The sequence below is a fragment of the Aythya marila genome (genome assembly GCF_965140915.1).
Source record: "Aythya marila genome assembly, chromosome: 2".
Lineage (NCBI taxonomy): Eukaryota > Metazoa > Chordata > Aves > Anseriformes > Anatidae > Aythya > Aythya marila.
This window is the reverse complement of record NC_139043.1, coordinates 24431574-25008289: the sequence shown is the minus strand read 5'-3', so window position 1 is coordinate 25008289 and position 576716 is coordinate 24431574. Positions and strand designations below refer to the sequence as shown.

Sequence of the window (576716 nt, the reverse complement as noted above, 5' to 3'; positions counted from 1 at the left end):
TGAGATCAGTATGAAAATCTGGCAGTATTAAAATACTGATAAAACAGACGTATTAAAACTGACATTTTTGAAGTCCTGTAAAATAAAAATCCAGGCCTCCATTTTAAGGGAAGCCTCAAATGGCAAAATACAAAACACTAAAATGTATACGTGTATGCATGTAGACAGACATATACTTTTTATGAGTGGGCATGTCTGCAGGGTTCTTCATCATAAAAAATTTTGTAATCCAGAAGTACTCATTTGAACTATGCTTTCTTTCTTATAGAAATAATCTAAAATAGACTAGAAAGAGGTATTATCAGAATATATTTTTTAATGTCTGTTAATCACCTCTGTTTTAAAGTATCTTTGATATGGTTAAGATAATGTTACAATTGAAAAATGATTATGCAAATATTTACTTCATATTTTAAAATAAATTTAACTGTGATTTAATTTTCAACAAATTGTTTACTTTTAGGGTAGCAGTGTACTAAATGCATTATTAGATCAATTCATTTCATGAGCTTAGCAGGTATTTTTGCTATTTCTTTCGCTATTCATACACTAAATGAATTTGCTGTTTTTTTCTTTCTGCACAGCATTTTATTCTATGAACAGAAAATGAACATTTTATCTTGTAAAGTAGATGAATAAGACTAAGTGAACAGGTCATTTGGATTTATTTTTCTCTATCTGACAATGAACATACTAAAATTGAATATGCTTTGAAGTTCATAGTCTCTTAGTGCTATCTAGTTAATTAGCAGGAATATCACAGTAGTCTTGTCTTCTGAGGGGCGACCTTTCCTATGTGATTACTTCCATGGAAAGCAACAGAACTTCTCTGAGATAAATTGTAACCTAGTCTAGGGAAAAGTAGGAGATCTGTACCCTTGGTTATAAATATTAAGATGGTTCATGGATGACTCTTGAGAGTCTGTAATGTGGTTGGGTTAAGGCAAAGAGCCTAGCCTCCTCCTCCCCTTTCTGAATGCCGGGCAGGGAGACTGATCAGACTAGTTTTCTCCTGAGAGGAGAGAGAAGGGAAAGGGCACAAAGGCAGGGATCCGTGTCCCAGCCACTGCACCAGCTGCATGGAGAAGAGCATCCTGCAGCCCCACAGGCCATGACAAATTGCTTCACTGCCCCCACCATTGCAGTCACAGTGTTCTAGGTAGGCTGGTGTGATGGGTTGCCACACCAGAGTAAGGACAAGATTTAAAAAAGAAAATCACTGCATTTAACAGGGAGTCACTAAATTATTACTAATGCCTTTGGGATTCAGTGTAACAACATTAATCATGTCTTTTGCTATTCATGTATCTGTACTGTGTAATTCCTCAGGAATGCCATTGTTTTTTTGGCATTAATTAATGTTGACTGTTTGTTACAAAGTATAACCATAGAAGTGCTGTAATTATTCAGCTTCAAAAATAGGCCCCAGAGAATGTGAGAACTCTTTAAACTTTCATTCCAGCATGTTTAAAAAACATCCTTTAAAATGAAAGCAATTTGATGGTTGGGGGTTCTGTATAATCCTGTACTATACAAAGGAGGCCTCATCCTGCTACTCTTCTGCTCAGAGAAGGTTTTGCTGTTCAGTGAGAGGTATTGAGCCTTTTCATCAAACTAGCCTGGCTGATTCATTACACTTTGCTGTCTAAAACTCATCCCCTTTGTTTACACTTGCAGTTGTCTCTTACGCAAACACTCCTACAGGAAATGTTCAGGATGAGTATCCCAACACCTGCCATCCAAAATGGGGACATTCCATTCTGCTCTGCAAAAATACAAAAATGAGATACAAATAAATAGAATCTCTGGGTGAAAGATGCAGGTTGTTGTGCAGGTGCATGAGACACTCCGCAGAGGAGCAGGAGAACTGTTAGGAGATCCCAAAGGATTGTGGTGTTTTACCAAATGTTAGCACAGAAATTGCACAGGAACATGAAAAAAAAATAAAACTGTGCTTTAGGGTCTGTCTGTAGTTGACAAGATCTGTACCATGTTGCTCTTTTTTGGTAGTATGAGCAAATATAGTAATGGGCTTCCACAGACTTACTTTCTCTGGTCGTGGGAGCTCATGTTGCTATGAATAAGGTTAGTCCGGATAAATGATTTTTCTTTCTATACATACTAGTCAACAAGGAGGAAATGTGATCTTCACATAATGAGTAGCCATTCACATCTGTATGTTACCTATGCATGTGTTCTCTGAAGATATGTTATTCGTGATGTTTTCCTGCAGTTGCATAGCCCTGTGCTCCCCTTTACAAAGACAAAATTGAGCATCTTTATCTTCACCACTGTGGCGGGTTAGCCTTGGCCAGCAACCCACCTCCCACCCAGGTGCTCCCTACTCACCCCCAGCCTCAGTGGGATGGGAGCATAAAAGAAAAAAGAAGAGCAGGAATGCGAAACCTTGTGGGCTGAAATGAGACAGGGAGATTGCTTACCAGTTGCCATCATGGCCAAAACAGACTTGCTTTGGTCTTAGTTTAGTGCTGATTAAAATAAGTATTTAACCACTAATTTAAGTAGTAGGAAACAGAAAGGCAAACATTAAAACAACACTGTAAAACAACACCTTCCCCCACCTGTTTCCAGGTCCCACACCACTCCTGACCCCTCTCCTGTCCCGAGTGCTGCAGCAGGATGAGGTGTAGGGGCTTACAGTCAGTCCCTAACAGCTCCTTCTTCTGCTCCTTCCTCCTTTTCACCTCTCACCTTACTCCTCACACTTTTCACCTGCTGTAGCATGGGCCCTCTCCATGGGCCACATTTCCCTGAGGAATAGCCATCTGCTCCAGCACGGGTCCTCCAAGGGCTGCTGCTGTGCCGTGGAGCACCTTCTCCTCTTCTCTCACCTTGGTGTTCCCTCTGTTGTTCTTCACTCTTTTGTTCCCTCCTCCTCTCTCCCCCCAGCCCTGTCTGCCCTGTTTTAAATACATTTTCCCAGAGACACCCCCAGCGTGGCTGAGGGTCTCAGCAAAGCCCTGGGGGGAGGCCACTGGAGCTGGCTGTGTGCAGCATGAGGCAGCCCCTGGCCTCTCCTCACAGAGGCAACCCCCTGCTACTTTGTCACTTGCACCCAAAACAATTACACACTTTTCGTTTCCTTTGAGTAGGTACTTGAATTATTTGGTCAACAGCCATGCCATCATCTTCTTTTGGTTTAGACAGACAGAACAAGGGCATCTCATGCAATTTAAAACAAAAGGTACTTAAGCTGAGAGCTGTCAGCTGTAAATTCTTACGCGTTAGAGCCTTTTTTCAGCAAGGAACCCACAAAGAGAGTTAATATGTAGCAAGTTAAACCTTCCCAGCTTAAAAAAGCTGCAAATCCAAAAAGTGATGAAGATCCAACCCAGCAAAAAGGCTAACAGCTTCTAAAAGCCAGTTTTCCGAAGGACACAGTCTGCTCCAGACTTAGGGGTTTATTTTCTTTTTTACCCCACACCAGTGCTCCAGATCCATAGTTGCCTCTGTACCTTTCACTGTGTGCTGTAGGCCAAACAGCATTTTGGGTGCTGCTGGTTGTGTGTTATAGTTTGTCTGTGAGAGTTACCTTACTACTCTCTGTTGTATATTTGGCCTAATAATGAACAGAGATAAAAATTATTTTGTTGTGTGAGTTACCTAGAGACTCAGTCTGGCCTTGGACAACACGTTAACATTGGCAAGTGACACATGTCATTACCTGGACGTCAAGGTGCTGTGATTCTTTTCAGAGTGGTGTTTTGGAAATCAGTGGGTTGGAAGGGACTTATGGATCAGAAGACGCAGACAGCATAAGATCAAGAGAAAACAAGGAGGGGACAAAATCTGTAGGAAATCAAGCCTTCCTGCTCCTCCAGCCCATGAGTCAGGAGAGGAAAGCTGTGAAGCCCACCTCTGGCAGAAACAGCAGCAGCAACTAACTGCTCAGCCTAACCCATGCCTGTCCCCATCCTCACTAGCACCAGGAGCTGACTGTGACTGTATATACACATATTTCTCTGTGTTATTGGGACATGATATAATATGGCACTACTTGCAAGATTCATCATAATTTAGTCCTAATATTCAATACATATCAGACCAAGGAATGGCATCACCAATGTCATGTGTGGTGGAACATGCAAAAGACACTGTATTTCCATTATAAATTTTGCTTCTGTTTGCATTATGAAGTTTTTACAAAATTGAAGCTACATTTTTCCTTTAAGTAAAGTGTATTTGTTCATTGCATCCCAAAATATCTCAGTTTTCAACTGAGTTACAGATAAATGTTTTAGGTTTGTTCATAGACTGCGTTGAAAATGCAGCCTGAAATGGCAAAAAACATTTTAAGGCCATGATTATCTGAAAGCAATCACAGTGGAATAATATATGTATCTTCAACTCGGGCAACAGACATTGGAGGGTTTGTGATATTCTAATTATGGTAGAAATCTCTAATCTGAAATAACAGAAACTGTTCTGTGTCTATTTGCAAATGCACATTATCCAAAGAATATCTGACAGAAGTTAGAGCATGACTCAATAGAGCTGCGTCCTCAAATCTGCTAAAGAATGAATATTCTTGTTTGTCAAGTAGAATTATAATTTTTCAATTAGCATTTGACATATGATTTGAACTGCAATTCCAAAGTATGGTATCCCTAGGTACCAGAGAAAGTTTTTCAGACATTCAGCAGAAGACATTCGACACACTAGTCCTTGATTCATGTGAAGACTTTCTTGTTGTTTCTAGATTTGGTAATTGGGATAATGCTGGATATCACCAATAAAAAATGGATGTGTTTCCAAAGTGGAATTATCCTGATTTATTTAGGTAGTGATATGTCCTGTGCATGTTTACAGCCATTATCCAATAGGCTAGCAAAGGTCAGCCTATTGTGAATGTGTGTGTAGTTACAGTATCAAAAAAAAACACATAGCCAAGACTGAGTTAGATATTTCTTGCAGGTAGTTTACTAAGAGTATGAAGTAATTTCCAAACCTGAGGCCTAAACAGATTCTAGACGAAGCTCAAGGACAGCACAAAGTTAACAATTCATTATGGATAAAAAAGTTTTTCCCTTTTGTTCATACTTTGTTAATACTCTTTTTAATAAATAATTTATGCAAACAAATATCAAATTCTGAACTGCAAAATTTGATATTACGCTTTTAAAGCACATAATAATTAGACCTTCTTGTGTGGTTTGTTTTTCTGCTCTTAGACAGATGAGAATTTAATAACAGGAGAATAATGAATCGCAAATAGCAAATGGTCTTTTTACACCAAAATGCCTTTCTTTGCACATGTGAATCTTTGGGCTGTTCCTCTATGATAGTTGTGAATTGAAATTTGTTCCTATGTATAATATTGAGTAACAAGGGATATCAAAAGAGCATAATCAACTATCCAGAATGAATAATAGAGGATAGCTTATATGAACTAAATCTGAATTTCGCAGAAGAGGAAATACAGCATTTTTTTCCCCAGTTTTCATTCTTCATTTTTATGCCTTCTTAATTTCAACTTTTCTGATCCACTTTTCTGCTGCACATCCCCTTTGGTGTGTGTAAACAGAGCTTCAATAAATGATATTCATCTTTCAAGTCCTGTGGGAGAACAGAAAGAGATATGAGTTTCCATTTTCAAATATTTTATTTTTTTTCCACATGCCTGGATGAAGACTCTGAATTTAGAAACTGAAGACATTGCTTGCAACTTGCAACTAGCAGAGCAGAACTGCATCCAGTGTGTTTGAGGAGGAAATATGAAACAGCATGAGTCGCAGGAAAAAAAAATCTTGATATGTTTGTTAACTGCAGGAATGAGTTTACATTCTTGACAAATGAATAATATGAAGAAATGTCACAAAAAAAGGGACTTGCCAGGGTCTAATGACTAATCCTTAAGATCTTTTTTTTTTTTTTTTTTTTTTTGGTAATACGTCTACCTAGAATAAAATAATTAGACACGAATTCATTATGTACATACTTAAGATAACCACATGCTTAAATATCCTTAGCATGTTCGGTACCTCTTCAAGACTGATCCAAAGACTGTGGGACTTAATTAAAATTAAAATTAAAATAGAACAGTATGACCCAATATAACATGTATTAATTCTACTGATGCCTAAAACTTGTGTCCTAGCTCTAGCTAGTCCTAGCTCTTCCACATATTTCTGAATTGTAAAGGGAAATCATGAACATGAGAGGATTCAATATCTTTTGTGTATTTGTTTTAGAGAAGCAAACACTATTATGCTAGTTATCAAAATGATCAGATCTCTGTTTTATCTGGGGAAGCCAAGGGAGCTAAAGGCATCAGACAGCAGGAAATGTAGAGCTCAGTTTACCACCATCCTTCAGAGGTGATTATAATTAATTAAATGTTTTTACAGCTTCCATAGTTTCATGGTGGTATCTCCATCATCTGGATCTTCAAATCAAAACTCATCTCTTTATCAACAGGCCACTGTTATAATGTTTGTCTGAAAGAGTTGTAGGCTGTATATAGAAATGGTTATGTTTTATCAGAGGTCAGATAAGAGCTTTTAGCTTTAATATTTATCCATTTTATAACACTTTCTGTAGAGATGATCAGGAGACATTACATTAAAGTAATAATTTTGTATTAAATTATATAGCAATGTCATAGTGTATCTTAAAAATAAATCCAGCTAAAGAAATATTAGGAAGTTGAGCATTCTGAGTTCTTTTTAAATCCATTTGCAGATAGCATTCCTTTTAATAGTGTGCTTTGAGTATTTTTTTGAAAAAATGTCAAGGTTTTTTCTGTTCCTATGATATGGTCATTAGAGGAGTCCATAGAAAGAATAAAAGTGCTGACTTCAGTTCACCTTTCTTCCCTTTTCTCATGTTTCATGCCATCCACCTCTTCAAGATCATTTTGACTGCTAGTAACAGGATTGGCGGACAGCCTACTGCACGGCTTATGGAAAGCACATATGTCACCATAAACACAGGACTGAGTTTTACAAACTCAAGTCAAGTGCACAAGGAAAATAAACATTTTCTATATCCCTTTTGATTTTTTAGTTCTTGCAACATCCCCTTGTAACTGTCTGGTTTGCAAATACAATTTTCAAGTTGACAGTATCCTTCTAATTTGGAATTCTGGGGATTTCTAGCTTTGAGTCTGTTGGTTCATTCCTTTCCCATTACTAAGATTAATTTGAAATCATGAGTACAGATTAAATGGTTCCTTCAGCTGTGGAAATGTAATAAAAAATTGCATCACTGTAACACAATAGAAAGCCAAATGAGAATGGTTACTTATGATTATTACACTGATTTACTGCTAAACTTTGATCCAAAGGTAATTTCTGTCCTTTTCAGTATATTCTATAGAACAGGTTTTATCAAGTGAACTTTTTCCCCTTTGTAACATTAAATTCTGACAAAACTGTCATTTAATTAGCTTTTCGGTTTGAAACAGATCCTGTGCCTATTGAAGTGAATGATAAGATTTCACTTCACTGGGGCAGGACAAAGCAGACATTTGTCAGATGCAAAAACCGTAAGCTGCAATGTATTTTTCTTACTAGGACAGCATTCTTTCAAAGTTGTCCTGGGTTTTACAGACATGCTTTTGCTATTTAAGTGTGTTGACCAGCCTTTATACTTTTATCAATGAACCTCAACTAATTCAACTAGAAACAATACATTAACTCGATAAGTACACCTGTTCAAGTCAACTGGTTCTAGCAACATCCTGTGTGTTTTATATTAATAGGTGGTTTTATCTTCTGTGTACATATTCAGGTCAATACTTACTTAAATTAGTTTTGCAGATTATGGCAGGGAGTTTACTTGTTTGCCTTGTCTTGATAATTGCATATTGATTTCTTACTTATATTTAGGATATGATGCTTCAGCTGTTTCGGGGACTGGATTTTCTGCATTCACATCGTGTGGTGCATCGGGACCTGAAACCCCAAAATATCCTTGTAACCAGCAGCGGGCAGATAAAGTTAGCTGACTTTGGCCTTGCACGAATCTACAGTTTTCAGATGGCTCTTACCTCAGTGGTAAGTTTCTGGAGGCTTTTGGTTTTCTTTTAATGCAGCAGTATGCCTTAGTCCCTGTGGTCCTGTATTATAACTCTGCTTCTAAAACCATCTCTTCTAAGTTGCTTGAGTCTGTAAAAACTATTGCTTTCCGACCTGGACTGACGTTGTTGTGGTTACTTTGTAAAAGTAATCGATTACTGATTACTAGTTCTAAATTAAATCATGACTGATTACTGAAGGATAGGTATGCACTAGTTTTCTGAAACCCCTAGTTCTCTGGGTCTTGCTTCTGTTGTGATGTTGTCTGGTTTTGCACATTAAAAACAGAGGGTGAAAAGTTATCAATTTTGTTTGCTGATGCTCAGGTAGTCTTGCCTGAAAAAATATACAGATACTTTTGAAAATGCCACACTGTCATGCCTCTGATTTTCCATCTCTGTGATTATGGATTCAGTGCTTGGTCCCATATGTCAGCAATTGGTTCCAAATAGAACTGTGCCTGGAGACCGCTCAACTGGACCTGGCAGCCAAAATCACAGCTATTCCCCAAGCCAGCTGTTAAAGAGCACCTCCAGTATCTCTAGGCCACCTGACACCGTTGCCTCTCTCCCAGGAGCTCTCCAGGTTGTCCTTGGCTCAGACCAGAGCTCGGTCCCAGAAGGTCTGGCCCTCTCCTGCATTAGCTGGTAGGAAAGCTCTGCCAGCTCCTTACTTTTTGACACCATTTCCACACTTACTGGCCCTGCCTCTGGAACCAGCTGCTGTTAGCTTGGCACAGTACATCTGAGGTGTATTGAAGAGTAACGATGCCACACACATGTTGGATGTCATTTGGTTTTGTTACTTGGTCATTATTATTTTTCTTTCAATTTTCTGTTCTGAGTATCAAAACTGCCATGGCAGTATCACTTATGCTAAAGACAGGAAAGGAAATACTGCTGAGAAAGGAAACTGAAAGGAGTGCACTTTGCATTTTACATTGTACCATAGCAATTAGCCTGGCTCACATTAGTAAAAAGCAATCCGTTGTTATTATTAGTTACTGTAAGAGTCTCATCACTGGTCTGTGAACTAACAATGACATCCTGGGTTCTGGCTTCAGCAGGACCAAAGGAAGGAAGCAACAGAAAACAGTATCAACATCTTGCTAAACATAGGAAAGTATTCTCTTCACACAAAGCATATGTAAACGTGTGTTTTAGGGTTGGGTTTTTTCATTGCCTGTAGGATGTAGCCTAATCCAAAGCTGAAAGAATCTCTCAGCTGAGGTCAGTGAAGATTGATTATGTTGTAACTCAAAACAGACCTTTGAGGAAAAGGAGAGAAGAGTTCTTCCTGAATTGCTGTAATTTTTCATTTCCTGGTAGTCAGTCAGAAGCAGTAACAGCTTCAATGATTATTTCTATTGATCCATAAAATTCTTTAATCTAAAACTTTGGAGTTCTCTAAGGCTGCCAGCAGGGTGTTTTGGAATAGGTCTGCAAAAGATGATGAAAAAGCATCTACAAAACTGTGGAGACATTTGTATATGACCATGTAGCCTGCATAGGGTCAAAGGTGTGTCAAAAGACCCAGAAATACAGTGCTGATACATACTGATATATTTACTAAGGCGAAACCAGACTAAGGCCAGCTTGGATGAGAACATTGCTAGAATTTCTCTGTGAAAGATGCACATATATTCAAGTACCTAACACTTGGGAGCTAGAAATGGTGTTTCAAAACCCATTCACTAGCACCCTTAGCGTTGCTGCGACCAAGAGTTCTTCAGGCTGAGGTCGTCCACATGCAAGTTAGCACTGTGTTACCACAATCATGCAGTTGTAATTGCAGCTGTGCTAGAGAGTATTAAAATTGTTCAGCCACCAAGGCCAAATAAAGTGTATGGATGTAGGCCTGGATAATGGCTTTCACACTTAGAACTTACTCTACTATTATTTTCTTATTTAAAAATAAAAGCTATGAGCAAAATCAGAGTGCCAATACAATTTTCATGTTGACAGCAGGCCTAAGAAAAATAATGTCTTTTTAAGTTTAAAATGTATTATTTTTGAATGCCTAGTGTTTAACACCTTCAAAACCAACTGTTGTATATGTGCATAGTAACCAAAGGGGACCCCTACTTGCAATGTGATAATGTAGTGTGGTTTGAAATGTCAGTCTTCATTGCTCTTACAGAACAAGTAGTGGTTAGAAACTTACTAAATGTGTAGTAGCTGACCCAGTTAGGCCATGAGTTTTCCTTTTCTGAATGCAACTTTTATCTTTGGCTAGCTGCTTTGGTGTGCTGATTCTTTTTTTTTTTTTTGCTTGCTTGCTTTCTTTCCTTTTTCCTCCATTAAAATGCAATACAGTTTTTTTTTTTTAATAATAATAATAAAAAAGTCTTCTGTTTTTGAAACATAAATATATTCTTGACTTTATTGTTTCCCAAATGAAATCCAAATTGGAGCTCCTTGCCAGACAGTGGGTATACTTCAGCAGGATCAGATTTGTTTTGAAGTGTTTACAGGAAAAATGTTGCCTTATAAAAGAGAGCACATATCTAAACATATGTCAATTAATAAAAACTCCTAGCTTGCACGGATTTTCTTTGGAGTTTTATTGAAATACGATACTGCAGACAGCCCAATGAGAAGAGGCACATTGCATGTGCTATCACTGTGATCAATAGAAGGGTTCTGCAGCATTTCCTTCACAAGAGAAGCTTACTGCAAGATAAACTACAAGAAACATCTTTTGAAGTATCAGATCATTCCCAAGATGCATCCTCATTCTTTGCTCACAAAGAAACTCTTCAGATGAGACAAAAAGAGCTTGCCATGAAAGTAATCCAGTAAAAACTGATCCAACCCTGGTACTCTGGGTGCTGCAAGTGGTAACTTCAAAGCAGTCTCCCTCTGACAGCCAGTTATTTCTACAATACTGCAGAATCCTTCTGGCCGACCAGTCATCTGGTCGTGCTGCTCTCATTTAAAGAGACCTCTTGATACTTCAGTGAATGAATAAAAGATTCAAACTAATGTTACACATGCTTGGGGGGGCAGGGTGGAGATCACTGCTCCCAGCTGTGGTCAGACTGAGAACTGATACAGGTCTGAAATAACAGCTTCTAGAGAAAGAATGAGGTCGGGGTGGGGGGAGGCTCAGAGGGTGGATAATAGAGCACGCTTTCGGTTTCATCCAAAGTTAGGCTCCTTTTCAAGTACTGGTCTTGGCCCTTGGGGAAATTTTGAATAGGCTTTGTGATAACAGAGAAGCTTCACAGGAAAGAAGTGGATTGATGTGACTGAAATGTTAGAGTTTGATAGCAAAAGTTAATGAACTATCACTTTTTTTACTGGTCCCGAAAAATGGATGCTTGATTTTAACTTTCTCTCAACAAAGTAACAAGTGGCCGTCTTGAAAATTTGAAGTTACATCATGAAAGAGAAATAAACCATTTCTCTATTCTGTGTTGACTTCTAACTGCCTTAAAGAAAGGAAATGAAGCTGACTTGAGGCGCAGCAGAATGCGGAGATAAGTGCACGCAGTCATGATCACAGCATCTAGGTGGAGCTGAAGATGTCCAGCCTTGAAATCGTGATGTGCCTTAAAGGACCTGAGTGAAACTGGCAAAATGTTAGTAACACGTTCATAATACTTTCTTTGAAAACATGTGTGCTTTACCTTAGATGGCAGCAATACTGATGTTTTTTTCCCATGAAATGCAAACAAAATTTCTTTATGTCTTCCTTTTAAAAAAACAACAACTTGTTTTCAGATTTACTGAACATCAGAAGGGAATCACATCGCTTTTTCTGCTGATGTCCTAAACTGTTGAATACTAAGCTCAGCTAAATTGATAATTAAAAAGAGAAAACACAAAAAATCCCGCAGTTACTGTCAGTGAATAATTTTAGATTACGCTAGCATTTTATTTGAGTGTTTCTTCAGGATAAAAACTTTCCATCCATTTCCTGGCAGTCACTTCTGCACAAATGGTTTACATGTCACATCATGCAGGAACTTGGATTTCATTTTGTTGGTATAGTAGCAAGGGAGCATAAAATAATTTTCACTAACTGGGCTTACTTTGTAAAAATAAATGTATAAATTAGTTACAGCAACAAAAACAACAACAAAAAGATAGAAAAAAAGCTCTTCCAAAGAGGAGTGAGTGCTTTCCTGGTTTCTGCCCACTGTGGCGTTGTAAGATACTAATAAATGCCACCTGTTAGTAAATAATGTGAATGTAAACTCTCATCTGAGCTAATACAATAGTTAAGAGCTTGAAAACAGCACAGAGAAGTTTCTTTTGCTTTGGATCTTTTTTTTTCTTTTTTTTTTTTTTTTTTTCAGCTACCTTTTTATGGTGCTATGCTTCCCAAAACCCAAATATTTATGTGTATGTAATAATGTAATACAGCCTGCATAGTCCATTCATCTGCTGGCTACATTCCAGCAAACCTGAAGTCTGTTTCAATACAACTTTAACCTAAGTTGCATTAGGTTAATGCCTTCATTGGGCCTGATTCAGCAATCTCCTTAAAGCTCACAGGTAGCATCAAACATAGGAGTAGACCTATGGGAATTAATTAAGCACCTGCTTCTGGTAAATCAGAGGCAAAATCTGGGATGTATTAAAGAGTGCCCTAATGGAATCAGTACAGTGACACTAGGCTTCATCTCATACAGAATTTGATAAGAATATAAGTCTGCCTCCCTCAGACAGGTGGAATTGACTCTGTTTTGGTATGCACTGGGCCTTCACTGGTATGAGGAAGCACATCACCTTAGATCTGAGCCCCAGTCTTAAGTTCTTTCCTCATGGCGCATTTCTCCAGTCCACCCAAATGTCCCTGAAAAGGAAAATGAGTCACAGCCAGCCAGCCAGAGGATCAAAATATGTGTTGTTGAGCTTGTGAGTGCTGCTGAAAGGTTGTGGTTATTTAGGAATGCAATACGATTAAATTGGTTGGTTTATTTAAGGAAAATCTGTCTTCCCTACTAATACAGAGCACTGCATAGAATGTCCATGTATCTGGCTTTGTGAAGAAATGAGTGGATTTCCCTGATATTTTAACATCTGGATAACTGAAGGAAGCTTTATTGCATCTTCCCAAACACCCTATAGGAAAGTTATTTCCATCACATAAAATGAGTCATTTATCTCTGGAGCCATCTTAAGAATGAAAATCATTATCGGCACATTGACAATGAAGTCTGCAGCTGACTGAAAAAAATTCAGTATATACTTACATTGACTTCAGATCAGATGTTCACTAAGAGAGTTCGGATTTATATGAAAATAACAATGAACAAACAGATTGCTTAATGTAACGATATTATCAAAGGCAAATATAGAAATATAGGTGGACAAAGGTAGGAAATTAGAATAGAACTTGCTTTTGTTCAATGGAATAATGATAATATAGGATCATTTTGAAAACTTACTAGTCTCGCTTGCCTAGAAGAGCGCTCATAGTGAGACAGGATTTATGGTAAGGCTGTTATTTTTAGAAACACATCCTAGAGATACTATTCTAAGGATGCCATTTCACAGTCAGCATAAAGAGATGTAACATTTCTACAGCTGCAGAAAGGATAGTCCTGCTTTTGGCCATACGCTTCCATCCCTTCCCTTGCATCTGCCTTTGTGGTCATGCACTTGCAGTGTGACTGAAAATGAGCCCCATAAACAGGGGTTACTCATTTTCAGTTGGATTAGTGGATGCAAATCACTGCACGGCCACGTGAGTGAAAGCACTGACACAGGGCAGTGTGAGCAGAAGGATGGGGTCATCCACTCCATAGATACCACAGTCTTAGATTTGTTGGAGTCAGTTATGAAACCACATCTGAAGTCTTCAGCTGAGGACTCGAATAACTAAACTAACTCAAAGGCGGAAATGTTTTTCAAAACCTCACAATTCACGCTGACTTACTCTGTTTTGAAGATGTTAGATGAACCAGTTACTGGTTCATTTAAGGCTCTTATGGTAACTGACTCTAAGAAAACTTCTAAGGGTATCTCTGAAGCATTTTTTACCCTCAGGTGCCAAGGCCTGAGTTCAGGGCTCTGTGCTCTTCCTCCACAGCTGATGCCACAGCTCACCCTTGAGACCTGCTAGGAATGCAGAGAATGCAACCCTCTGCTCTGATTCAGGCCCAGGTTTATCATGAACCATAAAAAGCCTATCTTTTAATCTTTCAAAGAAAGTAAATTATTTTACAGTAAACAAGTAAATTGGCTCCACATGAGAATGTCTCCTGTGCCAAAAAGCTTTTCAGAGCTGCAACATTAGAATACATCTCATGTGATTACAGAGTTTGTCCACACTGAGCTGAGCACGTTTTGCAGCCCAGCAGCTGCACCACTGCAACCTTGCAGAATAAATCTTTCTTGTGATGGTGGGAAAAAAAATAAAATAAATAAAAGAAGAAATGGTAGAATTCCTAGCACAATTCATATTAGAACAAAGGAGGTTTCTGCTGGGCTGCTGGAGTAAAGGTTTATTGTGCTCATTATCAAAGGATAGTGTCCAACAGAGGATGCTTAGGAAGGAGAGTAAGAGTAAGTAACCAGCTTCCAGCAATCAGGAATGTAGCAATTTCCCATTCTGGAGATTCACTCTCAATTGTGGTCTTTAATAATTGCTAAAGTACCCATCTTCTGTGATTTCATCTAGTTCATTTTTGAACGACTTATATTATTGGCTGTAGTTAACATATACAGAAAGAAAAGCTCTTTGTTTTTCATCTGATGCCTGATAATTTTGGGGTTCCTCTTAATTCTGCTTTTGTGAGGCATTCCCTTGCTACCTTTGAGTAAAATTTGGCATTGTTTTATATCAGTGCAGTTCCCTTAGTGCAAGAAGAAAAAAAAAAAAGTACTCAGTGTGAATAGGCCTTCAGATGTTGATGCGAAGATAAAATGAAATGCTTTTTTCTTGTCTTGTCTCTTTATTTTCTTTTCTCTTTTTCTTTTTTTTTTTTTTTTTTTTCACTTAACAAGATTCCATAGATATAGTTAGTAACACAGTGCCGACTTAAAGTATGTAATTTCTGCGGAGAAGGACCTGGGAATCCTGGAGGACAGCAGGCTGACCACAAGTCAGCAATGTGCCCTTGTGGCCAAGAAGGCCACCGGGATCCTGGGCTGCATTCAGAAGAGTGTTGCCAGCAGGTCAAGGGAGGTGATCTTCCCCTCTGCTCAGCCCTGGTGAGGCCACACCTGGAGTCTTGTGTCCAGTTCTGGGCTCCCCAGTACAAGAGGGATATGGAGCTACTGGAACAAATACAGAGGGGGGCTACGAAGATGATTAGAGGACTGGAGCACCTGTCGTACGAGGACAGGCTGAGAACTGGGCCTGTTTAGCCTGGAAAAGAGATCTTACCAATGTGTATAAATATCTTCAGGAAGGGTGTCAAGAGGACGGGGTCAGACTCTTTTCAGTGGAGTCTAGCAACAGGACAGGAGGCAACGGGCAGAAACCGAAACACAGGAATTTCTCGCTGAATATGAGGGAGCACTTCTTTACTGTGAGGGTGACAGAGCACAGGAGCAGGTTGCCAAGAGAGGCTGTGGAGTCTCCTTCTCTGGAGATACTCAAAACCAGCCTGGATGCCATCCCATGGAACATGCACTAGGTGATCCTGCTTGGCAGTGGTTGGACCAGATGACCTCCAGAGGTCCCTTCCAACCTCAGCCATTCTGTGATTCTCTACATTATAAAAGAGCATTCTGCTATTGTCGGACTTCACTTCTATCTTCTGTTTTCAGATACAAAAATATGTGGTGCATTTCCCCCACCCAGTGATTTACATCTTCTTTGTACTATTTTTCTGTTGATTTAAGCGGGTCTGTTTTTACATCTACTCCCAGAGATAATTGAGTGGGTTGGATTGTAAAAACAATTTGATTGTTTGACAAGGTCTCTCCCTGTGTATTTACAAAACTGTTCCCACATAATTTCAAACCATCCTGAAACACTAAAACACAGCCTCAGGTTATGCTCTTATCAGAGCACACAGGGTTAGCAGGCATGGGCCTGTCGGATACTTGAATGTGAGATGGCTGAAGGAAGAGGAGCAGAGAAAATAGCATACTCCCCTTCGAACGTGTGCTATTCCAGAGTGAAGGCAGGCATCTGTGCACTGCTGATGGAAATGCTCCTAGGGCTTTACATACAATAAAAATGAGTTGCTGACATGTTTTTCAGGGAACTATTCATAAATTTTCTCTGCACACTGCCCAAAGTCCTGCTGTAGGAGTTGTTTCTAATTGAAAATTCCCTTGCACAGGTACACCAGAGGAAATTTCCCTTAGCCTATCAGTACTTAGTACTTGTCCAGTGTCACTGGTGTGGAATTCTAGAGCTCAAAATCAGAAGAAACATGAAATCATCCAGTCTTTTTCTGAGTCAGGCAAGATTGTTCTCTGTTATGTCATTTCTAATGTTTTGCCCATGTTAACTTTAAATGTGCCAAGAAATAGGGATTCCATCACTTCCCATGGGAGCCTGTTCCAAAACCTCTATATAATCACTCTCAGAAAGTTTCCTTGATGTCCAGCCTTCCATTTCCCATTCTTAATTTAACTCCATTATATTCTTTGTTATTGTATGCTGAATGGTAGCAGATGTCCAAGGCCTTGTATTTGGCTTCCTGCATTAGAGAAATCAATTACATATTGCTGCATACATTATTCCCCACAAAAAGTGAAAAGATAACTCACTTGCTAAACTGTATAATAGCCCTAGCTTATCCAGATTTCAGTACAGTATAGGGCATCAGTTAATTAATCTGAATTTCTCTAGACTTACTGTCTTTTAGAATCAAGTGGATAAATGAAGAGGAAAATATGTTACACTAAAAGAATTGCAAGCTAGAAAGTGAGCTAACCTGCTAACTGAAGGTGGTCAGCTTTGGGGATTTAACAATAGCTTAGTAAGGAGCAACAAGGATCACAGGCAGCCTGTGAGTCACTGGTCTGGTGCATAAAAAGAGCAAATGGAAATTTAGACTGTTAGATGTAGTGTGCTTTATTACAGATGAGAAAATACTGATGCTACAACACAAATTACTTGAACAGACCTCATCAAGAATACTGTGTGCTGTTTGTTTTCTCTGTGCCTCAGAGAAATGATATGGGACAAGTACAGGCACAGGGAAGGATGGATTGCTGTCTACTGACCAAGAAAGGGGAAACCGTTTTCTGTGAGACAAGAAGAAAACACTGATTTAATTTAATAAATTATTTATGACAGTAAATACAATTGGTATCTAAAATGTCAGTAAGGAGACAGAGAGGGAGAACATGAGTAAAAGAACAAAGTTGGTATATGAACTAGTTAGTGTGAAGTAGCATTAAATTAATATAGTCAGGAAGTTAGGAAACAAGTAGTGAGATTCTGAAGTACCCTACAGTAGGACCAGCACAGGCAAGTAATTTAACTTATTCTGAGACAGAGTTTATTGAATTTCTGTTGTTCTTGATGACTGATTCTCTGTATTTGCCCCTTCAAGACATTATGTGCATTATATAGTCAAATTTAACAGAGATACCCTTTGTGAGCTCCACCCTGAATGGAAACAGCTTTAAGCAGGTCAGATGGATTGGCTTAAATGTTAGGGTGAAATCATTTTGCAAAGATAAAAATGGTGAGCAACTTAGCTGTATTGTGATGAGCTAGAATAAATCATGTTCTATTTCATAGAACATAACAAAAGGGGGCTACCATCAAAATAAAGCCTAGCATGAGAGTGCGAAGAATTAAAATGAGATATAAATCAGAGAGACACTTCACCAAAGTGAAAAAGCGACCTGGAAGTTTCCCAAGTTGGGGTGAAAGATGATCTGAAGGCAAAAATGGAATCTTTGTCAGGACAGCAAGTTGAGAAAGTCCAGATGGATTGGGAAGTCTGGTTGCAACATTCCCCATCTGGAAAAGGAATAGATCTGGCAAGACATATCTATGAATGACAACCAACCTGACTGCTAAAAACCTGATCAGAAAAGCCTGGATAAAAGCAGGATGCCAGAAAAGCTTGGATGAACTTGGAACTGGCTGACAGAAATAACCTGCAACAAGGACTTGAACTGAAAAATCATCATGTGAAAGTAAGCAGAAACAGGCTACTGTGGAAGTAAAGTGAACACCTGGATGTGAAAATGAACCAGACAGGAGACACTGTATGTCGTTTTTTTTACTTAGTGTGCATCCTGCAAACTTACATTTTCCCAGCTCAAGTAATACAAATGCCTACTGAATGAAAAGCAGTGGGAGCTGACCTTAGCATTGTGCCCTGTATGGTGCAATGGTGAGAAAAAGGCACAGAAAGGAACATTTCTGGTAGCCTTTCTAGGTAGCCCAGCTCTGATGGTGCTTCAGAATTCATATTTGGCCTCAGCTATCTGCTATCAAGCCATGATATACAAGTAAAGGACAGGTGTTGACCTGAGTGGGTTTGAATACTACCAAGAGCTAGAGAGAGGAAGAAGAGAGGGAGACCTGAAGACATTTGCATTCTTCTGACACAGAGACATGGAGACTGACAGGATACATTAGCCGTGATGGAAAATTGCAATCAAAGAAGCCAAAATACATGGTGGGGATCTGTGAGATTTACCATGAACCTTGAATATTTCCCTTCTGAAAGGAATCAGGTGATGCAGCTGCCACAGAAACTGCTTGTCTGAAACTCTAGAAGAAGAGTTCTATGTTTAATAGGCAGAATGAAATAGGAAATAGTGATCCAATAAATTGCATTTGGATGCAATATATATGCAATTTCAGTTCCTCCGGACTGAAAGTGAGACCTTGCAGGTGCACACAGCAGCTTCAGTTTTGTCTAAGTCAGACAGATGAACAGCAGTAGTAGAAACTGGGCTATTAATATGTATAACTTGCTCTACAAAAAGTGTAGAAAGGCCATAAATTAGTTACTAGATGAGACATGCTAAAAAGTAGGAGATTTGAAAATAAAAAATCTAGTTGTTCTCAAGTGCACACAGAAGTTATCCATTGCAAAACGGGAAAAAATAATTTTGAAAACAGAGCGGGTAGAATTCCAGTGCAAGACAGAACAGCTAAAGCAGTGGGTGAGCTCATTATTGCTTTGGATTTTGCCGTCTCTATTTCCTGTAGTGAATTCAAGACAAAGTTGTTCTACATAGACAGTCTATGGAAATAGCCTTCAAACTCATGATTAACATGGAAGAAGTGATTTGTGGACAATTGGTTTGCAGTCAGCAAGTTGTTCAGCTCTCCAGGGCAACTATGGAATGACACAGATGTCTTAAAGTAGCTTTCCAGTTAGGAAAATCAAAAAGAATGACTGCATACTGTTTGAAGACACAGTACATATGTGATGTTAAAATTCAGATTGATCTGAAATAGGGTCATTTGCTGAGCCTGAGTGACAAATAGCGGAATATAAAAAGACAAACAAGCAAACAAACAAAATCTAACTAGCCTTACAAAACATGAGCAGTGAATCTAGGGCTCATAGGTATAGGAGAAAAAATCACATGCAATAAAAGCAAACATGCAAATTTGTGTTGATTTTGTTCTGAGGTCATGCTGTAGATTTAAAAGAGGAATAACAAGAGTAGGAACTTTTTGCTTAGGAAGCAGAAGAGTTTTGTTTTGTTTTGTTTTGTTTGTTTGTTTTGATTTAGCACAGATATAAGTTGCACCATGAGGGCTCCATGTGAGAATGTAACCATGGAAAACTGCCATCTGAATAGCTACCTTATTGTTGATCAAGAAGAAGAAATAATTTTTGGAGCAATGTATAGACAGAGATGTGCCTTCAGCTAGCTCTTGGTCTTTACCCTTAGCTCTGGTTCAGAAAAAAAGTGATAGTACATATTTAATATGGCTATTAACATCTAAAATTACTATCCTTACTTAAAAGTATTATTGTTACACCTTATTACACCTCTAATGTTGTTTTCCACCTTGGTTGTTAGCAGTAGATCACGTTGAGCAGATCCAAAGGGCAGGCGTTTGAGCCAGTTCAGAGCAAGAGGTCTTTGGCTGAGACAAATCGAGTGTCTAGTGGAAAAATCAGTCCATGGTATTTCTTTCTTCTATGCTGCACTAGTTCATCTGCTGTGCTTAAGGTAAATGACCTCTTTTTGGAAGCAACTCAACATTTTTAACAGCCTTATTTTTAGCACAAATGATCTGAAAATACTTATATTCTATTCTCCAGAACAGGAGGAAAAATGCCTAGTGGATAGTGAGTTGCTTCCAGAGGAGCTCTTTTACCTTGCACACACAATCTGTGAATGTGGAGTTTTCCAGTAATTACAAGAAACTTGATGCTGTACAGATGTGTCAGCTCCACAGCCACTGTCACATGTATGCAGCACTCTGTTCCTGTTACGGAAAGTTTATTCATTGATCAACATTGGAAGATGGTTTTAGGTGAAAAGCGCTGTCAGTGGACAAAAGACCATGACTTCTTCATTTTCTTTGAAGGAAATGGCTCTTCCAAGTTCTTCTTCTTTTGTCTGTCCATGTTTCAAACCCTGTTTGGCTCATATTGAGCACAAATTCCAAAGCTTAAAGTGCTGTGGCAATATTGACACAGAAACACCATAGACTTAGAAGACAATGGTCTAGTAGTATAGAAAGAACTTAGCATACCACTCAAAAAAAAAAAAACACAACACCCACCATTTAGAAGTGCTTAAAGGTCTGCAGTATTTTCACTGTCATTTGTATGAGAGAAATTTAGAAGATAGGACAGGCTGTGTGCTTTTGGTGAAGTTGTGAGCACAGTATTGGCTGGACCCATGAGGAATTCATTTTCAAAGAAACATGCATCCTCAGAAGATTTTCATTTTCTTCTTTTGTACAGTTTACAGAAAGACAAATGTGTATGGGTTATCTACTGAGACAGCTGCAATGATCCCCTGTTTTTTTACAAGCTTCCCAGAGGAGAGGATAGTGATATGCAAATTGAAAAGGCATTTGGCAGGTGGGATTTTCTGTCACCTTTGAGTAACAAACACAATGATGGTAGCAGATGGTAGTACTCTGGAAGTTAAAGCTTAGGTAAAGAATCAAAAATCTGTGGGGAGATGCACTGGGTGTTATCTATAAGTATCAGTGAAAGGAAGGGGCAACTGTGCTTCCAAAACCGTTGTGCATGTTGAAATGGGTAAATCCCTGCTCAAACTACACAAAAAAAATCTGCTCTGTGGAAGGCATAGAGAAAATGGAAAGCAAGTGCAAGATGTGCCATGGTTGTATAGGAAAGAAGTTTCTTCCCTTAAAAAAGATAGATCCAACTTGCTACAATATTACTGGGAATAACAGTGAAGCACATGGCTTCATCAGCACGGACTCAGGCCATCATACTGCATAGATCTGCAGGGATCATGATACTCCTAACAGGAATCAGAGAGACTTGGAGTACATGGTTGATGCAGAAACTGTCCTAATTGGGAAGAGATCACAAGAGATCACATCTTTCTGAGGAAAAATTGATGATCATCTGTCATAAGTTACAAATTCTCAATGGCTTAAAGCGTTTGCAAAAGTTTTCAAAAAAGGGGGCTTGATACTGCCCCAGAGGGCTAGAAGAAATTAGAGGGAAAAAATCAATACTGAATAAATTCAGAGTTTAATACTGTCAAGTGCTGACCAGAAAAAAATGGAGTGGTGATTAGGAAATGTCCACCAATGTCCAGGCAATCCCCTCTAAGCACCTAGCAGGTATGTATACATGCTGCCAAAAGAAAGCTGAAAGAAGCAGTAGTGATGCATTCCTCAGGATAAAACTATCAAAGTGTGTCCCTGCGTCCCTCAGACAATTTTTTGCTTTTAAATCAAGAACCATTTCTTGGGTGTCTCAGAGGAATAGCTGAAAGAAAGAAAAACTATAAGGGGATTTGGATGGCTGCGTGAATATCTCCTGATGTAGAAATTCTGTAAGTGAGATTTATCTGATCAAATGTAGTTGTCTACCTCTAAGCTAGTCCATGGGACCTCATGGTAAACAAAGGAGATCTAATCAGTAAAATCAGTAAAATGAAGTGTGAGTTTTCTCAGCTTAAAGAAGACATTAAGCATAGGTCAGATGAATCAGTCTCTAAAAGTACCTACTTCTTTCCATTGACTGTCAAGAGTGACCAGCTGAGATGTGAACATCTACATTGTAGTCAGATCTGAAGTCAGATGAGATGAATCCAGCACAAGTTGGGCCTGATACTGTTGCTGTCTGGGCTTTTAGCTTTCTGTTTGGGATGAGTCATAAAGAACATCACTTATCAAGAATTCCATCAAGATATGGGCAGAGCTGAGACAGTTCCCAGTGAAATGAAGTCTAACTGAAGCATAAAAGCAGAGGTATGTTTTGGATAAATCTGTAAAAGCAATTAAACACTTTTCTTGAATATATAGCTGAAATAATAAGAACCACCACCCAAAATACAAAACATATGCAAGGCCAGTTAGGAATCTAAGTTATGTGGGTGAGCAGGTTTGACAGAACTCTAAGTGGAAGTGCAGAAGAGCCAGTGGTGAGATGTCTGTGAGAGAGAGAAGCAATGGGAAGAACTGCAGAAGTACATACACATGTCACACACCGATATCAGTACAAATATATACAGCAAAATGGTGAGAAAGCTGAGACCTTCTCACTGGAGTATTTGGAATAAGACCTAGAGGAAAACTATATCCTGCTGTTTTATTTGTTCAGGGACACAGGATTTTTACACCTTTTATAAAGCAAAACAAAGAAATACATGACTTCCATCATCACTTCTTGTCAGTTTGCTCCTCCTCCCCTAGCCTCTAAGAAATGTAATATGGGAGTCCCCTGTACTAATTCAATTTTCAGGCAGAAGAGGCTATAAACTAGCGCAGTCTAAGGATGTTCCATCTTCAAAAAACATAGAAAGTTTTTTCTTCCGTGTTGTATATTGTTATACATTGTTATATACATAGAAGAAAGATTTTGAGTGTGAGAAAATACAAGACCTAAGCCTGTGGGAGTCTTACTAACCCCAAAAGTAAGCCTGAAAATGAAAGCTATCAGGAGCTGCCAACATATATCTTCGGGGCTACCATAAAGCAGTTAGGACTTTACAGAGTGGTATGAACTTCTTGTAATACCACTTAGGGTGATAGTTTTCAGAGTAGTAAAGTAATGTTTTTGAACCTGCTTGGAACACCAGTAACACTGAGATACAAACTAAGTGCTAGTTTGTATTAACACTAATTCTACTGACTGGCTGTATGGAAAAGGCAAAGTAGCTGTTTAGTTCACTCTGGCATAAAGCCTGGCACTTTTTAGGGGACGGTGATAAAAATTTTTAGCATTCTTACAGGGTTCACTGCAAAGTATACAAAACAAGTAGTTTGTTCACAAAATGCTAAGACCATTCTTCATTAAAAAGAAAAATGGTTGTTCCACCATTTATTTTCAAATGCTTTCTATTGGACGGTGTGACCGAGTTCTTCAAGGGCAAAAAAAGGAGCAGGTCATAGATTTCATGCTAGAATTTAAAGAGTCATGTTAAAGGTTTTGAAATTTCAGTGAAAAAGTAGATAGGAGAACCTGTGAATATTTTTTAATTTGGGGGGCTACTTTTTAATGTGTTTCATTTGAATCAAAGTATAATCAAACACACTTTTCCTTATTATTCTGTATTTTTAACCTGCTTCAGTGTGAGTACTTGAATAAATTTGTTCTAATATTCACTAAGGGCAATAAATATTTTGTCTCATGTTCATTAAAGGCAGTTCAGTTTTGGCTACCTTACTGATATTACTGATCACTGCAAAGAAGATGCTTCCATCACTGGTACTGTAATTACAATGACAGCATGACTCAGAAAAAGATTTAGCTGATGCTCTTCAACCCTGCTTTATTTGGAAATAGATTTGTCACATTTTTCTTATATGTTCTATCTCATGTTGCATTTGAAAGGACAGAACCAATCAAGTCATTCTTAGAATGAGGAAAATTGCTAGCAAATTTGAAAATCATTGTGTGCAGTTTAATATGCTGGGTTGATCTGGACACCATATTACATTAAGAAAAAATATATCTCAAAACATGCTCTGTGTAACATCTAAACTGAGAGGATCAGAAGCAGATATGTATCTTCTTAATGCAATAGTATTTTCCTTAATTTCGTTTACATATTTATATTCTGGCTCCATAAAATGAAAAACAGCCTGGAAACATAGCTTAAAAATTAGGAATGCGCTCCTAGGCTGTGTTTTCTTACGGCTATTGCAGTGCATCATATTGGCCATGTACTACAGCTTTTATGAATCAGCATGGCCTCAGTGGCCTAAGCCAAATTATAAGGTGAATAAAAGGGAATGTCTTTAAATCAATGATGATTATTTTGCATTTGCTCTATTTTTATTTTCTATTTGAATGTTTTACTTGCCCTTTTGTTTCTCTTTCACTGTCTGATGCTGGTCACTTTTTAAAGAGACACTAATGCTTTGAAATGAATGGAACTATTTAAGTTCATAAAGACACAGCTGGCACTGTGTAGATTCAGTGCTACTAAGTTATGGATAGATTTAAGTGATTTGTGACAGTAAAGACATCCTGCACCTTATGTAATTTAAACACCAGAAGAATTAAATAAGGAGGGGCCTGTGCATGGTATCAGTTCGTGTGGGAAAATATGCTTCAGTGACCTACTGGCACTGGTTTTGGAATGTGGCATTTAAAAGTACCTTTTACAGTGGGAAAGAATTTGGTCAAGAATAAACAGTCTGACCTTGTTAAATGGACCAAAGTCTGTGCATAACCTAGTTCCAGAAAACTAGTTTTAACCAGTTTGTGGGGAAAAAAATAAATCTGTCTATAAAAAATGTAACTAAATTTTCTAGAGACAAAATGATGTAGATGGAACAGAGACTAAAAGATTGTCGTTAAACTATGGACTTTTCTGGTTTGTGCAAAGTTGGCTATGAACTTAAAATACGGTTTGAAATGTAATTTCAGAGGGCGTTAAAAGCAGACAGTGTCATACACTGCACCCAGATGAATTCAAGTTGTGTATAGAACTAGTCAATGATATTTGACATATATCAAATCCACTTACAGATTATGATCAATATCTGAAAATGTAAAAACCATGAATTTGCAGTAAAACTGAATTTATAGTACAAGCTAAGCTTTATACATGAAGCCTGTTATCTGCAGGCAGTCACTTGACTAGCAAAGATCCCTTTGATACAAAATAAAGACAACAAAAATGCAGAGCAAGAAAATTACTTCATTTCGATATTAGCTTCAAATTTTGCTGAAGGTGAACTGACACACTGCTGTTGAACCTCCAGGGTATGAAATCCTCGCTTCAATGTAGTCAATGGAAAACATCCCTTTAATTTCACTGTAGCCAGGTTCTCATTCCAGGTTTTCATATTCTATTTGAAAAATATAGGTACTTTCTCTGAACAAGTACTCAAGCTGCTTTGGACAAGTAGAGTATACAGAGAGCAGTAATGACCTACGGAAATTGTATTTGATGTAAGAGACTGTCCAGCTCAGGGGATTTTATGACAGAGTTCCCACAGGTACTTTGCAGAATGCAGACCCCTTTTCTTTTTGTAGTGTTGGTGCAACGGTGTCAAAATAACAAATTAAACTTTTCAAGGCCTTGCAGGTGATTCATTTTCAATGCATGAGTGAATGAAAAATCCTACAATAGTGTAAGAATATGAAGAAGCATTGAAAGGCATTGTGAAATAATACTTCAAGTACATCATTTAAAAATTATAGTAGCCAGGTGAGGTCCATTAACCCAACAATCAATGCTACATAAAAACAAAAAACGTATCCATAACTGCAGTTATCAGCAAAACTACTGAAATAGTAATATTAAATTAATTTATTATCAAATTAAATTTAAGCTAGACGGTGAAAAGTACAACAGATTAAAAAGTAACATTAGATAAAACACTTGAAATATAGAAAAAAGAATGTTTGTGTCAGGTAAATACAGGTTAAAAATTAGAAAGTGCGCACATTATGTTTTGACAAGTTTGGATAAAGACTATGTATTAAGCCAGAAAAGAAGAAAGCCTCTCTCAATGTAAACACTTTTCAGATTTTTATAGTCAATGTAAACATCTTCTGAACTTAGCCTGAGTTTCCTGAATTCTGTCTCGCTCTACTTTGTGTTTGCAACATCAGCTATATATTTACCCTGCGGAGAGCTCTGGAGGCCCTAAAAGGGGTGGAGTTCCCACCCCGCTGTGAGGAGGCTCTGTGCGGATTCTGTGTACAGTTGCCTTCGACACATCGACTGTTGCACTGCTCCCCTGTCAAACCGTCTGGTCCCCTAGCTAAAAATGCGACTCAGACCCTGCTAACTCTGAAGCTCACATTTATCCCCTTCTGCAGACTTTGGACATTACCACGAACTCACAGAAAATCAACAACAAAACCTTCAGCTGTTCTCAGAACGTGCAAGCGATGATACTTTTTTTTCCAAAACTTTGTTGTTTTTTTTTCCTTACTCCATCTGTATATGTTCTCATTTCCATTATTTTCAGAGTAGAATGTGCCATCCAGATCTGTCCAATAGCTTCAGCCCTCACCTTTTTAAAGGGATTTTTTTATCAAGAGTGGATTCACCAGGAAGGGAAAGTGTGCATATACCAGGTTGTCTGATTTACATTAGGTTCTTTATGTGAATAACGCAATAGACAATAGCTGTAATTAAGCCCAGAAGTCTGAAAAGACAACATGATATGGGACAGACAATCATTTATCTGTTGGATCTAATATTTTATTCTGAAGATTCCCTACGCGTCCTTTCACGTGTGTGACCCATTTGGAGCTGTGAGCACAAACCTCTCGATAATTCCTGGTGAGACACATGCTAAAATGGAGAAGGGAAGCCCTTTCATCCTGATGGAGCATTCATTTCAGGACTAAAATATCCTGCTCCAAACATTGCTTTGAGGATTTCACAGAACTAATCTGTCTGTGTAAGCACATTGTCCAACTGAGGAGCTCAATAGAACTGTTATATCCTGCACGCTTTCACTGCAGTCTTCAGGAAATTCTCCTTTGCATGGCTTATATGTGTGTATATATATGGAGTTGGGACAGTATTGACACTGCAAAGGATTCCCACATTTGGCCAGGCGAACTGAAGATAGTGGGCTGTAAAGATGATGGATGTTATAGGACTATCCTATCAGGTGAAGCTCATTTAGTGAAAAGATGGATTTATGTTTTGACATCAGGAACGAACTTGCCTACAGCTAAGCTTTTGCTGTCATAATACCTTCAGCAGAGATGATTCACTTTTAAGACCCCCTTGTCATGGACTAGAACATCACTGTGTTAAGGGCAAATTTCAATAAAGATCTAGGTTTTTTTCATAGCCTTTTTTGAAGACATTTATAGTATTATATATTTATGGCCAAACATTAAATATTTCTACTGCCATGATAAATTCCTAGTTAATACATTAATTCTTCTTATTAGTTCACAAAATACTTCTAATCAAGGGTTTTGATTCTATCTCTTTTTCCTCAGAGGAAAGGAGATTTCTGGAACATCTTATGTGCGTGTTACTCTCCTGAGACATTTGTAAGAATCCATGTGCAGTTATGCATATGGCTCTTCATTCTCAGGGTGTTATCCTTTCAGGAATTCAATTTAAATACATGTAAATTAAATTACAGAGTTTTTACATTAGCATTCAAGCTTATTTGGTCAGGGAGAGAAAAAGGGAAAAGAGTTTAGAATTGTAGGAGGAGCTTGACCTCTGTTGCATTGTAAGTGACTTGTCATAAGCATGCTGTAATAATTTTTAAAATTACACTATTCTGTCTACCATGAAGCCCATCCTACCTCAGCATTTTGCTTAGCGCACCTCCTAACATCCTTATTTCCTGCAAATACTGTATGTTGGCACATTCATAGCATTATGTGTAGTGTAAATAGAGGGATCTAGGAGGAAAGGAAGCAAAAAGAAAGTGAGGAGGCATAAGACAGGGCCAGTCAGTGCTTCAACAGGGAAAATGAGGCCAAACAAATACAATGACAAGGACGTTTTTGTTGTTGTTTTGTTTTGTTTTGTGGTTGTTGTGTTGTGTTGTTTTTTTTTTGTTGTTTTGTTTTTGTTTTTGTTTTTTTTCCTATTATTATTATTTCGTGTTGCTTTGGGCCAAGGAGTGTTTGAGTTCACTTTTATTTCCAATTGCTGCTTTGCCTTCTGGACAGAAGATGCTACTTTTTATAAGCAAACAGTTTAATTTGTCACATAGCTGAAATTCTTTCCTAGTGAATATGTGAAATATTATACCCCAAATTTGCAATTAATGTGACAAATGACATCGGTTTTGTTCTATTCTTTGCTAAAGGTGCTTCACAGACAGAATCATTCCAACTCAATTATGTACTATTTTAAAACTAATTAAAAGACATTCCAAAAACTTTTTAAGTCCTGCCTTCATCTCAACTTGCTTCATTATCTTTGTGCCCATGTGGCCACAAAAAGAAAATCTTGTTGGTATTTTTCATTCCTATGATGGGTTGATGCACGAACTAAGCAAAACCACTAATATCTATGTTGATCACTTGCAGACTTGACATGGCAGTTATACCTATTTAATAATAGAAAAATGAGTGAACTTCAGTAACATTTGTTCAGTTGCCATGGAAATCATAGGATACTAGACTGCCTTTGGACCCCCATCCTTTGATATGCCAAGTGGTTTCTGTGAGTTTTTAATGTCCTCATCAGCTCTTGAACCTGCAATCAAAATCAGGCAACAAGAACTTAAATCCTGTGACTTGAAGACACGCAACTTCTCTCTTAGTTTCATCTACTTGAATTACCACCTATTCCAATGGGATTCCTTTGAATGGGCTGTGGCAATGAAGATATAAACATGGAAATGTAGGCCCCAGCTCAGTGTGCTGAAATTAACTCTTACGGTGGGACCTTACCGTCGGCATCAACAGATGCTTTCCTTAGCAATCAAATGTACTTTTTGGGTTGTGGGAGGCAAACTTTTCTATCATGTTAACAAGTTCAGCATTAGTCTAACCTCAGCTGAAAAAACGGCACTGTTTTTTAAGAAAAGAGCAGATTTGGCAAACCTAAGCCCGCACAGCCAAAATCCCATATGACACAGTATTTTGAGTCATAAGGTGACCTTAGTATGAAAGGCAGCTTCAATTAGATGTCTATTGTGTTTTCAAATATAGAAGAATGGCTTTGTGTTCAATGGATTACCCCACTGATTAAGACAAGGAAGCAGATGCTGCAAGGGCATATAGCTGGAAAGAATTTCATTACTCCGTTTTTTTATAATTAAGAATATATTCAATGTATCAGAGCAATTGATATGTAAAACCCACACAAGTATTATGATCACGAGAATTTCCCAAAATTCATAGGTACCAGTACCTATGCATAATGAAACTCCCAGCACCTTCCATGTCCCAAAAAACAAGCAGAAAGGATGGGGGAGGGAGGAGAATCATGAAGGAAAGTCTTTTTATTTTCTTCTTTTCACGTGAAGGTTTATAATTAAAGGGGAAAGTAAATTAATTACATGAATATTAAAAGGTTACTCTTCTATTCTAACATTTGGTCACAAGTTGTCTAATGAAAAGGAATGCAGGCTGGAGGGCTGCCATGCCTTTGCTTCTTTCTGCAGAGGGCCACAGGCTGAAGCAGTGATTGTGCGTGACAGATTCTGGGAACAATGAGCCTGCGCACAGATCATCCAGATGGAGCATGCTTTTCTAAATTACACCAACAACAGGGTGGCCCACAGGCAAACAAAATAGTTAAACAATACATAATAAAGTTTTTATTTGGTATTTCCTGTGAGCCTCTGCCAGTTGCCAGGGAGTGTACTGTATTTTTCTTTTGCTGTATTAATTGTTGACCACAACTGGCAAAGACCCAGACTAGCAGGGACAGATAAGGGGGGGAAAATGGCATCTGGACACTAAAGCCTCAAGTGTACTGGGAAAAAAAGCACAAAAAATTACAGCATATATCTGGAATTTTCCAACTAACGATGTGCGGATGTGGTAGCGCTAGGGAAAAAGAGCCAAACTGAGCCTGCTTTGTTCACTAAGAGAGGCCCCCCTGTAACATTCCTTTTAGCTGTGCATATTTTGGCTTCAGTTGTGCAGTTTTAACTATATACTGTGTATGGAGCAGTTCAGTTGTTGCTGCATGAATCTAATGATTTTGTTACAAGAAATAAAATGCTCTCAATGCGTATGCATTTTTGTTGTTGTGATATGTTTAAATAGAGGCTGTGTTTTAAATGTTAAATTATAGGTGTTGAGTTTTCAGAGGGAAGAGGGAGAAAAATTCATTAAGTATAAGCCATCACTGCAACAGCTGCAAGGAGGAGACCCTCAGTAGCAGTGAATGCTGCCTTTTAAAACTCTTCAATGAAATCAGTACTTACAGTTATCTGGTTTAGGGAAAAGCCCACAATATAGCATTAACACTTGGATAAAAACAGGAGGTTGCATAAACATGCTAGTTTGATACTGTTTTTCTATTTTCTTTGTCATTATAAACAGTTAAGGTATTGGCATCCTTCTAAGGAAGTTTTATACTTCTGATTCACTATACACAGTATAGTAAGTGATTTTGCCACTACTAGTACACAACAAATAACAAAATAAATAAGAACAGGTTGCTGTTATTCTCTTCTACAGTTAAAATGGCCTTGCAGATATTATTAGGTAGCCTCTCCAAAGAAGGTGAAAGTTGGTGTGAAGACTATCAATATGTATACAGGTGAAAACCAACTGCATTAGGCAGTGACAGGGTTTGCAGCTACAGCAGGCCTGCAGTTCAAGTGACAGGGAGCAAGTTCTTGATACGAGCTTAAATCGTCATATATTTATACTGCATTTTTGGATTTACTTGGACCATCTTCTAGTCACCAGCAGCCCTTATTGCCACAGGCGTGTTTTCACTTCCCAACTCACATGCTCTTTCTGGCATTAAGTACTTTGTTTTTTCTTTGTTTGTTTTTTTGGTTTTAGGGCAGAGATTTTTGTGATTGATTTTAGCTGCAAAATATGGAAGTCATCTATGCTATTATTTCTTTGTATGTGTGCAGTTGTCTTCTGTTAAAAAAAAAAAAAAGGCATATAAAAAAATGAATTTATTCACTTGATACTATATTCATATGCACACTGCTTATTATCAGGACTGAACCTATGGATCACTAATGTAGGTTTCTTCAACTTGAGCTCACAGAGTTCTGGCTGTAGTGGATGACTGTCATAAGTAGCTGATTAAACTAGGAGGCAGGACACATTGCCAGTGGATTTCCCAGATGTTTGTTCCCATTCATCTTCCAACACACAATTACTGGTATGTTTTCCCCTTAAACCTGTTTTTCTACCTCTCCTCCAGCCCTCTTGCCTTTCTCCACTAGATCCAACTCCCACCCCAAATCCTCTGTGGAGTCTGCTTTCCCTGGGCACCAGGCATGCCCCTCAGTAACCCCAGCTTTCAGCTTCAGGCCTTCCTCAGCAGTCCCTGTCTCCTTGTAGAGGTTTTTTTCCTGATCCCAGTCTCATATGCCTTGCTGGTCATTTTTCCTTCTTCTTCCCTCCGTAGCTCATAGTCTTCTTTCTCAGTCAGTTTCATTCACCCTGTCTCTCCACAGACACCCAGCCCTGATTGTTCTTAAACCCAACGAGGGGATGTCTTAGTCATCTCTTAGTCTTAGTCTGGCTTTCATACCCTATTCCCCTAGTCTGTCCAGATATTTTCATCTCTGTGGCTGAGTGCGATAGGTTCCCCTTCAAACATGGGATAGGCCATTTATAACGTAACAGGCTGTCTTCAAAGTCAGAAACTTGAGATGCCATGATGTCCTGCTGAGCTCCCCAGAGCTGGCCTGAAGTGTGCTCATTCAAACCAAAACCTTCTGAAAGTGCAATAATTATGCACTAGTGCAAGTCCTTACTGAGCATGTGCTGTTTTTCAGATTTATGACATGGCCAAATTTGGAGGAAAGTTTTACAGGAGTGGCCAAGTTCCACAGCCTTTGTTCCAAAACATGAGGGCACCAAAGCTTCTCAAAAAGAAGGTCACCAGAATTTAAGATGTGCAAACCATGTAGCCTCACTTATGGAAACCCCTGAACTACTTCAGCTGAAATATTCCAATAAAGCTGAGTATAAGCCAGAGAGATACAGTATGGAAAATATTAGTGTAATCAGTGAAATTTTGGTAAAGTTGTAAGATGCTGAATAAAGTAATCTTCAGTAATATGCCATGCTAGCAGCTTGAAGGTGTATATACATGCTGCTCATGATTGTTTTCCCTTACCATAAGGAATCTGGAGAATTTTGAGAAAGTCTCGAAGAGACTCTTTGTTTCCTTCAGTAGAAGCCAAGGTGCAAAATCACTTTGTTTTATTTATATATGTGCTATTCCCCATGGAATCCCATGGACCCCTTCCACATACCCTTATAGCCAACTATTGTGTATTCTACCACATGTGTAAAATGATTCTTACTTACTTTAAAGACACTACACACTTCCAGTCCCTAATGACATCTATAAATATAATGAATGCACAGTTAGGGACGTCAGTTGGTCACAAGCATTCACAGTAGTGTAAAAACACTGGGTTATGAAAAAGATCAGATCTGTGATAGAAATAAGTGTTGTTAAGTACTGATCACTGGCAGGCATGAGACTCCATTGAAGTCCCATTGAAGTCAGTGAAGTTCAAGGGCAGATCTATGCTTAGTACATAGCCATACCAATATCAAAATTGCTTTAGATATTGTCTTTTTCTCTCATTAAAATGAAAGTCCTAATTTTCATAAAATCATAGAATGGTTTGGGTTGGAAGGGACCTTAAAGATCACCCAGTTCCAACCCCTGCCTTGGGCAGGGACACCTCCCACCAAAGCCCCATCCAGCCTGGCCTTGAACACCTCCATGGATGAGGCATCCAAAGCTTCTCTGGAAAGCCTGTGCCAGGGCCTCACCACTCTCATAGTGAAGAATTTCCTCTTTATACCTAATTTAAACCTACCCTCTTTTATTTTATAACCATTACCCATTGTCCTATCATACATGCCCTCATAAAAAGTCCCTCCCCAGCTTTCCTGTAGGCCCCCTTTAGGTACTGGAAGACTGCTATAAGGTCTCCCCGGAGCCTTCTCTTCTCCAGGCTGAACAACCTCTACTCTCTCAGCCTGATATTTATTTTTTCTTTTCCATTCTCCACCCAGCCTGCATTTCTGCTTGAGATTGCCCCAGCTCAGAGGCAGGACCTTGCACTTGGCCTTGTTGAACTTCATGAGGTCACAGGCCCGCCTCTCAGCCTGCCCAGGTCTGTCTGGATGGCATCCTTTCCCTCCTTTGTGTCAATTGCACCACACAGCCTGATGTCAGCCAGCAAACTTTCCGAGGGTGCACTCAATCTCACTGTCCATCTCACTGTCACTGACAAAGATGTCAAACAGCGCCAGTCCCAATACTGGCCCCTGAGGATCACCACTCATCACTGATCTCCACCTGGGCATTGAGCCGCTGACCACGACTCTTTGAGTGTGACCATCCAGCCAATTCCTTACCCACCAAGTGGTTCATCCATCAAATCCACATTTCTTCAATTTAGAGACAAGGATGTCATGTGGGACAGTGTCAAACACTTTGCACAAGTCTGGGTAGCTGATTTTTTTGCAACCTAATGAGCTATTATTCGGCATAAAATATGTAATACTTCACTGGAAGTCAGATTAATTAGAATAGGCTTCATTTTCCCATAAATGTACCGTTTCCTTGTCCAGTCTAAAACAAGGCAAGTCTTTTAAACTTTGAAAAAAAAGTATATTTATAGATCATTTATTATGGGAGTGGTAAGTAGTCTACTTCCTTGAGATGTAATTGATTAAAACTACTTTTGTACCTCACATGTGAGCTACAACACGTACATGACATTCCTGTGTACAGCATTTCCTGGTGAACTGTCATTCATCCCAAGTCCTAGAGACAGAAATGGTAAGATAGTTAAGAGAGGTCATCTGCAGTACCCTGCATTATTTTTCAGGCTGAAGATTATACCCAGAATTGTTTTAAGAAGTACTGAGTCTCCACATAATTGCTTTCAAGGCATATTGCCAGACTAACACTTCAATTATTCAGAAGAAGAAATAAAGGCCTCTTTTATTGTTGCTGATAACACCTTTCCTGCATCTGAAAAGATGTAAAATCCATTCTGTTTTTTTCAATAGTTGTGCTGTTCACTTCTGTTTTCCTTTTGCTGGGTTATGATGATAGATTATTTTATCCTTCTTCCTACTTAATTTCAAACAGGTTTCATTTTCAGATTTTCTTGCAGTAGCCCAAAACAAAACTATGTTTATCCGGTGTTTAAAGATGCTTTGTAAATAAAAAAAAAAAAGCTTAAGGAGGGGTCATTTAGACCCATGTTTTCTAAAAGCTTCATATTACAAAAACTAACTTGGATCTAAATTCAGCCTGAGAGTATCCTTCTAATAACAATCAGACTGTCTACTCTTGTAAACATTTAGTTTCTGATCCCACAATCATTAATGATTTTAAACAGCAGTAACATAACCTCATGATATTAGCAACAACCAAAAAAAGCTAAAATAAATGTTCTTTTTTTCCCATTATAAAAAAAATCTTTTTCCCTGCAGACTGCCATTTTCCAAGAAAAATAGATAGTATTTGCTAAATGGAATGTTATACTCTCTAGAAAATATAGGGTATTTCTACTTTCTTGTCTCTAAATTACTTTTTAAAATAATAAAAATTAAAAACAAAGGCAGAAATGGATGTACATGATTCCACTGTCTGATGTTGTCTTCCTCTAACCACCCAAAGCTTTCTCTGAAATAAGTAGGAATTAAGTGTGTGTTCAGTGTTAGGGTAGTGCTTTTATGGCCTCTCCAGTTGTGTGTTTTTGTTGTTGTTGTTGTTGTTGTTTGTTTTTTTGTTGTTGTTGTTTCTTTAACACAGACTAATAACATTAGCTTTTTCGCGCATGACATTTTTGCCTCAGAGAAATAGGTGAGGTCCTATCGGCTTTTTGTGAACCTTCTGTGTACCTTTAAGTTTAACCCCTTGGAGCTTGCAGGATCATTAGGGACTTCTGATCTGCCCCTGTCCGAGAGCTGCATGCTCATAGTCCTGGTCTCTCTAGAGGAACTCTAGCTTCTAGTTCTGCTTTTCTCTCCTCTCCTCCTCACCATCCATGGAGTCATACGTTGAAGGATTTCCTGGTGACTAGAGCATGTTATTTACATTAATTGCTCTGAAAGTTCATTGAAGGGGGAATATATTGCCACCTGTATATGGCTGTTAATGCTGTGGAAGTTTTTTGGAGGTGATGGGCACTCTTATTTCCTTGCAATGAATATGCAGGTAGATTTATGCATGGAATGACTTCTTCTCAATACAGATCTTTTTGAGGAAAAGGCACACGCAAGCTTCATCATGATGATGGGGAAACACAGACTATGAAACTGATTTTTCCAAGGCAATCTAGTCAACTGGTGGCAAGGCTGACGTTGTCACAAGGGCTCTTGGCTCCCTCTCTCAGACCATTAGGATGCTTACACTAGCTCTTAAGTATTAGTTTCTATTTGATTTATTCTTCCTATTCAAGGATGGATTACATACTGAGATAAACAGTTTAGAAGACCTTTTTTTGTGTGTGTCTATTTTTATCATTTTTATAAGGACTCTTCCTGGACAGTTAGGATCCATGAGTGATTCACAGAGCAGCAAAAGGGACATGACTCAGGAGGAGACCTCCTGCATGTATTTTTCATCCTCAGGCAAAACCTTTTAAAGCAGCAGATTTCCATTCCATACTGGGTGCTCCCTCATGGTGTGTCTCCACCACACCAGTGACAGTTCAGCCTGCCTTTGAGCATCATTCCTCCCCAGGAGTCTCCAGGATGAGGGATTGCCACTAGCAGCAAACAACATTGCTACTGATTGGTTAGGGAAAGCTAAAGCATTTCTGTGTAAATCGGATGTTTCCTTCTCTCCTGGAGGCTGAGCATGCCTGTGTTTCATGATCCCTGTGCCTATAAACTGATGTCCAATGCCTGAAGCTGGAAATGTTCACTTTGTAACATCCAGAGCACAGCTAAATCCAATTCTGGAGTATTAAAAATATGTCTCAGTGCAGCAGCTCAGATAGCAAAAGCAGAGTGTGCATATTAGTGCACACTTCCTTAACCAGCCCTGAAATCAGAGTCTGTCAAACAGATGCCTGGAAGTGGATTTGGACTCTTACAGAAAGTGTTTCCTGTCTTAGACCTTTCTGCACACAGTGTACAAGGGGTTAACAAGGGAGCTACTTTGCAAACAGAGGCAGAAGGTCATTGGCGGCAACAGCAAAGACTCCTACAGCCTGCCATGGAGAGCCTTTCACCCGGCATTTCCCACCCAGGGGACTGTAAACATTGGCTCGCGGCCATGGAGTCCTACAGAACTTCTCTTTACTTTCCGCATATACATTTATGCGTCTTAATGGACACTGAAGCACGGCAAGTTAGTCCTGCATGTGCAGAAGGAGAGAGGGAGCTTCTGTTCAAATTTGAGAGAGGAGGGAAAGAGCCATTACTCACGCTGGAATTTGAAAACATAGAGATATGCTTGTTCGGTGGTACTTCATGTAACATAGCTGCTGTTCTCAGGCAAACTTTCTCAACTCACTGGAATGTGTAGAATGCTGTCACTTCATCAGAACCCAGAAGAGCTCTTTTATCTGCCATTTGTTAGTAACTAGCAATATTGTTCTTATCTCGTTGTCCTTTAGCCTGATGCAGTGCCCTCAGACATGAGAACTTGTAACATGAAAGCACTCATTACCTTGAGCATTCCTTTTTGTATTGTCTGAAGCTTTTATCTCTCTAGCTTAAATAAGATGCTTTGTATCAATTTTGAGAGAGATGAGTCATCTGTAAAAGGCTGTTCTGCAATATCATTTTCACAATAGAACATTTTACATTTTTATAAGACTATTACCACTCTGGAAGAGTCCTCAGCCATTTAGACTAAGTCAGATCTTTTTCACCCAACTACTCTATCCATAATTAATTTCCTAAAGAATCTGACTTCTTGAAAATAACCAAAAATAATAATACAAGCTTTAAAGATAAAGCTGGGAAATAAAGCTTTGCAAGTTCTAGTACTGGACCAACAGTAACTTTCTGTTTTTCTGCTGAATCATCTGATTCATAAGATCAGTATAAGAAGTCCTCTAGCACTTAACAGTGGACAAAAATTTCTTTGGGGTTCTTTAAAAATTTGTGCTTTGCTTTGTACTGCAAATCATAAGTTTTGGCCAATGAGTGGTGTATCAAGTAGCAAGGGAGGAGATGTTGCTTCTCTCTCCACAGAACAAAACAGAGTGCCATCCTCTAGAGCTTTTCTGAGTACCATCTATTAGTCAGAGAGAGAAAATACATTCTGCCTAGATCCAAGGTAGACTCCAGCCTGGTTAATGTAATTAATGCCTGACTTTATTTTTATCCAGTGTTGGTCTAATGTAAAATGCATACACATTCCAGAGAGCAGTATCCAGAAACTCGGCTCCTCGCCCCTTCCAGCTGATTGTCCTTAAGCACTCAGCTACTTTCAGACACAGTCTTGCCCCATGACTCATATACTCCTGGCAGAATAGTGACTTGGCTTCAGCAAAGGCAAGGAAAGAGCTGTCACCCAAAAAGCCCCTAGCCTAGTGGTCAAATTCTTTTCTTGGACGTAGGAAGTGCCTGTTAAGTCCCCTTCAGGCTGTGTTTCCACTTTGAGATTAACATAATAACATCTGTAAAAGATGTTAATGTGGATGCAGACACGTATTGCTTTCACTGCCACTCCTACTTATGGGCTTCACTTAGGTGGGACTCCGTATGGACTTCTGAGGAGAACATTCAGGTATCTAGAGTATCTGTCTGCCTAAACATACATCACACAGTAGAGCTTCAGCTGAAACACAGATGCTTGTTTCTGCGATGCAGGTCTTTATATATATGTGTGCCCATCTACACTGAATACTCACAGACATTTTCAGATTAAGAAATGAATTTAATGAGCAACGATGTCTACAAAACTCATAACCATGGAAAGTCAGTGGCTAGCGTCCAACATTTTGATGGGTCTGAAGCCTACAAATGTATTTAAATATGATATTCTGACACCCTGAAGACTCTACTTAGCCTTTCTGTCCTTTCTATGTCGTCCTTGGCTTTGCCATGGAATTAAAGGCTTACAGCCAGTCCTTGTCCTGCTGATATTTACTTCAAACCACAACTCATTTCTAATGATCTGTGATGCACTCGTGTATAAACACATATACCTATCTGTCCATCGCAAACAGTAAGTTCATCTTGTTTGTTTGTTTTGTTTTGTTGTTTTTGAAACCTTTATAGTTCCAAGCCTCTGTTTTCATTTATCCTTCTGCATTCATGTCAGCTGTCATAATAGGACTGAAGTTTACACCCTTGTGAAGTAGTGAGGGCAGATGCATCCCCAAGAGGAGCTTCTACTGCAGAGAAGCTGCCTTGTTTGCAACCCTGGGTTCCCTTTGGGTTTTGCTGTAATATAGGAGGTTTAACTGTAAACTATTGCTTCACATGAGTATCATTGACAGATGTTGCTCCACCAAACCTTTAATATCCTATCAGTGACACTGGTACTTTGCCTCCAGGCCTCTCCTTAAGCCATGCTAGAACCTGTATCACTAGCAGCACAAGCCTCTACTTCCAGCAGGGACATCACTTCACCAGTCTTCTTTGGAGGAGAGCTGTGTGGCTGCATAACACTGCATCAGGTGCTGTATGAGCTTCCCCTGTACCACACCATGATGCTTGGGAAAGGTTACAGTGCTTGGTGCTATGGGTAAATGAGTATTTCTCTTAGGAGTTGATGGGACATATCAACAAAGAGAGCCCAAAGTGACAACAATATTTTTTAACAAGGATTGCTAAAATGTAGCCTCATTATGGAAAAGTAAGTTGAGATTTCTCCTGTGTACCAGCTTTGAAAGTTACCCAGACCAATATCTTAATTGTAGATGTGCCAAAGACACTCTTGTCCAAATCAGACTTTCAGTACAAAAGACACATGGAGAAATATTTTGAGATTAATTGTGACTGAGCTTATAACATGTTTTATTTTATTGCACATTCTGGATGAAGGCTAGGTAAGCTCTTACTCAGCAGCTAACCTGCTGATGCACACATCCTCTGCACACACTGGCAGATGCAAAGATAAAACTCTCTTACTTGCATGCACTGACTGCTATTTGTGTCTTTACTTTCCTATACAAGTCTTGCCATTAACTCAAAGCACAGCAGTAGCTCATAAGTTTCATTCTCAACTGAATGAAAACTGTATCCTGTAGAAGTTGCTTGCACCAAGTTTCCCCTTCTATAAAGTCCCAAGCTGGAAAACTTTTTTTCATAAAAATCTATAACAATTCCAGCTCCTAGCAGAATTCTGTGTTAAGCTGTCATCCAGGAGTTACACATGCCTGTAAATGGTTTGGATTCTTTCCGTCTTTTTGAAAGTGACTCATTTGTTCAGGCCACTTTTGGTGTTCATATTTCATTACAAATTTTAATGAGAAAAATTATTATTTTTTTAGTTCTACCTTCTTTCCCACCTGGAAGTAGTCATAGAGTCCGCAGTAAAGCCTATCACCTAGATAACTGGCAGTATTTATTCTATTCTTTGAGACTGAATTTTGTTTGTGCATCATCTCCTTTTGTTAAAGATGGTTTGAAATAGAAGAGTACCCAAGCTCCATGGGAGAGAGGTCTGTGGTGGCCTTCATGGTTTTGCTTTATTTAGGTTTCTCTGTTGAGAACCAAAGCCTAACACAGTGCCTCAGGAAGTGGGGAGACTTTTTTCTATTAACCAGACTGGTTTTCTAGTAGCATTGAAAAGCTGGTCTTCGTTATAAAGCCAAACCCTAAGTGGCAAGGCTCGGATTCTCTAGTCTAGCCATGATGAACTCAGAAAGAGACAAGGCAGTCACAAGGGCAGCTTCGGGAAATCTCAGCATCCCCTTATCTTGGAGCCAGCCATGGTTTGCTCCTTGATACAAGCTAGAGCTACATGGTCTTGTTCTCCCAGGGACTGGGCATAAGTGAGGTGAGAGACAAAGAAAAGATGGATGCTACCCAGCTCAGTGGGAATATGGATGGTACTGAGTTGGTTTTGTAGCTACCTAAACACATAGAGCAGAGCAAAGCAACCAGAACAAGTTCAAGATCAGATACTAGAAATTGCAACCATTTCCTCAGCTAGCTAATGCCAACAGGTGAATGACATGAGTGGCAATGGGCCAGATTGCTGTGGTCAGATCCAGAACAAGATGTGCATTCCAAGGCACCCACACAGGCTGCCATCTTTTTAAGGCTTTTTTTTTTTCTTTTGGTATTGTGCAAGGAATTCTTTCTTCTAGTAGGTGTTTGACTTAACTACATAAGAAACCAATGGTGTTTATTTCCTCCTGCCTTTGTGTTTTTTTTTCAGCTCTGAGGTGGATTATTAGAACTTGCTCTTTCAGCCTACAAATTTCATTTGATTATTGAATCTTGAAGCAGGACTGAAGAGTGGTAAAGCCCATCATTCTCAATGCCTTTAAGTATCTCTGTATAAACTGCAATATCAAGAAAGGCCTTATTGCATGCAAAGCTGACCACTTCTGTAAAAACCTGAGCCATCCCATATTCCATGGAAGGCTGCTCTGTACCTCAGAGATTAAGGCATCGTGGTTTTGATTTTAGTACATAGCAAGCATTGGCAAGTCTTTCTTACATTTCCATGTGCTCTGAACCAGGTATTGTGATGATACTGATGTTATTTTTGCTTCTTTATTTTTATATAGAGATAAAACACTTTTCAAGTGAAGTGTTAGGTATTCTCTAAGAAATGTTCTCTGTATGGTATCAGTACAGAATTCTATGAAATATTGTGCTTAATGGAAATATATTTCCTTGTATTATCTTTGAGATAAGTTCTGTGTTCTTACTAATGGGTGAAAATATTACATCATCTTAAGAGCCTTTTCCTTTCTAGTAGCTGTTTCACGCAGCTGCTTAGTGCACAGAGACTTTTGAGGTAAAAGCCACTGAATGTAGGTAAAGTGTCTTCCGCAAGTATTTATATATGCATGTATGATGTGCAAACACACACACACATACACACACACAGACATACACATATACTAACATGCAGTCATGCTCACAACGGATGTACCTAGAAATATTCTCCAGCACTGCCATCACACTTGGTTATGTGGTTCTTCCTAGAAATAAAAAAGCAAAATTCTGATCAGTTTTGTGTGTATAAACCATCAAAGAAATGAATGGTTTCTTTATATGTTAAGTTATCTCACAGTTGATGCTAAATCTTGCTTTCATCAAAGGACAAATGTTTTAACATAAAAAAGAAGAGCTCACATTCTAAAATAACAACTTGGTAGTGGGTGGTATGTGTGATCAGGATTTTTCTCTTCTATAAATAGATGTTTTTTTCGTTCATCATTTAACTAATGAAATAGTAAGAACCATCTTTCTACTTTTCACAAAGCAGGTAATTAAGCTTGCCTCTAAAACTGATACAAATATGAATAAAGAGATAAAACTGTTATTACCGTGTGCATTTCATAAGACCCATACGACTCAAAAAGATGTCATTTGTGTACATATTTATATATATATATATACATCTTTTAGTCAAGGAATGAATTACTTTCTAAAAGCCACTAGGGTAGTTTGATTCATTTTTACTGTAAAAGGGAAACTATTTCAATGTGTCTATAAAAAGAAAAAATACCATCTTTCTCTAAGAAAGAAACATTGCAACCAGCCATACCTATATCTATATCTGCAATGAAACTGGAAGTGGTTATATAGTAGTGGAAGAACCACTATTCGATGATGATGATGATGATGATGATGATGATGATGAATATTAATATCAATATCAACATTAATATTAATATTAATATTAATATTAATATTAATATTAATATTAATATTAATATTAATATTAATATTAATATTAATATTAATATTAATATTAATATTAATATTAATATTATGTTCAGACTGATACTATCCCTGGGAACTAAAGCACATTGTATAATGTAGAGGTTATTACCTGTCTCCATTGCAGTTAGCAATAACATTAGGTCTTCAGAGATAGATTAAAGAGTCCCAGGCTCTTTACAAACACAGAACATTCAGTGAATCTTACAGGCACAGTTATAGGAAAAGACATTAAGACAGTCCCCATCAAATAAAGCAGGCACGCTCCTCTTCCACACCAGGGATGAAAAGTATGTTGAAGTCATTTTTCCAAGGCTAAAAAGCTCATGTTACCACCACTTATCTTGGCCTTATCACACTTTTTAGACAGGTGTGTTTTGGTGGGTTGCTGTGCGAGGTGCTGCAGGATGCAATGAGGCATCAACCTCTCTCTTCCTCTTCCATCTCTCCCTGCTTGCCCCTTCCACACAGCCCAGGCTACCCCTTCCCTTGGCTCCTGGGACCCCCCCACATACAAATGCACAGTTTACCTATAAGAGGTCTGTGTACTCTGCTGATGCAGGGTTTTGAGGTGCCTCTGGTGGGCATGGAGGAAGGGGAGTTGGGGAGCAGCCCCACTCCTGGAGCAGAGCAGCCAGGGACAGGGACATGTGGGTGCAGGAGGACAGGAGGCAGGCGTGCCCAGGCTGAAGGCCTGCCTGTGGGACGCGGAGCAGGGCCTGCCTGGGCTGCCCGGGCAGGCACCGAGCAGCACACAAGGTAGATGTCAGAGCCTGAAGTCCTGCAAAAGTGCCATCTCCTCCTTATATAGGGTCACCTACCTTCTGGATTGCCTCCTCTGCCCTGCCCCATGCTGGTTGTGAATCACTATTCCAGACCGCAGGTACTGAAATGTGGTATTTTTTAATACTACATTGAATCCATATTAAATAATGCTACACTGTCAGTCCAGCAAGGCATTTGTAAGCATTCTCATTTAAGACATTACATTTCATCTTCTGAGACTCTGTGGAGATTCAGCACAACATTTCCAGCAAGCAAGAGCGAAGTACATTAGAGAGAGAGTCTGCAGTGGAGATTGAAGCCAGGCTTCAATCAATATGCAAGCCCCGATTTTAGCCATCTGTAATTCAGTCTTCTCCACCAGTCTGTGGTGAATGTGTCAGGCTTATTTACACAGCTGAGGAAAAATTTTCTACAAAGTTTGAAGAAAATTAGGCAAGTCGTTTTAGTCTCTCAGCCCTCAATAAGAAGCCATGCTGTAGCAGCTCCATCATGAAATTTTAAAGATTGCACTTTAAACCCTCCTGAGCAGTTTGAAGCAATAGAGAGGTTTTTTGTGATGTTGAGGAACCATAAAGCAACACTACAGAACTATATTCTGCATGCTGCACCATATATGTTACAGTTACATCCACTTATTTCTACTCAAAAAAAATAAAGGACAAAAATAAGTGAAAAAGTAAAAGATTCCCCAAAGGTAGTGTGAAAGCTTTATTAATGAGAATTGAACAAAATAACTGAGTTTAAAAGCTTTTTAAAAAGTTACAAATAATCTTTCATGAGGCTGAATTGCTTTAAACAACAAAACGAGCCAGTGTCTAATGGCAAATATCTTGAACAAAATCAGCACCAAAAAACAGTACAGTAGAAACCACAATCACAAAAGCAAAAGATTTGGAAGAACTTTATTTGGATTAAAGGATACTTTGTAAGAATTTAAGCATCCTGTTAATTGCTTTTGTGGAGTGATGTCTATGAAAGTTAATATCTTAAGAGGTTTTACAGGCCTCCTCAAAGTCCCTTCAGAAATAATCGGAGTAGAATTAATCACATCCAGCTTTAGATGTCTGCAATGAAGATGTCTACATGCGGGCCAGTCAGCTAGATTCCCCTCACAGACAGCAAGCAGTTACAGCATGTGTTCATTTGACCAGTACAACACACTCACTGTAAAATAAGTTGAATGGCACCCTGGGAATACCAGCTTCTTGCCTCTGAGTGTAAGGGAGTCTGTTTGACTGGCTCAGATGTAGATACCTAATGTTATGTGAGATGGATCCTTGTTCAGGTGCTATCTCGCTCTAATTTCTCTTTATGAGGACTCTGTAGAAGAACTAGACTGCATTATGTATTGGGAGATGAAGCAGAAAATATCTGAATAAAATTTTTCATCTATGAAGCAATAGTTATGGATATGGGATACAAAAGCAAAAGAAACACTACTCTCTCTTTTCATGACATCCAATGTCTTTCATTGGTTTCTACATGCAAACTTTTGTGACCTTTTAAACCCCATGTTTAATCTTAGATCTGGCTGCATCCAGTTTTAACAGCCCAGTTTTCTTCTGCCCTGTAAATGGGAAGAGAGGGGAAATAGCTTCCCTGCGAGGCTTGCCATTACCCCTTGAGCAAATCTGGGTGGGATGAGGAGCGGGCCATGATCCCCCAGCCCATCACCCTCCTGGAGCCCCTCTGGTTCAGCGGAGATGAGGGAAGCATAGCAAAATGCCTTCTCTCTGGAGTGAAAGGAAGACCCGGAGCCACAGCGTGACTCACTGGCTGGTGGAATAAAGAGTGCCAGGAAACATTCGTGGGTACTGGAGCTCAATTGTCTATACTGTTAAATTATTAGAATGGTTCCTGGCACAGTTTTGAGTTATGCCAACTAGCCTTCCCCCAGACAGTTCCTAGGCAGTTAAGCATGGACCAGAGACCATTCCCAATAAGCAGTTTGCATGCGGTCACCTTTTTTTGGAGGCTTGAGAATTTAGTAACATGGACATAGGCCACTCTGTGCCTGTTGGTCTCCGTGCCAAAGGAACATTTCCTGTCCCATTTAATTTCCCAGCACAGACATAGCCACTGTGTTACAGTCTGATCCCTGCTTTGTTCCTGTAGCTGTGCAACTGGGCATTGGTCTGTACTTAAAGTCTGTGGCAAACCGAAATGTAGTCTTTTGTGTCTATGTTACTCAACCCCATCCCTAAACCTCTGTTTATCTTTGTCTTTTTTGAACTGTATGCTATTCAGACAGCAACTATATTTGGAATGGGCTGTGTGTAATGTGCAGATCCATTTAAATTAAGCAGTTATCCAGAAGTGAAAATCTGCTCTGTAAAGTAAATGGAAATTAAATGAGACAGACACGATGCCTAGATCCTGTGTTTGCACTACTAGTGAGCAGATATGTACTACTAATCTGATTTTATATCAGAAATAGGGATCATGAAGTGCAGGACTGAAACTCCTGGGCCTTAGGTGGTCCCAAATAGCAACGTCTGTGAGGTATAATAAGGCAGACTGCTTTATTTGAAAATAAAGCTATCTTTCTTCTTCAGACTCTAAATGCAGCTTTCCCCTGACATCTCACTGAGCACGTTTCCTTCTTCAGGGAGTCTGACACAGTGTTGGCACAATTTGGCAGATGTTCTTTCCTTTCTAATGTCTCTCAGATATATGCTTCATTTAATTTCATCCTGATGTGGTGCCTAAACCTACTGACATTGAAATGCTAAGAAGCAGTGATCTGCAGCTACTGATACTGTTTTTTTATCTGCTATCATCCCATCTTATCTGGGTAGTAAAATATAAAATGTGCACTGGAAAAGGAGTGTATCTGCTCCCTTAGGTCCCAGTGTGCAAATTATTCTCAGTTTTCTTGTACATAACATAATCCGTAGGAAATATAAACATCATGGTACCCCCAGAACTGACAGAGCAGGCTGCAAAGCTTAAGGCAGTTTAAAGGGGGAACAAGAGATAATTTGGCTCAAAAATATTTGGAGGCATTCAGAAGAAGAGGGGACAGTGTGAAATTCTGGAGAGCTTGGGGGTGCACAGGAGCAGGCAGGGAGCGTGATGGAAGGTGGAGCACATGGTAAGTGGTAGGCATCAGGCCATGTCCACCTGGGCATTTGCATGTGAGCAGCACTGGGTTAGGCACATTCAGTGACATCAAGGGGCCACTGGCATGTGGCAGAAAGGCTGAGATGGGAGAGGAGCCGGGAGGTAGGGGGAGAGCTGAGAGGAACGTGGTTGTTGCATGAGAGGAGCTAAAGAGGCCAGGCAGGGTGACGGGAAAGAAGGAGGAGACACTGGAGGGAAGTTTATTAGATGAGAGGGCTAAAATGCAACATGGTCACTGAAGCCTACAACCTCAGAGGTAGCTAGGAGCCTTGTGCCACATTTAGGATCTCCATCAGCACGTAAGCACGAACCCCTTTTCCTACAGCTTGAACACCAACAGTCACAGTGCGTGTGTGGCAGATTTTCAGGGCAGGCAGAATTTAAGTGAAGTACAACAAAGCAGAAGCATGGTGTTTTGATCCTAAAAGGGGGGCTTTATCATGAGCAAGTCTTGCAGGGAGAGCCTGTCTCACTGGTGGTGTGGCTTACCTAAGCAAAGCATTTTTTCATTCTAAGTCAGAACCGTGCTAAAGAGGAAGCGATGATCTAGTTGTTCAGCCACCATATCCTGTGTTCAGAATAATTTTCATTTCTACTTATCTGCAAATGTTAATGGAATGTCCACAAATATTTTTTCTGGTTTCTATGGTAAGAGAAAGAGAGTGTGAAACTGTGTGTCAAAACCACTGCATCATTTGCCTCATCCTGTGCTTTTCAGGAGAAGACCCTGAGCACCAGGCGAGTCATCTGTGGCATTACGTGTGTGCAAAGTGACATTTAGTAAATTTTGATCCCTTTCAAGTTCATGTTTCAGAACACAGGCTTGCACATTACAAACCATATGGGTTACTTGATCACTTTTATAATTACCGTAACGACAGAGTATATCAAAACAGCTCCACACAGATTACTTCCTCTCTGACTATAAAGCGACCAAAAGGCACTTGCTGGAATTCAGCTGCGAGACTTTGGAAATAACTCTTTTTAAGGTTTAAGGTTTCCAAATTACTCAGAGGCAGAATCTCCCATTGCCCTGCTCACACATGCGTGGAGCTCAGCAGCAGGGTGCAGGCGCTGGGGGAGCTGTGCCAGCACGCCGTCACGTGGGGGAAGCAGCAGACGTGCTGCGTGCTTCCGTGGCCTTCTGGAAACAGCCCCACTCCCCCAAGCCTGCGGCCAGGGGCCTGCCACGAGCTGTGATGCTCCTCTCAGGAAGGGGAAGGAAAAGAGCAGCCCCCTACCTTGATGTATTTCCCTGAGAAAGGGGCTTCAGCACAGGGCGCACCTCATCAGAAGTGCTCACCAAAGTGTCTCGTAACCGTGCATCCCCCAGTGCTCTGCCTACGAGAAGTGCAGGGGGTTAACCTTTGGTGGAACTGGGGAAAATAAAGCATCTTTTCACTTTATGAGAAAAGCTGTGAGGGTCTCAAATGAAGAATCACTGGGTTTGGTGGTATTTCCACAGATCCAGTGATCGCACAGCTCTTGCTCCTGACACAGCACCCAGCCACTGTCAAATAATAATGAGCCGAAATTGTTATACTTGACCCCTGAAAGCAGTGTTTCTTCAATAATCTTTTCAGCAGATTTCCTGAGAAAGTGAAAATCAGAGTTTGAGAGAGATATCTGCACCATGAAAAATATGTGTATTTTTAGGAGGGATTCTCGCTGATTCAGATAGGCCAGTGCCAGTAAAAATCCCCTGACCTCAAGTTACATTTGTCTTCTTTCCCCAGAGTAAATCTTTGAAGAAACTTTAATTTTATATAGAGAGAAGTATTTTGGGAAAAGATAATTGATATGTTAACAAATTGGAAACAAGTCCAACGGAGTTAAATAATGCCCAGCTTGTTTATGTGAACAGGTAGCTGTACGTGGAGATTGCCAGTGCAGTACTTTGCACTGTGTTATTGAACTGTTTCAAAGACAAATTTTATGAATAGAGATCAAAGCGTTTAAAAGGAGTGTTAGCAAATATGACCACTTGTGCAAATATCCATGAACCTCCCTTCAAAAGCCTTTCAGTAGTTCCAAAGGCTGTCAGGGCATGTAATGATTGTAATAAATACTGTATTTGCTTTTGTTTCAGCTGGCTTTGACCAGCAAATTCGGCTGATTACTTCCATTGTTATTTTTGCTTAGAAGACAATTATATTGTTATCATTTAAAAATAAAACACTCTCCTTACACATTTCTGGGTACTGGTTTTCAAATTCAGAACTAACTATCTTAGTTATCATACTTTTTATTTTCATGTCATCTTTGAACTTGTTTCTTTTCAATAATGCTTTTTTTTGTTTGTTTCATGCTTCGCATGAATTTTCATGAATTTCTTGTTTCTTAATGCTTTGTGCTAGCTGGAGAAAGAAACCACTAATTTTTGAGAACCTCCCTGCCTGTAGATTAATACTGATGGAAATTTAAATTATAGTATACGCTAAGAATATATTGCCATTTAGCTGACAATCTGTTATGGCTGGATTATAACTGCAGTCAGGAGCAGAATACTCCTGTAGCTCTGAGATTAAATTTGAGCAACATAATAGGTCACACGGGGCTGTAAGGAAGCTCCTTGTGTTCTTCTGTAAATAGACTGAAGATACAGTCTGCCTCATCTGTATTTGGTCTACTTGTGGGAAACAAAAGGATAAATATAAGCTGTCCCATCTCCATTGTGGGTCCAATGTGCAGGACTCATCAAAGTACATTGGTGGAGTGGTGCCGGTAAAATTCCAACTGTGTCTCTACAATACATTGCAACATGACCAGCTGCCTTAAAGCAGGCGCTTTATGTGTCAGATGTCCCTGGGAAAAAACTGTAATCATTTGGAAATCAATTGTGAGAGAAGTTGGTGCTGGTGTAACCAGCAGCACGTGGGCAGAGACGGTCACAAACTGTGAAGGTCAGGAACCCGCCAAGGGTCCCAGCACTGTGTTCCTTGGTTAAAACAACAACAATTTAAGGTATCTCCCTGTGCAAGGACACCATGCTGGGCAGCACTGGGCCTTTTGTAATGGGCAGCTTTGGGGAGGTTTTAACTTAATCTGCATCCAAATGATAAAATAATGAGTGCCTTCAGTTCAACATGAACAAAACTTCTGAGACGGGTAGGACGTTTTTACCCATGTTGGCCAGTAAACTTCAGTTAACCCCATTTCTTTAGGAAAACAAACAAACTATGAAGAATTTAGGATAAAGATTAGCTACACATTCTGTTTTGTCCTATAGGTAAACCCACATTTTTCCTAATTTACTGGTTTCCAATTTTGGTGTCAACACCTAGGGGGTCCAAAAAAAAGTGTTTAAGAAGAGCAGGCCTTGTTCAACAGACTAACTAATGTTTGTTCCATGGGAAGTGTGAAGCTCTACTGGAAAATGTTTGGGGTCTGTAAGTTTCAAAAGCTTTAAAGAATTGTTCTGATAGTGTGCTGTGATATCACACCAATGCTGTACAATGATACTGTATTTTTGCTATGCTGTGAAATGCACTGTTCTGGAGAAGTGATCTCACTTCCTGACTCATCATCACTGCAGCTATACATAAGGAGATTTTTCCATACAGGACCTTTCTCTATGCACTTGTCAAATCAGTTTGCCATAATCTGTGAGGTTTTGCAATTTGGATGAAACTAAATTGGATCTGTGTACAGCAACACTTATAAGGTTGCGATTCTGTAACTAAGCAGGCTCTATCTTACCTTCCTTTTTGTTTTACAGGTTGTTACTTTGTGGTATAGAGCGCCTGAAGTTTTGCTTCAGTCCAGCTATGCAACACCAGTGGATCTTTGGAGTGTTGGCTGTATATTTGCAGAAATGTTCCGTCGAAAGTAAGAAATGCTGTCATATTTTCTTCACTGTTTAATTTGAAATTTAAAAAATGTGCAATGATTTCTGTTACAATACCTTAGACCATGATTATATTGGAAAGGACTGATAGGATGTTTCATTTACAGCACAGAACATAAGCACCCATTGCAAATTCATACTTTCCTCTGCCTTGGAGCCTTTCTTTCTGAATGGGAGTCTCCATTAGCTCCTGATAAAGCCCAGATGAGCATCGTTGTATTCCTGTTACACCTGAATCCAAATGTAGATAAATAAGGCCTAGAGGAGCTAGTGATTGTTTTCAGTAAAGCTACATTCTGGAAAGAATTTAGCCTGAAGAAGGCAAGTCCTAGTGTTCAGCAGAGTCTTCTTGCTCTGGAGTTGGTGCATTAGCCCATCAGTTGTTTGCTTGCAGTCCTCCTCCTCTCTTGGCATATCCATGATCTTCAAAGTCACCATAAAGAGTTGATTCCCAGAAACACAGAAACAGAGGTAGGAGTTTTTGAAGAATAAGTTATTTTTCCAGGGTGCAGCATAACAGAGACAGTTAAATGTAATAAAATAATAATAATAATGGCTTTTTTTCTGATTCAATTAACTGTCAGAACTGTTTTTGCTGTAAAATATTAAAGCTAGATAGAGTTGATTTGTGAATGTGAGAGGAATACGCATGTGCTGTTCTTTCCTTGTGGAAGGGCAGTAAAATGGAAGTTGTACTATGTAGGATGCGGAAAGGAGCAACCCCACAAAAACCTTAGCAAGATAGACCTGTTTCAATATTAACCTGATAATATACACGTTGGTTGAGCTTACTGGAAAAAAGTGTGATTGTCTAGGTGATCTCTGTAGAGAAACTGTATATAGTATTTTGTAACACCTACACAGTGAGATCAAAGAATATATGTAAAGAAAATGATACACTATGTGGTCTAAAAAACAAAATCAATATAATTTACAAGAAGAAACCATACTGCAAGGATCTTGAGAGAAAACTATTTAAAAACAGCAGATTGAAATAAATTTCTGCAATGTGAAGCTCAAAATACTAATTGGAGTCTCCCAAAATAATTTTGGGACTCCTCTATTTATTAATGTGGAAAATAATAATAATAATATGGAAAAATCATTTTTCTTGGGCTTCTTGCCTGGTCAAATGGCCTGGGTAGAATTAGTACACTCCACCCTCTGTGTGTGACTCAGAAATGAGGTCAGAAAATGAGAGGAAAGAAGAATGTGGATTTTAGGAGGATCAGTTAAGCCCTCCATTGCAATCTTTACGAGATTTAGTCTTATACCACACACTGCCAGGTTCACAGTGGCATTAGGCCATTGATATTTTTTTCTGATTTAAGCAGCAGAGACAACAACTTCATTTTAGGATTTATGAGAAGAATGATACAGGACAAACAGCTGAACATAGAACTTTATTATTTGTTCAAAACACCAATTTTTTTCTCATTTAATTTGTGGTATTCTGACAGATAAGAAATATTACCATATGCAAGCATTACTAAATTATTTTTATTTTTGTGATGTATGAGCCTCAATGACTCTCCAAATCACAAAACCCAACATAGTAAATTAAATAAGGGACAGTTATATTTTCTATTTGTTTATAAATACAAATATTACATTAATGTTACAAAATCAGAGATTTTTTTTAATGGAAATAAGATCTGACTTGAAGCGGAGTTTGATAAAACCAGGACTTCTACTATTCCTGCCAAATGCAGGGTCAGTCTGACATTCTCAGCCCTAAATCTGGGAGACAGTCAAAAACTGTAGAAGTCAGAAATCTGCCAAGTCTGTATGTACTATGTTGTTTCATTGGAGGCAATATGACTTTCACATACTGCAGTATACAAGCGTGATTTGGAAGACTAATCTAAAGCTTCATTTCCATAAAGCTACAATGAACAGCACTGAGCGCTATCTCCATGGACTGTTATACTGGGTTAATGTTGCAATACTCTGTATGATGTATATTGTCTTTCTGATTTTCTTCATGGATTGCAAAAGAAAGCACATGTTACTGTGACCTTGGTAGCAATAAACTGTAAAATTTTGCAAACTCCATGGATTATTTCCAAAAGATTGAATAAATGGAACAGCTATTTCTGCTGGAAAATGGTAGTGCCCTTGAGTAATCACCCATTTGCATTTCCACCAGTGTTGATAGGATAAGCATATGACAGTGTAGCTAAAGCTTAGAAGAGTATGTTGGTTTCACACTTAGACAACCTTCTTACTGTATTACTTGTTTCCTTATTTCCCTACTCTATTTTTCTTCCTTTTTGAAAGTTTTTAAAGCTTTGTTATTTTAAGAAATGTCCTGGGACTGCTCTCAGCCTCTTCATATCACAGATATTTTGCTGGAACTGATTTGGAAATAAAACACTATACAGCATCACAAAATGTATCAGAATGCCACTTATGCCAAGCAAACATTCAAAAGTGCAAACACTTTTTTAACTAGAATTTTTTACTAGAATTTACTAGAATACATTTTTTGTAGGTAGTTGCAAATGCAGTCTGGGTTCTCTACTCTTGCACATGTATGGGAGAGCAGTGAGCTCTGCTTGAATCGTCTGCTGTCCCTATGTTTCTGATTACTATGTCTCTAAGTGGAAGACACCTCATCTAATTTCAACCACACTTAATCCAAACCAGTTTATGGCAAATGTTAGAAAGGTAACATTTTATATAAAAAAAAAAAAAAAAAAAAAAACACATGCAAAAGCATATATACATATATGAATGCATAGACATATATAAATAAATAAATCTCTGTCTAGCTATACCCAGAGTAAGTGTGAACATTTTTCTCATCTTGGCTTGTTCATCTTGCCAAATGACGCTTCTCAGTTGAGAAGCAGGGTCCTGAAATCTGACGTTTGTATAAAGTCACAGCTATATTTGAAACTTGCACATTGTCATTATGGTGCAGATCTGTGGGCTTTTGCACTTTCATGTGTACATACTAGTGTCTTAGTCCATCAGGGTTTGTGGGCATGAAGAATGGGCACGTGAATGCACAAAGACTACATCCTGAAACCCAGCTGCTGATGAGAGCAGCCCCAAATAAAACCTTACATACAAGTGTCTTTAATGGTAGTTTCAGGTTTTTTTCACCTCATGTATTGTCAAGTAGATTGCAGTCACTTATAGCCATATTTGGGTGGACTGTCATTAGTTAACAAAAGTGTAAATGTATTAGTCACAGTGGCTCCTCTTTGATGATTTAAAAGCTAAGGTGTATTGATAATAATAACCAGTAAGGAAACCAGTGTGGTATGCCCTTGTGTGCTACAGTATCCCTCACCAATACAGCTGGCAGGACTGATGGCATCCTTTGGAAGATTGGCACATTTCATGTCTTGTGTCAGTCCAAACAGTCCTGAGCCATTTGCAATAATCTCACACGTTTATGTAAAGTAATATGTTTAGATAAAAATAAGGATTAATTATAAAAAGATTTCACTATGAAACTGAGCATTTTCCTGGCCAGTAGGAAGGGACCTTGTACTTCCTACTCAGCGGACAACTCATTAATGAGTAATGCAAACATGGGAGTAGGCATTCACTTCTGTCTGGACACACGAAACTCTTCCAGCTGGCTCAGGGACCATGGGCAGCTCCAAAGCAGGAAGCCATGACCAGTGTTTTAGAGGAGGGCAGGACTGTCTCTCTCCTTGCTTGGATTAGGTAGTACTTAATCAAGGTGTGAAAGGAACACCTGTGAGAGGAAGAAGACAGGAATCTGAATCTGAGTGAAACAACCTAGTTTTTTAGTGCACCTATACGTGCCCAGTTCAAAATGACTATCCTATGCAGGATTGAAATCACATAGACTAGGGTGTTAGTAGGTGTGTATTTGGAGTAATGAGTCAAATATCTATATAGTAATTCCAGCTAGTCAAATGTAACTATAACATGGCATGAACAACCAAATTTGCCTTTATTTGTAGTAAATATAGAGCTAAAAACAAAACAAAAAAATGGTTTCTGTAGTCCATGTAGTATGTTCATAGCCAGCCAAGCTGAAAAAGCCTTACCTTTGAGAGTGAACAGTGAATGCATGTGCAATCTTCAGTAATATCACAGGTATCAATTTAAACCCAAAACTTGAAAGACCATCCTGTCCCCAAAAAATTTTCCTCCTCCCCAAACCAAAATTAAAACAGTATTATCTCAGTTCCCCCTGCTTCATCCAGCTGAGAAGGAAATTGATTCCATGCACATGGACTTCTTACTGAAACCATTCACACACCAGCTCCATGGTGTTTTAATGAGCCTGCTGTTGGAAAGTTCATCAGTCCCAGAATTTCATAAGCCACAAGATTGGCACAAATAGTATGAGGTTATTATTTATTCATTTTTAAATATTAAATCATGCTTTTAGCAGTTGTCTCATTTTTTCAGCTTACTCCACCAGCTCCTAATATATGTGAGACAGGCATTGCATTGCCAACTATGTCTGAAAAGTGTGGCAGTGGTAAAAGATGTGTGAGTCTGCTAAAATACCTACAGTGGTACAAGTTCCCTGGTGGGACCAAGCAGACATAGGACAAGAAGCTATAAGCATAGAAATAATCTTTGAATGGTGTAAATGTGCCCAATTAGAGGAGCTGCATCATTGTATGCAGAAAAGCCATGAGTCCAAGACTTTGTTAGTCGTGATAATGTATAGCGATGTGATACAGTCAAAGTTTACAGCCTCATCTTGTAATCATGCTGTGATATGAGCACTGGATTTGGGATCTACAGGCTCCCTTTAATCAAACAAAACAGTTAACTGGTTTTAAAAAGCAAGCAATGCATTCATATTCGTTCTTAGATACAATTTTTTACTGTATGGAATAGTTATACAGAATCTTTCAAACTAAACATAGTAGGTCTTCATTCCACTTTCCGAAGAAGCCATAGGTTATTAGTAGAATTTGAAATGCAGCCATCAGATCCATCGTGTGTACTTCTTCTGTGTTGAATCCAGAACCAAATGCTATGATAGGTCTGTGGAAGAAGGTGGGTCCCCACCTGACCCTAGCCTCCATATCTACTTGTGAGCAAGGAAAGAGCAGTCAGCTCTGCAACTGTTTCAGAGCATTGTGGAATAAATATGGTTAAGTGGTTTCAGGGGGGGGAAAAAAAAAAAAACAGCTGAGCAGCCGAGTGCAACAGGAACACCTGTTTTTGAGCTGTCTCCAAAAACTGAAGCTGGAAAGGAAAGTTTGAGCTTCTATTACTGAGTTAAAAGAAAAACTTTTAGATGGATCGTGTGGTAAAGTCTTGGCTTCAGTGAAATCATTGTTGAAATGAACCCTGACTTCAAAGAGGATTGTAACCTCTCTAAAAACAATTCAGTAGGACAGAGTGGCACAAAGAGAGGCAGAGCTAATCTCTGTTAATGTGTACAGTACAGCACTTAAGTACTTAGCCAGAGTGATCACTCTGCAAGATGGCGTTACAAACTGGCAAGGAGAGGGTATTGCATGGGTTTTCCTGGCTTCTGTGCTTTGTACTTCTTGCAGTGTACAAGTGTTTCCTTGTATTACCTGTGAAATAAACCTTGACAGGTGACTTCCAGGGACTGAGACTTTCATTCTAAATAAGAGGTGCAACACGGGAGATGTGATGAACTGTCAGTTGAACAGTTGAGGTTGGAATTCAGTGTCTCCACTATGGTCCTCGTGAGACTGCATAGCAGAAGCAAAAGAGTGTATTCAAGTTATATTTGCAAGAATTTAAGCTATTTTGTTAGTATGATAATCAATATTTGTCTGCCAAAAGATGGCCAAGAAAAAATGTACTGTGACCTACTAGAAATCAGGCCATTGATATGTGAGCTACTGTATGCATGTCCTTACCCAGAAGAGGAAGTATATGTTCCCATTTGTTTCCAGTGGATAGCTAAGTGATAACACATAACAGCGCCTACAAGTTTTCTGGTGCTTTGAATGGAACAGGTAGCTTTTAATTCAGAAGAAATCTGTAGTCCAGTTCATCCTGTAGGCCGTTCTTCTAACTAGCATCAGTTTCATCATGCACTCATTTGGTCTGAATTAGCTGTTCCTACAGGTGCTAATCTTTCACAGACATAGCCCTTTAAGGTTGCATTTTGAAAAAATTAGGTATACATCTGGCAACAGATGTTCAACAGCAGAACCACAGTTTTTGAACTGCTTAAGCATGTTCTTCATCTGGAGAAAGAAGAAGTAGAGAGGACAGTGGGCTTGGGGAAAGTGGTTCATAGAAATTCTGCTATTGCAGAGAACTGCTTTGAAATTTGCAGTGCAGGGTTCTCTACTCTAAAAATATTCCAGTTTAGTCATTCCTTGTGATTAGCTGTTTTGTTGTTGGACAGTCTTGAGGAACAGACAATGAATCTGTATCTTCATAAATGCATGCCTGCTGGAGGATTTATATATATTATGACACCCTCACTTCAAATTAAGTAACAGCATGTCATCACTTAAAAATGTTTTTCATTGATACTGTTCAATTACTCAAAGCATTCAGGGACTAGAAAGACTTGTTTAAAGTCTGTGATCAACAGTAAACTATCATATATTGGAACAGTAGAAACAAAATGCGGTACCACTTATTATGGAGCTTGTACATGGTCCAGATTCTTGCTATAGCCCAAGTGTATTAGTGTAGGCGAAGATGTAACTAAAGGTAGGGTGGTTTGGAAAGGACCCGGAGGGAAAGACAGCATATTGATATAACACACCATAGAGAAAACTCTCTTTCAAACTGGAATCAATGGATACTCTTAGAGTTATATGTGTAGGGTAGAAAATCACAGGGAAAAAGTTATCAGTTTATCTGACTGATAGTAGTGAAGATTTCAGTGTTGTTTTACCTCTCTGCCCATGCAACAATAACACTGTGAACAAAGCCTGGAAATAGATATCTTTATGTATCAATACTACTATGTCAGAATTTGTGAAGGTCTATAACATGGTTTTGTCTCATTTCAGATGCCTTTTAATTTTTGTCAGTCATTTTCCTGTGCTTCAATATATCTGATCACTTAGTCCTCACTGTTTTTAAGTAGACACTGTAGCTATGCAACAATAGGAATATTTCATTTTGCCTACTGGGTCCTGTATTCCTCTATGTCATAAAGCTCCTATTTTTTTCAGGTCTTAGCTTAGCCTGTATTTTTTGTGCTCTGTTTTTGTTTTCAACACATTTCAGAAATGCCTTTCAAAACCAGAGCAAAAATGATCTGTAAGATATTTTCAAATCTTCTTTATGTGGGAGAAGGAAGAGAGAAGTGGAGGGATCAGAAAATAAATCCATGAAAGAAAAGGAAAAGAAAAAAAAAGGGGGGGGGGGGGGGGGAAATCAGAATGAAAACACCTGGATATTTGGGAGGGAAGGAAAAACAAAACCAATACAGTAGGCAAAAAGCACCTGAGTAAATACAACTATGAATGCTGTTTACAATTCAGGGTTTGCCTAAAACCTGACAAACTTCTTAAATGTGGCTTGAGAGAGAACTGTTCACTTTATCATGCAGCAATTTTAAACACAGACTTTGCAATCATATTATCAGGTGTTTTCCAGTAGACCTTAAACCAACGTATCTAGTGGACCAAGAGCTCAAAAGTGTAATCATCTACTTGTCTGCTTGCTCACAGTTAGATTTTGGTAGAAGCAAAATTCAAACAACTCTTTTTTTCATTTTTTTTTTCATTTTTGTTTTTATTTTAACAAGTAAAGGTGGATTTTGCAGCTTAGAACTGTAAAAGCTACAGAGCTTGATTTGCAGCCTTTGAACCAAGGTACTGTACAGTTTTGGCCTGAGTTTGTTTTTGCCATTTTTGGAAATTATCTTGTTTTGTTACAAGAATGATTTAAGTTGCAAGTGCCATTAAAGTTCACCACACTCCAGACCAACTGTACTGGGAGAAGGTTCATTCCTTGGAAAGATCTTGTCAGCATTCAAAATTCTGTGCTTTGCATTTTTCCTCCTTTATTCTTCTGCCATTCATGTGCATATGGGTGTGTGGGAGGCTGATGGTTTCTCCAAACCAGGCTTAATAAAATTGGATTTTTTCTTCCTCCCTAGATAGGTGGCCAGCCTATTACAGACATATTTTTCAAGTATTTCTTAAATTGAATGGACCCAAGCCACAATTTAGCTTAGTGACCTTAGTGATCTGGCGGAACAACAATGACATTTTGCTTCAGACTTTACTAACAAAGGAGGGCAGAAGACCGTACTTGTTCATGCTATTCCAGTTTCCTGATAAGCAGGATTGTTTTCTCTTTAATCCTAACTCCGCGGCAGAATTCCCCTTGGCTTTGGGCAGAGGACAAATGCACATTAATGGAGTGAAGGGCAGATAGAATAATACCTCTAATTATCAAGTACAAAATAGATATGAGTTTCCAAGGCAGCATCACCCCATTAAAAATAAAATACCTCCTTGTTTTTCAGCTCACATTTTCCATCAAGCCTTTTCTAACTGATATCTAAGTGCCTACGGTTGGGCTGATTGATAGCCGTTAGTCAAATCCAGTAACTGTATGGGTCTGTGGTTGGAGATGAGTGGTGAGTGAGTGCGAGCCCATTCACTTGTGGTTTTCCTTCTAGTTTCCAGCCATGCCAGACTTTCAGTCAGAGGAATAGATCTGTTGGTAAGGGAAACCGTTGGTAAACCATAAAAACCAAAAACTGTCACTGCCCAAAAAAAAAAAAAAAAAAAAAAAAAAAAAAAAAAAAAAAGGAGCTCTGAGGCAGGGGTAAGAAGACCTGGGGGAGCTGTGTTAGCTGACAGAGTTTAATCTCTCTCTTAAGCACAGGTGTGGGCCAGGCCCAGGCCAGGGCTGGGTGCTGCAAGGTGGCAGCCGGTGGCCACGCGCAGCCCAGGCCCAGCCTGAGCTCATGAGAGAGCTCCCCACCTGCATAGCTTCCATGTGCAGGTGGCACGGCACTCATCTGAAAGCCTTCGGAATATATCATCATTAAAAAAATGCATGTTCCTTAGAGGGCTGTCAGGCTGGTATGTGACAATCTGAACTGTCCTGACCAGAGGTCAAGGGAAAAGAGCTTGTGGCTAGGAAAAAGACCGCAACATATCAGTCATGATGTAGATATTTGGAAGCCCTTGGTATTAACATTGTGGCATTTGTAATGGTATTTGTAATGTAGTTTGTATTTGGAAAAATGTAATTTGCATTTGGAAATAAGGCTGGCAGCAAAACCACCTGCCTCCCTCCTGGCATTGTGCTGGGAGGTCAACGAGTAGGTGCGCCACCTCGGTGGACTCTGGAGCGTCACAAAGATGCTTTCCTGGAATAAGCCAGGACATCCCCAGCTGCAGGTGGCTTTCAGCAGTTCCTCCACCAGCCAGAGAAGAGGGTAGGCACAAGGCAATATTACCCATGCCCCGTCCTCTCGGCCCCAGAGAGGGACAGCCAGCTGTACGCAGCCCAAAGACTTTGCTTTTGAAAGGGTCTCCTGGCTCTTTCACACAGCTTCCCTCTTCAGGAACTTGGCTGCAAGAGGCTTTGCTTTTTGCCTAGAGTTTGGCTGGGGGAAGCTCTGTGTACTTCTGTTTGACTCGTAATAGAACTAAACATTGTTTTTATTTACTTTTCTCTTTCATAAGAAAATGGCTACAAAAAGGTATTTAAACTCCAAGTGGGTGTACAGGATCCTTTCCTGGACCCTGGTGCATGTGAGAGAGGGGGAGAGAAAGACTAGATGTTAACTTTGGGTCTTGTTGCTGAGCTCCCAAGCATGGATTTTTTCCAAATTGAGTGTCTAGTCAGAAATCCTGATCTGGCCAGCTTTACTGAATTTTCTATATTCGACTGTCCACAAAGGAAGTCTAATAATTAGCTACTATCAGTCAGTTGTAAAAACAGCATGTAATGATTGAGAGATTTGTAGGAGAAATCTGTCCTGAATTTGTGTCCTTTCATTTGAAAAGCTTTGCACTAGCACTTCTCTGTATGGAGGTGCTCACCAAAGCTGTTAGACATCTTAAAAAGAAAAAGATGGAGAAGTGGAAAGTACACATAAAGGAACAGACAACAGCAGGATTTTAAAAACACCTACCTACAATAGAGCAAAACATAACAGCTTTCTGAAACTTTGTACTATTCCGTACCAAGTAAATAATAGGCTGTGAGAGGAGAGCTCTAAACATCAGAAGAAAGCAAGAGGAAATGTGATATTTAGATTTCTGAAAAATCATTTCTCCAAGGTAATGGCAGTGCCCAGAGGCAGCTCCCTGCCGCTGCCTTTGTGGAGACACTTACCTACACCACGAGGGTTAAACCACTGCAGAGGACTTGCCAGCTGCTCTGTGAGTCTGCACTTTGGCTGGCATTGCAGATGTCAAAGACCTAGAAAGAGGCCTAATCTGGGGTTGAAGGGAGGTGGACATGGCCTCTTCTGCACGTGCATGCTGAACATCCCAGGGCAGCACACATGGCACCACAGGTAGCTGGAGCTGCGTCTACCATCAGTCCTCAGGGCCCTGCTTGTTGGCTGCATACTAGAAAAAAAGAGAAGGAGCATGGTAGGATACAGTTCACACTTGTTCCTGTCCTGTCTTCCTCTGAAGCCACAGTGTGCCTTGTGATATGAATACATGTGTTGCCTTCCTTCTCAATTTTGTTTGCACAATGTCTGTGGCACTGCCATCGCATTTGCTTGCATACTCTGCTTGACCTGCCAACATGCTGTCTATATACAAGTCCACGCAAGACTCAACCACCATGGTGCACTGACTCTGCTAGAGACTGCCAGGATTCAACAAGCCAAGAGCTCTTGATGTCAACATGTGACATGCCTGGCTGCCCTTCTGTGCTGGCTGCATGCTTTATTTTGCAGTCTTTGAGGAAACAAACAGCAGTCTGGCCATGCATGGTCAAACCATGAGACTTCTTCCAGAAACTGATGCATAATGTGCTCTGCTTTCCTTTTATAGATGTCCAGAATGCATTCTGTCCAGAAGCAATTCTAAGACAATCTCTGATGCAGTATTTCTTCTTTTACTCAAATATTCTCCATAGCTTCTCTCATAACATATCCAGGTTTGTCAGTAACAAGTGCTTTTGGAATACAGTAATTTGTCAAATGGGAGTTTCATCCAAGGGATTACTTCATTTCCACTGATTTATTCTACTGGGCTAGAATAAATTGGCACAAAGATTCAGTTAGTATTGATTGTGACTGAGTCTGAATCAGTTACCTGAAGATAAATGACCTATTCAGCTATATCATCCAGAATTTGACCAACTATTGTGAATTATCAGATCATTTTTATTAGATTATGTCCATGAAGCAGGTTTTCTTATTATGTCAGTACAGCATACACACCAGTCTATACAACTGAATGATTTTTAAAGTGCTCTTCATGTCCAAATAATTGGAGTGTAAGCTTTCAGCATATAAAGAAGTACACATAATGTGAGAGATTTTTCAGTAATATTGCTATCTGTAACTGTTAAATTAAGCCTAATTGGCAGTGATGAATCATACTCAGCTGCTGTAAGAATGTAGATACTTGGTTACGACTAGATCACATCAAACCATTAGAAATTGTAGAGTATATTTACAAAGTCTGGTCTCTATCCAAGCTGCGTATCCTTCACACTGAGGCAAAGAGGAAGGCATGCTTGTTTCTTTTCTGCCTTAGCATCAGTTTTCCTTTTCTGGAAAGTAATTGCAAAAAGAGGTTCATGTTGCTGATTTCCTAGATCTTTTAAGTGTTTGATGATGAGGGCACTTTGCTGGAAAGTGAGAGTGGAGTTTAAAGAGGACCCAGACAATTTAGTAAACTCTATTTTTGGTAAACTCTCCAGCCACAGCTGTATAAAAAGCAATGTGTAAAATGGTTTACCATGGAAGGAGGCTTTTCCTCAGTTATTTACATTCATCAGAAGAGGATTCTGGTTTTTGAATTCTGAGCAAATCCACGCCTCTTCTTAAAGGGTTAAAACTCATGTCTGAGCTTCCATTGCCTTTCTCCAGTGCTCTCAGCAGCTCCTAATATTTTTATAAATTACTTTTCAGAAATGATAGCCAACTCCATCTGAATCTTGGGGAACTCCTAGCAGAGGACATGAAAGTGGTGAATAACTTGCTGATACGTGTACAAATTACAGCAGGGGTCTCAACAGATGGCCTCAGATTACCATGCACTGTCATGATCCAGTAAATGTAAAGCTCACAGCTTCTCCAGCCTGATTAGGAGAATATATTTTATGGAACAAAGTATTACTTAGAGCAAAACTATACCTAGTTTAACTGGCCCTTGAAAATTGTACAAATTCTCCCTGCATGGTTGCTATACATTCTTTCTACCTTTAATGCTTATCTCAAGTTTTTCAGCAGGTGTTTATTAATTCACTGTAAGTCAGCACAGCTGCTAAAAATTAAAGTATTTTTCCACATCATCCTTCTAATCCACTTGCATGTCTTTTGATGCTCAGTCTTTGCAGCTGGAGGAAAAAAATCTGAAGTTGAAATTTCACCTCTGCTCACACAGTAGTTTACTGCTCAGTGCTAAAAGTGTTTTCCCTGCCTTTCTTGTCTGAAGGATTGTAATCCCCTTTCAGAGATTCTTCTGGCCAAGAGTGTTTTATTACACTTGAAGGTGATGAGAGATATGGGGTAGGAGGCAGTTCTTCTGATGTTTCAGGATTATCTGAAAAATTAGAGAGGCTTAGTGCAACAGGTGCCATTAACACCTAATACGGGGGCAACAAAAGTGATCATAGATCAAAACATGTACTCGCTGCCACACAGCATCGGCTCCAGCCCAGCTGGAGAGAAAGCCCAAGGGTTTGCCTCTTAACTTGTAATGCTTTCCCATAGACAAATTCCCTATTTCTTGGATTTTATTCTGTATTGAGAATTTCATGTTCTTAATTGCATAAAACATTAATGTTTCACTTCAAATATGGAAATCTGATATCTAATGGATCTCTTTCCTGAAGTACCAAAGAGTGCCAATGCACAGCCTCCGTTACCTCATTGTATCAGCTTTGCCACTGTGCTGCTACCAATGACAGCGAAGACTTGGCCTTCTAGACTTTTTTCCTAGTGCTTTTCTAGTTTACTCTTTCCAGCTCTACAATAAATAAATAAAAATTAGGCTAGTAACTTAGTCAAATAGATGTACCATTTTATGTGTAACTCTTAACGGTGAAATTAAAGCATCACTTATACTGGTGTCCTTTTTCATGATTTTACATTACATATTTAGAGTATAAGCTCTTCTATCTACAGGGTGTCCTTTAGTCTATCAAGCTCTTTGCTTAGCATCATTGAGAAAGAAATAAGAGCCTAGAAAACCTGAGAAGACATACTTGGATGTTAATTTTTTTAAGTATCTTTGGGTAGACTGAATGTGTAATATACCTGTTCTTTTTGCATGAACTTTCTTCTTTGATATAGAAAAATCAGGGGTAGGTATGAGTTGACTTCCCTGTAGGAGCTGACTTTCCTCATGCAACAATTGTGAAATGCTTTTCAGCTGATACAAGAATAACACTGTTAGACACTTGGGTACAAAGAGTTTATTGCATGAGAAATCGACCTAATGGCACAAAATCTTTTAGTTTAAAGGTTTACTGGGAAAGCAATCTGATTGAAAATATTTTCAGATTGGGAAAGAGGAATTGTATTTTAATTAGGGCCTCAGACTTGAAAATCTATTACATAACCCCTTGATTAAAACTAATTCCAGTGTTAGAGGCACTCTCAGAGCAAAGTCAATTTTAAAAGTTTTTTTTAGACCAGTGTATACAGTAAATGCTAACTGCCAAGCTTTCCAGAATCATCTGAACATTCACAGAAAACTTGTGAAACTATTAAAAAAAATAATTCTGCATCTCTGAAAATACTGATTTGAGTGGATTTTCACAATGAAATTTCATGCATGCATAAAGCAATAGATATTTCGTGTAGGAGACCGCTTTTATTTCATTTGCATAATTGATGAAAACGAGGAACAGAATTAAACCCTATTGCTTACCTTGGGGTAGGTCCTTGGCTGTGATATAGATATTTAAAAAATACTTCTTTAAAATACAGTATTAAGAAGCACCTTCACACTCTGACTGAATTGTGTCACTTTGGAATGCCGTCTGCTAGATTTTTAAGTGAGAAATAAATTATGAGTTTAATGAAAGCAGTGGTGGAAAATAGCTCTGGCCTGCTTTGGAGGGAGGATTGAGATCTTCTCAAGGAAAATATGGGTAAATTTGTTCACAGGCGTAAGCCTCTGGAAGTGAGGGTTGTCTAGAGCTCCGCAAACACATGCTGCCTGTTCACAGCATTCTGCACAGAGATTTGCACTGTTGCTTATGTGAGTGAAGTGGAGAGGAAGGAGCTCTCAGCTCCTATCCATCCACACAGGATAGTTCTTATCTAACCCATGGTTCAACTACTGCCCTCCAACTCTAAAACTCAGTTGCACAAGAGCAAAGAGGCACAGCAGTTTTGGAGTGTGCAAGTTTTAAAAGGGGATATGAAATAGGTCCAACAGAGAGAATACAAAAAACCAATGTGTTCATGGGAAGAGCATGACTGGCTTGCATTTTTCATACCTGTAGTTCTTTCTGAAGGCTATAAAAATGCAGAATGGTTGTACAATTAAACTTGAAACAGCTGAGTGACTAGATAGATGTAATTTAACTGTGAATAGATGTAATTAATAGATGTATAGATAGATATTTGTATTGATAGATGTAATTTAACAGTGGTGGGATGAGTGTTTAACACACAAGTGGTTAATTCATATTGCTGGTAGAAGTGTCAGTACAAACAAGACGAATGCTTCTTTTTGCACTCTGAGCAAAGACCACACATTTTTTGCCTTTCCCTTTCTCCAAGGCCAGTTGTGTGTGTATTTCTAGAGCTTGCTTCAAATGCTGGGGCAGTTTTCAAAATGCCACTGTTATATCATGTTCACTGAGCTGAGATAACTGCTCAGTTATAAACCCTGATGAAATAACCTACAAATCTTCTGGAAAAGCAAAATGTCCACAGATAAGAGAGTTGTGGCGTATGTGCTTAGGGAATAAGTGAAGGACATTCAACCTATCAAGGCTCTTCCATTTAAAAAAAAAAAAAAAAAAAAAAAGGCTGGGGGAGAAAAGGAAGTGTTACATGAGGAATGCTGAAGCAGTACTGAAGCAGTTCTGCCCAGGAACAAATGGGATCTGCCCATGTTAGATGATACAACAATTTAATAATACCTGCACTCGCCTTTCTTATTTATTTATTGGCATGCTATCTCCTTCTGTTGAAACTCCTTCTTTTTCTAACAAGATGCTGTGAAACCAGAGCATACTTGCCCTGATCCTGGGGTCATTGATGTCTGTGGTAAAGCTCCCTTTTAAGCCAGTGGTGGGGGACAAGGCCCTCCTTTCTGCTCCAAGGCCAGCTGGGACTTTGTAAGGCAATGCTTACATGGAAAACATCAAGTAAATGTTAAGCCCCCCAGAGTAGGATCTTCCTCTGTCCAGTTCCTAAAGGAGCTTTGAAGATGCTCATATTTTCTCTTATTTAAGCTCTGTATCTTTCTCTTTGCTGTACTTTTAATCAACAACTGAATCTATGCAGCAGGCTGCTTTGGTCATAAAGCTGTACACTGTGGCTCTGTTTGGTTTCCCTCTTACTAATGTTTTCCTTTCAGTTATGCATTCAAAGGGAACGGGTATGTCTGCCTGCAAATTTCTTGTGAATCGAACCCCTTTACAATCCTGGCTCTTACCAGGCTGCCAACCTGTATGTTAGAAATGCTCAGAAAATCCAACATTGTGTAATGCAAACATTTGTAGCAAAGCCATGCAAACTTCTCGTAATGAAAACTCACACCAGGGAATGGTGATCTGGTTAGCAATCTTAACACAAAAATGCATTGCCAAAATGATACCAGATCTTTTTTTAGTGTGTTTTCTCTCACTAGCCACATTATTTTCTATTTTTCCTTTTTACCTCCTTTTGGACACCAATGGCTTTTAGCTTTGGACCTCTACACGGGTGGTGTCCTGGAGGCTCACTGAACTGAGTCTTTTCTTTACTGGCTTGTATGTGCAAGTTCAGAAAGCAACTTGCTTTCTCAGCTTCTTAGGAAATAGACTGTATGTGCATTTGAGCGTCAGAATATTGTCTTTATTTTTAGAATTCATTGCTTCATTTTAAATAGGAAAGGGGAGCACATTCAACACACTACAGCACTGGAAGTTTGCAGCACCTTTTCAGAAACTGCCTGTTTTCCTTTTTCTGCCATTGCCTATTGAGTAATACTCAAAAAGTTCATGAGAAACTTCAGAAAAAATAGTCATTATTGCAGTTCTGTTGATGCCTTAGATGTGATTCTAACAATAGTTTAATACTGATACAATCCAAATGATCTTAAAGGTGTTATTCATCATTATGGTACTATCCTACTTGAAGAATGACAAATTTCAAGTCAAAAATGTTGGCGATTTTATTGCAAAACTAAACATGTCTGATCCATTTTTTGTCAGATTCTACCTGAACAGTATTTTCTCAGTCCTAATGTGTATCCATGTCATCTCTCTTTTTATATGTAGGAGAAGTTTCTTAAGTTTCAAGTTTTAAGCAATTTGTGATCAAGTTCCACACAAAGTAACTTCTTCCTATGCAGTGTCTGGCACCCACCCACGCAGATATATTATTAAAGGGAAAGGAGAGGGAGAAGTACAAAAAATGTTACATTTAAAATGAGAACTCTGAATTGCACAACAGCTGAGGCAAGTCACTTGTGACTGGAAGTGGGTAACTGTTCAGAGCATGCAATGTTGTCAGCTATGCCCTGTCTTCAGAATAAAGTTTTGTACCATACCATATTCATGAAAACTATTGGAAATGTCATCTTTAAATAGGGATATATGTATTTTCCTTATGTTTTTCCTTTTCATACCTGCAGTACACACTTGTCCAGGGGATCTATCAAAGAGAACCAGTGGTGGGAACAAGAGTGACGAATCAGCTCAGCAATAATCCCTCTGAATAAAGGTTTCCAAAGGCAGTCCAGATCATGTTATTTCTAGTCATCTCATCATTCTAGTTTTAGGTCTTACTTGTTTTTAATTCTAAAAATGAAAAATATTATCTTCATAACAGGTAACTAAGAATCTGACAAAATTGTTTGTCAGCTATTCACATTTTGTAATAAAAAGGAAAATGAAAAAGAAGAATAGAAGAAAATGAAAAAGAAAAAAAAAGAAAGGAAAAAATGAAGAAGCAAAAGAAAGAAGAATAGAAGAAAGAGAAAAAGAAAACAAAACAAAAAAAAAAAAAAAAGAAGCAAAAGAAAAAAAAAAAGAAAAAAGAAAAGGAAAGGAAAAAAAAAAAAAAAAAAAACATTTAAATATATCTCTGAGTCACAGACTATGTAGCTTGGCAGGTTTCCCATGGTATGATCCAGGATTCCTTGGCAAATGTTTCTTGGCTTTAGCTTTTTTAGTTTCTTCACCGTCACCTTGTTGCTCTTATTATACACACAGGCATACAAACTCCTAAACTTAATTACTACAACTTGTCCAACTTCAGAAATTCCCTGTGCCACTTTCATGTGCTGCTGCTATAATCTTTCCCCTTGTATTTTTCTTTCCACTATGTCAAATTACAGTGGTCTTTCTTTTACCAGCTTCCACAGCTTGCCTCTCTAATGCCTTCAAAGCAGCAGCTACCTGTTTTGAAATTGCTGCTCTTCTTCCTGGCACTTGTTGCTGCCTTTTCAGCATTACTTGTCCAAAAAAAAAAGTTATACCTCTCCCATCCATGGTGCTCTTTTGATTTTAGGGTGTTCTTTTATGACTTCATTTGGTATATCTGGACTGTTAATATAGAGACTTTTCACCATGAATATTGTACGTTTTCAAGTCAGTAATCAAGAGATTATCCTTCTTCTTTTTCTGTGGTCACAAGGAAGGTGATCGGATTCCCAGCTGCTGTTTTCACCACTCTGAGCTAATGGACTAGACAAAATCCAGATAGGTATTTTGGAAGCTATTTCTTACTTATCTAGTTCTTACATATCTAGCCTTGGAGGCAATTGTATTGGCAAGAGTAGAATTGCCATAATAGTTCTGTAATGTTTTGGTTAGAAAAATAATTTCTTGACTGCTCTTTTCCCCTCCTCAATGCTGTTTTTCTTTACATGAGCTTTCTCCCACATATCCATTTTATTGTATTTTAATCACTCAGTATCAGAAATTGAAAAACAGTTTCCAATCAGAATTTCACTAATTGATTCAAAATGTCAGCCACTGACAAGAAACCTGCTGAACTATTTTCCTGTGCCTCAATGCATGTATTCTTACAGTTAAATTTTTAAATTTTTTGCTTGTGGCTGCACTACAGCGTAGGCTAGAGCAGCATTTATCAACACCTTTAGTTCCAATTCCTATGAAAATTCTAACTTTTCTTACACTAAGTTACAGACTGTCTTTGCTTTGTGGACCACAGGCTGAAAGTAAAGCCTAGAAGTAATGTGGTCAGTTTACAGTTAAACCTCATTTATCTCTGGGGTGTCATTGCATTGTCATTGTATACAATACTTTTAGAATTGCTTTGGCATGTTAGCAGAGTTGCACTAAGGAGAATTTTTTCACAGAGACTTGCTTAGCAAATGTTTATATCTCAGTTTTTACTGAGTAGCACAGACATGAAACACAGTGTCTATAAAATAAAGTACTCAACCTTTCAGGCACCCATCTCCAGTTCAGATAGACGGAATAATCAGTGAAGGTGAAAATCAGCATGAAAAAACATGAACTGAGTATATTCATTTGGACAAGAGAAAAGAGCATAAAGTTGGTGAATGGTGAAATCTAATTTGTTCAGCTAAATATAAGTATGAGAGCCTTTCAGCCAAAGGATTAGTGGTGTAAGTCCTTCTAAACTGTAAGCAGATGCTAACATGTTGAGGATTTGTGAGGTTTTACATTGCAACCTTATGTCATGATCCGTACTTTTATTTTTGTGTTATCACAGAATCACAGAGTAGTTGAGGTTGGAAGGGACCTCTTGGAGGCCATCTGGCCCAAGCCTCTGCTCAAGCAGGGAAACCTAGAGCAGGGTGCCCAGGCCAATGTCCAGGTGGCTTTTGAAGATCTCCAGTGAGGAATACTCCACAGCCTCTTTGAGCAACCCATGCCAGGGTTTCGTATTCTACACAGTAAAGACGTTCTTCCTGATGTTCAGGGTGAACCTCTTGTGTTTCAGCTTGTGTCCATTGCCTCTTGTCCTGTTGCTGGACACCATGAAAAACGCCTGGCTCTGTCCTCTTTACACCCTCCCTTCAGGTATTTGTGTACATTGGTGAGATCCCTCTGAGCCTCCTCTTCTCCAGGCTGAAGAGTCCCAGCTCTCCCAGCCTTTCCTCATAAGAGAGGTGCTCCAGCCCCTCCATCATCTTTGTGACCCTCCTCTGGACTCTCTCCAGTACTTCCTTGTCTCTCTTGGACTGTGATATAAAAAGGTAGATTTATCCTCTGAAAACAGTCATAATGCAGACTCATAGTTAATATCAATTTCATTGTGTAGGTGCATGTTCTTTCTATACCTTGGGATCTTGTTCCATTATAGCTCCTAGCTTGCAGAGATACATGCTCATGGACTCATTTATTTTATCAGGATAGGATAATATGATGTCTCCAACTCATCTTCACATCTCTAGGCTAAGGGCACTCTGGTCCCAGATTAGAAATGAAAAGTTTTTTCCTCCAGTCAGTGGACAGCTTCTTTTGAGAAGCACTGGATAAAGGTCTAGCTCCAAGGAGCTAGAGCAGGACTGGTCAAATAAGACAGACACCTGTAGATGCCCTGAAACATTTCCCTCTCCACTTCTCCTCCCCCTACCCCATCTCCACCCCTGCCCCCCCCCCCAAAAAAAAAAAAAAAAAAAAAAAAAACAGAAATCAGCAACCAACAAAAATAAAAAGTATGGGATCAAGACAGCCTTTGAGACTTCTTGAGCTAATAGGGAAATTAAATCCGCTTTTTGGTGCAGCATAATTTTTTTCTGTCCCATATTCTTCCATGTTCAGTTGTGTTTTTTGTAATAGCAATGGTGTTGGAGCCCTGGATTTTGAAGTAAGCAAAGTCAGAGAAGGTTAAGAGGATCAAGGAACCACGCAGAAGCCAAGTGTATTCCCATGTATAACCCTTTCCTCCACTGGAAATGAAAATATCCCTCTTTCCTGAGATGCGCATACACAGACTTTAGGAGTTTGTTGAAGTCAGAGGACAAACACAGCTTCTGTCACAGGAGACAGAGCTAGGTCCATGCCTTTCTCTAGTAATAAAGAAGGAATTCTACAAAATCAATCTTTCAGAGTGTAACCAGTCTTACACAGATTATCATCACAGAGAGGAGAATATATCCCCAAGTAAGGACTTCTGGATTCAGCTTGCATAAATAAACCTCAGGGAGTGAGTGGGTGAGTGAGTCAAGTGAAAGACACAAAGAACAAAGGTGAGATTTTACATTTCTGTGGCTGCTGGGTGTGCTCCCAGTTCACTGGTACTAGGAGAGCTACCATCCACCTTTGAGAGTAGCATTAAAAAATTATCAGCTTGAGGTAGAACTTCCCATACATGGTGTACTGGACTTGCAGTGCTGGCAACTCATTAGTAAAGACTAACTAGCGCCAAAATGTGAGATGAGCTCTTCATACAGCTGCTGATTAAGTGGATCTACTTCCCCAATCATCCGTCCAATATTCCAATTGAACTGCCAGCCAAAATTCATGAGGCAAATTTCATTACATTAGTGGTGCCTAGCCTAGAGTTGGCATTCTGCTGTAGTCATGATGGTGGGATGGATAGGAGACTGAAAGATGAATTAATAATGTTTCATTATGATGAAATATCAAAGTATGTTGGAAGGTCACCTTGTGTTGTATAATTACATATTCAAAAGAATTTAAATTCTTTCTTCAGCCCTCAGTGAATCTGAGACAGCAGCAGCGATGGGAAAAACCTCTCTTAAAAATCCCAAGAATCATACTTGTTTTGGCATGACACTGCCTAAGGTGATTTGCGAACAAAGCTGACTTTGCCAAGCTTTCACATTAACACAAGGTTCAGCATACATTTTAAAACACTAAATCTGCTTTCCTTTTGCATGGATAGGATTATTTGATTGTGTATTTTTGTTAGCTTAAAGGGCCTCAATATTCTAATGCTACAGCTGAAATGAATTTCTCAGAGTAAAGAAGAATGTATATTCATAATTTTAAGAAGTCATTCAAAAAACTTTTAAGGTTGTCATATTGTCTGACTTTGGAAGATAAAGATAGTATCTGCTGCCACAAACAATACCTGGATTATAGCTACTGACCATCCTGAAAATCAGGCTCAAAACTGACAGTAGAAGTAGAAGCTTATATCTGAAAAGTTTCTTTTTCCTTTTTTTTTTTTTTTTTTTTTTTTGTAGAAATCAGTATTGCCAAGTACCTTGAAGCTTATAAAGTACAGAAGCCTCTAAGTATGAGCTGAAACAGTCTTGTCAAAGAGGCTGCTGTTAGTAAATATCGTGAATATCTGAAAAGCAGTGCCAGCCATTATTTATCATTTATTCAGAGTCATAATAAATAAAGCCCTTGAACAGGCTACCACATTTTAGCCCATCAGTTTAAACTGGTGTCATATGGTTTCAAATTGGTCTTGATGAAATTGTCCTCGCAGTGTCCCTGCCCAAAGCAGCTTGCAGTGTAAGTTGATAGGACGTGACCTGGATGGCAGGTATGAAGGCAAAATGCATGTTTAGTTCATCAGCATGTATTCCAGTTATTGCTTTGCTCTTTTTCTTGGTGGCACAGATTTCTGCAGGCATTATTATGTCTAAGAACTGTCACTGTTCACTGGGTCTGCTTGGTATATTTGGTGTTGAGCCACAGATGAGCAGTGACATGGAGCTCTACTGTCCATGTGAGAGTTGCAAGATGTATGACAACCATTTCTCATAATTAATGCATGGTTGGCAACAGGAGACCAAATCATACAGCTGCTCCTGCATGCAGGCAATGAGAGACGATGGACCATATCTGAGTACTTCTTGTTGTCCCAGTGTAGATGGGAGAGGTCTTCTCTTGTAAAGGGTAAGATCTCTGGTTATCGCAACCTTTAAGGACCTTTATCAGAAAGAAGAAAAGGAGTATGCAGAGAGAGGCAGGAGAATTAACCTTTCTTCAGAATCAAAGCCTGAGAGTGAAAACATGGGCATGTGCATGGTCTGTCAAGTCCTCCTGCCTCCATTGACTAGTTTGGGAAACCGTAACCATAATCTACAGCTTGCGCTGTACTCCAGAAGAGACGTGTAGCCTGACTACTAGTTGACCCAAGTTAATATTTCAGTTTGCAGCATGTCTGGATTGCATTTCTTGGAGTAATCTACCGTGTATGACCAACCACATCTTGTTGAATGAAAATGGTACACAGCATCAGGGGCCTGTGCTTCACAGGTGTCCTTAGTCTTGACTGGATCCTTAATCAGCCACCAGTAATCTGCTGGAATCTCTTGGGAGGTTAGACATAAAATTGCACTGTTCATCACACCTTACTGTACTCCAGGCAAAGAAAGCAGTATAGCCATGTAGCCATGCAAATCTGAATTTCATATTTTAGGCACTATGGGGTGATTGTATTTTGTAAAGATATTTTAAGTTGCACTTTGAGAAGAAGACGTGTACCGCTCTCTGAAAGCATTTTTAGTCACTGTGTTTTCTGAACACTTTTGGAGATTCCACCTATTAATTTGTGTCTTTCCTGAATATATCTTTATTTATGCAGCAGAAGTATTCCTCTCCTTCAAGGTAAATTCTGTATTGTTTCACACTCCATTCTTTACAGACCTTCATAATTGCATTGTCATTTATTTGACCCTTTAAACTTAGGAGTATGTTTCTGATATACAATGAATTTAATTTTGAATTTATACCATAATAATACATCTTTATTATATTTTAATGAATTGCATGACATTCACTCTGTTTTTGTCTCTTGAAACAGCTGTTTAAGTATGTTTTTTATAATCAAAAATATTTTGTTAATGATACAATTCAAAGGATAGTATTAGCTGAGAGAAACTTATTTCTTTCACATTAAAGGACACAAATTCTCAAAAGTAGCATATTCAAAAATATGTTTCATCTGCCCTGTTTTTTTTATCAATTTTAATAGGACCGTGAAAGGTACACTTACAGACTGGATAAAGCATGAAGGCAAAAGAAGTGAGGTCTCAGAAAAATAACATGTTTTCACCCTACATTGGCAGCTGTCAATGGCAAATATATATTTATATTAATTAAAGCAAGTCATATCCTAAAATTTTTTTTTTTTTTCAGACCACTCTTCCGTGGAAATTCAGATGTTGATCAGCTAGGAAAAATCTTTGAGTAAGTAATATCTAGTTGCATTATGTCAGTATCTGCTTAATATTGAAACATTGTGAGGTTTTTGACATGTTTTTAATGCAATAATGTGTCTAGAACAAAGTATTCCTAGAACATATTTCCTATTGCTACTCTATGCAACCTGATATTTCCGTGCATTCTGTGTTAGAGTGGGAGGAGGAAGCAACATGGAATATAGTTCTGCAGAACTAACAGCCATCATCGGGAAGTTATGAGAAACTTCTGTTTTGGGCTTTTTAAATCTCTTAAACATATTGTGTGTATACTATTCATGGATTTTCCCAAAGTTAGATTCAGGAGATTCTCTTCACTTGCAAAAAAAAAAAATGCAGAATTTTAATTTTTCAGTAATTTCTTTGTAGATTTCAGAAAATAACATTAGAACCCTTTATGACTATAATTAAACTGAAATGCTGAAGATGTTTACCAACAGTTTCTTCATGGAAAAGCCTTCTGTGCATAAGAAATAAGAAGGTAGCTATTAAAAATATTGCACAGCCTGTTAAAATGTGTAACAGTCCAGATAACTGTGAGAGCAGAAGAAATATCAGCATACAACATGTTTGGTTGGAATTAACTAATTGGCTTTATTTTAAAACCATTTTAAAATTCTAGGAGTTTGTGTTTTTCTTCTTCGGATATATAGGATATGTTGAGGAGGTGGAGAGGCTATGAAATCTCTGATGCTTAAGAGAGATTAACTCTCTTCAAAATCATGTTCTTATTAAAAAATAAAATAAAATAAAATGACTGATATTACCAATACGATAATTAAGTAGGAATATTTCTTTCTTTTTCTCATGAAAGCTCTTCAGAGCAAGGAATGGCTCTGAATTTATAAGAACTGTGTAAATTTAAGATCCAATGTACACGGCACGTCATTAGGAAATCAGACCCATCTACAGCTGGTCCCATGCTACAAAATGAGTGCTCATTTACCTACCTCTCTGTCTTCCCTTTTATATGGGGGGGCTGCAGGAATCTAGGGATCTGCATGAAAGCAGAAACAGGGGGGGAGAGAGAGAGAGAGAGAGAGAGAGAAGGTTGAAACATTACTCTTTCAAACATATTTCAGAGACAAGATAGTAAAATTTCTAGGGAAAAGAGCTTAATTGGAATAAATAATGAATTTCTTTGTTTAGCCATGTTTCCAGTTCACAAATCATAACAGATTTGTTTCTAAGGATTTTCATTATTTAATATGAGGTTCCTAAATTGCAGGTCTTGATTTCACACAGTTGACTTCCTTTTCCTGCATACCATACCAGTGTATGTGACTCACTTGCGTGGTTAATTTGTCATGCGCTGAATAGCTCTTCCTGCACAATCCAGAAAAATCAGTCCTTAAAGTTTACTTTTTCTTCTTCTGCCAAAGCTACTCTTTTAGTCTTACAAAGTTCTGCTTTATTAAACAAAGACAGTTTGGATACATGCAACATATTTTTAATAATAATAACAATAATAATAAAGACATAGCTGTGGTTTATTTAAAGGATTTTTATTTGTTTATTACATTTAAGGAGAAAAATCCAAATTAATTGGGATAGGATTAAATGGGGTCGATAGCAGCAACCTCCGATGGGATCTTTTCATCCCTAGGGGGTGAGATTACCTGTGCAGAAAAGAATTCATCAAGAAAAGAAAATGCCGTGCTAATTTTAGAATAAATTCCTTATTACACGTTTACTTAAAGAGAAAGTTTGCTTTTGTTTCTTTTTGTGCAGTTCTCCTTAAATAGTTCAAAAGTCTCTTGCTTGGGTTTGGGGGTGAGGGGGGGTATGCTAAATAGTGTTTATTTTGTGTTTTCACAGCTGGAGAACCCCCTACAGTTAGGCATAGTTCTTCTTGTAGGAGGATTGTTTCTTTCTACAGTAGTGAGTCATTCTCCAGACTAATTTGGACAGAAAGTAGTTTCAGGATTTTCATGCATGCTGGACTGATGTATTCTTTCAGATAATCGGGCTGTGGTCTACCTTTGTTTTACATGTGCGTTCTGATCTGCGTCAGGTAAAATTCCACTGCGTTTGAGGGTAAATCCCTAGGAGGTGGCCCAAAACAATTTCCTGCTTTTCCAGGACACCGTCAGCGTGTGGGATGTCCTCACAGATTTCAGGGTAAATGCCGCAATGGTGTGAGCAGACTTGTCTCTCATTGTGATCAATGGGAGTGGAAAGTACTCAGCATTTCTCAAGACCAGGCCTGAACCTTTGGCAGGAGGTGAAACTCATCCAAGATACTCCCAAACTTAGTCACTGAAATGGTAGTGCTACCAGACCAGAGTGAGGGCATCTACTCAGACATTCATTATTAAGAGTTTTGAATACTACGTGAGTGTGTAACTAAAAATATCTTTCCTTTCCACTCTTGGTCTTCTCCACCCTACCTGCCTGACAGGCTGCCTCCTCGTTTCTTTTTGTTAGTTTTGCCTGTGCTTATTCTGCCCTCTTCATGCTCTCTCATGCAAACATTAAAAAAAATGGGACTAACCAAACACTTTTGAATGGCAGGCTAAATGTCATGGTTATTTAAAATATTTAACTCCCCCATCCTCTTATGGTGCTATTTGTGTTACATTTAATACACGTTCAGATCCTTGAACAGCTAATCACATAGCTTTAACCACTGTGGCAAAGAGCATTGCCCCATACTCCTGACATACCTGTGGTTATAAAAAATAATAATAATTTAATTTTTCATACAGTTTTAACTCATCTTTTCCCAAGAGTTGTGATGTTTTCTGATGTAGTAAAGTGAAATTGTCCTGAGATTTTAATTGCTTTGCCCTTCTAGTCATGCAGTGTTGTTTGTTTTTTTTTTTTTAGCTGAGCCAAATTACAATCTAAAACCTATGTAGACAGAGGTGTAATTCTACCAAATTCAGTGAGGTAACCTACGACTTACATCAAAGTTTTTGACCCTAGGCTTCACCCAGTCTTACCAGCCTCAGTAAGAAGAAAGGTCAATGCTGCTCCCTAGTGGCATTGGGCTTAGTGCAGACCCAAGTATTTATGGTTCCTTCTCCTCTTACCCTGTCAGCATTTCAATTAAAAATCTCAACTTTACAGGCTGTAAAGATTGATTTTCCATAAAATCTGACAAGTACTGTGTGGTCTTTTCTATAATTTCCATCAGAAATTGGCATTTCACCACTACAAACATTAAAATCAAACTAAAACATGAAATGTATGTGACATGATCCAACATTAGAGGTTTACCTACTATTTCATTTATTTGGGTTTTGCAATCTTAGCATACTTATTTAATGAGTTTAAATACCTTCTGTAGTTTAAAGTAATAAAGACAGAAATGATAAAAATAAATTCAAATATTTTATTAAAGGGTAAAAATCAACTAAAATACAATGGAAAGTAAAGATATAAAGAACTAGAGTCCTGTGCCACTTCTGAACTGAGACTTTAAAACCTGTATTGTGAAGCAAATAAATTGTTTAACTTTAGGCAACAATTCCTGCACATAGCTTTGAAGCATTATGAAACATCCCTTTTATTGCCTTACCCTCATCTTGACCCATACTCTTCTCTCAGTCCCTATTCTTGTGAATAAAGGTCCTTGCATGCAATTCCCCTTTGAAACTTACTGCATTTAATCATCCTGGAGTGACATATGTTGCACCATCCAGTCAAGAGCTGAGCAAATTTCTTCCAAAGCACTCAGTCTTTTTTCAACAAAAAGACTCATAAAATTGAGACCTAGGCCAGAAAACTGTGCTGGCCACAGAATGATTTCTACATTGAAGGCCTACACTCATCACCCTCTATTCACAGTGATCAGTGCCTTACTGTACAACTAATCTCATTTAAACCAAAAGACTTACTCATAAAGTAAACTGCTACTCGGTATATTCAATACAAAGGGAAGACTGTGTAAATGTCCAGACCTGACGTTATGTTTTGCCTTTCACAGTGTAATTGGACTCCCAGAAGAAGAGGACTGGCCTAATGATGTTGCCCTTCCAAGAAATGCTTTCGCTTCCAGACCTGCACAACCTATTGAAAAATTTGTACCAGATATTGATGAACTGGGCAAAGACTTGCTTCTCGTGAGTTTCCGTTTGTTGTTCTCCAAACCACATGATTGATAGCCACATGCCAAGAAACATTTATATTTCCATTTAATGAGCTTATTAAAGAAAAACTCAAAAGCAAGTAGGCAAATTCATGTAAATCTATGAAACATCAGTACAAAGACACCACCTTTGACTCATGAGGTGTCAAAACTGAGAATAGTTGGAGGCTAGGAAACTGTCAGGCAAGTACATGTTCTGCATGTCTTTATACCACATGCTTTGATCCTCCTTGCTGACTGCTGTTGTGTCACTGATTCAGCCACTCTTGTGGTATAAGCCTGAGCTGAGTACAGAAACTGATCTACCATTTTTCATAGCATAGTGGGCCGAGTGCAAAGCAGAAAATAGGCTGTAGAAGCAGATTACATCTGCATGCCTTCTACTGAATGCTGGAAACTTCCAATTTGGAATTCACCAATTAATCATTGCCTCTTAAACATGGCAGGATTGAAAAGAAGCAAGCAAATTGTGCTGGTAAAGCTGGTAAGATTGAATTTAATTAGATTATTTTCAACATTTCTGTAGATATTTTAGAAACCTTGACCCTCAAGTTCAGTCTTGGAATTGAATATTGAGAATGGTCTTGCCTCAGAGTTCGCCTTTTGCTGTGCTTGTTGAAATCTAGCTATATTTGTTCTCTGGAAGCCTTTGAAAGAACTTGGTTCACTTGAGCTCAGTAGAGTGGGGTCAGTGCAAATCTTGAAAGATTTGCTGCATCCCTTCAAGGCGTTCCTAGCTCCAGCCAAATTATCTCTATATAACAGCAGGTCATTCTCCACTGTCCTTATAACTGCAGCTGTGATAAAGTGGACTGCATCTGGACACTTGAAATGATGGGAGAAATGCATCTTTTGTGCTTGCAAGCAGCTTGGGAATGGAAGCTAGACATGGGAAAATAACAAGATTTTGAGAACAACAAGGACTGAGCATGTCAATGAGCTCAGTGAGTGTGAGACATTGATGGGAGGGAAGAAGAGAAAAATACCTGTGCCTAGATGGTGAGGTGGGAAGTTGTTACTGTTAGACAAAAAGATGAGAAGTGGAATCCACAAATGAAAGGGAACAGGAAGTCACTGAGTTATATTTCAAGAATTAAATTATATAAATTCTGTTACAAGAACAGAAAGTGTGAGCTGGATCTGTTAGACAAGGTTACTAGGAGGAAAACTCTTTGGAGGTGAATCAAGGAAAGAAGAAGAACAAGGTATAAAACATAAGACTATGGGGAGATTTCTGAGCTGGCTGGACAAAGGCAGGGATACAGATCTTGAAAAACAGCAAGCAAAGTAGAGCTAGGAAGAAAAGGGAGAATTTCCAGTGGGATGATATGAAAGCTTTATGAGGGGACCTCAGAATGGAATTCTACCATCACCTGAACATAAACAGTGGAATTAGAATGAAAAGCAGGGAACAAAAATGTATCTGGAACAAGCAAGCAGGGGTTGGAACAAGGCAGAAAACATTTAATTTAAGAGGAATAGACCCAAGATCTGTGATCACTTTAGCACAGCTCTGAAATGGCTGAATGAAATGCAGTTTAAGGTTGTCATTGCTCCTGTTACCTACAAAAAGTGGAATCCCCTACTTCCATCTCAAAGTATATATCTGTCTGGGAGTGTTTGACACACTGACCAGCCCTGCTGCTGTCATTATTGTGGCAGAAAGTTGTGATCTAAAGGTTTCGCCTCAGTGATAAGTCATGTGGATATTTAGTTATTAAAAGTCACTGCAGGAGTCCAAGACTGCAGTATGCCAGATCCTATACAGACACAGAATAAACAAACAGTTAAAGCTCAGATAACTAAATTACAAAACAACAATACTGTAACATTAAGTCAGTGAAAAATATAAGGAGACAATAGTACTGACCAGCATGAGGAGCAGAGCTTTCAGCACACTTACAGACTGGCGTTGATGAATTTTGAATGTTCCTTCAGATTCTTCTTTTATTTCAGCATAATGGAAATGTTCTGGTTTTTGTTTTTGGTTGTTTTTTGTTTTTGTTTTTGTTTTGGGGGGGTTGTTTTGTTTTGTTTTTCCAAAAGATGTAGGAAAGCAAACACAAAACATTAACATACAAAGGGTACGAAGTCAAAGACTCAACACCTATAGAAACATTGAGCTTAGGAATTAACATAAACCTTATAACACAGTCTGGGTTATACCCACAGAAGATGAGTATATTGAATACTGGGGGGATTCAGAAGCTATTCATGAATAGTTGCTCCCTGTAGTCTGTGAGACAGATGTCCTGTGCATCTGAATTCAAGAAAACCTGAATGCTGGGTTTGCCTAGACTATGAATATCTTAATTTTCAAACTTGATATTTTCTATTAGCTTTGAGGATGCTATACTGTAACCCGACTGCTTGTTTTAATATGCATAACATGCAGCAACTGCTGTGACCTGTGACCCTGTTGTGCCTCATACTGATCGTAAATTGACAGTGACATGCATAAATAATTGACAGTGACTTGCAATGTTAGCAATTATAACTCTACATTGTAGTTAAAACCAACTTCTTTTCATACTTACAGAAATGCTTAGCGTTCAATCCAGCCAAGAGAATATCTGCCTATGTTGCCCTGTCTCACCCATACTTCCATGATCTGGAGAAATGCAAGGAGAATCTGGACTCTCACATGTCATCCAGCCAAAACTCCAGTGAGGTGAATGCATCATAATGCTGACTGAAGATGAACCTATAAATGAACAAGACATGTAGCTGACAAGGCCACTGACCCCTATAAACCACATAGCTGTTCTAGTGAAGATCATTATATGGAGGTTTTAAACACCTATCTTTTATTTTGGGATTGTGATGTGCTTATCCAAGGAAACCAATCTAGTTTACTTTCATCAGAGCGATGCAAGGAACAGGGTTTCGACCTGCTCCCATTGCAGCTTTATGTTTGTTTTGTTTTTGTTTTGTTTATCTACCTGGGAAAACTCCAGACGAAGAGAAGCTGCTGACCAGTTTTGCTGCCATTTTATCATTTTAATATTGAATGCTGCCAGTGTGGAGTAGGATGATCAAGTCACTGCCAAAACATGATGCAATCTCTCTCTCTAGCTGCTGAAGCATGATTTGGTACTTTTATTATTATTATTATGTGATCTCTTAAAGTGATATTTAAAGAATGGCATTGAAATATCAGATCTCTGCAACCTGCAGTTAACTGATACATACATTAATACATCCAGCTACTGTGCATTGTAGACTATATGCAGGTGCTTCCCCAGTTGAAAACTTGGATGGATTATTTTATCATTTAATTGCTCTATAAAAATAATAGTGATGATGGTGTTCATAATAAATGTCTCAACTTTTAGTTTTTCCTCATACACAAACAAGTTATTATCCAGTTAAGTTTGTGTGCATGTTTCAAAAGCAAGTATTTTAAAGAAACTTATAGGATCCTGTTCTTAAAGATCCATTCAGTTTCCACATAGTCAGTTTGTGTTGGAATACATGCACATTCTAGCCCATCATCTAACCCATCATTTCTCCCTGGAAACAGCTGCAAGCACATTTTCTCTATCTTGTTCTGAATTTTCTGGTATGCAGCTCAAAGACATGAGCAGAGCCAATGAAAATGAATACAGGTTTGTGCCTTGAACTTGTTCTCATTATCAGCTGAAAAGGAACACAGACAAAATATTTCCAGATTAGAAGCAGGGAATCCTATACCTGTAAAGAAGTACAGGTGTTTATTTGTGCTGAATTGCATGCTGTGTACTGCGCTGCCTTACCTGCAACACCCCCCATGCATCACAAGTGCATGAACGTTACTGTCACAAAATCTCTCAGATGTCATTTATTAAGAAGACTTGTTTTCTATGCAGAAATGCATGAGCTTCTCTCCTAAACCACCATGTGGGTATACTGGCACATGCTTCTCCACTAGGGCTAATGTGCCATTATTGAATGTCAAAATAACTGAGCAATTCACGTGTCTTTATAGCACAGTTATATTAAATATTACATTAATTTTTTATATTTAGTACTTTTACCTTAACTAAAATATATTTTCAGTATTTTTAAAAGAAACTTTTATTTTTTTAATACTGTAATGGGAAAAAAAAGAAGTATTTTGAATCCATAAAAGCTGTTCCCTAGCATGATTTCAGTGCATTTACCTGGATATGACCTGGGGAGAAAATTGGTCCGAGTTAGCCCTTACCATGAATATATAAATACACACTATTGCAATATAACTGATGATAAATGAGGCAGCTAACTTTGCTTACTCCTATGATAGTCCCTTAGGCTACTCTCTTCTTCATCTCTACTTCATCTTGTCTAGCTACTGAGCCAGCATCATACCCTTCCTCACAGCATGCTTGGCAGAAGCAGGTCCTGAGCACTGAGTTGAGCAATGTATTTTTTCTGGATCTGGCAAGGGAACCTGTAGCTGTCTCCCTGGCAGGTTTCTCAGACCTGTGGCATACTGGCTGTTGTGGTGGACTTCACTGTTAACTCTGTTTCAGGTATCTGCACTGTCTGGGACACAGTCCATTGCTAAGAGAGTGAGTAGATTTTACCAGTCTCTTGGATAAAGCTTTTCTTTACTGTTAGATGCTTAACCATGTGACTTATGGTTAAATTATGCCTACTTCAAATAGGACAGGTTTTAAAAGGACCACTTGCATGCATGCATGCATTGGCCTGTGTTTTTCTTCATGCCCAGAATGATACGTACTCGAAACCTACCAGCATGAACAGGAAAGTTGCAAATAGGCCTGGCAAGAGTGTGTACGAGGCATTCACACACAGAGATAATACAGATGCATAGCACAAGAATTTTGGAAGCTCTGCAAGTGGCAAGCTGAAGGCCAGGGAGCGGTCACAGCAGCTAACTCCTCTAATCTTGGCCTCATTTCTGTCATTCTCTCCTCTCCTACACCCGAAAAGAATGGCAAATCTACTGCTCTGGTGTTGAACCAGCCCTATTCCTCCATGGTTCGATGGACCTGAGTGTGAATAGGTTTTTGACATTCATGGGAAAAGATAGGCCAGAATTATTTTTTTTAACAGTTTTTAAACACTAATTAGAACAATCAGACCCAACTTTTAGGAAAATCTTGCCAGAGCAGCAAATAGAAAAGTTTTCTACATGGTTTAGCACTTTTTAAAATATTCTGGATTTTACCTGCCACCAAGCTATCGTACATGTTGTATCAGGGCATTCAGCTGGTGTGGCTTTCCAGCAGCTGTCAGGGAACTCTCCCAGAGCTCTCCAAGAGCTAACATAGAGTGAAAATGTGTGTGTATCTGTGTGTGTGTTTGATTTCTGATTGTAAGCAAATTATTAGGGTGAAACAAAAAGAGGGAAGTTAACACTTTAAGCCAAAGGTTGCTTGGTGTGGGCCCAAGAACTAACGAAAATATGGAAATTGCAAGAAAGTAAACTACTGGAGCAGAATTTACTAATGCATGGTATTGGAAGTAGAGCTCAAGAGAGCAGCAGAGAAAAGCAGGAGCTGGCCTATGGAATCAGAAGTAGAGCCTCTGCAACGTGGTGCTGTATGTCGTCTAATATAGGATCAGGTTATAAGTGGGAGTATTCAGGAGAAAGACTGGAAGAGGTTGCATTAATTTTTGGTTCTGCAACATTTCCATGGGAATGGAAGCAAGAAAAAAGGAAATCTGTCTTAACAGGGTTAGGGCAAAGATCTTTTTTTCCCTTGTGGTACCAAGGGACTGGATTCAAAGGCATAAGGACTTTTCAAATGACCTCCTTTTCAAAATCTTTTCAGGAAGAAATTCCAGTAGTCCTCTCTGACATGCCTTAGGCTTCATCTGATTCCCATTTTCCCTGCCAAGCTATGAGGCTTCACTTACACTAGTAAACTGAGGAGGCCTGTCCCCTGGCTGGGCAAAGTGCTGGCACTGGCTGAAAGCATGCTGGGAATCATGCTAAAAATGAGACAGTACAGAGACAGCTGTGGGGCTGTGCTCAAGTCATGCCCTTACTCTTTTTATTTCACTGGTATAGCTGTAGTCTTGAAGTTTCTGTACTCATTACTGCTGTATGTGTAGGATGTAGGAATTATACATGTGAAAAAATTGCTCCTTTTCACAGATATTCCAGACTGAGATGACAACTTTTCATACACCCTTTAAGTAACATTTTTGAGTGCAATTCTTCACAATAACTATGCCCATACGTATATGTTCTAGAGGACTGGTTCAACAGCAGCTGAAAAACACTGGCAAAAAAATATATTAAAAGTAGGGTTAATTGCTTAGCTCCTAAAACACCCACAAGCAGACACTGTGCTCTACCCACTAGACAACAGGATGTTCTGAGTAACAGAAGGAACAATTTCCATCTCCAACAAACCTTTTATTTTTTTTTTTTTTTTTTTTTTTTTTGTCACTGCTACATAATTCTGCAGGAAAAGCAGACCCAATAGCCAAGGAAAAACATCACCAAAGCCAAGTATTGAAGTGCTGAGCCATAGCAACATGCCTGGAGCAGCCCTTTTCTCTCTTCACCCAGTCCCCACACTCGGTCTAGCTCTCCAGTTCCTCTCTTTGAGCACCCATATGGAAACCAGATTTCAGTGGCACTCACAGATGCTGTTTCCAACAAGATTCTTACAAATTTTCAATAGCTACACAGTGCCAGTGTCCCTGTGCCCCTGCTACCAAGTGTTGCTTATTTTATTCCAGCAGCCCAGAAGGGATGATTTTAAAAGAATTTCTTTGTGCACCTCCTCACTTAACCTTAGTTTTGTGTACACCTGTATTGTCTTCTGTGTGACAAGTAAAATTCTAAGAATAGGCTTTGTGCGTATTTCTGTGTAGGCTGTGCCCGCACTCCACTGTTTTTTCAGCACATTAGTCTACTGTGGGAAATGTTAAGAGTACTTTTCATTCTTTTTTCTCTGTTAAAACAGACCAAAAAAGTAGGATATCATGTTTGCAAAACTTTGGTGCTAAATGTATAGAGCCTTTCACATGCAAGAAAACAGCAAGTTATGGTATTTGAGCATGTCCTGCATGGGGAATGTTACCCAGCAATGTAACTTTTGCATGGTTTTCATACTTGAAGGTCATTTTGGAGAATAAGACAGAAATACTGTGCCATGCTACTTTTCACAAGTTCACTCACTGTCTTTGAGAAGCATGTTTTATCATCCAAAGGGATAATTCTCTCTGGTATTAGAATCATAGAATCATTAAGGTTGTAAAAGACCTTCAAGATCATCTGGTCCAACGCTACCACTGATATCACCCATTAAACCATGTCCCTAAGCACCACATCCAACCTTTCTTTGAACACCTGTTCCAATGCCTGACTGCTCTTTCTGAGCAGAAAAGTCTCCTAATTTCCAACTTGAACCTCCCCTGGCGCAACTTGAGGCCATTCCCTCTCGTCCTGTCACTAGTTACCTGTGAGAAGATGCCAACCCCCAGCTCCCCACACCTTCCTTTCAGGTACCTGTAGAGAGCAATGAGGTCTGCCCTGAGCCTCCTCTTCCCCAGACTAAACAAACCCAGTTCCCTCAGCTGCTCCTCACAGGCCTTGTGCTCCAGGCCCTTCACCAGCTTCGTAGCCCTTCTCTGGACACGCTCCAGGGCCTCGATGTCCTTCTTGTAGTGAGGGGCCCAAAGCTGAACACAGCACTCGAGGTGCGGCCTCACCAGAGCTGACTACAGGGGGACGATCACCTTCCTGGTCCTGCTGGCCACACTATTCCTGGTACAAGCCAGGATGCCGTTGGCCTTCTTGGCCACCTGGCCAATTTTATTATGGAAAATACAGAGAAAACATGCTGGTTTGGTCCTTCAGCCAACAAACTTGAGCACTTATCTGACTCACAACTGAAAACACATCAGTTGTTAAATATGTTTATGAATCATAAACCACACAGTTTGGTTTAAAAGTCGACATTAATTATGTGCCATGTATAATACACAGCTGAATAATGAGGAAGTTTCTTCTAAGAACTCTGTTTTATAGAACCACTTTGTTAGTATTTTTCTTATGCAATAGTTTCAGGAATAGATGGAATTTTATGTACAATGTGAATTAGAAGATACTAGCCTATTAGAGTAATCTGTTGTTTTATGCTTGGAGCTTGAACTGATCAGAAGCTTCGGAAACTAATGTATTTATTGTATTGCCTCAAAACTACTTCTAAATATGAAGAGCTTTCTTGATGTTAATAGGATTTCACTCTTCTCTTAATGTGTGATTCTGTTGACATTAACATATTAGGAAAAAAATGTTTTTCCAAACTGCAATTGTGGGAGAAAAAATAAGAAATTTATTTTTAAATTCACAGAGAATAGCATGTTATATACTGAAATCTTCAGTAACTGACTGTTCATAAGCTATCACTTTTACTTCTTTTTGATTGCTAAGTATTAGAGTTATACAGATATTTTCCATGAGGAAAAAAAATTCAGAAACAATCTCTAGAAAAGTAAGTGGGATTGTATATGCCTAATGATACCTACCAGGTTTCATTATCATATCCATTTTTTTGTGTGTGCAAATACAGTTGAGGTGTGCAAAAATATGACTACAATTTGAATAATCTAACAGGCTGTGCAACTCAAATAGGAGTTCTATCTGTGAGCTATTTATTTAATTATATCTCTGTGGTTTGTGACTTGTTAAATAATGACTGTAATATAATTCCAGTTTCTGGACCAACTCAGTAACCATGAAATCCCAGTAACTTCTGTAAAACAATAAGAAGCTTTTTCGTTGATTTAAACGAGCTAAGCCATTGAAAGAAGAAAGATGTGGACATACAAACTGACAATTATACTTTTGGCAAGTGTAATTTATTCCCTTTAGTCTGAAGCTTCACGTGTATTGCATACAGATATGCAGTATATACCTGGCAAAAGAACCATAAAATACACTTAGGAATAGTGTGCACAAAAACGGCTCACAAAGTGCTTGCAGAAACTAGCTAAATATCATTCTTTAAGGTGTAGTAAATGTTGTGTGTTTGTCTTGCATGGCTACAGAAAGCAAGAGATTCTGGTATGGCTATTTTGATAGCCACTTGGTGATCACGGTAGAGTAGCTTGTTTCCAGAGAAGATCAGACAAAAGATACTGCCTTTAAAAAAACTGACATTAGTAAAGATAAAACAAAAAAAAGATTTCAAGGAACTATTGGGAAGATATTTCTGGGATAAGGGAAAAGGAGATTATTTATAAAGTGAGAAATGTAAATACAAACAATGTGTATCAAATATGCATTGAAACTGAGACTCTTTCACTGACTTCTCAAAGTTGATAGGGTTTTAAGGAAGAATCCAGGTATGAACTTACTCTAATAAGCATTTTAATGTTCATTTGCACTAAAGCTACCTATACTATTTGAAAGGAGAAGGGAAAGCAGGTAATGTTTACTTTGGTGATGTATACACAGATATGCTGTAAAGCTCTCAAGCTCACTGTCCATTTTGGAGCATGCTATAGTTGCATCCACACTAGTTAGCTTTCTGCACCTTAAACCCACCCAGATGCCAAGCAAATTTTCTAATGTTTACACTGATACTTGCTCCCATTGACATGCTCATGTTAAGCCCAGCCAAGCAGCACTGTCTTTGCCACTAAATGGAAAATGAATTTTCACAAATATTTGATTGTCAGCTTCCTTCATGCAATTACTTCTGAAGAGATTATAATTAACCAACTGTAGTATGCAACCTTTCCTCTTATTCCATGCTTCATACATTTGACATGTTATTAAATCATCAGCCCTATCCTAATCATACTTAATGTTATTAATCTTCCCAACTCTTGTTACTGCTGCTGGCTATGCCCAGCACTCTGAGCTGCGCAGTGTGCTGTTCCTGTAGATGCAGAAAGAAGCCACGTTCTGCTGTATGTTCCTGCCATGCATTAATGGTAGGAGGCAGCTACCGTTTTCTAGCGGCCTTTCTTCCTTTTATAAACTTTTGTGGGACTATTTGTTTGTTTATGTTCTTGAATGTTAGGATCTCTTTTGATTATCTAGATGAGAGAGGAAAATTGCAAAGTGCTGCAAAGGTAGGAAAAATGGGTAGAGATAGGAGAGTTCAGGACAATTTGAGAAAGTGAATTTGAACATGTGGAAAAGTTATGTTTAAGTGTAGGGGGAAGAATTTTTTTCCATGTTTTTTTGTTTTCTCCTGTCATTCACTTTCGGAGTGAAGATGATAAAGCAGTGCTCTTGCACGGGATTTTAGCTCCAGATCCTTGATGTGCTAACTCAAGTCATGAGTGCCGGTGCAGTTTTTCAAGACAGCAACAGCTGTATTTTTTAAATCAGATTTTGTATAAGTGAGAGATTTTTCTACGTAGATATATTAAAAAAAAAAAAAAAAAAAGGCTGTTGAGACAGCTCAAGAGCAGACTAATTGCAGACATGAAGAATGTATCAGTAAGGGCACCCAGTAGTGTGAAGAATCATTGTGCATTACAGGCTGACTCCTGCAGCAAATTGAAAATTCTTTGCCAATCCAAAATGGCATGTGTTTGAGCACTTGGGTTTTAATGAGATTATCCACACGCAGATTTGTCTGGATCAGTGCAGGTGGTTCACTGCCTTGCAGGAGCAAGTCTGAGAGCCTGTTGGACACCCAGTGTAAGTGATGCTGCAGAACCGTCTGCCAGGGAAGAGGGTGTCTTTTCATCGGTTGTACAGCAGGAATGGAGCTTTCCAAGCTGCTGTGTCAGCCTCAGAGCTACCGTTAACTATTGTTGTGCCGCCTCCAGAAATAGGCAGAACAGAAATAGGGAGTACAAGGTCTGTGTAGGTTTAGTTCATGTGTATGGGTGACATGGTAAGGGATGGCACAGAGCAGCTTATTTTGGTCCTTGCATTAAATATGAGCAACTAGGCTTGGCACAGAGACAAATTTTGCAGTTCTAGGAATAGGAAGCCTTTAATTCTACACTGTAGTTCTCTGGCATTGGTGATATATATATATAAATATAGTGATAGATCACCCAGCAGGTTATCGACTCCTTATCCCAGATCATCCTACTGTAACACCAAAAGTATACCTGAAGATCCTAGTCCTTAACAGCCCTTCAATACCCTGCTCCCTCTCACTGCAGCAACACTTGGTCAACTATCACTTGTAGCTGACCTTGCTCAGCCATTCAAAAGCTGTGAGCTAATTTACTACCTTGTGATTCTGCAGCCCTTCAGTTTGCAGGCAGACAGTGATGTCTTCTCTCATTTTCCCTTGCTTCTCATTAGGAGTTGGGAATTGATACAGAAGAATATGGCAAAGTGTTTGTTATTTTTACACTCTTTGGCTCAAGCAAAGACATGAGCAGATGTAGATTAGATTGAACATAATGTGTTCGATCAGCCAAAACTATTTTGGATTCATACGATTATTTAGTAAGTATAGAAGATCGCTGGACAACTGTCTGTGTGTGTTTACAAGAGCAGCCAGTGATTCTTCTGTTACATGAAGTTTTTAAAGGATACAAACAAGACTAACAATGCCAGCCTCCTCCTGCTCACCCCTTTTCCCTTCTTCTTCACAGAGATCATTCCCAGGGAAATGTCTTCTCCCAGCAAGAGTCAGAGCACCTAGGAGACAGACCTTCCCTCTATGAGGGGCCCTAACTTTCAAGATGGCATGGGCGCATGCAGGCAATCAAGTTCATTCCTTTTCTCATGCTGTGGCAGATATGAGTACAGAGCCTTGCCACAAGTACTAGGCACAGTCAGACAATGACCCCAATATATTATCCTGAGAAAAAGTGTTTACAGGATCTGGAGGGGATAGTATGCTTGCTGTTTCTATAACAGTGGACATTTTTGCATTTTAAACAGTGGTATCGGTAAGAACTCCCCTAGGAGACCTCTCTCACCTTCCTAAAGGATGACTGTGAACTCTGGGCATATGGTGGGAAAGGACAAAGTGCTTTACTCCAGGTGGATGATGGTGTATCTCCAACAGCCACCCTTCAGAGTTCAAAGTAAAGCCTGGGTCTACAGCCTGCTAGTTAAAGTGCTTTGCAATCCTTTTCCAGCAAGACCCAAAATCCATCAGGATTTTTTTGCAGGGACTTTATCCTGGAGTCCCTTGCAACAAAGGAGGGGTGTTGGGACTATAATGGAAAGTACATCAGACTTTGGATGCTGGCAGGAAGTTTGTGGATGCATTGCTGTACAAGGTGGCTTATACAAGCTCAGTGGCAATGGGCTTATCTGAGGTACTTATTGCTATGCACGTTTTGAACTGAAGATACCTATTGTAACATAATAGAAGAGCTGCAATATCATGAGATTAGAGGCCGAATGGATGGAAGTAGAACTGTGAGCAGCAGGGACTGCAGAGGTTGCTCTGTCCTTTCCTTTTTTGTCCTACATGTCTGTCAACCCAGTGGTTTTCCAGCTGTTTTCCTTTGTTGTGACTCACCTCCACCACCTCCATTGCCCTTCCTGTTATGCATAATAAATTGAATAGAAAAGCATTGCTCTAGATTACTAGATCAAAACCAGAGTAGGTCAGCACTGTCTAAAAATTTGGATCATTCTCTGGTGGTTGGTATTAAATGTATCAGTTGTCTCAGTTTAGATTCCAGCAAATAAAACCCAGTATCTGTGACACCTTCCTCGTATTCAGCACCACTTAATAACCTTGCTGTCATTCTCTGCAGTGTTCAAAATCTCTTTTCCTGGAGATTGAACCTCCCTCCTACAACCCACGTATAGTCACGACAAGGTGGGCTAAAGAAGTTTACCTTACAGCGGTGCTTTTTGGTAAGAAATGAGAGCCAGTTCCCATGGAAAAGGGTCTAAACAAGTCTCAAGGAATCTTAGCCATGCACTCTTTTACAGGCAAAGCAGCCACTTCTGTTAAAGCAAGAAACTCATTTTAAAATACTTAAGAAAGAGAAAATGTAAAGTCGCCTTTTATTTTTCTGATAGAATCTGTTTTCTACACAAAGCTATATGTTTTTGGCACTGAAAGCAAGCCCACAGGCACCCGTTTATTCTTTCCTTTCCAGTATTTAAGTCCTTTGTAAATTCTTTTCAAGCATTCAGATTAATGTATTTATGGTCCATTTCATTCCAATTCATTTAAGTGGTCTACTTCTGCCATTGAATCTTGTATGGGTTTTATTTTTCATGTAATATTTAGCTGCATTATTTTGAACAGCTTTAAAAGTATAATGTCTTTGAATGCTCTAGTTAAAGAGAAATTATACCTTCAAAATGATGTCTTAGGAGTTGAACTGTAAACTTTGGAAATGTTTATATTATAACTCCTGAAAGCACCGCAGAGAGCTTTCGTCTGTATGTCTGTCTTCTACTTTCTGTGTAAGAGTGTATGTTCCTCACCAGCTTGATACTCTTTGGTCTGAAAGCCTGAGTATGCAAACACCTGAATATGGTGCCTCACCTGAGGAGCCCCACAGAGCTGAGAGGGGCTACTCATGTGCCTAGAATTGCTCATAAAAGTATTTGCAGAAAAAGGCTTTCGTTTAGTGATCGGTCGTAGTTGTGGGGACACATGGTTAATAGCAGCACCAAGACACCCAGAAAGGGGGTCAGTGTTTATTGAAAATGTGGACGCATTTATCTGTGAGTTATTTGACATTAACCTAAATTATTGCTATTATAATTCAGTATATTATTTCTTATGAAAACACACTAGTCCTGTGAAAAGGTTAGTTGCCAAAAAATGTGTCGAGTCTTGCTGCTTAATTGTTTATTTGCATTTAGTATACATTTTGGCTGTTGAAGTGAAGCTAGTTTCATAGAGAGGCAGAAAGCTAGATCAGTCAAAAAAAAAATTAAATAAGCTTAATACTGTACCTTGAGTTTTGCAAATAGAATAGTATATGTGTTCAGATGTAGTATTTTTTATGCTCTAGGGTATTTTTTGTTTGTTTAAATATGTAAAAGATTAAGCAGATTACTTTGAAATGCTATTGTAGAGCTAATTTTACAAATAGTGGGGGAATGTTGTCTGAAAAATTAAAATTAGAAAATATTACATAGGCTGCCTTTGGCTTTATTTTGTTTGTAGCAGTTCCAGCAGGTATCTGTCAATTCCAGACACTTAAACCAGGGGCTATGTTTGAGTAGCATCTTGTAACTGAAGTACATTTTGTGCAGCAATAAAATTGCCCATCTCGGCTTTAAAAAAGATTGTTAGCTACACAAAAGCACAAAGGCAGCAAATTTAGATATTCTTTTGTGCATGGACAATTGCATGAAATAGGATTGGGGTGTCAAAGTATTTTAAATCATTTAGTGTAATTTGCTCTCACTGTAACTCCACTGACTACAGTTAAATTAAACCAAGTATTTGACCCTTTAAGTCTACAAATTTCAGCGTCAGGCAGCTCAGGTCTATGTAAAGATATTTAAGCTTAGTAAATCAGCAAGAGTACTATATAATGCGTGTCAAAAATCTTAACTCTAGTAACATTATGTCTCTCAAAATTCCTACTCATTACTTTTGTATACAAAAGTTCGGAAGTGCACTTCTTAGTGGCATTGGGAAATGTGGAGAAAAGCACGGTGCTGGTACAGAAATGTACCAGAAATAAGATTCACTTCTCACTGCTCCAGACACTCCATGTGTGCCTTACTTACATGTTACAAATTCCACTGAAGTTAAAAGAATTGTATGAAGTTAAGCCTGTTTGTAACCCTTATGGGATTCTTGTTTCAGAATCTGCAAGATAAGTTACAGTCGCAAAAGGCATTATTAAAACTGGTGCTTTCAGGTTTACAGAATACTACAAACAGTGAGGACAGTTTCTGAGACACATCCAGAGTAACCTTATTAATTGATATTACATCAGGCCAACATCCATTAGGAAATCAAAATATGCCTCAGTGCCTTTACTTCTTGACTTCTCAGTATGATTTTACAAAAAAATAAAATTAAAAAAAAATAATAATAATAAGTTAAAACAGTATCTAATGCTGTTTGGCTTCTTTTGTGCTCTTTTGGTTTTGCTTTTTGTAATATCATTTGCTCTGGAGATGTCTAGGACTTGCTTATTCAAGGGAAAACATGCAAAGCAGTTTCAAATATTTTTTTCTTAATTCACCTTAGATCATGTACTTTGCTGGTGAAAATCAGCGTAGTCCTGTTGACTTCTACAGCGTTGTATCAGCTTACACCAGCAAACCAGCTGGCACCTAGCGTTTTAGCTTTTCAAGTCACTTTACCTACATATGCAGTAGGATTTTCTTTTGCAAGGTGGAAAGTTACCTAACAGTGCAAACTGTACTACCTAGACTACCATTGATACCTATTCACGGGACATGATTTCACTGTATCACTTCATACTTGAAATTCAAGATGTTCTTTTAATCAGGGTACAAACATGAAAAGGTGCGTGTGTTACTGTTTCTTTTAAAGGTGCATCATTATTTTTATTCTGTGTGCTTAATAATTACTATTCAGTGTTCTTTACATTCTTTTTGTTCAGCATTAAAATCACCTCTGTGTGAAATACAGTATGACCTACAGAGATGCATAAAATTGCAACAGTGATTTCTTGAATTGTTACTTAAATATGCTGGTTTACCTTTTGCTCATACATATTACATCAAGGGGCTACAAAATGCAAACTGTGGTATATAGAAATATTGCACCATTGCTGTACATGAAATCTTGCAGCCTCTCTCCTCTTCTTGCACAGCTGCTGATTACCATATACGCATTGGGAAAACCATGTTTCTGCTGTACAGAATGGCTGGGAAATAATGCAAACACTTTGGAAACTCTAGAGCTCTCTTTGCAAGCTTTCAAACAAAGCCCTTTGATCTAACTGCATGCCTGCTCTGTGTCCCAAATTTCACCCTATGAGGCTTTCTGCTTTAGGAACACCCTCAGCTGGGGCTACTTTACATCGACTGCATTGAAGTTCATCGGAGCATACTCTTTCAAGCATGCACCTTACCACATAACATATTCTTTAGCTTTTACAAGTTTGTAAAGATGGTGGACTGCAGAACTACTCATGTCAATATAGCAAAATTAAATTAAGGCACACAGAAGGTTATCAATGTTGTATTATATCAGAATTACAGTCCTTTGGAACTGAACGTTTTGCTGCTGGCAGTGCAAGAGAAGCAAAGTTGTGTATTTATTGTTGGGTGCTGAGGGTTCAGTATGAAAATCGATATAATAAAAATGTTCACGGTGTCAGGTTCTTTTTAGTTGTTCCCAAATTATTGGAAAGTAAAAAGGCAAGAAATTTGTTTTGTATTTAAAACTGCTTTCCTGAAGTTTACTTCACTTTTCGAGCTATATTTTTCTTTTATCTAAAAATGTAAAATGAATACAGATGCAGTAAGTATTGTATATTAAATACAGAAAAATAGCAACATTGTTTTCTAGTTTTTCTCTTTACAAGTGTTTTTCTCAACACCCTGGGTATTACAGAAAATAAACAAACATACACACAAAACCAGACACACAAACATAAGTACATTCACACCCTTTCAAGCATCCCACCATACACCTTTAGTTTTATAAAAAATCTTGTTTGTCCTCATTTCTGAATTCTTTTCTTGCTTCCCTAGGATGAATTCCATTTAAAAAAAAAATAATAATAAAATATTAAATTGTTCCAATTGCTATGAAGGCTATTCAGTTCAGCACTGTCTGTCTTTACTGAAATCTTCTTTTTATAGATTAACTTTGCTGGGCAAATTGTGCTTTAATTAAGTGGTGGTGGCTCTCAGTCATTCATGAAATGCTTTATTTTCCCCGAATGTTACTCAATCCAACTGTTGTACTAAGGCGTGTGCTATTCATGTCTTCCTAAAGGTTCTGCTATTTTCATCTTCTATCTTTAGAGAACCCAAGCACACTTCCCTGGCTGCCTGTTTTTTTTTCTTGGTTGGCTACAAATACGACTAGTAACATTTCTGAGTACATAGAAATGGTAAAAGTGCGTGTTTTGAGTCAAACACAAAAACAACACATCATCAAACTCTAAAACCAGATGCATGTTTTCTGTCTTCACTCCTAACCAATCAAAAAAAACACCTCGGCAAAACAGTTCAAATAAAGCCTCAGTTTATTGCAAAGACCATTAGGCACTCTTTAGAGCAGGATAAAAGCAGTTTCGACCAACAGGGCCTCAAATGACCCAACAGAATCTAAAAACCATTAGCTGAGGCATCCAAACAGATTTCCACTCCTGGATGAAAGCTGGAGACAGAAATGACTGCAAAGCTAACCAGACCCCCAAACCACAAAGGATTTTATAACTTAAGACCAAAATTTTGTACTGCCCCTAGAAATTACAAGGAACCGTGAAAGCCCATAACACTTCTATACACTTCAGATACAATGCGACACTGAATAAAAACACCTTTACATCATGTGACATTCCAAATCAGCCTTGAAGCACATAAGAGGATGGAGCAGTAGTCTACCACGAGACAGACACAACGTCAGCCACAGGGAGGGAGGCCTGTTGTCTGAGAAGTCACCATCATGACCCCTGTCAGCCATAGCTAGCACATGCTGAAAAAAAGGGAAAAATCACAGAAATTTTTGGCAGATTACACAAGAGATCTGGATACTGTTCAATGTCTTATCTCTCTGATAGCACTCAGCTAGCCCAGGAGAAACCTCAGCAGTCTGTGGGCAGCTGTGGAACAAACTCTTCCTACACGTATTTTCTTCCTAGCCCTCATCTGTGAGAGAGTGAGCTACGGGAGGCTCATAAAAATCAATTATGGAAGAGAAATAAAATTATAAGAACTCCATTAAGAAAAATACTACAGAGAAATCAGCACAAGCGTTATTGTTCTCATTAGTCACATAAATGGTCTGATCCCTTCGCCTCACAATTATCTAATGACACTAGGTACCACACACTTATTAGCACCGTAGAAGCAAGCGTTCATTTTAAATTGCTTAAATGTGTTGTCTTTGTCTAATATTTGTCTGCCAGCTACTGATGTGCAGCAAGATTTACCATATCTGTATCAATCATCATTTTACACCTATCAGTTGTGTTGTTTTGGGTTGTGGCTTTGTTTGTTTGTGGTTTTGTTTGTTTGGTTTGGTTTGGTTGTTTTTGTTTTGGTTTGGTTTGGTTTTGTTCCTTCAGTATACAAAGGCCTCTTTCATGCACACACTTTGCTGGAGTTTGTTGCTTGTGTCTTTGATGTATTTCCCAGGAATTGCAGACAGCTCACTGAGAACTTCTGCCTGATGTCTTCTGAAGTAATCCTTACATTAGGATATACCAGTTGCACTCTGAGGAGCTGATACTCTCCCATCCCTGCTGCATAATGCTGCAACTTTCCACAGTAAATTTTCTTCGCAACTGAGAAAATTTTCCTTGCAGTTCTGGTGTATTTAGCTCCTCAGCTTTCTTCTAGCTCTTCAGAGCCCACTTGTGGTAAATGGCTTCAAGTCACCAGTTCCCATGGGCTCAACATTTTTTCCAGTTATTGCCAGATAAATCAACCCAATCCAATCTGATCAACCGCAACACTGTTTCAGAAACGAGGCTCATTTGTGCTTGGTATGTTTAAAGTACCAACATGTGGTTACTTCTCTTAATTTTTACAACACTAAACATGCAGTAATTCTTAATGGTACCCTTTAAAAAAAAAAGGACATTTGAAGTTCTGAGCATGATGCCAGTAACTCTCAGTCTCCTAGCCCTTGCATTAACCTAACCTCAGTATTACAACAATCCTTGGCTTGCTAGACATGCAGGTAGCTAAAAAATGATAGTTAAGTACTTTTCCCCCACTTTTTTTTTTCCTTTGTTTTGGTAAACAGAGCCCATTTCATTGAACTCTGTGCCAGGACAGGCTGCCATTTCATGACACGTTAGTGTATGCATCCACAGAAGAGAAAACAGAGAAGAGGTCACACCTGTAACTGACCACCAGGTAGGTCAAGGGGAGGGGAAAAAACAAAACAAACAAACAAAAAAAAAACTCATACAGAATCATAAAGGTTGGAAAAGACCTACAATATCATCTGGTCCAACCACCACCCTACTACCAATATTGCCCACTAAACCATGTCCTTAAGCACCATGCATGTCCAACCTTTCCTTGAACACCCCCAGGGGCAGTGACTCCACCACCTCCCTGGGCAACCCGTCCCAATGCCTGACTGCTCTTTCTGAGAAGAAATGACTCCTAATTGTTTTAATTGTTGAAGAGTAGTGCTCTCTGTTCAATTCTTTGTTTTATTTGTTGAAGAGTAGGGGCATGATGTTTCCATTTTTCCACTCACCAGGGACATTGCCCAAATGCCAGGACTTCTCAATTATGATGGAGAGAGGCTTGGCAACTACATCAGCCAGTTCCCTCAGGACCCTGGGATTCATGTCATCAGGTCCCATAGGCTCATACCTGTTTAGATTCATCAGGAGGTCTTGAACCTGCTCTTCACTTACAGTAGGTGGGACTTTGATCCCCCAGCCTCCATCTACGGGCTCAGGGAAATGAAAGACTTGGAGAGCCCATCTACCAGTGCAGACAGAGGCAAAGAAGTTGCTGAGTATCTCAGCCTTCTCCATATCTGTCGCTACCAATTATTCACATATAGAAACTCACTCCTAATATAAGAAATTAGCCACCTATAATCGCTTACACACTACTATTTTCACAAAAATAGTGTCTATTTTCACAAGTGTTAAAGGTGCGTGGTGGCCCTTGGGGACTCCTCCTGTCACCCCAGCGCAGCAGCTAGAAGGAAGCTGGGTCCTGTCTTGTGCCTCAAGGCTCTGTGCAGAAGGGATGCCACCTCTCGCACAAGGCTGGGGGATGAGAAAGAAGCACTCGACACAACCTCTGAGAATTGGCAACAGAGTTCTTTATTGCTGAGACATCTTGCAGGTGAGCCTGCAGGATGTCCGTGGTGTTCGATGGCTACAAGCTAATGCTTGGGATGGAGCCTGAGTGAGGAGGCCTGGAAGATGCCCTCATGTGGAAGAAAGAGGAGGGTTGGGGGGGCTGAGAGCCCCTTTTCTGGGGCTGGCTGCCCCAGGCCATTGGGCTTGCCAGAGAGAAAGGCTGCCCCTCAGCCACAGGGGCTGCCCTCCACCTCCCATCCTGTGCTCTGAGTTTATTTTTAATACTGCTTTTTATGTAATTTCATTCTATTATTTACAAAAAAGAGCAGAAGCAAGATGCATCTTCAGCCCTAATTCTCATGTGCACTTTGTGCTCTGAGTGAAGAATTTCTTCCTCACATCACATCTAATCTAAATCTCCCCTCCATTTGTTCCAAGCCATCATTCCTTGTTCCATGGCTACACTCCCTGATAGAGTCCCTCTCCAGCTTTCTTTTAAGCCACTTTTATGAGCTAGGTTAGGTGGCAAAACTGCAGGACCTTGCAAATTGCAGCCTTATCTACCTAGTTCCATATGTTCCACATGATGTTTTCCAGTTCAGGCTCTGTCCTTTCATCAATGTAACATAGAATCAAAGAAACATTAAGGTTGGAGAAGCCCTCCAAGATCATCTGGTCCAACCACCCCACTACCACAAATGTCACTCACTAAACCACGTCCCTAAGCACCACATCAAACCTTTCCTTGAACACCTCCAGGGCCTGCTGACTCCACCACTGAATCACATAATTGTAGGGGTTGGAAGGGACCTCAAGAGAGGTCAAGAGGGTCCAACCCCCCTGCCAAAGCAGGTTCCCTAGAGCAGGCTGCCCAGGTGGGCATCCAAACAGGCCTTGAATATCTCCAGAGAAGGAGACTCCACAACCTCCCTGGGCAGCCTGTCCCAGTGCTCTGACACCCTCACCGCGAAGTTCTTCAGCATGTTGGTGCGGATTTCCTGTGCTCCATTTTGCAGCCATTGCCCCTTGTCCTGTCCCCACAAACCACTGGAAAGACGTTGGCCAAATCCCTCTGTCTCCCACACTGAAGGCTGCCCACCTCCCTGGGCAACCCATCCCAATGCCTGACCGCTCTCTCTGAGCAGAAACGCCTCCTCATTTCCCACCTGAACCTCCCCTGATGCAACGTGAGCCCACACCTCACACAACACCCCTTCCCCTCCTAGGACGTTTATTCCTGGCAGGAGGCGTAGCTCCCGCATCCCAACACCCAACCCCACCCTAACTTTTCCCTTTCCCCTCGCTTTACCCCTCAGCCCCCTCTCCACAGGGTGCGGGAGCCGCCATCCCCGCTCCCCCCCCCGCGGTTATCGCCCCGTGCCCGGCAGGGGGCGCTGCGCGGCCGCCGCCATCGCCGCCGCCCGGCGCTGGGTGGCTGCGCTGGGGCCGAGCGGGGCCGGCTGCGGCGCGGCCTCCGTGGCACGGGGCAGGGTCCCGGAGCTCGGGGTTTGGGGCTGAGCTGAGCTGAGGTGAACTGAGCGGAGCGGCTGCCGGCGGCGCCATGGGGAAGCGGGACAACCGCGTGGTGAGTGCGAGCCGCGGGGGGCAGCGGCCGGCGGGCCGCGGGGCTCGGGCGGGGCCGCAGCGCTGCGGCGGGGCCCGCTCCGGGGGGGGGAGGCACCGGCGGCCTCCGAGGGCTCGCAGGGAGCCGGGAAGGTCTCGGGGAGCCCCCAGGACGCCCCCGGGCCGGGGGGGGGAGGCGCAGGCCGCCGTGTTGTCAGCTGGGTGGGCGGGCGGTGGCGGCGCGGGCCTGGCCCCGGTAGAAACGCGGCCTCGCTCGTCCCTCCCTCTCCTCAAAACTTGTTCCCACCAGGGAGCCGTGCACCTTAGGCTCACCTTTTCTTTAGGCCCGACTGTACAATTAATGAGTTTTATGGTGAAAAAAAGAAGTGGCGAGACTTTTGTTCCCCCCCCCCCCCTTTTCTTTGTTTCTAGTACGTGCTGCGAGTTTGCCGTCAGCTCTGTGCAGGCAGGCGTCTGCTCCCCTCGCTGGAGCAGCGAGGGAGAGACGAGATGGGCACGAACACCCCCAGGTGGCTAACGGGGGGCCTTTGGCTACCGTACCGAGGTGCCAAAATAACGGGAGGAGGGCTGACAGCGTTAGGCTGCAAGGCCTGGCCTGTGCCTGAAACGCATTGCCCTCTTGGAATGCTTAGGGGTGTATTTGGGTGTCCATTTATTCTTAATTTTTTCAGTGGTACAATGGGGAGGCACCTACCAATGCCAGCAAATCTCTACGTTCCTACGAAATAATAAAGCATAATAAAGGTTCATTGCACCATGACGGCTGGTAGCACAGGCAACTTATGATATAGGGCCCCTTGCTTCTCTTGTGTGATTGTAGAGCTTTCCACCTGTTAACTTCATTCCCACAGCCCTTCCCAAATCATTTTGACCCTTTGGAGAAGAAAAAGAAGTTGTTGTTTTTTTGTTTTGTTTTGTTTTACACCATCTGCAGGATACTTGCAAGGCAGTAATAGATTGCATTGCTTGCCCATAGAGCCCCAGCCAACTGTAGGTGCCCTGTGCTTTTCATGAGCACGAAAGCTATAAAACATCTTTTAATAACTGCTCGAGCAAACTGCCAGAAGAAGAAAATGGATGTGCAGACAAGCTCTTTTCTTTGTGGAGGGTGTATTTCTGTACACTCTCTGGCTAGTGAAATTCAGTTTGGCAAGGTAGTGTGAATACTTCTAAGAAATGTTTATTGGCAAAGTAATTATTCATAAATAAACTTGCTTGAACTCATTGGAACATTTTAAGGCGTACATTTCCAAATTGTGGGATATAGAGCAGTATTCAGTCATTATGCTGCTGGAAAGTGAAAAGAAAGAGTGCCACTGAATGGAGGAAGCTTGCTAGCTATCTATCAGGAATCAATTTGAGGAAGTAGAAAAGCAGAATTTGGCAGTTGTAGCTTCTTCTGCAGGTAGAGAGATTTGTTTTCGTTTCGGGTTAGTTCGGGTAAGAAACCAGCTAGTTTTTATTTAAGAACAGCAAGAAAATCTTTTTAGGAGTAATAATTATGTAAGAAGCTAGAGCTTTCAGATACAAATTCCTGAATGGTACCCAAACAGAGTTGACTCAGTTTGCTCATTGTAGTAAGCCAAGTCATGAATTAAAGTTGTCCTCTTTTCTACTGTTTCCAGTGCACTGAAATTATCGTTGTTTAATGAAAACAGTGTTCAAACACCACTTTCCTGCATAGCTAAAGGAACTCCTTTTCAACTCAGGAGAAGCTGAATTCAAGTGCAAGATTTCTTCTCATTCATTGATTTGCGATACAATAAAACTCATGAGTTAAAAATGTGAATACACATCTTCAAGTGCTCTAACTACTTGAGTGCACACATCCACCTGGCTGCAAAAGAAGGTGCTGAGCTGAGATTAACTCCATTTAAATGGGCAAATGTTAGCATTTATTGGCCCATGTTAGTTAAACTTTTTGTGTGAATTTAAAAAAAAAAAAAAAAATCATCCCCCCCAAGAAGTGGCAGCAAATATCATCCTTAGAGTTGCAAACTTGAGTAAAACAGGGCCTGCTTGAAAGGGTCTCAGACTGAGCAACTAAAGCTGGTCGTTATTTTGACTATTTTTTTTTTTTTTTTATCATCTCCAAACTGTGGACAGTAAGGGCAGTTCGTCTTAGGTTTTGCAAAAGTAATTGTGAAGCACTGGGATGCCACAGTGATAAAAGCCCAGGAGACAAGGGGAGATAGGTACTTTCACTTCACACGAACAAAATATTTTCAGCATAATAAAAATTGAGTAATTGTCAGTTAGCTTAGATTTATTTCATTTATGGCTGAGACGGTGTATGGATTTTAACAGGTGAACTTAGAAATAAGGTTTTAAGAGTGAATGTGGAGAGAATGTGTGGGTCTGAAGGATGGAATACCTCATAAAATTGATAATTTTTTGTTGTTGAAATACTCCTCAGTCTTAGAAGTTTCATATTTGCATAATTGTAGCTGAGCACCACCACCACTTGTTTCGGTGTTACAGCAAGGGTCTTGTGGGGTGTCATCATTTCATCCAGAATGTATTGAATCTGTTATCATCAATTTTGAGCAGAACTTTAAAGGCCTAAGTATCAGCTGTCCCAGAGAGTAAGGGCTGAAATAAAATCACACTTTCCATATCCTGAGAAATCATGATTGCTGAAATATTCTATGCTGTACTCAGTTTGCAAAATCATTGCGCAGAGAGGGGAATTACTGTAAAGAACATGTTCTTTTGGTGGATGAGATCATTCTATCACAGCATAACTCCAATTGAAAGCTCTTTCCAGGGTTTTTCTGTCAGGCTGAATCAGCCTGATTTAGTTAAATACTGTATTTTTAGAAACAGGTCAGAATTGTTTTTCAGCGAATGAGAAAAAGGTTGTGCGAAGAGTGACAAGGATAGATTTTGGTAACAGTGTAGCTGATGAATTTTGTATTTCTTCTTGTTTCATATTCAAGGCTTATATGAATCCCATAGCTATGGCCAGAGCACGAGGTCCTGCCCAAAATTCAGGACCAACAATACAAGACTACTTGAACAGGCCAAGACCAACATGGTAAGTGTCAATACTTGTCTGCCTGTTTGACCTACTGAGTGCAAGATTTGTTCTCTGTTATTGAGATGACATAGTTAGCCTACCTCCTCCCCAGAATACACAATAATACATTTTGAAAGGTTCCTTGGCTCTGGCCAAGATGTTCTTTTCTAAATATGTATTCCATCTCCTCTTTTAAAAACATTATTTCATTTTGAAATATGTATTTCTCATTTGTCTTTAAATGTTTTGGCTACAGTTTCTCAGGAGAGGAAAATGTTGGTTATCTTACCTCTTTCACAAATACTAATCCCTAAAGCCTGCAGGTGTAGGCAATCTTAAAACTTAATCTCCAGAAAAAGATTTTGCTAGTTTATTCTTAGAACGTAGTCTACCATACCCAACAAAATTACTTGAAGATATTATCAACAACTTGTTTTACATTCAGTCCATTTTACCTCCTCTCACAATAAATTAGAGCACAATTTACCTAATTGCAAAGTTAGCTTTAGATCCTTCAGAGGGATTTAGCTACTGTACTGAAATTATAACATTAGGTTACCATACTCATAACATCTAAGGTGCTTTCATTCTTTTTTCTGTTGGAAGTTCAGCCAAAGCTAAACTTCAAAAAAAAAAAACTTCAAAAAGTTAGATACTTTAGAAGGTATTTTTAATTGTGAAAATACAACAACTCTGATCTATTATCCTTTTTATGTAGGGAAGAAGTGAAAGAACAACTAGAAAAGAAAAAGAAAGGATCCAGGGCTTTGGCTGAGTTTGAAGAAAAGATGAACGAGGTTGGTAATGTTGTTAGGATGTTAATATTCAATCCGTCTTACATGCTGGTTTTCCTACCTTATCATTAACACCACCATGTACACATAACATTTCACTTCACACAACCTTGTAATGAGTGAATATTCAACACAAACAAAATAAAACATTAAGGTTACCCCTTAACCAAGGAAGAGCTACTTGTGATTTAGAGAAACACTATTTAAGAAGTTTTGAGAAATACTTCTGAAGAAAATATGAACTTTATAAATCTTAATATAGCCAGACAAATACGTATGTTTACATTAGCAAGTAAGACTCGTTCATTTCCTAGTATGATAAACTAAAGTCTGTTGTGCTAATCTTCAGTTGTTTAAGGTCACACAATCCAAACATATTGGAAGGAGGTGTATTACTGGAAACAGCCTCCTTTCTTTAACAAGGAGTGTACATGTGGTACTGATACAGGAGAAGGCACAAAGAACGGCCTTGAATATCTAAATAGGCCTATATAACACTTCTTTCTCATCCTAAATTGATTACATGCTGTGCTGATTCCCTTCTTTGGAGCTATTCTCATACTTGTGTTCAGTATACAACTGGAGATCAGCATGCTGTGAGAAGGTTTCATGTATAACTCTTGTTGTATATGTCAGAAGAAATTAGTTATATATCAGTTAAACACTTCTCTTCCCTTGAATTCTGTTGTTTTGGGATAAGCTTTGAGCAGTAGTCGTCATCAATGCATGAGAGTTTCTGGTTGAAGTAGATAGTGTTCCTCCTCTGTTACTGAAAGGGCATGACACTTGTGCTTATTACACCTTTTTGCCTAAGTTATGCCAATATTTGGAGGGTCGTAGAATATCCAGGTTGGAAAAGACCTCTCAGATCATCTGGTCCAACCTTTAACCTAGCACTGCCAAGTCCACCATTAAACCATGCCACTAAGCACTACATATGCATGTTTCTTGAAGACTTCTAGGGATTGTGACTCAACTACTTCCTGGGGCAGCCTGTTCCAATACTTAACAACCCTTTCAGTGAAGAAATTTTTCCTGATATCCAACTTAGACCTCCTCTGCGGCAGCTTAAGGCCATTTCCTCTTGTCTTTCTCCCCCCAGTCAAGCCTACACACTTTGAAACTTACTTCTGCCTTTTCTTCTTTGCCAAGATCAGAATTCAAATTTAGAGTTTTCCTCCAATCTGGTTTTGCTAGACACAAAGTGTTGTCAAAGATGACTTGTCCTGCTTTATTTCCTGGGTCAGCAGGATCAGCTACACCAACAGACTCACGAACAATCGCCTTTGCAGCTAACCAGTGTTTAAGGTGAAAGTGTACAGGTCATTTAATACATGTAAAGAAAGATGCTTCACTTGTCATACCCTGATCATTATGTTAGAATAAATCCTTCTGATCAATACAGAGGTCATGGTCTGTATCCAGCTCCCAAAATTCGCAATAGATAACATAGAAATGTTCATACAAGAAATACTCTGTCAGATGGTTAATATGACTTTCAGAGATCACTTGTTTAGTGCTTTGTGAGTTTTAGCTTGCTGAGTTTGATTTAGTGTTTTATCATGTCCTTTTCCTGCCTTTTCCTTTCCTTTATTATAAAATAATTGACAGTGGCATGGTTAGAAGGTAGCAGCCTTTCATCATGGCAGGAAGGGTAGGGAAGAGTAGTGTAGGAAGAGTTGCAGGGAATCACAAAGTGGCCATGAGTTCTTCCTAAAGCTCTTAAGCACAAATCTCTCAACAACAGAAAAGGTTACAAGTCTGTGAATGAGGTGCCATTTACTGACAGATGTTGTTCTTTTATGTACCTCAAAAAAAAAGAAAAAAAAAAAAAGCACAAGTTTATACTTAAAAACTTAAAAAGCATAAGTTTATACTTATGAGAGAATGACTGCCTAAGAAAGCACTGGCTGTTGTCAAAAATTCTTCAGGTAGCTCCAGGTAGCTGTTAAATCAAAGTACCCAACCTGCTGCAATACCCTGTAGATTCTGCCTTGGATCATGGCAACACGTTACATGCAGCACTGTAATGGCTAATCTGCCACGTCCTTCAACAGCACTGTTTAGCTAATTCACAGGATGCTGACTCAGGGTTCTGCGTATCATATTGCATTGCACGTGTATAATCCTACTTAATTCCTAATATTTCTTTCCCTTCTTCACAAAATGTGGGTTATCATTGTTCTGCCAATACAATACCAGTACAGTTTAATTGGAAGGAAAGGAAGAATCAGAATAATAAGAATAAAGAAAGCACATCTCTGACACGGGAAGCAGGAATAGCAGATTGAAGCTAGCAGGCTTAATATGATGGGGTGTTAGATGTTTCAGAGCTCTTAAAAGAGGGATTTCAGGTAGAGACCTAGATCTAGAGAGCTTGTGAGGGGTGGAAAAGAAGGAATCAAAGGAAACCTCAAATCAAGTCATTAAAATAAATCAAATCATTAGAATTCAATATTCTAATCATTGTTGAAGCTGACAAGGCCCAGAACAGACACAAGATAGAGACATCCATGCATTGAGTAGTGGCCAGCAGAATTTTTCTGGAAATTTTATTTCCACTGATTTTAAAATTTAGACAAAACACACGTATTTCTGGTAGGTTGTCCCACTTGCTGAAGTGCTCTAACAAGAACTATGATACAAAGCCACAAGTAGCAAAATTGATGACCTTAAACCCAAATAACTTGACCATAAAGGTGAGAACTAAGATGATAATTGGATGAATATTAATTTTTTGTAGCATCAAATGCATCATAGCCTTGGTTAATACTATATGTTGTTTATTTTCTGTGGGTTTTATGGAAACTATAACTTCAGGTAAAGAAAAGGATTTTGAAAAAGGTTTTTGAAAAATGCTGTTGGAAGTAATGGCTATGTCACTGTTTTTGTTTGGGTTTGTTTTCAGAATTGGAAGAAAGAACTGGAAAAACACAGGGAGAAATTACTGGGTGGAAATGAGAGTTCCTCCAAAAAGAAGGAGGTAAGTTATTTTCAGTTTAATACAGTTTGGAACTGGTTTTGTCATCAGTGCTGGCAACGCAAAATGCCATAAATAGCTTTTAAAAGCCAGCATTAAATTACATAAACCTAAATGTGCAACAAAAGAATATGATGCCAAAATAACATTCATTCTCTTCTATTTTTAAGAAAAAGAAAAAAGAAAAGAAGAAATCTAGTAGGGTGAGCAAAATTTTCAGTTTTCTGAACTTTTTTGCTTTGGGATTGTTCCTATTTGTCACTTAAGTTGTCTTGGAAAGAGGGGTATGGCTTTAACTTTGAATTTGAATGTTAAATCACCTGTTTTTTTCTTTAAGAGAGGTAGATTATTCTATTCTATTCTATTCTATTCTATTCTATTCTATTCTATTCTATTCTATTCTATTCTATTCTATTCTATTCTATTCTATTCTATTCTTCAAGGAGAACTTTATTTCTGGTTAAAGAAATGTGGGTGGGGCGGGAATGCATCAAATATACATTATCACATGAAAAATATTAGAAGTCACTTTTTACAGTTTAAGAAAATCTATGAGACCATGTTCTTGGAAGTAAAATTTTATTGATAATACTTTGCAAATGAAGAGATTATAGAGGTGTTTGGATGGACTTTTACTTACTTACTGGACAAAATGCTGCATCTCACAAGCTTCACTTTTTGTTGTGTTTGGTCAAGTTGTCTTCATCTTCCTCTTCTTCATCAAGTTCTGATTCTTCCAGCAGTGAATCTGATTCAGAAGATGAGGTAAGAACTAAATTACCAGAATCTAACATGTTTTGTATTTTGCATTACTATTGTTCTCAGCATGCTGGGGGGTTAATTGAAGAGTTTAATTGAGGAGTTGTGTTTTTTCTTGGCTGTTAAGAGAATTCCTCCATCTTTCGTGGAGGAGGTATGTGGGATTTCTGTTTTGAATATGGAAGATGTGACTGAAAATGAGTAAACAGTTTGCCAGATCACTGAAATGGTGGCCAATATTTGTTGTTGCATACTATTTACTGACTTGGTCAGTAGTTACACTTACAACAGTGATACTGTAGTTCATTATAGAATGAAGGTAAGTACTGGTAGACTGCACGTGTTAATCTGTTTTATCTTTTGAACCTGAGATTTATTGCAAAACTATTTATTGGAAACCAGACTAATGCACAGCAATACTCTGAATTCACTGTCGATTAAAACTGGGTAGTTTTACATACTTTTTGGAAGAGACACTTCTTGTCTGGAGATACTGTTTGGACCTAGTACAGCGTCAGCAGTTCTGAATTATCAAATTTGTTAACAGAACTAAGGTCTTTGATCAAGAAATAGAACGTTAGTGTTGGCTTCTTTCTGTGAAAGCTTGCAAAGTATTGCAAACGCTGCAGATGCTGAAAGAACTTCCTTATGCAGTCTTTTTTGACGTATGTGAACCAGTATTACCAGATAATAAGCAAACAAAAAAAATGACTAACATGGGATTAGGCAGCAGTCAGAACGAGGCTTTCAGGCTATCCTTTCTAGAAAAAGAAAAAAAAAAAAGTAATGTATCACACCGTTAGGAAATGAATTGCACTGTGGCATATATTTTTTATGTCAAAGAATATTTCATATGAAAAAATGGATTAAATACCAGCCCACTCTTTTTCATGAGATTTACTTAACACAGGTTTTGGCAATATACTTTAGCAATTGATGGATAGCTTGGCTTGCATAAAACTAGTCAGTTTTGATGCATTTGGAACATACGATAATATCAATTTTCGTTACATATCTGTTCAAGAAATTATTCATTAACAGTATAAATTCTGGCTGGCTGGTTTGTAATCTGGATCCGTTCCTGTGTTAACACTGAATTGTATCCTTTTTCAGTAGAATACCCCTATCTAATCACAGCAGTGCAAGTATACTATTTTTACTAGTTCAGAAAAAATCTTTGTTAGAGCTAATCTGGATCTATAGAACACATCTAAATGATAAACAGAATCTGGAGAACCTGAATTTTACAGTAGTTTAATCTTTTTTCAATACAGAAGAGTGATGAATTTCCTCCACTAAAGGAATCAATGGTAGCATACTTTATTCCTCAAAAGAACATGATAATATGTAGGAATTTGGTGTTCCCTATTCTTTACATTTAATGTAAGTCTTTAATAGCTAGTGAAAATAAATTCAAGGTTGTCTTTTTTTTTTTTTTTTTCCTAAAATATTTGTGGATAGGATAAGAAGCAAGGGAAGAAAAAAAGGAAAAAGAAGTATCGCTCCTCACGGAAATCTTCAACAAGCTCAACTTCTGAATCTGAGTCAGACAGCAAGGTAAATAGCACATGTTACTCTCAGGAAGTTTTCCTGATCTGTGTTATAAAGACAAACGTTTCTGACTTTTGCATTTCCTAATTTTTATCTTCTGTATTCAAAGTTGTGCTTTCTTACTGTAGCTGAGCTGTGCTTGTATCTTCCAGATGTGATCAGGAATGTATCTATCTACTGTCCACGTCTGGCAGAAAATATTTGATCTTTAGAAAATAAACATTATACCATCAATTTTTATCTATTTTTCTGAATTCAAACATATGCAGCTTTTGTGCTGCTCTATTTACTTTTAATACTACATTAACACTTCAAAAAATTAAAATGTTCTGTGATGTTCTTGTCAATATGCTGTTTAATTGAACACCATCTGTGAAAATACAGATACTGCAGGGCCAGAATACTGCCTTTCCAATAAGTATCTGTGGACTGAGTAGTAGTTATAAAATATTAATATTAAATTAAATTAAATGTTTTTTTATACTTGAAAGAAGGTAGACCAATGTACAAGCACAGGCTTACTGAATGAACAAAAAAGTGGAGAAGATACACCAGGCAGTCTGTTCTTTTAGCATTTTTCTGTGTTAGTGGACAGTAATTGTTTTTCTTTCTACTTAGGACAGCACAAAAAAGAAGAGGTCAAAGGAAGATCATGAAAAAGAGAAGGTATAGTTTTATTTTTGAAATATGTGCATCGGAACATCATTTTACATACATAATAGATTTCTCTTTTTTTTCCCCTTTCCAATTTTTTTAATTGTATGCTCCAATTTACGCCTATTGAAATCTCTTGTCCAAAACTAGATAATCAGAAGGTATTCAGTGCCCCAAAGTTGAGATAGACTTTTAGGTGGGTTCAACTCCTGTTTTAGTAATTGCTGTCAGTGGAAACTGTTGGATCTGTTTTTGTCATGAAGCTAAATGAAGAAAGTACCTAATCTGCTGTAGTAGATTGTGGCATTCTAGTATTTGGGATTTATCTTTAACAGTCATGTTGAGCTAAAAATGCATACAATATTTCCATGGCATGCCTGGTAGGATACTGGTTTGATACTGCCAATTAAGTAACAAAAAGCAGAAGGTATTTTTATCTAAATGTAGTCATAATTATATATCTTCTAATGTCAGCTTTGAAAAATTATAGAGAATTTTTTACTAGCTTAAGCAAAATTATTATTTCTGTTCTTGGAGCATGAAATCACACCTTCCTTCCTCATACCTCACCCATTTTGTACACACATCCGAGGACTTCCCTTCTTCAATTATGTTGAATGCAAATAATCTCATTGAATGAAATTTTAATTACTCCTATGTGTAAGCTAATAGCTTTCAGTGTCTATCCTAGTCTTTTTTTTCCAGTAACTTATATTACCACGTTGGTCTCGGCTACACACAACCATATTGGGTTTGATGTATAAAATCTCCATTGCACAAGGCAAATGTGTTGTTTTTTTTCCCCTTTCTCTGCTTCTATTTCACCACCAACCCCTTTTGAGTATCTTCTCTTCAAAGAGCAAGTCCTTACTATAGCCCCTTAATCTTGGTTAAGGCGTATTGCTACTTTCACACCTCTTCTGAAAGTAGAATGCTTTGGGGGGCTAGAGATTTTCCTGATCTGAAGACACCCTCTCAGATGGGCTACATTATCTGTATTTTTCATAACTACTTTTAGGAAAGGATGATGGTACCTATAATATACTAAATAGGATTGTTGAGATGTGTGATTTCACCATTGAAAAAGATGATTAAGAAGAATTTTTACAGTTTCTGGCTTTAGAAATGGAATGGAAGAAAGTAGCTTCAATGAGTGGAATGGGAGAAAGTAGCCTGGTCCAGAGCAAAGCTGGTCTAAGAAAGGGGAAGAAAAAAAACAGTTTGTTGGAGTAAGCTCATGCACCATCTAAATTATGAGCACTTGATATTTTTTTTTAAGACTGCTCTTTAAATATACTGGAATTACCTATATAGAGTGTTGAAGGTATAGCTGGTGGGGACAGGTTAGACACAGGTAGGATGGAGCTTCTTTTATCAACAAACAAGCAAGACTCTGAAGCTGCAGTGTTTGCACATATTGTGACATCTTCAATTTACTCAGTACTATTTTAAAATGGTGAAACGTTTTATTTTAAAATGCTTGCTCTTTCACATGTCTTTATTTAAAATAAGATGCTATAGTATGCTATTATTCTGTCACTCTTAAAAAGTTGCTCTATTCTGGTAACGAAATCAATGCACATAAAATGATTTTATTTCCACTAAAAGCATTTTAACAGTAGGGTAATTTGCTGATGATGAGTAATTAGTTTAATGCATACAGCATTTGAAAATATTTTATAACTTAGAAATACTATTTCAATAGAATTCTAAGGGGAAGTTTCATGAAATCTGAAGGGCTTAACTTTACTCACCAATACTTTATATAGGATGGCAAAAATCACCACAGAAAAAGGAAGAAGGCAGATCGTGGTGACGGACCTTTATCATCAGAATCCTTATCAGAATCAGATCAGACAGAGGAGGTCAGTATGAAAGCTGATTTTCAGCTTACTGATACACATGAGTAAATAAATAGCTTAGATTTAATATATTATTAAAACTGTTCTGCTCAGTACAGTTGACTTTAAGAGTGCAGCATGTTCAAAGTTATATTTTTCTCTATATAAAAACTTACAGTTAAGATCTGTTTAGTGCAACTCCGACCACCTACAGGTTATTCTGAATTAATTTTCTTGAAACTTTGCAAGTTGTCATGGATACTTTAGAATTTAATAAATTGAGTCTAAGCAGTGGGATATGCTTCAGAAGATTTCTGTCTAATATTAGAGTACAGCCAAGAAAAATTCCAAGATTGCTGCCTTTTCCATTGAATTAAAAAAATGTTGGACATAATAATTGTACTCTCAACCTTGTGTATACAGGATTTGTATTTCAGGATTTGAATTCCTGTAGAATTACAAAATTTGAAAAGGTTCCAATGTGATGTTTTTTTCATTAAGAATTTCTACCAAGTTTTTAGCTTCATATTTTTACCTGTACATCTTTGCTGGCTTCTTGTTCTGCTGTATTTTAATAGCAGAATGTTCCCACATCAGATTTTTATGCTTATTCCAGAATCTAACAGTCACTGTTTCTTCAGTGGTTACTGTTCATCATGTTCTGTCACTGTTGTGCCATCACTCATTTATATGCAACAAAAGCTCAAACTTTCATATAAAATGGCACTTCCAAAGCTATTATCCCATTACATTCAATTTTATTTTTTTTAGGTGCAAGCAAAAAAGAAGAAAAGCAATGAGGAAAAAGAGAAAGCAACAGCAAGTATCCTTCCTACTCATAGTGTGGTTTTAGGATATAAATATTCTGTACTTGGTTAATTTACAATTTCACATTTTTCAGTAACACAAATGTTTTATAGAAAAAGTCATGTGAATCTAAATTCATCATTTCTCTCTTTATCTGCTGAAGTCACTTTTTCAGCTGTGTAGTTAGGGGAAAAAATTGTGACTATTTTACATTTTTAGATATGTGTGAATTGAGATTTATTTAAGTTTTATTGCATTAAGTCAAAATATGTTTTACTCTGTACCAAACTAAAAGAAACACTAATTTCTGTACAATAAGAGGTGGTGTGGCAGTTTGCCATGTAGACATCAAGGCTGTTCCTTTGTCAGAGTATTGTGTAGGATTTATTCCTCGGTAAACTTCTTCTGCCAGGCCATGAAATGAGCCTCAGGACCCAATCTCTGCATCATCATAATACTAATATTTACTACACTGTAAATATTACAACTTCTTATAAATCTGTAATCATCCTAGTTATTCTCACATATATAAGATGTCAAACACTTTATTCTCTCAGAAATCTATGAAGCATTGAAAAATCATTTAAAAGTTGAGGAAATACAATAGTGATGGTGCTGAGAGGTGTGAAATAGCCAGACCATGATGGAGATAAATTGAAAACTGCTCATAATAGTACAAATTATTGGATAAAATATGAACTTTCTTTTCATGGTTTCTTAATAGCCTTTTATATAAATCTCTTCTGAAATGTCATAGGTTCTTACAGAAACATCTTTTGAAATGTCTTTGTAGAACTGTGCTTTCTGTACTGTCATTTTTCATTAGTGGAATTTAATAGATGGTGATTTTCTCATAACTTCCATTTTATTTTTTAGGACAAAGCAAAAAAGAGAAAGAAGCACAAGAAGCATGGTAAAAAGAAGAAAAAGAAGGTTGCTGGTTCAAATTCAGATTCAGAATAGTATTTAAAAAGCAAGACTATCAACAGAAGTGCAATGACTAAAGGAAACTTAAACTGTGAAATGACGACAAACTTTACCAAACTGCATGAGTTTTCCTGTGTTCTAGAAATATTCCTAATCTTTCAGTAGCCAGCCACATGCAGCTGTGCTGGGAAAGACCATTGTTATTGCCTGCTGCTTAATACATGAGGTACAACTTTTATAAAATCCCAATAAGCAGTATTAGATATTTGAAACAATATGAGGTGGTAGTCCAGCTGAGATGTAAAATATTGGAAAATAAGAGTTAAACTTTTTTTAGATACTGAAAGTAGTGTTTTAAAGCATTAGTAATAGTCTTTATTTGTAAATCAGGACAAATAAAATCCCAAGTTCATCTTGTAGGTTTATATTATACATAAACAATTACAAGCTGGTGTCTGCGAGTGGCATTTACAAAATGGAAAATTAATGATAACATTTAAAATGCTGCCTTTGTAGTAATGTTTATCATCTGCCCCATTACCATCTTTATGCTTTTGAGAAAGGGAATGCTACCGTTTTGGCTAACTGAATAGGGTGCCTTTGCCTTTGATCCTTGCAAATCTCTGCTATTTTAAATCCATGCAGCATCTCTGATCCTAGGGAGAGCAGAACTATTGTCAGCAGTTCTGGGCTTCTAAGCATGTGCTTCTGCATTAAGCAAGAGCAATGACATTTTGCAGTATAACTGACATTCAAAGCCAGAAGACTTTACCTCTGCTTCTTTGCAATAGCGATTGTTCTGTGCTAGTAAATATGCATATTTCGTTTAATACAGTTTTGGTTTAGTTGAACACTTCTTGCAAACACTGGTAGCTTTTTTCCTTTGCATTATCTTTAGAGTTGTTTTGCATGATTTGTACCCTTTTTTTAAATTAATGAAAATGCAGGTAATCATTTGTTGTAACCAGTTTATGAATTATGTTCCACAAGCAGAGTTTCATGTATGTATTTAGTTATAGTTAAGTTCATTGCTGTGTTTAAGTGCACACTTGCTGAAGATATTTAGCATGTAAAAAGCAGGGTTTTGATACCATAACAGCTTCATATTGAAGCTGATTTTACTCTAAGCAAGTTCAGTGGCAGACCTGTTATGTGATGCATCTTGTTAAGATTAAAAACAAAAAAATACTGCCAGAATCTCATTAAAGATACTGTTTAAACAGTTTGTATTTATATTTTTGTACTTGAGGGCTACAGAATGTTGACCTAAATCATAAAGCTGTTTTACTTTAAATTAGTTGCTTTAGAAATTGAAAACACGCTTTTATAAATTAAATGTGCACGCATGAAAACACAAGCAACCATTTGATTTTAGTTTTTACATGAAATTCTCATTATTAGCTTCCACAAGTACCCATTGCTGGGCCTGCTTTTCTTAGTCTTTAACAACTGCCCACCTATCCTGAATGGTCAACTAGAGATTATTTTAATGGTCCACTGCACAGGTGCTAACTTCTAACTTATCTCTGTTACATACAACATTTCAAATATTTTATTGCCAAGAATTTTAAGACCTTTGTTAATGGATAATTAGTCTGCAAATTGTAACTAAAAACTGGGGGAGAAAGATGATTTAGCATTGACATTCAACAGTGAAATTGACTTTTCTAGTAAGTTCTTGGAAAAATACAAGTCTTGAATTGCAGCAGTGTCCTTCTAAAATATGCTAAATATTTTGATCAAGTATTTTATACTGCTGGGTTTGATGCTACTGATTCTAGACCCTGTTTTGACAGTGAGGATAAAATAAAGGCAGTGAATAATAGGGGGTTGGTTTGCAGTTTTTGTTTTGTTTTTGTTTTAAGTTGTGACATTGCAGTTTTGGTAAAAGAACTTGTAATGAACCATATCATAAATGCTCTGCTCTGCGTGATACCTTTTTTGACTTTTACGCAACTACCTGCAACAGAAAGAAATAAAAAATGGGAATGAGGGCCCCAGTCTTCCAAATACATATGCCGCTATGTCATTTTAATTGTCTGAATATAACTACTTGTTCTTGTCAACTGTGTGCTTCAAATAGCGTTGCAAAGCTTTGGTAGTGGTGTAGTTACTTATGGAGCTACAGGCTTTGTCGGTTCACAGCAAAGCTGCTTTCATGTCCACAGTGAAATGTTTCAGTTTTCAATACATTAGACAACCACATTGAGACTGCTCTTGCATCTTTTTTTCTTGAAGGAAGAGTAAAGTCTGGTCGCAACATCTCAGCTTTCTTGATTTGTATACAGTGAATATATCTGAGAAGGTAATGTTGGTTTCTAGCGGAGGCAGAGCACTTCATTTGTTAGTTCTCCATTTAACTTGTAGTCAACAGTGCTGTGGAAAGAGACCTGTACTGGTGCGGTGGGGATGTTGAGGAGGGAGACTCGGAATGGGCCAGCATTCGGCATGGCCTGAAATCTAAACCTTTTCAGTAGAGAGCAGAGAAATGACGCTTAAATGGCATGGCACCAGCCAACCTGGATGAATATTTTAAGTTTGAGCCGTGGGGAAAAATATGGGGGGGGGAGGTTGCCCTGTATTGAAAGGGGTCAGCAGGTGCGGCTTTATGAGAAGGCAGCCCAGGCTATGATACCAGTGTGCAGTATTAAAATATTTGAAGTATTAAAACACACGTATTCTGAAAGTCGATAGCTGCTTCGTTTTGGTGTCTCTTGACCCACACCATCGCTGCGGGGCTGGTGGCTGGAGGCGATGAGAGGAACGCGGCCACCTCCTGCCGCCCCCCTTCTCCTGTCAGCGCCCCCGACCCTGCGGTTACGGTGCTGAGGGCTGGACGCCCGCGGGCCCTGCCGACCCTGGCCGGCTGGAGGCAGCGCTGCCAGCCTTCCTCGCCGCCCTGCCCTGCGGAGACAGGCGCTGAGGCGGTCCCGCAGCCGTGCGCCGAAGCCCAGCCCTCCGCCATGTCGGGCCGAGGGCCGCCCCGCCCGCGTTGCCAGGGGAGCGCCCGCCGCCATGAGCGCCAAGCGGCTGCAGCAGCAGGTGGAGGCGCTGAGCCGCTCGGCCAGGCACTGTGAGTGTCGGGGCGTTTGCTGCCCCTCGGCAGCCCCCCAGTTGTCCCCCATTAGCTTCTAGTCCCCCGAGGGTCGCTTGGTGACTTTATGCGCTCCCATCCCTTAGGAGCAGCAAATGGCGGGTTGGGGGCGGTTTGAGCATCGCCAGCACCCCGTGGATGCCTGAGGTGGCTGGGAGCTGTGGCTTTCCTGGACACGCCGCCGTTTAACAGCTTAGGGTATAAAATGTGCTTTCTTGTTTCGGCTCGGCAGTTAATAAAAGTGAGGTGGAACGCCTCATCAAGCTCTTCGACACGTTGGTGACCACGTCCAGCGACCGGTTTGGTGCAGTCGGCTTCGATCGCAACATGTTCAGGGATACCCTGCACAGGACGTTCGGCATGACGGATGACATGGTTATGGACAGAGGTGAGATCAGTAGGCTCAAAAAGGTTGTAAAACTTTCATTTTTAGTCCTTGGGCAGCTGTTTTTGAATAGTGATCTCTAAAACAGTGCCCTTGAAGACTTTGCAGGTTATATTAAACTAATTCCCATCTGGTTTTTGATTCCTACAAGAATAGCGGATCCCTATAGCCAAGAAAACACCACTGATCACTGTCAAAGTTGACAACAGAAAAGTTTTATGTGGGCTGTTGCCACAATAGTTCCAAGTAGTTGCCCAGTGTGAGTTTAGTTAGCAGGGAGATAGAAGGTCTGAAGAACCCATACAGAAGGGAAAAAAGTACACGGTAGACCAAATGAGCATGCCTGGACAAAATAGTGCTATCACACCCATGAAGAGCCATGTACAAGTGCTGCTGAGTAAAGTGTACCTTTATTTCTGTACATAGAGTAGTTTTCCTGTGGTTTAGGATAGCTCACGCTCTTTCTTGTACAAGGGAGATCTGCCAGAAAGGCAGCTGGGGTGCTAGCATTTGGATGCTTATAGCCCAGTCACCATTAGTGTCATGACAGAAGAGGGCAGCGTGGTGTCATTCTCCTCTTTCCTGCTGTGATCCACCAAGGAGTTAGTCATTGCAGCTGGTGGATGGATGGCTCTGTCTTAGAATTGAAGTCCCAGAAAAGTACTCCGCTAGAGTGGATAACTTCTGAAATGGAGGTGCTCTGAACAACGCTGGAGATACTAGTCAGGCAGTAGAGGGCAATGAGAGTGATAAATACTTGAAAACACAGAGATTAATGAAATGAGGGCCTTATTTGCAGTTGATGAATGATCTCTGATGTATAGGTGTCCAGAAGAAGATGTGAAGAAGGCATGAGACTGTCATTCTTTTTGATCTCAGGTCTCCAAAAGAGACCCCTTGGTTCAACTTTTTCCAGCTCTTTAACAGGGGAGTGTTTAAATGAAAGCACCATTTTATGCAAAAAATCATGTTTCTTGGAAAATGCACTACAGGGACACATTCTTAATATTTTAATGCTTACAAGGGGTTGATTTCAGTTTGCAAAAGGAAGGCTTTTTTTTCCAGTTCTGTTGGCTCTCCATGTAAAGGAGTAATTAATCCTCTGTATGCAAATAAGCCTTAATGTAAGGCATATTGGTTTATTTGGGTTTTGTCTGCATGGAAGCATGCTTCCTGTAGTTATTAAAGTCTGCAAAGTAACAGATCAAAGAAAATACATTATCCCAGCAGGATTCTGGAGTGAAAAATCAGTAGACAGAGTGGTGAAATCCTCTTTATTGTTATGGCTTAGAAAGATTTGAGAAGGGTATTTGTACCTTGCTGAAAGCAGAAAACCATTTAAAAAAAAAAAAGTTTTTATATATTTTAACTGAATTTAAGTTGTTTGTTTTTTTTTCTTTCTTTGTATTTTCCTATTATTATAAATTTAAAATGTATCTAATACACTTCCCAGTGTTCCGCACTTTCGATAGAGACAATGATAGCTGCATCAGTGTGGAGGAATGGGTGGAAGGCTTATCAGTATTTCTTCGGGGGACATTGGAAGAAAGGATTAAATGTAAGGTTTATCTGCGTGATAATATTTAGTAGTTATCATAGAATTTATGACTATTAAATTATACATCACTTCCACTATAATTTGTTAGCTACTCAAAAAGAATTTAGTAATTGAAGAGTTTTGAGTTTTCTTCTGTCAAGCTCAATAAAAACTGAGTTCTGAAATAGTTTCTCTGAGACAGAGATTATTCTGTGTAAACAGCAACCTTATTTTGTTGCTGACAAAGAAAAGCTTGTTCTATTATATAGTTTTGAGAGAATATATATTTTTGTATTCACACACAAAATCAGAAGTAAACAGATGTAGGACGAGGGTGGTGTTGGCTGAGTAACAGTCTCCTCAGGCCAGCTGAGATCTGTGCCAGCATTCATTTACTTGCCCAATGGGGGGCACAGCAGCAGTTGGATTAATTCTAGCAGTTCTTCAGCTTGGAAGCAGAGATGGAAAAACTGTGAATCTGTTTGCAAGATGGTCTTGAGGACTTCCAGAGTAATGATGGAGAAAGAAGATAGAGGGAAAAAAATGCAAGAACCCTAGACTTTTAAGATTTAAAAAAAAAAAAAAAAAAAAGGACTGGAGGTGGGAGGGAAGTATAATAGAAAAAAGATGACAGCATTTATTTCCATAGTTCCCTGGCTGCAGCATCAGCCTTATGATAATGTCATCATAAGGCATTGCTTTGGAAGGTGGCCTGGGATGTCACCCCGCTAGGAACAACCACAGGCTATAAAATATGCAGCCTTGTTGTAAGCACTCTAGGATACACTGCCATGTGGTGGTACACAGTGTTGTTTGTCCTAAGTGTATGCCAGTACAATTTTTGTCCTTAGACAAAGTCTTTGCCTGGAAAAAAAAATAATAATCTGTGTCTCAAAACTGAAAAACTTTTGTTTGTTTTTTAAATAAGTTTTGTGAAGGATAGTAAAATTTGTTATGGTCCTAGATTTCTGATTTCAGGGAGGCAGAAGCAATTAAAATAGAAATTAGGCAGATACTCATACAGGAAATATTCCGTTGTAGAGATTTTCTCTTTGCATTTAGAGATGCTTCAGTTGTTTTTTCCATGCCTGTACAACTCATTTTTTTCCTCTACTTTTCCAAACCAGTTTCTGAAATAACTAGGATACACTGGAAGATAGGCTTCTAAACCAAAACCTCATTTATATTCTAAAAAACTACTCTTAGAGAAGTTGAGATCTGTAAGTTAGTACGGTTTCTACAAACTGAAGGTTATTTATTATATATCTGAGCAGAAATAGATTTTAACTATAATGGGTAAGTAGGCAGTAATAGACCAGTATCACATGTGATACATACATTTCATATAGAAATAATATATGCTCAACATATATGCTGTACAACATACAGTTCATTTTTTTCTGTCTTTAGACAACAGCTTTAATGATGTGTGATATAGTTTGTAAGATCTTTAAATTGGTTTATCTTTTGAAAAGACTGTTTTGAGGTTTATGACCTGAATGGTGACGGATACATTTCAAGAGAGGAGATGTTTCAGATGCTGAAAAACAGCCTACTCAAGCAGCCATCAGAAGAAGATCCTGATGAGGGAATTAAGGACTTGGTAGACATAGCACTGAAGAAAATGGCAAGTACTTTCTCATTGTGATACTTGAGCATCTTCAAGCATTCAGACCTTAAGACCTATCTGCTTTACAGTGGGATTCTGAGCCATGGAGTAAATTACGTACTTATGATAAACAAGTCTAGTAAGGAAGGCTAGAATTATAATCCAAATCTAATGAGTTCCAGTCCAGTGTCCTCACACAAAACTATTAATTTATTATGTGAACATATTATAAATGATATGTAAAAACTTGCACTTGTAACTGCACATGCACATGTGCATGGTCAAAAGAAAAGCCCAATCAAAAACAGAAAATTCAGAAGCATAATCTGTATTTATTCCTGCATTAGGCATCTCTAGTAACATTATTATTAATTACATTTGTATTTTATCAATTGAGCATGTAATGTCTGTGCTCAGTTGATATACTCTATTACAATTGTAACGTCAAGGGTTATTCATATAGCACCTGTCTTCCTGTGATTACTCTAGGATATCTGAATCAGCCAGAGGCTATTTCACCATTTTCTTCAAAACAAAGAATAAAACTTCCCCTCCAATGGTGTTGTTCAAAACATCTTGCTTAAAACCAGATCTCCAATCCCAAATCCTTTTATTTAACCCCATTTTTTCATTTCTCACACTCACCCCTGTTGGACAGCCTCAGCTGAAAGGTCCCTCTTAGCTTTAGTTCTTGACAGTGCTGAGTCTGTCTCATGCAGAATACGAGATGACAGCAATTACTCATCTTTGGAGCACCTACATGCTCAGCTTCCTACAGGTTGCATCCAAAATGAATGTCACTACATTCTGGGTAGTTGGTAAGTAGATTACAAGAAGTCCAAGCCCAAGCAATACCCTCTAGACCTAATGAAATATTCATACATGTAGGAAAATACCATAAACTAATCATGTCCATAATCCTATTTCATCTTTTCCATGAGAACTTCAGAAAGCTCCGATACATGTTGGAAGGTCCAGATCTGATTTGGCTGCTAGGCAGTTACCTTAGTAGGATATTACTGCCTACCTCAAATAACTACACAATTAATTATTAAATAACAAGAAAGGCATTTGTGGAATCCATCACTCAAAGAACAAAAAACTGCTCATTGACCAGTGCCTGTAGGTACAACTGCATTGTGATTAAGGATATATTCAGTCCCGTGATAGATTTTCATACTTAAAGGTATTTGTAGAGGACATGCTCATGGTAGAAATGTAGAGCATACTCAAGCAATTCTCCATTTCTTTTAAGCAGACAGAGGCAGGCTGTCCTGTTCAGAACATTTTATCCTCCTGTTACCTCTTTTTAAGTGTCCTACTTTTATTTATCCCAGTGCATCTGTGGTTGAGATTTGTCTGTGAGATTCTCAGTTCAAGCTCTTCCCGTGTTGGAAGTTTTGCCTTCTCTGGAATTCTGTTAGCAAAGCCATAAGAGATGGTTGAGCTTGCTCCATCTTTTATGGCTTAGGTAGAGGCTAATTACACAGATCTTGTCTGAGCAGAGATTGATGTCCCAGTGGGACATCAATTTTTGCATATACTCGAAAAAAAAAATAATCCATTTGAATAAAACATTAGTTAAACAAAAAGAAAATTACTACAAGTAATCATCCTTTGCTAAAGAGTTCTCCTTTTGTAGGACTATGATCATGATGGCAAGCTTTCTTTTGCGGACTTTGAAAAAGCTGTGAAAGATGATAATCTTCTCTTAGAAGCCTTTGGACCATGTCTGCCGGACATAAAGGTATGCCAGCCTTGGGTTTAAAAATATGTAAAAATAAAGAAGTTAAAAATAACTTCTCTATTAAGCAGCTGTACATACCATGGTATTCACTGTCATTACATGAGGTCTGCTGAATTCAGCTGATAAATGCTTCAGCTGTGAGATGCACATGTGCTGAGTTCACATCTGCCTTTCACAGGACAGATGTTTCCTGATACAGTAAAACTTTGGCACCAGAGAATGTAAAAAACACACACTGTTACTTGACACTTGTGTCTTCTGGGACAGCAACATAATGAGTGATTCTCAGTAAGCATCCTCCCAGGCTAAGAAAATGAGACTATTCTCTTGGAAGAGTTTATCTGAAACCTCTTCAGGAAAGCAGGTTTCATTTTTCTTTCTTCAGCGCTACTGGCACCACTGCCATCAATGTTTTGGGAGAGACTGGTAGCTTTTTGAAAAAAAGTGTCTTGGGGGTGTCATCTCAGACTGCAGCAGTGGATGAAATATAGCAATATATCTATTTCAATTTAAGGATTTTTTTCCCCCCATAAGATGGTAATTTAGGACATGCTTATTTACTCAGTAAGTCAAACTGATGAGACCATTTCTAATCTATAGAAGTATTTTTTTCACTTATCTATCATTACCCTATTTAACTGCATTACATTTTTAAATACCAACAGTCATAGAGATGGAAAACAGGATTTTGAAATACGTGCAATAATTCACAGAAACAGAAAAGTTCTGTGAAACTGTTGAAAACAAGGCAAGCTTTTATCTGCTGGAAACCTGTGTTTTCCTTTCCTGCCAGCTCACCTACCAGCTAGGCCGGACAGGAGGAAGGCATCTCATAGCCCTGACTGCATGCTGAGTTATCTCAGGTCACCTGCAAAGCAGCTGTGTTCAAAGTGCCAGATTCCTTCTGGCAGGCAAGTTTTAGTGACCCAGAGTCAGTACTTTGATTTCTTTTTTACACCAATGAGAAGCTTTAGAAACAGCTTCTGAATCAAATTTACGTTCACTAATTAGAACAGAAAAATAACTTACTTTTTGTCAAAGTTGGTGATAAACCAGGTATTAAGTTCAGGCCAGTCGTGACAACAGGTGGAAGACTGAGCCTGATTCTTGCTTCCACTCTTTGCATCTTCTGCTCTACACCCTACCCAACTGTTGCCTTTTTACTAGGTCTCTAGTTTTGTAGATAAAAAGACAATTTATGTATTCTTACATACCCCCAAACCAATGAAAAGAAGCATTACATGACGAAAGCTTGAAATTTTAATCAACTGAAAACATTTCTTTTATTCTCTTTTTTAATTAAAAAAAAATAACAGGGCAGCTTGGCATTTGAAAAGAAAACCTTCAAGGGAAATCGTAAACTGTAACACCACGTGGAATAGTGTTACAAGAATTCTCTTCTTCACAGTATAGTAAAAATAAAAACAACGCAAAACTAGTGGTTTCAATATTGCTTTATTGTAAAAAAATATTGAATAAATAGAATTTGCTTATATTAAACTGCCTGACCACATTTATTTTATTATGAGGTACACAGGAAAAGATTGCTACAGTATCATACTGCTTTATTCATTCCAGAAAATATAAACTGATACAGTTTTTAATAGGGAATTGCTTGGAAATGCAATATAAGTTACTTTTTTACATTAAAAAATAAAATATTTTAAATTATATCCTTTATAAAAGGCTGTAGAAAGATGCTGCTAGCAGTATCTATATTCTTCTTCTCTGCTTTACAAGTGGCTTGGCAGAACTATTGTCTGGCTTTTCCACAGGTGTTCTTGAAACAGACTCTGCCACCTAAATTGGGAAAAAAAAAGGTTTCGAGTAAACTGTAAACATTCTTTTCTAATAATGCCAGTTTTAGAGTAAGGCTGTGTCTCTAATATTGGAGTACGGGGAGGCTATGTTATTAGAATCACACTTGTGTTGACTTTTCCTGTAGAAAAGGGGGAAAAGTAACACCAAAGGCAGTACTAAACACAGCAGAGCTAAAACTCTCAGAAGATACCAAGTGTTGGCAATACCTTTAAAAACAACCAAAAAAAAACCAACACATTGAACCACACATACAAATTGATTTCAGATGCTCAGTGATAGTTATTTTATCATCCCTCTCGATACCAGAGGTGTTCCAGTTTAAGGTTTGCTACACTTTTTGGACTTGGGTATTTGGGAAGAAAAGGGAAAGGATAGGGACAACGTGTTTTGGCAAACAATTTAGAAATAGACTTCTTAAAAGTCTGTGCTTGAAAATGAGAAATCAGAACTCTAAGAATCCATACCTCTTTCAGTTTATTTCGAATTAACATGGCTGAAGTATTCAAGGAATCATCATCCATATCCACCTTAGGTATTTCTGGTAGCTGCGGGCCAATGATGACTTCAGTATTATCTGTATTTGCTTCAATGAGGGTAAATTTGTTACTTTCTTCTCTCTTCCTCTTACGTTCCTGCAGATGAGTTGTACGAGGCATAAACCTGCCAATCCCACTGTCAGCTATAGCTGTTCTTTGCCGAATTAAAGGCACAGGAGGACCGTGCCCTCCTGGGGGTACGTTTCGAGTTAGCGATGTGCTCTGACCACAGTACGCAGAAGTTTCAGCACAGTGGCTGTCATACTGGGGGAGTGTCAACAGGCTCTGATTCTGACTCCCAGAAGGACATCCCATGTTCTGGGATACCCCATGAGAACCTGGAAAGCAGGACGGATCCCAGTCGCTAGTTGCACATGATCCTGAGGTACTCCACTGACGGCAGTGTGCAGGGTCGGTCTTCTTAGGCCCCTCAATCTTCTTTAACACAAAGCAATCTTTAAAACAAAGAAACAAAGTAGCTTCACTATTTTAGGTCACTATTAGTTCCAGCATTTAATTACAACACAAACAATAGCAGTGATACTTCATTCCCTGTAAACAATCTGTGATTCTTCTTTCTTAAGTGGCACCTTCAGAAATAACCTCTTGCAATGATATCAAAATGCATAAGCACAAGAAAGAAGAAGCCCGTGCCTGGCACTTGGCTTATTTTAAGCCTGCCCAGTCTTTAGTGCTGCTTGGGAACTCCACAGCACAATAGCGTAACCCATTCTTCCAGTGCCAAAATGCAAGCCGGAAAGAAAAGTTCGTGGTTTTTGTTTTTTTGCCTTTTTTAAAGCTTCTGGTATTATCACCTTCCTTAGAAAAAATATTTCTAGATATGCCTGAAAAAGTTGGAACAAGGGTAGAAAAGTGATCCTAAGTTTTCTGGCACTGCTTGAGATTTCTGATAACATTTTCAAAAGAAAAGAAGGAAACAAGATTTTAAGCTTATGCATTATGCTTACGGATTTTTTTATTTTTTGTATCAACTAGAACCCAAAAGTTGCTTTCACAAAGATGGATACCTAGAAATAATTCAAAGATGTCTCCATTCTGCTGCAAGCATACTTTAAATGCATCTTTTAAAAAAGCTAAATACAAAGCATTTCCTTTAACGGGCAGTTTTGCTTTTACCACAACTCACTCGCCACTGAAAAGTTCTATAAGAAACTGAAATACAAACCTCTTTGGTTTGTTGCTTTTGCTATGTACTTTCTTCTGTCCTGCAACTTCTCCCTAGTTTCTTGGACTGTTTCAAATTCCGGAGCGTAGCACACATGCAGCAAACTCCCAAAGAAACTTCGTTCATCCATTTTTTTCTTGGCCACCCTGGAGTGAGTTAAACCGTATTGGCAAAACTGAGAATTTTACTTCAACTCTCTAGAATCTAAATGAAGAGGGGGTAAAAAAATTAACAAGAGGCAGATATTGCTCCACACCATACCTTGCGCACTGGACTTTTTGGAATTTTATAAGATAAACTTCAGTAAACTGCTCGGCTGGATATTCATCCAGAGCGTGATACTCCTCAATGGCACCATATAACGCGAATTGCTCCACTAGTTCCTTCATAACACCTAAGGCCGGGACTCCTTGGATTAGCAAGTAACGAGACTCCAGGTTGATAGTGTAAACCTGGAAGAAGTAAGAGCATTGCAGAGCGTTCACGTTGTTGCTTTACTGCAAAAATAGTGACTCAAGGGATTTATGTACGTCCCCAAATCCCGTCAGGACGCTGCCCATCCCCCTGTACAACGTTTTGACCCTTGTCCGGTCACTCAGGACTCGGGGGAGGCCCGCGGCACCGCCTCACCCCCTCACCACCCCCCCGGCCGCCCCGGCCCGGTTCGGGCCCCACCTTCACGGCCCGCGGCCGCCGCCCCTCGCGGTACTTGGCGCGGGAGCCGCAGGCCGCCAGCTGCTCGTGGTGCCGGCACGCGCCGCCCGGCCCGGTACCGGTACCGGGCCCGGTGCCGCTGCCGCCCCCCGCCGCCGCCATCTTCTCGCCGCCCGGGCCGGGCCCGGTACCGGCGCCGCTGCCGGCCGCCATCTTGCCGCTTCAGCCGCCCGCCCAAGCGTGCAGCCAATCAGGCGGCGAGCACAGCGGGCGCTCTCCTCTCATTGGTCCTCCCCCGGGGCGGGACTCGCCGCCGACCATAGGAGCCGCGGCGCTCGACGGAGGAGCCAATCAGAGGAAGGCAACGCGCGCACGCCGCGCCCCGATTGGCCGGCGGCTGGCCGTACCATTATCCCGGGGGCGGGGGGGGGAGGGCCCTGCCCGCCGCAGCAGGCAGCCCCGCGCAGTGCGCCGGGTGGCGAGGCCCGGCCCTGCCCGGCCCGGCCCGGCCGCTGCCATGTGGTGCAGCGGCAACCCCGCCGGGGGGGCGGCCGGGGCCGTCGCCGTGACGCTCGCCCTCAGCGGCACCCGGGACTGCTTCCTGCGCCTGCCGCCCGCGCTCGCCTCGCACCTCCGCCTGCAGCAGGTACGGGCCGGGCCGAGGGCGACGCGCGGAGGATTCTGGGAGAACGCCCCCCACCCCCCGCGCGCGCGCGCGCGCCGCCGGCGTGGTCGCCATGGCGACCGGGCGGCAGCTGCTCCGTTGCCATGGCAACCGGGAGCCCCGCCCACCCCCCCCTCCGAGACGCCCCTTGCGCGGGGTCCGGGCGACCCCGTAGCAGCAGCGCCTCAGGGGCGGGGCCCTGCGGCCGTCATGGCGGCCTCGGGGTGGGTGGCGGCTTGTGGGGGCACTGGGAGCCGCTTCCCTGCCTTAGGGAGGTGCCTGGGGCATCGATCCGAGGGCTCTGCATCGTGGGCCGCGCGTTCTGTTTAATAAAGTGGCTGGAGTTTGCCTCTTGAGCGCTGTCGTGCGCTGTGTGGTGTCGTTTGTGTCCCTCAGTGCTGTGGTTCTTACACCTGTGGCACGTTGCTCAGCATTCACATGGGAACCGGGATGGTGAATCCAGGCAGAATCATAATTCTCGGCGTTAGGGGGTATTCCGATATATGTTTCTTGGGGCTCTTCTCACTCAGAGTCCCAGCTGACAGAAGGGGATCTTACTCGTTAAGTAACTTTTCACACGTGGAAATGCACACATGGCTGTGTGCATCTGTTATGCAACGAGCAGAAGTTAGGGATTAAGGGCTTGCTAGCAAGACAGACAGTCTGGAGAAAAAAAAAATAATCCCGAAGAACAGCGTTAAAGAAAAGAAAACTGGGGCGAATGTGGGGAGGGTGGGAGCAGCTCTGGTACAACATCCCCTGCAAGGTCACGCTCACCCTCCAGGGCCAAAAAGACATGGCACAGGGGAAAAATTGCCAAGATTGGGAAAATCCTGCCCTTTGGCATAGAAAAAGAGAGTCAGGGAAGGGCAGGTACATGTCGCAAGAAATCCAGCACATGTTTGATTCCCTCCTGCTGCGGTTTCTGGATGTCTTACAGATTCTCCATCAACGGGGGGGGGGGGGGAAGGGTGTAACTGCTTTACAGTCTTGTAGCTTCACTCTGTACATAGTCACTTATGGCATTAATTTATCTTATTTCTCTAAAACTTATAGGGCCAGGCTGTGAAAATATCCTGCGGTCATCAGCCTATATTTCTGAGCTGGCTGGAAATGAGGCATCGAGGTCACCAGACTGAAAACACTGCAGAGATTAACAGACATTTAGCGGAGAAACTTGGCATTGCAGATGGAGATCAGGTTTGAAATGCAATCTTTTTCTTTTTTTTTCCTTTTTTTTTTTTTAATAATAAGTATCTTGCAAGATACCTGAAAATGTAATAAGTTACAAATTAGCTATGAACTTATTTACATGTATTTAGCCAGTTACTGCATTTAAATCTTCTCAGGAGAAGAGATAACCATCCAGAAACATCTCTGCTGAAAAGATTTGCTTGTTAAATCGGTAACAATTACATACAGTAAGTTAGGATATGTCAATGGATAGGTCCTCACAGACTTGCAGCCACTGTTTGCAGTGCCATTAATTGTAGGAAAACATAAAGTAATTAAACAAGTTAGGAATTATAAGAATATTTTGCCTGGAGTTCCTGTCATTTTTAAGTACTTACTGATAACATATCTTGTCTGAATTGTCATCCCTGAATTTTCATCGGCTTTTATTTTCATCCCTGTTTTCCCTTTCACCATGTATCTTTGCGTCTTTTCTCTTTGAATGCATATTTAAATTTGCGTCCTATTTCTTGTGTGTTGAACTTCTTGCTCTGATTTATTCTTTTATCAGAGAGAAGCTGGAGAGATGCCCAGGAAGCAGGCAAAGCTTTTTGTCAGGGGACTGTTAATATTTTTTATATTAATAAGGAGAAAGTTAAACATGAGTAGAAGACTATTACACAATAACACAGTGTTATTGTTTGGTATATTCATATATGCGAGTTCTCCTGTTGTAAATTTTATTCAGCGTAATAAAACAGTGGTTCAAAAGCAGTGCATTGTCTTACCCTGTTTACATTTTTTAGCATATTCTGTCTAGAAATGATGCAACTATTTGCAGAAATGTAAGACTTACTAGTTCATTGGCAAGGTAACTTTTGTTCTAGTAATTAATAGTCTTCAACAGGAAAAAAGAATTGGCAATAGAAACCTAAGAACACTCAACTGTTGCCTGGAAATAATTACTTTTGTTACTTTTGCCAGGTATTCCTTGAACCCTGTTCCCATGTCTCCTCCTGTCAGCAAGTAGAAGTGGAACCACTCACAGCAGATGATTGGGAAATTCTGGTAATAAAACCTTTCCTACAGTTTATGTCTTTTTCTTACATATAACAGACACTGTAGACAGCATTTTTTTTTTTGTCATTCCCTACTCTTTTCTGCCACTAAGGAAATACTAAATGTGGTATGTTTTCATTGTACTTTATATTTCTAATGTTGTATTAGAAAGAGACATAGAGTTTTTATCTGCAAATGTTCAAAATATACCAAGTGTTTAATTTATAATTATATCACATTTTCCCAGGAACTGCACGCTTCCTCTCTTGAAAGACATCTTCTTGACCAAATTCGAATAGTATTTCCAAAAGCCATCTTTCCTATATGGGTTGAACAGCACACTCACATTTACATCAAAATTGGTAAGCAGCACTGAATGCTGATGCGATACATTGAGAGAGCTGTTCTGCAGGAGTGGATGCATTCATTCATCTGTTCTGTTCATACTCAGGTACACTTATGCCAGCAGCCCCCTATGGGAGATTAGAACCGTGCACGGAACTTCTGATACGCCCCAAAACACGTGAACTTGAAGAGAACATCACCAGCATGCCTTTCACGGAAAGTGACGTCTTGCTCAAAAGCTTTGTGAAAAATAACATGGAGCAAGAAGAAACAGTAAAGGAGCCTTTAGCCAACCAACCTCACCTAAATCCAGGAGTCCCCGAACAGAGTAAGGCCGATGCAAATGTGACATTTGGCTCAAATGTTCTCCCAGATATGTGGAATTACATAGGGAGCATTTTCTCTCGTACACCTGAGCAGAAACAAAAGACTTTGTGTGATAAAGATGAAGTGAGCACCTTCAAAGACAAGCTGCTGAACTTAATTCACATGGATTCCATTTTTAGAGTATGTCAGTCCCAGCCTCCCAGCGTACAGAATGCATCAGCCACTCATGCATTTCTGAAATACAATGCCATTCATATTTTTCCATGGAATTTAGATTTTATTGATTTGGAGCCAAATGCCGTAGTATCTTACGGGAAAATTAATGAGCTGCTTTCCCCAAGACAGCGTCATCAAGAAGCAAAGCAAAATCTACCAGTTGAAAAACAAAAACATTTGACTAGTCCACAAGACAAAAATAATTCCAATTCTAATAGCAGTCAAGCGTCCAGTGAGGGATCTGTTGTGCAGATCGTTTGGAACGGATTTGAAGACCTAAAGAGTGTCATAGAGTATGGCAACAGTGGGGAAACCCTACATGTTGGAAGAGTTTGGGTCAGTTTGAGCACGCTACCTTTTGGGATTTTTATTGGGTATCTTCTACTGGGTAACTGTGGAACTGGCTAGTTAGTGTATAGTTTGGGGATATGGGCTTTGTGTTAGGCTCTCAAATAGAGTACACTCGAATCAAATAATATCTTCTAGACCTATGCTTTACTAAGACAACTAATTCTGGGCTATGTTACCATTATCTTCTAAGATACACAGTGTACTTGGGGTTTCTGCATCCTTAGCATTCTTGCACCAAACAGGGAAAATTCTTGAGCATTCCTGGAGGTGCGTATTTTCTTCAAATTCTGTTGGCAGCCACTGTACTCATGACAACATGAAAGTATTTATTTACATACATTTAGTAATGCATAACGAGGTGGGTTGTTGTTTTTTTTTTTTTTTTTTTTTTTCCATTTCGTATCACTTTAAAATATGCTTTGGCCTCGTGTGTCATCAAACTATAAAGTAATGGGATCATGTACCCTACTGGTAAATGATGTTAACAAATGCTTTTATATACTGTTAAAGCTTTTATTAAAATACTAAATTACTATCAAATAATTAGCTTTTATATAATTTAAACTATCTTAATCTTTATACAATATTTTGTAAGGTAGCCCGGTCCCAGTGCGCAGACACTGACATTTTGGTTCGTTCTGACAGAACTACAGCCTGCTTATATTCTTTTCTGGAAGCACGTACAGGATCAAGAAAAACAGATCAAATGCACTCCAAATAACTGTTTGACTATTTTGGCATATTACACTCCTTACCATTCGCTTATTTTCATTGAGACTGAGAGCAAAAGCTTGCAGTGGTATTTACCACTAAAACTTTTGAGACACACAGCAATTTTCCAAATGCCAGCAACTGTTAAGTCTTTCAAGTTTAATAAACATTTATGAGATGTTTTCAATTTGGAAATACGTTTAAAGTAACACAGAATATTTGAAAAGCAGTTTTCCTTTTTAAATGGCAAACAAACTAGTACAACTTAAAGAAATTGGGTTTCTCTATCTGTACTGCAGATGTGCTTAGCTCTGATCTGTACAATGGATTATTTATACCTACCTGCCCATGTACAATTAATTGTAATCAGCAAATGAAAGGGTTTTGTGTTTGTTTTTTTTTTTTCCTTTACTAAAACATTCTTGCAACACTTTAAGAATACTGATACCATACCATGTATGCAATGTTATAACTGTTCTATTGTCTGATAATTCCTTTTTCTTTGCTTTTATTTTAAATGTTTTAGATTCCAGATGCTCTGAGAAAAAAGCTACGTATCGATATACATTCAACAGTCCGAATTAAGTCAGTTGAATCTGTTCCTAAAATTCCTGTATCTCTTAGGCTGCAACCCAGACAGAACTTAGTGAGTTGATATTCTTGGTCATGTATTTGTTCACATACTGGAAAAAAAATAATATTGCTCTTGTCAAGGTTGTTTTGTTTTGTTTTAATGTTCATTTGTTTTTATTTGTTATAACAACAATAATCAAGAATAATTTGCATTTGCAGTACATAGTTCCAACCTAGCAAATTTAAGTGTATTTAAGCCTATGAAAACAATAACAAAGAATCATAAATTTAAAGTGGAAATACCCATTTTTAATTCTTCTGGGAGAAGACATGCATTTGCTGTTCAAATCTTGCAGTGGCTGGTGGATTTCCTAAGAAAGAATTGCAGTAAAATCATTATAATTTTTAATGTGCTGTTTAGATTTTGATCTCCTTCTAATGCTAATTATTTTCCTAATGCTAAAGATTTATTTTTCTAGGGTTACATATTTAAATCTCTCTTGTGTGTCTACTGAGTGAGCATCTGTGACAGTAGAAACATACTTAGCACCATTTTCATGCTCTGTCAGATGTAGCTCTGGAATGAAAAATGCTTCAAAATGTACCGTATGCTTGTTTCTCCATGATACTGGCCTGATTGCCATGTTAGCTGTTCCTCAAAACCTCAAATATGGCATTTTCCATCATAGCAGACCTTATGCATGGTTTATTCTTCATTCGCGGTAGTATTTTTTGTTTCCTACCTACAGAGGAAGAGTTGAACTGCATTTTTTAAAGATACATGTTGGAATTAAAATAAGCATTCTTTCAATAATTTGCTAAAATCACACCAAGTATTTGTGTGTGTTTCTATATGTTTTAAATATGTTTTCTATATGTTTTAAATACAGTGCCCTCCCCTCCACAGGAGTTATGCTTCTGTGACTCAGCTGAGATTCACATTCAATTTCTTTTCCTATTCCATTTACCTAGGTGATCTAGGGTCAGTCATGTGGTCTCTTTGGTTGCTTTTTGGAATTTGTTGTTGCTGTCCCCATCAAGATGAGCCCAGGGTTGTCTGTATAGGAAGCAGGGTGTACAAGAAAGAGAGGGGTGCAGTGAGCAGCCAAGATAAGTCACAGGTCAATATTGGTGCATAGCTTAGGTGCCCTTTCAAGCCTGGAAACTGAGTAGTGCTTTTTGATCTTGCAATACAAGACAAGTAAAACGAGACTTAAAAACTCCTTGCCTCACATCAGTGTTTCAAAGATAAAATCTTTCAAGGTGGCTGAAGAGTCAGCTGTTGCTCTAACAGGGGCTAGGCAGGTACTTTCTGTAGAGCAGGTCATAGACATGGTGGTTGTTGGCAAAATGTTATTTTCCAAATAAATAAAACTTTTCATGTTCTTCTTCCATATCTCTACTACCATAAGAAAAACAAATAGTCTTACTTACTAACATCTTGTTTTGTTGTATTTCTCTTTTTCTCTACGTATTCTTATGTAGCATAAGGATATACACGAAGATGATGTTAAATATGCTTTTAGTTCTTGGCTACAGGATTCTGCTACTGACGATCTTCCCTGGATAATGACTAACACAGACTGTATACACCTGCATGTTAAAGAAGGTAAGGTTAATACTGTCTCCAGCTTTAGCTGTCTTAACCATCAATTATGGATTTTGCTTGGGCAATGCGTTTAATCTCTGTATATACACCATTTAATGTAACAGTTATCTCTTTAAACTGTAAGCATTAATTACACTTTAATAACAATTATCCTTTTCTTTCATTTTGGATTGTACTGTAGTATTTCAAAATATATTAATGTTTTGTTTTCTCTTGTGAGGGATAAAAGCTAAATTTGTTTGGAATTTTAGTAGCTGTTCCTTGTTTTTACAGGAATGGAGGAGTTTGCCCTTAGTGTAGTGCATCCTACTCACATGGAAGAAAATAAGTCTGAGAATGTTTTTATGCTGAGTCCCAGTTTGCTGCAAAAGACTAACATACAAGTAAATATCACATAGTATCAGGTACCAAGTAATTTAAATTGTTACATTTGGTTACAAATAAATTATATGTATCATATGTTGTTTTCCCTTTTTAAATAAATGTCAGTCCGTTCTAAATTGTATCTGCATTTTTTACATGTTACTTTTTAGCCTGAGGCATCGGTGAGACATTTTAGACTTGCTCAGAAAATGAAATATTTACTTAATATTAGGATGACTGTTTCCACTGGAAATTCTGGTTGAGCAAATGCCTATAACTTCAGGATTAAGAGTATAGTTGTGGGAATTTTTTTTTTTTTCATTTTTAAACTGACAAATTTTAGCAGAGACTTAAAGGTCCCATTTGGCTGTTCAGAATATAATTTTTCTGCAAAACTTAGAATCCCTGTTCAACAAAAGTAAAATGGGCTTTATTTATATTGGTAGTAGAGAAGTAGAAGACTTCTACAAATCATACTGGTGACTAGTATTAAGATGAAAGGACGATGTATATTTCTTAATAGCACTGTGAGGTTTAAGCATCTTCCAGCCTGTGCCTATCTGTGAACTTCTCTATTAGCCCTGTTTGCCAGTTCAGCTTCTCATATTGGGTACCTGAATAAACAGGTTGAAAAATATGTTTGGATTATTAATAGAAATAAAAATAAAAAGCCAAGTGTTTTGCCAGGCTGCTTTTCACCTAGATCAATTTCCTTGTATGATTTTACTGTCTTGCCTCACAACTGCTTGTGCCAGCATAACAAGGAAGGTACAGCAGAAGAATCAAAGTTGCAGCTGTATGATGATGAGCTGCACAGTCTGGGATAAAGTGCACTTAGCCTAACATCTAATTGCAGCTTGTTACATCATTGTAAACACTGAACTGTATTGTGGAAATAGTTACATGTATGCCATTTCACCAATGCATCTTTCTTTCAGGCAAAATTACACAGAATCCAAAAAAGGCTAGTCAATTGTATACCCTTCTGTGTAAAGCATTAACATTTTCCTTTATTGTAGGTTCTTTTACATCCTCTAACTAGAACAGCTGATGATGACAGCCAGCCGCCTATGCGCGATACAGACAGGAGCCTTCCATACCACAAACTAGACCATTTAGGGTGAGATGTTTTCATAGTAGAAAATGTGTGATTGAATGGGAATTAAAGAAAAAAGAATATTGGTGAAAATGCACTTTTTTTTTTTTTTTTTTGAAAAGTAAACCAGATCTTAAAAAAACACCACTGCATCTTTTGGTATTTTGGCTTGTGTCAGGCTCAGCCCATATTCTTGTTTGTATAGATGTTTAATTTTGTCCTCTGCGCAGTCTTATTGAAGTGAATGGAAACTTTGTGTGACTTAAACTTATGTGCTGAATAGATCACCATGTCTGGCAATTGGATGGGAAGTCTCAGAACCCTCTAAGTTTCAGAAGAGAAGAAATAGATAGTTCAGTGGCTCTTGGTGTGCTTCTAAGTGGTATGAAATAGGCCTCTGCGTAGCATTAAGGAACACTGGAGTTGTTGGAGATTACTTTTTAATCTGGGGTTTCCAAAGGCAGCCAGATTTACCATGTTGCAGTCTGTCTGTCAATCTGCTTCCCACAGTAACTTGAACCTATTTACATGTTTAACCAGAGTTAAGAGATGGGTATGGGTCTCAAAGAATTTAGTTCCTACAAGTTTTATCAGAATTGACAGCTGTGGAGAAGAATTCAAAGCAGTAGCTCCACTGGTAAAAAATGTAATGTAAGCTCAACAGCTAGTTGGTTAACCTGCTTGGGGGTTTAGGTACAGTTTGGAACTAGCCCTAGGACACACTGGCTCTTTCACAGCTAGTAACTAAGTGATGTGTAAAGCTGTTGTAATTAGTACAAGGGAAGACAGTGGTACTGTGTAGTAAGTGAGGTAGGAACGGAGCAGAGGGGACATGAGAGACTTGGAGTATTGCAGTAACATGCTATTGGCATTGTAACAGGCAACGGAGGGCTGGCAAAAAGGGGCCAGTATGGCAGGGATACAATGTGGTAGGTTAGGGATATTAGAAACCAGGCTTCATTTGTTCATTTCATTTTTCATGGTGCAACATTTTGGTTAAAGTTGAAATACAAAGCTTAGAGCCTTGCTGTTTGTGGACCTGAAAGGTGCATACCTGAAAGGTGTGTCAAAAGTCACAAAGATTTAGGACAGGTAAAGGGCAAAGATCTCTTCCAATGAGCTGTGTACTCCTTTATTTCTGAGAAAGTGGAGTTCTTTGCCTCAGGTGTGCTCCATGTTTTACTATTTTGTTACATTCCTTGGTAAATTGTTACTCAGACACTCAAATAGACAAAGCCCCAGAAGCTGATGTCAGCTCTGTTGTCTGAGACCTACCTGCTGCTGGGGTGGCATAGGATGAGCAGGTAACAGTTGCACAACAGGGGTGTTCTGCAATGTCTGTTTGTGCCCTCTGTGTTGCCCCTCCAAAATAAAAGTACTTACGTAAAAAGAATTAAAAAAAAAATCTTCACACTAAATTCTCTTCATCTTTTTGTTGAAAATGTGAAGTGCTTCACATTGCCAACGTTGTAACTTCACTGTACTGCTAGTTATTAATATTTACATCATGTGCACTGATGCTACCCTAGGACATTTAATTTTTTCTTTGCCATGCAGGGGAGTGGACAAATTAGGAGCATCTTCCTTTGAACACATAAGCCACAGCCTTTTGGGTCGTCCTTTATCTCAAAAATTGGCTGGTATTGCTGTGGGACTGCGAAGTGGAGGGGTACTAATCACAGGAGGGAAGGTATGCACTTTACTACTCTCTACTTGCAAACCCTCCCAGAAAGTTTTCCACAGTTACAAAACTTTTCAGTAGTTTTCTTTGGTACCATGCAAACTGAAATAATTAAAGAATAAGCCGAAAAATGAGCAGTCAGCTGAACAGAGTTAACATAATAAAAAATTATATATAGAGAGAGAAATACATTCATGAAATATAAATGTATATATAATATAACATAATAAAGTAAAACGTTAAATATTGCTAGCAATGCAATTCCAGTCTATTCCCATAGGTCATTAATATGCTTTGTGTTTATGGTATAATAGACACTTTCTGTCTCTTAAATATGAATGAAGGTAAGAATACAGTATTTTCTCTTATAAACATAAAATGACAGTGTAGTTGATATTTTTTAAGTTTCCTGTTGCCTCTTTCAGTGATCCATTTCACATCATACCCCATAACAATAGATGCCTTAACGTTGAACTTGGTGGAATCAGAATGCTGTCTGTAGTGGAGACATCCACCCTAAATTTGGCTCATACTTGTTTCAGTCCATGGCTTTGGTCTCTACCAAGCGATGCAGAGACAGAATAGCTATATACTTCTGGTGAGGATTAAATCTAAGGTGTGCCTAGCCTTCCCGGCTTAACTTGTGTATGCTTTGATAAAAACTCCAGAAAAATAGAAGGAAATAGTTGTGTAACTTTATGTTGGCTCACATTTATTTTTGCAGGGAAGTGGGAAGTCAACACTAGCAAAGGCCATCTGCAAAGAAGCATTTGATAGACTGGATGCTCATGTAGAAGTAATTGATTGCAAAGCTTTAAGAGGTATGATAATAAGTGTTTCATTCTCAAATGTGCTGCATGATGAAGAACCATAATTATGAAGTTACCATATTTAGTCTGTCTTATCTTTCATTTTGGAAGGAAATGTGATTCCCCACTATGAGATTCTTTAAATTAAACAGTCTAATGAAAGCGTAACTGCCTTAAGCTTATTTTGCACTTACCGGTTTCTGTTCCTTCTACCACCACCAAATTCAAACAATGATTCCTTGTTTACTTCTAATTGTTGTAACAGAGGAAGAAGTTGCAAGTTGAACTGTGTGTTTTTTCAGCTGTGCTAGCTGGAACATATGTTATGTTAAACATCCTAAATGTTAAGGAATTCCTGTGTTACTCAGTGGAAGAATGACATGAGCACCAAAGAAGAATTAAACAAACAAGCAGCTGAAGCCAGATTTATGCTGGCACGTGTACTACTCTAATGTTTGTTAGCAGACTCTGCAGACTCTGGCTTAAACTAGATATCTGATTTGTAGGAGTGCAGTTAAGTTAGCTGAACCCAAACCATTGGAGTATTACCTGAGCAAGCTGTAAGTCAATCTGTTTTTTTTTCCCCTGATATGTTTTGTCATAAAAACTGTATTTGTGTTTTAGGAAAAAGATTAGGAAGCATAAGGAAAAATGTGGAAGAAGCTTTTTTAGAAGCATCGTGGAGACAACCATCCATCCTTTTAATGGATGATCTTGATCACATTGTTGGAGTACCTTCCACACCAGAGCATGAGAACACCCCTGAAACGATTCAAAGCAATAGACTTGCGTATGGTAAGACTGTATTACCTGTGTCTGGATAAAAACATAATGCAGCTTAGAATTTCTGACACCTGAATTGTACTGTCCTAACTAGACACTTGTCTGTATCATTATTGCCTCTGGACCATGAGGTATGTTTGTAGAGCAGAGTTCATAGCACAGAAAAATCATGTTTAATTTCCTGTGGTAGATATCATCAGTTACTTTGCAAATATAGTTTTTAAATTGCACTTCCAATGACATTTTAGTAATGGAAAGTACAGTCCTAGAAAAAAATTACATTGTCCAGCTGTTTTGTTGTTGTTATTTTAGTTTGTTTTTTTTTTTTTTTTTTTTTTAAATTATTATTAAAGAAAGGCCTTTATATATGGGGATAAAGTAAATATTCATTTGTTACGTTTTGTATGTGTTAATGCTACTACAGTAGAAATGTGTATTACCAAATACAGAATCTTTCTGTTATTTTGCAATTCATGGAGCAATATGTTATCTGTTTAGTTTTGAAAGATCTGATAAAAGAAGTTATTTCCATGGGGAGTTTGATTGCATTCATTGCTACAAGTCAGTCTGAACATGCCCTACATCCTTCCCTGCTTTCAGCTCAAGGCACACATATATTTCAGTGCTTCCAATGTATCCAGTCTCCAGATCAGGTAAATTCAGGTATTTATTATTTTGGTTAATTTGCTCCCTCTAAATGTATGTCCACTTCTTACCTGTAAAGGCATTTTAGAGGAACAGCTTTGAAAAACACGTGAATCAGTAGAGTTAGGTAAATGAGACTAAACTGAAGTGTGTGTTTTTTCACTGCTCAGAGGAGTAAGTATATCCCTAAATGTTAATTAATTGAATTAAATGTTAAAATGTTATTAAAACTAAATATTACTTTTATGGGAAGGTTTGGGGTTATTTTTCAACATTAATTACATCCCTTTACTTTTAAATGTAGTCTTTTTTGGAACAGTGAAAAGGAAAGAATAAACAGTATAACATAATTGCAGGAGAAAGTAGACTATTTTACCTGTGCACATATATCCTAATTACATGAAATAGTCATGGCAACTCATTGGTATTTAGCACAAGTAGTTCCTGCCTGCTTGTCTTCTCTTGCAGACAAGCAAATAAAAGCTATTGAGGAAGCAGTTCTGCATTATATACAATGTAGGTTTCTCCCACTTCTTGCAAGTCTGCTTTTTTCACTAGTACATGAATAATGATGAGGTGTCAGTGGAAAAGTCAAGATCTTAAAAGATACCAAATTATCAGATGTATTTTATTTAATGCAATAGTTTTCACTTTCAATATATTCTGCATGTATCAGCACAAAGGGAAAGATTGTTGTTTTCCTGTGAAACAGAAACAATGGGTGTAGGAAAACAGTAGAATCTGAGGGGACAGGGTGTTGTTTCATTATTGTTGTTAGATTTAAGATAACTGCAAGGGTAAACATTTGAAGTCATACAACTGGTGATTTTATTGAAGTTCAGCTGAAGAATTGACTTTCGTTCGTATTCATGCCTGTTCAGATTTTGTTATTTGAAGATTTGGTGATACCTAAAATGGTGAAGGAAATTTTAGTAACTCATATGTAATTGCTTTCTGAACATCTGAAATCCACATAAACAGGAAACTGAATATGCACTTGTTGTACAATTCTATTTTTCAGAAACAAAGATGTGAAATGCTGTGTTCCATAATAAAAAATAAACTGAATTCTGATATCAAGAAGTTCTCTGATCTTGACCTCCAATATGTTGCGAAGGAAACAGAAGGCTTTGTTGCTAGAGATTTTACTGTGTTGGTTGACCGTGCCATTCATGCCTGTATTTCTAACCCGAGTGCATTTCAAAATGATGGTATGTTCACAAAATCTAGATTTCATAGTCTAACTTCTGTTATCCAGAACCTTTGAATAACACCCAGATAAAACACCAGATTTTGTTTCATGTTTAAAATGTATTTATTTTTTACTTATAATGAGGATTTTTTTTTCATTTTTCTGTAAAGCAGAAGTGAATCTCTCAACTGTGGATTTTCAGAAAGCCTTAAAAGATTTTACTCCATTAGCTCTGAGAAATGTCAACCTTCATAAGCCTAAAGACATTGGCTGGGACAGGATTGGCGGCTTAAAAGATGTGAAGCAAATACTTGTGGATACCATCATGTTACCTGCAAAGGTATGCAGTTCTTTTAAATCAGTTACTTGAATTTTATACATACTGTTAGTAGAATAAGAATTATTTTTAAGGTAAAATGCAATATTTGACAGAAAGAAGGCAGGTATGATTTTAAGCTACTTTTGTAGCTTCCCACTCTTCAGCTGTCTTCAGTTACTGGAAAACTCTCACCTTCCCCTTCCCTCTCCCAAATACAATAGGCAATGGCTTGTGCTTTTCTCCACATGTTCTGGAGTCTTGCAGTATTACGTCCCCTGCCTGACATATTCCTAGCATCTTCTTTTGTTACACACTTCTTTACAGGGACTTGTGATAAGGTTCTCTGAAAATAACATTTCCAACTGTCTTCTTCAATGCTTTTGCTAGAGGAGTGCTGTCCTGGGTGAATGGCAGTCCATCAATTTTCCCTTTTAATTTGGCTTTTCTGCCTTGTTTAAAGTTTCCAACACTGTGATGAGCCATTCATTTCCGTCTTCAGAAAAATGACTGAACATTTTTTCTTACACTGGACAGAATCTTTTTGTCGTATACTTTATATAATTTGATCATATCAGTCAGTGATCAAAACAGGAATTTTAAAGTGCTAGTATGGATGTTTTAAAACTGATAAATCCCTATTACGTCCTGTTTCTTCTTGGTAGAAGATGTCACTACTTGTAATTAAGAAACCTAGGAACCCACTTCAGCCCCATGTAAACTACCAACAGACAAAATGAGCTATTTTGATAATAAAGTGGATAAAAGAAATTAAAATTATTTTTGAACAAAAATCCACATTCATGAGATTTCAGTATGCTACAGAAAAATTGCTTATTTTAGAACGTGTCTTGTTGACATTCTTTTCCAGTATCCTGAATTATTTGCAAACCTGCCCATACGACAGAGATCAGGAGTCTTGCTATATGGAGCACCTGGAACAGGAAAAACACTGTTAGCAGGAGCAGTTGCTCGAGAGAGTGGAATGAATTTCATAAGCGTCAAGGTAACAAGATTTTTAAGATTGATTAATTTTATTAACTGAATGAAGTAGCTCAACATAATTATGAGTATGTGGTTGTGAAGGCAAAATAAGAAGCTTCTTTAAAATACTGAATGTCTCTGGATATCCAAGCATCTGTCTGACTTTCTGGAGCCTCACAGTTCTATGACTGAGATTTTCTTGGTATAATTTTTCTTTAGGAAGAATAATAAAATTAAACTAGATATTCTTAATTTATTTACTTTTTTTTTAATAAAAAGATCCTGGATTCCACTCGACAATGAAGTTTGGCAATTCATTTTAATTATTTTCTAAACGCAGTGTAAATGGTTACCTTGTGATATTCTAACGTGTTTTGTTATAGTAGAAAGATTGAAATAACTGCTTAAGAACAAATTGGAGTGCTGCCATTCTCTTCGTTAAAATAAAATTCACTCCAATATATTAAACTTATGCTGATGTTGAATTACACATTAAAACGAAGAAACATATCATGAATATTCTTTTCTGGTTTTTTTTAGGGACCAGAGCTACTCAGCAAATACATTGGAGCAAGTGAGCAAGCAGTTCGAGATATTTTTAACAGGTTGGCTTTGTAAAGATTTGTGATATTATCAATAGATTTTATTGGTTGAAGCTCCATGAAATAATTTTGTTCTTGGAGAGTTATGGTGTCAAATCACAAAAGTATCAGAAATAAACAATTGTGTCAAACAGGATGGTCATGTTGAGTTTGCCAAGACCATTTTTAAGAACTTTTTTTATGAACAGATCAAGGGTGCACTTTTGAAGCCAATTTCCCATTTTTCTACACTTTGAGTGCTTTAGTTCACATCACAGATTTGTTGTGGAAAATAGGTGCTGAATTCCTTTCAGATATGTCCAGGACACAGACTAGTGTACTCCAGCTAGAAATGAACATTCAGTAAACAGAATCAGACTTGACTTGGTATTGAGGTCCTCGGTGCCAGTGATTTTGTTTTTACAAATCTGTCCTTATTAAGCCTCACTGCTTACTAATGTAAAAATGAAGAAGGGAAGGAAAAAAACTATATCCTTCATGTCCTTTGCTTCTTGGGTAGTTTACGATGTAGAGGCAGATATGTATAAACCAAGATGTCATCTGAAGTGACTGGGTTAAAGCTTTCATGAGCTTTCATTAACACAGTTGAGTACTTAAGAAAGGAAAAAGTGCGTACAAGGTATGTCATAAAAATGAGCCACAATTGCATAGAAATCCGATTCTTAAGAATCTCTAACTTCTGTGGGAAACAGGTTTTCTGTTCTCTGGTTACATTTAACTGGCTTTTTTTTTGTTTGTTTTTAAGAGCTCAGGCAGCCAAGCCTTGCATTGTTTTCTTCGACGAGTTTGATTCTATTGCTCCTCGCCGAGGTCATGACAACACTGGAGTTACAGACCGGGTGGTTAACCAACTGTTGACTCAGTTAGATGGTGTGGAAGGCCTACAAGGTAGTAATTCATCTCTGTGACCCTTACGCATACGTTTAGCAGGTGTTAATGATACTTTTTCTACACTTTCCTAAAGGAGTTTACGTCCTAGCTGCTACTAGTCGCCCAGATTTGATTGACCCTGCTTTGTTAAGGCCAGGTCGACTGGATAAATGCCTGTACTGTCCACCTCCTGATCAGGTGAGAAAACAAAATGTTTTACATGAGAGGCAGGGGAAAAAATCAAACTACTGGTCTTTATTCTGCTTTTCTTTACTCTTTATTTGTGGCATTTCCTATCTGGCCTAAGTAGAGTTGCTTGCACAGCTCAAGTTATATATACAAATTCATTGCTTTTTAGTGCCAGTGCGTTAGTATAAAACTGGGAAAAGACTGTTTACCACTGTCTTAAGGATCAAATCGTATTCCAGCAGATGTAACTGATTCAAAAAAATAATAATTAAAAAATATTTTTAACAGGAAACTAGTCTGCAGAAAGTAATTGGCAGTAGGGGAGTGTTTATCATCTTCTGCATCTTCCTATGAATTACAAATCCAATGGATCTGCTGTTTGCTTGAAGTGATGAACCACAGGCATTCACAACCCAACCCTTGATTATCTGAAGTTTTCAGAGCAGTTTTGTTCTGAATCCAGACAATTCTACCATCCTTTACCCACAGTTAATTTGAATGTTCAAGTTCTTTTGAAGACAGATACGTCACTGGCCAGGCAGGGAATGATTCTCACTGATTATAGAGGGTTTTGGATCAGGCCTTTAAGGCTTTATGACGTGTATCTTTGATTCCCCATCTTATCTTAAAAATTAGTGCTGTTCATTTTCAGATTAGTTGGAAAGTTTAACAAATTCCACATCATTTCATTCTATAAAGGTACATGAAGAAGATGTTCCTTCACACTAAGATCCTAGATGGGTAGTACTAGTTGGGTATTTAGAGAGTGTATTTCTCTACACACTGTATGTTTGGTGCAGTTTCTCTTAGACTTGTCAAGGAAATGTAACAAAATTTATGCCTATATTTTAAAGATTGTTTACTACACAGTATGTCCAATATGTGTTATCATTAGGGTAGTATTATCTTTAAAAAAAGGTAATTCCTTTCATAGATGGGAATGTGTTTGTAACAGGGCCGAAGCACTATTTAGAAGTCAGGAGAAGGAAAATATCAGGTTGCTTTACTGACAGTATTTTTTTTTTTCCTCCCTTCTTACAGAGTTCACGCTGTGAAATCTTAAAAGCTCTCAGTCATTCTCTCTCCTTGGCAAGCGATGTGGACTTTGAGTATTTGGCAGCAAAAACAGATCAGTTCACAGGAGCTGACCTAAAAGCTTTATTATACAATGCCCAGTTAGAGGCAATACATAATAGTTTAGGCTCAGGTTTAACACAGGTAAATAATACTGATATAAAAATGTCTCTTTTTATTTTGATGTTGATATGTTTGAAAGAGTTAATTTTTATCCTTTATTTTTAAGCAATTTTTTTTAATAATATTTAGTTTTCCTGTATCCCGGTACAAAGGATTAAAATCTTAATGTTTACAGTATCATGTGAGAATAATGTAACAAATTAGTTTAAATGCTTTTTAAAGACAAGATTTGCTAATTTTATGACAAATGTTTAATATTAAAATTTATTTTAGCAAAATCTGTTCTGACAAATTGAGTGTGATCTGAGGTTAGGGGAGAAGTGGCAAGAGGGTAGTGATGAAGGGGCTTCCTCTGTCTTGCATTCCAGGCACCAGCTAACACCCATGTTTCCGAGGTACAGGATTCCACCCTTAGTTTTTATCCCTCATGTGACTGACAGGCCTCTTTCCTCTTTTAGCTTCCACTCAGCCACCTGCCCTCACATTTTTAATTCCTGTCTTGTGGTTCTGGCTGGGAAGGGGCAGGCATGGCTTCCCCTACTTGAAAATCAAAGGAAAGCGTTGGGTCAGGGTCACGAAAGCAAGGACTCTCAGGCTCTTTTAGCATCAGATTTACCAGGCGATGGGGCTCTGAGTATCCAACTGTTAGTGTTTGGAGGGATCTCCAGCATACCTTCCATAACAATCCCTTCGCTGTAGCATCATCATGAGGAGAATCTGAAATTAAGAGATGAGGATAGAACAGTAAAAGTAGGACAGCCCTCCCCAGGCAGAGAGTCCTTACACTGCTCTCAGTTTTGCTGTTCCTTCATATGGCTATTTCTAAACACTGTGCTGCTGACCTAAGTAGTTGTAGGCATACCTGATGATGATCCCCATCATTATGAGGCGGCTGTTGTCTAAAGTAATGGTCTCCAGAGTGGCACGTGCAAGAAAATGCACTGATGTGTAGGGGAAAAAATATTAGAACTTAAACAGTACATGTGTATAATATACAAATAAATATGCATATATTGGGTGAGATGCTTAGACATTTTTTTATTGATAGGGATGCACAATCAAAGAGTTTTGCAGACACCAGTGTACAGCATCAATTGCAATTTCTGTGTCAACATTTAAAATGTGTTGACTGTGACTGAAGATGAGTGAGTAGAGCAATTAGGCACTGTAAAAGTAGACTCACCACAGTCTCCCAGACCACTTTGCACAAGATACTAAGTTGCTTGGAGGGTCAAGCCAGAAATTTCCTAGCACTTGCTCTTACTGAGTGGGTGAGACAGATCATAGCAAATAAATAAAACCTTAAGATTATTTCCTCTACATACTGTTCTGCCACAAAGATGGAAAGTTCTGCTTAAAGGCATTGGATTTTCTTAGCAAAACATTTGGAATTGTACTCCCAGAGAAGGATGGATTGCTAGAAATAAGTGCAAATCAATACTTTCATTTGGACTATACATTAAATATTTTAATGTATTTCAGCTTGCAATTAGTTGTGAGTTAACACTTCTGTGTTTTTTTTTTTGTCACAGGATTTTGGTTCTAGTTCTGATAGTGACTTCAGCCTGTCTTCCATGGTTTTTCTGAACCACAGCAGTGGCTCAGATGACTCAGCAGTAGACGGAGAAGCAGTGCTAGAGCAATCTCTAATTTCTTTAGACATGTCCGAGTTGCTTCCTGAAGATCCAAGGTCCAACATGTATCGTCTTTATTTTGGAAGCTCTTATGAGTCAGAACTAGGAAATGGAACTCCTTCAGAACTGGTAAATTACTTTCTCAATATTTTGAATTCTCTAAATATTATCAGTTATGAAGCAGAAAAACTGAACCAGGCAAATGGTAGGGTTTTATAAACACAATTATGTCTGCTTTGTCCTTGAAACTGTCTTCATCCAACACCTTGTGGTCCAGAGTGGAAACCAAGATGGATGCCATCTGACAAAATACAATATGGACTTCTCTACAACTTTTGAGCACTCTTGAATCGAAACCCCAAAATACCACTTAATGCTTTATAATCAGGCAAACTGATTCATACTAGGTCTTACTGTATGATCTAAGGGCTTGTTACCTTCCAAAGTTTATTACCAGAACAGTTGTTTGTTTTTCTTTTTTTTTAACTGAAAAAATAAAAAAAAAGTTTTATCACTAAAAGATCACCATCTAGCTCTCATATTCATAAAAATCAACAACTTTTTCAGTTTCTGGTAGACCATTTATTAATGGAATAATCTGACCACAAGATTGCATAAATAACAGGAGAAAATCTTAGCTTCCATTGTTGCTCTTAAGAATGGAACTCTTACTGCAGTGGACAAACCAGCACATTCTGTGGCTAGCTTGGAGGTAGGGTGCTGCTTAGGAGCAGAAGGCTGGCTGGTCTCACTTAGCTGCCAGGTAAGCAAAACCGAATACACTCTCTCCAGGCTCCTTATATTGAAGAAGTGATTTCAGAGTTTGCATGTGATCCATTCATTTTGAGAATCTGTTGTAGAAATGTAATTACAGGTAGTTATCAAAGGTGTTAGAATCTTGGTTTCAAAACTGTATGGCATTGATTCCTAAAGCCAAAAGTAGCTGCTTTTGACACTGGAGAAGTAATTACTGACTGCTAAGTCTTGTGAGGTGCTTTTGTATTTGTTGCCTTGCCGTATAGATGACAGTGTTCCAGTAGTGTATCTTTAGAGACTCACATTTTCCTTTAACTGTGGAAATTCTTCAGTGGGGCTACAATGACTTCAGTCTCTTAAAACTGTTGAACTTGAAAGTTGCATGTTTTATCCAGTGCACAGAAAATTTGGAGGTGATAAATATTTAAATTATGAGCCATTCCAAAGCTAACTGCATAAACTCTCCCAGATTTCAGAACCACTGATTTTCATACATAAATAAAACAATGGGTTTAGTAGACCTTGATTCTTTTTGACATAGGCCATTGCAAAATTATATGGATGTTTTCCAAAGATGAAGCAGTTTATTTTCCCAAAATATCTTGGCAAATTAACCTGAAACTTTCTGTGCAAAAAGTTGCGTGTGATGCGTTTTTAAGATAAAGTTTCTGCTGGTGGAAGCAAGCTTATACTGAATTAAACTGGCTGGAAAATGAGCTAAATCTTAATGGCTGAGTTGCTCTTTTAAGTCCGTAATGAGTTAATGTGTTTCTCCTTGTGATCAATTTAGAGCTCTTTGTGTTTGTCTGGACCAAACTCCATAAGTCACGATTTTACCAGCATGTCTCAGAGAGACGCAGCATCATCACAGCTGTCAATGCTTAGAACAACCTCTCAAGATGACTCCCTGGAAAATAATCAAGAGCAGCAAACAGAGCACCTGAGGACAGAAATCAATGCTATCAAAGCCAATTACAGAAGCAAGAATGGAGTATGGCAGTTTTGTTTATTATTTAAGCTTAACACACTTTTTCCCAATGTTTCTTGGTATTCTGATAATTAGTTTCTGCAATAGTAGTAAATATAATGTAACAAAAATAGCAAAGGTAAATGCTTGAGGAAAACAAGCCAGATTTGTGTTATTAATATAGGGGGGAAATCAGTGATTTTATCTATAATATGTATTGAGGTGGTTCCAGAGTTACTGATATTCATGGCATTAGGTATTTGATCTTTGGTAATTTCTCCTTGTTTACTCCTGGCTCTGTTTTCAAGGAGGATGGCACCTTTAATCAGTCCATGCTTGCCAAGAACACTTTGATTATTACTCAGTCCCATCTGATGACCGCACTTGAGGGTATAAGACCATCCATTAGCCAAGATGACTGGAAGAACTTTACTGAACTGTAAGTATTTTTTTTGTGTGTGTGTAAATTTATTTTTTTAATTGTGAATTCAGTGAAGATTTGGTGTTCTCATATTTCTTATTCATCAGAAACACAATAGTTATTTAATCTGGTGAATGGCAGAAGAGTTGAGTGGTTTCTGACAGCATTTTTTCAGAAATCCAGAAGTTACACATTGGGAAGGGGAAATTCTTTTACCAGTGCACTGTATTTTTGTTTGTTTTCATTAATGTAGGACCTAGAAATTCTAATCACAGACCAGAAAAATCCTGTATTATGTTAAGAGCTATACCAGTACAAGAAGATTCTGATTTTGTAAGACTTAAAGCCAGGTCCCATCAAGTAAGAGTCCAGCATATTTTCAAATTTCTGGCACTTGACTCAGTTGTGGCCTCTGTTAGCTACAGTATTCAGGAAGATGTATATTGGTTTTGAGTCCTAGGCACGTGTGTTCCCAAAGAAATATTAATAATCTACAGAGGAGTAGATATAGTGAGAATGAAAATGTATCATCTGAGACTAGAAAATGACTAGAGTGAATAAGTTGGAAGGTGGCATCAGGATGTTCTGTGATGAATGTGGAAATTAAGGCACATTCTACCTCAGCTGATACATAGATAAGCAGATCTTACAGCATGAGAAAAAGAGAAGGAAAGAAGGAGAATGAGGGATGCTCCCTAGGATCCAGTCCACTTATGTTCCCCACCCCTGCAAGTCCTACACCCTCATATCCCCCCAAAAATAAAAAATAAAAATAAAAGCAGAGGAGAAAGCTTTCCAAGTCAGATTAGTGGTTGAAAATTCTAGTCTTGTAGATCTGAGATGTGCATTTGTCATATCAGTGAAAATATAAATAAACATCTGTAGTGCTGTGTTGCATCAATGTGCATCTGAAGAGGCATATGCAAACAAAATCATTTCAGACTAATATGCTACTATCTTTTTCTGTTTCAAGGTACGAGAATTTTCAGAATCCCAAGAAGAAGAAAGGACAAGTTGGCTTAACATACAGACCGGGACAAAAAATGACTCTAGCTTAGTAACTTTTAATGTGCTTGTAATTACTAAATTGTAAATGGAAATGACAAATGTGAGCCTGATATTTAAATGATTACATCAGATTATTTATATTCATATGGATTTATTAATGCAGCAATTGAAGAAAAATTTATTTTCAGTTTACAGGCTGCAAAATTATTTCACATTTTATTTTGAAGAAAAATTGTCTTCCTGCAGATTAATATTAAATTTTTGAGAGAGCATTTGTTACGTTATGTCCAGTTGTTTATCACAAATTTTTTAGTATTGCTTTTTATGAATATATGATTACAAAAAAAATAATAATTATGATTTCCCTGTTTATTTCCTCATAACAATTACATCCTGTTTGAATAAACTATAATATCTAATGCAGGAAATATTTTGAAAACATTCTGTAAAGCTATTCTCTACCGGCTGTTGGACGGCTTAGAGAAGGGTGATACTTCAGATGTTTATTGGTAGACAACTACTCTAATACTTCCAGAACAATTGTAGCCATAAAAGAAAAATATTAAGACAAACCAGTATAATTTTATCTTTGTCTTTTGCCACTGTTAATTATTCAGAGGAATATCAAGTTGCATTTTGCAACTGTATCTTCCTAACCCCATCTTTTGTTCTTGAAGACTTCAGAAAAATCTCTGATGTTTGGAAGCTGTCTAATGTTACATCCTGAAGTTATTCACCTCTGCTTTCCTACAATCAGGTTGTTTAAGAGTTGTCATTCTCGGCTGATAAGGAGGTAGACAGCAGGGGAAGGAAGCTTTCTTCCAGGAAAGGAAGAGAACTAGAGATGCTTCCCATGAGTCACTACATGTTACGGTTTATTTAATTCATTTATGTGTGTAATGCTCTGTCAGTATTGGTAAGAACACATAATATTGACCATATGATTATCCCTGTGAATGCTATACTTGTTACTGCCACTTACTATTTGTAGTTCCAGTGTTTGGTGCCAGCAAATAACCCGGATAATATGTTACTTGTATGCTTATTCTTACATCCTGGTGCAGATGAAGTCGTAGCCTTGATACACTACAAGTCTATAGCAGTTAATACCACTGATCTTCTCATCTAACTAAGCTATTGCTTCTTACTTGTGCTCAACTCTTGCTTCAGTGGGTTTTGAAACTGAAAATCCTTATTGCATTACTACAAAGTAGTAATTTCTTTTCAATTCCACTATGTCATTTACACCATACTTACTTTTAAAAGCTGGCTATATATTTGCTTAATATTGGAGCCATATTCTAGATTACCTCAGCCTTGAGTTCATCTTTCCAATATAATGGTGTCTTTTGTGTGTGTGTGTGTGTGTGTGTATGTGTTAAAGTTTGTTTTAAATAGCTGTAGAGGTTAATACGAATAGGAGTTGAACAATCTGCTGCAAAGGAGCATGTCAGATGCTCCATGCTGATTCACATTTGTACTGTGGTAAATCTAAGAAGTAATTTATCTTGTAATGAAAGAGGGGCAAAAAAAACATGGATATTGTTAATGAAGCACAGCAGCTGGAAAGCTGTAACTGGTTTCTCTGCTTGGGTTATGTGTCAAAACTCAACCTTCATATATATATATATATCTATTTAATTTCCTTTTTGAAGTCCAATAGTTCATTTGAGGTATTTGTGGCCTTCAGGATGTAGTTTCCTTGTGCATCATCATCTTGTTATTCACCCAGTGATATTTTGAGCTTATTCAAAATACATTTTTTCTTCCTCGAGGTTCAAATTCCAAGTAGTTTTTCATCTGTGACCTAAGGCAACACTGCATTATCTTCTATTCAAATATTTGAATTTCAAACTTCAGCCCAGCCAATTTTACTGACTAGTTCCTGTACAGTTGGGTACTAGTTCAGTACAGTACGATAATCTGTGGAATTATCTTCACACTTGGAATCACTTAAATAGTATATTGTATCTCAGTGTTGAGTATTACATTGTAAAGTTAAAAAGGGAAGCATGCTTGGATTAAGCCATACGCTGAGGTCCTGTCAGACCTCAGCCAAAATTAAATACCACATTGCTGTGGAAGATGTTCTGAAAAAACAGGAAGCCCAAGTTCCAAATCCGCTTTCCAAATTTGCTCTCCTCTTTTAAAAGGAAGTAATTTCATCAGTGAGCTGAACTAACTCGGGTGTGTGTGTATATGTTTGTGTGTATAGGCATGTGTGTATATATATTCACATATGTATATGATATTACCCACAGCATCAGTCAAGGTTTTCTTTATATATTTCATATATGTATATTACATCAATGTATTTATGAGTATATTTATGATTATTGTGTTAAATACATTGCATTCTATTATATTTATAATAGCATATATAAATATATAGACTATAAATAAAACCTTGACTGATACTATGGGATTGATTTGAGAAAGCAGGTTGCTATTAATAGCTAGTTACAGTTATCGTTGATTATATTCTGAAAAAGATAAACATTTCTTCTTAAAAGATAGTGAAGGACCTAAATGAATTATCTGTTATAGAGGCATATAAATCCATACAAACATTGTCTATGAAATATCAACTGGTCTGTGGAGGCTCTTTCCCAAGGCCTGATATTAAGAAGTATCCCTAGAGTGAAAAGAGACAACAACAAAGCTTGTTTCCTGCTATGTAGGACAGTTGGGATTCAGCTGCAATGGATCATCAAGGTACGTACCATGGGCAGGGCAGCCAAGCAATCAATGTCCTGTATGAGCCTCTTGACCTGTTTTCCATAAAATCTCCATTAAATCACAAAACAAAAAAAGGAGAAAAAAAAAAAAAAAAAAAAAAAAAAAAGCACCCAAGCAGGGAGTAATGCAGTGGTGGCAGCCACACTGTCATAAAATAATTTAACCAGTTATATGCTCAACAGAGATGTATGTGATAATGGAAACTGGTCGGTGGTTGTATCTTATGAGCTCAGTAGAACTGGACTGAGACCAATAAGAAACAAATCGTGTGGGGTCATTGCTTTTCTGTGACAGTCCAAGTCAACCCTGTGTTAGCCAGCAACCTAAAGCCAAGCAGGTTCTCTGCCTCCCTGGTGGTGCCCTTCATTCTGACCTCCTCTAAGTGATACCGATGGCATTTTTTCTGGGTATGTATTACAGGCAATATAAATGGTTGATAACTCAGGATAGCTTTTTCCTTTCACTCAGGTTGTTGCTGACATTGTCAGCTGTCACTGACCTTTCCTCGATTGCCAACCTTTATTTCCTCGTAGTAAAGGGACTTCTGAAGAAACACGTGATAAATATAGATATGAACACTTTGTTTCTAACACGCAAGGGACTATTTCACTTTGCTGATAGGACCTCCATGCCCGCTAATGTCCCATGATTTTTCTCAAAAAGTGCTTAGGCAGCTTTTACTCTGAAAGCAATTTATGTTTGGAGCGATGTAGCTGATAATTTTTTTCAAATACTGCCTCAGAAAAATGTACCTGTTTTGAAGTGATCCAGAATTCCAGGCTGAGTCTGAGGACAACTGACAAAGTCTGAAGCAAATAGCTTAGGTTGCTAACAGGTGTCAGTTTTGAAAGCAAGGTGTTGAAAGCAAGATACTGGGAAAAGATGATCTAAGTGGGTCAGTTGAGCTAAATGCTGGGTTAGTCAGTGCAATTAACTCTACTGAAAGGCTCAGATGTCTGAGTATTGAGGGAGTTTGGTAATCCCCAATGCTCAAAATCTGCCAGACTTGCATTTCCACAAACTGGGGGCATTGAATACCGTCCAATGTGTTACTTCTTATTTATTTATTGTTACGCTCTTCTACCCTGACTCATACCTGTTTTTTGTTGGGAAACAGAACTTCTGTTGTACAATAAAAAAATTCACAAGGTATTTATGATATAATTTTTAGTTCTTAAGGAATCAAACTTTGTTCCATTTCCAAAGAAAAAAGAAAGGATTTCCAAGTCCATTTGAAGTGAAACTAAAAGATAAGCATTATCTACTGAGACTTAGATTACATTAGTGTCATTAGATACTTAGATTACATTAGAGACTTAGATTACATTAGTGTCAGTGTTTCATAATAGACAGCACCAGCTAGAACTCTGCTTGTCAGTGGTTTAAGCGTGACAATTAACAGCTTGGATAAAATACATTATAATTTAATATAATTTGAAAACAAAAGACTTGCACAAATTTATTTTTTTCACAGGATACCTTACTCAAATTAACAGATAAGTGAGCATGTAATATAATGCATATAATATGAAACAATATATAGTTCAGCCTTTTAATCCCTTTTATAATCTATCATTTGTTACCTAACATTTAATAACTTCTACTTGTTACAAAAATATTATTACATAAGGACCTGATTGTTTGTGTAGTGCTCCTAATCTCCTCTGGCATTTATATAGGAGGGCAGGACCCTTTTCAGGAAGTTAAGCTAGCAATCATAAGATCATGAGCAATGAAGAAACTTGGAGGAGACCAGAATAAGAAGGAAACTTCTTGCATGAATTAGGCTGGTATTTGCAGCATTAATCCTGCGGAATGAAGGGTGGAACCACAACTGTGTGTTGTCAAAGTGACACCTAGGAATTCACTCTCACACAAATCATTGGGAATAGCCCTTTGATAGCTGCTGCTGGAGAAGCTCAGCCAGGAAGACTAAGGCCTTTCAAATCAGCAGACCTTCAATACATTTTGTTGCAGGGTTTTGTACAGTCCCTGTTTCATTTGTATGCCCTCTCTTAAAACGAGCTGTCTCTTAGCATGATCTTGGCTTCATATATAAGCGTGGATTAAGTCACATACTTGGCATTGGGACCAGAAGGGAGATGGCAGCTTGGTCACAGTGATAGTGTCTGACTTCAGTGCTCACCTGTAATATGCAATATATTTAATGTTAATTAATGTCCAGTTTTGCCTCAGGTGCAAAATTTTGAAGCATTACTTTTATAATAACAAATCATTTTTCAGTTTTTTAGCAAGCCATTGATTGTTGCTCTGTTGTATTAACACAGGCACAATGTGACAAGTGCTTCAGTTCTCCCATATCTAAAGAAGACCAAAGAGTGACAATCTGTCATAAGTATACCAAAGTGAAAATCTATGGGCTGATGGTTAGCAGTACTCTCTTGGTGATGCAGCACAGAGGTCTAGGATAAAATACTTTCCCATCCTCGGATAGTAGCTGGCAAAGAAATAGTAAATCAGATTACTGGTACTTAGGTCACAAGTGCAAGTCAGCCTAATGGAAATGAAGTGTGAAAAATTCCTCCTCCAAATCCTCTAGCAGCTGGTGGAGCTTTTGTGAGACTCCCAAGTATGTGCCTCCCAGTAACGTGGTACAGCAGCTCTGGGTATCAACTGCAGTTAGATAACCAGGGCAGACTTTGTAGCCCTTAAGAGCTCTGTCTCACACTAGTGCCCCCAAATTTTTGGTTTTAATAGCTTGAATTAGCTGAAATGATTTAGTGAAGAATGGTACCTCAGGAAAAACGTGGCTTTGGAACTGCTGTGCACAAAAAAAAAAGACCTCCTCTTCATTGCTCACCTAACACCAGCTGGTAAGCTTCTGCAGCAACTGCTGGACTTAGGCGAAGGTACAGCACTGTGGAGCTGCTGGAGGAGTGGATGCTGACACGAGGTACATGGAAGATTATTAAGGTCATACAGCCGTTGGCCGATTTCCTTTGCTTTCAGAGTGGCAGCTTTTGGAATGAAAAACAAAATATTTGAACCCTACCCCCACACCTGTCTGTGTCACATTATACAATACCAGCACAAGGATACCTAGGATCAGGACCATCCTTATAGTTTATTGGGATTTTCTATTAGGAAGATATTTGGACCCTTCAGATGAACCATATAAACTGTAGTGCTTATTCTCATTTCTGTAATTATTGCCAAGTTTCAGGAAACTCAGTGAATTGTTTCTTAATATATATTGCCTTGACAATATGCAGGCATTGCGTTAAAGCACTGCTTGAAAAATCTTCCAGCCAGAACAACGTGACCTTGCTGAGCTACCACGAGGGTACAGCAGGAGCTTTTTGGTTACGATCGACTCTGTGCCAACAGCTGACTCTTAGCCCGTTTTCTCTGGCCGATTTCCTACACGCCTGAAATCCCCCTTTTAGTTCGGAGTCCCTCGTTTAAAAAGCGGACAGGGGAAAGCAGCACTCTCCCTCCTACAGCTCCTGGGCTGAAGGGAACCTCGCTTCCCCCGGCGGCCCGGCTGCGGCGACCCCCGGAGCCCCTCTCCGGAGGATGAGCGGCGGCGGCGGCTCCCCGGCGGCCCCGAGCCCGGCCCTGTCGGGCCGAGGGGCCCGCATCGCCGGGGCCGCCCCGGGGCTGCTGGACGAAGGCTTCGCCCTCTACCTCGCCGACCCCTTCGACCGGGAGCGCAACCCTGAGGTGCGGGGAGCGGCCGCTGCGCCGCGGGCGGGCTCGTCGCCGGCGTCCCTCAACGGCTTCGTCTCTTCCAGGGCGTGCTGAACCTGGGCACCAGCGAGAACACGCTTTGCTTTGATCTGATAGAGGAGAGAGTAAGTGCTGCTGCCGCTGCTGCTGCTGCCTGCCGGTTCCTCCCCGCCGTGTCCGGGTGACAGCCCCGCACTGGGAGTCACCTGCAGGGCAGGGCGCCAGAGTCACCCCAGATGTGTTAATTCCAGTTTATCCGCTGGAAAGCGAGATGTTCTGGCTCACATGCTAGCAAAACTAAGCCCCAGCTGCCAGACCATCTTCTGCAGGGTGCAGTTCATCTCTTGCTTTTCCTTCCCGCTTACACGTGGCGGTGCATTCGCACTGGTGCAGCTGGCGGCACACCGGCAGTGCTGGTCGTGGAGGATTGTGCATAAACTCAGTGTCCGGCTTGGCTGGCCGGTCAGTTGGCAGGGCTGGCAACTGGAGAGGAGCTTTTACTTAGGAATAAACCAAAACCGATGCCACAATGAGTGTGAGACAGAGCCAGTTTTCAGAAGCGATACCTGCTCTGAGAGCAAGAAGGACGCTACTCATAATACAGCTGTTTACTTAATGCTTAGGGTTACTGCCACTGCTTGTTGAGAAGCTAATCAAAGCCATGTGCATTAAAGGCTGATGTCATAAATACTGAAAGGGTTGTCTGGGCTTTGGTATACCTCAGAAGTGGGTGTATATCATTGAATTGCAGCTAGTGTGCTTCTCCTCAATGTGACATTCAAGACAGAATGTGACAGAAAAAAAAATGATAAATAATTCCTTCGTTATTTTCTTCCTTTGTTTTTATGAGGTTCTAATGTTGTTTTACAATATCTTAAAAAAGAGAAATTCAAAGAATTAACATAATTTTAAGTCACTATTTTTTATATTCTCCATTTCCTTATTGTTATTGAACAACTGGGGGGGAAAAAAAAAGTGTGGTACAGCAGAACAGCAACTCCCAAGAACGCCACCTTCTACAGTGTCTCTCTTTCATATAACTAGCTCACAAGACCTGACATGAATTATCTGCAGCCTGATCTCTTCCAGTATTCTGATGCACAAGGTATTAGAAGGTGAGAAGTTCATTTTCCCATTTTTGACACTGCTTGTGCTTAGCGCTGGTCATGGCTCATGTGAAGCAAGGTGTGGTTTCGTTCTTTGAGTAAGCCCAAAGGAGAGGTGTGTTAATGTTAGTTGCGTACTCACAAGCTTTTTGTTTGCTTGGCTTTTTGTTCTGTCTTCCTCCCTGTCCTTACTGTGCTAAAAAACACCCAGATCTCCAAAGGTCGACAATCTGGTGTCCCATTGGAGTGCAAGAGAGTGTGTATTGACATATCTTCCAGAGCTAGTGATGGGTTGCTCCTAGAAGGATGTGTTCTAGGCATAGTGAGGGGGAAACCGGAACTGTATGGGCTGCGAAGAGTAGATGTGAGGTATCAGCTCCCTGAGGATCATCAGGAGCTCCACCGTGGTCTTTCCTAGGGCTGAAATCTTGATCTAAAGATTTTTGTTTACTCAGGTTCCACTGCTTTTGGTACCCAAACCCCTGGTCTTTCTTCAAAAACATATCCCACTTAGGCTCAAATATGCTTCTGGATTTTCTTGTTTTTCCAGTGTGCAGAAATAGTAGTTGAGTCACAGTCACTTTACTCAAGGTAGCAGATGGCTCCTGTGTGCTGCTGTCTCACAAAATGTAGCACGCTGGATAGCTGAGGAAGTTATATTATCTGATCTGTAGGAAATACAAAATATTGAAGGCTTTTATAACAGAATGAATTGCATGTTTGTTCTTTTTTTTTCTTTCTTTTTTTTTTTTTTTGTAAACTTAGTTCTTCTGTGCATTTTTTTTTTCTGAGAAATATGTAATTACATAGTTGACTTTAATTGTGTCTTTTAGCTTCAGAGAAGAAATTGCCAAATTTCTAACTGACTATGCCAGAGCTGCAAAAGAACTTAATCCAGAAAATGTAAGACAACTGCTTTATCTTTGCATCTTATTTTTCTGAAACTGGTAAGGATGAGTTAATCTGAACACAAATTTCAGCAAGATACTACAGGAGAGAGAAATGTCAGATTTGCAGAAGTCTTGGTAGTGTTAATTTTCCATTTGAAAAAGTGGTCAATGCCTAACAATCGAGCGCTTCATATGATAAGTGTATTATTGTGGCTTTTTCACTGTATTATTTTGAATTTAGGCTAAACAAGAGTTGATATTTTTGCTAAGGAAAGCTTGGTGCGCTTTTTTCAGATAACTGTTATGAATGGCTGTTGTGCTGTTTTTGCTACTTTGTCAACTGTATTATGTGACCCCGGTGGTGAGTAAAAACCTGATTATTTTTGTTTGAAAGCATTTAAAAAGTGAATATTCAGAGTATTGTGACTTATGGCAGCCTGTTTTTATTATACCTGCCTGAATGAAGCAAGGTGTGACATTTTTTTGTCCCTAGCAGGGTGTCTTTGAATTAATGCCTTTGGTTATTTCTAGAAGGGGGCAAATGTCTGAGGTATCAGCAGACACACTTGCTTTCTATACAATCTATAGTTTTTTGAGAAAAGCATTACAGGAAGAGATGGGTATGAAGAAAATGCAAAGTGTACTTAGAGAAGTTATGAGAATAGCCACGATGAAGCTGGAGGGAGTAGGTACACAGGGAGGGAGGTGGTCTGGGGTGGAATCCAGGACCTTGAGAAAATTTGGGTAACTGGTGAGGAGGAAGCAGAGGTGTAGATGGGAGGCAGGAGCAGAGGCCCAGGCTGCAGCCTGCTGGCAGCAAGCAGACAACAGGAGGACAGAGCCCTGCAAGGGAAAATGATTTCGGACCTTAGTGGTCCAGAATGAGGAAAGCTGAGTAGGTGTGTGGCACAGCGGGCAACAGGGAACATCCATGAAGACCTGCCAGAAAAGGAGGGTGCCCAGGGTGAGTTACTCCCATGCCTTATAGCACCCTACTGTTGGACACCAAGAGCCCTTGACGAGATTGTGGAGCAATGTGATGTGGTTCAATGACTTCAGCGTAAGCGGTAAAATTGCATTAATACAGGCAGCATGCTCTGTCCTCCCTGAAACCTTCTTACATGGGGCCTTTGCAATATTTTCAGGAGAACACCAACCTGGGGCTACTCATAAACATATAAAATGAGGAGGGAAACAAGCTCAGCAGAGCTGTAGGCTTCCTTGGTGCAAGATGGCACTCTGGCAGCCAGGAAGTAGTTCAGGTTTGCAGCAGTTCCCGATGAAAAATTGATAGAACATTAACAAAATACCTAGAGCAAGGTCGTTATTTGTCATTATTAATAAAATAAATAAATAAATGCATAAATAGCACAGCTGGTTGACTAGGTCCATTCCCTTTTACTTATGCAATTTACATGACCAAATTTGTATCTGTTATTAAAGTTACTAAGGAAGAAGACTGGGAAACAATTTGGGTTGACTGGCAAGTACTAGATTTTCCATTTTGTTTAAAACCTGCTTTAGGCCACAGTGCTTTGAGATTAAATGCTATGTCAAATTCTTAGACTGTCATTTTAGTCTACTAGAGTGTAACAAAATTGCTCATGAGAAATGTTAAATTCATTTTTTAAAATATTTTTAGATGGATATCTTATTCCAGCTCCTTACTATGGTGGTATAAATTCAAAAACGTGGCTATATGGTGAACTACGGCCTGTTCACGTGCCCTTGTTCAGTGAGGTAACGTTTTGGCTATTTGTATACTTTAACAGACATTTCACAAGGAGCAGTCCAAAAAATAAAAAAAATAAAAAAAAAAATGCAAGGGAGTACAAGGGAAAAAAACAGGCCCAGTCTATCACTTTTAGAGAGTGTCTGCCTTTTTTTTTTTCAGACTGCAGCATGACAGGAGGCTGGTGTGATCAGATGTGTAGGATTACATTTCTTCTCTGTAAGACAACTCTTACGTGTTGACATGCTGAATTATAATTTGTGAGCTCTAAGTCTGTTATTCCTACTAAGAGTAAATTCGTTCAAAGGATTTTTTTCCCCTTTTCCCCTTACCGAAATATGCATCTACTGCAGAAGGTGTGTGACACTGGTTCCCCTTTTGAAAGCTCAGTAACCCATGAAGCAAGTCAAAGGGGCAGACTTGCTTATAGGTAGCAAATGATGCATTCAGGGAAAAAAAAATAATAAAAATAAATAAATAAAAGAAATGAAGTTTCAAGTATGCAGGTTCTGTAAGTTGCTAATGGTGTCGTCTTGGGTATGCACAATGTTTAACAACAAAATAGTTATACAGAAAAGACTGCTCTTAATTTCATATTCTGAGCTGTTGTTTGAGCTGCTGTTTTCCTCCTTGAACCAGTGCCATCAAAAACTTTTGTTTGTTTAACAGTTTTGTTTTATGAAAGCCAGTATCAAGTATATTTTCACTAGGTGGAAGTGTTTCTTCACTGTCTTCTTTTTTCGTTCCTGCTGATTTTTTTTCTCCTGTAGGTGACTGATGAAGAAAGTCACCCTTTCCAGCTAACAGTTGAAAAATTGGAAGCTGCATTACAGAGAGCTAAAAAGCAGGTAACAATAATGGTGATTTCTGATTTTCTCATTTCCCTTATTTTGTAAGCAGCATATGTTCTCAGTATTGAACCATTGGTACATTTTCATCGGTGCAGATTTTCTGTCATGTGACTAGGGTTTGTCCAGCTCAGGCAACAGGAATTTGATTTATTTTTATAATCTAGGCAAAACGCAATAGCAAAATGCAGAGACACTCCTTGCTCAGTTGTATGAAGAACAGATCTTAATATGTCTTTCAAGACAAGTCTCCTGCTCAGCAGATCTCAGGGGAACTCCAAGTGTTGCAAAGAAGCTATTGTTCTGATCCCAAGAAGAGAGAATACGCTACTGTAATGACCCAAGCAGTTCATTAAAGAAAGATGTTAAGATGTTGAATGTTCTTTTGAAGAAGGCTCTTCTGAGTTCCAGCTAACATAAGGACTGAATACACTGTGCCACAGCATTGCAGGAAACTTGGTGCGGGCCAGGGGGGCTGACACAGGAATTTTCTGCCACTAGGAAGGCTCCTTGGAAAATGTAATTTTTCCGAAGTTCAGGAAATACCATCAGTTCAAAATTCTTAGCATTTTTAGTCATTTTATTCTGACTGGAATTACATAAATGAGAGTATTATTTGTCATATTGCTTCTCATGTACATTTTATTTTTTTTTTTTAACTTTCTTCTCCATCTTTGAAACTGCTTTTCTTCTTTACAGAAATGGTTGGGTTTTTTTTTTTTTGAGTGTCCACAAAACAGCACTCACCACTATTTCAAGTTAAAATTTGTCCTGTTCTTAGTGTCTTGATATTCATAATCCACAAACTTCATGGACAGTTATAAATGCACTTAACTTTTGTGCTCTCCCTTGAAAAGATCCTGCGGAAGAAGCACAGGATGAATAGTAACACATTTCATCAAAGATGTGGTGATGACTGTAGTGGTGTTTAAAAAGAGTAAGTGAGACAGACTTGTTTTGTCCTATTCCAAGATAGCAAATGATGTTTAACAATAGATAAATCATACAGGTGCAGGCAGGGACACTGATAAAGGTCAATTAGAAATAAGGTCACATATAAAAAAAAAAAAAAAAAAAAAAAAAAAAAAAAAGGACATTTTGGATATACAGGAATGTGTGCACAGATTTTTTTTTTGCCTTTTTTTTTTTTTGCCTTTTTTTGCCCCCCCCCCCCCCCCCTTTTTTTTTTTTTTTAAGATCTGTCAAAGCTCTTTTAGTTAGCTAACTGCTTCATCAGCATGGTGCCTATGTTTAGACACCATCTGTATGTCTATGTCATCTGTCTGTGCCTTTGCCAGCCTGTGTGAGACTGAGCATGCAGACACCTACCACTTGATCCTCGCCGAGGCGGTGAGCTAGCATCCATGCTCTCCTACTGTGGCATGAGCTGTCTGGATGAGGTGCTGAATCACAAAGCAGGTTCACTCTTTTGAGATCTGCACATGTTTGTCATCCTACTAGAGCTGAAACTGTCCTCACAAACATTCTCTCAAACATCTGTTTGGATACACGTAAAGTAATAAAAAGCTGGGTGAACTAGACTGGAACAGCAGTTGAGAATCTGCCATCCCACAGCAGCTGTTCCCAGGAACACTGATGTCTCACTCAGTATCTTCTGCTTAATACATGTCAGATGTCAAATATGCTAAGCAGGCTATCCATGCAAGGAGTGCTGGTGGAAAAGTGGTTTGTGCTTGGTATTTTCATCTTACTTTGTTTCCAATGAATTTCTTCCTGTAGCTGGAATCAAAGACAATAAACTGTAAGCTCATTTCTTGTTCAGTTCTTGTTCACAGTAACCATTCATGTTCAGACAAATTGCATGCGGAGGGGAAAACAACTATCAGTGCTTCTGCCTAATTTAATTTTATCTCCTGGAGTTCTTCTGAAGCTGCTTAATGCAAATAATCTCCTCCAGAGGAATTTAGGATGGACTGAGAATTTGCAGTGTGTCAGGTTTTCTAAAAATCAAATATGCTGAAACAAAAAATATTAATTTACCTTTGAGTTTGTTCCATGATGATACATCTAAAGTCTTGAAAGTTCCCGCTGCAGCCATCACACTATTTGACTGTTTACAAAAATATATATTTGCCGTGTACAGCTTGTGTTAATACACATTCAAGATTCTTTAGCAAATAGGAAATAGGTGATTTTCTGAAAATACCAGTAGAGTTAAAAACAATTCTTTCTGTTTGTACTTGTAGTCTGATTTTCAGTCAAGTGGGACTCTTACACAGTAGAATATTTACAATCTCTAAGAATAGTTCAATAAAAAATGTAACTTCGTTGGAGAGAGAATTTCTATTACAGAAATTCTACACAGTTGATAGATATAACTTAAAAAGTAGCTGCTTGCCCAAGACCCGCTTTGGCTGCTCTGAACATAGAACACCAAGTGAATCAATTCTCAGTCTCTGATTTCTGCAGATTCTATTACAAGCCACATTGAAAAGTTAATCACTTGGCAGGTTATTAGATGCTAAAATCCAATTCTGTTCAGCTTCCCTAATGTTTATCTATAGTAACTTTGCTCAGTCTTGGTGAATTATTTTGGAAGTGTATCTGTAGAACCGGTGTTAATCCCTGCAACATCATAATCTTGCCTGTAGGTATCAATGGGTGTTGCAAATGATATTTGACCTGATTTTCATCTACTAATAAACTATTGGTTGTATTGGATAAATTACCAAACAAGGTCTGCAGCTGAAAGCTTAGTCTGTATGTTAATTATAATATATAATTAAATAATTTTCCAACTGAAATAAAATAACTTTCCAGTAAAGGATTCGCACACTTACTACACCTTACCTATACTTTGGTTTGGTGTCACTGGTGTCCCCAGCTACTGGTTTTTCTTTTTTCAGGGCATCCGGGTCAGAGCATTAATCCTGATCAACCCTCACAATCCCTTAGGGGACATTTACCCAGCACAATTACTGAAGGAATGTCTAGACTTTGCACACAGGTTTGAGCCCCAGTGCTATTTGTTTGGTATTTAATTTTCCATTATGCAATATAGCAGTGATGAAAAATCACTTTTGATGATCTCCTGTTCTCTGTACATGTTCTGAGGAGGTGTTGTGCTAGGTCCTGAGCATGGCTTTTGTGTAACTTTCTTTTTTGCTTGGCTTTCCTGGGAACACTGGAATAAATTGCTTAGGATGGAGTCCAACAGTTAGTTTCAGAATGAAATGCTGTTGTATCTGTTCTCAGCATGACCCGTGGCTTTCAGGATGCAATCAGCATCACCTGCACTAGTTGGGTGTTTAAAAGTGTTCTGCAATTTATTCAGTATTTCTAAACACACGCATGGCTTGTTAGCGTTGATTATGACAACATGGCTTACTGTTTACTGCTGCTTTCACAGCAAAAGTGTATTAGAGAGTTATCTTAAGTGCATGGCAAGTCTTATTTTTTAATCTAACATCTGCATTTGGGCTCAAGTCTCACTAAACAAATTTTTCAGGGCAAAGGGATTTTATAATATACTGTTGTGTTCACTTGAAGCTGTAAATAAGAGTTGGATGGGACCACAGTATGCCTGTGAACTTTTGGATTGAACATGCTGTTGGATTTTGTTTTAGATGTAGGGAGTGTTACTGCTGCTAAGAAATACAGAATATGTATAGATAAATGTTGGTAATGAGCAAGTGCTCACAGCATGTCTTGTGACCGTAAAACCTTGTGACCTCTCTTTGTAAAATTAGTATGGTGGATATAATAGCAAATAGGCATGCTTATGGTACTACATGGCAGTAGTTAAGATTACATCTATATGTGTATATATATATAATATATATATACATATGCAAATAAATTTCCTTTACATGTGTTAACGTGCCTGTGTTTTTCTCTATTTAGATATGAACTGCATGTAATCATGGATGAAATATACATGTTATCTGTTTATGATGATATCACCTTCACCAGTGTCCTTAGCTTAGAAAGGTAAGTGTGATTTCTTAGCAGGGGTTAGAAGATATTTAATCCTGAATAGAACCTATGCCTTTTTTTTTTTTTTTTGTTCAAATTTCTGGTTAGCTAGTATAACTAGTATAGTTCTAACTCATATCCAAGTCTCTGTGACTTGATGTGACTTGATGAGACTAGTTAATCTAGGATCTTCATCCTAGACTGACAGATGGCAGATCTGCTTGCAGCTAATCTCCATGGTATGGTAATAGTAATCAAAAAATGTCAGAGCCCTTAATCATCTTGCCACTGCTTTTTTGTTGTTGTTTTTGCCTGGTCTGAGTACAAGGTTCTCATTGAAGTTGCCTAAATTTGTGCAAGTCACTTGCTGTAACGAGCCTCCTTCCTGACAAGTATGCTGTTGGGCTCTTAGTTTCCTCTGACAGATTATGAAAAGAATAAAAGTTTCAAGAATATTTAAACCTATTGGTATCTGAACAATAAAACTTCTTTCCCTAAAAGTATGCAGTTCTCTTTGTATAACTGCATAAATCTCGCACTGAGGGGAAATTTCCAAGTCTGTCCAAATACAACCAAGCACAGGGAGCCACTGGGTATTGTCACCCTCACAAGATCCTGAACCATAAATAAAGCTTTAAAAACTATTGTTTGTTTTTGTGAAAGTTCACTCAGCTTCCTTAGGCTGAAGAAGGGAGTTTCCAGCCTCAGGCTTATTTACACAAAGTTAAACAAAGGACAAAAAATATCTTCTTCAGTAGTCCACTAAAGTGTATTTTGTTCAGTTGTAAATACATGATCTAAAATGTTCATGTCTCCCTTCCCTAGCCTGAAGTGCAGCAAAGTTGAGCAAAGAATTCCTCTCCACAAAGAGCCACCTTGCATCCCCTATCGAAATACTGCTTTTGTTTTAATATTGGTGTGACCATTGACTATGCAGTGGGATTCTGGGAATTGTAACTGGACTGCTATATCATAGTGGAAATCCTTTTCTGTTATAAGAAGTCAGTGCCTGAGCACTTAGGAGATCAGTATCATAAGATAATGTTCTGTTACAAGGATTCTGAAAAAAGCCATGTCACGTGAAAAAGTTATATACTAATTTTACTAAAAATGAATGATAATTTTACACATTTAAGCATTTTGCAAAAACTGCATAACTTGTTCTTCTGTAACACGTCCTTTTCTGTCATTCAGTTTACCAGATCCAGAACGTACTCATTTTATGTGGGGTTTTAGCAAGGTAGGTCAAAGTATTATCTCTGTGTTTTAATTTAAGATATTTCAACACAAAAATCAGTTGGCCTGTTTGAACATAAATTGTATTATAGATACAAACCCAAGCTTTTATTTGTTTATTAATTTGTTTTCTCCTTTGGTGTTCTAAAATTTGTTATAATTCGGAGTTTCTTATGAGCAAAAATGTCCATATGTTTGAACATTTGAAGTACTACATATAATCTGACATCTACTACAGACAGGGATTCATTTGATACTTCAGTGGTTAGGCAGTGTTCTGGCTGTTTGTTTTGCTGTCATTTGGGGATGGAGCAGACTCCTGCAAATGTACTCCATACATTAAAATGGTCATTTCTAGAAACGGCACAGTATGTCAGTATTTTTAACCTTAATGTTACCGTACATCCTACGTTTCTTGGGCTTGATCTTTCATTCTGTTTGGTTAACAACTTTCTTGTCTTTAAAGGGGCTTCCCCTCAATGAGAAGCTAAATGCTAAATTTATGAATATTAAGCATCTTTCATCAGCGTTAATGCAGAAATACAGTAAGAACTGTATTGATAGATATTGTTTTCCACCAAGCTGGTAGTATAGGCTAAGCAACTTGCAATAAGAGAATTCAGGATTTCATGCTTTGCACACTGAACCATACGGCTTCCTACTTAGGGACTCAGTGACAGTTTATATTAATAACTATATGCTATTGCATCCTTACGTAGCTTTTGGAAACACTTCTGAACACTGACTGTTGCAGAACACAGACTGCCATAGGCACTATTGACAAAACTTAGCCCAAATGTATTCCAAAGTTATTCGCTGTATTGGCTTGTCTGTTCTCAGTAGTTTTTGGATTCTTACTGTGTTATCCAATATTATTATTGTAGGATAGAAAAACTATTTGGCCTGATGATGGGCTAACATACTCTTTTGAGATCTTTTTTCCTGTATATCACAATGACTTTAAACTTGGTGGTTTGATAAAGCACAAGCATCAAGTAAAAATTATACCTCTCTATCTTCTTTTTGTCCTCAAAGGATTTTGGTATGTGTGGTATCAGAGTTGGAGTACTGCACACCACAAATCATGAAATTCAGAAAGCTGTTAATCAGCTGGCTGTCTTCCATAGCTGTCCTGGACCTGTTCAGCATGTTCTCAGTCGATTCCTTAAGGACAGAGGTTAGCCACCCTAGAAATGTTTCCATTGAGCTGTTCTGTTTTTGTTTTTCCATTACAGATGGAAGTAAAATAGGATTATATTTTCCTTGTTTTGATAGATTGGATGGATAATGTGTTTTTTCCCATCAATAAAAAGCGACTTAAGGAAGCACAGAAGATCCTTGTGGATGGACTTGCAAGTATTGGAGTACCTGTGCTCAAAAGTTCAGGAGGACTCTATGTGTGGGCAGACTTCAGAAAAGTATGTGAGAAGCTTAGAAAGTGGTGGGGATGTGGAAGTGGGAAATGTGAAAATTACTTGTGCATGTTGTTACATACTTTAATACCAGGTCCTGAAAAATCCTTTCAATTTGTATACTTGTTCAATCTTTAATAATATATTTTTTCTTTTTTTAGTTCTTAAAATCACAGACATTTGAAGCTGAACTCGAACTATGGCAGAAGCTCCTTGATAAGAAACTCCTGATTAGTCCTGGAAAAGCTTTTTGTTGTTATGAGCCTGGATGGTTTAGATTGGTTTTCTCCAATTCTGTAGATAAGATTTACTTATGTAAGTTGCTTTACTTCTAATATGTCATGTGATAGCATGCAAGTTCTCGGAGACATTAACATTACAAACAATGAGTTCAAATCTACTTCTTCCTTCTCAGGTTGTAAGGGTCATTATTATAGTTTGTAGGAAATGGGAAATAATATGTTGGCTCAGAGCATAGGTTACAAAGCACTTCTGTTGGGTTATATGAAACCTTTAAAATTTACAGAATTTAATTTTAAGTTGTTTTTTCCTATATCAGGAGTCAGGCAGTCAAATTCTTTGTCAAAGGCTCACTCCTCTTGAAGATTACCCTTTATATTAAGTGGGAATTCTTCAGCACCACAAATATTTATGTGACTCATGTGGGATATGAAAAAGCTATCCATCCTTTATGCTGTAAAATACTTAATCTTGAATGAATGCTGTATGTTTTTGGCAAAAGAGATGACTGGAAGATAATTGGGAGCATTTAGAGTAATAGAAAAATTAAGGTTGAAAGAGAAATTGCAAGGAAAAGGGAAATCATCTACACCTTCCTCGTCAAAGCAGGGCTGGATGCCAAGTAAGATTTATTGGGGCCTTCTCCAGTCAAATTTTGGGACTGTCCAAAGATGGAGAATAATGAGCCACACTGAGCAACCTGTTCCTATAATTTAGCCATTCTCATGGTGATTTTTTTTTTCCCATGTGTTTTTAGAGAACAAAAAAAATCATTTATTTAAGAAAAGAAAAGCTTGAACTGAGATGTTTTTTGCTTTCGCAGGTATTAAGAGACTTGAAGAAATGCTACACACCAATGATGCTGAACCACTTCCAAACACTGCATCCTCATTAACCAAACACTCAGAACAAGATCATTATTTGTCATTATTATTAAAATAAATGCATAAATAGCACAGCAAGTGACTAGGTCCATTCCCTTTTACTTATACAACTTGTATGACTACAGCAAGCTTTAGGATCCCAAGTGAATGTGGTAATTGTATTCTTGATAGTAATATGGCCTTTGCCCTCTTCTTCATGGCATTTAAGCTTGGCAAGTTTACGCTGTTTGTGCTGAAAACATCAAGGTAAATTATCGTCCTTTCAGCAATAAAGTCTATAGAATCATAAAATAAGCGGAGGTTGGAAGGCACCTCTGGGCACCCTCTGGTCCAGAACCCCTGCATGGAGCAGGGTCAGCCAGGATGACCAGAACTGTGTCCACTTGGGTTCTGAGTATCTCCAAGGATGGAGGCTCCACAGCCTCTCTGAGCAGCCTTTCCCAGGCTTTTCTGCCCTTTGCCTCTTGGCACTGGATGCCCTGAGAAGAGCCTGGCTCCATCACCCCTATGTCCTCTTGTTGGGTATTTACAGAGAAAGGTGTTAGCTCCCAGAGCCTTCTCTTCTCCAGGCAGGCTGAAGAGTCCCATCCCTCAGCCATTCCTCCTATGGCAGATGCTCCTTCCCCTTTGGCAACTCTGTGGAATTATGTCAGTGGGCCCGTGTCTCTTTTTACAGGGAAACCCAGAGAATCATTCAGCCTGAAGAAGAGGAGGGCTGGGGGGAGGACTCCTAAATGTATAAATACTACAAAGGTGACTGCAGAGAGGATGGAACCAGAAGCCCCCCTACCCAGTGTCACACTGGCCTTTGTTACACTATTTTCTAGCAGAGCACAAGGGACTGTGTTGTTGCTTCTACATCAAAGTATTGCAAGGAGTTCCGAACCAGCACATAATCAGACAGAAATACTATTGTTCACTAAATACCGGGGTGAGCTTGCCACGTCCTCATATCAAGGTCTCCACTTAATCAGGGTGAGCCATAGGTCATTGTAAATGAGCTACACTTGACTTTACAGCCTAGAGAAGAAGGACATCGCAACATAAGTTCCCGTAATTATCCCAAGGCACTTGTCACTAGCAAGAGCCTGATATGGATGCATTAATTTTCAACATACCATTTCTGCTTACCTCAGCAAGGGAATGAACAAGCCTCAGCTGGGATCTGCAAACTTTGCAGGTAGGCAAGGAGCAGTTGCTTTTGGTTTTGTTTTGGCCAACATATCTATGCCATCTACTTACATTTCCTCCACAGTGTGCGATCAGTTTCATCAGAGTGATCGTAGAGAAGAGAAGGGCGGAAAACCTCAGGGCTTACCTAGCAGTGATCCCTTACTTAGCAGCTTGGAAGCAGAATTTGGGAACAAAGATCTAAGAAGGCACTGAGTGTGAAACAGGAGGTGTTGGACTCGGCATCGTAGAAGGCTGTTTGCTTGCCTTGCTGCAGACACCGCACTGCCACCCCACCCTTGGCTCTAAGCAAGACATTAATAAAGGTAAGTGTTTCAAGAAGCTTTACTACCTGATACAGTTGCTTACCGCCTCTGCTGATGTCCTACTGAATGTGTATTTAATTCTTAAACACGTATGCCACGACTACTGTGTGCAGTCAGCCTTCACAGCTAGCTCGTACTGCAGAAGGGAGAGGCACACGGAGATCAGCCAGGTCTCCCAGCTAAAGGACTTGTCTTTGAGAAACGCTGGCAAAGTTTTCCCTTGGTCCCATTCGCTATGCTGTCTGCAGTTGATTGTCATTTTGAAGTTAGTAGCCACAAATTGTTTTATCATATTTTGGAAGGTGGGAAATACAGGGAAGAAACAACCCAACACATACAATGGATTGTGAGGACTGTAATAAGGAAAGGTCTGTGTATCGGAAACGAACTTGGACGTGGGAAGCCCCTAAAAAACGAAAGGATGAAGACCTGCTGACGTACTACCTACGTTGTCAGGATGCAAAAAAGAGATGTTTAAATCAAGACCGGGAAAACTTTTTCCATCTGCCTGTTTCTGACTCAATGATTAGAGGTAGGTGGAAAATGCTTAGTACACAGAGTCTCATAATTTCAGATATAAAAATTCTATGACTAACAGGACAGGGTATTTTTGCTTTAATTCTTAGTGGCATGCAGAAATCTCAGCTTGGAAGATGGAAGATAGAGGTTCCCAAATCCTGCTGACATATTTCAGATCCCTTGCCACAAGCTGCCTTAAAGCATGATTGTATCAAAGTGTGATCTTATTAGAAAGAAAAGGATCATCAACTGTAGAAGACACTATGCAGATTGAAAAGGATTATCAGGGCTTTAGGTCATTAAGACAAAAACATGAATTCTTATTGATGTCACTTAGGGAAATACTTGTGTTAAGAAAAAGAATACCACGTTTGTATTTTGAACCTGGGTTGGTTCACAGAGCCAGCTTAAAACAAGAAGCAAAACAATGCTGATACATAGAGAAGGGATGTTTTTCAAAGATGTGGTCACAAGGACCATGAAGGCGGGTTGTGTGGGAGCAAGGGCAGCAGGAACCTCTGCAAGTAGCTTTGCACCTAAAGAAAACCTGAACAGCTTTCTGAAAAAAAGAGGAATACTCTTTCTGTGCTCTCCCTGAAGGAAAGAGTTCAGATGATTTTGAAGGAGCCCATGTTGCCTTATGGAAGCAAACAGATGCTTGGGTTCACTGCTGTGAGTCAGAGAGAGGGCCAGCACCCAGCATCGCAAAATTTTGTAGTTTTCATATAAAAACAGACTCTGTTCACAGGTGGGTTCCAATTGTATTTATTTTCCATTCAACAGACATCAAAGTACTTCAGGCATTCATCAAGAAGTATGAACCACGTGGAGCCAGTTTTAGCAAAGAAGAAGTTGTTATCATCAGTGAAGACTAAATAAAGTTTGAAAACCGAGATCATCAATGTACCCTTACCATGATGGAGACTCAAACTAAGTCGATGTGTTTCCATGTGGTGGAGATGACCAGCATTAATTACGTAAATTTGGAGAGACATACTTAAGTAGATAAGAGATGCACCAATTCTATCTGTGTGATAATCTATTAAAACCGTAATTTGGTTGTATAATCTTTCTAATCCAACAACTGTGGAGAGCAGGTAAAGCTACAGTACTACAGCTACACATATTTTTGTTCTCACTACTGTAAGACCAGGAAGGATTTGTTAATCAGTATATACAAGATATCAGTAACCACAATAAATGTGTCCAGTCTGCGTTTCCCTTCTCTTTCCAGCATTTCTTTTGGAGAAGAAAAGCTTGAACTGAGATGTGTTCTGCTTTCTCATGTATTAAGAGACTTTAAGAAATGCTGCACACCGGTGATGCCGAACCAGTTGCAAACAACAAATCCTTTCCTGCTGACACTTTATGCAATCCAAAAAGCCTGCACTTCTGGCAAACTTTCAAACACACCACGCAATGATGTCTCCCAGCTAAAAAATACACTTGTTTATTAAAATCATACATGCATGTCACGATTTGATTAAATTAATCATGTTTATGTTTACTAAAGGAGTGTATGTCTTCGGTATGTTCCGCAGTAACCTTGCATAATAGTCTCACTTTGCTGTGGCCTGGAATTACTGGACTTGCAAGTGGACTTGAAGGAAACTGAGCCTCCTGGGTGCTCTGAAATTCACCCCTGCTGAGTACAGTCCTTGGTTTTATTCCATTTCAAGTATGCTCATTGTCAGTGAAATCAGTAAGTCGTACATATATATTTGCACACTTGGATTATGAAATTTGGAACACACCGGAAAAAATTGGTGCTCAGATTACTGTGTACCAGGGACTCTATACATTAATCAGGAGACTAAATGTACTGATCAGGTGATATTTAAATTTTGTTATTTTTTTTTGGTAGCTGGTGAAATGTCTTTGTATATTCTTGGGATCATATGCATCTTACGAGACCATATACATCTTTCTGCATATGCCTGCTAGTGAGGACTGTTTGAGAAAGCCTTCAGATTTTTGCTTTCCAGGCTCCCCTTCAGATTATGTCTGTGTGCCTGTATTCACTGCAAACAATCAGCCTCTTCAATCATATTTTCATACATGAAATGCAATAAAACCTTGTTGATCTGTAACGTATGCTCATTTGACAGAGTCAAGGGGAAACTATTACTTCTTCTTTTTCATTTTCTTTCTTTCTGTTTTTCATTAAATAATTTACCAAATTATTTTGCAGTTTGCTGCATGGTTTTGGTTTGGTATGCAAAATCTGGAACTGCAGAATTAACACCGCTGTGAGCGGGCGGATCCCAAGTGAATGTGGTAGTTGTGCTCCTGATAGTAATATGGCCTTTGCCCTCTTCTTCATGGCATTTAAGCTTGGCAAGTTTACACTGTTTGTGCTGAGAACATCAAGGTAAATTATTGTCCTTTCAGCAATAGAGTTTATAGAATCATAAAATAAGCGGAGGTTGGAAGGCACCTCTGGGCACCCTCTGGTCCAGAACCCCTATGTGGAGCAGGGTCAGCCTACAGCAAGATGACCAGGACTGTGTCCACTTGGGTTCTGAGTATCTCCAAGGATGGAGGCTCCACAGCCTCTCTGAGCAGCCTTTCCCAGGCTTTTCTGCCCTTTGCCTCTTGGCACTGAATACCCTGAGAAGAGCCTGGCTCCATCTTCCCTACACCCTAGGCAGCCTATTTTCTAGCAGAGCACAAGAGACTGTGTTGTTGCTTCTACATCAAAGTATTGCAAGGAGTTCCGAACCAGCACATAATCAGACAGAAATACTATTGTTCACTAAATACCGGGGTGAACTTGCCACGTCCTCATATCAAGGTCTCCACTTAATCAGGGTGAGCCATAGGTCATTGTAAATGAGCTACACTTGACTTTACAGCCTAGAGAAGAAGGACATCGCAACATAAGTTCCCGTAATTATCCCATGGCACTTGTCACTAGCAAGAGCCTGATATGGATGCGTTAATTCTCAACATACCATTTCTGCTTATCTCAGCAAGGGAGTGAACAAGCCTCAGGTGGGATCTGCAAACTTTGCAGGTAGGCAAGGAGCAGTTGCTTTTGGTTTTGCTTCAGTCTATGTACCTGCGTGTTTGCATTTCCTCCACAGTGTGCGATCAGTTTCATCAGAGTGATCGTAGAGAAGAGAAGGGCAGAAAACCTCAGGGCTTACCTAGCAGTGATCCCTTACTTAGCAGCTTGGAAGCAGAATTTGGGAACAAAGATCTAAGAAGGCACTGAGTGTGAAACAGGAGGTGTTGGACTCGGCATCGTAGAAGGCTGTTTGCTTGCCTTGTTGCAGACACCGCACTGCCACCCCACCCTTGGCTCTAAGCAAGACATTAATAAAGGTAAGTGTTTCAAGAAGCTTTACTACCTGATACAGTTGCTTACCGCCTCTGCTGATGTCCTACTGAATGTGTATTTAATTCTTAAACACGTATGCCACGACTACTGTGTGCAGTCAGCCTTCACAGCTAGCTCGTACTGCAGAAGGGAGAGGCACACGGAGATCAGCCAGGTCTCCCAGCTAAAGGACTTGTCTTTGAGAAACGCTGGCAAAGTTTTCCCTTGGTCCTGTTTGCTATGCTGTCTGCAGTTGATTGTCATTTTGAAGTTAGTAGCCACAAATTGTTTTGTCATATTTTGGAAGGTGGGAAATACAGGGAAGAAACAACCCAACACATACAATGGATAGTTGGGATGAAAGGCATGAGTCGAGGAGAACTGGCTGGATGGAGCAAGCCCCTGAGAAACAAAATAATGAAGACGTCCTGACATACTACCTACATCGTCAGGATGCAAAACAGAGATGTTTATGTGGAAACCAGAAAAACGACTATTTCCCTCTGCCTCGTTCTGTCATCATGATTAGAGGTAGGTGGAAAATGCTTACTACACAGAGTCTCGTAATTTCAGATATAAAAATTCTATGACTAACAGGACAGGGTATTTTTGCTTTAATTCTTAGTGGTATGCAAAAATCTCAGCTTGGAAGATGGAAGATAGAGGTTCCCAAATCCTGCTGACATATTTCAGATCCCTTGCCACAAGCTGCCTTAAAGCATGATTGTATCAAAGTGTGATCTTATTAGAAAGAAAAGGATCATCAACTGTAGAAGACACTACACAGAGAGTGGGGCAGCACCCAGCATTGCAAAATTTAGTAGTTTTCATATAAAAACAGACTCTCTGTCCACAGCTGGGTTTATAATACTTTTATCTTAACAGACATCCAGACATCTAAGGAGATCATCAGGAAACGTAAATCAAACGGACGTTTTATTAGCAAAGAAGTTATTTTCACCGATGAACAGACTGAATATTGCAGACCAATGTCACCAGAGAACCATAACCTCACTGATGCTACAAGCCTAGTGCAAGAACAGGGGAGACAAGCAGCAAGCAGAGGTAGCACACAGTCCCAAAGCACAGACTTTAGGGTGCCTTCTGGAGACAGACCAACATCAAAATCTTCAGCCAGAAGGGCTGAACCAACAGATTTGTGTGATCTCACTGAAGGTATGTGCCTCTGCCTGGGCAAGACAGAGACAATTATCAAATATAAAATTATGTTGTCAACAGTGGCATCATTCTGTGGTGGGGAGCATACACAAAGAACTATTAGTGGTGTAACTGCAAAAGTATTTCTTGGCACATCATGTCCATCGTTCCTAGAAGCGTTTGTCTATAGATGCAACTCCTTCCACATGTGCTACTTAGGATCCTGTTGGCAGAGCTCTGGTCAATATCAAGCAGCCAACATGTGCACTTTTAGTCTTTTTTGCTTATTCTTTGATGGAAGGGGAAGCATACACCAAACAGCGAATCATTTCTGGTTAATGTTAAATCACTGCTAGTTAATGTTTCAGCTGGACTAGCCCCTTCCCCCTTATCATTACAGTATGTGTATATTCCAGACGTATCCTTGGGCTGTACTTCTCACTCAAAGTTTCCTAAGATCTTTAAATCCAACCTTCTTGTACTCTAGCTTAGCTTGGATTTGCACTCCCCTGCCTATGAAAATGAATGCCTCACATTTAAGGGCATTGAAGAAAATATAACTCATAAACTCAATATCACATATTTTCACATGTGGATTATTAGACCACAGGTCTTACTTCAGACAAAAGCACAGAAATATGTTTGTGAAATGGGTTTGTGCTCAGAAATCCTGTAACGTCTCCCCCATGAGGAGTCAAACAAATGTCCTGTTGGAGTTACTGCCATAAATTTGGAGAGACATACTCAGGTAGCTAAGGGCTGTACCAATTCCATCTGTGTGATAATCAAATAAACCCGTAATTTGGTTGTATAATCTTTCTAATCCAACAACTGTGGAGAGCAGGTAAAACTACAGTACTACAGCTACACATATTTTTGTTGTCACTGCTGTAAGATGAGGAAGGACTTTGTTAATCAGTATATACAAGATATCAGCAACTGCAATAAATGTGATCTTTGTTCTGTGTAGTATATGCCTTGTAAAGTTAAAGACCAAAGTCTTCATTAACTCCAAGCAAGATTAGGAATGGATACCTGAGGCTGTTTCTAAAATGCTGGGCCCAGCTCCCGACCTACATGTGCATCGATGCTTTGACAGCACAGGACTGCCATGAATCGTGGCAAAGTAGCTTGTGTTCAGCATCAACAGGGGCACCCAGCCACCATTCGGTATTAGCCCAACCTGCCAATTTCTGAGTGACTAGTCAGCACTGAACATACAATGAAAGTAAATAAAGGGCCCATAACACCATTCTAGAGTTGCTGGTGAATGCCTTGTTAGGGAAATACTGAAATGGGACATGTGCCTTGCAGCCACAGCTCTGTGTGTTGCTTGTACACTTGTGGGGAGAAATACCCACCCAGGGGTCCTGCCCCTTGGCATCTTCCCCAGGGTGCCTGATGGCTTTTTCATGGGGAACTCACAACAACAACAAAAACAAAAACAAACAAACAAAAAAGGCAGAAACATTTCAGTCTTTCTCCATGCATTCTTGGCATAGCATGATTGTTTTACTCATGACTTTTATTGCATCGATGAAATGCTGTAATGACATTGTCTACATTGTCTCCCTAGATTTCAGCAAGAATGTCTACTGGCTAGCAGCAGTTTGTCTCCTTGTAACCGTGGGAGTTCTGTGCTGGTAAGTCCGGGCTTTGTGCAATCACTCATGCACCAGCATCTCTTGTCAGCATGTGTCATGGTTAGGCTAAGCTCTTGGCTGTCTGGGGGCCAGAGGACAGCTGCTGCCTGGGTGCTCATAAGGGAAATAGCAGGTAATGGGAGCTTCATGACAGCTGTGTCACAGCGAGTTACAGCATTATGTAATTTGTGCATTTGAGCAGTTTGGTGATCCCTCAGCCTCCTCCCAGCTCGCTTCTCACAGGAACATGGGCTTGAAGTGATTCCTTTTTTTTGCAGTTAAAAGATGGAGATCCAGAAGTCCAATTTTATGGCAGATTAAGTTAACTAGTTAAAAAAGGAAAATAAGAGGGGCTACTTTACACCCCAACTGCAGTTGTAGTCAGCCTGATTTGCACAAATTGAGCAATACAGGCTGCTGCAGTGACTACCTCACCTCCTGTGTGGCAGGTAAGCAACTCCTGGGGAAGTCCCTGGTGTTTTTTTTGCAGGTTTCTGTGACATGAACTGTCACAGAACTAGCATATTTACTGGTGAAGGTGGCATATAAGTGGAGAATGTAGCAACACAGGGGAAATGAGACTACCCACCATGCCTATTAAAGGGGCATTTTCAATTTGAAAGGAAGGGAGGATTGCTTTGTCTGCATAAACATTCTCATCTTCAGCACATCATCTCCAGACAGCACCAGAGATGGCACAGACTTTTGAATCTGTTTAACTGCTTATCACTGTTATTTGTCTGTCACTGTTCATCAACCACCTCTGCCATTTAAATTCCTCGCTCCGAGTTGTCCAGGAATTGTGGATGTGGAGACCTGGGTCTGAGGAGCATGCAAAGCAGGGTGAAGGCAGCAGCACTAAGCATAAGTGACAGGGCTGTACTTATCCATTGACACTCTGGCAATCTGTAGTGCCCCATGGACATGCTGAAGTGCACATTTTGTGGTCATGTAGGATGCTGTAACTACTGCTTTGTCTTTGCCTAGGACCAGGCTACGGCACCAGCTGGGGAATTACTACTGGCTTTCCCTTGTCCTTATGTAAGTACCCAGAAATGATGCACTGAGCTGCTGGTTCAGGTAAATGCTATGAACTCTGAGAGATTATTCAGTACCCCCTGGTATCCTGCTGCTTCTCTTCCTGCAGCATTTGGCTCTCTCTGTTGGTGGCATTAAGGTATGAGAAGGAAATGAATCTCATTTCTTAACACTTCCTCTTCACGTCTTACACAAACTTTTTTTCTTCACTGAAGGCTGGAAGTGCAATGTGGATTGTAAATAGATACCTAGCACTACCTAGCACTGTGTGCTAAAAACAGCTGATTGCTTCTCTACCAGCTCTGGGCCCCTCACAGTCAGGCAGTTCCCACAGCTGCACTTGGCCAGGTGCTGGGTGGAAGTTGGGTGGGGAGGGAAAAGTGAGGTTGCTCTTTCTAAACTCATGTCTGGTTTCCACATTGCAGTGAGCTCAGGTCCTGTCCAGCCATGGTTATCTGCAGTGGGTGAGCTCTGCTCATTGCACTCAGCTGCTGGAAGCAGACACTGCAGAGATACACAAAAAGCAGAATAATATAAAGCCACTGCTCGTGCTGGTGTACTGTTTATCAAAAAGCTCACATACATCAAATCCTCTTTTGCAAAAGCATGGCCCTTGTGCTTCCCCTGATGCAGCCTTCTAATAAAAATCTTCAATGGTAATCACTTGGACAAGTTGTGGTAAATAAGGGGTAAATAATTGTTAAAGATACACCCACAGTATGTTTCTGATGTGCCTACAGATAAATGACAAATACCTGAGTGTTAGTTTATTTACTTGACTTGCAAGTATATAGGTAATGAGTCTTTCCTCCTTTTCGGTCTGTATGGCTTCTGTAACTAAGACTTCGTTTCATTAATATAAAAATATATAGAAAAAATAACTGAATATTTAGTTGTTGAATTACTATGTATGAAATCTGAATGTTTTGCTTTCTGTAATTAAAGCTGTTACTTGTTATTAGCTGTGCTTATTTGACCTATCAGTCACAAAAAATGTGTTCTTTGCTGTTGGTATTTTTTTTTTTTTAATCCAGGACATCTATTGCTACTGTTATCCTGAGCTCAGTTGTCAGCCAAATTATTTCAAAAAATGCCTTTTGCACTTGGACGGTGGTAAGTATATTGCTGAAGTCCTTGATTTTTCCTTTTCAAGTTCTTTTATTTCTCATAATCAGATATAGGAGTGAAAATTCTCCTCAGGGAAGAAAAAAAAAAGAAAAAAAAAAAAAAAAAAAAAGTAGTTAAAAATAACGCAGTCTTTTTTTTTTTTTTTTTTTTTTTTTTTTAGTCATGGAATTTTTTTCCCATTCTGTAAGGCAATTGCTGTAAATAATACTGATTTCCAACAGTTAGGAAACAGATCATTTTCTTCCTTCAAGCAGATGGAACTGCACCAGGGGCATACTCTAGATGTTCCACGCATTACTCAGTGTGTTGTGTATATACTGTGTATTTTAGCACTTGTCTAGGTCTTTGAAACTAAAATTGCTTACAGATATGTCTGTTGGCTGGTCACAAAGCCCCGCAGCTTATCACAGGGCTGTAAACTCAGCAGTAGTGTGTCCATTCACTGAAACAAGAATGAAACTTAACTAAATTTTGTCATGGGTGTACAAAGAACAAGGAAGAGAATAATGGGTGAATAAGTCTTCTCTGAGCCAATTTTGCAGGTCTTCCTTTTGTCCTTCATTTTCCTAATATGAAAAATTCTCAGGGAGTGATGTTGCTCTCAGAGGTCCCATCCTCTCAGCTATGTCTATAAGAAACTGACTGGGGAATGAGCCCCCTTTCCGTGCTGCTGGTTGGTGTCCTGAACACAAAAAATCAGCACAGTACCATTGTTCCAACACTCAGACGTGCATTTATAATGCTTTAATAACAGGCATTGCCTGAGGATCCAACTTCCTTAGGGACCTTACCATCAGCATCCTGACCATTTAGGCTAGTTTTAGCACTTTGCAGTATAATCAAAAACTAAAATAAAAATATTTAGTGTTTACTAAGTGGGGTTTTTCTTTTTCTCTTAAAAAAAATTCCTTTTTATCTTTTTAGACAGTAACTGGAAGTGTAATAATTGGGATTATTTCAAAGTAAGTCCTTTAAGCATTTTTCTTTCACTGATGTACATTCTGCTTGGGCATTTTGAGGTAACATTGCTTCTTTTGTCTTAGTTTCTATGAAACAGTGACTATAATGCAAGTTGGAGGAATAACTGCATTTGCTACCCTGTTACTGTTTTTATTTGCTCTGAAGACAAATGTAAGTACTTTCAATGGATTAGGTAACAACAAATAATCTAAATTTTCATGATTTTAATGACACTTTTATCTGTTTTGGCTTTTTGGAGTCACTCAATTCCTAAAAGCTTTATTTGCAATTCAAAAAACTTGCACAGCAATAGAACAAGACGGAATGGCCTCCAGTTGCACCAGGGGAGGTTCAGGTTGGAAATGAGGAGACATTTCTGCTCAGAAAGAGCAGTCAGGCACTGGGACGGGTTGCCCAGGGAGGTGGTGGAGTCACCGTCCCTGGGGTTGTTCAAGGAAAGGTTGGACGTGGTGCTTAGGGACAGGGTTTAGTGGGTCACAATGGTGGTAGGGTGCTGGTTGGGCCAGATGATCTTGGAGGGCTTTTCCAACTGTAATGATTCTATTATTCTATGAAATTAGAAAGAAAGTGGAGCAGTCTGTGCTGAAAACTGTGGCACTAATAGCACCAATCCTGCTCTCTCTGTCCCATCTTCATTCTTCAGTCTATAGGTTCCCAAGAGAATTCAAAACTTAAACATGGGAGTTATTTCAAAATAGGTTTTACCCATGAACATATCACCATTTATCTGTTCCTTAGAGTCTTTCTCAGAAATGCTGGCTAGTATCAATAGGAAGGCAGTATGAGCTGGAACTCAGCTTAAGACGTTAACATAAACAGAATTAAAAATAAATTAAATCCATTTTATAGAATTATTTAGTTTATTAACAGACCAGAAAAGGGAGCAAAAGCTCAAGTCAGCTGCAGTAATCTCAGGATTTGTCTTTATGCATGTCACTGGTGTTAGTTAGTTAGTTACTCTCCCTGAACAACATGTAATTTTTTTTTATTTTATTTTTGTTCAAAGATGTGTTGACTAATTGCAACTAAAGACAGTCTTACTGTGCTTGGTGTCCTCAGAAACCCCTGACAAACATGACCGTATCAACCACTACAAGCATCCTGGGCACTGTTGGGGCAATCGTTTGTGTCCTTAGAAATTCATACGTAAGTAGTTTACTGGATGTGCACTTACTGGATATACTGGCACTGAGGGTTAACCCATATTGTGCAGCACCTGTAATCACTCTGTCTGGCTAGGGTAGCGTCAGTAGTTTTACATTGCAGCAAATAATATAAAACTGTTTCAGTGCAGAGCTCCTTTTCTGTATTAGGGTAAGTCTGGCAAAAAAAAAAAAAAATTATAAGGCAAGTTTAATGTTTAATCAGCTGATGAGTAGATTTTTTTTTTTTTTAATCTATGATGTGATTTTTTTTCCTGTTTGATTCCATAACGAATGGCAAGAGCAGCTGGCTAAAAAGGTACTAAAGTGCCTGTGGATTATCCCATAAAAGAAACTGATGAGTTTTGTTTCTTCCCAAACCAAACAATTATGGATCATGGTTATGTAAATAACAGAATTGGATTTAGATACATTTCAATTTAACCGCTACATCATTTGTTGTTTTGTTTTTGTGGTGTGGCCTTTTTAAAATTCAGTGCTGCTGTGGGTTCAAAAGCAGGAAGGGATGTTACTTTTACAGGTTTCTGGCTTTCATTTCATAGAGGCAATGCTCACAGGTCTTTGCTCTGCCTTACAGGTGTTCCAGGCTCTATATGCTCTATTTGGAATGCTGCTCTTTGCTACTGTAAGTACATTTATATGACACACAAGTAAATCATTATCTCACTACAAACTCTTTCCTTCTGCTTAAGCAAAAACTTCATGTCCAGAGCAAGGTTTCCTAATCCTGCAGCCCATCCCCTCTCTCAGTGTGCCCTGCTATGTGACGTGAGGAGGTGCTGAGATCTGCATATTTGCAAAACTGAGTGCTTTTTAGGCCTGTTCTACAGAAAGGCAAACCCCTTCTCCAACAAATTTGGTGAAGCAAAGGACAAGCTGCACTTCTTACCTGTCAAAATTGGGAAATAGTTAGTTTTGCTGCTAAAGCACACAAAAGATTTCCAAAGTACTTGCATCTCACTGCTGGCAGTAAGATGGCCACAAAACTTTTCTACATACAAGAGCTGGTGATGTGGTCTGTTTCTTGGCTGTGGTGATGTGAGGCTGTGCACCCTCTGTATGTATGAGTATCTGAGAAAACCAAGGGGCCCCCAGACAGTCATTGCCTAAAAATAATTTAGCAGTCCTGAAGGTTAAACAACCAACTGTTGTCCCTGCTCGAGAAGGTTTAGGCCCTCCTCATCATTAATGGGTAATTTCAGTTGTTCTCTGAAACAAACTTCATACTCTAAATCAGACATTGACACTTCGATATATTGTCCCTTTCACATAGAAATTTCTTGCCAAATAAGGCAGATGGCAAGCAAGTACTTTTCATTTGGTGTAATTTGTAGAAGTTCCAAAAAGCAAAACTGATTGTAAGCATTGTTTTCTTCCCTCTTCTGACAAGGATCTGACGAGGACAGTAGCTGAGCTTGAAAGTCAACCAACAACCAACAAAAAAGTCACAAAGTCAAAGCTTGAAAGCCAACCAACAAAAATGCAACGCTCCATGGACTATGCTGAGGCAGCACAAAGACTTGTCATATCTATTGCTATGATCTTCTTCTTCACTTTGCTATTAGTTGGTTGAACACACAACAAAGCCGAATATTTTGGCAAACTTCAGTTTCAGCAAAAGTCCTAAAGGAAGGTGCATGACAGCTTGTTCAGGCATTCTGGCAAGGTGATTACAGGATGGATTTTCATATAATAAACTTCCTATAGATGAAAAAGTACCTTAATGTTACGGAATGTATTTTCATATAATAATCTCCCTACAGGTGAAATATTTATCTTAGGGTATTGTGTGAAAAAGTATTAAGTGGGTGGGCAGCTGAGTGTGGTATAATGTAGAATGTGTATTTTGCCTTGCTTGTGAGATGGTCTCACCACAAGGCTTAGGGTCAGAGTCTTAATTAATGAGTTATGTTGCCAAAACTGAAAAATTTATGGGGAAATGAAAAAATTCAAGGGGAAAATGAAAAGCTTATGGGGACTGCAGAGAAAGGAAGAGGGAAAATATTTGAGGGGGTCATGATGATTACTGTGAATATCTTTTAAGAGTCATTATTTTTACTTTCTGATGCTAGGTAAGTTGAAAAACTGGCAAAACAGAAATCTGGACAAAGTGAGAGAAAGGAAAGGAAAAGTCAGGAGTGAGATCGCTTTAGGATTAATTACTGCAACATCCTGAACATGGGCACACATCTGAAATGTATGTAGCAAATTACATAAGAATTTGAGATTTAACTCTGTATTATCAGTATACAGCTTGTTTTGGAAGACTTTGAGCTATTGACAATATCCCCTAACTTCAGTGCCTATTCCCTTAAGGCTGAGGCTGCAAGCTGAAACAAATATATCTCACTCCTGTTGTCACAGGTACTGCTGTATTAAAAATGCTCAGTATCTGAGACTTCCAAAACATAATTCATCGTAAATCAAACCTCTTCATGAAGCTAAAACAACTGTAATGCAGCCTTTATAGACTGTCACGCAATACACTAAAGCTTATTTGGGACTTCTGAGTGCTCTGGTGTCCTGGTTTCAGTTGGGGTAGAGTTAATTGTCTTCCTAGTAGCTGCTATGGTGCTGTTTTTGGATTTAGGATGAGACCAATGTTGGTAACACACTGATGTTTCAGCTGTTGCAGAGCAGTGCTTCACACACTGCCCAGCTGGCGAGGAGGCTGGGGATGCACCAGGAGCTGGGAGGGGACAGCACCAGGACAGCTGCCCCAGGCTGGCCAAAGGGATGTTCCACACCAGGTGGAGTCATGAACAATACAGCTGTGGGGCTGGCCAGGGGAGCTGCTGTTGCTTGGGGACTGGCTGGGCATCGCTTAGCTGGTGGTGAGCAACTGCATTATGCATCACTTCTTTTGTATATTCTCTTTTGTCGCCTTTTTTTTTTTTTCCTTAATAAGCTGTCCTTAGTTAACCCATCAGTTCTTGCACTTTGCAGTTCTCTCCCACATCCCACTGTGGGGTGGGGAGAGAATGAACAAACAGCTGTGGGGTGCTTAGCTGCCTGCTGGATTAAACCACAACATAAGGTAATATCATATATAAATCTTTTCACTTTTCTTTTTTTAATATATCTAAACTGAAGGCCAGTTCTGTCTCCTATCCCTCACAGGCAGCAAGAACCAGTAACCTCAGGGAATTCAGGCTACGTAAGCATAGTAGCCTGTCATAGTAAGTATGTCATAGTGTTTTGAGCTGGCTGGCTTGTAAAACGATTAGTACAGAAAATTTTCACATTGAAATACCAATATTTGGTATTTTTTCTTTTCTACTATTTAAATATTTTCATTGGCATACTCAGACTATCAATATATAAAAGTAGTATTTTTTTTCTTACTCATCATTAATTGCAAAGACAGAAAAAACACAGAGAAATAATAAGGATGTGAAACTCAAATCATACATAATGTTAGCTTACTCAAGAAATCAAGATACATTTCTGCCATGAGGCCACCAGGAGGGCACATCCAAGTAACAGTTTTTGAATCTGCATCCAGCTTTCCAAGAAATGCATCCCCATAAATAAAGTTAACAGGAAGCTACCTAGGCCCACAGGTTTTAGATTCACCTGAACAAAACTGAATGACACATTGAATGGGGAAAAAAAAACGAACTTCAAAGATGAGATGTATTTTAAAATAAATAAATACCATAATCCATAAAGTAAACTGAACACTTTATATTTTTTTTTAAACTTCTCATACGGTATTCACAGACTTGAGAATATACTGAAAATAACTGGTCCAAAATATTCCTTTAAAAAAGTTATAAATTATTGGTAACAGTTTCTTTAATGGAGATTGCAGGAGTAGGTCCCACATGAGTCCATATATATCCCTTCTCTGGTCTTGTAGGAACTGTAGGGAAGGGAGATGACCGAGATTTGAAGTATTCTGAAGGTGCATGACAAACAAATTCCAAATATTCCATCTTCCTTGGGAGATCTTCTTCTGGTCCTTGGAAAAAAATAATTTTCGAAGACAAAGTTTAGAGGCATAAAAGTGGAGAATCCTCAATGACATAATATGCAGCAAGTCAACACCCCTTAGAGAACGTGCCATCTCAAAAAGTGACCGTGTAGTACCTGAGGCTACACCACCAGCACGAAGCCTCTTTACTTTTGCTTGATTTTTTTCCCCATTTGAAGAATTCAGTTAGTTGAGTGAAATGCTTTATATTCTAAATGGACGCTATTTGTTGCCTGCCCATCAAAAGGGCTGTACTCAATTTATTAATATTTCACAGTTAGTTGCAGAATGCCCTCTATGCCAGTGCTTGCACACTACGTACATCACATATCCAAGATGAAGATCAGCTAATTCTGGTCCCTTCAAAGGCAACAGCCTGGACTAGCATATTGAGTTTGTGCTATGTAATAATTTAATATTTTAAGTTGCAAGACTGTAATTGTGCCTGTGAGCACAAACGCTCAAATAATCCCGCTTAGTGTAGTAGTGCCACTCACATACATAAGATAAATAAAAAAGGTTATTCAAGTAGAGTAAATGCTTACAGGATTAGGGTCTACAATGTGAGAATTGCATGAATGTCCATGACAAACTAAAATTTCACTTCAAAATTACAGCTCTGCATTAGTCTAGATACTTTTAAGTAGTTGTATAAAGTGAAAGCTTAGAGATTACCTATGATATAGGATGCAGGGTCAAAACAGTCTTTGGGGCTGGCTTGCGTAGGAATGAGCCAGGTCAGTGCAGCGCTCTTCTCACAGTATTGGTCCTGAATAAACCCACGGATCTGAGCATAGTATGTTTTTCCATCCTGCTCATCAACCACTGAAATAACATCTCCAATTTGATAGTATACACCCTAGAAGACACAAACAACAATTAAATCAATCTGACTTCAGAAGCTTCACTCTGATTCTTGAGTATCTTCAATATCAGGACCTCACACTGCCTCAAATTAACCCAGTTCTCGAGAAACAGCCTTAATTCAGCCACGTGCAAAAGACGGGGGGTGTAAGCTGCAGTGTCATCTCTTCTAAGAAGTCATCAGCACCACTTGTGCCCAGTCACCCAACATTTAGGAGTCTGGATTCAGTCCCAGAATTGCTGTGAGACTACACAGACAATTCCACATGGTCTCTGTCTGCCAAATGTTGCAGAAACAACCTGGCCTCACCGGTCTTCAAAGAAACGGCTCTCAGCTGCTCTACCTTCTCCTTTCCCACCGCTGCTATGCCTCCTGTCTGCTGAGCAGAGATGGTCTCATTCTGTCAGGAGAAGGAGAGTGTGCAGCCACCTTTCAGAAAAATTTCTGTAATTTCCCTGTGTGTGCATGGAAAGCAGCTTTCTGCATATGAAGTTTACCCACCCGCAAGTCCCAGAACACTGATCTACCTCATGCTACTGTTAATGCCAGACCTTTACAGGGTGCTCTTTAATGTGCATGATGCTGCACAGCAAATGCAACATCCCTTCATGTCGTAACAGCGTCAACACAACACACTATCAAGACTAGAACAATGCACTATCTAGTCTAGAACAGACCATCTCTGACTTGGAAGGGCCCTACAAGGATCAGAGTCCACCTCCTGGCTCCACACAGGACCACCCAAAAACCAAATCAAACTCAGAATGTTGACCAAACACTTCTTGAACTCTGTCACACTTGGTGCCGTGACCACTTCCCTGAAGAGCCTGTTCCAGTGCCCGACCACCCTTTTAGTGAAGAACCTTTTCCTAACATCCAACCTGAGATTGCCAAGAATCATCCAAGAGGGCTTTCGTTTTAGAACAAACAAAACAAAACAAAACCAAACAAACAAACAAACAAAAAAATCTCCTTCTCAACAATGCAACAAAGTATCAAAATAAAAATACTTAGGATAAAGATACCAGGTTAAATAAAAGTTCTGACATAACTTTAAAGAATTTCTGACAAAAACAAAACTACACAATCAAAGACATCAATTCTCTTCTGAAGTAGTCAGCAGCAAACAGAGATTCATCTGGGATGCAAGACATGAAGCATCAGGTCCCTAGAGAGTATAACTACACTCAGTTCACCACTTTTCCTCCGGCTATGCAGGCTCCCACTGGTTATCGTGACCTTTTCTTTTGGGAAAAACACATTTTGGTTTGCTTGTTCCACTGGGAAACAAAAACAAATTTCAGAACTTCAAAACTCTAACACCTTGGCCTGCTGGTAAAAACACTCTCAGTCATGAACATGAGAAGAAAGCCAGCTTCTGCTTTCACTGGGTTAGTCAACAGATCTCATTCCCTGGATGTCTGAGACTGCTCGCACACAGCTCTGAAGTGGGAGCTGGTTCAGATGCCAGGCCAGTGCCACCCATCTCCTTTCTGTGCAATATCCTACAGGCCTGAGGTAGGGAACACCACACAAACTTAACCCTATATATATATATATATATATATATATAACCCTATATATGTATATGTATACATATATACACACAGATATGCACACAGAGCTCAAGCTCGTGATCTCAGCATGGTGAAAGTTAAAAGTTTATAAACCTTGACTGCAATAATTATTAAGGACACCAGATGCATCTTTTTGTTTGGTGAAAATACTGAGCCAATGACGGCTACGTAAGCTGTTGTGGTAAACTACGTTCCAAGTCTCAGTGGCAGAGATGTGGCAGAGCACAAAACCACACACACTGCTGGGCAAGAAAGCACAGTTTTGTGACTATTTCCTTCCTGCTTTCATTATTTGTGGCAACTTCTGAAACCAGAAATAGAAACAGCAAGATCCTTTTTGCAAACAAACCTGCACAAACCATACCTTGTAGAAGATTGACTCGGCTGTAATTATAGTGGACACGGACTCGGGAGCCTTGATGGGCTGGGGAAACAACACACAGATGTTAGATGAAGAGTGGTGAAACAAAGCAACAAGTTACAGCAGGTAATTCCAGGGTGGGTTTTAAGACGGCAACATACTGGTGGTGTCTTAGAAGATTTGGAGATGGGAAACGAGCTGCAGACGTTTCAGAGCATTTGTACTTTGCAAATGGAAACAAGGCTGGCAATTTTTTGGGAAGAAGCCAGGGTTAAAGGCTCTCACCCATGGCCACCAGCTCCTGCCCAGAGGGGTTTCCCCTCCAGCAGCCACCCAAACGGGCCGGCCCTTGGGGCTGCAGGTGAACAACCCGCGACCCCAACCAACCAAACCCCAGGAGAAGCGCCTCACCCCACCACCCCCCAACCCCCCCAGGCACCAACCCTTACGTTTTTTAACTTAAAAATGTGCCTCCTCCCCTTGCCTTTCGTGGAAACCTTCTTCTCGGCGGCGGGCGCGGACTTGTACTTGGTGTTCCTCAGCCGGGCGGAGCGCCGGTGGATCTCCTGCTTGCTCTGCGGGGAGCGACACCACCGCTGGAGGGACCCCACCGCCGGCTGAGGGACACCCCAGGGCCCCCCAGCCCCTCCCGGCCGCTCTCACCTGCTTCCCCCCGCCGCCACCACCCCCGCCACCGCCACCGCCTCCGCCTCCACCACCACCACCAGCACCACCACCGCCGCCTCCCCCCCCGCCGCCGTTGCTGTGCTGGGCGGCGGCCGAGGTGGTGGCGAAGGCGGCGGGCCCCGGCGGGGCGGAGCGCGCCGTGCAGTTGTTGCAGAGGATCTCGCCCTGGCCGCCCTTCTTCCACATGGAGGAGGAGGTGCTGCGGCACACGCTGCACGTGGGCTTCAGCCCCAGCGGCATCCTGCGGCCGGCGCCCGGGGCCCGCGGCCCCTCAGCCTCAGCAGCGGCGGGGAAGGGAAGCGAAGCGGCGAGCAGCCGCCACAGCGCCGGGCCCGGCGCCGGCCCCTTCCCGCTGCCGGCGGATGTCGCTGCCGAGAGGCGAGGGGCGGCGGCAGGAGCCGGGCAGCGGGCCCGGGGCCTGCCCTCTGCTGGCGGCCGGGCCCCCGCAGCCGCCCGCTGCCGCCGGGGGGCGGCCCCGCCGAGGGGTTGGAGCCTCGGCGGGAGCCGGGGGAAGCGGCTCCGGGTGTGTGTGTTTGAAAGCTGCCTTCCTCAGAATCGCAGAATCATTAAATGTGGAGTAGACCTCCCAAATCATCCGGTGCAACCATCCCCTACCACCACTGTCACCACTGAACCGTGTCCCTGAGCACCACATCCAACCTCTCCTTGAACACCCCCAGGGACGGTGACTCCACCACCTCCCTGGGCAACCCGTCCCAGTGCCTGACCGCTCTCTCTGAGCAGAAATGTCTCCTCATTTCTAACCTGAACCTCCCCTGGCGCAACTTGAGGCCATTCCCTCTCGTCCTGTCACTAGTTACCCGTGAGAAGAGGCCATCCCCCAGCTCCCCACACCTTCCTTTCAGGCAGTTGCAGGCAGCACTAAGGTCTGCCCTGAGCCTCCTCCAGACACAACCACCCCAGCTCCCTCAGCTGCTCCTCATTAGAAAAGTCAAGGCTTTCTGGTTTGGGGAACAACAACTGCAGAACTGACCCTCAGTATACACTGGCTTCAATCTGCATTCGGCCCACTGCCACACAGACCCTCAGACACGCACCAGATAATTTCCAAAGGGAACGAGTTGGTGTCTTCGTGAAGCTCTGTCAGCTACATGCAGAGCTTCTGTTCCTCGATGGTTCCTCACTGAGGCAACTCACCTTGCCCAAACCATTGGGTACAGGTGATAAGCCTGATAAGAACAAAAAAAATTCTACACATGTTTAAGATTCGCAGGCTCTTGGTGTCCATGCCTAGCCTTCATGCTTCATAGTTAGGTTTCATTTAAAGCTTGTTTGGTGCAAATTCAGTTGTTTTCTTTTGTCTCGTTTTCAGTGAACATGAATAAATATGTAACATTTTTTACATAGAGGAAAATGATTGTGCTAAAATCAAATTGTTCTTTTACATAAAATAGGGACTACTTCATCCAATGGTATTGTAGTAACTATTGCATAATTAACAGACATAATTTATAGGGATCTTGCTGATGCCCAGCGTGCATGCAGTGAGCGTGGGGTGGCTGGGACACTCAGTTCCCCTTGTCCTGTCTCTGGGGCCTGCCTGGGCTGGCTCTGGCTCCGCAGCAGCCCTGCTTACCCACTTGCACTCCTCTCTTTCACACCAGTTTTGACTTTCTTGTCGCCAGGGCCTAAATCTGTTCCCCATTTTGATTTAAATTCTATTTTACCTTCATCTCTTTTCAAGCCACCCACGGTCCTTGGGGTTGTTGTTTTTTTAAAGCTGCTTCTGTACTCCTTCCCTTTGTAGTTTTATGTGATTTCAAGGAGACCTTTGAACGGTTCCCCTCACTTTTCTTGCAGCTCCTGTCTGCCTGCCTTCCCAGCCACCTGCCTCAGAAGCCCTCCAGCACTGGGGGGCATCAGTGCTTACCTTGCCAGAGCATCACCAGGCTGGTAGGAACAGAGTAGAATGATGTTGTTTATTTCCATCTTCTGTCCTAAGTAAGCACCTAATCCTTTGCAAATGATATTATTCTGTGAATTTGGTAAGTTATAGTTGTCTTTTATGTATATATGTATTTATTTTTAATGTAGGCAGTAGCTGAAATGTTCTGAAATTGAGATTTGCTGCATACCCAGCAGGTGCAGGGCTCTAGGGGGAAGGGGACCTAGGACTTCTTAAAAGTACCTGTCCATAGGTTCCCCTCACTAGGATTTCAAGTTTGACAGTTTTGAGTATCCTCATTTGTTTCCAGATCCCCAACAGAAGTAGAACAGAACTAGATTCTCTACGAAGCAGAAGCAGGTTCTAAGGCAATTGCTAGGCTGTGGCCTGTAAGTTGTAAGTGCCTGATTTAGTTGAAGGATTTTGCAGCATGTTTAAATCAATTAAATTAATTAATTAAATCAATTTAAATCAATTTTCTTCTAATTAATGCATATTTCAACTTTACTTTATTTCAGCCTCAGTCAAAGAAAGGAGCACTCCTGGCTAAGCTCTTCCGAGTCATCAGAACCCATCCCTGCCCTGAAGGACTTCATATGTAAATAGACAGGACAAAGAATTGGAGAAAACAAAATGTTGTCTCCACCTGGGGAAAGGGAGCGTCAACATTAGCAATGCACTGACAGGCACCGCAGGATCATTTCTTCTTGGGAGCTTTCAGGCAGGGTGATTATTAGAAGTAATGCGTATCCGCACATGCTCTGTGCATCTCCTGCTTAAGTAGTTTAATTGTTCTGCTATAATTTGACGGCATTGCTTCCTCTTCGGTTCCTACTGCTATCCTGTGTCTGCTGGCTCATGTCTGAAGAGTCCTTTATTACAGTTTTCTGTGTCATTCTTCCACAGCCAGCTGCAGAGGCTGCACCTGGAGGGCTTCTCTAGAAAGTTTTGTGCTGCAGATGCATGTAATTTGTTATGAATCTGACTGACTGGTGTAGTTTGCATCTCCTGCATGGTCCTGTACTCAGGTTCTGTGCTTGTCAGCTCTCTTGTGAGACGAGCACATTTTATTCTCATAGTTTCCATAGCTAAAAAGGATGCTATTCTTGAAATATGTTGGACAATTATTATGCACATGAATAGCGTGCATGTTTGTTTGCAACTTCTGGGTCTTAATTCCTCATTCAATAGTGTGGCAAAGCCAAGAACCTGAAATTTTCTGGGGTCTTTAGATTTTGGTCCCTTAGGACATGGCTAGGTGAAGCAATGGCAGAGATAACGTGATCACAGGGACTTTGCTCTTGAAAGGCATCTTAAATCTGTCTCTCAAACTACTTTATTTTTTTTCTAACATGCTGCAGTGACACAAGAACAGCAAAAACACTAACAAAAGTTTGTGTTTCTGCGCAGGTAGGTACTGCTGATAACCGTGACTAGGGAAGTTCATTTTCTTAATGAGTGTTTTTGTTAAAGAGTGTTTTCATGTCTCCATTATAAGCCAGTATGACAGCTGCAGGTGAACACTGACTTCTAAAGGCACAAATGCACATTCCCACTGTGCTTGTGTATCATCTTAGCTATGCAGACTTTCTCTTTATTTGATTAGTGAAAATACATAAAGGCGACCTACCAGTTGGAAAAGATTTCATACCGAGTGTAAAGGAAATTCAGTTGTTTACAACTGCCAGTATATTACTGCTTTACATTTAAATTTCAAAAATAAGAATAGCTGTTTGTCCTGTTCAGTCAGCTGCACTGAATGGGTTACTTCGGGTTATTATTGTACGTGTTTTTTGATGAACTTCTCCTCTGGGGCAGGCACCCACCCCTCTACCTACCTCCCGGCATACCCTCAGCTGCACTTTTTTGTCACTCTGCTACACTGACCAGGGTTGCAATTTTGAATCCTGCCCTTGCAATTTCCCCATGAAGGCTTTCAGAGTATGGACAGAATAAAAGCCAATTCCGGAGCTAAATCAAAGGTTGCAAATGCCCAGTCTTTCAGTGTTCTGTCACATAACCTGACAATGTGAATGTCCCAAACTGCTTGATGCAGCTTTGTACTGTCTCTAGTTTAAACCTCCATATATCTGTACAACACAGAATATGAAGAGAAACTCATGGTACAATCCAAAGTGGTCCGGTGATCAGGGAAACATTCTAGATGGGGAAAACCTGGCTTAATCAAAGACCTTCTGATTGAGAACTTAGGCTTCCAAATACGAGTTTCCAGCTTCTTGATGGGTGCCTTAATTAGCAGGCTGTTAGAGTGATATGCATGCATACCTTGCAGTCGCACACTGCATGCTGCTTGATGTTAGACCTGTCAGGAAGCACAGCTGTTCTGGTATCCTGAACACGGCAGGCTCACGGCGTAATATTGTGGCTTTTTGTCTCACAGTAGTCAAAGGATCTGCTGCAGTAGTCAACAAATGGAGCCTGAAGTCCAGTGGGACTTCAGTGTAATACCTGAGGTGCTCCTGGTTCTGATCTTGGTACCTGTGGCCTTTGGCATACCTTGCGCCACCTTGCAATGACAAGTGTGAGTACATGAGACAATTGTGAGTGTACTTCATTTTCAATCAAGTGTTAGAGCACACTACACCATTTGTTGGATTCTGCACCCAGTTCAGACTTGCCTTGCATATTTCTCCAGAGTTTAGTCTGGGAGTTTTTCTTACAGTCCCTGCTTTGTTCCTGTTCTGGTTCTGTTATCAAACTTAAACATTTCTCTCCATTGTTATTACAGTGGACTGCAGAACTGTACTCATCCTTACTTGAGTCCAATCAAATTTCTTCAGAGGTGAAATGGGACTGCTTTGCTGTGTTGATACAGCAGCAGCTCAGTATTCAAACAAAACTTAGAAGGGCTGGCAAGTATGAGGATAGCAGTGTAATAGGAAATTACACGATGACATATTTTCTTTACATAACAAATTGCTATTGCGTTTCAGTGTAAAGATTTTTAATGTAAATATTGTGTTTCAGTGTAAAGATATTTGACTCTACAGAGCAGAGTCAGACCATTTATGAAAAATGTTTTGTCCTTTGCTTTTTTTTCAGCAGTAGCTACAAATGGTTTGTGCCCTATCTGGAACAGTCAGTCTTTAGTAAGTCTAAAGTGCACTCTGGTGTTATCTCACCCATTTTAACCCATGTTATCTCATCTATTTTAAAGCTCTAATACTATTTTAGAGATCTATATGGCAGAAAGTGCAAAAACCTAAGACTGGCAGTATATTCAAGGGGAAGTGACTTCATCTTACACATATCCTTGCATAATGCATGGACATTATATACATCATAAAGGTCTGTATCCTAAGTTTATTTCTGCACCATGCATATTGCGCTCACTTTGTACACATTGAATAAGTGTCGTTTTTACTTAGACCATCACAGAATCTGTCAATTTCTTTTGCCTCCCAGGACAGAAATCATCTGAAATCATGGAGAATGGGGTTGGATGGCTAAAAGGTAGCCAGGACTGCAGTGCTCAGTAACACTGTCTCTGCATGCTGAAAAATACAGAACAGGAATTTTTAATGGCTGTCTGCTGCTGTGCATTACACATTCGGTGTATAGATGTCATAAAAAGATGGCTTCTAACTCCAGATGCCTGAACAGAAAATACAGAAGGGGGTTAACTAGATTGATTTCCAAATAAGATCCATTATTTTATTATTTTTTTTAAATTGCAGAGTGCAAGCATTTCTGCTATAGCACTCGTCTAGTATTCTTTGCAATAGCATTAGTGAATTTTGGTTGGCTAATTAACATTGTGGTTTGTACGTACCCCTAAAAATGATGCTGTTGCCTATGTGGACTGCCATGACAAAACACGTAAACAGTAGGGTAGACACCAAGACTGACTGTGGCATTTGCAGAAGTAAAAATGCTAACAGCAGAGTGAGACTTTTTTTCTTCCACATAAAGTATTTTATAAATAAAATTGATCTGATAATATGAGCAGAAGGTGCAGTGGCCAAAATACAACTGATGAAGAATTTGAATAGTGATATTCAATGTTGCTCATAGAAAAACACCTGGGTTCATAAATTGATAAATACTCCTTAAAACCACTTTTATAAAGGTATTTCATTCTTATGTCATTACCAGTTCTTATGTACAAAATAAAACTAAACAAAAACCAGGACAAAATCCTCTGTCTTTCTCCAGTATCTTTCAGCGGATATGAAGTTTATACTGAACCTCTACCTGGTTATGTTAAATATTTTCTTGTTTGTATTCTATTTATCTGTATCTTCAAGCAAATGACTTAAAAGGAAAAAAATAAAAACATGCAAAAATCTTCTGCATTTTGTATTTCACAGCAGGAGTTCTGTAAAGATCAAGACCTGCATAATTTTAAAATGACACCGTCCTGTCAACAGCTACGTTTAAGAGTTTCTTGGTGAGACGTAACCTTAAGTTATCTATGAAAAGCTGAGGGAAAGAGGTTTTGCAGTCTAAGATGAGATAAGACAGAACGGAATTAGTTTAAGTAATAAATGTTTAATCAAAGAATTTTACATATTATTAACAGCATTCATTTGGCCAAACATCTACATGGTTGTAGTATCCTACTTGTATATAAAGTGGGAATGTATCAAGTATAGACTATGAAAGTGCAAATAACAATTCAAGGTTAGAGTAATTTTTTACATTATAAAATTAACAGGTTTACAAAATAGTCTTGCCAAACTTTATTTTTGAATTGTAAAGTCAATGACTATGGTGTTAAAATAAGTACCAAGAAAATACAAATTTAATAGGCTAATTTCATGCTCATAAGAGTAACACAGAAACAATGGATATACTGCACAACCTAACCAAATTACAAAAACCAGAACCCACAAACTTCACTATCTTCACAGAGAGCACTCTTACATATCTTACTGTAGCTTTGCAAGACATCTCGATGCAATACACACAATCTTTGTGAGAATCTTTCTATCCAGAGATTACAATTCAAGGAAGCTATGTGAGTTAAACAACTTTCAGACCAATTCATGTTGATAGTTCATGAAGAACTGTTTTTGCTGAAGGACCTTATACCATAGAACGATTTAAAATAGGTATTTTTCCAAAGATGGCCAAGGGTTTGTGATTATGCCAGGAACAGGGCAGCTAGAAGAAAAGCTGGAAAATGATTCGAGACTATTCTATTCCTTTCTCTCTAACAATGCTTGCAAAATGAACGAGGTTTTTATGGGGTAAGGGTAAAACACTCTTATTTCATTTTTTACTAATATGAACCTTGTGACTGCAAGGTTCAAAAGCAGGATTTGCATGAATTCGATACACTCACTTGAACTCACAGTTATCAATACATAAACTTTGCTATCATGACACTTGCCTATACACACTCAGTAGTAATAAACTTTTATATCATATCAACAAATCTCTGGTAACAGTTAATCAGAACTTAAAATGGAGTGTATGTAATTTGCTCATGTTATGAGAAGTTTTGATTATATGTAATTAAAACAGCCATTTTGACAACTTAATCTAGTTGTAATTACATACTGTACCATTGTATCTCACTAACTGTAGATTGATGCTTTTAAGCAAATCTAAAACCAGTATTTTATTTTTTTTTTCCACGGTACAACAACTAGGAAGAGGGGTTTTCAGGTGTGTTTTTTGTTTTTAACACTAAACAGTAATCACACAGCAAATGAATATTGTGCAATTGAACAAATACCTAGCAGTGTTTTGTTTATGCAAAAACACTGGTTGAACATTTAGTTATTTACTGTAAAGGCAAGGCCATGGGTGGTTGTATGGAGGTCTTTGCAATTAATAGCATAGTTACTCCAGAACAGACACTGAATTTGAATTACTTGTTTAACTGTGGCAATTATCCAGTTGGGTTAGGCAAAGGCACCGTAACATGTTGAGCAGAATCCGTTATCTGAACTTTAATTGTGGGACTGGCTAATATATGAAAATTCTGTATTCCTATATTTTTATAAAACGTTATCATTAAAAGTAATTGCACTATTAGTGCATAGAATGCTTTGTAGAATTATGAAAACAAAGAACTATGATTGCACTTCCATTAAAGTGTCTCTTAAAATACAGCATAGCTGTTGCTAACTGACTGTATTTTAATATTTAAAATAACTGTTTAACAGCAGCATTAGGTTTTATTAACTTAAGATACAGGCTACATTTAATTAAATGCAGTCACCATGGCAACACATGCCAGTTAAATTTAGAGAAGCAATGTTACCCAGTGGTTTCTTTCACTGCTAAGAATTGTGGGATTAGTTTGATAGAGTAACACTGCAGTGTTTTGTTAGGCTACCGCCAGCTCACTATTCACAGTTTGGCACGTTTGGACTGTAAATAGACATGAAAAAATCTTTGATTTTAATGTGAAAGAATATCCCCTAAAACTTGTTCCTGGAGCAGTACTAAAGAGAAGCATTGAATACCTCAGTTCACACTGCTAACAAAAAAAAATGAAAAATGAGTACGGGGAAAGTTATGGAAAACAAAACTAGCAAACAAACAAACAAACAAAAAGAGAATTGCTAAATGTTATTTTGGTGAAAGAATGAATTCTAAAAAATGGAATAAACTATTTCTTAGGAAAACCAACCAAAATAATCAGTGTAAGCCTTTAATCTGTACTTTCAAGTTAAGGATCATCAACCTAAGGCTAAACAGATGCTGCATTGTATTAGGAATGTGGAATACAACCTACTTATTCCTTTTTCTTGAGAGCAAAAAGGCAAGTACTACCTAATTAAATGCAAAGGATATTCCTTGAAAGGTTCACATAATTACAAAGTACTACAATTCAAGAGAACCCCTAAATATCCATCGTTACGTCAGTGGTTACAACTGAGCTGTAATTATGTGGATCAAAGCCTCCATAATGCTTACTCCACACACTGTACCATCTGTCTCCGCCATTCGGTTACTCCAGATCTCGGTTTTGTTCATACCAGATGCACATGTTCAATCCACTCACTTGAGGTTTGAGGAGTCTGACTTGAAGTGTCTCCCGAACCATCCAGGGTGCTTGTTCCTTCCCTGGCATTATCACCACTCGGTGAAACCGTTTCACCTGGAATAATGTTTTCTTCAGAAGTGCTTTCTTCTGTTTGGGTTCCTCTGCCTTCGTTTTTGAGCGCATCCTCAAATAGCGCGTGCTCTTCCTGAGGCTCCAACCCTAGGTCTATAACATTTGGCTGCCCTCCTGACCTATCTTCAGTACTAGGTTGCTGAGAGTCCTCATCCATTTCTGTACTCGTTGAGGGGATCAGAGCAATACTCTGTGGGTTCATGTCGTGAAACCAGGCCATAATGTTTCCAAGAAGATTTTCACTGGTATTGGGGTCTTGACTGCTGGAATCAGCATCGCTAGATGTCGAGTATAATCCACTTCTTGTATCACTGCAGGGGTGTGAATGAAGACGATCAGCTGAAAAGGGATCGCTGCCTGCACCTAGTCTCATCAGGCTGTCACCAAGTTCTAACAGCTCAGAGCTGCTTAGAGCGGCTCTCGGGTTATCTATACTTATGGGAGCAGAGTCCAGTCTTGTAGGCAAAGAGGTACCTATTGCTCCTAATGATGCCTCGTTATTTAGAAAGTCTCTGGTTTCTTCATCTATGGCCAAGCCTGATTCTTGTAATGATAACTGAATAGCTAGCAGGATGTTTGGGTCGTCTTCATCCAAAGAACTCAGAGCCTGTGGAAATATGTAAGGTTGCTTTCAGAATAAAACTTTCATCTTGTAACATATTTTGGATTAAAAGTAATTTGGCCTCAAATCTTATTTTCACAATTGACTGACACATGTAATTTATCAGAATAATTTTTTTACTGATACAGTTGCCAACAATTTAAAAGCTGAGGATTGTTTAGCAATTCTTACTGGTGTGAGTATGTAATTTGTTGCCCTGGACTCTCCCTCTCTTGTTGAAGAATTAAGAAGTTTTGCAGAGACAACATGACAAAGAAAAGCAGAGAAGAGGAAGGTAAGTAAAACAGAGAGAATGGAGAAGAGGTTAGTGGAGATACCTGAAGAGAATCCTGGTTTTCAGAGCGACTGACAGGGGTATAGTCATGAAGCGAAGAGCTGTGCAGAATACCCATAGAAGCTGAACTCACCATGGAGGTGCCATGTCTTCTGCTACTGCCACCTTCCTGAGTGTCTGTTTGGGCAATTGAAATAAAAACATTTGAGGAACAGGTCAGAAAGCCTTCTCCCCTATCATTTACTGGCAGAACCTCTTGCCTTCCTTCAGGATCCCAGCTGTATAATGTTAGTCCTTTATTCACTCTGAAGTAAGTAATCCAAAAAATCCCCTTTTACAGCAACTCTTACACAGTGGCTAAACACCAGTTATGCTATTTGAGGAGTGACTGCCTGGTTCATTTGTGCCTTGGTAGCCTTCCTTCTCTCTTTCAAAGGATGTGGTATGCCACCAGTAGCCTGAGCCTGCTGGCAAGCGGGCAAAATGCTTCCAAGGCATATACATGAATTATGGAAAGTCCTGAAAAATACCGTACGCTGCCTCTCTGTCCAACTTGCATTCGGTATTTCCCTCTCTCAGACTGTCACCCATCACGATCTGTGTTTTTACAACTCTTTGTGGAAAATGCTGCCAGAATGCTCTCAACGCCAAGTGCAGGGGCTTGGATTTGTCCTTTTGCCTCTCTGCATGTCACTCTTTGTGTCCTCACGAACACTCAGGTTTCAGTGCCCTTCTGTGGTTAGTTAGACACTGGCTTGTTACACACTATGGAAATTCAGTGTGATGCACAGCTTGCAATTAATTTTAGGCAAAGTGCACGCTATGGGATGCATTTACAGGTGGCTTAAGACCAAAGTTGGTTTCTCTGTTCTTACACAGACAACAGAGCATCTGTAATGTGAGCATTAATTTTTACTGTAATGTTGCAGGGCAATTAAGAGTAGTTTGTGCATACATCAGCGATCACTGACAATACCGTTTTCTTAAAACTACCAACAAAACAATAGAAATAAAATGCTGCTTCCATAAAAATTACTCTGAAATAAAAATAACTCCTTTGAATTTGGAAAATAGCATTTTCCTCTTCAAAACTCACAATGAAATAAAGTGAGGCTAACTAGCTGTCTCCTGAATATGTTAATAGGATGCACTGTTGGTCACTAAAATATCCAAGTCTTTAGTCAAATTCTAGTCCTCAAACCAACAAGATGGTTTTCCATTTTACTTGCAATAGGGAAGGACCAAAGCTCACCAAAATTCTTTTTACTGTTTCTAAAATAAAGAACGTATTTGTTTCCTTCTCCTTAGTAAAGGACTTATTTTGTTTTTAAAGGACAAGCTACTGGGCTTAAGTTCATGAGACATGGAGAATTTTTGCTGCATGGTTTAGAGGCCGAGCACACAACTGGAAGCTCTGAAGAAGCAGAATCAGATTATGATTTGGATTTGAGCTATTTTGGTACCTTTGCAAAAGCTCGGAGAGACCCTGAGAGCCAAGTTACAGTGATCTTAGTGCACGACTAGCTGTGGCACCGCTTGGAAGAGCAGCATGCTGGAAGTCATAGCCCATGCCAACTTGTCTCCAGGCTGTCTTGGCCAGTACAGGAGTTTGTTAGCAGGGTTTTGTGATACAGCCTTGTGGCTACCTTCCAGCAATCCTGTAGCAGGGGAAATCTCGCCTAGGCTCACAGCAGCAATTGGTCCTTTTAATTTGCATTGAAAGGCTGGTATAGATAAGGCTGGCATATGAAATACTTATTTTTCAAAATTTCTTCAGAAAAACAAGCCTGCTGTAAATAGCTAAGGAATTGCTAGTGGGAAGATCAATGTATTTCTCTTTTACAAGAGGAGCAGCCACAGTAAAGTCAGCAACGCTTCTAAAATCACATACAACTGTGCAAGAATGAGTCTTAACGTTGTATTCTGGCAAATATAACAACATGTTTGAAACGTGTTTAAAATGCACCCATAGGAGAACACTGTGGTTGCTACTAGCAATTTCTGAAGTAGCAAGAGAGAACAAACAGCCCCAGGCAGGACCATACCTAAGGTACTCTCACTGGGGTCATCAGGATCTGGAGTATTACTTAGCAGACTGTGCATGTCTCCACGTCGACGCTGCCTGTGCCTCCTCCGATACTGAAATTCAGCATATTCCTGCATAAACCAAAGGTTACAAAATACAGGGCAGCATGCAGTAATATTTTTCTGATGTGACGAGCACCACATTTTTATAAAAAAATGTGTGATTTTATAGTATTATTATAAAATCACCTGTTTTCAGAAAAATAAATTGCAAGTTATATCATGCAATGCTTAAAACAAAAACAAAAAAATAAACGAACAACCACCAGGTAATCCTAAATCTATAAAATAACGAATTAGCAACTAAAAATACTAGCGGTACCACCAATATTTTAATACTTGCAATCTCCCTTTTAAAATAATCCCAAGTACCCTTTTTTTTTGTTTGTTTAAAAACTTTGATGCCAAGCGTTACGCACACACACACACACACATTTTTGTAAAAGTGTATCTACTGATTTTAGAACATAAAAACAATTAATGTGAGTTAGACCAGTAGGTCATGTCAGGGTCCTGTTGCTAGCAATGGCCAGTAGAATTAGCTTTGGAAAAACACAGAAAAGCAGCAGATATCTACTGGTACTTGTTACACTTTTCCCTGGCTCCAGGACACAACAGCTCAGGAACTTCATAAGCCATAGCTGACACTCTCCTACTGAGCAGTCCTGGATGGATTTTTATTCCATGAATTATAAATCTCCTATCTTTGCCTAACCTGAGCTGTTAATGTGTCACACCATACAGATTTGAACTGCTGCAGATTGTATTTTCTCACGGTGTATGTATTTACCAAAGACAGTTTATCTAACATTTATGGGAAAGATTAAGATCCCAAGGGTTAATTATCTTTATACTTGGAAATAAATGTTTCCATGTCCATACCTTTGCTAATATTAAGAGACTAATTTTATGCTTGAAGGCAAATTTCCAGGTATGTTTTCTGGCTAGTACCTGACTGTGTAGGTAAGGTCTTTCCCTAATTTCAGTCTCTGATTTACCCAAGGGAATAAAAATATACACTCAGGTACTTCTCTTCAGAGAAGAATACTGCTAATTTCTTCCCTAAAACCCAGCTTGGCAAATCTGGAATCCAAAGGCTTCCTTTGGCCAAATGACTTGAGAGTGGTAGCATTACCATTAATGTTCCTCTCTTACATTAACTCTATATCCCAAAATATCTCAACATCTAAAATATCTAAAACTTAAATCAAGAAATGTCATTGCTCTTTCATAATGACCTTATTCATTTTAATGATATTGTGATGGTATGTTGTCTTTCCGTGAAGTGTTTCAGTTCAAATTCTTATTCATAATGACACATACAAGCCAAAAAGATTTGTCACAAAATGATTGGTGTGGGAAGATTTTTATCTATATTAGAAGAAGATCCATGAAAATTGTAAGATCACAAAAATAACTGTACTGGATCAGATGAAAGGCCCATTTAGCCCAATATCCTGTCTTCAACAGTGTTAGTGGTGCTGTTAGCCTATGGGACAGAATAAAAACAAGGGCAAGCATGAAGTGATTATTTCCTATAACATCCTTCCAGCTCCTAAAGAGCTTTGAAATTTCCTAAATGGGAGGCAGACCCCCAAACAACAGAAAATGAAATCTTGATATGAAGCAATGTAAGTGAATTATTTAAAAATATATAATTGTATCACTATGAATCAGATAAGGAATAATGAGAAGCGGTCACTGAACATCAGGATTTTTTTAGTCATACCAGATCTTATCTTTCATCCGTTCATGACAGAGTCATGGATTGTACCAACTGCCCCTTAACTATACTTTTGGTTGCTTTTTAACGCATTATATAGAGATCTTGATTACCACTGATAACATTTTATTTCTGATTACTTGTAAGAGTTTTGTACATGTGATCAAAGGAACTTTTATTTTGTTGTGTCAGAACTTCATGGTTTCACACAACAGCATACAACACCCCACATTCTTTGCTAAAACCAGTAAGGTTATATTTTCTGTGATAACATGTTATGCACAGATGTTCTACTACTTGCCAGTAAAAGTACAGCTCTACATCAAAAATTTTGTATTGAAAATCACTAAAATAAACAAAGATGACCATTATTAATTCCACAAAATTCATTTAGCATAGGTGGTTGCAAGTATCTTTGGCAGCTAGGTAGCAAAGAAGCCAACTTGCATAGTACAGTGCCACATTTAGGCAAATCACAAAAACTTGTAAGCAATCATCTAAGCATGACTGCCATGGCACCTGCTGCTAAACAGATTATCAACATACTGCTGATCAGCTTCTTCTCATATCCAGTTCCACTGATGATAATGGAATTAATTCAAAGCAAAGGAATAAAGGAACTAGGCAGGAGAAGCAAGTTGATCTTTTGTAGAGAAACAAGCTATTTTCTCACCAGCATGATGCTCACCAACAATAGCAAAGGAAATATATAGAAAAAGTACGTGGAGTTTTCCAGGATGCTTAAAATGACTAGCTGAAAAGAAAACAGCAGCAAGGAAATGTTGAGATGAAGCTGCCTTCCTAACTGAATGCTTTAATCTTTAATCTAATGTTCTCAAAATATTAAATAAAAGTTAAGATGATGAAGAAAAGCTTTATAGGAAGCTTCTCAAATTTTGGTGCAGAGTCTTGAAAATTACATACCCTTTCCCACATACAGATGGTGAAATATTAGTTTTAAAATTTTTAGTTTTCATTCCTGGTTTAAATACCAGAAGTTTACCTAATTTGAGTATGCAATTCCATCCTGCTTTAATACATAAAGTAAAAAGAAACATTTCAACTGGTTAAAATATTTGGGAGTATATCTGTATGTTTTTTGTAGGATTGCTACAGAAGGATGGAAATTTCTTAGACTTTCTCAAATTCTGCTGAAATAATGTTGCATTGAAAAGTAGTCTACACAATTTCATATATTTATTAAGGTTTTCCAGCACACAGAAACCAGTTTATATATAATTCTAAAGCTGGTTATGTACTTGAAAAATGATGATGCCATCTTAAATAACTATATCCATGTTAATGTTACTGCACAGTTAGCTATGCATATATTTCCTTCTATTGTGAAATAAATAATAAGGTAAGCTTAAACCAATTTGAAAAGCTTTAAATCAAAATAAGGAAGCTCTTCATGCAGACCACAGTCATACCTGTGTTTCTAGAAAATGCGGAAGTAACTTAAAGATTTTAAAAGAAATAGTTTACCTCAGGGGATGCAAATCCTAAATACTCCCAATCCCACGTTCCACCAGCAAAACTGTAAAATTAAGAGATATACCATAAAATTCAGAGTTGGAACAAAGTAAGAACAATATACATAGCTTCAAAACATATCAACATATAAAAATGAGTGCAACTGTAACTCTCCTAAGTTAACAAGTCTTCTACTCTAATTCTTACCTTAAAACTAATTTAGGAAGCTACAAAATTACAATAGAAGTGTTGACTACTCCAGAACTGCTTGATATTTCTATGAAATATGTATAGAATTTTGGAGCATTTCAGGTATTTAGTGACAATTTGGAAGGGAGAAAAAGTGAAATGGAAGCCGTGACATTTAATCATTAATGCATCACAAATGGGGGAGCAATTTAGGCTGCAAAACAGAGCAGTAATTCTCAAACACATTTTTCACAAAGGTTATTGTTTGTATAGCTGAAGTCAAAATACTGAGGGTGAAAACACATTTTCAAACTGTGTACTGTCCTCAGGGTATCCTGCGTAACTGCTGCTATGGGAGAGGTGGGTGGGAAGGATAATCCTTACAAGTAATTATGCCATGTGAATTCTTTGTCATGAAGTAGTAATTGAGTTTTCAAATTGATGCATATGTTAATGTATTAAAAAAACAAAACAAAACAAAACAAACAAAACAAAACAAAAACACAAAAAAAAACACTCAGTTTTATGTTTTTGACACCATTAAAGACATAAGTGCATCGTTTAAAAAATAACTCCTACAAAACAGTAGTGAAACAATTTGGTCAATAACCTCTTTAAGGTTTTGTGTTTTTTTGGTCATGGTTTTCTTTTCATTTGGTGTTTTACTTAAATGTTGATTTCAAATCACACTACTGACCAGCTAACCATGCTGACTTACACCATGAACCTGGTTCTTTTTTAAGTGCTTATGAAGAAGTGAAAAACAAACAAACAACAATCCTCACTATCCCAATCCTCAAAGACATTTCTTGCACTTGGCTTTTGACACAATTTTAAAAGCCAGGAGAGGTTTCTCATTTGCAATTTCATCAGCAAAGGGAAGGTGATTAACAGCATGTGAGCATTAGGGTTTGCAATAAAACTGTAATTCCGTAAGGATCAAATGACCACGAAAATGTAACTCTCTGGTGATTTATGACCACCAAGTTTATCAGCTCCACTTTACCTTGCTGTCAAAGAATGACAAGGGATTGACCCACTCTGACAGCTACCAAATGAACTTATTTTAGTTGCACAGGGTTTTGTTTGGATTACCTGCGCCTGGGTGCTTCTGGTGAGTCTGCAGGAGCAACGCCACGGGCTACAGAGGCCAAGAATTCTTGCCGCTTCTGCTGCACAAGACAAGCTGCACGGATGATTTTATGGCGAGGAGTCCGAAGATAAGGCCTGTTCACTTTCTGTGCAAGGTCTTCAGTGACCATTTCTAGGTCTGTCTGCAGTAGTTAACAAATACAGAATACAATACTTTTACAGTGAAACAAAAACCAGGCAGAGCTCTACACCATAAATACTGAATGGAATGATTTCCATTTTCCTGAAAATACCATCCAGACAGAAGATCCATCAGTCCTCTTTAGCACTAACTCTCAAACAATTGTTAAAACTGAAGAAATGACAGAGATCCCCCTTAGCAAGATCACCTGTAATTGTTTTCTGCCTATCCATCTCTTCTTTCCTCTTTGATGCAGTTAACAGAGACAGTAATCAATTTTTTATTTGGTGTTCATTACGTTGTCTAGAACAACGACCTTGATTCATCAGTAAAGACTTTGAGGTGGATGATGACTAAGCCAGACCAAACTTGTCAGTGCATGCTTGGAAGCCTGCTCTTTCAGGCTTGAAACTTTATCAGTTGCCCCAACTTTTCCATTTTGGATTTGGGCCCTGGCTCGAATACTACTCTGTATCATAGAATCATTAAGGTTGGAAAAGATTTCCAAGATCATCTGGTCCAACATACCATGTCCCTAAGCATCACGGCCAACCTCTCCTTAAACACCCTCAGGGAAAGTGACTCCACCACCTCCCTGGGCAACTCATCCCAGTGCCTGACTGCTCTTTCTGAGCAGAAATGTCTCCTCATTTCCAACCTGAATCTCCCCTGGTGCAACTTGAGGCCATTCCCTCTAGTCCTATTGCTAGTTACCTGTGAGAAGAGACCAACCCCCAGCTCCCCACAGCTTCCTTTCAGGTAGTTGTACAGAGCAATGAGGTCTGCCCTGAGCCTCCTCTTCTCCAGACTAAACAACCCCAGTTCCCTCAGCCACTCCTTGTGTGCAGATACTTGAGCTTGTTACTCACTGGAGTTTGAGCGTGTACCCGTTACTCCATGTGTAACAAGCTATTTGGGGTCTCCACCCCAAAATATCTGCCCTTCTAGCCTATCCCTTTATTGACCTGAATGTTCTAGTCCAGCTTGTAGCAGGACTTCCCTGCACACACTCGTGCACTGAACATCTATCTACAAGGAAAGGAAAGGAAAGGAAAGGAAAGGAAAGGAAAGGAAAGGAAAGGAAAGGAAAGGAAGGAAAGGAAAGGAAAGGAAAGGAAAGGAAAGGAAAGGAAAGGAAAGGAAAGGAAAGGAAAGGAAAGGAAAGGAAAGGAAAGGAAAGGAAAGGAAAGGAAAGGAAAGGAAAGGAAAGGAAAGGAAAGGAAAGGAAAGGAAAGGAAAGGAAAGGAAAGGAAAGGAAAGGAAAGGAAAGGAAAGGAAAGGAAAGGAAAGGAAAGGAAAGGAAAGGAAAGGAAGGAAAGGAAAGGAAAGGAAAGGAAAGGAAAGGAAAGGAAAGGAAAGGAAAGGAAAGGAAAGGAAAGGAAAGGAAAGGAAAGGAAAGGAAAGGAAAGGAAAGGAAAGGAAAGGAAAGGAAAGGAAAGGAAAAGGAAAGGAAAGGAAAGGAAAGGAAAGGAAAGGAAAGGAAAGGAAAGGAAAGGAAAGGAAAGGAAAAGGAAAGGAAAGGAAAGGAAAGGAAAGGAAAGGAAAAGGAAAGGAAAGGAAAGGAAAGGAAAAGGAAAGGAAAGGAAAGGAAAGGAAAGGAAAGGAAGGAAAGGAAAGGAAAGGAAAGGAAAGGAAAGGAAAGGAAAGGAAAGGAAAGGAAAGAAAGGAAAGGAAAGGAAAGGAAAGGAAAGGAAAGGAGGCAGCAGCCCCTGCAGCTGAAGCACCCCCACCCTCACCCCCTGGTTCTCCCCCAGCTCTGCCTCCCACCCCCTCATCTGACACATTAGCAGGGACAAACAGGAAACAGGAGCTACAGAAGAAGAAGACAACTTGATGGAAAATCCTTCCTAGCCCAGAATAACACCTGCCCTGATCCAGGCCTCCTCTGATGTAACTGTCTACTCGCTGCTTTCTGGGGAGGGCTTCTTCTGTATTTGGGCTATGAAGCTTGCTCAAAGAGAGAGTTCAGCTAAAATGTTATTTCAAAAGGAGGTTAACAGAAATGATTTTCCTTTTTTTCCCCTTCCACCTGTCCTTGCCCTTTTCATTCTGCAGCCATGTGTTGTTTTTCATTCATCCTAAAATTGAACTAAAAGCTACTGTGTCATAGAGTATAAATTTTCCCTCTGCATTAATTTTCCAGACTTGTTTACAAATACTAAGTCTATCAGTTTTACATTACAAAAATGGAAACAAGACACTGATAACTAACACTACCAATAAAAGAACAGAAAAGCAAATGATATGCGTGTATTACCTGCATAAGTTCAAATATTTCTTTCTTTGTGCTTTTAGGCTCCAAAAAGAATCCATATGGATAAGAACACTTGAGAATGCGGCGAGTTTTTAGAAGCTCCTGTACTGCATCTTCGATGAATGTGGTATCAGGGCAGCCTCCCTCGGCTGTAAGACAATACAACATTGTGAAAATATTTTCCTGCTGATGTCAGCATTTATTTTAGTGTAAGAGATTTCCACCAAAAATGTGCACATCAGCTAAATATTTTGCAAATAAACAGCAACAGGTTCTCCATGAGTGTACCATGTTTTTACTACAAGAACTCAACACAGAATATTAACTTCTCTCTTACTAATGCTGCTTTCCCTGTGTCTTTGAAAGATATATGATTTACTGTACATTTAGCTTTCATTCACTGCTTAGGAATTGTATTACTGAAGGGATCACATCACACAGCAGACTGATGTGAGCTCTGTTCAAGAGGCTTAGCTGTAAGACATTTGATTTGATTTCAGATCAAATTTGTAGTTCACAGCAAATACTGACAAATTCTACTTACTTCCGCTGAGAGCTCTACTCAACTGCTCCATCTTTTCTTTGGCTGTTTTTAGAAGGCGCTGTTCTAACTAGAACAAGAAAACAATAAAATACAACAAGCTGATTATTTTGGGACAAATAAAATGGAAATAAGAATGAGTAAAAATGATTTGACCCATACCTGGTAGCTAAGTTCATGGTTCTTAAACCTTGTGTAATAGTGCATAAACCTATCCAGTTCTTGGAATCTTCTATGCTTCTTTTCCGCCTGGAAAATAATGGGAAAGGAAAACAAATCAAGACAAGTCTTATGGCTTAATTTAATAATCATCATTAGATATAATTACATAACTGTTTATACTTCCTCTACACGTAAAGCATTACATACAATACTGACAAGTGATGTGTATGAGAAGAGAGAAATGTAATTTTTGGAATTCACAAGCCTGCAAATACTGTAACTGAGAGTCAATGCACTGTGTTTGTGCATACTATTTTTAAGCAGACTTTCCAAATGCCAAGATTCAAATGTGTCTTCTGTAATGCACAGTACCTAATTACAGGACCAGCACACACATTTCACAAAAGGAAACCATGGCACAGAGAAGTATATTGACTTGTCTAAAGCCAACCAGTGGTTGCTACCAAAGCCAAAAGAAGAACCAAATCTTACACTTCTGTCCACAAATAAGCAGTGTTTTCTTTCTGTCTTTTTGTTATATTTAAAATTATATTTTCCCAGTTAAAATTCTGGTTGGGAAGAATTTTGACTGAATTTACCCTAAACAGAAAGCTGCAGCCTTAGCACTATTTTTTTAAACAAACACATTTATTTGTTACCTCTACTGTCATCTCCTTGGACTGTTCCTCGACATGTTGAATAACTTCATAGCGAGTACATCTGTAATAGCCTCCAGTAGAAGAGCTGTGCTTCTTCCATTCTTCTAGGCATATCCAGCAAAAGTCATATTTGCACTTCAGAAAAACATGGGGAAAAAAGAAAGAAGCTGATACATTGTAGGTCTGCGGTTATGCATCATTATTCTCTCCCATGAAAAAATGAATTAACATTATTCTGACTGTACTTATAGTTTAAATAGAATTTCTGAGGAGCCTCCTTCTTATTTTATGTACTATAGAAGATCTTGGTTATAAAACCGTGGAAGTCATAATTTTTATTCCTTGATTCCCAAGATTATGTTGGACCAACAAGTTAAGTTTTGAATGGATGAAATAAAGCAAGCGATAAATAGAGATGATTAGGTGGTTTTTTTTTTTTGTTTGTTTTGTTTTTAAAAGTCCCATTTTTAAAATGACACAGGAACAGCAGATGAGAAAGGGAGAATTTTATCAAATTTCCTGGCTCTAAGAGAGATGTGAAATTATCAGTAAATTTAATTTCTAAATCATTAAAATGAAACAAATGATTTATACATGAATGACTTTAACTGTAAAACACTCAAAAAACCCTAATTACTTCAGTTACCGAAATGCAGTTCTTCAACTGATCTTACCTGCGTTTTCTTCAGTTGTTGGTTAATGAAAAACATTCAGGATTTTGCCTTTTTTGCAAATTGGAAAGCAGTATTTTTTAGAATCCTGAATATTCTCCATACAGAGAAGAACAGTTCTTCACTCAGTCCTAGTCTGCCTTTACAGTGATAAATATCAACAGTTCAAGAAGGGTGCTTTTGAAATTTACTATTCTCATCTGCAGCCCTGCTGGTATCTTTGTAGTGCAGTGAATGTGAAAGAAGTGCTATGATTTAGTATCTGCTGTAACGCAGAAAGGGCACTTAAAACCTTAGAAGTGCCTAACTGACTTTATTTAATAAATTTCAAAAAACATAAGCCTAAAGAAAACAGAAAGCTTAGGTGAAAAATGATTTTACCTTTTTTTTTTTTTTTACTTGTTTTCTGATAGCAATTCAAAATATGTGATTACTGGTATTTTAATCATGTACTGTTCATGATGTAAAATATTAATAGCAACTACTAAAGCAAGAGAGAAAAAAAACACAGAACATGAATTTGAAGAGTGATTACTTCAAGTTAAGCCTTTTCTGTGTTTACTGAGTAGAAAGTTTTCAAAACAGGTAACACAAGGAGATCTGTCTTATCCAGACATGCTCTGCATTAGGGAAGGTCAAACTGTATTATTTTCAACTCAGCACTGAATTCTCAGCTAGTTTATTTCAAAATAATTGGAAGCTGTTTATGGATGGGTGTGCAAAAGACTTTAAGACTTGGTCATTCCGGTTCATTTTATCTGTTTTACAAATGAACAAAGAAAAATTCTGAATAACAGAAGCAAAAATTTACGAATTAGTAAATAGGAAGCCATTAACATTATTATTTGAATTCAATAAATTAAGCTACATCTTCCCCTTCCAACTCAGATATTCTACGATTCTATGGAACACTCAATAACTTCATAAGAAGTTGTTCAATTAATTATATTACATGACAAAAAGAAATCCAATTCCTGCATTGTACTTTTGCTAATTTTGTCTTACCACTGATGTTAATTTTCTTCTAAAAACCAATGCAAACTTCTTTCTTCTTGCTATTGTGCTGTACCTTTTATTTAAATATTTTTTGAAGATGTTTGCTTATACAAAATGGTAAGATGAGTGCTGAGAATGAAGTTTGCAAATAGTTGTATATAAAAGTCTGAAGTGTATATCATTTGCCTATCATTCAGAAACATCCATTAGAAAAAAATTGTAGCAAAATTAAAAAAAAAAAAACAAAACAGCACGAAGCAAGTTATTCCACAACAAACAGAACTATTAAAGCTTCATTTCCTATTCATTTATATGTGTATATGCTCCTACTGCAATAATGCCACCTCTCTCAAATTACCTCCCTCCATGATCACTCCACCATATGTATCCTCTAATCTCTCAGCACATCACCGAAAGCCTCCTCAATAACCCGAGGTTCACTCTCATTAAACATTCAAAACCGCGTCCATCTGTTCTGACTCATCTCCCAAAACCCTGGGCTCTGTTTTATTCGCCTTTATGATCAGCTATCCATGTGGCAGCACTGGCTGGGCTTACCAAATGACACGTGCTGCCTGGCCACCGTCTGAGTCAAGCAGAAGAGGTAATTGCTGAGCAGGTAACTGCTGAGTAGGTATTTCAGCCTCTCTCTTGGGGGCAGTACAAATTAAGCCTCTGTACCATGGAGCTACCAAGTTTTGTGAAATTTGTGGTGATTTAGTATCTGCAATGCCCCCTCCTCTATCTGGTTCAAAGTACCCAGAAGGTTAAAAGCTACTAGAGTTAGGGGAGTGAGAGACAGCAGGACTGCATGAGCCTCGTTACCTTAGAAACCAGGCTCATAAAACAGTACGGTGCCTGCTTAAATACAGAAATGGATTCTGTGACAGAACAGCGTCGTCTCTACACCGAGGTACATGCTAGCTCCTAAGAGGTGGTTGCAGCTCTCTACTCACCACGTAGTAGGCTTGAGCAGAACTTACTGCAGGGAAGGCAGAGGCTTTGTAACAGGCCCTTCCTTCAGTGGAGGAAGAGACAAGCGAGGTGTCCGCAATACCTTGCATCTGAGCCCTGCAGTGATCCCGAGGTTCCCCTTCCTTTACTTTCTCACCAGGCTGAGGGGAGGCTGCCTCTGTGTGCAGAGATCTCTCCACGACAAAGGGAAGCTGACTGATTTAAGGGCACTTTAAGCTGTTTATAAGGAACGACATCAAAGGGGAATAGAATTGTGGTTGTCAGCCAGCGCCTCAGGATGGTACTAAATTAAATTATCTATATTCACCAGTGCTTAGTAGTCGAAGTCCTCTCAAGTCTTAAGCCATACTTTCATTCTTTTGAGAGGAGCTCAGTGACAACAACTGCTGTCAAGTAACTGAAGAGGCTTTGTCACATCCTGAACATTTTGTTACACTGGCTGAACAGGAGCCTGCAATGTGCCCAGGTGGCAAAGAAGGCCAACGGTGGCCTGGCCTCTGTGAGGAACAGCATGGCCAGCGGGACGAGGGGAGGGATTTTCACTCAGTACCCAGTGCTGGTGAGACCACACTTCGAGTACTGTGTTTAGTTCTGGGCCCCTCACTACAAAAAGGACATCGAGTTGCTAAAGCCAGAGCAACAAACCTGGTGAAGGGACTAGAAAACCAGACATATGAGGAGCAATGGAAGGAAATGGGGCTGTTCAGTCTGAAGAAAAGGAAGCTGAGGGGAGACCTCATAGCTCTCTACATGTATATCTCCCTGAAAGGAGGTTGCAGCAAGGAGGGTCTCAGTCTCTTTTTTTTTCCAGTTAAAAAGTGACAGGACATGAGGAAATGGCCTTGAGTTGCTCCAGGAAGAGAGGTTTAGTTTGGATATTAGGATGAATTTGTTAACAGGAAAAGTGGTTAGGCATTGGAATGGACTGCCCACTGTGGTGGTGGAGTCCTCATCGCTGGAGGTATCTAAGAGATGTGTGGATGTGGCACTTAGGGACATGGTTTAGTGATGGACATGGGAGAGTTAGGGGATGACTGGACTTGTTGATTTTAAGGGTCTTTTTCAGCCTAAACGTTCCCATGATTCTACATCTCATATATGAATTGTTTAAATCTTGACACCAATGCAATCCTTCTGCAAATACCTATTTCAAGCACTCTGTTTACAGTCTGGAAGATTTCAAATTGAGCTGAACAACATACCTTATTACACTTTTTAGTGCTATGGAATTTATGACCTCTTTTAAAAATTATTTAAGAAGAAAAAAAAAAGAACAGCAAACTTGGCATAAACTGAAGTAGAACAGAATCTGTTCTCTGCTGCTGCAGACAAACTACACCAAAAAAAAAAAGAAACCCAAACCCAATCCTCAGCTCGTGTCAGACAAAATATGTGATGATAATATAAAGAAAATAAGACCTGGATAGCAATGGAAACTAACACATTTCCAGAAAAATGAAGAGAATTACTTTCTAAACCTCTTAACTTTTTATTGGAAGCTAACTATGTCAAATAAGTGCAACCTTCGTATTTTCAATGATCACCCTCAAACAGGTATTAGCTGTGGTTATATAAGATATTTCTGACATAGAGAAACAGCATGCTAAATATGCTGTTTTTAACTAATTTGATAGAAAAAGTGTTTTCAAATTATACTGTACTCATGGCAAAAATATTTTTTCTATTTCAGTAGCACTGTGCAAACTCATGACTAATTTTTTGGCTGCTGTCACCAATAAGTTTCTTTTGGTATTACCCTTTCCTGTCTTTTCATTCCTACTGATTAATTTGTGTTTACAGTTTTCATTTAAACTTCTCTGTTGTCTTGCCATGTAGAGAAATAATGCGAAAGAAAAATGCATGAAGGCAAAACATTCATTAGACCTTACCATTTCTTAAAATATATCATCTTCTGCCAACTGCAAGTGTTCATTCTCTTCTACATTATTAACGATGATTAAACTATCAATGATTTCTGTTCCCTTAGGTTTCATACTGTATTGCCAGTAATTGTCAGGTGTTTACGAAATCTTGATAATTACAGTGCTCACCTGCCAGCCAAACAAATTTCACTAAATATGAAACATCTTCTAAATATATGTAACTAACGATTTGCAAATTATGCAATTCTTGCACCAGGTTCCATTAGATCTTAGACACATTTCAGAGGTTTTGGACTTCTGTGCTCCTGAAATGTATCTATGACACACACAACCTGAATTATGGTTTCACAACAAATTACATGAAAGGTCATTTCTTACCTTTGCACATTGCATGTGGTTGCAGCCCTCATTCTTTTGAATTGGAGATTTGCAGTTGGCGCATGGTTTGGAGTTAGTTAGTAACCACAGACAGTTGGCAGCATCTTCATATGCCTCACTAACTCCCACAACTTTATGAGGGTGACAGGAGGATGTGAAGCATGCGAAAACAAGACAAGTTGAAATTGTAGCTGTTTAATATCTTGTGAAAATCAGATTAGGAAAGATATGTGTTTACCTTTTTCTTGATAGAGTATTGTAATTCCTCACTATATATATTTCTCACATATATATAAATATACACACCTACTCATTTTTACATAATAATCTTATCCATATTATTTATGCATAGTGTAGTATGTGTTATATATAGCATATATATAAATGAGAAAAACATAGGAAAAAATTGCATTGTTTGACTAAGCATGGTATAATCTGCATCTATACCACTTTATATGCATTTCAGAATAATCTATGACATACTGGGGAAAGGTTCAACTGTGGTAATCAAGTTAAGATACTGTTTATTCAAGTTACTGTTATTTTTTTGTATGTTTGTTTCTGTTGACCAAGAAAACATCTGTCCTGTGTAAACCCCATCTTTGTTAGCTGTTTCACTAACAGTTATTTAACATTAAGCCATTCCCCACAATTCCCTTGCAATGCACCCTCAGCCTTACCATTATCATCACTTGTTGCCTTTAAATAGTTTTAAAGCACACAAACAACTGCATGGAACACAATTCTAATGGACGTATAGACTGGGATAAGGATTTTAAATTGTCCAGCACAAATAAAGTTATATTCAGTAATAAATGAAAAAATAATGAAGGAAGCTGTAAGAGGAAGGGAAAAAAATCTATCTGAACCCCATGCGGATTTATGAAGAGAGAATAGGGAGGAATGGCTAAAGTCTGCCGTTACTGCGTCCTCATACGCAGATAAAGCGTGAAGCTGCTCCTCGTTCAGCAATTTGCTTTTCTTTCTCTTCTTTATCCTATTTTTCAACCAATGTAAAGGTTTTAATTAATGCTACTAAAAAAGCCCACAAAAATAGAAGAAAACAACAAAATAATAAGAATAAAAAAGGCACAACTTACGTTCTTCTGGTTTCATTTCAGATATTTTCTGTAGCCAATCCTTCCAGGTTTGGCAGTCACAAGGTTCATGTGCTTCACCAAGACATTCCCTGAAAATTAAGATGTATACACAATAACTATTCATTTAGAGATTTAGAATGAAAGTTGAAATTGGTTCAAGCTAAAAGGCCATGGAAACTTATCAAGTCACACTCAAACTTTAATTAAGTCAGGAAGATAAAAAGTCATCCAATTAACATTATTTTAAAATATTCTTAGACCACTTACTCACAAGCATAGATGACCATCATTAAGATTAATAAAGAATTTAAATGAGACAGGAAAGGAATAGAGCTTTTAAAATTACAACCTGAATTAAATCATCAGGTTTGCACTTTAAGTTAGGACAAAGTACTACTTTAGAGCCACAAAAAATGCTAGTACAGTTTCTACGATAAAGCTAAATTTCAACTCGTAATAAAGAGATTATCCAAAACTAGGTAGTTTGCTATTGCTGAAATTCATTCTATGTAGTATTATTTGTACCTATGCAGTAGTAATAATTAATCTTTAACTAGATTCATGCTTTCAGTCCAGAACAAGATCCAAGCCCTTCAATCAGCTTTAAATGCTTATGGATTTTTGCTCTTTCCATCAGTCTCCAAATGAAATGGACAAAGTAGAGAAATGAGTCCCTTGAGCTTGTCTTGAGGTTAGTACTAGCTTTAAGGATGGCAATCACTACCATACAGCAGCAGATAAATGGCTTCCAGATGGTTCTTGTGTGTAGGTAGATGCGTCAATATGGACTCTGGATTTGTAATGACTCCCTATTTTACTGGAGAGGTGGCACACAGCCTCAGACATCTGCCACATCAAACAAAAAAAAATCAGATGGAGTAAATATCTGATGGGCGCCAGCTGCATCAGAACATATGCAAGTTTTCCGCAGATCAAATGGTGAACTGCTTTCTGCAGTGCAGATTCAGAAGCTAAATTAGTATCTCTCTGATCGCTCTTGTCCACATTTTAAACAGGAATATCTGAACAAAGAAAGGACTAGGAGCACAGTTTTGAACCTTTTTTCCACTAGCTAGTCTGCTATATAACAAGCTTAAATTCATGACACAAGGAGCTCCACTTTGGAGATGCTTAAGATTCTGTAGTTGGAAAAGATTTGTACAAGCATGAATAGATAGTCTATAATAAGACAACCTCAGCACAGTTCAAAACTGACACCTTTCACACCTGTGGGACAGTAGTACTCTTAAATCATTGATTTCAAAAGAGTCCAGGCCTCTCTCACAGTATTTGTTCCCAGGAAGTACTGAAATTATAAAAAATAACTTTAACAAACTCAGTTTTAAGTCAAAAGCTGATCAGTCAATCTACTACTGTGTGGGAAGGGAGAAGGAAGGGACTTTGATTTTCAAATATGTGAACTTTTAGACAGACTGATTTTTAGTCCTTAAGTCTGAAATATTTTCAGAACATGGAAAGTGGAAAATGAAACACCCTTTACAGAATTTTAGAGAACATTTGGAAAACAGAACTGACATTTTCAACAATCCTACCATAAGGAATAAGCAAATATTTCAAGAATTGCACTGAGTCCCTTAGAAATCTTGAAAAATCTCAGTATAAATGAGAAAGCCACACTCTTCACATTGTAAGATGGGAGCTCCCTAGTCTAACTTAGTTTCTACGAAAATATTTTATGGAATATTTTATCTCCTGAGAAGGTAAAAGACAGTCTTGTGTCTTTGAGAGACAGGAGTGAGGATTGATGGTGCAAAACTAAGCATGCAGTACCTGCTAAGACTGTTTTCCAGAAGTGTCTGCTTGCTACAATTCCTTATGTGTCTGACACAGCATGAAGGGGTTTTATATATACAGAATCTGTCTGATACAGATGTAGGATTCATGCACCATTTTCATTTGCACTACATTTAAGAATCTCAGTAATTTTTCTGAAAAGGAATGGAATTTTATATTTGTCACAACAGATTAGATTCTGTTGAAGGTGTTGTTACTGGCAGGTAATGAAAAATGAGTACCTTCCAAGGAACCCCATGCTTAAGAAGAACATTCCTACTTTTATATTTTCTTGATTTTATGAGGAGAAAGGCTACAGATCCTACAAATGGACATTCCACACTGATATATCCTCACAGATTGTTCCTTACTACATTATAGCAAGTGATTATCTATGGGTTGGTTGGGGTTTTCTAATGTATAGATTCTGAAGAATCTCTTACTAACTGCAGTATAAACTGATATTGTAATGTCTAAGCTGTAGATTATTTGGGAAATCGTGCAGAACTGACAGAAGTATGGAAATGTGCGATGTGTTGATTGAACTTTAAAGATATAAAGCAAGCTCCCTTCAAGCATACAGTGATGATGAAGACCCTCTGAACTGAGAACACGCTTTCTTTTTCTCCAGAAGAGCTATTTTTATCATGCAGTGTTTTGTACTATGAGACTAACATGACCGTCCTCAGCAAAACGTTCTGTTTTATAGTACTGCAGAATGCTTCAGTTGCTAGCAGAACTTTCTTGCCATTGCTGAAAGTCTTCTTTTGTGGGGAGGAAAAAAAGGCATTGGAAATACCTTCTTGGACATTTTGCTGATAGAATTGTGTCTTTTTTCAAGACCTTAGTCATATTCACTTGTGCAGTATCTCAAAGCATTAACATAAAAAGAACATAAAGAAATATTATCAGGAAGCATAAAAAAGAAATTTCTCATAAAAATCAGGCACTCGGAGAACGTATTCATATTTAGAGAACACTCTAAGGAGTTAGTGCATTCAGCCAATGTTAAGGAAGAAGAGGCTGCCAATGTCTGAAAGACCGTGTCAATATTACACTGAAGTAATCTCAAACTCTGTCCTTCAGGTCAATAGAAGGTTGATTCTCTGTTAGGACACAGAAGCAAGGATGAGAGGCTGGTACCTTCTTGTGGAATGGCACTAAGGTTTGTTATATGTTCACTGTGAAATCATTTTCTGGTTTGTTTTCACAGGATTTATTTCTTTCTGAGTTCTCCATCCGTTGTGAACAACTTGTTCTCAAGAAGTTCTGTTTTCCAGCTTTCCTGGTTGCTTCATTATGTCTACTTTCCTCTTATTCCTTCTTCATTTCCATTCATATAAGGAAAGAACTAAAATCAGAATTATCGTTCATTAAGAGTCTTATGATATTTGGAATCAAGCAGATTACTCAGGATCTCTTCTTCTTGTATCATGGTTTCAATTGAAAAATGAAAAGAAGGATTACACAGCTTGTCTAAATGTTTATACTTACGTTGACCTTTTTTGGTTTTCCAAAGCAAAAAAGACGTCCCACTACAACAGTCTTAAATCAGTCAACAGTCTTAAGTTACCAGTCTGATAATCTTACGGAGCAAGGACAGGGCTTGTGCCAGATTTCAGAAAAATATCCCACCACTTTTTTGCTTTTGTTGATATTGTTCTTGCCCTTTCCCTGAAACTGCTGAAGACGGACAGCTCAGGCAATCTGAGGGATGTTTTTAAAAAATGTTTTAATGTTTCTTCACTCCTTCTTGAGCTTGTATTCAACTTAAGACTTAATAAGAAAAAGTGTTGAAAAAGTGAAACAATGATCGGAGCGATCCAGCAAACAACTGGCTATGTATGGAGCAAAAGATCCTTCACAGCTCTGTTTAAGCTCCAGCTTTTCTGATGTGATTCCACCAAAATTCTGAAAGAGCCAAACTTTGCTCATTTTCTATGCTATAATTCTGAATATCAGATATGCTACAACAATCCACAACAGACGCAAAAAATCCCTCTACCTATACTCCTACTCCCTAAAAAGAGAAAATCACGTCACTTCATGCCACTGTTTTGCATCAGTTAGAACCAATAAATAACACGACAATATTATAAACCTTTGCTGAAACTTTAGTGCCCCAAAATACTGAAATGTTTGTGCACATGAGTTTCCTTACTGCATGAATACAGAATACTACAGTCATATACCATCCCATATTTTTTGTTGTTGTATGCTTCATACTAAGTGCCACTTTTAACTTTCTATTAATCCTTGGAATAGCAGTGGCAATGAGTTTATGTAGAGATAAGTTCCTAGTACTAACCAGCAGAAAAGATGTCCTTTTCCACAATCTACAGCAGGGGCTTTTAGCATAGGGAAGCTAAGTGTATCTGATCCTGTTGAATTTGTTCCTTGTCTTGTTAGCCTTACTGCTCTTTCACAGCCTGGTATAGGACACCATTTAATAGCAGGATTATTTTCAACAAAGGCCTGAAAAAAGAGAAAAAAATTGAAAATATTTTAACATAAAAGATCAGATCTTATCATTGACATATCTGTCATCATAATCTTCCCTTGAAGGACCAAAGCCAAAAAGCATAGACAACCACAGCTACTTTGACAGGCTTTATACAATTGTTAAAAGAGAATAATTTAATCTCCATTTAAAAAAATAGTATTTATTTGGGAAATAACAATAATACTCCAGACTTAGTATTATGCTAAGATCCAAATTTATATCCCTCACAAAATGTTCAAAGTGTGCAGGTCAAATTCTCTGTGATATGGCTAAGTGTGAACTTCTACTGCATATGCACAGGGCTGGAAGGCCTGTGCTGTGAGGAGACGCTGGGGATAACTGGGCTGTCTGGAGTGGAGAAGAGGAGGCCGAGAGGCAGCCTCATGGCTCTGGGCATCCTCCTGAGGAGGGGAGATGCAGAGGGAGGTGCTGGCCTCTGCTCCCTGTTGAGCGATGGCAGGGCATGGGAAGGGCACAGAGCTGCACCAGGCTGGGCATGAGGAGAAATGTCAGTGCCATGAGGGTGGTCACACACCAGCACGGGCTTCGTGGAGAGGCAGGTGGTGCCCCATGTCTGTCAGAGCTCAAGGGATGTTTGGACAATGCTCTCGGTGACGTGCTTCAGCTTGTGGTCAGTCCTGAAGGCTGACTTGATGGTCTCTGTGGGGCGTTTCCAACTGAACTGAACTGAACCAAACTGCTCTGTTCCATTCCGTTCCGTTCCGTTCCATTCCCACCATACTGTGTAAGACTTCAGTACTGGGCATTAGAGACTTGTCACATGCAACAGGATTGTATTTTAAACAACAGATATGATGCAGCATTTCACATAGAAGTTGTATGGTGCTTTTAATAAAATGAAACACACGTCAACAATAGAAGAACAGTTTGATAATTTACCTTAATGTCAAATTGAAGGTATCTTTTGTCCATCTCCTTGGAAACCACACTTTCTATGATGTCTACAGGCACAAGCTGGAAACAATCATATGCTGGGCAAAAAATGTTGTGAGCTTCACCCTCCTGAATTTTCAGATTCAAAAATCTGCCAGAATTTTGTCAGTCAGTATTTGTGAATAAAAAGTAAATATTAAAAGGCTGCTGAATACTTTATACTAGGTTCATATATATACAGATTAATCATTTTTTTTTTTTTAAAAAGAACAGAAAGTATCGGTTTCAGCTCAAAAGGACTGCAGATTTGATGAACAGCATAATTAAAAAACTGTCACAGTTCAGAAGTGAGCACCATCATAGCCTTGTGTGTTTGCAGTTTCCATCCTCACCATTTATCAGATACTGCTATGCAATGTTTAATTAAACTGAGCATTACTTCTAACTTAAACAGAACATATAAATGTAATTAATCTAGGAAATAATTAATTTTATGTGCAATTAATTTTTACAACTGTGCTAGTCAAAATAGCTCTGCTCTTGGAAACAAGTTTCTAAACAGAGAACATTGTAGTTCCTAACTACTAGAATGCAAGACAGAAAAAGCTCAGAAATCTGATGAAAACTGGACTTCAACTCACAGTGCACAAAGATGCTTAGTTTACAAGCTAGTACTTCTTTATTAATCTGGTATCAGGGATGGTATTTATCTCATCTAGCTTTATTCATCTGAAGGATAAACATTTCTAAGTTAGTCATCTTGGGTCCTTCAACTGTTAATGTAGAGAGACTTGCCATTTCAATCCATCTTAGATTCATCTTCAAATGGGATAACTCAGTCCTGGCTATACTCTGCATAACAGAAATGACTGGCTTGGAAGGATGAATCCCACCCAAACATGCCACTGCAAACACTTGCTTGACATTGAATTGTAGTTCTGAGAGCATACACAAATCACAGTATGTGTAGTCCAGCACCATATCAAGCCAGTATCTCTTCATAACTTCTAAATTACCGTGTAACAATTTATAATAAAGGAGCGTAACTATTAATTCTCTGAACACTGAAAAAAACGCCTTCTAAAAGCTCGTAGAGAAAGTGCTCATCCTTAACATAGGAGGAATGGGTTCATATACATGTAAATCAGTATTATATGCAGTAGGACTAGCTGTGCTGATATGACACTATAACAAGACACTGTAGTGGTACAGTGCAAGTACTACAGTCTCCTGACTGGGAAGATGAATAAAAATGCACTGCATACAGATATAATTATTCCTGGGAAGTATGATTAATATTTATACTAATATAATTGTCCATGACTGATTTTTTTTTACTAGCATGACTATCTAGACTTAAAAAATTATGTAGTAATGAGAACATTACACCAGCAGAGCATTCCAGCTAAATCTACTCAGTTATTAACATTCAATGTAAAAATGCATTTTAATTGCTTTTCTGACTGAAAATGGATTTACAATGCCTAAGTTCAGTGTGCTGAACTAAGAGATGGAATTAAGCATATGCTTAACTCAGGAAGTGTGAACCCCAATGCCACCACGATGAACACACTGAGCAGATCAAGAGTAGGCTCATCTATTCACACTCATGATTGAAACATGCTTAAGAGCTTTGCTGAACTACAGCAAGCATTACATCAGTACTAAATCAGTAGATGGCCACTTTGAATGACAACTTAAATATTTAATAGGATCAAAACAGCAACTCTCTGAAACCCCTTCCCTCTTCAATATAGGAAATATGAAAGTTTCTCAAAATAAAAGTACATATACTCACGCCTCCCAGCATGCTCTGCAGAAGTCATGTCCGCAAGGCATATCCACTGGGTCTTCAAACACAGAAATATTACACATGCAAATGTCACACTGTAGACGAAAAAATACTGATTAAGAAAAATCATAAAGCTTTTCATATTGTTAGCACCACAAACTAATCTGGAAAATCTCAGCAAAAACAAAAAGTACTCAATAGGGAGAAAAATCTAACTGTATACATAAAAAAAAAAAAAAGGTAATTTAAACTACAGAAATAGCTTAGAAATAGAAATGGGAAAGATTATGTATCTTTCTTTCTATACCTCCCTATCCAAACACCACATTTTGTGGTGCCTTCTGTCATGTTCTTCAGCTCAGCAAGTGCTTCATTGTGCAGAGCACTCAGACCTCAGTTTTGAGGGAAAATGGGACCTGAAGTTTGCATCAGATTCAGAGCCTGAAATAGAGTTTGGAAATCACAGAGGCTTCAGGAAATATTCAGCATGTCAAACAATCAGGTCCAAATCAAGTAGGAACAATTTGGTTGTGCAACAGCAGCAACTATTTTAGGTAATAATCTACAAAAATACTATTTTTAATACATTGAATCTTTCAGTCAAAATAAAGAATGAGTTAATCTACAAATGTTCCAAAAGAAGACACCTCTGCTTCATTTTATACTACTAGGTACTGTAGAAAAAAAAACATAGAATACTGAGGCCCTTACTATGAAAATATTTATCAGGGATGACATTACTCATTGGTTATGGTTAGGCATGGAAGGTAAATGTTTCACATTCACCAAAGAACATAAGTAGATTTTTATTTCAATTGGAACTAAGATTCCATGAAAACTTACTTCAACTTTCAATACATTAGCTATTTTACACACAAAGGACAATATTTCCAAAATATTAGTTTGTTATGTGACTTTTAAGAAGCACTTGTGTTACAGCCAAAACGGAACTAAACCAAAAATGTCTGCCTCTAAATGAAGGAATTAATTGTTATTTCAGACATTTTAGCTAATTGTCTTGCCAAATTAAGTATTTTAGAAGTTGACAATGCATCAAAACTGTTCCCTATTAAATTTGTGTTTTCAATGTTGTTTAAAACATAGCTTCAAAATACATGTAAGTCAGTTAATGAAGACTTGAGTTCAGAATATCAAGTATAGAATGTGTACTGGGACAGTTTTAATTATAAGTTAGGATGCAAATGCAAAAGCCGAAGGGAGTTTTACAGCTTGTGGTTTTATCTCACCTACTTTTTTTTTTCATTTGTCTGCCGATATGAGTGACTTTAGAAAAATATGTATTATTTCATAAACAACATTTTGAAAATATTATTTTGAAAGCTTTTTGCAAGATTTTTAAACAAACAGAAATACTAAATGTGTGAATCTGGATCTGGATTTAGATATACAACTACCCAGCCTGCATTGCTGGCTTAAGGACCATAAATGAAAAAAAAAAAAAAAAGCACAATGTAAAACTGAACACATCTTTTATTATACATTTTAATTAGGAAATATTCCTGGACAATATTTCATTGCTAATGTAATTAAATGTACTACAACAATATTCCATATAGCTTCTTTTTCAACATTTTGCAATTAAAGACATAAAAGGTTTCTATGCAGGAACACAGTTGTTTTTTTTTTTATTTTTTATGTGATCAAGGGATGATCCATTTGCAAGACTGCATATAATATTCCAGAAAAAATGCTTAGGTCATGGAGCAAAAGTTTTATAATGTTGCAGCTGTGGATTATTAAAAAGAGAACTCTGTCTTCCAAAAGAACCACACTGATTTTAATGAAAGGCGCTTTCATATTTCAAATTTGCAATAGCCTTGTAAACTGCTTGAAGCAGCCCACACATAGTAAAAGTAATTATAAGCTTACAGTACACTAGTGGGCTGACATTTCAAAATGCAGACAAAGAGAATTTTGTTTTCCAAAGAAAAAATTTTCAAAAGGCAGGGTTCGCAGCACTGAGTATATTCACGGAAATGGATACAATGAAAGTGAAACATCTTGAGAAGTATGAGACGAGAAGAGAAGCTCAAAAAAGCCAAATGTACTGATGCTATTGTGTTTGCATAAAATTCTGCTCTGTGAGTGACAGCCAAGGTGAAAACAGAGCCCTTTGTATCAGCCACATGCTCAATCGTGTTATTATACAGAATATGTAAGGTGTAAACTTCTTTGTTCCCCACTTTCGGGAAGAGAAATGCCTTATATCTTTACAAATGTATTTTCCGAGCAAGATGACAATGCAGCTTTCTTGTCCACGGAGGTGTGCTATGTTTAGGCACACGCGCTTCTGCCCTGTGAGTTTCAGATCTATTTATAAACTTACCACAGCTGTCTCGATGTCTCCCGGTGACGGGCTGATTTCATCAGGGGAAGTCACAGAAGAGCGAGTAGTGCGGGGAGTTCGAGGAGAAGGCAGCGTATCCCACGCGTTGTAGCCGCTGGGAGGGGGAGTCGGCATCTGAACCCCCGAACGCTGGCAGCAGTTCTCTGGATTAGACATCCATGCTTCAAGCAACTTCTCCCTGTCCCAGTCTTCAATGATAAATATAAGCAAATATAAGCAAATGTATATGCAAAATTTGCAATTTAAATACAAAAAAAAATAATGAAATTAGCTTTATTGTCCATCTTAAAGCAAATACAGATCTTGCTTAATCATTGTTTGAAATGTTTTCGGTTGCTGATCCCTAATATTAATACTAAAGACATCTTACAAATAAAGTTTTTCCTATCAGAAATAATTTAAAGTTCTCATTTAAATATAAACCTATCAATTTCCTATATTGATTTGAATCTAAAGCCATCAACGGTACTCACAGATCAGATGAAGTAGAATTTCAAGAGGAAATTTCCCAATTTGTTCCTATCACTTAATATTTTTTTTTGAAGTTTTTACTTGTTTGTTTTTAATCTTAAGTGAAAAAAAAAAATTGTTTTTAATCTTAGCTACTCACACTGGAAACTCATTTTTATAAACCAAAAGATCTGCATTGTTTTTATTGAATTTTATAATTTATACAGGAAAAGATAAACAATATTCCTTTATCATATAAATATTGAAAAAAGATGTATGTGTTCTAAGCACTGAACTTAGTAAGAATATTGCCACTGTCAAATAATGATTGCTGCCTTAACTAAAATCTGCTCCCTAATTTAAAAAGAAAACTGATCTGGACATGCTTTACTTATCTAAGCTGAACCATATCTTGGGTTAGTTTCATTTCATTTGTTTGCAGCCATGGAGCCTGAACATGTACACACTTCAATAATTATAAATGTCATTAGCATTTTGCAAATTACCTTGACCTTATAGCCTCTCAGAGAGATGCTTGCTGATGCTAACATATAGATAAAATTTGCCACATGTTTTCTTGAGGTCCTTTTGCAGGACACCTTTAAAATTAGCCAGGGTAAATACAGGGTACTGAATGGATTCCATTGTGTTTTCTTTACTAAATTATGAGTTTAATTAAAATATGAAATAGCTGTATTTGCTGAATTGCCTCTCTTTTATCCTGAAAACAATTGCTTTAGCATGAAATAGAAGAGAAACAGGAACAATGTTGAAAAAACATTTGCAAAAGAACTGAAAAGTTTTATTTATGACTGCCACAATAACATTTCTTTATCTTGGTGCGTACTCTACATACTTCTGTCTCTTAATTAAAAAAAGGGAAAAAAGCCCAACCCACTCGCAATTCTTGCAGCTTGGGTCAGTAAATTGATACAGTTCTATGATAAAAGAAAGCAAATTAGTTGGATTAAATATTACATCTGTAAACAACTAAAAGTATTACATAAGAACGTTCGTTCAAAAAATTTAAGATGTGCTTTTCACACATTAGGTGTGAATTAAGTCAAGATTTTGCATTATTCTTTTATGAATTTCAAGATCAAATGCAAAAACACTGTGATTTGGTATTTGGCATTTCCCGGTTGCCTCAAGCCTTGTAAATAGCTCAATTATTCCTTTTACTAGGCTAAACCAACTCACTGTCTTCATTTCAAAATAAAAAGAAAAAAATCTGTTTGAATAATTTCCAGTGTCTGACCACAGCTACAGGCAAAATAGCTGACTTTCTCATGACTACAAATCGTCTGTGATTTTTTCTCTACACTGGCCAGTGGCATTTAGTTACAGTTACCTCTCTAAAGCAACATCAGTAGCGTGACCTTTGCAATGCAGACTGATTCCTTCTCAACTTTCAATCACTGCTCACTAGATGCTGGCAGACATTTCTGCACACTTTACATCAACCTCATTGCTTTTGGACTTACTATGCACTGTGCTGCCAGTTTGAACAGTATTGCCATCATTTTCTTCTCCAGAGTTCTGCACAGTGTACAAAACATGCCTACCTTGTTAGTAAAATATTTCGTAATGTCCAGCCATAATGAAGTTTTCAGAGAATCCAAACTAGCATTCAAATACTGTGCATATTATAAATACCCTATAAGAATTAAACAAATAATCAATATTTAAAAACGTATGTGCAAAGACTGTGCCTTATATATGATTGGACTGGCACTGAAATTCACTGGCATAAGTTCATGATGGCCAAATTCTATATTAAAGAGAACATAGCCTATCAAAAACAATTTAAAGGAGACATGTTTAAGGTACCATACCTTCTCATGAAAGTCTGCCAAGTTTTGTGGGTTTAAGTTAATATTTTACTGTTTCACTTTTTCCACTCTCTTTTATTTTTACAGGGAATCCACGAAACTATCAGGGCACAAAAGCTTAATCCAGCAATACAGTGATGAGCATGGAAACCATTAGCTGCCTGAGTAGTCCCTTTGGCATACAGCAACAATGCAGATGCTTCAGTAAGCATAAATTTGGAATCGCTGAATGAAAGCCTAAAGCTTCCACTGAGTTTCAGAGAGATACTGTTGTCTGGAGCAAACCCACTGAATTCAGTATCTGCCTATTCTGACAAACCCAGTTTAAATTACACAGCAAGGGCACAGACTGATTTCAGTGAAATTAAACTAGTTACAGATATACAAAGAGAAAAGTACACTGTGCATTAAAGCAGTAACTGTAAAAATCCTTAAAAGGACACACGCTCATATGCTTTAAACCCTGAGGCAGCTTCCAAACATATACTACAACAGTCAGACTGCTTTTGTTATGACAAAAAAGTAAAAATAAAAATCACTTCTGATCTAGTTTTATCTACAAATATGTAATGGCAGAAAATCATGACCTGACAAAAAATAGGAAAAATGAACTTTGACATTTTTGGTACATGAAAACATGGAAGTTCTACTTCTGTGTCTCTCACTAAAGTAGGAAAGCTCTGTTTCTCCATTTTGCTTAAGTTCAAACATCTTCCACTGTAATTCCTAGTTTGAATCACTTCCCTATCAACTTGCCTGTCTGCCTCAATGCTTTTTGACATACTGCAGAACTTCTTTCTGAAGTACTGTGTGAACTATGTCCTGGTATCTGATTAACCATTACTTCTCTTTTTCTTGGGAATAAAAAGTGAACACACTCACAACTGAAATTTTGATTTTACTGAAAAGAAGTTTTTTTAGTCTTTAGGGTTTTGGATTACCATGCGCACGAAGAAGAGCTTCTGCAGTAAACAGTGGGGCTTGGAGCATGTCAGCAGATTCCACTATCAGCATATCCTTGAGCTTTCGCAGATCCTGAAGTCTTAGCCCCTCGTATGGCTTTGAGGAGAAGGAGAAAGATAATTTATGTCTGGTGGTGCTTTCCAGTTAGTCTCTAATTCCCCAGTAAAATGAAAACATTCAAAGCAGTTACAGACAATTATCTCAACTGTGAGGTAAGATGTGGCAGAATTTATTTATCATACAAACCTATATGGAAACACTGTTATTTTCTAATACTTAGAGAATTATCTTCCTACATTTCCAAATACAGGAGACAGCATTTCTAGAGTACTCAGTTATAATTGGAGGCCACATTCCAATGCTGAACTAGCCTAACACAGCTCTCTCTCTCAATCTCTCCCCTCCTCCCCCCAGTCCTCTCAAAAAAGCTGGATTTTCACAGAATACAATTAAATTTTGAAGTGATTAAAATTCAGATATTGAGGCATTCATATCAGAATTCATGAGTAGAGTTGAACTAAGTATCAGGATAACATACGTTGCATACAGATCTCTGACATTATGCATGAATTGAGACGCATTAACTTTGAATTCATCTGGAGGAGGATACATTGAGATGTTAGACAGTAAGAAGTTTATGAAAGGATTGGGTACAGATCTTTGAGGTAATACCCACTTTCACATAAGTAGAGAAGTCAGTATAAAATAGACCAGAAATGCAGTTAGAGGCTGGGGATGAAGATACCAAAACTCTCTGAGAAACAGAGGCCATTCCCTTATTATAGCATTAAAAAAGGTCAAATTTAAAAGACAAATAGACTATAATTTTAGGACACTGAATTATTCCAGCCAAGATACTGGAGATGCATACACATGTTTTTCAGACTAATTTTTAAAAATAACAAAGGAAGAACATGACAGCAAGTAATATACTTGTTAGTTTTGATCAGGGAAAATGCCCAGAAGGTAGAAAAACAAGTGGGAGGACATACAAAGAGAATGGATGCAGAAGGGACTGTAAATGATTTATTCTTATATGGACTGGTTTAATTTAGATAAATGAAAGCAAACAAAAGATTTAAAGCATTTGATGTAACACTGATTCGTTACGGGACTAACTAGGCATTTGGCCACCAAATAGCAAGTGTCTTCAGCAATTTGGGGAGAAAGGACACAGAGTAGCAGTGATAGCAGATAACCACAGTTCAGACCATGTATCATTAGTATTTATTATTTATATATCGATGCTATGTAGAGCACACTCAAAGACCCTCCAGTGCTACATAATATGCGCACACACAGGTGTGCATACATGCACAGAAGAAGCAGAAGACTGGTTCTGTCCTTGGAAGTTGACAGCCTAAGTAAAAGTCTATTGTGTGCATAACCTTTTGAGGATAACAAGCAGGAGGCATAAAAGATGGGGAGAAATGGATACCTGAACTTCTAAATGATTTCCTTCTTTTGAGAAAACATAACATGCTTCCTACATTCTGGGTATCATAATAAACTCTATAAAATGCACCTAGAAGCATAGCTGCTGGCTGTGACCTCTTCTCTTAGGTAGTCAGTAACATAAACTGGAACTTCTTAATGTTAGAGATTGGCAAGAGTAATGCTGCCACAAACCTGCACTGGGTCCTTGGCTTTTTTTGAGAAAGCACGAATAGCTTAAGAGAAATGGACTGTGAGTGTCCTGACCTTTATCTTGATTGCCCAAGTCCAGGGAGTTTCTCTGTGTCCTCCCATTGCTGATCATGCATGACACAGTAAAGGGCAATCTGAACGCTAATGGCTTGAATTGAAATAAATCCGGGCCACTTGATTCATAGCATGCTGGAATTTGACTGACCTACTTCGTTTCTTACAAAAGAGATCATTTATAAAAACATGTCAGAAAGACAGGGATACAAACAGCTGGGTGCCTGAATGATTATAATTGCACAAATATGCTGCAAAAAAATGGAGCAATGAGTAAATCGTTTTGACAGAGTCTGAACTTCAGTTTGAATTACAGTTGTGAAATAAGTAGCTTTGTCAGCCCAACAGTCTTCACTTCTTGAAGAACACATATATCATAAAAAGACTTATCTTTCCTGTTAAACCTGCAACACAAATGCATATTTTACGACCTCGTATTTTACCCAGAACTGCAGATATGTTCAAAATTACATTTAATTGATTGGTTCTAGGTCAAACATTGGCAATTATCTTCCTTCAGTAACAGACTATTATATTATCTCAGCTGGAGCGTTCCTCACAACCCAGCAGGGATTTTTGGATCCTGAAGTTTTTAAGAATCTCTAATTTTATCTTTCTGAGCAATGAGAGAAATATTTCTTAAGAATGTGTTTGAAACTTTAGATTATTTTTTTTACATAAAATAACACATGAGCTCACAGAAGAAGCCAAAAGAAAGGAAATTCTAGGCTGGCACTATTAAGTAGCTTATTCTAGAAATTCCAGAGTGAAGGCTTTATACAATCAGAACCCTTAAAAATGTTCTTGTCTACAAGACATGGTCTTGTGGAGACTTGTGAAGACATAATAGTTAGTTATAAGGATGTATATTCATTATATAATCCCATAAATATGTTTTTTATCTACTTAATTTATTTAACTACTTCTACACTTATGACTTCTTTCTGCATTGCCATAAAGAATTTGAATTCCAGATAATGATGCTCAGAGACGTCCTTTAACATTTGTTTACAAGGCAGTTCTTTATTGATAATTGCTATGAAAAATGCACTGTTCAGTATTTAGCCCTATTTAACAGGGTAATGATTTTGGAATGTATTGTTTGGGTACTACTTTAACCCATTGTGAGCTTCTCATTACAGATTTCAACACTCATTCTCTAAGCCTTCTTTTTAACTACCTTCCTCTCAAAATTTTATCACTAATATTTAGACATCATAAATTATATCATTTTTTTCTCCTAAAACAATTTTTAATACATGAGCAGAAGATCATTTTAGCAGCTCATTTCAAAGTATTATTATTTCCTTCATCTTTAAAGTACCATTAAAGTAGACAAGGGCAAAGCCACTCTTTGCTACAGCGTTGACTGTATAATTAAATGGTGTCAAATACACTTTATGTAAATATCTTCTTTCATGGGTGGATGGGATTCTGCAGTTAATGGAGTAATACATTTTAAAAATTATCTATACTTCATTTGTTCAAGTAGAAGTATATGTACTATATATGTATGTTTATATCTTAACTACCTACAGCCATGTTCTCTCTTTTCACTTAATAATTCTCTGTCTGTAAAGTACATCTTAATTGTTTTAAGATAACTCTTGGTATTTTCATACTTGCATTATATATTTATGGCATTAATTCTGGAAAATGAAGAAAATCATTCCAGTTACCACAGGCTCAATAAATCTGTGATACACCACTACTAGTGTGTTGCTACAGTATCCAGTGACACGTAAGTAAAATGAACAAAGAAATTATATACTTTGCTATTACACAGTGTATTTTTCTGAGGCTGACAGAGAGCCAAAATTGTTCCGGATGATCTGCTCTGATCTACTGCTCATTCCCAGGTGTTTCTTATGTAAGTTTTAAACACTACATGATGTGATTGGAATGAAGGTGCTTGTTGTCTTCCAGGCATACATCACAAACACAATTATGCTTTTGTGCTTGAATAAACAGAAAACTAGAAGACTGTGCAAATAAAATAACCAAAATCTATGAAAGCAGTTTAAAAATTATCAGTCTTGGTTTATATTATTTAGTGTAACTCCAATGACATTTAAAAGATAAACTTACACTTTCTACAGAAGTTAATTGTCTCTCATAGTTCATAGGAGAACGTTCATTAACAAAGCAGGAGAAAATAATCAAGACAAAGAAAGTCATCTGACATATACTCCTGGCTTGTTTTCTAATAACCTTTCCACTGCCCACACAACATCATTGATGGATCTTTTTTTTCTACAGCTAACTACAGTGATGACAGTCACTCTTTATAGTCCGTACTTAAAATACTTAAGCACTTCTATTTTATATAGGGAAATGTAGATTATGCGTTTGTTGGTACATTCCTTTTCTTCTATATTGCACTTTGTGGAAACATACCTAGCAGAGTCATGTTTGTGTTTCTAAAGGACCCTTTTGCTTGAACTGCTTTCTCCAATTTGCTCATAAAAAATGCTTGTGGTGTGCTAAAAATGAAGCAAACTAGACATGTTACTTAAAAAAATGTTCAGGTATCACCATAGCAAAATGAAATTTTAAGAGGCTGGGTAATTGTATGACAGAAATGGATTTTATTCAGAAACCCCACTCAGTGGAGTAAACTGAAGTGCTGGAAGATGGACAGTTCTTTGCTGTCAGGTTATGAAACTTGAAATGTGAAAACTTGATCTGCTCAGTATTTCTTACAAGCTTGAGAACCTCTGTAATCTTAAAGAAAGGCATGTGCAAGTTATTTTTTCTACTGTTGCAAGAGTTTCAATTCTAAACATGAACACTTACATAACTCCTTAGTAATATTTCAATGTGAAGAACAACATAAGCTGTCTCTTAACCTCAGAGACAACACTCTTTTACTACTCTGAACGTATGCACTTAATTCAATGACACTACACAGAGCACTACATAAGTCTTTTGGTCTGTATGAAGAAGAGTGATTATTTTCTGCTGTAAGCATGGCAGGTCTGGCAGGGGAGGTATTAGGTACTATCACTCCAGATTCTGCTGTGTATATCCTAAACACTGGAGCTAAGCTTCTTTGGCTGTTTTGCCTGGGAAGAAGTCCTATTTGTTGTTTTCAAATCTTTTATTTTTTCCTCTAACCTTCAATCAAGAGATAAATGACTTTGAAAATGCACTTTCGGGTGTTACAAATATTTGCTCTTTAAAAATTAAATTTTCATGTCTCAGAAAGATGTTGAAGGACATCACTGAACAACTGTCATCTTAATGTTATGTTAAGAAAACATCTTGCATACTCCCTTCCCTCAGTGTGTATTTTTTATTTTTAAAAATGAACTTGAGAGAAAGAAGTACAGGACCATCTTTGAGGGGCAAATATGGGTAAGCATTCTGTGTAAGAATTTCAGACTACTCATCATGCCCCATCAAGGTGACAGCTGCAGGCATCGCTACAGCCAGTGGTAAGAGCAACCTTCACTGCCTATCCCAGGCATTTGCCCCCATGCCTGGGGAATCCAGATGTATTCTCATTTGGACTGCAGTTCAGTGCCAGTCTTTCTAAGGCTGTTTTTTTGTTTGTTTGTTTGTTTTGTTTTGTTTTGTTTTTTAATTATTATTTTTGCTGACTCCAAGGGGTAAGATTGAAAGATGGACTTCCCCTGGCTGCACTATGCTGGCATGTTTCTAGTGCTAGCACTTGTGCTGTTACAGCTACACAAGAAGTCTGAGAACCTTTTGCACTGCAAAGTCACAAGTAAAGGATAAAAAAAAAAAAAGAGAGAGACTATGAAGGCTGAATTACTCTATGTGAAACCCCAAGTCCATCAATTGGTGTACCAAATTCCATGCTGACATTTTTTGGCTTGTGAATCTTTAGAATACTTGGGAAGGCTGCCCTGGTATGTCAGATGGACCTAGGTCTGCAGGCCTGCCTTCACTTCAGTTCTCACGCTCAGCAGCTTTGCTAGAGACAAGTCAAACGAGGAACAGAACTGTGTCTTTGAATTGTCTCAGTGAAGTGAACCCAAGTAAACATAATTACCTTTGCACTTTAGTCCCTTGTAACTAGAAGTCTTTAAGTTGATTTGGCTCTGAGTACCTGCCTTGAACAATCACGAGGCATTATTTTCTCTAGCTGAAAAGCTTGTTCAAGTGGTTCCTGACTTGCTCCACCCCTATCTGTAAGTTTACTATTCTCTTAGCTGTGTTACAACCCCATGACATACATATAACGATAAAAATGATTCAGGTTAAATAAAACAATTACATATTACCACTCTCAAAGACTTTTTCTTCTTTTAAGCCAAATCATTGCTATGATACAGCCGATAGCATAACCATCCAAATTGTCCCATATATACGATCAAAGGAGTGATCAACTGCAATCGTGGCAGGAAATAGCAGCAGTCTTTTAAAGTGGCTTTGCCAACAAAGAAAATATAATTTCAAACTAGCTTCATATAATAAATATAATTTCAAATGTAACTTCAACACTTTGGGTGTCTCTATAGGGGAGTATTCAGAGAAACTAATGTCAGTTAATTACTTTTGTTATTTCAATGCACAATTAAAGCATATTAAACCTCATCTCAAAACTTCTCATCTAGGAGTAAACAACTTAATTAAGCTTGTTTAGATTTGAATTTATTCAAGAAAATTAGTCAGAAAATTAACTGAACAGTACAAAGACTCTTACTTTCCAACAGAATTGACCTTGCCTGGCATTCTTCAGGAAAACAGCTGATGTGATCTGAACATACTCCTATCTAAACCTGAATGACTTTTTTATTATCAGGCCATAAGTAGACTGAACTAGTAAAATATATGTGCTACTTACGATGGGAGGAGCCATACAGAAATCTATTGTCCTTAAATTTATGTAGATTTACTTCAAAATATTTACTGAATTGTGTAATTTATATACATATTCTTATTTAGACTTTTAGTTAATCAAAATCTGATAGTGGATGGGGGAGGCAACTTTTGGTCAGAATCTTTTGGGTTAAGTTATCTTTAGTTACACTAAAAAAATTAGCAAATCACAGTCTAATATAAGGCATAGCAGAATTCAAGCAAATTTGTATGAGTTTATATCTCCTCCAAAAACTGACTTTAAAATAACATACCCTGTTATTATTTGTTTTCCTTACAAGTTCTGGTATGCAGTAGCTTCAGACATCATGTTATAAAACAAGAAAGAAAATGCACTGTTTTGAAATCCTGTGCTACTTAGCTGCTTTTTGGTAACATTGAAGCCAATGTCAGTCTAGGACGATCGATCAGAATGTTTTTCCTATTCTGTCCCACAGATTTTCTCCTTTTCAGAATTTCTCCTGTTCTCACTTTTTGACAGAAAGGGATCTTAAGAAACAAAAATCTGTAAAAACTTTGTTTTAGAGAGATCGTTTCCCAGCTTACTGGCCTCGCCTCACTGCATTTCCTCTAGCCTTACAGTTTGCAACACATCCAAGAAAGTCTGTGTAAACAAGCATAGGAGTAAAACTTCTCTTTAGATTTGACAATAGATTTGTTACTTTCTCCGAGTTTAACTTGAAAGATACAAAGAGCTGTGTTAAAATCAAATGTTTTCCATATATACAGTACAAAGTGGAGTACCTGCTGAGTATTTCACAGATTTCTGTCACAGTGTAACTGCTACAAATATAAATGTGTAAAATACAACAGACTTAGAGTATTCTCTAACCTCTTTTTTGTCTAAAGCAGCATATTCAGCTTCAATGCTTTCAGCTTCGGGATCACGTGAAAATACCATTCGAGATTCCAGGTTAAGAGCCAGCTCTTTGTGGTGCTGTTTCTCTGCACAGTCACATGGGGTATCTTTATTTTCGTTTTCTGCAAACAAATCTCCACCATGTTTTACTAGAAGCTGAAAAATAAAACATCAAGGTAAACAGTTATTAATCACCAGCTCTAATAGCTCCCTGAAGAAATGGCATGTCATTCAAGAAGAGAATAAAAAAATATGAGCAAGAAAACAGAAAAAAGGGACAAATTTAATAGCAATTGCCTTTGAGAAACAAAGATTCTGTCATGACATAGTTATTATATAATAATTGGATAAAATATTCATTAACTATTGGATTATTAATAGATTAAATTATTATAACTGTTATTAAATAAATTACTGCTTGATTTCACTTATAATTATACTGCAATTCCATGGAACCACAACATCTCTGACATACATTACAAGGCAATGCTGCACAATACATCTCTGTTAGGGTTTGAATACTGAAGTTCTGCTGCTGCTAAGGTCAATGCTCCGCAGAAAATGAGGGGCCTGAGTTCATCAAGCACATGGCAAAATGAAGCTGCAGCCACCATTAAATATTCTTTGTATGTGGGTATAACTCCACCATTCTTCACAACACTGACCTGGTACAAAAAAGATAGGGATCTGCTGGAAAGGGTCCAGTGGAGGGCCACAAAGATTATACAGGGCCTGAAGCATTTCCCCTGTGAGGAAAGGCTGAGAGACCTGGGTCTCTTCAGTCCTGAGAAAAGAAGACTGAGGGGAGATCTTATCAATGTTTAGACAGAGGGATTTGGCCAACCTCTTTTCAGTGGTTTATGGGGACAGGACAAGAATCAATGGCCACAAAATGGGTCACAAGAAGTTCTGCACCAACATGTGAAAGGACTTCTTCACAGTGAGGGTGATGAGCACTGGGACAGGCTGCCCAGGGAGGTTGTGGAGTCTCCTTCTCTGGAGATATTCAAGGCCCGTCTGGATGCCTACCTGGGCAACCTGCTCTAGGAAGCCTGCTTTGGCAGGGGGGGTGGACCTGATGATCTCTTGAGGTCCCTTCCAACCTCTGTAAATCTCTGATTCTGTGACCCACTGGTGGTGACAGAACATGGGAGGATCCTCAGATAGGAGGGAAGATGGGGCACCAGTTCACAGACAGCACGCAACACTACTGGTTTACAGACATGTAAATGGTACTGTAAGCACACATGCTGGGTCACACCAAGCTTATCAACGCTCGATATAAAACATAGCCTTGTATAGTGCCATTTCACCAGCCTTGACTCTAACCAGTAACCACCTAGAAATAAAGTTTCTCGCTAATAAACACTACTTGTGCTGCTCTCAGTATCTTGGCAAACTCATCTCCTGCTATAAGCCGATCTGATATAAGAAAGGACAGCAAACACCACAGATTTTAAAGGCCAAGAGTGGATCGTTTAGCTGATTTATTATGACATCTTTATAATAAATGTTAAACTTTTAATGATGGAGAGCTCAAGACAATCATTTGCTACTAAAATGATTCATCTTATTTCTAAATAAAACTAAAATCTATAAACATTATCTTGCTTTCAGATCATGATGGCTATAACAACTCTATCCCGTACTGCAAGGATATTTTAAAGCACAGGTTGTAATTTTTATACTTCTAGAAAATAAAAGGTCCACAAATGGATCTGTTCTCCACAAAACCTTTTTGATTGTGATCAGTTACTTCTTACTTTTCTCTTCAACATACTGTATTTCTTTATCTGTCACAATAAAATATCTGGAATTATTCAGAGAATCAGAGAATGGTTTGGGTTGGAAGACACCTTAAAGATCACCCACTTCTACCCGCCCTGCCATGGGCTGGGACACCTCCCACCAGACAAGGTTGTTCAAAGCCCCATCCAGCCTGGCCTTGAACACCTCCAGGGATGGGGCATCCACAGCTTCTCTGGGCAGCCTGTGCCAGGGCCTCACCACCCTCAGAGTAAAGAATTTCTTACTTATACCTAAAGCTATCCTTTTTCAGTGTAAAACCATTACCAGTTGACCTGTCACTAGAGTCTCTTCCCCATCTTGTAGATTCTTGTAGATTCTCTGAAAAAAATTCCTGTGTTCTCCAAAATAAAAAGAAAGCAAAACCAAAAAATACTGCAAACTAGTAAACTAACAAGATTTAGTTGAGTTAGATATTAGCATCATCAAGCATGACACCATGTTTTCTCTTCATAGCAGAGTATCAGGTAGAAAAAAAGATAATACTGGGGTAATTATCAAGATATCCAGCCTACAGGTACCTTGCAATTCTTTTCGAATGTAACATTGCAAAAGCCTTAACTTGAGTTTCACATTCTATCTATACATTTTAAACTTTAACAGAAATTTACCTGAAGGAACTAAGACACCTTCTGAAGAAGAAAAATAACAAATAATCTTGAAAGAACACTCAATAGACCTATGAAGTTCAAGATCTAATTTGCAAGATGAGGAATACGAAAATTGACAAGATGTTAAAAATGATACCATATTTCTTTGGTACCACTGTTAAAAAGGCTCGTGTCTGCTAAGAAATGAAAAGGAGACTAATAATTTAAATGATCCCATTAAGAATTTAGATAATAAAAAATGCCATTTAACATGCCAAATATGCTGTGATAGAGTGGAATATATCTGCATGAAATAAAATCTGTTCAGCATGAAGGTCAAGCCTTTTTTTTTTTTTTGTTGTTCAGCATTTAGAGGTAAGCACATTAACTTTGCCCAACTTATCTTTAGCAATGTGTTCCACACAGCTGTTCTGCTCTGAGAAGAAATGTAATGCATGTGAATGGAGAAGTATCAAGGCTGCACATTTGATTATCAGCTCTGAACAACTCAACTAGTAGGCGGTTCACCCACAAGACAGCATGTTTTTTTTTCCCTTTCCTTATGTGGGTATAGGGGGGATAGAAGTTATAAGGCTGGTGTTTTCCTGGAAAGTTACGGAAAAACAAGGAAACAATTAAAAATTAATTTTGATTTGAAGTGACAGTAATGATGCAAAACCAGGCAAGCAATGGAGAAAAAAAGCAAAATGCACTCCTGGGATTCTAAGTTACCTTCAACTTATTGGAGAGAGGGAAAAAACTTGTGGATTACGCAATTCAGTTTTCCATCTCTCTCACTCTCTCTTTTTTTTTGTTAAAATTTTTAATTCTCAAATACTCTCAGGAGTAAAGGGATCACTGTTAAATTCATTCACTAAGCTCTGTTTCCTGCTTTTCATAATGTAGTGTTCCTGCTCATAATCCTGTTCCTGTTGAAAAAGTTAAAAGGACAACGGACAACACTGGAGGACTTAAAATATCTCATACAGTAATCATAGGATACAAGATCCTCTACTATGGAAGGGCACCTAATGAAGTTTGAACTGAGGGGTCGAGTAGAATACTCTTTTCAGAAAACATGTTTCTGAAGTAGAAAACGTAGTCCATGCATTGGCACTACATAACTGAATCCAAATTCTGGCAAATAACAGTCCATGTGGATCAGACTGTAAATCCTTCTTCAAAGACAAACTGAAAGCAAATCAGACTCACATTGGTTTAGTCAACTTAACACTGCATATTGTAATAATAACATAAACCAGTTCATATGGTTAAATGGGGAACAGTCAAGTAATTGGCTTAATTTAATGAACCGTATCACAGACAGTGAGAAATAAAATGATAATTTGTGAAGAAACACAAAGCATGAACTTTTGTGATGAGGTTAAAACCAATTGATTTTACAGTCTAGACTTAAAAGTTGCAGCCCAGCTCCAGAACCCCAATTTACTCCACAGTGAGCGTGATTCCTTCCAAAATCATCATCTTTTAACTATGTGAGCACAATTGCTTCGTGCTCTTGAAATTTAATCTTTTGGATAACAGTGTCTACTTCTAATACCACTGTATAACCCCATCTGGAGCCATAAAGGCAGCATGATTGAGGCAAACAACTCCTTGCTCCTTGTAAATCCTTTGTAAATCTAAAGTCTAAGTTACCTGGGGATTTCAAGTGTAAGTGTAATAGCTACAAAAGACCAAGGAATAGGAGCTGCTCTAGAAAATGCAACTATTCTTTCTTTTTGAAGGATTTAACAATATGGGTCCAACTGCTGGCAGTTTACAAATCAGTGTAATAGATAAAATATTTCACGAATATGAGTAAGCAAGCTCCTAAGTGCCAGAAATTAAAATATGTTGGAAACTGTTTGCTAAATGTTTCTTCTGTTTATCTCTTCTTTACCAGATGCAACCATTCTTATGTCAAACCATTTCATGTGAGCTTTATTTTGTTTTCACTGACTTTGGCTTGAAGAGGTTGATGAGTGCTAAATCCTGATACATCTCATTGTCTGCTAGGACACACACATTCATCATTTAAACAATAATGTTTAAAAACAAATGGATCTTCTTGGGGAAGGCTAGATAGAACAACTGTGATTGAAAATCTTTGTAGCTAGAATTTATCAGGCAGCTGGATCGGACAAGTGGTATTAAAAAATAGGATGAGAGAAAAGTACATGATCTTCTGCAATCCATAATTTTCTCTGTTTGTCCAATCTAAAAAAGAATTAAAAGTTGACTGTCAACTTAAAAGCAGTGTTTACTTAGAGCAAGGACACAACCTGATGCTTGTTTACAAATCAGTTGCATCAAGAGGCACTATCACAGAATCACAGAATGGTTTGGGTTGGAAGACACCTTAACATCACCCAGTTCCAAGCCCTCTGCCATGGGCAGGGACACCTCCCATCAGACAAGGTTGTTCAAAGCCCCATCCAGCCTGGCCTTGAATGCCTCCAGGGATGGGGCATCCACAGCTTCTCTGGGCAGCCTGTGCCAGGGCCTCACCACCCTCAGAGTAAAGAATTTCCTCCTAGTGTCTAATCTAAACCTATCCTCTTTTAGTTTAAGGCCATTTCCCCTTGTCCTGTCATTATCTACCCAAGTCAAGAGAGGAGATTTCTCCAAGCTGAACATCCCCAGCTGTCTCATTTCTTCATAGGAAGTCGATCATATAACCATACAAATGAGGAAAGATGTAGTTGTAGCTGTAGTTGACAGGAAGAGTCAGGCAATACTGTTGTGCAATTCAGTTACTGTGCACATTAATTAGCTGGATTTGAGTATAATTCAGCTAGAAAAGACTGTGACCTGCCTCCCTGGTGAAACTTGGGACATGTGTAAGTAATTTCTAGGGAAGTGCTGAAGACAAACTGCTAGCATGGAGCTTGCAGAGCAGTAACAACATGGCGCAGAGAGGCCATAGGGGCAAGATTTAGGAGGTTAAATAACAGAACATAGTAGCAGCATCCTGTTAACTCTTCTCATAACTAAGGGACCAGACAGCCAGAGGCTTACATTATAGCACAGAAAACATCACAGGGAAGCAGTTTCCATTCATTAGAAGCTCAGAAAACTACATAGGAAAGATGATATTTATACTAACAAAATGAAAAGCATGTTGGCTAGAAATAATAGGACACCAGGCTAAGCTTTTAAAGAAGGAACTAATGAAAAACCAGAACAGCATACAGCTCAAGGTCGTGACAAATTTTAAATGTTTAGATAGAATCTGGAATCTTGATGGAATATAATCAATATAACAAAGTGATACCACTGGACAAATTACATGAGAATCTCAGAGAAGTTCACAGCGTTGGAATAGTGATGCTATTTTTTTTTTTCCTTTTTAAAGCTCATAGATAAATAAGCTAGCTCTACCAACAAATGCCAGAGAATTGTAATGGAATACAGTTCCGGACTTTAATAGAAAAAGCATTAATGATCACCTGACCAAAACTGCAAGAGAAGTGAGATGCTAACAAAGAACAGGAATGCTACAAAGCCAGAGCACACAAAGTGAAACTTCAGACACTGAGTCTCCCAAGTATACTGAGAAAATGCTGTGCTAATATATGATGTGTAAATTAAATTTTCAGACTCCATAAATGACTGAATCATTGGCAAACTAGTTAGTCAACACATGAGAGGAGAAGCAACTCCTGACTTTGTCCAGAGTAATGTGCAAGACCTGATTCAAAATGTTACTATGAAAGAACCACTCAATAACAATTCCCAAAACGTACTTAGAGCCAATGTCCTTGCCAAAGCAAAAAAAAAAAAAAAAAGACAAATGATCCACTGCCTAATTTCAAAAAGTGGTACTGAATAAAAGTGCTGAAATTTTCTAGAGACATTAGAAGAATCTGTCAAGGTAGAGTAGCAGGACAGATTCATACAGGAAATAGGAAGCTGAAGCTGTTTCCAGATGAAGAAAATGTAAAGAACAGTCTGGAAAAGGGAAATGTAAAAACACAATGAATAAGGCTAATAATGGTTTTGAACAATGTGCCAAGTGCCGAACAATTCAGAATAAATCATTTCAAAATCATACAGTGAATGTGTCTGTAAAGTTGGTCGCTGGACAAAAACGCAAAAGGAATCTCAAATAATGTAAAGCAGAAATGTGACAAGAATTGCTGGAATCCTGCTTCTCCGTGGACGTACCAAGTAGGTCCCTATGCTTTATGAAGGACACCAATCAAAGTCTGCTTCCAACTGAAGTCCCAGCACAAGTGGTTCTAGAACAAATCAATAAACCAAATACTAATGAATCTTCAGGACCAGATGGTACTTATTCCTGAATCATAATGGAACTTAAATAGGAAATTTCTGAGCTATTTATTATAATATGCAACCTATTGCTTACAGCTGTCATGGTACAAGATTAGAAGGTGGTAAAAGTAACACTAATACTAATAATAGCACCACAGAAAATCAGGAAAATACAGAACAGTACATCTGTGGTAGCTTGATAAAGTAAACTGACAGAAAATTCAATCACAAGCATTACTGATAGATATCTGGACAAATATGAAATAATGAGGTAAATACAGCTTTCTTTGAAGGATGTTACATACCACTAATTTATTAGATGTCTCTGAAGGAGTCAAAAACATGTGTAAGAAAAAGCTGTTTAATGCAGTCTATGTACAGACCTCCAGATAGTTCACCAAAAACATTTAAGAAAAGTAGACAAGCATGGAAAGCTGTTTGACCAAAGGAATAACTTGTTAAAAGGCAAGAAAACAGGGAAAATGTCACTTTTTACTGCAAAGAGAGGTCACCAGTGAAGTCCCACCGGTCCTGAGACCTGCCTGTTTAAAATGTGTACAGGTATCTAGAAAAGCAAGGGAACAAGTTGATAAACTCTGCTGATGATACCAAGTTAACGACTGAAGAGCAGATTTAATAAACATGAAGTTATGCACAGCAGGAAAATAACCTACATTTTACATATAAAAGCTGAGCTCTAAACTAATCATTACCATTCCAAATACAAACCTTGATGCTATAATAAACAGTCTTATGAAAATGTTAGCTGTTTTTGAAAAGGTTAGATGTCTGTTCTTGTGTTCTTTAAATTAAATTACCAGCATAATTAAATACTATTTCTCATTATTTGGTATAGTTTAAAAATAAATTTGATGGGAGACCTTCAAAGCCATTATGATTCCCAATTACTCATTGATATCCACTACTTTCACAAACATTAAAGTCATTTTTAATTTATAAAAAGGTAATTATATTGGAGTATGTTTAATTATATTCAAGTATGTTAGCACAGTTGTATGGCATCCTATAAAAAAGCTGGGCACTGTAAATTAAAGACATCAAAACTGTTCTAGAAACATGGACAGCCAGCATTAAAACTCTAATTTTCTTTCAGGAACTTATTTCACTTCTCTTTACACATACAGGTATGCCTCTGTTTAATTTTAAAGCTTTTTCTCCAATGGTACAGTCTTGCAATTATTTCCAACTCTTATAAGCCTATGTGAGTCTATATTGTGCTGAAGAGTTTATGTCACAAACTTAACGTGTATGTAACTCATTTTTTCCATTGTTTTCTATGCAGTGTATGTTCTGGGCTGCTTATCTTTGTCATTTTTTCAATTATAGAAAAATAGAATTAAAAAGTTATTTCAGTATACATTATCTTTTTTTTTTTCTTAAAATAATTTGTGAAACACTCTGCAAGTAATTTACTAATAGCAGTTATGCAGACTCATGATTATATATCAATTTTTACCTCGACGCAGGTTTTCATCCCTGAGGCAGCAGCATAGTGCAAAGGTGTATTTTTTTTATTATCAACAGCATCAATAGCTGCTCGTTCGTATTGTCCTTCATCCAGCTTTGCTCCCTTCCATTTCAAGATCATTTGCAGACAATCTGCTCTCCTGCAGTCATCTTCCGAGGGTCTGGTCAGGCGAGGATGAAGAGCTCCTTCCGAGATCATGATCTGAGGTCCCATACACAGTAAGTGCATAGATGTCTCATTGTGCACGTTCCGTTTGTTTGGGTTGCCATCTCTCACGAAAAGGAAAGTTCTGCAAGAAGGGGAAAATAGAAGAGAAGTAATTAGCACACAATTCCACACATTTTCGTGAAGTGGGAAGCGTCTACTATGACAGCTCTTTTTAATTCTTGACAATATTTTGATTAGCTGTGTGAGAGATTAACATTAATAGATAATTATTACTGGATATGTCTACTGTTAACATGTAGAAGTACAAAAAAAAAAAAGGTCATTCATTACTCTATGTGGTGTTTACAAGTTGCTTTATTTACCCATTTAATTCCTCTCAAAGACTACAAATTGTTTTTATTTTCATTTTTGGGAAAGCTCTGTTTAGAACACCGGTCCATGTGCACTTAAGAAAAGTTGGGGGAGTGATAAACATCCACAGGCATGAGTACTCTCTGCTCTCCTTCAATTCTCTTAGGAGTCAATAGCCAAGATTAGGATGAATTACCGAAATATCAAAAGCACATTTGATTACTTTGTCCATTTGTGACAAATTTTAGTTGGCCAAGTTTCTTCTAAAACTCTGTGTTGTTTTGCAATAAATGTTATTAAGTCACAAGACTGATGAAACAGATAATTTCTTTTTCTACTCTGTGTTCTTAATAGCAGTGCATTTAGTAGTAACCTAATTGAGAATGCTAGAGTACCTTCTTAAAAATTCATTCTTTTTCCCCGTATCTTTAGTCAGACATAAAGGCAATATTTACTATTTCTTGAAAATATGAAATACTTTTTCTGCCAGCACTGCATGCATTGAGTAAAGACACTATTTGCTTTCTCATTCTAGAATATATGAAAGTGAAATATAATGCAAATATGCCCACCTACGCGGATGACAGAGACTGGCAAGAATTTACGTCTTTTCTTGGAATGCTTTAGAGGCAGTTCAAAGTGGACAATTAGCTATAGCAGCAAAAAGGGACAGCTAAGGAATGAAAAGGAAAGAACAGACTGATTCCTGGAATTGCAAATCTAATTCCTGACAGCTCCTGTGGCCACGCAGCTTTCTGCTGCATCTTGCCAGCAACGAACTATAGAAGTCACAATCCAGTTCTGAAATGGAAGAACTAAGACTTGTACGGCAGTACAAGGCCCATGAAACCAAACTTGCTTTAGCCTTTTGAGGTATATGCTATTAATATAATAAATGATAAATTAATAATACATTTAGGTAGTAACATTTTCCTTAAAGGAGGGTGTATGGTAGGAAATGTTAGGAAAGAAAGACTGTCTCTTTATAAGTGGCAATAAGAATCCTGTAGGAGGTACAAAAAGAAAGCAAGGTACTAGGTAGGACTGGAGCTGGGGAGAAAGCTACAATGAAAGAGGTTTACATGAAGATAGGAAGGATGGTTCACAAAAGAGGTAAGTTCATGCTAGATCGGAAGCATGGCACGTACATTCAAGAAGTCACTGCAGAAACACGTGTGCTGCTCCCACACGGCCCCTCACACATAAAGCCAGCAGAACTCCCTATTCATCCCCTCTTCAGGCTGTTCCCTGCCTCCTAGCATTTTTCAAGAATGAAAAAAAAACATTTTCTGGAATCCTTAAATCAATCCAGGGGACCAGTTTCCACATCCCTGCCCTCACCTCTCAAGACTAATTGAAAATAGTTCCAATCATTTTCTGTTCAAAACAGGCAGCTCAGCCACCCAAAGGCAGGCACAGCCTAAATACAAAATCAGACTATCGATCTTGGTGAACAGCAGAGCTCAGAAGAACTTGGTAACCGAACTGACAAAAGAAAACAGGGGCAGTTTAACATTTTCATAGCTTTTTTCAAAGATTCTCCCGATCAGTTTATGATGACTGACATCACTGCTAACCACCAAAGCGTAAAAAATAATTCCTGAGTTCCTATAACAACTTAAAAAGTAATCTCTATACCGATCTTAAAAAAATACTGCAATTATTAGTCCATATAAACTTCTGAATCCACAAATAAACTACTTCAGACAGAGACAAAAATGGAAAATCGAAGCACATATAACAGCAAAAATCTTTTGGCCCAGAGACATGTATTAATTAATTTTAACTGTGGGTCCATATAGAAAAATGCATAAAAGCAGTATAGCAACAATTAGATTGGATGTAACTGAAAGATCTGCATGTGAGGTCATTTACAACTAATAAAACAAGATGACAACATTCACGTGTCCCACACAACAATTAAGTTTTACTATCTTCTGTTCTTCAACAATAAATGTACCTCATCATCTTTTCTGAGTGGAAACTGTGAGACAATTACTTACAAAAAGTTTGATATCATGTTGTTACCTGCCCAATTATGCTGCTGTTACTGCCTGGTTACAAACTAAGGTGCCACCTCCCCTTTCCACTGTCCCCGAGTACACCCCAGCAGGCATTATGTGGCACGCCTTTCTCTCTTTAGGAGCAATCCCATTCTTTTGGAGGACAAAGCATAATCCTGAAATTATTTTATTAATAAAGGAAGAGGCTATATAGGGTGGGTGTGGAACTTCCCTCTCACAAATTACTGAAAACAGACTGAATTTAGTAATTCACTCTAAAAACGTAGGTACTGTTTATCTGGCCTTATAGGGGAAGGATGTCCTGACAATAGCCCTGTGGTCAGCTGATTTTCTCTCCTTTCTTCCCTTTGAAAATCTCTGAACATCTTGAGTTCAAAAAGAAATTTGCTACTAAAACACTTTTCTTTTAAAGAAGTGGTAACAAAGTATTCAGATGAAACGAACTTCAGAAATACAAAGCGGTCTCCTCTATAAGCTTACAACTCCTCACCACAGGCCTGCCACACACCACTTGGCAGAAATCCTAGGAGGTCTTCAATATCAGGACATCTCTGACAATCCTTTAATTTCTCCTTTTCAACTTATATTTTCTGATTCCTAAGCCTAAATTCTGTTCACCAAACCAGTGTCAGAAATGGGCTACATCTCTATGTAGACCACTCTGTGCAGACAGCCTACAAGATAAACTAATGGGGGCTGGCCCACATGTGGCTAATCTTGAATGATCTTTCTCCTTGTTTGATTTTCCCTCCGTTCCAATTACTGTAATTGCAGAATAAAATAAACATCCAAACAAGAAACACACACACAAAAACATTGTATTTGTTTATTATAAGAACAGCTTCAATCTCATCAAACTTCAGGTAAGCCTGAAGAAAGATTTATAAATTTCCATTTTTGTATCACAGATTTGCATGTGTTCTCTAAAACTGATGATGCATTGTGGTTTAACCAAATCTTTGTGATAAAACAAGGTCATGCTCTTCTGGAAGTCCTTGGAAGTAAAAGCTGTGCTATCACTCCAGTCACCACTGGACTTTGTATGCCATCCATCACATTCCATTTTCTTGAAGATGCTGACATACATGTTCACCACTTTGCTTGCCTGTTTCATCATATGCTTTTTAGCTATATGGCTATACGTTAAAGGATGTGTATCTGGTCACACTATGGGGGAAAAACAGACCAAGCGCTAGAGTAATAACAGTTTTTGTGCATCTAATTCACTTACTTACTGGTTTTGAGTCTGTATTGTTGAAATATATTTTATTTAAATTAGCAATACAACAGTTAGAAAAAAATGATAGAGTTAAAAAATATTAGACATTAGTATTAAAGAAATTGTGTTAGTCTCCTCAACCTAATCACCTAAAATATATACTGTGTTCAAAACCATAATCTAATTTTTGAGCCAACCACTGAAATGGTTCCAATTAGCTCACAATACTTTGAAATAAAAAGTAGATTTAGAGATGAGGTTTTGCAGAACACTTAAAAATTTCAAAATAACTAAAATGAAAGGTTTTTCAAATCCCTCTAGAACACACTGAAATTTGCTTTGGGTGCCTCAATATCCATTTTCCACCTTTTTATTTTATTATATAAAAAATAAGACATTATTCTGAAGGAATACTTTGTGAGAATACATAACACTGCCAAGTAATGTCTCAGAACTAAATTTCCACAAAACATTATGATATTATGAAAAGTTTTGATATAGAATGGTTCCCTTGTTGTTTTTCAACAAAACATATCAACAGAGACTGTTCTCACAATAACCAGCAAAACATGTATTGACGTTTTTCATTTTCAGGTCAGGATACATATGCTGGCATTGTAAATTTCAGTATTAAAACTTCTTGAAGACAACATTTCCCTTTCCGTAGCTAGACTCATTCAGCTCTTCTCCATCTTACAGCTTCCAGCTGTCTTCAATAAGCAACATCAATGTTAAAACTACTTGTACCTTTTCTCTAGGAGTTTGTGCTGAAATAACTAATTCATCGTTTTAAGAAGCCTTACTTTGGCAGCAAAAATGATCCTTAGAGAAATCTCTCTCATTACATTATAGCAGACATGGTAGTTGCATTTGTTATGAAATATGAATATGGTGAATTTAAGATTAAAGATCTTAGTGAGAGAGAGCATATTTTGTTTGCTCGTTTGTTTTCAGATGAAAGGGATTTAGCAATACAGGCAAAATGCTTCACAACAAATTACATGAAATGACAAGACTAACTGGTATCAAATGATATCCAAAATAAAGTATAACATTTCCTTGACTGAATAAGCTTTGTGTAGTTTGAAATAAGAAGTGGAAAGAATGAGATGACAGAAGGAGAGAGAGATTAGAAAAATGGAAGCAAGGAAAGAAATGAACGAAGGAGAAGGAAAAAAGAACTCAGTGATGAATGATGAGATGAATTGCATGGAAGGCAATTAGGTATGAGAATGGTAGATGCTTTGGATATGAGGATTTGCAGGCACCCATTGTAAAACCTGCATATAGAAAACACAAGGCTAAATCTAAGTCCTCTTGGTCTCTGCGAGGTATAACTTTGGAGACTCACTAAACTGAATTTTTCTAGTTCTTTTACAATAAAATCTGTTTTACAATACTACAATACACTAGTATATTTTCTTCTGTTAACTTCCTTTTACAATTCATTTTTATTTTTACTTCAAGTAAAGATCACCTCAACTTAGCCTTCAATGTATTTTTAAACTGCTCTATGAACAAAGAAGTATAAAGTTGCTCATTTTTCAATTCATACTCCTTAAGTCCTAACTAAGGCATTGTCAAATCAAGATTAAATAAAGTTGTTTCTCTTTTTACATTACTGTTCCCTTCTAATACTACCCATGAAAGTTATTAACCACAGGTCTCCTAATGGTCCATCCCCAAACCCCTGCATCTTCCTTATAAAACAAACAGACAAAAACAACAAAGTTCACTGCCCTAGGAAGAAACAGACAGCAGCTAAAGATGGTAAACAACTTCCTGTCTGCCTCCTTTTTCACTGGTTTTAAAAATTAGATAACTCTTCCACATTCAAGTCAATAGCCCTAGCTATTTTTACCTGGAGTACAGACCTAACAAACAATTTCTAAGCCTCTGTGTAACACAAAGTTTGTAAAGGCAGCAGCTACTTTCGAATTAGAAGTATGAGGAATGACAATTAGATGTACAGGAATGAGCAGATAAGAAAGAGTTATAAAGATGGGGCCAGATCCCCTGTGCAACCACTACGGTGGGCTGCAGTAGGGTACGAGGACACCCAAATGGCAGCTGCTCTGCAGAAGCCCCCAGCAGGATTTCCTGAGGACAAGCACCCGAGGCAGTGTTGAGGCTAAAGGCTTTACTTGGTACAAAGGCCTTACGGCCTGCTAGCAGAAGCCAACGAACGAAGCCAACAGAAACAATTCAGTACTGCATGGGGGGTGGACTTTGCCTTTCCCATCAAGTGAAGCTTGATTTTATTTCAAAGTTTGAGCTCAGTCTGCCTAACATGCTAGACGGCTGCAATTAGACCCACATACTTGAAATGTCAGGAGCGTCTTGTGGGTATTCGTTAACCACATCTTTTTCTCCCACTTCAAGGTGCTTTATATCCAACATGCTGACTCTGCTACTTCTTTAATTCAAAGTAAAATGTCACTCTAAAATTCAGTGAAGAACTGTCTGTGATTTCTGTATTACACCGAGCCAGGCCTTTTGCTTTTTTAATTACCAGAAGGCCTTCATTGTCACCTCCCAAGCCAAATGAAGTTTCTCAAGGATCTTTAGCTATCTAATCATTGCTGTTCAGAGTTGATAACACCACAATGTACATTTCTGTTTTCTGTTTTTATTTAGCGCTTTATCATCACTTACATTCCATGCTGTGATATTTTAAAGCATGTGATTCACTCCTGAATCAGGTTACAATGCATTGATTTCAGAATAGCACAATGTTTCTGTGGTGACCTGCAAAAGCTGTAAATAACACTCTTTTTCTTACAAAACACACTTAAAACTTAAAAACTTGCAGTATTTCTCTCGACAACTCTACCAAAGTTCTATTTAATAATCCCAAACTATGGGGATTTCATCCATATTACAATGACTATAAGCTGCAAGCCATTAGTTTTCCTGTACTAAGATTTATGTGGGTAACTTTTGTAGAAGACTCAAACACTGCATGGATTCAATTTCTCTCTCATAACTTGAGGTAGATGTTTCACCTTATACGTATTCCCTGAAAATTGTCTTAGGCTGAATTTCTGCATAAAAACAGAACTTCAAGGCTGTCAAACCAGTGCCCTGTTTTAAAACCAAAACTTCTGACTGAAGAGTTAATTTAAAAGGCAGCCTTAGTAGTCAGTAACTATTGCTATAAATTTCTTCCACCATAAAATTAAGCTTCAGGGAGAAGCACAATAAAACTCTTGTTTTAAGAAGGTATTGAATAGAATCATACAATCATTTAGGTTAAAAAAGACCTTAAGATCATCAAGTCCAACCATCACCCTAAAACAAGAAGTGTCTGAGTCCTGCCTGCTTGCAGATTCTCTGTTCTTAAATAAGTAGAAAGGTACCTTTCTGTATTAAACAAATGATATAAAGACCTAGGATGGATTTAAATCTTTTAAACTGTCATTGCATCGTTTTACTATCACTTCATAGCACAAAGAACATTCCGACTCAAATAAGTCTTTAATCAAGGTAGACTTTCAAACCCTGCAGCAAGAAATATTAGCTTTTTTTTTTTTTTTTTTTTCCCAAGAGATAAGTCTATAAAACCTCCCTAGAAAGCCATTCCCTTGCCTAAGATCAATGCCTGCCCTTCTGTCAAAGCTATCTGGTAAAAAAAAAAAAACAACTATCCAATCATCTCTAAATATGTTAAAATCTTCAGTAAGAATCATCTACTGCAGGCAGCTCTCAAATGCTCACTTAAAATATAAATTTTCTAGAACAAATTTGTGTTTTTCTGTAAACAACACTGGTGTAGGGAAAAAATAGTTTTGATTACTTGTTCTCCTTGTTTGTTGCATACCTTCTGTGTCTCATGAATGGGTATGACAAACACCAGAGCTAGCAAAGGCAATCAGTACCTTGCTCAGGATATATAAATAGGTTTCAATAGGCCCCAGCATCCCCCTTTTCCTCATCTTAATTTCATCCAAAAATCAAAGGGACAACTCTTCAGTCTAAGGGGGATTCAAACCAAAGCTGAAAAGCCCAGCTGAATACAGGGCTTACAGTTCAGAGAAGATGACTAACATCCCCAAACGGGTGAATTAATACATTTTGTATCAACAAATTCATTATTTGGCAGGGTCCCATTTTTACCGACGGTATTTGGTGCGTAAGACTTTCAAAGAGCAGTGCTGTAGACCCTTGTGATTTGGCTCATAACTTCAGAGGTATAAAAAACTACATTTTGCCTGGAAATGTACTGGTAGAGTGAAAAAATGTATTGCTTATGGGAAATACCACTTAACCACAAGGCAGTCAGACTTTACTCTAGTTACAGCTTCCAGATTTTGCTTCAAGCTGTAGCTCTTTGCAGAATCCAAACTTGAGGTGACAAAAGCATTAAAAAAGTGTTGAAAAAAGTGGCAAAAAAGAAATGGCTGTAACATTTACACCTACTACTACCAGTATTTGCAGAAAAGCAGCAAGAGACTCAAGATCATGGGGCTGTGAACTTGAATAATAAACAACTGACACATTCCCTCATTCTGGGAAACATCAACACGACCATTTCTTCAGGTTTTACTAAAAGGGTGATGAAAACAGCTACATTTATGGTCTGTTCCTCTATGCAATGCTATGTATTTATACCTATTAATAGCTATATATGTATGTATACACACATATATACAAATATGCATATAAAACATATGAAAATGTATTTATGTGTAGAAAAATAAAACCAAAATAAAAACCAAAAAGTAAAATGAAATTATACGGGTAGTTCTGATAGCTGGAGACCAAAACAAACCTGAACCTGCTAAAAGACCGTGAAACTTGCTGATTTTGATGCAAGGTACTTATGTATACTATATAAACTACACAGCAAATTGCACTACTTTATGCAGTACAAGGAAACTTTAAGGAACCTTTATGCAAGGTACTAGAAAAGGAACAGCAACAAGGAAAATTAATCTGCATAGGATTCCTTTTCACAACATGCCCTCTAGTCCTTGAGTTAACTAGTCCATTTACGTCCACCTTAGTATTAAAAAAGTTATACTGCAAACTCCAGTGAAAGCATAAACCTATAGCTAGCAGCTTTTTGAGCATTAAGAGAAGTATGCCCAAGACATATACTGAAAACCCAAGCCCTTTTATTCAGTAATTTAAGAATCTCATGTCATGAATTAAATCATAGTTATTGAATCATTCATCTTCCAACACAATGGGTCAATACTGATGCATAAAAACCTTGAATAATCACCGTTCCGTTATGTCATTAACCTGAAGTACTTCCCCCTAAAATGTACTGTAACAAACAACTGTAGTGTTCTAGGAAGCACTTCATTTTTTTTTAGTCATGACTGACAGCTGCATACAAGTATAGGTTAGTTTAAATAGTGTTGTGAAAAATATTATTTCCCTAGGCAGCCTCAATTAGTACAATAATTATTGTTTTTTATTATTATTTATTTTTTATTCATTGTGTGGTAGTAGAAAATTATTTATTACTTGCAGGTACTTCTCTGTTTCATCAGCTTCTCCTATAGCCCAAGAATCTGTATTCAGTAAAAAAAATAAATAAATAAAAATGGGTAGGAGACAGTGCCTATTTCTATTTTAAGATAAAGAATCTGCTGACAGATCATTAAACTCTGCCTATTTATCAAACAAAACCAAAAACAAAATACCGTGGGACTACTACCACAACTTTTTATAAGCCGTAAATTCAGCTGGCCCCTTGCCTAAGAACTGTTATGAGCATTGCCAAAATTCCTGTAAACATTAGTAATATCCTGCTAAAAAAGGTGCAAGGTTAAACCAGGAGCAATCTGGGCTAATGACAAAACATAGGAAGCAGTGGAGAGGCTGTCAAGGACACTGTACTTCACTGCTGATGGAGGTCTGTGAAGAGCTAATTCTTCATTCTGAAATTTGAAGTCTTCACAAACATTTTAAGATCTCTTATGTCAAGGACTCCACTCTGGCCCCAGATGCTGTATTTTTCCTAAACAGAAATGCCTTCCATTTTTTCCCATTCCTATGACTCTTATCAAATACAGTACATCTGGCAAAATGAATTAAATCCACTTCCTGAGTACTCAAACAATTTCTGCAGATTTTCATAGATAAATGTTAATTTGAGGATCAAGTCCAAACTATGGTGCATATGAATCATATCTTAGAGCAATCTAAGGTTAAAATGGAAATCTTTGCCAACATTTGCTCCTCTGGGCCTGTTTCACTTATGGGCTTAATGTAACGTTCAATGCAAAAATACCACCTAGAACTCAAGCACAGTGTTCAATCTCTCTTAAACCGGCTCAAAAAAGCCTCACAATCTTTTCCACAGCATTGCTGCAATTTCACCTATTGCCTCTCCAGACAGCTTGTTTCAAACAGATTATTAGTGATTCAGGGTAGGTCAGCACCTGGACCTGATTCCAGTTTGGGATTGACTCACGTTGACATAGCAACCCATCACCTAAAGACCTCTAAGAAAGGTCTTACACAGATACACATCAACAAAGAACTTGCTATTCTATTTACTAAAAAGATGCAAGTATCTTGAAAAGTTTGTTTCGGTGGTTTTGCGTCAGCTATTAGGACTGAGTATGAACTTTTGTAAGTAGCAACCTTTGGCTTGGTAGAACACAGAAGACGTAGAGGGACAATGTGCAGGAGTGTCCAAGGGACACAATGGAATCGTAGAGCACAGATCCAAAGATACTCTACACTAAAAGCAAGGAACACAAAACTTGGTTAATCCTTATAGTTGTTATGCTGTGGGACAAAAAAAAAAATCATACTTTATACATGGTTCTAAAGCCTGTTAGAAGGAACAGCAGACCAAAACAGAACTAAGCCATTCCTGATACAAAAAGGTGTCAAAAACATCCTGAAGTTACCCTTAATTGGAGAATGATTGGATTTTGTTTTGGAGTGCTTTGAGCTTGTTCTGTTGTTGGACAATTAGGAATGCTGCTTCTATGATCCACTGAAAAGCACTTCTGGCTTTTATTTCAATAATCTAAGTGAGATTTCAAAAGAATTTGGCTGCATGCCAAATTAGAAGTGGCTTCCACTGGAACTGGCTGCTTACCAGCAACTTTTGTGACTAAATGCCTTCTGCGATGCAAAATCTGTATGATTTTCATCTTTCTCTGGCCCTTAATGCTATACGTTTCTTTAGAGTTAGAATCAAATCCCTAACTTAGGTGTGATCCTCTCAGCCTCCTTTCCAAATGCCTCCTTTGAACCCATTTTTTCAAAAAGACTATCCACACAGAATGATCTTCCCAGGTAATTGTGAGATTCTTTTTATATTGGTTCAAACAAATGCCGGATGAAATAATAAGCATGAAACTACCAAGGATTGGGTTCATCTTCACCATTTAAACACGCAACTTTGTATTTCTGCACACAGACTGTTATCTTCATATCAGCTTGTAAATCACCTTGCAGTGTATGACATCTAGTGTTGACATTATTTATGTGGCAAAAATGATGACATTACACAATTACTAATGGGCCTTCTAGCAGTTCTATTCTTTTTCTTTCTCAAAGACTATGAATGTAAAATAGAGATTGTCTCATCTTCCTCTCTCCCTTCCTCCCTCCAGAAAAACCCTTTCAATCTGTACATTGCTTGATCTTTAATGATACCAACAGAATACACTTTTTCTTCTTCTTAAATGTCTCAGTGAAATAATTTTATTTAAATTGAAAAATATGTAATTTTAAAAAATTGTTTCACCTACAGTTTATATATATAACGTCACTGAATATGTTAGCTGGATATTGCATTTAGCTGTAAGAGCTAATTATTTCTGACAGATTTCAGTTTATCAGAAACTGCAAGTCTCCCAGTCACTCACTATTCCTGTACCTACTGAGGCAGTAGGTTCCTCTGATGAGGAAGCCACGTGTGCCTCCAGCTCCAGGGTGAGGTTAAGCCATTTGACACAATTCAGCGGGTACCAATCAACATGACAGTCACAAACTCTACCTGGTAACAAAGTCAGTTGAAATAAAGATTCAGTCCTCCTTGATTAGGACCAAAGCTATGCTTTATTCCTTTACAACTCAAATATAATTTTACTTTGCCTGTGGTCAAATAGTCACAGGGTTCTGCTAAGGAGAACAGACAACACAGAATAAAAAATCTTTAACAGCATACTGCATTGATGTATCTCATCTTTCCATTCACAAACATCGAGATCTTATTTTTGCAGTATGTGATTTTCAAGGAAACAAAAAGGACAATGCAGGGAATAGATGGCAAGTCTAATAACAACATTTGAACAGTCTTTAAACATGTGGAGGAAAGAGCACCGCAACCTAAGATTTCTGGTATTATAAAGGGTGCAAGGTGAAACCATAAATAAACACACTCAACAGTAGAACCTGTAACAGGCACCACACATATTCAACATACTAAGATTAAAATAATCTGAAATCAGTCAGGAAAAATTCTTTTTTAAGAGCTAAAACCATAGCAGCTGACTGTTGTTTGAGCTTTACTTGTAGGCCAGGCTACCATTAATATAAAGTCTGCCTGCTGTTGTTTATGGATTTTTGCATTTGGGATTTAGGATGAGAACAATGCTGGTAACACATGGATGTGCAGTTGTTGCTGGCAGTGCTCACCCAGAGCCAAGGCCTCTCCTGCTCCACGCGCTGCCCAGCCAGTGAGGGGCTGGGGGTGCACCGGGAGCTGGGAGGGGACAGCCAGGACAGCTGGCCCAGGCTGCCCAAACGGGTGTCCCACCCACCCCATGGGGCATCAGGCAAATTCCTTGCTTTGCTTTGCATGCACACACAGCTTCTGCCTTACCTCATAAATTGTATCTCAGCCCATGAGTTCTCTCCCCCATCCCACCTGGGGAGAGAGAGTGAGCGGCCGTGTGGTGCCGAGCTGCCTGCCACGTTAGGCCACAGCTCTCCACTTGAGAGAAGTCATGTTCTGAGATACAGGCTGCACAGATCTCCCTCCAACGTATCCAAAACTAGTTTTCAACATGACTGCAAAAGGAATAACAACCAACAAAAACTGGCATGGGAAGTCCCAAATGTGCCGTAAACAATACAATGCTCCTTCTGATGTCAACAGATTTTCTGTCAAGTTTATCCCATGCAGCATATTGGTGGTCTCAACAGACTTTCTCTGGTGACATTATAATTGCCTAGATCAGTCCTTATTGAAATCTCTTAAGTAGCTATAAAAGCTAGATTAGTTAAGACAAGGCCGTAGCATGCATTGACCTGAAATACCCAAAGCTGCACATTTATTAACTTATCAGGAAATTTCAGCTGAGAATCCACTGGTATTTGATCTGCTCTAATTCTACTGCAGTGAAAATTACTTCCCAAATCCTAGCAATGAAACAATAAATACTTCCTATAGCCAGGTCTTAGACACATCTACCAACGCTTCTCTCTGGCTTGTTTAGTTATGCATTAAATGTATGAGTTCCTTTACCATTATCACTGTTAGACAGGCATCAAGAATGTTAAAAAAAAAAAAAAAAAAGTAACTTTTTTCAGTTTCAGGATTCACCCCATTTTCCACACTCTTTTGTAACAGGAAATCTTTACTTTTGCTGTTCTAGAAAAAATCAGCCTCACAAGCCCCTTCTGTCCCCCACAGCCTCATGTTTCTGTCACCTTCTCTCCTCTGCTCTCCACCATCAGCCCAGGACCAGGAGTAACTGCTACAAACAAGCCACCTTAGGCTCGGATACTCACAAAGTGCTCAAATGTAGCAGTATGAAGCATAAATTGGAAGAAGTCTGTCATAGATTCAAAAAGCTTCCGAGTAAAATTACAACACTGAAAGTCACACCACAACATACTTTGCAGAGTTACAGGTTATCTAAGAAGGTTTTTCCTTTCAACCATTAGTAGTTTCCCCATGATTTCCAGGCACTCCATCTCAGCCACCCGCTGGAAAAGCCTATGCTGATGTCTTATTTCAGGAGTGGTTCACCACCAGCCAGACCCTGGTGGATACCTTTCCAAATTGATAGCAGTTCTTTGAAGCTGAGCAGTCAGGTGGTCCCAAATGTACCTTGGGATTAGGGAAAAAAGCCTGAGGGCAGCTGAGGTACTTGATCATCCGAAGACTGAATTTTCTAAAGAAAATAAATCCCCTGTGTGCTCTTGCTCTGTAATATTTTATACCCATTTACTAAATGAAATTTAAACTATCCTCTCGAACAGGAATCTTCTGTCAAGACTTTCATTCATAGGGGATTGTGATAAATGTTAATGTAGAGTAGGATCAATTTGTATGTCGTACAAAGCTCTCAAAATCAATGTGAGTATTACGCATCTTTTATTACTTCTTGACGTTTCTGATGGTTATGTAACCTTTTATTTTTCTTCCCTGAGTCTTACCTATCATTCATGGAAGACTACCTGTTTATTAGCCTGCAATAAACACAATCTGAATGGTGAGATCAATACAATTTTGGAACACAGATGACATTTCTGATCCAGATCTATTAACAGCCAAGGCAAACTTCTCTGGAAGTCAATGCTGAATTCAAGTACCAACAGCAGATGTCCATAGACTGTAACACAAAATCACTTAGTAAATGACACTCAAATTGTTCTCATGATATTTACAGTATAGTCCAGGAAGTAAACTTGAAACTTTTAGTTCTTTGCTTCCAAAATGGAAAGCAACCTTATTTTCTGGAGAGATTTTCTGGCAGCTCAAGAGAGGCAAGGTGCTGTGGCCCCAGGTCCCTAGGTCCAGCCGGTGTAGAGGCTGAGCATGCATCTCCAGCAGACACACACACAACCTTATGTGTGCAATATGGTATGTGGTGATCCAGAAAGACAGAAACAGCACGGACATGACCACAAGTGGCAACTGTTGGCCCTCATTCTATTTCACTCTCTAGGTGAGCAGGATGAAGGTCCAACAGTGGGAAAAACATACATCTGAAGTCAGGACAGACAGCAGTGATCAGGCACAGGGCATGGCCAAATATACGGACCAGCCACCTGTTTACACATCCTGACTGGGCAGAGCAAGTGAGACAGCTCTCGGCCCCTGGGAACTGCTGAACTACACAGCTTCTGGCAACTTCAAGCAGTACTTCGAACGTTCTCATTTGTGCTAATTAGCCACGAGCAGCAGGTTTTGGTTTTTAAACATTAAAAGCTTGGTAAAACAGAGTGATCTGTGAGGTAAACATTATATCGGCTGCAGACTGAGCAAAAGTTACATATTAACTGAATGCCTAACTATTTTCCATCTTTTATTTCAACATTACTAATATATCAAAGCTTTCTATGGTACTTATGAGAAATTATCATAGATATAATCTGAGTATTTTAATACATTCTTGCTGAATCTTGTGAAGAGAAAAGAAATTAATGGCACATTTTCAAAGATATATCAGTAAGTATGAGGCTACAGTTTGATTATACACTAAATACAGTTTCTGAACTGTAAAAGCTGGTTGAAAAGCACAGCAACCAGGTGACTCAGATTGCTGACCTTGTATAAAACAACTACGTGGTTCAAAATGGTTGAGAAATTTTTGTCTGTGTAAGTTTCTGCCTGGAGAGTTCATGATGGATTATGTAAGGTTTGATTAGATCAGGTGTTTTGCTTCATGACCCTTTAACCTTTTCTCCAGTTCCTTCATTTTCTTCACCTCCGACATGACTATACCAGGATGTCCTCAGCTCCCTTTCATTGCAAACTTAGTGCCTATGATTTCACTGAGTCTTTTGACAGTCACCACTAGCCTTACATCAGGGATTTTGTCCCATTGTTTTAGTATTGGGCAAGAGCCCTGTCAGGTTATTTCCGAACATCCCAGAACATCTCTCTTAATATATCGTGTTATTCAAAAGGTGTACTAACAACTGCATCATGCTACTCTATTTTGAGAAATGAATATGGACGTGTTAGTTCATATCTACCTACAACAGCACAAGTATGAGCCTATGAAGAAAAACTGAACGTTATGGCATACAAAATATTGTCTAGAGTTTCAGCTACAAGTCACTGTCACTATAGGTTCCCAAATATTTAAAACATTCCATAAAGAAATATATATACAACATTACAGTATTATGGGCATCCCATAATTGCAAATCTCTCTCAAAATACATACAGATTAAAGTTCAATTATTTTTCGATACTATACCTCACCTGTAAATCGAAGCATTCATTTCAATATTCAGTTTATTTAATCTCTACCATATCCAGGACTTTCTGTACCAAAGGGAGGAGGCTTAACTGGGAAACACTTGTGCCCTTTCTACTACCGACTTTGCAAACAGGTACAGTATAAGTACAATATTTATTCACCCTTACTATGTCTTTCACATAAAAAGGCAAAATTGTTCTCTAGTATGTGTCATTGATGAGTTTTGAACAAAGCCATTACAAAGACAGATGAAAAGTAGTAAAACAAACAAACAAACAAAAAAAAACACACAACAAATTACTCAGCAAAAATGACAATTCCAAAAGTCCAGGATTTCATTAGCAGATTCTAGCAAATACAGGTACCTTCACCAATTACTAGCAAAAAAAAAAAATATAAATCATGGACAGAAATTAGAAAAAGGAATGATTCTTTTGATCATTTGTTTTAACATGCACAAAATAAAACTGCATTGTCCTGTGAGGCTTAGATTCTAAAGGTCCCACGTAGCTAGTAGTAAATGTGATTTCTAAATTACTGATTATTTTTAATGCAAAGCAGTTATTCTAGATCTCATCATAATGGCAAAATATGAATTAACTAATGGACTGCTCAGCAGACAGCAATTATGACTCCATTTCTTTCCATTTATGCAAACAATTTCATGTTTCCTTTCAAAGAGGCTGTATTTTCTTAAACTGAGAGAAAGAACCTGCAAATTGCAGAGAAAAAAAATCACGTAAAATGTGAATAAAAACTGAATGCTATTTTAAATCAGGTTTATTAAAAAAAAAAAAAAACTGGGGGAAAAGGAACATTTTGGCATGTTAGAAAATAAAAAAGAATGATTCAGTGGTGAAATGAAAACATCGGTTAAGTAGGGGAGAAGAGAGAAACAGCAAAAAAATCAAGGCAGATGAGAAGCTATAAAGTATAACAAGTTGTTAAATGAATCTAAAACACCAAGGAAAAAAATATGGTTAGTGGCTAGTAAAGTCCCTCAACATAAGAGGGACAACACAAACTTGAATACCACAGGCCCATGAGTAGATATAAACACTGAACTAAAAAGAATATTGAAAAAAAAAAAAAAAAGAGTATATATTTATATTCTATTTCCTAATATAAATAAGAGGCTATTTATGAAATTCTCTCTAACTCATTACCTACTAAAGAAGAGGTTTAGCAATGTCTACTTGGAATAAGATTCATGAAACACTAGGCTGGAACAGCTTGTACCTGTGATCTCTGGACATGGATAAGATGCCTAACTCTTTGATGTTAATCTTTAATTGATTTTAAAGCACTGACAAAAAATACAGAAGAATGGAAGTAGCTAACATTAGGGATTGCTGTGCATGTCAACTGCAGCAATAATAAATTTATTCATTATCATGATATTCACGTTTGCTGCGATTATCCAAAATGGAAGAATAAAAGCTGCCTGTTTATTCTTTAACACAAGAAAAAACATACTGTCCCATCTGGAAATATATGCAATCAGTATGGTATGAATTAGGTATGATACAAACAGATCATTTTAAAACAGGAAAACACATCGAGAACAGTGGAATGGGCATTACTTTTAAAAAAACAACTATGGTATAGGAATCTTCAGAAAGCAAACTAAAACTGTCCAAGATTAATGTTATGAAGAAGGAACAGACACTAAAATTAACACCTAAAAATAAAATTAACACCTGTTATAGCAGCCTGGGATTATAGATTAACTTGCATGTTTTCTATTGAAAATCTTACAAATTCTGTCTGCAACACACATACATATGTATATATATATATATACACACACACGTAAGATATTTATAACTCAGCTATAACTCTTGCATTTCTTAGACCAGTATATACACAAATAAAACACTGAATTATACTCACCCCAGGATACGGTTCATTCCATGCCTAGCAGCATAATGTAGTGGAGTATTGTGCTGGTAAGTTTCTCCATAAGAAGTATTTGGGTCAAGAGTTTCTTTTAGTTGAGGATTGCTCTCATATATTTGGCAGGCCAGGTTTTCATCTCCATTTATAAGAGCTTTGCGGAATTTGGTAGTTGTATTTCCCATGTTGCTATTCTAGCTATCAATGGCACTTTTTCCTTTCCCCTTCATCCACTCGCGAGGTTCTGTAACATGCTTCACAGCCTAAAAAGACAAACAGTATTTCAGTTATTCCGTAAAGCACTCTTTGCTAGATGAATTCACCTGGAACTACAGCACTGTAAGCATGCATGTGAAGATTACTTAGGGCCTGTAAATTCTGTTCATTAATTGATGAAGTCCTTATAGACACACACAAATTTCCAATTCTTCTTGGACTATTTCCCTATTAAATATTTTAACTACATAGACTCTTTAAACATACAGAAAATAAAAAGATGGTCAATATCTATCTGTATTAGCAGACAAGGATGAACTTCCGTGAAAGAGAAGTGAATTAAAGATTAGAAGAGATTCCAAATCATAGCATAAACACAGTCAAATCCTTAAACAAGGAGGTAAAATTCTTCCAAAGTATGCACGAAATCAGACCTGAGTTAACTGTTACTTACAGAATATCAAGTAAAAATGTGCTTGAAGTACCTATGCACATGTTGATGGGTGTAAGCAGCAGGTTTTTGTGCCAGCAAGACCAATACACAAAGCACAGGATTTATTATCATAAAATCATTATGGCCCCATCTTAACAGTACTGCTAAGCAGATTCTTAAAAATGTTAATCCTGTTTGAAAAATGACACAGACCAACAGCGGATGGATCCATACAATGCCAGGCATTATAATGGCACTATCTAATTGCACCTTACAAGAACTTGAAGGAACTGCCAGCTGCCCTACTCCCCTGCCTCTCACCTTTACCTGAGGTAGGGGACCAGCAGATGGAGTTATAGGAAGCCTGGGCAAACAGAGCATCCCAGCACAGCTCAGCTCATGAGATGGGACAGCAGAGGCTTATCGGGCCATGCAGTCTGAAAGAGCACATTGCATTTTGTGTCAGAGGGACAGAGAGGGGACTCAGCACCAGGCTGCAGCTGGTAGCACAGTGAACCTTCCAGGAGGTCTCTTTTGTGCAAGAGTCACCCCGTGCACACTGCTCCATGCCAGATCCTTCCCTCCACAACACGCTCTCTGGGATCCAAATATGCCAGCCACAGCAGGTTAGGAAACTGAATTTGATTGTGTTTGGTACCTACCATCAGGCAGGGCAGGAGCCCCTGTGTGCCCGGTACCTTATGTTCTGGTGGTTGGGACCATCTCAAACTTCCCTATTTGCTCTCCAGCAAAGTCACCAGGCCCAGACCACCTTGTAGACAAAACAGAGGAATGCAAGGGGTCTACTGTTGCAGAAAATCTAAGCAAATCAGGATGTATATATAATCCATGTGAAAAGGATTTGGGGAAACTCTGGGGAACAGCTACAATGCACTTTTGTTTCCCCAGAGCAGTCCTTTCACGAGCTGCTTCAGCTATTGTGAACTTACAAGTCACATTAATTGCAAGAGTAACAACAAGCAGGACTGAGCAAGCTTGGACACCTTTACTTTGCATCCAAGTCTCCTACAGCTTTGCTCAGGCCCCATGCTGTATAGGATGTTGCTGGCTGGAGCCTTGTGCTGTCCCCTCTCTGCAGTTCCTCTGACAGGTCATTTGGTGAAGAGGAGGGAAAACTTTTCATCCTGACATCACCAGTGCACGTCCCTTGGTCTGGGCCACTCTAGAAGGAGTGCAGTGCCCTTGGCGGCCTCCACTTTCATCCCCTTTTCCTTCAAAACTGTGGTGAAGCAATCCTTTTTTTGGAGTTGTGTCCTACTGCTTGATGCCACTGTGGGATAAGAGATCTGCTAAATGAGCTAATTCAGCATGCTGAGCATGGTGACCCCGTCCTCCCCTGCCATCAGAGTCAAGCAACTGCATTAAGCACCTGCACGCTTCTCATAATAACATAGAAGTAGATGATCTGAAAGGAGATGCACACCCTGTTATAAACACAAACCACAGCCAAGATTCTTCAATCACACTGGATTCTGCAGCATTTTGTGTCTTTCTGTGGTCCCTGTATTTTACAATATAAGCATATCCCGATGCTATGTTCATAGTGTTCAAGAAGGCTCCTGCATGGTCACATTACCACATCACGGCTTTCAGTTCTTTACATTAATGTGCTTCCAGACATACAAATAGCTGCATTACTGTAAATATTCCATAGTTTTAGGCTTTAATGAAATAGTGTACAAAACCATGAAAACATCTTTGCCCTTTTCAATAAACCAGCAGTTCATTATTTCTCTCCACATAAACCAAAATAAATAATGTCTAATACCTTCACCAGCTGGGATCTCAAAAACAACTTGTAAGAATAACTTTCAGTCAAGCAGTCAAGTTTGTTAATAAGAAAAGTTTACGCTATTGTATTACCCATTAGTCCCCTATCCACCACCAATAGTTCTTGAGGCCATAAACAAAATTAGACAAGAACAAATGCCTGAAAGATATCGCATTACTCAAATCTTCATGAAAATCAGTAATGCAGATCCCACTAGTGCCCTCAATGAGCAAAAAAGCACAAAAACTTCTCCCATCGTCTGAAATTAGAAGATAAGAGCATCAATTGCTGCACACTTATTTCGGGCAATTAGCACATGGCTAGCTTGCGTCAGCTACAGCACACGCTGCCTCCTGCCCCACGCATTGAACAAACCTGGCGCTGGATGAGAGGGGGTGCTAGGAGTCTAAGGAGGTCAGATGGTGCCCTCAGGGAACCTGAGAAGATGGGGCAGGGTGATTCTGCTGAGAAGCTGAAGCACAATTTAGGTTGGATATTAGGAAGAACTTCTTTACTGAAAGGGTTGTGAGGCATTGGAATGGGCTGCCCAGGGAAGTGGTGGAGTCACCGTCCCTGGAGGTCTTTAAAAGACGTTTAGATGTAGAGCTTAGGGATATGGTTTAGTGGAGGACTTGTTAGTGTTAGGTCAGAGGTTGGACTAGGTGATCTTGGAGGCCTCTTCCAACCTAGATGATTCTGTGATTCTGTGCTATTTAGGCAGAGGTCTGTGAATGCATGGGAGAACCCATGTCTGTGGAGGGTAGCTCTAGAGAAATTAAGAGCTCAAGTTAGTGCAGTGCAGAACTTGTAAATTTCATTAGTTCCACTGCAAGCTGAATGACCTATTTATTTTTTGATGGAGTGTGGATATATTAGATGGCAGCACAGTGTTCAGGAATGAATAATAAAAGATGGAAGCGCACTGCCCAAAATAATATATACATTACCATAACATCTGGGAGTTTTAGGAACATGCAGCATGTACTGCAAAACAGTGACATCTGCTTCCCTAAAAAAAACCCTACAGCCTATGTGCACAATAAAGGGCTATATGTGATACAGACATGATACAGCAAGGTGAATTAAGAAAAACAGCAAAATTCTGCTCTACATAACACTCTCCAATTTTTAGATTCTCGTTTCTCAGAGTCAAAGGAAAGGGAGAATTTTAAGAAGGATTATAAAAGAGCAACAATGTGGCTTCGAACAGACAAGCGCAACCTCTCCTATAACCAAGACTCAGCATAGAGGTATTGAAAATTTAGCAAATGGCTAATTGAACTATAATCATCATGTTATCAAAAGAAAATGAAAGACGATAGAATGGGGATAGCCCAGGAAAGCACTTCAGGTGAAGGCAAACAGCTTACATTTGATGTGATAGCAAGAAACCAATCTCTGGAAGACAGCAAGGAGAGAAGTGACGGGGTCAAAACTAATCTAGGAAACAATTCCCTATTTCAAATACAGGATACTATAAACTGTGCTAATGCCTTTCACCGTCATACAGCATCCATAAGGAGATTCATCTTTCTCACTCTTAGCCTTTTATGCCTCAATAATTTGGTGGGTCACGCTGCAGTTTTCTTTTCTGGATTAGGCACTGACCGTGCCAGCAGAAATGCAGAAAGACGGGTGAAGCTGCCTCTGCACATTGCTCTAACAGTGGGCTCCCAGCACCTTGGGAAGTCCAGAAGAAACCAAGACCCGACAGCTGCTGCCTCCCTCAAGCTGCTGTGGCTGCTGAGTGCCCTGCTGTAAAACATTCGAGCTCCGCAGGTTGTGTTGTCTGACAGGTCTACCAGAGACCAAAGAAGCCTCTACTTCAGCTGAAGGAGAAAAAGGACAAAATGTGAGCTGTTGCAACAAACTTCTGGATCTGACATGGCTGAGAGGGGCCCAGGCTGTCTTCTTTGTATTTTTTTTCTCCCATTCCATTAAGGGCTTCCATCCATTAGGTGCTCTCGGAGGACAGTGAGCTAACAAGGCCAGTGCTGGAACCAGGCAGTGATTCATCAGAGAGAGGAGACTTGGTTTGCTCTTTCAACCCCTCACTTCATGCATCTGAAGGTGATGGGCATATTATATGCACATTTCCTCCTGAAAGAGAAAGAGAAGGGGGGCCTGGGACATCCAGCCAGGTCACCGCCTCAGGGACGTGGAGGCTCCCCCAGGCTGAATATTGGGGTGGCTGACGCTGTCTCAGGAGCTCCCAGGCTACTGATGCTGGAGCCTGCTGTCAGTGTCACTGTTCTTGCTTTGGTGTTTACATAAACATTTAGGATATTTTCTTAATGTGATATGTTACAAAAACATTGCAGAATAACAAAAAGGACAACAGGGAAATGGCAGTCTTCAAATATTGTACCTGAATAAAATGGGACTCGAAGAGAATTTTACAGGCCAAAGACGAGATATTTGTTTGGTAAGCAGACCTATTTGATAAATTTTCAAGTTCTGTGTTTGCAAAAGGGCTGTATCATAGCCATTATTGTAACCACATAATATTTATTACAACAACAAATATCATTACAACCTTTTATACCGAAAAACACAGGAAAAACAGTTAGCTAACACAGCATTTAGTATCCCCCTACTATTTCAGAATTTCAAACATCAACAATCAGACTCATTCATACTTAGTGACTGTCTTTACTACTCTACCATTCCCCAATAAAAGTTCCAGGTTAACCATAAATCCAAAATACTGTTTGCACAAAACGCCTTAAAGTCAAAGGAAAGATTCTCATAAACTCCGTCAGGAGCATCACACGTCTCTGCTTTGGCAATAAGCAGTAAAACTTCTATGGACTTATTAGCAACATCGCTAAAAGCAGCACTTTGATATCACAGCTCTATAAATATTTAACAAAGAGATGGATACTCCCACAGGAGCCTGAAGACCGAGTATAAGATGAAAAAAGAGTGAATGCCGAAAGACTTGGGTAGATCAAGGTACAAATGAGATCTTGAGAGCAGTAGCACCAGCTGCCCAATTGCTATTGATTTTTTCATGGGTATCATCATAGACGTGAGTTTGAAGAAGGATGACTGTAATGGCTTAAAAGGATTTTAGAAATAGTCCTCCCTTGAAGTGGTGCCACGGTGCTTGCTAGAAATTTGTAACAAATGGTGAAATACCGTACAAGAGGGACCAGACAACTATTTTTGAAGCCTCCTATTTCTAACACTCATTTTGGAATCATGTATTCAGCACATGAGTCTTTCATGAGATGACATACCTCCCTGAATTTACATTTGAATTGCTTTAATACTGAAGCAAAATTTCTCGCTGAATGTAGCACCAGCATGTGATCGTACAGCAGCCGTTTCCTATCTTGGGAGATAGGAAAAGGAAAGGCAGATATACTGCACTACACAATACTGCTCAGTAAATCTAAAGAAAACATATTTCTTGCACAAAAAAAATCTTTTATCCATATGATGATCGAAGATCATCAACAGAACCAAACATTGTTTGCAACTATTATTTTTCAGAGTAACACTTTAATTCTAAAAAGTTTGAATACAATTTGCTGGTTGAAAAAAGAATATTTCTTACTCAAAAAAAGTATCTTTTCGTGTAAACTACAGGAAAATTATTGTGGAATGAACAGTAAGTCAAGCTGAAAGAAGAAAAACATTACATAGGCTCTAACAACTATATCTTAATACTATCAAAATGAAGTTTTGATATTGATATATAATGAGTTTTTTATACCTTTGCAAAGACAACTGATAACAAATTGCCTACACAAAAAGGAGAAAGAAAAAAGATATCAAAACAACCTTTTTTCCAAAAGAGCCCTGCTTTTGTTGAAAATATAAAATATTTTACTGCTTCTAAATGCATCTTCTGTTCTAAGCACAGTTAGCTCAAAAGGTAATTATTTTATTTGCTTTGGATACTGCAGTTAAACAGTTCATTTTTATAAGGTGAGTTTTTAAAATATTTACTGCAGACTCTGTCCTGCATTACAAATCATAATTAACTGCAGAAGGGAATCATGCACAGCTTCATGTTTTAGGAAAAAAAGCCTACTAACCTGGTACATTTAGGAGTGTTACACCATGACGAATTATAATCTTCACTACTGGGATGGATGAACACAAATGAAGCAAGTCAAAAGTTATGTTCAAGAATTCTCAGAATACTAAGTCCTCTCAAACAAGAAAAAGCCCTGTTGATTTCTATTCCTTCCTGGTCCTCTCCTCTGTCCATGAAGTAAAGAGCACAATGGTACCAAAAAATTGCTCACTTTATCAAGAGGACAGAATTAAAAACAGAGCATGCAAACATGGATACTTACTTTAGTATAGCTGGCAGGTATGTCTATAATTAAGATATAGTAGAAAATATTAGATTAAGGCTAATTTTACTAGTTTCCAGTAAATATGTAAGATTTACCGAACTTGAGTTACTGGGCAAAAATTTCCCTTGCTGGACATCTGCAACTGAGGAATATTTCTGCACAGCTAAGTAACAAGTGTGCTAGCAAAGCTTGAGAATCAAGTTATGGAAAAGGAGTAGTTTTTTAATTCTTTTTAAACTAATACAACTTCTTTTTTTTTTTTTTTTTAATTGCTTTTGTTTGTTTTGTCGTCGTTTTTTTTTAAACTGAAATAAGATATATTCTAAGGTTTGTTATTCTAAGACCTGAAGTCATCACCATGAAATAATGAAAGCATCTCATCCACTTAAAGCTTTCTGAATGGAGCTTGACATTGTCAAATTCAATGTTACATTTTACATGTCCAAGTATAGACCAAAAAATGAAACTAAAATACCAATGTAGAGAATTATCTACAAACATAGCATTGGTTAGCCTTAGTAGAAAAATAACCAATATACATTCTTTTTGTTTCAAACACTAAGATTGACAAGTGGCATTAATGTTGAGAATTTACTTGAATAAAATACAGCACGGGGTTGTGAAGGAATTATTTCCTCATTATATGTTTGTAGGATAGAGTCTAGCAACTCATGTTACAATCTTCTCCTGCTGGCTAACGTGCCCACAGCGAGGCAGCTTAAAGCTATTGCTAAACTGCGTAATTTGAGACTTTGGCTAACTGACTCAGGCACAAAGACTTTGATCCAGGTGGAAAATTTCCTTTCTGACACACTTCTTTTGCCTGCCTCCAACTCCTGTTTGCAGAGAAAACAGACTTTTAAGCAGGGCTCTTGTTTCCTCTGCCTTGATACACTGACAGTGATGCAACAGGGACAGATGCAGCAGACTAGGAGCAGTTATCAGTTTATGGAAACGAAGCTACATTTTGTAGCTAAAGCAATTGTTAAATGAATTTTGATGGTGGTGTACAGTACTTGCTTTCTTCATCACCTACATGAAATCTGGTAAATCCACTGTGGGTAGGTACGTACACATGTGGAAGCACATGCAAGATACTGTACAGCCAAATGAAATGTACACTGTAATAGTCAGATGAAGACAGCATCCCTGTAGATAATAAGAAATAAATAAAACCAACAATCTAGTGGCACAGCTTAAAAGGTGCAGCTGTTCCTATACAACCTCTTTCTTTCTTTTTTTTTTCTTTTGAGGAAGCAGCAATTCAGTGTAATGGAACAAAAGACTTACCATTCCCTAACTGTGCACTCAAGTATGCAATAGTCTGACGTGTAATTGCAGATTATTTCATAATCATTTAAGGGCACCGTGTCTTTAGAAAATTATTTTAAAAAATAACAATAAAATCTGCAAAGTTCTCTGAAGTCCAGATAAAATTTTGGAGTTGTTCCTAGTGAAACATTCGTCGAGGCCTTAATAATCTGATTTAATTTGCTGTAGCTTAGCTACTGATACAAGAGATATGCCTTCCTTTATGGCCTTTTCAGGCTTCAGTCATAAAATACAGCAGAACTCTTTTCAGGCTGGCTTTTCACTCCTCAGATTAAACAGACTAACCAAGCCTTAAATAATATAAAATATCTGTATATCAAATAATACTGACACTACTGCTTTAAGACCTGTGTCTGCGTCAGAAGGCAAAGAAGCACAGCAAGAAAGGCTTGGCTTTTTTTTTTAAGAGTAAGACAAGCTGCACGCAGACGTGCTCGATAGCTGTGGCATTGTAATCTTGAGCACACTTTGTTTTGGTATAAAAAACTCACTACAGACTGCTCAACCTACTAAAATATCTGAAAACACACCTGCCACAGCTAATAAAATACTGTTAGCTGAATAAATGTCTACAGAGTGACTTCTCTGCCACAGGTCAGTGCAGGTAACACCACTTTTGCATCAAGCGCTGGACCCAAGCACCAGACGCCGAAGTGAACAAATATCACCCAGCCTCCTGTGTAAAGAAGCAGGGGCAGCCGGTGACTCAGCCAACAGTCAGCATCGGTGATAAACTGAAGAATAAGAACCGGAGACTGGCAGCTTCCTTTAGCAGGGCCATTTCTTTCACGTTGGCAGCACAAGAAACCCGTCCCGGTAATGCTTTGCTGCTGCATTTCTCCTTGCTCACACACACCGTGGCCACTGTGACCGCTGGGATTTGCAAAAAGGACTCAAATACATTTTATTTAACTGTAAGGTAAGCAATGACCCAGCTCGAATCAGTTAGAGATGAATGTCTGTCACCTCCAAGGACAAAAAGTACAGGGTAAAATGACCGCTGAGAGTGACAAGTAAAGGCTTACAGAGGAATGGACACGGCGGCATTATCAGCAGCAAAAAGCCCAAAGTAATGTGTGGGTTCCTATCAGACCGACCTGCTTAGAAAAACTGAGGATAAAGAAAACCAGTTCTGGGCAATTGTGCCAGGGAAAGGAGCAGGAATGAAGACAGCAACACAAAATTGGCTATAGAAGAACCTACAGGGAACTTGATTAACCAGCCTAAATGGGGTGCAATGGGCCTTGACCCTGCCTTGACGGAGTTCAGGATGTATTTTTCAAGTATGCTTGCTCAGCTTAACACAATTTAAAAGCCTTGTTAAGATTCAGCTGAACAGGTTTGAAATTGCACTGTAACCTAAAGAGAACCCTCTGGAGAGCCTTTGTTATAAACTGGCCAGCTAAAAGCTTTAATGTTAACAGTTTTCAGTGGCATTAAACTGATACAATTGAAATTAAAACTTTTTGGTCTAAAACGTCCAGGCATACCTACAGAAAGCAAAAATAATGAGCCTGGCAACGCAGGGCTGCTCAGGATCAGATTCATCCACAGTAAAATCTGAAAAAATCCTCATACATTGAAGAACCTTAACCTGTTCCCGAAGCACAAGCCTCTCAATTCGATGAAGCTTTCTTATAGTTAAGAGCATCAGCTGGAAGGGCTGTGCTGCAGCTGTATCTCATAAAAAGGCCAAAGGCCTGGGTGGTGGATCTCAAAAGGTAAGAATAGTTAATACGGGAGGTAAGTCAACTGCAGCCAGGCTGTACATAGTTGGCACCGTTCCACGACTTTCTAAAAACACACAGTTGCATTTTGTAGGAATAACAAATATCTGAAGTCAGCGCATTTCAACACAAAAATTACTGTTTTTATGAACAGCAATAAATCACTTTAATAAAGTGAAAAGTTAAAAAGGTGATCAAACAAGTAAAACTAGATTTTCAATGTAGAGACTCCCAAAATATCATCCTGTATTTTAATTTGTTCGTGTAAAGCAATAATCACAGAATCCTACTGCTGACTCTGGACTCGTAACTTAGATCCAGCGTTTGGTCTGTAGGCTGCTGCTAATCTGCAGCTACCAAATTTGGAATAACCTAACCAACCCTCACCTTAATTTGTCTATTCTCATTACCCCAATAACTGAAAGCACTGAAAAGAGTATTACGCGGCATTTCAAGGAATGTGCAAGGTATGAAAAGTTCCCTGTTGTCACATAAGCAACATGGCAGAGTGACAGAGCACATCTCTACTTGGTGCGCTGCAATTATTCCATAAACATTTACGGGATGAAACTTTTTAAAACACACCCCGCATTAAAGAATTATCTCTTCCTGTGCTATTCAAGTGGGCGGTGAGGAAAGCATATTGAGCTGTTGGAGGAAGATGACAAACAACATTCACAAAATTACTGGACCAGAAACAAACGTGCACACACTTTTATTGTTTCCTGGAAGCATTCTTACATGCTGGCTTTGTTCTCTGTAAAGCTAAAAGACAATGTGACCTCGCTGATCTCCCAAAGATAGCGTGATTTTTTTCAGATGAATGAACAAATCAATTTCCTTTTAACAAAGAGGTAATTTAACTGGTCAGCACTCCTTCAAAGCAACACATTCATTTAAGGTCTAAACACAGAGTCCGGGAGATCATTGTGTGTCTAAAATGAGACAGACTCCCACAGCAAAACACAGTTTCTATACAATATTTCAGAAGTGTTTTATGACATTTCTGAGACACAACTGTAGGAACTATTTAACTATTTGGAGTCCAAGAAGCACACATCCTGCTTGCCAAGGTTGCGAGTTCCCAGGATCTCACAAGAGCATCCCTGCCACCAACTCATCACTCAGGTAACCACAGAGACAAAAACCATCACTTACACCTTACGCATACCCCCAAATTAGCGGACTTGCAACTGCTGCAGTTCTGATAAAATATTTAATGTACCCAAGGGCAAAATTCTGACTCTGGCAAGGAAATGGCAAAAGACATATTGGATCTAATCTAACATTAATTTACACTATTCTGTGATTAAACACGTATTTTTAACATTTGAGAGAAAACCTATGCTGAAATATTGGGTTGTTTACTCCACTGCATACAAACTGTTTAAACATTTATATAAAGGCTATGGATAACAAATGTAATTATGGCACGTCACTTATAATTTATATTTATGAAGATTATTCTTGACTCAAGTATAATTGCAATGAAACACAACGCTGTTGCACGACAAAGATTTTTGGTTTCAAGATTAATATCGAATCAAAGAAAACAGAGAGAAAGAAAGAGAATAAAGTTATTTTCAAAAAAGGAGCACCTTGAGTTTGAATCAGTTCTGCTGTTAACAAAATCAACATACCTAGTGACTGGCATAGCCATGGATGCAATTCTAATGACTGCTGTTCTTAGAACGTTATTGTGACTTCACTGTGTAAGGCAAGGAGTGGAGGAAAGAGAAATACAAATTGCCAGAATCCCTCATTGTGCAAAATCTGACCCATTTGTCATCAAAACCGCATGAAATGGATTGGAGCTATAGAGACTTTAATGCTACAAAGGTTTTCAAGAACCAGTCTAAAAAATGTGTTTTGTTTTAGCCAAGTCATAAAATCTGTACGACTTTATTTGAAAAGATCTGCAGCTATGTACTTGGAGCTTCCAAATGAAGCAACCGTACAGACAGCGGGATGATAAAATAGCTTTGGTGGTTAGGGGAACTTTGTGACTGCTTCCCAGAGTCATGCCGAAGCTAGGCAGAGAGGACGGGAACAGAGGCTCTGCCATTTCTCCTGTGCTCTCGCTGGCACCCAGAGAAGGGGGTGGAAAAAGAGGCAGGAGTAACAAGCCTGGCTGGATTGCCAGGAGGAAGAAAAATGCAGGAAATGACAGAAAATAGTCTGCAGAGTTGGAGGGTGGAAAGAAAAACAGAAAGGAGAAAGGACGCTAGGACTTCTTTATCATCCATGGACCACTGTAACAGATGCTAAGTGAGGCAAAACAAATAGGTGTTCATTTAAACTGATGGGCAGAGGGGCACACAAGAGGAGGTGAATTATGGTTATTCTGTACAAACACTCCTTATTCTGGCATTTTTTTTTTTATTTCTAAGAAATGACTGAGACCACTTAAGTCTCTTAAAATGATTTTTGCTTTGTTGAAACTTTCTCAAGCAGTATGTGCCTACGCGACTTGCCAATACAGCACTCCAGCCAGGACAGTGAGGTTTCCTTCGGGAACTAAAAGAGAGCACGGAAGGAACTCAAGCTGACAGTAATCCTGCTGTACCCCTACTCAGTATTGTCATGAGGGTTTTTGCTTATTTATCCTCTATAATTCAGCCAGAGCATGATTCTCAGTCGTCGTTTTGAACACAAGAAGTCAAAATAGCGTTGTTTAATTGTGAACATGCACTCCTATATCTCTAAGTATCTGCTGTGTAAGTGTGCACAGTAACTGCACACACTTTACATCTTTTGTAAGCCATCCAAACTCAAACAGCGCACCCTCCTACCATGTAGCTATATCCAGTTTTTCTGAAGCATGCTGTTGTTTTTATGCCTCTGAAATGATTTAGAGCCACAGAAACTGCAGGACACTGTCTAAACAACTGAACAGAGCTGCCTCTTTCCAGAGTTTATGACATTTGTGTTGTCCAGAACACTGAAGCACCATCACTTATTCACAGACTTCAAGTTTCTTCCAGTGAATTATTTTTCATAATTTCATTGCCAGAATATACATCCCAAACCCAGTGACGCAGAGAAGTGAGCTTTGCCCTTCGAATTAGCAAACTAGTTGCTCAAACTACTCTCCTGCAAGCATAAACAAACCATTAATATTACTACTTCTCCTGACAGCTAAGCTTAAGAAAAATGCATGTTACACTGTGCTTTAAAATTAGTATTTATTTTAAATATCTGAGCCATAAGAACAAAAAAAAAAAAAAAAAAACAACAACAACAACATAACAGGCATTCTGTGACAGAAATAGAAAAAGTGAAATTAAAATTATGTTCTTTTTGTAGACAAGATTGCTGATTGTTGGACATCGAGTTTTCTTTGCCTTCTTTCCTGGCACACAATTTAGCTCACATGCACAGAGAACCTTAGTGAATGCAGACCCCACTTTTTACTTAGCATTTTTTTAAAAGTCCTGATAAATTTGTCCTACAAAACTGTTACAGTCTTTCTTAAACTTTCACATAGAACCTGTTTTTTCATTCTAAACCACAACATTCAAGTTACCAGATCCTTACATCTTGTTCCTACTGGAACATTTCACAACTGCATCCACTGTTTCAGTTTCTTATTGCTCCTGGAAACAAAAACCTCTCTGTTTGTGCAGAAACGTGTCATAACAATAAAAGAGCATCTGTGCACCAATAAATCCAACTGCATTAATACTGATTAATGCTAACTGGTTTGCAGTGGGTTTTCATCTTAAATTATTGCAATAGAAAGTAGATGCTGTAGAAAGCCAGGCAAGGTTTTGTTTTATTGGTTTAGCACACAGACTACATCATACCATGCTTCACCAAGCAGCCTATATAATCAAATTGCTCTTCCTTCAGCCAAAGTCTTTTAAAAAATCTCTTCCTCCCCAGTGCAGTAATTTAACAGCAACGTCCATGAGTTTGGATTAAAGGACGTCAAGGCATCTCTTTGGACATCATCCTACAGTTGCTGTAAAAGCCAAGAGAAGGCAGAAGGCAGGCATGAAGGCTGCTCAAATGTACCCGGGGCAGCGTGAAGATACAATCTCGACCAAATGCAATGATCTGAAAAAGTATTAAATCAATTGAATGTTTGACCAAGGTAAAAGGCTACACAGCACAGCAACAGATAAGATGTACAGCAACAATTTATGGATGAAAACTACTGCCCTAATTCATGAAAGAATCCAAGATTTTTCACAGAAGAAAGAATCAGCTCTTAGGTACTGATAAATGAAGGATCCTTGGGTACAGAAAGGGCTCCTGTCACTGTGCTTGCCAAGATCAAGATTTACGTACCGAGAAAGGATCAGGATGGTGTTGATCTTCCAGCAGAATCCCACATATCTTCTCCAGGAGAGATTCTCTGTATCTAACACCAGAATGAGTTAAAAAGATGCTGCGGACCTGCAGGAATTGTGTTCCTCAGCTTTAGGTACCTTCTTGTGAATACTAAATTGAAACCATTTTCCTAGATCAGCATCTCAGAAGTTGATACAACTTAGTGTTTTCCTGACAGCACTCAATCCTACATGTCACAGAAAGAGTTGTAAAAACCTTAATTAGCTTTTTTTTTTTGTTAGCAGAACAATCTGCTAAGAGATGTCTTTAGTCCAACAGTTAAGTGATTGACCATGTCCTGAAATGAGGATTCTTCATCATACAGATTTATTCATGAATGTTCTTATTGTCTGCATCACAATGTCCGATGCTGCAGAAATTCTAATAGATTCTTGTGGGAGTGGTTTGGGAGCGTCTGAGTGGGCTCAACGCATACAAATCCATGGGTCCCGATGGGATGCATCCGCTTGTGCTAAGGGAGCTGGCAGATGTGATCGCCGAACCGCTCTCTATCATCTTTGATAGAGATAGGTTTGATAAGTTGATTTGATAGGTTGGTCGTGCTCGACCAACCTCGTTGCCTTCTATGATGACATCACCAGCTGGGTAGATGGGGGGAGAGAGGTGGATGTCATCTACCTTGACTTTAGCAAGGCTTTCGATACTGTCTCCCATGACATCCTACTAGCAAAGCTGAGAAAGCGTGGGATAGATGAGTAGATGGCAAGGTGGGTTGAGAATTGGTCGACTGTCCAAGCTCAGAGGGTGGTGATCAGAGGAGCAGAGTCTGGCTGGAGGCCTGTGACTAGCGGTGTTCCCCAGGGGTCGGTGCTGGGCCTGGTCTTGTTCAACATCTTCATCGACGACCTTGATGAGGGAATAGTGTCTGCCCTCAGCAAGTACGCCAATGACACAAAGCTGGGAGGAATGGCTGACACGCCAGAAGGCTGTGCTGCCATTCAACGAGACCTGGACCGGCTGGAGAGATGGGCAAGAAGAAACCAAATGAGGTTTAATAAGAGCAAACGTAGAGTCCTGCACCTGGGAAGGAACAACCACATGTATCAGTACAGGCTGGGGGACGACCTGCTGGAGAGGAGCTCTGAGGAGAAGGACCTGGGGGTCCTGGTGGACGACAGGTTGACCATGAGCCAGCACTGTGCCCTTGTGGCCAAGAGGGCTAATGGGATCCTGGTGTGCATTAAAAGGAGCGTGGCCAGGAGGTCAAGGGAGGTGATCCTCCCCCTCTACTCTGTCCTGGTCAGGCCTCACCTGGAGTACTGTGTCCAGTTCTGGGCTCCCCGGTACAAGAAAGACAGGGATCTCCTGGAAAAAGCCCAGCGGAGGGCCACAAAGATGATACGGGGACTGGAGCATCTTCCCTATGAAGAAAGGCTGAAAAACCAGGGTCTGTTCAGCCTGGAGAAGAGAAGACTGAGAGGGGATCTCCTCAGTGTATATAAATATCTGAGGGGTGGGGGACAGAAGGATGTAGCCAACCTCTTCTCAGTGGTTTGTGGGGATAGGACAAGGGGTAATGGCTGCAAGTTAAAGCACAGGAAGTTCTGCACTGACATGTGAAAGAACTTCTTCACGGTGAGGGTGACAGAGCATTGGAACAGGCTGCCTAGGGAGGTTGTGGAGTCTCCTTCTCTGGAGACATTCAAGGCCTGTCTGGATGCCTATCTGGGCAGCCTTCTCTGAGGAGCCTGCTTTGGCAGGGGGGTTGGACCCGATGATCTTTTGAGGTCCCTTCCAACTCCTACAGTTCTGTGATTCTGTGATTCTTGGAGCCAATGTGTTCTTGAGATAATGAGCTCAATTGATATTCAATGTGGAAACCTGATTACCGGATTTTTACAGCCAACTGAGAAATTAAAAACTTTAATGAGCTTTTTGTAGCTACATTACTAAATTAAAAAAAAAAAAGATTTACAAAATTATTAGACAAGCCATAAATATTTGAACTTATTATAACAGAAATTAAAAATTTCTGTAGGTCTGACAAGGACTGGTAAGAGTCCTTTGCAGTTTTGGAACTTATTTCACACTGCTTAAAAAAATAATCCTCAAAAATAAAGGCAAACTTTGCTAAGGAATAAATATCCAGAATTCTAAATAGAAGAAAAACTAGTTTATTCCTACCTTAAAATAATACTATTTCAAAACATTAGCTTAAAGCAAGCTGAAGCCGATTTTATTTATGAATACTATTAATAACAACTAGACTAATCCTTCAGTTCCAACAATCTCATTTATTTTCTACTGCTTATATGTCAACATTTTGTTGACCAATGTTTTATTGCATGGCTTTCATGAAACAGTATTATGTTTGGATTGCAGCAAAATTTCTGTTGATTTGCCATATGAATATTCTTCAAAAACATGAAACCAAACAGAAGATGCATGGCATTAGTTAAGAGTTTTCCATTACCAACATATGCATTTTTCTTTCCAAATATTATAAGCCTAGTTGTAATAATGGCTGTACTGGATCAGATACTTCTCATTGAATATCTTGTCCCAGAAAGTTGCCAGCAGAATATACCACTGAAAAGTATAAAAATTGAGCAAGAATGAACTGACATTTTTTTTCTGCAATACTCTCCCAGTCTTCTGCAATTTAGCACTTGATGAATGCATAAGCCAGATGTGCTACGTCTATATTAATAAGCTGCAGTGCATTTTTCTTCCATTAATTTGTTGAAAAACTCCCTGAAACCATGTAAATTTTTACCAGTTACAGCATCATGAAATTTCACAGCTTAACCATTCATTGTGAAGAAACATCTTTCTGTTTTTAACCTGACACTTGTTAAATTTCATTTTCACTGTCTACAAGAACTGAGAGGTAGACAGCAAAAAAATCTTCCCCTACTTACTCTTTCCACTTGTGATTTTAGAGCTTGCTATTATATTGTGTGCTACAAGTGATCAACCTGTCATATCAACCTTTTTAGAGGTTACTCTTACAGATTGATTAATCCTAATTCTTATGGAATGGATTCCGTGCAACCTTTATGTTCCTTTCTGCTGTTTCTGATCTTTTCTCAATGCAACGAAAGCTTTTTTGAGTTAGGAGACCAGAATCTGTATACAACATGCAAAATGCATGGACTTACACGGTGGTGGCATTATCTGTACTCTTTCAGCATGTGATTTCCTTGTTGGGCTGGTACTAAGCACTGAGCTGATTTTCTTCAGAGATACTTATTACAATTTCAAGATCTTGTTCTTTGGGGGTAATCTTTAAGATAATCAGTTTGTATATAAATTTAGATTTTTTTTCCAACCATGTGAATCTTCCACATTTGCCTATACTGAATTACTGAAATTCATGTGCTAAATATTTACTACTCTGACCAATGAGATTATTTTACAGTTGTCATGGTTTGTAGCATTGTCTAGAGAATGCTGTATCACCAGTTCCCATCTTTCCCAGATCACTCATCCATACATTAAACAGCATAGGTCCTACCACTGATCTATTTGGGACTCTATCAATAACCTTCAGCCACTGTGAAGACTGCCTATTTATTCCTACCTTTTAACCAGCTACTTCTCCATGGAAAGGACCCTCCTTCTTTCACAGAACCACAGAATGGTTTGGGTTGGGAGGGACCTTAAAGATCACCCAGTTCCACCCCCCTCCCACCAGACACCTCCCACCAGACCAGGTTGCTCAAACCCCCATCCAGCCTGGCCTTGAACACTTCCCCACAGCTGTTTGAATTCTTTAAGTCTTTCAAGCAAGGAACTGTGTCAAATGTCTGTTGGAAATCCAACTGGAGAATAACAACCACATTTTCTCTGTTAACTTCTTCAAAGGACTTTGCTAAGTTTGTGGGACCTGACTTTCCTTCATGATGATTGCTGACTGTTCCTCAGGATGTCATACTTGTCCATGTGTCTGCTAATTTGGTCAACTACCGCATCATTTCTACTAACACCCCAGGTAGAGACGTCAGGCTTACACATCTGCTGCTCCGTGCCTGCCTTGGAATCTTTTAAAATTGCCATCACATTAACTAACCTCCAGTAATCCAGCACTGAGGTAGCTTTCAGGGGAGAGTTTAAATGTGACAAAATGTAGTTTTTTGCACAATTCTAATTACCATCAAGTGTACCAAAGAAAACCATATTCCTACTGAGAAAAATAACCCAAAGCAGAGTCTACACAGCTTTTCCACAAGATCTCAGACAGATTGACAGTTCTGCGATCAGACCTACAAAATTAGACCCTGGCTCTTATCATCACATAAGTACATCGCACTTTGGCAAATGACATGTTATGAAGAGAGAGTGTCTATGCCAATCTCCTTTTACCTTGCTTGATTCAGCCAGAACACAGGAAATCTGTAAAGCCTATCTCTAAGGCCTATTTCTTAAGATGAAGGAGTGGCAGTCTGTCTTTTAACAATGCTGAATTTCTTTAGACTTCCCTCCCCACCTGCTCATGAAAGGCTTATCTCACTGAGAGATGCTGAATTATCAAGGAAATATTGTAGCCAGACGTAGGACAAACAATGCAAACTGCTAAGAGAGGAAATTTAGCCGACTGTGTTTATTGTAAAGCAGGTGCATGAAGAAGGATATCAGGCTTCACAAGATGTCCCAGGAGTCCTCAGAGAGGAAGCTACCTACTGGGGAACAACCAGGAATTCAGAAATGTCCCCCACCAGCAGAGGAAGCTGATAGATACAAGGCGGTACAGTATTGCTGAGGACAATCTTACTCTGTGAAGGTGGTATAAGCCACCTCAACGCCCTTCTACATACACCATACCTTCTACATACAGTAACCACAGAGCACTGAGCAACAGATTTCAGATAGTCTCACTGGGGTACCAGATGAAAGAGGAAAGCACGAGCTGCTTAGGGTGTTTTTTCTCCTCCTCTCATGTTTATGGTATCACATGCTCAGGCCTTGCTTCTCCTTACTACTCTACTCCACAGCAACAACAAATACAAGGAAACTTGCCAAAACACTGCCCTTCTCCCCAGAACTTCCCAGTTCCCATGCTCTCCTGTAGTCTGTAAACCTTGGCACTCTCCTTACCACTCTTCTCCACATCTGATTTGCTGGCGAAGAACAAGGAGGTGCCTCCTCATCGGGCCAAAGCAAATCTGAAATATTTTACTGGAGGCTTCCCAATACATAGGAGAAAATTCCTCACTGCAGAAGGAGGTTTAAGCATTCAACAGTAATTATACAGGCTAATATGCCAGCCAGGAAATACTTTACTTTTTATCCTTTAAACCAGAACACTACAACCTAAAAAGGGAATCATTATAAAAAGATTTAGATTGTAATGTGACAGTTATGCTGAATCTCTGTATAAGTAGATCACCTGAGGTAACAGATGTAAGCCTGTTTGGGATCAGATTGCTAACGGTCATACAGTACTCAGTACTGCCTTTTTTTTGTCCCCAGCACTAGCCTTTGGCTTGCTATCCTGTAGCCAAGATCATCACATGCTCACCCACTAATTTGTCTTTGTGGACTGCCTCTTTTTGAAGCCAGGTGCTGTGCCAGGAAGCACATACTCTGAAAAGCAGCATTCACTGGATTCATATACCCTTTGCTTCCAATACTGCTTGCCCTTGAGCCCATCTATTACCAGAATATACTACGTGGAGTTAGCACAGCACAGGCTCTGTTCATTGCTGACTCTGCTGGTTGCACATCTCCTCCACGCACTTCCCAGGGCCGTGAGAAACGAACCATTGACCATGCAGGCACTGCTAGGGCAATAGTGGATTTGTACTTCTGGTCATGGAAAATGACTTCTAGGACCTCCGGGTCACTTCTTTGCTGCTACGTTAAACACAGAGGTCCCGCAGAAGAGAAAGATCCAGGTCACCCTCCTGATCTGGGAGGTGTCAGTGATACTGCACAGGAGGTTCCTCGCCAAGGCTATTTCTGAACACCACTCAGAGAATGTCACAGAGGACATCTGCACGTGGGTTCCCCCAGCGTGCTGGTGCTGCCACCCCCACAGCAAGGCACATCTCCTCACACAAGGGAAGCCCTCGATGTCTGCCAAACGTGGCTGCAGAGCAGACCCCACAGCCAAAGGAGGCGCGCGGCCTCCCCTCTGAGCTACCTGAGGCGATGCGCCTGGGCCTGCTCCTGTGAAAGAGCAGCTTCCCAACATCAGTCACATCACCCTGCTGCCCCTTCAGCTCGACCAGGTTATTCACCTTCTTCTACCATGGCTGGCAAAGCTGTCCTTAAGCAGCCTGATCTGGTGCTAGGAAAAATTCAGTCATCGATCCTGCATTTGCTAGGTTCGGGTAGAACTTGTATTTGGCTGGGTGAGACAGAAACGCACTGGGGTAAGGCTCAAGAATGTAGAGCTTGTTAGAAGAAGAATCCTACTGCCACTTTTATTCCCCACATCTGTGGGAGCAAAAGCAAGCAGGGGGAGATGAGGCACTGGACAAGGGGAACCAGCTGTGGTAGCTTCAGCAGCTCTCGGAGTTACGATGCTCACGAATCCTTCCGTGATTACTGTAAGAAAAACCTGCTACAGTGCCAAAGTAACAAACAGAGACTTATTTAAGAACAGTTCTCCCTGCTCCAGAAGTAAAAGGGACCACAAGAGACAAAAAAATAAAAAAATCAAATAAAATCGCTTTTTTTTTCCCCCTACACTTCTTATTCCTGTCTTGGGTAGTTCTTCTCTCCCATGTCCAATTCCCTGTTACAGCTGCCCAGATCGATGTACGACCTCTCCCAGGCCTCCCTGAAAGCTTCAGAAATTATGAAGTCATTTTTATTGTTATTATGAAGCCTGCATTTAGCAAGCTGGAAATCTGCCTCCATTATCTTTTTATGATGCTAATGTCGCTTGAGAAACTCAGCCTGTAGTTTCTAAAGTGGCTTTAATTGACACCAGAGCTGATCTCGCCCTTTCTGTTTCTGGTCCAGCCTTTCTATTCACCCATATTCCCACACTTTCCCTGGTTTTGTACTGGCATGTGCCTTTGTAACTGCACAGAGAAGCAGAGCAGTAACTCAGAGCAGTTCTCTGGTTTTGATTTTCTTCCTACATGCTGATGGCCCAAATGGCCAGACCACAGCAGCAGCCATAGGGCAGCAGGGTTACTTATACCAGCACATAATGCAAAAAAAATTGAATACTTTCAAAACAGTGTTCATTCAAACTGAAATGCAGACAGAAGCAGAAACACCAGTGAAGTGCAAACTGTGCAAAACCAACAGCAGGTCTGAGTGCTGGAGGCAAGGCAGGAGTACACCAGCCCCGCTGTAGCGATCAAAGCAAATTTTCAGGAAATTTCTCTCGCAGCCCAGCATTATTTTATCAGCTGCGAGACCCAGACAGTGGCGGTGCCTTCAGAAGGGACAGCACAAGGAGCATGAGCCAGAGGATGTGGCTGTTGGCACGGAAGACTGTGGACATGGAGCAGGCGTCACGGCATCAGAGGCAGCACTTGCTGCTGTGCCCAAGCTTGGCAGCACCCACACTGAGCCAGGAACAGAGCAGTATTGGGGTAGGGGCTCTCACAAAACCAGTGACACAGTAGCCATTCCCAATCCCTTCCAATATCCCAGCAGAACTGGTACCTGTCCCTGTAATACAGCTGTAATCCCACTGTGCAAAACAAGGGATGACAGTCAGTAACAGCAGCAGATGCTGTTCCATCGCCTGGACCTAGGCAAGCAAAACCTAGGTGGAAATACAACTAAAATAAGTGTCCAACAGGCAGGGAAAGCAAACAGCAAAGCATGCACTTACTGGATGGTGAACATATCCAAGTCAGAAAGCAGGAGTAGGGCAAGAAGGACCTAGGGAGAAGTGTTTGCTGCAGCTAGCAGGGGCCCAGCAGGGCTCTGGTGAGAACAAGCTCTACCAAGCTGGCTGAAAAAACACAACCTTAAAGAGAGAGAAGAAAAAGTCTAACATAGTCCCTGTCCACTTGCATTAGGAATGGGTAGTGTTTAACACCAGACAGCAACTCCTTCTGTCCCTCACACACTGCATACACTGTCAGACCATATTTTATTAGAGATTTACAACATGCCTGGGAACAGCCCACGGACATGATTTTGAAATGCTGATGGAGATGCAGAAACAAAGGTATCCATCAATAGGGTCTACATATTTATCAGAGGATTTTAGTCTTAAGGTCTTCTGAAAATTCCAGATACAAATAGCTTTGATAATCTAGCCTAGAGTCACCCTAGATACAATGTCCTGCATAGCAAGAAGCATGTTCTAGTTGTGTTAAACTGCTCCCTAGAAGATCAGAAAGGGAAAAATAGCAATAAACAAGAAGACAAAGAAGGAGAACACCACTTCTATTATGGTAAAAACAAATGGGACCTCTGAAACAAAAAGCCTAACAGCCACCATGAACAATATCCAGTAACAAAAAGACATCTATATTGAAGTGAAATGGTTAAAAAAAAAAAAAAAAAAAGACTGCCTTTTCGAATGCTGGTTTGTATGAAGGCTTCTTTAATACTGTGTAGTCTACAGCCTGTTGGAGGATGCGTTGTGCTGCAGCAGAACAGAGCAAGGCTTCAATTTTAAGAATGCAACATATTTAAATACAAAAAAATGATTCTTTATTAGAGGTATCCTCAGCTGCAGGGAATCAGGAGCACACCACTTCCTGTGTGCCCCCAATTACAGATGTTTGGATACAGCTGCTGGGTGGGCAGTTTGGAAAGGAGAGGAGGAATCAAACAACTCCAGTAAGCAGGCAGGCAGTCCTGGGGAAAATAAAGTACACAACAGCTAAAGCAAGGAATGATTTGGGGGCAGGCTTTCTGTCTTCAGGAATGCGACAAGATTTATTTTCACAGTAAGCCATGGGTAATGTGGAATATTTTTTGTTCAAAGTTCATACTGAGGTTTTAAAATTTCAGAAAGAAGCTTCTTTCCAATTCCATTTAGCACTGATCCAGTCTGCTTTTATCTGTACTCATTATTACTCTGAAGGAACTAAAAGACCAGAAAAATAGTGTCTGGTTTTCTTAGAAATTGTGTAATTCGTACAGGAAATCCATGATTTTAGGATTCTGAATTTGCTCCCTAAAAAAGATAAATTATTTTGATACTTATGAATAGCTGCTACAATTGGGACCCTTTGTATATCTGAAAAAAAAAAAAAAGGACATAGTTATTAGTAACTCTTTAATGCTACCCTAATACCACAAGCTGCAAAATTGAAGTGAACTCAATACACTTTTAAAGCCTGTGACTAATTTAAGGAGAACCTTTACTCACTCTCCACCTAGAGACCCATACGACTAGGTAAACCAGAACTGGTGGGTGGGAGGAATTAACCAGTCACCTCCTTAAAGATTCATTTTAAAACTCGTTTTCCTTACTGATTCCTCACTCATACATAGAACAGACACACATACAGAAAAGTCAATGGGATTTCTGAATTGAGCTCAGCTAAACTGAACTTAAAGGGTATTCCTATGAAACGAAGACCAAATCAACAGGCACTATGTAGTGCCTTTACAATAAAATTATGTGGCAGTCTTAGTCAGGTTTAGTTTACATTTTAATAACATCCAGGGTAACAGAGTCCAAAACTTTCACGGTATCTCCTTTTATTTATACATCACAACAAGTAATTCTAGATTAGAACACACTGTCTGTCTAACTCCCACTCCAGCCAAATGAATTTAACTTTCTATTCTTTTATTAAGCAAACGGGTATGAACCTCAGGCTGCTTTGCTTATGAGAGGGCATATTTCATTAGTGACATGTGATATCCAAAGCTATAAACTAATAACTTCAAACCTCTGACTCTACAGAACTCAGGTTCCCTTAAAGAACAGATTTTGAACCGTATAGTCAAACTTACTTGAGCTAATCATATTGTTCTCTTCTACAAAGCTCCACAGCCCTCTGGGTCATGCACGTCAGCTGGGCTAGGACCGGTTGCAAGCAGAGAAAACAGTCGGTTGTGCAACCACACCATCTGATACGAGCAGGCACTTACATTAATTGGTGCCAGTGGGCAGTCAGAACACCAGAACCAATAACCCATGCTACCTTGCACAACAGCATGCGCCAGGAGCTATATATGTTTCATACAGGAATGCACAGAAACCCATAAGAAAGTCAACGTGTATATATACATGCATTGTTTGTAGTATATGCCCCAAAATTACATGCAACACCTTCAGAAAACTGACTATATTCCCCTTAGCCTTCTCTGAGAACTGGAGGTAGCCAGCTCTCCCCACTTCTTTTACATTATGTGCTCCTGTTGCCTAATCACATCAGCAGTCTTCCTCTAGACTTCCTCAAGTACATTGGTGGCTCTCCTATACTGGGGATACAGTTTCAGAAGCAGTCACAAAAACGCCAAGCAGACAGAAATGATCTCCTCACTCAGTTACTGACTTATTCTCCCCAAGAAAAGGCACTCTGCTGACTCATGTTCAACTTGGTGTCCACCAGGAAAGCGATGTTATTTGCTGCAAAGCTGCTTCCCAGCCATAGGTTTCTGGCCTCTACTATTGCACAGGGTTATTCTGTTTTAATTTTCAGACTCTGATGAACCTCACGAGGCTTTTGCCTGGCTATTTCCTCCCCTGCCCTGCAGCACACCCAACTCTGTGTCATCCAGCAGCCTGCTGAGGGTGCGTTCCACCGCATCATCCAGGCCATTAACAATGATTACAAATGCAAAACTATACTATTTGGTCTGACAAATACTAATTATTCTGTCCTGAAAGAGGTAAAGGACTCACAAGTAATTACATTTTAACTAATGGACAGGTTGGTAAGTATGAGATTATAAAGAACTTCAATACACAAGCCACCAAACAAAGCCTCTTTCATTGTCCACAGCTTTTTTTTTCTTTCTTTCTTGTTGTTTTTGTTTTTAAACACGCAGTTTGCTTGGGTTTTTTGTTTGCTTTTTGAACATACAGATTGCACTCGGTGGATCACTGAAACGGCTCCAATTGCAGATATCCTCTCCAACATCCTTCTAAACTAAGTACCGAAAATATCTGTGACAGCAACTTTCTAGAAGTCAGGGAGAAGGTCCTAAATTGAGAGCCACCGTACAGTTGTACTGCAACGGGTAATGCCTCAGTGCACGTGCCTCCATGGCACAAGCTTTTAGAGAACCAAGTAACTCGAGTTCATTCACAAAGGATGCTTTATCTTAGAGCTGTATACAACTTACAGTGCTGCACAGACCTGCACTGCTTGATGCTGTAGTTCTGTAGTATAGCTACTTCTGGAGAATAGACGTGTCTTCCTTTCTGGAGAACCACACGTTCTGCCATCATTAGGTCTGCTATATAACCCTTTCAAGAGCTAAGCTTTAAAACATCAAAATTCTCACCTTATGGTTAGATATAATGGTTCCATCAGTCCATAAGGTCCTACAACTGTTCAAGCGTATAATCTGCATTATTAGCACAGCTGGAACTTCGGAAACATAGTTTAATAGCTGTACACTTCTGCAGTTTCTCAAAGATATCTATAAAATTCACCATTTTGATAGAGCAACATCATTTCTTCTGGGCTCTACTCTGCCAGGGTATTTCTCCATACCTATCTGCAGTCCTTTCACATAGTAGAGAGTTAACTGGAGATTAATATTTCCTTGTCTCGCAGCTGCTTAGCTAAATAAAACAGCAGAGCCACCTGGATTTAACAACAAAAAAAAAAAATCCTGAAAAAGTAACAGTTCTGCAAATCTACACACAGGCAAGGAATTAAGGGAAAAGAACACTCCAAAGGAAAATTCTAGTGCCACAGCATTTTGAGGTTGCTACTGCTGAAAGTAAGTCCCAACGTACATACAGTCTTGTATATATCAAATTTTGTATTTTATACAATACTTAATAAAAATGAAACAAAAACACACAATGGGATACTGCAGCAGTACAGCACAGTATCAAGCTCTGAGTATCAGTACAGAGAAGAGATCACTAATAAAATACAACTGCCCTAAAATCCCTGTTCTTCAGTCTATGATTTTTTTTGACAACCACATAAGATAGAACCAGTATTTAATGTAATGGCAGTGCAAAAAAAAAAAAAAAAGTATATATCATGATCATTTTTCACCATTTTTTCAGCAATTTCTGCACAGGAAATGTTATAATATTTGTCATCAGTTTTTAATCTGTGCATTCTAAAAAATATACAACTTTTTCAACACAGTAAGATTTTGAGTTTCTACACAACAGCTTTGATATAAACGTACCATTTAAAGCTTTGCCTTCAAAATTCCCATTGGAAGTCCATTTTAAGTAACAAAGCAGGGGGAAGTTGCTGTCCCAGCAAACATTTGTAGAAGCTCCTTGAAGAGCAGACAGTATGTGAATTGTAAACACAGCTCAGACTAATAAATATAACAGAAACAATTTTCTCCACTAAGTTACTTCATTTCTAGTAATTCCAGATCAGGATCAAAACCAGCTGCACACGAACAGGACACAATGTTCCTACAGCCACTTAATGTATCCACTATATAGATGAGCAGGGCCTGCTTCTACAGCAGAACTATACTTACAAGCTAGAAAAATCTAATTATTTTCTCTGCTGAATTCCAATTAATATGTCATTAGTATATGAACAGTTAACATTATGTTAACTTTAAGGGTATTTTTCCAGTAATAGGTCTGAAACTTCCAAAGTTGTGTCTTCCTCAAAGCATCTTTCATTTTAAAAAGGTCACCAACACTCCTATAGGATAGGATTTTTTTTCAAGTCAGGACTTTATGATAATTATATTAGAATTAAACCAAAAAAAGGATTTTCACACTTAGCCATAATCATTCTCTTACCACTTTTCAACTAAGTTATCTCCCAGGCTACCTCTAGCTGACATCACCTATCAGAGAGGGATTTAGAATCACACCAAGTCCAAACAAAATGGTGTTTTGCTTTACATAACCTTTAATTCTATATGTAAAAAGGTGTCACCCACCCAATTAGCTTCACAAGAGAGAGGCATCAGGTGAGTACAACAGCACTCACCAGCCCCTACCACAGCAGATGATGCTGGAGACAATCGTGGCTCCACGTGCAGGAGCACAACAGAGCCATGCACCACATCAGAAGCCATTCATGTTGTCAACAGAAGAAACTGACCTTTGCTTCAAGAGGTGTAAGACAAAGAACAACACGATAATAGGAAAAATAATGGGAAAAGATGGACAGAAGAAAATCAGGAAAATAAGGACAAATACTCAAAAGATAGAAACCACCCAAATAAATACAGGGGAAACACCAACTCAACACAAAGGTAGAGCAGCTACTACAAGATGGGGCAGAAACACTGCATGGAAAAGAAATAACACAAGCTTCAACAGCATCAGCTATTATGTTCAAGGATATAAACAAACGTCTTGCTACAAATTATACTTTTGTTAACTTGCTATGGCAAAAAGTGATTTAAATGTAAGTTTCAAGAGCATTACGTTAAGAAAAAAAATGCCTTCATGAATTGTGTTTTAGGACTTTTAGTTAAACCTGAATTTGAAAGTAAGCAATGGACTTTTTCTTTAGTATTTGATGCCTTACTCTGATATTGGCTCCTGAGAAATAAATAAATTGTATTTTAGAACCTACTCTACATTCTAGCAAATCACCCCAAAATGACAAAGATTTAAAATAGGGGGTATCCAAGCTGTGGCTTTCTTGGTTGCTTAATTAAGAAAGTAAGGCACAACCAACTGGTCTGAGAGCAAAACAACTCCCTTCAGGTTATTTTGGTTTTCAAAGCTTATCGTCTAGTTACTAAAAAAAATATATATGTATTTATAAATCGGCTTGTATTGCATACAGTCTTGCAGATGGTCCAGAAATCAATTATTCTTGATCTTTTCCTCGAACTAAAGCTATGCTTTTCTTCAGAACACTAAAACGTCAAAGGGTTATGTCTTTGCATTTGACCATCAGCTGTAAATATGAATTCAGATAATTCCAAACTTACAGCTTACTCCAAATACCACAGTGACTTGGAAATGCCTAGACTGTATTTTTCACTGCAGCCCTTATTATACAGCAAGGGCTAAGTGGTTCACAGCAGTTTAAAAATACTCCCTTAAAATGAATATACACCATTTGGCTACCATCTGACAGCCCTTATTCCATGGATTTTTTGGTGAGTGCTGTACTTCTAAAAGTCTTTCTGGTTTATTTACTCCTATGTTTCTAGAGTGCTATTTTCACAGTGGAAGTCCATGTCAAAATTGAAAACCTTCCTGTTGTTATTAAAGAAGGGAAAATCCCCAAGAAATTTAATAAAGTTTTTTGCCAGTACACAAGCCTGTACATAAAAAATTGTTTTATACCTAACCTTACTCTTAGAGAATTTGCTTAAGTTTGAAACAAAGCTCCTCAGCTTCCTTGTCAGGAAAGGGTTGGACAAGAAAAGTTACCGAGGAACTTGACAGGAGCTGTCGTGCAGCTGCTCCGGAAAGCCTCCCTAGCCGGGAAGGATCTGAGGCATTCAGCACAGAGGTCCTCCTATTTCACTGCAGTAATCCATTTACAACCTGTTATTGTATTTTTACTCCAATTATCCTTTAACATTCCAAGTCCAGCATTGACGTGCTTTAAAATATAAATCAAAGTAAAACCACTAAATCAAAACCTCTCTTAAGCAACATCAACAAAACACGTTAGAGAAAATTCAAGGATAACAGCACAACTAAAAATTTGTTCTAGGTCAAAAGAAGCATTTGTCTTAGCTAAAAATACTTGTATAGCAATTCTCTTGTTTGCAAAACAGGAGAGCTAAGGATATAAATATATGTGAATTTGAAATTTTAATCTTTATATGGCATGTTTCCAAGTTCTGATAATTATTTTTTCATTACTAAAAACAGGAATACTGGAATAAGGCTAAAAACAAAGAATCAGAAAGCAAGGACTGTATTGTTAAAAGTGCGTGAATGGCAAAGGAAATTCGGAAAACCTTAAAAAAAAAAAAAAAAAAAAAGAAGAGTAAGTGTTATCCATTCTTCCCCACTTTGACTTCTGGACTAATTAACTGAAGATTCTCAACTACCACTGTACTTACGTGTATAGCACTCCGCCCTGACTACTCTTTGGGATAAGACATAAATAGACACATACACACATACATATAAACACAAATTAAGACAGGTTGGAATGCAAAGCATACTATTTTACTGATACTAGTGAAGACAATGTAATAATCCTCCGAGGAAAATGGCAAATGGGCTATTTTTACCAGTTTCACTTTAAATCCGGAAGATGTTTAGAGGTTCTGAAGAAAACTAGTAGTTTAAGCATTAGGTAGACTGCTTGGGCTTAAACTGTTAATGCGATATAATCTTGCATGAAATATTCTGCGGCCCCCCAAATTACATATATATGCAATTCATGTGCAGTGTATTTGGGAGGGAGGAGGGAAGCAGTAAAAATCTTGTCTGATGATGACAGCTTTCAAAACACAATCTTCTCTGTCATTTTGAACGTTTCACAATTTCCACAGGTCTACTACTCAAGCAAAACAAAAGATCTCTCTTTCCTATCTATCATCAATTACTATACAGCAGTGGGATTAGAAACATAACAGGTTCAGTACAGACATGTGTAACCTCCAGACTTCCACTTCGTTTACTGGTAGGGGTCACCTTAGCAAAGGTGACAAAATTCCAACAATCACAACACCAGAAAGCAACTTCGAGAATTCAGATTTCAAGATGAAGTTAATTTACCACTCAGGTAATGGAGCCTACGTGAAATCTACACAGAACAAATCACATACATACAAAGCCACCACAAAACAAACAAAAAACTCTGCTGGCCAAACTAGTCAAAAACTGATCAACAAAGCTCTATTACTGAAACAACAATGACAACAACAAAAATAACTTAGTGCTAATCAATCACAGCAAAGGCGCCAGGGACTAATGGGTGAGAAAGTGCTCAGGACACATTGAATCAGCCATCGCGTTAACAAGCTCTCACGTAAGTGAGACTTGACGACACTGTCTAAAACCATTTTAAGAAGATGTTCCACTAAACCAAAACCGACTGGTGTAGCATGCATGGTAGCTGTTTCCTTTAACTTTCAGGAGCGTGTAATCCTGACAGAAATACCTGACAAACAGAAGTAAATTTAAACGCAATATATATATATATATATGCATCTCGGAAGCTCCAGGTTCTTTCTGTAAGCCTCACCAGACAATTATACATACCTCATCCTGGCTAGACGTGGCAAACCACGTGTAAAAATGAGAAAAAGGGCCGTGTAGATCTTATATCTTGCTTGATTTTCCTCTTTTGGCTACTGATGCTACTCACTATAAATCATTCCACTTTTTTTTCTTTTTCAAATTATTTTCATTCCTAATATTCTACTGATGTACATACAAAGAGAGAGCATCACCAACATTATTTAGCTTATTGCTTGCTTTCTAGTAGTACTTTTAATTCAGGAATAATCTGTTAAAACAAAGAATGAAGTATTTTAGTACAGGCTAAACTAAATTTATTGAAGTGGGAATTGCTTGAGTACAAGACCACCAAGTCTTGGAATTAAAGTTTCCAGAAGCCTCCTTGGTAATTTGGTCTCTTATTTGCAAGAGCAGCTGCTCACACTTTCTACATCAATTTAAAGAAAACAAAAAAGAGACTTCTTTTAAATCCTGTTATAAATTCCACCGTTTCACTTCTGTGTATACCTCAGGTACACGAGCCACGTGTTAGAAGTTGAAAAACGCTGTCACTTTCTGTATGAATAACCCCTTTTTCTTTTAGGGGAAGGAGAGCACTTTCCCGTGTACCGAAAAGAAATTAAGGAGAAGTGAACACGCTACGCTTCACGTTTATAATCAAAGAGATGGAAGTAAGGACAAAGCAGCCATACGGGCAGGGAAAGCTTCTGCCTTTCAGCCTCTTGTTGCTGCCGGGCGCCGCGGCTGCTCGCTCCCTCGGAAGCCGCCTCTCTCTTTGCAAAGCGAAAGAAGTTGGGGCAGGTCTGCGGGTGCTGCGCCCACCGCTACAGCTCAGCACGGCCCCGTAGTGAAGGACGGGGCCGTGAAAACTCCTGGCGAGGCTGCCCGAGCGCCTCACTCCGCAGCGAGGCTCCTGGCGCCCCGGGCCGGGCCGGGCTGTCACGGCTGCCCCGGCTTCTTGGCGTTTCGCAGCCAGCTCCGTGCGCCCAGACACGCCTCAGGGAGCGAGCCTGCCCCTTACATAAAGCAGCGACCGCACCGACACCTCGCCGTGCTTCTTCTGGAAATCAAACAAAGTCAGACCAAGACACCAGCCCTCCAGCTTTGGCCGCGGGGAGGCTGCTGGCGGCGGGTCCCGGCGGCTGGCAGCCACCCCGGGCAGCCCCCGCCCGGCCCCCAGCCGCCCGTTCCCCTCCGCACCCCGGCGCTGCCTCTCCGAGGGACCCCCCCGGGACACGGTGGATGGGTCGGGGCTCCGGGCTGTGCCTCGCCGAGCCCTCACCGGCACTCACCGGCTGCTCGCGGCGGCTCCCCCCGGCCCTTCCCGGCGGCCGCCGCCCAGCGCCTCCATTTGCTCGGCGGCCGCCGCTCGCTCGCCCCTCGCCGGCCGCTTTCCGCGCTCCGCTCTGCGGCGCCCTCCGGGGCTCCGGGCTCCCTGGGCACGGCTGCGGCTGTGGCTGCGGGTGCCGCCGCCTCGCTCCCCCTTTGTTCGGCGGCGCTGCCGGGGCCCTCGGCTCAGCGGCTCCCCGCCCGGCGGCGGCAGCAGCGCCTCATGCTCCCGGCCGCCCTCCTCCTCCTCCTCCTCCTCCTCCTCCTCCTCCTCCTCGTCCCCTCCTTCTCTCTCCGCCCGCAGCCGACGCCCGGCAGCAGCAGCCCTTCAGGCCGCCGACCCGGAAACTCATGGGCGGCCGGGGCCCGCGGGGCTCCGACGGGAAGCGGATCCGCCGGGCCGGGGAAGGGAAGGGAAGGGAGGGAAGGAAGGGAAGGGAGGGAAGGAGGAGCGGGGAGGAGCCGGGGCGGAGCGCGGCGGGGCGCGGCTGCGGCGCCCAGCGAGGATGCGCCGGGGGAGGCGGCCGCCGGCGGCAGCGAAGAAGGCAAGGGGGGAGAGAGCGGGGCCCCCCCGGGGGATCCCCGCTGTGGGGCGGCCTCTGCGGGGCACTGGGGCTCGGGCGGGGAGGGGCTGGGAAGTTTGGGGCGGCCCCGGCCGCGGGGAGCCGGGCAGAGGAGGCCGAGGGAGGAGGGAGCGGGGCGCGGGGCGGCCGGCCCCGAGGAAGGCGGGGAATGGCCCTGCCACAGGGCCCGGGGTGCTGCGGGGAGGGAAGGGGGGTGCTGCCCGCTGCAGGAGGGGTCATGGCCATGCTCCGTGTCCAGCTGCTGCTGAGGGGCCTGGAGCACAAGTGCTGTGAGGGGCGGCTGAGGGAGCTGGGGGTGTTGGTCTGGGGAAGAGGAGGCTCAGGGAGACCTCATTGCCCTCTGCAACTGCCTGAAAGGAAGGGGTGGGGAGCTGGGGGTCGGCCTCTTCTCACAGGTAACCGGTGACAGGACTAGAGGGAATGGCCTCAAGTTGCACCAGGGGAGGTTCAGGTGGGAAATGAGGAGACATTTCTGCTCACAGAGAGCAGTCAGGCACTAGGACGGGTCGCCTAGGGAGGTGGTGGAGTCACCGTCCCTGGGGGTGCTCAAGGAGAGGTTGGATGTGGTGCTTAGGGACAGGGTTTAGTGGGTGACTTTGGAGGTATGGGATGGTTGGACCTGATGATCTTGGAGGCCTTTGCCAAGCTTAGTGATTCTAGGATTCATGTGGGAGAGGAAGTGCAGCTTCAGTCACCTCATTGCAGCTTGGTAGAAACCACCTCAGGGGTGCACACTGGGCCTCTTCCTTTGGGAGGTCAAAGGAGTGCAGCACACCTCAGTGGAGGTGTGAGGGAGCGGGGACGGGCCAGCAGCTCCGGAGGGATCTGGTCAAAGCATGTTCTTCAGAGCCCACATCTGCTGGGACACGTATGCATTACAGCCATAAGGGTCTGGTTAGGATCAAGTCACAGGTGGTGTCTTCTGAAAGTTTTTATTGTCACATCCTCCTTCTTCACTCTCCATTTTTGTTTTCTGAAGTCACGTGGCAGCTCTCAGAGCTATTTGTTTCCTGAAATTATCATCATCCCGTCTCTGGATTGAGTGCAGAGCAGCCTCCTTGCGAGCAAATCCATCTGTGGCCCATACACCAGCCACCCAGGTGGCCCAGCCCTGGCCACGCAGGTTCCTTCTCCACACTTGTGACCCAAACCCAACATACCCCAGTGCATGTAAGGACACCCAGACACCACGCCTTGCTCAGCTGCCTGCAAGGGATGGGTGTTTCTTGTTCCTTTAAATCTCACGAGTTAGTGCGTTGCTTATTCAATGTTCCTAGAAGCTACTGCAATGCCAATCCATATTTAGATACTTCTTTCCTGATATACTCAAGTGCCACCACTACATCAGCTAACTAATGCAGTTGTCTTAACTGAAGGTGAAACTGTGTGTGCTGTTATTTATGTATGTTTTCAATGTATTTTCAGGTAGTCTGATCCCAGCAGAAATATTGGACTAAAAGCATGGGAATCTGAAGACCTCTGTTTCTCCTAGAAAAGGTGAAGAAAATATAAACAGTAACATTAAAAATCTTTGTGGAAAGATTAATCTGCAAATAGCATGTGGACTGAGAGGAGGTTCATGTGCAAATTCAGAAAATGATCATCTGAAAAGTGCTCGTGGCCAGACATGACAGGCTGTCTTGAATCTGATCTATGAAGTGATTTTGTTAGCCCTAAGAGGCTTTCCCAATCATTTTCATAAGATTTTGTAATTACAGGAGTTGTCACTTTAGGTTGTATTAAAGTGTAAGCAAAATTTTTTAATAAATCAAATGTGAGACCTCTGTTCACTTTTTGCTAAAACTGAAGATGTATTGCTTCCAGAAGCTGTGTTTGAATGGATTGTGGCTCAGCTTACAATCCTGCTAAAGAAAAAAAATAAATCCATATTTTAGCTTATTTTTATCAGCTCTGTTACTTGGACTGTAGTCAAGGCTATTTTACTTCATATTGGGAGAAATAAAAGGAAAGGGTTCAAGTTTTTTTTCCTGAAATCCCTGTGTAACTGATAGAAATACAGTACTTTGTGATAGCACCTTTTGTGAATTACCATGCTTATAACTTTAAAACATTTTTTTCAGTGTCCTAAAATTCTTTGGCCTTATGTCTGGCTTGCAAAATGTGAAGAGTTATTTACAAATTGGAAAAAATATGTTTACTGTAAAAGTGGTTTAGAGAACAAGATTATTCATATAAAATGTACATAATGTAAGATTTTCCTCATTCTCTTATTTTTGTCTATGTTATTATTTCATGAAAAGTAAGCAGAAGTATAGTAACCATTGGTATTTCTCCAGCTAAAGAGATAATGAATAATAAATGAATAACACAAAGAATCAGCGGACATAACCACTGCATACTGGTGTTTAGTGTGCTGTTGGATTTGTTTTTAATATCAGCTGAATCTTTACTTACTGTTTATTCATTATTTCCAGGGATAAGATTAAAAAAGCAGGAGGAGAGATGGGAAACCCAGAAAACCTTGGAGATGCCTATGTTGCTGTGATTCGTCCAAAAAATACTGCTAGCCTGAACTCTCGGGAATATCGAGCTAAATCCTATGAAGTAAAACTTTAAGATTTTTTCTTTATTAACATTTAAAAAATAGTATGTAATAATAAATGTATAATAATAAAGCAAAAAAGAAAATCTGATAGTAAGATTGCTTAAATAACATACATGCATGTCACATACCTACTGTGTGTCACACCATCATTAGATTATTTGAGCACTTTACGGTTGTGTAATTTCCTTGTCATTCATTTCACATCAGGGCCTTTCGCCCTGTGGGCTGCTTAGTACAAGAGAGCAGCCTTGTCTTTTTATCTTTAACCTTACTGTTGCAGAGGTCATTCTGACTTCACTGTCCTGCTCCTCCAGATTCAATACTTCATGAATTTGGTTACTGCTTTTACCATGGTGTAAAACAAACCTAAAAACAAACAAAAAAACCCACCCAGTTGTTCAATGCTTGTCTAAGTCGTGCTTAAACACCTTTTGTTTCTTTGTTATTTGAAAGATTTTGCTGCTCGAAGTTCCCATTGAAGGTCAAAAGAAAAAAAGAAAGAAAGTTTTGCTGGAAACTAAACTGCAGGGAAGCACTGAGATAACCCAGAGCATCTTGGATTATGTATTAGAAGCCACCAAACCAATATCACCAGCCAATCAGGGTATTAAAGGTAAAAATATTCTAGTCTGATTTTTTGTTGATAGCTCTATAAAATAGTTTAAAATCTAAATGGACACATGGAGGTAATACAAGAGCGTGAAATTAAAAAAAAAAAAGGTACGTTTTGAGTTACATCAAAAACCACCACACAGCTAAAACCTTTCATTTACCATTGTTTCCTGTTACCTTCCAAGTCCATAAAATGCTTACTAAAAGATTCTTAAGTGAAACTTTGCCTGTTTGTTCTACTATTCCACCTCAAATTGAGATTTATAGCTAAACTTCTGGCAAAACAGATTGAAGCACCTTTTTTAACCTTGGTCTGATCTGATGCCAGCATTGTATAAGAGATGCAATATCTACGTGAAAAAACATGTGGCATAACTGTATCAGTTACAATTATAATTTGGTTGCTACGTTTTCTTTTTTATTACTGTGACATAGCTGGTCCAGCAAGTGACCTTGTGTTTGTGCTGACAAAAATTGGTTTAGTCAGCTTATTTAATTTCCAGATTGGTATAAACTATACTGACTAAAGCACTTTTTTTTTTTTTTTTTTGCTGTGCACCTCATCTTTGTTTTGTAAGTAAGGTTACACTGGGAAGGTTGTCAGTGCAGACAAGACAGTGCTAACTATTTGGATAAACTGGTTGAACAGTAAAATGTTGTAGGTGGCAATAGGTGGGGTTGGATAGACTTAACAAAGGCAGTGAAGCAGAAAACATGGAATAATTTAATAGCATTAGTACGCATTGAGGGATGCCTAGCAAAAGCAAAAACTGTCTGTTTTTTACATAGTTTGGGGAGTTTTGAATTGATTCAGGAACCATGCATTAATATGAACTGTTTAGTGTAGCCTCTGCTAAAATATGCAACTGTGGTCAGAAAAGCAAACAAAATGCTGGATTCTGTAAGGGCGGAAGGGAGGATAATGCAGAAAATACTGTCCTACCACGACATGAATTACCCTAACCTGAAATATTGCATGCAGTTGCACTTTCCCATTTCAGAAAGAATCTTATTTAACTTAAAGATGAGTGGTTTAGGGAGTGAATGCTACCTGAATAATTAGAGGCATAGAAAAATTACTGTGAAATAAGGTGTACAGTCTGTTATCTTTCAGGCTAATGGGTATATACATATTTATGTTCTTTGCTTTGTGTATTTATTTAGATTTTCTAACCTTGCTTTACATTATAGCTAATAATAAGTGACTTTTCTTCCTAAAATTAGGAAGGATGGCTCTGGTAAGCATTCTGTTAGCCAACTCTGGGTTGTTTTGTTTTCTTGATTAATTAATTGTTTTTTGTTTGTTTGTTTTTTAATACTGTACTAGGGAAGCGTGTAGTGTTAATGAAGAAGTTTCCTCTTGATGGAGAGAAGACAGGCCAGGAGGCATCACTTTACATCGTTCCAACCGTTGTGAAAGGTAACACTAAATATAATTTCTGAAGTTGCATTTGTGTTAGTAGAAGTTCAGTTGAGAATTTAAGAATTCTTATGACTACACTGTATGATTTGTATTTAAACATTAAAAAGTTAGATTTGCATGGAAACCTGTCTCTGAACACTTTAAAACTTGAAAATGTTGCATAAAAACTTGTTTTTAATGGATTGCATTTATTCCTATAACTATAGCACACTTTCACTTATGGATTTAAGCTGTATTTATTCACTTAATGCATATGTTTTGAACTGTAATCACCTCCTTTAAACTTGCTGAATGCAATTGTAAATAAGGCATCCAGACTATTCAATTCAGCGTTGTTTACTCAGAGAAGAATGCTTAGTGAATTCTGTAAGCAGTTTTGTTTAATGTGGAATGGTGAAGAAGTTCTTTAGAAGGCTAAGTAAATTGCTTGTCGGGAAAGTTTTTAAAAACAAGCCTGAAATAAGTGTCTGTGTGCCTTTGGTGAAACTCCTTTTTTGTTTTTGTGATAGTCCTTAAGGATAAAAACTATCAAATAAATAAATACCATTGTGGAGTTACCAATAGCGTTAAACACTTCTTCAGTTCCTAAGCCCTATTCTTTTTTCTTTTTTTTTTTTTTTTCTGACAACAGTAAACATTTCATATTAATTTCTCAGATGAAGCTGATCACAGTGATGGTGTAGTAACTGAACACGTCATGTTTTTTAAGGCTAGTCTTTTGAGTTGTAAATTGTTATGTAAGGATTGTGTATAATTTTTATCAATTATTGTATGGAAAAAGTTCAGCTACTCTCAGTTGGGAACACATAACTACAAAAGATGCAGAAGGGAAAATAAGATTGTTTTCTTTGATGAGTCTTCAGAGTATGTTTCCCTTACAGATAATACAAAATATGCATACAGTCCAGGATGTCCCGTGTTCTACTGTTTACAAGACATCATGAGGGTCTGCAGTGAATCCAGCACCCACTTTGCTACACTTACTGCAAGAATGTTAATTGCCTTGGACAAGTAAGAAATGCCATAAATAAAAGTACAGTAAAATAGAAGAGAAAAAAATTTGGAGATGTTGCAAATACTTTTTACATTGTTGTGAATAAAAAGAAAATCATACTGATATCAGGTTGCTTTCTTCATGTTTATCAGAATCTAAAACCATGACAACAGATTTCTAAATCTTTTTCAAAATGTTTTTGTAAACTGAGAAATGGTGTGCTTGTTTAAATCAAGTGGCTTCTAGGAAGTCCTTGCTTACAGTGAATGTTTTATAAAATCACATAAAATACTAATATTTAATCTTCTGGAAGTGACACGAATGTTACCAATAAGAGTATTTGCAAGACTGCAGTGGAAATATCTTATTAATTTTATACCATTTAGATTTGCCTTTAGAAACAGTGAAGTGCATCTCTCCCAGACATACATGTTTATTTGCAGTAGTGAATTGAGTTTCAGAACGGTGATTAGTTGTTTAGCCAGATTTATAGGAGTTTGAAATTTGAACATGTGAGCAGGTTTTTTTACATTTAATGTCCCCTTAACAAAGAAATACCAGACATACTTATGTATGAACTTATTTGCAGGAGTAAGTCTGTCTGAACTGTAGGTTAATGAGGCCTTTAATAGGAAATAGGAAAACATCATGTTTATGAGCACCTTTTTCTGCCACACATAAGGTCAGGTGAAGCTCTTGGCTAATACAAAAAGTAATAATAATAACAATAATAATAATAATAATTACAGGCTACTGCATGGCAAGGTTCTGTGTGTAGTTTTTGTGCAGTTCATTAGTATTTCTGTGTATACCATTATGCCAGATTTTATATTTATTTGTTAATTTATGCCTTCAGATTCTAAGCTCTGCTTAAAATGCGTCACCAGGCTTACAGCTGTTAGAGAAACTTTGGAAGTATAATAGAAAAGAGTTTATATGGATTATTCTCTAGGGAGGTAGTCTGAAATAACACTTCAATATGGTACTTTGAACTTTTCAAATTAATCTATCAACTGAAATTACCTGAAAATACCCTCAGTTAGGCAAGAGGGTGTTTAGAGCACAATGACCACAATTTTAAAGACCTTCCTCTCAGCAGGACTATGAGTAAGTGAAAGGAACATAGCTTTTGCAGGACATGATTGATTGGATCTGGGACTTAAAAATCCAGGCCTAAGAATGTGCTCTGAACTGCAAGCCACATTCTTAGACTGGCAAGATCCAAATGATCCTGTCAGTGGATCTTTCATTCCAGAGCATCTATTTCTTTCTTCTGCATTTCTGGGGTAAATCACTAAAAAGAATTTATTATATTCTAGTGAAGTATGAATTTATTTCAAGCTTTCGAGAAAGAATGTGTGGAAACCTAAAATGCAAACCTGACTTTAGATTTTTAAAATGTCTTGTTCCACATGACCCTAAAGCCGTTCTATATTATCAGGAGGAGTCCACTTAAAACAGAATAATCTTCAGCAAAGCTATGTGAAAAAGCAGGTGGTAGCCTACATGAAAGAGAATTAGCAGTTTCTAAGTTATCAAAGGAAGCTTCAGTCTGCGTACATACTGAAACCTCAGCTCACACTTTAAACAAATTGCTTTAAGTTTCAAAATGAGTATGCTGAGAGTAGTAACACTGATGAACTGAAAGTAAATGAAACGATAACTTGGTGTGGTTACGTGTTTTGGCTGTAACCATCGCTACCTTTACTGTAGATCTTAATTTCCTTTTCTTTGAGAGGTTGCATCTGCCGGAAATGTGTTTGAGCAAACGTTTGCTTAACTATATTCTATTAAAAAAATAATTTGGGGGGAGTAATTTAGTGTGATAAAATTCTGTGCACATTATAATTATTTCTTAATGTATAGTTATCGTGCATACAACCCTTAATCAAACAAAATAATGGCCAGGCATGACCAAAATATTCATTTATTACCTGAAAATGAATTACTTGCTCATTCTCTTCTGCAGGTGGCTGGATGAACGGCATACCCAGTCTCATTCCATCCCAGCTTTATTCAGACCATCTCCTCTTGAGAGAATTAAAACAAATGTAATAAACCCTGCCTATGCTATAGAACCTGGTCAAACAGAGAGCTCGTTACACATGGGTTATACTGCCTTGGAAATAAAGAGTAAAATGCTGGCACTGGAGAAAGCAGATATGTGTATCTATAATCCCTTGTTTGGGTCTGACCTTCAATATACCAATAGGGTAAGAACTGTATTTTCATTTTATATTTGTGAAACATATGTACATTTTCATTTTGCAGCTCATTCATTTATTTTATATGAGCATGCTTTGTGTTTTAATGTGATCAGATTTCTTTCTTGCACACTTAACTGCCAAATAGGTTTTAAAATCCACACACTTGAACAGGAGTCCCTTCACTTATAAAATGTCACTAGCATAAATTTGGTTCCAAGAGAATACTTGGGTTGGATGGGGGATTGTTTAACCAAATCTCAGTAAGACTTTTTTTTTCAGTTGTGTTTAAATTATGTCTTCACAGGTTGACAAAGTGGTAATAAATCCATACTTTGGCCTTGGAGCCCCAGACTATTCAAAAATTCAGATTCCTAAAAGAGAAAAGTGGCAACGTAGCATGAGCAGTGTCACAGAGGACAAGTATTACCTTACATTTCTTTTTCTTTAATAGATAATTTTGCTTTGTTACATCACAGTAGTACTTGGCAGACTCAGAATGATGTTCTCTTTAGGGTTTCACTGTACAAATGCCTATTTAAAAAAATCTATTTGAAGTCTCTAAGTACTGAAACAACAATTAAAGGATGGGTCAAGGAAGTTTTAAATTACAAACATTAGGAAAGCATTTCTTAGCATAATGAGTACAGCTGTGGCTTGGCTACTGCATGACTAAAATACTAGTTGTACAAATACACATTTTAGCTGCATGAGCTGTAGATCTGAAGTTAGTCGTGAGTTAGTCATTGAAATATTACTGAACTGTGTTTTCCTTCTGCTTTCCCTTTAATTTAATAGGGAACACCAGTGGGTAGATGATTTCCCTCTTCATCGGAGTGCTTGTGAAGGCGATTCTGATTTACTAAGCCACCTTCTGGACAAAAAGTTTTCTGTTAATCAGTTAGACAGTGACCACTGGGCACCTATCCATTATGCATGCTGGTGAGTCAGTTCGATATATTTTTGCAAATGAAGCATATTCTTGCTGTAGCAATTCTTTAGCACTAAGCACCTGTGTAATTCATCATGCAGACTCAAAAATGAGGAAAAAAAAATCTAGACTTTTATAGTTGGACTCTAATAAATGTTAGTGTTAACCTTTTGAAGAGAAATATTGCTTCAGGTTTTGAGATAATTGCTATCTGAATGGTTTCAGAGACCAGGTATGGATACCATATGATCAAACACTTATCTATTGTTCCTATAGCTGTCCTGAAGCACCTGTTTTAATTGCTGGGTCTGGTTTAGTGTGGTAACTTTTGCAGTCTTCACTGGTTAAAGGCTACAAGTAGTTTTGTACAGCAATAGCAAGTGTTGGTGACGGTCATGCTTTGAGCAGGAAGCTGATTTAGGTAATTTCCAGATGCCAACTTGTCTGATTCTATAATTCTGTGATGATTTTAATCTATAATTCCTTCAAAGCTTTTGTCAGTTGTTGTAGAAATGCTTTTGTTTTGTCCTTAAGCAAGTTAGTCTTCTGTATTTATAATTGTGTCTGATGACCTGAAGAACATGAAAATCAAGCTCGGTTGTTTGAAAACAAACAAAAAACTTATTTGACTTTTAGTGTTTCTCAGAAAATTTACATGAACAGCATACATCAGATTTACCAATTACCAGTGTGAGGTTTAGGTGTTCTCAGGAGACATCTACGTGACAGTCAGAAGGTTTAATGTGATTCTCACAAGGATTTTGAGAATCACATTACTTGTGGGCAAGGCTGAGCCTTGTTTTTGGTGTGACTGCATTGCTACAGCTACCCCAACTTTGTTTAAAGCAAGGTTGGGTGTGTCCGTAATGAATCCAATAAACAGTTACTAGATGGTACCGAGTAAGTGTACAATAGTTGCCACAAACTTATTAATGTTCCCTTCTTTTTGGTGTCATTTCAGAGTTAAACTCTTGAGCATGGCAGTATACTTTTTCATATTCAGGAGTATCTGAAAAAGATTGTTGTTTACACTTGTGTCTGTTCTGTTTTTAATCTCTCTGCAGGTATGGAAAAGTTGAAGCCACTCGGATGCTGTTAGAGAAAGGGAAATGCAATCCAAACCTTTTGAATGGCCAGCTTAGCTCTCCTCTGCATTTTGCTGCTGGAGGTGGGCATGCTGAAATAGTACAAATTTTACTGAATCATCCAGAAATTGACAGAGTAAGTTCTGTTTGTGTACAGAAATAGCGGTTTAACATCCCCTTTCTAGGTTGTGCATGTGAAATACTTTGTGTCCAGATCAAAGTGTGTCATCCCATGGAGAGGTTGCCAAAAAAATGGTTTTCCTCAGTTCTGCTTTTCCCATTCTATATCAATGAAATGTTAAACCCCAGGATTGAGGATCTTAATAATCTTGAAAATATGTAAGTGTTTACCCATCTCCAGTCAAAACAATGTATTTTCTGTGTTTCTGTTTGTTTGTAGCACATTACTGATCAACAGGGAAGGTCTCCACTGAATGTCTGTGAAGAGAACAAACAAAATGAATGGGAAGAAACTGCAAAACTGCTGAAGGAAGCCATAAATAAACCTGTATGTGCTTATTTTCTAAATAGTTTGCAGTTTATATTTAATTTACACATAGACTTGTGGAAGAGCTAGGCCGACTTATAGCTGTTACTGGAAACATGCAATATACTTAAATTGTTAGTGTAAATATTGACAAACTAGCATTTTGTCTATTTTTTTTTTTGTGAATAATTATGGCTAGTAAGACTTTAAATGTGATTATTTGATTTATTTGTAGAAGTATCACATCAACTGTTGATCTCATGTCTACTTTTGATGATATAACCATTACTTTTCTTTATGCCTTATTAACTTATGTGCTGATAAACAGGGACACTCAGCTGCTTAAATGCAGACTTCTACAAAATAGGCTACTCAGTTCTTGAGCACTGAGTAGATTTGAGGAGAGGAAATAACACAATCTTGCAACATTTTATTTGAGAAGCTGAAACATTGAACCTGTTGGAGAGATGAATACAAGATGTTTCTTTACTTTGTATGACTTGTGTATGTATATGCTTTAAGCACCTGATTTCAGTCTCTCAGAAAGTGTGCTCTGCGCCCACACGTAAATCACTGAAGGCTATGGGAATTCTGAAAGGGGAAAATGATTTATTATTAGCAATATTATCGAAGGGCTAAAAGATCTTAGTGAGATTGTATTCTTATTTTGCTGGGGTCTGTGTAAAGGATGGTGCTTTCCTCCTGAAAAATTAACCTTTTTTGGATTAGACTAATGGTGAGAATAGTTCATAACATGCCAGTAATAGTGAGGTAGTCATTTCAGGATCTGTTTAGGCAGTTGAGCCCAGATCCCTTTTTCTGTAAGTTCCTGCTTGCCTTTGAGTTAAACAGAAGCAAACTCCTCAAATATCAGTAGAACCTATCTTGTAGTTACTGTGGTAAAAAAAAAAAACAAAACAAAAAAAAACACTTCATAAGAAGTTGCATGGGACATGAAACATACAGTTTTCTTAAACAAAAATATGAAGAAGTTGTGCAGTGTGTTTTTTCTCAACAGTGTCAAGCACCAACAATAATTTGTATAAGTTTACATTAAAGAATTAAACACTGTTTCTTTATGTAGTATGAAAAGGCGCGGATTTATCGTATGGATGGGTCATACCGCTCTGTTGAGCTGAAACATGGAAACAATACCACTGTACAGCAGATAATGGAAGGGATGCGTTTGTCTCAAGAAACTCAGCAATACTTCACTATCTGGATTTGTTCTGAGAATCTCAGTAAGTAACAGGGAAGTTAGTTATACTTGAGAGTTGATAAACTGTGATAACAGTTTTTTTTGTTTGCCTTTAAAAAAAAATGACAATTTTCTTAAGATAATAGGAAACATGGTCTCTGACAGCTTTGTAATACTCTGTATCAGTTTCTTACAAACCATGTTTAGGAATTAATTTATATCTAGGCTGTCTGTTAACATGCTTTGCCCCTCCTGGAGACTCTGTGATCCTTACAGGTGTCATTCTTTATATATTTTGCATAAGGAGTGAGACCCAATTTTCTATTTCCTCTGCTTAAGCTTTCCTGCAGTAGATCAGCTCCCAGCCGTTACAGCCTGATATCTCCAAAATGTGCTTTCAGAGTTACAGATAACTTCATTTTACTCATTGTTTTGGCTATCTCCAGTAGGTCTGACTCTCTCACTGTGGCACCTAAAATGTATTTCATCTTGGAAGATGAGCCTGTTCCAGATTGCCTTTCTGTTTACAAAACACAGTTAAGGTCCAGTGGATACTGTGTTGCTGTGTTGACAGTACTGTTAAGACAGAAGCCTTGCATTCAAACTTCTATTTATTGATGTCATTATTCTACTACTTCAGCACTGTTGCATTGTTACTTTTTTTAAATATAAAAGTATTGTAGTTGTATGCAGTCTGGCTACTGTAACCCACATTTGAATGTAATACCTGGAACAGGACGGATCATAGAGAATGGCTTTGGTTGGAAGGGACCTTTAAAGATCATCTAGTCCAGTCCTTCTGCTGTAGACAGGGAAGAAGTGTTTGAGTATTTAAGTCTTACTGCCTTTTCTAAGCATATATATCATGTTTTACTTAAATCACAGAAATGCTACCCTTGCATTTTAGGGGAAATATTCACTGATACATTGTTTGTTTAAAACGAAGTAATTCTGTAGATATTTAGCCTAAGTTTAAAAATGAATCAGCTTCTGATATATAGTCCTTCAAACAATTAATGACAAGTTTTAAAAATACATTTCTTGCAGTTTGTTGCATGCAGTTGTAAAGACCACATAGTCTCCTTGTATATAGGATGGATAATATTTTTCTGTGTTTGAATGTAGGGGGGATAAGTAGAGTGAATAGATAGATTATCCTCAGTGAAAACATGTTCCACTATAATAGGTCCTTTGAATTTTTACATATAAGGTAAAATGTCACAATGTAGAAGCTAGGGCAGTGAAGATAAAACAAATGCAGTTCTGGTTCCTCGCTACTAGAAAACAGCTAAACAGTAATCACAAAGACAGGCAGGACAAGTGAATGAGCACAGCTGAAGGTATGTATATAGCAGGACTGTAGCTGGAACCTCTGCATTTATATAATCTCTGATACAGACAGGAGAACATGTAAATTTGAATTATAGTAGCCTGATAAGATATTTCACATATTAAAAAAAATGAATGTCTGTTGTGAAAGGTTTATGGATTATATCTCCAAAAATGGCAAGTATGTTTGCAAGATAAGCTATATCTGTATTTTTCCGTCAAAATCAGACTTTTGGACTTTGTCCCATAATAATTATTGTGATTTATTTAATATGTCTGCTTGCTTTCTGGATTCCCTCTACTTGTGGCTTTATGATCCATCTTGATATTCCATTAGGTTTTTAAATACAAGTTCACTCTTGGGAAGATGAAAACAACAAAGGTTCATCGTTAGTGCTTTTATTAAGTATATGTCAAGAGTTTTGTCAATATGTCTGTATTTTTAAAACCTTTTATATGTAGCAGTTTAGAAAGCATTGGAAAACTGTTTGTTAATGAGTCCTCAGTTTGAGATATTCTGTTTCTGGCACAGAATTTAACATCCATATATGTATATGCTAGGTTATTGTTCTGTTTATTTATAAACAAACTGGTATTTTCTAGGCCTCCAACTGAAGCCATATCACAAGCCTTTGCAGCATATTCGAGACTGGCCTGAAATATTCACTGAACTGACAAATCTGGATCCTCAGAGGGAAACTTCACAGCTTTTCCTGAGAAGAGATGTGAGACTTCCACTGGAAATAGAAAAAAAGGTCTGCACATAGAAGTGATAGCGTGAAACCATGGTCTGAATCAGGACACCTTGAACATCAACACTCAGTGTGTTTAGTGACTGTAGTAATTTCCATGCTTACTTAAATCAGATCTCTTCTCTCCTTCCCTTTTCTGTAAGACTTTGTCTTCAAGTTCTGCCTTATGCCTTCTCAACATTCACTCAGACTCTCTTAATTTCTCACCTTCTGAACTGTTTGGTTTATTGTAAGTCCATGTGCCCCAGTCTCAGTTTGTCATGCTCTGTTTTCTTTTCCTCATACTATGATGTATCCAATACTTAATTAGTCAATTTCAGTGGGATTATTCAAATATATTCAAAATTGATTGGGGAATGGGGGGCGGGGGAGGAGGACACGTATCAGTATTTCTGTGAACCTATTGATTGGGCATGGTGTGCTAGTCACCTTTAATTTGCAAATGCGTTAGATTAATGAAGTCTTGAATTAAGTCAGTAAAAAAAAATGTCATTTTTACCATTGCAAAGCATTACTAAAAGGTACATTTCAAGCAGGATCACACCTTCGTGCTCTGTCTCTGAATCAATGAGAAATTGTATTTCTTGTTTCTAAGCTTATTTTGTTTTACCATGAAATCATATTATTTATTTTTTTTTTTTTTAACAGATTGAGGATCCATTAGCTATTCTTATTCTTTTTGATGAAGCCAGATATAACTTACTGAAAGGTTTCTATACATCACCTGATGCCAAGCTGATCACACTCGCAAGTCTGCTCCTACAAATAGTCTATGGAAATTATGAGAGCAAGAAGCATAAACAGGGCTTTCTGAAGTAAGTATGTGCATTTAAAATGTCAGATTTTGTTTTTCAGTGACACATTTTAGATAGTTCCACTTAGTGTGAAGCTCTCAAATTTTAGGTATAGCGTTATTTACTGTCACTGAGCTCTAGTTCAGAGTGACCATATAACCCTTGTAGCATTAACAGAAGTTAGGTGTGGTATCTGATAAACACGCTAACTTTACTTATTGCAGTCCCAGGCAGAGGGATGGAGGTTCTGTATTCTGCAAGTCTGTGCTGAGATCCAGTAATATGAAAATGTATAACAGTATTCATGTGAGTGAAGGGTTTTAACAGGATGGAGACTGGACTATGCTGAAGGAATTCCTTACTATGTCCAGATAAACCAGATTCTGGACTGGCTTTCCTCCCTCTTTTGGAGGGGGTATGGAGAGACCATGGAGAGTGTTATTTCTGTTCACATTTGCATGTGAAATGCTACACCAAATTGGTCAGGAACACAGCACCAGCAGGGCTGTGCCAGATAGTACTTTTCTCTCACCTTCTCGTCACTTGACCGTGGAGCTGTGGCTGAGCTCTTCTGGGATGTGCTTTTTTCTTCCCACATACATTCCTACAGTTGTACCTGAACACATCAAGATTTCGCTCCTCTGCTGTATGAACCTTCACTCCACCCCCCACCAACTCCACCCCAGCTCATTCATGTAACAGCAGCTGTGCTATCCTGGGAGGCTACTATACTTCTTATCTCTTCTCATTCACAGCAGCAGCTGAGCTGTGTTGGCTTGCTTTTCTTGGTTATGTCCTCCACCATCAGTAAATCAGGTGCATTTTTTTGCTGCAGTTACACTGATACAAGTGGGAGCTGCCTCTGAAAGGGCTGGCTGTACTGCCTCACTTGCACGTTCCTTTCTCTGCCTTCTGTTAGGCATAGGGACTGTACCTGTACAGAGTAAGCCAGATGAATGAGCTTGCTGAGCAGAAAACCAGCAGTGACCCAGATGCGTTGTCCTGTGTGGGGTTTCTGTTTGGTAGTGAAGTTGTGGACAAATACAGTGTAAAAGGGATGCAGCCTATATTAATAGTGCATGAAAGCCAACTAGGCTTTTACAGCCTCCTTTTAGTGTTTGTTGCCTCTTTTAAAAATAGAACTTTCTATAGATAGCTCATAATACGAGAGTGAAGCTATTTAATTTTCACGTGGAGATGAACGGGCCTGGCTATTGTTGGTACTGAACACAGCACTGAAGGGAAGAGTGCCCATAAGCTGTCATCCTTACCAAGTTATGTGATTTTTCTGGTTTAAGCGACTGTCCGTATATAATTTTGGCTTCCAAACTGGAAACCACCAAACCGGTCTGTAATCAAGTAAGAGTCGTGTTCTGCTGCTAGCATTTCCTGCCCCTGCCATGTCCATAATGCGTGACACAGAGAGGTTAACACAAAGCTCTGTCAACTGCATGGCCATTAACTAAGAATTGCTCTCCATCTTAGGAAACCCCAGCTTCAATTTCAGGATAGCTTCTCATCTGAGGAGGCAAGGTAGAATGGGAGCTGACTGTCTAGCTCTGTGTATGTGGCTTGAAGATGCAAACTGGCAGCCATTGTTCTGAGTCCTTACTTTGTTTGATGAAGGAAAACTTCTTTTCTGCTTTCTTTTTCTTGTAGTGAAGAAAATCTTAAATCCATAGTGCCAATCACTAAACTGAAGAGTAAAGCTCCTCACTGGACAAACAGGATACTTCATGAATACAAGGTAGGACAAATAGTAAAATTCTAGAAAATCCTGTCTTAAACATATATTTGACTGATTGTCAGTTAATGAACAAAAATGCTCGTATATGAAGCTGGAAATGTGTATGCTCTGAATTTTTAGTATGGGTTGTTGGAACGCTCTATTTCTTATACAGTTACAGTTGTTTTGTTTCTTAAAAATAAGTATAATTTTGTCATCTATTCATTTATCCTCAACATTATCTTTCCATTGGGGGATGTTGCCAATTGAGGTGGACATGTAGAAAATCTACGCTGATTTGTATTTTCCCATCTTCTTGCAGCGATAGATCCATAAACTCCTTTGTGCCAATGTAACTTGTATGTTAGAGACGTTAGTGGTACTGACTCACAAACTACACTGATTAGAGTAGGTCATTTAGCAAAACTCTTAAACGTGGACTTGGGCTGCTTCTGTAGAAGACATCTAACTTCGGGCTGTGAATTCCAAACTGGGTCAGACACACCTGAAAATTAAATTAGCGAACTTCGCAACAAATTGTGGAAGAAGTGAGGTGTGACGGGGAGAATTGTACCAGCTGACATGTATCACTTACAGTAGCCAACAGGAAACTCTGCAGAGGCACACAAGGAATGTTTTCAGGCCTTGCCACAATTTCTTTAAGATGAGGTTACTCAATCATATGCTTTCTCCTGATGCCTACACCTTTTCTGTCAGAAACCAGCAGATCATCTTTGTAATATAGATGAAGAAGGGGAAGATGGTGGTTTTTCTAAGACTGGTATAGAAGGGGGCACAGCAGAGTATTCTCTACTCTTTCTTTTATCTGATAATACGTAAGAGTGAGCACAGCTTTTTAGCCTTCTGTTCTTTGGACGTTATTTTTGAGTGCAAGAGAAGGGGAAAGGAGCTGCAATCTTTGTTCCAAAGACATTCATATATTTTACATTTTAAAAATAGCTGTGTAGAATTCAGATAAACAGTAATGCAGGGTGTAGAACCAAAGAGGTTGGTGCCACCCACCACACCCACAATTATGGCCCCCTAATTGCTAAAGACTTATGTTCCCTCTTGGCCCTGTGCCTTCTCATGTGTGGCCCAGACAGTTTTTTGTTTCAGAAATGTTTTTTAGTTTCAGAACTCAGAAAGTTGTTTCCCCTTTTTCTATTTAGGGTGCTTTACACCAGTATATTCTGAGGTGGGAGCGCATTCTAACAACCCTTTGTTGCGACTGTTTCATGTTACTGAAGAGGAAGGAAACAGCAGGAGCACGTCTCACTCCAAGTGAGGGCTCTGCTGAAGAAAACAAAGCTGTGCTGCCTTTTGTTTAAAAAATAGAAAATCCACGCTGTGTTTGGGGGAGATACTTGCTCATCTGAACATGCCTTGGAACACTTGAAGGGTTGATGAAGGTGAATGCTTAGGGTTTTTTGGATTTAATGTATTTAGCGCCTGACAAGTCCAACGTACTTCTGAGAGAGGGAAAATTGTGGGGATCTGCAGTGCTCAGGTGTCTGTGGTTAAGATTTTTTGATGCTCATACAGGCAACTGCTTTCTGCCTCAGTCTGTTTTGGCATCTGAGCCTTTCTGTGACTCCAGGGTTTAATATAGGTACAGGAGAATGGTTTCTAGAAAGCACTTTGGGAATACTAGTTTAGTGGGAATTCTACTGAACTGTGGATTTTCTTCAAATAATCACAATTATTTGGGAAGACGTGTTGATTGCCATTGTTCTTTTATTTCTAGAACCTCAGCACCAGTGAAGGTGTAAGTAAAGAGATGCATCACCTTCAGCGCATGTTTTTGCAGAACTGCTGGGAAATTCCTACTTACGGAGCAGCTTTTTTCACCGGCCAGATATTCACCAAAGCAAGTTCAAGTAGCCATAAAGTCATCAAAGTGTACGTAGGAGTCAATGTGAAAGGGCTGCATCTCCTCAACATGGAAACAAAGGTCAGCTTACGTGATCTGCCAATAAAAGCTGCTAAGTTTTAATTCTGTTCTCTTAAATTCCCCATGCTACTTCCTACTTTCTACTTTTTTTTTTTTTTACTAGTCTCTTTTCACATCCGACTTGACTGTGAAGATTTCCAAGATTTTGAAGTCTTCAAAGGGCACTACTAATAGAAAGCCTCGTATTTTTCCACTTGACTACTTTATAAGCTACAACTAGATAATGGAACATACTGTTTCACTTAGGTAGAATCCTATCTAAAGTAAGGAAAAGTAAGGAAAATTCAGTTTGTAAGTATGGAGAGTATTTTCTGAGTGACGGTTTACTGCATTTCATTGTAGGCTTTACTCCTCAGCCTAAAGTATGGCTGCTTTATGTGGCAGTTGGGAGATGGTGATACATGTTTTCAAATACACAGTCTGGAAAACAAAATGAGCTTTATTGTGCATACCAAACAGGTAAGCATTGTCATTTTTCCTCTGTTTATGTTGAATTATTTTTCCTAGACTTCTCTTTTGAGATTGACAACCCTTGTTCCATATAAAAGATGCTCCAACCAAGTCCCCACAAAAATGATTTTCAAATGAGAACTCTTGCTAATGTTTCAGAATGTTTGCTTGTTTTCCTAGTATGTGAAACCTTTAGGGTTCAAAATACGTAAAAATACATCTGCAGTTAATAGGGAATAGAATTTTTGTAATGGAAACTGTTTGTTGCATGTACCCAATGCTTTAGACTCTAAGGACAATTTTAAATATGACAAGAATCACAGAGTTAGAGCTGGTAACTTTTCTATCAGAACTAGTGGAGTTTGGGATTGGGTGGTGTTAGTGATAATATGTCATGTTAAAATGTGTTGCAACAGAACTACAGCTTTGAGTGTCTTGTATACTTTGACAGTAGTTGCCTTTTGATTCTTAAGAATATGGATAGAGGGATGAAGTGATTTAATGTTTTGAAAAACACTTTCTGATTTATGAGGAAAACCTAGTTCTCGTTTTTCATTATTTTTTCTAAAATGATGTAATTTCTAACATTTCTGTATACTTACCTTTGCCATATATTTAAATTGTTTGTGTCATTGATCTGAAATGCTGATTAGAATTTAATTGTATGCCCTTGTACAGGCAGGTCTCGTCGTAAAACTTCTGATGAAATTAAATGGCCAGTTAATGCCAAGTGAAAGAAATGAATGATGGAAAAGTTATGAAACAGCATCTTATCGCTAAGCAAAAAACAATTCCCATCCTAACAGAAGACTTCCACAAACATGAGTTTTACACAATATAAAAGTCTATTTGTACAGTTGTTTTTTTAACTTTGTACAGAAGCTGCATGGTTTATTTTTTTAAAAAACTATACAACATATCTATTATTTTTATAAATATTTTTGTTTTGCATATAAGCTATTGTAGAGCTTCAGGTAAACCAATAAAGCTAGTAAAATGTAAATTTCAGTCAGACGAGAGTGAATAAGGAATCATTCTTGATTCTTGATTGTTGGACAAGAATGAATCTGGGAACTTTGTTTCCCAGAGGATTATGGGACTGCTGGTGCCATTAAGCAAGTCTCAGTTAACCTATTTACCTTTCCTGTCTTTCTGTGGAACATCGAGGAGGTTGTATATGTTTTAGTATTTGTAGACAAACTTTATTTTTAAAATACTGTTGATAAGTATGCCTAGAAGACCAGTCAATCCTTTGACCAACTACTTTTGATAAACTCATATTTTTTATTTGGTTTCTGACGAATGTTATAGCTGGCTTTATTTTTACTCTTTCTCATACTTTGTATTCAAATTTATTCTAAAATACTGCATGAGGATGTCAAAAGGGAAATACTTTGAATCTACAAAAGCCATATTAAATGTTTAGCATGCTTGTTATAGGAAAACTGGATTTTTACTTTTGCTGTGCAATATAAAATTTTGTATGTGAAGGAGAGGGAGATACAGATTTATAAATAAATCTTATTCAGAAGTCTTCAGAAAGTTTAATAAGTCTTACCCTGGATTGCAATACATATGCAGTAACAAAAGCTCATATAGGATGTACTGAGTTATTTCTGTTAAACTCATTCTCCTACTCATTACTTATTTCAGTTTATTGAAACCACAAGGAGTGCAGGATGCAGGAATGAATATACTTTATGTAACAATTACAGTTTGATAATGCAACAATACAGTTTATAAGCATTCTTGCTCTTTGCAGTTAGGACTGGGTCTTAATGTGTTGGGTCTTAAGTGTAAGGTCGAATGCTATGGAGTCTGAAACATGTCGTTGTACCTTAAAATAGTATTCATGATACATCTTTAAAAATCCTAGTTGCATTTTGGGGTTTTAAGTGCACTTGACTATTTCTTCCATGTAAACTGCATGCTAAAACAGTGTGCAATATTTTGTAAAGTAACTTACAGACAAGTGGCTTTTTTGTTGTTTTTTAAAGTGAAGATTAAAACAAGTGTTAGGAACTGTGTTGTTTTATAATGCCTTTACTAGTACCTCACTACTAGGAAGTACATTTTAAGAAATTAACATCTTAAAAAAAAAAAAAAAAAAAAAAGTGAACAGGAGACTTCATTTGTTACCTTCTTAGAAAGCTGTGCTTTAAAACTGAAACTTCACTGTCATAAAGAACAGTAAATCATGGATGGTTATCTTTTATTTAAGGTAAATAATGCAACAGGTCCATCATAGTGCGTCCTTGCTATCGTGGCGCACTGGTATCAGAAGTACTCTTCCATACGCAGCACTTTGTTACAAAACTAGAGGAAGAATGTTAAGATGTGTGTTACAGTCACATATTTAACAACAGTATTAATATGCCTTAATGCTGTATAGTTCTTTCTGCTAAGATTCTTATTTATTACTACTTAATAAATTGTTTACAACAAGTCATCTTTGTTGGTTTTATATTATTGCCGCCAGCATGGAAGTACCATCAAATGTATCACCAAGCAAGTCCTATTACTTTACAAAACACTTTTTTTTTTTTTTTTTTTTTTTTAACAGGCTTACCTTTGCAAGTTTTGTAGGGTGATCATGAGATAGGATCACAGGAAGGGATCCATGGTGACTGCAAATTGAGGCACACAGAGCACTTTGCTGTGCACTGTGGATACAACTTGGGCATTGATCGGAAAAACTGGAAACTCTTAGTCCTGGCAAACCCAAAGGCTGCAGATGCTGTGTACCAAGGGAGTTTTTGAGGACTGAGAGCCCAGCCATGCTGTCCAGGTAGGCTTCTGGCAGCTGGGTACATAGCAGTTGTCACTGGGTTGCTGTTACAAGAAAGGTGTGTGCTGTCCTTTTGTCTAGAAGTGGGAAATGTGAAACAGGAGCAGAGAGAAATCTGATGTTGTAGAGGTAGACTGCTAGTAACAGTCCTTTGGAATTGAAAAAGAGCTGCAGGAAGTCTAAAAATGAAATAATTCCTGCTTACAAATGTTTAGGTCAACTGTTAGTAGTTTCTCTAACAAGTATTTTTAAATCAATAACCATATAGTTGATAAAGCAAAGATTTTATGGAATATTCCAGCAAGGCTGAGTAAGGCACAATTGTAGTTGAAAATTTAAGCCGTGAAAAACAGGCACATTTTTACCAAGTGGGATAATTAATCATTAGACTGCCCTGCTGCCAGGATGGGTTTTTCCCTGCTTTCAGTGTGGGCCTCACTGCAAGACAGGACTGGCCTGGGTCTAGCCAGGATGCCTTTTGCAGTACAGAAGCTTTACACGTTGACTGGAGGTTGGCCGAATCGCTGTGAACCTCAAATTACCTGTGGAATGGTTCTTGGCCTTAAATTATGGGCTAACGGGGCAAGCCCCTGTTTTGTCCTTAGTTCATGTGAGGAGGGACATGGGGCTGCGAGCAGCAACCTGTGGTCTCTCAGCATGGCGGCCGCCATTCCCAGCCTTTCTTATGGAACTCAAGTCCTGTGAGGAGCGGCTGAGGGAGCTGGGGTGGTTTGGTCTGGAGCAGAGGAGGCTCAGGGGAGACCTTATTGCTCTATACAGCTGCGTGAAGGTGTGGGGAGCTGGGGGACGGCCTCTTCTCGCAGGTAACTAGTGATAGGACTAGAGGGAATGGCCTCAAGTTGCACCAGGGGAGGTTCAGGTGGGAAATGAGGAGACATTTCTGCTCAGAGAGAGTGGTCAGGTGTTGGGACGGGTCACCCAGGGAGGTGGTGGAGTCACCGTCCCTGGGGGTATTCAAGGAGAGGTTGGATATGCTTAGGGACAGGGTTTAGTGGTGACATTGGCAGTAGGGGGATGGTTGGACCTCATGATCTGTGAGGTCTCCAGTCCCCCGCCCCCATGTCTCCAGCATTCCCTCCCTCAGCGCCCTCCCGCGGCTCCTCGGGGCGCTGCGTGAGGCGCGGTTGTTGCCGCGGCAACGGCCGGGAGCCCTGAGGGGAGCGGCGGCGACCGGGACTGGGACCGGGTCTGAGACCGGGGCTGGACCCGGTGCGGTGGCGGCTGAGGTGGGCTGGGACGAGGAGGGCCGGGCCGAGGAGCCGCTGGGGTTCAGGGGCTGCTCCTGAGGGGTCGGGAGGAGGGCTCGGTGCTGAGGGGAGCCCCTCAGGCAGCCCCCGCGTCCTCCTCTTGTTGCTTTGGTGACGGGAAAAGTCACCGTAAAAAGGGGATTCCCTCCTGTCACTTACAGCCAGGTATGCTTTACAAAATAGGCTGTTTCTTAAAAAAAATAATAAATACAGGATCGGCAGTGGTGATCTGCATGGTTTGCAAAGGTTCCTCTTGACCTTAAAACTTTTTAGTCACACGGAGTAAGGGTGTTATAATTTTGTACCACCTCGGCAGAAAGACCCGTGTTAAAGGAAGGAGGGAAAAATGTGAATCTGTTGGAGGAACTCGTCGGAAGGCTTACGGAGCAGGATGGTGCAGGTCTGCCTGTGAGGGGGGAGGAGGAGGCTGGTGATGAGCGCCTTGGGTTTGCCAGCCGGCAGTCAGGTGAGGTGGGGAAATGCTGCTTGTGGTGGTGCATCACCAACAGGAGAGTGAAGGCTGAAGTAGTAATTAGCACTCTGAGGCAGGACAAACATGCAAGGAGAGCTCTAGAGAGCTGTGGGATACACGCAGCTGAGCCGTGCCTGAGCCTCTGCTGTCAGGGGACATCCTGTGCTGTGCAGGTGGACCACAAGGCCCCATGTGGAAAGCAGAGTATTGTATCTCTTACACTTGTCAAATATTTCTTAAAATACACTTTGGGATTAATGTGTGTCCCTACAGACTGAAATAACCCAATCTCATCCACTGTTGTTTATAATGAAAAACGAAGAACCGTTCAGAACTATGGCTGACATAGCAGTAAGTATCTGTAGTAGTGATGGCTGCCCTGTGAAACAGAATCAAAACAATTTCATTAACAGCTTTTTTATGTTATGAGATAGATAAATGCGGCTTTCAAGATTTATATATCACACATCCATTAAATCCACATCCATATTTAGATAAGCAATTCTTTCTGCTTGAGGCCTATTCTTATTTGTTTGTGATTTCAAGGAGCTTAAAAATAAAAGTTACATTTTACAATGTAAGCATTTTAATAAAGTTATTATTGCATATGTTATTGCATATTCATCATTTTAAAACCATTTTGATTTTAAAACCAGTTCGATGTTTAAGTGTAGACTTGGAAAGCCTAAATTATGGGTCCTGTTTCTTAAAAGATAAATATATATATATTTTAACCATGAGATGCTACTCATCTAAATGTTGTGTATAGGCAAAGAAACATCTCAAATATTCTTAAATTAAAAGTTGCATTTAATGGGTCTGTTGATTCTATGAAATTTCAAGCGACAAATGACACAGTTGTGATGTATGTTTTGTGATCTGTAGTACTGGATAGAAAAACAAGATATTATATTTAAGTAACAAGCAGTGCAGTAAAATAATTTCCTACTTTGGGTAAACAAAGAAGTGGGAAAGTTCACAAATATGTTAAAAAAAAAAAAAAGTAATCTAGATTTTTTCTTATACAATTGCTAGCTCAATCTGCTAATGTCAAAACTTTTATTATTCCATATGGATTTCATGCTTACACTTTGGTTTCTTAAAAAATAGCAGTAAGAATCAATTGCCAATCCAGAAAAAGAACCAATGTCTCTGGAGAAGGAAGAAGATTAAATTCCACGAAGTCTAAATATAGAAGGATTAAACAAAAACTTTCGTGCAATTCCTGACAATGATACCAGGGAAGACCTGGTAAATTCAGCAGAGAGTCCTGAAGCAGCTGCCCCAGCTGTGAAAAGTTAGAGTTGAAATGTCACATGAAGTTCCTAAAGCAGATCAGGAAAGCCATAAAATGACGGAAAATGAATCAAAAAGTGATTTACCTGCAGAAAAGCATGAATATGAATCCTCAGCTGAGAGAAATGTTTCCACAGTGCCTCAGGGTGTCCCTGAAGCAGGTGTGAGGAAGCTCAGGTCTACATCAGATACAAAAGACACTGAGGAACTGAACCAAGAGCTTTCAGAAGCTTTCAATGCCAGACCAGACACATTATCATCAGCAGAGAATCCTGAAAGTGCTGAAAAAGGATCAACATTTTTGATGCCTGAAGGAAAAGATGATAATTTTACACTTAGACTAAACGATAAAGGACTCCAGGATATGCCTGTGCTGACTTTTGAAAGGCAAAAATTGAAACGCTTGTTCTTACACAACAATGAACTAAAAACACTACATTTAAATGTAGGACATCTAACTAATCTGGAGATCCTGTTACTTGAAAGAAATAGACTGACATGTTTGCCACCAGAAATAGCATTTCTTCGTAAATTAGAAGTATTGAATGTCAGTCACAACCAGTTACTGAATCTCCCTAAAGAATTTTCAAAGCTTGTAAATCTTAAGGAACTTTTTCTCAATCACAACAACATGGATGAATTTCCTTTTGCACTGAGAAGCCTTGAAACATTGGAGCTTGCTGGGAACAAGCTGAAAACTTTGCCAGATGCCATGGTTGACATGGAAAAATTGAAGGTATTCAACATTGATTCCAATCACTTCTCAATATTTCCAAGGGTTCTCTGCTACCTTCCTAATCTAGTAAAACTCAGCATATGTCAGAACTCGATTCAGAGTTTACCAAAGGATATTAAAGAACTCAAGAAACTAGAAGAATTTTCAATTAGTAACAATAAGCTTATATTTTTGCCTGTGCAGTTTTTCCAGTTGACAAAACTGAAAGACTTCAGAGTTGATGATAACAAATTGGAGTATCTTTCAGATAAAGTGGAGAATTTAAGAGAACTTAGGTTTCTGAACCTTGCAAAAAATTTATTCAAAAGCCTTACTGATAATCTTTGCAACTGTACCATGCTGAAACATCTCATTATACATGATAATCAGTTAACCCAGCTCCCTGCTAATATCCACAGACTTAGAAATCTAAAGGAGCTTTCTGTAAGTAGGAATCAGCTGGACTCACTGGATGAGCAAGTATCCCATTTAAAAAACCTCTCCAAGATAGAGCTTTCAGGAAACGCATTGACATACGTTCCTGTTGAATTAAAAGATTGCATACGGATAACTAAAGCTGACCTCAGCTATAATAAGCTCTCTCAGTTTCCAAATGCTTTGTGTGCTTTATTTGATCTTAAATACTTAAAACTTAGTGGCAACTCTATTTCAGAAATAATACCTGGAATTTCCGATATTAAAGATTTGGAACATCTAGAATTAAACAAAAATAAACTGTCCTCATTTTCTGCGTGCTTCTGCAGCTTTACAAAACTAGTTTACTTGGATTTAAGTGAGAATGAAATCAATAGCATACCAGCCGTGGTATCTGAGATGAAGTCTCTCCAGGTGCTTCTGTTACACCATAACAAGTTTGACTCATTTCCTGAAGAGCTGTGTACTTTAAAGTTTTTAAAAGCACTCGACATGTCAAATAATCAGATAAAGACTATTCCTTTAAAAATTAGCAATCTGGAATCAATCAAAGACTTAAATGTATCAGACAACCAGTTCGCATCTTTTCCTTCTGAAGTATTTCATCTGTCCTCACTGGAGAAATTGACCGTGTCTCAAATGAATGGGTTGAAGGTAAGAGGTCATTTCCTTTAGGTAAGAAAACTTACAGATTGTCATGCTGCAAAATTATTATAAATAGACTTCCTCCAAACACAGGCTAAAGCTCCTGTGTTTGAAGACATTGACACAGAGGGAAATACATTTATGTATTTATCTATTTTTAATATCAGAACAGGACAAAAATCAATAAGGATGCACATTTATTTAGAAATACTAGATACGAACCTTACTTTATATGGTGTTATTTAGGTATTTCTTGAAGTGATATTTTGATAATCAAGATTGACCTGAAGTAAGCCATATATTCCTCATTCTTACTGGTACAAATTGCTGTATTTTCCATCCCAGTGGATGCTAAGAGACAAAATGGCTAGCTGGAATTTGGTAGATAAACCTGCCTCCAAGATTCCTCTCTGTAAAATGAACAAATCTTTCCAACTTGTGTCAAACTTCTTAACACTAGAAGTGTGTTAAAGTTTGAGTAATTGAAACAAGAAAAACTATATTGCTTCTCTGATTGCTTATAGCAGAGAAAATTACTTCCCATTTCTAAAATCCAAAGTTTATTAAATTTTTTATACTAAGGAATGAGGCAAGGAAAGAAAAAAAAAATAAAAAGAAAAGAAAAAGAAACCCTCCTGAGGAAATCTAAACCTGTCTGACCTGTCTTCTGATTAAAAAGGCAGATAGTGGTTGTCATAAATAAAATGGCACAGTTCTATCATTGCCAGTTGAAATTAAACACCTTTCTAAAGCAAGTACTGATACACACAGTCTTTGGCCCACTCGTTTAAAAAGTTAAGCATTTTAATCTTTCACCAGAATTTGCAAAATCAGCATTTCAGAAGAGACTCAGATTTCTTTGTATGATTTCAAGTGTGGTTACGATGTCTACCAAGGGTTTACCTTGAGAGACGAGAGCAAAAGGTCTGTGAGCTTATGTTCATTTCTCAGAGAGTGGTCTAGTGTCCACAGCATCTGGAGACCAGTTAAAGTTCCTAGGAGGAAAATAAAATTTAGGAAACACCAACGTAAGAACTACATAGAAGAAAAATATGTTTCATACCCAAGAGGCTGAAAAAAATATTTGAGTGTTCTGAGAGGGTAAAAGTTTTCATTAATGAATTAGTAATGATAACAGAACCCAAAAGGATTTCTCCTGAAGCTCCTGCTATGGAGGCATGTCTTTTTATTGCCATTCTATTATTGTGTCTAGAAGTTTTGCTGCAAAATTTTGTGCTCAGCATCTGTATACTCATTGGAAAATACTAAATTAGCTTCAACTAGAACTGAAGTTCAGACGCTTTTATTGTTGGAATTAAATTATGGAATGTAATTTTGCCTGCAGGAAAGTTACCTTTCTAACTTTTCACATAAGAGAAATCATATCAAAATAAATGAATTGTCTTTTTTCTATCAGTTAACTCAAATTCCAGAGGAGTTATCTAAGCTGGTTTGCCTCCGGGAGCTTGACATATCTCATAATGCGTTAAAGGAAATGCCAGAGAGCATAGGAGAACTGGAATATTTGGTCCATTTAATTGCAAATAATAATGATATCAGCCAGCTCCCCAAGTCTATTACATCGCTAAGAAATCTGCAGCACCTTGATCTGAGTGGTAAGTAGCAGGCATTCAATTCATTAGTGGCGTTGAAGTACTGAACTGTGCCCTTGATGAGTATAAACATATCACAAGATGAGAAGGTGATGAAACAACTGAGAGAAATGCAGCTTTCCAGTTTTTAATGTATGCTGCTGTTGCTTCTAACCAAGTATCTTTTAACACAGCTGTGAACCTTCTGTGACCCCCTCTGAAACCTTCTTAAGAGGCATGATTTTTGCAGATGCGATCATCAGGCAGATAAAGGCCTGACATACACAAAGCACCCATCACTACAAAGTTTATTCTGCAGGGACCTACCACTTTTAGGACTGACATTATTCTGTTGCAAAGAACGTTTATCTTTGTGTTCAGATTTCCAATTAGTAGTACTGGTATAATACAGTCTGTTGTCTTTTTTTGTATGTGGAGGTTTTACCGGGTTGTCAAGTGACTGTTAAAAATGCTCGGACAAAAAGATGGGCATGAAGCAGAGCCCTGCACAGCCTGTTATCTCAGGTATATCTCAGCTGCAGCAACACGGCTGCCATGTTCCGCCCTGTGTTCACTCACTGCAGGCTGAAACTCGCGGCTCAGCACACTGTCACGCAGAGACAGGAGCTCCTGCCGTGTTAGCCCGGGAAGCTGCATGTTCAGCAACAGCTGAAGTATCCCTGGAAGTGATCCCTTCCTGCCTAGCTGCTGTGCTTTACAGGCAGCTGGGGTGTTTTGGGAATTTATTCAGACGTTTTCTGACTGATACCATTTAAAATCCTATGGACCGAGGACACTGCTATAAGCCAGGCTTACAGTTTTGAATTCATCTTTGATTTCATCATTTTTTTTGCTATGATATATTGTCCTTCCTCCACGTCTCTTCATTTACTTTTCTACTCCATTATGCTGATAGTGACTCCTTCATCTTGTAACGTTTTGCTTAACCCCTTTTCTGCTTGCTTCTTTGCTTGTTTCCATCCGTCTCTGCCTTTGTTGCCCATATTTCTCATTACTGAACTTTCCAGCTCTCCCTTCATTTTCTTCCCCTCTATTTGTCACTCTCATTTTTAGAGCTACTTGTAACTTTTTTCTTTTTGTGCATCAGCTGATTTCCTTTCTTTCCTTCATTTCTTCCTGAAGAATAATTTTCATAATGCCAGCGTTAACTTCTACAAGATTCTCTCTCAGTTTCACAGTGTAGTAGGCCATCAGGCCGCTACAGTAGCCCATGAAATCAGAGAAGGAAATCCTTAGTTTTATTGCTATTACAGTCAAATCCACAAACTGTAAATTCTCTGAGGCAAAATTTGTCTTCCCTTACATTTTATGTTTATGCAATGCTGAATTCATAATTAAAATTAAGAAAGAATAATCTCTTCCCTGACATGTCCCAAGCTTCGTTAGGTGAATGCAATACAGATGTAGTGAAGCATGCTTATGTATTTAAACAGAAAATCGACTGAAATCTTTGCCTGCTGGTCTTCATCACCTTCATATGCTGAAAGATATAAACTTCGATGGAAATTCTCTGTCTGAGCCACTGCAGGATCTGTGCAGAGGAAAGCAACTGTATCCCATTCTGTGCTATCTGGAAAGTGCCAATGAAAGAGATGGTACGTTACGAACAAGTAGAGGTACTTCTGTGCCATAAAGGGAACTGCTGTAGGAGCTGTTGAAACTCCACCTAGGTGTTTTCAGAAGGCAGTTGTTATTGGTTCTAGGTCTGTTCCTCACCAATTTTTGTTAGTATCAGCAATATTGAAGTTACAATTAATGTTTGTGTGCTTCCTTTGCAGACATATAGACAGAAATCGATAAGGATTTATTCGTTATTGTTGTATGGGGGGTTGCATGAGGTCACTGATAAGAAACCTGTAGTTCAAGAGCTAGGATTGGATTATTGCATTAGGACTCTTCAGAAATGGAAGCTGATGGCCAAAAACTGAAACTGGGGTCTAGGCCTGTGTATTTAAGTATGTAAATTCTTGACAGAGCCCAGAGATAGAGAATATGATAGGCTTTTGCCAGTGATTGTCCTCCCCAGACGTCTTCTCTTGACCAAACTGTGTATGAGAACACTTAGACTAGACTTTTTCTATGGACACCATGTCCAGGTGCTTGTTTGGAGAAGGTGGAATGTCAGGTCCTGTCAGTGTCCTGACACCCAGGGGACATGGCGTCACCTCTAATGACCTGTGTATTCCTGTAACCAAGATGTAGAAGGCGACCATGCAAGCACAGGCAAAACAAAACTTGGACAATTTATAACGTTCACAGGCAAGTAGGGTACAATAGTAATAGGGAAGTAGGGATAGTAATAGGGCTTCCCTCCTGTGCCCTTGTAGCCATGTCTAAGTGGTCAGTTCACTGATAATGTTCTGCTGTTTCATGTGCTACCCAAGAAGCTGGGTATGAGTTTGGATAACTTGATGAAGATCAAAGAGCAAAGAATATTGCAACTACTGCTTCCTCACTTTATGCAGTGTAAATGCAATGAATTCTAATCCTGTCAGGTGTAACACTTGTTTTCAGTCACATAAGGGAGAGAAATTTTTTTATTCTTAGCATACATGTACATGAGCTGTTTGGATACAAACAGCTTTGACAATCTGGTTCGCTCTTGAGTGGTGGTGAGCTGAGCTGTGAGGCAGACGAGTACTGTAAAAAGTGTTCTCAACAGCGTACCTCTCCACCCTGCTATTCCTGTAACTCATTTTGCTTCAAACTGAAGAAAATGAAAAGCACCCATAATGTGGCAGTGACCAAAACCAGATGGTCTGGGGCAGCATCTTGGAGGTCTCTTCCAACCTAAATTATTCTGTGATCCTGTGAACTACCAGAAACTCACCAGCATGCTGGAGTCTTACAACCCTTCTGGCTGAAGGCAGGGCCTCCCTGAGATGATGAGTATTCAATTCCCCCACCCCCAACAGGGTTATGAGGGAGAGGAGGAGATGATGATGATAATGATACATCCTCCAGGATGGTGACATCACCTTGGAAAACGATGTTTGGTATTAGAAAAACCCTGAAGCAGGTAAACAGCATTTACAGAACATGTTAGACAAGATACGCAATTTTATTTAATTAACAATACTGCTTTATATGTTTCTATTTAGAGAAGATACTGCGTAAGATGATAGAAGTGATTGCTGACAACGTTGCTTCTGAAAATTTTGAATTTTTCTGTCAGAAACTGCAACTTCGTCAGGCTGACATCAAGTCTCTGGAAAATACCAGGTTAGTTACAGGTGATTGTAACAGTATCTTGTTGGTTTTACTTCCCATTTCCCTTGTCATTACTATTTTATGAAGTTAATGCACAGAAGATTAAAGAATTCATGGTACATTTTCTGTTAAATACAGAGTAGATACATCTATGTAAAATTTAGTAAATATCTACAAATCTTTTTTTTTTTTTTTTTTTTTCCTCAGATATTTACTTCTTAACTTCTTTTCCTAACAGTGCTCTTAAGTTGAAAGAGAAAATCATCAAGGCACTGGACGTTTGGATCAGTGAAAACCAAGACCTAACTTATGCTGAAATGGTAGATAAACTGATCAGAATACTAGTAATGACAGGCATGTATGATCTAACCAACGAAGTGAAAGCTTTAAAACTCTATTCACAAATGGTGAAATTCTAAGCTAAGAATGTACAAAGAGTGGGTATGAACAGAACAAAGGCTTGTGTTGCCGTTCTTTTTATCCCTGAAATTCTTTTCCCTTTGATCATACTGTATCGTACTCAGCCTGTTTTTCAAAAGTCATTCACAATTTTGTATTAACTTGTCTAGTCTTTTAAAGATTGATTGTGCAAAAAAAAAAAAAAAATCAAAAATGCACCTTTTTGATTTCTAAAGTGAAGTCATTTTATTAAAAAATGTACTTATGGAAACTTTAGTAGATCTTGAATCTATTACATCAAGTTGTTTTATTAATTGCTGTTAAATTCTCACTTTAAATTATTGAATAATGTTTATAAACAGAAAAAATTGTTCATAGTTTTAACATGTTGCTTGCAACAAATTTTAGTGTTCACCAAGGCTGTATGAAGATACGGTGAGCATTCTGAGCATCTTTCTAGCTTATTTTTTAGAGCAGGAAGAAGTAGGCTGTTTCCCAGTAATTGCAGCATACAGGAGGTTTGTGTTTGGAAACAGGGGGTTGGGAGTCCAGAAAGATTACCTGTTGCCTTAATGGAGATAACGGAAAAGCTGCTATGGGTACATCAGTGATAAAAAGGGAAATTGCGGCCCTCTCCAGAAGGAAACGGGAGACCTGGTCACCCAGTGACTTTTTTGCCTCAGTCTTCACAGGCAAGAGCTCAGCCACGCAGCCCAACCCACAGAAGGCAAAGGCAGGGACTGGGAGAATGAAGAACCGCCCATATAGGAGACCAGGTTTGAGACCCGATAAGGAACCTAAAGGTGCACGAGTCCATGGGGCATGTCGAGATACATCCACGGGTCCTGTGAGAAGATGTGTGGCAGTCTGGTGAAGTTCCCGCTGACTGGAAGAAACATAACCTCCTTTTTTTGTAAAGGGAGAAACGGAGACCCGGGGAACTACAGCCCAGTCACCTGGACACTACACATGAAAAAACACCCTCACGGAAAGCCTGACCTGCCCTCAGGCTGTGTAAGGCCAAACGTCCTGCCTCAATTACCAGTTAATGACCGCTCCCCCTCAGCCCCCGCCCCGGCGCCATGCCGCGCACCGCCCCCTCCTCCGTCCCTCCCTCCCCGCCTCCCCGCCAACCGCCCAATGGCGGCCCCGGCAGCCCTGCAGACGCCGTCACCCCGTGCCGCGCGGGCCGCCATTGGCCCGGCCGGCGGCAGGCGTCACATGGGCAGAGATCAGCCCAGCGCGGGGGGGCGGGGCCCGGCACCTCCCCCCCCTCCCTCCCCCTCCCGCCTCAGCCGCGGCGCGCGGGCGGCCGTTGGCCGTTACCGGTGAGGCGACGGTTCCCGTGAGGCGGCCGGGCGGCCGTTAGCCGTGAGGCGATGCTGAGCCTGCTGGAGGTCGGCGGCTCGCTGCTGGAGCGGGTGGCCGTCGGCAACCCCCTGTCCCTGGCGCTGGCCGCCTCCGCCTTCGTCCTCAGCCTGGGCTACCTGCTGCAGCTGGGCTACCGGCGGCACGTCGGCTCCGAGCAGCGGGTGCGAGCCGGGGGGGGACCGGGGAAGGTGGTGGGGGCCGGCGGGGAGAGGGCTCGATGCAGACAGGGGGGTCTGGGGGGCTGCCCGGGGATGGCTGCGGAAGGGGGCGGCGGCGCCGGGGGTCTTGGGCCAGCTGTGGGCGCCCCGCATGTCTTCAGAGACATCTCAGTAGTCTCTGAAGAAAATTCAGTCTCTTTTCTCTTTCTTCCTCAGAAATACCCACCATATATTCCGTCAAGCATCCCTTTCCTTGGGCATGCGATAGCATTTGGAAAAAGTCCCATTGAGTTTTTGGAAAACGCTTACGACAAGGTACGTTTTCTTACGCGAATGGCTGAGCGTGTGCTAAAATACTTCTGTGTATCTATTAAGTTCTGTTTAAAAACTGTTGAGTCTCTCTTACTGCCTTGAACATGGAATGAAGCATGCACAATAGGTTGTGGTTTCTTCAGACTGTTGAATTAAATTGTAGTTGAATCACAAGTTCATTAAAAATCCATTTTCATGATGTCATTTTTTGCTTTAATGGGGGTCTTTTAATCTCACTCTTCCCTAATCTGCTGACTGCCTCTATAGTAGGTGATTTTATGACTTTTAAGGTATTCAGCAATGTTAAAGGGGCTGGTGCATAAAACCTCGGTGATTTAAACAGCCCAAAAGAAAGGGTCTAAGGCAGTAAACCTTAATTCCAATAAAGTCAGATGTATTGATATGTTTCATGTTGTCTAAAACTTTCTGGAGTCATAAGCTTAAATCTTGTCTTTCTCCAAGCTAGTCAAGCTAAGATTAGTATGTGAGCATCTGTTGGAGTTGACATTTAATATTTAAAATCTTATTTGCTCTTAATTATCAGTGCATAACTCCAAATCCATTTTTTTTCCAAGACAGCATTTGTAGGTTACTGGAGGCTGCTGCATTCTTGTAGTGTCTCTGCCAGTTCTCATGGTGTCATTTTTTTCCCTGATTTTTTTTAAGCATAATAGTCTTACAGTTTGCACGATCACACGTGTTAGTTATATCACTAATAAGTCTATTGGGAGAAGAATTTAAATATAGTTTAAAATGTTTATGTCTTTATTAGATCTCTAACTGTTTCTTAGGTGAATAGTGATTTGTAGAAGCTTGTACATAAAGAGATAATGATTGCATGATTCACGTTCCTACATTTTAAAAATGAACTGTTATTTCTTTCCTCATAGTATGGACCTGTGTTCAGTTTCACGATGGTTGGCAAGACATTCACCTACTTACTGGGTAGTGATGCAGCTGCACTGCTCTTCAATAGCAAAAACGAAGACCTGAATGCAGAGGATGTATACTCCCGGTTGACAACACCTGTTTTTGGAAAGGGAGTCGCTTATGATGTCCCTAACGCGGTATGTATTTTACATATGAAACGAGAAGAAAGCTAGGAGAATTAAATTCCGACTAGACAGCTGTGAATGCTTGGCTCGGTGTGCTGGGTTTGGTGTTCCTGTGCAATCCTGGCAGAAGGCCGGGTGCAGTGGTACTTTCACTTGGATGATCAAGCCTGAGCACGTTTAGGCTGCATTATTTACTACCTGACCATTCATTACTTTTTTTAGTTTTAGAAACCACCAAATCCCACCATAGAGGGAACTGGTAGATGGTCTTTATTTTTTTCCTTCCCTTAGACATGTCACTGACCACAGATTCCTTTGTGAGCAATTGGGTCTTCCTTCTGAATGCTAGTTTCTCATTCGTGCCTTGCCAAATCTGTACGCAGGAGTAATAATTTGACAATTGGCACCACGAGGTTTGTCTTGCTAGGACCAAAATCAGGCTGTGTGTGTTTGCAGAGTGCAGCCTGCCTGGGTCTGGCAGGAAGATGGCTGTGTCATGTACCATGGTTTCCGAGCTAAGCTCTGGCTGTTGCCTTGCCTCTGCGTGTAGCTGGTAGTGACAGATGTAAGCTGCAGAATCTGCTTCTTGTGGGAGAGACTCGCTCTGCCAGCAGTCTGTGTTCTGCCTGTGGTGACATCGCGGTCTGTTGTGCAACAGGGCAGGCTGGTAGCAGTGGCAGCCGTGTGTCCGCCACGTACTGCTCTGTTCTGATAAAAGGTCTCTAGGCTTACACAAAGGGTGTGCTCAAGCTCTGCTTTAGTCAAGAGACTAATCTTAGCACTCAGTAAGCCTTGTGAGTCTGTTGGAATTCTCCTTTACTCATACCTTTGATACTAGAAGGACTTCTCCTTTTTTATTTCTGAAGATTGAGGTTTTTCAGAAAATCACCTGTGCTACTTTTTTTCCACAGCTGGGCGATGCAGGGATTTTGCTGTTGGCACACACTGATTAACTCTAGAGACACGTTCCCCTGTATGAAGCTGACAAGGCAGCGTGCCTGGTTGTGCCTAGAGTGCATTTTGCTACAGTTGAGCCATTTTTTTGTGTGTAGGGCTACTGCTATGGTTTGATTTCAGACATTGGGAAGGCGTTTGGAGAGCTGTTCAGGCCTTTGTTGGGCATCCTGCCGATGGTGGCTCATCTGGGACTTTCTTTTAAGGCCCCCTTCTCTCTGCTGAAGCAGCTTAGTCTCCTCCTCCTCACTCTGACAGGGACTTCCACTCCTGCTTTGGAAGAACCACCCCTTAAGGTTGACTATCTGTTTGAATATAATTAGGACTCTTTGAAAGGAAGTTCCTTGTTTATCAGTAATTCTGGTAATTAGGTTTGTTGATCTACACCCTTTGTGTATCAGTTCACATTCCCTCTGTCTCCTCCCTCCAGGCCTTGTGCCAGTGGTTTCTCTTGGAGCAGCACTGCAGTGACACAGGGTGTGCTCCCTGCTGGGTTCTGTCCATTGCTTGGGGCTGGGCCACCACACTGTTGGGCAAAATATGCCTGTCCCCTTAACTCTGCCACATGTGTGACCCTGGCAGACTGCTGTAGCCCCGCTGCCTTCTGGAAGCAGAAGTTCCTAGGAAGCAACCTTTCTTTTTATGCCTTCTTTTCTGTAAATAACTTTGTAGTGCGTGGAGAGCCCTCGGTGAGATGCCAGTTTTTGGTCAGTTGTCCCCAGTATGGTGTAGGACAGATGCTGTAATCCATACTTGGGGCTTAAAAATTATTTGAATAACTTTGAGTCCCATCAACTCACTGAATGGTTCTCATCTAGTAGTGAGCTCTTTAGCAGGAGGTTTATGAGCTGTGAGTCCACATGCAGAAAAAAGGGAAGGTGAGAGGGATGTGAAGGTTACCATGTCTTGAGGAAATGGCTCGCTTCGTGCTCCTGGGTCAGCCTTTGTGGGCAGTGACATCCTGGGGCCTTGTAAAGGAGCGGTGGTACCTAGACCAGAGGTAAGGTATGAGGGAAGGGGAAGCGAGGAGGCTGCACACCAAGGAACACAGACTGAACCCAAACACTGCAGGCATGGGGCTGATCAGCTGTGTGTACGTAGGTGATAATGAGGTACATGAAAGTGCATTCCATATTCCTTTCTTGAGTGTTTCTTGTATCTTCAATGCTAATGCTTAACAAACAAAATGTTTTATTTTCTGTTTTGGCACTGTAGAAGAGAATTGTTGCTCCCTTCAGCTAGTACTTGGATGTTACTGAAGTTTTGCTTGAAAAACAAAAAAGGTGAAAAATTGAATATTACCTATTACGTCAAATTTGGGTATCTTGTACACTCTTGTACACTACAAACCTAATCTTTTTTTTAAAAAAAACTTTTTATATGTTGTAATGCAAATTATATGAAACTGTTAGCTACATTAATATGATGATCCCTGTTCTAATTGCTTCTTCTATTTTGTTTCCCCTAGGTATTTTTGGAACAGAAGAAGATGCTCAAAACTGGACTAAATATTGCCCAGTTTAAGCAGCATGTATCTGTGATCGAAGAAGAAACAAAGGAGTATTTCAAAGCATGGGGAGAAAGTGGAGAAAAAAGTAAGCGAAATCAGATGCATTTTTACTTAGATTTTCTGGGAAGAAATGAAGGCTGATGCATGGTATGCATCATGCAGTATGTTTTTGGGAACGATTTACTGCAATATTAAATTAAAAATAGTGTCGGCAAAATTGTACCGAAGATCAGAAAAAACATAGAAAATACCCTTTTTGTTTAATCAAATCTAAGGCTACTGGAGAGTAAAGCTGCTTGGAAAAATCATTGACAGGCCTTAAAAACTGTTCTACTTGTGCTTTCTTGGTCTGCCAATAGCAAGTGTACCTGTCGCTGGCTGCATCATGCTGGATTTGTATGGTACCAGTCACTTCAGTGTGACTGTTTCTTAGTCCTTTTGAAAAGGTACTGTGTGACTTCCTGGAGTGACTGTCAGAGGTGTTAGCTCCTGATCATCTGCACTGCAGCTGTAGAAGTGACATGGTTAGATTGGGAGCTGAGTGGAATTCTTTTAATTACCAACCTGCCTGCTAGACATAGCCCATCAGTACTCTCTCAATCCCACTGTGGCACACTGGTGTCAGGAATAGGTAAAAATCATTCAATAAACAGCAAAACTAGCTGGTAACCCATGGATTTGGATTTCAAGTATAAGTTTTTGTGTGGCTTCTGTTACTTTTATTAAGGATTAGACTTGTGCTGCATTGTTTACTTTGGAAGTGTTAATAGCTTTCCTAGAAAAAAAAATCTAGAAAATACCTTAGAAAAAAGTTGTTGAAATCAAATGATGTAATTTAAAAGTTATTAGATAAGATAAGTGATGAAAACCACAGAAATTTAAAATCACATGCTTCATTTTCCAGGAAAAGCAAGCTAAAACTCTATTAAAATATTAATATATATTCAGTTATTTATTATTCTCTTCTTCAAAATACAAAAAAGCTACTGTAAACTAGCCTGTAAACCGTAATATCTTGCCTAAAATATGTCTTCAGTAACACTTCTTACAAATCTTTCCTCAGATCTGTTTGAAGCCCTTTCAGAACTTATCATTTTGACAGCAAGTCATTGCCTACATGGCAAGGAAATAAGAAGCTTGCTGAACGAGAAGGTGGCGCAGCTGTATGCCGATTTGGATGGGGGCTTCACGCATGCTGCCTGGCTGCTGCCCGGCTGGCTGCCTCTGCCAAGCTTCAGGTACCAGAAATGAGATTGAAGCAATTGAAGCATTTTATCCAAACCCCTTTGTTCCCATGTTCCAGACATCCCAGTAAATCCTTCCTAAGGATTTAGTGTTACCTTATACAAAGTTGCTAACAGACATGTTTTGAATCTCAGACGTCGAGATCGAGCACACAGAGAGATAAAGAATATTTTCTACAAGGTTATCCAGAAACGTCGGAATTCTGAGGAAAAGGAGGATGACATGCTCCAGACACTACTGGATGCTTCGTACAAGTAAGCAAAGGGGTTGAAGACTTGTCATTATTTTCTCTCTATAGAGAGAAATAAATACAGATATTTTACTTCAGCTTTGAGCTGTTTACTTTAAAACTGTCTACCAAACAATAAGAAAGATGTTCTGAATTTTTGTTGTTGCCAGCAATTGATCCTAGCTGTGTTCCTAAAAACAAGTTTACTTAGAAATGCTGACTTAGACTTCTGAGATCTTCAGCAACAAGCTGGCTGTGCAGGAGTGATTTTCTTCAGGGCTCCCAGGGAGTCTGCCTCCCCTGTTCTCCCTTCTCCCTCCTGCTACATCTTTAGCTGCTGCATTTAGGGTGGCCAACACAGGAGGAGGAGCACGAAGTAGATTAGAAAAAATTGTCAACACTGCTGTAACTGGAAACCCGATGAAGTGAAGCTTTAACTTGACACCCTTTAACCCCTTAACACCCCTCTAACAGGGATGGCCGCCCGCTGACAGACGACGAGATAGCTGGGATGCTTATTGGGTTGCTCCTGGCAGGGCAGCACACGTCCTCCACCACCAGTGCCTGGCTTGGCTTCTTCATAGCCAGAGACAAATCAATACAGGAGCAGTGCTATGCAGAGCAAAAAGCAGTTTGTGGAGATGACTTGCCACCATTAACTTATGACCAGGTTTGTATGTTCATTATTCCTGAGGGATATTGTTATACTTGCAGATTTTCATTAAAAATGTCAAATACAGTCACGTGCTTCGTGTTAGAATCGTGATCTGTAACAAGCAGTTGGTGATGGGAGACATACTGGCCAACGGTGCTGTGTCTATTTGAGTAACTTTTCAGTCTGATGCTATTTTTTATCAGCCTTGATTAAGGAAACTGCACTTGCTACAAACTCTATTCAAAAAAATTGCTGCATGATCTTGCTGGAAGATCATCATATCCCCACTGAGGAACTGGATGTGGTGTGATCTCTCTTAGTAAGCACTTGTGAGACAAATCAGTCAGATAAGTCAGGAACTGATTGTACTGGTCAGAGAGCTTTAATTCCTTGTCTTAACTGAATCAAGGGAAAAATTGTCAGGGTAGCAAATGAAGTCCATGTAAATATGAGCTGCTTGTTCCTTGATTTGGTTATTTATTTGTTCTTAAATGGTGTAAAATACCTTTTTGTGCAAGTGGGTATGTATATCTTGATGCATCATTTACTTTATATTTGCAGCTCAAAGATCTCTCTTTGCTGGATCGCTGTCTGAAAGAAACTCTGAGGCTCAGACCTCCTATAATGACCATGATGAGGATGGCCAAAACTCCCCAGGTGAGCCCGCCTGTTGGCTCTTGCTTCTCTTTGGGAGAATAGGGCTGGAAGAGGCTGGGTGGGAGGTGTCTTGCTGGACATAAGGAAAAATGGGAGAGTATGGTGAGCTGTGAGGGTCTGATGGCTTCTGGATTGTACCAGTGGGAGCGTAGCTGGAGTGGATTGTGGGAAGAGACTGTTACTTGGTGCTTGTGAACTTCACAGGAATATTGGTGTCCAGGTTTCTGGGCAGTCAAGGTGTTGGTGACCTGTAGGGATCAGGGGACCACCGAGGTGGCATGGGACTTGTCCAGCCTGGACGAGGGAGGACTCTGGGAGCCCCTGCAACAGCCACCCAGTGCCTGCGAGGAGGTGGCTGACAGGTTGGAGCTGGGCACCTCACTGATGTGTGCAATGGGACAAAATAGTGAGCCTTGTGGTTTGCCAGGTATTTTAAATAGCTATCTTGGAAAAATTTGGCTTGCTCTTACACAACAATACAAGCTAGGCAAATCTAAAGTAAAATTTGCTGTGCTGCATTGATTTTAACTGACTTAGCTAAAATCTCTTCTGAGATCTGAGTCCCATGATTACAGAACTTCAGGTAACACTGTCAAAAGAAAAAAAAAGAGAGATGTGACGTGTGGGGTCTTGTCTCTTCCCTCCTAGACTGTTGCTGGCTACAGTATTCCCCCCGGCCACCAGGTCTGTGTATCTCCCACTGTCAACCACCGTCTGAGGGACTCGTGGAAAGACGCGCTGGACTTCAAGCCTGACCGCTACCTTCAGGATAACCCAGCAGCAGGGGAGAAGTTTGCATATGTTCCTTTTGGCGCTGGTGAGTAACTGCGTGTGGTGAGGGAACGAATCCCTCCCAGAGTGAGTGCATACACCTTGTGCTGGCCATCCCATAGCATCTCCCTGTGCTGTAGCAGCTGAGGAGATTCATCATTTTTTTTTTCCTTTCCTTTGCTGCCTGAAAGTTTTCTTAATGTGAAAGTGCTGCTAAGAGAATGAAGGTGATAGTTCTGCATCAGTCATAGTTGCATACATGACTCATACATGACTCAGAGTAGCAATTGAAAAAAGAAATCTTTGTTACCATATGTTACATTTGAGTTTATTCAAGTCTTTTAAAGTCAAGGTAAAAAATTCATAATATGAAGTCATTTTAAGGCAGAGAGAGAAGTCTATGTAGAGATGCATAACTGCCCAAACAGCTTGCAGATAAGACCACAGTATGGTTATAATCAATGCTCTTTTCTCAAATTTTACAAACTCTTCCTCAGTGTTGCATAAATTAATGCATTTTGGTGAAAACAGAGCACAATCTCATTGCATAAACCACAGTATTTTGAGTGAAAGCTTCAGAAAACAAGACTTTCATAAATTACATAAGTACATTTGCAGGCTCAGAGCCCAAGATTGCTTCTTTTTAAACAATTACAGTCCACAGAAAACTTCTGAAGTTAATTTGTCAAAGGTGGTTTAATAACTACGCATTCTAATTGCTTTTGCGGCTTTCCTCCTAGGCCGTCATCGCTGTATTGGAGAAAACTTTGCTTATGTCCAGATTAAGACGATTTGGTCTACTTTGCTTCGTTTGTATGAATTTGACCTCATCAATGACTATTTTCCAACTATCAATTATACAACAATGATACACACACCCAATAACCCCATTATCAGATACAAGAGGAGGTCACTGTAAAGCCTGGAGCTGAGAACGTAAGTTGCGTAAACTAACAGACTTCTGAGTAAAATTATAACAAAGTGAAGGCAAATGGGAACTGTTTCCTCTACTGTAGGAGAGCAACAGTGATCTGCCACCTGCAGTGCCTCTACAGCTGTTTCATTTGTTAATGCTGCTGTGTACAACTGCTTGTTCTACCACCTTCTTGATGCATTTTTTGAAAGAGAAACTGTCTTCTGTGTGTGCATGCGACCCCTTTAAGGTGAAGAAATGAGTTACTTCTACCAACCATCTTTGCTTTTGAAAAATAATTGAAAATAATTTTTCCCCAGACACTGACAGGTAAGACTACGTACCGTGCCCTGTATCCAATTACTGTGACTAGTGGATACAAGGTACCAAGGGGGCAGGCACTTGCTCGGTGCCCTACTGCAACCAGAATCATGTCAAAGTCTGCCTGGGGCCTTGGCTGATTGGTGAAAGTGCCCATGTAATTATTTTTTTTAAAAAGTGACTAGACAGCTGAGTGGTGGTAGGCAGACTACAAACATGTTGGTAGAAAAGTCTTCTGTAAATCATCACGCTAAGTTAAATGTGTAACGTGATCAGGTTGTAAAAGAGGTTTGGAAAGCAACAACTAATTTGCAAAAAAAAAAAATAATTTTGAGAGATGATAATCTCTGAAAGCATGGTGTAAATATGAAAGTAACAATAAGCTGGCTACCTTCTCTGTGTAAATAACATGATCTTGTGTAAAAGGGCCATTAATTAAGTTAAATGTCTGACTGTTTCCCTTTGTACTGTGTTATGCAGGATTCTTACATGGTGTTTGGTTCATGAGTGGTGATAAATGGTCACGAGCTCTGGCTCAGGAGTTTTGAATTAAATTTATAAAGAAACTGCTTGTGGAAGTCTTTTCTCTGCTCAACCTTGTCTCTTCTGTAACAGTTTTCTAAGTGAATCTATTCTTACAAGAAAGAAATGAGTGCATTAAAGTTAATCATGCAGAGCTTTGCTCCCCCACTCCCACCTCCCTCCCCTGCCCCTCTCATCCTTGCTCACTGCAGCAAGGGCTTACCCAGTCCCCCCATTCCTAATGCAGGTGTAACTGTCACAAAACCTCTGATGGTAGAGCATCCTCCCTTCTAGCCCTGTCTCAGAACCCAAGCTTACCCTCGTCCTCTCTTCTAGCAAGCAGCAGCGCTTTTGGAGTCCAAGCAAAGTAACAATGCAGCTGACAGAACAGGTAGCAGCAACGTGTTCACTGTGAAGCAGGGAGCGGTTCTTCAACGTTAAGAACTTTCACAGAGTAGAACACAGTTAAAAGCATGAAGTCATCTTTATTTCAGTACTTTGACAAAATACCCATAAAATTCAAAACTTCTACCATTACAAAAATAGGTCTCTACAAGTGATATTCTGTCTGCACTGCCAGTAGCAAATATTATGGGAGTCGTGTAACTTCAGTAGCCTTGCCAGAAAAAGTGCAAGTGAACTTCTCTGAATGTAGCTCAGTTTCCTTAATACACCAGTTTCATCTTTGCACCCTTTTGATAAATACACACTTCATAAGTTAATCATTTAAATTAGCATTCCACAATATACATGTAATTTAATGATTTTTTTTTTTGCATGACCACAAAGTGCCTATATACATAAGTCCCAGTCTGCACGGGGTGTGCTGGGATGGAACTGCGTCCGGGCGAACTGCGTCCAGTCGCAGCGCTGCGTTCTGTTGGTCCCACACTATACGCGTTGTACAGAAGCACAGAAAGAGCACGGGTTTGCAGAAGACAGCCCACTGCCAGCGATGGAGGTGGTGGAAAGGTATTATCTTCTCATACCAGTGTGCAGCTGAGTGTACGAAGTCGAACCTGCAAGGCAGAGAAAGATTTTAATCGCAGTACTTGGAATAAGCAGGTGAGGACTCACAAGTGACAAGTTACTCACAAAAACTTGAAAGATTTTATGCAGGAAAGCACTTAAGAACAAAACTTCCTCAAATGATGGATTTTATGCTGAAGTAAAACTAGTGCAGTAACTGCTCCAAATCACCAAGTTTCATGAATTATGTTCCAGTGATCTGACGATTTCCTTGGTGCCTTTTACAGCACCAAAATTATCATCTATGGAACAGGAAGGCTGCAACTTCTCTAATCAAAGTGGTACAAAGAAGTTTCCCTTGCACGCCAACTCCCAGTCTTTGGGGTATGCTTTTCTCCATCCAGCTTAAGCTCTTAAAAAGATGCCAAATGAACCCTCAGTGCGCATTTATTAGACACCAGGGAAACTTAACATGTTACTGATAAACTCCAAATCTGTAATTAAAGCACACCTGCAGGCCTCCCTTCAAATAATTTAACAATTTTCTTTTTACTGTGCTGCTTGCCCTAATAGAGAATAACCTGCTGTTTAAGGCAGAAACAGCCTGAAATCGAAGCTGTTTGTAACACACCTCACAGAAACAGCAGACGCTTGTTCCACCTTGGAACTGCACCGTGCACTACCCAGGGAGGAGCACCTGAGCCCTCACCTGACTGCACGCTTCCCAGTCGCCTCTGCAGCGCCTCCAGCCGGTTGATATAGTCTGTTAATGCTCGTTCGGGATCATAGTTCTGCAGCTGAGAACAGGCGAATGAGACTGGGTTCAAGTCGGCATGCATACTGTGGAACCTAGGACCAGAAGGACACGCGTGTTTTTAAAAACCAGAACGTCAAATAATGAAGTGTCAGCAGACATAGCAGAATGCTGTAAGCAGAGATACCTACTGGCTGTGCATCTGCTACCTTACCCACAGAGTACTACCTCCCTACCATTTACTGCCCGAGCCCTCAGACTGCCTCCTGCAGAGAAACCGCCTTTCCCGCCTGCCTTTTCTTTCTACTGCACCTGATTTGTTCCTGCACTGCTCTGGGACAGAGACTGCAAAATCCTACTGAGACTGCAGCAGAAGCTGTAGTATATTTCTATTAAGAAGCTCGTGTGAACGAGGACATGGCCATCTTTACAGGACTCTGGCTTTCCTCAGTACTTTCTACAAGTATAAGTCCAGAATAACTAAAATATACATAAATATACATACACGTAATGTATATAGATGTGAATCATTATGGTTGCCACAAACTAGGATTACAAACATTGAAATGGTTTATATTAAAAATGAAGAACCATAATGGCTTAAATCCAATCTGCTTTACTAGCTCTGAGCCCACCGCTCCACATGAAGTTATCCAATGTTGACGGCACATCACCTGAGATGCAATTTGTTATGTTTCCTGACAAAAAAAAATAAGATCTGTCATCAAAGTTTACAAGCCTTATCAGTAAGCACTGATACATTCATTTAGTTAAATGGTGTTCTGGCAGATAATAAGAATCTGAAAGAAAACTTACTTATGCTGGAAGTTTATAGGAGATCTGGGAGGCTCCATATCTGATCGAGACCTACAGGAATGTCTTTGCTCTCCATAAAGATCCATGCCGCCAGAGAATGAATCGGGCCGTAATTCATTACCTAAACACATAAAAAAACATTGCCTTGGAAATGGAAAAAAACAACCCCCCAAAGTAATACCTTCTGCACTTCACCAGGAATTTCAAACACAAGTTTTCTGTTTGCATATCACACACTGAAAAGGTGTTTAACAAAATGTGGATATTTGTTAAAACTAGAAAACCAGAGGTGAAATCTTAGCCTGATGTTAATGACAACTCTCACAGACTGAGCAGAACAGGGGAGAAAAAAAAACAAACAACAAAACACTGCTGCTACCAAAAAAGCCAAACAGAAAACCTTATTTTCCAGATTTTAAGCTATAATGAGAGACTTTTGTTCTTGGGAAAGGGTCAGGGAGGACAGTTCCAGACTCTGCTGGCCCTGCCTGTGGCTCCGCAGGGGACTTGTAGCTGCTGATTCCTCACCTGTCCCTGTCCTCAGCACTCCCTCTCAGAGCTGGGGGTGCAGATCTCGAGAGAAACTCCCTGATGCATTATATAGACAAGTGGTTCTTCTAGGTGTGGAAACTATCAGAAACCTGAGAAACTGGTTAGTCCAAGCAACTATAGCAAAAGGAAGGGGGCACAGCAGCCCATTTATTCCAGATGAGGAAAAGGCAAACGAAAAACCATCTTCATTAAGCAGCAGCATAACTTCTTAGCAGCATTTTTTCAGTCTTTACTGGACCACAATTTACCTGTGTTCTGGCTAAAGACATCCCTGTTGATACTCAGTATACCAGAACCCGTAACTCTGTGCCATCGACGAACCAAGAACTTCATTCTGGAATTGAAAAACAAAATAAAAAAGAAAACAAGCTCAAAACTTCAGGTTAAATGAAGCAGTAAAAAAAAAAAAAAATCTGCTTGTTATATTCTAGAAGACAGACTTAAGAATTACTTGAATAGCAAGCAAAAATAACGCATAGGCATTTAAAACCTGACAATTAAGTAAAAAAAAACTTCCTTATATACATTCCTAGAGCCTCTGTTGCCAAAATCTGCTTTCAGTTTCACCTCTGTTATTCCAGTGATTCCAGGGGAACTACATAAAGTCAAAATGGACAGCAAATGGGTCAAAGCAACTGAACAACAGGGCATCAGCATTTTAAAATTGTAATAAATAAACTTTTTGCCTTGTCACATTCCCCAAATTGTACCAGCAGAGTGTTATGAGCAAAAGCCTCACTTACAGTAGGTATATGAATAGTTCCTAGAATTGACACTACGTACAAACCTCAGATCAATAGCAAGCAGAACTACTCGGGAGTTCAAACCCTTGTGAAGGAGGCTTACTAGCAGCACAGCAGTGCCATGACAGTAACAGCCTTCACTTGTTCCTTCTCATCTATTCCTGTTCCTCCTCAGCCTGAGGCCTCAAAGGACAACCCATCTGGATAAAATTAGTTCATCAATCTGTATTATGCTTACATGTAAGAATTTAACTGTTAAAGGAAATTAAGTTGCAGAAAATACCTTTGTAAATGAGCGCACACTCTAGAATTGCTACTAATTATCTTTCTAAAATTATGACTGTATCCGATATATTCTGTCTTTGATTATCAAATACAGAGCCATGAGTTTTTCAACTAGAATCAGGCTGCTGAGTACCTCAGACAGCTTATGTCTGTTACAGAATTTACCCATGCTCTGCTCAACTTGTTATCCTGCACAGCACCTACTACATTCATGACTACCAGAAGTGTACAGTTGAAACAGGGTGGAACATGAGAAGTTACAGATTCAGTGACACAGCTAGAAATGTATACAATAAAATGCACAGCCACGTCTGTTCAGAACTTCCTTCAGTTTACCTTGAAATCGCAATGGACACTCTGACCGCAGAGCGAAACCTTGTAAAACCCTTTGAATGATGAGTGATGATTTCGAGGTCTGTGTAGCAAGGCTGTCCACCCATTCGTGCAATGAGGGCCAGCGTGGCTTCTTCACACTCCTGGAATCCACCTAGTAACAGCAGCAAGTATTTTTTCTGATATATGAGAGCTTTCCGAAAGCTCTCTGCTCGTAGGTATTTGCCATAAATTCTCTATAAGATGAAAAACAAAAGAAGAACCATCAGTCTTAGAACTTTTAACGTTTCTACTCCTACAGCATTGCTGGGATTATGCATTTCTTGCTATCACGGAGAAGACCACACTACAGCTCACGTGTGCTGAATGTAGCTTCATAATTTGAGAACCACTTGAGCAGCAAGGAATGGAGCATGCACAAAATGACAACACAGGTGCTTGCTTAGCATTCGTGGGGAGAAAAGTTAACAGAGTTATGTGTGTGAGGATAAGAACTTAAAATCTGAATTTAATCTGTTCACTTAGCATAAGCAGAGTGAACTAAGGAAAAAAGCAGGCCCAAAACAAAATGAAAAATACCCCAGCCAAAGTTACTATGCAAGCAACAAAGTTTTCCTACCCTTAAAATAACATTTTCAGAATCTGATCCCAGTTCTCTGAGGAAAGCTTCACTCCTGATTTCTGCTCTCAGCTTGGACAGCTCTGCATCTGCTTGTTTCAAAGACTTCTGCAGTGATAGCTTTTCTCTGTTCCAGTTTTCCTTCTCAGAGGCAACAAGGGTATCAATATTAACTCCAAGATCTGATGAGTGTCTAGAAGACTGAAGGGGAAAGAAATTGAATTTGAGCCACACAGTTTGGAAAAGACTGAGCTGTGTCATTCTAGTCATTGGTTTAGTGGAGAGTTCATTAAATTACTGAGAAAAAACTACTGACTGAAAGGATCTGAGGTCATACTGGCATCCTGACACAGTGATACAGTGAGTTTTGGAGCCTGTTCAACACCTTAGAAAAATATAGCTACTCCAAAAAAACGTTAAAAAATAATCCCTCTTGTTGAACCATAATAGCTTCATCATCTTGAAGCTAACTGTATCTATTTGCTGTTTGTCTGGGCGAATAAATACAAACCAAAGAAAGAAGCATTTGGAATTTAAAAAGACAAAGGTGGTTAAAATCACAAAGTGTACATTAAGTGAGTCAAGATGTTTAGACCATAGGACAAGAATATCTCACAGCCATTTACTCTGCAGGAAGAAAGTCGAGAAAGTCAGATAGCTTGAGCATTAGGGTAGTCTCACAGCACGTCACTTTCATGCCTATATATACTTCATTAATTAGTGCCATTGAAGACATACATAGTCTCCAGAAGTTTGTCTGTGCTGGTATCTCCTCAGTTCTTCCTCCAGTTTCATAACAGCATTCCTCAAATTATTCTTTTCTTCACTCAGCCTGCTGACAAAGCCTGTCAGCTCAGCATTTTGTCGCAGCAGCCTTTCAGTCAATGAGCTAGACGGAGTTCCTGGTGGCAGCGTTAGCTTTAGCTAGAAGGAAAAAAGAAAACCAAATAAATTCCATTACATCTGTGTTGCCAACTCGAAAGTAACTTTGGCTTGAAGTAAAAATCCTTTTGTGGGTCACGACAATAACTTTGTCATAACTTACTCAGAGAAAACAGAAATGTACATGAAATCGAGAGGTTAATGTGACTTTTTCTTCTATGCTCACCTTGTATGTAACAGCAGGATGTTCGCATGCAAATTAAACTAATCCAACTGTAACAACGTGCATTTTTTTTTTAAACTTTGCTTAGATTTATCTAACTTAAAGGAAGGAAAGACCCAAAACTTTTTACAAATCATGTTGAATACACTTGCTTAAAATGCAGGTAAGGACCCAGCCGAGCTGAGTTAATATCAAATATTGCTGAAATCTTTGTAACAGGTTACCTCAGCTCATGTTTTATACAAGTGCACACTGCTCAGTTTCTGACTGCCTTTCCTTTGGTAATTACAGGGCAATTTAGGTAAATGTGTTTTACCAACATAATATAGTAAATGTTGACTCTAATATCAGAAAGTACTGAGAAAAGTTTCCTCAGCAAAAGAAATATTGCTGTACATATATTTTACTAAAGAAAAGCTAGGAGATTCCAAAGAAAAACTAGGAGATTCAAAAATTAATAATTATAAAGGGAAAGTCTTAATCTGAAAATTGAAGATTTGGTTTTAAGCTAATTAAAATTAAAGAAAATAATAATAAAAGGAATAGGGGGAGTTTTACACTTCACCATCTCCAAAGCAGCATACTGACTGGAGGAGATTTTCCTCCATGAATTACAGAGCTGGATAGCCACAGATTTGATTAGTTGCTGCTTTCCACTCACATCTCATCATCCAAAATCTCCCACTAAAGTTGTAACATTGCACGCTCACCTCTTCCAGATAGGGCAATCCAGGCAGTTTCTGCAGCTCTGTAATAACTTCTTCAATAGTGTTCTGTATTGCAATAAAGTCTTGATCATCTGCTGCTTCAAACTGCAATCTGAAATTACATCAAGAGTTTCAGCAGCACGCATGGTCTAACAGCATGAAGCCGGACTAACACAGCAGCCACACTGGGTATCAGTAAACACCCACTGGACCTTTAGCAAATCATGTCAGCAGAGTTATCAGAGAGATGTCAGCGTAATCAAAACATCCAGGGACTCTCAGGTATTTAAATTAAATTGGCTCAAGTGTATAACAAATTTACATTGAAGAACTCCTACTGATTCTGAGAACAGAATATTCTACATGAAGAACATTTAGAGATATTTTGCTTCTCACTTATCTGTTGTATCTATTTGAGAAAAATCTTAGGGTATTTTTAAAATGTAATGCATTTCATTTTACCCAAAATATTTCAGAATAAATGTTTAAAATTAAATCATTATCACAGCAACAGAAAAACAGATTAAAACCTCCTACACATTTTTTTTTTCCATAAGGAGACAGCAACCCAAGCAAGTAAGAATCAAGATCCATTTCACTTGACTACAAAATATAACTGGGGGGGGGAGTGTTGACACGACAACTAGGCAGATATATCCATAGCAGTAATTCCCATATTCTTCCCCTTACACAGTGATTTTTTCTATTACTGAATTGTTTTAAAACAATCTTCTACCTACACCATAACCACATAAATCTCATCATTTTGCAGAGAAAGAAGACAATTTTGTTGTAACTTATAAAGGACCATGTTAAACATGAAAGAGTTAACAAAGCACTTGGCACTCTGTGATCCTGTTTTACACCAGCACATCAAGTAAAAATAAGCATATAATATAAACATAGAAAAACAGAAAAATTAGTTAGGCTTATAGTGTGAGAACTATGATTAAAACCTGATGTATCAGCTTGCTGGCTGCTATTAACAAAAACAAATAGCTGAAGACTGGTCTAACCTGCTAGCAGCTTTTCGAGCCAACTTCTTCAGCTTTGGAGATGCGTTTTGCAGCTTTTGTTTGACATTTTCCAGAATTTCGGTAGCTGCAGATAGGTCTCCTCCTCCTCCTGTCAGCGTGGGGTAGGTTGATCCATTTGTCTCAGCTCCTTCCATTTTTTGCTGGAGAACCCAATTTCTTGTTCTCTCGTTGGGTGTATCCCAAGTAGTCTGTACATAGATATATATACAGATTTCAAATGCATGTATAGTGCTTTAAAATATTAAATCTGAAATATGTTCAAAGTTAAAGAACAAAATCCTGATACTGAAAGGAGTGCAGTGTGACTACACTATTGCAGTACATCACTGCAGCTATTCGTTGTGAGAGGTACAGTGTGATCCTTTCTTGATTAAGATCTAGCAGTCATTGATCTAGACTATGAAGCCATCCAGTAAACTCTGCTGGTTAGAAGCCACCCAGCCTTTTGTTTTGTTTTCCATCATCATCTCCTTTACCAATTGTGCTTGGAACTTGGGCACTGGCACCCAAATGTTTTTGGGACCAATCCACAATCAGAGAAACAGGACTGGAAATGCCCACCACGGTCACGGAGTCACAGGCTTTGGATATTTTACTACAGCATGGTACCAATGAGAAAAAAAACCACACACACACAAAACCCAATCAGGGTTCTGCAAACATCCCAGGAAGCAGCAGGAGATGCACTGTTTGATACTCTAGGCAGATCCTGGAAAGCAGATCACACCGAGGCAGGGAAAAGCCCCAGGAGCCACCGCCAACTTGATCCAAGGGAAGGCTGTTCCTGGACCATGCTGCTGGCAGTTACCTCTGAGCAGGACAGAAACGTGTACGAACTGAGAGCAGCAGGAAGCCTGATGCTATCAGGGGTGTCAACACATTCAAATCCTGCCTCTAGCTGCAATAGTTTCCAGTGCTTCAGGAGAGTAAAAGCAGTAGCCAAATTAGGCGAAGACAAAAATGTCCTTCCTGGCTCCACAGAGAAACAGCTGCTTAAGGGGAAGCAATGATTCCAGGGTGGGCAAACAAACACGCTCAGCAAAGAGGGAAGCCTCCCATCAACCACCTCCTTTGGGACTACCCACAGATCGCTCACTGACTATCACTTATCTCTTTGAGGGAAGTTTCTAAAGTTTTAAAAGTTTTTTTTTTTTTTTTTTTTTTCTTAAAGTCATTTAAAAGCCATTATAGAACTGCCCAAACCTTTTATGAGGGAGAAAAACTTACATGCAACAATGGTTCCAGCTTTCAGTCATCTAAAAACTAGGCTAAATTCTGAAAAATTTAAATTCTGATCTCTCCTTTTTGTTTTGCTTGCTGACATACATATATCCATGCACAGGCTTATTTGACTACATACTCATTTAATTATTGCAATTGTTGAGAGATTACTTTATGATGTTTCAAAGACCACTTGTGGTTTATGGACTAAAGATTAAGAATGCTGATCTGGGGCATTCCTGAGCTCATCCGTGAAACTGGGTGGGAGGACTATTAGTCTTCCACTACACTAAAACACAAAGCGTGTGTATACAGTCAGGTGCATTTCTCCTGCTCACCCTCTTCCTTACACATCTCTAGAGCTTCATTCTCAGAGGACATGCATGAACAGATTTACTATTCCAAAATAGAGCACTTTCCCTTTTGCTGATGCCTCTACTTTGGCATATGCAATCTGCAGGCTATTTTATAGATCAAAGGCACAGATAAACAAAATTAATTGTACAACAGAATTAAAAGCAAAATTGCACAGTTCGATACCACACATCGCTCTCAGTGCTACTGTACCTCATTTTGATTGTGGCTTGGTGTTCTTTCAGTTTCCTTTTTTCCTTCACTCTCCTGCTTTTTGATCTGCAGTTCTTGGATTACTTCCTGTAACTTCTTTGTCTCATTCTCTAATTTATGAATCTCTTGCTCCTTCTGTCCAAGTTGCCACTGAAGGTCTTCTACTTTGGACTCCAGTTCATGAAGTTTTTTCTGTGCTGCTATGTTAGCATCTTGTTCTGCTTGCAATGCTTTCCTCTGGATTTGCCTTTCTTTTTCCATTTGCTGACTCACTTGCACAGATTCTAGTTTGTACTTCTCCATCTCACTTACTAACTCCACTATACGGTCATGCTTTTCATCCATTTGTTTTTGTAGTTCTTTAAGTAATTCCTCAGATGGATTAGGTGTTCCAGCTTGCCCCTTATCTTCAGCACTTTGAAGCTGAGCACATAGCTCTTTTTCTCTTTCTAGGGCACTGCTTATTTCAAGAGCTCGAACCTTCTCTGATTCAAGAAGCACCTGCAACTCAGAATTACGGCCTTGTTCACGTGACAGCTGGGCAGCACTGAGTGCTTCTTGGGATTCAATTTTCTGCTGCAGCTCACTTGACAGTTGTTTCTCTTGCTCCAAAAGTTTATTTAACTGCAAGTTCTGTTGTTTTTGATCTTCGAGTGAAAATGTTAAGTCCTTCCATAAGAAACAGAAGAAAAAATATTAAATCAATGTGTGTGAACTTTGCATTACCTTCTGCAAATTGCAAGCAAGCTAGCTCTGCACACTTTGCTTTTAACAAGTTTTGCAGTTCACAAATTAATGTCAAGATTCTGAATACGCTTGATGTTATAAATGTATTACAGGTGCCTTTACTCTAAAAACAGATCATCCTGTAAAACAAGAAGATTTGTAACACACTTTTTTATAAGATACAAACAGCTATAGTTATCAAGTTCAAGAAAACTAACTCCTTTTACTCTCTAAAACTGTGACAATGAGCTTCCAAGTTAAGATTTCAAGATGCAGATAAATCTGTGTTGTTGAAGTGACTGTTTTTTTGTCTTAATGTATTAGGATACTTGCTCTCTCCCTCACTAAACCAGATATTGCAGAAGTACCAAGGAACTTATTAATGTATTTTCTCCTAAAGTAAACTCCTTAGTGTGGTTTTCATGAGGTGAGACTGCTGACTTTTAAAATGGAGACAAACAACTTATTTCCTCAAATGACGTTCTAAAATACTACTACTTATGAGTTAGGTTGTGGGGGTTGCTACTTGTAGCTATGTGAGCAGTGTCCTGTCCCCTTGTATAGCTGGGGCCTATTATTAAGTGTAGAATACAGTTGTAAAATTCCTACTGATTTTTTTTTGCCACATAGCTTTAATACATCTTTCTTCAACTCTAAATGATCCATAATCCCAAATGACCTGAAACATTTACCTCAAGCTCTTCTCTTCTTCTTTCCTCGCTGCGTTCCATTTTAGCTTTTTCTTTTTCCAAAGCCCACTGTAGCTCTCTCGATTTCTTCTGTTCGCCAGCCATTGTATCCTTGAGGATATCTAGCTCAGCTGCTTTTTCTTTAACTTCAGTCCTAAGAAAGAAATGGGCAATCTTTACATTAAACCATGGCTTTCATGCTACCACAGTAACAGCAGTTACTTGATACTTAATTTTGTGAACTGAGAACACTGCTTGTGTAGTAGTGTAACAATGAAAAGCCTATTTAGAAAAAACAAGCTCATTCAATCATCGAAAAGAGTTGCATGGCTCATAAATGACAGAAAAAGTGTGTCCGTACTCCTAACTTTGTAGCTGCCATTCTCCATGAATTGGTGGCTCAGAGGTAGCTAGTGTTCAACTTAATCCAACCATTGGCCAAAATTTGAAAGGATGCAAATCAACATCTTGCTGCCACATATCTCAAAGGATTTTTCTGGGTGTGTGAATCTATGCCCCAAATGTGCACTTTTCTGCAAATTAGCAATTTTTTTTTTTTTGCAAAACAATAAAAAAAGGCAAAAGAACCTTGCTCCTGATGATCAGTAAAGGTTAGAAGGCAACCTATAAGGCAACATAAATTTGAACTTTCTCTTAATTTGTTATCACTGACCTGAATTTTAAAATACTGTATACAGGCATGCCAATTTACTAAAGATGTCAATAGTAATAGCTTTCCTGGGTACCAAATATGTTGCCTGGTACCTCTGCTGTTGGCCATAACAAAGCAACATTTCAAGTCATATGAATTTCATATGAAAGTACTTGCTAAGTCATCTAGACTCTGCAATTTTGTCTCCATGTTACATTTTAGAAGTAAAAAAGCCCTTTAATAAATATGGTGCTATGGTCCACTTACTAGTTTGTAAACAGCAGTATAATGTGTCAAAATAATAAAAAAGATATTAAGGAGTCATTGAATCAAACTATGAATCAGATCATGTTAATCTATGGAACTTTTCTTTTTTGTCCAATGGAACAGAAGTCTATTTTCTGTTAGGCATGCTCTACAGAAAAACTGAGATGCAGTTACAATACATGAGATCAACTCCCTTGATAAAATCAGTATTATGACTTGGGGTGACAACAGACAGCACTGAAAGGCTGACACTGAAAGCCATACCTGATGGTTTCTAGGTCCTTGAAGTGCTTGTGCTGTGCTTTCAGGGTTGTTTCAAGCTCTAGTTTGGCTTGTGCAAGTTCATTCTTCAGCTCAGCACCCATCATTCTCTCTGAATTCAGCTGTTCCTGCAGCTCAGCTGCTCTGTCTTTCACACTCCGGAGCTCTACTTGCATTTCAAGTATTTGTGACTGCTTCTGCTGCATGTTATACTCCAGCATTTCTAATGGGAGCACCATTAACAAGGAAATCAGTCTAGTAATCAAACACCACTTATTTGGTTCTAGATTCCCTTAGCACAAAGAATGACCACAAAGCTATCACTAGCAGTGATATTAAAAAAATAAACAAAAAAATCTTTAAATAGTGGGGTGAAAGTAAAACCACATCATTTCACTGGAATACATTTCATACCTTCCAAGAAATCACTTCAGCTCTTAAACTTATTTAAAAACTGTATGCACAACCATACCACTATTTATTGTTTGGATTATGACCAACACAAAGCTAGCTATGTACGTATACTTTTTACCAAATATTTGTAACAGAACACAAAGCATTTTCAGATTAAGCTTAAAATACATTTGTTCTCTGAACTTTTTGTTGCACATTCTAACTGCTTCTTAATTCACTCATTATCATTGACTATCTGACTTTGATAATTTCAAAGCTGTTGAACCTAAACACTGAAGCACAGAAAATAACTTTAAAATACAAACTCAATTTTATAGCAATTAAAATTACTTCATGTCACTTTTAATTTGATACAAGTCCTAACAACACAGACTATATTTTAGTTTTTGAGGATTACTCCAATAAGATTGAAAAAGATGAGAAGTAAGCATGCTCAGAATATAAGTTGAGCATCAAAATTGGAGAGCAAAAATGTCAACAGTTCTCCACCTAAAACTATATGAGTGCTGGCATGAAAACATGTAGAAATCAACATAAATTACCACATAAATCACCTTGGCTTTTTGAATCAATTTCTTGTTCTCTCTTTGGATTACTTTTCATAGTGTTCATCTGAGCATGCAATACTTGAATTTCCATTAGCAAACTTCTTCTGTCGGCATGCTGAAGACAGTCCATTGCTGCTCTCTGATTAGTAGCCTAGGAGGATTGAAAACATACTTGAAAGTAGAACTCCAGATTTTGTTAGAATATCTGTGGTGTGGGTATAAAATTTAATGATATATTCACAGTGCACATATATTCAAAACATTTTCAATTAAGTCGTGATAACACAATACTATAATACTAGAAAGAATTCTCTTTTAAAAAATATTTATTTATTACTCTGCTAGACATCAAAATGATAGAATCAGAAGAGCTATCGGTTTTATAGCAAATTATGATTTTCCTCACTAATCCTTCCATCTCCCCAAAGAAGGTAAGTGACCTCTCTCCACCCCACAGCAACCTTGTATCTTACTCGTCTTATAACTTTCTTCATCTATATATATATGCTACCTTTTCTCTCAGACAGCGTAACATAATTAATTTAATGAAATCACACTCAGGACAACTATTTTTAATTCAAATTTATCTCTGAAGGTTGTATTTTTTTATATAGCTTGTGCATCCAAAAACTTTTCTTAGTAAAGAATTCTCTTCTTCCTACAAGGCATCCCTTTTTTTTTTTTTCACCCATTTGATGTCACAGCTACTATTAATATATATATTTTTGAGTGATATATACATTAAAAATTCAAGAACTAAAAGACATAAACAAGCCTCAACATAAAAATACTTTAGTCACCTGCTCTTGTAGTCTGTGCTCTAACTGATTCATCAACATCACTGCATCTCTTGTGCCTGCAAGTTCCGCAAGTTCAGTTTGAAACACAGCAAGAAGAACATTCTGTTCCCTCACAAAAACCTGTTGAATGGCACGCAGGAGTTCTCCTCGCCAGTCTGAGTCACCTTCAGGAGATTCTGAACTTGCATAAATCTACAACAAAATATAATTCCAATTTCAACATTTAACAGAACTGAAAGACTACACCAGGAATAGATATGCTATCATCTATGCAAAGTGTGGGTTTTCACTGGAATATTGAGCATCTCTGGCAATGTCTCTCATTCGTAAAATGGATACATTTTATTGCACACATTGATTTCTTCTGCATGTGCAAATGCTCAGCTTCATGAAACTTGTACCTGCGTTTTAGATGGGAGTAATTTAGTTTTTATAAATGAAAACAGCCCCATATAGTTATTATACATGCCACTGTATCACACTATCTCACTATCATTTTAGTTTTCATAATGTTGCATGTACGTACATTCTGTTTCTAGACTAGTACAGAGCTATGTGGTAGTGGGCAGATACTGTGTATGAATATTTAATTTCATAATGATGTAAAGTTGATCTCTGTACTGCCCCCCCTTCCACTTTGCATGTTGAAGAGAATGCAGAAGTAATGGAAACTACCAACATATAACTGAAAGTCTACAGGTTTGCAAGTCCCAGTAAGTCCCTGATTAATATTAAATTTTGTTTTATATTTTAAGCAATTACTTTCTTCTCTTTTCTCTCACTATGGTATCATTTAACAGCTACTGGAAACATACTTTCAAAATAGAATTATTTTTTAAAAGGTCGTTCTGTAAGGTCAAAACCAATCGATGCATAGAAGAACAAATGCAAACTGTAATTAAAGGCGTATCTTACTAACAGGAAGTACAACATGCAGTTTTACTGCACATTCCTGAAATCTTGCCTTGTAGTAATGTATTTGTTCTATTTAAAGCTGAATTATCAATGTGCTTTACATAAGGTTCTTATAAATTAGTTTTGATTTAGAAAGACTCATGATATTGTTTATACCTCAGCATCTCTATGAAGTTGCATTTTTGAAATCAGGTCTTTCAGAGATGAAATGGTGCTTAGAAAAGCTTTCCTTTCCTCAAGCCAAGAATCTGGTCCTTGCTTAGGAGGTGACATCTCTCTCTCACCATACGGAAACTCAGTGAGAGACAGCACCTGTACGCCTTCATGATGGACTGCTCTCAGCAAACCCTACAATAATGCAAAAAGAAATAGGTTGTGTCAGCTTTAACAATAATGGTATTTCATACATATTGGAATACTGGTACTTTCTGCATTGATCTGTATAAGGAAACTACTTATGTTTCCTCATATCAATAACAGAAATCTCACTCAGTTCTATATTAGTCAAGCAGTGGAACAAAGTTCTGTAAAGCTTTCAGGCAAGCTTTGCAATTCATTTTTTGAAATTACAATTAAGCTAGGTATGATTTGTTGGAAAAGGTTCATCTTTTTTTTTTCCCCCCCAATATAATTAAAAGCACGATATCTTTATTGTTTATAATACACAAATTATTTTTATTTTGTAATATAGATATTATTCTACACCTATAATTATAGAACCTATATAATTGTGTAATAGATTATCATGGCATTATTACAAATACACAAGAAATACAACACTTTATAATAAGAGTTAAATTTCACATATCTATAACTGAGAACAAGCCTACAGCTACAGCTGATGTTTAACAATCTAACATGAAATTCTGAGAAAGATTCCATGTTAAATGAAATGGTATATCACTGCGTATCAAATGAAATGTGTATCACTTCTAAACATTTGAAAATGTATTTAAATAGCAAACACTTTACAAATCATCTAAAAGACTCACTACTCACTAATTAAGCAGTAAGTAAGCTTAGCTTTTTGTACTGTCACTCTTGTTCCACAGTGAAAATGATCAGCCCTATTTTACCTTAATTTTTTGGGGAAGTAAATCCGTTGAAGTTTCACCTTCATCTATTCCTTCAGATATTGTGTCAGATCCCTGGGTCTGAGCAAGATACATTCCTTGACTCCAGTCTGAACTGGAGTCTAAAATAAAAGGAGAGAAAAACATTAAAGCAGGATTACTGTGAAACTTTGAAGAACAGACATCAAAAAAATTTTTTTTTTCATTTTGTTATAACAGGAGGTTGCATGTCACCACAGCCGATTCTAAGCCTGAAGACTACCTGTTTCATAGTTTTTCTTTTTCAGTTTCAAAGCAGTGACAGCAAAAAAACAACAAACCAAACAACAAACAAAAGCCTAAAAACCCCTCCAAAATGTGAAACTTTAAAATCCTAGTTTACTTTTAAAAGAAAGCAACTTATTTGCACAAATGCACCTGTTAAATGACCCTTCTTAATATGCTTAGTTTTTGCCTATTAAAAGGATCATATTAATCATTTCTACTGCTGACTGACAGCCCGTACCCGTCATCAACTCTCATTGCCATGGAGTTATAGCTTTGAATTCATCAAGACATGATGAAGCTATGCTGAAGAGATGCTGCAATATGTAAGAAGAATATAGAAACTCCAACTGGAAGAAAAAAATTAGCATCTGACACCTTGACTCAACACATCTTGAACTGAAAGATTGCTGAAAATTGGGTCAATCGTGTCATTTTTCTTCTGTAACAGTTCAATAGAAATTGTATGCTCAGTGCCTTTTTTTTTTTTTTTTTTAAAGTGTGATAGGGTTCAGCTTTGATAGGGGGAGTAGTTTCTTTTGTTACTTACAACACAAACTCTTCGACAGCAAACTTAGTACTGAAAAAGCAGATTTAATTTATAATGGTGACCATCTGAAATCTAAAAAACCAAACTTCTTACCACTAGAACCTCCATCTCTAGCTTGATACGGTGGAGAACGCACTAATCCAGAAATTGGGATACCCTGTATTTAGAAAAGAGAACAGTCAAACCTTGGATCACCTCACACCCACTCCCAGTAAGGGTGCTAATTCACAAGAGCATGGAATTACACGACTGTTTCTTTTTAGTTTCCCCTGCAACAAAAGTAATCAAGATGGAGACTAGAAAGATGGTGTTCGGTAGTGTGACCTACACTTGCCCCTGATTCACAGGGCAGGCCACGTTCAAGACAGTAGCACAAGGAAGCATCTGATAGTCGAACAGATTCCCAAACTTAAATTGTTGAGGAAGTGGTTCAAAATCTCTCCCTAGGGCGTGGAAACATCAGAACACTTAAAGCCCTTATATTAATGAGGATTAACGGTGGTTCACACTTAGACTTAAAATGGGAATTTCTGTAGCAGGAAGAAAAGCAGAAAACAAGGTAGTTCAAATGGACGTAAAATAGGATGCATACCTCTTTAGCTCGTAGAGTCTCTATGACTTCCTTCAAAGCATTACATTCATCAGTTAATACTTGCACTGCAACAAACTTGTCTCTTTTTAATGCTTCAGATTCAGAGATATGCCTCGTCTCCATGTCCATGATTTCAGCAGCATGGAGTTCTTGCATTTGGTCAATTTTTTCATTAAATTCTCTTATGATCTCTGCAATCTCTTCTGAAGAACATCCACTTTGCAAGTCAATTTGAATTTCTGCATTTTTAACAAGCGTTGGCGAAGTTTCAATATAGCTGTTCATCTCCACATTCTTGTCTGTCTGTGAAGATGCGCTTTTGCTAATCTGAGTAGACTCACTCAACAAATCACACATTATTTCTGCATCTTTTTTGCTTTCAGTTTTTGCCATTTCCTTGCCCTTTCTCACATAATTTGCAAGCTTCTCTTCTACTTGAACTAGCTTCTCTTTGACTTTGCACAGATCTTCTTGAAGATGTACCAGACTTGCTTCTTTTACCTGTAAATATGGAGAATCTGAGTTGCAGTCATGAAATACTTCGAAATATACAAAATCTAAACAGTTGTGAAATCTATACAAATTGCAACTCAGTTTAGTCCTATTTTGAAGTGACTATGACACACGGTAACAAGTCTCATCTCTGATAAATACAGCTCTGGATCCACTGTTGCATTATAGTGGACTGTAAAGCTCTCTACTTTGGCATTAAATGTTGCTTAGATCTACAGCATCAGCTCTATTCCACTGACTGTAGGTACTGAGTAATCATTTTTCTTAGTGGCACGCTCTGTTAAAGATTTAAAAAAATCTAGCAAGCATAACGGCTATTATAAATCCTGTATAATCATTTGCTTTAAATATGTTATAGAACAATCTGGTTCTTACTGATAGTTGTTGCTGAAGTTTTTCTGCCTCTTCTCTGTAACCGCTCAGCTCTTCCTTAGCAGCAGCTGCCTCTTCTTTAACTTTCTCTAGTTCAAGATCATTACTAAGTACATTTTCTTTTTGACTTTCCGTGAGGTGTTCTCCTACCTACATGGTAGCACAAGATATGGAAAATGGTTAAAAGAAATCTTACAAAGAAGCACTGATCACTTTCACATTGATTTACTAAAGCCACAAATGAAAACACCCTTAGGGAAAACAAATGTATGTTACTTAGCTTAATACATATTCTAAAAACTAATACCAGAAGATCATTTTCCTAGATTAACTCCCCACAAATTGGTTACATGTGAGAGAAAAAAAACATCTTCTGACAGCTTACTGCAAGCAGAAATGGGCTAAACCATCCAGAAAGCATGGGGAGGAAGGTAAACACCCATGAGAAATGATGTCTGATTATAATTGAATTGAGACGTATGACATTCATTCCACCTGCATTTTGATGAAAGGTCTTTGAACCCTTCCTGATCCAGCACTGGGTTTCTTTTGACTTAGGATTTTCATCAACCAAGTCCATGTTTTTTTTTAATTAAAAGCTGCTATCGGGCACAGTCAACTGTGAAGGTTTTAAAATCAGAAGCAACATACCCAGTATTGGATGGATGTACTCTGGTGAAAGTTACCAATGGGAAATGTATTTGGAATCAAGGAATGAAAGCAAGCAAAAGTAAACCAGAATGAAAATGTACATAAACAGACAAACAAAAATGTTCAGACAAATTGCCATCACTCCCTTATCCATTCTGAACCTTCTCCTAGAAGGTTTTAAACATTTTGATTTTTGTCTCTCTACCTCCTTGCCATATAAGTGTAATTCACTCCATTACATGTCAGTTCAAAGTAGGAATATGAAAACCCATGTTCAAAATTCAAAATCAATTAATGCAAAATGGAAATCGATAGTAGAGTTCACCTGAAATAACATCTTTTTCTTCTTTGCAACCCCTCTGCAATAACAGAGAAATGAACATCTATACCACACAGCGGAAAACTGTTCCTAATTTTGTTAAGAAGTTTTTCATTCAATATAGTTCATACAAAAAAAATGATTTTAGTGAAAACAAGCCAAAAGAAAAATGGTTTGTAATTACCAGATTTGTCTGTGTTCCTTCTTGCTTAATGTATTTCTGAATCTCTCTTCTGTGTTTCTCTTGAACCTCTTCTAGTAATTGCTGAAGCTCTATTAGTCTTTCTTCTTTCAATTTAGCTTCCTTTTGTGAAATTTTTACATTTTCTTTTTCTAGCTCCAAGTTATGATTTACCTTTGCCAGCTGGTCTTCCATCTCACTAAGCCTCTGTGTTAAGAGTGATAATTTTGATTCCATTTCATTTTCAGTTATGCTACTCAAGCCCTCCATTTGGGGATTCTTGCTTGCTTCCTCGACATGTTTTGAAGCTTCCTGAATTTCCTGCATGAATTTCCCTTGCTCTTGAACTGCATTTAGCTGAACCTGACTCACAAGAGCAGCTGCAACTTTTTCCACTAGTGTTTTCTCTAGTTCTACTATCTTATTTTTAAGTGCTTCTTTTTCAGCTCTGCCTTGCTCTTTCAGGTCTTTTATTTCACTGTAGGATTGGCACAGTTCTGTATCTTTTTCCTTAATGCATGCCTGAAGCTGCTGCAGTTGTACCTCCATCTTGCTAATGGTGACCCTTGTATTTTCATCTGAAGACCTGAGCTGGGTTTGATCTGGCAATTCTATCATCTCACTTGAGCCTTCATCCACTTTCTCAGTTTTCCCATTGCTCCTGTCTTCTGTTTTTTCCTTGTCACTTTTCATCAGTGCACATTTATACTTCTCTGTTACTCTTTCATGTTCTTTTTTTAACATGTTTATTTCTTGCTTTAGCTGGTTCATTTGTAACTTAGTTTCCTCAAGCTCATTCTTTGTTCGAGATGCTTCTACAGTAATATTTTCTACTTGCTTCTCCAAAGCTTCTTTTTCTGCTATAACTGTTTCAAGTGTATGTTTCAGACTGTCAGCATCCTCATGAAAAGCAGCACTGTCTGCAGGTATTTTTTGTTCAATATTTGCCAGTTCCTGCTGAAGCTTGTCAATTACGTCATTCAGCTGCTCTATTTCCTCATCATTTTTTTTCTTCACACGTTCTTGATCACTTTTCAGACATTCTACCTGGGCTTCAAGCTCCCGTATATGCTCATTTTGCTCTTCAAGAACCTGAAAAAATGAAGAATAAAAATATTAGTAATAGGTAATTATTAAACTTTCTGTTAAATCCAGTTCCAGAACTTCATGGCAACAGTTTAATCACAATTTACAATGTCTTGTAAAAGAAAATATGTCACCAGTGAACTTCGTCTCTTGTAAAGCTCTATGAGAATAAAGACATCTTCACACAGGATTAATAAAGTAGCCTGTGAACTCTATTTGTAGGTGTGGAAGTATCAAATGAAGTGAAAGCATTCATAATACTCAGATGTATGCTGAATACAACAGGTTATCAGATTCCAATAGAACAAGTTTTGCAAAATTCATTAAAAAACTTGCTTGTTAAATTGTGATGGGAGTAACATCTCATTAGAGCGTAGAAGAATACTGAAAAATCATTTAGAAAGTCAGAATAAAGACAGAGCAGATTACAAGTAGCAAGAATCTAAGAAATTAAGTGTATACGTTAAGAGAATGTCTAGGTATCTGAAATGAACAGTGCTTATGAACTAGAAAGGAAAAAAGCAGAAGGAAAAGTGTCAAGAATATTCTGAAAGGGAGAGTATAGAATGAAATCACTTATGACACATTATGTGATACCTTATGGTACCTAAAATAGCTAAGAACAGTAGAAGTTTTTTTTGTTTGTTTGTTTCTTTTTTACAAATATTATGAAGGAAAAAAAAAGATGACAACTAAATTTATTACTAAAGTAGCTGTGTTTTTTCCCTTTATCTCTCAGCATTTCATTAGATTTAGTTAGTTATACAATAAAATGACTTTGTAATAGTTATAATACATTTAAGAATAAATGAAAAAAACGACCACATAAAACAGAATGGCTAATTTGCCAACCAAGAACGTATCTTTAAAACTCCAGAGACTGAAGGAAGCTCAAAACCACTAAAGAAAATGTGAACAAGGCATTGGTTTCAGAAGAAAAGATCCTGCTGATTGTAATCCAGTGATTGTAACAGTTTCTGTTCTTCGTAACATAATGGCGTAAAGGGCCACATAAGGCAAATACAGCAATTAAAAGAAAAGCACTTTGTGGCATGAAGATGTATACAGGATTAGGAAAGGGATTAATTAAGGATGATCTATTCTTTTTTTTTAATGCTGATATCATAACCAAGCCAACAGTAATTATTTAATGTCCTGGAAAATATGACTGAGTAAGAAGATGAAATTAAGAAAATGGAACTTCACACTCCAGGAAAAGAACCAATCATTAAAATGAATTATAACTAAATCCTGGGTATTTTCCTCTAGACAAGGAATGTAATGGTCATTGTATAAAGCAGAATAATTCTAGATTCTTGAAACATGATCTTTCCTAAATTCATTTCAAAGTTTTGTCATTATTCACTGAGGTTCATTACAAGTAAAAATAGCACAGGAAAAACTTGGTTAAATTATCCAGCTCAGTCAGACACATTGAATTCACTGAAAGTGTTCTGGTAAACATTTAAAAAAAAAATCATGTTTAATATGGTAATGTCGTGGTTCCGCAAAATTTTTCCACTGAGGAGATCTAATGTTTTTTCTACAGAACTTGACATTGGAGGCTTGTTTCTGCTATCACTTATAGCAACACAAAATATGTAGTATATCCATTAAAATCAAATGGATTAAATCTGTATAAAATAGAAGCAAGCCATTAGAAGATGAAGCTTATTTTCATAAAAATATATAATTGAGAAGATAAGAAAACTACAGGTGTTAAATCTTAGTAAATAAGGTAAGAATGAATCTGTTTCTTTCTTGCTCTTTTTTTTTTTTTTTTTTAAATAGAGCACAGCATACTGTTTGCACATCCACCACATTTCAAACTGGATTGGATGTATGTCATCATACATTGGTACGATGTCAAAGTATTTACATAAACTTACAAAAATAAACTGCTAAAAACACCTGTAAGCACAGGTCCAGCAGGTGTCACCGAAACAACACCGTGAGTAAGTCATTGCAGGGAAGATGATACAATGAATGATGAAATTCAGTTCAGCTACTTACACATAACTATGTTCAGAAGTATTAGAAGAATAAAGAACGAAGAATGTAAGACAGAAACTGAAGGAGAAATAAGGGAGAAAAATAAAGAGAAGCAAGTAAAAAGTATCCATAGTAAAAAAAAAAAAAAAAAAAAAAAAAAAGAGACAAGAGGAAAAAGAGAATAGCATCAAAGCACTTTTGGATACTGAAGCATTCTAATTTTTAAATTAAAGCAGCAACAGAAGATACTGTGATTGATGGAGGGGAAGGAGATTTATTATTATTAAAGCTAGCAATGTAACATGGGACTCTGAAAAAAGATTTCAAAAGTATGTACTTTGTTGTCAGTTGTGCCTTCAAGTTGCTGTTGCAGTTTTGCAATTTGTTCATGAAGATGATCTATTTCCTGCTCCTTTTCTTGCATGATGTGAGTGAGTCTCCCAGCCACTAAATGATGGTCCTTTATGGTGGCATCCTCAGATTTCTGCATAGCTAGTCCCAGTATTTCCATTTCATCCTACCAAAAACCAAACCAAAATAAAACAAAAACAACCCCAAACCATTTATAGCTGTAACATAACATTTTCTGCATATTCTTGTATGAGTATTTAGGATACAGGAGGAACAAGCTGCATGGAATGAGAATTAATTATATCAGCTTTTTAGTATTTTGCAAGTTGAACTTCAAAATGCTCAAGAACAAGCAAATACAGCATCTTGGCATTTTCTAATAATTTGTTTCTGGGGAGAAGAGAATATAAAGCCGTAGGCTTCCCTGTTACACTATTACCTTAAATAATTTGTTTTCTTGTTCAAGTTCTTGCAAGTGTGTAGTGGACTCCTTTCGCTGAATTTCTAGTTGCATATGTAATTGCTGAACTTCTTCATTTTTATTTTCTAGCTCCTCTCGAAACTGCTCCAGTTGTTCTTCAAGGTTTGTGACCTGTTTCCAAAACAAATGGTAAAAAATGAATAGACAGCCATACCAAAAATTAAATGCCATAATTTTCAAGTGCAATGTTAACTGTAAACCAGTCTGATAGGTAGAAACAATAGAATGAGTACTCAGTGACATTCTGAGTCTTTAAACTGAATGTAATTTTAAAACCCATTAAAAAGCTGAAATTACTATGAACTTTTTCTTCACTGGGCTGCATTTTGATTCCAGAAACACCCTCTGCTTACTTAACTCATAAGCATTAACATAGATGATAACAATTATCACGGCTCAGAAGAGGAATTTTGAACAGGTGTTTCATCTGGTTAAAAAATTCATCTGTATAGTTTGCTGTACTCAACAGAAAGCAAAAACTGTCAGTCAAAAATATCAGACTGATATTATCACAGGAAACGTGGAACATTGCACAGATATCTTACCTCCTTTTCCTTTCTGTCCACAGCTTCTCGTTCAGCTTGTAGCTGTATTTCAAGAGGTAATTCTCCCTTTACTATGATGGTGCCAAATTGTTTCCTTTCCTCCACCTTTAAAAATAAATCAAATTTAGTAATGTTACTTGCTTAACAATAAACAAATCAAAAGGATATACTGCCTTGTTCTTGAAAAAATAAAAAAGGAGTAAACACGTGGTAATTTTAGACCTAGAAATACCTTTTGCAAGTTGTCTGCACTGATAATTAAGGCTTGTTCCAGTTCTCTTATTCTGCATTCTAATTTTTCAATTTCTTCATTTCGCTCTTGTACATCTCGCTGAAGTTGCTCTTTAGAAAGCAAAAGTTCACTGCATTTGTCTGTTTTTTCTTTTAGATGGTTGGTTAGCTGTTCAACCTAATGACAATATGGCAAGAAGATTAATATATTGTAGCAGATTGGGAGGGTTTGCTAGCAGTACTAACAGCACTCATTTTTTATAGAGAAAAAAAATCCTTTTTTTTCATGTAATGAAAATCCACCTGTTTAGGTTATAGAGGATGCACAATCAGGATATTGTAGTGCTATATCCAACAAACACATTTTCAAAGAAGTTATGTGCAATACCACCTGCTCTCTAGATCTGTGTCTTTCCAAAGCCTTCAATGCCATCTAGTCATTAAAAGACAAATAGCATGGCATCTTTATGCACTGTGCTATCAAGATAATTCTAACATCTTATGCACGTAAGTCTATAGGGCACAGTGTGATTCATCCAAGGGTACTCAAAGAGCTGGCTGATGTCATTGCAGGACTTTTCTCAATTATTTTTCTGTGGTCTTGGGAATCTGGAGAGGTCCCAGTCAACTGGAAGCTGGCAAATGTTGTCCCAGTTTTCAAGCAGGGTAAGAAAGAAGACCCTGGTAATTACAGGCCAGTCAGTCTCACTTCAACGACTAGTAAAATTATGGAGAAGATTATTCTGGGAGTTACTGAAAAACACTAAAAAGACAATGCAGTCACTGATCATAGCCAATGTCGGTTCATGAGGGCAAAATCCTGTTTAACTAACTTAATTTGCTTTTGTGACAACGCTACCCATGTAATTGACCAAGGAAAACCAGCAGGCATGATCTTTCTCGATTTCAGCACAGGTTTTGATACTATTTCTCACAGTACCCTTCTGGACAAAATGTCCAGCATACAGCTATATAAATACCTAATATGATGGGTGAACAATATGCTGATGGGTGGGGCTCAAAAGGTTATAGTAAATGGGATTACATCAGGCTGGCAGCCAATCATTAGTAGGGTTTCCCAGGGCTCCATTTTAGGGCCAGATCTCTTTTATGTGTTTATAAATGGTCTGGATGTTCAAATGAATGCTAATTAAGCTTGCAGATGATACTAAATTAGGAGATGTCATCAAATCTCTTAAGAGCAGACAGGCCTCGCAGAGAGAGCTTGACAAATTAAAGGACTGGGCAATCACCAATTGTATGAAATTTAAAAAAAAAGCAAGTGCCAGATTCCGTAAGTGGGCCTGGGTAATCCTAAATGCACAGACTGGAGGACGAAAGGCTGGAGGAGAAGCCCCATGGAAAGGGATCTGGGTGTTGTGTTTGATGGCAAGTTGAATACGAGACAGCGGTGTGCCCTGTCGGCAAAATGGCCAGCCGTACCCTGGGGTGCCTCAGGCACAGCATGGCTACCTGGTCGAGGGAGGGGATTGTCCTGCTCTGCTCTGTGCTGGTGCAGCCTCACCATGAGCACTGTGTGCACTCCTGGGCACCACAGTATGAGAAAGACATAAAACTGTTAGAGAGTGTCCAAAGGAGGGCTACAAAGGTGGTGAAGGGTCTGGAGGGGAAGACATATGAGGAGTGGCTGAGGGCTCAGGGTTTGTTCAGCCCCGACCAGAGCAGGCTGAGGAGAGGCCTCATGGCGGCCTGCAGCTCCCTCACGAGGGGAGCAGAGGGGCAGGTGCTGAGCTCTGCTCTCTGGAGACAGCGACAGGACCCAAGGGGACGGCATGGAGCTGGGACAGGGGAGGGTCAGGCTGGGGGTTAGGGAGAGGTTCTGCACCCAGAGGGTGGTCGGGCACCAGGACAGGCTACTAGGGAAGCGGTCACGGCACCGAGCCTGCAGAGTTCGAGAAGTGTTTGGACAATGTTCTCAGCTCTTTCACTTGATTTTGGTTGGTCCTTTGTGGAGCCAGGAGTTGGACTTAATGATCCTTGTGGATCCTTCTAATTTAGGATCTTCTGTGATTTTATGATTCTGTGATCTAAGGATGGAATATCCTGAACCCTAAGGTGAAGATGCTGTTTACTACTTTGAGGAGTATCATAGTATTAAAAAATCCATGACAAAATGATTTGAAAAAAGGAGTTGGTTAGTGACATGGAGACATGCTACAGCTCACTTAGTCCTTAATATCAAAGAGAATTGCTATACTTCAGTCTGAAGGAAAAAGACGTTTTGTTTTTTTGCTGGGTTTGTTAAATAGGACCAAACAGATGTGATGGATTATATCGTTTCACTTCATACAGGAGACAAAGCATCCAAAGAATGCACTCTGAATCTCAGTAAATCATGCTTATGGCTCAGAAACAATGTATTCAAGAGTAACTTAAGTTGCAGAGATAGGGACTTGCAGCATAACTGGGGAGGTTCAAGCGTGCACAGAGAGCACTACTACATCTCAGGTGCTTCAACCTTGGTAATTCAATTCCTTCAGTGATGTATCTGTGCTATGAAAAATGGTGTCACAACACAATTTAAGAACATGTTAAATTGCCAAAGTAGTCCTGACTGTTTCTGCAGACTTTTGAAAACAGAATGAACTTTCTAAATTAAGATATACAAAAGATACAAAGTCTCCGTATATCTATTAGTAAAAAAAAACAATCCCAATAAACCCCAAAACACAGGTTCAGCCCTGCCCTCCAGCACTTTCATCTTTAGGGATATACTTTACTGACTTGTAAATGGATGCAGATTAGGTACACCATAAAATAGATAACAGTCATAGAATCATAAAATAATTTAGGTTGGAAAAGATCAAGTCCAACTATTAACCTAGCACTGCCAAATCCACCCCTGAACCATGTCCCTAAGCACCACATCCACAAATCTTTTGAATACCTCTGGGAACGGTGACCCAATCACCTCTCCAGGTAGCCTGCTCCAATGCCCCATATCCCCTTCAGCAGAGAATTCCTTCCTAATATCCAACCTAAACCTCACCTGGTGCAACTTGAGGCCTTTTCCTCTTGTCCTACAAACAGCCAGGTGTCATTTTGCCATATATATTCACTGAGTACAAGTAATAAAGTGTCTTACCTCTCTGCTTTGATGTTCATTGACAGGCTGACTCCTTTGTGGAACCTTCAGCTGTTGTTCCAGCTTCTGTATCTCTTGCTGGAACACATCTCTTTCATGTTCTCTGTCAACTGCTTGCTCCTGAAAGTTAAGGAATCGTGGACACACCATTTGATTTTAAAATCTACCAAAATTAAGTCTATTATTACTTCTTATTTCTGGTAAGATGAGGAAACAGTATGCCAATGGTTTTAATGTAGCAGAACCGCATGCAACTATGATTTTAAAAAGTTCTTTCAGATTGTGAAATATTTTTATTTAGGAAATAATACACAAGTGGTAGCATCCAGTAAAGGATCCCTTTAGAAGTCTGTCTGGTTTTACAATGTCATCAGATGCATTAAACTAGCTGAAGTATCTGATAAAAAGAGGAATGCTTCTGACAAGCAAACGTTTTGCAGAAATCCAGCAAACTGGAATAAAACATCAGCCTTGACAAGTTGCAGATTACAAGTTAAAAAAATAAATAAAATCATCTGCCCTTTCAGGGTAAACAGAAGATTTCTAATTCTGCTAATAAAAATGACTGCTCATCTTAGTAGTCCCTGATTCTCCAGTTCATGTTATTGATAATCCCAAACCATACCGAGTTTATGAATATGACACTTGTAACAGGAATTTTAACTTCTGAATCTACTCTTACACTGAAACAAGTGTTCCATAATAAAAAAAAATAAAATAACCTTGACCTGAAGAAAATGAAATACGGCAAACACAATTGTACTAAGCAGTATGTGGAGAAGATCTTTCCTTTAATACAGCTTAGTAACAGTGCAGAGGTGGTGTTACACTGTTATATTTATTGAGTATGAAATTATTTCACTCTCCTGGTTATTAAAGAGTTGATTGAGAAGGCACAGAAATAATGGTATAAGACACTTAGAAGGAAAAAATGGGAAAAGGAGGAGTCAGGATGATGGTGTTTGTTGAAAAACAGGTACTGTTTAGAACAAAATCACTGAGACAGCCTGTAGGCAGGTAGAAACACTGTACATTAAAGAGGCAACTGCCACTGTAAATGTGGACTGGCTGGGAGGTGTAGCTTAATAACAAGAGAGAGATTCTTACAAAAGAAATGAAAGTAGTCTATAAAAGAAATTTAGAAAAATTACACTTCCATTTTCCAAGCACAACTGAAGCCGAGTACTTAATTCCAAAAGATCTCACTGAAATTCCCAACTATTAAAAACATAGAAATTCCACAAGGATTGTTGCAAATGAAATCACAAAAATGTATGTATTTGCTTCAAGTCTGACAATAGGAACATTTGCTGCTGAAGCAAACCTCAGCATGTGCCCACCCACTTTCATGAAACAAGCCTTCTACCATACTTACATCAAGGAATTTTCTTGTTTTCTCAAGTTGCTTCTCCAAAGCCTGGTTTTGCTGCCTTAAGTCCATTAGTTCTGCATTTTTTTCTTGTTCTAGCTCGATAAAACGGTTCACTTGCTCTTCCAAGTCTATTTCCAAGACTTTCACTTGCTTCTGAAGGTCATCGTATTCTTTTTCAGCTTGACGCTGTACTTCAATTTTTTCTTTCATTAGCTTTTCTGTTTCCTCCAGTAATTCTGGTTATAATAAAATCATCATACACTACTTTTAGATACAAATAGTTAAAGTTATGAAGAAAAACCACTCCCCAAGGTTGTATGTATCCATGCTGTAGTCTGCAGAAGGACATGAACTGGTTTGGGTTTTTACTATTTTATTTTATTTTTTTTAGAAAATGTATTTTCTTCTGAGAAATAATCAAGAGAACCACTACAGCAAATTCATACTAGAAGTACTATCCTTTAGATAGTCTTCAGAGAACTGCTAGTGAAGTGGCATCAGATCATTTCTCCACTCAAGTTTCATACAAATTAAAAAGTCCTTGCATAAGTGGCACAGAAAAGAAAAATGCTTTGATTCAAACTGCAGCTAGTCAGCAAAAGGGTTAACAATAATCCTCTTCATTAATCAATCCTCTTCTCTTCGTTATCATGCTTAAAATCAATCTCCTCCCACTCCTTGTCATTTAATGTGGTTCATATAAATATTTTGAAGAAAATTCTGAAACACTTAGCAAGGTTGCCAGGCAGAGAGGGAAATTACTGACCCATAACGGGACCTTTGTAAAATCAATGACTGCATGCACAATTTTGTTTCCTCATGAAAGTGCTGGCACATACATAGTAAAGCCCCAAACCACTCTATTAAGATTCTTAAGCCACAGCCCATTGAATACATATTAACAAACCGTTAAGGCATCCCTTGAGGTAAAATCCAAACTGTAAAGTGCAATTACATTTGGAGAATCTTTAAACCACGATTGATAATTAGACAGAATACAATTTACTTTCACTATAGAAGAAATACCCTTTAGGCACCATCATCTTACATCATATTTAACCAATTCTCTTTTTTGGGTAACTGTTATATGTCAATATAACACAGCGTTTAGTTATCATAATGAATGACTTCACTATATTTGGAAATAAAAAGAAAAAAACACATACAAAAATATCCCTGCAATACCATCTAAGTATATGTAATTCATAGGTGAATAAGATGATGGTTATTCATGAATTTGCTTATTATGCTTAGAAATTGTAGAAATGTTGTTAGCGAAACATAAAATTGAGTATGAAATACAACATCAAAGCTGCAGGCCAGTAAGAATTACAAGTAATGTCAGTAAGCCAAAAGCCCAATAATCCTGATTAACAATGTCAGTACATTTAAATCTTCCACCCAGTTACAGATTGGCCATGCAACATACAAACACACCTGCTTGGGAAGCTGCATCGACTGCAGCATCTACTAGGCCTAGGAGAATAGAGAGAGAGAGAGAGAAAAAACAAAAAAAGAAGCAAAGTAATTCACATGCCAGCTATAGTTTTCTTGTGGTGCAACAACGTAAGAGAAAATGAAGCCAAAGAAAGTGTGGCATTTAATGACAAAGTTGTTGAGATAACTTAGGGAATGTGGTAGGTTATTCTGGTATGCATGATATAAGTACCTAAACATACATTTATAGAATTGTTTACAGTTGTTATACATTATAGTAACTTCAAAATAATTAGAAATATAAAGCATAAAACTTAAAAGGAGTTCTATTTCTATGCAAGGATCATCTTTCCTATAAAGTAGCAAGCAACTGGCTGTTCTTAAAATTGCACTATTACACAAAATGGATACAGTTGCAAAAACAATTTACCAAACCAGCAACATTATAAATTGCCATAAACTTTTAAACATAAAATAAAATGCTAATTTCATGTAAGCACTGCAATCCTCAAAAGAGCAGTACTTCTTAAACACCATTGTCCTAATTTTCTTCCTCGCTCAAATATTAATTTATTAGTTTAAGGAAGAATTAAAGGACACATTTACTTCATCAAAGCAAATATTTTTATTCCTCAGTAAGCAGTTAGCTAGGTGAAACTGACACGATACTTATCTGAAACTCCCACCATCACTTTTTTGTTATTACTCAATTTCTGTATTTTGCTTTCGGGAAAACTGAGTAACTAACTTTCATTACTGGTAACAGCCTTTCCTTATTATGCAGCTCCTATGCCACTCTTACTCAACAGAGAAATTTGTTAAAAAAGCACATCTTCAGTGCCTAAAGTAAATATGGACATCACCTTCAATCACATTCAAGTAGGTAAACTTGCTTGTGTCTCTAGAAGTCTGTTTGGAAGCTATTTAGATGAGTATTTTTGTACACAGGTGTCAGCTTTGAGATACTGCATCTCCAGCAACAATATAAATAAAAGTCAGTTTTCATAGGTATCAAGGTTTTGCTGACTTCAAGAGCAACTGTGATTGTTCAGCCCTTCTGAAAATTCAGTCTTTTTTTGTTTAAATATCAAGAAAAAGTTATCTTGCTAGCATTAGGCACCAGGCATGAAAATATCACATTCTGTCACTTCACATTTTTATAAATGATTAAATAGAGAAAAGAAATCCAAACAATTTCACCACGATTACTTATTGTCTTATTTCAAAATATAAGAAAATCTCATAGAAAGATTGTGAGAAATACGTACGCTGCTCTACTGGCCCCGCATCTGCTCTCATGGCATCCTTCTGTCTGGCAAGTAATTCCTTTTCTTCCTGGATCTGCTGCTGCTCAGCCTCTAACTCCTGCAATTTGTTACCTGTACGCAGTAGTTCTTGCTCAAGATGGTCAATTACATCTATTTTTTCCTGGAGCTGTTTTTCCAGAAATGCTTTTTCATCTGCATAACCATCAATGAGGCCTGTAGCACATCAATTTTTGGGTAGATTTAATAAGAATTTGAACTTTTTGCATGGTCAAGTCACTACAGTAATCTCATGTAAATGCACATACACAATAGATACTCAGCACTTGAGAAATTCTGCTCCTGTTCTTGCTGTTCTTAGCTGATGAACAAACAATAAAAACAATAGCACATGACAAAATATAAAAATTGGAAAATAGTGAAAGAGTTTACAAAGGAATCTGAAGAGGAGCTCTGGTTTATCTTGATGAATGATATTACAGCAATAAGTAATGGTACCATATTGGAATGATACAGAGTGAGCACAAAGCTAAATTCTAAGGAAAAAAAAATCTTAGGAAAAAAAAAAAAAAAACTGAAACAAAACTAAATTTCCTTGAGGACTGTATAAACTAACCTAAGATGCTATAATGGTATAGGCCTCTGCATGAATGAGAAATTTCACATCAGTACTTTCAGAAACGTCTAACCATAGAACACAAGAGAGGTTATTAATGTGCAACAGAAAACACTAAATAAGTAGAGCACTCTAGAGAGGTGTGTTCTGTCTTGTCTGATACTGATGGTTCTAGAGGACATACAAGACATCTGTCATAAAATGCCAAAAAACTCTGCTGGACACGCGACCCTACCTTCCATGTTTCTTCGTACTAAACACGAAGAATCTATACAGTGTTTTTTCCAATACTGAAGTAATCTCTGTCAATGTGAAGCTACAGTCTTGAAACAGTATTAACATGGATTTAACCCTGGCTTGAGAGTATAGGAAAACTAAAGATGCTTCCATTGGTTGCCTGTGCAGACAATGTAAAATCTCTGTGTGCACTTACATCCACATCAGATGAAAGCTATCAAGGAGGAAATTAAGTAATAGTGGACTTTGCACATACTGCCTGCAAAGTATAAGCCTGGTCCTATGCATAACTATCATGCACTGTGGGCCAGTCTATTTTTTCAGACTTGGATTCAAAGTGCAGAGGCACATAGAACTGTTGAAAAAAAGATAGTAAACTAGAACCACAGAATCATCCAGGTTGGAAAAGATCTTTAAGAATATCAAGTCTTACAGTCAACCTGACCTACTGAATCCCATCAATAAACATCTCCAAGGATCCAGGGATGGGATCTCTGTCACTTCCCTCAGCAGCCCAATACACAGGCTGAGAAACAACATTAAAAGCTTTTCAAAAAATTGAGACAATGCAAATTCTAGTAGTTTCACTGTAACTGCTGATGTTCACAATGAGTACTTAGCAGACTGGAAGCTGAGAGGGCATTCCCAGGTTAAACAGAATGCCCGCATCCAACAAAAAGGTAGGAACAAAGAAAATAGTTACAGTATTTGTATTTATATTTACAGTATTTGTTACCATATTTGTTCCTGCTTTTTTTTTTTTCTCCTTGAAAGAGATGTAATGAAAGTTGTCAGAGTTCAGTGAACAAACTGGCATTAGTTTTTCTATCACATTGCTTAGATATGTCATATCTGATGCCACTAACACACCAGAGGTTTGAAAATGTCTCTGCTGCAGCAGTTTTTGTGATAAGAAAGAAATGATCACAAATGACACATTTTATCTCAAGAGAAGACAGAGTACCATCAGATGTATAATGAACTAAGACGTTGTTTTGCATGCTTATCTAAGGAATTTGATAATGGAATGTAGTCAGGCTCTGTCAGAGTATGCTCACAGCTTGGTTCAATGAGCAGGAAAAATTAGATCGAGAGTTCTACAGCATTTTTGTTTTGTTATATCCACACATAAAAAGGTGCCTGTCATTTAGAAGTGAGTTAATTTCTGAAGTTCTCTGAAAAAAAATGCTGAAAAAAGATTTAATGAATTCAGGAGTTATAGAGCATTAAAGCAGTATGAGGGAAAAATTAGCTGATTTTCTGCAAAAGACTGAACTGTATTAAGTCTCTGCATGTAATATAAATCTTAAAACTTACAAATTTAAATGTGCAATATATCTACTGAGGCCTGAAACTAAAATCAAGTTCTGTCTCTTATAATTCAGAACTCATGACAACACAGCCAGTAAGTCAAGTCTTATAACCTGACATTGCTATTTCTATGATTAAATTTAAATACCAGTTAAAACCTCTTGAAGATTTCCACTTTGTATGCTTCCAAGATTTTTTTCCAAATAAAACGTTATCAGATCAAAATCAGATAAAAAAATCAGACTGCAAGGCATAGCTTCATAGCTCTCACTAGATCTTTGCCTTTAATATACTTTTTTTCCCAGCAAAAAAACATACTTGCCCTACCTTGCATTACATTTGTAAACCCAAAATACCAGAACAGGCTGCCCAGAGAGGTTATAGACATTCAAAACTTGACTGGACATAGCTTTGGGAAGCCTACTCTAGCAGACTGCTCTGACCAGGGGGTTGGACTAGATGACGTGGCTTCCCGACTCAACCATGATTCTAAGTTGTTAATATTAAAGTTTGTCTGCACATAACAAAATAAATCAATTTTGAGGATAACAACATATCCAAACTGTTATTTTAAGTAGCATATTTTAACAAGAAGTGATAAAAAAAAATAGTGAGACAAAGTTAGGGAAACAGAATCTCAGAGTGGCTGAAGCTGAAAGGCACCTCCAGAGATCATCTTGTCCATAACTATCCATTAAGTTGGTAAGCTTGCTAAGAAAAAGTTTGCTAAGAAATTTTTCCAATTTGCGTTTTCTTTACCTAATTAATAGATTAGTGAGTTCAATAGCTCAGAGAAGTTACTCACCTTCAGCTTTACTAAGCTCCAAAGCCAATTGCTCTCTGGCTTTGGTTTCTTCGTTAAGATGCTCTTGCAGTTCCTCCTGATACTTGATAAACTCTGCAGCCTCTTGTTGCTTTTTGAAGGATTCTCGCATGAGTTCTGTCTGGGTAATTTTAGCATGTTCAAGCTACCACAGGAGAAAATTACACAGATTAGACAGATTAAAGATTTTATGATACTTAAATATGAGTGATAGAATGGCTATTTAACAGTGGCTAACATACAGAGTGATGAGATCCTGCATAACTTCACTGGACATTTGATAAGATCTTTACTGAACACATATTTAGACTGCAATAGAAAGACAGATTCAGTATAAAAGCCTAAGCAAATTGACATTTCTCAGAACAGTGAACTGAATGAGCCACCTGTCTAACTCTGAGTCTTTGTTCCGGTGACTCCTGCTTTATGAGTTTACACTAGATTCACCTTTATTTACGCGAGTTTCGTACTAAATATGCATATGAGTGAGCTGTCATGCACCATATGCTTGGAATGGCTAAATATATTGCATAAGACTGGCAGACATTTTGATATAAATTGACACGTTTCATCCCCTTCTTTCCTAAACACAAAGATAAATGAGGACACCAAGAAAATGTGAATCCTGAATACATTGCACCTTTCAACCAAGAAGGCAGTAAAGCAATAATTCTTCCAACTGTGTTCGCCTAGCAGAATCATTCCGGATTTTCTTTTTTTCCTTCTCTGCTCATGTGATTAGCACGTAATGCCTACTACCACAGACGTAGTGTAATCTCACTGAGTCACTCACCTAGACAACTGGAAAACCAGGACTGAAATACACAAAAGTGTATACTTAGGGCCCCAGTTTAGACATACCCAAAGTGATAATTTCAAAAAAAGAATTAAAACAAAAACTACAAAAGCAAAATAGTTAATTAATAATTAATGCTAGAATGAATGATTATATAAGGTGTTCATCTAACACAACAGCAAACTGAAGTCAAGTACCAAGAAGACTCATACTTCTCAACTGTTAACATTTACAGCCTACATCAATGTCTTCGAGAGACACAAATACAAACTGACAGAGCTGAATGGGGTACGAGTTCTTGGTGTGTCTGGTATTTAAACTAAGAGAACATTTCAACTTCAGAAAATGAAGTAACATTTCCTGCTCCCCTCTCATTTTTTCCCTTTCGTATTACATTTGTTAGCAGATATTTGTAAGAGTAACTTTCATGGCTTTGCTACAGTTTCTATTGAACATATTTTATCTGTCAATTTCTTTTAAAAATAATGGCTTTGTCACCATCTCCAGCTAAGTTCATGAGTACAATTAACATGCTTTAAAATCCCTGATTGGCGTTAGGAATGCTTTATAGAAAATTACACATAAAATTACCCACTTATAAATAAAAATTAATTCAAATAAAATTGAAAAGAACATCTGAAGTATCAATGCATTCTCTTTTATAGTACACTGTATTTAAAGACTTGATTTGTTTTCTAGAGCATTCATTTTCAGATGGACATTATCACCCTGAGCAAGAGTATTCTGACAAGAATTAAAAAACTGTATAAATACTTCAGGTGAATATCTGCACTGGTTGAAAATATTTTAACAATTGCAGTCTTCTCACTCTATTCTTAGATTTTGAAATTCTATATGAAAGCCCCACCTCAGTTAAAGGAGAACATATGATAGATTTACTGTACATAGATGACCATAAAAATGATTTACTCAAATGCATGGAATGAACTCAAATGCAACTCCAGCAGAAACTTGAATAAAAATTGTTCACCAGCTCTTTTCAGTAATAAAATCTCAAGGTATTATTCAAAATATCAGAGGACAACATAAAAAAGAAAAGCAAATGTTCATAATCTTTCAGGTATAAACATTTCTTTATGGGATCACTGGAAGCATTAGTAAGCTTGTGCCAGTTAATGTTACTAGTTAGTGCATGAAAGCTATAAAGGAAAAACACGTGACTGCAGTGCCCTTCCTTTCTTCTTAAATTGTTTTTACAGAGAAAAAAATGTAACATAGTAAGTATAATTGAAGTACCTTAAAAAGGTATCTCAAATCTATATAAATCAATATATTTCCATGTCTGCTAAATTAATTTTGTTAATAAAGAACATGGAGAATTATATAACTAAAGATGTTTAATTGCCCATTAAAATTGCCTAGGAGAAATGCCTGTCAGTAGTACACAGATTAACAATAAGGAGACAAGTTTACACCATTTCCATTGCATTCTCTTCCATTTAAACAAGTTAAAATATTTATTTTTTTAAAAAACAACTTTTATACTTACTGAGTAGGGAGGTGTAGGCAAGGAGATTTTAGAGACAACTTTTAATATGTGCCCATTTTTTTTGTGTCTGAAGTGAAAAACTGAAGTATTTACAACTACAGAATTATTCTCATCCAAGTGTTCAGTGAAAGGAAAAGGATATGGTAAAGGCACACGAGATTCAACCTCATATGCATCTTCTTCTTGGCCTTCTGTCCACAAACTACTGAAGAGATTAGATGCCCAGTAGGTGCGGTAAGAATCCATTCCCAAAAACACTGCTGTTACAGTCTTCTCAACCGTCACATAGGTATTTTGCACTACCTAAGCTGGCTTCAGAAGTTTCTAAGAGCAATTTGTAACAGAACACACACGTTTGACAATCTGAAAATGCTTATCAGTACTGTCAGTGACAAACCTACTCAGGATCGCCAGGAAGCCTCAGATCTCACACTCAGGCAGAACAATTCAGGAGCACAGTAATCCAAAAGAGAAAGAGGTGCATGATAACTTCATATGGTCACTCCTAAAAATCCTTCTTAGAGACGTTTCACATGAAAAAGCACCACAAATCTTCCAATAGCAGCTGGCAGGTAATATCCAAGGCAAGGAAGCGTAATTTTGCTTGACCTGAACAGGTACACTGCAGCAGACATACAAGCTAACAGAGAGCAAAAAAGTAATTTTCCACCTCCACTATAGCAAGTGAAAGAAATACAGCGATGTCACTGCTTGCCTTCATTCTCGTTCTCTGCGTTAATTCAACAGGAAGAGCTTTCTCAAACTCACCTGGTTTAAAGGTTTCCTGTTAGTATCTCCCAACTGAAAGCGAACATGGGAGGGGCGTGATTTATTTACCTACACATAACACCAGCAGGTGGAATTTGAATTAATGCACCCACTGAATGCCCTGCCTGAAAGGAGCCACACTGTGCTTCAGGTCTGAAAGTGTGTGTTCAGACAGGTCTCAAATAGAAAAACTTGGCAAAATCTTCAAAGAACTAACTCTTTTAAGTCTATTTTAAGAAATGTGTACATGCTTGTACCACAATATAGATGATTTAGAGGACAGGTTTAAAATCTTTTCTGTCTGTGATTTTAGGTTATTTTCTCCATTCTGCAGTATTTTATGAAGTATTTGTTTTCTATATATTTAAAAATAATTGTAGTCACCCTTGGTATATACAGGAACTGTGTATAATTTAGTAGCCACAGAACTGACTTTGCAAAGCAACGAATTCTTGCAGAGTACCTCTACGGGACAGCTAGAAATTATGTCCAGATTTATACTAAATACTGTCAGAAAACGTCCAAAGAGACTAGCAACTTATTTACTTAAACAAAACAAACCAAAACAACAAAAAAACCCAAATACTACCTTCAGGGATAAATCCATATTTGTCTACTTCATTCTCATGGGAAAAAAAAGTGCATGTATGTGTTTGAGCGAAAACATAACTGTTGCTGGTATTAGTAAAGGCTGCTATAAAGCTACAAAGGGAAAATAAATTTTCGTGATCAAGTGACAAATACAAATAAGCTGCTTAGAATATACTGATTACTTTTGCTGCTACCGTGAGACGTAAGTACTTAATATAAAAACATCAGTCATGAAAATAAAATAAATTAGGTTTATGTTACTGCTTTTAAGTTAGGTTACTGCTTTTAAACATCAGAAGCAAAATATTCTGAAGAAAGAAGCACCAACTGGACTAGATGTCAGTACTGCTGTAAGTTGCAGCATGAATTCTTAATTACTGCAACACTTTGAAGTTGTTTTTGTCTGCATCACCTGTTCTTTAAATGCAAGACGATGCAAGACTTCCCACTGATGTCTAACAGTGTTTTTAAGGACTACATATATTACAGTTTCTGTATACTTTTTCAGTATTATGTAACGCTGGTACTTAAGCTAAAAAACCAACAACCCAACAAGAAAAGCACCTCAAAACACCAAACATCCCTATTTAACTGAACTTATGCATAAACAGAAGAGATCTATTGAAGAAATCAGTTTGAAAACAAATGCACTGCAGAAACTGATTTACAAGATCCATCAGACTCCTTGCTTTAGTAAACTGTAGTGTGTGTGTGTGGGGGGGGGAGGGGGCGGAGGTGAGTTGAACTTGCATTTATATTATTTCAACTTCATTAAGTCACAAGTTAGCCTTTTATCTTTTTTCCTTAAAAAAAAAAAAGGGTATCAACTTAATTTTGAAGCATTTTTCAAAAGTAACAAATACTTAAATGCCCTTAACTTTTAAAGTATTAGACAGCTGAATTTTCATATTTCATCACTACAGCTTTTTTTTCCTTCATTTCCAGTAGTCATGATTTACATATTTTATACCCTGAGACAAGAAAGCAACAACTTTTAAATAATATCACTATTAGGTTAACTAACAAACGGGTCTGTAGCATAAAACACAGTTGCCTTTGAATTCTAGTCTGAAGTAAATTAAAGAGCTGACTTTGAAGACTGAGCTCTTCAAGAGACAGTGACTTAAAAATAATAGTGAAATACCAAAATTTACTTAGGGTACATTCAAATTGAGATATGCATCATCTGAAAGTTAAGCACCTGGTATAAGCAGTGCGATTTGAAGTGTCTGAGCTAGGTACATAACTCCCGTTTCAATTAATAGAGAAGTACTCCAGAGAACAATTAAAATCCCACCATGCAAATTCCCCCTACAACAAAGAGGAATTACACTGCCTCATCTTTGGAGGCAATTCATGAACCACGTACCTCCCGTACACACCAGAAGGTTGGAGTGCCAATCCTTTTCTGATAGCAAGGTAGGTATGTGCTTAACTTGTCATGCTTAAATCCTAGTTGGAAGACACAGTAGGAGAGCTCCATCTTTTTGCTGAGCCAATTGACTAAAACGTCTGTCAAGAGAACTGGGCCCAGTTCCCTTCAAACCTCTGTCTTCACACGGACCAGCTCAATGTGCTCTGACACCTCCTGTCTCATCTCTGGATCATGGTAGAATGCAGATGACACGTATGAGGAATGAAAGAGTGCCCTAGATTGATATAATTGTCTAAATTCAGGCATCCTTTGTAGTCCTAGTCCAATTCACAGTGTGAATCTACATTCATCAGTACAGTAATGCTGGAGCAAACTTTTTTTGGTTTAGGCACCTGAAGCCTAAACTGTTTCAGCTTTCAAAAGGAGCCTACAGTTTTTAGGCTTATAAGAATACATTCATGAGGAAAATAAAGAAAAAAAAAAGACACAAAATTCAAAACACATTACTGTTAGATCACACTACCTGATTTGAAGTTTCATTGATAGCTTCCAGAAGCTTTTCAACAGCCGCCTGTAGTCGAGAACTGATATTCATAACTAGTTCTTCATTTTCAGGATCTAATTCCATTCCACTTTCTGCAAGATGTTGGCTCAGCAGTCCTTCATCTGTTGCTCCTGACCACAGGTTAATATCATCGTCTCCCATTCCACTACCATGATATGAGGAACAGGGCTCTGGAAAAAATGATAGTTATCTTTTAAATAGACTCAGAAAAATACATGAAAAACTATGTTGGAGTTACCATTAAAAAGACAAGTCATAGCATGATAAAAATATCTGTATTGATCACAAAGACTGAAAGGGAAATATTACATACTAAAATTTTGACAAACAAGCTACACAATGTGTTAAATAAAAACAAGCAGAAGGCAGAAAGAAAATGAGATATTAACAGAATAGTTTAGACATCCTTTCAGTATGCTTTTAGGCTCAAAAAAGTTCTCCCTTTTTGCTCTCATCTTGCAAACCTTTGTTCCTCTCAGTTACCCTTAATCTTCAGAGTAACTTGCAGTAATGACTTGCCTGGTCTTTAAAAGCAAGACCAGGTAAAGAAAACCTAGACCATCAGCCACTGTTGGTTAGTGTGCTATAACACATGATCGTTAATAATTCAAGTTAGTAATTCAAAAACACAGGCTCAAGTGAGTAAATGGAATAACACACATGCAATTCAACTTCTCAGGACAAAGACCAGATACAGAACATCAACAATCAGCATTATCATTAGTGGCCCAAAAAACTAATTAAAATGGGTAGCTGAACAAAGCAAGTAACAATGCACGAGAACTGTAACCGTCCCAACTGATGGGCAACACGGCATCTTCCTACTCTCAATTTTCTAAGTTCTGATTCACTTTAAGGGCTTTTATCTATTTTGTCTGAAAAGCGGGAAACACCAAATTTGCCAGTGGTATGGAACCGACAACAATTCATCTAGAAAACAGTAGATTTGCCAAATTTAGAATTCAGGGCTGCATTTAAGCCAGACAAGAGAAAGCAAACTCCTGTTTTAAAATCACACTTTCAGTGTGAAATCATACAATAATAAGTCATCACAACAGTAGACGGCTATTGGTGATGTAATGTTTTAAAAATTAAGAATTGCTGTGTCATAAGGCTGTTATATTTCAAATGCCACAAATAAATGTTATTGTGGAAAAAAAAATTAAATGTTTATTTTCATAAAGTATTTTTAAAATATCTAAATATCTTATATATATATTTATATTTTTATATATATACCTACACAATAAGATGTTTTTTCTCAAGTTTTTCTCCCACCAAAATACTTGTTTTTTGTTTTTTGTTTTTTTTGGAAACAGTGGTATGCCTACATGAGTTAAGATCAGTCAATGCCTGTTAAGCAATGAAGTTACAATACTACGTTATCTTTGAATTTAAGTTCCTGGTTACTCCATGAATTGTGACAGCTGAACTGGAACAGTTTGTTTAGCTACAGAAATTCAAATGAAATTATAATAGGTCAATTTTATAAATTGCCTTTAAAAATGTAGATAGCACTCTCGTGGGACCCAATTTCCTTATAATGCTCTCCTCTTAAACAGGCATGCAAATAACATCAGAAATGCAAGTTCTCTTGTTGATGCTGTTTGAACCCACCACAATTTTTATTTTTCTTTTAACAAGTTGCAACATGATTGACCATCTGGTTGACTTACTGTTAGGCAGCTGCATACATCCTGATAATAACACATGTATACATTTATTTCATTATGGATGTAGATGATACATGACCCACATACAACAAACTAATCTACACCAAGTTTAATTTAGAAAGGTTTAGTTTTGTTTACTTTTATCTTATAATTGAGAAGACTTTTAGACTTTTTTTTAAATGCAGACGTATTTAATAATTTTTTTTTCTTCAAGTTATATCATTACTGTTTCGTATCTCCTTTTAGATACGTGGGATATAACTTTACAAAATCTTTTCACACTCCAAATTAAAAAACAAACAAACAAACAAAAAACAGAAACAAAAACCAGAAAACTCACTATATACATCAATGGAATGAAGAATTATGACAGGATTTCATCTATGCAGGATTTCAAAGCACTTTTGAGTTCTGAACTTTGGATCTTCAGTCATAAACTACTGTAGTGGAGTCACCCTAGCAGAGGCTGGCTGTTCTGCCAGCACACTAATAAACCTTTGTGTTTGAGGAGAATAAAAGTTTCCTCATAGCACCATAACATTCCAAGACCCTGCAATGTAAGGATGGCTGCAAAATGAATGATTTCATATTTTTCACTGAATAGCATTCTGATTTCTCAGCACCCAAACTTAGAGGACTCTGGGTGTCTCAACACATCAATAGTGAAGCAGAAGCTTTAATATCCTCAGAGTAGAAAGGACCACCATTTCAGATGGGCATCTGGTAGTGTAAGTATTTTCAAATGCTGTGTCGAAGTTGTTTTTTATAGTCTGAGTTGAGGGAAAACATTCCTTACTGAGCTATGAACACACTACACTTACTGTAACACCTGATGCTCTTGGGAGGTCACTCATCTTAAGTACTGACCACATAAGACCCTGCTTAGCTCCAGAGATCTCACAACCTAAAGTATGGACACAGCACCGTAGCACAGCTATGAATAAGATAAATAAAACAACAACATATTAGAAAATGCACAATCTAGTTCTCTCCTAATGGAGCACAAATTATCTGTGTAATATTCCTGCACTACATGTCAGCTTTTATTTCTTAGGTAAATTAAAAAAAAAAAAAAAAACTTTAAAATTTCAATTTCCCTACCTAAAAAACATACTGGCTTTAAAGACAGACAAACTTTGAATATATTTACACATGTGGGGAAAGTTTGGCTCTGAAAAGTGAATCTTAATGTACACAACTTTAACCCAGTGTAAAATTTGTGTTCTATAACGCTTATATTTTAGTGAATTATTTGGCTGATAGGTATATCTGAATTGTGCAATGAGTGTAGCTCAAATACAAAAATAAACATTATACAAAATCACTGCAGAAATTTTCAGTCTGCTGCAAGAGCATCTGAACTTCTGTCTGTCTGGAAACTTGTAGAGAAAAATCTAAAACCATCAATGGCTGCTCAGAATGAATGTCATTCAAAGACAGGTTTGGAATATGTCTCGTACACTAATAGCATCACTAATATTATTATTTCTTCTTGCCAGTGACCAGAAGAGTACAATTTGGCCTCCAACAAGTAACAATATTTTAAACTCTTCTCTTACCAATATCAATTAATTTATAATTTGCTACCATTTCTTCTAGATATAAACAAAATGAACCTATATTAAAGTCTAAAGTTGTTATATGAAAAATCTTACAATGGAACATCATAATTTCCCTGAAATAGCTATAAAAAAAAAAAAGAGGAAGGAAAAGGAGAATTGTCATCTAAAGTATAATTTGGTATGTGGAAACTTCACAGCTTTCAAAAAAGGAAAGAGTATCAAATACACTCAAAACTGCAATAATTTTGTTTATACTGTGGGGTTGGCAACTCAAGCAGAAAGAAATCAATGACGTGATAATGCAGACACCCATAGTGTAATTTCTATTAAGTGGCACTTTACGAACAGGAAGTTCAGTGTCTTGTAACTGCAAAGTGAAAGTCTCTGCATTTTCTCACTGACAATAGTCTTAGTGCACCAAAGTGTTATGGCACAGCATATTTCCAGAAAGGTTTCAGAAGCAAGAAACAGAAATGTTGTTAAATCTGATTAACCCCCATGGCAGCTGACCACCTGACCCCCATTTGTACTAACCCTTACAATGGCAGTCACTGCTCCAAGCATTACAACCAAATTCTCCTTCCCCAAATTCTTTTTTTTCCATTGACACAAAATAATAATTAGAATGTAACCAGCACAAATAAAAGTGCCATTTGCTACTGAATATTGTTAATTGTAATGCAAAATAAAAGGTTTACAGTTTTTCCTTTGCCATGAAGTTTGCAGTTCAGCATGTCAGATGTCACGGCCATTAGATCTTTAAAAAAACATACAGTGCTCACTCCGAAGTTTCAGATACAGATGTTGTTTATAAGCTGCCACCTGACATTTATGGAGCAATACCTAGTTCATTTGAGACATATTTCGTGTCACTTTAAGCTAATGCCTCAGTCTATTTCCGTGATTCCACCACAGAACTGTGCTCAGGGGTTACAAGCTGAACACAAACAGAAACTTGGTATTGTGACAGTTCAATGAGTGTAACTACTCACTACCTTGTTCCTGGTGCAAGGGAACAAGGAGCCCAGAAAGTAGGCGAGAGGGTTTCATGTTCAAGGGATGCCATAACCACACAGGCAATGTGCATTACTGCAGCCCCTCTACCCAAGGTAATCCATCTAAAGGGCTCGATCATGATGATTCCTGGCCCAAATCTCCCTCTGCAATTAAGTCACTGGATTTCTTTGCACAAGTGCTGTTCACTTCAAGTTAAATGTTTTATGACTGAAATTTGAACTTTGCTCTTTGTGCTGCTAATAAAATCTTGTGTTAGCCCGTACCCTAGGCAAGGTCTCAGATAAAACTCTATACACTCTGTAAATGAAGTTATGGTTATAAGCATGAGACCTTAATGATTCAGCTTTGTAAAAATGCTAAAACAACTCAACATAAATAGTAGTCTGAGCTTTGCCTGTCAATAAATATGGATTATGTTCAGAAGGTCACAGAGAATTCACTTTATTGAACATGTTTTTTCTATTTTGTTACCAAGATTTTTATCAGTACAGATTTATTCCTACGAATTACCTAATTAAAAAGGAAGTTCTGTTTGGTCAGACATTGGAAAATACAGTAACAAGCACAGATTACAATATAGAAGAAGTATATATCTCTTTCTTTCTTCCAGAAAGCAGCGGTAAAATTTCTTAGAAGACTATGGTCTTTCAGACCATTCTGTGGGAGTAAGAGAAATGAGTAGCAACAGTCCTGTTGCTGAAAACACTAGGAGAATGTCTTCTATTTCTATTTGAAGCAGGTTTGAATGCTTCAGCTGATGCAACAGTACAATCACTACTAGGGCTGTCTGACCCTAGTGGCAGAACTATGCACACAGCAAGTATGCTGTTGTATTTTGAAAGAAATTAAAAACAAACAAACAAAAAACAACCACCCACCAACCAACCAACCCAAACTGTCAATCCTACATCTGAAATCAATGACAAGCTATGAATTCACCCATTAGAGCCACTGAAGTTTTGGATCCTCATTAATCCTTACTCTCTCCTTTGTTTGTTCATTTTTATATGATTATTTCCGAACATGAAAAAGAACACTGAAATAAAAAAAATGGTATGTGGAAAGCTGCTATACCAATACAGCTCTGTGCTAAAGGGGCATTACAGTGACACATGAATTGCTTTGTTAAAGGAGTAGTAGATCCTTAATTACCTCTTCACAAAACACTCCAATGACAAACACAAGAGATAAAACAGTCTATCTTCATCTCTAGTGGAATGTAATACATTTCCATTTTATTTAAGAGAGTACTCTTTCATCAGAAAACTATAAGAACAGGGTTTGTAGTACATTTAGATTATCATTATTATTATTATTATCACTAAACCTAGGCATAATTTCAAATTTTATCCACCCAAAATACCAAATAAAGACAGTCTTCTGCCACATATATGCACTCTCCCACATATATGTAATGTGAACAGTCCCTCCCTGTTACGAATTCTTAATGACAATAATTAGTGACAAGTAAACACATGGTGGTGCAGAAGCAGGCAAAAAGCGTCTACGTTTTGTGTATTGTGCACAACTGCGCAGAGCAGACACATATGAGAGCCGCAAAATGCAGTCATGATGTATTAGCAATTTGCACATAGAGTTATGTATGTTTTTCTGAAAATGGAACAATATTCTCAGTACAGTACTAGGTAACAACAGAATAAATACAACTGTGATGGCCTGTAATCACTTGCCTCATAATGGGAACAAGTTTTTATTTCTTTGATCAATGTATGTTTTGAAAATCTCAATGCTTTTTACACAATATAGTGACAACATGCAGGATATGAAGAATATTTATAAATTACTGTTTTCAATATAGAAAACTGATTTAAAATGCAATTTTAAGTCTTTATATAAAGACTACCTCGTAATGCAAAGGGAGGTGATAAACTTTGAGGCCAGTTGTTGCTACTTTTACCACTTGGCTAAGAGACAGTGTGGAAGATAGCTAGTAGTGTTTTAAAACACTTACTCTGAACTGCTTCAACATATGTCTATCCCCTTCATTTCCCACCCCAAAGTAAAATGCAAAAATACTTCATTTTGAATGAAGTGATTCCTTCAATTCTAGTCCCTGGACAAGTACAAAAAATTTAGGCCAGAACCTTAGTTACCAAACCTAAAATGTAGGGAAGGAAAGGTAAAGCCTCAAAAGTCCTCAAAAAGTATGTTAATTTTCCTCACAATTAAATACAGTGAAACATGCAGAAAATAGAAGTTATGAGGCTTTTTAGTGAAACACCAGTACTATAAAACCATGAAAGTGCTGTTAATTGAAAAACTTCAAGAATCCTTAGACTGCAGCAGCTGTACACATTTCTCTGCAGATAACCTGTGGAGAAATTGACTGAAAGAGCTGCCACTGTGCCACAAGTCATATATCCTTTTTTAAATTGCCCCATGGCTTAAAGGTATAAGGAATCAGCAGTATTTAATGATATATGTTTGGGATTAAAGAGTTTAGTAAAGTTCATCTTTTACTATTTATATGATTACTCTGTAGTATATATTTTCTTAATACTGAAAAGTAGTACATAGTTCTTTTCTGCATTCACAATAGTTAAAATTTCAGACAAAACCAGATGCATGATATGTTTTAGTCTGAACTGATCTGTTGTATGTTGTCTGCCCTTAAGACCCAGGACGAACATAAATATCTTTACACTGGCTTCTCTTACCATGGGTACCTAAATGGCAATATGACAGAGCTCCTATTCTTGCCCAGAAGAGAAATGAACAGACACTACCTCAGCATAATCATAGAAAATTAAGCAGTGCCTGGGAAAATTCTTCGGCACCAGTAAGCAATTATCTACACCGTTAAAATGCTCCTTTAGGCTCATGCCAACTAGCACTCCTCCAAACAGTTGATGGGCAGGGCTTGGGAGTTAGAAAGTTCCTGAAACTGTTTCCATCCTCTTTGGGAAGTAAAGAAAGTCCACAAGCATAAATACAGGCTGTCCCATGCCAGCTGGTCTCAGTGACCAGCAACATCCCTATGTACACTACGTGTACTAGTAGAGGTACGTGCTTTGACACTAGCTTCCATTCCCCGTGCATATGGGGCGTTAAGTTGATGCAAGATTCCATGGACCTATCTTCTCTTTCTCATTCTCTTTCTCTTTTCCCCCTTTGACAGGAATGCAATTATTTTTTATATTTCTCCCTTTCCCATTCTGTTGCAGGCTTTGCAAAAGTCATGTCTGGGTCATACCCAAAACCAACTCCTGAAATGCTGTCTCTTAGGAAGAGATATCATATGTATTCAAATGACTGATAGTAAAAAATAAATATTATTTTTAATTAAAAACTTCAAAATGAAGGGTAGTTAAATATCAGAAAGAAAGCATGCAAATAATACTTGTTATGAAACAGAAAACCATACAATAAGTACCTTTTTCATATCCCACACGGACACAAGGTTTTACTGACTCCTCTGGGTCTGCGTCCCATCCAGCTGGTTTGGAAGGCTGGACCTTCCCAGACCTATCCAGTAACCCAACTATATGGCGACCAATTGTCTCCTCCGTGGCCACAGTTGTCTTCACAACTTCTAAAAGAATCTTCATGAGTTTCTGATTAGCCTTCTGAAAACCATGCCTGCAGGACAGAAATTAATCAGACCTTTGATTTTCCCCTGCTTTCAAATCGTGTTTTATCCCTTACACACCACTGCAACCAGGAAAATTTTGCAACTGAATTGGTAAAGTCGAGATTGCTTTTTTAAGACCAAAAAAACACATAACATACATAAATATTAAAAAGCACATTTGTGCTAAAATTCTTTTTTTTTTTTTAAAAAAACGAAATTTGTGAAAAATGAAACTATTTATCAAGATTTTAAATTATCTTGGTATTTTTTCTAGACTTTCTTCTAAAATGGCCAGAGATCCACCTTCGCCTGGTATTCATTAAATATCCTCAAATACAATAAGTATAAATATTTCTCAAATTGTTATTTACCCATTAAATACCCACTCTTTTCACAGTGTGACAATTAAAGATTGCTCATCTACAAAGATCAAAAAAGTTAGAGAATATTCAAAATGCATTATCAAATACAATTATATTCATACAAGTTTAGTTAATATATGTACAATGTGTTACTTATACACATCTGTATAAATGACATAATTCTATGTATGCGTGTCATATGAAAAAGTAAAACAGACTAAAATTTGGCTCATCCTCTATGCCATTAGAAAATTAGGTTTTATAAAACATAAGATTTGATTTCATCTTAAGTATGTTAACTTAGAAATATGGTTATTTAGAATCAAAAACACTTAAATATGGTTATCTAGAATTAAAAATTAGCATGAAGTTCAGTCAGAATAAAGCTTATAAATATTATTAACTTAACAGCAAGAATATCACTCATGATTTTTCTTTAAATAATATTTTTTTTAACTAACAGTTCTAAGCACCTTTCTTTAGAAAGAAGATCTGGAGATGTTTCGTCAGACTTTCTTCCTCCATCTTTATCCACCGAGATTTGCTCTCTCCCGTCATTTTGGTTTTCATTTTCATTCTGAGCAAGTTTTTGCAAAGGGAGAGAAGACAAAATAGAGAGAAATCCTGTCATGCCAGGAACAACATATTCTTCCGATAAGTGGTAAAATATGAAATTTAAAACTAAAATCAGTTGTGTTTTGTTAATAAAACTTCTGCGTGAAATCACAAATCAAGAAATACTTTTCCCATGTGGAAAAATTAAACTAAACCAAACAAAAACCAAAACAGGAAGTCCAAGGCAGGGCTTATTAGAAAGAACTTTGTTATGCTGATTAAACAGTCTGTGCTTGCTGTTGCTATAGCAATATGAATACGTGAGTTTACCTGAGCAAACAGCTATATTAATAAACCCCACCTACAAGCTGTTAAACTTGCTTCCTACTACCTGAAGTAAAAAACCTATGTTTACCAGTACCTTAAATTCTACAAGTTCTTAATCCTGCTCAAACCAAGGGGTACCCAACATCTTTTAGGAAAGTATATTACATGTAAAACATTTGCAGCAAACCAGATCTTACCAGTTTTATATGCCACAGCTGCCAAGACAGTCAAAGTCCACACTTACCTCAGTTTGTGTGCTGTTGTTTTGTAGCTCACAGAATTGCCTCTCGTTTCCAGGTAAGGAATGTTGCTTTAATGATTCCAGTTCTTCTAAAAGAATCCTCTCTCTTTCTGCAGCCAGGCTGTCATTCTCCATTGAGACACGCTAAGAAAGAAGTGTTGCAGAGGCACACACAGGGTTTTTAAGCTTCTGAGTATTAGTGAGTCCTGTCACTTCTAATTTTGTTACATATTTTGCACAATGAAAATTCAGTCCATTTCTTTAAATGGTTATAAAGACATTGAAAGCTTTCTAAAACTGAAATACAGCTAAAAAATTCTTTTGGTATTTTATAGCTGATTTAAGGTTTTCACAGAATTTGGACACTCATCATGAAATATGGTGGTCATAATGTAAACTGAATGTTTTACTTCTAAAGGTTACATGCCATAGTATGTAATTTTGTACAATAGAGAGTAAAAGATAAAAAGTTGTTTTTTTTTTAAAAAGCCTACACACCTTCTTTTAGAATTGCTAGAAGAACTGATGGCTTAAACATGATGCACAAATTCCTATGCAGTACTTATGCATAAACATCCTTGACATTAAAAAAATAACTGGAACTTATGCTGCTGACATTTCTCTATCTAGTATTTTTCATCAGTTTCAGGAATTTGCTAGCTTTGACAAAAGATGCAGTTGCAATTGGCAAAGGGATAAAGGAGAAACAAATGTATAAATCAAAAGAAAGGATTATCAGGATAAATGATAGAAAGATGCTAAAACACAGCTAAGAGAAACAGACACCTGACACTGCTGGAAAAGAAACAGACAACTAGAATGCATGCAACTTGCTCTCTAGATTCCCAAGCTCCTTGAGCCCAAACTTAAGCAGAATAGTTTGGGTAAGGTCTGAAGGAACCCAACTTCCACTCCACAGTGAAATCAAAGAATTTTAGAATTCATTGATTACTATTTCCAAATATAAATATATATTGCTGAAATTAAATCGGAGCAAGACAAATTTTTCTGAATTCTATTTACTTTGCCTTTCAATTTGTCTTCAAGAGTTTGAAGAGAAGCCTGTAAGTGACATTATTTTGAAGGCTTAAATTACTGAGATAAATTAATGAGTTGCAGTACACACAAACATATATTCGAGTACGTGCACACATGCATGTGCATGCATATATTCAATGTGCGCCTGTCTCTTAAGAGATACACATGTATAAATAAACATAAATCTGAGAGGTAAAGTCTCTTCATTAAATCATTGTTAACTCACTATGCCAAGCACCATATTACCTCAGCTAATTGCACTTTAAGACTCTCAAGCTCTGCTAAGAGTTGCTCTTGATTTTCTTTTTGACGTTCCATTTGCTGCATATGCCCTTGTCTCAGTATTTCTGTAGCCTGCTGATGTTCCTGATACTGCCGTACTAGTTCCTGTCGCATGTCTTCCAAACGCTCCTCGTACAACAACAGCTGACTCGATATTTCTGTGTCTGATGCTGTCACCACATTGTTGCACTGAAATATTGGAACTATTTTAGCATTTCATGTTCAAAGACAAATTCTAGAAAATATTTCAATACATTTAAAAAAATACTTTCATAAATCAAAATAGCTATTACTAAGGCATTATTGTGGTGCCTATTTCTTGAAAGGTCTAGGTTCTCCACTTGAAAAGACAAGCTTTTCAAAATAACTCTGAGCTCACTGGGATCTCAACAGAAAACAGAGCGGCAGATACACATGCTTGTGAGTGAGTGATTGAGTGACCCCATGTGTATATACTGCAACAGAGGTTTTAGAGAACAGTATCACACAAAACAGAAATATTACAGTTCTTGATATAGTCACTATTGAGATATAGTCACTATCAATACAAGAATCAAATTTTCAACTGTTTCACAAATTTGAAAGTGTAATTTTTGCTTTGGCTAGTGTCAAATTCAATAAAAAAATTAACTAGGATTAAATCGTAAAGTCTAAATTTATGACTGCTTTTTACCATATTTATTCCAGGCCTTACACCTTCCCCCATGTTTCTGAAGTGTTAAACATTAGATATATGCTTTACATATTACTTTTGTAACTTTTTTCTTCAGCTGATATCATTTATAGAGAACAAGGGACTCGAAGTTTTGTTTAAAAAGTTCTCTGTTCCATGCATAAGCACTAGAAAATAACTTAATTTAAACAGTCTTATTAAAGCAAACTCCTATTTTTATAATATAATAAAGTCTTATAAAAGTCTTATTAAAGCAAAAAGTCTTATTGCAAGCAAACTTATTGCTTGCAACACAGTTTCACCACAAAATGGAATAATGTTTTCCTTTAATCAGGGTTATATTCCTTTCCTCATGGCATACCATAATGCTATGATAATGAAGGAGAACATTGGAAAGAAGGTAGATAATTGAGACCTAAAGTTGCCATCCCTTTTAAAAGGAAACATTTCAATTGAATTTTGAATTTGCATCTTAATTTCTTTCTTTGATGTCTTCTTATGGAAATTGAACTACAAATCCATTTGAATGATTATTCAAATGTGTTATATATTTTTAAAACAAACAAAAAACACTTACCAATGTTTCCTCTGCCATATGCCCTTTGACATGGGAGAAAAGTTCTTCAGAAATCACTGATTCATGAGTGTTCTGTCCTAACACATAACCAGACTTGCCATTAGAACAAAGCTGTTTTCCAAGTAAGTTCATCTCACCAGATTCTTCGATGAGCTCTTTGCAAAGTGATTTCAATTCTTCTTCAGGCTTACTGCCCCTTTCTGTTGCTTTAAGGGGGCTGTCAACCTCTTCTTCACTACACTCCTTTTTAATTTCAAAATGTTTTCCCTGTTGATGTGCAATTTGTGTTTCTGTTTCTTCTTTCTTCTGCCTAGCAATTCTTGATAATTCACTCTGTTTGGCAAATGCTACACTCATTGACACAATTACCTGAATAAATACAAGAAATATGTATCAATTTATACTCTGCAATGTATTAATTTATACTTTGTAGAATTTCCTATTGCTGAAAAAAATTCCCTGCTTACCATGAATAATATAAATAGAAGTACTAAAAGTTCTGAACTATGACTTTACCATTTTTAAACAGAATCTAGAAAGGTAAGGGAATATAGAAACCTTGTCAATATCATGAACAGTCGTATCTTAAAATACAGACATGCTGTATTTAAAGTGGTCTAACAAACTGTGATGATATTTTCAAAATATATTACATATTTTACTATTTATTTTACTATTTATTATACTATTTAAAAATATATTATACAGCAGGGAATTATGTAATTCTCTTAAAAAAAAAAAAAAAAAAAAAAAGCCTAGATTCTACAAGGAGACTGAAAAGTCCTGGTATATTCTTCTAAGATACTGTTCTAAGTCCAGCCACACTTAGCTTCCTCTATCTATCCAAGTATCATCCATAAATATTTCACTGACATTGAACTTTGGGGAAACAGTGCCATGCGCTTGATATTCAGCACAGGTATTTAATTCCTTAGAAAGAAACTTCTACACACATTAAATAGCTGCAGTTGTAGTTACAACAGCTTGATAACTTTTGCATTGCTAAGCATCTCCTTCTAACACAAATAGATCCCTTTTCTAATCATGCAAGCAGTCACTTGCTAGATTTAGAATAGACAGTAAAAACGTGTAATAAATACAGAAGTGTATTTATTACTTTTTAATTTTTTATTATATTATTAATACTCGAAAAGAAAACAAACAAAACCACACATGAAAACAACAACAACAAAAATAACTCTCCCTTCCCAAGCTTGTCTTTTGAATTTGAAACCCTCCATAACAAAATACAAGCCAATCATGTACTTTACTTTCCCATTTCCCATAAAGATGGATTTTCTTGGCAGCAGATGAAACCAATGGAACATTTACTGCAGCAATTTCCATTACTTACATTAATGTCATCCTCATTAATAACTGGCTATAACATCCTTCCTAACTCTAATAACAAACCTTTTGACAAAGTATTCATTTTTTTTTCCAATTTTTAACTTACGTTAATTTGATTCACCTGTTTTGTGACCTGCCATGTTAATGGCATAAACACATAAAATGCAGAGAGAATTCTTCATTCCACAAAGAAATGAAAATGTTTTTGGAAGTCAAATAATAAGTAATACTAATACCAATGATTTAGTATACTCTTATAAATAATGTCTAGAAGTTAATTCTCATGTTTCAAAGTCACCAGATCCAATAAAAAACTACACATTTTACACAGCACATGAAAATAAACAATGAAATATGATCAGAAAATAACGTGAAACTGTTAACTGTAACTCCTTTGGAACCTGAGCATCTGTTAATCCTAAAGCAGCAAGAAATCCACCCTGTATGTCTCTAGATTCAATAAATAAATTCTGGTAGTGAGTATGGTTCCACGTTGTTTTATTTCACTGAACTTTTAAATGAGAATAAATACCACCACCACTTTGCCTATGAACAGACATTGTAACAGAATTATGAATAGTACATTAATTGAAGGACCGCCTGGTTACAAAAGAAAAGGTATGAAACTAGGCACTACAGGAATGAACATATATCCCACAATCAAAAAAAAAAACACCAAACAACAAAATGTTTCAGCAAGTTTGTTAACGAGACTTTCATATTAAAAATCAGAACAAAACAATTCTTTGTTAAAAAAAAATAAACTGTATACGATACGGCAATTGTCAGGAAAGGCAAACAAAAGTGACAGCATTTTTAAACATATTTTAAAGTAACAGAATAAAAGGAATACCTTTGCTATTTCTTCTTCTAATCTTTCTTGGTACTGCTTTTCTAGCAATTGAACAACATCTAGATCATTTTTCATTTCAATTTCACTAGCAAGCTGTAAGTAAAAAAAAAAAAAAAAGGAAATCTCAGATCATGTACTTGTACTTTCATTTCATAGATTTTAAAGGTTTGAAGAGATTTTTTCCCCTCAACTAGGTCACATTTATTTCTTTTAAATCACATATTTTTGAATCACAAAACTGGGTAAAGGACTTTGCCTCATTTCTGCACCAAAATTAATTTTAGAAGTTGAAACAACTGATCTCTCAGCACTATTTGAATTGTCAAAATGCAAAGAAAACAAGGGAGAAAATACAGGACTGCAGCAGAAAATAGTGTCGCTGCTTTTCAAGTGCAGAATTTTGGAGTCAGCCTCCTAGAGGAGGAATAGAGTCTCTTCTATTTGCGTTTGGCTTCTATGATCTTTAGAAACTATACTTAAAAAAGTACTGGGATTTCACTTAAATCACTCTTCTTCCATAACTACTCTTCAAAGGAAAGTCAGAATGTTTTAAGGACTCCTGAAAAAATCCCAGAATTTGAACACTGATGTCTTCCTACTTTTACAAGAGGCAGCCCAACCTTTTTTTTTTTTTTTTTTCAGAGAATAGTTAAAAAATAAAATTGAAAAGACAGGATCAATAAAGCATGTTTTATTGCTCCTAACTTCTAGAAATACTGTTTGGCAAAATTTATATATCATTCTATTTTCTCTAATGTGGTCTGTACAGCAAAGTATTAAGACAATTATTTAATTACTACCAAATATTAGCCTATATTTCAATTTCATCTGAGAACCAAAAGCATCTAAATTATATTGGCAGTATAATGTTTGGCAGTTATAGGATAAGTATTGACAGTTATACCTCCATTTTTACATCTGGTCTCTGCTGATGAAGATTTTCAGTGCACTTCACTTTTCTGAAGACCTCTTTTAGCTTCATTTGTGAATCTGTGGATATACTAAAAAGGTAAAAGAAACAGGGAGCTAAGGTTGAAATAAATTCAGTCTTTCAATACACATTATTTTTTCCTCTGTTCAAATATGTACACATATGTATACTATGCATCATACATATTCAAAGACTGAATATTCAATAACTGCACATACTATTTTCACAACACACCTTTCCCCATGTCATTAATTTCACATACTTGACTTCATAATTCATCTGCCTTCCATACACTAGCCCTTTCAAACTAACACTTAGCATCAGTTTTGCCAACCAACACACAATAATGTCTTTCACAGCTTCTTGAGAATATTTTGTGCTTGGTGACTTGCCACAATTAAGATGAATACTACAGTGCCTGTTTGAATCATTAGGATATGATTCCTCACTGATATGACTCAGTAAGAAAAGGCATACACATGAAAGTAGTATGAAATACAATGATTCATTTTCTGTTTAGCTGTCAACATGCTGAAATATATTCAGAGACTTTCCCCCCCCAACAAGACTGCCCTATATATTGCCCGCTGCAAATCAGTAAAAACAAAACACAACCACACACCACTGTTCCCCTTTCACTACATTTTGAAAAAGACTTAACAGAAATACACTGCCAAAAGGATAAGACACAGTACCAAACTACCCAGAAAACCCCCTGCTCTAGTCTTTGTGATCTGCCACCACAAAGAAAAAACACCTTGCTAAAAGACAGGGAGCAAAACAGATCCTTAGAAAGTAACTATTATCTATGAGACTTACAGTCTTTACCAACACTAGGATTTTAGAGAAACTATTAAGATTTTCTTTTGCTCAAATCTGAGAGCTGTTTTAGATTATTCTGAAATGGGAGTCCAGAATAATTTTATAAACCTTTTGACATTTGCATCTACAAAAACTAACCCGTTATTTTTAGCATTCATATTTAATTTGATGAATGAAGACCACAAATATATTTTAAGGAATGAAAGGAATACTGTTTAAAAGATAGAAAAACACAGATGGCTGAGAAAAGGCTGTGATCAAATAATTAGGGTAAAACAGCTGTTTGGGTTATGATAGATCACAGTTGAAGAAAAATAATTTTATCTCAATTTCTCACAACCTCTAAGGATTTATCTCACCACAGTTTTTTTGCTTTTTGAAAGAGAGCTGTTGTAAGTGTATCAAACACTACACAATTTCTAGAAACATATAAACAATTCTTCCCCTCCGCCCCCCCCAGGTTATATCTCTCATTGCTACTGTGTCTTCATTTCCCCTCTACCGTTGGCACTAGTCTGCCTACTAAACCCTCACAGCTCTCCCTCAAGTAAGGGTGAGTAAGGGAAATGAAAAACACAAACACTGAATGGTTTTGGAGTGTAGCAAATGAACAGGAATCCAGAGAGGACACTGAATAGACCACAATGAAAAGCACCCACCACTCCTTGAACACATCCAATGAGTCAGTGAAAGAATCAGCAACCAACCAAAAAACCAGGTTCCACAGTTGTCAGGATTCCCCCAAGAAACTCCCACCTCTTTCAGGCTTGCCTGGCCACACTGGCCAGGGCCAGGAAGAGGTTGATATGCAACATCCCATGCCTCGTGACTTGATGAAAGACAAAATCTGTTAAGTGGCCTGCAACTCTGCCACAAATATCATGCTACACATTCTAGAAAAGTTTTGATTCCATGGACATACCCTACATGAGCCATCCTTCAATGTTAAGTTTGTTGCCTGGAGTTTCAAGGTGGGTGGCGGTTGGTTGAGTTGGATTTGAAATTATGTCTGAAAAGCTCATGTACGTGAAGGGACATTTCCACATTATTCCAACTAACATACCCTCCTTTATTACCTATAAAAACTACATGTTTGACAACATTTCATAGTTCTAAATGCTGCACTACCTTGTTTGAAATGTTTGTCGTTTCTTGGTAGCATTCAACATCTTTTGAAAGAATAACAGAACGAGAGCGATGTGTTTATAAAGAATTTCACACATTTTAAAGTAAAACACATAGCTTTACATGAACAGTTATTTGGAACACTTCTGGTTGAATGCAGTACAACATTATAAGCATTAAAGGACTGATTAATACCTCGTGTAGTCAGAGGATACCCCAGCACTCCGAAGCTTATCCTGCAAATGAACAATCTCTGTTGTGTACCTCTCTTCACTTTCTTTCAGCTGTTGTTGGAAATAGGACCTGAGGTACTCCACTTCTTGAGTATGTTGTTCTTCAAGTTGTGTTTTCATGTTCTCCATCTCCTTCGAACAGTACTCATGAATTTTAGGATCTACACATAGGTTATTTGAATAGAGAAAAGGAGGGAAAATACTTAAATTACAATAGTATAAATTCACCCCCCTCACAAACTATTAGAAGTGATGGAACTGAAGAATTGCAGCAGTTAAAAATTTCTCCTCATACCATATCAATTAGTTTGTCACAATAACTAACTCAGTCTTCCATTTTACAAAACTAAATAAAACTTCAATTATTTGATAAGGGTATCAAAACTCTTACCAGTGGAAAACTGGTAAAGACCAAACCAAAGCTGCTTAACAGAATGCAGTTCCAATATATTTTAGAGATTAAAGAAAATTATACTTATGTAAAATCTGCAAAAATCTCTTAAGTGCTTCAAGTTGCTGTAAATTATGAGTCAGTTAAATTTTAAAGTTGTTCTTTCTCTGACTTTCTCTGCCCCTGCCCTACCCCTCTTTTGAATTAAAAATATTAAAACATTAAATACATTAAAAACAGTATATGCATCTTTTTACCCATTAGACCCTGTGAAGGGGACTGCAGACATTCCTTTCGTGTTTCCAGATGGTTAGGTTCCTCTTCTTTCCTTCTCTCAGGTTCCGAAGATGATAACCATGGTTCTTTGACCTAAGAAATAATCAAATAAATAAAAAGGACAGCAACTTGCATAAAGATAATGCAAAAATATTAACCTTTTTTATAAATATATAAGAAAGATTGGTGGCTAATACATGAAAGAATGTAACTGGCCTAATAAATACATTTCAATATAAATACAATATAACTAGTTGATCAGCCTGTCTAGAATGTCCACTATTAATCTCAAACTCTTCTCCCTGGATATAAAATGTTAGGCCGTAATTCTGGTTCCAGACACACGCACACACTGTTGTGCACTTGGGGCACAACAACTGCATGCAATGCTACAGGCTGGGGGAAGAGTGGCCGGAAAGCTGCCCAGTGGAAAAGGATCTGGGGGAATCGGTTGACAGCTGGCTGAATATGAACCAGCCGTGTGCTCAGGTGGCCAAGAAAGCCAACGGCATCCTGATTTGTATCAGGAACAGTGTAGCCAGCAGGACCAGGGAGGTGATCATCCCCCTGTACTCAGCTTTGGGAGGCCGCATCTTGAGTGCCATGTTCAGTTTTGGGCCCCTCAGTACAAGAAGGACATCGAGGCCCTGAATCATGTCCAGAGAAGGGCTACGAAGCTGCTGAAGGGCCTGGAACACAAGTCCTGTGAGGAGGGGCTGAGGGAACTGGGTTTGTTTAGTCTGGAGAAGAGGAGGCTCAGGGGAGACCTTAGCACAGCTGACAATTATCTTAAAGGAGGTGAGGTAGGGATCGGTCTCTTCTCCTAAGCACCAAGAGATAAAACAAGGGGAAAAAGCCTTAAGTTGCATCAGAGGGCAGGCCTAGGTTGGATGTTTGGAGAATTTTTTTTGCTGAAAGGGTTGTGTGGCACTGGAACAGGCTGCCCAGGAAGTGGTTGAGTCACCATCCCCAGAGGTCTTCAAGAAATGTGTAGATTTAGAACTTAGTAGCACAGTTAGTCCATAGTGGTGGACTTTAGTACTCTGTTGAAGGTTGGACCTGAGTGATTCTAGGATTCTGTAATACATATTTTAACACGTGTCCATCAATACATGTTACCTACAAAAATCTTTAGATGTAACTAGTTAGAGTACCTTATTTAATACATCAAAATACATTGTAAGGAGTGGTTGGTACACCAGATGTTTGTGCTGCCATTCAGTGAGACCTCAACAGGCTAGAGAGAGACATGAACAGAGAGGAGCCTCATAAATTTCAGTAGAGAGAAATGCCAGGTCCTGTGCCTGGAGAGGAATAATCCCCCTGCACCAGGAACATGCAGGGGAACGACCAGCTAGAAAGTGGCTTTGAAACAAGGGACTAGGGGGCCTTGGTGAATAGGAAGTTGGACAGAAGCCAGCAATGTTCCATTACAATAAAGTCCAACAGCCCCTTGGACTGCATTAGAGAGTTGTCATCAGGATGAGGGAAGCGATCCTTTCTCTTTACTCAGCTTGTGAGACACATCTGGAAAGCTGGGCCCAGTGCTCTGCTATCGAGTATGAGAGATGGAGTGAGTCCAGCCACAAACGAGGTGAGTAGGAGCAAAAAAAAAAAAATAATAAAAAAAAAATCTCATGAGGAAGTGAGGCTTGATGTAATTGTCTTACAAGGAAAGTCTTAGAGAGCTGGGTAGCCTGGAGAAGAGAAGGTTGCCCAATGAGGCTGCATAGCCTCCATCCTTGGAGACAACTCAAAACCCCAAAACTTAAGTCTTAGGCAGCCTAGTCTGGCTACATCTGCTTTGTGTAGGGATCGGAACAGACAATCTCCAGAGGTGCTTTTCAACCTCAGCCATTCTACATTTCTGTCACATAGACAGCAGCCTACCCCATTTTATCTAACCTGCTATGCCACTTAACCAGGATGCATAAATGCAATTTCAAATACATTCTTTCCCTGATCCAGGAGGAATTCATGCAAGAGAGACAACTCAAAGGCCTATACACTCTAACATCATAAAAAGTTTACCTGTTTACAATCCTTCATCAACTGTGTTTGAAGTGCTGTCAGCCTCCTGTATTCTTCCATTATCTTGTGCAGAAGTGCTTCCATATGTTCTTGCAAAGCTAAATTACATAGATCATCAGGAAATTAAAAAAAGTTGAATTTGAACATTCAAGCATAAATTTTAATACAATGTATTGTTCACAAGTTCTTCACTGAAGACATATTCAATAAGCATCACATAGTGATAGCACCTCCAAGTTTTAGAACACACTTTTATATAGTGTTGATTTTTTTTGGTATGTCTGCTAGCTTCTTCTACAGAAGAAGAAAAAAATAATCATTTTTTTCAACAATTTTCACTGTAATGAAAACAGCACAAGAAAATACAAGAAAAGTTATTCAGAAAAGTGAGAAATCTATAAAGCTGCTATTTAAGCACATGAAATAGCACCTGAATGACTAATGGTATAATTGTCAGTCTAAAATACTTGAAATCTTTATTTTATTTTATTTTATTATTTTTAAACCACTATGATAGTAGAAAGCCATTACCGTGAGCATGACCTCTATGTCTTGGTAATTCTACATTCAGCTTTTCTTTTTCATCAGCAGGTCTATGGAAAATATCTTGTTCCCTATGATCAGATTCTATACCAGTTGAAGACTGTTCATTCCAGTTATCACACAAATCCTGCAAAATGAATGAAGCAAAGGCAAAAAGTGAAGAATTGTTTATTAATGTAGCAGTGATAATTCACAGAGAAAAATGGTGACAGGAAATTATTATTTTATATTATCTTCTGTAAAAATGATGGCATAAGATGTTCCTAGACAACCTTTAAAACTCCTGTTAGAAGAAACATGCATGAAAAGACATTCCAGCTAAGACATGAGTATGTATATTTTGGCACAGCCATTTAAATTCATGCTTTTAAGTATTAAAATCTTGCATAGTAAGGCTTCCTTTATCAGTGCTGAAAGCAAATTTACATTGTGAATGTTTCTTGCTTGTAAATTTTGTAATTATAAATTGTTTCTTTCTGGTTAACTGCAGTTTTACTTGGAAAAAGGATTCCCTATGGCAGAAATTTTTTATCTTTTCAGAGCTTACCATTCATCTTGTCATTAAATATTCAGTAAATGGGATGGCAGCAGAAAAATGCAAGCAAATCATAAAAAGAATGCCTCACATTTGTTGTTTCTATGTGGTCAGCAAAATAGCCACAATGTTTACAAAGAGTAGGTGAACAGAAGATTTACGTATTTGCTTTTCAGAAGACATATAATATTTGAAGAGAAACTTGGCCTGCCCAAGGCAAACAGTGGGATTCTTTATTGAAGCATTTTGGAATCAGAAGACACTAAATTCAACTTAAAAAATAAAACCGTAATTTTTCCAAAAGTTCAATATTGAATCATATAGTTTGGCAGCATTCTTCCTAGCTCTGAAATAATTTTAAAGAATTTCATCCACCTGCTACTTTCTGTGAGCTGTCATTAAGTCCTGTTAAAGTAGAATAATTTCAGTAATTCTAGTATCCACTTTTCAAAAAAGGTGTTGAAAATATTCCAGCAAAGAAAGAAATCCCACCAAACCCAACAACTGAATGCATTAAAGATTAGAAAATTGTGGCATACAGTGTTTATAGCTTAAACATATAGCTTAAATTATCCAGAAATAAATGTATTAAGTAGTCTTCAAAAAATATAAGGCAAAATAGTGTCACTAGTGGCTGATATTAGAATACAAACTAAAAATAATCTTCAATTTTTGATCATAATATTTATCTACTGAAAACACTATAGACAGCAATTTTGATGGACTCCTAAAACACTTGAAGACTTTGAAAGACTTTGCAGCTAAGAAATGTCTTATTGTTGCTATGAGAGGGTGATGTCCTTTGTGTTAATGTGTGATGTTTGACAGCTACTTAGTCAAAAAACGTACAGCCCAAAACTTTTTTCCAAAGGCAAATATACGTCAGAATGAGCAGATAATATAAAATAAAACAAAAAGAGACATTAAGAGACAAGGACATGAAATAGTTTAGAAAAAAAAGCATAAACAATTGCAACCTTATTTTAGAAGATCAGTCTGTATCTAGGGATCAAGGCAAAGAAAACATGTTGAAGATGATGCACAAAGCAGCTTCTGCTACAGCAGGTTAAAGATGCAGAAAAACATGACTCACCATACACATAATTCTTCATTTACAGAAGTTCCATAAAAAAAAGCTTTTTGTTAAGTCTTACCTGTGTGAGCCTAGAACATTCCACAGTTACAGCTTCATTCAGCTTTTCTATAAGTTTCTGAGTAGATGTGACTTCATCATCTACGAACACAAATTATTGATATTATTTTTAAATACTTGATACACAACAATTTTTCAAAGGCCTAATTCCCTGTGTCAGTGAGACTGCCTCCTCTTAGAAATGCATAGTTTTTTGTTCCCTCTTCTTGTTCCATCACAGAGCCAGATTCAATTATTAGAGTAAAACTGCATGTTCAACAGGAATAAGGGATAAGAAATGGCTTCATGTATCAGTGAGCTCTAGAAAGATCAAACTTTACTTAAATATACTGTAGGGCAAAGAAGTTATTATGCCAAAAATGTCACATAAGGGCAAATCATGGAGTGACAGAAAATGTACTGATGGAAAAGCAATGAGATAACATAAAAGCTGACTGAGGCAGAAGTGCAAAGAACAATACTCCTCAAAGTAGTATCAAAGAAGCTTACTTAATGTGGGCAGGAAGCCAAAGCAGAAATTGAATGAAAGAAGCTAAAAAATATTTTGTTAATGCATTTGTTTAATATTTCAGTAAGGAATACAAACTGATAGATGAATCTATCATACAGTTCTTTGGAATTAATTGACCTAATACTAATTATGAGCTATACAGCAAAACGTGAGCTGCAATACTTTCCATTCCTTTTCTCTCTCTCGCTATGTATTTAAATGTGTGTGCTATGTATATAAATGTGTGTGCAACACACACATTTTAATTTTTAAGTAACCAATAGACTACTTATAATAGGGAAATAATTTGGCACAAAACCACTTCAAAATATACTATAAAAATAATTTGTTGTACAGCTCCATACACTTCTCCCCAGATGCTTTTTTTTTTTTTTTTCCTATTTCAGTGCTTTTTTTCTATTAAAGATACTATTTTTCATACCAAGAGCTTTTCTCCTGTAATTTTGGTCAAGTTACCTGCTTGCTGAATTTTTAAGGCCTGCAGCTCCAGCTGATGCATTTTTTTAAGATCATTCATCTCTTGTAGATGACTATGTACAAGCTCCTCTTTAAGACTGCAAAGTGCACTCTCTTTTTCTGCTTTCAGGTACTCACGAACTTGATCTACATGAGCTGAATAAACCAGGGACAGGCAAATGCGCTGTGCTTCCATCTGTAGCTGTAAATCAGTCTTTGAATAAAACAAGACATTTTACAAAGAGTAAGAAACAAGAAAACAAGAAATGTCCGGTCTCTGTGAATTTCAGGAATTAATACTTAATATGTTGAATGGAATGCTGCATATATGTTATACGTTAAATAAAAGTTTAAATATACACATTTTAAAAACTTGAATCATAACAAAATAGTAAGACACTTCTTTAACTTAAAATGAAATAAACAAACTAAATGACAAAACACAATATTCTTCAGTTTCTGCCTTGGGAAAAACAGCTGCAAACAAAATGACCTTTAAACATTGCACTTAATATTGAGAACACACATCCTCACAGTTACCATATGGTTGGGAATTTGAATGCTTCAGATCATTTCAGTGCAGATTATATTCTATGGAGTCATTACAGCAAACCACATTTGCAAACTATTTTTGTCTTGTGAGGCACCTTATTTGCAGGTGTGAATAGGTGTCAAAGACGACACTGTCTGCTTACTGATTTCCAATGAAACTTCACTGAAGAGAGGCATCTTAAATAGCATACACATCAAATAGACCAGAATTTTCTCAATCTATCTGCGAACATGGGCAGATTTAAAAAACAAAACAAACAAACAAAACAATTAAAGAAATAACTGAACTAAGTAGACCCTGCTTTGAGTAGGGTTTGGACCAGATAACCTCCAGATGTCTCTTCCAAATTACATTATTTTGTGACTCAAAAGAAGCCTTGAGTTTCTGAAAAATAGCTTCTGCTATTATGGATACTGGTGATGCTAATTGCCTTGGGAAACAAATTTCCAAATAACTTAAACTGCTTCAGCAAGACTGACTACCAGTGCTTGAAGATTAAAAACAGATATCACAGAAAACGTGGCCTTATATTTGTTGAATTCTCAGCTGACTGAGGACCAGAGTACTTTGACTTAACTGAATAACAAACTTCCTATCAGTTAAGACCTTCTTCCCGTGTCCTTTAGAAATCCATATCTCTTCTTACACTCACATCCAAAAAGCGATAACCACACATACACAAAAACTTTGATAGTGGAATATTAGTATTTCACGAGTTTGGTAAAAGATGACTGAAGAAGTCAAGAGTCTCATTCTCTCCTTATACTGTTTACCTGAGAATTTACAGTACTGAAAAGCTAATCCCAGATGAAACAATGTGTCCTGCATAAGTTTTCATCTCAAGAAATTAAACTGTATGTTATACCAAAAGATGAAGTGCTCTAGATATCTTCTCCTTACTTTTTTGTTGTTGTTGTTGTTGATTTAATTAAGTGTAAATGAAGAGTATTTCTTTCACTGAAAATCAGCATCCTTATACATGTTGACTATGGTTACAAGGTCTGGTCATTCATGCAATCACTTCCAACCATTGGCTACTTTATGCCACAAACCCATCACAATACAAATGCACTTTCAAGCAGCTAAAAGGAAAAATATGAGACAAATCTCCAAGGGCAAGCTCCTAGAAATTTTTGTAGGCTACAATTTTATGTAACATACCTGTTCTGATTTTAATGTATTCACTTGCTGCTGAAGATTATTATTTTCACTCTGTGTATTTTCACTGGATATTAACGATGTTTCATCGTGCAGTCTGTTTGGCATCTCATGCAAATGTTCTACAAGAGGTGGCTGTTCTGCTTTCAACATTTGCTGAATTTCCTTTCCTTTTGTTACCTGATGACTGGCATCTTTACCTGAACCCAGATTTTCTCCTACATTTATTCCTTCATTGACTTCATTGCTGGGACCAGATGTTTTACTTCTATTCTCAGATGCTGGAGGAGCAGTCTTTACAGCTTTTCCTTTAAAGCATTTTGTTTTAGGTCTAGTACTACTAATACTTCCTCTCTGAGCATGGCTAATTCTAACTTCTAGTTCTTTACATTTTGCTAGAACTTGTTCTTTCTCATCTTTTAAGGATTTAACTTTTTCATTTAAACAACAAATTTCACTGTGCTTTGACTTTAACTGTTCTGAAAGATCAGAAAGTCTCAGGGATAATTCCAGTTTCTCACGTTGGGTAACCTCAAGCTTTTCCATAAGTTCTGTTGCATCTTTCTCAACAACTTCTCCAGCCTCAAGTGTGTCTACCCTGGACACCTTTTCTTTACTCCCTTCAAAACCAGCAGTTCTAGTTTTAAATACAAGTGGTTTATTGCTTTGCAAGTGCTGAAGTTCTTCGCTCAAAGCTTTGAGTTTGACTTTATATTCAGCTTCCTGCTTAGTCTTGTTCTCTTCTAACTCAGTTTTTGCCTTCAGAAGGCTTGCACACTCTTTCTGCAGCTTTTTATAATTAGCTTCAAGTTCTTTCTCAGTAGACAAAAATGCACTCTTCTGCCTTTCAGTATCCTCCTGGAGTTGACTGTTCTGTTTTTTGAGTTGCTCATTTTCAGCAATCAGGTTTTCTATTCTGTTTTGCACATCCAAATTTTCTGACTTAGAACTAATACTGTCATTAACAATGTTATTTGCTTCAGAGATTACCAACATGTTTTTTAATTTCTCTTCCAGAGTTTTGTTTTCCCCCTGAAGAAGGCTATTTTGTGTTTCAAGTTCTGAACATTTGTTTTGAAGGCTATCTTCTGTCTCCCTCATCTGTTTCTGCATCAATTCAGTTTTAAGCTGCAGCTCTTGAATTTCTTGCTCAAGAGTACCTTTTTCTTTTTCTTCCTGCCTAAGCACTTCAATTTCCTTCTGCAACTCATGAATTTGAAGGGTCATTTCTTCAGATTTAGAATTTACAACAGACTGCTGTAAATCTTTTAATTTTGAAATCTCTAATATCAACTGGTTTTGCTTTGTAATTAAGTTGTCCTTTTCAAGCTGCATGACTTCTATCTTTTGACTCATTTCTTTTTGTATACCATCTAACTGCTGTTTATGGTGCATATTCAAGTTATCTTTAAGGCTTTCCATGTTTACCATGTGCTCTTTTTGCAAGTCTTCTTTAAGTCTGGTAAGTTCCTCTTCATGACTAAACAGAAGCTTTGTCCTCAGTCTCTCTAATTCTGCTTCTTGAGACTCTGCCATCCTGTCTAAAACTGCATCCTTCTCCCGTTCAAGCATTTCAAGTTTTATTTTGTAATTTGTGACTTCTGCATCATGTTTTAATTCCAATTCCTTCCTAAATTCAGAGGCAGAAGCCAGCTGAGTTTTTAGATCTTCAATCACAAACTGGTATTTTTCAGCTTCATTCAACCTACATTCCATATCCATTATAGTTTGTTTGGCTCTTTGAACCTGCTCTCTTGAAAAGTTCAGTTCTTGGAAAAGATCGTCAATTTTAGTCTGTTGAAGAGACTTCTCTGCTGAAATTACTTCCATCTGTTGTGACAATTCTTGCTTTATTTTTTCCCTTTCATTATCAGCATCTTGCAACTTCACATTCAATTCATTAATTTTAATATTCATTAAATGCATTTGATCTTTATTAATATTATCATTCAAACACAGACTTGAAGTTTTCTCCAATTCTACTTTTTGTTGTGAAAGACGCTGTTCAATTTCCATTGCATGTTGCTTAATTAATTCTTGCTTCATTTGGACAATCTGCTGGCCATGCATTTCATCTAGTTCAGCCTGAAGTTGTGCCAGTCTCCTTTGTGTTTCCAATTCCATTCTTTGCACAATGTCAGCCTCAGTCTGGCTGTCTTTATAGCATCGTTTCTGCAGTTCTTCTACAGTTCCCATTAATTGTTTTATTTCATCAGAACATTGTCTTTCTTTCTGTTTGTAGGTGGTAAGTTCAACTCTCATATTACTTATCTCCTGATTCTTTAGTGAAATCTGTTCTTTTAATTCTTCATGTAATTTACTGACATCTGATAATTTTTCCTTAAGCTGAAATGATTTTTTTTCTTCTTCTCCAAGTTTTGCTTCCAGCTCTTCAACTAATGCTTCTTTTTCTTGTAGCCTACTCATATCTTCTCCCTCGCTTTTGTGCTTTTCCTTAAAAATAAGCAAAAACATTTTTATTTTCAGTTCATTTCTTGAACATATTAGAATATTTATACACTTAGCTATTTAAACACAATGCCTTTCATAGGATAATGATCATTTATAAAAACTAAATAAGTTATTTCTTGCCCTCTTTTGGAGGTTTTCTGCACATTTGGGATATATGACTTCTCCCCATTGCCCTCCAAAGGAGAGAAAAAATCAAAACAAAAATGATTTCCTTTTTTTCTAGTTGTGCTCTGATATTTCAGAAGATATTTGGCACCATCTGCTGAAAACTTTGTCTTTTGTCACTTTTAATGACTTTATTGTTATTATTATTATTTTAAGCTACTTCTAAGAAGTCTACCATTATGGACAATACACAATGTACATGAAGAAATTCTTTCCTCAGGACAGAAAAGATTGTTCAAGCAGGTTATTTTTTTTTTTCTAATAAAATGATACCACTTTATAAAGACATTCTAATTCTCAGTATAGTTTCATCAATTGAAAATATTTCTGCAATTTTAAAAAAATTATGAACAATATTGAAATAGGCAACTCAGCTCTAAATTATATGCATATTATTTGTTAGTCAACAGACATGTTCTTACACACATTTAAAAATTCTGTATGCATCACATGTAGCACACTCATAATCCATGATCTGAGCCGTATATTTCAAAGGAACTACAAAATCATAAAAAGAAACAATAACAAAAGAGATCTTTTCTAATAAGGAACATACCATTTCATACGTTTTGATTTTGTCATGAAGATGTGCAATCTGCACTTGAAATTCTTCATTCTTCTTCTGGTAATTCTTCAGCAGACATTCTTGTTCTTCTAGCTGTTGCTGATGTGAAAGTATCTGTTGCTTGGCTTGCAATAAATCAGCAGCTGTGCAACTATGGCTGGTGTTCCTTAGGGCTTCACTTGCCTGTAACTTGCGTGTTAAAAACAAAACAAACAAAAGAAAAACAACAACAAAAATGTATCAAGTGTTTCAGAAACAGCTTGCACTACAGAAAGAGACAGCTATGGTCTTCAATTTTATGTTCCACTTCACAAGCACAAACAATTACAAAATTTTATAACTTCTTTCAGGAGGAACTGAAATATTGCTGTTTTGTTGGAAGACCACTAAACAAAAAATATTAAAAAAAAATTAAATTGTTTTATGGTGAGCTAGTACAGTACAACAGTGTCTCAGAAAAATCCCTAGATAGTAATATGAACTAGTTGTAATTACTGGTTCCCAATCCAATTTTAATTAATTATCTAGGTAATCAAGAACACCACAAGAGGCAGATTTTATCCAAAAACACAGGGCTGAAGTGTGAAATGGTGGCCCAGCAAACTGATGGCTTGCTGTTTTGATTGGAAAGGTAACTGGATTTCAGCCCAAAGTTTTGAGAACTGTAATTACATGAGTGTTTTTCCCCCTAAGATAATTGCCATCATCCAGTATTTATCAGCAGCTATCACTACACATTAGGAAAGAAAACAGACTAATCTCTATTGTTTTATAGTGAATTAGTACAATAAACCAGCAACTATAATGATAACTGTAGGACTGTTAAATTGACTGCAGATAATATACAGGTCCCTATACCAAGGGACCAACTCTTAAAAAATGCAAAAGCATAAAATTCTTTATTTCTTCAGGAAGCAACTATTTATAGACCCTCCAAAGCGACATGAGTTTTCAAACCCAAATAAGCATTGTTAGTGCTGTAACTTACATGCTGAAACTGAATTTGCAGTTTTTGGCTTTGTTCTGTAAGCTCCAAAAACTCCCTCATAGTTTCATCCTTTTCTTTCCGTGCTTGCTGTAGGTTAGTAGTGAGCTGAGTGATAATATCATCTCTTTTTTTGATAGCAGCTTCAAATTCTTGCAGCTACAAAAAATAAAATTTAAACGATTAATATACATCAAAGCCACAGACAGAAAAAATACTAACTTGTTCTAGTTAAACAGGAATATATGTTCCCTAGCATCTCTTAAAAAGATGAACAGACATACTGGAAAATTCACTTTCACTAACTCTTATTTGTAAGCATTTCAGTGACATTTTTTGTCTTCATACAACAGTGTACAGGTTCTCCATAAATATACTTATCGAAAAAAAAAAGGACAAAAAAAATTGGAAATTTTAAGAAGATTAATTACTTAATTAAATATAGAATTTGCTTTTAAAGAGTTTGGCCATGTAAACCATACCATCATAATAGAAATCAGGATACCCAATTATAAAGCATCAGCAATTTTGTCCAACTATCCTTGTCCACACATTTTTCACACAATAAATGCAAATTACATCACCTGTCACAAAGTGCAATAAATTGCATTGATTATATTAAAGGTATATAATAGACACTATGTGGTAACTTACATTGCAAACCTTATTAATAACTACATGAAAAATCAGCTCAGGTTGCAAAACCGATGCAGTGTATTTCATAGGTTCATCTTCTATAATTTATGACAATAAAAAAACGATAAAAGGACAGAAAAAATTTTCTTTGCAGTTTTTTTTTTTTTTTTTTTTTTTGTGTGTGTAAGATAACATTAGCCAGAAATCCTATAATACTAATTGGGTCCACATGCATGTACAAATACATAAAATCGATATGTTATTCACTTTAAAGTCACTTTGTTGATTTGAACTCATTCAAAGCTAGTACATGCTTCATCTCTACACATCGGAAATTTCTAAAACCATCAGTCACCTTCTGTAACTGTTTTGTTTACTATGCTCTCAAAAAGAACTTTCTCCAGGTTACATGCTGATTACTGAAGTAAAATTATAGTGCTTTCAGAAAAAGACTACTGATTTAGAGGATAGGGACATTATTCAGTGGGACACAAAAAACAAGAGGCCCTTAAACACGCCAACCTGGGCAAAGAATTTGAGGAAATTCTTTAAAGCTCTTTTCAGAGCTTTAAAACTTACTTTAGAAAGTTCTGTTCAGAACATTTTTGTGTCAAAATATGGATCTAGTGGAAATACTAGATGCTTGTTATAACAAAGAAAATAAGGAACAGATCAGATACTTGTGTCATATTTTTCCTTTTGCGTTTGTTCAACGAGATTGAGTAAATTTATCTGTTCAAATCTACACACTTTTGTGTTACTTCTCAACTTTTTTACTCAACCTTTTTCTTTAACAAACAGGCAGAACTACCACACACAACAAATCTGCTGTATCCCCTGTTTTTTACAATTCTTTTTTCTTGTGAAAAATAAGCTGTATGCATTCCTCAGATGAGATAATATGCACTGTACCATTATCATAAAGAATATGCTGCAGCTAAAATGTATTTCAAGTATTACTGTACTGCAGCATGTTTTAATAGATTTTGATTTATTTTTAAAATATTAATCATAGTCACTTAAAAATGTAAACATTTTCACTTTAAACAGTAGTCACAACTGCTTGAAAATAAAATGATATTATGTTCTTTATTATGATATGACTATTATGTTTAGCACAATGGACATAAGTCACAGCAATTAGAAGATAAACTTGTCTTAAAGTGCAACACCAGACAAAGCAATGATAAACCATCTCCCTCCAAGGCAACCACTTGTAGATCACTGGTAGTGGAAAACATAACATCCATTTTCACAGATAAAGTACAAATGGAAAAAGCAAAGAATTATAACTGTGCAGTAACAATGAAGGTGAAAATAACTGAATTTTAAAACAATTTTCATATTCTATAGCTCTTTGCAAAACAAAGAAAAGCATACAGTGACATGGCGTGTACCCAAATTAAAAGAAAGAGACAAGTGAGATGTAGCGCTTGCTCAAACTGGTAGTATTTAATATTCTTTACAACCTAACTTTATATTTGAATGATATTTCTAAATTAAGAAATATTTTGCTGTAATCCCTAATTATTATAATCCCAAATTATAATCCTGGCTCAGTTGCCTTGTATTTCAGACCGTGAAATATCAGTGAATTTTAGGTATACAGATACCTTTCTGGTTTGAGGCCCAACTTAGTAATATCATTCCTTAAGAAGTAAAACCTGATATTTTTTAGATCTTTGAGGAACAAGAAGGTATAAAAGAAATGCAGTCTTTGCACAAATAAAGAAGAATTACGACTTTTCTCGAAGAAAATCATCTCTCCATTCCTGATATGAAGAAAGTCACTGAAAAGAACACTGAAACTTTACTCACAAAATATAGAAAAAGGACACATGATGGAAATGCCATTCAAAGAAACAGAGCGCGTGGTATGTGATTAAAAGAAATTACATATAATTCCATATAACATGCTAACTGCATTCTGAACAACTGTAATTAAAGGTGAACTCTTTCAGGTGATACTCTGCATTTTTGCATGTAACCAAGTAGTAAGTAGAAAGCAACATAAGGTAATTATACCTGTTGCAATCCTTCTGTACCATATGCTGCCCTCATTTCTTCTAGCTCTCTGTTTAGTTCTTCAATCTCTTGTTGTTTCCCAGCCAATTCATTCACCATCACCTCTAGTTGCATCTCAGAGTGTTGCATTCCATGTTCTGAACAAAGCTCTCCAACTCCAAATTCTTCTTCCTAAATCAATCCAAGTTCCTTAACATGCCATTCTTATGCTTTATCAAGATAAGTAAACTCAAATATCAAATTCTGTATCAAATGCCACCTTAGAACATTAACATATAATACAGTATTGAGGATCTTATTACCATGGTAACCTCTTTTGTTAGTATAATTCACACCTTAAAAACACTGACATAAAGCATTTCTGCAAGTCTTGCCTTATAATATTAGCCTTAATACAAGCAGTGAGACGTTTTTTATTTTATCTTTAAACTGCATTTATATATCAAGCAATGCAGATACAGAGCACAGCATGCAAAACAAAGTATTAGTCAACAGCACAGCTTTTGTTTGAACAAATTGTTTGAGGTTTTTAGTATTCATTATTAGTATTACAATTCAATTTGCAATACTGTACCCTGATTAAGTCTGCAGGTATAGCTGTTCTTGTCACAAAACTGCAACCATTTACCTGTATAAAGACAATTTCTAAGTACATTATTATTTGAAATAAACCTTGATTTCTCTTTTTGATTTGTTTGAAATCTTTGATTCCTGCAGACACACATAAATCCTTATGCCACAAAAAATTATTTAATTTGAAATACAAAATAGCATTTTAGAAAATAAACTGCGTCTAACTCTGCACAGGTAACAGATAAACCCCACAAATTACAAAAATAGATATTATTGTCTAAAACCAAAAAACGTATTAGAAATGTAATCATCTGGAGAAAACAAAGGAATTCAGATCTAAAGGTCAATGCAAAGCTTTACACAGTAAATTATTAAAATGCAGTAATACTCCATTTTAAATTATGTTTAATATTTCTATAGATTACTAGACATAGTAATTTCCAAAAGATATTATATACACCCCAAGATCTACTATTTCTAAAAATATTCAGTATCTCTATAGTAGATGATAGACTGATGTTCACAATCTGGAGGAATTTCTTATGATTAAAAAGGAGCAGAAATTATCCATTTAACATAAGACATTTGAAAATTTTCTCTTTCACTCACCTAATGCTGCAACCCCTGTCAGCTTCCAGGAGAATTTTGGTTCCACAGACCATACAAACCAATAATAATGTATTTCCAAAAGGTAAGCATGCGCCAAAGTTATAGGTTAAAAATAAAATAATATTTTTTAAAAAATTGAGATAAAAATAACATACTATGTATTTGTGAGAAATCATAAGACAGACATACAGGCTTTTAAACCAACAGACGAATGTTTTAAAATGAGAAAGCAAGAAGAGCTGTATTTCCTCTCAGAGCTCTTTATCAAATGAGCCTGAAACAAAAATAATAGTACTAGAGGTGGAAAGGTATTGTATCAGATCCAAATACTGTGTTTACATCAAAAAAGCAACTATATAGCTCTGATATCTGCTATAGTAAAGACTGGGGGGTTCTTTACACAAAACTATCATGTCTGAGCAAATCAGTAAGTTACTCGACACAGAATCATACTGTTATAAATGGGATCAATATAGTTATCAAGTTTTGAATAATCTTGCATCAGACATGAATTGGCAGAGCTGACATACTGCCACTTCAACTCCTGACTTCCTCACTGAAAAGGAAGATGCCACAGAGAGATTACTACCTTATTTCAGAAAGAATAAATAAAATTGCAGCAAACATCAGTCCAGGCAGCTCACAGAGGCACTGCACATCATTTGTGTATCACCAGATGTTTGCTCTGCATTCAGCCATACAAGTGTCTACACAGAGCCTAGCACCAGTGTCTATTTTCTGGCTCACGTCCCAGATTAATAACCCTACTAGTTTAATAGAAGCTATTATGAAATAATGATTTTCCTTCTGTTTAACTGTTATTTTATTTAGGCTTAATTGCTAAAGATGTAGTGTTATGGTTCTTGTGAACTGCCACACAGGGCACCCTTCTCTTCCTATGGATCCTTTCAGTGTGGAACAACCCATGACTCTTTGATGCTTTATAACAAGAGCTGCAAGGACAGACATAAAAGCCTCATCTCCTTAGATGTTCCAGACTCTTTAGCAGCTGAGACTTCTACAAAAAGATTTTATAAAATGGATTTTGGCATACACATTCCAAACAACTGCCTGGAACTTTGGAAATACCCCTTGCTTAAACAGAAGCCTAGCTCTTAGATATCACAGAAGTGAACCATACTACCATCTCAGCCCATTCTGTTTCTCATCCCATACCTTCTCCTTTCAAATGTCTTATGCCTTCTTGCAAAGTGCAAGTTGAAACATGACAAGAAAACAATCTGCACCATAATCCATCAGAAAATCACAATGCCAGAATGCTCTCCTGACAGCAGCCATGTGAACAACCTGGCAACGTGAGGCAGGACAGGAATCCTGCTGCATCAGACCAGATTGATTGTTGTGGCTGGATATTAGTTTCAAAAATATCATTCCAAAATTATTTTTTCACTCAGCTGCAGATTGTAGTCCAGATACCAACTTTAGTGTTAAAGACACCTACATGAGGCCTACTGGACTCGTGTGGCATCTCCTGGGCCCAGTGGTTTACCTCTACAGCGCTCTTCTGCAAGCCCATACTATTGATGTAGAGTATTATTATTTCTTCTTTTAAAGCTTTGCAATTCACCTTTAACACTGAAATTGCCTTATGCCTTGATGTTTTATGATGTGCTTAGTTATTTACCCCAGCATACAATTAAACATTTAAAGAAGCAATCAAACTACATAAGATAAGATAACGGAAGATAATGGGAACAAGGAGTAACAAACACTCTGAGTATAACTGCATAATCAATTAACCACAAAGCAAGAAAAAAATGCAATTTTACAGCACATTAGCTACTCAGGAGCAACTGTTTGGGTTAATATAAGACATGAAACCAGCAACGGTTATGGAAGTCCATCAAAGTATGCTCTGTCTTGAGTTTTCTTTCTTGCTTGTATTTTCAAAATAATTCACATAATATTTGCTATTATAATCATGTATAAAATACAATTTGTATTGTATTGGCTAGAAACAAAGGTATAATCTACACTGTATCAGTAATACATATGCTAAGCAAGTGAATGCAAGCTTCCTCCACAAAAATACAAGAGAAAACCAACTTTCACCACTAAGTAACGCAGCAATTTATGACAACTGCCACCAGAGGTCAGGATTAAATTTATGAAAACACTTCATTTTACGACAGGTTCATCACCCTCTCCCTTCCCCTAAGTGCTCCTCAGGCCTTGGAATACTTGAAACTGTACAGTTACAAAAGAAGACTGTGCAGTTACACATAACATACTGTTACTGCTAACATTGATGTCAGTACTATAGAGACTTCTCTTTATGTATTGCAAACTCGTGCTCAGCATGAATCAATGCTTGCTGTTCAATCATTGGTAAATGTAAAAACACTCCAATACAGGAAAGCAATATAACCTATTATAGGCTGGCAAGAAGAATTACGGTTAAAAAAAAGTGCTTTGATTTGGTAGTAGAAACATACAGAAGGGTCTGGAATAAATTAACATTTTTACCTCATAATTTTAGTTTTTTTTTTTTTCTTGTGCATTTTGGACACCCAATTAATTTACAAAAGTTAATACTTTGGCTTTCAACACTGCTTGCCTGTACTCTTAGGAACATTTAGCCTTTCCTCAGTTTTCTAGTTATGTCACAATTGACTGTATGGAACTTAGCAAAATTAGCAATTAGGACAATTGGGGAAACTCAATTTTTTTAAACTCCATAAATTAAAATAATTTTCAGTTTCTGATGAAAATAATTACAATCATATAGTATAACTAAGTCTAATAACTTCTGAAGAATAAGAATTGACAGCCTTTAAAAATACTACAGTTTAAGATATTTTACAAAAAGAATCCTGTAAGACAAGAACACTGATATAAGCATTTACTGATTCCTTCAATTTTTATTAGAAAACTCCTTATAACCCTGTCTAATTAGTCTATCAAAGAATGAAATACTTATCACTGAATTTTATCCAAAACCCCAAGAAAAGTGGCTGACGAATTAAAAATACGTGGCTTATTTTACCAACTATAAAAAGTATATGATTTAAAACCCATTTCACTTTGAAGTGTGACAGTCTCCAATTCAATGTAATTTCTGACAAAAACAACTAAAGAGAATACAGATGTGCTAAAAAATAGGAGAAAGATGGATGAACAATCCTCTATTTGTACAAATGTGTGGTTTCTTAGAATTCCAAAAAGGAGGTAATGTATCTGAAACTAAAGTAAGCCCACGATTTGACACAACTTCATAATTATGCTATTATATATAAAATTCAACTTATTCTCATGTTTCTCACCTGAAAAGGGCTCTGATTGTTTTATTTAAAGGATGGTCATGAACGTAAACAAAGTTTTTCATAACAGAAATAATATAACAGTTGATATGAAACACACTGAAAATTCAGTGTAATTCCTAAATATAGGTATTCTTAAATATGCCATTTCCTCATTGCAGATACCAACCAACTGCATTAAATTAAATTAAAAACAGCTTATTAAGGTAGCAACTCTCACCACTTCAATTTGTTCTTCACCAAACCCAGTACTACTTTACTACTCACAAATTCTGTATTGCCTACTTCTGTTTTAGGAAAGAAGTCTCACAGAGGAAAAAAAGTTGTTTTGGAGGGATGACAATACAATATGCCTTGAAAAGCATTCTGTAGGAAATCTTTTTTGTTTGTTTGTTTTTAAAGGCACATTCAGAAAGCAGTCTGGTTGTAATTCTTTATTGTCTTTATTTTCTCTCTGTAATGTCTTTAGTATCTAAGAATTTGATCCCTAACATACTCTGTAGACACCTGTGGAAATCTTTGAAGAATGAAGCTGGGTAAAAATTATGTCGTATTAAAGTATTTAGATGTGATAAGTCAACTAATACTAATAATAAAACACTAAAAACATTTCCGCATGCCAGAACATATCTGCAATTATGATAAGGCATTATGCCATATATTTTCTGTCTCCTTCTGCAAAGATATGTTTGCTTGAGCTTTCGTCATCAATTTCCAACAGTGCATCTACAACCTCAGAAGCAATCAAATTTTCTTACTCATATTCCATTATATATTATATATATATATATATATATAAAAAAAATACCTCACCTGTAAATATATATGAACATCAATGCCATTGTTAACTTTTTTCAAAGGTTCATTCTGCACAGATTGCGTATTCCATTTTACAGTAATCACATACCGTGGTGATGCATATATTCTAAAAAGCTGCCGTAAGGTCACAGCAGTTGTTCAATAGTAGAGTTATTTTACTCTCAATGGCAAACAGTACGTACATGCTTTCCTATCTTCTTTCCATACATAATAAAAACTCAGGTTCTTTTTGTTCTTTATTTAATTCCTTGGAAAATATGCAAAAACAATGCATATTTTATCTGTGAGAAATATTACATCTTTAATCTGACTTTTCCCCATGTGGAGTTTGCACCTTTCCACTTATCCCTCTCCATATTTTTTTTTCCTTTCTTTCATTTACAGCACTTTGAAGCTGCTGGCCTGGAATCTTCAATTCTACAGGTGCCTGACCTGGAGAGGTGTGTGTATATATGTGTGTGTGGGTGTGTGTATATTAAATTTGCATTACAACAAACAGCATAAGAATGATTGTAATTGATCAGACCAAGGGTCCATTTGGTTCAATATTCTGTATATGAAAGTAATCAATAATGAATGTGAGGGAATGTTTTCACTGTACTCCCAAGTGCCTTCTCCTAACACACCAAAAAAAAGTGAGGGTGCTTATAAACAAGGACAGGAAGAACAAATTGGAGAGAAAGATTCAAACTGGGGAAGAGAGGGACAGTGAAAGGACTTCAACTAAAAAGACAAAGACAAAATCTGTGGGGGAAACTAACTGTGATTTGATGAGAAGCTGGAAAGAGACAGTACTGCTGACATTGAACTTGAGCAGAACATTAGAAGACAGACATAAGAGGTAGAAATAAATAATAGTTTTTCAAGGGAGAGAGAAAAAGCATTAAAAACAAAAAGCTTATATGAAGCTGGAAAGGCTGGAAAAATAATCTGGGCTTAGGAATCACTAATGAAGGAAAAGGAAGGCCAGAAAGGGGCTATAGGAATGAGCTAAGAAACCAAGCAATTGGGAAATGGGGAAGTACAAGGAAAAGGGAAAAGATTAATATAAACTATTACAGGGAAGGTAGGAAACTCTTTATGAAAAAGCTCAGGAACAGAAAACATACAAGAGTTGGTCAAAAGAACAGACTGGAAGAAGAAGTAATGAAGACAAAGCCTTAAAGCTGAGAAGGAGAAACAGAGGTCCCCCCAGTTTTCAGGGCATGCCTAGACTGTCCATTGTGGCAATGATTTCACTCTTAGACCATACAGTGTGCTAGGTCAGGGACACATTGTCTGGTGTGCACATTTGCTTAGAGCTCACAATAAGCATTTATAATACTAGTAAGGAACAAATAGTTATTCTAAGGTGTGTCAGCTTTCTCTTAGAAAGGCTGAATCAAAGGAGGCACAGTAAATATTCTAAACCAAATTTACTTCAGCAATGGAGGCATGTTTGATTACTTGATCCCCTCTTACTTAGCCAAGCCTAAGATTCTGGGGTGTGTTTTACAAAAGTGCTTAGCACAGAGAGCTGCAAACCAAAACAGCTACCGTTTGAGACATGAAGAACTTGTTTTTTTTAAACTACTATTTTTACATCAGATACTCCATGGCTATTTTGTGCACCCATGTTCTTGTCCCTCCGCTAAACGTGAGGTAGTTCACTCCTTATGAACATAATTGTTTCATTTGTTGAGACCAAATTTCCATATAGCCTACTTCCCTCTTAAGCAACAGATATGAATAGTGGATGCCAATGTGTGGTGGGCAACTCTGTCCAGCAGCTAAGGCCCAGCGCAGTCACTCACTCACTCCCCCACCAGTAGGATGGGGGTAGGATCAGAAAGGCAAAAGCGAGAAAAAATCATGGGTTGAGATAAGAATAGTTCAGTAAGTACAGGGAAAACAAACACACACACACCAGCCAAGTGATGCAAAGGCAATCACTCACCACCTACCAGCAGCAGAGTGATGACCAGCCAGTCTCTGAGCAACAGCTACTTTGGAACTCATTACGACATAATCAACTCATTAAATAATTTTCAAAAGAAAATGAATTATCCCCAACCATAACTCCAATAGTAACACAAATCATTACTATGACCAGAACGGTGACACTGTTATAACAGTTCATAAATCTATTGTATTATCAATTACAGCAGCCATCCCATTATGTAGTTGACACAATGCTTGCTTTAATGGTACATGAATCATACCAGTAATGACATGCAACATCTTTGTCTATAACATCACGTGTTATTTCCTTCCTCCTCTTTTTGGAAAACAGTGCACAGCATTTCAATAAACGTGTAAAAGAAAAAGTTAAAAGGAAAGTTAGAAAGGAAGTGTTTCTTCAGTCTTACCTCAGAACTGTAATCTTCTACAGTAGTGGAAATTTCACTTTCCGGCTAAAACAAAATATTAAAATATTTACAATGATGGAATTCTAAAAGTATTAAACAAGACATATGCCATCTCTCTCTGAGAATGTAGATGGTACTAAAAAATATAACAGGTATCCATGAATGCGATTAGAATATATACAGTAAAGGCTACCTTCACTTCCTTGAAATCCCAGCTTTAAATAAAAACAAATACTTTGCTTAAAATCAGGAAAAATACATTGTTATTTATTTTCCTAATGCAGGTAACAACTATGTGGCCATATCATCCTATACTTTTTAGTGGGAACCATGTAGTTCTTCATCACATTTTAGTTGTGCGTTATCTGCTAATAGCATAAATAATCTTTTAGAACTATTTGCTTCAATCTTCAAAACAATCAAGATTTGTTTTTTGTCTGTTAATATCAAGTATTTTTGCCTAGAGATTTATTTGAAAATCAATACAGAAAGATGGCCAAATGAACTCAAGTTTAATGGATATGTCTTCTGTACTAAGGGGTTAATCCACACTCTTCTGAAAATCAATTAAAAACATTTAAATCCTATGAGCTCACACATCAGTGTTTGCCACTGTAAGACTTCTGTGTTATTCTTTTGCTGTCACAATCAATTACGAGTAGTCAACATTTCAGAGGCACTCATCTTGCCCTCCAAGCAACTATGCTCTCTCCCAAGACCTGATCAAGCGTAATTAAAAATCCAGCTCCTTCCATTATTAAGCCATCCACTCTCTATGCTTCAATTGTTCTTTGATCAACAGAAGTAATTAGATTTTATGTAGCTCATCTGTCTGAACCACATGGGTCCAGTTTAAAAGGAAATAATTCAAAAAAGTTCATATATACAGATATTGTTAGCAACACATCTTCTGATAGGACAATGCCAATAAAGCTATTCATCAGTTCTCCCATTAATTTATGAAATTTGAAATAGGGATCTGTTTCACTATGACTTCAGGTTGTTAATTTGCACTTATTCTACCACTTATGCCACACAGCATTTTCTTGGTGCAAACAGCTAAACTCTTCTGGCAAGATGTTTTTTATTTTTATTTAAGTTTCTTCACTGATAACATGGTTGATGGTTAAAATATACTGAAGAGACATTACAAAGGCCCTTTATATCCAATTATCTTTATCATCTATGCAGCTAGTATCTTAATGATAATGCACAAGAGCTAAGTACTTTTTAGAAAATCAGAAATACTTTCATCTGTGAACGTTATTCAGAGGAACTTACTGCAAGGTAATAAGAAAAAGGAGGTAATCTGCCTACAAAAAACAGGATGTCCATTTTCTTGTTTCTATATGCTGTTTGTTCAGAAGATATGTTCTTTGGTACTAGCTGTCCAACATTATCGCAGGACTCAGAAAAGAACTCAAATACTAACATGGTCACAAGAAAGAGAAGTGATTATGTTCCTTTGAAAAACTTACGTGGATGATAATAAAAGTTGTTTTTTTTTGTTTTTTTTTTTTTTAAAAAAGGGTTTCCAGTACTAACATACTCCAATTGCAATGGATGAGTACTAAAGGGAGAGAACCAAGACTATCAATGGAACAAAATTCTACCTAAATTTTGACTTTTTAAAAATGACTTCAGTGTAAACTGTTATACAAACATAACTACAAAATTCTAGGTTCATTTTTGAATATGGATTAATTAGTGGGCAGAAGAAAAAACAAGTTTATTTTAGCTTTGTCAATTTACAAGAAAATTATAATTAACAGGAAAGTAGCAATCAAAATTTTACCGTATTTTCTGATTTACAGGCTTCTGGCAGTCTATAATAATGTAGCTTCCAGTTTTTATAGAGTAGGATAAATTTATAAGAGCATTATTAATTAAATAAGGCCTTAGTCATGTGGGAAAAAAAGCAAAAACTTTCATATGAAGACAAAATTTTGCCAGTGGAACTATTACTTCATCTATCCTTTGTTCTCACTTGTTGCTGTTACATACACAAGTATGTGGCTGAGCTAACAGTTTCCAGTAGTGATAACTGAGGATCCAGCTTAACTTCTATTGCTCTCACAAAACTAATCCAAGCTCAACTGTATACTTTAACTTTTGAATTAACGCTACATAGTCTAACATTTTTTCCTCAAATGAGAATGTATATTGACATTCAGCTACTGCTGCAAAGAATGCAGTATTAAATATGACTACCCTCTTCCTTACAGAATCATGGAATGGTTTGTGTTGGAAGGGACCTTAAACCCCATGCAGTTCCAACCCCCCTGCCATGGGCAGGGACACCTCCCACCAGACCAGGTTGCCCAGAGCCCCATCCACCCTGGTCTTGAACAGTTCCAGGGATGGAGCTCCCACAGCTTCTCTGGGCAACCTGTGCCAATGCCAGGTTTACCCCTCCCCTAGTAAAGAATTTCTTTCAAATATCTAATCTTAATCTCCCCTCTTTTACTTTAAAGCCCCTTGTCCTATCACTCACTCCAACAGCTCCATGTCCTTCTTGTGCTGGGGCCCCAGAGCTGAACACAGTGCTCCAGGTGGGGTCCCACAAGAGCAGAGCAGAGGGGTAGAATCACCTCTCTCGACCTGCTGGCCACGCTTCTTTAAATCCCATTTCTTTAGATCCTGTATTCGTGCTTGGGATTGCCCTGTCCTAGGTGCAGGACCTTGTACTTGGATGCTTTGTTCTAAGATTTCAAAGCACTGAAACAGGAACATGAATAATTCCTAAGTACTTAAATAGCTTTGAGTTATTTAAGTATTAATTCACAACAGTTCTGTTTCATTTATTTCTGTCTCAGAATACCATCTCTGTAAGAAAAAAGGCTACATTCAGAGTTGCTCAACAATTAAGGCCATCTTTTCCAGCATTTTTTTTGCATATTCTTTACTCAATGCTAAAATATTTTGGTGTTCCCAAATTCTTATTCCTCTCAGTTTACTCTGAGGGCTGTGCCAGACTTCTTACTTCTCACCTAGTTGGTCTTACTAAGGTACAGAGTGTATAAAGCAATTTTCTCTCTACACTTCCTTCCTTCCCACCAATAATTCCAGAGAACTTAATAAATTCTCTCTCAGAAACAATACATGAACCTGCTTATATCCCATCAGAACCACCAGGCACTGAGTGCTGTGGATAAATAAACTCATAAAACTCTAAACATTTACAGAGACATTGTTTTAAAAGCAGTTTTTCATTATACTTCCAAATATGGAAAAAACATTAATAAAAATCCCTCCATACTGAAAATGACAGATGTTGAAAACCATGCTCTGAGTATCACTAGGTCAAGAATGACACATATCAACTTGCATGTGAGCTGCAGTCCATCTCTCATATCACCTTTCCATGGGTCATTAGAGATACACAAATGATCGTGACTTGGCTAAGACTGAATAACAGGACCATGACTAGAAAGAGAGGCAAAAAAAAATGTACGCTGAAAAAGTCAATCAAACCCTCTCTTTAGGTCATCCTAAAGAAATTAACTCTTAATATTTGTAGAAAATTCTCAATATGAAGTGCTATTCTTATATACTGCCTAGTCATGCCTTTCTTTGTTTCTATTCCTAAAATTACTGAATTTAAACAAATGTATTCCCTGGCCATTAATGCCCCAAACCAAACGACTATCATCAGATTTAAATAGAATACATCTTAATGTATATAAAGCACTGCCAAAACTGAGCATGACCTGCAGTGAGGTACCCCACTTCTCAGCATCTCAATTTCCTGTATCAGAAATCACCACCAGCCTAGAGGTAACCTCAGCATTTAAGGAGGTTTCTTCTCTTTGGTAATGTAGAACTGAGCTTTATAAATTTTCAAACTAAAAAACAAAATACTCTTTATATCCTCAAAGACTGTTCTTCAATATGGATAATTTCAGTGTTGGTAAACTGAATTATCTATCATTATTTACAGACAGTTTGTTGTATGCACCAAAAAAAAAAAAAAAAAAAAGGTAAGATCCTGGCAGTCCTTGATCTTTGTCATAACTATACACTGCTGAGAATCTAGTATTTCCTCTCATAGTGCACACTTTAACATCGAACAGATTATTTCCAAACATTAGTTTAGCGTATGGATCTTCATTTTCCATCTTCAAATTGTTTTCATTAGCTGAACTGTCCTTTTTTTTCTTTTTCATACTACATTTTCTTTCATTTTCTTTATTCCTCCTCCCCTCTCCTTCCTTGCAGCCCTTCATCTTATTGTACATCCCAGAATACCTCTTCCCCAGTCAAAGCTTTTGGTTGATTTTTGCTTTCACACTTCTAACACGGGAGTGCCTTAAAACCTTCAGCAGCTACACCCGTTCCTATTGAGGTGCTCTCTTTCTCCATACTGCTTACATTTCCTTATTACTGTCACTTTTCATCCTTACTTCTCCTCCAGAATCCCAAACAGTGTCTCCTTACTCTGTACTTCTGTTCCTTGCCCATCAAAGCTGAGTGACTAACTAACAATTAGAGTAAGTTAGGGAAACGAAACAATGAGCCTGGAGTCTCTAGCCTCTAGCCTTTATCATCCACTTGAATAAACAGTTAAGCTATTCTAGAACTACTACCCAACAGATTTGTCCTATGAAAAACAAAAGACAAGTTACTAATCCAACTGTAATCAATTAGCAGGTATTCTTCATCACAGAACTTTGAACTTTTCTTTTTTAAGAAGCTTTATTTAATAGCTTTTACTACTCAAGTGACTCAGGGACAATTTTACTGTGCCACGGGTTAATTTCTTTTGCTCCTCTGGCACTGGTACATTCTTGCAAATCTGTCTGATCTGCTACATCATTTAAAGAAGTTGATCTCATCAATTATTTACACTAGAACTGGCTTTTCTTTTTTTTTTTTTTTTCCGTTTTAATTGCAAAACCAAGTAATCCTAAAACCAAGAGTTTCAATGATCCAATTTATTTCCTGAGTTGTCTCTTTATTTCCTACTTATCTTTATTTCTATATAGAAAAGAACACTGTAGATCTCAAGACCAAAAGACTCCTGCAACAGAATAATGACAAAAAAAAAAATAAAGCCAACTAGAAAGTCAACATTGAAAAATTTAACATGCAGCAAGTTCAGACCCAGAGACTTAACCGAGAAGTACCAATTGGGATTTCTCCAACAAATCTTGTAAATAAAATATTCCTCAGACATAGGATGGAAAACATTACAGAAATTACAGGTAATTTAAGACAGGTGGTAAAACTGAATGGACAAGAAGGATACAACAAAAAGAGTTTTTCTCCAGAGTTCTTTAATTAGTTCCTGTAGTTTAAGGGATTGCAGACAGATGGAGGAATTAACACTTAAGTGAGAGGAAAAAAATGGAAAGAACTGAGTTGAGGAACAGGGATGACAGCAAAAAATAACTTCTATTCTCTAAACAGACTTTTTCCCTCTCTGAAAAGGCGTCATCTAGCTTTGGATAAAGAATGAGCTCCAACAGGAGTACCTCTATCTCACTTTCCTTTATTGATAACGAGTAAGAGAACTCTTGATGATTTGTATTCGGGCATGCTAATTCTACTGGGGACTGAAAATTCATAGGAGAAAAGTTGCAGGAAAATAAGCTTCTTCCCATATAACTATCAGAGCAGAATCCAGCCAAAACTTTTAAACAGAGAAGTGTGGTCAGATGTTCGGAGTCTATTTCGTGGCACAAAAAGAACAATTCCAAATATGAATTCTAGTAAAAGGTGAAGTAAGTAAATTGAATTGAAATTTACCTAGAAAGTAATCCTGCATAATGCCTCCAGTAATCTTGCCTTACTCTCCTGACACAGCAGCCTATAAAGATTTAACATTGGGTGAAAAAGCAAACAGCTCAAAGAAGCTGTCTTTAATTCACTGCAGGGATTAGCCTGAAACTGCCTGTTACATTGGCTGCCATGTCAACTAAGCGAGCTCTAATCCAATTACTGTAATACAAGCTCACTGTCCAAAGCATTGCACTTATAAGACTAAAAACAGTGAATTATCAGATTCACTAAGACTACTTCAGATTTTTTCCTCTTCTATTAATACTGCACAGATAGAGACTTTAGCAATTATCTTTCAATTCCAAAATAACAATTACTTATTTAAATGAATAAGCAGGCCATAAACAACACGTAGCAAATAAAAATGTTCTCCCAGTTGGGTGCAACTTGTTTTACTGGAAGTGAATACTGCTTCTGGAATCAGTATGTCATGAGCAATTCAGCAGAGACAAGTTACAAGTGAACAGCAATCACCATGCTTATTCTTTTAAAGCTACATTAATAAAACAAACCAAACCAAGCTAAGCATCTTCATATTTAGCTATTTTAACATAATAGAAGTTGATTTGGCCTTTTTTCATTCAAGCCAAAATAAGCCAGACATCAGAAAAATAACGCCCAATCTTAAGAATGTGTCTGTGTGTGTGTAATCTTTTGCAACTGCAGCACAATTTCTTCAAATGTAAAACCGTAACCACCTAGTACTGTTAATATTCAGAAGCCAACACAGGCTACTAGGAGCAACCTGATCTAATTAGACCTGCTTTGAGCATAGGATTGGACTATATGACCATGTAGGTCCCTTGGAGCCTGAACTATTCTATGATTTTGTACTTTACCCCATTTCTCCACCTGCAGTAGAAATATGTATGATGACTGAGGGTGTGTATGCATGTCCCCAGACACTACCGGTAATCATGAGGTACTTCAAAGCATATTTGGTTAAGAAGTTTTCTTCAGACAGTTCTCATATGTACATAGACTATACTACTGGCAAAACAACTGTTGAATCGTTTCCCTCTTGATAGCTCTCTGCTCTCACAGTCCTCTCTCCTTAGCTGTAGATAAGCCGCTGCATTTCATTTCTTCCATCCTCACTAAGAATATACACCTTTCTCTTTTTCTTAAAAGACAAAGAAGTCTCACCTTTACCAATGCAAACAGTCATTCTGGTAATAAGTGCTCTTTTAAAATTTTATTACCTCCTCAAGGAAAAGCCATGAATTGAACAGTTTCACTGAATTACTACAGATAGTTCTGAAGCCCTGACATGAACTTTCTAAGAATGAAAGCCTACATTTCAAACGGCAGATATCTATGAAGTTCAATATACCTAGTGTACTACTGTACTGCAGGCTTAAAATCATAAAATAAATTCATCAATTACTTCACAAGTGTTTAATTCACGCATGCAGTTTAGCTCCCTTCCCCATGATAACCTTTTCTTTTCCTTTTCCTTTTCCTTTTTTTAATTGGTGATTGTAAGAAATTTTGTTAAAGTGTCTATTACTTGTTGGCTATTGGAAAGGAGATAATGGAGCCAAAATAGTTACAAATGGTCCAACCTAGCACAGGGTTGATGAATCAAAATGCAGAGCTATCATCTGTATTGCCTATCTCAGGAAAGAGTGCATTCACATGTAGAGAACTGGGGATCTGAACTGAGCTGATTTCAAAGCAACACTCACATCCTTCTAGAGTCACTGCTTTCAAGAGTGCAATAACCTATTTTGTAAATAGCATCTCTTGGCCCTAGATACATATTGGGAACAATACATTACGTTATGTGAATTCATGTCCCCTCAGAGCTGACCCGGGTTGTCAGTGTGTATCACACAGGGCATCTTACTACCTTCCCAGAGCACATACTTTAAACCACTAGCAAGCAGGATTATATTTCATCAAGCAGTAAAAGTAGAGTATCTGTTTATTAGTTTCTTAAGCCATCCAGCTCTAAGTAGTGTTTTCTAAATTCATTTGTCCTCCTCATTAACCAGAAAGCCTCAGATTGCATTATGAATACAAGAAAGATGCTTAGCTTTGCATTTTGCTGTAGCCATGGCTGCAGTGATCAAAAATCCACAGCAATTTGAAAACTTCTAATAAACAAAATCCATAAAATGAAGCTATAATATAAAACATTTTTTGCCCGTTTAGGGAGTACAGCAGTGCCAACTAACTTTCTGTAATCTACGGGACATTGAGTACCACACAAAACATGATGACAGCAGGCAATTAGAAAACACCTTCTCTGGATGTTAAGGACAGAAAGCAGAGGCAAGGAAATAATATCTACAGCCTCATATAACTCCTTTATTTATATTCTCAAATTTAATAGATTATTTTAAGCCCAAATTTTAATTTACAGTTTGCAACCTGAGACAAACTTACCTCAGTGGTGTAAGTCTGGCTGTGTGTGATAATTTCTCCACTATGCAAAGTCCTCATAACAGCAAACTCAGCGGTTGCAGCTGCTCCCCTTCGGCTGCTGCATGTGGATGTTTCATCACCTCGAGATCGATCAATATCAATCCCATCTTGTATTGATTCTTCATCTTTGATACTTGCTGTTTTCCTTTTCTTTTTCTGCTTCTTTGATGCATTCTGACCATCAGTTTGTGCTTTCCGCTGCCTAAATTGGGCAAGCTGTACAGAAGACAAAATCTTGTTAAAGGTGAAAGTTTTCCACTTTATTACTAATGATATCCCCTATAAAGGCTTACCAGCTGCTTTACATAAAGCTTCAAACTAATCACTAACAAAATGTTTGAAGTTAATGCTGCATATCTCAAGCCACATTCAGATTATTTTTTGATCACATTGTTTTATTTCTTTGAAGTCTTTTCTATTTTTTTGAAGCAATCTATCTATTACTCTATTCCTTTTAGGATTCATATCAGCCAGTTACTGTTTCACAGACAGAAACCTAGAAATCAAAACATCCAAAGGTAAAGGTATCAATGTGATGAAATTACTATAAGAATTATAGCAGCAAATATCTCAAAATTTATAGAAATTACTTCTGATTTTTTTGACCAGAAACAGATAAAAGCAAACCTTTCTTCCACCAGGTATCAAATAAAGTTTTTGTTTTTTTTTTAATTTTATGTTAGAACTTAAAAAGCACCTCAAAGTACTAAAAACATCACAAAGAAATAGCTGAATACATAATAAGGGAACAGTCTGAAAACAGACAGCGAGCAAATTACAAGATACACTACCTTGTAGCAAAACATGCTGATGAACAAAAAGTCACAGGTGAGCCAGACACACGGTTGAAAAACCAATTAGTATATAAGCTATTCAAATACTGTAAGACACTGCCTTTTGAAGAGCTTATTTCTTTTAATCACTTCATAGTGGTTTACACAAGAAAATCCATTTAAAATATTTTTTTTCTTAAGAACAGAGTTTCTGTTCAAATAAGAAAAACGAGCATGGCAGATTTTTACCGATTAAAATTCAAAATTAAATAGATACAAACCAATAAAATCTGGTAACAGACATGAGTATTTTACAATAAAAAGTCCAACAATTATTTAGTGCTAGAGTATGTTTTGTAAATTTGTCTCCATAGTACATGCAGAGCATACAAAGAAAGGCCTTACAGCTTTAACTACTTTTTACATCAACTAATATCCAACTATAAAGTATTTTTGACAAATCTGCTGTAATTTAAAGAAGAAGCTATAGCAAAGAAGTTTGCTGATGATATTCACCACTCGAGAAAGCCAGGTGTCCATTCAACCTCTTCAGCACTGCTCGCATCAAGCCGGACACGAGGAGTGCCTTCCCCAGACACCGCTCTGCTACCGCGTCAGGTTGCACTGCTCTGGAGCTCCCACTTGGCCTCAGGAGAGCTGGGAGGCCATAATCGAAATAAACGGGTCGCTTGCAGATCAGGTCTGACTTCTGGCTAGTTTATGCTTTTACTTGCTTACTCCGTGGGTTTCTTCAGCCTCCTCTCCAGCCTTAGGACAACTGACAGCTTGGCATATGGCTCCTGCTCTGTTTACAGAGTACCTGAAGATTTGCTGAGCCAAATATGCTCACCTACGTATTTAATACTTACTTCCTCTCTAATTAGTTCAACTTCATGATTTTTTTTTCCTATTTTTAACATCTTTACGTTTCATTATTCCACAGAAACCTATTAAAGTTTAGTAACTTCACAAATTCTCCTAGTCTCCTCTTGACTTCAAAGTTTAAGAAAAAAATACGCATAGATCTAGCTTCACAGAAATAGGGCTTGTGAATGTTACAGATCTACCTTTCTTACAACATTACTATGTTCTCTTAAAGACTAAATTTATCTCAAAAAAGCTCTCAATTTGTAACCCCTGACAAGGTTGCCAAAATACTACACGGAAATGAAACAGAATCTGAATTTAATCTGACCGATTGCTTTTATTTATTTATAAATAAACAATAAAAGACACATTGTGCCACTAATCAAGAACTCTTTCTCAACTTGATTAACTTTCCACCACAGAAGGTTTCAAGTTGCCTTTTCTACAGCAGCCTTACAGTCTTTATTTGCCCACAAAATTGGATGTGTATCTCAAGGACAATTGAATTACTCCACATCTCCCCTCACTTACTTTGAATATCTCAGCTGAAGCACCTCGGTTGCACCATTACTTTAGCTTTTAAATGCTGATGTCCTGGCAGAAAAGCAGAGGAGAATCAACTGCTGCTAGGAACTAAATGCTCTTGGTAAAGAAGGGCACTAACCTGCAGAGTGGTAGGGATTACTTGGGTAAACCATGCCAATTACAATAACCGAATAAATAAATAATGCTGTTCTTTCAATTATAGCACTAAAATAACTATCTTCAACACATGCTGACCCCTGGCAATTGTGCCAGAAGTCTACGTTGGTGGGATGTGCTGTATTTTGATTCATTTTGAATATGGTATGACTGAACTGCTTTGAGTGGAGAAACGCATGTTAAAATAAAATTTGTCTCAAACAGTTTGCAAAATATAATGTCTCCTTAAACATTAGATATATATATAAAAAATCTGAACAAAAGCAGCAACATACGATCACTTCCAATATATCAGCACAAGAAAATACTGAATAAAATTTATGAAATTAAAAATGTGGCTATTTTTGTTTTATAAATCTAACTTTTTAGATAGAAGTCTTTAAAATAGAAACACATCAAGCCCCATTTACAACTGGTTGCTGCCTTAAGATTGCTTGTGACTCCTTAACGTCCTCATACCATGCACCAGATCCAGATCATCTCATTTACAGAGTTACTGCAGTTAACAAGAACTGAAATTGCACATTGCCTCTGAAGAAGGCTGCTATGAAGAAAGGTAAATAATATTTGCTGAACTTATTGTTTAAAAAACAACTTACAATTGCAAAGTGTGTAAGTTTATAGATAGCACACCCTGTACATGTATCGTTATATCATTATACCTCGTGTACCTACAGACAGCCATTACTGCTTTGAATTGTAATTTACCAACATCAAACACTTGTCTCAAATTCAGTGCTGCAAACACACCTTTAACGGAAGGAGCAGGGTCTGGTCACCTGTCACAAGTCTTAAGTACAGAATCTCGATTTATTTATTTTTAACGAACTTATTTATAAAGAAGCATAGAAGGATGAGCTATCAACTTATGGACTGGAAACAAAAAAGCACCTCAAAAAAGCTGCTACAGGCAAGTAATTTTTCTTTTTTCCTTTTTACACTGTACAGTAGAAGCATGAGTAGAGAGCTATAACATGGCCTTGCATATCTACTATCATTTTGAAAGATGTTCCAGATACCGCTTTAACTTCAGCTGCATGTGATAAACTCACAGAAGGGGACGTGCCCTTAGTCAGAAGTTCTCAGTCTGGTATCCAGAGAAATGTATCACGTTGGACTACAACTCCTTTGGATCACTCAGTTGGTGTAAGAAGACAAGAACTTCTGAACCTTGTCGTCTACAGCTCAGAGTTGTGGTTAATGGCTCAAAGTAAAATTGGCAGCCAGGCACAAGTGGAGTTTCCCAGGGTTCAATACTTGGTCTTATGTTGGCCATTATCTTTATAGATAATCTGGATGATGAAATTGAATGCACCTTAAACAAACCCATGGATGACATCAAACTGGAGGAAAGACAGATACCCCAGAAGGAAGTGCCACCAAACAAAGAGACCTCAACAGGATGAAAGACAAAGCCAACAAGAACTGTAAGGAGGTTTAAGAAAGATAAACATCAAATCCTGCACCTGGGATGTAATTATGGCAATAAGAGGCTGGGAACTGGCACGTAGCCTGGCACGTAGCTCTCCTGAAGACAACCTGGGAGTCCCGGTGGAGAGCAAGTTAAACATAATCCACCAAAACACCCTCGCAACAACGCAGAGAAACCACTTTGAAATGGCTACTGCCAATAGCAAATGATGAAGAACAGAATTGTCTGTACACTAATTTCGGGACTAAAATTGCTGTGTGGCCCCACAAAATCCTGTTTCGTAAAACAGGATTTCACAGCAATAATACCATTTCTTATTATAGAATATGATATAAAGGAAAAATGCCAAGTGAAACCAACAAACAACTCCTAGACGTGATGTTTTGATGTAAATGTTGCACTTAACAGCAGAGTGCGTATCTTAAACCTTCCATCTAGCAGCCTGAAATTCTCCAGCAGAGCAGCATCTGCAAATAAGCGTGTGGAGGGTAGGCAACACCAAAACAGCATTCTTTGGCAGGTGTTGCCTGGGACTTGCCAAAAGAAAAGAGCCACAAATTTGACTGAGAAAGTGGTATTTATTCTGTGTATGGAGTGAATGCTGAAAAGTCTGCTCTGCACTGTATCTGAAGGTATAACATGTGTTGCAGCAAGCTGTGTCATACAAATGATAACCACTGTATGTCCCAGAATCAAGACAACGCTCACTGCGAGTGCAAGATGATAGCCAGGCACATTGTGAGATCCACTGGAGATCATAAATTGACCTTTGGTTGAAAGGCTCTGGCATTTCCAATCGTGATGCTCTGAATCCTCATCACCAAATGTTGACTGATAAAACTTCTGAATTATTACTGAGAAAGTGAAGTGAAAATATTTGGAATATGACTGACTGCTATCTGTTTCATCTTAAAACGTGAAGAAATGATTTAAGGTTCATCTGCCCTCATAATAGGTCACAACTTCCCTTCACCACAGGTAAGCAATTAGTGCTACAAAGGCAATGACACAGAAAGGTCAAAAAGCAGAGAGCTGGGTTGGGATTATGAAGCACAGATAAATCCCATAAAGTCTTGACTTAGGTGTCTTGCAAGCCAAGGACAAACCAGAAAGTCCAATCTGAATTCGACTTTTAGGTATCACTCAGAAGCTGGAGATCTGCTCTGGTTCAAGTCTCAAGTTATCTATTCCACCTTCCCCTGGATAAATAAATAAATGCCTACTGTCATCTCCCATCCGTGAGAGAGCTCTCTTGCCTGTGAGCTGACTTTACTATTCCAATATACAGTAACATTTTTATGTTTATGGCAGCAGACGAGAGGCCCTAAAAAGGGATAAAAAAGACAGTCTGGGAGACAGCAACAATGAGATGTAGGCAGTAGGGCCGTGCCTAGGCTGTTTAAAACTCATTGCCTATTAAGCCACCAAATCTTTAAAGGCTCTTTTTGCCCCTAAAGAGGTGTTGAACGGGATAACCGGTAACTGCATCAGAGAAGAAAGTGGCACTTTGTCATTTTTGGTCGTGTTTTCATGTTTGCAACAGATCTAAGCACTGAAGGTTGCATTGCAAAAGCACTCACTCATGAAAGATAGGCAAATTTACAGTGCTGCCTACAGCCTTCAGGTTCCTGATGCCTATACTAAGGAAAGAATGACTGGGAGTGAGATGAATTGAAAATAATCAAATACAGAGGATGAATAGACTTCTTTCTAGTGGTTGATTTGAAGTCACCCAAGAAATCTTTGATTTATTCTATTCCTCTAATCAACTAGCAAGAGAGTATCATAACTCTTTTGAATTCCTCAGATAAAAACCTACAGAAAGAAGATAACTGAGCAAGCAACTTAAAATTATGTCACATAGCTGGAATTCCGATAATTGTACTGTTTAGTATGGAATTAATGCTCTTTGTACGTTCCAATCTGGTAATCTTCTGAGGCAAATGAAGCTTTAGTTTAGTTGTTCCTTTCAACAGATGCTGAATTTACTAAATGGGAAAAGTTAGGCTGAATGAAGAAGAAAATAATCACCCAGGAATGAGGTATTTCCATTCATTTCCATTTGTATGCTGCATTCACAGTCAGATTTACCCAACTAACAAGTGCAAGACCTTAAAATGTCTTCTTAGAGACTTAAGTGGTTCATGAGCATTAGAGGATGCCAGTAAGACTCTGAAAACTTACAAAAAAAAGTGTTACAGTCTGTACCTAAATATAAGCTTGAGTCTTTCAGATTCAGAGACAGCTGTTCGTTTGCAGTACCCTGCACAAAGCCAGCAGGACCACCACAATTTACAGTTATAGCCCAAGTACCACGGAGGACAACTCACAATAGTGAGAGGAACAGCAGGTAGAGTAATTCTCTCCATCTTTTTAGCAGTCCGTATTGAGTCAGACAGTACTGTTGCCGGTGCTAATAATCAAGGGCACTGAACTCGAATGAACCCCTCCAGATGGCTCCATGAGCTGGAAAGCCTCTGAATTAGTGTGGTTCTGATCTGGTCTGGTCTCCTCTGTCCCAAGAATCTAAATAGGAACAGACCGAGGAGCAGCTAAGTTAATTACTGCTGGGTTATTTTCTGGGTAAGCAATGAAAGTTAAGTGCATGAAAATGCTCTCAAGGCGGGTTACCATGACAGAGACCCACGTACACCAAGCACGTTTCAGTGCTGGATTGCTATGGGAAAAGTCCAATTAAAAGAAATTAAGCACTAACAAATTGCCCACGTGGCCTCTTTACTAACCCACTACTACATACATGTTGGTTTTTATATTGCTCCCATAAGCTTTTTATTGTTCTTGTGCTGAGTGCTATATGACTGCTTTGCCTTAAAACAGAAGCAAGGGGTCCTGAACTTCCCCAGAGCGAAGAGGAAATAAGATTGGGCCAAGCTGTCACTGACAAAATGAGAGGGCAATAGAAAGCTTGTTTCATGCTGCTCTAAAAAGCACAGATCGTGTGTGCAAGAGGCCTGAAACACACAGGATGTCTCTGCTGCATCCAGGCCCTGGGAGCTGAGATAAAGCAGAGCCCCCCTCACCCCAGAGAGGGAGATGAGCAGTCGGGTGCTCTCTCAAAAGGCACTCTGTGTCTGTCCTATGCTTCCGACCAGTTCCAAAGGGTCAGTAATAACGGGCAGGGAAAGGGAACCACAGAGGAGGTTAGCAACACACTCCTTTTGTCCCACAAGGTTGATGCATAACACCAGCTTTAATAAAACACTGGATTCTGGAGCTTTCTTCAGCCAAGCTGAAACAACAGTGGCATAGGGACAAACTCACTCCTCAAAGTCCTACAACCTTTGAAATAACGTCTGGAGGGGAGGTGGGGAAAGAGAAGGAATTATCACATTGTTAACACACACAGAAAATCTTTCTGCCCTCAGCAAGGAAAAATTTTCCCTCTCTCCCCTCCCTTAAGACTTTTTAAAAATTATCCAGCTTGCCCAAGCCAAGAAATCCCACGTCAGAGCTAAAATCTGGTAAAATAAAATTTTAACAAAGGAGACGCAAGTGTTTCAGTTACATTTTATCCTTACAAAAGAACAACAAAAAAAGTTTTATTGCTCACTTTATTACACTGCTTGTCTCCAACATGAGTCATATAATTTTCTCACAAACTTTTTGAAGACAAACTTGAGAACTTCACTGTCTTGCCATACCGTGCCTTCAGCATGCATTCACACCTCATGGCAGTGTTTTGGAAATCTGGACCCATCAGAGAGGTTTGGATACCAACTCTTGAAAATGAATTTTAAAACGAAGATTTGGATACTCTAAAAGCATGAGTTGCTTTCCGCAGAGCTACTCCACTGTTCTTTGGACTGTATGAAGTTGGTATCTCACAGCCCTGTGGAAACAAAACCATCAATATAAATTCTAAGGCCCTAACCAACCTTAGGTGTTATCACGGTCTTCAGACAAGTCGCAGAACCTAGTCACTGGCTGTACCATTGCGAAGATTTTTTAACATGTCACCACGTTTATGAATACACACAAACCCAGTGTGCTTCAGCAATGTAGTAAGTAGTATGTGCTAGCTGCTAGCAAGCCACAGCCCGACTGCCCCAGCTCCCCGGGGTGTGCTGGTATCTGCATACGGCTCCAGGTAACTTCAGCTGCGGCAGCCATTCGAGGACAGCACAGGGCCCTAAATGAGATGTAAATCTAGATGAGGGTCAATTAGCTAAAACAGTTGCTGCTTTAAAAGCGTACGTGACAACCTCCTGAACAGAAGGCAAATGAGAAAGTCTACGTGCTACAAAAGTACTGAAATTATGCACTCAAATGAGAAAGTCTATGTGATACAAAAGTATTAAAATTATGCACTAGCTTCCAATTTTATGACTGTTTCTTGTTTTCTTTTCTACTGTGTTTGATTCAACAAAATTACAGTGTTAGGCTTTACGCTTATTGCGGTTAATTTCTATAAGCCCAGTGCAATCAACTGAATGATAACCAGGATTAATTCAACTCGCTCTCAACTACAGAGCAGTACTTTGTGTTCACAATAAATTATTTAATCAGGGTGTACAAGTGTACAAGTGAATACCATATGGCACAGGAAAGGGAAATAAAGAACAAAGCAATGGACATTCACAGGTAAGTTTCAACCGGGCTTCCAAAGAGAACTGGTGTTACTGCGCAGTAGCAACAGAATGAACAAATACAGGCATCAAATAATTAATTCATTCAGAACTTGAATTTTTGGAAAGCAGCACAGTCAGACACATCAGTAAGCACGTTGCCTCTAACAATAAAAAAAATAATTATCAACGATCTGAGCACTGCTTATGTAGTTACTTCTTAAAACAACTGGTTTAGCACCTGTTCGTTAACAAGCATATACTTACATCAGCTATTTAACTATATATAGTTAAATCAGCTGCTGGAGACTCATTTGATTAATCCCTTGGAATTCCTTCAGGATAACAATTTATTTTCAGAAAACAATTGCTATGCTCTAACAGGTTAGGCATTTATGCCTGCTCATTCAGGTCAAGAGAAAAGTCTCGCAGAATAGGAATAGTCCAAAAAGCATCCAGGACAACCACGTTACTAAATACTACATGCTCATAGTATCTTTTTGGCTAGTAGTAGCCAAAAACTTACAAAATCTCTGCCTTTCTCAGTAATTTTCTTCGTATGCTGCCCTTCCACAAAAATAGGCTTAGGAAAACATTCTTAGACCACTACGTAGTGAAAAACTGAGTCTACTGCCCGTGCCCTAAGTAAAACTAAACCGAAATCTACGTTTCTGTGACAACAGATGGAAAGAGGTGTTTCCTCCAGGTAAAAGGAATGTACCACAAAGAATGTACCATTTCACAAAGTACCACTGACACATTCATTTCTAACTTAGTGGAAGAACATCCTTCATTAACAGCAAGAGAAAGGTTTGATAGTGGCCAACCTGATGATTTTTTCCAGGAGCAACTTTAAAAAGTTACTAATATGACAAAATAACACTGTTGACTTAAAGAAATAACTTGAAAGTAAAGATTCAAATTATGCAAAAGCTGAACACAGAAGCCTTTTATATTATTAACAAAATATTTAAATGGTTGGTTCCAAAATCCCATGCTATAAGCTTAGGGATTAAAATAAAAGAACTATAGAGCATAGTTAACACATGATATTTACATAATGCAATTTAAAAAGAACTGTACAAATGTTTTCTCAAATTCAGAAACATACAAAAAAATCACAATCTATGGCCATCTGTGCTTGCCAGTTAGAAGCCAGCTATAAAAATACAGAAGTATGCGAAAGCGACAGTTGCCAGTATCGCCACACAGTGCTTGTCCATCACATTCCTGGCAACCGCAAGTTATATTTGTGACACAGACACAGCTTACTAATTGTCTAATGCATTTAAGAATTAAGGCTGACATTTTACATTTTTTTAAAGATTAGTCTTCCAATACTATAAAGACAGCAGACCTAAAGCTTCATGAAGTAGTGATTCTCATGTTTCTATGTATAAGATCCTAAATACGAACTACTTACATGAGATTTGACTTCAGACCAGTACTGTGAAATGCACGAAGTATGCGGTATGCTTAGCAGTAACAAACATGCTTAGAAAGACTGAGTGTGGTGTTGGCAAGAGTCAGAACTTCTTCAGATTTGAATAGTTACACAGGCAGAGTCACAGGTGCGTAATAATAGAAGACAAATTTCCTCAAAGTATTTTTTTTTAAAGAATAACAAAATGATTGACTCTACTCTATAGACAAAAGCCTATAATGCTAGCAATAAGCATCCTATAAAAGACTGTAAGGGAAAGAAAAATGACAAGCATTGATTTACCAAGCATTAGACACACAAGTTCCTCTAGATAACGGGGAGATAAATTTGGCCAGCTGCATCACTCCCTGAGCACTGCCCATTTTGCACACAGAATAGGACAGGTTCTGCTGGAAACAATTGTTGGAAACAGAAGCTAAATCAATACCACCTCTGCATCCACATGAACTTCAGGCTGGTAGTTCTTTACATTAGAATACTTGACTTAGTAACTTTGTTTTAATTTCATTCTTAACATAATAGATTAAATATTTTAAAAGAAATCAGTCCATATACTACTCGATCACCTTTATTTCCTAAGGGATGATATTACTCTAACCACTACAAGTCCTTATTTTAGGAAGCATGACCCTATTATAACTGGCCAGATTACTTAAATGTGTCACACCACCGAGATTTAAACAAACTCTCTCTTGCCAGATGTGCAAACCAGATGAACAACAATCCTGAGCAATCCATTCCAACTGTGAAGCTGCCTCTGCTGTGAGCAGGGTTAGACCAGACGACCTCCAGAGGTCTCATCCAACCCCAAATATTCTATCATTCCACAAATCCAAGGCAGGTCAAAGAATGTATTTTAATGATGATTTATTCTTAACACTGAATACAATTATTACTTGAGAAAGTTAAGAAGAATCTAACTGTAGGCTATACAAAATTGCACAAGTGATACTCATTAAATGTGTCGGTGTTTGTTAAAAAAAAAAAAAATAACATCACTACAAAAGAAGAACTCGGTGTAGATGCGGAAGCAGGGTGCTGGTGGAAATCTTTTCACAAAGGACTCGACCTTTGGCCAGCAAACATACAGAGCCTCTCTGTATGAGGCAATCACGCTAGCCCACTGGCAAACTCATTGCCAGCACAGAATATGGGCAGCCTGTCTTTGCAGATATAGCACATACCATAGTATTCTGCATTTCTAGCTCATTTCTGGAAAATGGTAACATCATCTCCCCCTTCCTTGACTTCAAATCATATCACACAACATCACATTTGTTTTAAATTCACGGAAAATCCCCTAGACTACTGTTACATCCTAGTATCAATGTAAAAAAATTGAAATTCCTCCTTCCCACTGGGAAAGCATGCGAGCTTTCCTCTACCATCTTCCACCCTGCTCCAGTATCATCATGTCAACCCACTTCCTCACACTGTCCAGGTCTCTCTGAAAACACGTCTTGTGCTTCAGTTCATTAATTGCTCTGGGTAATTTGGCAGCATTCCCAAACTTGCTGAAGACACACTGCTTCCTGTTCTCCAGTTATTAATGAGAACATCAGTCAGGACTGGCCTCAGTTTCAGCGGGTGAGGAACACTACTGGCCACCAGCTGGACCTCATCTTAGCCCTGTGAGCACAGCAGTCCTGATAATTTTCTACCCACCTTGCAATCCACTTACTCAAGTCATCTATCAACAGGTTGGTTACAAAAAGCTTGTAGAAGATTGTATCAGATGCTTTCCTAAAGTCAAAATAATCAACATTCACTGTTCCCTCCCTCTCCTCTTAGCCACTGTAGAACTCCTTGTTGAGAATCAGTGTTCATTATAAGGACAATTACTTCACCCTTGATAAACTCCCATCACTTTCTTGTCCTTCATGCGCCTGAACATGGCTTCCAGGGGGATCTGCTCCATAATCATCCCAAAGACCACAGCTAGGCTGATCCCTATAGCTCCCCACATCCTTCTTTTGTCCTTCTTGAAGTTGGGTTTGATTTCCCCCTCTACCCTCCCTTTTCTCCTGCTTATTTTGATTCTCCTTATCACCATGACCTTTCAAAGACGGCAGGGAATAACTTTGTAATGATAGCAGATAGCTTCTATCAGTATGCTTGTATACATCACACTCAATCCCATAATTTTTTGTAGATCAGATTTGCTTAAGCGGTCCCTAGCTCGACCTTCTGTATCACACATAATGCTTCATCTCCTCCAGTTCTGCCGTTAGACTCAGAGAGCCAGAAAGCCCAAGGACAGTCCTCATCATTAGAGATGAACAAGACCTTGAATATTACTTACACATCCCTTTGTAACCAGATTTGTTAAGATTATTTTGAATTCTAAGCTTTTCACACCGTGCCACCCACTTCAGGTTAGTGCTGTATACACACAGCCCTGGATTCTTTCCACAGCCAATAATGACGACAGACTGACGCAGCCCCCTGACAGATTCTGCTTGAGATAAAGCCATTAAAACAAAAATAATCCTAAAAGCAATTTTTATTTAGTTGTAACCACCACACGATGACTTTATCTACATCAAGTCTTTAGTTTGTTTATAAGATCAGATCAGTGTCAAAAAGTCTTAACACCCCATTGAGTCTCAGAAAGGAGTTCTGTCTGAATCAGCCCCAGAGAGACACTCTCCTATCAACAATTGCACAGATCCCCAAGGACGTTAATATTGGAATTGATATTTAGTCCAAATTATTTACACCAGCCTGCTTCCTCTAAAAAGCAATCTTTTCCAGTACTTTGAGACCTTCTGATGAATAGAAGCAGAGCCTTGCTGATGACTGCAGCCTTGGTTGTGGTTTGTTATCAAACCTGACTGTAGTTTCCAGGGAGTCAGGGTAGGAGGGAGCCAGCTGTTTCTCAAAAATCATGAATAATGTTTAGAAACCTACAAGAAACACAAACAAACACACCTGACTGTTTTGAAGAAAACTGTAGTCAGGCAACTGCTCCTTCGTATGGGATCCCATTTAATACTCCACTCTTTCGGCTCACACAATTTATTCTTCCAAAACACATTCTACATAGTCAACGGCAGATTCTAACTAACTTCAAAGACAACCATATCTTGAGTACAGTGCTTTAAAGATGCAGAGAGATTGAGGCACCTAAGGACACGCACAGAAAGAATCTGTTTCTAAAGAGGCTTTGTCCAGTCTTCTCAATGAGCTAATGCAAGAAAACTTAAATCAAAGAAGCATTTGTCGTTTCTTGTTTGTGTTGATGCTGCAAGAAAGGGGCTGTAGTCTGATGCATATTTTTCCTGAGCTGCCGGACTCCTGCACCTCACAGCAGTGCATGTTCTTCTTGTCTCCTGCACTCTAACATTTAGTCTATACGTTAAAGGAAGAAGAAGAGTTGATTAAAGCTTAGCTGAAAAGGGCAGGAGAGAGTATTTATTACAAAAAAACATCAATTATTGATTTATTTTGAGTAAATATCTACTGCTTATATTACCCTGAATCCTGTAAATTCATTTTTTTTTTCTTACTAAGATATATATATATATATAAAATAGCAAAAAGCTTTTTGCATTTATGTAGAATGCATCTAGCTTTTTTCTTCTACTTTACATGTTTGTTTTTAATTATCTGATATAATTTTTTTAAAAGATCAAAAGCCAAGCAAACTAATTTAAAGGTAGAGTATACAAAAGAATAGAATAAAGCACAGTAAGACCTACATAATTTTGCTCACATTTACTTTCTCATTAAGTAAGAAATCTGAAAGGAAAAGGCACCTTTAGCACAAACGGACAATGTCTAAGTAAGTCTTTATTGATAACCAACACAAGCTTATCAGCTTTTTCAAGCTGACCACTGACATGAAACTGATACTGAATTTGAGAGGTTACATCCTTGGCAACAAGACAATCAGCTTTACAGCTACAGAGCAGCAGTTTAAATTCTGTTCAAGGTAACCAAGTAGTAACAGACACTTCTTGCTAATAAACATAAGTGATGCGATGACATCCAACCAGTAACCGAAAGCAGTCTTTTCACAAAGATTAGGGTTGAGACTTTCAAAAGAGTCTGGAGAATTTAGATACATTTTAAAGAAAGATATTGGAAGAAGTTCTGGCCACCTCTGTGCTCTAACTCTGGGTAGAAACTAAGTATAGCTTTAATTTTTCTTTTTAAAATAAATTAAGGTTCTGTTTTTTTCTAACAAACTGAACAAGTCCCACTCAGCTGTACTTCATCATTTCCCTCCCCCAGTGTTTATATTATTTTTATATGAATTCATACCATGTGGCACGTCTGGTACTGAATGGACAGAGTGAGAATAAAGCCCCCAAACACAGTAGGTTTGTGAGAGACAGCTCTGCAAGGAGCCGAGCAGATGTAAGGGAGGAACCAACTGCACGAATTTCATGCTCAGTATGCAAGACTTGACAGGCTTATATTATTTTGACAGGCTTGTATTATTATTTATTTATTTTACACACACACTGTTGAATCATTAGAGTAACGTGGGCTCACAAAGGCATTGATATTGCTCCCAGGATTCCAGACTTTGTCTATGAACTTTGCTTTTTTTTTTTTTTTTTTAAATATGAAACTGAGTTCTGAGAATATATTCCAAGTAATGAAGAAAATCTAGGAAACTCATCCCCCTTTGACGAGTCTTGTATCAGGTTTTCCATCCTTATAACACACCAAACTATGCTAGCTATTAACGAACATAAAAAGACAAGGTTTTCTTATTGCTATGGAGCATTACTTGTATATAGGATAAATATCTGCCACTACCTTTTAAAGGAAAATACATATTCTCAATGTACTCAACGTTAAGTCAGCTACCTCACTTAGACAACATCAATGGGTGTAGGAACATTTCAATATTTTTCTGCTGTTTTGTGGTTGGACACAGGAGACTTCCTCACAGTGACATAAAAGTTCAAGGATGAGCAAAAGCTTCAGAAAACAAAACTAACACAAAGAGATAAACATTTATGTTAATTCACAGCTTACCAGCAAAGTCAGCTTTGAGTAAGTTCTTTCACAACTTTGCTCATTCCCTGTAACACCCATTTTATCAATATTTGCACAGAAACATACTCAGTCCCAGAATCCCATCTCCTCTGCGAGTCTCCTTGGCTCTTTAGCTCAGGATTGTAGTTTTAGATATAGGCTGCAATTTTGCCCTTGCAGTACAGTTTTCATCAAGTACTTGTTCTCCCCTGGAAATATCACCAAACAGTATACAACCCCTTTAAAATTATTATTTCTCACTGTGGAGAGTCTTAAAATTTCACCAGGTTTTGTGGTTTAGGAGCATGGGCCACAAGACTCTTTGTTTTGTGACGATGCAACATCTTCGGGTTATTACAATTGTGGCTTGCTCGCTTCCCATCATGTTCCCGGGCTTGGTGCTTGGTTTCCAGACTCTCATGCTCTTCTGCCCGGCTGACAACTACTGAACGTGTTCTACCTGCAAGCTTCTGGTGGTCTCTTCATGCAAGAATGGAAAACAGAAAGGCAGACTGCATACTTCTAAGAAACCAGTAATTTTAAGAAGACATTTTTATGCATACTTCTTTCCTTTTTCTACTGGCTGTAGGAAAAAGTTTACAACATCGCATGTTGGCCTCTCAAAAAAAAAAAAAAAAGTGGAAAATGCAGATTAAAAATTCTTTTAAGAAACGGGAAAACAAGAGCCATCAACACAATACGACGTGCCAGCACTTTGCAGTCAACATGCAAGCACTTCATCATGATAGATTTTAAGATCTCTTTGCTTTGTTTCAATAGCAAAAGACTGCAATTATCAGATGGGTTTTACAGAACTGTGATCCCATGTCTTTGCAAATTTGAAGCATCACATCAACTGGTACTAGTAACTAAATGATTTCGAAACCAAATACATAAGAAATACATTGAAATCTCTAGCTATGGGGCAGAGATTTAAGACAGCCCTTTCAGCTCATAAAGTAGGATTCCCAGAGATTACGTTGCTAGTACACAACCTTATATTGTAAATAAGGCAAATTAACAAAGTTGGACCTACTTCAGAAGCCTCTATTCTTTTGTCCTCATTTTTATCAGATTTTTCACTATTATAAACAGTAAGGCGTTAGAGTAACCATATGTTAATCCACAGTTAATATCTCTGTAAATGAATATTTAAAAGCACCTACCTGTTAGGGTATTTCCTGTTGGGGGGAAAAACAAAAACACCACCACATAGGGGTTTTTGGTAAAATCTACATATGTCAAAAGGCCTTACTTCCCTTGAAATATCAGATGTGCTTTATAGAAAGCACTTTAGAAAGAATTTGTGGTCATGATGATCGTGCTTATTTCCAAGCCAGTATAAACAAACAAACTTGTCTAGACACTGCTCTACCAAGGGAAACAAATGTTGCAGTCACCCCTGTTTTGCTTTTGCAACACCCCTACTAAGAAAATAAGCAGTTGGAAAGCAGACCATAACAACAAGGGAGAGATTAGTACCAAAATGAAGAAAGCCTTGATTAGAAGAGCAAGTTTGTGCTTTTTTTTTTTCCCTCTAATTCCTTCTCTTTACACATGAAGAAACAAGAAAATACTTGAAATTGCCTTTTTACAATGTAATTTCTTGTTTCATAGTGCTTCTAACAATACTGTGCTGTCTTATTTCTCAGTTTTTGAAAAATTCACTGGGCTTCTTGAATTAATGACCATTTTTCTCTAAACTAGGTATAGAACAAAGGTTATTTTGGAGAGCTGCTTTGTTCTGAGGATGTGAACAAGTAAGTGATACTTCAAATTCACTCTACCTTGCATCACTGCTACAAGGAGACAGCTAGTTTAGAGCTCCGAATAAAAGGGTATAGCAACAATAATATTTAAAACAACCAACCAAGCCCTGTATCAAAAGCTAGTATAGATCTCTGGAGTTAGTGAAATGGGGCTCAAACTTAGAAAATAAAAGAAAAATTGAGAACATGCCTAGAAAAAGGAAGAATCCTACTAACGCCAACTGAAAAAAAAAAAAGGAGCTCTAGTCCAAGATTTCAATTCAAGTCCTATTTTTATGAGGACCCAATAAAGTCCAGAAGAAATTTGAACACAGTGGAGAAATATTAAACTTACTTTTTCTTCTTAAAAGAAAGGAAATAAGGTGAAAAAAGACTGCAGAGCAGGTAGCTCTATTATCCAAGTGAACAATTCAGTTCTATTAAAAAACCTAGTCATACCATTTTTCTTCTGCCAGTAGAAGTACAATTCACATCTTGAAGACTGTTTCACAGATTACCTTTCAGCTTGATACCTCCTTCAAGCTTATTCATCATCCCAGCAGCAATAAATTATCCAAAATGCATTTACATTTCAGATGTATACAAATCTTTCCCATGATAAAATGCAGAGATATCATCCACTGTGTCAAACAAAAAAAATGAAGTCACGCACAGCAAAGAAACACCTTGGTTTTTGTTCCTCCCTCTCTCACCTCTTGGCAATTTCTGCCCTCTCTGCTTTTACTCAAGAGCTTTAAAACAAGACATTTTTCTCTCCAGGTGACATTCAGTCCTTGTATCTGTGGTTCTCTGTGGCGCAAAAATCGGTCCTTAGGCTTACTCATGTTCATAATCAAAACACACAGAGGCAATTCTCCTGCTATACCACCTCCTACTATTTGCATTTAGAGTTGACAGAGATGCAGAGGTGAGAAGCAGATTGAAATAAAAGATTAAGAGGAACGAGGAAGTGCAAATTCAGAAGGACCTAGGAGGACAATTATCTTCGCAACATAAAAGAGGAATGCCTACGAATTCAGCAGGATCCTGATAGGTTTGTGAGGACCTTCATGTGTAAGAAGAAGATTGCCCCCAACTAAAGCATCTTAAAGCTCTTATCATTGTTACAGCACTTTTCCATAGCCTTACTGCACCCTCCTGCTTCTTTACAGATCCACCCACATCTGTTGAGCCAAAGCTCACCCACAGCTCTCCAGGTGGCTCCAGAGTTAGCCTAGGTTCTCCTACGGTTTCTTCCCCTCTCGTCCACTAATTAGTACACAGCGCCTCCACATACAGATCTAGCCCTGCATCATTCCCGGTCAGCCCATAAAGCTGCTCTCCTCCATAGTTTATAAAAAGGGAGAGTAATGCAAATTTTTATGGTGAAATTAGCACCTTATGATATGGTTGAATATGATTTCTTATTTTAAGAGAAAAGTTAAGGAAGGAAGCATGGACTGAAAAGGAAATCCTTCCTTCCAGGATTCTGCTTAATTGCTTTTGGTTATTGGAAGTTATTAGAAGCAGACAGACCATAAACAAAATGAATAGTTTGCACCTAAAAGCAAAAGGCAGAAAGTTAGTAGGCCAGCTCTTTAATGAAATGTAAGGTTTAAATGTATTTAATTTGTCTTCCATGATGAAAAGCTCATGGTAACCAGTAAAACACTGCCTTTTTTCCTCCTCCAGTAAATGAAAGGGAATTGTAAAGGGCTGTGTTTTACAAACACAATCTGTATGTTAATTCTTCTGGAGGTTTGAAATTAGACCTTTAATCACTATGGTGTGTAATCATTCCATGTTTTGCTTAAGTCTTAATAAAACAGAAAAAAAAGGAAAGAAAAACTGATGAACTGATGAGAAACCCCAAATTTCTCAGTCTGAAGAGCTCAGAGATGAGGATGTAAAATCTTTTTTTTTTTGCCCTCAAGAGAGTAACGTATAAGAAAGCAAACAGCAAACATTTTCAGACACTTACACAACGCTGTTTTAATTATGCACATCGTTTTCATCTTCAGCCACCTGAAATATTCACATGCATGACCAGAAGATAAAATATGCAATTATTTCCTTTTACTATTCAATTTGTGAAGATAACTTCTCAAATTAGTTACACAACCTGTATTACTTGTCCACTGAGTGCCATCAGCACTTCCCAAACAAACTTCACCGTTCCGTCTGCTCCGTGATTCACTGGCATAGATCAAAAGCAGTCACACCGCTTTTTCTGTGCTCAAATATTGAACTGCACCAGACAGTTCCTTATTTCTTGGGGTTCTTCAACAATTGCATGGTTTATTCAAACACCGCAGCAAGAATGTATTAGAGACATAGAGAACTCTTGAAAATCAGGGCATTAAATAATGCATTTCTAACATTAGAAGTGAAATTCTAGACCAACCTGAAATTCAGAGAATTTACAAAGTAAATGAGTGTCTTTCCCTCACCCACCCCTCCTCACACTGAGAAAGCATACAGCTAGGGAGCGTGTTCTTTCTACTCCCCCTTCAGTATTGTAAAATGGACCCTTCTTCAAAACTTGCTGTTGATAGCTTCACATCTTAGTTTCACCAGTTGTAATTGCTGGGTGTTTCATTGTGCTGCAGAAGTATGTGGTGAGAATGCTTCTGTCAAATTGCAAGCAAGTCTGCCTTCATATATAATTATATATTAAATATAAAATAAAATCATAATATTAAAACCAAAAGATTGCCAAAATAGCTACTTTCTCACAAGGGAATCTGAGACCCTGACATGTTCATTCCAAAGCTAGCTTATTGATCTGGAAGTTGATCAAAACAGTGCAACATCCTGATAAGAAATGAGATACTAAGCTGCTAAATAAGTACATAAAATTAACAAACTCAGCTCCCACAAGCAGTATCCTCTTCAATGTTACATGAGATTTCCAAGCAAACTGATACACACACAGGCATGCACACATAAATACTACACCAAGATCTTCAAACACCATCCTCTCTTGTCTTTTGCAAAATCAGGTGCACATACACTATTTGAGGCCATCGACAATATCCCATAATCTCTAAAGCAAGGCACATAAGGTATCTGATTTTTAAGTTCACTGTGTTTTGGGGCACAGATCAACTTGACAGAGTGCATCTGTACTTCTGTTGCTGGCACATCTTCACTCTTCCACCTTCTCTCACAGTCAGCCCTGTTTCCCTCAACCAGCCGGTCTGACAAACACCTTTCCTGGAATCAGGCAAATGCTTTTATTGCTCCAACATAATCAGTTCAGCATCCAAGACAAAGAAATCCACAGAGAGACCATTTTAATGGGCGAGGGAAACAGACATTTATTGAGGCTGGGGTAATATCCAGTGCGTTTATCTTGTGGCAAAGGACAATGGATGACTACAGCTCTGGAAAAGGGAGCATGTAATTTGCTAGGTTTGACTCCATGTCTCCTTTGCTTTTGTGGGTTTGTAACAGACAGAACAGCAATGCATGCTGCAACCGTTTCATAACAAAGGACTGGCATAGTCTCAAAAAGTCAGAAGGTACACACGGATGTTGGTGAGCCTATCAAGAGCTTATTCCATTTTCCAGATGATGTACTGGGGAAGTTGAGCCCCATTCTGCCAGCCTGGAGTACATTTAGCACCATTCGGTCAAGGTGAGATTCACAATGCAGCTTCTTATTTCCAAAAATACTACAAGAGGTCTGAAAAGAAACTGCCATTGCAGAAAACGTATTTGTAATACGCTTCTTTGTAGATCTGTGTAGGGAGACAGCATATTAAGAAGACATCAGGAAAAACAAAGCTCACACAGAACCAAACTTCACAGCTACTACCCAACACTATAATCAGAAAATAACCGCATGATTGCTTTACTGGAAGCTCATATTGCTTAAAACACATGTAGTGAGACCTGGCACTACGTTTAGAGGAAAAAGGCCTAAGAATCCAAGTACCTTTTTAGAATAATAACTTCACTGTTAGCAGTGCACCTACCACCTCCATCATACCTACTAGGCTCTTTTACTGGCCTGCCTATTAACAACATTCATTCCACAGTTTATGCAGTGTCTTATTTACATTTAAAGTTTATACTATCATGGAAGAAGCATCAAGGTATCTGAAGTATAGCAATGCCTGTGCTTTTAGCACAGCAACAACACATTTTATTATTTTTTCCAGCTATTTAAACAACATTCAGTGGTTAGGCTCTAAAGTTTTTTGGACCCTTGTTGCTGTGGTTTGCAGAAAATATTCAATGGAGCCAAGCAATTTTGGGAGGCATACTGATCATGCTACTGTGAATGTGCTTGTATCCTTGAAAAAGAGAAAGGCAGCTGCAGGAGCAACTCCTACTTCCATTCTCTGCTAACACAATTTCTTCTTTTCTGCCTTTAGTAGTGACACTTGTCACTGGAAGACTGAGACCTAGTCTCCACAGTACAACACATTTAATTACATTATTCATGTGGGGGAAAAAAAGAGAAAGAAAGAGTGTGAAGGGTATAGAGAATGCCAGTGAAAAATCTGAAATACTAACAGTGCTTGTCATGTAAAGCACATATAGCTTTAAAGAGTTACAATGACTTCAACCACAAGGGAAGTTTAAAAGCACAGAACATGAAAGTCTTCAGGGATGTATTTATAAGAACATCCACACATTTCAGTCAGAAAAGGCTAGAAGAAGGGCAACAGCAATGACGGTATTCCTACTAACAGTAAGTAAAACATGCACACGTCTTTTCTGAAAGCTAGCAGGAATGCAAGAGCTTCCTTCTCGAGCCCCAACTTCTGGTTCACTTTTCAGAAATTGCCACTAGTTTTCTGTGCTCATACCAAGCCAACAGGAACAGAAAAATGTAAGTTCTCTTGATAAATTATTCACTGTGGTTTGTAGTATTAGCAAATTTACTCCATCCATTTTCTTTGTGAACTACTTTCAAGTATTCTGCAGCAGCATTAATTTGTCAACCTGGGTGCAGCTGAACACAAGGCTGCCAGCACCGCTGATCTGTCCTGGTACCTTTTGGTAGCGCTGCTGTATGTTCCCTGCCCATGGCCGGGGGGTTGGAATTAGATGATGCTCGAGGTGCCTCCCAAATCATTCTGTGATTGCATGGTTCTGAGGATGCACAAACACCGTTCTTGCTCTAAGCGTATAAGAACGCCCTATATAAACCATCTACAAGAGTTTGCTGCTGTACGTTTTGAACAGTGTCTCAAAAGAAACAGACACACCAGAGTTACAAAGTTTTTGTGTAACACGACATAACGTTTCCCTGCCCAGCTACGTTCTCTTTTTGATGGACTGTATAGGCACGACGATTATGGTATTTCACAGTTTTATTTCACAGCTTGCCTTTTCGCTGCTTTTACCACTGATGACCGCTTCCAAGCTGTGTGTCTCCTCAGCCTGGATTACAGGCTTACAGCGCTGCGAACCCTGCCACTGAGCAGTGGCTGCTGGAAGGAACCAGACAATAGCTGGCATCAAAAGGCTCCCTCTAACCTCACCTTACCACGGGTGCTGTTAATTACCTCATCTCCCTGACCACACCAAGGCTCTCTCTGAAGGCAAGAGGAGGTTCTTACGCTGTGGGGTGGCCCCGTGTGCTGCCCATGAGGCAGCACCTGTGGAGCCAAACCAAACCAAAACCAAACCAAGCAGAGTTGGTGCGAGGCTGTGGGCTGGCCTGGGACCCCGACAGCCACCAGGCAGTGACAGTGGTTGTTGAGTTATACCCCTCATAACATAACCCCTCATGAGGGGTTGAGTTACACCCCTCATAACTCAACAACCACTGGGTGCCCCTCACCGCAGCCCTGGCAGCCCGTAATCCCCCCTTCCTAAGAGGCATTAGCAGCACACTGAGACGCAGCTGCCGGCTCTGCAACCCCCCGGGAAGGCTCGCAGGGAGTCTCCTCGGCTTAAAAGGCTCGGGGGCGAGGCGGCGAGGAGCCGGGCTCCGCCGCCACCTGTGGCGCTCCCCGCGACGTGGCCGTCCCCGGCCGCCGGCTGGCACGGAGGGAGGGAGGGAGGGGGACCCGGGGCAGCACAAAGCGCACCCCGCCCCCGAGGCTTTGTTCGCCGCTGGTCCCCGCAGAGCCGAGCCAAGTCGAGCCGAGCCGGGTCCCCCGCCGCAACCCCCGTCCCCATCCCCTCCTCGGGTGCCCGTCCCCGCCCCGCCGCAGCCGCCCCCCACCTTGGCTTTCCCAGCCTCCAGCTTCTTCAGCCGCTCCTCGTCCTCCATGGCGCCCGTGCGGGGACAGCGGCGCGTTACCGGCGGCGGGAGGCGGGCCCGCTCCGCCCTCAGCCGGGGCACGCAGCCTGCCTGCGCCCTCCCGTCCCGTCCCGTCCCCAACCCGCCTCACGGCGACGGCAGCGGCCGCGCAGGGGCCCCCGGCGCCGCCATCTTCATCTCCACGTAAACACGCGGCCGGGGAAAGTGACGTTGGGATCGCCCGCTCCTCCTCCCGCCGCCATCCCTCCTCCTGCCCTGCCCTGCCGGGTTGCGGCCCCCTGGCAGCCTCCTCTGCCCCGCACAGCCCCTCCTCCTCCTCGGGGGACAGGCGGGGGGCTTCCTCGTCTCGCACCTCAGAACACCCAAACACGAAAGTCTTTAATAACGAAAGCCTGAGCTAACAATCTCCGAGTTTTGCGGGTCTGCTGCCCTCCGCTGCCGCCCAGACCCGCCCCCCGTGGCTGCGATGCTCGTTTTGGTTGCTTTAAGTGTTGAGCCTACACCTGGCTCCTGCCTCCTCCAGCGTGGATCTAGACCCTGGAGAAGCAAGCACAAGCTTTCTGGGCGTGTGTCACATTGTGTGGGGATGCCAACAAAGGATGTGTAGTCCCCCGTTTAAATTAACACGCTCTCGTCGTGTCAGCGAAGTGGCAGTAGTTGTGTGAAAATCACCATGGGGAATTTGGCACGCAGCAATTAAATGCAAATACAAATTCTCTACCTCATCCTTCGATGCAAAGCAATATTCTTTGTGTTACTTAATTATTACAGGTTACTGTCTACTGAATGTGTGACTGGCCTGGCTAATAGCGAATTTGCCCTGGGTGTTCACGATGTGCTTTTTCTTTCAGTTACCCGCGAAGTCGGTGCCATTTCTGGTGGGGTGATGAATGGCACCGGTTTACACATTCCTGTCAAGCCTTTTTTGGTTGGTGTCTAGCAGCTGCATGTGAACAAACACGTGCTTTATTCTGCATTTGGAACCAGTCTGCTTTAATAAATGCAAAATCCAAAATCTTTCTCAATGCATTTAGATCCCAGCCCAGCTGATCTTTTTAACACAGTTCACATTTTCCACTGAATATATATATATATATTTAAAAGTAACGTGTATGTGCTCAGTTAGCACACATTCTTTCTTTACTTGAGTTTTCCAGCAGACCAGGTGCACTCCAAAAAATGACAGAAGAAAACAATATTTGCACAATGTTACCAAGTGCGACCAAGGTGAAAAAATATTAGGGCTCCTAGCAGCAAACTTCTGTGCCCATGTTACTGTCCAAGTAAACTAAACCTACAATCAGAAATGTTTAAGGATTCCCCTCCTAAAAGGTAGAGCATTTCACAGAAAAAAAAAAAACAAAAAAAAAAAAACCAACAAAACAGTGAAATAATCTGTTAACAGATCAGTACATGTATTGCACATTGGTGCATCTAAAAAATGATGTCCCCAACCTGCAGTTGAAAAGGGAATGAATACCGTTAATGTCAAAAAAGGAAAACACCAGCCATGGCAGGGAATTACAAATGTCTGCACTATACTTTGTTCCATATTTGAAATAAGCGTGCGTTTCAGTTAAAAGTTCTCAGACTGCTGTTTCACTACGGGAAAAGCATGTTATAGAACAAAAAACAGCACATGAAAATGAAATTAAGAATTAATTAAAGAGGAAACGTTTTCACAGAAATACAAATTTGAGTTCTTCCCTTAAAAATGTGTTCTAAGGTTAGTAAAATAAAGCACTTTGTGCAAAGTCCCTACAAATGTATTTTTTTTTTTTCCCCAGCAATTCCAAAGGCCCAGAGACCCCTGAGGGAAAATAAGATCCGCTTTTTGATACAAATGACATTCCTCTTGGGAGATCGAGGCCACCATCACAGAACTACCTGTTAGGTGTCAATGAAATTTCACACACGCATGACACTATGATACTAATTTCTTAATCAGTAAACTTGCCATTTATAAGATAATTACAAACTCCCCAAATCCCATAATTAAATGGGTTCTTGAGTTAGTGCTAAGGATTGATGGGCCTAATTTTCCTCTCACAGGCTTATATCCATGTAATTCTAATGGATTTTAGCTAAATGCTTAATTCATGACAATGAAAGGCATGAAATGAAAACTGACTAGCTATAATAGAGTACTGTGGAAATTACTACTGGATAAATTATCCCAGGGAATAATATTTCCAGATTCTCTCAGCATTAAAACAACTGTTTTTTTTCTTTTTCTCTTTCAGGACAAACACACAAACAACAACAACAAAACACAAAACAACAACAACAAAACATGCTTATTTCAGCTGTGTTAAAATTCCTATTTTATTCTTAATGCTAGGCTAGCAATTCTGGAATGAACAACTTTCTAATAAGTGCTTTAAAATACTGATTAACTTTCTAACACTCACGAAATTTACACAAGCTAACCTTGTAAACTGCTTTTAACATTAGCATTTGTGAAGTGAACCAGAGTAATGAAGTAAAAATATAGATCAGATATTCTCCAAAATAGGAATGACTGGTATTTTGGCCCACGTTTATTTTTATATAAAAATATATTGATTATAGGAAAAAAACCTCTCTGAACTAACTTTGAAAATGTGACCTAATTTTTCATTGTGTTGCTCTGTAAACAATGGCAAAGGTCATTCACCTGTAGCATATTCCTGTAACAATGAAACTCTTCCTCCTGCCTGCCCATTCTGTTTGTTTTATTCACTGTTCTGTGAAGATATGCCTGGTGATGCTCATAGGAGTACATCAGTGGACTGCAAAGCCAAAAGATGAAGCCTACAGATATGTCTGATAAAAATCATACAGCTCTAGTTAGGAAATTCCAATTTTGTCATTGTCCCTTGAAGCCAAAATCAGAGAGGGCTATCATATTAGCATGTGCTGCTAATAGATCACGTGTAAATAGGATGTAAAAATTACAAAATGTCACACACCTAAATGGATAATGCAACCTCTAACAACAATTAAGAAGCTCAGATATTGTGTATTTTCAAGCATCAAAATTATCGGCAATTGCCACTTAATAATGAGACTGCCCAAATCTTTGTTTCATTCAACGAAAAATAAACAGGTCTACCTGAAACGTGTTAGATTCCCCAAACCAGCTTGTAAAAATATCAGTCAAATGTTTTCCTAGCACCACCACAATAACCATGTCACTTTACATTTCTTTACATTTTTACATCTAGCTACAAATCGCTACTTATAAATGCCTACAGTTGGTTGTCATGACGTGGTAAAGGAGTCATCCTCCTGGTAGTGGATATGCAGCCTCTGATAACGTAGCCCGACAGCTCTGCTGTGACACCAGATCTGCTGTGCAAAACTTACCTGACAGGATAATGCTTTCAATTATAGAGAACATTAAATGGATTGAGTGGTGTGAAAATAAGAGACACCTCCTTCTGAGAGATGACCCTGCCAAAGGTTTTATTTGCTCAGGACATGCATCTGCTTTCACTGAATGTAATTAGAGTTCTATGGCTGATTTTACTGGTAGTGAGACAGAGCCTCAGTGCTTGCCTGTCACAGTGCTTACAAACCAAAATGATTTGGCTCCACCTCACTGGAAGCTTGAACAAAGAACGTGAGATTGAGTTAATGACTATCTTACCTCTGCCTTTGCCACAGTCTGCTGTGCCAGCTCTGTCCCCTACCTCTGCAGCTGCACCGAGCATCATTTGTGCTGCAGTTTCCCATAGCATTGGAACTGCTTTGTTATCCCCATAGCGCTGTGGCTGCTTTGTTGTCATGGCTGCCGCAGGCAGGTGGTTTAGGTAGAGTGTGGAAGTTCATGATTTCAGAGACCCACTGTAGGTACTGCTGAGGGAGGATTACAAAATTAATTTGCTGTTATCAAGTGCAAGTCAACTCAGATTTCAGGTTGAACTTGGCCTATTGTCTGTCTGCATGTTACATAAACATTCTGTAAGAACTCGGTCACTGTCACCTCAGGGGTGTTTGAGGTATGTTATTTGTTAGAACTACCTTGAACTGTCTTAGGAAAAGACAACTATTCTCTCCTTCAAAGCAGAGCACAAAAAATGGCATTACAAACAAAATAGTGAAGCTCGGTGGTTAACAAACAGAAGAGACAGACATGCAAAGAAAACATCTTAGGATTTAAAGAGGTGTTTTTGTTTTGTTTTGCTTTGCTTTTTCTTTCTTTTTGAGAATCACTGTAGAAGCATGGCTGTATGAAAAATTATCAAACAGGGTAACTGATGAATATACATAAAGTAAAGGTCTCATGTAACAGACCAAATTTCTGTTTTTTTTTTTTTTTTTTTTTTTTTTTTTTTTTTTTTTTTTGTTTGTTTGTTTGTTTTTTTTTTTCTTCATATATATTTTTAATGAAAATGTGAAAATGAAAGCCTATGAAAATGCATGGGCAATGAGGTGCCCAAAGTTTCAATATATGGAGAAACAGTTACTAAAAAAAAAAATAATTTAAAAATCATATCAGCGGTTAAGTTGGACAAATTTATATTAAGCATTGCAACCAGTGCCACAACAGAAGTCTGGGTTTAGTCACTACTTATCCTGTGATTTTTTTTTTATTGACTCTTATTATAACAGGTGACAGAAGACATCAGATACGAGAAACTTCCCCACAGATATGTGATCCATTCAATAAAGTCAGCTTGCTAACATGCTTCAGTCACACAGAGTCAAGTCCAACACACAAATGTGCTTTTCTTGTTTCCAAGCAAACATTTTTATTCTGCTGAAAAGAGAGTAAAATAACTCATACAAAAATTATCAAGTACAGACCTCTTGCCATATTACAATAATACATACCTCCTGGAGATGCATGTCTTTGTTTTCTGAATCCTGGAGTAGTAGAGCTTATAGTTTGACATATTGTAAGCTCCACATATCTTTTTTTAGGCATATTTGAGCCTATTCCTTAACATATAATTAATTAAGAAAAATACTTCTGCATTTGGCTCCTGTTCTCATGCAAATAGCGTAGCTAAAAAGAGATAAGACTCTAGCTAAGAAGTTTTGTGAGATGAATAATTTATTCTGCAGTCATAATATACCAGGGAAGGTAATTTAAGTAAGCTTGTAACTAATACAATTAATTAATTAAGTGACCAAAAAGCATCAAATTGACATTTGAGATATGCATGAATTTTAACTGATTTTACCACAAATCAGTTATTTGTATTGGATATAATGTACAGGTGCTATTACAGAATCACAGAATGGCTGAGATTGGAAAGGACCTCTGGAAGTCACCTGGTTCAACGCCCCCACCCCTGCTCAATCAGGGCCACCCAGAGTTGGTTGTCCAGGACCATGTCCAGGTGGTTTCTGAGTATCTCCAAGGATGGAGATTCCATCACCTCTCTGGGAAACCTGTGCTAGTGTTTGGTCACCTGCACATTAAAGAAGAGCTTTCTGATGTTCAGATGGAACCTGGGGCCCCCTAAATGATTAGAAGACAGGAATGCCTCTCCTATGAAGTGAGGCTGAGAGATGTGGTATTGTTTAGCCTGGAGAAGGGCAGGCACTGTGGAGGCCTTAGTGTGGCCAGCCTTTCAATAACTAGAGGGGGCTTGTAAAAAAGATGAATAGAGACTTTTTATTAGGGACAAGGTGTAATGGTTTTAAACTAAGAAAGGGTAGGATTACATTAGATGTTTGAAAGAAATTCTTTACTATGAGGGTAGTGAGGCACTGGAACAGGTTGCCTAGAGAATCTGGGCCCTGTCCCTTGAAATGCTCAAGGTTAGGTTGGCTGGGGCTTTGAGCAACCTAATCTAATAGAATGTTTCCCTGCCCACACCTAGGGAGGGAGGGTGGAACTAGATGATCTTTAAGGTCCCTTCCAACCCCAAACATTCTATGGTCTTTAAGGTCCCTTCCAACCCCAAACATTCTATGGTTCTATGGTTCTAAGATTCTATAACCTCATGTTTCTGTTTGTTCTCATAGCCTCTTGTCCTGTCACTGGGCACCACTGAAAAGAGCCTGGTTCCATCTTCCTTTCACTCTGCCATCAGACTTTTATACACACTGGTGAGTTCCACTTGAGCCTTCACTTCTCCTGGCTGGTCAGCTCCAGTTCTCAGCCTTTCCTTGTAGGAGAAGTTCTCTTACCATTTTTTTCATCTTTGTGGCCCTTTGTTGGACTCTCTTCAGAAGCCGTGTCTCTTATACTGGGAGCCCAGAACTGGACACAGTACTCCAAAGTGTGTCCTCTCCTGTGCTGAACAGAGGAGGAGGATCACTTGCTTTGATCTGGCAGTACTCAGCCTATTGCAACCTAGGATACCATTAGTATGTGTTACTATAGTACACATATTTCTTTAAAACCAAAGTCACAGTTGTCCAAATTTGCATAAAAATACAGAATATGATTCTCTTATTACATAAAAAATATAAAAGCTACTTATTTTCTTCCTTCATCTGTATTTTATATGCTCAACTATTATTCATGAAACCCCATTTAAAATGTGGAGGATTTTAAAACTATAACACAATGTCTGTTTGTTTTGAGAAAAAGGGAAACTACCAATTTACCAGTACAAACACTAGTTTTCTTTTCAAATGTATTTGGACTGCTCATCTGACAGATAAGCATTCCTTGTTCTTTGAAGAAATTCAAGAAATTCTAGCAGTATCTGGGATGAAGTGCTTCATGTACCAGAATTTGCACCATAATTACAAAGTTCGAATAAGGTATAGCTTCCTAACTATTTTAATAAAATATTTGAGTACTAAAATGGAGTTGTGTCATTCGTATTTTAGCAAGTCTCAAAATACATTACAAATTTAATTACTTTCATAATGAGAATTAGTTGCAAATCATTGTATCATGCTGGTGGACATGCCTTTTTTTTTTTTTTTTTTCTTTCATATTATTTATAGGAAAAAGAGCTGGCATGCTAGGTAATCCCATAATGACTGGTAAGTAGAGTGAATTTCCTGAGGCTTAATGTTGATACTTGTGAGGAAATCTTGTTCCACTGCCTTAAGTAAAGGCAGTAATTAAGTAAATGTCCCAGGCTCAGCAGAGCTGGGAGAAATGTGCAGCATTTCCAGTGACAGTGTGTACCTCACTGACAGCCTGGCAAAAAGATTTATTATCGAACTGCTGTGAAAACATGCTGGGTGCCCTGAAAATATCGACAGACCTAATGCACCAGGCCAGCGCGTCATTAGGTGTGTCGGTGTGTGTGTGTGTGTCTGTGTGGGTGTCTCCGTGTGTGGGTGTTTAAGATACACAAAATTTGGGGATGTTTTATCTTGTACTGCCATCTCCTGGCAAACATCTCAGCTACAAGTGAAGAAGTTTACAAAACGGGCCTGCCAGGGGGCAGCAGTGCGAATGGACTCTCCACCACCTAATGGCGGTTTCTGCCTGTTGGCCTCTACCTGTCGTGGCGGCCCGTGGGGGAAGGCAGGTTTCCTCAACGAGCCTGTCACACCGTGGGTGTCGGGCAGCCTTATTTTATTTTAAATTTAGAGGCTGCGGAGAGTTAGGTGAAAATCCTGACCCGTGGTTTCTGGTTAATGGATGTGGCTTGTACTGGGTGAGGTGAGAGCAGGTCCTTAGAGGGCTTTGATACAAGCTTGTAAAACAGTATGTGCTACACCCCCTCCCCCCCTCATGTGCGGCACATCTTGTGTGCAGGCACAAGGAACAAGGAGAAATGGGAAAAATCTATTATTCCATACATTTTATGAGGATGGCAGCAGGCTTGAGTACCTTCCTACAGCCAGCCCATACGTTGGTGAGGTAAAGAGGGTCGCACTGAAGTGGCCACTCCACATCTGCAATCATCCAGATCCAGTCTGTAGCATTTTTCTTCATGTTTGGAGTATAACTTAGTGTGAGCAGAGTAAAGCACTTTGTAGACCTCTGTCACAGGTAAAGGTAAATTTTGGGAAGCTTATTTCAGGGGAGGAAGAAGCTAGTTCAGTATCCTGCTTCTTTCAGCTGGCCACAATGAATCACAGAATCATCTAGGTTGGAATAGACCTCCAAGATCACCTAGTCCAACCTCTGACCTAACAATAACAAGTCCTTCACTAAACCATTATCCCTAAGCTCTACATCTAAACGTCTTTTAAAGACATCCAGGGATGCTGACTCAACCACTTCCCTGGGCAGCCTGTTCCAATGCCTAACAACCCTTTCAGTAAAGAAGTTCTTCCTAATATCCAACCTCAACCTCCCCTGATGCAACTTTAGCCCATTCCCCCTTGTCCTGTCACTAGGCATGTACAAGAATAGACCAATCCCCACCTCGCTACAGCCTCCTTTAAGGTATCTATAGAGAGCGATAAGGTCACCCCCAAGCCTTCTCTTTTCAAGGCTGAACAATCCCAGCTCCCTCAGCCACTCCTCATAAGACTTGTTCTCCAGACCCCTCACCAGCTTTGTAGCCCTTCTCTGGACTTGCTTGAGCACCTCAATGTTGTTCTTGTAGTGAGAGGCCCAAAACTGAACACAGTACTCAAGGTGTGGCCTCATCAGAGCTGAGTATAGGACTGGCCACAACATTTCTGGCATAAGCCAGGATGCTGTTGACCTTCTTGGCCACCTAAGCACACTGCTGGCTCATATTCAGCCCACTATCAACCAATACTCCCAGGTCCTTCTCTGCCAGGCAGCTTTCTAACCACTCAACCAATCTTCAGACTTCCAGATCTAGAGAAACACTTTGGCTGCAGCCTAAAAGCCATGTGTACAGAAGCTCCCCCAAGCCAGCCAATCTTCTTGCCACGACCTGCCAGAAAACAGCTGTCCTGGTTTCAGCTAGGATTCAGTGGGCAGGCTAGGGGTGCAGCAGGAGCCGGGAGGGGATGGACCCAGGGCAGCTGACTCAAACTGGCCAAAGGGTTATTCCATACCCTCCGATGTCATGCTAAACAATAGATAGGGGTGGCTAGCCGGGATGGGGGGGCCGTCTGCTCGGGGATAGGCTGGGCATCGGTCAGCGGGTGGTGAGCAATTGCATTGCGCATCACTTATTCCGTACACATTAGTAGTAGCAGTACTATAATCACTATTATTATTATTTTTTTCTCTGTCTTAATAAACTGTCTCTGTCTCGACCCACAGGCTTCATTTTCCTATTTCTCTCCCCCATCCCAGAGAAGGAGGGGGGAGGGTGAGCGAATGGCTGTGTGGTGCTTAGCTGCCGGCCACAACAACAGCAATGTAGTCATGAAATCAAATTAAAGCCAAAACTTTCAGCCCAGTCCTTGACCTGAATAGGGAGTGAGGATCCAGATCCTGGCATTTATAAGTGATAGTTTATATGCAGCCAAAGTAAATACTGTAGTCAGAGGTCATGGTGCTAGATTTTGAAAAGTCCTGCATAAAGAAAAGACAGCAATTTTGCCTTGAAGGTCATTTTCTTTTTTCTTTTATTTATTTCTTTTATTTATGTTTATTTATCTTATTTTAACAGGCTCTGTACTAATTTTCCTCAGAGAATGACTAAGAGAAATATGACCCTCATGCATCTTTTGTAGTTAATTCCTTAGGTCAGCTCTAACCACTAAGCCCCTTGTCAGGTTATTTCTCTTAGAAACAAGGAGCAATTGTCCTTACAACATTGAAGCCAGGTAGACGAGCCTATTCCATAAGGTCTCTTGGCTCCACCTTTGTTAAGTGAAATCTGCCAGGTGGGGATCATTTGACCTTTGCTATATAGGAAGCATGAGGACGCATAGGAGGAATTGCCTCCCCAGGGGAGTTTGAGGCTCAGGTTACCTAGGGTGCTTTTCTACTGTCACGGCTAAATGGGCTCAGTGTTCCCCAGCAGGCTGCTTTTTCTTCATGTTTTCTACTGTTTTTGTGAAATAGTTTTAGAGACTCTATGAGCTAGTTACATTGGTGGTGCCTTCTCAGTACAGTGAAACCCTGGTGGTACAACTTCACCATATAGTAATTTGGCAGTGACTCAAGTTCAGAAGCTGGCTGGTAAGTGTTGCTGGGTTCTACAGTTGTTTCATGCTGGGGAGTTTGAGTACTTCCTTCACCTTGTCTGTTTTCAGAGAAGTTACTTACATGGATTCTAAGCTTCCTTCCCAGCCCTAAATAATAATAATACAACCTCAGAAGCTCAAGTGCATGCAGGTAAGGTTGATGTTGAAGAGTATTTTTAAGTATTTGTTAAGACTGAACAACAGGTAGTCTGATAAAGGTGTCTTACTGTGAATTTGGGCCTTGCTTTATGGTAAGAAGAAACAGATTTGGGTAGATACTGGTGGCGTTATCATTACTTTTGGGAAGAGTCAATTGTCAGAATGTGCTGTTCGTAAAAGAAATGCTGTTTTCACAATATGCAAGTCAAAAGCCTTTAAACTACTAGAAGTTCCAGTTTCAAGGAGATAACTGGAAAGAAAGAAATTACTATTGGACATCTCCCCCTGACCCCTCCATAGACCAGATCCCAGAAGAAGTGTGAAAGGGGTCATTGCTTATAGTTTCTGAGGTAGAGTCAGGGGAAGATGTGTTTACCACTTGTTGGTCCCTGGTTCTGGGGTGTCCCGCTCGAGTGGGCAGCCGAGCTCCACCACAGCCACTCTATCACTCCCCCTCCTCAAAGAGGAACAGGGAGAAAATATGATGAAAAGGGCTCAAAGGTTGAGATAAAGACAAGAAGATCACGCAGTAATTATTGTAATGGGCAAAACAGACTCAGTCAGCATAGGGACATAGTAATATTTATTGCTTATTACTAACAAGCTAGAGAAGTAAGAATCAAAGGAAAGAAACCAAAAGCACCTTTTTCCCCCCCCCCCCCTCCCTCCATCCACCCTCTTCCACCTCCTCCCCCCAAGCGGCACAGGGGAATGGGGGTTATGGTCAGTCTACAGTGCTTCTCTGCCGCTCCTTCTCGGTCACTCTCATCCCCTGTGCTGTGGGGTCCCACCCACGGGATGCAGTCCTTGATGAACTGATCTGGCATGGGCTTCCCACAGGCAGCAGCTCTTCCAGACCTGCTCCAGATATAGGCCTGTAACATGGGGTCCATCCCTCAGGAGAAAACTGCTCCAACCTGGGTTCCCCACGGGCAGCAGCTCCTGCCAGGTCACCTGCTCCTGCGTGGTCTCCTCTCCACGGGCTACAGGTCCGGCCCGGAATCTGCTTCGGCAGGGGTCTTCCACAGGTGGCAGCCTCTGTCGGTGCAGGGCCACCTGCTCCACTGTGGTCTCCTCCACGGGCTGCAGCATGAACCCTGCTTCACTGTGGTGCTGCAGGGGGACAGTCTGCTTTACCATGGTCCTCACCACAGGCTGTAGGGGACTTCTGCTCTGGCGCCTGGAGCACCTCTCCCCCTCCTTCTTCACTGCCCTTGGTGCCTGCAAGGCTGTTCCTCACTCCTCTCACTCTACCAGCTGCTGTGTGGCACAGTGTTTTTTTTTCCCTGTCTTAAATATGCTCTCACAGAGGTGCAAAACAACATCGCTTATTGGCTCGGCTCTGGTCAGCAGTGGGGCCCTTACCAAACATGGGGCAGCTTCTAGGTCCTTCTCACAGAAATCACCCATACGGCCCCCTGCTACCAAAACCTTGCCATGTAAACCCATTACATTCCACTCCTCGCCTCTGTTAAAAGCATATTTAAGATTAATCACAATATACTCTTACTTTACAATTATCACAACCTTCACGAACTTCATTTACATCAAAAAGAAAAAGAATTCACCACACCAAAATAAACATAACATCATCACAGCACTGACAAGGTGGACATCTTACACACACACCACCCCTTGTCCCTTCACCACACTAACATCTCACAGTTACTGCTTTCTTAAATTCTTCACAACTTGTGCATTTGTAACAATCATCCTGTCCATATTTTGCCCGTTACTTCTATCAACTATCATCCTTATCTCAAATTCCTCAAGCCCCACGCTGGGTACCAAAAAGGACGGTGAGTGGTTTTACTCAGGTGGGCAGCCGAGCTCCACCAAAACTGCTCTCAATCCCCCTCTTCTGAAAGAGGAAGGGGGAGAAAATACAACACAGACATCTTGAGGTTTGAGATGAGAAAGGTTTAATTAAAGGGGAAGGGAATGGGGAGAAAAAAAAAAAAAACAATAAGTCTGCGCGGAAGCACAGAGAGAGGGAAAAATTTATTCTCTACTTTCCATCAATGAGCGATGTTCGGCCATGTCCTGGGAAGCAGGGCCTCAAAACATGTAGTGGTTGTTCAAGAGGAGCAGCCCCCTCCCCCATGAGAGCCCTCCCTTTTTATTGCTGAGTGTGACATCAGGTGTTATGGAATATCCCTTTGGTTGGTTTAGGTCAATGTCCCCTCCCCATCACTTGCCCACCCCCAGCCTGCTGGCTCTTGGGGGCTTGGAAGGAGTCCTGATGCTGTGCCAGCACTACGCAGCAATAGACACAACACTGGAGTGATATCAGTGCTGTTCCAGCTACGAGTGCAGAGCACAGCACTGTGTGGGCTGCTGCAGGGAAAAGCTCAGACAGACCCAATGCAGTCCCCAGTCCTGGTCCCCATTTTTTTTTGTGCCAGGAACATCATTCCACAGGGCCGTCAACCATTTGTTTAGCTTTGAAGGTGCTGAAGTGGTCCCTGGCCTGAAAAGAACTAGTTCCCCGCCTGTCACTAAGAATTGTTGCTTAGGGCTAAAATCCGAGTTTATTTTCTGTTACGTGAACAGCCAGAGAGACTCTGCGTCCCTTCCCTGTGGAGTTCAGTGCTGCCTAGTCTTAACATTTTCAGTACTCGCTTGTGTACCTCGATGCCCTTCTTGTAGCGAGGGGCCCAAAACCGAACATGCTACTCGAGTTGCGGCCTCACCAGAGCTGAGTACAGGGGGACAATCACTTCCCTAGCCCTGATGGCCACACTGTTTCTTATGCAAGCTAGGATGCTGTTGGCCTTCTTGGCCACATGAGCACACTGCTGGCTCACATTGCAGGACCTGGCACTTGGCCTCATTGGACTTTATACAGGTGGCCTCAGCCCATCAGTTCAGTCTTTCCAGATCTTCCTGCAGAGCCTTCCTACCCTCTAGCATATTGACCCTTGCACCTAACTTGGTGTCTTCTACAAACTTATTGACGGTGCACTCGATCCCCTCATCCAGATCATCAATAAAGGTATAAAAGAGAACTGGCCCTGGTACTGAGCCCTGGGGGACTGGTCTCCAACTGGATTTAACTCCATTAACAACGACTGACTATCCAACCAGTTTTCAACCCAATGAAGCGTATTCCAGTCCAAGCCAAGAGCAGCCTGTTTCTTGAGGAGATTGCTGTATTTTTCTACAATGAAAGTACCTTGAGTGTTTTTCTGTTTATTTTAATCAGTATTTGGAGGAACGGACTGCAACAATTCTGAGGATGTAAGGATGATTTTTGGCTGGGCTGTCACGAGCGGGGTTTACTTCTGACAACTACATATTAAATTTTTTCCTAATCTAGAGAGCTAAGCAGTACTGGTTAGCTAGCAAAAGTGTAGAGAAAGCAGTGCAGAACTTCAGGAGTGATGGAAGAGGACAATGCCTAATCAGTGCCAGAACTTGAATTCTATTTGCTAAAGGAGTAGTCTCAATCAGACTTTTCCAGGATATTTCATTGCCTTGCATTCTTTGTTGCTTGTTCCAGGAAATGTCAGAATCTTCAGAGGTCTGAAGAGGCTCCTTATAAGCCCTTTGGTGTCTATGGAGCTAGAGGTGGTGTGTGGTACTTTGTGATCAAGCAAAGCCACAGGTTTAGTGCTGCCAATTTTGGGGAAATTCACTGAAATGTACTGAGTGCTTACTAACTTGAGTAGCCCTGACACTGCTTTCATTAGTGAGTTAAGTAACCTGTTCTGGGTGTTCTGAAATTTTTTTCTTCAGTAGTAGGTAGGGATTGATGCATGCATGATTCTGCTACTGGAAGAAAATGAACGTGTTGTTTTGATGCACTCAAGGAGTCACAGGGGACTGTTAATTCTTTTCAGTCTGAATTCACTTATGCGGCTTAACTAGGTGAAGGTTCAGTGCCATAAGCATTACTTAGCACTGTTTGAATTGTACCCAACATGATACGGTTTTGAATGAAAAGGCTTGTGGAGAATGAAAGAATTCTTTGTTGTTGTTGTTTATAAGTGGCCTCGTGTTACTTTGCTGGGAGTACAAGCTCCTGTCCTCTCTGTCTCATGAGTGAAAATTTACTTTCAATAAAGTAGAAGAAAACTGGAAAGTGAATCAGCTTGCTCTAAAGTAAACACCTACTGGATAATCACCTAGACTTGACCCTAAGTTTGATCTCTACCAACTCTAATCAAATATAGATAGCTGGCTACACTTAGATTTCTGTACTGAGGTGTGTTTATCACGAACTGAAGTCTTTGCTAAATTGTTGATATGACACCTGTGGGAAAGAAGTAGCTTCTCAGTTTTCTGTTAATGTTACTACAGTGCCTTGTTTGTGGTTCACAATCTATGTGTTTGCTGCCAATTAGTTCAAAACATGGGACTAGATTTTATTTTATTTTTTAACTAAAAATGATCTCTTTTTGAAACAGGAATATTGCCAGCTGTTAATTCTGAGAGGTCCAAATCCATTCTATTACTCAGAAGCCTATTCTGCAGCTTTTGAGATTTTTTTTTTTTTTTATCATTTGTAGCTGTCCTTATGGACATATTCAGCAACTATATTTTCTAGAGTTCTTAAAAAAGCATGAAAAAGCCCGCTTTCAGTAGATAGGACAAAGGTTTTATTAACTTCAGCAGGCTGTTTCTGTCACTGGCTGAGGGAGTGTTCTGAGATTTAGGACTTCCAACCTGATTTTTGGCAGTAGGAAAGTGATGTCGTTTCCTGAGTTGTGTGACCATGCTGGAAAATTAAAAAAAAAAAAAAAAAAAAAAAATGAGATTTTTAAATAACCAACTTTATTTGAAAATCTAAGAAATGACACATTATGCTGAAACTCATATAGTAAATTCTAAATTAAAAAATGCTTTTAAACAGTGACGAGAAACTCTGAAAAGGTGTACTTTTTACATTTCAGGTAATTTCTAACTTATTGCCATAACAAGATTTTGTAAAGGGATTAGTCCTTATAAAATAAAATACGTCTTTCTTGTAACCATGAAACAAAAGTGTTGTGAACCACAAACAGGTGTTGTGATATCCCACTTTTACTAAAAAAACTCACCTCCTTTGGAATGAGATTTTTGGATATACAACAGCCAGATACTGTCATTCCAGGACAGCCTCTCAAATATTTGCTTAGAAAGTATATATAAGGCATAGCTGGCAAGTATTGCAGGGACAATTTTATGGGAAATTCTGGATGACATTTTAGCAGTCATAACTTACGCTGGTTCTCAGGACTATCTGCATGAAGCTGGGTACATTGAGACTCTCAGGTCATCCAGAGTTGGAAAAGTGTAAGACTCAGTTCATGTTGAACTATTCCTTCTCCGAGGGCTGGAGATTCTATTTTACTTTTCTTATAAGTTTCAAGTCTTTACCGTAACTTAATTTGGCTGCATGACAAGATCAAACATCCATATATTTTCTTTTCAATTTTGAAGTACAAATGGTCTTTCAAGTAGTTTGTGGTACTAATAACTTATAAGATTTAGTTTATGCTATTTGTTTAAAATAATTGCTTGCCTTTTATTATTTTGGTTAGATTTTTTTTTTCTCTTTATAGCTAATTTAAATAAGTAAGCAAGACCAGAACTCTCCATAGATTCTTAGTTTTGTTTTTAATTTGTGTGTATAATGGTTTTTATATATTGTTTTTCTTCTTTGTCACCTTCAGATGAGGAAATGTGCAAGAAGAGCGTTATAAGGGTGTGTATAGCTTTTAATCCCAATGGCAATCTGGCTGATACACATGAAGAACACATTGCTTATATAACATGAATTATTTTTAACTATTAGATTCTCTTTGGGGGCTGCATTCAGACTAGTGCCTTCTGTGTCTTCAGAAAGAAGAGTAGTGATGGTGCATAATCACATGAAGAGCAAGGTGGCATGCACTGCAGTGGATGTCCAAGTGGTCAGACAGCAGCTATCAGGCATTCTTAAGAAGCTGATCTCAAACAGAGCCCAAAATAATTTATGAAGACCAGTAATATGCTCATTGCCATCATAACCTAAATTAACCATAGGTTATCCTATAAGTCTCTTGAAAACACTGGGAATAAAGTTTAATGTGGGTAATATGAAAATTGAAAAGGCTATGTAAGGTTTCCTAGAATTCTTTCGTTAGTTTGGTATTCACAGCAATGTGGAGGAAAAAGAATACTGGTTTTTACTTCCTTGGGTTGACACCTGAAAGTCTTTGTGACAAGTTGAACAAATATTTAGAAGCAGAGTAGAACTGAATAGGTAGATGCCATGCCTTGTTCATGAGGTTGCCTGTATGTGGTGAAAACCAAATGGCTTTTTGAAGACCATTTCTAGAAAAGTCTTAGTCCTCCTATGAAGCAGAAAGTAAGTAATAACTAGTATTGAGCTTCTCAAGACATCTTTCAAAGAGAACAACTGGGAACTTCTTGACTTCATGACTCTTCTTCCTGGTTGTATGGCTGACATTTTAAACATACTTAACGAGCACATTGAAAGAACTCTTAACAGACGTCAACTGGAAACTACCTTCACTTGATTGTATTGAAAGAGATCTGGAAAACATTCTTGACTATCTGCAAGTTCTTTCTCTCATTCAGAAATGTCACTAATAAAACGAGTTTTTTCTTACAGTTATAAATCTACATTAAACTTACAACAGTAAACTCTCATATTCAGTGTACAAGTGCAATGCACAGATAGATCAAAGAACTGGAAAATCTTGTTTATAACTGAAATTTCTGTACATGGCAATTTTATTTTTTAATTAAAAGGAGTTTTGAAGCTAAACTAAAAACGCTACGTGTTGATTAATCAGATACAGCTGTTACTCAGGGGTAGAGATCCTATTGTGTGAGATTTCCTTCCATATATTTTCTAATTAAAAAGTTTTTTTTATATATATTGGTTTGAACTGTAAGCAAATCTTGTGACATTGGTGACCATAAGAAACTTCTGATACTTGATCTGTCAAATGTGAAGGTAGCAGATCCCAAGAGATGTAATGATGTGCTTCTGGTGAGGTTTTGAATGTAATCAGTGATGATACAGTGTGTAATGAATGACTGGAAGAAGTGTAAGAAAAATCATGGAGGGTACATTTTGATTGCAAAGGGAGTAAAACGGAGTGTAAGTATAGATCATTTGATGATTCCAGTTATGTAAACCAGAGGGGGAAATGGGAATGAGGAAGGAGAAGAGTACTAATTTATTAGATCCTGTGGAACTGGAGAAACATACTGAGTAGGGAAGGGGCTTCTTGTAAATGAAACTAGTTTGCTGGCATGAGTTTTGTGAAAATTGTGTGAATTAACTGCAGTTAAGCTAGTTGCTAAGGTATATTCAAGTGAAGTGATCATTTGTCATTATAAATTTTCTGTTAGAAGTTTGGTTGAAAACATTTCTGATGCCAGGCCAAATTGGGTCATTTCACTGGAGTAATATTTTTGATCTTATCATAGATGACCAAGAGGCAGAAATCAGTGTTTTTGAGGTATACTTCTAAAAATCTGCTTATGTGAATGAAGTCCTGGCACTGATGCTCAAACCAGACTGTAGAAACTCTGTTTTAAACTCCACATTAAACCTTATCTAAGTAACATAATCCTAATAGGATGGGCAGCTCTCCATGCAGTAGGCAGTCGGGGAGCTGAGAACTGTATTGTCTTTAGCCCCAGCGTCTTGCAGACAGTTTCATTAAATGCTACAGAAACATCTTGGTGGGAGGTTTGTTAAATACTTCAAAGAGATCCCATTTTATAAACAAACAAACAAAGTGATGTGGTGCCCCTGAAGTATAAAAAGAGGTAAACTTGTTTTTCAGTTGCATTTTTTCCTACTGTAAAAATACATGGGCTTCAGATACATACATATACACATGTGTCTTTGGATCACACAACCAGTCTTTTGTCTTTTTTTCTGGGTAAAAGTAAGTTTCCATTACTTCGTTTCCTTCTAATTTTGGGGAGCACTGCGTAGTCTAAAAACACTTATTTTTTGGGTCAGAAATGTAGGCATAATGTAATTCAATATTGAATTTGTGTGAATGCAGGTTTTCAGTTTACATTTGTTACTTAATATTTAATATTTCTAAATATAATTTTAATTTCTAATAAGAAATATGTTGTCAATTTTTAACTTTCTTCCATGGTTGTGTTTTTGTAACTACTTCCATTTGTTCGGAATGTCTATGGAAAGTGCCTGGAAGGCTTGATCCTGATGCCTTTAAAAAAAGAAAGGCTGAGTCAGGTTGCTCTTGTCTTTCTGCACAAGTCTCAGCTTCATTTTTCTCTTCACTTTGGTTAAAAACCTACTATAGTTGGAAGGTTGGCTCTTCTTTACAGCAAGAAATGAGAGTGCAATATATATATGTATATACATATCTGTCTAGCTATTAGTGTTTAAAAAGATGGTCGATATAAGAGAAAATCAATGCACATCCCTCAAAATGAATAGGATTAACCTGCTTTTAAAATCCAAGGTAACTGGTATTTGTAGTTGGTGTATCATTAAGAGGGTCTTCCTCTTCTTCCTGAAGAGATTAGATTTATTTATCTCTGTGTTATTGTCCAGTAACTAAAAAAGTGGAGATCCTAGGGATCTTCAGTGAAATGTGTGAATGTAGTGACTGGGTGAATACTTCATGTTTGTTTGTACAATGCATTTGATTTTCTTTATGGTGGGCACAGAAGTTACCATGAAAAGTTAGTATAAGCAGCACTTTTAAGATAGTGTAAAATAATTAGAGGAATAGCTCTAATAACTACTGTAGATTAATGGTTGAAAACTGGTACTCCAAAATGTCAAACTGCATATGTATTCCTTGGCTCTGAGGGAAACTATAGTAAATGCTGCTTTTATAGAGAGTTTCTCTGACTGCCAACGGAAGAACTGTAACACATTTATAGGGAGTAAAAATTGGAATGAAACATGCCAGAGTAGAACAGCAATTACTTCCTTTTTACCAGTGGGAGAGAATGAATACAATAAATCATTAGGACAATAATGGGAGGTATGTTTGAAAGATGAGATAGTTATTAGAAGTTATAATTTAATTAAATGATAAATTACAAATAATGAGAAGTTTGCATGTAATTCACTCCAACCCAGAATTTCCATTAAGGAGTATGTCTTTTCTTCCTATTTAAGTAATAGAGAGGGTAAAACAAAACCTAATTTATTTTTTTATTAATATGTATGTGAAAGCAGAAATTTTATGAAGGCAAACTATAGCAGTAGTAGCTGTTAAATGGAAAAATGACTGACTGTTGGTTACTATAAAGAGTAAAGCTCATTTGAATTTCTACATTACGAGTAGAGTAGAAGGTAGAATCCTTCAGGAAATAATTGATACCATATTATATTTCAGCTAATTTCTGTACCTATGAGATAGGAAGTTCAAAGCAGTCTTGACCTGTCTTGGTAAGAAAAGATAACTGATTAGATGCTTTTGATTATAACTTCAGAACATGTATCTCTGTAAATGCTCATACATCCCACCTTATTTTGTCGTCTGAATGCAGTTTAAGCCGTCCTGGTAATACAGCTGTGTTTTGAGACAGTCTGTGAACGAGGCTGAGATGTTGATGAAATGGAGAATTCAGTGTAGGACCACTGATGTGGTCAGGGAGCTGGAGCACCTGACAGATGAGATGCTAAGGGATTTGGGTTTGTTTAGCCTGGAGAAGGAAAGGCGGAGGGGTGGGAACCTAACTAATAATGGTCTTCTACTTCTAAACAGGGGTTACAGAAAGTGGATCCAGACTCTTCCTCTGAGGTACGCAGTGAAAAGATAGGAAGCAACAAAAGAATTTCTGGTTAGAAACAAAGACTAAGAGTGGTTAAGCATTGCAACAGACTGCCCAGGGAGGCTGTTTAATCATCATATTTGCAGATTTTCAATACCTGGCCAGGCAGGGCACTGGGCAACCTGATACAACTTTGAAACTTGTGAGCAGAGATTGGATAAGATGATCTCTAAAGATCCCTTCCAAACAAAATTATTCTTGGATTGTAATGTCTTTTATTTGAACTTTGCAAGATACAGAAAAAATGTGTCTTGCCAATGTGACCACCAATGTCAGCTTAATAGTGAATGTAAAAAACTTTGCAGTTGTATGTGAAATAACATAAGAAACATTGATTATTTTGTCATTGTACAGCCTTTCAAAAATTTTCTGGATGTGGTGTGTTTCTTAAGGTATCTTCAGAAAAGCAGAATTCTCTCTTCAGTTTTCCTGTTCTTGATTCTTACCTGGCAAAACTGATAGGGATCTTACCAGTAAAGTTGTTTAGCTTCTGTAACATTTTCTCGGTTACTGTCAAAAGTAGTGGATGCTAGCTCCCAGATGTTTTCTCCTCTTCTACTGTATTTTATCATCACAGAACTTTCTCGAGAATGTACTAGATGTGGAAAAACAAAAATAGTTTTGAAATGCAGCTATCTTTCATTACTCTCCTTTATACTCTATGTGACCACAGACAGCACAGGTATGAACTCTTCAATACTACTAAGATGATAGCTATTTTAAAGACTGGAACAAACTGTGGCAATATGTTGCTGGCACATCCAAGGAAAAAATTGGGTGATATAGGGAGAGGTGGTGAGGGAGTAAGAATTACATTGTTAAAGAGGTTGCAACATGAATAACAAGAAGAATTTATGTAGGCCCAGTTTGTTAAACTCACTCTGCCTCAGAATAGTCAAAGATAAAATAAAATAAAATAAAATAAACAAACAAAAAAACCCTATAAAACCCTTTTATTTTATTGAAGAATAATTTTCCCACATTACAACTAGCCAAATCTGGTAAGTGGAAATGTTCCCTTTCTACTGAGAAGAAATTTCTGGAGGAAAATAATTTCCTATCATGGTTCCTAAAGCAAAGGGATATTCAGAAATATCATGGCCAGCAGGATTGTCCCTCTGTACTCAGCTCTGGTAAGGTCTCACCTTGAGTACTGCGTTCAGCGCTGAGTTTCTATGCATTCTGTGGGAGGTTACTGAAGACAGAAATGCTTGTTTCCGTTTGGTTGCTTCTGTAAACAACCAAATATACTAGTTTTCAGTATACTTTACATGCTGACCCAGGCTGGTCTTTGGACTTGCTCCTAGTTGTTGAAGTTTCGGTATTTACTAAGCCTCTTACATTGCTGATGCTCTGATAATGAGGTAACAGGGATAGTTAAAGAAAGATCTGTCTTATGACTATGCTAGAGCAGTACCCTTGGCCTTATCATACTGCATAGTGGGAGGTCATGTCTGAATTAATCACAAATAGGTGCTACACAATTGTATTAATGCTGTAGAGACTCCCAGTAGAGGGCATGTTCTTTGTATATTTTTTCTAATGGATGTCAATTTTTGTTTATTTCTTTAAAGTTGCATGATGCCAATAAATTATGCTAAAGATGCTGTTGACAAGTGAATGTGCCTAGTGAACTGTAAAATCAGACAAATCCATTAACTGAAAACCTGCCCTTTATGAACCTAGAGAGAAAGTACTGAACAGGCCCCATTCTAGTCAACATCATATTGGAGTTTGAAATTTTTGAACCGACCGAAACGAGGCAGTTGGATGAGAGATGCTGAGAGCAGAGTAATTCAGTCCCTGTGCCCATTTTGGCCTTCAGTAGTGTATTCATATATGGAAAGTGTGCGGTTATGAGCAATTGGAGTACAAAAGCTGTCTGGTATCAGGAGATCTTGGATATAGGCTGAAGTCAGTCAGGACACAATTTACTGTACAAAGAGGCATGAGTGGAGAGAATCTTTTGTTCCCTCAGAAGGGAAATGATCATTTCACTTCAGTTTCTCTTTCTTCCCTCTCTCCACGCTAGAAAAAACAATAAAATAAATAGAAGGAAACAAGTAATCTCCATTTCACTAAATAACAGATGTGCTAAGCAGACAGTGATTGCTGTAAGATGTTGAGAGTAGAATACTTGTAAAAAGGAAAGTCCAAATTTCCTCAGTCAAATAAATTCATGGTTGGCTTTCCCCAGCCACAGTATGAAATAAGAAACTTTAAGAAGAACCCCAAGTAGAGTGGGCCAACTGAAAAGATGTTATTTACAAATACACCTTGGAAAGGAATGAGAGTCTAGTTTAAGACATCACTGGGATAGGATTTCATTATCTGAGAGAGGACCTTGAAAAAGAAGTTGCAGCAGTAGTAGAGATCCAGGTCTGCCTTCCTTTAAGGAGCCTGCATACAAATTGCCATCCAGAGGAGCAGGCAAAAAAGGTTCTAGATTATCTGAGATGCTGGCAGCCATGACAAATTGAGCAGAAGTCTCTATTAAATGGCTCCTGCCATAGATGACTAAAAGTCTGAGGGCAAAAGAAATTCCAAATATTTTATGTTGTAAAGCTGAAACACTGGCATGCAAATCCTGTATTTATGGTATCTTTGTAAAGACTTCTAATCATCAATGCTAGTTTTCTGAGATGAAGGAGGCAAAGAAAGTACTGCTAAAAGCCTCACACAATGGTTCTTTTGTATGTAAAGCCAAGATGAAATTTAAAAACTTTATTTGGCAGTCAAAATAAAAATTGCTTTAGGCTTTTGATGCCCTGAGACATTTATTTTTGTGCATGCCATTTGCTTTAAAATTATTTGTTTTAAAAGTTATTTCACTTGGAAGAAGCCTGGGACAGGAGGGGAACTGCCACTAGTTGGAATTTTACTCTAGCTGTGCAAGAAGCTGCAAAGTACTATTTTGCCTTCTTGGAACTTGCTGCTGACAAACTTAATAAAGTTGTATAAGTCTGCATGACTTCCGAGGGAAGGATGGCCTCTTCAGCTGGGAAGTGCACTTTTGGATAGACTCATGCTGTTTCTATCATTTAGTGTAGCTTCCTGGAACAGGGCAAGTATTTCACAAAAATGGGACCACTGTCACAAAGAATTTACAACCTTAGGTCATTGATATAACTTAGTATGTTAGGGCAACAAGCAAGAAGGAGAGAATGGGGTGAGGAAGGAATACACTTAGTTATGATAAAAGGTGGGTTTCTGATTGAGCTCCATTTTTCTGTTAAGGTGCTGAAATGCACATTTAAGAGAAAATACAGGGCACACTATTGATTCATTTTGCACAGGTATTGTAGAAGAAAGAATTTTCATGATGAGTTTGAAGCAGAAATAACCAGTGTTGAGGGAGTATGGTACTGTGAGTTTTTCATACATAAGGGGAAATGAGGCATTTAATGACCCCCTCTTGTTAAATATAAATGGTGCAAATTCATTCCTGATACAGATTGGAGCAACTCAGCTGGCTTTCATGGCACAGTATGCATAAGTAAGCTGATGTGGTTTAGTGTTGCAACTGTCCTTATTAAAAAAGAAGTTAATTACAGATTTTTTGAACGATAATAGTAAAATTTTTGACTCTTTAGTCTCCTTGTAGGTGAAACTTTCTTGAAGCTCTGAGAACAGCAGTGCATGTTTTGTTCACTCGCTATATGGAACTCATTGCAGGTTCCTGGTTTATAGTCTTAATCTTCTTCCCTGATTTCCTACTCCTCTGGTCTCCCTCATTTGTACAGACCACCAGACTACACCCACTATCACATTTAAGGGCATTTCTTGAGATGTGACTGCTACAATTTGGCTCTGCTCTTCCTCACTGTCAGAAGCCTCTTTTTCTGCCATTGAGTTTCTGGATGCATTCCCTCCATTCAGCTTCCTTCCTGATTGTTTAGCTGTTTTCTTGAAAATAAGACAGAGTGGAAACTCCTGGTTAACAGCTGAGTCCATCTTAAATTCAGGCCACTTTTTCATTTACAAGAAGTTGAAAAAAAAATATCTCAGTGGTTTCTAGCAACAGAGCTGCACGTTAAGTTCCTCTGTTCTTTTACAAAGGGAAACCTCTAAGTACAAAAACAAAACAAACAAACAAATTTGATTTGAAATTACATTTATGGCTTCTTGACTGAAATCCTCTACAAACCAGGCATTTGAAGTTTTTTCTGTTAACTTGAATGATGACATTCAGCTGATGTGACAAGCTGGTCACAACCTAGTTGCCTTATTTTGAGCTGTCTGACACTGAAAACTAAACAACGAGAGAGAGACTTCAGAACTGTAGTTATTTAAAAAGTTATGTAAGTAGATTCCTTAGACATCCCTTGTGGATCCTAAGAAATCTTTCCACCGTCAGGACACAAAATAACTTGCAAAGATGAAAAATGCAAAGGCACCTTTTTCTCTTTAGTTTGTTTTAATTTCTGTATCTTGTGATGTGCACAGCTCAGTGAAGTTCTGGGTCCTGGTTCCAGTATGTAAGTGTGTGACAAAACTTGGATTCCTGTCAAATTTAAGAGTGTAGGTGTTTCTATAATAGAGCCAACCCACATCCTGTCTTTTACAGTAGGTGGTACCCTGTATGATTGTGTTAGATGGTTATGAAAGAACTTGGCTAAAGCTGGTCACACACTTTGTAGTTTGCTCAATAGATGGTCAAACTATTATTGATTGGTTTATGCCCTTTATGACTGGCCAGGATAACTTCTAAAATATTAATTCTTTCTAGCGTTAATGGTACATCTCATACATCTCTCACAATTTTGATTTAAACAAGAGAGTAACTCTGCTAAAGGAATGTCAATGCACTTGCACATCTTTTTTTTTTCCTAGTATTGTGTTTCACCAGTAATGACTTCTTCTTTATGCCATCTACTAATAATAATATCCTAAAAATCACAGCAAACATTTATAGCTTTTACTAAGCAGAAATAAATATCTAACCACTTTGTTTTGTACCTCAGCTCAGTGTCAGCCTACCCATTACTCCTGAGCCCCTTGGACATGTCAAGGCCTATTCCTGCAGGCATCCTAACTATGCTCAGTCTCAAGTCTTCTGCTGTGCTCTCTCTTTCTGCCCTGCTATGTATTAATTCATTCCCTTTGCACGGCTTTGAGAACAAACAGAACGGAAAGAAAAGGGCAACTCTACTGAATTCTTTTTAAGTAAGAAGCATTTTCTTTACATGAAAGTCTTGCCAAAATGGGCAGAGGGACCTTCCTCCTTGTGCTAGGGGCAAGGACTACGTGCTTCTCAAGGAGACTGAGATAGAGGACATGGGGTGTGCTGCTGTGTAAGCAGATGAGAATCAAGATGAACATGCTGTTGATCTGTATTTGGTTTGCTTTTCCATGGGGGAAGGCAGTGTATGATTATACTGATAAAAGTTTGAAACATAGTGCATGCATATTAAAGGGCTGAATTAAGTTCCCTGGAGGATTTTAGTTTCTACATTTCTCAGTGTCTCAGTGCTTGACTGTGCACCTTTAAGTATGCTTTCCTGGCAGCTTTTTGTATAAATTTCAGAAGTAAATGCCACAAATGTACTAGTGAAATGCAGTAGAATTTACTCTCTGTGGATTAATTCTGAAAAATCACAACTTGTGTCTTAAATTTTACTTCTGTAAAAAAAATATCAGTTAAATCAATTTTATGTTCATTTTCATAAGGTCTTTGTCTAACTGGCCTTTCTGCTCTTTGCAGCTAGATGGGGTAAGTGCTACACTAAAATTCAGTCTGAAGAGCAGCTCGGAATTACAAAAACACAGGGTCTAATGAAAAGTCCAACGGTATATATCATATATGACTACACAGATGTTCAGTCATCTTTAGGTAAAAACACGCTGTGCTCCAATTTCTGGCAATTAGTTAAACAAGATGCAACTTAAAATTTGTTTTTATCAATATGAAATGATTTTACAACTTCACTGCAGCCTTCATATCCATCCTGGGTTATACCTAAACTATCAGATTGTTTCCTAGGCATTGTCTGTGCCTGTGTAATTGATGTATAGGGTTATATATGGAATTTGAAGGGATGGAGAGCATTGTTATTTCATAAAACAAATGAATTGAGGGAAAAGATTTTTTTTCCTTAAATATTTATCCTTCAAGACCAGTTCATGAAAGTAACCACTAGATAATCATCTGTCTTGCTGGTTTCCTGCCCAATTGTTAGGAATTTTTTAACTGCATTTTTTTTTCTTGAACAATGGAGGACTGATCCCTCATCTCTCTCTTCTGCCATTCAGTTCATAAAAACCCTGCAATGAAAGCATGGCAAGGTTTTTGAGAATAAAATGCTTTTTAATCACAAAATCTTGGCAGCTAAGGGAAGGCAAAAGTTGGATGCCTAAAAAATGCTAAATAGATCCAGCTGAAATTTTTAACTTTGTGAAGTTGAGCATATCCATAGATTTTATATCTAGAAGATACAGATCCTTACATTTTCTATCACTTATGCTATGATAATCATATATAATCTATAAGAATTACTGTAGAGTTTTATCCGGTAGTTCTATTGTCAATCTCATCTGTTTTCACAGAATCACAGAATTTCTAGGTTGGAAGAGACCTCAAGATCATCGAGTCCAACCTCTGACCTAACGCTAACAGTCCCCACTAAACCATATCCCTAAGCTCTACGTCTAAATGTCTTTTAAAGACTTCCAGGGATGGTGACTCCACCACTTCCCTGGGCAGCCTGTTCCAATGCCTAACAACCCTTTCAGTAAAGAAGTTCTTCCTAACATCTAACCTAAAACTCCCCTGGCGCAACTTAAGCCCATTCCCCCTCATCCTGTCACCAGGCATGTGGGAGAACAGACCAACCCCCACCTCGCTACAGCCTCCTTTGAGGTACCTATAGAGAGCGATAAGGTCGCCCCTGAGCCTCCTCTTCTCCAGGCTGAACAAGCCCAGCTCCCTCAGCCGCTCCTTGTAGGCCTTGTTCTCCAGGCCCCTCACCAGCTTCGTTGCCCTTCTCTGGACTTGCTCAAGCACCTCGATGTCCTTCTTGTAGCGAGGGGCCCAAAACTGAACACAGTACTCGAGGTGCGGCCTCACCAGAGCTGAGTACAGGGGGACGATCACCTCCCTAGCCCTGCTGGTCACACTGTTTCTTATACAAGCCAGGATGCTATTGGCCTTCTTGGCCACCTGAGCACACTGCTGGCTCATATTCAGCCGACTATCCACCATCACTCCCAGGTCCTTCTCTGCCTGGCAGCTCTCCAACCATTCCTCTCCCAGCCTGTAGCTCTGCTTGGGGTTATTGCGCCCCAGGTGCAGGACCCGGCACTTGGCCTTGTTGAACTTCATGCAGTTGACCTCAGCCCATCGGTGCAGCCTATCCAGATCCTCCTGCAGAGCCTTCCTACCCTCGAGCAGATCGACACATGCACCTAGCTTGGTGTCATCTGCAAACTTACTGAGGGTGCACTCAATCCCCTCATCCAGATCATCGATGAAGATGTTAAAGATATCAAGATATTAAAGATATTAAATATTAAGATATTTTGCTGCTGAACTACAGACGGGGAGCTGGGGAATGGAAAGAGCCCTCGACTAACTCGAGCTCCTGTGGGAATCCATGGCAGAGCTGGCAGTTAAAGCCAGATCTCATGAATCACAGGCCAATTTTGTGCAAAAAATCAATTTTCTGTAGTTAGCACAATAAGGCACCACCTTTTCTCAGTGAATATTTTAGCTACGTAAAGAATATTGCCAAACCACGGTAAATGTCTTCAGTGGAGTCCAGTTCAGAAAAACTATGGATCTGCAGAGTTACACAGAACCGCTTCATTGTATTGTCTATGCTGAGCTGGGCTTTGGAGTATTTCTGTTCCTGCCTCTGTGGAAGGTGGCTCTAGCAGTTTTGGTTCACTTTTGTTTTTGCTAGATAACTGGGCATTATTAGTATTAAATCATTATTAATGATTTTTCTGCTTTATTACATAGTAACTTACATTTTCAAAGTGTGATATGAAGGTTCATATACCACATATGCACTGCTGCTATGTCAGTATAGTGGATGAAAGTGTATTATAGAATATGCTTAAAGACCTGACTTTCTGATTGCCTGTGTCATAGCTTTGGTGGACTTTGGAGCAGTAGTTAAATGTCAGTTGGGTTTTGCTGAAGTGAAGAATAACCTGACCACATATATCTCTTCAGATGAATCTGACAATAGGCAACAGTAAAGGGCACACTAGTCTAGGTGAAAATAGATGATGGAAGAGTTAGGACCATTGATTTGACCCTTCCTTCATGACAGTATGGTTCTCTTCTGGCCACACTGACTTGTTTTCAAGTCTTGTGCTTCCCTAACAAGAAAGAAAAAGGCCCCTGCTTCTAACAGAATCTGGAACATCATGTTTAAACTTGGGATATATTGTGTTCTAAAGTTTTCAGATATTAGGGCGGAACATTTGGATTCATTAACAAAACTTGGCTCTTTCTCCTCCACATGCTGCTGTAGTAGGGCACTAATTTCACTGAAAACTGGTAAGGGCACCTTTCCTGTCTCGGAAATGGTCTGACAGTTCCTGAGGTTATCCTAGCCTGGTGTATGCACAGTGCTGGAGAGAGTGCAAGGCAGAGCTCGGTGACTGACCTCCTCTGTAAACCCTCTGTTTTGCATAACCGATTACATCTTGGTCATAAACGAGGTCTAATAACCACTAATTATATCCCTTTTTGGTACTAACAGTGTTTTATCAACCCTCTTGAATCTGAGCAATGAAAGATGGACTAAGCCTCCAATCAACAAGAAGTAGCAAAGATTTAATTTTATTTATTTTATTATTATTATTTTTTAAACTAAAGCTGTCACCTATTATGTCTTATATGCCTCTTACTAAACTGGGCAAGACATTTCCTGCATCTCAGGTGGAGGACTTGCAGAGAGGGATTGCTTATGCCAGTAGCTATTCCTGATGAAAAATGGGAAGCAATGATTATCTTCAAAAGTCCATGAAGGTTCAGTTAAGGTAAAATATGAGGCATATGATCAAAGGACTAAAAACTACACAAATCCCAAGTGAAGGTCTGATTCTATGACAAATGCTCTGTTCAGCCTTTACCAAGAGACGTAAGGGCACCAGAGAAACCATCCTGGATGATTGAGGATACCCATCCCATAGTTCACTTTAGGAGGATTAAGAGCACATCTGCTTCCTTTTGTCAAGGCACATATTTCCCGGGCTGCTGATGGATTAGGTTAGCATCAGCAAGATGCAGACTGCATGACATGCATCTTTTCATCATCTTGAAACTTCTTTTTTCTTTAAAACTGGGAAGAACCCTGAAATAAAAACAGTTGAATGAAGTACTTATTCCCCTAAAGTTATGCTTAGTTTTTCCTGAAAAATTCAAGAAAGCTTTATTATGATTTAGCTTTAAACATTTTTTTCCAGTCTATTTTACATTATTGACTGTGAACTGGAAAGTTCACATTGCTGAACTCAAGTGATTTTATCTCCTAATTTGTAGTCCAAGGACCTATATCCTTATCTGGTGTAGATTCCCATTAGAGCTTTTAGTTTAAATAAAACTCTGAAGTAACTTTGTGTCTATATGAGAAATAAAGGGTTTCAGACAGAACTAGGAGCCAGGAAATCTTGAGTTTTTCTCTGGTTTTAATTCAGTGTATTTTTCATTATGTCCCATGTGCTTCTGTGTAGGAAAAAAAATGAGTCTATTTTCTATCATTCCTCTTCCAACCATTTGTTTTAGGACAGCCACAGGGCTGCTCTAAACTTAACTGCTTCCTAATTATCCTTAAAAGACAATTTCACTTGTGGTGATGAGGATAATAGATGAAACAGAGGGAGATAAAAGAGTAACTAAAGTTCACTACGCTTTGACCATCTACCCTGTCTCCTAACCCCCATCCTTCTTAGGCCTGGCAGAATTTGGCTCTTAACCTTTTCATGGCCTGGGCCAAGACAAATCTGTAATCTTGAATTTATTTATTTATTATTATTTTTTTCCTTCCCGTTTGTAAAGTAGGAGATAATTGCAAAGTAGGGAGTTTATCTCTGAATGGAACTGAAATATGACTATGACTAGAAACTGCTCTGGTTATCTAATTTGCTTTAGCTATAAAGCAATATTTCATTTAGTAATTTAATTAACAATGGGATATTCATTTATCAGGTAGGTATTGAAAAAGTTTTTTGTTTTTTAATGCATCATCATGGGAAGGATAAACATTTATAACACTGTTTTTGTAACATGCTTGGATTTGCCTTTCTCAGAATCTTTAGCTTTTTATTTGTCTCTCATTTTTTGACCTGGCTATGGCTGCTAGCCTAGAAGAAAAAAAGAATATGCTTTAACTGATTAGCAGTGCTCGCTGCTTAGCTTTCTTTTATTTTAGGAGGAAAATATATAGATATAAAAATATAAAATATATTTTATTTTAGGAGGAAAATACATAGAGAGTACCCACTGAATTTATAGTGCATCACTATGGTGATCACCATGGAAAACCCAACAGTTATAAGTGATTATCTCATGGAAATAGTTAAGAAAACACAAAATTTCTTACTATGGATACAACTGAAATATCAGCCTGTCATTCTGTTTTGTTCTTACAGGGTGACTCTGCTTGGGACTGTATGTGGGGAAGAGACAGTGATGTGGGGCTGCAGCTGGGGAGCTCCTGCCTACCTGCAGGGCTCTGGTGGTGGGATCTTGCGAGGCGCCAACCCAAGCATTCCTGTACAGTACCTGCTCCACCCTCCTTCCCTTTCCAGAACCCCATCTGCCAAACACAATTTGTCGTCAGTCTAAACATGTGTATCTGATATTGGATGCTGGAGCTGGCATGAAGCTGAGGAGCTGTTGTGTGGTCACCTGAGACTGAAGCACTGCACTGAAGAGAGAGGGAGGGAGCCAGATGGATGTCTTGTGCGTGAAGTACGAAGCTTGACAAGTCTGGCATTACACACTCTGATACTACATTTGACTGAGTCAGCTTTTGATCTGAGTTACACCATGATAAATCTATGTAACTCCACTGAAGTTTACTTAACAAAGTTAAGTATTAAGGTTTATGTTAGTAGAGTTACTCTGTTTTACCGGATGCAACTAAGATCAAAATCCTCTCCGAATTATATTGGTTTTAATTTTAAGCAATCAAAATTTAAACAACAAATTCTGCAAGTGTGTGGAATGTTGAAAAGACAAACTCTCTTTTCACTTATATCTGTCTAAGCTGAGCACTTAGAATTTGATACAGGTTCAGTCAAGACTGAATGTGTCCGTAGATGTGTATTTTAAACAAGACTCAAACTGTGGTTTGGTGAGGCTCACCTCAGACTATAGCTTAACAAAAACTTTTCCTCTCTTTTAGTAACCACTTTCCACCTCCTATTGCTGTCCACTTTTTTCCATATTAATGATTAATTACTTATGTTCCTGCTTTCTGACTAAAATGCTGAGTCTTCCACCTACTATTTCCTTGTGTTTTACTTCTTTATAGCTGTTCCAGCTATGCACCATCTATATGCAAAGCATCTAACTGTTTATATGAAACATGTGGTTCTTATTTTGCTCTGCTCCAGACATGACGTATATGTGCATAGGAAGGAAGATGAAGTAGTTAACAGTGCTAACAGAAAAGTAGATGTTTTAGAAGAAAACTGCTTGCTTAAGTGAATTAAAAATATATAATCTTTCCAATTAAAATATTCTTAAATCAAGAAAAAAAAGTAAATTCTGGATTAGTACCCCAAAAGGAAATATCTTTAGCATTGCAGATTGTTGCTTCACAGTCTGCAACTATAGCAAGGTTTCCAAAGTCTGCTTTAAATAAGCAGTATTCTTAAAGAAAGCAACATTTAAAGCTTAGAATGTGGTGTTCCTTTTTCTTTTTTTTTATAAGTTCATAGAAAACTTTCCAGATATTTTTTAAAATTGCCATTCAAGACATGGAAGGTTTTGTCTCATTTTGCATATATTCAGGAGGTCGTAGTACATTAAATCTTGTTTAACAAGGAAATAACCCAGAGAGACTCTACTCCTTTTTACAAGCTGACTCTGGGAAACCTTTTTCTGCACTCTATATAGAAAATCAATTATGAGGAATCCTTGAGAGGACTATTCTTAGCTTGACTTTGCAATGGTTTACAGTGAGGATTTAGATGCTTGAGGGCTAGATATTCAAGATCTTGCACAATTGTGCACCTAGAAAATGTCATTTCAGCACATAATTGTGTTTCTGAACTCCCATGAAAGTCTTTAAACATACTAAGCAAAATTCACTCTGCCTGGCAGAAAGACCATCATTTAAAAGTGAAGAAGGGCTATCTGTGTACGTGAGAGTTTAACACCTGCACAGAGCTGGAGTGAACTGGATTTTGAGGGGAATGAGTTTGCACGTAGGACACAGTCCTCCTGAGGTGTCTGTGTTGGAGTGGTGCCTCCATTGTCGTTATTTAAAAATTTATCAGGCAGTAAGACTTTGCATGAAGACTCTTGGGCCTCTCTGGGTGTGTTTCTAGAGCATGAAACCTTTGAGTTGCAGCGTGTTTTGGGAGCTGTTTTTTGCTGGGTGAGCAGTTAAGATTGCACCTATTGTCACAGCAATTATCATTCTTTTCCAAGCAGATGTAGCCTTTGGTTTCCATGGGGCAGAAAAATGTGTCTTGTTAATCAGAGAACATGGGTGCAGATTCAATCTATAGTGCATATTAATTGCAACACCAAGTTACTTTGCATCCCTCTGAATATGTTGCAGGGAATGGATAGCAGAGGTTAGACAACACTTGTAATAGATTTGCTGATTCAGTTCTCTTATCTAGTGAAAAAATAGCCTCTCACTATTCCTCTTTGCTCTGACAGTGTGTTTGTTCCAGTTTTTCACTTTTCTAAATCCTTTGGGACAAGAACTGTCTCTTTATTATGTGTTTGTATGGTATCTAGTATGGTGGGTCCTGATCCTTAGCTGAGGTAGTAATGGATATGATGAAAATTAAGAACAAAGAATGGCTGGTCTGGAACAAAGACCAGATCCACCTAGCACAGAATCTTCCTTCTGATGGTGGAAAATGTTGACTATGTGGGGTAAGTGTATAAGATACTGGGTAAGAGTAGCATGATGCTTATTCTGATTTACCTTAATGGATTCTAGTACTCAGCAGTGTAGGGACTTGTTTAGCCAGAGGGTACATCTAGACTGTTGTATGTAACAGCCACTAATGGACCTATCCTTCTGCATATGGCCAGTTCTTTCTCTAAAACAAACTATAAAGTAAAGCTAGGTAAATACCACAGATGATATAAAGATTAGTGTGGGTGAAAGTTAATATTATAGGGAGTTGAATAATGTGGCCTAAGTGCTAATGCTGTTAGAGATTTTAGAGAGTGGTACAGCACAGCTCAGAAACCATTAGGTAACTCCTTCCAAACATATTTTTATTCCATGAGTAGGTTGGGGAACCACACCTAAATTCTACTGTTTAATAAATATATACATATATTAATTCTTTTAAGCTTTGTGGGCTTTGAACACAGCAACAATTTATAGGTATTATTTCTTAGAAAATTCTATTTTAAAGAACTATATAATCTATCTTTTGCTTTAGAAAGCCCAGCATACATCACATCTCATTTTTTCTGTGCATAAAAAATTCAGTTTTAGTCCAGAATTAACACCATTGTGTCATATTCCTTATTGGTCAATAACGTCACTTTCTCCAAAGAGGACATTATCCTATGATTGTAAGACTATTATAAGACTATTGATTGTACATACATCAGTGAAATTTCCTCTTAATAATAATGCTAATGGTGTTTCACATGGACATGGAAAGTTATCTTCTGACAAGCTGCTAGACCAAGACCTTATATACTTCAGAAGACAGAGTATGTCTCATGGGTGTCTCATTCGTGTTTTTTTTTTTTTCTTTTTTTTTTTTTTTTTTCCCCACAACCTTTCTTTCACAAAATTCTCTCAGTTTCCTCACTGGGAGCTGCACAGATGCTACATCTGATATTTTAAAGCCAAATAGTTTCTGCATAAACCATTCCAAAATTATCTTAACAGATCTTCAGCTAAATAAATACCCTTACACTGTTTTATGTCTTGTATATGTAAAGGAATAGCTGGATATTCTTCAAACATGACGAGTATAAAAGATGGGAAGCATCAGTGGGGATAAAAACAAGGGTAAAATATTTCAGGATGAAGGTAATAGCTGAGGAAAGTGCTGAAAACAGGGACTTAGAAAGAAAGCTCTGTCTTTTCCATGGTGTGACTGAGGCAAGGCTATAGTACCCTTCAGTGCTCTCCACCTAAGAATTGGCAGGCTAAAATAAAATTCAGTTTACACCTCTATCCCTAGATGATAAGAAATTAATTCCAGGGATTACATTTATTCCTCAAGCCTTTCCTCAAGGCTTGTCAAAGAAATTTCCCTTTGACTTGAAATGAGCATTTGCCTGAAAAAGGAATGGCACGATACAGCTCATTAAGAAGATCTTGTATATCAGGTAAGAGTAAAAGGGAGAGATGTGAGTGAAGGTTACCTTTCAAACCATTTGGAAGATTAAACCTTCTATGTTGAGAAGAAACAACAACAAAAAATCAAAATAGTGAAGAACACTTAAAAAAAACCTTGAAAAACCTTGTTTTTCAAGCAGAAATTCAATCTGAACCTTGTGCACAACAAGTTATGTTTTCACTTTTAAAATCATGGTACTTGTACATCAACTGGTTAGAAACAAATGTTTATTTTCTGTCTGAAAACCACACATTTTGCAGCTTAATTGCCTAACAGCTCTTTATTTGTCTTGGACATAAATTCATAAATGTCTTTTCAGGAATAAACTTGCCTGCAGATGGCCACTATATGTTTCTGGAAATCTTTTAAAAAATGTGTCTATTTAAACTAGCTTCAGTGGAAATCTTATAAATAAACAAAGGTTTCAGCTAATTCTTGCAAATATTCTGGAAAGAAAGCCATGTCAGGCCAATAACGTGGAGCTGTGCTATCATAGATTATGTTCTTACTGGAACTTTGTCACTGCGAATACTGGATGTTGTCTTTGATTTTGATTATTACTTTTAATGCATCTCCTACTTCACTATTTCTGGTAATATAAGTAGTTCCTCAGTTGGTATTTTTTCAAAGCACTCCTTGAAAAATCTTTGAACTTTGCTTGGTTTCACTTGGACATCTGACTTTACATCAGGTATTAAGCAATTCTCTCCATTACTTTAAAGTATTCAAATACAGCTGTCCCCACTTTCATAGATGTAAAGTCAAATGTCCAATATACTACAGTGAAGCAGAAAAGAGCCCTTACTAATTGGTTTTAATTTTCTCAGTGTTAGAGGAGAACCTAAATCTTGCAGCCAAATTAAAATTCACCCACAGAGCACCATAGTGCACAGTCCCACAGTGCACAAACACATCATGATTTTCAGAGCAGATGGGTCAGGTCACTTGAGATCCAAAAGCACAAGCATGTTCTGTTTGAATTACAGATTGCTTCTTGGGTGGTTGATCATTTGTCCTTTACACAACCTTTCCTACATCCTTCTCAGCCCTTTAGAGTCACTCCTCATTTCTTAGATAATTTACACTAAGGATTCTCTGCCTGTCACTGTTGCATGTGGGTCCTTGGATGAGAAGTGACTGCATTTGCTGTTTGCAGTTTCTCACAGGTAAAACATACCTTGGGGACTGAGAAGTGCTATTTTAGACAGAGTCAATCATTTCACACAGATGAGAGAGAAGGGGTTATTGCAATTCATAACCTCTTAAGCAACTGCAGGAGAGCTGTCTGCTCTGCTGGAAAAGCAAAGTATTCACAATATAAAATGTCTGTTAGGTCCATGTACGGGAGGGAGTAGTTACTCAAGGCCAACTTTACTACCAATTGCTCAAATCCTGGCTTTGAGGCACTTAATACACTGATAGATGTGCTTAGGTGAGCAGAATATAGTCCACTCCATGGCACCACCCCATCTATATGCAGTTCATTGTTAATATATAGCTAAAACAGGAAACTTCTACAATCAGATAAAGAAAACTCTACAGTATGTGATTATGGTTTGGTCAGATGTGAGCGCCTGTATGAAAAATAATACCTCAGGTTGAATAACAAAGAACAGCTTGTATTTGAACTTGGCTGTGGTGAATTAAAATGAATTCCCCAAGTCCCTTCGCTCATGGTAGCTTTCAATTTTGTAGCATTTTTCAACCCTTTTGCTCTTTCAGGGTCAGGAGTGATTAATTTTATTGACTTAATCTCAACCTGATATTTTTACTGCAAATCCTTCCAGTGTTCAGAGTATAATTATTGTTTAATGATTTAAATTCATAGATTCTCTTCCCCAGAAATAAAGGGCTACATTTCATATCTACGTCTTTAAAACTATTTTTCTGTTTCTCTTACAAAATGAGCAAAGAACACACATGGGGAAATTGAGAAAGATTGTTTGTTAGTGACGTACGAACCACTACAGGTCTGTATTATTGATTTTTTGGCCCTCAATTTATAATTTTATAATGAAGTCTCTAAGTAATTTAGTCTTATCCTTGAAGAGGATGGTAGCAAAAGAATCAATACAAGAGCTGAAATTTAATCCAGGAAGCACAGTAGTGTTTCATGAGCTTCAGTATAGATTGGCATTGTGCATTCTATGTACCAAACTGGTATTGATATTAATGAAAGTTCACTGTGTATAACAAGGGGAGAATATTCATCTGAGATTTCCAGTACAGCGGAAGGACCCACAGCATTGACTTTGTTCTGAATGTAGAGTTCTGAAAGATATAGATACCTAAAGTAACGGAGACATCTAACATTAAATCTAGCTATTTACAATGAAACAGTTATAACCCTGTTTAGATAGTGTAAGAAAGAAGTATTGCAAGTTTAGTAAAGGTCAAATTTTCACAGACCCAGTTTCATCTCTGTTCATCTCAGAGATGCGTGTCACTTGCTTGTGCTCTTTTTGTCAGCTCTTGTGTTAAAAGTTAATAACTTTTAAAGTTAATAACTTTTAACCTCAGTAGTCCTGTGCTCTAATTGTGCTTACTGTTTGTTTTATATGGACTGACTGATGCTAATGCCATTCCTATCACTTTTTCTCTGAACTGCTACTATGGAACAGGGTATAAGTAAGAGATTTTGCTTTGCCTAAGTGGACACTGATTTGAGGCACATTTTGAAAATCTGGCCTCCAAAGGTGTTATATTCCATAGGCAGAATAACAACTGCTTTATATAAAAACAGTTAAGGCTAATCAAGTTGATTGAAATAAATATTCTTTTAGTGACTGATTTTTTTTTTAAATCTTCTCCTTGTCATTGCTTTTGCTCTGCCTCAGATATACAAAATAAAATGTGAAGCTGAGAAAACATGGCAAGAAACCAAAGAGTTTTTTCCCATCTTTTTACCCGGCTAATTACTTTCCAAACATCAAGCTGCCTCCTCAGCAAGTTAGTTCTGCGAAGTCTACGAAGTTGGATATCCAAAGTGCTATCAAGTTTTCTCTTATGTTCCAGTTACAATTGTTCTAATTGAGCAGTACTGCTGCTTCATTTTGCTGCATTCCAAATGGCACTGGAATTTTGTATCCTTTTGTAGAATACCGCTTCTGCCCCCAAATTTACATTTTGGGCTGCATGTGGCTGTGGACACGCTCTATAGCAAAACAGTCAGTAGAAACCTTGACATGAGGCTAAAAGCAGCCTAATCAGCCCCTTTTTGAAGACAGAAAATTGTTCCCTTCTTCATTGCATCATGGCTGGTGTTTGGCAGATACCTGGCTTGTTCTCCTTTCTGGTGGAATCCTTTCTCTGTCGTTCTTCAGGAGCCTGGGAAACTCAAATGTTCTTGCCAGTATAATGTATGTAATGGAGTCACAGTTAATATTAGCAGATGTTTTCTTCTGCCAGTACTCTTTAGGCAGATGCCCTGAATTAAACAAGTTCCACTAGCAGAGGGATTTTTTCTATTGTAAAACTACTCCTGCCCTGGGATTTTATGTAGATACAGAAGTGCGGCAGAGTCCCACTCTTACAGGAATGCTGTTTTTAATGTGTAAATGTATTTTGAATAAAGAAGAATGAAGTTTTTGTAAACCTCAAAGTATGTGCAAGACTTCACTCTAGAACTTTCTTTAAATTCTTTCTGATGCCCAATGCTAGCTCTTCCTAGCCAGCTATGCACGGTTCAGTTTGTAAATAGGTTTAATGTGACTATTCCACTTAACTCACTACCCTGTCCCCAAATCATTGTAGCAATATTTTTCATCCTTTCTTTTTCAAGAGGGTAGTATTCACAATTAAAAAGAAAGCAGGGGGCAACCTGTGATTCCTGGATTGCACAGGCAGTATATGAGACAGAACATGGACACTGGCTTCTAATCACAGCAAGCAAATTTTGCATATTTTGTACATAAGTTAACTTCTCAGAAAGTGAGAGTCAGAGCTTAAATTTCTCAACTCACATAAAATTCTTACATCTGAAGAAAAATCCTTCAGTTGGGTAAAATGAATCCAAACATTTAGGTTTTAACAGGCCTTGTTAAAAGTTTGGCCTCAGTCCTGTGTTCCATGGTACTATCACACGCGTTTTGAAGATTAGTAGAGAAACTATTAGTTTATAAGTATCTGCCTATTTATCTGTAGAAAAAGCTCATCAGATTTCAGCAAGCTGGTTGCATGCGTTACTGGATGAACTTGTAAGGTCACGTCCTGAATTCACTGCAATTTCCTGAGCAGAACTGAGGCTTTGGTGAAATGGGGATTCAGAGAGACCCTGGTTAGCAGGGCTACTGGCTTTAAATCTGTGTGAGCCGTAGCCTGTAGATCATTCATTTATGATGGTGGTCATTCATAACTGAGAAGGGGGCACCTTTTTCAAGTTAGTTTCATCTATGGATCAAAGGGAGAGTAAGAAAGCTGACACTGAGAGAAGAAGAAATTAAAAGAAAAAGAATAGTTTCAGAATTTGGAAAAATTGAAAAGCAATGTTTAGATTGGACCAAAGGCAATTAGGTGTGAGTGTTGCTGGTACAGAGGGAGAACACATCCTGAACTTATCAGTTAATGGAGATAAAACTGAGATTTCCAAGCCAAAATTCAGGGACTAGATCTAAGACCACTCCAATCAAGGGAATGTGTAAACACTGGGAGGAGTGGAGAAGGCCTGTTTATAGGGATTATAGGGTCTGGGATTCACACATTCAGAAGGTAAGCTCCTGATTAAAAGGTAAGTCCTTCTATTGCTTTTGGTTTTTGGAAGGGGGCTCAGTCCTGTAGTAGGCTTGTACAAATTTTTACTTGGAAAATTGCAACAGTTTCTTATTAGTACAGAATGTGTTTTTTCTTCTGAAAATCAAATCCTCTCTCAAGATTATGATTTTAAATTTAGTAAAACATAGCATTTGTTTGCAGCTAAAAAAATTTTCACATTTTGAATACTCATTATATATGTTTGTGGAATGTCAAGTTTGGTGCTTTTCACTGTCTTTATATCACTACAGAGCTGGATAATAACTTTAAAAAATGTACAGAGGGACCACATGTTTGAAGAAATGAAGTCAACTACCCATAAAGATAAGGAGAAATGCTATCAATTTTAAGGGCATCATTTAGAACCACTGACCTCCCTCATACACTCACAAAGGTTCAAGTCAGCAAGCATTTCATAGATTCTGTGTTTGGCAGGTACAATTTCAAATCACATTTTAGTCCTTGCATGTCCCCTAACTCACCTCAAATCTGTCCTGCACTGCCTTCTCCCTCCCTGCCATGTTACCCTTATGCAAATACTTGGTCTTGTTAGGAGTTCTAATTTTTCCATTTTCACATATAATTGCTGTCTTGTGTTTGCAAAATTGAACAGCCAAACACTTAAATACTGGAGCTGGATGATAGATTGAAAGTGTTTCAACCTTTAACCCCACACGTCTGTAAGTCCTGTCCACTTGCATAAAACTGACAAAACCACATTTTTATGGTTTGTTTTCTGTGCAGTAGATCCAAAACAGCTTTTCAGAGGAAAAGGAAAGTTGCTCATATTCTGCTTCAATCGTTATTTAAATAATGTGAGAATTTTAAATTAAAGAAGCATTATTATTGAAGAAAGTATAAGAAAGGGAAAATGCCTAGCTTCTTTTTGCAAACCTAAGCTGAGCAGAGAGAGCTGGCAACTTTGGAAAAATAATATTCTCCTTTCCAGTATTTATATGGGCCTATGTGAATTGGTTAGAAGGTCCTTCAGCATAGGAATTACCACTCATTAAATTCTGCTCTCAGCTTTCCAACTTCAATTACTAAATCACAACTGAGAGATTAATACACGAATGAAGCCGGCTCTGAAAAAAAGTTTCATTTTTCTTAAATCTAAGTTTCACATCAATTCTCTGCTATAAGACCATTTCTGGAGGTCTTTTTTACCTGCCACTTTGGCCTATATTGTGCTAGGTAGACTGACATTTGAACTGCATAAGTAAAGATAGATCAGAAAAGGTGTCCTGAGATAGAGATAAAAATTAGATAGAGAGATAACTTCTAGCATGATCGTATACAGCTTACAATAATCCACAACACAGACTGTCACCTGTGATCTGTTTCTTTTCACATTTGTGAGACCCAGTCTTTCTGCTTCTCGTACTGTCAGCAATTCTGTTCATCTTTGATAAAAATAGCTAACTAAATTTGGAAAAATCTTAACACAGGAGAAATACTGCACATACCAGCCACCTTCAAAGAAGGTTGAGAAACCTCTTTGAAATTAATGTTGCAAGCGATGTTTTGTAACTATATATTACAAAGAGGTTAAACTGCACCAGGGAGAAAGAAAAAAAGAAAAAAAAATAGAAAAAAAAGAAAACTGTAATGGGAAGAAATAATTATTCCTATGAAAATAAAGAAGACTAGATGTGTATAAATTACTTTCTGTGCCAGAGCTAAACAGGCCCCTTAGGAAGATAATAAAGGCCTCTTGAACCTCAAAGGCTTCTTGCTGCTTTCATAGGCAGCTTCTTCTATAATACCTGTTTTGTTCGAATTAAAACTCACATTCCTGTTGCTGATACAGAGATCTTTTTAAACCCATTGAAGACATAGCTCTTGGGACCAGAAGTGGAGAAAAACATTCTGAAGAAATATATTTTCTTCCAAAGTGAATTTGTCGTTTCTTTAACCTCATCCCACAAACACAAACCATAGCGGGAACATTGATAAACATGTTTATCTTCAGAAGAATGTATGATCTGAATAAAATGTTCCTTGCTTTACTGCTCAGAATGAATAGACTTGTACTGTAATTGCAAATGATAGAGAATATCTGTGCTGAAATACTTTAGCTTATTTAACAGACTGAAATAAAATATATGTCTACACTGGAAGATCTATTTGAATAATGATGAAATCTCTGAAACTAATCACAGACAGAATGAACAAATGAGTCTGACAATAAATTGTCTACCAGGATAACAGTGTAAAGTAAATGGAGACCAACTCTTTAAATAATTGAGTGCCAGCTGATGCTTTTGTTATAAGAGTTACAAATAGATCCCAGATTTCATTATTATTATTTTTCCTGTGGTACTATTAATTTTAAAATCTGTGTCAGACTATATGATAATAATTGAAAGACAGCTGTTTGGTTTGAAGAGCACTTATGAAAATGAAGGATGGCATAGTTACCTGAGGAGAGGGTCTTGATCCCATAAAAAGAAAAATGAAAATCTGAACAATGTCTCTGAAAACTTTTCTGCACTGCAGGCTTATATCTGGAGGAGGAAAAAGAGGTCGACACTGGTATCAAACCAATTAAAAACCTGATGGTGCAAGGAACACTGGAAGTCCTGTGGGATCTAGATTGGGGTGCTTTCTGGTACCACATTTATGTTAAACGACATTGTATTTTATAAGATTTTTTATTGAGATATTGGCTATACTTGAAAAATAAGAAAGAAAAAGCAACCATAGAACTGAAAATGATACTGACATAAGGAGACTGACTTAGAATGAGAGAGTATAACATTTCTGAGGTGATTCTCAGAAGTGGAATGTCAGCAAAAGTGAGGATGTATCTGGAAGTGGTAAGAAGAATGAATAGAAGAGATGATCCTGCATTCCAGAAGTGTGTATAATTCCTCTATGGTGCAATTTGACAGCGCAAATATGTGGTGGTGAAATACTTTGAGTAAAGATAAAAGGAATAGAAACCAAAAAGAGAAATAATAATGACCATCTGTTACACATAAGAAGATCTGGAAAAGAGTGGGGAAAAAAGAATTCCTGGAGCTGTTCTTCATGCTGTGGGACATTGTGCTGCCGAGGAATGTTCACAATTCATATATTTGCTGGTTAGCAAGCCCAACAAGATGGCATCACTGATGAGGTCTATAAAGTATGCAGAAAACAAATTTTGGAAGCGGTGTTTAATTGTGCCTATAAAGTAAAAATCTACTGAGAGGGACTGATGAAGGTTCATTCTTTTCATTCAAAACCTCCATGTTTCAGATATAGTCCCTGTTCTGAATTCCACCCATTTGTATTCTTACTCATTTTTGATGACATGGCAGTCAATTTAGGAGGGAAGTGTGGTATGAAGAGATAAACATTTATAAAGTCTTTGTTCTTGCCAAGGCAGGGCTTAACTGAACGGTTTCTTGAAAGGCCCAGATCACCTGAGCCTGTCAGACTTTTCAAATTGATAAAGTTCAATGCAGGTTTGGCCTTTGTTGTATCACTATGGACGTTTGACTGCCCTGAAATGGCACACAGAAGTCAGGGCAGTGCACAGCTGGAAAGATGAACTGTAAATGGAATGAAAGAGTGCTGATTTTCCAAATATGCCCTTGAAAGCACTATTTTGCTTGGGTTCCAGAAACTGCTGAAATAGAGGTTTGAATTCTGTTTTTGCAAAACGGAGATTACTATTTCTGTTGGTTACTTTATATTAATTTCAGAGTTACCAGAAATCTGAAAGCAAGAGGTAAAGTTTTCTCTGTGTACTGCTAGACTTCCCAAGTTGATTTATATGATGACAAGCTGGCATCAGGTGAGAAGTGTTCGCTGACAGAAAGAGAAACATGCTGCTGTTTCTAAGAGAAGGTAAGGCCAGAGCACAAATATATTCTTTTTTGTTGTTGTTGTTTTTATAAAACCCTAAGCCACTTTGGTCAGGTTCTTCAGCCACACTAGGTTCTTCATTTCCTGCCCAAAGAATATTTTGCCCCACAAGTTATATGCTTCATTCCTGGCTGAGATTAGAAACGTCTCTCTTTGGAGCTTGGTCAAAAATAAAGAAAACTGCACACTTTGGTAAAGGCAGGAATAGCATATTCAAGGTACACCTAGAATTTAGCTCAGATTATTTCATAAGTTTTGGTTTAACAAAATGAATAAAGAAAACAAGTTAGTCTTGTCTTCTCTGGGAAGGTATCTTTTCAAATTCAGTGCTCACCATACTGGAGTCCTGGTTCAAGAATTTGCTGTAATGCAAACAATTGTTTACAGTAAAAAATAGCTTTTAAAAGGCCTAAATGGCCTACCATTGTACTTCTTATGCTTGACTGCTATGAATAAGTGTTGTGGTCATAAAAATTAAGATGAAACCAACATAGAACAGTAATGAAAAAATGACAAAATGTAAGAAAAATATAAGAGAACATTTTTTCCTCTCAGAGTCTGAGAAACCTATAAGCACTGCAGCTGTTTCCAGGGTATTCTAAAATACAAAATTATATAATTAAAAAAAGGATTTTTTTCCAAGTTAAATTAATACAGTGTGGAAACTACCATTTTTCCAGTTTATTCACATTTGTCTCAAAAACAAGGCATGGTCTTTTAAAAGACAATGTGTTCACCAAATAATTAATTCTTAAATGTACATGAGATGTCTTCAAGGTTATTTATGTGGGAAGAAAACTCTCAGTAGAGGAATGATCTAGACTGCTGCACAATACTATAATGCATACACTTTTAAGAAAAACAAGAGGACAGGCACTGCATGTCCGATATTGTGCACTATACTCACAAACTTCATGATGAAGAGCACAGCAGAAAGGAAATTGTTCCTATTAAGAATTTGTTTAAAATTCTGCCTTATTGCACAAAGCTGAAATACTGGTTTGTATCACTAATCCCTCTCAGTCACTGCCTTATCACAGATTCCTCCAAAGCAGTAACCTACATAACCTTTATGTGAGTCTCAGATGACTCCAATTATTCTGCTGAGAGTGCTGATTCTTTTACACAGCCTACCCTTAACTTTAAAAAATTGAAGGGGGAGAAGGGGTCTTGTGAGAATGAAAGCCATGTCGCATATTGCGTGGCCTGACCACACTTTGTACCCTATGAGACAGGCCATCGAAATCTTGGAGAGAGAGAGGGAGGGAATTTATCTCCCAAATCTTTAGATAGCAAGAGGAACTGAGTTGCACCACAATGAGGTCAGCTGTGCAGACGCACTGTATTTTGACATGGTCAACTTGAAAAGTGATGGGAGAGCAAAGATAAATGAGAAGCAGAAAGTAGGTTACAAAAGGGAATATAAATGTGGACCAGGTTACACAAGAACAGAGAGGTCAAGGCTTGAAGAACCTTGAAAGTTATTGGTAAAATTCCACTCTCAAATCTCAATTTCATAGAAAACCAATATAGTGGCATGAACAAGGAGGGTGACAGTAACAGCAGGGACAGCAGCAGTAGGATGAAGGTGGAATAGGCTACTTTAATAAAAAAATGTGTTGCTGATATAAACCCCCAGATCAATGCTACTTCTCTGTCAAAATTTGAGGCCAAATCTAGGTCCCACTGAACCTTGCACCAAAATTTAAATCCTCTTCAGCAGGATCAGGTTTGCGCTCCTAAATTTAAAATCAGATAGCAGATTGTTGTAAATCTTGCACTTTTGTGTAGATCACTACATGATCTAACCTCAGGATTTCTTCAGGGTTTCTGCACTTTCACAGAAACCTCAAAATGCTGCAAATCCCTTTGTGGCTAAAATCCTTTTGACATCATGGGTTAATATGTGGCTGAAGACACTACAGAATCACAGAATCACAGAATTTCTAGGTTGGAAGAGACCTCAAGATCATCGAGTCCAACCTCTGACCTAACGCTAACAGTCCCCACTAAACCATATCCCTAAGCTCTACGTCTAAATGTCTTTTAAAGACTTCCAGGGATGGTGACTCCACCACTTCCCTGGGCAGCCTGTTCCAATGCCTAACAACCCTTTCAGTAAAGAAGTTCTTCCTAACATCTAACCTAAAACTCCCCTGGTGCAACTTAAGCCCATTCCCCCTCGTCCTGTCACCAGGCACGTGGGAGAACAGACCAACCCCCACCTCGCTACAGCCTCCCTTGAGGTACCTATAGAGAGCGATAAGGTCGCCCCTGAGCCTCCTCTTCTCCAGGCTGAACAAGCCCAGCTCCCTCAGCCGCTCCTCGTAGGCCTTGTTCTCCAGGCCCCTCACCAGCTTCGTTGCCCTTCTCTGGACTTGCTCAAGCACCTCGATGTCCTTCTTGTAGCGAGGGGCCCAAAACTGAACACAGTACTCAAGATGCGGCCTCACCAGAGCTGAGTACAGGGGGACGATCACCTCCCTAGCCCTGCTGGTCACACTGCTTCTTATACAAGCCAGGATGCTATTGGCCTTCTTGGCCACCTGAGCACACTGCTGGCTCATATTCAGCCGACTATCCACCATCACTCCCAGGTCCTTCTCTGCCTGGCAGCTCTCCAACCATTCCTCTCCCAGCCTGTAGCTCTGCTTGGGGTTATTGCGCCCCAGGTGCAGGACCCGGCACTTGGCCTTGTTGAACTTCATGCAGTTGACCTCAGCCCATCGGTGCAGCCTATCCAGATCCTCCTGCAGAGCTTTCCTACCCTCAAGCAGATCGACACACGCACCTAACTTGGTATCATCTGCGAACTTACTGAGGGTGCACTCGATGCCCTCGTCCAGATCATCGATGAAGATATTAAAGAGGACCGGCCCCAGCACCGAGCCCTGGGGGACGCCACTAGTGACCGGCCTCCAATTGGACTTGGCTCCATTCACCATGACTCTTTGGGCCCGGCTATCCAGCCAGTTTCTAACCCAACGAAGTGTGCGCCAGTCCAAGCCAAGAGCAGCCAGGTCTTTCCAAGAGCAGCCAGAATTTTACAGGGGAATGAGCAATCCTGAACTAAGGTTTTAGTTGTAGTGAGAACAAATTTACCTGTTTTGTGAGAATTCTCAGTATTTCAGAAAGTCTTCTTTTCTAAAATCAGAATGGAAAATCAAAACTTTTTTTGTTTGTTTGTTTTCAAACAGAAATAATAGTTCAATGAGGAGTAATCTCGTGCTAGAGTGTACCAGCTGAAATGTTTCAGTATGTTCATCATGATTTCTTTTTTCTTTATTTTTTGTATTTTAACTAGAAATGAACTCAAAGTTTTAAATTAAAAAACATTAAAAAAAAAAAAAAGATGTTTCAGCACTTTCAAAACATTCTTCTGAGGTTTTCTTTAGAAAAGCAAAATCATTGAAACTTACTCTACTATAGATAAATATGCATTTACCATTGAAAAGCTTTATGCTAAAAATATTTTCACAGTCTCTTGAGTATTATCCAAAACTCAGACCTTAAAGCAAACAACAAAATTTGGGATTGGCTTTGACATACAATGGAAAACACTTACCTCCACACTTAAGCTGTTATTCTCTTACAGAAGAGCTACTCATTTTTTTGTGTGAATGGAAGGTAAGTTGCACAGCCGTGTGCCACATGTTGACAACTCTCCTTTTTCTAAAACAGCATATGTTTGTCTTGATTTTGATGGAAAGCATAGTTAGTCATTTCTATGGCTAAGCTACATAGAAGCTACAGCTGTCAGACATAATACCAATACCTGTCACTGGCCACTGTATGGCAAGTGGGCTCTAACCACCTTAGACTTGGTTCCCTAAATATTTAGATTAGGAAGTGCATCATTCTGGCTTGCACGGTCAGGTTTCTTTCCAGTGAAAGCCTTGGAGAGGAGGGAATGCCTTTGAATCTGAGTGTTGGGAAGCACTCTGGTCTAAGCAAATGTGTGTAGACATCACGTATTTGAATCTGCTTTTTGTTATTTCTCATAGTTTTATTTATCAATCCTTACTTCAAACAAAAGATCCTGATTTCACTAATGTTTAACTTAAATACAGAACTTCAAAGTTAGGTTTGACAGTATCTAATCCGTATTTTTACCCCATTTAAAATCATAAACAGAGCTTGCTTGAGACAGAGAATGTTTATTCTGGCTTGTCATATTTTACAAATAAAACAAATGGGACCAGATTGTGGTTCAGAGTTCATAGATGCTTTGGGGAAGGTGAATAAGATAAAAAGAAGAGTTTTCCTTGACTAGCAAAGCAGTCATTGTCAGTAAACTCCCCAAAGGAGGAAGAGAGGAAGGGTAATGAGGAGAGTGCACTGGGTGTGCGCTCCACAAATCCTCCCTGGATATTGCACTGCAGGTTAGCCTGTCTGCACACCAATAGCTCTGAGGTGATAGAAATAAATTCTGTGAAGGCAAGATTGCTGTCATCACAATCATCATTAGACATTAAGACAGAAATAATTATTTTTGAGCAATATCTTATTACATTATTATTGTTATTTTTTCCCCTACATTAATTTAAAACAGCAATGAAGATGGGACATGATTAATGGGGTGTACCATCCTTGTATTTTATGCTAAAGTGTTTAAAAATTATTTTTCAAACATACATGTCCTGGTTTCATCTGAGATAGAGTTAATTTACTTCAAAGTGGCTGGTATGGTACAGTGTTTCAGATTTAGGAGAAAGATAATGTTGATAACACATCGATGTTTTAGTTGTTGCAGAGCAGTGCTCACATTAAGTCAGAGACTTTTGAGCTTTTCATGCTGTCCTACCAGCAAGGAGGTTCTCAGACAGGGAGACCTAGAGCAGGTTGCCCATGACCATTTCCAGAAGTTATTAAGGGAGAAATAGAAAACAAAATAGAAACCTTCATCATAGAACTGCTTAGATTTGAGGTGAATACATCCTGAAGACTGCACGCAGTCCTTTCTCCTACATATCAAAAGGATAAAACGGAACTAGGAAAGGGTAACAGGATGTTCAAACTTATGAAATAGCTTCCAGATGAGGATTGACTAAATAGACTTGGAATCCTAAGTAGGAAAAGAGATGTCTGAGGAAGGAGGTAGTAGAAAGCCATAAATTATGAGTGGTGGCAGAAGCAATGTAGGACAAATAGGGACAAGGAATAGCAGGTTTGACAAACAAAAGCAGAGTTTTTTGCAAAAGGGGTAGATTAAATGTCAGTGGCATTAGCACAGGATTCTGAGGGTGCCCAAAGTTTGCATGGCTGAAAAGGAAGTAGACATATTCACAGAAGGAAAAATTCATTACAGTCTGTAAGACACAAAGATGCAATTTCTGGCTCAAAAAATCTTGGAGCTTGTAGAGTGCTAGAAACCTGGGGAGCAAAACTGCATTTAACTTTGTGTGCTTCCTGAGCTTCTGTTGGCTCCTTCAGTATCCTTCTAAAGGAAGGATACTGAAACAAAAGGTTCTCTGACCTAACATTATCATCCTTGTATCACTATACCTACTTTCCCTCTGCTGCAGCTTGGAAATTCATGTTCACTTCTGTTGAGGTATGTGGAGCAGTTGTTAGCGCTGGGGAGGGAGAAGAGATGTCCATTCCCTGTAGCAGTCTTTCCTGTTTCCCTACTCTACCTGCAGGCACAAAGGCTGACTTTTCCTCAGGTCATCCTTAATAAGTGTAGCCCAGCTCTGATTCCTGAAATTTGGGATGGTAAGTTTCAGTCTGTGCTGTGAGAAGCTCTGAAGGAGCTTGTCCTTTTATTTCAGGCCTTTCAGAGGCATCAGACCTGACCTGTAGAATCATTTTCATGTGCATTTTAGCACTCGTCGTGAAACCCATCAGAAAGTTTCAGAAGTTTCCAGTCAAATACAATCCAGACACTACAAGATTTACTAGAATTTGGCTTGGTTTTACTCATTGAAGTAAAGTCAAGGCAAGCCAAGCAAATAACAATTATGTTCAAAATATCACCTGAGTCATCAGGTGCAAAATCAAACTCCAAAAAAAAAAAAAAAGCTAAGTAGCTCTTTTCATTTTAAACTCAAATTGTGTGAAATCTGTTGAGTGAATCATATGAAACAGAAACTTTTAGGGGACTGAAACTGTCTGCAAATATGAATCATCTGCAATTAAATTCAGCTGAATAAACAGTAAAGCAGATATTATATAAAAAGAAGCATTTAATTCCTTGATTTTTCTGAAGAATAGAAGTATTTCATTTTAGAAATGCTAGAATGTTTACTTCTGACATTTGCAAAATGCACTTCTTCTTAATGTCTAAGAGTGGCCCACTATAGATAAAAAAAAATTAAAATGAAAGCAAAATAAAATGATAGATTAGCTCAATCCTTTAAAAAATCTACTACTTTTCTCCAAAAATGAAAAAAAAAAAATCCTTGTTTGTCCATCTCTGTTCTGGGTTATATTATGAAAGTTTTTCAAAGTTGTTCACACTGAATTGAATGCATTCATAACAAATTATAACTATGCTTTCCAGCAACAGTAAATACTGTTTTTATCTTTGTTTGCAAATAATGGTAACTGCCCCATGAATAACAATGAGGAAGGATGGAAAGGAGAAGTTCAAAAATTCAAATTTGCAGTTATTGAAGCTTCTTGTTTTAAGTGTTTAATGCCGATTAATGCAGATGCCACATTTTCCCTTTCTTCTTCATGATCATTTTGACTTCCACAGCTTAAGAAAAGCATTCAGAAGAAATGAGTTTCTCTTTTCTTTCCCCTCTTTTTTTTTTTTTTTTTTTTTTGACTGGCTATGGATTCCCTAATTCTCTTTCTTTGAGTCTTTCAATGCTGATAAATTCTTTTAAAGTAAAATTTGTTTAATGACTTTTTGCATGGAAAATTTGCTTTGTTGATTCCTTCTCAAAAAAGACGGTTTATTTTAACAGAAGAATAAGCGACTTTTGGTGTAATCATTCACTTCAGTGGGTGCTTGCCAAAAGGACAGCACAAATGAAATGCTGTCTCTAATCTCACTCGACCATGCAGAGGAGTGAGTTCCCACATGCTTATTTGCAAGTTGATTTGAGGGAGAGCTGTGAGGGAAGACAGCAGTGGCTGCTGCTCCCCTGTGACAGAGTGAATCCCCCTGAGCTGGAGCTGTCATCCTTTTTCTCCTAGCCAGACACCTGGGATGTACATGAGATGGCGGAAGGCTGAGGAATGTGTTAGTCCCTACCGATATTATTAGAAGGGACTTTCTCTCCCGTGCAGTGTATGGTCCCTTTGGCTGGGCTGAGTTCCCTTTCCTGCCCTCTTCTGGAGCAGCAGATGTCACTCACTGCTGTAGGCTGGGTACTGTGCTGGTTTACTACTGTTATGTTGCCATTGCTAATTAGAGATGGTTTTCACTCACAGAAACCTCCTTGCCTCAGAAATGAAATAGGTCAAGACCCATCCTTTCACCCTGAGACCAAATGGCATTACACACACTGCACCCACTCTCTTGCCCAAACTAAACTCTTTTCCCACTCTAAACAGGGTGACTTCACTCCTGCCACCCATGCTGTTGTCCCTGGGGAATGCCCAGGCCAGCAGGTTTGCACCTTCTTGGTGGCAGGGCAGTGCAGTCTGCTTGTTTACATGCATAGATGCAGTCATTGTGCACTGGAAGACAGCAGCATGTGTTTTCCTTGAAGTAAAAGCTGGGGGTACTTGCCTAGATCACAAATACCTAAGGATATTTCTGTTACTAATTACCATTTTGTTGTACCCGTGGAGTGACAACTTCCTCCCAAAGGAAACAAAACCCAATCTGTCTTAAACAATTCATAATTTAAAGGCCCCAATCCTGTGCAGATTTCTGTGGTGTGTATAATATATATTTGCATTAAATCTTCACCCAAGTTTCACTTTAGAATTTATCAACCCTTGTCAGGTTGAGTGTAGAGTGTCCCTCTAAAGGCAGCACAGCTTCTAGAGAGAGATTTGGAGAGTTTGGTTTCAGGTTATTTGGTTATATTTTGTTATGTTTGTTATATTTGGTTATAATTTATATTTGGTTTCAGGTAAAACTTCTGAATTATCATTAGATTTTACACCAGCAAGCTTACTGTAAGTTTTAGATTCATTCATAACTCCTCCAAAATAGAGAAACATAGAATCATGTAAGATTATCTGGTCCTACCTTTAGCCTAGCACTGCCAAGTCTACCATTAAACCATGTGCCTAAGCACCACATCTACATATCTTTTGAGTATCTCCAGAGATGGTGACTCAACTGCTTCCCTAGGCAGCCTGTTCCAATGCTTCACAACCCTTTCAGTGAAGAAAATTTTCCTCATCTTTCCTTCCCTGGTGCAATTTGAAACTATTTACTCTTGTCTGTACTTGGTGCTTAGGAGAAGAGACCAGCCCCCACCATACTACAACCTCCTTTGAGGTAATCGTAGAGAGTGATGAGGTCTCACCTGAGCCTCATTTTCTGTAGGCTAACCAACCCCAGCTCCCTCAGCCGCTCCTCATAACACTGAAATTATTAGCACCTTGATGTCTTTCTTGTAGTGAGGGGCCCAAAACTGAACACATTTGAGGTTTGGCCTCACCAGAGCCAAGTACAGAGGGACAATCACTGCCCTTGTCCTGTTGGTCACACTGTTTCTGGCACAAGTCAGGATGCTCTTGGCCTTCTTGGCTACCCGAGCACACTTCTGGCTCATAGTCAGCCGGCTATCAACCAATATCAAAGCTTTAGTTACCATTACAAAGAGATAATAAGGTCTGCAATATGAAAAGCACTTTTCTTTCAGAAGACATTTCCAACCTAAAAGTGTCTGATAGAAAGTGGTCATTTTCTCTGTTTCTGGGCTATATTAATTTCTGGTGTAAGCATAAAAAATAGTAGAACTGCACCGAGAAGCCCAACATGAAATTTCAGTTCTGCTTCACAGAGCTATAGATTGCAGTGGTCTGGCATAACCATCGTTGGAAAAACTAATTGCTTAAAATTACATGTATATTATTGTGTTCAAGGAGGTCACACACTTCTACTTACTTTTTATGATTGTTTATCTTAAACACCTAAGCAGAAAAAAATAGACCATGCTATGTGCATAAAAATACTTAAATGACCCCAGCAATGAATGATTTAGTACAGCTTACCTGAAAGACATTTCCACATTTTTTGTTTTAAACACTGCCATGTTGTCTGAAAATACTGCGACATTTCTGGGAACATTTCTGTAGAGCAGTCAGTGTCAGAAGCACAGGAAAGTAATGGTAATTTGGAATAACAAACTCTAATTTTCAGTTTGTGAACAATGCTTTCTGTGCTTTATTGGTTATTATGTTATCATGTATAGTATAGTTAAGCTCAAAGGCTTCAGTGAATTTGGCACCTTGTTAAGCAAGGCAGGGTAGAAGCCCCTAGTAAGATACAATCTTTTCTGCAAACATTACTTACAATCTACAACACAAGAGTGAAAGAAAAATGAAATGTTCAGAAAAATTAAGACTGTGAAGACTGTGGTGTCTTCAGGATTAGTGGCTTAGTCAAAAATATAAGCCGAGTTTCCAGACTTGTAATTAACTGTCTTCTTATTCGGATGCCAATGCCATTGTAATGAGGTTACATCTAAGCATTGGGAACCAAAAGCTTAATTTTTCTGGAATCATAACAATCAATAACACGTGATGGCTATAAACGCAAATAAATTAGTCTAACCTTGGAACTTTCTGTATAAAATTGATTAATTTTGCCACTTTTAATCTCAACATAAGCATTCCTTGTGCATTACACACAATGTTGCTGCCAGCTACATGGAGAGCACAGGGAAACTTATACATGCATAGCTGAAGGAATTTCCACAATTGTTCCTCTATGGTGCTGGCATTGTCATTTTTTCCCTGGGTTTAGTGGCATACTGAGGGATTCAGCCACAATATAAGGTAATTGAAAACATTCCCCGGACATCTGAAAAAAAAGTGCTCATGCTCTCATCTAGCTAAAATATCATTCCCCTGCAAGGAGTAGTGCAGTAAAAGCAGTGTCATATTACTTTAACAGAAACATTTAAGATTTTTACTGAAAGAATCTAAAGCATGATTATGGAGTGTGAAATCCTCATTAAAATTCCTCGAGGAAATTCAGTTGAATAAATAGCCAGTAATTGTCACAGTGCCTTCATTGCTGTAGTTTTACAATGCAATAATTGTCTCCATTGATCAGTTTTATTCTCATATCATATAAAAAGTTCAGATTCTTGTTCAGGAATTTACTACCTATCAGGGGCAATTATGGCTTACAAATGTAAATCTAAAGCTCTAGAAATATATTTCAATAACTGTAGGCTGGGTCATACTTGTGTGTTTCATGGAGCTTCTTTGTGCTATGCCTCCTTGGCACACCTCTTCCCCTTTCTCCTTCACGTGGTTTGTACAGAGAATACGGATGAGGCAAGTAGGAAGTCTGAATGAGCTGGTGAATTGGAACTGGGAAACACCATCAATCCCACCCTCTGCGTTCAATCCCCCTTTGCGATTCCCCCTTTGCTTGACTCCTTAGCAAGGTTTTCTGGAATTCCCAAAATGGGACCATGAACTCTGGGATTGAAAGGATGGGACACTAAACTGATACACAAGGAATGGGCACTCTTTATACGTGATCCTGGAACAGCTGAAGGCTTTAAGGAGAATTTCAATGTTTTGAAGTTAGTCCTAGATGGAAGTGCAGTTAGTCCTTCAGAAGTGGCAGAGAATAGCCAAATTCTGCCCATGCATTGAAGGGTATTGACTACATCTGATGAGAGTGTGTCTGGGGTACCTTCCAACTACTGACTTGGATAATCAATAGTGCTATCTTTGCCCTCTTTGTGTTGCTTTAAAGCACCTAGCAATTCTAAAGGAGTGAGGTATTGAATGTATCTTAAAAGACCTGATGGCTTTTCTGGTGGCAAATTGCTCCTATATATATATATATATGTATGGATACATATATATATATATGTATATTTAAGCTGAAAAATATTTAAATCTTTCTTATCTCCAAGCTGTTATAAAAATGTCTCTATGTGTTGCAGAGTTAAGTTTGTAGCTATATGACTCCAATAACATGTGAGGCTCTCAAGAGAAAATTCAAAAAGGCCTAATTTTAAAATATTTTGCTGCCAAACTTAAAATGTTTTTGAATAAGGAAATATTACAAAAAATCAGATTGCTTATGAAAAGTGAGAGTGTTAAAATTGGAGGCCAAAACCAAAATCGTTAGTGTGCAAGCTTCTTGTCTTAAGATGCAAACCTGCACTGAGCTTCAGTCATTGAGTTGAAAAACTGTGCCTTCAGTCTGGACTGTTCCAGAAAGATCAGTAGTTGAGATACAGTGATCTGTCAAAGAAACCAGTCCAAGCAATTGCATGTACGGTATTGTGAAATCATCCACAAAATGATTTTGTAAGCCAATGCAAGAATAGGTAAAAGTGTTCTATACCAAGCCAGTATACTTTTCATCACATTTTTACCAGAAGGTGGCATTATATCATGCCTTTTGCAGACAAACCATCCTTTATTTATTTATTTATTTAACTATTTATTCATGTATCTATTTATTTATTCATATGACTAGGGCTTTACAAACAACACTAGGTCAACTTTTTTTTTTTTTTTTTTTTTTTTAATGGACACAACAAGTCAGCATTCATACATGGTTTCATCCACACTGAAAAAGCATTTTCTCTGTCTCCTCTAACTTTGCTGTCAGACTTATACTCGTATTACTGTTTTATTATCCAGATATGTTTCTGGTCAAAACAATTTGAAGAATTTTATCTAGAATACTATCTGTATTCATTCTGGTGTTAAATGCTATTTCAGTTCTCAGCTATGTTCAAAAATGTTTATAATGACGCCAAAAAAAATTATATATTAATTTGCAACAAGGACAATGGCATATCACTAAGTGTACAAATCTCTTATTTATGGTTAAATAAGTAGAACTGTTTTCTTAGAACAGAAACAGGGCCTGCTTGAAATCCAGAAACAAAAGCAGTGTGTGAGAGAGATTTATATTTTACAAACTACTGAAACTTGTATACCATTTTTCTTTTATGCAAGGTTAGAGAAAATTGCATGATCAGCTGAGTTCTCAGAGACCTCAGAGGTTTGGGCAGGCATGTTAAAACTGGTAGAAATGTCGGCTGTTTTTAAAAATGTGTGTGTGCATGATTTTTGAAAGGCCTGGGATTGTCTGTCAGATGTCAGATTGGCAATTGCATATCATGCTCCTGTAGTCCATGGAGCCACACAGATTCTGGGAAAAGATCTCCAGTATAGATGACTGTCTCAAGGATTGGGTCAGTCTCTTCAGCCACACATCACATGGACTTTGCAATGGTTTCTCATGTTGGCCTGTGCCCTTTCAGCCATGGCTTATGCCATACGGGCAACAGGCCATTGAAAACCACACAGCCACCAGCAACCAACCATAAGAGGGTGACAGTTGTTAATCATCTGAACTAGTTCATTGTCCTAAATGCTCAAGATCTACTACCTCTCCTAATCAGAAACGATACTGCACTAACCCTGCAGAGGTCAACATGGCTGCCAGGGCTTCTGACTTTCAGAAGCAGCAGCATGACTCACCGCAATGGGCTTGGATAAACACTTCTAGAAACAGGCATGATAATCAGCTTCTTAACAACTGCTTAGCAAACCACATTGACTATTTGACATAGAAACATCCCCACAGCACCAAGTAACAAAGATCATATCATAAAATTGATGGGTTCAATGTAGCCCTATGCTGTACATGGTTGCAAGCCATATATATCCTTTACAATGTGCAATCCACTAAAGATATTACACCAAAACAGTTAACAGATCTACTGATACTACATTTCATCAGCCTGAAAGTACTGGCATGATCTGTACTTCCTATTTTGAGGACCAAATACTGGCACTGCCATATCACAGAATCTGCGTATCATGTGTTTTCATTGTATTAGCACAGACCCAAACCTTGTATCTGTATGCTGGAGCATACTGCATGCGTGCAGCAAAGACCTTTCCATTTCTAATTATATATGGTGGAAAAGGTCACAAAACAGATGAGAAACTATATTAAATCAATACTGAACTTTTTTTTTTTTTTTTTTTTTTTTTCCTTTCTGATTTTGGAAATTGTTTCCATGGTTAGTAACACCAGGACAGACAGAGAAAGAACAGTTAACTCATGTACCAGTAAACATATTTATTTGTCATTTTGCTTCACTGAGCATAGAAGCCGTCTGGCCAATCTTAATTTTTTTCTAAGGGACCATCACAAAAAGACCCTGTAACACAAAAGAAAAACAATCTGGAAATGCTCCCTTGAAATGTGGCCTTTCTTGCCTAGTTACAGAATGAAATCGATACACAGCTGTGTATTTGTTGACCTGCACATGAGATTGAAACTATAATATGAAAAAATGAAATTCTTCCCTGATGATAGATTTTTCTCCCTTTAGATACCACTAGTGGGAACAATATAATGACTGGAAGGATCTGCAGACCCCTGTATAATGTTAGAGAATGTCATGTTGAGAAAGGGCATATGTTCGCTACATCACTGCTCCTTAATCTTCTCAGATTTTCACAAAGAAATCATATTAATCAAATCTGCTTTCAGCTATATGAAAAGTGCAGTTTGAATGGTTCACAGCTTAGGAAGAAATTGAATGTAGAAGAAAACCTTGGATAGAAATAAGCCCAGAACTTAAAATAACTTGCTGTTGTCAGTATCTCACTTTATAATTCTGAATAGCTGCAACAATTATGCATCAGAAAGCTCTGAAACTGCCCCATACTGTGGCTATAGAGAGGTCCATGAAGGCAAAACAGGAGCAGAGGAATTGCCAGATGAAATCAGACTGATGAGCCATCTGCCACTGGCGTGAAAATTAAAAATCAAACTTAACAAAAAGCCCTACCCAGAAATATACCAGCAAGGGGCAAAACTCTGCCTGGCACTGAACAGATACACTGTTCTCTTACTTGTATGAAAATCTGCCTGGAATCTTGAGGAAGATTAGGCTATATATGAATGAGGTTCAGGGTTTTTGAGTCTCTTTCCCTTTCCATTGCCATGTTGGGGACAAATTAAGAGGATAGAGAGTGGGAACATCACTTTGGTTCCATGCAGTAGAGAGATGAGTATGGAGGGGAAAGGGGCCATCCTTTGTTATGGCTAGGAGAGGTCAGCATACTCCTCTGTATACAGAGGCTTTCCAGGGATCACCAAGGTTTCTTAAGCAGAGGACCCTTCTGGTGCTCTGTCTGAGGTGGAGCTGCCTCCTTGTTTTGGGCTGTTTTCAAGACAGCCTTGAGGAAAGGAGGCTGAGGAAATATATTGTTTTATTAAATGTACTAAATAAAAGCCACAACACTTGTGTGTGGTTTCCTTATTGCTATGTTAGTGTTTAGTGTTTGTTTGGCATCACTATTCTGTTTGGCACAGGACTATGGAGAAAGACCTGTTTCCTTTGCCCAAAAGCTGAGGACCCAGTCTTGCTCTCATTGAAATCACAGAGATCTTTTCTGTTGACTTTTGATATGAAGAATAGGATGGGCATGTAGCTGCTCCAGGAGCAGGACTCATTTTCTCTCTGTTGAATATGAATATCATACTGGTAGGTTGGTGACTGTATCACAAGGTAAACTGTGAGATATGAATGACAGCATGTTGGTTTTGGCAATAGGATCTAAAAGGTAATTCTGTGCCATTCTGTGCAAAAGTAACACATTTCATTTGAACGTAAAGTCTATTTAATTCTGGAAAACAACAACAACAACAACAAGAATAACAAAACAACAAAGAATGAAAAAGAAGCACCAACCTAATGAGAATTATATTTTAAATTGGTGCCAGAAAAACAGGATATTCCTGAGGTCTTTCTGAACACGTCTACTGCTGTCTGGACTCTGGAGAAAATCTACTAATAGCAAAGGCATGACATTAGATTACAACCACAAAATTGCAGTCTTAAGACTGTAATGAAAATGGGTTAAGTCTATACCATTTCCTATTCCTATTATAATCCCTGCCATAAGAATAGCCTTTCCTGGAATTATTGAGAAGGAAATTCTCCCTTGCTTGTAAATGTCATTTCATTTTTACTCTCACTATATTTGTAAAGATAGCTGAAAGTGTTTAGCTCACCATTTTTCAGAATGCTATCCAAATCTGAGGGTGGTTACTATAAAGGGAGTCTAGCATGGGCTAAGGGTTATTATACTGTGGTATTTGAAATCAGTACTGTTTAATTATGTGTAGACACATGGTAAAGTGAAACATCTGAGGAAGAATGAGCACAGTGATTTGTAGTCTTTGGGGCTTGCAGATGCTCAGGATCCAGGTGTAAGACTTCTGTCTGCTCTGGTTATTTTTGTTATTGACTGCAGTGCATATCCCAAGGCATTCCTAGCTTGTGACAGGAAGACAGCCTTCAGATTTGCAGGTCTTTCACTAGGTGGGATATGATGGATCTCCGTAAAGTGGGGGAATACATCTGTGCTTGAAAAGCTAATTCTACAAGAATATGGTCTTTTTTTCTTTCAGTAACTCCCTATTCTCATGTTGGAGATACCTACTGTAGTTAAGCTGAAAAGTGTCTGTAGATGGGTGTTGAGTGACATGGCTGGGGAGCGGGAGAGGCAGTGGGCCTCAGAGGGGTGGTGGTGAGGAGCAGCAGCTCAGTGCTACTCCTTGGGTACACAGTGATTCCCTGTTCATACAGAGGTGCCTCCACAACACCATCAGTCAGGAGTAAGCCATGGCAAGATGAAATGCTCCACTTACGGCCGGCAGAAGACTCATATTGCATGTGACCAATATAGCTGACTGGGCTACGTGCAGTTAAAATGACTCTTTTGAGGCAGGTGGGATATGTGTACATGCACTCCATGGCCTGCAGCAGCAGCACGTTAGGTCCTGTGGCCTGCCTTAGCAGGAAGCCTTGGCACCACTCACTTACAGCATGGTTTGCTTTGAAGGAATCACTCAGACATAAATAGCTCACTATGAGGTGTTGAAGTCATGCTGGTCGGTGTAGCATTCGGAGGTCTAACAGCCTCAAGCTCAAAAAAAAACAAAAAAAAAAAAAAAGAAAAAGAAAAAAAAGACAAATTTCTCACTCGAGTGGTAAAAAAAAGTAAAGAAAGGAGCATGCTGCTTTGATTGCTTTTTTTTGATGCTATAGGAAATCACTCTATCTAGAAATTTCAATAGACTGTCTGAGGTGAGCTATGATATATTAAAAGCACTGATCGAAGGAGATGATGAAGTTTACTTGTATAAAATCAGGCTTGCTGGCATGTTAAAAAGGATGCCTAAACATACAGAAAAAAACATGAATTGTGATAAAATGTATGGTTTTAGAATTATTTCCATTGTTTTTATATTATTATTTTTATTTTTTGCTAGCTCTTTGATCATTGACTGAATGGCCAACTAATATGCAAAGGTCTCTGGTGTCTTGCAGCTGAATAGAAGTGGTAATTTAGTAGAAGCCATGAATACCTTGGTGCTTGTGATTCAGTTCTACCTGACTCTTCACTTTGCATTTACCCAGACACATAGTTGGGAGTCAAAGCTGACTTTTAGAGCTGTATAGGACACGTGCTCTGCTGGCACCAGTGAGGCTCAGAGGGTGGTGGTGAAGAGTGAAGGGCTTGGGACATTCTAATTCTGGGCATACCACAGTGAAGTGTAATATGTATATATAGGTTCACCAGTTAAATTGACTGTTCTCCCAGGAGAAGAAGAAGCATAAAAGATCATTTTCTGTCTGCATGCTCCCAGTCTCATGAGAGCTATTTCTATAATAGGGATGACTTGATTAAGAGATAAGTTCATTTCCTTCCTTGAGGCACCACAAGGCTCTTCATAGCTTAGCATAAACTTCCAGTTACTGGTATGTTCTATCTCATGGATGGACAGAAGAAGGAGTTGTCTTGTGTGGGCAGGCTTTAGAAGATGTTGAGCTCACTCACTTGGGTGTAGAAGTGAACTAGACATAAATCCAGAAAAGGAGAAGGTAACATGGCTAGACTTGAAGTCCGGTGTCATTTTCTACAGGAAGGGTACCAAATTCAACCCTTCTTACACTGGAAGTGCTCTGGAAATCTTCCCTCATTTGAGTTGTGATTTGTGACGTCTGCTTCTTATGGTAATAAGGACAAAAATGTTGATCTTTGTGAAAATTAGAGGCTGCTCCTACTGATATTCTTAGACAGAGGGTTTTAAAATTTTGCATAGTGTATCTTCTTTTGCAATTCAGAATGAAAATACTGTTGTTTTTTTTTTGTTTGTTTGTTTAATTTTGTTTTGTTATGGATAGCAAAATACAGTGTATTTAACAAGTGAATTAGATATAGATCCTTTCATGACTCTTAACTTTCCTCTGTTCTCAGGAAGACCTTTCTCCAAAGCAACTCTTTGCAGAAAGTACACAGTAGGTAGAGGTCACTTTATGCCAGCTGTCTTTCTTCTGCTTTTTCTCTAAGGAACTGCTATTAATCACTGTCAGATGCAGGTTGCTGTGCTGACGCGGTCTTCAGTCTCACTCAGTGATGTTCTGAAGTTATGTTCTTATGTATCCCAGTTTCCATACCAACTGCTTGACTTTGCAGGCTCTTGGGAACTGTTTGCTGCAGATACAGTTTTCTAGAAACTGAAACCTGAGAATCACTTACATAAACTTTATAGATCTGCCATTTTATAAATTTCTGCCTGTCTCCTCATCCAAGTCATCCTTCCTGCCTACTTTTTTTTTTTTTTTATTATTATTCTCTTCATTACATCCACCAAGATGCTAAGTGTCTTGCTCCTTCTCCAGATACATTCCTGAATGTTGATAATGTTTTCTTGTCTCTCTTTTTCCTTCACAATAAAGAATTCATTTGTATCTCTTGATCCTGTAAATCACCTACTTTGGCTAATACTACATTAGAATGTTTTTGGTGTCCCCCCCGACCAACCCTGATATTCTTGGACATCATTAGAACTAACATTAGTTCTGTTTCTTTCCTGTACCCAATAAACCACAGTACAGTTAGAACTTTTTTTTTTTTTCTGTATTCAGGAGCTTATAAAAAGGGCAGCTAATTACCCTAATCAAAATGCTAAAACATGTTATATTTTGAATGTCTCCTTACACTCCCTTTTTGTCACAGGTGGCCAGTTTTGTAAAAGAAGAGGTGAAAAACTTGTAAGCCTATTAAAATTATTGAATATTGAAAAGAACAGCTAGTATAATTGCTGTCTGCCTGTTACAGAATGGCTGTGGAATATCAAAAATTGAACTAGGTCTGGCTAGACCTAGGTAAAGGGGAAAAAGAAAGTTTTGACCTTAAACACAAAAATTGTCTGAAAATATGGAGGTAGGAACTTGATACCATTTCTAGTTGGGTTTCTCGTTGGTCTGTCATTTTCTGTTGCTCAGTTTATTCCATGATAAACCATCTCTTGCTGATCCATCAAGCAGGACTTACAGTCCATTTTGAAAAGCAGGCTTAAAAGGCCTACTAGGAGACAATGATGAAAAGCTGAGAGTCTTTATTGACAACTAGGTATTCAAAATAATTTATTTGAAAACCATGGGAAAATAAATGGATATATATGTCATAATTGAGACCAGTTTTCTACAATCTTAATAAACATTGTCATTTTTGTTTTCTCCAGTTGTGCCATAGCATGCTGAAGTAAATTACTGGAGGAAGTATACATACGGAGGAGAAAAATGTTTTGGTTATGATGCCATCTGTCCAATGCTAGCTGACTGCTGAGGCAGTGGAAATTGAAATTAATATAATTCAGTTTCTGTAATCTTCTTAAATGTCAAATTAAATTAGCATCAGGATTGGCACTTTTTAGACTGACTTGATGGCTGTGATTATAGTTCCTTCTTGCCTTCTCTAGTTTCATTTATTGTTAGTTGCTATTATATGTTCATTAAAAAGTAATTTAATAAATCATGGGATTTCCTGCCTATAAAACAATTATCAGAATGAAGAGTGAAGGCAATGGTTGGGGAATATGCTGAAATTGGGTAAGCCTTTGTGAAGGTGAAGCAGGACACAGAATCCTTTCCATTTAATTAAAAAAAAATATTAAGTATACAGTAACTATTTAGTATAAGTATATACTGCGTTCCTCTACTCTCCATAAATAAGTGAAGCAGGACTTGAGACATCTTCTGGGTTCTAATTCTGTCTCTACCAGGGGCGAATGTAAAAAGGTCACTTGTGTCAATATTTTTGGGAGCCAATGTTGAATTAATTTGTTGGTTATTCAAATGGAAAGATAACTTGGCAATATCATGATGCTGGGGACAGTAATTCACAATTCCCCTACACAGGTAAGTACTGAGAACTGTACTGAAATGATTTTAAGGAATCACCAACCAATTAATTAAAAAAAATTCAGAGATCCTCTGGGTACCCAAATACACTTTCTGAACTTCATTATGACATGGATGTTTGTGAAACCATTCAGGACCAGGTGCTTTTTAGTGGCCTTTCTGTACTGTTTGAATACGTCTATTCAAGTTGTTTAAAAGGTCTCCAATCACAGAGTGAGAGTGAGGAATGGTGGAGGAAGCAATGAAAGGTTGGTGAGGGGGAATAGGGGGAGCCTGAAAGAGAAAGAGAGAGATTGTTCATGCAGGCAGAGAGCATAGGAGCAATAACTGGGACTGTGTTTATACTGTCATGTTAGCTTAGGATTCAAGGTCACACTCAATGGTTTCCTCATTGCTTACACATTAATGTTCACCCTGGCTGTCAGACAGAGCTTGGATCTGACCATGAACACAGCTGCATACACAATCTGCAAAAGCCTAACAATTTTGAGGTCTAGGAAGGAGTCAAAGTGTATATGGAGAGAACTGAAAGAGGCAGGCCAGCTGAGGGATGCAGTGAGATAAATGATGGAGTGCTGGGCAAGGAAGGGTTAAGCTCAGGGGGATTCAGGAGAGAGCAGGATGGTGGCCAGGCAGGCTATATTCAGAGACACAAGAGGCAGTTGTCTTCTGCAAGCAGACTCTGTCAAGAGGTTTTTCCTTAACTTCACGGAGGTGGAGATCACTAGGAGCCAACCTTCTCATGTTGAAAGTGTGGAAAGAGCTACTGACAGAAGCCATCTTCTCCAACAGCTCCTCCAGTCAGCACACAGCCTGGGACACTACCTGCCCAAGGAGACTTGTGCTTCCCATTAGCAGTGGAGGGAACTTCTAAACAAGAAGATGCAACAACAGCAACAGCTGTCTTTGCAAGAGACAAAAATAAATACTTCCAGTTCATACAGTATCTCTTTAAAACAGACAAATATTTCCTAGTAATAGCCATAGTGTGCGGAATTAACATAACTGAGCACTCTCTAAGGACAATGCAGCCTTCAGAGCCAGAGAACACACCTACATTGTGTATGATGTGTGCCTATATGACTCAAAGATAATATTTACAGCTGTGGTGGTTTGGTTCCTCAGAGCATGCCATGAGCCTTCCTTTCACACTATGTTATCCCAGGCTGCATTGTTCTGTAAGGGAGACACAGAGTCTGGCTCCCTTCAGAGTATGCTGGGAATCCAGAAATCGTGCATGCTGCACTGACTCCTACAGGATCACTCACATTCATCTCAGAGGTGGCAGGCTCATTACAGCCAGTAATTTCTCTTTCAAAATCTGGCTCCTCACCATCTTCATAAACCCTGAAGCAAATATAATAGTACCCTCAGGCCCTCAAGAATGCTCATACGGCAGGAATTTGGCATCTTCCAAATGTGATTCATAGGCTTATTCATTATGTTGTGCACCTTAAAAAATCAAGAAGAGAGACCAGGTATACTGAATACATGAGTTCATTCCCATTTGATGAGGAAATATCTTTACTTGATAGAACCTAACATTTCTGATAAATTTGGGATTGAAGGATCTGGTGGATAAATTGTTGAGCATAAACGTGGAAGAATTAGGGAAGGTCAAAAACTGGAGAGAGGTGGACCAACTAGAGAACAGACTGAGATAAATAATGGAATGATAATTATAAATAAGAAGATTTAGAAGGAATAAAAAAGTGAACAAGGGACAGCAACCAGATAACTTCTGCAGTCAGGGGCAAGTACCATGGCTCCCTATTGAAGTTACATGGTGGAAGGAGAGAAAATATCCTTGTGGCAGTTAGCACTGTGTGGACAGTGTTATGGTACCTAAACGTCATGTGTTAGATGACTACTCAGATTTACAGTGGCTGAACAAACAGGTAAGAGCATCCAGGCACTTGCATATCAGGAACAGAGGACAAATTCTTGTTAACAGTTTAGTTTGTTCTTGTGTTGCAATACTATCTAAGCCTAGCACTTATTTTTAAATGTTGCAGCTTTAGTCACTTACAAATATGGGACCTGTCAACTAAGATATGATGTTTTGCAGTGATTTTAGACTTCTACTGTTCTGCAGCTATTTCAATGGAAGGCATTCTTCCATGGAAGATGTGTTGTCTTCAAACAAAAGTCACAGTAAAAAGTTACCTGTACTTCCTGGAAATCAAAATGCCTTCAACACAAAGACAAGTTGTTATTGAGCATTTGGTGGTTTACCTTATCCAGATATGCCTTTCTGTCTATCTGAAGGGGGCTGCACAATAGACAGGAGTTGTTTTAAAAAAAGGCTTCAAATGAGAGATGGGGAAAAAGAAATAAATGTAATGGCAAAAGTCTTTGACAGTATGCAGTACTGGACAAAGATGAGGCATGAAAAGAAGAAAATAGGGTCAGAAAAAGAAAGGGACTCTTGGAAGGGAGACCTTAAGGGTGGTACTGAAGAAGATTGGAAGCTTTGGAGGTCATTTGAGGTAAACAAAGATGACATGATACTTATAACGGAGAGAATTTTACGTCCAGCAAATACAATTCACAGCCTTTTTAAAGACTTGCATAAAATTTGCTGGTGAGAGAGAAGCATTTCTTCTCACCATGTGGTCATTCAAACCATGCTAACACACTGGCACCCTGTGCATGTTATGGGATTGCTTCTTGGTGAATACCAAATAATTACTCTTACCACTGAAGAGATTAATAGCATGAAAATTAAGCTTCTCTAAATGCAATCTTTATTATTAGAGCTCTGAGTGTGTTGCTGAGAATCCATAGCTCAGTGTTCAAAAAGTGCACAGTATGTACTGTGTTATCAGTATTTTAAAAGTTAAAAGTATGATGGGAATTTCAGCATTAAAAGTAATCCCATATGAAACACTCTCCAGGAGCTAATCTATTGCCACTTCCGGTTTATATAACTAGATCAACCATAATGAATTAATAAAAATACATGGCAACTCCTCATGCACTTAGCAAAGCACGTAGCACTGACACATTCTTTAAAGGCTTATACAACACGTTTCTTTAGCCTACTGCCCAGGCTTTTTGAACATAGTGTCTTATTTTGGTGCCTGGAGTTTTCAGGTTTCCAGACTTGAGATGGTGTCTGATTTTCAGGAAGTCTCACCTTCAGAGAGTAATAAAGAGCCACAGTCAGTGGAAGTTAAAATTGCTCAGCCTTTGGAGATAAAAGGTCTGATAAACTGATTGTATTTTTGGAGTTATTTTCATTCGGTACAAGAGGACTGCAGGGAGGGGTACGGTCTCCCCACAACAGAACTGCTCAAGGTCCTGCTGTGTTTTCACCCTTGCCAGAGGAAAATTCCCTCCTCCTCAAAGTGGTGTGTATACTGGCAGTGAAAGGCAAAGAAGGAGATATTGGTTCCTTTCATTTACTGAAAGCTATACTATTCCTTGAGAAAAGGGATGGGGGTCAGGTAGGGATGTGAATAACGGCCTAAACAACCTGTTGTTCACAGTTTATGCAATAAGCCCTGCTCTATCCTTCTATCCTCTTCCCCATGTCATAAAGAGTCATTCTCCTTCTTATTTGCACATCCTTACACAATGGTACATGAAAAAACTTCTGTTCCTCTGTGCCTTTGTTTCTCCTCCTTCTGGTATATTCTTCTTGATATCTCAGTACCCATGTGAAAGATCTCTTCTTGTGTTTGTTAAGGTCCTTATCTGTATTTTTGGTAGTATCCACTGTTTACATCAATTCATCTCCTTAAATAAAAAGAGAACTGAATTATGCTGGGTAGAAGAGGCAACAGAATAACCTCCTGACCTTTCTCTAATCGTTTGTGGTTATGTTCATGAGTATAAGCTCCACATGCTGCAAAATCTTTGGAAAGATAATATTGCTTCAAAGTGAGTTTCAGTATTAGCAGATGTCTTCCAGAGAAGTCAGTTCTAAAGCAAAGTTTCAAGGTTAACAGTAAACCTTCAATTTCTGTAGACAGCTTATCTGGGTTGTGATTTCGTAACATTACATTTATGGCAAGAAGCCAAAGTTGCCCATGGTGGAAAGCTATGGATGAGTACTTAGCTCAGGCACAGAGCTACTTGGAGGAGGGTGTACCTCTCCCAAGACCAACTTAGGTCCTGGGACAGTGCTGTTGCTTTTACACCTGCTACAGACAGGACTTTTAGTCCCAGTAGACCTTGGTTGGCTTTGTGAAGAATCAAGGATCTGGAGACACCAAGAAGAGACTCCACAGGGAATCAGTGAGGGATCGGCCAGTTTAGTACTTTCCCATTCACACCTTCTGAACCTCATATTGGGCTTTACTGATGGGCTTGCACAGTTTCCCATACTGTAAAAGGGATTTATAACTTCCTACACAGTGGTGAGTGAGAACACAGTGCCAGTGCTGATCCAGCTGTGTGCCCCAGACCCATGATCCCTCAGAGACCATGTGCAGGAATCTCAGATTTCCAGTTCTTGGGAGACTTCATGTTTACCTTGTCAGCACATGCTTCTCTTATCATTCACCTGATGTTTACTGATAACTATTTCTCCACCCAAATCTACAGATATTGTAAGGATCTTGTCCCAGCAGTACACACAGCAGGGACATTTATGGCATGGACTGTCTGAGCTCTCAGCTTGCTCACGACATGCTTATTAGCTCTGTGTCAGCACTGGCCAAGTTACACTTGATCTGGATCTGTGGTTAACGAGCACTTACATTTCCTTGATTTTTCCATTACCTATAGTATCCTGGACCTTTTTCAGTTCAGATAATAGAGCGTTAATAAAAGTTCTTTTGCTATAATTTGCATTAAAAATGAGACAAATATGAGAATACATATATTTTTCCTCTTGCATTTGTAAAACAGATAAAGACACACATATAAAAATAATAACAATGAATAAGAAAATAATAGCTATGAAAAAAATCACATCTAAAGTCATTCTGAAGGAAGAAAGGACAGGGTAGAAATATCTTGACGTAACTGTTTCATGGCACCATAAGCCTGGAAAAAAGGGTCCTTTAGTTAACATTAATTGTTAATATTCAGTTACCCAATGTTTAACTAATTCCTTTGGCAAAGTTTTGCAGTCACAAACACTCTCTCTCTCTCTCTCTCTTTTTTTTTTTTTTTTTTTTTTTTTTTTTTTTTTTAAGGGCAAACCTCTAAAGAACTACATGAAGAACTGAAGAACTGAACTCCTAAGACAGTCAATCACAGGAAGGAGAGACACTATTACTGCTCTGTGCATTTAGTCTGATAGTGGATTAGTCCTAGAAAAAAAGACTAGAAACACCCATAACTCTCTCACAAGTGGCCTTGTCAGAAATTTACTGTAAAAAAGAATTATAAAAATATTTAAATTCCTAATTAATAATGAAAAGGTAGAACTAAAATGACTTCATTTTCATGTGGCAGTTACAAAACAACCTCTTAGGCTGTTAATTACAAGTCAAAAAAGAAAGAGACATTTTCAGACTTGAATGTTTTAAACAAAGTCAATTTTTTTTGAGAAATGGGAGACTGCTATGAGACACAAATTGCAGGAGATAAAGTGATCATACAAGAATAATTGACATCCTTATGTGAGGGATCTGCTTGTTAGAAAAGCAATTTGTATTTGTCCACAATGGTAGTCATCTGTCAGCTAAATAACAAGGATTATAGCGTAGCTTCTGATTTCGTTCCAGATATTAAAAAAAAAAAAAAAAAAAGCCACGTTTTGTCTAAAGTAGACATTGGTACAAAATTTTATACAATTACATGAAATGATCTGTGAACAGAAAATTGTGATGATGTGGTAAAGGGTTGCAAACACCAGAGGTTTGATTGGTGAGGTCTTGTGTACTTCTCCCTTCTGTTCTTTTCATCCTATGCAAGTCAGTTAGAATTTTCAGGTAAGTTTGAGTTCTGAATCATGTGTACACTTTCTGCTCTATGCAGTTTCTGCAGACTGTTCTGCAATGGGACATCTAAGGCATACAACATGGTGAGTAAGTATGTGAAACCAATTTTACTCTTTGGATATCTGGAGTTACAATCCTCCAATTCCTGATCTGGGGCTGCCACACAAAAAATCTCTGCTCCACAGATCATCCCTAATTGTGATATAAACAGAAGACAGGTAGAGGGGAAGGCAGAGACTGGAGGACTGTAAACTGATCACACAAAATTTGAGAAAAAAAAACAACAACCACCACAGATATAAACCATGCAATTTTCCTTGAAAGCTGAGTCTGGCAGTGAGATTATAAAAGGCTGTTTTTATAACCCTAACAAGGATGAGCACTGCTTTGTTCTGTTTGTTCTGTCCCCTGTCTGTCATGATTCTTACTTCTTCCTATTTTTCTCAAAATCCTGTGATGGATTGTATGTCTCCCCAGTTTTTATAACTATATTTATTATCATCAGCCTCAATATTTTTAGATAACAAATTATTACAATGGAGCTTTTTCTCCATTCCATGGCTTTTTCAGTAATTTTGGTTTGCTCTTTACTGCAGCTGTTTTCCAGTTCTCTGAATATCCCTGCATTTGATAGCACTCTGTTTAGATAACTACATAATCATTCCACATCTCACTGTGATGGCAAGTCTTTGGAAAGTCTGAGTTAGGACTGCCTCCGGGATTAACGCATGAAAGAGCTGCCAGGCTCTTTGTGAAATAGGAAACAGGAAAACATCTACCAGCCATGTCCTGAATATTGTCCAAGCCCTTGTCCTTTTGAGAGTGTAAGATGGTGTCTTAAATCCTAATAAACATTCTACATTAATTTGCACTGATGTAGCCCTAGCAGAGGTACTTCATTTCCATTACTATCACTAATAATAAACCAGTTAGATATGATGGTGTGGTTCTTATTTAAGTCATTGTCTATTACATGGTAGAATGGGGTGAAGAATGCTCTGGAATCTGCTGTTGGGAAACAGTGTAACAGTCCCTTATTTACCATTCTGCTTCTCATGCTCCAAAAATAAGACAGTGCTTTTTTATCTTCAAAGAAACGAAAAGAAAAAAGAAAAAAGAAAAAAAAAAAAAAAAAACTTGCTAAATACTGTATTCATTTTGTGTGTATATATAATGTACATTATCTCCAGTAATTGCTGACAATTTGGAAATGCCTAAATCAGTATATTGACCATCAATAAATGAGAAGTGACAGTAAGTATATAGTTGGCTGCTCCACACATTTATGAACAAGACTACTATAGTTAAGACTGGAAAAATATGGGACAAAAGGCCAAGCACTTTTGGTGGGAAAACATCTCTAGCATTTTATTTACTCTTTAAATTGTCTTTTGATTAACTTTGTGGATCACTACAATCCTAGTGTAGGTTAGTCATTATTTAATTAGAAGATAGAGACAAAGAAGAATCCTGTTTATAACTCTTAATCTACTTAAGTTATTATCTAAACAGCAGTCCTGGGAGAATATTCAACATATTGAACTGATTCATGCATGCTTCATTAGCTTTTTATATCTTAACTGTACATAATCATTCCCAGCCCTGTCATGGTTATCGTGGTGGAATTTCCACTGAAGTCAATGAACTCTGAGCATAAATTGACTGCAAAACAGTTACTGGGACAAATTCTCTCTTTATCTGAAACCTTTGAAATGCCACTGGATTGAGTGGAATTGCTAGAGACATGACTGGATTTGGTTTAATTTTCTGGTATTTATTCAACTTACTGCCTTGAAGACCTGTAGTTCTCTCATTTAATTTTAATATTTTGAGCTGAACTTGACAAATAGTGATAAAAATAATGCCTACGGTGTTTGGTTGAAAAGCTTTTTTGTGACAACCTGAAAGATTTCTGTTAGCATCAGCAAGCCCTTGATTGAGCTTTTAGTGGTCATAGAGGAAAGGTAATTGAAAATATCAGTCAGCTATTAGGGTGCTTGGAAAATTGTAATTTTTCCATGGATTTTTAAAAATACGGCTAAAAATTTATTGCATTCAGATTTGTGCAAAACACAGACATTTAAAATATATTTGAAATGAAGTAATTTTGTTTTGTTTCATTCCAAGTTCAGGCCATATTTTCAGAACTTTTTTCTCTAGAGACAGGAGAAATAAGAAAACATGAAAATAAGCACAGGAGAACGGGAAGAGGGGGAGATCTAATGCAGTCAAGACTTGTTTTATTCACCTTTAAAAAGGGGAAATATTTGAAAGGAAATTATTCTTCCCTCCCTCCCTTCCTTTCTCCCTTCCTTTCTTCCTTCCTTCTTTCATAAAGGAATAGGTTTGAGGAAAATAAAGGTTTAAAGGAAAATCTTTAGGAGCTCTACTAATAGAGGCACGGAGTTTGCAATTGCAACACTGTTCAGGACACTGTGGCACCCTATACAGTCAGCTGAGAAATGCAATCACAAAGTCTAAAACAACCACCTAGCATGGGATTTGTTTTAGCTACATCAAGTTTAGATTTCTAGCCAATATAATAATTTAGGCTTTTTTTTTTTTTTTTTTTTTTTTTTTTAAACAATGTAGGTATTGAAGTGTTTTCAGAGAATTCTTCCAATTTATGTTGACATCTGCCTTGTGGATGTTCTTTCTCTCTCATACAGAGGGAGTCTAACTGACCAGGTTAGACCAAATACTTGTCTTTTGGAGATGGTTAATGATATCTGAATGAATGACAGCCAAGATGAATATGTCCATGTACACTTCCACCTGAGATATCAGAAGACATTAATTTTCCTCTAAAACAAGTTCAGCATGCATGAAGCAGGATCTATGGATCACACTGTGGTATACAGAATTTTTTGGATGATTCTGATAAGGAATCAATATTTTTTTCATGACTTGTTATTTTTAATAGCACTATAGAGATATTACAGACCAAATTTAATAAAGAGAAAGTGTATTTTGCAGATTTTTTGTGTACATCCTCTTCATGCTGTTACTTAGTTTTCATGCATAGAAAAATCTATTCTTTTTATCTTCCACAGATCATCACTAAGGAATTAATTTGAAATCTGCTTTGATTTTACATATTATCTGCATACAAGGTTTGCTCACCTGATTTTAGTGATGCTGTAATTTCAGTGTTATTGACCCAGCATGGGCAGTGATAAAAGGATGCTATAATCATTTGGTTTGTTATCTCCCAAGCAGGATACTGGCTAAGCCACTTGCATACAAAAAATTCTGCCATACTTTTCCACAAATCTCCATCTACATGCTTAGAAGACCATACAAGTCCCATCACAGTTCATCATGTGGGGAGAATTGTAGAAGCTTTCTGGAGCAGAAAATCACTGGTTTGGCCTCAGTATTCCTAACCATACGTGAGTATGAACGCAGCACCAGAGGACCAGCAACATAAAAAAGGCTGTACATAATGTGGTAGTCAAAGAAAATACTTTCTTTCAGCAACAGTGCATCTTTTAAAAGGTTCCTATAACAGGTTCACAGGTTGTTTTCTAATTATGCTACTCATTTCTAGTTGCACAGAATGGATGTATTGGATGCATTTCTCCTGCATTCTTTTTCAGGAGGAATGTTAAAATGTTATTCCTGCTTTCTGAAAGTAATGAACTGTACTGCAACCTTAGCAAAATTTGCAGGGTAAATAGACTCTAAATCATTAATACTACTTCCTAAAACTCCACTGAGGTTTCCCACCCACAGATTGACTTAGCCCAAACCCAGCTGGGCCTGTAGTATGTGATGAGATCACAGCTTTCATTTCTGGGGCTGTAGGTGTAAGCTAAGAGCCTATCAGCATTGCTGCTGTGAATATCTTTCTGAGGATTTATAATTTAGTTTTTAAATATTCATCAATCTGATTCTTGGCATAGGTGCAACATTTGGTTTTAAAGTGGAGAAAGCACTTTAGATAATCAGTTATTTTTCAAGTTTTGGGATATTTTGCTGACATTCATGCTGTAGCAATAGAAAAGGCACTCATTAAAACTGAAATATTGCAAGCTCTTTCTGTGGAAGATGTGGTATGTTAGCAATTAAGAAAATCTAAAGAACTGAGTCCTTAAGCAATACGCAAAGACACACACCTGGTTTTTATATTTTCATCATGTTTGCATGTTACGTCAGACAATGCATTTAAAACAACACTTTCTGTACCATGTCCAAGCTATATATTCCCATGACACATTTTCATTTGGCTGAATGTTGAAATACTGGTGGCCCCACTACACTCTGCTTTACCAAATGAAGTGATGAAGCTTGTAATGCTGTAATCCTGAGGTTCCCTTTCATTTACTGCTCTGAACCTAAACTCACAAGAGAAAATCTTGCGCTTAGATGAGTCCCGGTATTTGAAATTGCAAGTGAGCCACTTACAGTTAAAATATTTGATTTAACTGAATATATATAGCTAAACTATCACTGTTGCAATGTACCCACATACACAAAACTTGAAATCTTGACTGTGTACCCAGGGCCAGTTATGAAGAGAAACACAGGTTACCAGCTGGAGTTCCTGATTCAAGACTGGGCGTTTAGACTTCCATTTAGTTTTGGTCCAACCATCAGTCAGTTCTACCCCACTGAGGGCAGCTTCTTTTCACCAGCTGGGAGAGTCTGTTTCATTGATTTAAGGTCACAAGGAGACCTGAAATTTCAGGCTTAACTCTTTATCTTCACTGCCCAGCAGGGTTCAAGACATGAAAGCCAGTATGTGTGCTCTAATTAGCCGACACTTTTAGCTCAGGTCAGGCCTGGTCTTGGAGGAATAGATACAGCTTTTGTCAACATTAATGCTAACTGCCTCTATGACCCAGATCTCTGTCTTTGCCCCTCTCATTCCCCTCCTCCTGAGGATATTAGGCATCTCACCTGTTCCATGCAGCCAGGGCTTCAGTCTCAATGAAGTTGAATACTTGTATACACTTGGAAACTAGATGAGATTAACTAAATGATGTAAAGTCAATGTGCAATAGCTGCTTTAGAACAACTCCATGTGTGCATAAACCCTGTGGGCCACCTTAATCTCTTTCAGCTATATGTGACATCCAAAAGGACATCTCTAGGCAGTTGCAGTAACAAGCTCTCTCACCACGTCCCCTCCATGCCACCTCTCTGGAGCAGAATTGCAGGGACCTCCACTGATCAACTTTCACCAAGCTGAAAATTTCCAATTCATTTATCCGGTTTGTTTTCTTTCTTTTAGCCATTTTCTTATCTATGAGCACACCTTTACCTTTTTCTCCATAATCTCTCAGTTTCTTTTACAGCCTCTTGGGAGAGACTTTGCCAAAGACTGTTAAAAAATTAAAAGAGTTACATCATCCTGCTCTCTCATCCCTCATTTTGACATATTCAAAATATTCTCATAGATTAGAATGGGGTGCTGGAATTAGGAAATGAAAGTGGCAGTACCACTGAGTCCCTGCAGAACAATACCTTTAATAGAGCTTATTTAATGCTAGGTTTTGTATTTACTTAATTAGTTGTGGAATAACCTTTTATATCTTTTCCAGCTCTTTGTCCAAGTGGCAATCTTGTCTTGGCATTTTGCTTTAATGGGTCAAGAAATGAGTTGAACAAGGTGACTTAGTATGGAAAAGCTTTTAAAAGGTGAACAGCAATAGCTTTTTTTTTTTTTTTTTTTTTTTTTTTTTTTTTTACCAGCAAAATTTAATGACACCTTTACAGCCAATTACACATTTTTTCCATTCCATTCCATTTTCTGTTTTTTCTCTCTCTCTCTCTCCTTTTTTTTTTTTTTTTTTTTTTTTTTTTTCATTTTCTGTTTCTTTTTGGTGTTAAAGCACTGGGGCCCATAAATGGGGAAAAGATAATGGTTTACAATCAATGCTTGTGGACCAGACAGCTAATCTGAACTTAACTAAAAAGTCAATATTTAGCTGTACCTTATCAGTGGAGAAATGTCAAGCACAGAGGTAGACATGAACAAATTTCCAACTCGTTTCTCTTTCTTATGCCTAAGCATTCAAAGTGTCATGGAAGAGTTTCAACATCAGATAAGACAAAACTGCCTTTGAAAAAAAAAAACCCACAACGTAACAAGTGACAAACTTGCGGCTGCAGAGACTAGAGTTTATGAAACGAAAATACACGTCAAAAATTCATTCTAATCTCTCCTCACACATTCCATTGGTCACCTTCCAGTCTGTGTGATGCTAGCAGTTGATAGTTAGACGCTGCAGGCAGTCTTTAAGAGATAGCAGCAGGAAATGTTTTCTTGCTGAGTGAAGTCATAATTTGTTGCCACCCAAAACAAAATTGACATAAATCATTTTGAATTTGAAAATTGCTGCAGATTTTAATATGTGTGAGGTACTGACTTGGAATTGTGCTGTGCTGGCAACAACTGCCACAGAAAACAATTTTTGTAATTAAAAATGAGTTTCTTAACTTATCTCACAATGAACATAACTTTTACAAAATCTGCAAGTCATTTCACTGGTTTAATTTTCGTAATGGAGTTACACCAGGAAAGGATTTAACCCTTGGCTAGAAATTGGAACTGCTTGGTTTATTCCCATTGCCACTTACTTCACAAGTGATTTTTTCTTAATTTTAAGAGATGATGACCCACAGTTCTCAAGCAGTCATGGGGTTTGCTGCACTAAAACAGTAAAACGGTAAAATGGTGTTTTTGGGAATCTTCATAGCACACTTTGTGGCTGGGTAATTTCAAAATTGGTCTATTCATCTCTTTGTGAATGGGAGGATGAGGATGAAAGTGAGGCAGGCTGTGGTGTGAAAAATTGCAATTCTGGTCCTTAATGTTCTTTTTCAGTAGAATATCATTAGGGAAACAAGGAATTGGAGGAGTGGAAAAGTCCTGTTGGACCACAAATTGTGTCATTAAATGTTGTTAAGAATAAACCCATCAGGGAACAAAAATAACTGCATGACTAGTGCTTACTGAAGTTTAAATATTAAATATTACTGAAGCTTAAATATGGAAAAGGATTGCCAAAGTCTCTTCTAGGTAGAAATAATAATGGGAAAAATCAGAAATTAAGGGCTGTATTTGAATCCTCAGAAGTGGTCTTCATTGATACACAACATTCAGAACACCACTGTTCTGAACATTTTGGAAAGAATAATGGTATCTGCAGACTTTCCATGATTCCCAGATATTTATATCTTATGTTTAGTTTTGGAGGAGTTCCTTGCAAAATTTAAACCTTAACTTGTGAATACTTTAATTTTAATTGTCCCTCTTTTCTTCTTTCATTCAATGAACAATAGATATTCAGGTTGTGATTAATATGGGGAAAATAAGACTAAGATCCTTTTAAGTGCAAGGTGATCTGTACTTAGACATTGGTTATCAAAAAGTAAGGCAAGGATGCTAGTAGCAATTTGGAGATTTTATTTTTATTGGGTTATGCTTACCAAACCCATTTAATTAAGAGTTTTCCACTTCTAGCAGCATTCTACTTGCATCCTGGTACCCAATATGTATGAAGAATCAAAGGCTGTTTATGGGCCTTTGCTTTCCAGGACAAGACTTCCAGTCCTTCACATCAGGACAGTCTCAGTCCTAGTTCTGAAATCTTTTGTGTGCTTGTCAAGAGTGGGAGGACATGATTTCCCTCAGTGGGAATGCCAACACAAAAATTTTGGGTAAAGTTTTCACTGATGTTTTTGGAAATACTTCATTAATGAGCCCATTTCTTTTGTGAAAACATTTAAGATTAGTGGTGTGTATGTGCACTTTATCAAGGAAACATCTTGGAAATGCAGACACATTATATATTGTTACTTCTCCATTATATCTTCAAAAGTATTTAACCTTTGGCACCAGTTACCAGTTACCAGTTACCAGTTTTTCTCCATTGCCTGTTGAAATGGTGCATTGAAATTCTTGCATCTAATGAGTGAAATGTGTGGCTGAGATTTTTCTGCTGACCATGGATGTCTCCTACTGACTTATTTCAGAAAAGGTTGCATTCATTTGATATTGTATGTCATACAATATCAAAGAGAGAGAAAGGTTGCTCAATCAAAAAGTGATGAGCCTCCAGCTCTCTGTCTGGACTGGCTTCAGCTGCATTAGGGAAAACACAGCTAGTGTGAAAAAGATAATCATCTATATCTGCCTGATATACCTGTAGATTATTTTTTTTTCCTACATAGATGTGGGGACTTCACAGTTAAAAATTCATAATGGGACAACTTATTGTCACTTTTTGCAAAGCTGAAAAGTTGCTAATTTGATGTGATCAGAAGATATAGGAAATTTGTTTTTGATAACTAATTGCAATCCTGGTATAGAAACATATTTTTTATAGGTAGAATTATTGTATTGTTTTATTCCTTTACTATCTCAAGATTTTTTTTGCAATTGAAGTATAAATAAAGGAATTAAAAATTATTCTTAGAGGACTGCTTTGTATGAAAAAATGCACAATTTAAGGAAAAAAATCATATTTTTAAATAATTCATAATTCAGTCTTTAATGAATCTATTATTCATCTTTGAATGTCAACCATTTAGACCTTTGGTAAATATCTTTGTCTACCTAGGTTTATTTTTCAGAAATGCATGCCTTAGAATATTCATAAACCCAGAAATAGGGAATCCTCCATTTTTCTTGGCAACTTGTTCCAAGGAGGAGCCACCTATATTCTTTTAAATAAGTTGTTCCTAATTTTATTTCAGCCATCAGTCTTTGATCCATTTTTCTCTGGTAGCCTAAGGAGCACATTATTAACACCTATAGAATAATGTCAAGTAACTCCTGCATCTTCCTTTTGACAAGCTGAAGTGACAGACTTCTTTAAAATGTTCTCAGTAAAGTACTCATTTCAAGTTTCAAGGTCTTTTTTTTTTTTTTTTTTTTTTTTTTGGCTTCTCTTTGTAATATCTTCAAGTTTCAACACCCTTTTGCTAATGTAGATACCAGAAATGAACTTGATATTCCAGAACTGATCTTGCCAGAGCTGCCCATAAAGGCAGAGATATTTCCTCACTCCTAGTTCTTCTTTCTTCTACATCCAGGGCTCAAAGAACCCTTTGGATGCGGCATTGTACAAAAGCCTCATGTTTAGCCTGTAATCAATCATAACTTCCAAACATTTAGCTGCTGCCTCCCAAAGGTCTCATCCTCTCCATGTATGACCTCTGTTCTTTGTTCCTGGCTCTATGACTTCATGACTTCTCAGAAAAAGGCTTTGAGACACAAAATATTTAGAAGCTGACAACGTGCTATGGGGAAGTGCCACCATTGCCTGCTTGTGCCAGGGTGCCACATGAGCAATGGGGGCTTCCCAGGACAGGGCAGGGCCTCACAGTCAGGGCCTGTCCCACCACCCTGGCCAAGGAGCAGAGCGGCTCTGGGGCAGCTGAGGCGCTCCAGCCCTGGATACCGGAACCTCCTGGGGATGGGCTGGGAATGTCAGGCCTGCTGGTGCCTTCAGCATGCAGACAGCTTGTCTGGCCCTTACATGTCTGGTGACTTGCAAGACATGACATCTCTGGGTGACAGAGTTGGCTGTGGCTGGAGGTAGGACATTGTTGTGGGTGTGCTTGAGGACTGGACAGGTAGAGCCAATCCTTTTTATCTGACTTGAAGTGGGCCAACATTAACACCCCTGCTGTACACCTCTAAGGATTGCACCGGTAACTTTAGCATTTGTGCTTGCAAGTTCTCTCTCCTCACTGTCTGTACTTAAACGCATAATGTTAACTTTAACACTATTGACTGAGATGACCTACTCCAACCTGCTGTGTAGGGTCAAGATATTTATGCTCTATCCCAGAATAACTTCTGTTTATATAATTTTCCCTTAAGGAACCTCCAGAAAGCAGATTCTATCACCTTCCTGCTTGTTCTCTTGCAGTGACTGCCTGCTTTTGTCATTTAGAAAGTTTTTCATCTCATCTGACTTTTATCTTCTTTACATCAAAATAAGCTGATTTGTTTTGGTCTTGCCCCTTCTGCACACAAAGAACAGTTGTCTTTCTGGAAGACCATTCTCATCTCACCTCTCATATTCCTATATATCTTAGATTAACAAGGCAAAAATCTTTTAACCATCCCTTAAAAGTTATACATTCTAAATCTCTTATTTTTATCCTGGCTGTTTCTAATTTGTCTAATTTTTTATTACAATGCAGTGCTCCCACAGGATCCTATACCATAGCTGTGATTTTATTAGCTCCAACAGAAATAATTACCACCTAAATCTTGCATATGACACTTTTATTAACACTTAAATAGCATTTAAGCATCAACTGCCTTCAATATGAACTTTTCTGAGGCAATATGTGAGTATAATAAATATATAGGTATGCATTGGAGTCAAGTGCAATATGCGTTTTGCTCACTTGGAAAACTCAGTGAAGTTACGTTAATTGGGGAGAACAGTGCAGCAAATTAAAGAATGGGAACCTAAATCTTAGACATTTTTGGCTTTCGTTATTTTTGTCTTAGTGTAGCTTGTTCTATACAAATGCATGTGTAGGCTCCATTGTCTGTTTTGCATCATTCAGCTGTCTGATTTGGTATGCTGTAGGTCAGGTCACATATATATCATTTCTGAGCAAGGAAATTCTTTATTTTGGATGAAGTAAAATAACCTTGACTTATCACTAAAAAGAATAATTGTCTGGAATGTCTGCTTTTAAGTCTACTATTATGTACTGCAAATAAATTATTGTGTGAGTGTTACAATAAGCAGGGATATTCTGAGTGACAAAACAAGCACTGTGACCTGTAAGTAGTGTGAAATTTTGTGTCAAACCTCATGCTTATCATTAGTCACATAGGTAATAATCAGCAACCAGTCACTGACATCGGATAACTGAAAGCGTTATTCTAAAATATTTCTTGAAAACATGTCATGATGCTGGCTCCAAGCTTTTCTTTGTGCGTGTTTTGGATTATTTGTTGAATAAGAGCCAGCTTTAAAATATAGTAAAAGGCACGATAGACTTGACTTTGACAGATGATGTCTTTTCCTCTGTTCAAACATCATCAGTCAGGAGTAACGTGGGTTTCAGCATTAACACACTGCACTCAGTGAACTAAAGCACTCACTATGCAGAAAATGCATGTTTTTCTTTCAAAACTACTATTAATGCTCCAACTAAAGAGAGATATTTTTTATCTTTTATGGATATTTACACCCAGTAAATGACCTTTCTTATCCTCTTAGGGATTTTTCTGAGAAAACATTTTTCTCTAGTGAGAAGACATTTTTACCGTAATCTTCATTCTTTAAGAAACACTGATGTGATGCCAAATATGAGGTGAAGTCTACAGAAGAAATGAAAGTATTCATCTTGTTGCAAAACCCTCTGGACTCCTTTGTTAAGCAGTAAAGCTAAACAAATTATGTGAACATTAATTTTTGACCATTTCATATATTTAAACAGAACTTTGTTTCTTCAGTGATACACATTTCCTTGGAATCCAATGGTTGCATATATAGAGAGTGGAAAAAAATCCTACTGTTTAAGGAATGCAATCTGAGGTTCATAATTGAAAATCATTAAAAAAATGCTGCTAGTTTGGGATGAAACAAAGTTAATTTGAAGCAGAGTTAGAAACAATTTGAGTATTAAGTTAGATCTTCTGTTAATGTACTTCCAATCATATTTGTTAAACAGTTGCAGTTAGCAATCATATCCTGTCTGAGACAATCTAAATAACCTGTCTGTGGAGGAAAATGAAAGGATATTTTTTCCAAACAAATCTATTATGATGAATTGTTTGCCAAATTTTGTTGAACAGAGATTACTTTGAAGAAAAATAATATGCAACAGCTGAATTTGATATGCTCTGTGTATGATAAACCCTTCCCCCCAGACACTCGAGATGAAACCTTTATGAACCCTAGGAATTTAGGACAAAATCCATTTTGGATATAAAATTTGTGATCCTGGGCTATCTCCATTAGTGGATAACTAGGCTATTTATGAATTTTATGCTTTTTGATATGTTTATATACAATATTATTATATTATATATTATTATAAATATGTTTATAAGCATTATACTTATGCATGTTTATATAGACAAACACTGTCTTTTGCTAGACCAACACATCCATATCTTCAGGTTTGAAAAAGGAGAAATCCTTTAAAGATATTTGAAGGATTTCATGCTATAATTGCATATAATAATAGAAAGACAAAAGCAAAATGATTAAAAATAAGATCTTCACTGCAGATTTAAGAAATGGATTTATTTATGTCTATTCTGTAGGTTACCCGAGACCAAAAACAGCATCTCTTTCTGCAGCAAAGAGATTAATTTCTTTTCATTTGAAGGTTCAGTCCACAGTAAATGGGCTGTAATAATCACACATCACGTACCACACAATACTGGGTACCTTGGCAAACACTACAGCCTTGATCGTCTGGGAACTTTGAGAAATTGATGATAGTGGTTCCACTCACAGAATGAAGAAAAATGGAGGGAAAAGTGATTTGAGGACAGACATTATCTAATGCAAGGAGACAGTGTGATTGTGTATTCATGTCTGTGTCTCTCCAGTGTGTTATCTTGGCAAATGTTAGCAGAGAGTCTTTTTTTTTTTGACATTTTTTTGACATTTTGCAGCACTGTATTGGGCATAGGGACTTTCTGTAGGATATGCATATTCCTGCATAAAACCAAAAGCAAAGTAAAATAAATAAATAAATCCAAACACATGCTATGTATGTATTAGACTGACTTTGAGAAGTAGCAGTGGAAGGAGGGGAAAAAGAATAAATTATTAAAAATACCCTAAAAAGAAAAGTGACTAAATGCATTTCCAAAATAGATTTGAAATGTTCTAGGTAGAATATGTTAGAGTAACAGAAGATATATCTATCCCTAAACAAAGAAGAAAGCAAGAGGTAAAACCTTATCATTAAATAGCCGTGTTGGGTATTCAGTTAACTTCAGAAGATGGAAGGGGATCTAAGTGGTGAGAGAGAATGTATGTTCTGGAAAACAAGAAAGGCGCAAACAAGTTTGACAGGAGAAAACAAATAACAGGAAATTATTTTTTTTTAATCAAAGGCAGGAAGTCTGTGAACTTTTATCAAAGCAGCCAAATCATTCTTGCTGCCTTCCTTATCAGCACAAAAAATGTGGGAACCACTCTCTTTTTAGGCTTTAAAGATATGTCATTTCTGTAAAGCACAATGAGTGAAAAAGGAACTCTCATAGTTGCCATAGAACTGAAAAAAAAAATAAAAATCAATTAAAATTAAATTAAAATTTAATTTGGACTGGAAAATCATAGCCTCTCTTGAAGGAGTCCTATGGCGCAACTCTTCAACTCCAAGAAAAATTCTGAAAGTGGAACAGGTTGCTCATGACCATGCCCAGTTGGTGTTGAAGACCTCTAAGAAGAGAGATTTCTTTGGGAAACTTGCTTCTTATGGATATTTCCCACCCAATCTTGTATTTAATCAAAATTTCCCTCACTACAAATTTTGCCCATTGTACATTGTCCTTTCACTGGGAAGAGAGTGACCTTGTCTTCTGTATGTACCCTCTATAGCCTCTCATTAGGTAGCTGCAGGTAGCAAAAAGATAGATCTCCTTTAGCCAGGTCTTTTTTAAAAAGAACAAACCTTGTGTTCTTAGTCTCTGTTAATGAACCTTGAACTCCAGTCCTGCAGTCAGTCACCTGTGTGGCTGTCCACAAGGTTCAGTCCAGTTTGTTAATGTCTTTCTTGTAGTGGTGAAACGGAGACTGGCCTCAGTGTTCCACATGTGCCGAACACAAGGCAACAAGCACTTTTCTTGATCTGCTAGCTAAAATCCTTCTAATACAGCCCCATATGATATTTACTCTTCCTTACTGCAAGGGTGGTTGGCGGCTCATATTCAACCCAGTGTCTACCAGGACCCCAAATCTGTTTCTGTAAAGCTGCTTTCTAGCTCTGAGTCTACAATGGCTTCCTAGGTGCATGGAAGAGTTTGCATTTGTGTCTGCTGAGCTTCATGAGCTTCCTGCCAGCCCATTTCTCCAGTTTTTCATGGACCCTGTGCCTTCCCTTCATTGGGTGTGTCAACCACTGCCCCAATTTGGTATTGTCCACAAAATTGCTGAAGGATACTCCATCTCAAATTCCAAGGTTGGAGATTAATGATGAAGTTCAACAGTATGGGTCCCACGATTAATCCTTGAGGAATGTCCTTAGTAACCACGGGCCAGTTGGATTTTAAATTCTTGATCATAACCCTGTGACCCCAGTATTTTAGCTAATTTTCCACCCACCCTGTAAGTTCAATCAAATTGGCTATAGGGATACCATGGGATACCTTCTCGGAAGCCCTGAAAAAATCAAGGTAATTATTATCCACTGCTCTCCCTTTGCATGCTGAGCCAGTCAGCTCATCATAAAAGACAATTAGTTTTCTCAGGCATGGTTTGTCCTTAATAAATTTATTCTGGTTGTGCCCAGCCACTTTTTTACATGCACTTCTTTTGCACTAGAAACATATTCGTGGTTTTCTCCATAATTCCCAGAGACTCATGTTAGGTTGACCTGCCTGTCATTCCTCGAATGTTCCTCCATGCCTTTCTAGGATTTTTTTTTTTTTTTTTACCAGCCATGAGGAACATTCCATGATCCTCATGAACTTCCAAAGATGATAAAGAAATGCCTTTCCATGACATCTATCAGCTCTCCCAGCACCCTGAGATGCATTACATCCAGTCTAATAGATTTGTTCATATCCAATTTGTATAAGCAGTTCCTTAATTTTAGATTTACCATATGATGATAAAAAATCATCTGAACTGGAAAATACTAATACATGTACTAATACTAATACATGAAAAATGAAAATAAAAATGATTGCCATTTTAAAATTAAAATTGTTTGCTCTACTGAAGAGTTAGACAGTAGCAAATATTTCATTGATCTTGAAAATAAAGCAGCTGGTCAAATTATCAAATTTATTGCAGAAGACCCATGTAATTACTAAATAAAATGTTATAAATCATTAAGAAGATATGAAAATATACATTTTCAGCATGACTATGGCAAGGTCAATTGTGTTTTCTGTGTGCAATTATGTGCTTCATCTCCCTGAGTAGGATAAAAGAAAAGTGATGAATGTATTTTATATAGACTTTCACAGTCTTTCAATAATATCACCCATATATTAATAGGAAAATAAAATTAATGACAAAATGAGAAGGATAGTTCTGTTATATCTTATAAACTGTCTAAAATGAAAAAGACAGTTGGGAAACATGGTCTGTTTTCATCAATATGAATTTTTTCCAACATGAATATTATGTGTCTTCCCTGTAATGAGACCATCTAAGTTAAAAATATTTTTAAACAAATTGGAAAACAAAATGGAAACTTGATACACTTTTCATATTGCAGAAAATTACTTAATTTGGCAGGATTATGGAAGACTGAGAATCTCACAACATTACTAAATTGGCAGTAGTATGGCAGACAGTTCCATATAGCCAACAGCAAGATCACACACACTGAAAAGAATATTTTTAACTTCTTGTGCATATGGCTGAGCTCTAAATTCATTGTAGCCTCATCTTACAAAAAGAACACTTGGAGTCTGCACTAAGACATCATTAAAAGTTTCTGTATTTTGAAAAAGGTCCTCCTGTGTCAAGTTGTGTTCATTTATAATTAAAAAAGAAATCAGAAGAGACATAGGTAGACAAAAGACAAAAGCTCTAGATGTAGTGAAAAAGAGTTATTAGAAACACAGGAAGGTCGCACATAAACAGTATAAATAACTATATAAATAAGTAATGAAAAAATTAAAATTATGTGTAAGAAACAATTTGACAATTTTCTAATTAAATAATTATATATAAAGATTCAATGATGAAGAGAAATGTTATTGAGTGCAAAAAGTATAAGAGCAGAGATACTGAATAAAATAGAAGTATAGGAAAAAAGAATATTTAAAAGAAATATTTTGCACTAACAAGAAAATGACCTATGACCTATGGAAATATGTGCTGCTGGGTATAACCAATACTAAGAAAAATACTAAAAGGAAAACATTTACAGGAATAAAAATAATAATTACAACGATGGAAGACTGAAATTATGAATCTTAAGATCATCATATTTAAAGGTGTTCACAATCCATTGAACTCAGTTGAGCCTGGGAAGCTTTATGTCTTGTGTCCAGAGATTTAGACCAGCTGTTTTCTATAGACCTTACGTGAGAGATTTGCTTTGAAAATGTCCCATTTTTTTAATCTTTATTTGAAGCTTTTGGTATTGGCCAACATTGGAAGTGGGACTTTGAGTAACGTAGTTCCTAGGTCTGATCCAGTAGTGTTTCTGTTCCTCTTATGCAATTGCCAAGACAAAGGACAGAAAGCTTCATACAGAGACTGATAACAGAGATCACTGTGCCCTCGAGTCAGTGCCTGAATAAGTGTGCTAATTTATGGCTGAGAATATTTCAGCAAGGAGGAATAAAACCTTCTGATGGTGATCTTATAGAAACACTGGATAAAAATGCCTCCAGCTTCTGCAAAACATGAATTTGTAAAAACATAAGCAGTGATTCCCTGATTCCCCCTTGTCATAGTGTAAAGGACAAGCCAAGAACTGGGTGGTAGTCCTTTAATGGGAGGATGGACAAGCAGGCTGAGCTAAATACATATTGTCAGCTCTTACTGTATATTCAGTTTGGACTCGTTATTTGGATACATTTTTATGTCTTTATGTCCTACATCTTTTTTTTTTCAAATAACCAATTAGAAAACAAAGATCAAATAAAAAATAAAAAGAGGAAACCTTTGATGCATAGAAGCATTTGGAAGTTAATTCACTTTCAGAACAGGTTAAAAGAACAGTTTATCAGAGGCGATCCATCGTTTACACAATTTGCATGATTTAAAATGCACTTACTGTCTCTCACAAGACTCAATATGATCCAATTTAAAAGACTAAAGTTTACAGTGACAATAGTTCGGTCAGTTAACAGGAACTGCTAGGCAATGTTTGAAACAAATGACATTTCCTACCCATCTGGAGTTACTGTGCATGAGGATTAAGACAGAATATTAAAAAGTGGAGGGGTCACTTGCTTCATAACAATTCTGATGGCTGTGATTTGTGGGACATCTACAACCACAAACGTTTGTTCAAGTAATAAATTTTTTTGAAATGCATACACATATACACATGGATATTGGATGAGAAAAAACATGTTTTAAAACCTCGTGATTTGGAAAAAACACCATCACACTACTGGAAGTTAATTTAATAAAACACAGTTGTCAGGATTCCAGGTGCATAAATGTATTAGTAGTGAAAATTAATATAGGATGTTCCATTTCTTACATTTATTGCTATCTGAATATTGCGTGTTATGTCTGAAAGCAAGCCTTGGGCCAAAGCTATGCTCTTATCCACATTTGTATTTAATTTTTGCAACCAGATTTTCCATTTTAATTTGTATTTGAGGATGTAGTTTTTACTTCATGCAAAAGAAAAAGCGAGTTTATTTCTTGATAATCACAGGTCCACCTACTGCTAGAGGTAAACCAGTTTTCAGCACCAGGGAAAACATACACATTTTGCTGTTGTGTACAGTACATTTGCTGGTAAAGCAAAAAACAAGTCTTTGCTTCTAAGAGTATATTCTTTATCAAATGTACTGTGTACAGCTTTGTATCTTATACTAAAAAATTAGTGATAATTACCTCAGCTGTGTTGGTTTGCTTCTGTCATGTCACATACACCTTGACTTTCAGCAGACTGTTGGCCAGCTAGCAACAGATGTCACCAAGGCCATACAGCGAAGGCTTTAAGATAGAGCCATCTCTTTTGAAAGGCTGGAGGGACCCCTCAAACACTGACACATCTTATCTAGAGTCACATTCTCAGCTTCTGTGCTAGGCATCTGTGATAGGTCTTTACAAACAAAATGAGGAAAATGGGATATCTCTGATACAATGGCAGAAAGGTTTAGATATATGTTTGTGAGTGAAACATATATATGGTGACATTCTTCAATGTTGTTAATTGCACCTTGTGTATTATAATATCTGTGAAGCTGACAAATGGTTTTGGTAATTTTTCATACAAGACTCTTGATATTAATTTCCAATCAACTCCAAGAAATATTACTGTGAGAATACATGTTATGTTAGTAGTAGATTTTCAAGTGTTGTTACCTACTCAGGTAGATGCAGATTTTTTTTTCCTTTTATTGTTTCATAGTACTTCAATGTGGTCAGATGAATTCAGAAATGGTTCCCAGGAAACAAACAAACAAACAAACAAACAAACAAAAAACCCACATTATTTATCATTCACTCTGTATTACAACATGATCTTTTGGCATGCTTTGTGCAAAGAGACCCACTTTAATTGTTCATCAACATCCATCCACCTAGCAGTAAGAAGAGAATTTCTGATTAATCTGGACTTCATATCATTCCTAGATACGTTTCAGAGCACCAGAGAAGAACTATGTACAAAGCTTAGTGTTGGATCCCTGTTGTTATTTTGTAATATATGTTGTTATTTTGTATGTATGTTGTAATTGTTATTTATATATATATACATATATATATATAGTTTTAATCTGGTGGAACTTCACAGAAAGGTTGCTTCAGTATTGCAGCATCGGTGCTGTAATGCAATACTACTGTGAAGTTGGGGCAAGAAAGGATAATTATCATCTTAAGATAGAGATATGGAGTGACTTGCCCAGAATGGAATGGAAGAAAGGTAATGGCATGTTTTGGATGGAAGGTCTGCGGATTCCCTGCAGACACACCTTTTCATAAAGGAAGGGGCTAGATATCTGCAGAGTAGGGAACCTTTCATCTTTATCTCTTCCTTCTGAGCCCATTGAGACCTCCCCATGTGAAACTGTACATCTGGGCAGCTGGAGGTTTTTAGAGGGAAACATATCTGGCACACTGTCAGGAGGAAGTTATTTAGTAGGAATCAGTGAATTGGCATTAGTCTCCTGGCATTGGGAAGCATTGTGGGAAGCTGGGGTTTAACCAATTTGTGCTTCTGGAAGAAAAGAGGAATCTGAAAGAAAGAAAAAACAAACAAACAAACAAACAAAACCACCTGGCATTGCAGAAGAAGGAAGTAATATTTAAATATTTTTTACAACTTTTTCACACATGTTCTTGGGGTGAGCAGCACCAGAAGATTGCCTTACTGCATCCACAAAAATGACAGGAAGCAAATACGTGGCTTCCCAAGGGGACAGTGCTATAGGAATAAGTTAGATCTGAGCTGTAGGGTCTAAGTGACATCTTTACCTCATTTGTGGAGAAGTAGGAGTAGGAAGGTATGTTGCCCCCTGGCAAAGGTGGAAAACAGGGAGGCAAGCTAGGACAAGCTCTGTTCCTCTCCTGGTTTAATAAATAGTGAAACTCCAGGATGAGAGGAGGGTTTCTCACATGTAATGTCCTGAAATACTAAATGGCTGAAACAAATTGTTATTGGGTGCTTTTTGGCTAACACCAAAAAAAAAAAAAAAAAAATAGATTAATGCTTGTGGGCTAAGCACTTCTTGGTGAATTTGCACAGAAACTGTATAGTTAGTGCAAAACAAGATTTTTTCGATGATGGTGATGACCACACCACCAAGGTACCATGACAGAGCCACTAAGCTTGGTGCTGAAGAGACTGTCTTATTGTTAATCTTGGAGGTTTTGCAAGAAAATCAGCTTTGGTTCTTCAGTTGGTCACAAGCAATGTAACAAGATTCATATGTGCAGGGATACAGTTCTCTTCAGACATGCAAGACGAACTCTCGTTCCTGGCACAACATAACAGATCAGAAACCCCAGGTCTGCTTTCTGTTTTCTGATGATGGTTTTGATTCACAGCTAAACTGTAATTACACAGGAAATCCAAATGTAAAGGTATGTAGCAGGGTGAGGTGCTTTTTCTTGTTCAAAAGCATCTCACAATTCTGTGGGTGGTCGCCTGATTCCAAAAACACCCACGAATGGCAGAGAGTTTTATCAGCCTGCTCCGCTCAGCCCAACGCTGGCTTGCAGTGCCATGGCACACTTCACGTAAACACTCCAGGGTGCTCCATCTTTGCTAGAAGGTAAAGCTGGCACAGGCAGCAACATTTCTAAAAGGATCACGTTTGAAAAAAAATAATAAATTAAACAGAACAAATAGCATGTAAATCAGGACTCTACTGCTTGCAGGAGACAGGGGTTTTAATCCTTACTTCCTTAATGAAGTACAAAATAAAAAAGCAGAGTCATGACAGCCTCTAATAGAAGATGATGGTTTAGGATTTTTGTAATTGTGTGTGAGTGTCTGGGAAGGAATAGTCAGAAGTTCTCTGTAAGCCACTTTTAAAATGTGAGTCAGTCTGCTTGGCAAGATCCAGTGAGTCCCTGTTACCCATATTGTGGACCACACAGTTTATTCCTATCTCTTTAAGTTCAAAATTCACATTGAAAATGAAATGTTGTTTATCTAAAACTTTGATTATCCCAAGGCTTATATGTTGTCTCCTGAGACATTTAGATAATCAAATTGCAGCAGTGCATGGAGAAAATGAACTGTGGCTGCAAATAGCTATGTAAAAGTGGTACCTTCTTCCCCAATAATATAATCCTGTTGTGCATCTGAGTCCAATCTGTTTGCTTTACTGACAGAAATATGGTTTTGGTCTGGAAAGCAAAGCAAGGACTCCAAAGCTGCAGCATACTAACCGAATTTTAACTTCAGGGTTGCTGGTTGGGCTTCCAATTAAGTTGTGACTACAGGATGTTTATTATCTACCAGAGAGCTGCCTGTGTTAGGGTTTTGTTTTCCCCCAGTCCCTGTCACTAGCATGTCTGTGCTTTTTCTGCTTCTTATCAGGAAGGGATTAAGGCTTAAAAGGGTGCCCAGATTTACCAAAATTATTGTGTGCCCCCAAATGCTACTTTACTGTCTCTAGCCACCCAGCCTACCCCATGGGTCCCTTCCTCCTCCCTCTCTCTTCAATGTGCTATCTTGTCTTCCCCTGCTCCTGCTCCCTTGATGTCTCAGCCCAGGGAGGCCCCCCCCTGGGGGGGCCAACTGGCATTGCTCCTGCCACCTCTGCCACCCCCTGGCTCCCATGCACCCCTGACTGCTGCTGACCACAGATGCAGGGCCCCAGCAGCGGCTTCACCCCCTCTGCTGATGCTGGGGTATGCAAGACCTGCTTTTCTGATGCAAGGGGGCATGCAGCAGGGCCATCTCCAGCAGTAATATTCCCAATAAAACCCCACTGATTCTATCTAGTAGGTGCAGAAGGAACATATTGAATCTCTGTAAAATGTCAGGGCTGCAAAATAATTTATAGCTGCACTTCGCACAAAGGCAGAACCGAGAAAGGATTAAAAATCAAGTCTTTGTTATTATTGTGTTGCGGTATCATAATAGCTGCAGTATAAACTACAGATGAGAACACACTGAAAATCTTTATTTTCAAGCACTTGCAATCATTAAAAAATAATGTGCTCAAGGGCATGAAAATTGTCAGACCAAAATGATTTTTTTTTTTTTTCCCATTTGAAAGTCTAGGAACATTGTAGCAGGCCATTTATTACACTGACATGCTGGGAGCCTAGTGCTCATGGGTCAAAATTATTTCAGCACCGCTAGCTTTTATGCATAGTCTTTTTTTTTTTTTTTTTTTTTTTTTTTCCCTTGTTCTTTCTATACGTAGGGCAGAGAGAGGCTGTCTGAAGATGTGGATGTGAGATTGCACAGACTCTGCCTGAAGTCCTTGGCAGGTTCCTGCAACTGTCAGGTCCCCTTGGTATTTGTGGCTCAGGGTACGATGGAAGGTTGAACCCAGCAGCCCCATGATGGTGCCCCTACAGTTGGGTTCCCATGCTGATTTTAAATAGTCTGGTGGCTATTACTTGAGGGTGGGCAATATCACAGTTACATGGCAGCTATAGCAATCCATCACATTCTTTCTCAGTGTCAGCCCACCAACAGTAACCAAAATATGTGTGCCTGTGACACACACACACACACAGTTTGATACAGTCTCAAACGCAACCTGTGGCCATTTTTTTTTGGATCTCAGTAAAATCTCATCCAAGCTGACTTAATTTTATTGCTATCAATGCCTTAAACTCTAATCAGCTTGAAAAATCAGAACTTCTATGCTATCGTCATTAATAATGACTCTAAAAAATTGCTACCTGTCATCTTAAAGTACAACTGGAGGATGAATTACGGAAACCTCCAGGGAGTAAATAGCAAGTGGTTTGTGAACAAAAGGAGGCAAAACCATGATAGGCAAATGTCAAGATTTTAAATCAAGTTGATTATTTAATGATATGTTAGTCAGATGCTGTTTGATTTATTTTTAGATTTACACATAAATTCTTTCTTGCATTAGGGCTGTTCAATATAAGACATCTGTTCTATCTGAAATAGCCTAGGTTATGGTTTTGAAAAAGTGATATGGGCTAGGAAATCTTCCGAGTCTTCAGTACTGCTGTTTATATGATTCTGTATCTTTTGATCCAGATCAGAATTCTACACTGGTATTAAGTTTGGTTGAAAAGTATGGTTTTAGTGTGGCTTTAAGTAAGGAATGGCTGAGCATTTTCTACGGTAGGGGAAGGAACAATGCTGTATCTGTTGTGCTGCCATGTAACCCACTGCTCAGCAGCTCTGCTTGCTCCCAAACACTGATTTTCACCTTTTTGATAATTTTACTCCACATGCAATGTCAGTGCTTCTAGGTAGCCCTAATGCTGACCTACTACTTTATCTCACACAGTGAGTTGAACTAGGATGTTATTCTTGGCATCAGGCTGTGGCACATGTTTTGGGATATAGGAACTCAAAGACAGGTCAGGCAGACAAAATACAGTCAGAACCAAACAAAGGTAGCAGACCACAGTTGGTTTGCTGGCATTTTATTTATTCTGTTAATCAGTGCTGATAGTAAAGTCTTTTCCATGAAGACATTCAAGTTTGATATTACTTCTTTTTGAAGCTGTGGTTCATTACAGGCTATTTTGTTATTAGCATTAAGGTTGCCTGCGTATAAAGGCTCAGGCTCCAGGCTCCAGATCAGGCAGAAGCAGTTTAATAAGATTCAGATGGTATACAAGCTATCAGAGGTATAAAATTCTTCTGACTTGCAATAACAGCTCCTGTTCCTGGCAGACCATAATATCAGCAAACTCTGGTTCCGCTTTCTGTTTACCGTAGATGGTTCTGATTCACAGCAAAATTGAAATTACACAGGAAATCAAAATAGCCAAACTTAAAAATATGTGACAGAGAGGCTCTTTTACTCTTCTAAGACTATTTTATAATTCTAGGGAATTAGGGCATTTTGCAGCAGTGTTTAGTACACTAAAAATTCCACAGGAATAAAAATATGTGATAGGCAAAAAAGCAACATAAAACCTCACTGATCCTTACTCCAAAAATTGCAATGTGCTTTGCCTGAAGAAACATGATTGTAGAGACATACATTTCCTATTGTTTAAAGCATTGCTCCTGTTGTTTAACATGATGATACAGGAAGAGAAGAGAAGCATCCGATAAAACGTCTGCAAATGCATCTAGTTCATCAATAACTTCTTGTTTAAGCTCTGCTTGGAATTTTTGCATAAAAAATGAAGTTAAATCCCTGAATTGTTGCTAATCCCCTACTTATGGTTGTAAAATTCAGTGATGAGCAGTATTCATGTAAATGGAGAGAGTGAGCCTTTTTGTATGTCTTTGCATGTATGTATGCATGTATGTATGTATATGATACACCTGTATATGTTTTAATTACAGATTGCAGATCTTTAAAAAAAAATGTCTTAGAAATACTTGTATACTTCTCTTTTATTATTTACAGATGATCTGATACTTCTGGCTTGACGATCTGCTATGCTGACAATGAAATTACAGCCTGGAAATGAGCCAACTTCACCATCTACTTATCTCTATTTATTTTGCTAGTGTTACTGGCAAATTGCATCAACATACCATTCCTTTCATTCTGAGGGAAATGGAAAACTTAAAAGATGTTCAATATTTTTTGTGTGAAATGTAGATACCAGTGAGGGTGATAATAGCATCAGCAACGAAGAGAAAAGAATGAAAGCTGGCAGAAATTATGTGGTTTTTTTTTTTTCATGCTCTTTCAACTGCATTTTTGGACCAGTGTGATTACAAGGGAATTATATGCTGATGAATATATATATACACATGTGCTGGGACATCCAGACAGGCCACCCTTTAACAAAGCATGCTGTTCCTGGATGTGGTAAAAGGCTCGTGTTCTCATTTTAGAGATGTTCTCAAACTCACTAATTAATTCTACAACTCGTATTCAGTAATTACCACTATCTTTTTTTTTTTTTTTTTTTTTTTTTTTTTTTAATAATGAGTTTAAATTCCACAGAAACCTGGCTTCTTTTCCTCCCTCTCTCTCCACACAGAAAAGCTGTTGAATAAGCACAATCTATTTCTTATCTTTCAGGAACTCAGCCTGGTTCACAGTGTAAGCAGCTAAGCTGAAAGATTTAATTCATCTTCTTCATTAAAATTCAAATAATTATAAAGTCAGAGATGTTAACTTTTCAGTTATTACAATACAGCTGGCAAACAGAGACTGTTGCACCAACTGGGAGACTTAAAGCCTCATCTTTGGTGGCCAGGTATTTTTATTTAACATTTCAGCATGAATTTAAATCAATACTTCTGAGAAATCTCTTTTATGAAATTATTATTATGAGCAATTGATTCAAATGTGCATTTCACAATCTCATGTTATTTCACATGATTATTTCCAGTGCCTGTGGTGTTTCTTGCTGTCTGTAAGTACTAGATAGTTTAGTGTTGAGAAGAATAACTCACTACCCCCGTAAGTTCTGATTTTGCAATGTTAAAGAGCAATTGCACTTAACTGTACAAGGTGGGTGGGACAGCTTGAAACGCATGTGCTCAGGGGACCATGCAGAGCGTGGCTTATAACTTTTGCTAAAACATTTTTGTTTCTTTTTTTTTTTTTTTTTAACCAATTGTCTGTTTTCCTTCCTTGCAACATGTATGTTCATTAGCTGCATTTGCCTTCTTGGCTCAAAACTTAGGATGCTTCCAAGAATAACCACCAAAGTGACAAGTCTAAAATTAGCTATGAGACTTTGGCATTGCCACACTAGAAGATGAAATCATAGAATCATAGAATGTTACCACCAAGGTATTTACTCTATGGTAAGCTGGTGCTACCAGTGAGATTTGTTGTGAATGGATACAGATTTACCCACCAACTGTAAAATGAGTATCTGTCCTTTGGGAAATTTCCATGAACTTTAGCAGTTCTTGTGTTCATTACACTGCATTACACTGCATTTCTCCTCAGTTATGTGCCAGAAAATGGACTCAGATCCTGCAAAATTTAAAGAACGGTAACAATGAGTGAGACAAAGGGAAGGTATTCATAGCATATCCAGCCTGAATCCTATAACTTTCAAGTTACTTTCAAAGAAAGAAATTTAAAATCAGCCTGGCCAGTGCATGTCACCATTACACCATGCATTGGTGGAAGTAGTCATTTGGATGACTTGGGTGAGGAAGCTGTTTGGACAAAGGAGTGTGTGCTTTCTGGCAATCTGACAGTATTTTCTAAGATCAGAGTCTAGTAATGCTTCTGGGCAAGGGGATATTCTCTGAATCCAGACATAGAAGACATGAAAAGCTGCTGTTATTTGGGAGCTGAAGGTAGCTGTTCTCCATGCAAAGGGTACTTTTCACAATGTGTGGAGAGACAGTAAGAGAAGACTTCGTGTGTAATTAAATAGGAAATTCCTAGTGCAATCTTTGTGCCCCTGCTAAATGAATAATTCTCTACAGCCTTTTATATGAAGTGATTAGAAAGAGTTAAATGAGCATGATTGCCATGGAAATTTCTTAAGCATTAATGTTTTCTACTTCTTCTGTATTGAATGCCCTTGTGATAGAAGAGAAAGAACAAACATCAAAAGTACCTTTTAACTTCACAATTCTTTCTAAATTTCTTTAAACTTATAGGCTATACTGCTGGCTTTCAAACTTCAAAGCATGCAGGAAGATCAGGGTCAAACAGAAAATTATTTCTTACAGTTTAATAAAATATGCATGTGAATTGTATGACCTGCCAGAGAAATTATTTATGTGTTAATGTAATGTTGTAACGTTAATTACACACTTTAATTTCTTCCTTAGTAGCTTCTTTACCAGTAGGGACAGAACCAGTTCTAAATTGGGTTTGAAACATGTTATTTCACCAAAGCTTACATTATTTCCATTCTGAATTATTTTTTTTGCTTCTGCAGGAAAGCAATCCTTTCTTTTAGTATCTGTGAAAAAGGAAGTAACTGAGATATTTTGCCTTTAACTCAGAGGATTCTTGATGGATCTTTTCCTGCCTCAGTCTTCCAGAGCATACTGACACACAGGTATACTGATCATTTATTAATAATTCCAAAAGTGCCTATTGCATGTTTTTTTTGTGTGAATGAATCACACAGCTTTCATTTATGGCCACTATTGTAATCTACTTAATCCCATAGGATTTGTCCTTTTGGATTTGATTCCTTAGAGGACTTCCTAGCTTTCTTTCTATGGTATACATGCAATTAAAATAATTTACCCGCTAACACAAGGGCATATTTATATACTGAGTCTTACCTTACCTTCTGACTTCCTGTTCATTCAAATATCTTAATACATACTGAAAAGTTGATTTTTTTTATTTTTTTGGGGGGACGACGACGACGACGACAATGTCATTGAGGTTTATATTTTTATCTAGAATTCTTTATTTTTTGATAATTTCAAATGAATCACTGCTATGCTTCTTATTCTGCTATATAACCTAGATCACCAACAGCTACTGTTTTCTGAAGCTAATATGCCACCTTTCTTGTACTTTCCCCTGGCATCAATGCTAGGAAAAATGTAGGGAATCACGAAGAGGTTTTTCAATTGATTTTCCACCTTCACCCAACCTTCACCCAATCTTGCTTTGACTTGATGACATCATGATTCCCTATGAGTCTTTTTATAAAGAATATGAAGAACTTGAAGCCCAAATTGACTTCACAAACTTCTTAATAAACACATGGAACTTACACATAGCCAATTTTTGGACTGTGCTGGATTTCACTCAGTACCCTCTACATTCAAAATGATTTGGTATCTATTGATAGACTTTTGTGTCTTTGTAGTTACTAGGCTTAAGATGTGGATAGGGACCTGGTAGTCACCAGAAAGTGCAAGTCACCACCTACATAAGAAAGGAGGCTTTGTTCTGTATAACATCCTTTTCAAAAAATGAATTGAGAAAATGCAATATGTTTCTCTAAGTAGTGTGAAATACCAGTGCCAGAAGTTCAGCTGATACAAAGTGCATTGGCATTGCTACAATGTCATGGAGGAGTCAAAAGTAAAGATGCATAAGACATTTCACAGAAAATACCAATTAACTCAAGCCCTTCCCTGAAGCATAAATGAATCAAATATGAAGCTTTTTTTGAGGTTAGAAATGGTGTTTAATTTTACATTTTTGCACATGTTGGCATTTCTTGGAGTCTGTGGGAGCAAGCGTGGAATTACCAAAATACCACAGGTATTTTTTGGGTACTGCTGCTCTAAAGGATGTCAGGAAATACTGGAAACCATACAAAGACATTTTTTCTTGTCATTTCCTACCATTAGCATTCTTGAATGTTTTAGATGAATTTCCCGAAGTTTGGGGTGGATGTCCAGGTTTTTCAGTTCTTCACAAAATGTACTGAACTGCCAAACTTTTTTTGCAATTTATCAATTTTTGTAATTAAAAAAATTGCTCAGCCTGGAAAGACCTAACTCTATCCCATGAGTCTGCAACATACAGACTCCCTTAGCTCCCCTCCTCTCCCTTCTGTTTGCTGACTTCACTGTGGTCCCCTCCCTGCTGTCCTGGTGCTACCACAGGACTGTGTGTTGATGTGATCATCACTCAGTATCTTCACAGCTCTCCTGCCAAGAGGTCACCTGCCTCTGCCTTGTGACACTCCAACTGCTCTCACAGGTACACTTGATAACTTGTCTCACGCTGACATCATATTTGTGGTACTAATTTCCCATCAGGGTGATTAATCCTGCTCTTCTCACAGGTCAATGTGCTTCCTTTGCTCTTTTGTGTTGGTCTGGCTTTGCCAGAAGAGGACTGCTGAGCATGGCCAGGGGCCGGGGTGTGCATAGTGGAAGACATGAGGAACAGCAACCCATATGAGAGATATACCATATCCATAGAGCCAAACATAGAGCATGACCCAAAGCCAGGCTTAAGTTTCATCCCTTTTCAAGTTCCTCCAGAAATCATTTTCCCTGGTTCATGTCCCAGAACTGCTTTCACCAAGAACTTGTCTGCAGATAGCATGGAAGTCTGGCACACCAGGGCAGCCTCAAGCCTTCTCCTAGTTAACTTGATGTGCAATTCATCTAGTCATGCCCTTGGTTAGTAGGGCTTTCTCAAGGGTTCAATTTTTTTTTTTTTTTTTTTTTTTTAAGGTGGTGCAGATGCCCACACAGGCATAGTGTAATCATGCTCTAACTTTTCAAGTGTACTGCGGTTACATCTGTGCCATCCAGCCCTCATTATGGTAAACCCTTCCATATGCCCAGATGTGTGTTAATAAAAAATTTGTACCTAGATGGCATGGGCAGTGCTGTATTTTCTGCATATCTAGTCTGTTTTTTTCACTGGGAATCAAAAGTGTTATTCTGTTCCACCAGCTTTTCTGATCAAATCACTCCATTTATTAAGAGGACTTCCTGGTGGCATTTACATACAACACATTTCCTTCCGATTCCTCATTATACATATGTAATTATTTTTACATTGCATTCCCAAAGGTGAGTGACAGCACACAGATACCAGAGATGTTATTCTGCCTCCAGCAAATGCTCAGAGAAGAGTATGGTATTAGTAAGGACCCTGTTTCCTTGGTTACATTTAGCAAATTTGCATGCCAGCATGGTGCTATTCATCATCAGAGACATCGTAGACCTGTCCATGGAGAGCGGGTTTTGGAAGTGAATAACCTTTGCGTTCTTAGCTTCTGTTTTGAATATATGGATGAGAAAAAAATAGTTGTCAACACATGCATAGTGGGAGATAGGCAGGCTAGGAAGCTGAGTCCTGGCAGGGCAGTCTTTGGAAATGAAATCAGGTCCTTTATAAGACTGGGTAAAGGAGCTGGGGCAGTGGTTGAAAGAACAGTTCATAAATTTGGCTCTAGTGCCAGCTTACAAATGCCCACCAGATATTTAGATGATCGCATTCAGGGCTTGTGCCCTGGCTGCACTCTCTGATTATGCACTGTGATGGGGAGTGACAGGACTCTGCTGTTAAATGTTTACACAAACTTTTTTTTCTAAGGTGTGCAAAAGCGATGGATCTGGCACAGAGGCAGAACTAGTGAACACAGAGCAGTAGAGCCTATCCTGGAAACTTAAGCTTCTCCTTACTGGCACAGCCTCTCCAACAGATTATGGTAAAAGCATATCCTGCCTTCTTGAAGGGGGTGTGAGGTGTGTACCTTAGCTGGAAGTGATCAGCCTTTTCCTAGCAGACACACCTCCTCCATGTCCCCCAGATGTGATGGCTAGATGGATTATTCCTTCTATAATCACTGGAAATGGGATTCTCACCCAAATAAACTGGTTGTGCCACTGTATACAAATTCAGCTATGGGTGCAATCCCAACTGATGAGTTCAGTGAATAATCCCAAAACAATGTAATTCATTCGTTTAATTTCCATTTTCTAATTGTTATTTTTTAATTCAAAATAAGTTTATCACATTCATTTACTGATCAACAATGAGTCTGTCACTCACTAAATAGAAGCTGTGTTAGTTCTTGAACTGGCCAAGGACAAACAGAATACTCAAGTGTCTCAGAAGTGGATGAGGAGTCAGGGTTTTGTGTTGCTCTGTCTGTGGTTGTCTGTACATGTGGATAACTCTACCTTGTGTTCATTTTCTCTTTTCCATAAACGTTTCTGCTTTGTAAAATGCTTTGAAATCTATAGAGATGGAGTGGTGAGTGGTAAGCTGTATGTGTGTAGCTGCATTTCCAAACCAGGAAAAATGTAAGTGCAGTTTCCAGTAACACATTATAAATGGATTGAGCAGTAATCCATTGATTCAGACATATGGGCAATCAGAAACGACATAAGCTGTGATTTTATGAAGTTATGTATCAGCTCTTTTCCATGTTGCTTCAGGATATAAGGTCCATGAGCTCCCAGCAGTGTAGTAACAGAGACAGGTCTATGTGCAGGGCCCCTCTCAGCCTCCAAATCTCATGGTGACACAACGTACTCCTGGGCTTTAGATATTGCTTCTCCTCAGACAACAACTGCAAGCTGTAGTGAGTGAAATGTTCTGAAAACTGCTTAAATGGGAGTGTTATAGTTTGAAATCTCTTATATTAACTGTGCCTTTGTAGTACTAAGAGGAAGATGGGATCAGCTGAGGGTCTGTCCATGCCCAGCTGGAAAAAAATCCTTCCCAATTCCCTAAAGCAACATCCTTGGGTCAGAGCTACTTCTGAAGGAAAAAAAGAGGTAACTCCCAGATACTCCAATGCAGATGCTTAAATTACCAAAGGAAGGGTAAAAGCCAGTCAACTCCCCTCTACTTCAAACTGGCTAATGGAAAGGATGAAATTTTACCTGTCTCCTCTGTAAAAAGCTTTCCTGCCCCTTGGTCTCCTCCTACCTCAGTCTGATTAAATCTTCCACTCAGTGAAATGGGGAGAGGGGCTTTGAGATAAACGCTTTCAGAACAGTAGTTAAGGGTTTAAGTCTGGGAAGAGTGAATATATTTTCTCTTTTACAAAAGAGATTCTTATCAGTGTAGAAATGTTACCTTTCATAAGGGTTTGATATTTTTTCTCACACTGCAAATGAAGATGTGGGGAGATTTATTGTCACTGCACAAAGTGCCAGTGTAGTCTGGCTAGGGTTCCCTTTTTTTGGGGGTGCCCTTTGAACCGTCACTGCGGACATCAAAAACTAGTCTGGTGTATCCAATTTAAATTTAAAAGAAACTAATTTTAGGGTATAGAAACATTTTAAATCCTAGCATTTGGCTCATCTATCGCATTGCGTTGGCAGGTGGCTTGAATGATTGCTGCTTCAAGCAGCACTTGCTGTGGGCATCAGGGCATCCTGCTGTGCAAACAGAGCTGCAAGGCACAGTAATGATAACTGGTGCTCAGGGGACTCTCTTTACCTTAGAGAATCCCAAAGCATTTTATGGCTGTTGAGGACCACAGCCAGGTGTACTGGAACCAAGATACTGATATTTGTGCTGCCAGCTGCTCATCCATCAGACCCGGATTATTCCTTCTGACTGACTCTGCCTCTCATTGGGTGCTAGACATCTTGCTTCCCAAGCAATACTTTCTTCCATATTATATGTCTTTTATTTCCTCGGTAGCTTATAGATTATTCAGACTAAGAGCCAAGATCCCAAATCCCAGATCTGTACTAATTTGTGGAGGTCAGAGCCAGCCTTGCAGCTAAGCCTTAACTGCTTGCAATAATCACCAGTCTGAAATTATAAGGGAGACTTTCAGACTCTGTTGAGACAGACTTCAAAATCAATTTAAAAAATGTACTCTTTTTATTTGCTGCTTATGTTTTGTTCCCAGTTTTGAGATCTTTGTGAACTTTGGAGCTTTTTTTTATTTTCAATGAAAGTGGAAGTTGTCATGTAATCTTCAGATGCCGGAAGAGACTGTCATGTCAGCTACAGGGAGGATCTTGATAAAATCATGAGAGTGGGCAGCTGGATACATGGGCCAATGGAATTATTTTAATAATAACAGAGTTTAAAAGCTCCTGCCAGACCCTGTGTGTTAGGCCCTTTAATCCCTAAAGGATTTACAGACGTGCATGCTGCTTTCGAGTGTCTCTGTTCTTTCCACATTTGATAAACAAAAATCAGCATTAGTGCATAGATGTAAATTCCATGCCAAGGAAACAAAATATGCTGGTTCTTGTTTCTTGGGGGGGAGTGATGCTACTGGGTCTTGCTCTATTAAGGGTCATGCCAGTATTCAGTAGCACCTGGCTGTTTTATTCAGGGATGAGGTGGGAGTCTGTGCTTCCTGGGCCAAAGCAAGAAAAGAGTAAGGAAAACTTGAGGGATTCCAGCAAATGTTCTGAAATGAAGCCTTCATTTGTTATTAGGGTTGTTCAAAATTCTACATCAATACATATATTAATGTTCTCAACATCTGGACTAAAGAGCTGTTTAAAGCACTTGGCTTAACCCAAATACATTGAGTTAAATGCAGAAAGCCTGGTTCCACGTCTTTTAACTTTTTGTTTCTGGTCACACATGAATCTTTAGTTCCTGGCTGATAGCCCTGGTGTGAAGCCATCTGCTGAGCTGAGTGCTGGGTTCTTGAGGCTGCACATGTGCTCGTAGATTATACATTATACTAGTGCTCTGCAATCTCTTGCTTCCATATGTGACCTCCCTGGTGTCGTGTGTTAACAAAGAAGTTGGTTTCCTCAGACCTGCATAGGAGAGAAGGAAAAAAAAATAAAGGTACTTGTATAGATGGGATAGGGGGATTAAGTTACTGTGTGTGTGTGGGTGTGTGGGGGTAACACAGTAACTCATGTACTCCTGGAAATCTGAACTATATTTGGTATGAACTATATTTGATAATGAATTTTCTTGATGACAAAAAGGGGTGTTGACACAAAAAAAGATAAAAATGATTTGATTAAAGTTACATGTTTGAATGAAGTGCTGGAGGCAGAATCAAAATATCAGGTAATCTGAGTGCATGAACAAGGCCAGAACATGGAATTTAGTTCAAGGAAATTAAATGTAATCTATAAAGAAACCTGGTTCTAATACTTTTGCCAGCATGGGCAATCTTAAGAGCTAACTTGGGATAAAGATAATGATTTGTATGGAAATCAGTCTTTCAAACTGATCTTTTGAACTTCAAGGCAATGGAAACTTAACAGTGAAAATCTTCTGGAACATGCTAACTATATTTCTTTCTCGCTTGCCTATGTCTCCTTGGGTGCATGGGAGTGCAACATTAGGGTGCTATGGGGAAAGCAGAGTGACCATTCTTTTAGAGTTTTGGTCCTCCTTTCAGAAATACATGTACATTCCCGTGTACCACTTAATATCCTTTTAAAAATCGCAGTAGACAACATAGGTACACTGGGATATATTTCTTTTGCATAAAAGAAGTATGACCAGTCTAGGTTTTCCCCTTTCTTCCATAGAGGCAGCAGAGAGCTACTTTTCTTTTTATCCTTGCAAGTCAGCCACCTCTGGAATATACAGAGTAAAAGAAATTTAACAACTGAAAGTCCTCTGTGTGCGTATGTCTGCATTTCCTAAGCTTTACTGACTTCTCTGAGTCACAGAACATCAGAAACAGAGAGCACATAATGGGAAAGTAATAATCTGTCCTATCTTTTTTATATTTTATATTAAGCATCTGCTTTTAGCTACAGTCAGAGAATAATGAGCTAATGGACCTTTGGTATGACCTGGTATGGCCATTCCTGATATATATAAATATAAATAAAAAGATACATATAAAATACCTAAAAAGAAAACCTTTTACCAGAATAAGAAACCACAATATGTACAACTTGTCCAGTACAACAGATTTATGACTGAGGAGCCTGTGCTAGCAGTAGTGAAGTTCTTAGTAATGTAGAAAGTGTGTATCTGTAAATGTGTATCTGTTTGCAAGGGAGTGCTAAGTACTTAGTTAAAGCAAAATCTATATCAGAGACTGGTAGAACCCAGTTCTTTATAAAGATCTGAACTGAAAATTCATCAGTTTAATCAAAGTTTACTACTCTGAGATACCAAGAAGCCAGGTCCTATGGTAAACTCCAATGGCTCCATTTTTGGTTCAATTTACTAGGGGGAGACTATGGCCTGACACATTGAAGAGTGTGGGGGTCTGGTGGGGTCCTGGCAAATAAATATGTGCTCTGGGATGAGGGTAGGGCAGTCTGCCATTAACAACCATCTTGATTTAAACTTTGGATTAAGCAGAAAAAGATGGAGAAAAGTGCCTTGTGTGAGAAGGAAAAAAAAAAATAGAAAAAAAAATAGACTGTTAATTGCATACAATTCAACTGGAGTGATATATATCCACTACATGTTTCTTTCTCTGGGTATGAGTCTGGGCACTTAAACCAGGAACAGACATTTTTCATGTTAAATTCTCAAAATTCAACACCTCTATTTTACTCCCAGAAACACAGGTCTTTATGTTTCCCATTAAAAAATCAGCTCTTTGGGTTCCCATGCATTTTAGACAATGCTTTTTCCTTGGTCTCCATTAGCTGAGCTCACGTAACAGAATCCTCTTCTCTGCTTCTGTGTTTTACCAGCCTTCAGACACCTGAAGCAGTGTCTCAGCTTCTGATGGCAAAAGTAAATTCTGTTTCCAATCAGTTCTCTCAGCCCATTTGTTTGCTTGGTTTGTGATTAAGCTGAAGTGTTCACGAAAGGATCTGCCTCACTTTGTTGGACCAGATTTGCAAGGTGCTTGTGTTTCTACATTCAGTAAAATCTATGGGAAACAGGAGGTGGTCAAGGTTGAGCGTGATGTCAAGGAGTAGAAATGTCCTGAATTAATATGGCATCAAAGTTAAAGATATTTGTAGTGAATATGAAGTTAATGCAATTAAATAAATATATATATATATTGGATTTTTTTTCCTTTTTTTTTTTTTTTTTTTTTTCTTTGGGATATTTTCTTCAGGTACATGTATCATCAACAGGATTTGAGGGACAGCTGAGAAGTGTCATTTTATCATACCAAATTACCTGAAAAAATCCAAATTCAAAGGCAGGGAAAGTATTGTAATAAAAACTAGTAACAATGAAATATCTGTCTAACAATATTGCAGAACAACCAAATGGCTGGTTCTAAAAACAGAAAGGAAAATACTGTGGTTTTGCTTCAAGATAAATATTTCTGCTTTATGCGTGCTATAAAAATGTATCCCCTTCTGGACAAATTAACCAGTTCTAAAAAACTGACTTTTTTTGCACTCCCTAAATCTTTCTTTCTTTAATGACCTCTGTGCCACAATTTTTGCCTCCAAGCAGTAATTAACCACTCTGCAAGTCACCACAAGTAAGTCAGAAATGAATTACACTTTTAAAAAGTCTGTAGCATTACTATAGTTTAAACTAAAGTAATCAAACTTGTGCTGCTACTCTCTTGTGTGATTCAAGTACAAATGTTATGAAATTTTCAATAGCTTTCAGTGTCCTGCATAGCAACTGCAGATGAAAATACTGCAAAGCCTGAATCACCAAAGGAAGTCTGAAATGAGTAGAACTGTCCTTGAACACACCTTAAAATGGTTCACATTTATTATCCAGGCAAAGCATCTCTTGCTTTATGTAACTTTTTTCCAACGTCTTTCATAAAGTGATGGGAAAATATGCAAATAAGATTAAGCATCTTGCAGTGCATTTGATTGTATCTTGCAACATCTTAGGGGTGGAGAAAATTCAAGGAATGTCGTCATACAATTTTCCCTCAGGTTTTTAGTTAACAAGGAGAATGTCTAAATACAGAGCTTGATTATTTCACTTAGGCTGGTACCAGTTGGGAGTAAATCTATTCAAGTCAACATAACCTCCCTCAGGCATACAATGCTCAGAGAATTGAAGGCTACACATCCTATCAGTTTACAGCTGCAAATCTTTCAATAAGTTTATAGTAAATCTCTTTGCTTCTGAGATGTGATTTGCTTTGTTTAAGCATAGGGATATCTTGTTTAAGCACAGGGATATCTTAACTATGTTTACTTTGCATCAGCTCATACAGCAACAGCTTTTGTCAGGAACTTTTCCCTGACATTACTTTTGCCAAATGACATGCATTTTGCATGATCAAAATTGCTAAATCAGAATACAGGGCACAACTTTACCATTTTTCTGATCAATTTACACTGAAATGTTACATAGCTCATTGTTTAAATCACTGCTCATTTTGCTGGGGTAAGATTCATTTGATATGAATGCTGATATACAACTGTTCCCTTTTTACATCAAGGATTTTTACAACAGATTTTTCAATTGGAATTTTGAAGCAGAGCAATTAAAAACATTTTATAGACTTCTAAGCACATATTTTGGAGTCTGAGAATAAAGTCTACCTTTTAATTTGTTGTGCCCAAGTCCATGAAACTGGTAGAAAATAACTTAGTAAGAATAAACCTTTTGATCTATTGGAAGTTAAGAATGTAATCCATACTGGAGAAAAAACACAAAACCTGAGATGCAACAATGAAAATTTGACTTTGAAGATCAGAGAAATGAACTAAAAATTACTTTTATGGGCATCACAACTTGACATTACAGTCAACTTTTTAGATTACAGTATATTTGTGAATTCTGGAAATACTCCTGGGTGAAATCTTGAACAAATTCCCACCTGCTATTTACCTTCTTATTTGGAGTAGTAATATGTACCATAGCAAAATTAGCTAGCATCAAAATAACTAAAACTAGACTTTTGACTGCTTGGCCAATCTATTTTGAAGTGGAACACTGAGAATCATTGGAGTATGACATTCAAACAGAATGATGCAATATCAGCACTGCATTCTACATGTCTATGTATGTACTACCTTGTATGGTACCTACGTGCCTCCAATATAGGTTACTTTTACATTAGACAATTTTTCTCTACACATATCAGAAACCTTGTAGACAAAACAAGCAAACAAACAAAATGGATAATGAGTTATTACAAAAGGTTTTCTGTCCAGGAGAAGGGCTGAATTACATTCAGTATCAGTGGGAAATGACTGAAGAGACAGCGTGACACCTTAAGCACATTTTTGACCAAAAAAAAAAAAAAAAAAAGAAAGAAAGAAAAAAAAACAAAGAAAAAAAGATAACATCTGAGGTATTATGTTTGAAGGTGCAAAGGAACAAGGGGATTATATCAGCAAAAACTGTAATGCTTGAAAAGAAATGGGTGGGAGTTAAAAAAGAGGACTACAATACAAAGGTGGGATGCTTTCCTTCCTTCTTTGTCCCCCTTCACACAATTTTATTTGCTCTCCCCATTACTCCTTTTTTTTTTTTATTTTAATTTTTTTTTTCCCTCACTTTTTGGTTCTTATTTCTTCTTGGATTTCCTTTTCCACCTGTTTTCCTCTCTTTTCTCTATTTCTCTCTCACCGTCACAAGTCTCACACAGGACTTTGTGGAGAAGTGCTGCTGTGAGCAGCCATGGGGTCTGCCTTGTGCAGCAGCCTCCTCACTCTAGTAAGTCTGGCAGTAGGGAAATCCAGTACCTGGAGTGTCAGGAGAATCGAACAAGCAGCAGATATACATTTCCTAAGCTGAGCTAGTTATTCCTCTGGGAGGTCAGAGCCAACAAAGTGAGACACAGGTATCTCGAACTGCCTTTGAACACCATTTTACCTGGTGCAAAGTCTGGAGCAGGAACAGGAAGAGGAGCAGGAGCTCACCTGTTGCATCTGTTAGACTGGTAAAGCAGTATGCATTACACTTAGAGTGACTCTGCTTCATTTGAACTTTCTCATGGTGAATTTTTGGGGTCATCCCTGCTTTTCTGTTGTCTGGGTAAGCTTGACCACCTCAGCAGTTGACATCTATATAAGGCATCTCTCAATAAAATGGTTTATTTCCAACAGAACATTGCTCTCATGCACAGCAAACAGTTAACAAAACTCATGAGGTATCAGGTTGGCTCTTACCATCTATTATAGTATGTTGCTCTCCTCCTACTTGTTCTCATTTCTGGTTATAGGAAGCAGCCTTCTCTTCTTTGTGGGTGCCTCTGTGCACGTGCTGAAAATCCATGTTCCCAGATCCTATATATCTCTAAGGATTTCAGTTTTCCCTTTGTTCTTGGGTTCTGCCTGGGAAAGGTAAATCTTGCTGGATTTCCGTCAGGCATATGTGGCCCCCCATTATTGGCTGCTCAGGTTGTTGCCTCCAAAGTTTCCTTTATAACCTTATCTTTGCCATTGTCTCATTTCCTGCTTGTTTTCCACTAGGACTTGCCTTTGATTTAGCAGGTGAACTTGGGGGCAGATTGTATTTAAAAAATATATACGTGGGTGCCTTATCCCCCACTGAAGCCTTGGGAGGGATGTACATGAGCCTCCCTGTACTGTTCATGGAAAGTTTTGACACTAATTGCAGCTCCTCCTCGGCTAGCTTGGCTGCCCTCCTGCCTGCAGCTGTCTTCCAGCTCTGAAAGTCAAGGATAACCTGGAAAAAAACAAACAAAACAAATGTTTTGTTGGCTTGTAGTTTAAAATAATTGCTTTGCTTAGACCTTGTAACGACCTCCACCATTAACTTTTGAGAGGGGATTGTTTCCTTAAATCCAAACACGTGCTCATACACTCTCTGGGAAATTTGTGACTTTAACCCAGTGAGATGGCATGACCTTCTGCTAGAATGAATAATTTTTGAACAGAAATTCCAGTGGCACTTAGTGAGCTGTGCTGAGAAGGTCGCATAAATAGCATTACTCATGGTGATAGCAGCATCTGAAACTTTATCATTACATTTTTACATTCATAAATATTTCAGCAATAATTTGTGGCATTTTGCACTTGATTTTTTTTTTTACATGCACAGGGCCAAAGACTGGTAGCAACAAACCATTGAAGAAAAGGGCAGTGAAGTTGTCATTTTCCATTTGGTATATGTATTCCATGATTTTGTATTCTCTGTGCATGCCAAGAAAAGGGCTGTTTTGGCTTGTATGTTAATGGCACTGTGAAGTGTGGCTGAACTGGGCTCTCCTGAACCCAAGGACCCAGACAACCATTAGAAAACACTTAAAAATACACTTCACTGCTGCTTCTTTTGTCTATTCAACAGTGGAATTGTTACCTGCTTACCTTAGAGTGGGATTGATGAGATAGCAGCCAAAAGGATTTGCAGAAAGGAGCTTTTCACTTTTTTACTTTTGAGAAAGCAAAAGCAGTACACCGAGAGCAAGAGCATGTAAATATACAGGAACAGTAGGTGAAAAATGAAATCCTGCCTGAAGTCATCTAGTAACCTTTATGTGTTAGCTTTACTTTTGATGTGTCAACCAAGAAGTTTAAGCTTTTATACTCTCTCCAGCCAAGAAAGTTTCTTGCTTAAAAAACAAACAAACAAGAAAGATTTCTTCCCAGTTGTAGTCACCCTTCTTTCTATGTTCTTCTTTACAGCAAACACTCCTGAGTGTTAATGGGTTTTTACCAGATAGTAAATTTAACATTTGCATGGTCCCAAGTTAAGTTTTATTCCATGAAGCAATATATCAAACATAATGTAGTTCCAGAGGTCTCACAATTTAATAGATAAGGAAAAAACAAGTAGAAAATATACAAATGAGCCAGAGTAAGAGTGCAGCATGGAGCTATAGTAGCATATGACCAGTTTGTTGATGTTCTTCTCATTACTTACTCATAACTAGGTTTTACCTTATTACTTACAGTATTGAAGTGATAACTTTTTGGAGAAGCTCAGTTAGGAATGACATCTTGGCTTCACAGTGTTTTTCTGGAAGTTCTCTTCATTTGTATCATGTGTTGTGTTGGGCTGGTGTGTTGATCAAAAAATAACTTTACTCTGTGTCCTAAAATTGACAGATGTGAATACCTGTAACTTAAATACCTGTAACTTAACTGCAGAAAAACAAACAAACAAGCAAACAACAACAACAGCAACAAAGAACCAACAAACCCAATAATATAATGTGTCTGATGCATCTAATTAAAACAATAAAACAAGTAATCAGAGATCAGCCTCAAATTTGTTGACACATGCAGTGGATTGCTTTTGAACAATCTGTAGACTAGTTGCATGAGTTGCTTGGTGAACAGTTTTGAGCAATGTTGACACCTAACAAGACTTCAGGGAAGAGATAAAAAAGCAACCACCAGAAAATACAACCTAAGAACACTGAATGCACTTGCAACCTAAGAACACTGAATGCAGCTTGCTAGGCAATATTTGCTTTTTTTATTTTTACATTTTTCACTTAAAAAAAAATCCATGTTTGCTGTTTGGTAAGTGTTGTGATAGTGCATACTTCTTGTGTCACTGCTCAAGCACATATTTTGCTCTTTTAGGGGTTTTGATCTTGCTAGATTTCAGTGGAGAAGTCATTAAAGATCTTGTCTGCTTATTAGCAGTAAAGAAATAGATTAAGTAAAAGTGTAATGCTGACAATATTTCATTTTTATAACTGAGAAATGGAAGCCATTGAAACAAAGGAAAGAAGGGGTGCAAGGGCTACAACCATGATTGCAAGTCCTACAGACTCTACTGTGAGTCTCCGAATAGGTGTTAAATGACACTGTAAGACTCTGTAAGAGGCATACTATTTCTTAAAGTTTTCCATATCTACAACCATGATAGCTACTTTAATCTCTGATTAAGAAACAGGATCTACAGAGCATTCTACTCTGCCAATTGTAAAGTAGGCATATCATACGATGACAGAAAATCATCAGTAGCATTTGGGTCAACTTCACACTATGACTTATTAAGCCTTTTAGAAAATAAAGCTCAAAGACCTTATTAATATCAACAAGGTGTGTTATAGTCACTCTTAATGGCAGGGATTAACCTTGTCATGGTTTGCTGCTTTCGTTACAGTGCTAACAGTGAGCTAGGCTTATCATTCTGTTCACTATACTGTATCTTTAGTGAGTGCAACGAATAGCTGATTTGGTCTTATTCACAGCAATGAAATGATATTTCAGGATTTCAACTTTCAGGATATTATGAATTTCTTCGGCAAAGCATGGATCTAAGCCTTGAGATACTGTGGCTAATCAATTCTATTAATTTCTTGTTGAAGCAGTGAAATAAATTTCCTGACCTCTTATGTATGGTTGTGAACCAGCCAGGAGAATTGTGGGGACATAGCAGAGCTTCTAGCTTCTTTATTTATTTTTTAAAAAAAAAAAAAAAAAAAAAAAGAGAGAGAGAGAAAAAAAAAGAGGTGGAATATTGAGCTAACACTGTAAATTTATGGGTAAATTCAAATCTCAGTTGAGGAAGGCATTAGCAATTTATTTCGCTATCCTTGAAATCTCTATTAGTAGGATTCAGTATCCCTGTTAGTGGTCTGTATTGTATTAAAGCCAGGAGGGCTTGAGCAAGATTGGAGTAGAGTGTTTTGAAAGAGACTATTACTCCAGAGAAAAGAAAAAACAAACCCCCAACACTTACCTACAGTTTACCTACAGGCATTGATCAGTCTTGGCTGGTATGGAGTTGGTCACATAAAGCTCATCATAACATTTTAAAGCACAGAAAGTAAACTTGAACTGCAATTTACCAGAAAATTGGGTGTTTCCTTAAACCTAAGAGATTAAAACATTTCTGTATACCTTATCATTTTAGGCTTTTCACCTGTGAATCTTCCTGTTTGCCAGGGGAACATCTTAAGTTTTGATTCCTGCTTCCATTAAGCTAAATGGCAAATTTCCATAGGACTTGTGAATGTACTCAAGACCTCAGAGACTTAAATAATACTTTTCTTTTTAAAGTAGACTGAATGACTGGAGAGGAAAATCTGCTAGAGTAGTGAGCCTTAATGATTCTAATGCACATTATGTTGGAAACTAGGACAATTAACAGTTTAACATAATGACAGAACATGTAGAATGGTTTCAAGGATGGCTCAGTAGATTTACTTCAAAGTCAGGCAGAATCCACATCTGGGAAAAGGTAATGCCTTTGTCTGCAGCCTCCCTGAAGTTGGTACTTAAACATTATTTTTTTTCCTTCATAACAGCTGGGGGGAAAACTAAAGAGATTTGCAATGTTTGAACCAACTCTCAAGGTGATCTATTTCAATGGAGCTAGTAAAAGCTGCTGTAAATACAGAAATGAGATCAATGTGTCTTTCCATAAAGGAGGCAGGAGAGGTAAAAGAGTATTTCTACCACAGGAGCACCTCACTGGTGTCTGCTGGCATGCCTTGAGGTGTGTGAGTCCAAACATATAGACAGAGCTACCCTCTGTCTTGGGGACTCACCACTCACTCACTTGTCTACCAGACCTGGAGGACAACATTTCTGTGTTTTGATTAACTTGGCATTATGTTTTATTTCACCCTTGTGTTTTGTATGAATCTATTTATTTCTGTCAGTCATTCAAGAAGGATTGGGGAATGGTAGTTCAAAAGGGCAGAAACACAGGTGTCTATATAAAAGGGAGAAAATTATGACCCTATGTGGCACCTAAAATCCCATCACCATGGATGTAGATGAGGTGTTTGTAGGTACAAGTGAAGAGCTGGACATTCTTCTCGTTAATACTCTGAATAACCAATAGGTCCACAAAAATGTTAGAATTTCACACATGTATGAGGTGGTTGTGAAACTGGACCTTCACAAGAGTTCTATCTAGTCATCTTCTGCTAGCTAAGCTCTGAAAGTGCTCTGAGTCCCTCCCCTTCCCCTTCCCTTTCTCTCCCCTTCCCTTCCCCTTCCCTTCCTCTCCCCTTCCCTTTCTCTCTCTTTTTTTTTTTTTTTTTTTCCTGTCTGCTCCATTTCAATTTGAACCACTTCAGTGGAATAAAGGGGTGAGACCTGGGTCTGATTTCTCTAACTGAGTTGGAAAAACAGCCAGGGAATATAGGGTGTCTCTTGGTCTCTTGCAGTTCTTTTGCTTTCAGCTCCAGCCCTACCTTGCTAATACTCAAACTTTTCATCTATGCTGGGACTAGTGCCAACAGTCAGAGTTGGCCCAAACACAAGAAAACTTCAAATGAACTGCCCCCTCAGCTCACTTGTGCACAAACTAAAGGGAACTGTGGATCTGGTCCTGTTTTCTCATTTGTGGACATCCTTTTATAAGATTCATCTCATTTAGACACCAGAGACAGGAAAAAAGCCTAACTTGCCTTTGAAATATAACAAACTGCACTTAAAAAGGGATCTCGAGGAATGACTTATATCCCTCACAAAAAAAAATAATAATCTGTAAAATCAGGTTAATATGGACACAGTGCAAACTGGCATGGTTTCCCTTGTGTTTGTGTTTTGGCTCGGCTGTAGTTTTGGGGGCATGGTGTTGAGGCAGGATTCAGAGGGTGCCAGGCAGGTATCACATCACAGGTATAGGCAGCACGGCTGCTGCCAGGCCTGGTGTCAAGGACTGGGTTGTCCTGGCACTTCTGGAGCACAAGGGCAGTTAGCTGACCATAAGGCCACAACCTCACTGAGCTCCATTTTTCCTCCAGAGAAAGAGCTCAGGTTGCTGGATTGTTTGCTTAAGAAGGCAATTCATGTCCCAGATCTGAATATTCCCCAAAGGTTTAGATTTTGAGCTCGAACCCCTTTCCTCACTGATGACAAATTAGGAACTAAACTAAAAGTGAGTAATCAGAGATGTCCCCAGTGGAACTGAGTTATTTTAATGAAGTCCAGGAGTCTGAAAAAAATGAGTGTGTGAGTTGTGTGATGAGTGTGTCAAAAGAAATTTTAGGAGTGCTTTCCATTGTGTTTGGATGTAACTAACCCAAGTGAAAGAGACCGATGGAGCAGAGGTACCGAGAAACCTTGAATGGTGGCAAAATCCCTGCACTGGCTTTGCCTTGATTTTCCCAAGAGATTGCTCTTGTGGGCTACTTTACCGCAGCATTTCTCTTGAACAGATTTCTAAATATTTTCCTCTGAAGAATCCACAGGAAGATTTACTGGAAGCATCAGAAGAGCTGTAGCCCTTCTGGCATTATAACATGTGATGAACTTTGTGTCACTGGTAGGGAAAGCAGAGGCACCACTGCATGGCCTTCTCCTAAGTCCTCCTACCAAGCCAACCTGAGATCAGAGTGTGGGGTTTGCCAACCAGACCACCAAAATCAAACACCAAACTATATTCAGCTGGGACAAACAAGGGTAAAATGAAGGCTATTTGCTTTCCTTTATGAATATCATAAAGTTTAGAAAGTATCCTTCACTGCATGTCCGCACCAGGTCTAGCCTCCCTGTAGGGCTGGGGCAGAGAGACAGAGAGGACTCAGTATCAATGAGTGGATGAGTTGGGTTAGCTGTTTGCAAGGTGAATGATGCTGCAATCTTGTGTACAGGGCCCAAAAGCTGTCTCCTCAACATGTGCTCACTGGGAGACTCAGAAGGCAACTGAGCTGAGTCATCCTCACATCCATCTGAAGCATCCACTATCAGGCAGATCTGCCTCTTTAAGTTTTTTGAAGCCAAAAACTTGGTATCGCAGGAAAATTAAGAGACCTGAAGTCCCAGTTCCTATTTAGCTTAGTCTACAGATGAGTCTCTGTCTGGTTTCCATTTGTTGGCATGGAGAGCTTGCTCAGAGCTGCTGATGGTGATACCACACCGCCAGGCATTATTTCTGTGACCAGTCTCACACTGTGGTAATAGGGTTTGACATCATGTACATTCCTATTTTGTCTGTGTCCCTGCCTCTTTTTAATGAGGTTTGATGTTACTTCATAGAGTGAAGCTATTTCAACATAATAGTTGCTGAGTTTTTCCTGTTTAAAGGGAAACATTTGCTTTATTTAAAGTTCTGAGGAAATCTCTTCTGGGTCTTTTTTTTTTTTTTTTTTTTTTTTACCAGAAAAACAATAAGTTCTGCTTGATTTCTTTTTCTTCTGAGTAATTATCATTATTTCTCCTATGCGTTTATAGTAAATCTAATGTCCAACCCCACTTCCAGTTGTAGAAAATGACTCCAAATCGTATAAACACGTGTCCCCCAGCATCACAATGACTACATTCTCAGAACTCCTCTGTGCAGCTGAGGAATGCCATTTTCCTCATTAGTGCTTCGCAGAAACAGAATTTGATGCACAGGGCAAGTGGCTTGCAAAGTCAGACAGAGCTATGCATGAATCTCAGATCTACCAGGTCCCAGTGAGGTACCTTGGCTATAAAATTGTCTTTCTTTTATGGACATTACAGCTGTGATTTGCAAAGAACCTTGCACAATCGACTTATTCCAATCCATAAGATTTGAGCACCTAACTCCTTTAGCACCTTTGAAAATCCATTTAAAAATATTTTTTCTCTCTCTCTTTTATTTTATTTTATTATTATTATTATTATTTTTTTTTTTTTTTTGCGGAAAACACTGTCTTCTCTATTCCCCATCTAGGATTATACCTGTTTGTAAAGGTGGATCTAAAGTATTAAAAAAAATCTGTATTTTCTTCTGACTTGGAGAAAGACCCAGCATTTCACTATTTAGTAGACTGTGTTTAACTGCCTTTCACTGTCATCACACTGTGTAATTACATTTAAGTCCCATACCTTGTCAGAGAATTAATACATTCTTGCATAAACAGTGTCACCTCTCCAAATCCTGCACTAAAATATCTGTTGTGTGAATATTTTAAAAAAAGAAGTTGGGATTGCTGATAAATATTTCCATTATTTACTCATCCAGTGTTCCAATGGAGAGATGCTGGAAACAACTGCTGTGCTACGTACCTAAAGGAAAAGGAAGGGAGCAAATCAAACAGAAAGCCTAGCTTTTACAAAAATCAAATGAGTATCAGCTGTTTTGTATTTTAACTTTTTGATTTCGAGCTATAAAAAAGCAAATTATTTTCTGTTTCACAGTAGATGAAGGAGAATTTGCTGGGGAACACAGAGGACAGACTGTAAAATGCATGCTTTTTAAGGCAAACAGCCAGCCCCCAAATTCTTCTGTCCCTGTGTATACAACCTGAGTTAGTTTAGTAGAACTTCAGCAAATGTCACAACCTTTCCTGTTTGCTTTTGCACTGCTAATATATTTGTGCATTGCAAAACCTTGCATCTTGTTGAAAATATCCTTCAGGGAGGGGAACGGGGAAATCCATATTCCTCTCTTCAGCAGAATCTCTTTGACGTCTCCTCTCCTCTCCTGTCATGCTTCTGTCTGCATGAGGATAAATGCACTGCAACTGGAAAAGAGAGATAAATAGCGTAAGGAGAAATCATTATAAACCCCAGTGCTTGAGAGGTGCACTCTCGGAAACACGCCAGTCATAAAACCTTACCAGGCCTGAAAAATAAAAATCCCTCAAATAATAATATGGGATCCCCATGGACCATTTTCTTATGCCTCTTCCATAAGCATGGAGCATTAAAAGATTGAAAACTCTTTTTCACTTCATTCCATGCAGCCTGAAAAACCATACAACATACTCCGCATGCATTTATAATAAAAAACTGGAATAAAAGAATTTTCCTTTTTTTAGGACTGTGTGCAAAAAGAACCCTGCAAAATGAAATACAAATAAAAGGAATAGAGAAGAACTGTGGAAGAAGCCTAAGAATCCTTTCCCTCCCTCTTCTGAATGACAGGCTGGAAGAGTGCTGAAAACTGATGTTTTCTCCTCTGTTCTGAGAGGTGCTGAATCTATATATACATATATATTTATATATATGTACATGTATATGTATATTGAAGTGCATGTCATTTAATTTATACAGGCAGCAAGCCTCTTGCAGGCCCAAAGGCTTCCTTTCTTTTTTGAGAAAATTTCAAGTGCACAATGAATGCGAAACAATGTAAGAAACCTTTGGCCACCCAAGACGTCATGGGTATTGTTCTGCTGCACTTGTGGCCTCTTTGGAGCTGACACGCAACGTAATGAGTAACAGCACTCCTCCCTGTGGTGCTCCTGTAGGCAAGTTACACGACTTGTTTGCGAATCATTCTTCCTCCCTCTTATTAGCAACTGGCATAATGATTTTGTGACTGTAGTTATCTCCTCAAGGAAGCCTTGCTGATGCGGTGTTATACACATTACACTTTGCAGGTTGATTTCATCAAACTTCACAATCTGCTTTGATGGGTGATTTTCATGTTTTCGTGCATGAGAGTGATGTGCTTTTTTTTTTTTTTTTTTTTTTTTCTCCAGAGATCATTCAATGGGTTGTTAAGGAAACCACATCTTACAAATAGCGATCACCACAGTAGAAAAGCCAATTAGCACAAAGAAGGTTCTAGAGCACTCCCTTGCCAACAATACCAAAATGATAAACTAGAAGGACCTATCATGAACAGCCTGCACTGGCATTCGGTTCCTGACTTGCAATCTGCTGCCTGAAATTCCCGTGTGCAGGACAGGAGGTATGCAGGGCAGAAAACAAGGCTTACTCCTTGCAACCTCCTGAGCAGCTTACATGAAGTTCATGTCCAGAGATCTTTCTCTGCACCGCCCCTGACCCACCTCCCACCCCGATGTACCCCAGGACATGAGGAGCTCTCTGCCAGCTCCCCAGTCCTTCATCTGGTGGCAATTTTCACCTGTCTACTTAAGCACTTTTTAACCACTGGTGAAAGAAAAGCACTAGAACTGATATAATACATTGATGTACTTCTTCTAAGAGAGGAAATGTAAGACAAGTGAGTTTTTGTGTTATAACTGTTTATCTGTCTTATAGGTAGGGTTTAATTACTCCCTAATTATGTTTTCACAAGTTTTCCCGACTTCTTTCTACAGTTTAACACTATTCAGATCACACATTTATGGATTTGCCACTCAAGACATGACAAGTCTGGCTTCTTTATTATTTAATTGTATCTTTCCTTCTGTATCAAGATTGCTGTTATTAACAGTATTTTTACTGCCACAGTTAATTTTGGTTCAGGATTAAGACTTTATTTTCTCATCTTGGTATAAAAACCTAAGAAAACAAGGTCTCCATACTGGGTAGTTTATCTGGTAGAGTGACCTTTCAGGTTTCTCATACATTCCTTTGGAACTGGTTTCCGTTTAGTACTGAATTATTATTTTCTGCCCATGCTTGAATCTCTGAAGCTATATTATTTTTATGCCCTCATCCTCCTGCTTCACTGCTGACTGAATTTATTAATACAACACATCTTGTGCCACTGTTCTAAGTACCTAGCTATATTGTCACTAGCAATCAGTATTCAGCATTCAGATACCTACATTCACAATGCTCCAACCCTGGCCAATTTTATTTCATGTTTTAGGTAAGGCTCTGCAAGATAGACTACAGCACAGTATTCAGGATAAATATTCAGTATCTCTGCTACTTTTTACATATATTATTATTTTTTTTTTCCTTAAAACCACAAAGCTGTATTGTGGTGGACATCACTTTATATATGCAAGCACAAAAGCGTCTCACTTCATCGCATGTTTTTAATCTTCTCTCTTAGCTCTTGCCAGCTTCACAGATCACAGGAGGTGGCTAACAATTTACTTCCATTGTGCTGGAAGCTCCATTTTCTCTCCCCTCTCAGTTCTCTGCTGATCATACACTATTGGACTTCCTCAAGTTTCCTTTGAGACACCCAGAGACTTTTTAAAATCAATCATTCACAAGTAAAGTAAGTTTGCTTTTTAACTACTTACCAGGTAGAGAGTACTGTTGTTTGTTTAAGGACTGCCAGAATTTCCTCTTTAGCTGTTTGTGAAGATGGTTGTATATCGATTGGCTCATTGATTTCTGCTCTGTCATCAAATCTCTTTTGGAAAGACCTCCAAAATTACTCTGTCTCTCTCAACAAAGAATATAAAATTGCTTTTTGGCATAGATACAGTTAGTTGGTATTTAATATGTTTCCCCTAGAATAATGTGACAATACTTTATGTTAATCCCTGATTATAAATAAAATCTGAGCATGAAATACTTCAAGAAGTCACTCCAAGAATTTTTTTTCTCCTGCTCTGGAAAAAAATCTAGCTACCAGTCCAGCTGTGTTCATCCTGGCTATGAAAATACTGTGGGTGGGGGTGAAAAGAATACCTGTTTCTAAATTAACTATGAAAAACCTCACACAGCTATGGGATAATGCAAATGTCACCAAACCTTTATTTTACCTTTGTCCTAAGTAACTTTTGTGTCCAAGCTCAGTATTTAAGATTTTTATTCATATTTCTTACACTGAAAGGTGTAGCTAATTAAAATATTTTCCCTTCATGAAACTAATTTTAAAATACTTATGGGCAATCACTGAGGTAAGAATTTATGTCAAAGCAGTTTAAGTAAAAAAAAATAAATCTGCCAAATTACAGTTAGTTAGGAGTTGACGCTATAGATCTAAATCTAATTAGTATTTAATTAGCTAATGCTATGCAGCAAAATGTCTTGCAGTGTAGATATGGTCCTTTTGGAAGTTTGCGTGGCCATTCTGGGAACCTCGGACATTAAAGTCCAATATAAAATTGTCAAGAAAACAGGGAAGAGATGCACATAGTGGTAGAAGGATTGAGATACTAAAGTGAATACAACAGAAGAAAGCAAAGGAAGCTGTGCAGATAAGGATCAAGACAGGGAAAGAAAATGGAAAACTTAGACTTTTTGCTTGAGCTAGGCAAGGAATTTTGATTTTGAAAGAACTTCTAAGGGCGTATTGATTTGCATAATGACTAAGTGGTATGTCACTGCATAATGGCTAAGAGAGCTGACTCAGTGCAGGTAATAGCTGACCATGGTGGTACATGTAGGATCCTGCACATGAGACACAAGAACTTACAGCATAGTCTTGGCTGTCATCCTCACCATGCCATGGCACACTGGGCAGATACCACCCCTGTGAACTATTGTTTGTGGTAGTAGCAAAGTTTTGGTAGCACTCCTGAGATTGCAAATACAATTTTAAATGCATCTTTGACTTATTGTTACCTCTCCATTATATGGAGAAATGGTGGGGTAAAGAAAATGTGGTTGAAGAAAAACACCAGTAATGGTATACCTTCTGTCCTTGATCTGGTTCTCACAAAGCCGAACTGGGGTTCAAATGGCCTTGCACAACTTCAAAAATCCACATGTGGACTTGTAGTATGTGACCTGTTTGGAAACTATTAAGAGAAATGGGCACTTCAGAGACATGAGTCACTTGCTCTATTTTAGATATCTGTGCTAGGATGTGATGCACCTGTTTCTCTGCCAATAACTACTAGCTTAACTGAGACAAGACCCACCTTTACTGTTTCTGAACCATGTTCTCTGTCATCTTCGGTTTTGTAGGGACTTTGTTTTCTTGGGTACAGCAGTGAAAAAACATGCAACTTGGGACCTAGAGAAGTATAGTCCCAACTCCTATGGAGCCAAAATCAAAGAATTAGAATGTTGCACTACAGCTTTCTCCAAATGGTGGCTGCTTCAATATGCCTTCACCTGTAAAGCAACCTTTTCACAAACCAGTCTGCTCATGGATAATGGAAAATTAAAAATATACAGTTATGGCATGCCTGCAGCATGAAATGCCACAGGGCAGGATTCAGCTTCCTATGACATTTAATGTCAGTAGATGGGATTTGGCATGTGCACTGTGTCTCTAAACTCTCATTAGAATTGATGGAGATCAAGTCAAGACAGCCAGTGCAGCCTAAAGAATGATTTCTAAAAGATGAAGAACCTGAAGTATGAGGAACTGACTTAGAGGAATTTAGAGCCATAAAAGGAGTCCCAAAATAAAGATGGGTTGCCTCTCTGGGGCAGCAGCATGCTGTGGTGTGAAATAGATGCGACCCTTCATGCAGGCATCCTGGTCATCCCAGCTGGCACCATGTACTCCCAGTTTGGTACTGATCCCTGCTGCAGTGACTTGTCAGCTGAGCCAGCCTTGAGATGCTGGTGTGAGATCCTGACCTGTCTACACTGAGTGCAGTGAGGCCTCAGACTCAGCTGACATGTAGACAGCTACCTGCAGACATCTGAATTTGTCTTAATCTGTGAGCTGAGTCCCAGTGTGCATGGCACTCTGTAAAGCATAGCAATGTGCTCTCTTCTTCAGCATCCATCTCATCTGACCCTGGGTAAGGGAGAACAGTGGTCATGATTAGCAGCCCCATGACGGCGAACCTGAATTTCCCTGATTTGTATTTGTTGTAGGAAGAAAAGCTTTTGAACTTTCTGGAGCTAACGTCTCTTTCATGCAAGCAAAGCCCATGTTCTAATTTCACACATCTGTGAGTAACCCTGTAAACTGATTTCTTTTGTCACTGAAAGTGGCACTTATTTTTACCATGGGGATGCAAGGTACCTTCAATGAGTCATTAGCTGTAGGTCTTGTAATACAAATCTCAATGACTTTTTACTCGTAATTAGATACATTCTGTGACTCGAAGATAAACACTCAGATCTGATAGTGTGCCACGGTGATTTATCAGCATTCATGCACCTGTAGGGTTGTGCCAAGAACATGACTTCACTAAAACCAGCCTCCCTTATGGGAACAATGTGAAACAGTGGTTGGTGTAAATGGGAAAGACACTAGCAGGCTGCGGATTTAAGCTCATCTTAGAAAGGATGAACTTATTCTATCTGACACATCCAGCTGTGCAAACAGCAGTACAGAGTGAGCTGTAGTTAACTTCACTAATACATGGGGATTAGAAAAGATCCTGTGTTACATATAAATAATACCTCTGCTTATAATGTACTTGAGTACCACAGAGGAAAAGAAGGAAATAGAAGGGGAACACAAGTTATTGCTCCAGCTGTCATGAAATAGGATTGAAAACCCTGTACATTTCAGAGCTTACTTCTTCTGCTTGCCAATGTCTTTTATATTTCTGAGGCAGAATTTACACAACATGAAAATTGCCATGATACATCAGCTGCTAGGAAAGACAATGAGGACCATGCCAGCACTATTTCTTCACTTCTCTAACACTGAGCTTCTAATAGTCTGGTGTTACTGTATGCCTTGAGTGACAGATTACTCTGGCTGGATTCTCAGTAAAAGCAAAGGGAACTGAATCTGTTATCCCTTTTGAATTTGAGAGTATGCCACAAATTTCTTCACTGAAAGGGTTGTGAGGCACTGGAACAGGCTGCCCAGGGAAGTGGTGGAGTCACCATCCCTGGAGGTCTTTAAAAGACGTTTAGATGTAGAGCTTAGGGAAATGGTTTAGTGGGGACTGTTAGCGTTAGGTCAGAGGTTGGACTCGATGACCTTGAGGTCTCTTCCAACCTAGAAAATTCTGTGATTCTGTGATTCTGTAAATTGCAGTCAGACTTTGGAGATGAGGATGTCCAATGCTCACCAATGGTAGAGAGCACTGGAATCCTATTTTCCTGCAAAGCAGTTGTTGGAACCAGTTACATTTTAAATCCATCCAATGACTGTAGTTCAGGCCTGTAAATTTTTCTGTGCGTGCCAGCTGCTTTAATGACTTTCCTATGTCACAGAGGACTCAAAAAAAAAAAAAAAAAAAAAAAAAAAAAAAAAAAGAGTTAAATCTATCTATTCCAGTTGCCTTATGCAATGTCAGATGTTATCAATATTACTAAGGTTTCACATGATGGACATGGAGCATGCTGCTTCCACTAGAATTTCCCTTTTTCTACAGAGCCAAACCACCACTGACATCTTGTTAATTCACCCAACTGTGACTACTCTGTGTCAACATGTGTAGCTAACCTTTGTGTTCAGAAAGTTCACTTTGTGAAAACATTTTCTTGCTCTTAGTGTCAGACTCTCTCTTGCTGCTTTTTTCCATTACCTCACTTATCCCTGTCAGCCAGAGATGTGGGACACCATTTCCGTTTGGAGTGTATCTCAGTGTTGAGCTGTTGAAACAGCAGGGGATGCTATAAATCTGGACAGGGAGCTGCTCTTCATACTTAGTAACTGAATGTTTTGTGGACATCTCAGACAACCTCTAACCTCTGTGATCTTGCATGGTTTCAGACCCAAACTTTCAGTTTGGAGTGGAAACCAGCATCATGCTAACACACCTCCAAATCATCTGTTACCGAGTCACCTTTTTAGACAAATATTAGATAGTAACATTCATTTAGGGCTTTTCAAGTGTCTCCTCATTACCTATTTGTACTACTTTACCTGCAAAGGCAGAGATAAAAGAAGAGTAAAACCAAAAGTGTATCTGAATGCAATATATAGGTTGCAAGGATTTATTCCAAAACTTATAATATTAGAGAATTTTGAATGCTAATTAAAAAATAAGCTGTTGAATTCTTTTACTCTGCCAAATATGTGATTCCATTGCCTCCTCAAAGAATGGCTACTGAAAGCAAAACAAAGGAAAGAGCAACAGCTGGGAACTTTTGTATATCTAGAAATGATGTTGATGTAACTTATGCTTTTTCACACCAGAGGTGAGCTAGAAATGGATAATTTATATTCTATAAATAGTTAATTTATATTTGTAGAATGGGATGCAACTTGCAGAGTTAATGATGGAAGAACCGAAGATATTGTTCCCCAAAGTTTTGACAGTTCTACAGTTTAATAGTTCCTTCTGTATAGTAAATGTTTAATAATGAACAACAGTTCTGAATAAATTGTTCAGATTTCCCTAGAATAGGTCTAAGCTAAGCAATTTTCCTAATTTCTCTTGTTCTTATAACAGATACAGAGATATCTGATCAGGGAAGGGAAAAATATGAAAAAAAAAAAAAAGACAAATAAAAAAAATTGTTCTTTCTTAGTCATGTTTTCATTTTTTATTACAACAAAAAAGTGACTGACTTTAATATCCTGTTTGCAACTCCCTTGAATATTGGTTCAAAGATCTAATAACCCTGAAGTAGCTGCCTCATGCTTAAAGCTTCACAATGCCCTATTTGAGATTATTATTATTATTTTATTTTTTTTTGCACTTGATAAGAACCACCATCCACTGTGACAAAGAATGATCTTTGTGGGAAGAGTTTCAAAGCTGCATTCCTGGACTTTCCAGGGAAGAGCAGAGAATTGATTGACTGGGGTTTTCTGCTGTAGTGTGGAATGTGAGACAACTGTTATTCTCCATATAGTATATAGAGAGATACTGCATATAGAGTATTTCTATTCTCTATGTTGTAGTAGTTTTTGATTACAAAATAAAAGTTGTTCCATGAAGAGGGACTAGCCTGTTCCCCGTGCTGAAGCCCCAGTAAAATCAGTCTTGTGATATTGCTATCCAATCTGCCAGTTTTAGGAGGAGATACGGAGAGTCCAAGTTGCCAGCTCATGGCCTAGGAACTAGAGAAATCTCTTGGGACTAAGAAATGAAGACTCAGTGAGGCTGAGAACAGTTTGGTTGGCACTCACTGTGTCAGAGCTCTCACCATCCGATGGGTATGTGAAAGGCAGACCCTAATGAAGCAGAAATTTTTCCTCTTCAGGCCTTATGAAGAGGCCTCTTGGAACTCTGTTTCATTAGGTGTGAATGAAATGGTCAGAGGCATTAAAATTGTTGTTATTTCCTATATGAAATAGAATTCTAAATTAACTGGACTGAATCAGTTTTGAGGCTTCTTGATTCTCACAAAGTCAAAGGAAAGAGGGAAGTGCCTAACCTAATCAAACAGGGTCTTAATCTGCACTCCTCTGGGAAATTTATCATTCCTGTCACCTCTATGGGGAGTGAAAGTAATTAATTATACTATGTAGAATGACTCACCAGACACCAAAATTTCATTAAGTTCGAGATCTGAATGAGTAAACTGGATTCCACCCAAGAGCAGTGGATCTGTTACCCTTAACATTTTTCTTCTCAGCAGGCCACTGGTGCTTAACCAATAGATCAAATCCAGACTGAATCAGTGGAGTGTTACACATTCAGACATGATGAAGATGAGAAGCTTGGGAATTATGTTTCATACTTGATTTTTGGTTCATCTAATGTCTTCTAGTTTGTATACATCCCCTGTTCCACAGGACCAGCTTTTGCTGGTACTGTTAACAAACCCAGACCTGAGAATAGTTTTGATTGAAGGGAGGGAAAAGTGTTCTTATTTTCTGTCTTCTTTTCATTGTCTCATAATTACTTTTTGAGCTGATATTATTTTTTTACCATCAATCTTTCTACAGAGATTTTCATGTTTTGTTATAATTCTTAGATAACTTTGTCTGAAAATACATTCTTAGTCTTTCTTCTGCTTTTTTGTTTTTGTTTTGTTTTTATTTATTTTTTTCTAATTTCTCAAAGTAGAATGATTTTTTTTTTTTTTCCCCAAAAAACATACTTTTTTAGAGGTTTGCAGTAAGTGTCACTCGGGTTGCTTGTATTGTAGGATTTGTTGTGTCTCATCAGATGTCTAGGTATGTCAGTTGTAATATTTTGGTGATGATCCCTGTGATGTCTCAAAACTTGTACTGATGATAGTCTCAGCTGATTGATAATGTCCAACCTAATGTTAAGTAGAGACTTGTTTAATATAATGACAAGATTATTTCCTGGAACATACCGAATCCTTATGGATAAATGTCACACCAAAAATATCTCTGTTTGGAAAGAAGGATAATTGTTGTCTTTGCAAGAAAATGGCAAATGTCAGCACAAATGAGCATCAGATCTTACTATATAGTAATTTCTAATCAGCATATGGCCTGCATCTTTCCATTTATGTATGGCATTGGATATGCAGTTATCTAATGGATATAATGGTGTTTGAGCTAAATGATGACAATGCTACAAAGGATAGAAATAATGCCAATATTTTGTTTGTTGTTCTTGGATGAAAAAATGCCATCAAAAGCTTTTATGAGGTAGTGTTGTATGGTGTTCATTTCCCTCAGTATGATGAGCTCATCATGCCGTGGGTTAGACTATACCCTTGCTTCCAGTTGCAGATTGAAATAATCGCTGTTGTTATTTGTTGCTTCTTCAGTAGCAGGCTGTATGTCTGTGCAGAAAACTGAATCTGCTTACATATAAAATATTACCAGATACAGAACGTCACATTAAAAATGGTTTCTCTTGAAGCACGGTTAAAGGATAAGTATTCCATTTATTTCTCAGGATTGCAGCAATCCTGTGTCTTCCATGAGATACTGAGAATTATTAATGAATCTGGTTCTGATAGTTCTGACAGCTCTAATGCTTTTCCTTTTCAGTTGTCTGTCTAAAAACTCTAGATAACAAATATTGTTACATGGCAGATTGTTTGGATTTCACAGCAATTCTCATATCTGCTAGTATTATAGATCTCAGACTTCTCAATGGTTTCTATTTACAGCCTCTCTATGTTTATCAACAGTGGATTTTTTTTTCTTTCTTCTAGTAAGTATGTGTTGACCTGTGCCTATACTCTGGGTTGCAGCTTTTAGTGAGTGTTAACAATGGGAACTAACTAGTTCAGCTGATGCTCAGGTTGTGCCTCAAAGTGGTGCAACATATGCTGCCTTATATTTTAAATTCTCTTTGTTTCAAAATAAGTAATATTATCTTTGTTTTCTGTTAAGTTCTGAAGACCCTTACTGATTGATTCCTGACTTTTGTCTCAGATGAGAAATGCTAGTAAACAATCAGGTGACTGACCTGTGAATCTTAGCACAAAAGAGGCAGAGACAGAATGTGCCCCACTCACACAGAGAACAGATCATGTTAGAAGAAAGTTCTATTTGAAACACAGCCATTGCAGGAGAACAGAGCTAAGACAAAAGTCAAGAACATCATAGCAGAGGTGACGTTTTGCTTTTTCTCCTTCTTTATTGAAGGGGGAACGGATTCATTGTCAAAAAACAAACATTTATTTCAGGACAGGTATATTTATGAGCATAGTATGAAATATTTTCATGTAGGTCCCAGTCCTCTCCCACTAAAATAGATAGGGAAATTTCTATTAAGATCCATATAGGATCTTATTCAACACAAGTAGGGGGAAGATTTGTTTCTAATAAATCCCTTTGCTTTGTAGTGGAGTAGAACTAAAACTACTGCCTTTTGATGTTTTGGGACTCAATGGTCTTCTCTGATCACTACAACACTTTGGTGTTGTTTTATAGACTCCACGGTTTTTGAAGTTGCCAGATTTATAGAGTCAGGAGTCCAAGTTCAGCCATTTTTAGTTTAGCTTCCAAAATCATGTGCACTTAAACTTTTGGAGTATTCCTGTACAGTGCATGTGGCTATAGGGCTTCCACCCAATGACAAGTGTATGGAAGTCTCCTTAGCAGGGAAAAAGAGAACTAGATATTTAAATGTTTCTCAGATGCAGGTGTTCAGAAGAAAAGCATCTGTTAAACCTTCCCCTCAAATGATACTACCTTCCACAGCACAGGAAGTGATGGCTCCTTTGCCTGCATGGCTCTCAAGAATAATTTAGCTCTGGATGTGTTCAGTCTGAAAGAAGCTAATGTGCAAATAGAATACTTGTATGACATTCAAAATCTGCTGGAAACCTTGTTAGAAATAAAAAATTAGAGCCCCCTTCTAAGCACAGTAGGGCTGTAAGATTCCTGGCTGCTAAATCATGGAAAAGAAGAAGAAATGAGAAACTCTTTGGAGGATAAACCTGTTTAAGAAGGATTAAAATATATAAACTGATTCATTCAATTGGGCATATCTACCAGCTCTGCATGTGCTCATTCTATGCCAGTTAACTATTTCTGGCTTCAAGAGATACATGTGCTGTGCATAGGCAGCGATAATGGTAGTTCTGCATTTTGTATGCTGTATTCTCTTCTCCCAGGGACAAAGCCTATACTGAACCTGTGACTCTGCAGGCAGTACCTGCCTTGTCCTGTGAATAATCTGAGATTTAGGACAATCCAAAGAACTTTACTCCAGTCTGCTTTTTTTTTTTTTTTTTTTTTTTTTTTTTTTTTTTTTTAGCAATTTAACATTACGTGTTGATGTCCATAGTTACTGTTTGTTGAGAGATAAGTGATGTCAGCTTCTAGCAGGAAGGGCTCTGTTGACAGTGTTGTTTGGCAGTGGTTAAGGATGCTGTAGGTTAACGTGCATTCGGGGAATATTTGGAAATTTTTTCCTGAATGAAAAACCATTAATTAACCCATTAAACTTCACTATGAACATTACCATTTGAGATTGCCTGTGAATTTGCCCTTGATACTAAGGATCTGCCCTTTAAATATATGAAACATACCTGAAATCCTATTCACATCATACACAAAAATCAAACATGAAGTTTCAAAGTAGAAGGGCAATGGGAGCTCTGGAGTACATATGCAAAATCTTGGACAAAGCAAACATTACTGTCAGCAGGTACATGATTATGGCCTGGGCCATCAGGTCTTGTCTAGCAAGGTCAGATACTGCTTCATGGCAGGCAAGATTGAGAGCAATAGTGGAATGACAGTTGGCTGTAGATGTAGATGTAGATAGAATATCTGTTGCTGGAATTGCAGTTTTAATTTGGTGTTTGTTTTTTGTTTAGAGGAAATACAGGTGAAAAAAGCTGCCAACTGACTATCTCACAGAGTGTCACAGAGACCAGTCTGACTTCACAATTGCATTTTCTAAAAGCAAGGCACTTGAACTTTTTTAAAACTGGGAAAATCCAAACAAGTTCTGATGTCCAGAGAGCTTTCTCATCCTTCATGAAACCAGATTTAAGAAGCTATTTGGAAGAGCTCTGCCTGGCATTTATATTGCACATAGTTGGGGAAAAGAGGATTTCGGCAGCATTTTAAGTATTGTGACCTTGGATCATAAAGGCTGTCCTTATTCTTGAGGGAGAGGATCACAGTAACCAGAGGAGGAAATAGAAGGCAGGTCTTCACACGTCTTTCACTCGCATGCTGGCTAACAGGGAGGGCTGGCTATCAAGATATCCATGGAGGACACATGACATCCACATCCTGCATTTGGTACTCATCACTGCCTACACATCTTGTTGCCCCCTTCTACTCATCCCTTTACAATTGGCTAAAGGCAATTAATGCAGTCACACTGAGAAGAATCACTTCAGTCTGATCCTGATGTCTTAGGATGCAAGGAAACATCTTCAAGCTGAATGAGGGGAGTTTAGACTGGATGTTAGGAAGAATTTCTTCATGGAAAGGGTGGTTAGATATTGGAACAGGCTGCCAGAGAGGTGGTTGGGTCACTATCCCTGGACATATTTAAGAGACATGTAAATGTGTCAATAAGGGACATGATGTAGCAGTGGACTTGTAGTGTAAGATGATGGTTGGATTCGATGATCTCGAAGGTCTTTTCCAAACTACATGATTCTATGATTCTATTTTTTTGCTGGTGCTCCACCACTGGCTCGGTGTTGCAGAAGATACCTTGTACATTCTTTGACCGACAAAAGTGAATGCTGTGTATATTTAAATTGCTATTCTGCACTGGTAATATTTGGCACCCAATTTTCTGGATGGCTCTATAATATACTAGGAAAAGATGAACAAAGCTCTTTAGTCTAAATGGAGTCCTTCTGATTTGTATCAAGGAAGTTGAGAGAACACTCAAATCCCAGATCATTATTTTCTGAACCAGTACAGAAACAGAAACACTAGGCTGTAAGGCCCTGATTCAGGGAAGCATTAAGCACCTGCTTAACTTTGAGCAGTGACTTCAATGTATTTAAAGTTAATCAAGTGCTTAAGCTTTTTCCTCTATAGGGATTCTTCTCTGCATAAGGGCCTAAGAGAAAATAGATAACTATAAAGAGCAACTGTAATGAGCCTGCATATGGGCCAAAGAGAAGGGGATTATTAATGCTTTCAGGTTCAGCGAGGACCAGGGTTTAAATATCAGCCTCCTACAGTGAGACATGAAAGACTCTCATAAATGTGTTAAATCGCATCAGGTCCATTTAATATCATTATGTTTAATAAAAGTATCTTTGCACTATAATAATCACTGAGGACAGTAGATGGACCAGTCAGGCTATTCTGGAAACAGAATCTATTCCTTTTGCTGGGGTTATGCTCCTTTCTGCTGCACTCTGTAGTGTAGGTCTCCAATAAACAATAAGCTTCTAAGTGCTTTAATCTCTGGGAAAATCTTGCAATTGCCTTGAGGGTGGTAACAACATAGCTCCATGACACAACTGAGCTAGGCAATGAAGAATGAAGTTCTCTGAACCAGAATAGTAGAAATGAGTGTGGGAAAAGTTTTTGTGCAACCTCTGTTTTGTTGGCAATGCTTCCAATAATTGGTAAGAAAGACCACAAAGCTGCAAATCAGAATATAACAGTGCAAAACTACAACCAGGGCTTTTATCAGAAAGGCCTTTCAACAGTCTTTATTGTTGCTCCCTCTCTCCTTCTAAGCCTCTTACTGTGGACAGAGGAAAAACACGTCACTTTTTGGTTGTTTATGACCCCAGAGGGCAAACTGAAGTTGTTGATTTAATTGGAGCATTTAATTTTAAACATAGTTTATGATATGTAAGTGCTGCAAAGATAATTTGTGCAAGAACTTTGGGGAACTTGGACACCAAACCTCAACAGCTTTATGATGACTAAACTTTATGATGACTAAACATCTTATCAGCGAGTCTTTAATAGAGTGCTCCTAGATTTTGTATGAAATTTGGAGATAGTCGATGATATTTTTTATGTTTGAAAGCTTATATGGGATTTTTTTTTTTTTTATTTTAAATAGGTCAAAGGTAAAATATTCTAATAATAATGTCAGAATTTGAAATTCCCAATTCGCATTTTACAAAGTCAAAATCTAGTTGGTGAACACTTGCAAAAGAGATTTTTTTTTCTTGTCTTGCAGAATCTTTAGCATAAACAGAAGCTCTCTGTTCAGTACTTCAGACCTCCTGAACTTTCAGGCATTTAATGAAACTGTGTTTTTTAGAAGAAAGAAAATGAACTTTATGCAATATTACTAAACAAAGCAAGAAGGTCTGAGCTTTTTTAAGATATTTGCAGTTTATATCATCTTTATAACAGTATTTTTTTATCTTTTATGTTAGCCAATAAAGACCCATGTGGATAAAATTTAAACAATTACATTAATATATAATGTGACATATTGTTGAGCACAAATACATCTTTCTTTACCTGCTTTGTAGCCATGACCTTTGATTTCAGAAATTTTAATGCACTGATCATTGTACCCAATCTATAGTTAACTCGTGGAACTCATTACTATAGGGTACTAGGGTATTGATGTGTTCAGAAAAACAGACAAATTAATGGAAGGAAGAAACCCATATCCATGAACATATGGATATGAGTGCTGGCTGAGAACTGCTCAGTGCCAGAAGCCGAAAAGATACACTGAGAGAAGGATCATGATATGCTTTGTCTCATTTTTGCCTGTCTCTTTCCATAACATCTGCAACTCTGACTACAGTCAAGGATGGTCTGTAGGCCATGGATCTGCCAGTATGTCACAGAAAATATTCAGAGTCATAGAATCATTAAGGTTGGAAAAGATCGCTAAGGCCATCTAGTCCAGCCATCCACCTGCCACCAATATTGCCCACTAAACCATATCCCTAAGTACCACATCTACATTTTCCTCAAACAACTCCAGGGACAGTGACTCCACCAGTTCTCTGAGCAACCAGTTCCAATGAATGAGTTGTTTGCCACTGCATTCACCTTTCTTCAGAGTTCACCCACAAGTGTTGTAATTTAAATATTTCTCATTTAATTGACAGGCATTATAGGGCTTGTTGCAGAAAAAAGATGTGTGGAATATCCTTCCATCTGATCAATACTCTTCTAGGATTAGGTGGTATATATCTGAGCACCTTGAAACCTCTGCTTTTCAATCCCCAAAAGGTGCAGAAATGAACTCTGGCCTGGAGTGAAAGACGACCCTATTAATCTTCAGGATTAAAGTTGCTTCTTCTTCAGGCAGGGTTCCCAGAACTGCGCCATCATTTCTGGCCACAGCAATGGGAAGGAGTAAACCCTTGGGCCAGCCCTATCTGTCAGAGAACCCCCAAGCTTTGGAGGTAATGTTATAAACTGATATATATATATACATATATATATATCAGTGAATATAACAGTGATCACATCTTACCAGGCAAGAGATGTGATCAAATTCACAAAGAGTTTTCCTGACCATCCATGGGTTTGTGCTGACTTGAATAGTTAATAATAGTTTTCCAAGCAGTAGTAGGGAACAATACGCAAGTCCAGTGGGAATACGGAAGGCAGTCTGTAAGGCAGGTGACAGAAAGAGATGATTACATTTCATAGGATTTCCATTAAAGTTTCATCAAAGACTAAAAAAAGGTACGAAGCAGTTGTCCAATGTTACCACATTGTTGATTTAACTGATGGCTTGTAACAAAGGTAGAAGAGCATAATTCCTTTAGGTAAATAGAAAATTAGACTTAGTAGTCCTTAGCATCCTTAAATTGGATGCTGCTGAACACTTAAATCCCTCATGTATGTCTGAGAGCATAGAGTTATCACTGAAGAATACTTAAATACAACTGCAACACAGACTGGTTTTTCATGCACAGCACAATCTGTTTATGTTTCTTATGCTCATCCCTTTAAAGACCTGATGGGACCCAGTCCAACACAAATGCAATGAGCACATCAATTAAGTAGGGAGATGGTACCTTGTGATGACTGGGCTGAGGAGGGGCTTCAAGATTCTGTGAAAGGGAAATGAACAAAGGGAGTAGGAAAAGGACTAAGTTCAGATAGGAATGACACCTTTGTGGAAGGATTGTCCAGGTCAAGAATTGCATTTCTGTCTTTTATTTTATTATCCTTTTATTGAGGCATTACTTTTTTTTTTTTTTTTTTTTTTTTTTTTTTTTTTAAGCTAGCAAAGTATCTTTCTTAGACTGTATTATGAGCACAGTGTCAAACATGGTAGGGTGCCAATCTACAGTCAGGGCCAAGAGCCCTTACTGAAAACTAGGTCAGCCTCAGAGGTTATATCAAGTAACCCCCTGGGTAAGTTGCCTTGTAAGACTTTACAGTAAAATATGTTATTTTTTTCCCCATTTTTATATTTTTTGAATATGACAGAAGTTGGGAGCAGAGATCCCTCAGCTGTACCAGCACCACTCTCCCAGTCTGTACTGCAGGTGTTCTGGGAAGAGTGGCTTCAGAAACAGAGGAATACTCAGGGGACAATAACTGTCTGCTAGGAAACAATGAAACGTTTCTTATTTTCTTTTTCAATTTTTTGAGAGCCTGTGCTCCAAATATTCTACCTTCCTTGCAGAGTGAAAAAGCATACAGACTAAACAGCATTGGCTGAATGTGATTTTTTGGTAATAATTTTTTAAAACAAAAACCAATCCTATTCATATTTAATGACTTTTTTTTTTTTTTTTTTCCTCACCGGTTAGCCAATGAAAAGTAAATTGAGAAGTTGCTCATCCTAAAGGAATCCAAATCATTTAAAATGTAATAAATTAGGCATATTCCCCCAGGATCAGGGCATATTATCAGTCAATAAGCAGGATTAATTTAGATTTCAATATGTTATGCTCTCCATAATCTTTGCTTCTGGTGCACATTAGAGAGTATTTTGCCCCACAAGATTAGTCCAGAATAAGTAGGCTTTATCAATGTTCATCTAGCCTCTGAGAACAATTTAATTTTCTCAGTACTTTAATAATGAAATGATTTTTTTTATCTGTTTATGTATCTAAAAGGTGATCCTCCCATTTTGAGTAGATGATTATGTTCCTAGTTTTTAAAAAAATGAACATATAAATAGGATGGATCAGTTTAAGATATTCCACCATGCTCGTGTTTCTCAGCACGCATACCTGAGTGACAACAAATATTTCTTTCACTTGATTGTCAACAGGAATTCAGATCAGACTGTCCTAAGTCTCCTAGCATCTTTCCAAGACCAATTTCATTCCTTAGATTTGACTTCTTTCATTTTACCTAACCAGAGATTCTCCTTTGAACAAATGACAATGATCAGTTCATTTCTACCATATTCCTCTCATTTTGCTGTATTAAGGTAACAATATATTTTATTTCTGTTTTACAGATTAAAAAAGGCAAAGGAACCTGCCCAGGATCTCACTGGAAGCTAAAGTCAGAAAAACAGCTAGAGCCCAGGCAAAGGGAAAAATATCTGCAGTCTTTCCATCCACTAAATATGTTGTTGCCATTGCTTGTAATAGGCATAGCTTTGCACCAAGCAAGCAGTATGGGCCTCTTAGGGTTTGTCTGAACTTGTTTTGACCCAGCTGGAAATTTGCTTCAGCTTGTTATGGCAGTTACCTAATGACCATGGGACTGTTACCTGCTTGGTTTTAATTTTGCTTAGCTTGGAACAACAGTGTGGTGTAACACCAGGTATTAAAGTTTTGTAACTAATAGATAGTGGAAGCAAGACATTTCTCTGTTCATTACCATAGAAGAAAATGCAGCAGAGAGGGGAGAAGGCATAGGATGAAGGCAGAGGCCTCAAAAGCACAGGCAGAAGAAGATATGGGAGTCCTGGGGGCTATAAACTGGGGACAGTCACTGGTCATCAAATGAATGCAACCTTGGGCACTGTGTGACCCATTCCTATGGGCAGCAATAAGAACCAAGAATCATCCAATTTACATCAAACACACCATATAGAGTACATGAAGATACAACGTGGACTTACAGTCTGATAAAGAAGAAGCAAGGCAGGTAGCATGCCAGCAAACAGAAAAAAGGCCCCAGACAAATCCCAGAGGAGGAAGAAGGGAAGAAGCCAACACCAACATCAGGATCCTGGTGATCACAAGCAATCCTGTATCACAAGCAATCCTTTATCACAACCAAGGGCTTGGGATACTAAAGACTCATGGTAACTCCTTCCTTGTGCCTTGTAGTGATGGACACCATCAGCCTTAGGACTCTGAGGGGCAGTGGAAAGATGAACACTGGAGATGGAGGAAAGTTCTAGAAAGTTTATGTATAAGTCATTTTACCTGTGTTACACAATTTGAACTGTGTAGTGTCACTGTAACTGGGCTAACAATGACTTTTCAATGAGACAGTTAAGACTGTAATTAGAACACCAGTAAATTACTGACTTTGCATATGTGGCATGCTTCTTTTGCCCGTAACAAGGCTTTGCATATAACAAACTGGTGGGAAGCCAAACAACTTGTTCTTTAACTTGAAGGTAACTGACAAGATAAATACTGGCATAAAAACAGGCATAATCCAAACAATATGAGGTGACAGGGAGGTTAAAGTACTCTTAGTTTAGCTGAAGGAATAACAGCCTGCTGCCACACTAGAGGTTATTTTGCAGACAGGTCTTTCATGATGTGAGAGTTTCCTCTTCTTTTCCTGCTTTCCATGAACCCAGCCAGGAGCAGAAAACCAGGCAGGACCTCTGAGCAGATGCATCTGCACTTTCACCTCTGGTGAGCTCCAACTGCTCAGTCACTGTAAGGGCAAACACCTCATGCTGTTATTTGATAGGGCTGTGAAGCCACACATGGCCTGTATAAATTAATGGTGAAAACCTAGTACTTTCTGAATAACCCTGATTGCAGAATGATGGGAAATACTATTGAAGTAATGTATTTGAAAGACACTTCTTTTTTTTTTTTTTTTTTTTTTTTTTTTTTTTTTTTTTTTCAAACACAAAATATTAGGAGAGTGCTATATAGTCTGCATTTTCTATATGTATTTAGACATTAATATTGATAATAACCCCCCCCAAAAAAAGAGGAAAAAAGAAAAAGAAAAAAAAGCAATCACTGGCACACATTCCAGTTTAATTATTTTGATGGGTTTGAAAAGTTTTCTGAATCCACAAGCTACCCTTGTGCTTCAGTAACAGGACCCTAATAACACAAAGAGCATTCTGCAGACATACATATGTACAAAAGGTGAAATACAATGAAGGCTGTTCCTAAGCACATTAACTTTCTAATATTGGACATATTAGAAAATATAATCTAACCTCAGATTCAGCAAAGTGGCTATATGTGTGCTAGCATGGGACTTCACATACAGGGCAATTTTTAACTCACACTGCTTTGTAAACAGGCTCAGACAGTGTAGAAAATTCTGGCCCTGCTGTGCTGATCTCCAACTGTCTTCTCTTGCTCTTTATAAATCTCTTTCCCTGTCTGCTTTCAAAATGTTATCTTAACTAGGATTAATAAAGATACACTGGGGAGCTTCTTATCTCTTATAGGAATTATGATTATAATAATAATAAAAAAGGTTTAATCTTGGAAGAGCAATGGAAGGAGAGGGAAGCTAGAAAGAAAAAACTGTGTGTGGGGGAGAATAGACAGGTAAGAGGTGAAGCAAGGACTTTGGAGGTCATGGATGGGCCCACACCAAAACCTGAGATCCAAGTACCCCTGAACTT

At 38.4% G+C, this 576716-nt stretch overlaps 11 protein-coding genes across 25 annotated transcripts in view; 7 read left to right on the top strand and 4 right to left on the bottom strand.

Annotated features, from left to right (window-relative positions):
- The window catches only part of CDK6 (cyclin dependent kinase 6), a 142297-nt gene extending 48666 nt beyond the window's left edge, over nt 1–93631 (top strand). The window contains exons 4-8 of one of the 2 annotated variants that reach the window (XM_082754390.1): nt 7851–8018; nt 49679–49788; nt 73148–73198; nt 77141–77276; nt 79842–93631. In XM_082754390.1, coding sequence (XP_082610516.1) covers nt 7851–8018; nt 49679–49788; nt 73148–73198; nt 77141–77276; nt 79842–79988 — 612 coding nt within the window. In that variant the 3' untranslated portion in view covers nt 79989–93631. The remainder of the gene's footprint in view (nt 1–7850; nt 8019–49678; nt 49789–73147; nt 73199–77140; nt 77277–79841) is intronic. The other variant, XM_082754391.1, reaches the window with a different exon arrangement.
- Nucleotides 93632–98504: 4873 nt separating this feature from the next.
- Nucleotides 98505–112075, top strand: FAM133B (family with sequence similarity 133 member B). Its single transcript, XM_082753885.1, has 11 exons — nt 98505–98681; nt 101620–101717; nt 102418–102496; nt 105402–105476; nt 105644–105676; nt 106170–106238; nt 107694–107789; nt 108402–108449; nt 110207–110302; nt 111050–111097; nt 111962–112075. Exons 1-11 carry the CDS (start codon nt 98658–98660, stop codon nt 112046–112048), a joined length of 753 nt encoding a protein of 250 aa, XP_082610011.1. The 5' UTR covers nt 98505–98657; the 3' UTR covers nt 112049–112075.
- A 2946-nt stretch (nt 112076–115021) lies between these two features.
- CLXN (calaxin) lies at nt 115022–121830 on the top strand. Its single transcript, XM_082752843.1, has 6 exons — nt 115022–115085; nt 115339–115494; nt 116945–117049; nt 118504–118655; nt 120280–120384; nt 121701–121830. The coding sequence occupies exons 1-6, from the start codon at nt 115028–115030 to the stop codon at nt 121749–121751; spliced, it is 627 nt and encodes a 208-aa protein (XP_082608969.1). The 5' UTR covers nt 115022–115027; the 3' UTR covers nt 121752–121830.
- A 56-nt stretch (nt 121831–121886) lies between these two features.
- On the bottom strand, nt 121887–124804 carry RBM48 (RNA binding motif protein 48). The gene is made up of 5 exons (XM_082752842.1): nt 124603–124804; nt 124189–124379; nt 123928–124073; nt 122670–123196; nt 121887–122184 (listed from the first exon to the last, which is right to left on the bottom strand). The coding sequence occupies exons 1-5, from the start codon at nt 124792–124794 to the stop codon at nt 122098–122100; spliced, it is 1143 nt and encodes a 380-aa protein (XP_082608968.1). The 5' UTR covers nt 124795–124804; the 3' UTR covers nt 121887–122097.
- Nucleotides 124805–125030: 226 nt separating this feature from the next.
- Nucleotides 125031–147394, top strand: PEX1 (peroxisomal biogenesis factor 1). 2 transcript variants are annotated; one of them, XM_082752841.1, is made up of 24 exons: nt 125031–125227; nt 126302–126445; nt 127403–127486; nt 127725–127839; nt 127929–128701; nt 129954–130073; nt 131486–131609; nt 131883–131992; nt 132992–133092; nt 134626–134758; nt 135474–135570; nt 136183–136353; nt 136840–136994; nt 138008–138197; nt 138352–138518; nt 139366–139500; nt 140019–140083; nt 140826–140968; nt 141045–141148; nt 142181–142357; nt 143869–144099; nt 145517–145717; nt 146002–146132; nt 147088–147394. In XM_082752841.1, the coding sequence occupies exons 1-24, from the start codon at nt 125099–125101 to the stop codon at nt 147170–147172; spliced, it is 3885 nt and encodes a 1294-aa protein (XP_082608967.1). In that variant the 5' UTR covers nt 125031–125098; the 3' UTR covers nt 147173–147394. The 2 variants fall into 2 exon arrangements, with proteins under 2 accessions (XP_082608967.1, XP_082608966.1); XM_082752840.1 differs by having other exon boundaries at nt 138349–138518.
- Nucleotides 147395–153398: 6004 nt separating this feature from the next.
- Nucleotides 153399–167221, top strand: LOC309875228 (1-aminocyclopropane-1-carboxylate synthase-like protein 1; the record flags this gene model as incomplete). The annotated part of the gene is made up of 15 exons (XM_082754376.1): nt 153399–153545; nt 153617–153676; nt 154596–154666; nt 155491–155560; nt 155842–155908; nt 157190–157287; nt 158050–158127; nt 160995–161095; nt 161992–162078; nt 163258–163303; nt 164335–164476; nt 164575–164717; nt 164873–165026; nt 165961–166081; nt 166972–167221. The coding sequence occupies 15 exons, from the start codon at nt 153399–153401 to the stop codon at nt 167219–167221; spliced, it is 1635 nt and encodes a 544-aa protein (XP_082610502.1).
- A 14453-nt stretch (nt 167222–181674) lies between these two features.
- Nucleotides 181675–186134, bottom strand: GATAD1 (GATA zinc finger domain containing 1). Its single transcript, XM_082754784.1, has 5 exons — nt 185726–186134; nt 185512–185637; nt 185066–185125; nt 182935–183118; nt 181675–182247 (listed from the first exon to the last, which is right to left on the bottom strand). The coding sequence occupies exons 1-5, from the start codon at nt 185987–185989 to the stop codon at nt 182057–182059; spliced, it is 825 nt and encodes a 274-aa protein (XP_082610910.1). The 5' UTR covers nt 185990–186134; the 3' UTR covers nt 181675–182056.
- Nucleotides 186135–192130: 5996 nt separating this feature from the next.
- ANKIB1 (ankyrin repeat and IBR domain containing 1) lies at nt 192131–289880 on the bottom strand. 3 transcript variants are annotated; one of them, XM_082753883.1, is made up of 20 exons: nt 289589–289880; nt 257969–258234; nt 240165–240465; nt 231987–232169; nt 224584–224701; nt 221340–221548; nt 218999–219087; nt 217207–217351; nt 216112–216278; nt 212010–212098; nt 210910–211040; nt 206007–206141; nt 205348–205434; nt 205189–205255; nt 204648–204793; nt 202213–202391; nt 200941–200992; nt 197693–197786; nt 195691–195824; nt 192131–195358 (listed from the first exon to the last, which is right to left on the bottom strand). In XM_082753883.1, the coding sequence occupies exons 2-20, from the start codon at nt 258154–258156 to the stop codon at nt 194606–194608; spliced, it is 3267 nt and encodes a 1088-aa protein (XP_082610009.1). In that variant the 5' UTR covers nt 258157–258234; nt 289589–289880; the 3' UTR covers nt 192131–194605. The 3 variants fall into 3 exon arrangements, with proteins under 3 accessions (XP_082610009.1, XP_082610008.1, XP_082610010.1); XM_082753882.1 differs by having other exon boundaries at nt 197693–197804; nt 289589–289879; XM_082753884.1 differs by having other exon boundaries at nt 195781–195824; nt 197693–197804; nt 289589–289879.
- Nucleotides 289881–290116: 236 nt separating this feature from the next.
- On the top strand, nt 290117–311188 carry KRIT1 (KRIT1 ankyrin repeat containing). Of its 2 annotated transcripts, none has more exons than XM_082753213.1 (18): nt 290117–290170; nt 291635–291706; nt 292645–292774; nt 293229–293388; nt 294715–294807; nt 295692–295821; nt 297774–298017; nt 298316–298431; nt 298807–298950; nt 300004–300160; nt 300425–300532; nt 301596–301752; nt 303642–303793; nt 304439–304605; nt 306244–306331; nt 308058–308264; nt 308607–308723; nt 309393–311188. In XM_082753213.1, the coding sequence occupies exons 3-18, from the start codon at nt 292673–292675 to the stop codon at nt 309459–309461; spliced, it is 2211 nt and encodes a 736-aa protein (XP_082609339.1). In that variant the 5' UTR covers nt 290117–290170; nt 291635–291706; nt 292645–292672; the 3' UTR covers nt 309462–311188. The 2 variants fall into 2 exon arrangements, with proteins under 2 accessions (XP_082609339.1, XP_082609340.1); XM_082753214.1 differs by lacking the exon at nt 290117–290170 and adding an exon at nt 290613–291379.
- An 11675-nt stretch (nt 311189–322863) lies between these two features.
- Nucleotides 322864–332281, top strand: CYP51A1 (cytochrome P450 family 51 subfamily A member 1). Of its 2 annotated transcripts, XM_082753253.1 has the most exons (11): nt 322864–323087; nt 323301–323399; nt 324287–324463; nt 326874–327000; nt 327979–328153; nt 328295–328414; nt 328864–329059; nt 329606–329701; nt 330350–330518; nt 331213–331408; nt 331489–332281. In XM_082753253.1, exons 1-10 carry the CDS (start codon nt 322935–322937, stop codon nt 331389–331391), a joined length of 1491 nt encoding a protein of 496 aa, XP_082609379.1. In that variant the 5' UTR covers nt 322864–322934; the 3' UTR covers nt 331392–331408; nt 331489–332281. The 2 variants fall into 2 exon arrangements, with proteins under 2 accessions (XP_082609379.1, XP_082609378.1); XM_082753252.1 differs by having other exon boundaries at nt 331213–332281.
- A 180-nt stretch (nt 332282–332461) lies between these two features.
- Nucleotides 332462–442628, bottom strand: AKAP9 (A-kinase anchoring protein 9). Of its 9 annotated transcripts, none has more exons than XM_082753243.1 (51): nt 442422–442628; nt 419652–419906; nt 411480–411524; nt 404424–404477; nt 403850–404020; nt 401192–401347; nt 400195–400392; nt 397005–399455; nt 395291–395504; nt 394325–394404; nt 392624–392762; nt 392093–392190; nt 390043–390154; nt 389357–389555; nt 387188–387284; nt 386284–386376; nt 384081–384449; nt 382795–383019; nt 381514–381654; nt 380861–380964; nt 379828–380033; nt 372140–372351; nt 366559–366721; nt 363593–363805; nt 362325–362363; nt 360891–361123; nt 359516–359635; nt 356411–356587; nt 356179–356283; nt 355592–355744; nt 355139–355318; nt 351727–352815; nt 350576–350722; nt 349688–350188; nt 349189–349252; nt 348285–348403; nt 347365–347556; nt 346294–346485; nt 345500–345644; nt 344535–344754; nt 343355–343505; nt 341937–342605; nt 340128–340336; nt 339115–339223; nt 338038–338223; nt 337300–337500; nt 336684–336916; nt 335568–335653; nt 334768–334888; nt 333829–334046; nt 332462–333247 (listed from the first exon to the last, which is right to left on the bottom strand). In XM_082753243.1, exons 1-50 carry the CDS (start codon nt 442467–442469, stop codon nt 333830–333832), a joined length of 11901 nt encoding a protein of 3966 aa, XP_082609369.1. In that variant the 5' UTR covers nt 442470–442628; the 3' UTR covers nt 332462–333247; nt 333829. The 9 variants fall into 9 exon arrangements, with proteins under 9 accessions (XP_082609369.1, XP_082609370.1, XP_082609374.1 ...); XM_082753244.1 differs by having other exon boundaries at nt 333907–334046; XM_082753248.1 differs by lacking the exon at nt 355139–355318.
- Nucleotides 442629–576716: the final 134088 nt, after the last annotated feature.

Bases quoted from the DNA above. Each gene is read 5' to 3' on its own strand.
- ANKIB1 (XM_082753882.1), bottom strand. From the start codon at position 258,156: ATGGGAAATACAACTACCAAATTCCGCAAAGCTCTTATAAATGGAGAT. The intron at 205,435-206,006 runs GTAACAAATAAA...ATTATTTTCCAG, and splicing joins CCAAGGAGATGACAGTAGAG to GCGGAAAAGAAGCATAGAAG. The intron at 204,794-205,188 runs GTAAGTAGAATT...ATTGTCTTACAG, and splicing joins GAGTAGAGCTCTCAGCGGAA to CCGAGGGAGGCTGCCCTGAT.
- GATAD1 (XM_082754784.1), bottom strand. From the start codon at position 185,989: ATGCCGCTGGGGCTGAAGCCCACGTGCAGCGTGTGCCGCAGCACCTCC. The intron at 185,638-185,725 runs GTGAGAGCGGCC...CGCTCCCCGCAG, and splicing joins GTGGCGGCGGGGGGAAGCAG to AGCAAGCAGGAGATCCACCG. The intron at 183,119-185,065 runs GTATGGTTTGTG...TGTGTCTTCTAG, and splicing joins CCGAGTCAATCTTCTACAAG to GGTGTATACTATCAAATTGG.
- PEX1 (XM_082752840.1), top strand. From the start codon at position 125,099: ATGTGGTGCAGCGGCAACCCCGCCGGGGGGGCGGCCGGGGCCGTCGCC. The intron at 133,093-134,625 runs GTGAGATGTTTT...TTTGCCATGCAG, and splicing joins CACAAACTAGACCATTTAGG to GGGAGTGGACAAATTAGGAG. The intron at 138,198-138,348 runs GTATGTTCACAA...TTTTCTGTAAAG, and splicing joins GAGTGCATTTCAAAATGATG to CAGAAGTGAATCTCTCAACT.
- CYP51A1 (XM_082753253.1), top strand. From the start codon at position 322,935: ATGCTGAGCCTGCTGGAGGTCGGCGGCTCGCTGCTGGAGCGGGTGGCC. The intron at 323,088-323,300 runs GTGCGAGCCGGG...TTTCTTCCTCAG, and splicing joins ACGTCGGCTCCGAGCAGCGG to AAATACCCACCATATATTCC. The intron at 329,060-329,605 runs GTTTGTATGTTC...TTATATTTGCAG, and splicing joins CACCATTAACTTATGACCAG to CTCAAAGATCTCTCTTTGCT.
- RBM48 (XM_082752842.1), bottom strand. From the start codon at position 124,794: ATGGCGGCCGGCAGCGGCGCCGGTACCGGGCCCGGCCCGGGCGGCGAG. The intron at 124,380-124,602 runs GTGGGGCCCGAA...TACTTCTTCCAG, and splicing joins GGCGGCCGCGGGCCGTGAAG to GTTTACACTATCAACCTGGA. The intron at 122,185-122,669 runs GTATGGATTCTT...TTCCCAATTTAG, and splicing joins TTCGAAATAAACTGAAAGAG to GTGGCAGAGTCTGTTTCAAG.
- FAM133B (XM_082753885.1), top strand. From the start codon at position 98,658: ATGGGGAAGCGGGACAACCGCGTG. The intron at 102,497-105,401 runs GTTGGTAATGTT...GTTTGTTTTCAG, and splicing joins TTGAAGAAAAGATGAACGAG to AATTGGAAGAAAGAACTGGA. The intron at 108,450-110,206 runs GTATAGTTTTAT...TACTTTATATAG, and splicing joins AAGATCATGAAAAAGAGAAG to GATGGCAAAAATCACCACAG.
- KRIT1 (XM_082753213.1), top strand. From the start codon at position 292,673: ATGGGAAACCCAGAAAACCTTGGAGATGCCTATGTTGCTGTGATTCGT. The intron at 293,389-294,714 runs GTAAAAATATTC...ATACTGTACTAG, and splicing joins AGCCAATCAGGGTATTAAAG to GGAAGCGTGTAGTGTTAATG. The intron at 294,808-295,691 runs GTAACACTAAAT...TTTCCCTTACAG, and splicing joins CGTTCCAACCGTTGTGAAAG to ATAATACAAAATATGCATAC.
- CLXN (XM_082752843.1), top strand. From the start codon at position 115,028: ATGAGCGCCAAGCGGCTGCAGCAGCAGGTGGAGGCGCTGAGCCGCTCG. The intron at 115,495-116,944 runs GTGAGATCAGTA...TACACTTCCCAG, and splicing joins TGACATGGTTATGGACAGAG to TGTTCCGCACTTTCGATAGA. The intron at 117,050-118,503 runs GTAAGGTTTATC...TCTTTTGAAAAG, and splicing joins ATTGGAAGAAAGGATTAAAT to ACTGTTTTGAGGTTTATGAC.
- AKAP9 (XM_082753243.1), bottom strand. From the start codon at position 442,469: ATGGAGGACGAGGAGCGGCTGAAGAAGCTGGAGGCTGGGAAAGCCAAG. The intron at 380,034-380,860 runs GTGCTTAGAACT...TCTGTCCTGCAG, and splicing joins GATCTTCTTTCTAAAGAAAG to GCATGGTTTTCAGAAGGCTA. The intron at 342,606-343,354 runs GTAAATGTTTCA...TTCTTATGGAAG, and splicing joins GAAGAAGAGAAGAGCTTGAG to GACTTAACATTTTCACTCGA.